Here is a 468,635-nt window from a genome sequence, read left to right as displayed (position 1 = left end):
AAAAAAGTGAGATGGTATGTTAAAGAAGAATGGTAGAAAGTGCAAGCACGGTGAATTGAAGACAGGATGAGAAATGGAAGTGAATGAGGGCGAAGTATCGGAGGTGGTAGGTATGGTGAACTCTGGAGCCTGAGGCTTGCACTGAGGGTCAGGATAAAGATGAGTCTGTGACGGTAGGAGTGAAGTTTTTGGAAAAAGTGTACCCTTTTCTTTTGGCTGATCTATTTGTGGTTTCAGGGTGCGTGAAAAGAGTTGAGTGCTGTGGAATCGGTGAGAGTAACCAGAAATGGTCTTGTGATAATTGTTTGCGTTTCTGCTGGTCAGAGGGAGCAGCTGCTCCTTGTTAAACGAATGTGGGCAAGAGATGTGAATTGTTTTGCTCTCAAGAAAAGGGCGCCATTGAAAGGAGTGATTTACAAGGGTAGCGGTAAATGTGAAAGTTGACCAACTGAAGGGGAAGATTCCTGGTGTTTTTGATGCTCGTCATTTGGTGTGACGCAGACAGAGTGGAGAAACAGAGTGATTGTCTGTTCTTTTGAGTTTTGATGTTGAGTCTTTGCCTGACAAAGTGATGGTAGGATATATAAGTTATCCTGTACAGGCTTTTGTACCGAATACATTACGTTGTTACAGATGTCAAGCTTATGGGCATGTGGAAGGTTCGTAGGTGTGCAGAAGAGCATGAGACACAGGAATGTGTAGCATTGGGGAAAGTAGTGGTATGTGTTAATTGTAGAGGTGCCCATGGGGTTGAGGATCAGAAATGTCCAGTGAGAGGGGCAGGTTGAGGTTTCCAGGGTTAGAGTAGAGCTGAAGTTGTGATATGCTGAGGCAGTGAAGAAAGTAGAGGAAGATTGGTCAAGGGGGAGAGATCCTGAGAGTGGTGTGAGTACCCAATACAGAGGGATAAACCAACAAGTGATATATGTTTCCGCAAGATTGGATTTTTGGCATTTACAGCAATGGTTATAAATTGTACTCCAGGGATGGAACTTAAGTCGCAGAAAATAGAGGTTGTGGTGGCAGCTGTGGTGGCAGCTGCAGAGAGGTATTTGGGTGTGCCGAGACTTGAAGATTTACAGGGTGTGTTAAGTTGTGGTGTCCCATCCTTTCAGGCTCTTATATAGTGGAGTATGGTATTTATTTAAAAATGTTTGTGAGTGTAGCGTTAGATATGAGGGTATTTGTTGTATTAAAATGTATTTATTTTTTAAAGTAAAGTACAAGGGAGTTATACTCCAGTCTAGTAGGTGGCGGTAATGCAACATTTATTGGGTGCCGCCAGCCGTTAAACATCGAAGAAGGCGTTGCAGTGCAGCATTTTACAGCTCCAACCCATTTAAGCCTTGTTCACACTGCAGGTCAAATCCGTTTTGGAATACTGACTGTTCAAACAGCAAGTTATACGTGCCCAAATCGGATTTCTGTGTGTTCAGACTAATAATTTGCTTACATGGCTACGCCAGTTGTCGTGTTTGTAGGCGCAGCGCAGTAGGCTGTTTGGTGCTAGTCACTCAGAAATTGTGTAGCATGCATAGGTGACAATAATACCTGCCATGAAAGTCTCCCAGTTGATTTGAAGGTTCGAAATCGGTGTAAGAACACTTAAAGCCTCAAAAGATATGATCCAACTTTCAAAATGAGACCTTTTCGGTTTGCCACAGCAGTCAACTGGCTAGCTTTTTAGCACATTCACTCATTTGTTTGTAATTCAACAATTAGCAACCTAGTTAGCTACCACAAGTTCTCGTCAAACTGGCAACAGAGTAGCTAACAAGCAACAAGATATGGCGTTCTAAAAAACAAAAGTTTGCAGATTAGGCCATTCAGACAAGTCCCATGGCCACGAATCATATTTGTATCCTTAAAACTACCGACGAATGTGGTTTGAAATGTGTCTTGAAATACCTGATTTAATGTGCTTTGTAGTTCAGAATGCAGTAAAAATATAATTGAATCGGATATGCAAAATAATAGGATTTGCGTCGCTTCAACTTGCAAGTGTGAACAATTCCTGTTCAAATTACATACAGTATGTCAAATTTACTAAATGTTTTTTTTTCTAAAGAAAATATGATTGAAGGGTGATGTTTGAACTTAGTTTTGCTGACTTTCCTAATGTGATTGTGTGTATCCCACACAATGACCATAACCATCAACATCAAGCAAATTCATCTAGCATAAAGCACGTTTTCATCCAAACATTTCATGCTCATTAATTATCTGAAGCATGAAATGCCTAAAGATAATTTGTTCGTTCGACATGGTAGGATCTTTTTGTGTCGGTAAAATTGTGAGAAATGGCGGTGGAAACGCCCTTATGCGCAAATATGTATAGAATAACTATCATATCATGGACACTCACTGACATTTGTGGCAGCTTCGCATGATGAATTGTTGTTTCTACCTTATTGCCTGTGTGCTGTTGTCTGTGCCCAATATTGTTTGTACCATGTTTTGTGCTGCTAGTATGCTGTCATGTGGTGTTGCAACCATGCTGTGTTGTTTTACATTTCTCTTGTCATGACCGGGGCTGCGAAAGTCCCCGCCCCCGCAGGAGGCCGCTTGGTTGGCGGTCATTGTAAATAATAATTTGTTCTTAACTGACTTGCCTAGTTAAATACAATATTGAAGTCAACTTGGAGTCAGCAGTGATATGTTGTGTGGTCCTCACACTAAGACCCGAGAAAGTATGCAGTTTATTCCGTACAGATGAAATAGCATGAACTTCACAGGCTGGTGAATGTGCAAGGTGACGAGCTTGATGCTCCTTTCAAATAAATATCGATGGTGTTATTCTGGTGACATGATGATTAATGCTTGGTTGCCATTTGACCAATACAACTAACATCGTTCTAAATCATACACGCACTGTATCTGCGAGCTGTTTGTTAGAGCACATGTGGGCCCATTGGCTATATAGCAGTTTTTGTGACAAACCCGCCAGTAGAGTTGAAAATGCGATAGAAACCCTATTAACACATTAACGCATATTATTTGAGCATATTCACATGAAAATATCACAAATTGGATGGAAACCTAGCTATTGATAGATAGTACCCTTTAATGAGGATTGTTGAGTGGTACATAGCCTACATTATTATAAACCATATCTGGTACAGTGCTGTTTAAAAATGTGAACACAAGAGGGCGCATGTTCTCATAATTAACATGATACCCACCGGGTCATGTCCCAAAGATCTCTTCTTCCTCCCAAAGTGTGCACTCCCTTCACCGGTTTGAAAGGAAATGACTGGTACAAGAAATATTGTGGAAACTCCCACTAGCCCATGCCTCCACCAATCCAATGCTTTTACATTTTTGGGAAGTAGTAAACGAGTGCACACTGCAGAATAAATTATATATTATTGGGAAGCACACAGGGATAATGAGGTATGATAAACTAGAAGTCTGTGGTTGTACAATGTCAGGCTTGCCAGCCATGCTGTAATTGTACTGTAATAGCCTAAATCACAATCTGAGTATATGTTGAAGGACTTGTAAGATAAGAATATGTTTTTTTGATCAACACAGTACTAGCTTCTTCATCATGTATAATGGTTGTCTCTTACACTGTATATTTACCTGCTTTATAGTCAGTTATCAGTCAGTTATACAACCCAGACATTTAGGCCATACCCTATTTTGTTCTAAGGTTATGTAGAGTGAATTGTCTGTTTTTTTATTGCACTTTGAAAACCTATTTTAATTCTCTGGATGTAAAATCAAATTTGACAACCACTGTTTTGCAGTATTCAACAGATCATTATTATTGATTTACTTTCAGTGGTGAGGGTCCATCAATAATTCACATTTCTGATATCAATAATATTTTTATATGACAATAACCTTCATGGTGGCAATTACAGTCGTGAATCATTTTGAATAAGATTCTACTAACTTTGCACAACTCTTAGGGAAACATATCCATGTTTTTTGGGGGTCAACATTTGGATGGGGATCATTGATGGATGACAATATTCAATGCTTGTCACTGATTTTCAAGAATATTTAAGTCAGGACTGTGACTACTAGACCATTCAGGAACACTCAACACCTCTTGGAAAGAGGCATTAGAATGTGTGTAATTCTGCTGAAAAATAAAGCTATCACAGAGTTAGGTTTTCAGAAGATTGTGGCAGGTTTTCCTCTAACTTTTTACCTGTTTCTCCTTTCATATTTATTTTGATCCTAACAAACTCCCCAGCCCCTGTCGGTAACAAGCATACCCATAACATGATGCTGCCTCCACAATAATCATCTTATTCAAAATGATTCACACCTGTAATGACTGCCAATGGTGCTTCCACCACAGGAGGCTGCTTAGGGGAGAACGGCTCATAATAATGGCCGGAATGGAGCAAATGTAATGGCATCAAACACCTCGAAATCATGTATTTGATACAATTCCACATATTCCGCTCCAGTCGTTAACACAAGCCCGTTCTCCCCAATTAAGGTGCCACCAACCTCCTGTGGCTTCCACCAAGTATTAACTATGGCAGGGCTGCCAGAAAATGTGTGGTGAGGCGGCATTTGCCCCAGCACTTTTCAATCTGGTGTGACACTGCCACACCACTTTTGATTTAGTTTAATATAATATATAGATGCAAAGAGAGAAGGGCAAAGTGCATCTTTAAAAAAGTTATTTGTCAACTCTCAAACAATTTCTCTGTCCTTCACATCAGAGTGCTGCTGCAGGCTCTGCGCATGTCTTGACCAATCCGTTTCAAGGAAATCGCAGGTGGCGTGGGCCCGGTTACAACACACAATATACGGTCTACACTTTCCTCCGGTATGATGGTCCCCAGAAATCTTTTGTCCAGTTCCCAGTTTGTCACCTTATGGTCTCAAAGAAGTGGCAGCCCCCCCCCAAAAGGCACAATAGTTTCATTACACATCACCCCTTAGCATCAAGTCCCTGATTGGTGAACAAGTTATCCGGTCACAGCTCTTTGTCTTTTGGCAATGCTAGGGACACCCACAGTGCTTTTAATATAGTATTTTCAACTTACATATTTGACACACATGATTACATTGTATGTTTTATTAATTCAGTAATTAGTATGTCCTCACCTGCGATTTGAACTCACAGCCTTTTGGTTCACACCATTCCACACTTCCTGCTATGCCACCATGTCTGTATCAATGACTGATTTCACCTGTAGGCCTATTCCTACACTTTGCAATTCAAAGTAAATCTCAGCTGTTAAAAATACACTGAAGAAAAAGTATAACATATTCAGAAGTAACATTAAAACAGAATAATATGCCCCACCAACATTAGACAACTGTACTGAAAACCCAAACTCAAATGTCTGAAATAAGTCAATTAAATCAATGAGAGAATAGTCAGAATAACTGATAACTAAAAAAGCAGTGCAGATTGCAATCTTTTGCTAAGTGCAGAGATGTATTATCGGTAATGATTGTGTAGGGGACTTATGAAATTCAGAATTTGTGATTCAGCAGAAAGATTAAACTCACAATTCAGAGGTTGTGAGTTTAAATCCCAGGTGGGGGTCATATTGAAAAGTTGGTACTAAGTGATCATGTCAAAAGTAATCATATTATCATTGATTAAAGATTTGTACACTATTTTAGCTGAATGGTGTACCGCTTACCTTAACCCCCATGCCATTTCATTACTTTACTTATAATGGATTGGGACACCTGGAACCATCACGTGACAAAAGACTCCAGGGGACCATGACACAACATCTCAAGAACATTCAGGGAACCATGACACAACATCTCAAGAACATTCAGGGGACCATGACACAACATCTCAAGAACATTCAGGGGACCATGACACAATGTCCCAAGAACGTCCTCGGGGACATCCCCAGGACAAACAGGGAACTAGACAAAACAAAGCTCCCTCGCCCTCCATTTGGCAAATCTGACCATAACTCTATCCTCTTAATTCCTGCTTACAAGCTAAAACTAAAGCAGGAAGTACCAGTGACTCGCTCAATACGGTCAGATGACGCGGATGCTACGCTACAGGACTGTTTTGCTAGCACAGACTGGAATATGTTCCGGGATTCATTCAATGGTATTGAGGAGAGTACCACGTCAGTCACTGACTTCATCAATAAGTGCATTAACGACGTCGTCCCCACAGTGACCGTACGTACATACAGGTGAAGTCGGAAGTTTACATAAACCTTAGCCAAATACATTTAAACTCGGTTTTTCACAATTCCTGACAATTAATCCTAGTAAAAATTCCCTGTCTTGGGTCAGTTAGGATCACCACTTTATTTTAAGAATGTGAATAATAGTAGAGAGAATGATTTATTTCAGCTTTTATTTCTTTCATCACATTCCCAGTGGGCCAGAAGTTTACATACAGTCAATTAGTATTTGGTAGCAATGCTTTTAAATTCTTTAACTTGGGTCAAACATTTCGGGTAGCCCACAATAATTTGGGTGAATTTTGGCCCATTCCTCCTGACAGCTGGTGTATCTGAGTCAGGTTTGTAGGCCTCCTTGCTTACACATGCTTTTCAGTCCTGCCCACAATTTTTCTATAGGATTGAGGTCAGGGCTTTGTGATGGCCACTCCAATACCTTGACTTTGTTGTCCTTAAGCCATTTTGCCACAACTTTGGAAGTATGCTTGGGGTCATTGTCTATTTGGAAGACCCATTTGCGACCAAGCTTTAACTTCCTGACTGATGTCTTGAGATGTTGCTTCAATATCTAAATAATTTTCCTTCCTCATGACGCCATCTATTTTGTGAAGTGCACCAGTCCCTCCTGCAGCAAAGCACCCCCACTACATGATGCAGCCACCCCCGTGCTTCATGGTTGGGATGGTGTTCTTCGGCTTGCAAGCCTTCCCCTTTTTCCTCCAAACATAACGATGGTCATTATGGCCAAACAGTTCTATCAGACCAGAGAACATTTCTCCAAAAACGATCTTTGTTCCCATGTGCAGTTGCAAATTGTAGTCTGGCTTTTTTTATGGCGATTTTGGAGCAGTGGTTTCTTCCTTGCTAAGCGGCCTTTCGGGTTATGTCGATATAGGACTTGTTTTACTGTGGATATAGATACTTTTGTACCTGTTTCCTCCAGCATCTTCACAAGGTCCTTTGCTGTTGTTCTGGGATTGATTTGCACTTTTCGCACCAAAGTACGTTAATATCTAGGAGTCAGAGCGTGTCTCCTTCCTGAGCGGTGGGATGGCTGCGTGGTCCCATGGTGTTTATACAGTGCCTTGCGAAAGTATTCGGCCCCCTTGAACTTTGTGACCTTTTGCCACATTTCAGGCTTCAAACATAAAGATTTTTTTGTGAAGAATCAACAACAAGAGGGACACAATCATGAAGTGGAACGACATTTATTGGATATTTCAAACTTTTTTAACAAATCACAAACTGAAAAATTGGGCGTGCAAAATTATTCAGCCCCCTTAAGTTAATAGTTTGTAGCGCCACCTTTTGCTGCGATTACAGCTGTAAGTCGCTTGGGGTATGTCTCTATCAGTTTTGCACATCGAGAGACTGACATTTTTTCCCATTCCTCCTTGCAAAACAGCTCGAGCTCAGTGAGGTTGGATGGAGAGCATTTGTGAACAGCAGTTTTCAGTTCTTTCCACAGATTCTCGATTGGATTCAGGTCTGGACTTTGACTTGGCCATTCTAACACCTGGATATGTTTATTTTTGAACCATTCCATTGTAGATTTTGCTTTATGTTTTGGATAATTGTCTTGTTGGAAGACAAATCTCCGTCCCAGTCTCAGGTCTTTTGCAGACTCCATCAGGTTTTCTTCCAGAATGGTCCTGTATTTGGCTCCATCCATCTTCCCATCAATTTTAACCATCTTCCCTGTCCATGCTGAAGAAAAGCAGGCCCAAACCATGATGCTGCCACCACCATGTTTGACAGTGGGGATGGTGTGTTCAGGGTGATGAGCTGTGTTGCTTTTACGCCAAACATAACGTTTTGCATTGTTGCCAAAAAGTTCCATTTTGGTTTCATCTGACCAGAGCACCTTCTTCCACATGCTTGGTGTGTCTCCCAGGTGGCTTGTGGCAAACTTTAAACAACACTTTTTATGGATATCTTTAAGAAATGGCTTTCTTCTTGCAACTCTTCCATAAAGGCCAGATTTGTGCAATATACGACTGATTGTTGTCCTATGGACAGAGTCTCCCACCTCAGCTGTAGATCTCTGCAGTTCATCCAGAGTGATCATGGGCCTCTTGGCTGCATCTCTGATCAGTCTTCTCCTTGTATGAGCTGAAAGTTTAGAGGGACGGCCAGGTCTTGGTAGATTTGCAGTGGTCTGATACTCCTTCCATTTCAATATTATCGCTTGCACAGTGCTCCTTGGGATGTTTAAAGCTTGGGAAATCTTTTTGTATCCAAATCCGGCTTTAAACTTCTTCACAACAGTATCTCGGACCTGCCTGGTGTGTTCCTTGTTCTTCATGATGCTCTCTGCGCTTTTAACGGACCTCTGAGACTATCACAGTGCAGGTGCATTTATACGGAGACTTGATTACACACAGGTGGATTGTATTTATCATCATTAGTCATTTAGGTCAACATTGGATCATTCAGAGATCCTCACTGAACTTCTGGAGAGAGTTTGCTGCACTGAAAGTAAAGGGGCTGAATAATTTTGCACGCCCAATTTTTCAGTTTGTGATTTGTTAAAAAAGTTTGAAATATCCAATAAATGTCGTTCCATTCGTTGATTCTTCACAAAAAAATACAGTTTTATATCTTTATGTTTGAAGCCTGAAATGTGGCAAAAGGTCGCAAAGTTCAAGGGGGCCGAATACTTTCGCAAGGCACTGTACATGCATACTATTGTTTGTACAGATGAACGTGGTACCTTCAGGCATTTGGAAAATTTTCCCAAGGATTAACCAGACCTGTGGAGGTCTACAATTGTTTTCTGAGGTCTTGGCTGATTTCTTTAGATTTTCCCATGATGTCAAGCAAAGAGGCACTGAGTTTGAAGGTAGGCGTTGAAATACATTCACAGGTACACCTTCAATTGACTCAAATTATGTAAATTAGCCTATCAGAAGCGTCTAACGCCATGACATAATTTTCTGGAATTTTCCAAGCTGTTTAAAGGCACAGTCAATTTAATGTATGTAAACTTCTGTCCCACTGGAATTATGATACAGTGAATTATAAGTGAAATAATGTGTATGTAAGCAATTGTTGGAAAAATTACTTGTGTCATTCACAAAGTAGATGTCCTAACCGACTTGCCAAAACTATAGTTTGTTAACAAGAAATTTGTGGAGTGGTTGAAAAACGAGTTTTAATGACTCCAACCTAAGTGTATGTAAACTTCTGACTTCAACTGTATCCCAACCGGAAGCCATGGATTACAGGCAACACCAAGTTTAAGGCTAGAGCTGCCGCTTTCAAGGAGCGGGACACTAATCCAGACTCTTATTAGAAATGCTGCTACATCCTCAGATGAACCATCAAACAGGCAAAGCATCAATACAGGACTAAGATGGAATCCTACTACATCGTCTCTGACCCTTGTCGGATGTGGCAGGGCTTGAAAGCTATTACGGACTACAAAGGATAACCCAGCCATGAGCTGCCCAGTGACACAAGCTTACCACACGAGCTGAATGCCTTTTATGCTCACTTCGAGGCAAGCAACACTGAAGCATGCATGAGAGCACCAGCTGTTCCGGACGACTGTGTGATCACGCTCTCCGTAGCTGATGTGAGCAAGACCTTTAAACAGGTCAACATTCACAAAGTCGCGGGGCCAGACGGATTACCAGGATGTGTACTCAAAGCATGCGCGGACCAACTGGCAAGTGTCTTCACTGACATTTTCAACCTCTTCCTGACCGAGTCTCTAATACCAACATGTTTCAAACAGACCACCATAGTCCCTGTGCCCAAGAGAGCGAAGGCAACCTGCCTAAATTATTTTTTTCGTAGCCATTAAGTGCTTTGAAAGGCTGGTCATGGCTCACATCAACACCATCATGTCGGGAAACCATAGACCCACTCCAATTTGCATAACGCCCCAAAAGATCCACAGATGACGTAATATTAATCGCACTCCACACTGCTCTTTCCCACCTGGACAAAAGGAACACCTATGTGATAATGCTATTCATTCACTACAGCTCAGCGTTCAGAAACATAGTACCCACAAAGCTCAAGACTAAGCTAAGGACCGAGGGACTAAACACCTCCCTCTTCAACTGGATCCTGGACTTCCTGACGGGCCGCCCCCAGGTGATAAGGGTAGGCAACAACACATCTGCCATGCTGATCCTCAACACTGGGGCTCCTCAGGGGTGCGTGCTTAGTCCTCTACTGTACTCCCTGTTCACCCACGACTGCGTGGCCAAGCACTAATCCAACACCATCATTAAGTTTGCTGCCGACACAAAAGGGGTAGGAGCGGACCGAGAGTTTCAAGTTTTCATGGTCCAAACACACCAGAGAGTTGTGAAAAGGGCACGAAAACACCTTTTCCCCCTCAGGAGACTGAAACGATTTGACATGGGTCCCCAGATCCTCAAAAAGTTCTACAGCTGCACCATCGAGAGCATTCTAACCGGTTGCATCACAACTTGGTATGACAACTGAACGTAAGGCGCTACAGAGGGTAGTGCGTACACCCCAGTACATCACTGGGGCCAACCTTCCTGACATCCAGGACCTATTTACTAGGTGGTGTCAGAGGAAGGTCCAAAAAATTGTCAAAGACTCCAGGCACCCAAGTCATAGACTGATGCCTCTGCTACCGCACAGCAGTGGTGCTGGAGCACCAAGTCTAGGACCAAAAGGATCCTAAGCAGCTTCTACCTGCATGTGACAAAAACAATTTTATTTGATTTGATCCTCCAGGGGACCTTGACACATCCTAAATACTTCCTCTGGGACATCCCCAGGACAATCCGGGAACTAGAAAAAACCTCCAGGAGACCATGACACAACATCCCTAGATCGTTCAGGGGACCTTCAGGGCACCATGACACAAGGTCCTAAGAATGTCCTAAAAACATCCTCAGGGACGTCCCAGGACAAAATGGAAACTAGACAAAACCTCCATGGGACCATGACACAACATTCCAAGAATGTCCTAAAAACAGGACAAACCGGGAACTATAAAAAGGTCCCCCAGAGAATGCTCCCTTGCGACCCTCATGCAATGTCCTAAGGACTAGTAAAGTTCAAATCTAGAAAACCTCCTAAAAAGGTCATGACATGGTTCTCAGTGACGTCCTGGGAACTTACAGGGAACTTGACAAAGAACCCCCAGAAAACATTTCCTTGGGACCATCACGCAATGTTCTCAGAACGTCAGTGGAATAACGTTGCGCCAAAACCCTTAAGGAACCTAATGGGAACGTCTGTTTCCTGGGATGCTGTATTGCATGGAAACAAGACTATTTTTCTGTCTGATCGACTGTAGGCTACTAACAACAGCAGATGCATAGTCGGACCTACTATGCGCCCTGTCCCTCTGGCCAGGGTAAATTAACCTGTAATGTTGTGTGTTTATAGCCTATTTGTTTGTGATAAAATGTGAATGGGATCAATTTAGTTTATATTCAAATTTGTGTTGACAAGGCTAGACTTTTTTAATCCCAAATTATTAACTGGAATTAGTCAATAAACACAATAGCTGACATAGACTGTGAGTAAATTGTTTATTCGGCCTACATTTGCATAGGGCAAGCCTACACAATGCAAACCTGCATGAAGCAAACTCAGCCTTGTGAGTGTTTCTTTCTCTGTGTCTGTGTATAGTTCTTCTTTAACATATAATTTATATGAACAAGTACAAGGTTGTTGCAGTTTGACAGGGGTTTCATCCAGGAGTTTTTTTTAAACCATGTGACCTAATAAGGAAAATTCTGATCCCATCATAGCCCATATTAAACCTTTTTACAACAGATTTAAAAACGTATAAGATCCAGATTTTTAGCTGGTTTGGTTACCAGATCAGGAAAAACTACGGGCCCCAGATTTTTCTTTCATTTTTAGGAATATTGGAGTACGTATATATCGGCAGAATTAATAATTGTTGAAAAAAATCAAATTGACGAAAAAATATACAATTATTGATATACTATGCACAATTTAATTATTCTCTTCTTTGGGGGACTAATTCGGTAGATATGGATATCTTCTATCGAGCCTATTACTGCTTGCTACTGGACATTTTGGTGTAGTTTGTTTTATTTTTGGGGGGCGGGGGGGGGGGGTTCAAATTTCACACTGTAACACGCTATGCCTCGTGTCAAAAATATCCCCTTGCTGTCCCTCAGGAGGCCATCCTGCGTATAATAAAAAGGAGATTAGTGTGAGCAGCCATGCTGAGGATTGGGTGGCAGGCTGTGGTTGGTATGGCAACAGATTAGTGCAGTTTTCCCCCCCCCCAGAGATTCTATTAGGTTTATCCAGTTGCCATGGATTTGGACAGGTTGAGATCTCCTGTCCTTACAGTATCCAGAGGCAAGGACCATTAGTGTCTTATGGACCAATCACTGAATGTTGCCGTCAGATTGCACTCAGATAATAATTGTTTCATGGTTTGTTTCTTAAAGCAGATAGTCTTGGAAATGCAATTCTAAATGATGTGTGTGCTTTGACCAGAATACAATAGCTACGCACTGACGAAAGGCTGTATAATACCACAGTGATTCATTTTTGGTAACTCCAATGAAATTTTCACCAGTGGAGTGAAAATTTGGGTTTAAGGGGGTTTGACAGGAAATCATTACTGTGTTTTAGAGATTACACATTAGACCATGCTGTGAAAATACTGTGCAAATATGTTTACAACAGGAAGTCTGAGGCACAAATATTTAGAAAGAGTGAGGTGATAGAATACAATATGACATATAAAAATGCTTTTACATTGGCCATAGCCTGTCTACAAAAGCTTGAGATTCAAAGGGTACAATATCAATTTTGCTGAGCGATAATGGAATTAGATTTCATTTTCTACATCATTTCATCCCTGCCCCAGTTTACCAGACAATGTGTGGTGGTGATTATCCTTGGTCCTGCTCATTTCTCACCTGTCAAAAAGACATTAGCTCCTGGGCACCATCAGTCATTTTGATTACTGAGGCTTGAAGTGCATGACAGTGTACCAGAGCAGTAGGTATCATTGAAAGTTCTCAGGAAACTCTAACATGACATATTTATTTTGACATTGGGCTGTTGATACTGTAGTCTTGTTGGAAAGCAGAAGGGAATGTATTGGTATTTTTGTTGTAATCAGGCTGAACTTTGCCACAGGGGCTTTATATCACCAGAAGAGGGATTTGATGCATTAGGTTTGATTTCCTATATCAGCCCCACAGGATGTTCTAAATAGGCCAGTCATTCCAAAAGCATATGTCAATCATTTGACATTGTGTTAGAGTAACATTTATAGTGATGTATTTCAGTACACATTCTCATATTGACTAAAGAGTCTAAAAGGTTTGTGGTGAAACATAAATAACTAACAGGAAACAACAGTCATTCCTTCTGGAGAAAAAGAGAGAGAGGGAGAAAGAAAGAAAAACAGAATAAAAGAAAAAAATGGAGAAAAAGAGAGGGAGAGGCCTCTAGTTTCAGTAAGGGAGACACAAGGTCAGGGAGTCCTGGATAAATGCCTCTCCCTCTCTGCTGTTGAAAGGCCCATGGTGTTCAGAGAAAACGTGGCGTTTTGGTATTGCGGCATTGCTTGGTCAGTGGAATCTTTGCTTTAGGCTAAATTAACAAGATTTCGAATGTGAATGTTTTCCATTCACCTCTGCTGCAGCTCTGTTTGAGCACACTGGCATTGGAGAGTTTAAGTTTTCTTAGCCAAAGGGGCGGTCTGCGTTTTTAAGAAAGTTGCCAACCAAGTTGAAAGAATTAGTTGAGTTGTTTTCCCTCCATGTGTTTAAGCTGCATAAGGAATGCTGCTGTCGCTCTATGACTGCACCAACACCGCTGCAACACCAATAATGACTTAGTCTGCTCTGTGACACACCATATAAACATGATGAATAATGGATGAATAAAAGAGATGAGAACAATCCCATTTTCAAAACAAAGGTCTACACACACTGCTCTCCCTTTAAAAAACAGAAAGATGGAGCTCCACTAAGAACCTCCATGACTAATTCCACATAAAACCTAATTGCATTCAGATTGTTGTAGATGTGTATTACATGAGTCATGAGTACTTTATGAGTATGAATTAGCTGTAAGTGTTTCAGAGTCTATGTGTTCAGTCTGGCCTGTGGGTTGGCCTGCTGCATATTTGAATTGGAATCCCCTCCTACAAAAATGGTATGACAACATCCGTCTTAGTTCAAAGTCCTGCCCAAACCAGAGAACACATGGAATATCCATTCAACGTCCTCTTTTTAAGCATAAACATAGGCCTACATCCAGGGGAACGAGATAGTGTTCACAGGAAGCCACCGTGACAGTTATTCAAATGAGTTCAGAAGCTCTCCTTTGTTATCGCAGCAGACTGATGAATTACCTCAAGTAATTATTTCCAGGAAAGTGGAGTGCTTCTATACATTGATTTTAGCTGAGCCATCAGACGTAACCATTTCCATGTCAATGATTGTGTTTAAATTGCCTTTTTGGTGGCATTGCCCTCTCTTGATTTATTCAGACAGACTAATTAATCAGTTAGGTTGATTGAGGCTTATCTCTTGAGGCTAATGACTTTGGGCTGGACTCAAAGTATGCCTCCTAACTGCAGACACAGTTAATACTATTAGGTTTGTAATTACAGGTTGATAACAGTGTAAATAAAAATCCAATATCAATTTCCGGGACCTACAAATCAGTCCATTCCAAATAGGTTAATGAACGGGTTGCGTGTGTTTGAGAATAAATTATATGTGCACTGGCAAGGCACAAATGGAAGAAAATGGTATTCTATGTTTTTGGCCAATGACATACAGTATAGATATATAATTAAAGACTATCTGATTAGAATTTAGCTGTTCTATTTTGACTGTGTTGCTATTAGTTTTATTAATTGTTTCAAGGCAGACCATGTCTATATCAGGCACACTGTAGGTATGGTAGTTTCCCCCAAGTGCAACTGAGATCTGGTCATGATGGTTGATGGGTAGCCAGCAGATTCCGACCCTACCGTTGCGCTTGTTTAAACTGAGCTGCACTGTGGTCAGGACACAATCATGGTTAGATTAAAAGACTCTGAATGGTCAATCCGGGGTCTGTATTGGCCGTACAGTATTTAAGGCAATACGGCCTCTGCAGAAGTCAGGGCATTCATACCTCCTGCGCTTCACGGAGCAGAGCTGTTGTGAAGGAAGTTATACGGAGCCCTCCGCATTGTTACAAAATTTGGGAGGTGCTCGGCATCGCCGTGCGGGGCTTGATTTGGCCTCCAAAAGCCACCGGAGGCTGCGCAATTATGTCACACCCTCCGTATGGAGCCTCCGGCCCGCATTGCCACATCAAGCATTGCATGATTAACCATAAATCAGCTATAAGACACTGCGATGCTGGTGTGAGATATGTCACACCAGGTCTGACCGATATCTCACAGTGTCTTAATCTAACCATGATTGCATTCCGACCCCAGTGCAGCTCAGTGTAAACAAGCGTTACGGTAGGGTTGGAATCTGCTGGCTAGTTGATGGGTAGAGTTCAAATTAAATAAAATCTAATTTTACTGGTCACATACACATATTTCGGGTGTAGCGAAATGCTTGTGTTCCTAGCTCCAACAGTGCAGTAGTATCTAATAATTCACAACAATACACACAAATCTAAAAGTAAAATAATATAATTAAGAAATATATAAATATTAGGGCGAGCAATGTCGGAGTGGCATTGACTAAAATACAGCAGAATAGAATACAGTATATACATATGAGATGAGTAAAGCAGTATGCAGTATGCAGTATGCAGTAGCCTCTAAAGTGCAGGGTTGAGTAACTGGGTGGTAACCGGCTATTTAACAGTCTGATGGCCAGTCTGATGGCCTTGAGATAGAAGCTGTTTTTCAGTCTCTCGGTCCTAGCTTTGATGCACCTGTACTGACCTCGCCTCTTGATGATAGCGGGGTGAACAGGCTGTGGCTCGGGTGGTTGATGCCCTTGATGATCTTATTAGGCTTCCTGTGACATCTGGGGCTGTAGGTATCCTGGAGGGCAGGCTATGTACCCCCGGTGATGCGTTGGGCAGACCGCACCACCCTCTAGAGAGCCCTGCGGTTACGGGAGTGCAGTTGCCATACCAGGCAGTGATACAGCCCGACAGGATTCTCTCAATTATACATCTGTAAAAGTTTGTGAGGGTCTTAGGGGCCAAGCTGAATTTCCTCAGCCTCCTGAGGTTGAAGAGGCACTGTTGTGCTTTCTTCCCCGCTGATGAACTTTCACCTTTATTTAATTTCACCTTTATTTAACCAGGTAGGCCAGTTGAGAACAAGTACTCATTTACAACTGCGACCTGGCCAAGATAAAGCAAAGCAGTGCGACAAGAACAACAACACAGAGTTACACATAAACAAACGTACAGTCAATAACACAACAGAAAAATCTATGTACAGTGTGTGCAAATGTAGAAGAGTAGGGAGGTAAGGCAATAAATAGGCCATAAAGGCGAAATAATTACAATTTAGCATTAACACTGGAGTGATAGATGTGCAGATGATGATGTGCAAGTAGAGATACTGGGGTGCAAAGGAGCAAGAGGCTAAATAACAATATGGGGATGAGGTAGTTAGGTGTGCTATTTACAAATTGGCTGTGTACAGATACAGTAATCGGTAAGCTGCTCTGACAGCTGATGCTTAAAGTTAGAGAGGGAGATATAAGACTCCAGCTTCAGTGATTTTTGGAATTCGTTCCAGTCATTGGCAGCAGAAAATTGGAAGGAAATGTGGCCAAAGGAAGTGTTAGCTTTGGGGATGACCAGTGAAATATACCTGCTGGAGCGCATGCTACGGGTCAGTGTTGCTATGGTGACCAGTTAGCTGAGATAAGGTGGGGCTTTACCTAGCAAAGACTTATTGATGACTTGGAGCCAGTGGGTTTGGTGACGAATATGTAGTGAGGGCCAGCCAACGAGAGCATACAGGTCGAAGTGGTGGGTAGTATATGGGGCTTTGGTGACAAAACGGATGTCACTGTGATAGACAGCATCCAATTTGCTGAGTAGAGTGTTGGAGGCTATTTTGTAAATGACATCGCCTAAGTCAAGGATCGGTAGGATAGTCAGTTTTACGAGGGTATGTTTGCCATCATGAGTGAAGGAGGCTTTGTTGCGAAATAGGAAGCTGATTCTAGATTTAATTTTGGATTGGAGATGCTTAATGTGAATCTGGAAGGAGAGTTTACAGTGTAACCAGACACCTAGGTATTTGTAGTTGTCCACATATTCTAAGTCAGAACCGTTCATAGTGATGCTAGTCGGGCGGGCAGGTGCGGGCAGCAATCAGTTGAAGAGCATGAATTTAGTTTTTACTAGCATTTAAGAGCAGTTGGAGGCCACGGAAGGAGTGTTGTATGGCATTGAAGCTCGTTTGGAAGTTAGTTAACACAGTGTCCAAAGAAGGGCCAGATGTATACAGAATGGTGTCCTCTGCGGTCTGTGTAGACGTGGATCAGAGAATCACCAGCAGCAGAGCAACATCATTGATGTATACAGAGAAAAGAGTTGGCCCGAGAATATAACCCTGTGGCACCCCCATAGAGACTTCCAGAGGTGTGGACAACAGGCCCTCCGATTTGACACACTGAACTCTGAGAAGTACTTGGTGAAACAGGCGAGGCAGTCATTTGAGAAACCAAGGCTATTGAGTCTGCCGATAAGAATGTGGCGATTGACAGAGTCGAAAGCCTTGGCCAGGTCGATGAAGATGGCTGCACAGTGGCGGTTATGATATCGTTTAGGACCTTGAGCGTGGTTGAGGTGCACCCATGACCAGCTCTGAAACCAGATTGCATAGTGGAGAAGGTATGATGGGATTCGAAAAGGTTGGTGATCTGTTTGTTATGTTGGCTTTCAAAGATTTTAAAAAGGCAGGGCAGGATGGATATAGGTCTATAACAGTTTGTGTCTAGAGTGTCTACCCCTTTAAAGAGGGGGATGACCGCGGCAGCTTTCCAATCTTTGGGGATCTCATACTATACGAAAGAGAGGTTTGAACAGGCTAGTAATAGGGGTTGCAACAATTTCGGCTGATAATTTTAGAAAGAGAGGGTCCAGATTGTCTAGCCCGGCTGATTTGTAGGGATCCAGATTTTGCAGCTCTTTATTGAAGTCCAAGATCATCTCCTTTGTTTTGTTGATGTTGAGAGAGATGTTATTTTCCTGGAACCACTCTGCCAGGGGCCTCACCTCCTCCCTGTAGGCTGTCTTGTCATTGTTGGTAATCAGGCCTACTACTGTTGTGTCGTCTGTAAACTTGATGATTGAGTTGGAGTCATGGGTGAACAGGGAGTACAGCAGGGGGCTGAGCACGCATCCTTGTGGGGCCCCTCTGTTGAGGATCAGTGAATTGGAGGTGTTGTTTCCCACCTTCACCACCTGGGTGGCGGCCCATCAAGAAGTCCATCCCATCAAGGACCCAGTTGCACAGGGCGGGATTCAGACCCAGGGCCCCGAGCTTAATGATGAGCTTGGAAGGTACTATGGTGTTGAAAGCTGACCTATAGTCAATGAACAGCATTCTTACATAGGTATTCCTCTTGTGAAGATGGGATAGAGCAGTGCGATGGCGATTGCATCGTCTATGGATCTATTGGGGCGGTAAGCAAATTGAATTGTGTCTAGGGTGTCAGGTAAGGTAGAAGTGATATGATCCTTAACTAGCCTCTCAAAGCACTTCATGATGACAAAAGTGAGTGCTACGGGCAGTAGTCATTTAGTTCAGTTATCTTTACTCTCTTGGGTACAGGAACAATGGTGGACATATTGAAGCAAGTGGGGACAGTAGACTGGGATAGGGAGAGATTGAATATGTTCATGAAGTTGCATATGGTGTGCTGCTGTGCTGTCCCTAGATTTTGTTTTTGAAGTTGCAGCGGGGATTTGCATGTAGTCTTACATGTTGCAGGTTATGTATGGGAACAAACCTTCGATTCATCCTCCTCATTGTGCACATTTTGTATGATATCCACAAGGTGTCACTGAAATGCCTTCAACCATTGTCAGTTCAATGAATAACCAGTCACTGCTTGGCAGCTATTTCTTTTTACTTTCATTCCTTGTATGGACATTATTATTGGTCTTTATGTGTTAACACAAATTATTTTTCTAGTCTTGTTTGAGATAATTTATTATATGAGTACAACCCATAACCTACATAGGCTGCACGCAATGCATAGGCCTAGTGACAGACTCACTTTACCTATAATCACTGACAAAGCTGACACATAAAATGTGAATCAACCTAACATAATACATTTGAGGTTATGCCCTAATAATCTAGTCTCTATGTCTACATACAACAGTGCATTTCATGTGGATGGGGAAATGTCCATGACAACGTCAAAGAACTAACTAGCTCATTGTTCTATCTGACAATGTGCTTGCGCCCTATTTTCTTGAGCGCATTTGATTTTTGGCGGAAGAAGACACGTCCTCTACGGGTGAACGAGGAGGCTGGAATGGAAACGGAGTCGAGGGGGGCGATACTTCGTCTAGAGCAGAGCTCCATCAGTAGACTCAAATCACCCAGTAGTAGGTTATACAGCCGTTATTCCCCTTTTCCAGCCAAGTGACTAAGTGATAGGAGAAGGACATCTCTGGCATATATATAATTGGAACAATCGTTGGCTTTATGCGGGGGAAAATGCAACCTTCAAGACTTAAAGGAACGTGATGGGAAGAGCATATATATATACACATTTTTTTTTTTACAGAATATTCTAACTCGACGTCCATTGGAGGAAAGCAGTTAATGTTTATAGCTCTGTGCTTCGTCATCATTCAACGTTAGATTTTTGTTTCATGGACCATTTTCTATATTATTAGCCTACCAGTACAGGTCTAATGTCTTAGTTTAGCACATGATTTAGCTGTAGATAGGTCAGCTGCCTTTACAGGCACAGACTAGATGGGATTCAATGGTTTAATGTTTTTTGATGGATTCCTTGTCCTTTAGTAAAGTAAGTAGCAAGACAATCTAAGGTAGCTGCTGGTCCGAGAATTGTGGATTAATTACATTTTTCAGCAAAACCAGAGGTCTATGGACATTTGTTCTTCATCGGCGAAATGAGTGTATGTTTAATTAAACCAATCACATGAACGGCGTCTAAATTAAGGTCGTGTTCAGAGGGGTGAAAACCGACGTTGAGAATATTCCCCGACAAGGAGAAATACAATTTAATTAATATTCTCTGGAATTGTTGCTGTCCACCACAAGAAAATGGGAAGCGAGGTTTTTACGCCGTTGCTGGAGCAATTTCTGCTCACGCCTTTGGTCGCCTGGGTAAGGCACCCTAATGAACTATTCTCATGGAATTTGAGTCTCCTAATTAAGCTGGGTATCAAAAATAAATGCTAAATTAAAAGTGATTTGGTTTTGCTGACATATTTGGCGTATTGTCCTATTTTTCAGGTTAAGGCGGCTGGGCATTCATCTGGAAACGATGGCACCAAACTATCGGAATACATTGAATTAGTGGATGGCATTTATTTAAACGAGATCATGCTTGAGATGTAAGTAGTAGCGTATTTGTCTTTTATGGGTACTCTCTTCACACGAATCAATTAATGAATGGCCACGCATGCTTCTCTGATCCATTGGTCAACGTTCGCCCTGCACTGTAGGTTACAGTCGACGCAAACACCCATGCACACATAAATGATTATTGATACAAATTCAGGACTTAAATTTAAACAATGTTTTTATTAATTCCTTAGAATGACACATTTCATTAGTGAAATATGTCAACCAACGATGCAAGGATGGGGTGTAAATCAGAATGAAATCAGTGTGAATTGTAGGTATTTTATGCAGTCAGTTCCACCACCTCGAGTTCTGTATCGATGGCTCGAGTCGGCATCAGTTTATCTTCCACTCGAGCAGTCAGTCAGAAAAAAATGTCAGAACGTGAAGTGTCATCTGCAGCCTACTGGAAGACTCCCTGGCGCGTGCTCTTGCCTGCTAGAATTGTACGGAGGGCGGCTATTCTGCCTCAATCACCCAGCCGACCCCTTGGTGAAGATTCAAAATGAGGAATCCGTCAATCTCTGCCATGATCACAGACACTCACGATAAATAAGAAGGCGGTCTCCACCCATGCTTTTGTCTGGGCTAGGTGTGTGCATGATACAGTGTGTCCATTTTGGCGTATTAATCCTGTACATGTAGAATAACAATGACACCCCTAATCCAATTAACCAGTGCCTCTGACATTTATTATTGACATTATCGCCCTTTGACTTCAAAACCAGAAGGCAAACATGAATTTGAATTTCCTTTGTGTTATTGTAGAGCACTCTCCTTGCTCACTGTAAGCTTGTTACTTATCATGCATTCTATTATTAACAGGTCTAAACTCTACTGTGCCAATTATCTCACAGTTGTCAGGTAGGCCTACTACGATCTGGCCTCATGCTGCCTTGGCAACACTGTCCTAGGCTCTCTAGTCTTACTGGGTTGCCAATGACCTTGCAAACCCTACTTGGTTCTGTTTCAGCAAATTTGGTGATGTATTCATTTCCATTACCCCAGTCGTCATACTAGTAGGACTAGTTTACAATTGCCAATATAACATGTCAAAGCCTCATATTTGGAATTGTTGATTCTCAGCTCAAGAACAGTTTTCATTTTTAATTAACTGTAGTTCAGCTGTGCTTGTTGGTCAGCAGGATGTTGGGGCAGGCCAGTCATTTCATCCTAGCTTTGTGTGTGTGTGTGTGTGTGTAGTACATTTTTGGGCAGCTGTTGGCACTAGTCTGCCCAGCAAGACTCTCACACAGAGGGCACGTTGTCAGAAGCTGTTGTGAATCAGGTCTTTGTCTCAGTTTATGGCGGCTACATGTTTAGTTACAACAGTTACATCTACATTGGCTCTTTTAAATGTCATCTTTTACTGGTAAACATTTACCTTTAGCTGGATCAACTTATTTTAGTCCCACATGTTCTGTGATTTATTTGATTGGCCCCTATCAAAATGCAGTGCCTCCAGTGGTCCATTTAGTTGTATAATATAATTGTTGTGAGGGTAGATGTAGTTAATATTAACCAGGTTACTGGTTGATTTGGTTCAGCTCATATGGCTTCATTCAGCCTGTTCAACAGGTCATAGCTACCAAATGTGATGATGTCTGCAATGATGCTGAATTCGGAACACATGCGGTGCAGGGAGCATTATTAACCGCCCAGAGGTTTGCAAAGCTAATGGCTTTGCCACACATGCCAACCCTCTCACTGCCTGTGTCTGTGTTGAAACTCCTGCAGAGTGCTGTTATTGTGGGCGTAATGGTAGGCATACTTGATATTGACCTGCCTGTGATCAATATAGCCTCGTAAAGGGGGGCTCAGTCTTTCCCATGAGCAGCCATTATCGAGAGAAGATTAAAACTATCCATTTTAAAATGCACTTCTACAAGGCATACAGCAATCATCCTTCTATCACAGGGCTGTGAAGACTTTTAGCTTTGCACATCTTTCTAGTTGAGGATGCATCATGTACTGCATGAAATTAACATAAAACAAGTTGTAGAGCTTGTTGTCCAAATTCTGAGTTTGCCTGACTACCATTTGAAGCATCCCTTGTTGAATAATGAATGTGTGTGATTCATCACATACTGTACACAGATTGGGTCTCCAAATGATTTTAAGCAGCTGTATGTATGTTATTTTGTAATAGCTCTCTCTGCAAGCTGTTGACAGGGAGGCAGGCTGGATAATCTAACGGCTAGTTGGAGGCACAGATGGCGTGGTGTCTCTGTTCTGCCCCTCAGTCACTACTGCCCAGCCAATTAGACCTCCCTTCAGCGACCTGTTTGGGTGAAGCACAGACTGGACAGAAAACTGTCATTTCCCTCTTCTCATCACAGTGGTAAAAAAAAATATCTGGTTGTACATGCATAATAAATTACAATGGTTTAGGTCAACATTTGGAACAAGGTGACTGACTGCATGTTCATAGTGTCTGCAAAGGTTGACCTCAAGGTCAAATTGTGGCCAATTCCGAGCTAGAAGCATTGAAGATAGATTTATGTATCAAGGCCATACTACATCCCCCTCATTCTGGAAGTGATATTGTTAGTATTAATATCTCCCATTTCAGTGTTCATATGCAATCACCTCAAAGTCCATGAAGCTAAAATCAATGACACTATTGAGCATGTGTGACATACACATGTGAATTCCACCTGAAGCCATGCAGCATTTGTAAGGAAACCACCCAACCTGTGTTCCTGAGCCCCTCTCTCAACACCTCCATCAGGACAAAAGCACCGACCAAGCGCGGCCCACTCCCAACCCGACATGACCACTTAACACAGTTTAGAGGAAGATAAAATATATAAGAAATCTGTTGAATGACAACAGTTTCATTATCTTAATCCAGATAGGATTAACATCTCCAGCAGCCCCCCAATTCACACCCCTACATGGTGTCTTTCACCTGGAAAAACGGGTTATAAGATGCAACAGTGTCAGCACCGCCACCTCTCTGCACACTGATGAACCAGACACAACACGCCTCTCTGCACACTCTCTCCCTGTGTTTTCACTGAGCAGCACGCCTCCTGCTTTTGTTCTCTCCCCTGCTTCGGTAGAAGGGGTATAATTTGTATTCTTGCTGGATGGCTGGTGTGTATCTGCTGAATTCTCCACAGCTGGGTTCTTTATCCTTGGAGATCAAATGCTTCAGTCATAGGCTACTGACTGCCAGCCAGATATACAGCCAGCCAGATAGATAGACAAACAGCCATCCAGACAGACAGAAGATGCTGCATCCTCCACCATTTAGCTTGGCAGTTATTTGCCACAGATCTCCCTCTCTTCCTAGACTACTTACCATCTATGTGCCTGAACCGAGACATATCTCCCTATCTCTCTACCTATGGTTGGTGTGAACACAACAGAGCTGTTTGTTCTGTCTTTGAATGGTCACGTAAACAGGGGACATGTCTGATGTCACTAGACTATTGAGGATGTTGAGCTGTAAAAAGCCATGTGAGTCATACATGCAGGAAACAGCTGTTGTGATCTTGAAAGGCTTCGGCTTTAACCAGGCCATGCAGAGACTCACAGGAATAGGAAAGGCCCAATGGAAATGTACAGCAATGACACAAAGCTCCATAGAGAAAAAACTATCCATTAAAGCGCTTGAAAATAAGGCCGAGCTACAGTACCTACTGCCGCCGTTCCCTCTCCCTGGATTATATACCATGTATGTGCTCTCCTGTAGAGAGAGTATATTTCAGTAGATTGCCGTGATACCGGTGCTGTCTGTAAGGGGCTGAGAGCTGACAAAATAAATGCACACACAAGAACATGAAACGATGGCAAAGCACTACAGCAGCTCCATCTCTCTATCTCTCTCTCTCTCTCACACACACACACACTGTCATTCTGCTTCGCTGCCTTCCTGCCTGCATAGTACTACATAGTCTCTGGGAAGTCCGCTAGTTAGCCGTCCAAGTGGCTGAGAAGTCATCACTCCTCCTCCCCTAGTGTGGTTTTGAACTAGGCTTATATATACACCGTAAACCGGGGTATTTTGAAATACAGACAGTATCATTTTCAATACTGTTGTTGGGGGTTAAGTTACTGCTTATAACTAACTATAAGTTAAGTATAACTATAAGAAATCTTAAGATGTGTGAAATAAATTATACCCAGCTCAGGGCTCCAGCTTTATTTGGTTTCCTAACTTGCTAGCTAAGTGGCTAGAAGTCAAGATCAAGTTTATTGGATACAACAGAGACATGCAATCCCCTCCTGTGTCAAGATCCCTGCCCCCTAAATGGTGTGTATTTTTTGTTGAAATAGCGCCCCTTGTGTGAACTTCCTGTAATATGGTATACCCCGGTATGGTACAGTAACGGTATGAAACTCTGGGTACCGCCCAACCCTAGTTTGGACTGAGAGGCTCACTGGGCAGCCGTTCCCTGCTCTACCCTCTGCCCCCACTGACTTTGATGCAGCGTGTCAGAAGTAGGTTACTCCCCAGCGCAGCGCACGTAGGATCCCCCGGGCGGTATTGTGCTCTGCATTGACTATTGACTTGTGCTTTGACTCTCCGTTTTTCAAAGCCTATTTAATCAGTGTGGTACAGTATTTAGATTTTGTCGACCTCACAAAGGCCCCTATTCAGGCGCCTGCAGCCAGTAACACTGGGGGGGATGTTGTCCAATGAGGGTGTGGGGGGGGGCCTCAGCCCAAAAAAACTAAGCCGTGGCAGGATTGAGATTGTGTTTTCATGGCACATTGAATTGGCTGTGTGTTTCTGGCCCTGTGATGTATAGAGATGTGAGTTACTAAATTAGCATCCTCATTCCCCAGCTTCCTCTCTGTGCAACCAGAGCTCGGCCTGACAGGATTACAGCTCCCGCCATGCTATTTAATTAAGGGGTTAAGAAGACCCCCCACAGGGTTCCTCTAGAGGGCTCTGAATGAGCGGCAGGGTCACGTGGCCAGTGCCATTCAGAGCACTGTTAAAGAGGACCCTGTCTTTCTGATTTGCAAGACTGAGGCGGCAGTGTGTGTGGGAGCACAGCTGATCAAAAGGACTCAACACATCCGCTGTATAGACAAGTCAGTTCTCAGGGATGGTGGCTTTCATTACAAATCATTATTGTTGTCATTTTTTATTTAGCTGACTTCATAGTTCAATGAAGCTCCCTGGTCTCATGAATTGGGCCTTTTATTTTTTTTCTATGCCCTACTGCTTATCCTTATCAACACGGGATTTTAGGAAGACGTCTGAAACTTGTTTATTACATTTTGCAGTTGCTTGGCAACGGGCCTCTTTTTTCAATCATGGGTGTTATGAGGGAGACTCATTTAAAGACGGTTTTATCTCTTACTGAGTAGAGTGGTCTTTTGTGGAATTATCTAGAACAGAGTTAATGGTGAGGGAAGAAATTGTGTCAAGGTTCATTTGAAATCAGCCACATACACATGAGGTTGTGTTAGACATCAATGCAAAAAGTTTGGATCGCAGATGCAGGCGTGTATTCACGTACATGCACACAAGCATGTATACACACAACCCTGTTTACTATAGATTTAATAACCATGCCATTAATGGGTTAAATGGCCATGCGACTAATGAGATATTTTGTCATAAAGAATAATCGTGCCGTCCTCCAACATTGGGACATGCATAGTCTTTATCAGCAAAGCTTTAAGATCTCCAGACTAGACCAGTAGATCAGTGCAGCGCTGCATGGTCGCACCATCAGATGGGCTTCAGTGAGAAAGGTGGTCAGAGGAGAGTATCCAGAGACATCTGACCAGTGAAGGAGGCCTGCATGTCTGAATTTATCAGCTCGTAAACCATGTTGGTTCAAAACCTTTGGTTGATGATCATCAAAGCGCAGGTCTGAACTGACAGGCAGTAAAGGAGAGAATCAGAAATTGGGTCAACTTTGATGGTTTGTTCGGTCATATGGTCTGTGAAGAAAGATGAGATTACAGTATATTCCTATACTTATGTCTTGTTAGTGTTCAATCGTTCAATTCCAGGTACACTACATGTGGACACCTGCTCGTCGAACATCTCATTCCCAAATCATGGGCATTAATATGCAGTTGGTCACACCTTTGATACTATAACAGCTTCCACTCTTCTGGGAAGGCTTTCCACTAGATGCTGGAACATTGCTGCGGGGACTTGCTTCCATTCAGCCACACGAGCATTAGTGAGGTCGGGCACTGATGTTGGGCGAAAGGGCCTTCCCCAAACTGTTGCCACAAAGTTGGAAGCACAGATTAGTCTAGAATGTCATTGTATGCTGTAGCATTAAGTAGGGTTGCACATTTTGGGGAATATTCAGAGGTGGAAACTTTCCGTCGGAATTAACGGGAATATATGGGAATTAACGGAAATATATGCAAATTCATATTAATACCATTTAAATGTAATGTTTTTTGCATTGGATATATTTACCATAACATATGGAGACAGAAACATAAACATTTTACCTTATCATAAGTAGACATAATTAAAAATGATTAAATCCTTCCAATAGACATTTTTAAAACTATTTAGTTACGTTGAACTTTAATTAGAGTTGACTCTTCACATGGGATGATTTCACTGAACAACAAAAGAAAGGGAATGTTGAATGATCCCCAATGATCCATCGCATCTCCCAAAAATGTTTTCAACATACATCTGTAAAATTATAGTAAAATTATATTATAGAAACTAAAGCTTTGGTTGTTCTCCTCTCAGGCTTATATGTCTTCTCCCTGGACCTCCTCGATGTCCACCTCTTGAACATCAGACTCTGAGGCCTCATCTTCACTGTCACTTTCCAACCTTGTTGAGGATGGCCCGTTGTCATGCTCAAAAAGCCTTTGATGGCCACCAATTCTTCAACCCTTGTATCGGTCAGCCTGTTGTGTGCTTTGGTGTGTGTGTTCCCAAACTAGGACCAGTTGCGCTCTGAGGCGGCTGATGTTGGTGGGATTTGGAGGAGGATGGAGGCATCAGATCCACAAAGTCCTTTCCACCAGCTGACTGAAGAAATATGTTGGCACGACTGCCATATTGCATCTCCATCCCAAAGCCCTTGCTTGGAAGTGTACTTCGCCAAACTGTCAAGAACCTTGCCCTCATCCAGGCCAAGGTGGCGAGACACGGTAGTGATGACACCATAGGCCTTGTTGATCTCTGCACCAGACAGGATGCTCTTGGCAGCATACTTGGGGCCCAACATGTACACTGCGGCATGTGTGGGCTTCAGGCAGAAGTCTTCATGCTTTTTGATGTATTTCAGAACTGCAGTTTCCTCTGCTTGGAGCAACAGTGAGGTGGGCAGGGCAGTAAGGATTTCTTCTCTTACATCTGCTAGCAGAGTCTGAACATCAGACAGGATGGCATTGTCTCCCTCAATCCGTGTAATGGCTACTGCTATAGGTTCCAGGAGTTTCAGGCTGCTTACCACTCTCTCCCAAAATACATCATCCAGGAGAACCCTCTTGATGAAGCTGTCCATATCGGAAGACTGTAATATGGCCATTTCTTGGAGAGACTCCTTCCCCTCCAGGAGATTGTCAAACATGATGACAACACCACCCCAACAGGTGTTGCTGAGCAACTTCAATGTGGTGCTCTTATTCTTCTCACTTTGTTTGGTGAGGTAGATTTCTGCTATAACTTGATGACCCTTCACATACCTAACCATTTCCTTGGCTCTCATGTAGAGTATCTATTGTTTTCAGTGCCATAATGTCCTTGAGGAGCAGATTTAATGCATGAGCAGCACAGCCAGTGGGTGTGATGTGAGGGTAGGACAGCTCCACTTTAGACCAAGCAGCCTTCATGTTCGCAGCATTTTCTCTAACCAGTGGAAATTCCTCCTGTGGTCCAAGGTCATTGATGACTGCCTTCAGCTCATCTGCAATGCAGAGACCGTTGTGTCTGTTGTCCCTTGTGTCTGTGCTCTTGTAGAATACTGGTTGAGGGGTGGAGATGATGTAGTTAATTATTCCTTGCCCACGAACATTCGACCACCCATCAGAGATGATTGCAATACAGTCTGGTTTCCCTATGATTTGCATGACCTTCACTTGAACTCTGTTGAACTCTGCATCCAGCAAATTAGTAGACAAAGCATGTCTGGTTGGAGGGGTGTATGCTGGGCAAAGAACATTCAGAAATCTCTTCCAATTAGAAGTTGACCGATGATGATTTTTCAACGCCGATAACGATTATTGGAGGACCAAAAAAAGCCGATAATGATTCATCGGCACATTTATTTATTTATATATATATAAGTATATATATAAGTGTTCTTATATTTTAACTTAATATAATACATAAATAAAATCAATTTAGTCTCAAATAAATAATGAAACATGTTCAATTTGGTTTAAATAATGCAAAAACACAGTGTTAGAGAATAAAGTAAAAGTGCAATATGTGCCATATAAAAAAGCTAACGTTTAAGTTCCTTGCTCAGAACATGAGAACACCAGATTTCATTCTGGTGGTTCCTTTTAACATGAGTCTTCAATATTCCCAGTTAAGAAGTTTTAGGTGGTAGTTTATTATAGGAATTAAAGGACTATTTCTCTCTATACCATTTGTATTTCATATACCTTTGACTATTGGATGTTCTTATAGGCACTATAGTATTGCCAGCCTAATCTCAGGAGTTGATAGGCTTGAAGTCATAAACAGCTCTGTGCTTCAAGCATTGCAAAGAGCTGCTGTCAAACGCAGGAAAGTGCTGTTTGAATGAATGTTTACGAGCCTGCTGCAGACTACCACCGCTCACTCAGACTGCTCTATCAAATATCAAATCATAGACTTAATTATAATATAATAAATATACAGAAATACGAGCCTTAATATGGTCAAATCCGGAAACTATCATTTCGAAAACAAAACGTTTATTCTTTCAGTGAAATACGGAACCGTTCCGTATTTTATCGAACGGGTGGCAACCCTAAGTCTAAATATTGCTGTTACATTGCACAAACTTCAATGTTACGTCATAATTATGTACAATTCTGTCAAATTAATGAAGGTCTTTGTTAGGAAGAAATGGTCTTCACACAGTTCGCAACGAGCCAGGTGGCCCAAACTGCTGTATATACCCTGACTCTGCTTGCTTAGAACGCAAGGGAAGTGACACAATTTCCCTAGTTAATATTGCCTGCTAACATGAATTTATTTTAATTAAATATGCAGGTTTTAAAAAATATACTTGTGTATTGATTTTAAGAAAGACATTGATGTTTATGGTTAGGTACATTGGTGCAACAATTGTGCTTTTTTCGCGAATGCGCTTTTGTTAAATCATCACCCGTTTGGCGAAGTTGGCTGGGACTCGATAATAAATTTACAGTCACCGCATTGATTATATGCAATGCAGGATAAGCTAGTTAAACTAGTAATATCATCAACCATGTGTTGTTAACTAGTGATTATGTTACGATTGATTGTTTTTTATAAGATAAGTTTAATGCTAGCTAGCAACTTATCTTGGCTCCTTGCTGCACTCGTGTAACAGGTGGTTAGTCTGCCACACAGTCTCCTCGTGGATTGCAATGTAATTGGCCATAATCGCCATCCAAAAATGCAGATTACCGATTGTTATGAAAACTTGAAATCGGCCCTAATTAATCAGCCATGCCGATTAATCGGTCGACCTCTACTTCCAATGCACATTGCCTGTGAGCATCAGAGGTGAACCAGTTGCATACACAGCTTGAGCAAGACATTCCTCAGCATTTCTCTGACAACGTTCCTCCATTGAGTCAAAAAACCTTCTGATTCTTCACATATGATTTGACTATCGATAAGGTGTCAGAGGTTGCTTGTTGTGAGCGCTGAGGGAACTTTATGAACTTGGCCAGATGATTCTGCATCTTTGTTGCATTCTTCACATATGATTTGGCACAGTATTTGCAAATGTACACAGCTTTTCCAACTACATTAGCTGCAGTGAATTGTCTCCACCCATCAGATAGTGCCCATGGCATTTTCCTGTGACGTTTAGAAAACAATGAGTTTTAAAAAATTACAGATAAATAGTTAAGCGGTTAGATTAAACAACTCCTTTGTAAGACAAATGTTTTAAAATGGAACATGTATGGAAATGACATGTTCCGTGAATGAATTAACACTCTTCAGTTAGCAGGCTCAAGCAAGCTAAAACCCACATGGTAGCAAAAACATACTAGCAGAAATTGTTAACAAGTTAGAAATGATTTAAACACACTTTGTTGTAGGCTACTATTTACAAGTTAACAACAAATCATGTATGTCATAAAATATATTCACCCCACCCAGTATTGTAATCAAAACTTACCAGAAAGCATGTAGTCCTTGGCTCAGACAGTGTAGTGGTGGGGGCTCAATTGCATCTCATTAGTGTACACGATCTTGAGAATCTTTCTTTTTTCCCTTTTAATTTTTAAAAATGTTACCACATTTTTTCCTCCTCAATTTCGTGGTATTCAATTGGTAGTAGTTACAGTCTTATCTCATCGCTGCAACCTCCGTACAGACCTGGGAGAGGCGAAGGTGGAGAGCCATGCGTCCTCCGAAACACAACCCAACCAAGCCGCACTGCTTCTTGACACAATGCATATCCTACCTGGAAGCCAGCTGCACCAATGTGTCGGAGGAAACACCGTACACCTGGCGACCTGGTCAGTGTGCACTGCGCCCGGCCCGCCACAGGAGTCGCTAGTGCACGATGAGACAAGGATATCCCTGCTGGCCAAACCCTCCCTAACCCGGACGATGCTGGGCCAATTGTGCGCCGCCGCAGAGAACGCGTTTCCACAGCTCTAGAGTCCAATGGCGGCGAGCTTTACACCACTCCAGCCGACGCTTAGCATTGCGCATGATGATCTTAGGCTTGTGTTTGGCTGCTCAGCCATGGAAACCAATTTCATGGATCTCCCGACAAACAGTTATTGTGCTGACGTTGCTTCCAGAGGCAGTTTGGAACTCGGTAGTGAGTGTTGCAACTGACTCAAAAGTCCCAATGCGAAGTTACACCTCTATTTTTCAAGTTTTTATTTTAAAAACTATTGGAATTCCGAACAATACCAAAGCCATGTCGGATAATGTTTTATGGAAGACCTGGCAAGCCAGCCTATTCCCTAGAATGTCAACACCCAACAAAAATAACGTCAACGTATGACGTTGAGAAATAGTTGAGAAATAGTGCATTGTGGGTAGTTTACGAGATATCCGGAAATAAGTTAATTAATATGTATAAACGCTAAAACATAACTATGTTTGTAGTTATAGATAAGCAGATCTTGACTACAACTAAATTACTAAGTATTTGACCACACTGTTACTTTGGAGAGTAAAAACTCATGCTTCCTACCCTTTAAATGTAATGCATTCCTCACATATTCAGCTAGCAAGGAAAAACGGACTGTCCTGAAGTGTGTGGCATTTTTAAATTTTTTGGCCATGTGTGTTGAGGACAGTATCAGAACCATACCCATGTAAAAGCTTAGTATATTGTGAAGGTGTTACTGTTAACTTCACTCTTGAGGGATTTTGATACCCTAATTACGATGAAGTTGAGTTATTCACTATGAAAGATCAGTATCTTATTGTGGGTGTGAAACGTGCCAGTGTGTTTGGAAGGTCTGTTGTTAACGCAGGTTGACACTCCTGATAACATCAGCAGTCACACTGCTAGCCTTAGGGGAACACATCCCAATAGTGCTCCTTGACTGAACTAGAACGCTGAATTAGAGGTTGACCGATTAATCGGAATGGCCGATTAATTAGGGCCGATTTCAAGTTTTCACAACAATCGGAAATCTGTATTTTTGGGCGCCGATTTCCGATTATAAAAAAATAAAGAAAATGTATACCTTTTATTTAACTAGGCAAGTCAGTTAAGAACACATTCTTATTTTCAATGACTGCCTAGGAACAGTGGGTTAACTGCCTTGTTCAGGGGCAGAACGACAGATTTTCACCTTGTCAGCTCAGGGGTACCAATCTTGCAACCGCACAGTTAACTAGTCCAATGCTCTAACCATTGCACTCCACGAGTAGCCTGCCTGTTACCCGAATGCAGTAGAAGCCAAGGCAAATTGCTAGCTCGCATTAAACTTATCTTATAAAAAACAATCAATCATAATCACTAGTTATAACTACTAATCCAGTTTAGCAGGCAATATTAACCAGGTGAAATGGTGTCAATTCTCTTGCGTTCATTGCACGCAGAGTCAGGGTATATGCAACAGTTTGGGCTGCCTGGCTCATTGCGAACTAATTTGCCAGAATTTTACGTAATTATTACATACATTGAAGGTTGTGCAATGTAACAAGAATATTTAGACTTAGGGATGCCACCCGTTAGATAAAATACCAAACGGTTCCGTATTTCACTGAAATAATCAAATCAAATCAAATTTATTTATATAGCCCTTCGTACATCAGCTGATATCTGAAAGTGCTGTACAGAAACCCAGCCTAAAACCCCAAACAGCAAGCAATGCAGGTGTAGAAGCACGGTGGCTAGGAAAAACTCCCTAGAAAGACCAAAACCTAGGAAGAAACCTAGAGATTAACCAGGCTATGTGGGGTGGCCAGTCCTCTTCTGGCTGTGCCGGGTGGAGATTATAACAGAACATGGCCAAGATGTTCAAATGTTCATAAATGACCAGCATGGTCGAATAATAATAAGGCAGAACAGTTGAAACTGGAGCAGCAGCACAGTCAGGTGGATGTTGAAACTGGAGCAGCAGCATGGCCAGGTGGACTGGGGACAGCAAGGAGTCATCATAATAAACGTTTTGTTTTTGAAATGATAGTTTCCGGATTCGATCATATTAATGACCAAAGGCTCGTATTTCTGTGTGTTATTATGTTATAATTAAGTCTGATTTCATAGAGCAGTCTGACTGAGCAGCAGCAGGCCCGTAATCATTCATTCAAACAGCACTTTTGTGCGTTTTGCCAGCAGCTCTTCGCAAGCACAGCGCTGTTTATGACTTCAAGCCTATCAGCCTAATGGCTGGTGTAACCAATGTGAAATGGCTAGCTAGTTAGCTGGGTGTGCGCTAATACTGTTTCAAACATCACTCGCTTTTAGATTTGGAGTAGTTATTCCCCTTGCGCTGCAAGGGCCGCGGCTTTTGTGGAGCGATGGGTAACCAAGCTTCGAGTGTGGCTGTTGTCGATGTGTTCCTGGTTCGAGCCCAGGTAGGGGCGAGGAGGGGGACGGAAGCTATACTGTGACACTGGCAATACTATAGTGCCTATAAGAACATCCAATAGTCAAAGGTATATGAAATACAAATGGTATAGAGAGAAATAGTCCTATAAATACTTTATTAACTATAACCTAAAACCTCTTACCTTGGAATATTGAAGTCTCATGTTAAAAGTTAAAAGGAACCACCAACTTTCATACGTATGTTCTCATGTTCTGAGCAAGGAACTTAAACGTTAGCTTTTTTACATGGCACATATTTTACATGGCACACATTTTTACATGGCACATATTACTTTCATCTCCAACACTTTGTTTTTGCATTATTTAAACCAAATTGAACATGTTTCATTTATTTGAGGCTAAATTTATTTTATCAATGTTTTATATTAAGTTAAAATAAGTGTTAATTCAGTATTGTTGTAATTGCCATTATTAAAAAATATTTAAAAAATTGGGCGATTAATCGGCATCGGATTTTTTGGTCCTCCAATAATCGGTATCGGCGTTGAAAAATCATAATCCGTCGACCTCTACGCTGAATCCCTCTGAGTCTCACATTTGCCTCAAAGTAATAAGTTAAGTTGTTTTTGCGGCAAACTGTCACAGACTAACAACACAGTTAAGACCTAGCTCTGTCAGTACTGGGGTCCTCAACCTAACCATGAGAAATGTCCATGTTAAAACACTAGCTAGGTTTCCATCCAATTGACAACACATTTTCATGCGAACATTCTCAAATCTGCATATAAACCATATGCACATTTTCCCAACAGAGATGTTTCCATTAAATTGACTTGTGTGATAACGTAGGGCACATAAAAATACATTTTGTGGTAAAAAAAAGGCATTATATAGCGAGTGTGCCCACTCTGGTATTTGCATGTGCGGTCTAGCTGGCTGAAGTGCATGTAAAACCTACATGATGAAATTATTATGGACAAAAGAGTGAGAGTTTTTAAAAATGTTAAACGGCAGCCAAGCATCGATTTATCATGTAACCAGAATAAGACCCTCAATGGTTATTGGAAAGGAGCATCAAGCTCATCAACTTGCCCTTTTCTCATCCTGTGAAGTTCATCATCATTTATTTAATCTGTAGCCTAATAAACTGAGTCGTAGTGGGAGGACCACACGCCATCGCGTGACTTCAGGTTTACTTCGATATGATGGTTATTATATCAATATTTACTCATAAAAGCCTTTCTTCCACCAATTTTTAAAAATTAGAAGTTTATTGCATAATTCATTTTACCGACACATAATGATCCCACATTGTCAACATTTGTAAAGTTTACCGAAAAATGTTCCGGTTCCATGAGACCTGTCATGACATTTGTTTTATCCAACATATACAATGAACAAAAAATATGAACGCAACATGTAAAGTGTTGGTCCCATGTTTCATGAGCTGAAATAAAAATCCCAGAAATGTTCCATATGCACAAAAAGCTTATTTCTCTCAAAAGTTGTGCACAAATTTGTTTACATCCCTGTTAGTGAGCATTTCTCATTTGCCAAGATAATTCATCCACCTGACAGGTGTGGCATATTAAGAAACCGATTAAAAAGCATTATCATTACACAGGTGCGCCTTGTGCTGGAGACAGAAGGCTGCTCTAAAATGTGCCGTTTTGTCACACAACACAATGCTACAAATGTCTCAAGTTTTGAGGGAGCATGCAATTGGCATGCTGACTGCAGAAATGTCCACCAGAGCTGTTCCCAGAGAATTTAATGTTCATTTCTCTACCATAAGCCGCCTCCAACGTAATTTTAGAGAATTTGGCAGTGCTTCCAACCAGCTTCACAACTGCAGACCACGTGTATGGCGTTGTGTGGGCGAGCGGTTTGCTGATGTCAATGTTGTGAACAGAGTGCCTAATGGTGGCAGTGGGGTTATGTTATGGGCAGGCATAAGCTACGGACAAGAAACAAAAGATAGCGTGACGAGATCCTGAGGCCCATTGCCGTGCCATTCATCCACGACCATCACCTCATATTTCAGCATGATAATGCATGGCCACATGTTGCAAGGATCTGTACACAATTCCTGGAAGCTGAAAATGTCCCAGTTCTTCTATGGCCTGAATACTCACTGGACATGTCACCCATTGGGCATGTTTGGGATGCTCTGGATGGACGTGTATGAAGGAGATGTGGCAAATGGTGGTCACACCAGATACTGACTGGTTTTCTGATCCACGCCCCTACCTTCCTTTTAATGTATTCGTGACCAACAGATGCATATCTGTATTCCCAGTCATGTGAAATCGATAGATTAGAAACCTAATTTATTTATTCTAATTGACTGATTTCCTTATATGAACAGTAACTCAGTAGAATTTTTGAAATTGTTGCTTGTTGCATTTTCGATTTTTGTTCAGTATACTTGCAAAAAAAGGTTGGATGGCAACCTGGTTACTGACTCACTTATCACGGTATTGCTAATGCAGCATTTGACTGAGTGACAGACAGCACAATTTACAGTTCCAAATGGATTTGTCTAATCTCTGTTGTTATTATCATCTGTTTCTTCCCCATAGAAATCCTAAAGCCACTGTTCAAAGAACCAACAAGAAAGTGAACAATGACTCAACACTGCGCATACAAAACCTCTCCATCCTGATCCGACAGATCAAGTCCTATTACCAGGTGAGTGTACAGTGAACCCTGAAGCTCTAATGGAATAATGATAGAGTGCATCTGGTGCTGAGGTCTGGTTCGTTGTACTGAGCTGTTGAAACCATGTGTCTCCTAGCTATTTGGGATCAATGACGTATTTGTCTCTGAGGTTTGTCAGCAAGACAAGTTTCAGTGGAGACTGCCTTGGACGTACGTACACACACACACACACACACACACTTACATTTAAACTACCCTATAAACACACACACACATTGGAAAATAAGTATAAACACACATATTTGAAGATGTCTGTGGTTGGTGTGATGTGGGACAGGGACCTCCATCCAGATGTCACAGAGGATTCTATAAATGGACGGGAGCTGCATGCAGACAGTCAAAGGTTTAGAGCTGAAACACTGATGTGGGTCTCACGCTTTCACTAATGAAGATCCGGAATGTATTTTGGCTTCAGTTTTGTGAAGGCTCCGAACAGTATTAAAACGGACACAAAATTAGGAGTTACTTCCCCACTATAGTAACTTTAAAAGCTGTCTGCCTGTAGTGTCTCTGTTTTGCTGCTCAGCTGAGGTTTTTACTGCATTAGATCATATCATGTTCTTGCATGTGAGAGTAATCTCAGAGCACAGTTAATCCTTTCCATTCTGCTCAAGTAATGAGAGACTTCCAATTAATCTGATGGACAGAGGGAAGGGGGGGCTTCCTGCTGACGATCTGGTATATGCCATGATTGCAGAGGGGAGGGGCTTTGGTCTTAATATCCTACATGTATTTTTTATTTAACCTTTTTACGCCAAGGAACTTCAAACTTTCCACCTTCTCCACTGCTGTCCGGTCGATGTGGATAGGGGGGTGCTCCCTCTGCTGATTCCTGAAGTCCACGATCATCTCCTTTGTTTTCTTGATGTTGAGTGAGAGGCAAGTCAGATAAGAAAAAATTCTTATTTACAGTGAAGGCCTACCCTTGCCAATCCCTAACCCGACGACGCTGGGCCAATTTTGCGAAGCCCTGTGGGTCTCCCAATCACAGCCGGTTGTGATACAGCCTGGAATTGAACCAGGGTCGGTAGTGATACTTCTAGCATGGAAAGCTTATCTAGCAGTCAGCACATCTGTCCGGCAGCTTTTTGCCAACCTCGCAGTCAAGAGGGAACACACTTAGTACTTCACATAGAGGGCAATAAAGAATTTCAGCCATGATAATTTGGTGTTTCTGCTGAAGGCGTTGCTGCTGGAAGAGATAATTGGTCGTCTCAGTGTGTCTTGGCACTCTGAATGATGATCAGGTAGTACGAGATCCAGCATGCACAACATAAACTGCTGGAATGCTTGGAGTTGAAGGTGTGGGAGTTATCAAGCATCACAGTCTCAGTGAAGAGAGGATTTCCCACGACTTAAGTCTCTGTCATTGGTCTTTCTATAATCATCTGCAGCTCAGCAAGTCTCATAGCAACAACTGAAATACAATCTAATTTTATTCATCACATGCTTCGTAAAGGACATGTGTGAACTAAGAGTGAAATGCTTACTACGTAGTCTCATTCCAATAAGCCCAATGCTCATCATCAAATGTTATTGGTCACATGCACCGAACACAGCATGTGTAGACTTTACACTGAAATGCTTACTTACGGGCTCATTTCCACCAGTCCAGAGTTAAAAGGTAAGACAAATACTTTCTAAATACCATATTGAAGAGTAGGATGATGGCCAAGGCTCTGGTCAAAGCTTGGTTAACAGTCCTACTTGGGTAGAAAGAATGTCCATTACCTTGGAACATCCAATATAAACATCCCTTGAACATCTCATTGAAACAGGGCCATTGTTTATCGACAGGTCATTAGCCTTGAGAAAGCCCTGCTAGGCCCTCTCAAAATGTCTTTCAAAATGATCTGTCACAGAGCCAAGAGCCTTAATAAGACCCTTAGTAGCCGCGTGTAAGCTGGAAGCAGTAGCCTCAAGCACAACAAAACAATAAATGTGTTGTGCTTCTAGGGTGGGTGTCATCAGTCTTTTCCTGGCCCTCTCTGCCTTTGTGTTAACCTCATGATTCATTATATATATATTCAGCCCGGTGTCCATTAGAAGCCCCCACTGTTCCTCCTGCTCTTTTCTAGCAAGTCTCTCAATGGTCATTGGGAGGCTTTAGCTCCCACAATCAACTACCCAGTTAACTGGAAACGCCTTGGCATTTTCCCTTTGTGTGGACAACATTTTCCCTTTGTGTGGCGTTGTTTTGGTGTTGGATTAGACATGAGCAGAGCCTTGTCAGTTTGAGATCCACTTGATTACTACCTCATTCACTTTCATCAAGGGTTGAGATTGGATGGATGGCTGGCCTTTGGTGTGGGTGACAACAGTTCTTGACTAGTAGATCAGAGTGGGCCAGCTGTCAGAAAACACTGCTTGTCTTTTTCTGGTGTCACTTTTTTCGCTGATTAGGGAACACCAGTAATCGCTCCGCTGAAACAAGAAAGGCTCAGTCTTACGATCTTGAACGATGTGTTTAGAAGCAGAGTGCAAAGACATTCGCTCAGATTAAAGGTCAATTGCCGGTCAACAGACCCCTTGACATCTTAGTGAGGCCTTGGCTTGAAGCCACCTTCAGCACATACTTCTTATTCCTAGGCTCTGGATTACCTACTATCCAGCCTTAAGTTGTTATCTCTGCCCTGGCTAAGGATCACCCTGGTTCTTCAGTGCTGCTAGTTATCAACCTGAATGACTGGTGGGCCTGGTTGAATCTAAGCCAGGCTAGTGGATGGGTGGCCGATAGCCTATCGGTTAGAGCGGTGGGTGAGTAACTGAAAGGCCGCTAGATCAAATTCCAGAGCCGACAAGGTGAAAAATCTGTCTGTGCCCTTGAGCAAGGAACTTATCCCTAATTGCTCCAGGGTCGCTATTGATAATGGCAGACCCTGGCCGTAACCCGACTCTCCGAGGATGTCTCAGGGGGAGTTAGGATATGCAAATAATATTCGGACAAAATTAGCACCCACCAAATGATTTACATTTAGCAGACACACTTATCCAGAGTGACTTACAGTAGTGAGTGCATACATTTTCATAGATTTTTTATATATATTAACATACCAGGTCCCAATCATTCACCATCCACATCCTCTGCGGCTGTTCAAAGTCTAGAAAAAGGCGCTTGGTTATTGACACATTGAAAAATGGATTTGGTTTTCTTTGCTGTGTTGCCAGTTGTTCCTTTTCCTGCTTTTTCATTTATCCATTTGAATCTCACACGTTCCAGATGGACATGTTAGAAATGCTATCAATTCTCTAGCTTCTATTTAAGGGAGTTAACCGCAGCATCTATAGTGAGCACATGGCAGCAGAGCGGATATGGTGGTGATGTACTAGTGTGTGTGTAGCTTGGTATTGCTTTGTCTGTCAAGCTTCTGCAGTGTAGCTTCACCCTTTAATATCAGGGTAGGAGGAACATTATTGAGTTACTGATCATGCTGACTCATCTCAAAGTCTTCCGGCGTCAGGCTATAGACCTCCACTCCTCTGGGATTACCCCCCCCCCCCCATATGTTTTTTACAGTGTCAGCGCTCTCATGTATATACCATGTGTCCCAATGTTTCTGCTATTGCACTTATAGACTGTCTAGACACACTGCTGCTTAAATATGTGTAGGCGCTAGTCACTCGATGAAATAGGGAGGTAATAGCCGTTGGGGGTTCTGTTGTTGGCATGGAGAGGGTGTTACTACAGTACGATGCTGTATTGTGGTGATGTTTTGTAGGAAGAAGCAATACTCATGAGTTGTTTCTGTCAGAAGGATTGATTGATTAGAGCCAAGTTGCCAACACTTTCCTAGGTATGACTTTGTAGTATTATGCTAAGAGTGCATGAGATTTTCACTTTAAAATTGCATAACTTTTTATTTATGAAGTAGGCTATTCATTCTTTGTCATGTTCTTTCAGGATCTTCATCACTCAGCTGTACAGCATACCTTCTTCAGCTAGGCTTTGGTCATTGGGATCAGGGCATGAGGTAATCATTGGTGGATGCATCGCTCACAGGTACTTCACAGTCCACTGAATTCCACTGTGAAGCTGTAATCCTCAACAGTCCACTGAATTCCACTGTGAAGCTGTAATCCTCAACAGTCCACTGAATTCCACTGTGAAGCTGTGATCCTCAACAGTCCACTGAATTCCACTGTGAAACTGTGATGCTCACCAGTTCACCGAATTCCACTGTGAAGCTGTGATCCTCACAAGTTCACTGAATTCCACTGTGAAGCTGTGATCCTCACAAGTTCACTGAATTCCACTGTGAAGCTGTGATCTTCACCAGTTCACTGAATTCCACTGTGAAACTGTGATCCTCACCAGTTCACTGAATTCCACTGAAGCTGTGATCCTCACCAATTCACTGAATTCCACTGTGAAGCTGTGATCCTCAACAGTCCACTGAATTCCACTGAAGCTGTGATCCTCACCAGTTCACTGAATTCCACTGTGAAGCTGTGATCCTCAACAGTCCACTGAATTCCACTGTGAAGCTGTGATCCTCACCAGTTCACTGAATCACTGTCTGGTGATTCATCAAGTCTGTGATGGGCCAGAAGGCGATTTGGAGATCTAACCCGTTAACTCTATTTCACACTGGAATTAGTCATTTTACAAACATTCCAAGCTGCATTTTAAGCGATAATGTGGAGAGGATGTTGGGATTTATTGCATTTTTAGTTTCCTAGTAATGATACTTAGTCATTTTGGGTTTGCCAGTATTGTTGAGATTAGTCCTGTTAAGGCCTCTCTTCTAGGCTACTCAAGCCAAATGAATGTTAGAACACTTTTTAATTTGGTGGTCTCGGGTTGGCACGCATACAGTCCAGAGCTGTTTGGAGCTCTCGCCAGCCAAACATGTTCCATGTGTGTAGCATCACGTCAAGCTCAAAAATAGACATGACTTATAGGCCTACACTTTTCAGTATCGATATGAATTGAAGAGTGGACCTGTGTTATGTCGCCCTTTAGCACTGCTTTGCTTTGGGGTGTGTTGTGAAGGCAGTCGCTCGTTTTGTTTTCACTGCGTTAAGGGGAACAGAGCTCCATTCACACACAGGGCCTGGTCCTCGGGGAACTGAGCCTCATGCATCATGTGACCCCACCCCATTCCCAGTTTAGAAGCCATTAAAGAGGGGATGGCACACTCACAGCCCAGATCCTCTTTGCTATCATCCAAACGTTAAATAATCATCCACATATGAGGCTTTAATGCTGCATGTGTCTACTCTGAGCCCCAGAGTAGTGGAGCTTGTTTTAGAGGCTCAGGGAGACTGTTCCCCTCTCGGTTAAGGCTGGCAGACCTACACAAAGACTGTGGGCCAGAGGGCTGAGATGTCTAGAGCATAGCCTCAGGTGGATGTTGTTGTTTTTGTCTTGGACTTCATCATGGAAAGATTTAAAGGAATGTGTGTGTGATGTGTGTTGTTATGCGAAAGCTTCAAGCTGGAGGTTGTTTTTCTTTCTTTGAATCATCACCATCATCGGCAATCCACAACATTTATTTCATTTGGGAATCTCGTAATCCGTAAGGGATTTCTTCCATTGCCCTAACATCTGAAACATGAGTGAATCCAGTTTATTAGGGCATGTAGGCCTGCTTGTGGCTTGAGGCTAATCTCACATGCTAAACCTAAATGTCCGGTTGATGTCAGAGCTGTGCCGATAGCTAGTAAACACGCATCATCCCCAACGGCCTCACGGTGTTGTCCTGGGTTGCCATAAAGATATGATTGAAGCTAGATTCTACTCTGCAGCCCCTGTATATATATATATACCAGTCTAGACAGTAGTAGACAATGTGATTTTTATGGCTTAGTAGAGTTGGATTTTACAGCTCATGGCATCATGTTCATCCATCTAAAAAGAGATGCTCTCAGTGACCTCACCGTGTTCAGAGAAATTATAATTCTATGATCTATCATCAGTACTGCCCCTGTCTTAATATAGCCTAATATATAGCCTAACAAACCACCCTCGTTGAGCACCACCAGATCTCTAGCAGGCCTGGAGTACTCTGTTAACACTCAAACTGGCAGGAGTACTCTCTTTTAACACTCAAACTGGCAGGAGTACTCTCTTTTAACACTCAAACTGGCAGGAGTACTCTCTGGTAACACTCAAACTGGCAGGAGTACTCTGTTAATACTCAAACTGGCAGGAGTACTCTCTGTTAACACTGAAACTGGCAGGAGTACTCTCTGTTAACACTCAAACTGACAGGAGTACTCTCTGTTAACACTCAAACTGGCAGGAGTACTCTCTGTTAACACTCAAACTGGCAGGGGTACTCTCTGTTGACACTCAAACTGGCAGGGGTACTCTCTGTTAACACTCACACTGGCAGGAGTACTCTCTGTTAACACTCAAACTGGCAGGAGTACTCTCTGTTAACACTCAAACTGGCAGAAGTACTCTCTGTTAACACTCAAACTGGCAGGAGTACTCTCTGTTGACACTCAAACTGGCAGGAGTACTCTCTGTTAACACTCAAACTCTTTCGCAACATCCTGATCCCCACATAATCAGTTGAGAGGCTGGCTAAAATGAAACCCCTACAGAGAGAGGCCTTTTTTTGACAGAGAGTAAGTGATCCATCCCCATAACCTGCTTTAGTACAGAAGTGTTTTAATTTAGCCAAGAATGACGGTACTCTAGAACCTTGACCTACACCACTATTTCTATCTAGTAAGTGTTCTCATAACATTATAGCCACTTCAGAGACTTAGATTTAGGTTGTCTTATTAAGCATGCATGGAAGAGCAGCACATTTCAAGCTTCATTTAGATAAAAGTAGAGAGAACAGAGCTTGATTTTGTAAGAGGGGCGGGGCACTGTTGGCACCTGCCAGAAGATGCCTGTCTCTGTGAGTGGTAGGGCAGGTTTCAGACCCTACGGGAGGGGAGTGTGGGCTGAGCTTGTGCCAGTGGAGGTGCCTCCACCAGGCTAGGTCCTTGACAGTCTGACCCCTGGGGTCATTTGGTCAGCTGATGCTACTAGTGAATGAGACAGCAGGCATAATTACATGGATGCGTTGAATAGAGGTCTGTCATTTATCCAAATCGGCACAAAATCTATGATCTCTTGGAAATTACAGTAACCTTGGGCCAGGATTGAATTGTTACCTACATTAGCAGATCTGATGTAACCAGGCACAGTAGAGACCATGTTTTATGTCACTATTCACACCGGGAGGTTTTCTGAATTCTTTGCGCTGAACTCATTCAATTTCATAATCATTTAAATTGTGTACGCTTATCTCAACTCTGAATCAGACCTACAATACAGTCTAAAGGTTTTCATTATGCTCCTGCTTTTTTTGAAATCCTCAACATTAGGAGATCTTTTCTTGCATTAATTTAACATGATACAGATCTGTCACGCATGGTGTTAAGTGGTGTGAGACTATGGTGTGTAACTAACTAGCCGGTGCTCAGGTGAGAAAGAGGAAGGCTGCTGTGGTGCAGCTTGTTTCCATTGTGTTGCTTTCTGGAGTTGCAGCCTCTCCCCCTCTTTCCCCACTCTCCCCCTCTTTCCCCGCTCTCCCTCTCTTTCCCCGCTCTCTCTCTCTTTCCCCGCTCTCCCCCTCTTTCCCCGCTCTCCCCCTCTTTCCCCGCTCTCCCCCTCTTTCCCCTGCTCTCTCTCTCTTTCCCCGCTCTCCCCCTCTTTCCCCGCTCTCCCCCTCTTTCCCCGCTCTCCCCATCTTTCCCCACTCTCTCTCTTTCCCCGCTCTCTCCCCCTCTTTCCCCGCTCTCCCCCACTTTCCCCGCTCTCCCCCACTTTCCCCGCTCTCCCCCTCTTTCCCCACTCTCTTTCCCCCTCTTTCCCCGCTCTCTCTCTTTCCTCCCTCTTTCCCCGCTCTCCCCCTCTTTCTCCGCTCTCCCCCTCTTTCCCCGCTCTTTCCCCACTCTCTCTCTTTCCCCGCTCTTTCCCCACTCTCTCTCTTTTCCCCGCTCTCCCGCTCTTTCCCCGCTCTCCCCCTCTTTCCCCGCTCTCTCTCTTTCACCGCTCTCCCCCTCTTTCCCCACTCTCTCTCTTTCACCGCTCTCCCCCTCTCTCTCTTTCACCGCTCTCCCCCTCTTTCCCCACTCTCTCTCTTTCCCCGCTCTCCCCCTCTTTCCCCGCTCTCTCTCTTTCACCGCTCTCCCCCTCTTTCCCCACTCTCTCTCTTTCCCAGCTCTCCCGCTCTTTCCCCGCTCTCCCCCTCTTTCTCCGTTCTCTCTCTTTCACCGCTCTCCCCCTCTTTCCCCACTCTCTCTCTTTCCCCGCTCTCCCCCTCTTTCCCCACTCTCTCTCTTTCCCCGCTCTGTGTGTCTTCTTCTGCTATCTGAACAGCTTGTGTGTGCATGCGCACATGTGTGCGAACGAGAGAGACACCCAGCGAAGATTCACCCGGCTGGGGAGAATAAACCCTGTTGTCGTTGCTATGGTAACCAACTCTGAGTGCTAATTCAGAATGCCTGTGATTCAAGCATTCCAATTCTTAAGCAAGCAAGCAACCATCTTCCCCCTCTTCTCTTCCTCCTCTCCAACACACACACAGGCGCACTCTCACTCTGCTGCACAATTGCACCCCTGTTTGAGTGGTGCTGGTAGCGGAACCTGGGGAGTTGGGGGTAGTGAGCGACTTAGACAGACAGAGACAGAAACACAGCAGTCTCCTCCCTCTCTCCTTCCATCCCTTCCTACAGCTGGTTCCTGGGGCTGGGGATCCACACAGCTAGGGCACATTGTGTCGATGCCCAGCCCAGTCCAGCCCCGCTGAGGAAGAAAAGGGAGTAGGTAGATCAGCATTAAAGTGCTGATTGGGCCACGCTAAATGGCAATTGAACCATGAGAAAATCTGCCTACTGTGAGACCAGCAGTCCCGGTTGTTGTCAGCTCGAATGTTGTCATTAAAACATTGTTTGATTGGTTGACAAGATGAACAATGCTCATTGGTCAACCATGCATCTTTTGGTGCCCCGAGCGCCGAGCCAGCGGAGCGAGCACCACGAACCGTGGAGCTTGCAAAATTGCTTGCGTTTTGCTGCCCTACTCATTGAAATCAATGAGAGACCTTGGTTGCTTACTGCGGCCTGTCTGTTAGCATCTTAAAGCATATGGCAGCAACTGTATTAGAAAGGTAAATCAGCAGGACAGAAGATGTCAGCAAGCAGTTTTATTGTGTCAGCAGAGCACACTGTCTCATAAGCAAAAATTTCATATGACTGGGAATACAGATACGCATCTATTGGTCACAGATACTTTAAAAAGAAAGTAGGGCCTAGTCTATCAGGAAAAAGTAGCCTCTAGGCTACCTGGCTAACTAGGCTAAGAGCGTTGGGGCAGGTAACCTAACGTTGGGGGGGTTGGGGCAGGTAACCTAACGTTGGGGCAGGTAACCTCACATTGGGGGTTGGGGCAGGTAACCTAACGTTGAGGGGTTGGGGCAGGTAACCTACCGTTGGGGGTTGGGGCAGGTAATCTAACATTGGGGGTTGGGGCAGGTAATCTAACATTGGGGGGTTGGGGCAAGTAACCTAACGTTGGGGGGTTGGGGCAGGTAACCTACCGTTGGGGTGGTTGGGGCAGGTAATCTAACATTGGGGGGTTAGGGCAGGTAACCTAACATTGGGGGGTTGGGGCAGGTAACCTAGCATTGGGGGGTTGGGGCAGGCTGCCTAGCGTTGGGGGTTGGGGCAGGTTGCCTAGCATTGGGGGTTGGGGCAGGTTGCCTAGCGTTGGGGGTTGGGGAAGGTTGCCTAGCGTTGGGGGGTTGGGCAAGGTAACCTAATGTTGGGGGGTTGGGGCAGGTTGCCTAGCATTGGGGAGTTGGGCAAGGTAACCTAACGTTGGGGGTTGGGGCAGGTTGCCTAGCGTTGGGGGGTTGGGCGAGGTAACCTAACGTTGGGGGGGTTGGGGCAGGTAGCCTGGCGTTGGGGGTTGGGGCAGGTTGCCTAGCGTTGGGGGTTGGGGCAGGTAGCCTAGCGTTGGGGCAGGTTGCCTAGCATTGAGGGGTTGGGGCAGGTAACCTAACGTTGTGGGGTTGGGGCAGGTAACCTAACGTTGTGGGGGTTGGGGCAGGTTGCCTAGCGTTGGGGGTTGGGGCAGGTAGCCTAGCGTTGGGGCAGGTTGCCTAGCATTGAGGGGGTTGGGGCAGGTTGCCTAACGTTGTTGGAGCAGGTTGCCTAGCGTTGGGGGGTTGGGGCAGGTAGCCTAGCGTTGGGGGTTGGGGCAGGTAACCTAACGTTGGGAGGATTGGGGCAGGTAACCTAACATTGGGGGGGGTGGAGCAGGTTACCTAAGGTTGGGGCAGGTAACCTAGCGTTGCGGGGTTTGGGGCAGGTCATCTAACGTTGGGAGGGTTGGGGCAGGTAACCTAATGTTGGGGCAGGTCATCTAACGTTGGGAGGGTTGGGGCAGGTAACCTAATGTTGCGGGGATTGGGGCAGGTCATCTAACGTTGGGAGGGTTGGGGCAGGTAATCTAACATTGGGGGGGGTGGAGCAGGTTACCTAAGGTTGGGGCAGGTAACCTAGCGTTGCGGGGTTTGGGGCAGGTCATCTAACGTTGGGAGGGTTGGGGCAGGTAACCTAATGTTGGGGCAGGTCATCTAACGTTGGGAGGGTTGGGGCAGGTAACCTAATGTTGCGGGGATTGGGGCAGGTCATCTAACGTTGGGAGGGTTGGGGCAGGTTGCCTAGCGTTGGGGGATTAGTTTGTTTTTCTGCCCTTGAGCAAGGCAGTTAACTCCCAACAACAACTACTCCCTGGGCGCCGATGACGTGGACATCGATTTAAGCCACACCAGCTTGGGTTTTGCAACTGACTAGGTATTCCATTTCCCCTTGCCTAACCAAAAGTTTGCTGGTTTTAATCTCCAAGCCGACTAGGTGGAAACTCCGTCTGTGCCCTTGAACAAGGCACTAAACCCTTATTGCTCCTTTAAATCGCTCATGTAAGCATCTGCTAAGTGACTAAAATGTAGATGTACATTGAACAAAAATATAAACGCAACATGTAACGTGTTGGTCCCATGTTTCATGAGCTGAAATAAAAGATCCCAGAAATGTTCCACATACATAAAAAGATTATTTTGAAATTGTCGCATGTTGCATTTTATAAATTTTTTCAGTATAGTTAGCATAGCATGTCAGGAGGATTCACATTCTGGCATAATGAGGGTTGTGTATGTTTTGAGCAACTCCTTTTGTTAACACCATGTTATCGCATAAATTAGTTATGTTTTGATGCACTGTGTGAAAACACTGTTTGGTCTGAGCAACATGGTACTAGAGAAGGAAGGTTTGGTCTGAGCAACATGGTACTAGAGAATGAAGGTTTGAGCTGAGCAACATGGTACTAGAGAAGGAAGGTTTGGTCTGAGCAACATGGTACTAGAGAAGGAAGGTTTGGTCTGAGCAACATGGTACTAGAGAATGAAGGTTTGAGCTGAGCAACATGGTACTAGAGAATGAAGGTTTGAGCTGAGCATCATGGTACTAGAGAAGGGTCTGAGCAACATGGTACTAGAGAATGAAGGTTTGGTCTGAGCAACATGGTACTAGAGAAGGAAGGTTTGGTCTGAGCAACATGGTACTAGAGAATGAAGGTTTGGTCTGAGCAACATGGGTACCAGAGAATGAAGGTTTGGTCTGAGCTACATGGTACTAGAGAAGGAAGGTTTGAGCTGAGCAACATGGTACTAGAGAAGGAAGGTTTGAGCTGAGCAACATGGTACTAGAGAATGAAGGTTTGAGCTGAGCAACATGGTACTAGAGAATGAAGGTTTGGTCTGAGCAACATGGTACTAGAGAAGGAAGGTTTGGTCTGAGCAACATGGTACTAGAGAATGAAGGTTTGAGCTGAGCAACATGGTACTAGAGAATGAAGGTTTGAGCTGAGCAACATGGTACTAGAGAATGAAGGTTTGGTCTGAGCAACATGGTACTAGAGAATGAAGGTTTGGTCTGAGCAACATGGTACTAGAGAATGAAGGTTTGGTCTGAGCAACATGGTACTAGAGAATGAAGGTTTGGTCTGAGCAACATGGTACTAGAGAATGAAGGTTTGGTCTGAGCAACATGGTACTAGAGAATGAAGGTTTGGTCTGAGCAACATGGTACTAGAGAATGAAGGTTTGAGCTGAGCAACATGGTACTAGAGAATGAAGGTTTGAGCTGAGCAACATGGTACTAGAGAATGAAGGTTTGAGCTGAGCAACATGGTACTAGAGAATGAAGGTTTGGTCTGAGCAACATGGTACTAGAGAATGAAGGTTTGAGCTGAGCAACATGGTACTAGAGAATGAAGGTTTGAGCTGAGCAACATGGTACTAGAGAATGAAGGTTTGGTCTGAGCAACATGGTACTAGAGAATGAAGGTTTGGTCTGAGCAACATGGTACTAGAGAATGAAGGTTTGAGCTGAGCAACATGGTACTAGAGAATGAAGGTTTGAGCTGAGCAACATGGTACTAGAGAATGAAGGTTTGGTCTGAGCAACATGGTACTAGAGAATGAAGGTTTGAGCTGAGCAACATGGTACTAGAGAATGAAGGTTTGGTCTGAGCAACATGGTACTAGAGAATGAAGGTTTGGTCTGAGCAACATTGTACTAGAGAACTGAAACTCCAGTAACAGACCTCTGATTGTAACGTGACCCAGTTTTGAAGCGCAATGAACTCGGAGCTGATCAATAATTCAAGAGTAGACCGTGTGAACAGGAAGTGTAATCTATTCACCTCTCTCTCTCCACTGACACATCTGCTGAACTGTTTTACAGATTGATTATTTTCTCACCATGAATATTGCCAGGCATTCTGCCACTCCGGATGATAGGGAGGCTTTTCCATTTCAAAGCGCTGCAGTATTTCTGCCACCCCATTCTCATTATATCAGATCAACATAACACCCCACAGTGTGGTTCCCATTCCTGACTGTTTTATGTTTTATGCTTGGGCTGTAAACTCCTGTTAGCATGGACTAATCCAACCTCCATATTTTAACAGACAAACACTTATTTTAATATGCAAACCGGGTTTTAGCATAGATTCAGGCTCTGTGATTCAGCAGTTAGCCCTAGGCTGTTTGTTTGTTTTGCCTAGTCAAGCATCCATAATAAAACATCATGGAGTTTATCATTGGCCAATCTGTACACGCTTCCCCCTTCTCCTTTACATAGAATTCAACCCCCACTTCAAGCAGACAGGGGATTTAAAGATTGTGAGATGTGCATGAAATGCACATTTTCATGATCCATCAAACAGGAATACGCTTGATATCCTATATCTTGAATATGAGGCTTTCCATTCCCTGTGTTTTCCCTCCATGAAATAGGAGATTCTTAACCCAAATAGAGAGAGGGTGACATTGAGAGCATGTGCTGTGGGTAGACTGGGTAAAGATTACTCAGGCTTTTGACGCAGTGCCTGACTGTGCAATGTGCTCGCACTGCAAACATGCCTGCCGAGAGAGACAGGGGTGTGTGTGTGTGTGTGTGTGTGTGTGTGTGTGTGTGTGTGTGTGTGTGTCAGTGAGGGGGAGGCAGCAGCTAGAAAAGGGGCAGGTGTGTGTAGTTGAGAAAAAAGAGTGTTTGTATATTTGTCCCTCTGTGGGTTCCTAACTACCCAAGGCCACAGTTGCTGTCTTGGGGTCTGACTCAGCAGTCAGCACCTTAGGCTACATGGGTGTTCTGTGCTTCTCACTTTAAAATGCATTTAGGTGGGATAGCATTTAATGATGAGAAATCACATGCTATTCTACTCAATCTATTCTATTCTGGAAGCATGGACAAATGTGAAGGTACTCCCTTCCTGTGGGGTTAGCCATATAATCCTCCTCCCACCTTTCACCAGCACAGCAGAGCTGCAGCTAGTTCACACTGACACTCTTATCCTGACTGACACATAAAACCATGGCAACCATGGCAAATTCTCTTTGTGTAACCCCAGGAAACGAATGACCTTGAGAACATTCTGACATCCTGTCCCTGGGCTAGTGTGACAGGCATCATCCGTTTTTTGTCCACGCGTGTCTGTTCTTCCTCCTGTCATGTCATACACATCATATGAACGTCTACAACCGTACATCTCTCTGAACAGAGACAAGCTTATTAACAGCCTCATATGACCAGTAGACATAATCATTTCCCCTCTTTTTGCCTTGACACCAGTGGTAGCAATGTGTTACAAAAGCATTGTGTACCTTCTGGCACTAAAAAACCCAAACTGAAAGGGTTTATTATCCTTCACCATGAGGTAATCTCATGTTAAATAACGATACGCTTATTTATCATTGCATCAGAGTGAAGAGTACATAGCTCCATGTAACCCTCTTTAAAATGTCTATGTGGAGTTTGCCTCGGTGGACATTAAATATTGAAGCTAATAGCCCTCGTCTTTTATACTTGAAAAACGACTCTTTCAATTTGACCACAGAAGTCTCAGAAGAGGACGCAAATTAAGATTCACTAGATGTATGTTTCTAAATGTTATGACAGGTAGTTGGAGAAATATTTCAACATTGAACATATTTTGGGCGGGTTCTCTGATATAGGCCCTAGTCCAGTATCTTGGGGTTAGTTTAATCGTTAGACACAGATGCACCAACCCAAGCTCTCCGGACGTAATGTGAGCTGGACAGATGTCAGGCCACCGCCCCACATAGAATTTAATGGTTACTTTGGGTTGGAGTTCTTTGGCCCAAGGCCCAACACAGGCTTAAATTGCTATCCATACACAGTAAGCAAGGTCATTATCAAAGGCCTTAGTTCTGTTCCAAACAGCCAGTCAGTCCGGCAGTCTGTTAGAGATTAGAGACAGGCCCTAGGGCAGTGGGTCAAACCAGCACTGCCCACTAGTCTCATACCAGTCCAACAGACTTCTAAATGACTGAATCAATATTTAAAGCTGTTTAATGACAGTTTAGTTAGTTAGCACCCTCGTTTAGTTAGTACTTGGCTTTTGACATAGATGAAGACCGTGGAGAATCAATCAGTCAGCATGACTGCCTGTCTGTCAGAGTACCAGCAGCAGCATGGTGGTGTGCTGAACTAGGAGGAGCAGGGGATAAGCAGCTTTACTAGTCAGCTGATGACAAGGTTTCTGCTGATGGTGTGACGGTGTGTGCCTGGTTTCTGTATGTGCCTTCTTGTGTGTGAGCTTTAAAGTGTGCGTTTTGATGGGCATCCTGTTTTTATGATGGACATATGAAAACCTTGTTGTTGCACATTCAACACACACACACACAGGACGGGTGATATCATCAAACGATGCCACATGAGACCCTTGCTTTGTCTATTGGTTTCACAAATTGATACTCTTTATATAACATCCCCACTGGGCATCCCTCTGTCTGTACCGTCGCTTCAGAGTAAACGGCTTCCCTGAAACTCTCTGGCTTAGCTATCGCATTGTGGAAGGAGAGGGGAAAGTATTCATGCGTGGTTCTGCAGTGGTCCTTTTAGAGATGGCGTCTCCGTCTTCTTATGCAATCACTACTCATTCTGATGGTCATTGAAAACAATATGTACACTTTTTTTCAGGATATATAACATCTTGTGAACATCTGTAATAATAACTACTACTGTAATAACAAGTCATATTGCAACAACTCTTACTGTAACAACTCTTACTGTAAAAACTCATGCTGTAACAACTCTTACTGTAACAACTCTTACTGTAATAACTCTTACTGTAACAACTCTTACTTTAATAACAACTCATGCTGTAACAACTCTTACTGTAACAACTCTTACTGTAAAAACTCATGCTGTAACAACTCTTACTGTAACAACTCTTACTTTAATAACAACTCATGCTGTAACAACTCTTACTGTAACAACTCTTACTGTAATAACTCTTACTGTAAAAACTCATGCTGTAACAACTCTTACTGTAACAACTCTTACTGTAATAACTCTTACTGTAACAACTCTTACTTTAATAACAACTCATGCTGTAACAACTCTTACTGTAACAACTCTTACTGTAAAAACTCATGCTGTAACAACTCTTACTGTAACAACTCTTACTGTAATAACTCTTACTGTAATAACTCTTACTGTAAAAACTCATGCTGTAACAACTCTTACTGTAACAACTCTTACTTTAATAACAACTCATGCTGTAACAACTCATAATGTAACAACTCATAATGTAATAACAACTCATACTGTACTGTAGTAACTAATACTGTAATAACAACTCATACTGTAATAACAACTCATACTGTACTGTAGTAACTAATACTGTAATAACAACTCATACTGTAATAACAACTCATAATGTACTGTAGTAACTAATACTGTAAAACAACTCATACTGTAATAACAACTCATACTGTACTGTAGTAACTAATACTGTAATAACAACTCATACTGTAATAACAACTCATAATGTACTGTAGTAACTCATACTGTAATAACAACTCATACTGTACTGTGGTAACTCATACTGTAACAACAACTCATACGTTAATAACGCATACTGTAATAACAACTCATACTGTACTGTAGTAACTCATACTGTAATAACAACTCATACTTACTGTAGTAACTCATATGCTAATAACAACTCATACTGTAATAACAACTCATACTCTATTGTAGTAACTCATACGGTAACAACTCATACTGTAATAACAACTCATGGTAATAACAACTCATACGGTAATACCAACTCATACTTTACTGTAGTAACTCATACTGTAATAACAACTCATACTTACTGTAGTAACTCATATGCTAATAACAACTCATACTGTAATAACAACTCATACTGTATTGTAGTAACTCATACGGTAACAACTCATGGTAATAACAACTCATACGGTAATAACAACTCATACTGTACTGTAGTAAGTCATACGGTAATAACAACTCATACTGTAATAACAACTCATACTGTACTGTAGTAACTCATACTGTAATAACAACTCATACTGTAATAACAACTCATACTGTAGTAACTGATACTGTAATAACAACTCATACATACTGTAGTAACTCATACGGTAATAACAACTCATAATGTAATAACAACTCATACTGTAATAACAACTCATATGGCAATAACAACTCATACGGTAATAACAACACATACTGTAGTAACTCATACGGTAATAACAACACATACTGTAGTAACTCATACGGTAATAACAACTCATACTGTAATAACAACACATACTGTAGTAACTGATACTGTAATAACAACTCATACTTAATGTAGTAACTCATACGGTAATAACAACTCATACTGTAATAACAACCCATACAGTAATAACAACTCATACTGTAATAACAACTCATACTGTAGTAACTGATAATGTAATAACAACACATACTTACTGTAGTAACTCATACGCTAATAACAACTCATACTGTAATAAGGGAAAGGGGGATACCTAGTCAGTTGTACAACTGAATGTATTCAACTGAAATGTGTCTTCCGCATTTAACCCAACTCAAACTGTAATAACAACTATTACTGTAATAATAAGTATTTTTGATGTGTTCCTCCAGGAGACCCTCCAGCAGCTGGTGATGATGCCTCTCCCCAACGTGCTGGTGCTGGGCAGGAACCCTCTCAGTGGTACGTCTTCATCTGACTGACCTGCCAACAATGCACACTGTTACACTGGGAGTTCAGTGGGGAAATATTCCATCTTCTCACTGAGGATGTTAGTGTCCTGTATTAGAATACAGTGTAGACTCCTACAGTGTAGACTCCTACAGTGTAGACCCCTACAGTGTAGACCCCTACAGTGTAGACTCCTACAGTGTAGACCCCTACAGTGTAGACTCCTACAGTGTAGACCCCTACAGTGTAGACTCCTACATAATGTGAACCCTTTAGAACTTCATTATTATGCACCACACATCATGTAGGTCTGTTGCTTCATCTTGAAATCAGTTTTCTCCTCGTCCTTGTGGGCAGATGTCCTTTCCACCAGCTAGAATCGCTCTGTTCTCTTCATGGTAAGATATTGGGTTATTGGATAGTCATGTGAAACTAAGATAAAACCAGCCATTGATTGTGTTGTAAACATATTTGGATTTAGGAAACACATGATTTGTTTTATTTCAAATCAAATTTTATTGGTCACATATATATGGTTAGCAGATGTTAATGCGAGTGTAGCGAAATGCTTGTGCTTCTAGTTCCGACAGTGCAGCAATATCTAACGTGTAATCTAACAATTCCCCAACAACTACCTAATATACACAAATCTAAGTAAAGGAATGGAATAAGAATATATACATATAAATATATGGATGAGCGATAACCGAGCGGCATAGGCAAGATGCAATAGATGGTATAGAATACAGTATATACATATGAGATGAGGAATGCAAGATATGTAAACATTATTAAAGTGGCATTATTAAAGTGACTAGTGATCCATTTATTAAAGTGGCCAATGATTTCAAGTCTGTATGTAGGCAGCAGCCTCTCTGTGCTAGTGATGGCTGTTTAACAGTCTGATGGCCTTGAAATAGAAGCTGTTTTTCAGTCTCTCGGTCCCAGCTTGATGCACCTGTACTGACCTCGCCTTCTGGATGATAGCGGGGTGAACAGGCAGTGGCTTGGGTGGTTGTTGTCCTTGATGATCTTTATGGCCTTCCTGTGACCTCGGGTGGTGTAGGTGTTCTGGAGGGCAGGTAGTTTGCCCCCGGTGATGTGTTGTGTAGACCTCACTACCCTCTGGAGAGCCTTGCTGTTGTGGGCAGTGCAGTTGACATACCAGGCGGTGATACAGCCCTACGGGATGCTCTCAATCTGTAAAAGTTTGAGGGTTTTAGGTGACAAATAGTGGTGCAACGGAGCACACAACTCTCGGATCGGATCACGGTTTTGAGTCACGGATCGGATCATTTTTCGGATCAGCAAAAAAAAAAGGGAGACATTTAACTTTGCTTTCCATTTATTACATAAAGAACACTTAAAGCAAGGAACTTTTCAATGTTGAAATAAAATATTCAAATAAAATATTCAATACTCAATTGTTAAATTAAAGTGCAATATGAGGCATGATACCTTCTTCCTTTGGACAATAGTGAATGAAAAAATAGCCCGTGTCCACGTCATAAAAACAAGTAAAAAAAGAAAGAAAGGAAAAACAGACCTGAGCTTATAACTTCACATTACTTTTCTAAAAGATGAGGATGTCTACATTGTCTGGGGAGAGGGGAGACCTCTTTACAGTCACTATGTCTCCTGCCGTGGAGAACACCCTCTCGCTAGGAACTGAAGTGCCAGTCACAGCCAGGTAGCATCTTGCCACCATGACAATGTGATGGTATTTACACTCATTGCTTTTCCACCATGCCAGTGGATCACCCTCCACTGGAAGGCCGCTTGCTGCCTTGTAGGATGCCATCTCCTCTTTGAGGGTGTTGGCAAACATCTTGCCTGTGTCCTTGCTCGAAAAGGTCTCCCCGAAAAGCTCCTTAATGGCTGAATTATTTTGTGTAGGAGATGCCTCTGAGTCTGCTCCTGTTGGCTCTGTGGCTTGACCCTGCAGAAAAAAATACTTGATCTATTTAACTAATTATTTATTTTCATATTTCATAGAACTATAATTGTGGCAATAATATTTAATAAAAGCCATTATTATTCCAAATAAAAAATGAATGATTCTAATAGCAATAGCATAGACTAAGATTAGACTGCAGTATATTATTAAACAAGTAATTCACTCTTATTATTTTCTTTACCTCTTCAGTGACCACAATCTCAGTGGTGAGATCAATGAATGTCCTCCGGTGTAGGGCAGGTTCTCGGTGAGACAGGGACTTGAACAGACAGGGACTTGAACAGACAGAGGTCCACTCCTCGGTGGTGTAGTGAGCAGTCACAGTCACGTAGCTTTCTGTTACCCTGGAGGTCCACTCCTCTGTGGTGTAGTGAGCAGTCACAGTCACGTAGCTTTCCGTTACCCTGGAGGTCCACTCCTCTGTGGTGTAGTGAGCAGTCACAGTCACGTAGCTTTCCGTTACCCTGGAGGTCCACTCCTCTGTGGTGTAGTGAGCAGTCACAGTCACGTAGCTTTCCGTTACCCTGGAGGTCCACTCCTCTGTGGTGTAGTGAGCAGTCACAGTCACGTAGCCTTCTGTTATCCTGGAGGTCCACTCCTCTGTGGTGTAGTGAGCAGTCACAGTCACGTAGCTTTCTGTTACCCTGGAGGTCCACTCCTCTGTGGTGTAGTGAGCAGTCACAGTCACGTAGCTTTCCGTTGCCCTGGAGGTCCACTCCTCTGTGGTGTAGTGAGCAGTCACAGTCACGTAGCTTTCTGTTGCCCTGGAGGTCCACTCCTCTGTGGTGTAGTGAGCAGTCACAGTCACGTAGCTTTCTGTTACCCTGCAGGTCCACTCCTCTGTGGTGTAGTGAGCAGTCACAGTCACGTAGCCTTCCGTTATCCTGGAGGTCCACTCCTCTGTGGTGTAGTGAGCAGTCACAGTCACGTAGCTTTCCGTTACCCTGGAGGTCCACTCCTCGGTGGTGTATAGAGCAGTCACAGTCACGTAGCTTTCCGTTACCCTGGAGGTCCACTCCTCTGTGGTGTAGTGAGCAGTCACAGTCACGTAGCTTTCCGATACCCTGGAGGTCCACTCCTCTGTGGTGTAGTGAGCAGTCACAGTCACGTAGCTTTCCGTTACCCTGGAGGTCCACTCCTCTGTGGTGTAGTGAGCAGTCACAGTCACGTAGCTTTCCGTTACCCTGGAGGTCCACTCCTCGGTGGTGTAGTGAGCAGTCAGTCACGTAGCTTTCTGTTACCCTGGAGGTCCACTCCTCGGTGGTGTAGTGAGCAGTCACAGTCACGTAGCTTTCAGTTACCCTGGAGGTCCACTCCTCTGTGGTGTAGTGAGCAGTCACGTAGCTTTCTGTTGCCCTAGAGGTCCACTCCTCTGTGGTGTAGTGAGCAGTCACAGTCACGTAGCTTTCCGTTGCCCTGGAGGTCCACTCCTCTGTTGCAGTCACAGTGGAGGTCCACTCCTCTGTGGTGTAGTGAGCAGTCACAGTCACGTAGCTTTCTGTTACCCTGGAGGTCCACTCCTCTGTGGTGTAGTGAGCAGTCACAGTCACGTAGCCTTCCGTTATCCTGGAGGTCCACTCCTCTGTGGTGTAGTGAGCCTTCACAGTCACGTAGCTTTCCGTTACCCTGGAGGTCCAATCCTCGGTGGTGTAGTGAGCAGTCACAGTCACGTAGCTTTCCGTTACCCTGGAGGTCCACTCCTCTGTGGTGTAGTGAGCAGTCACAGTCACGTAGCTTTCCGTTACCCTGGAGGTCCACTCCTCTGTGGTGTAGTGAGCAGTCACAGTCACGTAGCTTTCCGTTACCCTGGAGGTCCACTCCTCTGTGGTGTAGTGAGCAGTCACAGTCACGTAGCTTTCTGTTACCCTGGAGGTCCACTCCTCTGTGGTGTAGTGAGCAGTCACAGTCACGTAGCTTTCTGTTACCCTGGAGGTCCACTCCTCGGTGGTGTAGTGAGCAGTCACAGTCACGTAGCTTTCCGTTACCCTGGAGGTCCACTCCTCTGTGGTGTAGTGAGCAGTCACAGTCACGTAGCTTTCCGTTACCCTGGAGGTCCACTCCTCTGTGGTGTAGTGAGCAGTCACAGTCACGTAGCTTTCCGTTACCCTGGAGGTCCACTCCTCTGTGGTGTAGTGAGCAGTCACAGTCACGTAGCTTTCCGTTACCCTGGAGGTCCACTCCTCTGTGGTGTAGTGAGCAGTCACAGTCACGTAGCTTTCCGTTACCCTGGAGGTCCACTCCTCTGTGGTGTAGTGAGCAGTCACAGTCACGTAGCTTTCCGTTACCCTGGAGGTCCACTCCTCTGTGGTGTAGTGAGCAGTCACAGTCACGTAGCTTTCTGTTACCCTGGAGGTCCACTCCTCTGCGGTGTAGTGAACAGTCACAGTCACGTAGCTTTCCGTTACCCTGGAGGTCCACTCCTCTGTGGTGTAGTGAGCAGTCACAGTCACGTAGCCTTCTGTTATCCTGGAGGTCCACTCCTCTGTGGTGTAGTGAGCAGTCACAGTCACGTAGCTTCCCGTTACCCTGGAGGTCCACTCCTCTGTGGTGTAGTGAGCAGTCACAGTCACGTAGCTTTCTGTTACCCTGGAGGTCCACTCCTCGGTGGTGTAGTGAGCAGTCACAGTCACGTAGCTTTCTGTTACCCTGGAGGTCCACTCCTCTGTGGTGTAGTGAGCAGTCACAGTCACGTAGCTTTCTGTTACCCTGGAGGTCCACTCCTCTGTGGTGTAGTGAGCAGTCACAGTCACGTAGCTTTCCGTTGCCCTGGAGGTCCACTCCTCTGTGGTGTAGTGAGCAGTCACAGTCACGTAGCTTTCCGTTGCCCTGGAGGTCCATTCCTCTGTGGTGTAGTGAGCAGTCACAGTCACGTAGCTTTCTGTTACCCTGGAGGTCCACTCCTCTGTGGTGTAGTGAGCAGTCACAGTCACGTAGCCTTCTGTTATCCTGGAGGTCCACTCCTCTGTGGTGTAGTCAGCAGTCACAGTCACGTAGCTTTCCGTTACCCTGGAGGTCCACTCCTCTGTGGTGTAGTGAGCAGTCACAGTCACGTAGCTTTCTGTTACCCTGGAGGTCCACTCCTCTGTGATGTAGTGAGCAGTCACAGTCACGTAGCTTTCTGTTACCCTGGAGGTCCACTCCTCTGTGGTGTAGTGAGCAGTCACCGTCACGTAGCTTTCTGTTACCCTGGAGGTCCACTCCTCTGTGGTGTAGTGAGCAGTCACAGTCACGTAGCTTTCCGTTGCCCTGGAGGACCACCCGTCTGTGGTGAGGGCAACAGAGGGTGACTTGGATAATTCGTCGACAATTTTGATATTTTCCTGTTCATAAAGATCTGGCACGATCTTCATACTGAAGTGGGTGCGCGAGGGGATTTCATAGCGTGGCTCAAGCACTTTCACCATTTTTTGAAACCCTTTGTTTTCCACAACAGACTATGGCCTCATGTCTGTAGTGATAAACATTCCAATAGATTTGGTGATGGCTTCAGCCCGGTTTGATTCTGCAGCAAAGGGCTTAAATGTCGCGGTGAGAAGTTGTTGTCTCTTGGCTGAGTTGGCTCCCGTCACTGACACACCAGGGTGACGAGGCTTTAAATGTGTGGCCACGCTCCATGTATATCCATGATCATACGGCTTTCTTGTGGCACAATGCCTACACACCGTAATGGTGTTGTCCACCACCCTTCTTCCGACATCATATTTGACAGGGAAGACTAAATGCTCCTATACATGAGACTTAAATGAAGCGGGAGGCTTTTCCAGTTCTTCAGCTCCTCCTCCAGCCGTGGCTGTCACCGCTCTTTTTTCTTCTTTACTTTTTGCAACGCGAGCATCCAGGATTGATTCGTTGGGATTCAACATGTCCCGTTCACATGAACAGAACACACAACTGCTTTAAAAAATATATATTTAATCAACCTTCAGGCTTCATAGTGAAACACAGCATCTGTCTTGTCTTTATCTTTTCACTGCAACTCTGCATCGAGATTTAGGGAATTATTACTTTAAAAAGTAACAGCAGTAGTAAAACTGTATTTCACACTATGATGGTTAAACTTTGCAATTGATGCGCGGTCCACGTGCGTGCCGAACCGTTGTGGGGGTGATACGTACGGATCAACTATGGTCCATTACACCACTAGTGACAAGCCACATTTCTTCAGGCTCCTGAGGTTGAAGACGCACTGTTGTGCCTTCTTCACCACACTGTCTGTGTGGGTGGACCATTTCAGTTTGTCCGTGAGGTGTAAGCAAAGGAACTTCAAACTTTCCACCTTCTCCACTATGTGGATAGGGGGTGCTCCCTCTGCTGTTTCCTGAAGTCCACGATCATCTCCTTTGTTTTGTTGACGTTGAGTGAGAGGCAAGTCAGTTAAAAACAAATTCTTATTTACAATGACTGCCTACCCCGGCCAAACCCTAACCTGGAAGACGCTGGGCCAATTGTGCGCCGCCCTATGGGACTTCCAATCACGTTATGCCTGTTTGTTGAATCTTGAATGAGCTACTGTGAAAAATAGCTAGTATCTTTCTCTAGAGTCAAGACCCAGACAACACAGCCATGTCATTTGATACTCCTATGTGCAAAATATTATCAGACCAACTCAGTCCTGAACCACAACATGCAGCATTCCAGTATTTTTCCTGTGACCTTTGACCCTAGCGGTGTGCAGCAGCAATAGTAGCTGGAGCCATCTGAAAGTGATTGCCCATGTGGCTTTTATTATGAAGTCATTAAGGCTCTATGGGGGATGGGAATCCAGAATCCACCCTGGACTATTAATCCACTCTGTTACTAAACACTACAAAACCCCACTCTCTCATCTGGTTCCCTCTCCCCTTGGGTGCCCCCTACCCCAGACTGTCTGTTGGCCACAGACACAGTCTTCCACACTGAATATCCCTTCAATTCAGTCTGATCCTGCTTCAAAAGAGAAGCACTTAGACCAGCTAGAACACAATGTGCCCCTGAAGGCTAATCTCCTGTTCAATGAAGACTACTGTAAGGCGTTGTTTGTCTTTATAGTAAACCTACTTCTCCTTTGGTTTAACAATCAAGCCTTCATTTCAGAGAAAGGGTATGAGTCTCAGTTTCCTGCCTTGTAGAAAGTAGTTTGCACGTACTTTGTATTGCTGACATTGTAACATTCTAGTGCGGTCGTTTAGATGCCAGAGAAGTGTCCCTTTTCAGGAACAACAACTGTAAGGAGACAACTGCTCTCCAATGGCAGGTGGAGGCAGGCCAGACTGACGGTCACCAGCAACACTGTGTGGGGTTGTGGGAAAGTCATGAAACCTACAGTCACATTTAGAAGCCTGAAGATGGTTAGAAGACCTAGGGAGTGGTGAGAGTAGGGGAAATAGGTGAATATGAAATCAGTTTCAGTGGTGAAAAGTGAAATTTAGCAAAAGTATTTCTTATCAGAGGAACCATGTGTAGTCCCTGACCCACAGATATACTGACCCACATTATACTGTAGATATACTGACCCACATTATACTGTAAATATACTCACCCACATAGATATACTGACCCACACTATACTGTAGATATACTGACCCACATTATACTGTAGATATACTGACCCACATTATACAGTAGATATACTGACCCACATTATACTGTAGATATACTGACCCACATTATACTGTATATATACTGACCCACATTATACAGTAGATATACTGACCCACATTATACTGTAGATATACTGACCCACATTATACAGTAGATATACTGACCCACATTATACAGTAGATATAATGACCCACATTATACTGTAGATATACTGACCCACATTATACAGAAGATATACTGACCCACATTATACTGTAGATATACTGGCCCACATTATACAGTAGATATACTGACCCACACTATACTGTAGATATACTGACCCACATTATACTGTAGATATACTGGCCCACATTATACAGAAGATATACTGACCCACATTATACTGTAGATATACTGACCCACATTATACAGTAGATATACTGACCCACATTATACAGAAGATATACTGACCCACATTATACTGTAGATATACTGACCCACATTATACAGTAGATATACTGACCCACATTATACTGTATATATACTGACCCACATTATACTGTAGATATACTGACCCACATTATACAGTAGATATACTGGCCCACATTATACTGTAGATATACTGACCCACATTATACAGTAGATATACTGGCCCACATTATACTGTAGATATACTGACCCACATTATACTGTAGATATACTGACCCACATTATACTGTAGATATACTGACCCACACTATACTGTAGATATACTGACCACATTATAGATATAGTGAATAACAGTGATTGGGCCAATTGGCATTGACAAAATAGATATTGTCATTGTGATGAAAATGACTAATATGATGATATGAAATGACAGAGAGGCCAGGGCCACAGTAGACTTGTACTGTCGTCCACCAGAGGAAACGTGTGGTCCAGTGTCACTCAGAGGCCTTGGGTCCCTGCTCCCCGGAAGAACCCCCATCACCAGGTTCCTGTGAACAATAGCTGGGCAGGAAGGAATGCAACTCTAAAGGGTTCGTCACTGTCTGTGCGCCCCTGTGAGTTTCCTGCCAGGAACAAGGGAGTGTAGTGATGGAGGGAAGGAGGAGGGAAGGAACCAAACTAGGCACGTAGAGCACTATGATAACAAAGCCTGGGGAGCCAACCCTCTGTCTGCTGAGCCAGGGCTGCTCAAGGGGACATCGTCTACTTTAAACCTCCTCTTCTCTTCTTGCCCCTTCTCTCCTCTTTATTTCTCTCTCATTCTCTCGCCACATCTTTCTCTTTCTTGCTCTCCCCATCTCACGCGCTCGCTCGCTCACTCTCTCTCTCTCTCTCGCTATCTCTTCAGACATGCTTGGTTCAGTCAGACTCTTTAAATTATTCATCCAGTGCCTGCCTGCTCCTTATCTTTAGCGCTCAAGAAGATTTGCCTTTCCAAATCACTATACAGGCTTTCAGTTAGAGGAAACAGCATTTAGAAGGCATTTGCCTTTCCAAATCACTATACAGGCTTTCAGTTAGAGGAATCAGCATTTAGAAGGCATTTGCCTTTCCAAATCACTATACAGGCTTTCAGTTAGAGGAAACAGCATTTAGAAGGCATTTGTTACTGCTGGCATTCTAAACTCCGACTAGAAATATACAACGGCTACTCTCTATTTCCCTTATAGATATTGATTAGCTTTGATAATGTATTGTGAGCATGGGCCTTAAAACCATCTAATCGTCGTCTGTTCCACCCTTATCCTGGCTATCAGAATATCATTTGAGTTCCTCACTGTGACCTTAACACTTAAAATGGAAGTTCACACGTTTACATGTTGACTTTTCCCTCTTTCTGTGATTGTAGTTGCACTGCTCTCATAACAGACCTACTTCTCTCAATTGATATTCTGAGGCAGTTCCTGTTCTGGACCGAGGAGGTTGCAAATATAGGCCAGTTACAGTTATTTTTATTACTAATGGTGCTTCAGTCTGGGCCAAAAACATCCTGTTAGTTTAGCTGAGATTTATGTGTGCTCCTCTAGATGTCGTGTGTGTACATCTGTAAGAAATCCACATGGAATGAGATAAATCTTGTCTTCAAAGAGGATGCCACATTAGGATTGGTGAAACTGTTGTGTCACGATCAGTTGTTGATTCGTTACAGATATATAATAATGATAATAATACTATATTATTATATAAGATATAGCTCAGCTGAAGTGTTGCTAGTGATTAATGTTTATCATGGCTCTTATCATTAGTGGACTTGGCACTATAAGCAGTACATTTATCACCGCCTCTTGGAAGCGTATATTCCATTGTATAGGCTACACCCAATAACCTTCTAAACTCACTACCTCTGCTGTCACTAGACACCCAACATCTGCACCCACATGGAGAAGACGGATGCACCATAGCATACACTTACAACAGGATGTTGCCATTGATATTATGGCTGTCCGTAAAGATGTTTTATCTACTGGTGGGGATTTACAGTAGTTATAATTGCTGCGTGGCCCTTTTTCTGAATAAACATGCCTGGTTGTCTAAGCCTGTTGTTAGTAATCTGTGTTTATGGCCCAGCTCCGCTCTCTACCCCTGGGGCTGATGAGCTTAACACACACAAACGCACAGAGGGAGAAACAAACCACCTGGCTCATTATTTTACAGTATAATCCTACAGATTATTACCTCAGCCTTGGTGAGCTTCCTAACAGCTGTTTTCTCATTTCATCTATGTGTGGCTTGGCATCATATGATACCTAGCGGATTGGATGGCTGAAAAATACAGTACAGTCTTTTTGGTTGGGGACAGCAAGCATTACCGGTTTTACATGTGTGTAATAGGGTTACCTGGATGGCTCATCTCGTGGCTGTAGTACGCAGCCAATCTGTGAGACCGCGGGGGCAGTTATCTTTTTAGCCTTTTGCGAAAGTTCATGGGATTTGGTTATGAAATGGATTTGAAACTAGGGGCAAATCCCCGGGAAGTTTAACAGCTACAGTCGAATATAAAATGTGTAAAAAGTGTAATCAAATCGATGCTTAGTATAATGGTTATCAATGGTAGTAAAACGCTAATTGACAATCTCTTTGTGTCTGCAGAGCAAGGACTGGAGGAGATGAGGAAGCTTTTGTTGCTGTTGCTTGGCTGTGCCGTCCAGGTAAGTCTTAGACTCGTCACCACCTTAATCATCTGTCAGCAGTCTACCATTACCATACTCCTGTAGGATGAACCCTCTTTCTACTACTGTTATAAGTAGCTCTTACTCACTAGTTCCTGAACATCTATAACCCTCGGCATTATTGTTCAGACAAGTGTTAACACAGCTACAGTTTATATGAGTAATGTGAGTCAAATTTGTCATTCTCACTCAGACTAGCTTTAGTTCCCCGTTTCCTCTCCCTCGGCAGTTGGCACTGTGACAGGTGGTCTGTCCTGGCTGTCCTGGTAGCGGGTCAGAGGGGCTGCTCCCTGAACCGACCCGTGTCTCTGTCTCTGCCCTGAGCCTGGCTGGAGTAACGATGACGATGCATCACACATAACCAGCGCCCTAGCAAGAGAGATGCTAACCTCACACTGTCGTTCTCGTTCACACTTAGCTCACTGTTCAGGGGTTCTGAACAGGCTACTTCTCAAAGACTCCTTAAGGGAAATGTGTATCCGTCTCATCTGTCTGTGTGAAGTCGATGGTTTTTTTCCCATCATGATTTGATTACAGGTTAAAGGCATATAAAATAATAGTTATTGCAAAATGTCTGCATTTTTTTTAAGTGGACAGTCCTATCTCCCTTACTCTCAACAACAGGAAAAAACAAAGTAGCTGCTCACAACGCATGGTTACCAAATAATATACTAAGAGAATACCTACACATTCCTTCAGACATCGCTTTCCTTAAAGCCAACCAATCACAACTCAGGCCATTCTCCTGTGTTTCGGAAGCTGACCTCAGGAAGAGCTCTACAAATGTTCCACTCAGTCTGTCATCCTAACCCCAAACTGCTTATTTTTGTTTGCAGTGTGAGAAGAAAGAGGAGTACATCGAGAGGATCCAGACCTTAGACTTTGACACAAAAGCTGCCATAGCATCTCACATCCAAGAGGTATGAGAAAAAAAACACATTTTTGTGAGGGCATCTAGTTAAAACATAAACCCTGAGACCTCATGTGTTTGTTTTGGGCCAGTTTGTTATGTAACAGCTCAGACACACCAGTAGGATAGTCAAACATTTGCCTGCAGAGAGTACTTAGCATCTCTGAACAGAGTATCGGCAGTCAATCGCTTGTTTATTCACACAGCAAAGACCTTGGAAGTCGTCAGACATTCAGCCTTAAAATACTCCTAACCAGGTGACGCTAGCGTTGTTTGGCAATGCATGTCTGTGTGTGTTGCTTATGGTCTAGATTCCAAGCTAGCTGCGCTAATGTTGCAATTTTGTAGAAAGCTCTTGTTGATACTAGCCAGATGGCCACAGCTAGATAACTAACTAGGAAGATGACGAAGAAACATTTTCAAATCACTCTCCGTAATCCCACACTGCCAGTGCCAGTGCAGCACAACATAACTAGCTAGCTAAGGACACTGCACTAACTTGGCAGCTAACACAGGCAGCTGTTTCATGGAAACTAGCTAATCCATTGTGATTTTAATTATAATGTCAACTCTAGCTAGCTTTAGTGTTGTGTGCATTGCATCTGTGCACTTAGCTAGCTACCATCCCATAGCCTACATTGCATATGAAGTGTGACTGGCTCATCCGTGGATGTACAGAAAATGCCCTCTTTCCTTTTTTTAAATGTATTGGCTACCCCACGTACGGGTTTGTGCGCTCTGATTGGCCCAAAGTCAAGTTGTTGGTCACTGATGAGCGTTTGCGATTCTACAAGTAGAAACGGTAGGGTCGTCGCTACCAGGTCAGCACGTAGCAGGTACCGCTTTTGTTCTAGCAAGAGAAGGAACGTCCTCCCACTGTGATAAGTACCCTTCAGCATCCTCTGTGTTTCATGCTTAAAGACACTTCACAGCTGTCTGAGTTAAAGTAGTTGGCTCTCTATTGCTGTCAACACACCTGGGTCTCTGTGTATTGGCTGGCAGAGTGAGATGACTCTATGCTCTTGTTTTGAAGGTGACCCACAACCAGGAGAATGTTGTGGACCTGCAGTGGCTGGATGGGGGCGAGCTTCCCCCAGAGGACCTGGACTCCTTCTCCAGGAACATGGCCTTCCATCTCAAACGCATAGTGGACGAGAGAGACGACCAGCTGGAGGTACATGTCTGAAACATTGGTGCATTTTTAACTCACCCCACAAGAGAGTACATAAAAGGTTGTCTTAATGAAGAAGGGTGGAAAATGGTTAACAATCTATATAGAGTCTGGATGGTGTCTGTCTGTGCATTTATATGGCATGTGTGTGAGTTGAACCTAGAGCAGTCTGATTAAGCATGGCCCACCCATACAACTGCCATGGCCTGGTAGAGCAGCAGTCCCAGCATTCTATTGGCCAGGGGGGCGGACAGGGGAGGGGGGTGGGGTGATAATGATCTCCAGATCTCCTCTGGAAACCAGACGCTCTTCATTAAAAGCCCATTTCCTTGCATGGCCACTGGGTTATAAACGGAGGAGGAGGGTAGTGGGGTGAACTAAAATGACGATGATGGGAAGATATTGTTTGATTTCCTCTCTTTTTCACAGACCATTTAAACCCAACGTTTTTTCCCACTCTTATCTTCAAACCCAGCCCAATTCACCTTTAAACCGTAACAGCATTAGGCCAATTAGTACTTGGCTTTTCATTATGTTTGGGGTTTCCATTTCAGTAACTGGTCCCGGTGTCTAGGTGCTGCTGCTTCTTCCCTCAGAGGCCCGTCCTAATCGGAGTCATTTCCCTAAGCTCACACCTCCCAGACTGAGCAGACAGAAAAGCAGGGCAGCCTGACGCAACATATGGTAGACTATGTAGTGCAAACCACACCCTCAGTATACTCAATCTTCAATACCCTGCCTGACAACTACTTTGACCATCATTGTGATCAATGATCTAACACGGTTGTAAGCAATTTGTTAGATGACTTGGGCCGATCATTTCAAGTAAGGAAGGCGTGACACATGTCTCAGGTATACACTTTGTGTATAAACATGTATATTGAGATGCACCCCTTTTGCCCTCAGAACAGCCTCATTTTGCTGGGGCATGAACTCTACAAGGTGTCAAAAGCGTTTCACATGTTGACTCCAATGCTTCCCCCAGTTGTGTCAAGTTGGCTGGATGTCCTTTGGGTGGTGGACCATTCTTGATACACACGGGAGCTGTTGAGCGTGAAAAACCCAGTAGCGTTGCAGTTCTTAACACACTGGCTCCTACGACCATACCCCGTTCAAAGGCACTTAAATATTTTGTCTTGCCCATTCACCCTCTGAAGGGCACAATCTATGTCTCAAGGCTTAAGAATCCTTCTTTAACCGGTCTCCTCCCCTTCATCTACACTGATTTGAAGTGGATTTAACAAGTGACATCAATAAGGGATCATAGCTTTCACCTTTATTCACCTGGTCAGTCTATGTCATGGACAGAGCAGGTGTTCCTAATGTGTTGTACACCCGGTGTATATGATGTGTGTAGGATACATAGCCATGGTCTGTGAGTTGTGTTGTGTCCTTCCAGACCATCGTGGAGCTGACCCAGGAGAGGGACTGTGGACTGTACTCTCCCCAGCCGTTCTGTGCCCAGTCGCCCAACGACTCGCCCAGCATGCGCCGCACAGAGAGCCGGCAGCACCTGTCTGTGGAGCTGGCCGACGCCAAGGCCAAGATCAGACGTCTGCGCCAGGAGCTGTAAGTTCCCCCGTTGGCCTTTCACCAGCTCTGTACGCACCCCATTGGCCCTTCTGAGTAAGTCTGTAGTGGTAGACTGCAAAATGTCTGTTGGATCTCTAAACACACCATTGGTTCTCAGAAGTTGTGTAAGCTTCCTACAGGTATCCTATAAGTACTGTGGGTGTCCCATGTACTGTCTAGCAGAGTGTCTAAATTTGACACTGCATTCAGGCAGTTAACCCACTGTTCTTAACTGACTTGCCTAGTTAAATAAAGGTAAAATAAAATAAAACATTCACCTGCTGCTTTCCCAGAACTGTGTGCCATTGGAGCTGGGAGCCGTGACTCAGCTCTCTCTCTGTCTTTTGAGGAGTATCTTGTTCTCTGTTTTCCAGTTCATATAGCACTCTAACGCTGACCGGAGAGAACAGCAAAAGCAGGACACTAATTGCAGAGCTAAAAATCATTACATGTCAGGGGTATTGTTCGAGGAGAAAACATTTCCTGCAGCCTCTCAATAAGATGCAAGTGGTTCTATGCTACTGTTTTGGCGTGATAGTGCTCAACCTTTTTGCAGTGTCATAATCAACTTCCTCTTCAGAGTCCATTAGCCTTGGCAGAGACAAAGGCCAGTGGTCAGTTTATGATAGGGAGGGGTTGTTACGATAAGCTTTCTTTGTTTCAGGGGGAAGTGTTTAAGAATGCACAAACTAAGCTGCTGACTCTGTGGATTCTCTTCATCAAGTCCATCAAACGATTGAAATGGTTTGTCCAAGTAATGCTGTTGGCATTCGAACCAGTTCTGAGGTATCGGGCATTTTACGATGATCATAACTCCAGAAGATATCAGTGAAGCTGCTAGTGCTGTACCCGACTAAAAAATACACTGAGCTTGTCTGATGCTTTAAGCACACTAAAATAATTAGGACAAATGACTCAAGAGGGAGCCAGACCTCAAGAAAAAACGGTTAGCTCCTTCTGGTGCTGCTGACCTTTGCAGATTCTGAAGTAACTGGTAATAGGCTACACCAGGGGTCGGAAACCTTTTTCATGTAGAAAGTTTACAATTTATCTTACAATTTCTTTCGATCTGCGTGACAGTTATGATTTTCATATGCACAATTCCGTGCATTACGTCTACTTATCTCCAAATCATTGTCGTTTGGTTAATCTAAATTCTATCTAAATTATTCAAATCTAAAAGTTACTTCTATTGGCATATAGGTAAAAATAATACCATACAAAGCCAACAAATCAAAACATTGCAGGTATAAGATATCCTGATAAAATAAATATCATATGAATCACATGACCTGTCTGCAACGAACCTGAAACATTGTATCAACTATCACCTGTGTCCGGCCTGAAGCCTGCACTAGCAAACTTGCAACATTATATGAATTATTTTGGGTCCTCGTTTCCCGTGCAGTGACACAGATGTTTCCACCAAATCAGAGCATGACATTTCGGGGGTTATTGAAAGGGAGGAACTATTGTCATTCTCATAACAGACTTTTGAGGTGAAGAAAATAAATACTTTGAGAAGCTCCACAGCTCATTAGCCAAGTGGTGGTGAATTAAGACAATCAAAAATACTATCAGACATCCCCACATTGGCACAGTTATACATTTGGCCTACTTCTATGCGTAATTAGGTCCGCATCCTTACTCAACATAGACAGGAGAGCTCCAAACAAAAGACAATGAATACATTGACAAAACTCGTAAATGGAATGAAATAAACCAAAACTTGTTTCTCACAAGTGTAGCATAGGTTGTAAGCCTTGCAAACAACGTGTCCACTCCGACAATGAAAACAGTAAGCGACTGTAATATTTACATATTGAATGCATTAACAGAAATTACTGTAACCAAACAAACATTGTAGATTAGAAATGATGGGGATTAACCGTAAATGTAATACTGATGTATGTAATGGGGAATTGATAGGCACTAACAAAGGACAGACAATTCACACAATGAATGTGCACAAATTGGCATTCTGGAGAGCGATGCACCTTGTGCATCTTAACCACACTCCCCTTCTTCTTGGACTGTGCCATCCCTGCGGCCTCCGTAATGGATTAGTCCATTGAGACAGGAGCCAAACAGACATAAAACATGTTTTAGATTTGCGACCGCTCTGCTAAATCTCGGTCGACCAACAGCCTATGGACCGAACAATGGCCCAGTTGACTAAATGGTGTCCGCCATAGAAGCTGCAGACTGCTTCTCTGCAGGAGTGCATATAGTGTAGTCTCCTGTGGAGATGATACATCATCACATACGGCTCCTGTCACCCAGGCCAGTCCTGATGCTGTCTCCGACTGATACCGACTCAGATGTCTGGGGATTTGGCCCAGATCAGATGATTCCATGACAGGGCATTATAGTTCTTTATGTGTCTTTGACCTACAGAGCACAAAATCTATTGAATTCCACTTCTTTTTCTCCGATTTCTGGTCATTGTACACTGTGAAGCACCAACACTCGAGGGAAAGGGATCATTCTCTGTTAAACCCAATACATAGAGATCCACTGTGTTCTACTGTCTACTGATTGCCAGGGAAGGTCCTCCTGAGGGCACAGTAAAATGACCATGTGACCATAGCTCCGGCAGAATATATTTAGAAAATATGCTTAATTTTCATGTTTTTTTACTTCAGTACAAAACCTGGTGTTAAGAGGAATGCAGGAATAGATTGTGTAGATATAGATGACGATATGGCCCCTAAAGACCCAGTCGCAATCTTAATCCTGTCAGGTTCTGTAGAACGACAGGATGGCACATTGTCTAATGTGAATGGTAGACTGTAAAATGTTGGTAGACCATGGTACCACGGTTGTTAGTGACTCAGAGCTGCTGCAGGCTCAGTGCTGTCACCCACACAGGTTCACAGTGGATGAGCAGCTTTGTGTTGAGCCTAGTCTTGTCATCTACTCTCTTTATTAGGGCCTAAATGAAACTGGGGGAAACACTGAAAGGTGTTGAAAAGTTGTTTTACTGCTGTGGCGAGACTGAATGTCTGATGACATGATCTATTGTGGGATGAGATTAAAGGGTTCCAGACACACAAGGTACACACTGGAAATGTGTGTGTGCGCCCGCGTGCGTGAACCCTGTGCTCACCAAAAGCAGCTGTAGCAACAGCAGCAGAACGTGAGTTTTATTCCACTCTCGAAGCTAGCTGCTCACAAGCCTCTGATTTCAACATGCACATCACAGGAAGTGTGGAACAGAATAGTGATAATAATTCCTCCAGCCAATAGCAGACCCAGTAGAGATCACTAATCTGGACCAGGGAGACTGGAAAGCATCTCAGCTCATTTGAGGAATGCACAGTCCTCTTCAAGGCTCTGTGTGGCACATTCTTCATTCCTCACCGACCGGCAGCCAGCAGGACTGGCCTCCCTCAGCCTCAGCAAGCCCCAACCTGCTCCCAAGCCGAGTCGCTCTCGCATCTAAATAAACAGCAGGAGGCCATACAAATTGCATTTAGGTTGCATTGCCTGTCTATTACGGCGTCACAATAGAGCAAATCCATTAACAGAAGAACCTGATGTTGTGATTTGGGCTCTATTTGCTGCTCATGCTGGGTTGAGGGGGTCTGAAGTCAGTCTAGTCAGAGACATGGGGAAGAAAGGAATCTATTGGCATGTTACACAATTAACCAGATGTTATCTGGATTTGCTGGATTATAAAGAGCCGGTGGAACCAAAGCAAGGCAGCTCTATCAGTTAGAGATTTGCATGTCATGGAAAGTTGGTTGTGAGGTCATTTGTAGGTTGTTTTTGTGGTCCTACTTTGTATATTTCAGTTGAAATATGTTTGTATCATTTGGTAAATAACCCTATCCCCGGCCCCCGACCCACACACACCCACAAGCAAACCAGCTGACCTGGCCCAGTAAGGAAAGAGGTCCATGGATTCCTTTCTACTGGGTACACATCTAAGTAAAAATTCCAGTGTCTCAAGGCAACTTTAAAGAAAACAGAAACAAATATTTGTGTGGGACAGTTATGGGTTTGTTTGTGAGGAATGGTGTTTTTCAAATGCGTACATATGTGAATGTGTTTTACAATGTCTCTCTTTTTTTCACTTGCACCCCCCTTCTCTCTTACTCGCTCTCTCTCTTCTCCCACCCTTCTCTCTCTTCTTCTCTTTCTCTCTTCTCCTCCTTCTCTTTCTCTCTTCTTCCTCCTTCTCTCTCTGTCTTCTCCCTCCTTCTCTCTCTGTCTTCTCCCCCCTTCTCTGTCTTCTCCCCCTTCTCTGTCTTCTCCCCCTTCTCTGTCTTCTCCCTCCTTCTCTCTCTGTCTTCTCCCTCCTCTCTCTGTCTCCTACCCCTTCTTTGTCTTCTCCCCCTCTCTCTATCTTCTCCCTCCTCTCTCTGTCTTCTCCCCCTTCTCTGTCTTCTCCCCCCTTCTCTGTCTTCTCCACCCTTCTCTCTCTCGTTCTCTCTCTCTTCTCCCCCTTCTCTCTCTCTCTTCTCCCTCTCTTCTCTTTCACTCTCTCTTTTCTCTCTTCTTCTCTCCTCTCTCTCCAACCCCCTTCTCTCTCTTTTCTCTCTCTCTCTTCACTCTTTTCTCCCCCTTCTCTCTCTTTTCTCTCTCTCCTCCCCCTTCTCTCTCACTATATTTTCTTTCTCTCTCTTCTCCCCCTTTCTCTCTCTCTCGGTTTCTCGTGTTTGTCTCTCGATCTCTCTCTTCTCCCCCTCGCTTGCTTTCCCTCTCCCCCTGTCTTTCCCCATCTCCCCCCCTCTCTCTCTCTCTCTCTCTCCCCTGTCTCTCTCTCTCTCTCAGGGAGGAAAAGAGTGAGCAGCTGCTGGACTGCAGACAGGAACTGGACAACATGGAGACTGAAAATAAGAGGTTTCAGCAAGAGGTGCAGGACAAATCTACCTACTACAGCACAGAGCCATACAAAACAACTCAATACAGCACAGAGCCATACAAAACAACTCAATACAGCACAGAGCCATACAAAACAACTCAATACACCACAGAGCCATACAAAACAACTCAGTACAGCACAGAGCTATACAGAACAAATCAATACAGCACAGAGCCATACAAAACAACTCAGTACAGCACAGAGCCATACAAAACAACTCAGTACAGCACAGAGCTATACAGAACAAATCAATGCAGCACAGGGCCATACAAAACAACTCAATACAGCACAGAGCTATACAGAACAAATCAATACAGCACAGAGCCATACAAAACAACTCAATACAGCACAGAACAACTCAATACAGCACAGAGCCATACAGAACAACTCAATACAGCACAAGGCCATACAAAACAACTCAGTACAGCACAGAGCTATACAAAACAACTCAGTACAGCACAGAGCTATACAGAACAAATCAATACAGCACATAGCCATACAAAACAACTCAGTACAGCACAGAGCCATACAAAACAACTCAATACAGCACAGAGCCATACAAAACAACTCAATTCAGCACAGGGCCATACAGAACAACTCAATTCAGCACAGGGCCATACAGAACAACTCATTACACAACAGAGCCATACAAAACAACTCAATTCAGCACAGAGCCATACAGAACAATTCAGTACAGCACAGGGCCATACAGAACAATTCAATTCAGCACAGAGCCATACAGAACAACTCAGTACAGCATAGAGCCATACAGAACAACTCATTACACCACAGAGCCATACAGAACAACTCATTACACCACAGAGCCATACAGAACAACTCATTACACCACAGGGCCATACAGAACAACTCATTACACCACAGGGCCATACAGAACAACTCATTACACCACAGGGCCATACAGAACAACTCATTACACCACAGGGCCATACAGAACAACTCATTACACCACAGGGCCATACAGAACAACTCATTACACCACAGGGCCATACAGAACAACTCATTACACCACAGAGCCATACAGAACAACTCATTACACCACAGGGCCATACAGAACAACTCATTACACCACAGGGCCATACAGAACAACTCATTACACCACAGAGCCATACAGAACAACTCATTACACCACAGGGCCATACAGAACAACTCATTACACCACAGGGCCATACAGAACAACTCATTACACCACAGAGCCATACAGAACAACTCATTACACCACAGGGCCATACAGAACAACTCATTACACCACAGGGCCATACAGAACAACTCATTACACCACAGGGCCATACAAAACAACACAATACAGCACAGGGCCATACAGAACAACTCAGTACAGCACAAGGCCATACAGAACAACTCAGTACAGCACAGAGCTATACAGAACAACTCAATACAGTACACAGCAATATATAACAACTCAGTACAGCACAGAACTGTATTAAATGGTTACCCAGACTATTTGCATTGCCCCCCCTTTTCTATACTGCTGCTACTCTCTGTTATTATCAATGCATAGTCACTCTAATAATTTTACCTACATGTACATATTACTTCAATTACCTCAACTTACCGGTGCCCCCGCACATTGACTCTGTACCGGTACCTGCTGTATATAGCCTCCACATTGACTCTGTACCGGTACCTGCTGTATATAGTCTCCACATTGACTCTGTACCGGTACCTGCTGTATATAGCCTCCACATTGACTCTGTACCGGTACCTGCTGTATATAGCCTCCACATTGACTCTGTACCGGTACCTGCTGTATATAGCCTCCACATTGACTCTGTACCGGTACCTGCTGTATATAGCCTCCACATTGACTCTGTACCGGTACCTGCTGTATATAGCCTCCACATTGACTCTGTACCGGTACCTGCTGTATACCTGCTGTATATAGCCTCCACATTGACTCTGTACCGGTACCTGCTGTATATAGCCTCCACATTGACTCTGTACCGGTACCTGCTGTATATAGCCTCCACATTGACTCTGTACCGGTACCTGCTGTATATAGCCTCCACATTGACTCTGTACCGGTACCTGCTGTATATAGCCTCCACATTGACTCTGTACCGGTACCCCCTGTATATAGCCTCCACATTGACTCTGTACCGGTACCTGCTGTATATAGCCTCCACATTGACTCTGTACCGGTACCTGCTGTATATAGCCTCCACATTGACTCTGTACCGGTACCTGCTGTATATAGCCTCCACATTGACTCTGTACCGGTACCCCCTGTATATAGCCTCCACATTGACTCTGTACCGGTACCTGCTGTATATAGCCTCCACATTGACTCTGTACCGGTACCTGCTGTATATTGCCTCGCTATTGTTATTTTACCGCTGCTTTTGAATGATTTGCTACGTGTTACAGCGTTAACATTATGTGTGCCACAGAATGTCAACACTGCTGAGTAAACAGAGGGAGTCAATTACAGCTGATGTCAGACAGAGCTCCCAAACCACATCACATGACTTAGCACCAGCATTACACCACTTAATACATCAATACACATGATCTGTCTGCCATGAACCAACGTGTCTCTTCTGAACTCCAGCTACACACTACAGTATCTGTCTGCCATGAACCAACGTGTCTCGCCTGAACTCCAGCTACACACTACAGTATCTGTCTGCCATGAACCAACATGTCTCTCCTGAACTCCAGCTACACACTACAGTATCTGTCTGCCATGAACCAACGTGTCTCTACTGAACTCCAGCTACACACTACAGTATCTGTCTGCCATGAACCAACGTGTCTCTCCTGAACTCCAGCTACACACTACAGTATCTGTCTGCCATGAACCAACGTGTCTCTCCTGAACTCCAGCTACACACTACAGTATCTGTCTGCCATGAACCAACGTGTCTCTCCTGAACTCCAGCTACACACTACAGTATCTGTCTGCCATGAACCAACATGTCTCTCCTGAACTCCAGCTACACACTACAGTATCTGTCTGCCATGAACCAACGTGTCTCTCCTGAACTCCAGCTACACACTACAGTATCTGTCTGCCATGAACCAACGTGTCTCTCCTGAACTCCAGCTACACACTACAGTATCTGTCTGCCATGAACCAACGTGTCTCTCCTGAACTCCAGCTACACACTACAGTATCTGTCTGCCATGAACCAACATGTCTCTCCTGAACTCCAGCTACACACTACAGTATCTGTCTGCCATGAACCAACGTGTCTCTCCTGAACTCCAGCTACACACTACAGTATCTGTCTGCCATGAACCAACATGTCTCTCCTGAACTCCAGCTACACACTACAGTATCTGTCTGCCATGAACCAACGTGTCTCTCCTGAACTCCAGCTACACACTACAGTATCTGTCTGCCATGAACCAACGTGTCTCTCCTGAACTCCAGCTACACACTTTCACACATAAGCGATACACTAACCGTGCTGCTGAGCTATGCCAGATGTGTCACACAAAGCTGGCCCAGACCACTAGACCAAAGCTCCACCCATGAGACCTCATGTCACCTCTGGTGTCCTGACTGCCCTCAGAGTTATACAACACATCAAACCATTGCCACCACCTTCTGTTTTACTTTCTTAATCATTAGGTTAATGCCCTTAACCAATTAGCGGCTGAGCTATTTATAGCTTGGCTAACCCCTTAGATGTTGTCTTTGTTGTAAACATAATTTGCAGCGTTAGGGAGTAGGGCCCACCACAACAACATGGCAGAGCTGCTTATAATTGTGTGTGTGTGTGTGTGTGTAGGGTCATTTCAAATCCCTCTTCCAGAGAAGATGACTGACTCATGACACTATTGACTAAGAGGAGCTTCAGCCTGCCTCTGTGTATTACTGCCATGTGTGTTTACCTATATGGTGTCCACCTATACAGTCCATGGCGTGTTTGTTTACCAATATGAATTATGCCTGGCGCAATGCATGTATATAGTGGGAGTCCGTGTGAAACAAATATCTTGTATGAGTGTGACACTGACATGTAGTGTTTCGTTTGTCCCCTCCAGAGCCTGCAGTTGTTGTCGGACGCCCGTTCTGCCAGGGCATATCGTGACGAGCTGGACGCCCTGAGGGAGAAGGCCGTCAGAGTGGACAAGCTGGAGAGTGAAGTGGGACGCTACAAGGAGAGGCTCTACGACATTGAGTTCTACAAAGCCAGAGTAGAGGTACGCCAAACAAAGAAATAGCACCCAACAAGCTTGACGTGTCAGTGAAGCATTCATTGGGTGTAACATAAATGTATTGACCTGTTGTCCCAATGTTGGTTGAATGCGTGGTAGTGGGGATGGTAGTAGTGATATGGCTGTGGTTGACGTATGTGTGAAATCTGCTGGGTCCTACAGGAGCTGAAGGAGGACAACCAGGTTCTGCTGGAGACCAAGGCCATGCTAGAGGACCAGCTGGAAGGAACCAGGGCTCGCTCTGACAAACTCCACGAGCTGGAGAAAGAGAGCCTGCAGCTCAAATCCAAGATCCACGACATGGAAATGGTAAAGGACAGAGGGAAACTGAGTGTGTTTTGTGTGTGGGATCAGAGGAATCAAACAGACATAGTGATATGACTGATTTTACAAGCTCATTTTTTGGAGCCATCTTGTAGGTCATCTCTGATGAATGCCCATACTATACTGTAAGGCTTAGCTTTTGGGGAGCCGTCTGACAGTGTGTCGTGTGTATGTTGTCTGTCTGTGTGTTTGTTAGGACCGGGACATGGACAGGAAGCGTATTGAGGAGCTGCTAGAGGAGAACCTGGTCCTGGAGATGGCCCAGAAACAGAGCATGGACGAGTCTCTCCACCTGGGGTGGGAACTACAGCAGCTCTCCATGACCCCTGACCTGACAGAGGGTGAGCAGCCTGGAGCAGCAGCCCTCAGCACTGGGGCTCTGGCTCCAACCCTGGCCCTGGCTTTGGTCCTTCATACACACACAACAGATTGGACAGGGTTTATCTACACATGACTAACTCCTGTAATTAATATTCAATGACTCCAAGACCCAGATTAGCACTGGGCCTGGATTTGGAACGATGTTAATGGGGTTAACTGGTCTTGGATCAGGATAAACCCTGTCAGTAACTACAGTTAGGGATATTCCATACTTCCTCTTCCCTTGGGGGACCTCTTACCACTATAACAGAACCTGTAGCATTTGCATACAGTATGTTGTTGTGTGCCTAACCATAGATGGTTTCATTGTGCAGTGCCTCAGAAGTCCCTGGGCCACGAGGTGAATGAGCTGACATCCAGCCGGCTGCTGAAGCTGGAGAAGGAGAACCAGACCCTGCTGAAGACTGTGGAGGAGCTGAGAGGTTCTGCCAGCAAACACGTCCCTGCACGTCTCCTCAAGGCCGACAAGGAGAACCAGAGGCTCACCCAGAGGGTCAGAGCAGCTTCTATACTTGTATAGAATATATACTGAATTCCACTCACTTGCTTCCTGAACATTTCCCCTTCTCTAGCCCACCCAACATGGGCTCCACACTTGTTCCTTGCATCAACAACATAACAATGGCTGTTTGCTCTTTACCCCTACAGTAGCGTCTTGTTCCAGCCCCCTAGTTTTCACCCCAGGACTTGGCTTTCAGGCCCCTTAGCTCCATGACACCAGAGGGAATTGAAAGAACAGAGTAATTCTTGAAGACCGTTTCCTATTCTCTCTCAGACTTGACACTTGAAGGACACTCCATAAACTAACTCTCGGCTATTTTCAGACACTTAAGCCTTCTCTGTGCTCTCCGCATAGAATGCATGAAATGTGCCTTTCTCACACAAAGACAAGAGGTAAGACTGTGTTAGGCAGCACCACTGGATCGGTCTTTATGAGAGCCCATTTTAAAGTGAATCCAAGCAGGAGCTCTTGTACAATAACAGTTTAACTGGCTGTTTAACTGGCTGCCCGTAGATGAGCAATACGTAGGCAGTTTTGAGTTAAGCTGCTTTGACAGAATTAGGTGCTTGTAGGATATCTATGATATGATTAGTAATAATCAGTCTGCCTTGTGAAGAGTTCACCCTGTAGACCAGCATCCTGTCCAGGGGGTGTACTTGTACATCAAGCTGCCTCACGCTACAGAAACAGGAGATCGGCTCCTATGAGTCGTTCCAGCTTGCACAAACCAAGGCTTGTGCAAGATTCATCAGAAGGGCTTTATATGGACCTGCCTACGAGTCCCTTTAATAAAGGACATGTATCACAACACTGCCACTGTGACTAGAGAAATATAAATAGCATAATCAATTCAGTTTTATTTTTGCAAATTCAAATTCAAAAACAGGCTCTTCAATTTAACAGCGACCGAATCCCAATAGAATGGTGCCCAACTGTGATGGGTAATGGTATGGTAGACAAGCACCTGCCTGTACTGCACACTCTCATTGTGTCTGTGATCTAAGTGACTGGGTGTCATGGTAACAGTGTGTGTGCCTGCAGCTGGTGCAGCTGGAGAGTGAGCTGAACACAGAAAGGGAGAGTCTGCACAGTGCAGAGCATCTTGGCACCGACCTGATGAAGGAGAAGGCTCTGCTGGAGAAAACCCTGGAGACGCTGAGGGAGAATTCTGAGAGACAGGTACACACACACACACACACACACACACACGCGGTGGGTCGAGGGACTGAATTTGTTTTGATCTGGTCTGGTTCCAAGAGTCTCCGAATTACATTACTACCTATGTATCCAGATCGAGTTTTCTTAGGAGATAGCAGTCTTTGTGCTTGCATTCTCCCAACTAGTTGGAGACCTCTGTGTGGCTTGGGGGATAGAGCAGACAGAGTGTAATGAGGTCACAGGGTGTTTAGATGGATGATGTTTACAGTGAGAAGACATGGATACAAGCCAGATCTCTGGTGAACCTACACTACAGCGTTAACTAGGAAAAAATCAGGACCCTAGGTATAGTCTTCTCAGTTCTCATATTCAGGAAAGACTCAGGGTTCTCTTCATATTAACACCATGCTGAAACATGACTTGAGTTGACCTAGCATACTGCCACTCTGACGTCCTCTATGTCGTGTCCCAGGTGAAAGGCCTGGAGCAGGAGAACGAGCATCTGACCAATACCGTCTCGTCGCTGAGGCAACGCTCCCAGGTGGGCCCTGAGGCGCGGGTCAAAGACGTGGAGAAGGAGAACCGCGTGCTGCATGAGTCCATCCGGGAGACCAGCTCCAAGCTCAACAAGCTGGAGTTTGAGCGTAAGCAGCTGCGTAAGGACCTGGCGGTGTACAAGGAGAAGGGCGAGAGGACAGAGGAGCTGGAGGTGGAGGCGCAGCGGCTGGAGAGGGAGAACGAGGCCCTGCAGAAGCGAGTAGCCAGCCTGGGCATCACCTGTGACAAGGTCTGCCTCTCTGCATGCATTGGTGGCTGTATAGTTCACCTCTAGTTGTCTGTGTACCTGCTGTCTATTCTGTGTCCCCATCATATACAGTAGATGGGACTTTGAATGAGGAGCATTTATTCATTGATACATTTTCCCACATTCTCTCAAATCATCAGGTGGCGTCTCTGGAGAAGGAGAACGCAGAGCTTGAGGCAGAGGGCCGTCGTTTGAAGAAGAACGTGGAAGGCCTGCGGAGCACCTCCTTCCAGCTGGAGGCCCTGGAGAAGGAGAATGCCCAGCTGGACGAGGAGAACCTGAAGCTCCGCAGGGCTGCAGAGGTGCTCCGCTCGGCCGGGAACAAGGCGGCTCAGCTGGAACTGGAGAACCGGGAGCTGGAGAGCGAGAGGAGCCAGCTGAAGAGAAGCCTGGAGCTGCTCAAAGCCTCCTCCAGGAAGACGGAGAGGCTGGAGGTGAGCTACCAGGGCCTGGACACGGAGAACCAGCGGCTGCAGAAATCCCTAGAGAATAGCAGCCGCAAGATCCAGCAGCTAGAGGGGGAGCTGCAGGACGTAGAACAGGAGAACCAGAGTCTGCAGAGGAGCCTGGAGGAACTGAAGATCTCCAGCAAACGTCTGGAGCAGCTGGAGCAGGAGAATAAGACTCTGGAGCAGGAGAGCTCTCAGCTGGAGAAGGACAAGAAGCAGCTGGAGAAGGAAAACAAGAGGCTGAGACAGCAGGCGGAGATCAGGGACTCCAAGCTGGACGAGGACAACCTGAGGATCAGCCACCTGGAGAAGGAGAACCGCTCACTGGGCAAGGAGATGACCTCCTTCAAGGACTCCTGCAACCGCCTTAAAGACCTGGAGAAGGAGAACAAAGAGCTGGTCAAACAGGCCACTATAGATAAGAAGACCCTGGTCACTCTGCGAGAGGTAATGGTGTCGCTACTACCCCAGAGAGGCATGTTGTAATGTTAGGAGATATATTGTAATGCATTGGGTGAATGCCCATAAGGCTTCAAATGTGCATTTAGATGATCGATAAAGTTCTGTTACAGTCATTGCGCCTGCATTATGCACGAAGTAATAGAACCAGAGCGCTCTGTCAACACATTTTCAGAAACTTGGAACTCCACTGTGCCTCATAAGATTATATTATTCATTAATAAAGGATTGGGGTGTAGGGATTACAAATGTAAAGTGATTCTGGGTTGGCGTTTGATGTTCCAGGAACTGGTGAGTGAGAAACTGCGGACTCAGCAGATGAACAATGATCTTGAGAAACTGACCCACGAGCTGGAGAAGATAGGCCTTAACAAGGAGAGGTTGCTGCAGGCCGAGCAGAGCTCTGACGATGACAGGTAACACACACACACACAAACCACTATGCTGCTGCTCAAAGGTACCACATCGATGAAGGTTCATAGTAGGTACTCTGCCATCAATACACTGTCAAGACCTTGAATTCTTTCCAGGGAAGACCCTTGGTCTTTAATGATTGTGAATGTCCCTTATCTGCAGGTACAAGCTGCTGGAGTTCAAGCTAGAGTCCACTCTCAAGTCTTCTCTGGAGATCAAGGAGGAAAAGATAGCTGCCTTGGAGGCCAGACTGCAGGAGTCCTCTAACCTCAACCAACAACTGCGCCAGGAGCTTAAAACTGTTAGTTCCCAAACAATACATTACAACAGTCCAGAAGACCAAAACATTATCCCCGAGAGATTCTGTGTTATGTTCTTTAACACACGACTCAGAGAAACGCTGAAATGCTTCTGAGGCCATGTATTGTGTATTCATTCCTTTTTCATTATGTTATCAATTCCTGAGGCACCAGGAGCCTGGAAAACACAGAGAATAGTCTCCACAGCACGTTTTTCAACTCTGTGACGAAAACTAGAACCCTTGCTGGGGTGCCAGAACAGAGAACAGTATATCTTTGGAAGATTTGGGGGGATGGAGGTTTAACCCTTTGACCTTTCCAGGTGAAGAAGAACTATGAGGCCCTGCGACAGAGGGAGGAGGAGGAGGAGAGGATGGTGCAGAGCTCACCCCCCAGAGGAGGGGACAGGGAGGACTCTCAGGCCGTCAACAAGTGGGAGAAGGAGAGCCACGAGACCACCCGGGAACTGCTCAAGGTCAAAGACCGCCTCATTGAGGTGGAGAGGAACGTGAGTACACTATCTAATCAACAACTCAAAACAGCCGTCTTAGATACTGCATGTGACAGTGATGTGTCACTGAAGTGTGAAGGACTCTGCATATAAATAATGCCTGTGTATATCTTGTCTGTCTGTCTATACCATCTCCAGAATGCCACCCTCCAGGCAGAGAAGCAGGCCCTGCATACCAACCTGAAGCAGCTAGAGACCCAGAGCAGTAACCTGCAGGCCCAGATTCTGGCTCTGCAGAGACAGACTGCATCTCTACAGGAGAACAACACCACACTACAGACCCAGAACGCCAAACTCCAGGTAAGCCCGGGTTCCTTCTGTTGCTCCCTCACTGCTGTGCCATGAACTCTATTTTCTGGCCTTGTCTACACTGCATCTATAGCCTGTATTGTAGTTTAAACTCTCCCCAAGCGTGTCTCTTCTCTCCACTCTGCCCCGTGGCTAGAGATAATTCCTTTCTCATTGAGCTTTGCTCCACAACATCTATTTTGATGTATTTTTTGGCAGCAGATCAACAAAATCTTGCATTCTGCTGCAAACCAAAACTAATTACAACTTTGAACATGTCTGTGCTTGTGATTTGTACTGGCAAAAAAAATATTTGACCACTGATGTCTATCCAAATCAGACAGGGACATGCAACGTCTCAACCATCAGAGTTGACTAGAGGGACAGGCTGGCTGCGTACACAGTGCCCCCTGTTGTTCAGAAGTGACACTGGTGTCTATTCAAATTATTTTGTGGGGTTCTTACCCTGGTTTTCACATAATCAGTGAATCTAATCTATTGCTATTCCTAGCAGGACATGACAAAATCCTTGAAAAAACTGTTATAGTTAAGGGCATTTTCTGATTGAGTTCAGACTGCTCAGATCGTCCAATCAGAAGTCTTGTTTTCCCCTCTAGGTTGAGAACTCAACGCTGAACTCCCAGAGTGGCGCTCTCATGGCCCAGAATGCCCAACTGGCGACGCAGCAGTCCAGTACGGAGAACGAGAAGGAGGGGGCGATGAGGGACAGGGAAGACCTGAGGTCCACCTATGAGATGCTGCTAAGGGACCATGAGAAACTGGCTGCCCTGCATGAGAGACAGGCCTCCGAGTACGAGGGCCTCATCGGCAAACATGGAGGCCTGAAAAGTTCCCACAAGAGTCTAGAGTCACAGCACAGAGACCTGGAGGACAGGTGGGGTTTCTACTGGCACTGTTATGTGCTTAATGCATACTGTAGCACAGCTGGCCTACCATCACACACTTAACCACACTCATGGCCAAACACACACGTGCACGACAGTCTTATTATGCATTCACCTCCACTCTACCATTATACAGCACTCAAGTCAGAGACGCGTGTAAACGCACAGCTGCTGTTCACTAACAGGTAGTACTGTATTTACAGGTATAACCAGCTGCTGTTCACTAACAGGTAGTACTGTATTCACAGGTATAACCAGCTGCTGTTCACTAACAGGTAGTACTGTATTTACAGGTATAACCAGCTGCTGTTCACTAACAGGTAGTACTGTATTTACAGGTATAACCAGCTGCTGTTCACTAACAGGTAGTACTGTATTTACAGGTATAACCAGCTGCTGTTCACTAACAGGTAGTACTGTATTCACAGATATAACCAGCTGCTGTTCACTAACAGGTAGTACTGTATTTACAGGTATAACCAGCTGCTGTTCACTAACAGGTAGTACTGTATTCATAGGTATAACCAGCTGCTGTTCACTAACAGGTAGTACTGTATTCACAGATATAACCAGCTGCTGTTCACTAACAGGTAGTACTGTATTTCCAGGTATAACCAGCTGCTGTTCACTAACAGGTAGTACTGTATTTACAGGTATAACCAGCTGCTGTTCACTAACAGGTAGTCCTGTATTTACAGGTATAACCAGCTGCTGTTCACTAACAGGTAGTACTGTATTCACAGGTATAACCAGCTGCTGTTCACTAAAAGGTAGTACTGTATTTACAGATATAACCAGCTGCTGTTCACTAACAGGTAGTACTGTATTTACAGGTATAACCAGCTGCTGTTCACTAACAGGTAGTACTGTATATTTACAGGTATAACCAGCTGCTGTTCACTAACAGGTAGTACTGTATTCACAGGTATAACCAGCTGCTGTTCACTAACAGGTAGTACTGTATTCACAGGTATAACCAGCTGCTGTTCACTAACAGGTAGTACTGTATTTACAGGTATAACCAGCTGCTGTTCACTAACAGGTAGTACTGTATTTACAGGTATAACCAGCTGCTGTTCACTAACAGGTAGTACTCTATTTACAGGTATAACCAGCTGCTGTTCACTAACAGGTAGTACTGTATTTACAGGTATAACCAGCTGCTGTTCACTAACAGGTAGTACTGTATTTACCGGTATAACCAGCTGCTGTTCACTAAAAGGTAGTACTGTATTTCCAGGTATAACCAGCTGCTGTTCACTAACAGGTAGTACTGTATTTACAGGTATAACCAGCTGCTGTTCACTAACAGGTAGTACTGTATTTACAGGTACAACCAGCTGCTGTTCACTAAAAGGTAGTACTGTATTTACAGGTATAACCAGCTGCTGTTCACTAACAGGTAGTACTGTATTTACAGGTATAACCAGCTGCTGTTCACTAACAGGTAGTACTGTATTCACAGGTATAACCAGCTGCTGTTCACTAAAAGGTAGTACTGTATTTACAGGTATAACCAGCTGCTGTTCACTAACAGGTAGTACTGTATTTACAGGTATAACCAGCTGCTGTTCACTAACAGGTAGTACTGTATTTACAGGTATAACCAGCTGCTGTTCACTAACAGGTAGTACTGTATTTACAGGTATAACCAGCTGCTGTTCACTAAAAGGTAGTACTGTATTTACAGGTATAACCAGCTGCTGTTCACTAACAGGTAGTACTGTATTTACAGGTATAACCAGCTGCTGTTCACTAACATGTAGTACTGTATTTACAGGTATAACCAGCTGCTGTTCACTAACAGGTAGTACTGTATTTACAGGTATAACCAGCTGCTGTTCACTAACAGGTAGTACTGTATTCACAGGTATAACCAGCTGCTGTTCACTAACAGGTAGTACTGTATTTACAGGTATAACCAGCTGCTGTTCACTAACAGGTAGTACTGTATTTACAGGTATAACCAGCTGCTGTTCACTAACAGGTAGTACTGTATTCACAGGTATAACCAACTGCTGTTCACTAACAGGTAGTACTGTATTCACAGGTATAACCAGCTGCTGTTCACTAACAGGTAGTACTGTATTTACAGGTATAACCAGCTGCTGTTCACTAACAGGTAGTACTGTATTTACAGGTATAATCAGCTGCTGTTCACTAACAGGTAGTACTGTATTTCCAGATATAACCAGCTGCTGAGGCAGAAGGATCAGCTGGAGGAGCTGGAGAAACAGCTGAAGTCAGAGCAGGAGAAGATGCTGTCTGAGAACAAGAGCCACGAGGCCACGGCTGCAGACTACCACAAACTGAAGGAGGAGAATGAAAGGTTAAACTGAATACTGTATGTATAAGGAACCGAGGGGGAGGGGGGTGTGCCCTGAGGTTTACTTTGGGGTGCAAGGGAACATCCCTAAACTGTCAATCCAGCTGAGGAGAAACCTGTGTAACAAGATTTTTTGAGAGCGAGGGAAAAGAAAGTCTGTTTTGAGTGGCAGTATGCAGACATTTTAAGTGGTAGTTTACAATTAGATAACTAACCATTTAGCTGTTATTTTGCTCGTCAATTAGTGAATGGTTTGGTTTGTGGTTTGACCTGTGCCAGGGGCTATGAGTAAAGAATGTGCTGTTTGAAACCCATTCTGATGTTTCTGTGTGTAGGCTGAACATGGCACACCGTCAGCTGGTGAAGGACAATGAGGGCCTGCAGGCCGACCATAAGAACCTGAAGAGCCAGATGAACGGTGCCAAGCTGGAACAGACCCGCATGGAGGCGGAGTTCTCCAAACTCAAAGAGCAGTACCAGCAGCTGGACATCACCTCCACCAAGCTCACTAACCAGTGTGAGGTACGGTTATATACCCCTCAACCCCACTTCTCTACCTCCCACTCACTAACCAGTGAGAGGTACGGTTACATACCCCTCAACCCCACTTCTCTACCTCCCACTCACCAACCAGTATGAGGTATGGTTACATACCACTCAACCCCACTTCTCTACCTCCCACTCACCAATCAGTATGAGGTATGGTTACATACCCCTCAACCCCACTTCTCTACCTCCCACTCACCAACCAGTGTGAGGTATGGTTACATACCCCTCTACCCCACTTCTCTACCTCCCACTCACCAACCAGTATGAGGTATGGTTACATACCCCTCTACCCCACTTCTCTACCTCCCACTCACCAACCAGTATGAGGTACGGTTACATACCCCTCAACCCCACTTCTCTACCTCCCACTCACCAATCAGTGTGAGGTACGGTTACATACCCCTCAACCCCACTTCTCTACCTCCCACTTACCAACCAGTGTGAGGTACGGTTACATACCCCTCAACCCCACTTCTCTACCTCCCACTCACCAATCAATGTGAGGTACGGTTACATACCCCTCAACCCCACTTCTCTACCTCCCACTCACCAACCAGTGTGAGGTACGGTTACATACCACTCAACCCCACTTCTCTACCTCCCACTCACCAACCAGTATGAGGTACGGTTACATACCCCTCAACCCCACTTCTCTACCTCCCACTCACCAATCAGTATGAGGTAAGGTTACATACCCCTCAACCCCACTTCTCTACCTCCCACTCACCAACCAGTATGAGGTACGGTTACATACCCCTCAACCCCACTTCTCTACCTCCCACTCACCAACCAGTATGAGGTACGGTTACATACCCCTCAACCCCACTTCTCTACCTCCCACTCACCAACCAGTATGAGGTACGGTTACATACCCCTCAACCCCACTTCTCTACCTCCCACTCACCAATCAGTGTGAGGTATGGTTACATACCCCTCATCCCCACTTCTCTACCTCCCACTCACCAACCAGTATGAGGTATGGTTACATACCCCTCAACCCCACTTCTCTACCTCCCACTCACTAACCAGTATGAGGTACGGTTACATACCCCTCAACCCCACTTCTCTACCTCCCACTCACCAACCAGTATGAGGTATGGTTACATACCCCTCAACCCCACTTCTCTACCTCCCACTCACTAACCAGTATGAGGTACGGTTACATACCCCTCAACCCCACTTCTCTACCTCCCACTCACCAACCAGTATGAGGTACGGTTACAAACCCCTAAACCCCACTTCTCTACCTCCCACTCACCAACCAGTATGAGGTACGGTTACATACCCCTCAACCCCACTTCTCTACCTCCCACTCACCAACCAGTATGAGGTACGGTTACATACCCCTCAACCCCACTTCTCTACCTCCCACTCACCAATCAGTGTGAGGTATGGTTACATACCCCTCAACCCCACTTCTCTACCTCCCACTCACCAACCAGTATGAGGTATGGTTACATACCCCTCAACCCCACTTCTCTACCTCCCACTCACTAACCAGTATGAGGTACGGTTACATACCCCTCAACCCCATTTCTCTACCTCCCACTCACCAACCAGTATGAGGTACGGTTACATACCACTCAACCCCACTTCTCTACCTCCCACTCACCAACCAGTATGAGGTACGGTTACATACCCCTCAACCCCACTTCTCTACCTCCCACTCACCAACCAGTATGAGGTATGGTTACATACCCCTCAACCCCACTTCTCTACCTCCCACTCACCAACCAGTATGAGGTATGGTTACATACCCCTCAACCCCACTTCTCTACCTCCCACTCACCAACCAGTATGAGGTATGGTTACATACCCCTCAACCCCACTTCTCTACCTCCCACTCACCAACCAGTATGAGGTATGGTTACATACCCCTCAACCCCACTTCTCTACCTCCCACTCACCAACCAGTATGAGGTATGGTTACATACCCCTCTACCCCACTTCTCTACCTCCCACTCACCAATCAGTATGAGGTATGGTTACATACCCCTCAACCCCACTTCTCTACCTCCCACTCACCAACCAGTATGAGGTATGGTTACATACCCCTCAACCCCACTTCTCTACCTCCCACTCACCAACCAGTGTGAGGAACTGCAATATCTGCACCCCCTTCCCACAGACCGACTAGATTGGAATTTGCATGTTCCACATATTTCCCAACTCTATCACAGGAAACTCTTGGTAAATATGCCCCCATGTTATGGAAGTGTTCATAGCTGATATTGGGCAACTGTCCTGACATCTGTCTGTTGGAAAGGAAGGCTGATTGAGTAGTTGTGCCTGGGGATACACAGCTGGTTTCTCAACACTGAGCTCTATGAGGCTTAAAGAGTGTCAGACAACGATTTACACACTGCAAAAGGCACAGCCCATGTACAGTAATACATACAACCATGGAAAAGAAACTTGGAAACTTGCTCAATAACTATTTCCATTGAAAACTTAGGTAAAAAAAAAAAGTTTATTTCTCTCTCCCTAGTTGCTGAGTCAGTTGAAAGGGAACCTGGAGGAGGAGAACCGTCACCTGCTGGACCAGATCCAGACCCTGATGCTGCAGAACCGCACCCTGCTAGAACAGACCATGGAGAGCAAGGACCTGTTCCACGTAGAACAGAGACAGTACATGTGAGAGATGACCCCCGCTATTACATTTTGATAGCCTGTAACCGGTGTCAAACATGTCAACAGGAGAAATGTCTGTTTCTTGGCTATGTAGCTAGATGTCATTTGTCTCTGACGCTAACTGGTCTAGATGTAATTTGTCCCTGACCCTAACTGGTCTAGATGTAATTTGTCCCTGACGCTAACTGGTCTAGATGTCATTTGTCCCTGAACCTAACTGGTCTAGATGTCATTTGTCCCTGACGCTAACTGGTCTAGATGTAATTTGTCCCTGACGCTAACTGGTCTAGATGTCATTTGTCCCTGAACCTAACTGGTCTAGATGCCATTTGTCCCTGACGCTAACTGGTCTAGATGTCATTTGTCCCTGAACCTAACTGGTCTAGATGTCATTTGTCCCTGACCCTAACTGGTCTAGATGTCATTTGTCCCTGACCCTAACTGGTCTAGATGTCATTTGTCCCTGACACTAACTGGTCAAGATGTAATTTGTCCCTGACGCTAACTGGTCTTTCCCTCCTTCACAGAGACAAGCTGAACGAGTTGAGGAGACAGAAGGAGAAGCTGGAGGAGAAGATCATGGATCAGTATAAGTTCTACGACCCCTCACCTCCACGGAGGTAAGTAGCTAGGAGGAATCCACTCACTGCTGTCACTGTGGGTGGTGCTGTGGCCAGACTTGGGAATGCTGCAGTACATCATGTCCATAGGTATCTGTATACTATCTGTCATAGTAAACAGCTGGCTGAGACAAAGCAGACATCCCCCCCACATGAAAATTTAATGTATAACTGCAGTACATTGCTGTAGTCGTCTGGTTAGGATTCATTCTAGTACCTAATCGACTGCACTATACCTAACCATTCAGTTCGGATTCATTTCCGTGCCTGACTAAATGCAGATGGTTTACATCTGAACCTAACCAACCCCTGCATATGGTTGAAATATCTACCTAACCAGGCAGCTCTGGTTTATATTTATGCCTAATCAACATCATAGCTGTAAATTATGGCTGTCTCTGGGGAATTGATATGCTGTGGTTTACAAGAACACCCCAGATGCTGGAAAACCCCTGGTTCAATAGGCATGAAATGGGAAAACAAACTAAATGCATTCCCTTCATTTCAAACCCCCCCCCCCTTTTCCTTCCTACTGAACACTACATTTACATTTAAGTCATTTAGCAGACGCTCTTATCCAGAGCGACTTACAAATTGGTGCATTCACCTTATGACATTCAGTGGAGCAGCCACTTTACAATAGTGCATCTAAATCTTTTAAGGGGGGGGGGGGGATTACTTTATCCTATCCTAGGTATTCCTTAAAGAGGTGGGGTTTCAGGTGTCTCCGGAAGGTGGTGATTGACTCCGCTGTCCTGGCGTCGTGAGGGAGTTTGTTCCACCATTGGGGGGCCAGAGCAGCGAACAGTTTTGACTGGGCTGAGCGGGAACTGTACTTCCTCAGTGGTAGGGAGGCGAGCAGGCCAGAGGTGGATGAACGCAGTGCCCTTGTTTGGGTGTAGGGCCTGATCAGAGCCTGGAGGTACTGAGGTGCCGTTCCCCTCACAGCTCCATAGGCAAGCACCATGGTCTTGGGAAGGTTGAACACCAGACGGGCTGCGGCGTTCTGGATGAGTTGTAGGGGTTTAATGGCACAGGCAGGGAGCCCAGCCAACAGCGAGTTGCAGTAATCCAGACGGGAGATGACAAGTGCCTGGATTAGGACCTGCGCCGCTTCCTGTGTGAGGCAGGGTCGTACTCTGCGGATGTTGTAGAGCATGAACCTACAGGAACGGGCCACCGCCTTGATGTTAGTTGAGCACGACAGGGTGTTGTCCAGGATCACGCCAAGGTTCTTAGCGCTCTGGGAGGAGGACACAGTGGAGTTGTCAACCGTGATGGCGAGATCATGGAACGGGCAGTCCTTCCCCGGGAGGAAGAGCAGCTCCGTCTTGCCGAGGTTCAGCTTGAGGTGGTGATCCGTCATCCACACTGATATGTCTGCCAGACATGCAGAGATGCGATTCGCCACCTGGTCATCAGAAGGGGGAAAGGAGAAGATTAATTGTGTGTCGTCTGCATAGCAATGATAGGAGAGACCATGTGAGGTTATGACAGAGCCAAGTGACTTGGTGTATAGCGAGAATAGGAGAGGGCCTAGAACAGAGCCCTGGGGGACACCAGTGGTGAGAGCACGTGGTGAGGAGACGGATTCTCGCCACGCCACCTGGTAGGAGCGACCTGTCAGGTAGGACGCAATCCAAGCGTGGGCCGCGCCGGGAGATGCCCAACTTGGAAAGGGTGGAGAGGAGGATCTGATGGTTCACAGTATCGAAGGCAGCCGATAGGTCTAGAAGGATGAGAGCAGAGGAGAGAGAGTTAGCTTTAGCAGTGCGGAGCGCCTCCGTGATACAGAGAAGAGCAGTCTCAGTTGAATGACTAGTCTTGAAACCTGACTGATTTGGATCAAGAAGGTCATTCTGAGAGAGATAGCGGGAGAGCTGGCCAAGGACGGCACGTTCAAGAGTTTTGGAGAGAAAAGAAAGAAGGGATACTGGTCTGTAGTTGTTGACATCGGAGGGATCGAGTGTAGGTTTTTTCAGAAGGGTGCAACTCTCGCTCTCTTGAAGACGGAAGGGACGTAGCCAGCGGTCAGGGATGAGTTGATGAGCGAGGTGAGGTAAGGGAGAAGGTCTCCGGAAATGGTCTGGAGAAGAGAGGAGGGGATAGGGTCAAGCGGGCAGGTTGTTGGGAGGCCGGCCGTCACAAGACGCGAGATTTCATCTGGAGAGAGAGGGGAGAAAGAGGTCAGAGCACAGGGTAGGGCAGTGTGAGCAGAACCGGCGGTGTCGTTTGACTTAGCAAACGAGGATCGGATGTCGTCGACCTTCTTTTCAAAATGGTTGACGAAGTCATCTGCAGAGAGGGAGGAGGGGGAGGGGGAGGAGGATTCAGGAGGGAGGAGAAGGTTGCTAAGAGCTTCCTAGGGTTAGAGGCAGATGCTTGGAATTTAGAGTGGTAGAAAGTGGCTTTAGCAGCAGAGAGAGAAGAGGAAAATGTAGAGAGGAGGGAGTGAAAGGATGTCAGGTCCGCAGGGAGGCGAGTTTTCCTCCATTTCCGCTCGGCTGCCCGGAGCCCTGTTCTGTGAGCTCGCAATGAGTCGTCGAGCCACGGAGCGGGAGGGGAGAACCGAGCCGGCCTGGAGGATAGGGGACATAGAGAGTCAAAGGATGCAGAAAGGGAGGAGAGGAGGGTTGAGGAGGCAGAATCAGGAGATAGGTTGGAGAAGGTTTGAGCAGAGGGAAGAGATGATAGGATGGAAGAGGAGAGAGTAGCGGGGGAGAGAGAGCGAAGGTTGGGACGGCGCGATACCATCCGAGTAGGGGCAGTGTGGGAAGTGTTGGATGAGAGCGAGAGGAAAAGGATACAAGGTAGTGGTCGGAGACTTGGAGGGGAGTTGCAATGAGGTTAGTGGAAGAACAGCATCTAGTAAAGATGAGGTCGAGCGTATTGCCTGCCTTGTGAGTAGGGGGAAGGTGAGAGGGAGAGGTCAAAAGAGGAGAGGAGTGGAAAGAAGGAGGCAGAGAGGAATGAGTCAAAGGTAGACGTGGGGAGGTTAAAGTCGCCCAGAACTGTGAGAGGTGAGCCGTCCTCAGGAAAGGAGCTTATCAAGGCATCAAGCTCATTGATGAACTCTCCGAGGAACCTGGAGGGCGATAAATGATAAGGATGTTAAGCTTGAAAGGGCTGGTAACTGTGACAGCATGGAATTCAAAGGAGGCGATAGACAGATGGGTAAGGGGAGAAAGAGAGAATGACCACTTGGGAGAGATGAGGATCCCGGTGCCACCACCCCGCTGACCAGAAGCTCTCGGGGTGTGCGAGAACACGTGGGCGGACGAAGAGAGAGCAGTAGGAGTAGCAGTGTTATCTGTGGTGATCCATGTTTCCGTCAGTGCCAAGAAGTCGAGGGACTGGAGGGAGGCATAGGCTGAGATGAACTCTGCCTTGTTGGCTGCAGATCGGCAGTTCCAGAGGCTACCGGAGACCTGGAACTCCACGTGGGTCGTGCGCGCTGGGACCACCAGATTAGGGTGGCCACGGCCACGCGGTGTGGAGCGTTTGTATGGTCTGTGCAGAGAGGAGAGAACAGGGATAGACAGACACATAGTTGACAGGCTACAGAAGAGGCTACGCTAATGCAAAGGAGATTGGAATGACAAGTGGACTACACGTCTCGAATGTTCAGAAAGTTGAGCTTACGTAGCAAGAATCTTATTGACTAAAATGATTAAAAATGATACAGTACTGCTGAAGTAGGCTAGCTGGCAGTGGCTGCGTTGTTGACTTTGTAGGCTAGCTGGCAGTGGCTGCGTTGTTGATTCGGGGGCTAGCTGGCTAGCTAGCAGTGTTGATTACGTTACGTTGTGTTAAAAGAACGACAATAGCTGGCTAGGTAACCTAGAAAATCGCTTTAGACTACACAATTATCTTTGATACAGAGACGGCTAGCCAGAATAAAATTATTTACCTCAAATAACAATAACTCCTCCCCCATCTCTCTCCTTCCTCTCTCTCCCCTTTCTCTCTCTCTCCTTCCCTCATCTCTCACTCTCACTCCCCTCTCTCGTGTCAGACGGGGGAATTGGATCACCCTGAAGATGAAGAAGCTGATCAAGCCGAGGAGTCGGGAGCGGATGCGTTCCCTGACGCTGACTCCCACGCGCTCCGAGTCCAGTGAGGGCTTCCTGGGGCTTCCTCTGGACAGCCAGGACTCCTCCTCCATAGGCTCTGGCTCCAACTCCCTGGACGACACGCTGACACACAAGAGGAGCAGCAGTGAGTTGACACACTCTCAGGCCTGCATGGAATATTCCCTACTGAACAGATCAAATCCAGCCTTATTTGAAGTGCAATTAAAACACATCAGTATACGTTACAGTAAAATAAACACAATAGAAGGAAGCAATAGACCGATCCTGACCAGGCAGCCTGGGACTAGGTCTTCCTCTCTCAGTACAACTGACAAGAGGGACTGACACACAGGAAGAAGGACTAGATCACATTGTTAGATAAAACACCCAGGAAGCAGAGCACATATTGTATTAATAAATATATGCAGGGTTGGACACAGGAAAGGCAGACACAGGAAATATGATCCACAGAGAGACCAAAGGACACTGGGTCAGACAGGAAAGTACACTCTGACACTAGAACATGAGAGGGTCATATTCAGGAAATGAAGAATGAGCAGGGTCAGATTCAGGAAATGAAGAATCAGCAGGGTCAGATTCAGGAAATGAAGAATGAACAGGGTCAGATTCAGGAAATTAAGAATGAGCAGGGTCAGATTCAGGAAATGAAGAATGAACAGGGTCAGAGTCAAGAAATTAAGAATGAACAGGGTCAGGTTCAGGAAATGAAGAATGAGCAGGGTCAGATTCAGGAAATGAAGAATGAGCAGGGTCAGATTCAGGAAATTAAGAATGAGCAGGGTCAGATTCGGGAAATGAAGAATGAGCAGGGTCAGATTCAGGAAATTAAGAATGAGCAGGGTCAGATTCGGGAAATTAAGAATGAGCAGGGTCAGATTCAGGAAATTAAGAATGAGCAGGGTCAGATTCAGGAAATTAAGAATGAGCACAGGTCAGTTGCAGATGGTGAGGCTTGCCGGGCTGGAGACTCCAGGACAGTAGATGCTTGTTGCTGTGTGGTGGTTGGTTGTGTGGACCTAACGCTTGCGATGCTTGTTTTTCTCTCTCTGTGCAAAAGGGAAGAGAGACTCTCAGAGAGTGCAGCATTCCCATGTGCAGGGTAACCAGGGTTCCTCTAATGGTATGCTAAGAGGGGAGGGCTGGGCGCGGCTTGTAGTCGAGCTGTCCTGTCACTCAGGGCATGTCAACGTGTCATGACTCATCCTTCAGTCAATGTCCATACCTATTAAAAGGTGCAATGCATTATGGGTCACCTGTGCTCAATGCACCAGCTATTAACACATTTTTTGTCTTCAACTATACTAAAGACAACCTTTTATGCAACCATTTGATTTGTCTTTGAATAGCTCTAATAAATAACGTTTAAGTAACACACACGCAATATGAGATATGTCTAAAAAAAAAATTTAAAGACTGAAGTTCCACTTCTTTATTTCTGTGAAATGCAGACAGTCTGGAGCTGGAAATCTAAAATGGTGTCTCTGTATAGTCAGTGTCCCAGAATCTTCTCTTTCCCTGTGAATACTCCTTTCACTGCAGTGCCACTCCTTGTCTCGTCGTTTTACCTCCTAATTGCACCCTTTAATAAACATCACCCGTGTGTGTGTGTGTGTGTGTGTGTGTGTGTGTGTGTGTGTGTGTGTGTGTGTGTGTGTGTGTGTGTGTGTGCTGGCAGCCTGATGTCTTCTATGTAACAACCCTCTTCACAGCCATCCCACCGAGCTGGTGTTTTGTGTATGAATTTGTTTGAACAGTCAGTGAGTGTTAGTGTGTGTGTGCTCATTTGCATGTAAGCGTTTTCCCTTGTGTAACTCTGTGTGTTTGTTTTCGGTCCCAGCTGGGTCTTCAGGGCACTACCCTGGTTCTCTCCCCCTGGTTCTCTCCCCCTGGTTCTGTCCCCCTGGTTCTCAGCATTAACAGCCATCTGTTTTTCCCTCCTTTCTGTTCCTCTCCATCTCCCCTGGTCTTTCTGTTTCTCCCCCCTCTGCTTTGGCTGTAAACTGACAGCTCTGAAAAGGTTGCCCTTTATGAGGACCAGATCGAAGGAGAAAGACAAAGAGAAGGCCATCTACCGCCGGTCCATGTGTAAGACCTCCAATAGCCCACCCAGCGTCCTACCACCTACCTCCCTCCATCACTCCACCTCCTCTGGCCTGCGCCTGCCTCCCTCCCTCGCTCCACCTACTCTGGCCTGCGCCTGCCTCCCTCCATCGCTCCACCTCCTCTGGCCTGCGCCTGCCTCCCTCCATCTCCTAGAGTCTCCTCTCATAGCTCCTAGCTGGTGTCTTTCCTTCCATTCTAGGAATACTAAACTCAAACACTACTGTATCCCTAATAGTAGCTGCATCTATCTTAACACATGTTGTGTTTGGGTTAAATTTGTGTACAGTCAAAGCAATGACATACAAGAACAAACATATGTAGATATTAGAACAAACTAACACTCTCTTCAGTGATTAAGGACACTAATGTGAGTTAAGTTGATTGTAGAGGATAGAGGTGTTCTGTGAACTGTAGGGTTTTTTCTGTAGTTCTTTTCGCTGTAGTGTTGTGATATCTGTAGATGAGCTGTAGTTTATTTTTAGTCCAGGTCTAGTGTGTGTATATGTGTGTGACAGTGCAGTCGCGAGGAACTGTATGCCATTCCACTTTTCTCTACTGTACCGTACTGTATAGTGTGGTGTGACCTGCACTGTGTGACTCTGGCCCCATCTATATATCTCTGCCTGTGGTGTGAGTGCAGCCTGCCGTCTCACCCCTCTCTCACTACAGTGCTGATGCAGGCATGGCTTGGCAGAACCACACTACGCGCTCTCTTTCTCTCTCTCTCTTTCTATCTCTCTCTCTCTCTCTCTCTGCCACCATGTAGGATTTGAAATGGAGCCTTCCATTGATTTCTTTATCTTTTTCTCTCTTTCCCTATCTTGTATTTTCTTTCTTTCTCTCTCATTTTCGCTATCATTCCCTGTCTTCTCTTTTATCTTTCACTCTCTCTGCTATTTTTATTGAGTCTTTTTTCAGTTTGGCTGCATTTCAGCTCTTTTGCATGCTTTGCCAACATGGGCTTGCCGACACTGACTGTGTCACATCTCTGAATGCTGCTGCTCTGATTCTTAGCAGCCACTGCATGCTTAGCCTAGCGCTGCTCCCTGTGCCCTCCCTCTGGGGCCAGTCAGCCCACCACATAAGGGTAGGAGGTATCGGCTAATTGATCTTCATCTCCAACCCAGCTATGAACGACTTGCTACAGACCATGGCGCTGGCGGGGGGGCAGTGGGCAGGCAGCACAGAGAACCTGGAGGTGCCCGTCGAGACCAACGGGGGCAGCGGTGCCCGGCGAATGAAAGGGCTGGGTTCCATGGCCTACTCCACCAACGCTATCAACTACACCACACTCACCCTGCCTTCAGGCAGCAGGGCCAAGAGGAGCCTGAAGATCAAAGGTAGAGACTACAGGACCGCTAGTCGATCCCCCCTTCCTCTGTGTGGTCATCTGAACTATCATCTAGGGAAAGGGAAAGGGGATACCTAGTCAGTTGCACAACTGAATGCATTCAACCAAAATGTGTCTTCCGCATTTAACCCAACCCCTCTGAATCAGAGATGTGAGGGTGCTGCCTTAAACGACATCCACGTCATCAGCCCCTGGGGAGAAGTTGTTGTTAGGGGTTAACTGCCTTGCTCTTGGGCAGAACGGCAAATTTGTCCACCTTGCCAACTCGGGGATTCAAACCAGCGAACTTTCGGTTACTGGCCCAATGCCCTTAACCTGTGTATTTACTGTAGTAGAAAGATCTGCCGATCTTTGTGTGTTTCAGAAGCAAGTCATTAATTATTTTCATTTTTTTCATACTCTAGCCTTCAGAAGATTGGCTGACTGATTTGCTGAGTCAGACTTTGCTTCCCATAAGCCCTATTCTCCTGTAGTCTCCTGTAGTATCCCTCCAATCATAACTCATATTTCCTTATCTCTTTGTCTTTCTTCCAGACAACGCTTCCTGTGAAGATGTTCCAGCATCCTCAGACGACCCCATTGGGGTCAAAGGGCAAGGTAAAATAACTGTTGCCCTTAAGAACAGAAACTCTCATTACTATTATATACCACCAGTTTACTACTGGAATGAAATATCAAATGGCCCCCAAAAAAGTCCCTGTTTTAAAAAGCCCTACAGTAAGTGTAAATGTTGTGCCACTATGATGTAAAGATAGCCCACTAACGTTAGCTAGAAGCTTGGCCCATATCTCTGCATTTCAGTTTGCTACCATTAGAAAGGGATTCAGCCAAGATGTTATCATTAACCGCAAACTCCACCTAACAAATGGTCTTAAGCTGCCTGCCTCCATTAGCTGGTAGATCAGGTTTTCTGCCTACTCCATATCCCCACTCACACACATATAACACACACACACAAGTTATCTCTATTTCCTGTTCACTCTTGGCTAGCTAAAATGCCCTCCCACTGACATGTACATTGTGTAATACAGTAATTATATATATATTTTTTTAATTGCATGAATTTCACAAGGACAGTCTGTTTCACTTACACTCTGTTACATTAATGTTCTGGAATGTTTGTGAGCTAACTAATATAATGGAAGATAGTTTAGGACAATTTAGTATTTCCTAAACTGAGCGTAACTAGCAGTAGCTCAGTATTAGTGAACTGCACTACTGTAGCCCAGTGTAGTGTCTAATATCTGTGGGAGCAGGTTAACCCAGGCAGTTGTGTGTGTTGAATGTGCCAGGCCTGCAGGTCTTTAACAGTACTCAGGCTCTCACCCTCTATTCTCAACCCATCCACTATGTGCAGAGTCCCCGGTAGCATCTGTTGGAAGTCACACATCTGTCTAAGACCACTAAAAGTACCACTTTACTCAAGATTGTTACAACTATAAATGATTACCGGTCACATACCTGCTGACATCACTTTTCCAAACCTGAACCATCCTGAAGACCACTAATAACAGCAACAACACTATCAGTTTGCATCCCACACACCTGTCCTCTAGTATAATCCTCCTCTCCCTCCCCTTCAGTCACCTGAGCCCCTCCCCTGTTGGCCTCTGGGTCTTGTCAATCACAAGGCTCTTTTCCTCCAATCAGGTTTTACAATAGGTCCTTCGTCTTGAATGATTCCTCCCTTCAAGTATGTGTGCCCCTCCCTCCCCACTCCCTTTGTGTGATTGGGCATGTTGTTGGAGTAGCATGGCACCATGCCACCCTTCCTGCCTGCATGCACCATCTGCTGCCATGTGTGACGTGCTCTCTCAAACTGTGTGTCTCCCTACCAGCCTCCAGACCCTCCAGCCTCCATAGTATCAAGACCATCAGTAGTAATAGCAATAATAACTCCCACTTCTCTCCACTCCAGACCAAAGGTACAGTCACACACCCCCTCTCTCCCACGCTCCTGTATACCATACCTTTGTTGATTCACACACACAATAGATTAAAACAATAAGAAACAGAAGGAGAAAATTAGTATAGAACTCTTCGGAATTGCTTCTTCTCTTAGTCTGAGGTATGTTCTGGAAGGGTCCAGGCTAGGTTTAGCATATTTTGTATTTATTTGCTGTGTCACAAAAAAGCAGGTTCCAGAGCTATGTTCCAGAGCTATGTTCCAGAGCTATGTTCCTGAGCTATGTTCCTGAGCTATGTTCCTGAGCTATGTTCCTGAGCTATGTTCCTGAGCTATGTTCCAGAGCTATGTTTCTGAGCTATGTTCCTGAGCTATGTTCCAGAGCTATGTTCCTGAGCTATGTTCCTGAGCTATGTTCCAGAGCTATGTTCCTGAGCTATGTTCCTGAGCTATGTTCCTGAGCTATGTTCCTGAGCTATGTTCCAGAGCTATGTTCCTGAGCTATGTTCCTGAGCTATGTTCCTGAGCTATGTTCCAGAGCTATGTTCCTGAGCTATGTTCCTGAGCTATGTTCCTGAGCTATGTTCCAGAGCTATGTTCCTGAGCTATGTTCCTGAGCTATGTTCCAGAGCTATGTTCCTGAGCTATGTTCCTGAGCTATGTTCCTGAGCTATGTTCCAGAGCTATGTTCCTGAGCTATGTTCCTGAGCTATGTTCCTGAGCTATGTTCCAGAGCTATGTTCCTGAGCTATGTTCCTGAGCTATGTTCCTGAGCTATGTTCCTGAGCTATGTTCCAGAGCTATGTTCCAGAGCTATGTTCCTGAGCTATGTTCCTGAGCTATGTTCCTGAGCTATGCTTTATATCCAGGGCCTGTCATCACCTTGGGGTGATACTCTAATGTTAGTACTTGAGTTAGTCATACGCCGTTAGAACAGAACTCACCTACAGTACTGCTTCTCTTCAGGCACGTTGAACGGAAACCTCAGCAGGCCCCACAGTGAGAGCAGTGGGGAGTTCAGCCTCAGTCTGGACCAGGAGGAGTGGTCCAGCGGGAGCAGCCCTGTCCAGCAGCCCCTGTCCCGCTCCTCTCACCAGAGCCCCATGCTGCTGCGGAGGTCCCTGGACCCCCAGGCCGCCCAGGCCAGGAAGAAGACGAGCAACTCCTCGGGCAGCGCCAGTGAAGTGGTCTCTCTACAGCAGTTCCTAGAGGAGAGCACCGACCCTGCAGAGGTGACAGCCTGGAACACACAGCAACACTAGATTACAACACTGTACTATACAATTTTGGGATAGGAGTACTGTGTTATTCATAGGCTTCAGATGTGCTATGATAAGAAACAAGTAGAAGTTATTTCACCAATCAAGTCTGCTATAAAGCCCAGGTAATGTCATGGTATGGCAACTTGAATGTCTCCTCTCCATCTCCAGTCTGGCAGCCAAGAGAATCTGACCGTTGAGTCTCCCCGCCTCTCTGGAGGCGCTGAGCATGTGCAGAGGGACCGGCCTGAGCGAGGCTCCACCTCCTGCACCGGCACTAAGGGGCGGGGCATCCTGCGCTCAGCCAGTGGGAAGGCAGCGCCAGTGCACTCAGACAGCCGCCCCCCAAGGGGTGGCCAACCAGGTCGTCCCAGTCTACGGAAGGCAGAGAGTACGCGTGTGAAGGGCACGGTCCAGCCCCGGGTTGGCCTCTCCTCCCAGAGTAAAGCCATGTCTGTGTCTGAGCGTCTGGACATCTCCTCCACCTCCTTCTCCACGCTGCCCCGGGCCAGCAGCGTCATCTCCACAGCTGAGGGCTCCACGCGTCGGACCAGCATACATGACCTGCTGTCCAAAGACGCCCGGCAGCCCGTGTCTGTGGACCACTCACCCTCCTCAAAGGCCTCGCCTCGCGCCTCCACCACGCCCAGTGAGTACCCCCCAACCAGTAACCCCTCACAACACCCCAATCACCAGTCCATCCCCCTAGACCCAGCCCTCGTGCCCCTGTCCCTGCCCAAGTCAGTCAGTATGCCCTGCACGGGCAGTCAGCAACCCCAATAGTAAGGAAACTGATCTCTCTAGCCTGGAGTCCTTCTTTGGAAAGTCCTTCACAGTAGAGTCAGTGTTTATGGACTCCATCTTCAGCGAGCCAACCTTCACAGGGGCCAAGAGCCATACCTTCCTCTCCCTCAACACCTCCCTGGTCAGTAACATCAGTGGTCCCCCAGGCAAAACCCAACCCCAGCCCAACTCTGTTCAAACTGCCCAGAACCAACCAAATGGGCAAAAGTCCTGCCCACCTGACCAGAATGGGGAACAGGAGGTAATTGACACCAATCATGTGCTCGATGCTGACCAATCCCCATCCCAACCCCTTAGCCCAGAGGACCAACAATCATTGTGGTATGAGTATGGCTGTGTCTGAATGTGTGGCGCCCTGGTCAGCTACTGATCTGGGACCTGCATAAGGACCAGTGATGGTGGGGGAGAAAGAAGGAACTCTGCATGCTTTATCAAAGCACTATCATACTATGTTTTCTGTTGAGCTTTCATGTTTTCATGGCTGATTTGTAAATCACAATTCCTCACCTCTGGTTTGGTCTATCTCTTTGTCTTGTGGAAGTGGGGTTCTCTGGATGGCTTTGCTTCAATGGTCCGTTCACACTATTCATTAATCAAACCTCTTGTTTGGCTCACATTTTAAAGCTATTACATGACTGCATTATGTGGGACATGAATAGCTGTTCTTGTTATTTTAATCAACATTTACCATTTATTTTCCAATCACAAATGCATCTTCAGGAAACATGTTGCAAAGCTACATTAACTATCATTTGGACATTCAGTTCATCTTTTTTTTTTAAATCTCCATGTCAGAGGTCCTCCAGAGTCAACATGGAGCTCTGTATGAGGCTTGTAGAACATGTCCCATGATAGGCTGTCTGAGGACCACATTAACTGCCAATAAGCTCTATTTATGGAGTCATTAAATAATCTAGCCCTTCAGAGGAAAGAGCTACTATCTTTAACAGGAAACCAGTTTCTCAACTATTAATGTGAGATAATAGATTGTTTCCCTTTTTTTCTTATTGGGTGTTTGGTATGTGGGAGAATACTGTCCTCTCTAAAGTACTGTATCGCATTTCATTACCAGTCTGATTCTACTGTATCGACCTCGATGCATATTCACTGAACTGCATGGCTTTATTCTGTCCTGGTTTGTTCTGGACCTCTCATTTTGATTGTTGTGATCAAAATGGTTTTGTCTTTTTCTTTGGTGTGTTTGTGTTTTGTGCATATGACACGTTCTGTCTGTTCCATTTAATTTTCTGAACAAATCTTTCTCAATTGGGGTTAAGGGATGGTTTTGGAAGAAACGTCATTCACTAAATGATTTGAGAGGAAATTTAAGTTGTAGAGAGAATGTTGCCTTCCTAGTGTTAGTGTTGAGAGAAATTTGCAAGTGAGACGAATGTGATTGTCAGATTCTTTTGTGAATGAAGGTTCTTCTACTCTTGGTTGTCATGGTATTGGATCTGGGTAAGGTGTCGTGAGAATGCTCACGGCCACAATACAAATTCCAATAGCACAATAACTTGTTTTAGGTTATGTATTATTGTAGACTGACTGGCTACACCTTGTACAAACGTATATTATGAACCATATGAAGTTATATTCAAGGGCAGAAAGCACTCCTTTATGCACCAGTAGTAGGAGTAGTGATGTTGTTGGTAGTTTAGATGTATTTATTTCTGCTTCGTGATGTATTTACCATTTTGAAATAGTTTTATCGTATTTATCTTGTGTGTATAAACCATTAACTGCAGCCTTTATTCAGATGGAATATAACATGCTTTTGTTCTGCAGATGTGGAAGTGTTACAAGAGCGCAGAAAGTCAAAAAGCGGAACTGGGGAGCAACAAAGCTCCTAAACATTAATGATGAGCTCAAGTGGTGAGTGCTGCTCTCCAAGTCCAACAGGGAGATGGGGGGGGCTCCATGGTAACCCAAAGTGGTGTAACAGATATCCCATCATGGACGTGCTTGCTTATGCTACGCTGGTGTGTCGTCGTCGTCCCCCCTGGCCTGGTTGGTGCCACCCGGTAAAGGGCACATGAATGGACCGTCTGCATGGCGTCTGGTGGAACACGCTTTGCCCATATATGTGCCCAATCCCTAATAACAGGAGGACCTGTCTGTCCTGCTACACATACATGCACCCCCTCCCTCCCTCCCTGCTCCTCAGTGATACTGTGTGTCCATAACTTTTTTCTGTTCGTATTCAGGAAAAAGCACCGGTGGCTCTATACAAGGTTGTGGTCCCTTTGCGAGCTTATCTATCTGCAGTACTGCATGGCTTTGGTGTCGTGCAGCTGAAACCCCTCCCCTTATCCTGACTGTTGATGCATGTAGACCGCTTTCCTGTGCGTCCATATCTACATGTTCATCTTCTTCTCTGTCATTTCTGCCTCTAACTTTTTTCTGTCCCCTTCTCTTCTTCTCTTCACTCTGTCTGCCTCCAGCTCAGAGGAAAGTGACCTTCAAGCTGTCTGTTTGACTTTGAAGCCTTTAAAAGTTGGTCTACTTAGATGGTCTTCAGTGAGAAAAGCTTGTAAAAACAACAACATTTAAATCAATTTCAAGAATGCTTCAATAGAGAAAAGTAAACGTCCTCTCTTTTTTCCTTGAATCAAGGAAACAACTCATAAAGGGACATTTCCAAAATGTTACATTTCATATTCATAATCTCCAGCAACCATCCCAACATCAACATATGTGAAAATGGTGTGTTTCTATGTTTTGTAGTAAAACATAGAGGAAGATATGTTTCCAATGACATCATTGTTGTGCATTGTGTGATTTTTAACCAGTTATGAGTAGGTATTGCTTACTAATTGGTTGATGTCATTGGAAAATATATTTTTTATACTGCAAAACATAAATGCACCTTTTTTTACATATGTTGATGTTGGGGTGGTGCTGGAGGTGATGAATATGAAGTAGAAACATGTTGAAATTTCCCTTTAAGACATATAGGTAACTGCCAAAATAAAAGAAATGCCAACAAAGTGTCTTAATAGGGCGTTGGGCCACCCAGAACAGCTTCAATGTACCTTGTCATAGATTCTACAAGTGTCTGGAACTCTATTGGAGGGATGCAACAACTTTCTTCCACAAGAAATTCCACCATTTTGTGTTTTGTTGATGGTGGTGGAAAACGCTGTCTCAGGCGCCACTCTAGAATCTCCCATAAGTGTTCAATTGGGTTGAGATCTTGTGACTGAGACAGCCATGACATATGGTTTACATCGTTTTCATGCTCATCAGACCATTCAGTGACCAATCGTGCCCTGTGGAGGGACATTGGGCCCGTTTGTTTCGCATGGCCCGGTGCGCCGGGTGGGTGTAGATTTCACTTAAGGACCAATGGGAGCACCGGGCCATGCAAAACGACCTTGCCCATTGTCGTCCTGGAAGAGACCACTCCCATCAGGATAGAAATTCTTCACCATAGGTTGAAGGTGATTCTCAGAATAGATGTGTATGTATTGGTGTTTACCTTGCCCTCTAAGGGGTTGAGAGGACCTAAACCATGGCAGGAAAATGCTCCCCACACCATAACATAACAGTGCTGTGAGAACCCTCATTTACTGAAGTTTGTCCTTTATTTTGGCAGTTACCTGTATGTGGTGACAATTGTTTTTCTAAAACAGACTTTCTGGCAAATTTTTACCTTTTTATTTAACTAGGCAACTCAGTTAAGAACAATTTCTTATTTTCAATGACGGCATAGGAACAGTGGGTTAACTGCCTTGTTCAGGGGCAGAACGACAGATTTTTACCTTGTCAGCTCGGGGATTCGATCATGCAACCTTTCGGTTACTAGTCCAACGCTCGAACCACTAGGCTAACTGCTATTGTGACAGACTGCTAATGTTCACTCTACACGGACCTACACTTGGTGCCAATGTTCACGCAAAGCCAAATGGGTGAGCTTAAACTAGACCCTGGGGACTCCACGTTGTCCTCTGTGTGAATTTAAATCAGCTGGACTTTTGCAGTCTGCCATTTGATGTTAATGATACTCTTTGTAAATGAGCATGCACATGCAACATCTTTCTACTGTGGAACAGCTGACGTCTACTTTCAGCAATATGCACCGGAAATAAACTGCATGTGGACACAGAACAACAAGGTCAACCACAATCTGCATGGAGCAATCAATCAACACGCTTTCCTCCCAATCAGAATGGACTATGTTTTTAGTTGTGTTCCTCTGAAATGCCAAAATGACTATCGCAGGAAGCCATGCCATCTGTTTGATTGACAGCCAATCCAATCAAGATAAAGGTTGTGTGAGCTGAATGGCACAGCGTATATGTGTACAGTGCTGTCAGATTACTGTGTCTGTGATGATGACCTAATGTCCACTTCCTCCACTTTTACATAAATCCATTTGATGTAATGAAAACTCCAGAAGACTCCTGTGTGTCATTTCATCTTCACTGCCCACAGCGCCAAGTCTTCATCTCATAAAGGACCGTCAAGTGTCATCTATTCTTCATCTGATGAATAATAACTTGAATAATTTGTTGTTGGGATATTGGATGAAAGTAATATCATGATTTCTACAGACAGATTAATGTAATGCCCCTTTAAATATTATATATGCCTGCACTGTTTATTCTGCTTTATTGAAAATGTTTAGATCCGAACCAGATCTTTGTCAGGGCGGTGAATTGGGAGCAAATACAGTGTGCAGACCTTCCTGTTCTTTACAGGTGTTCTTTATTAGCCCAGCACCTAAATTAAGGATGTGCCTAGAAAGATAGCATATAATCCCAGACGATATGAGTGGAGAATCAATGTTTCATCATCTGCTTTATTACACTGCAGTATTTAGTTTCAAAACAGTGTAAATGACTAGATCTCGCAGAGGGAGATACAATGCAAACGCCATAAATCACTACTACATTGTCTTTCAACCATGTACATGAATAACCAACTATCTACTGGTCTCTTGCCCATAGAAAACAAGGACTCTCCATCCCTGGTTCTGTCCCAAATGTTTGACTATTATTTGTTATTTTTTTACAATAATGGAAATTTCTTGATAACCCGAAGTACAGGCACAAAGGTAAATAACTTTTAAATAAATCATTGTACCAAGCCAAAGCACAGCCTGACAGGATAGTAAGTATGTTAATTTCAAGGTATTTACTAGTCAAAGCTCTGAAGAACTGGTTCATGTCCTGTCTCCTTTAAAAACTTCAAGAGATCCTCTGGCTTTAGTCCCATAGAGCCAGCATTGGTCATGGGATGGAAGTAAACTCGCTCATGGCCTCCGTTGACCAGGTCGCTGTCCAGGACAACCTTGACGCTCTGGTCCTTATCGCAGAAGAGTGCCAGGGCAGTGGCACAGCCTTGGCCCACCTTCAGTTTCTCCAACATGGCTGCCTCCTCAGCAAAGCGGAGGTTGCCGCTACCCAAGCCTAGCTTCTTAGCCAGGTCGTTGAGGTTGACTGGACGGTCATGGCGGACAGAGACTAGCCACAGGCCCTTCTTCTTCTTGTCTTTCAGGAAGAGGTTCTTAGTAACTGCTCCACTGAGGTCTTGCAGGTGAGGCATCATCTCTTCCACAGTGAATACCTAAGGGAGAAAGTGTCAGAGAACATGTTACTTCGGTATCTGATGTCTAAAATGGCTCCCTCTCATTTCATCTACTCTGAAATGGAAGATCTGGACAAGTACAATTTCCAGTAGGCATCTATCCTACTGCTTTCACCTAGACTGGTAACAGATCAACACTGGAGAGGCGACAACTGAAATTAAATGCAATCCTACCAAAAATCAGAAGGAACAAGTCACTGAAGAATAGTACAAGAGAACATATGATACATCTATTAAAAGTCTCATGCGGCATAATTGTCCCATTTTCTACCTGTAAGATCTACACATCGAATAAGCGCCAGTACTAAAATTAACATGGCTTGCCTATACATGTATATAGGATGAGTCCATGTGACAGTCATCGTGCGACATCTAGTTGTGGTTGTAAAAGGGAACACAAAATAAAGCCCAGTTAACTGTCAATTATTTTTCAAAATAACAAAACAATGCACGGCTAAATTCTTATTCTATGAGCGATGGTTGGGATGTGCATTTGTTATCCAATCCAGTGCATTTAAATATTATTCAACAACTCACTGGACCACCTTAGTTTAGCTAACGTTAGCTAGCTTGCTAACGTTATTGGTTCTTACCGGTGGATGGTCTACGCAGACCGTCTGGATATTCAGACTTTCCAAATACTTAACCAACTCAGTCCGGAGATCAGGTGTTGCCATTGTTAATTTGAAGAGAAAAGAAACGCTATTCAGACAAATCGGAACACTCCAACGTAGCATACACGTCCTCAGTCTCGACTCATTCCACAAACCTGTATTTACATAACTGCGCAAGCGCGAACAAACCCAGTCAATGGAGAATTTTGTTTCATGGTTTGTAGATGTGTCACCCATTAGTGATTTTCAGTAGTTGCGACTCAATTCTTAAGTTCCACTGTATTAGAATATAATTAAAAGCCGCCCATGGGTAAATTATTTCCTTGACGTGATGAATAGAATTGCATCAATACACCACTTCAATACAAAGCAATAGTTCGTTACCACCAAAAGATCAGTTCAAAACCAATGGGGGCCACACAAATGCCGCGTTTACGTGATACGAGGTATACCGCAAACATGTCAGTTTTCAACGAGGGCACGAACGTAAATGCCGTCAGCCGCCACACTTAAAATATTTAAACTTGCCGTAGCGTTCAATGTCGAGTGTTGATTTGCACTTTTTACTGAAATCCCCAGAGCAACTCAGTCGTGCTGTCACCAGCTCTCTTCCTTTCTTGTCCCACTACGTGGACGGGTATGACGATTCTTGTGCCCCTCCGCTAAATGAAGCACGAGCTATGTGGAACATTCAGTGACAACTGACAAGTTGCATTGTAAAAATCAATAGTTTTACAATGCCCATTTTATTAGTATTTTATTGAAATTATGTTACAAGCCTAAAAAGACCATTTAATTTGTAGCCCTGATAATAATAACCCTATGCAAATGTCTAAATTGGAAACCAGTCTATCCATTGTGGGTAAAAATATAAGAATCAAGCCATCACAGTGATTGGTAAAAACATTTTATTTACTCCAGTCCAATAGATTACTTGTCCTCAGGCTTGTTGAAGCAGTAGGTGAGGCAGCACTTTCCACAGTAGTGCCTATCAAAGTGGCTGGCCATGAACACGCCAGCGCCACACTCATCAGCTGGGCACTCACGACGCAGACGGTGGATCTTGCCGTTTTCGTCAACCTGGGGAAACACAATGGAAGCCATAAGTACAGCAATGGAACACAAGACAGTGGCTGTGTTCAGTAGGATACAACATAGCAAAAAGTTTACATTTTTTAAAGTGCTATTTCTATGACAGGCCTCATTGATTAGGAATTCTTGACACCACAGGAAGTCTGAATGTTCATTTTAAATATCGGCCAAAAATGTCCTTGGTTATTAGACAAGTTTGGATAGCAGTATGTCCCCGGTTTCATTCAGCTTGAAAACAAATAAAGTAACAAACGTCTACAAAACAATAGTTGGCTCCAATCACTAGATATGGTAGTGGTCACAGCCAATACAGCCTACTACCAAAATTCCTATAATTAATTGAATCTAGCTGAAATCCACAAAAAAAAGTTAATGCCTTACCTTGTAGTACTTGAGAACTGCGAGTTTGACCTTCTTCCTCTTGTGCTTGTTCTTCTTGGGAGTGGTGTAGGACTTCTTCTTCCTCTTCTTGGCACCCCCACGCAGTCTCAGCACCAAGTGCAGAGTGGACTCCTGCAGGAAAAAGCAACAGTTCAACCAAACAGACAACATATAGCTATGACTTCAGTGGTCAAAACTGCATGTAACAAAATAATAAAATAAAAACACTTGACTATGATGGTAATAAACAAAGGTTATTCACCAGTCACAGAATTAACAAAATCACCCAGAATCAAAATATCAATACAATGCTGGGAAACAATTAATTCTCTAACCTGCCACCAAAAATAACTCCTGATGGCAATAGATGTTGCATTAACATGAATTGGTATACTTTGAATATTCAGCACACCTCTTAAATGTAACAAAAAAAGCATCTTAGTGGGCCTTAGGAGGTTAAGGGGGAGGCAGGTAGCCTAGTGGTTAGAGCATTGGGCCAGTAACCGAAAGGTTGCTAAATCGAATCCCTGAGCTGACAAGGTAAAAAAAAAAATGGGTTGTTCTGCCATTGAATAAGGAAGTTAACCCACTGTTCCATGGCCGCCATTGTAATTAAGAATGTTCTTATAACGGACATGCCTAGTTAAAAATGGTGTTTTTTAAGAGGCTGAAAATCAGGCCCAACACCCAGACCTGACCTATAATATAGTTAAATTAGTTAGCCGAGCTGACCCGGTCATTTCCACATGTATACGCAGGGCCATGCTATCAATATATAAGACTAGAACCGAGAGAAGAAATAATAATTCTGCCAAGTTGCTCTTCTGGTTACTGAATAAATCTATAGCTTTTAGCATATTTAAGGCCTAGACAAAATATATGTAAAGCAGTGGCCAAGTCCATTCAGGCCCACCAGCTGTACTTACACCTGATGGCTATAGAACAGAACCCAACCAGAGTCCCAGGTCAGGTAAACATATTGAGACCTCTGAGAAACCCTGGTCTAAGGGAATTGTGTTGGCAGTTAGGTGATGTAATCTACTTCCTGCAACACATTTACTAAGGTGTAGTATTGTCAAATGTTTAGGGAGGCTAAAATGTTCTCACCTTCTGAATGTTGTAGTCAGACAGTGTGCGTCCATCCTCCAGCTGCTTACCAGCGAAGATCAACCTCTGCTGATCAGGAGGGATACCTAGAGGGTGACCAGAGTTTAGTCTGACAGCCAACGGCAGTGCTCTCTTATAATTCAATTCAACGGATGACGAGGATGAAAAATTAATGTAATTACCTTCTTTGTCTTGAATCTTAGCTTTGACATTTTCAATGGTATCTGAAGGCTCAACCTGGAAATAAGAGAACCTGTCAAGTTTTTAAAACAGTAACGTGGCTAACAAGACTTCCCAGGATATTGTGTTACCAGCCAAACGTCAAGAACAAATATCACTTATCAAATGATAAGTTACATGTTAAAATATAGTTCAATAGTTAGCCGAGCTGACCTGGACATTTCCACGTGTATACGCAGGGCCATGCTATCAAAATGTAGCTAGCTAACGTTACTGTAACATTAGACAACTAGCTAACGTAGCTATTTGCGGCTACTCCCAATAAAAAATAGTTGACTTACAAATGTAGAAGGCTGATTGATTACTGAAATGACGCACTCTAGAATACTTTTATTTTTATCATGTACACATGCTCCGCTAGTAGAGGCAAGAAGCCCTCCATCACAACTTGTGACACAAGCCCCAAGTACCCACCTCGAGGGTTATAGTCTTCCCCGTGAGGGTTTTGACAAAAATCTGCATCTTGGCGTTCAATCCACCTGCACATATGAACGATAGCGTTGTATTTATAACTATTTCAGATTTAACACAGTATACAATGTCGTTATTATGGTAAATAATGGCCTAAAACAGAGAGCACGATCTTACCACAGGTCTCCTGCTAATGGCGGATCATGAGAAGAGGGCTTTCGACGCGTGCGACGGGGTTTTCGGGGCTCGTCTGCAGGGAGTAGGTGTGAAATAAGATGCCTGTTCAAAATACCTCTCTCAGTAAAGTTTATTTACATAACGCTTATTTTCACCTTAACATATGTTGTTTCGTTTTTATCTGAAAATATGAAATTCGTTTTGATCGTTTTTTTTGTTGTTGTCGATGTTATAACTACATTACCCAACATACCCTGGAGATGTCCATAGCAACCTTCCTGTTTATCTTTTGGACATTTATCTGCAATATTTCTCCGTGTTGGAGAAATGAAACCATGCTCTAAGCAGCAATTGAAAAACATAAGAAAATCATGTCTGGGGCTGGAAACTTACATCACTCCGCAGAAGAATCTGAAAGAAGAACCTTGCCACCTATCAAATCTGCCAGTGACAAGTATTTCCTAGAATCTCTTGGTGAATACATTCAACATGAGATGGAACGTCTGATGTGTCCAGACGAGGGACCTGATGAGCAACGTTACATCATTTACAGTTCTGCATTTGATAAGGTATCAACATGAACCACCATACCCTTTCGCCTTGTTTCAGCATCATCACTCAATCATTTTTTTTCAGGCCTACACACGTGAACTGATCAGAATGCCTAGGCTAACTTGTTGCATTGTAACTATGCCTGTCTCTTGCTTGTTTGATTTTCTCAGGTAATTGAGTATGCAACTGCATACAAAACCATCCTCACTTCCATCAAGAAAGAGTATGATGAGTTTATCTGTGCCATAAAGAAGAGTGAGTGTGATGCCAAGTTAGCTCATGGGAAACTGAAGGCCATGGTGGCCCAGCCCACCTCCCTTATGTACTGTCAGAGAAGAGCTGTCCAGCTTCAGGAAAGGCAAGAGAATCACTTCAATTTTTCAACATGGCACAATGCGGCCCCAGAGTATAGTATATCGTCTATGCCTAAACCTTGTTTTTTCCCGTTCTAGGATTGCTATCATTCAGAGAGACACTGCAGAGCTGCAGGCTGAGTTAAATAGACTACAGGAGTCAAGGAGAGACAAGAGACCCTCATTGCGTCAGAAGACCTCAGACAGCAAGACATTACGGCCCGTTGGGCAAATTCCAGGCATGGCCCGACATTGTTGAACTCATTGTGCCGTTTTGTTTTGTCTTAACATTATAATGGCTGTATGTTTACCCAAGTACATATTGTCATGTGTCATGTCAATATGTAATTCATGAGCGGTGCTTACAGTATAGTTTTTTCCAGGTCTGACATTTGATGAGTCGATGAACCCAGCAGCTCTGGCAAAGCATTTGGAGTACCTTGAGCGAAAGCGAGCCGACCTGCAGATAAAGAGGAAGAGCCAGTATGTATCTGTTTCTGTCAAGGATGACCTGGACAATAAAATGCGATCCGCCCTGGACCAGAGGGATGAGCTGGCAGTGGAGAATGAGAGACTCCAACTCCGGTGAGACTGTGTCTCACTTTGCTCAAGACTCACTGGCACAAGTGGCTATAGAATACCATTGAAGACGCCTATGTTGTTGCTAAAGTTATCGGTTCTTCTGGTTTTCTAGATACAAAAAGATGAAGTTTCTGAATGACTCCCTCATGACATGGGAAAAGACAGGAAAAGAAGTCACTCTACTGGAGTTCATAACATCAAAACTGGAGAATATATTTGATCTGAAAAGTATTTTACACTTCCACTTTAGCATACAGTGTATGTTAGTATTAGTGACACTGTCAGTGAATGAAGTTCTAGTCAGAGATAATGTAGCCTAGCTTTTTGTGTGTTATAACCTATTTGTCTTCTACTTATGATGCGGCAGGCCTATAAACCTCACGAGAGCTTTTGTGTGTTTTTTAACTATGATAAGGCTCATGATACAGCAGCAATGAAGTGATATGATTTTCATTCTAGTGAGCGACACTGATTTCCTTGGCATTAGTGCAGTAGTGTTTGAAGAGGATGATCCCAGCAAGGTCAATGAATCGGAGCTCTTGGTGGATTACATTGAAAGGTACTTCAGTTCTTTTCCGAGTTCTAGTACTATGCTCTCAACCAATGCATACTGTATGTTTAGATCATTCCTCTATGTGTTGTGTCTCCCTGCAGGTTCATTGACCTATTTGAGGGGGGTGAGTATGAGGCAGCTGCTTTCCATGCTGCCAAATCCCCTCATGGAGTTTTGAGAAACATGGAGACAATGGAAAGGTTCAAAGGTGGAAAATCTTTATTTTCTATCTTATACATAGACGTCCTATAGTGTTGTGGTCGCTATACACACATCATGTGGGTCATTGTGGTCTCAACCATAAAGTAACTCTGCATCTTGTACAGGCATACAGCACATAAATCTAATTTTATTTGTCACATGTGCCAAATACAAGAGATGTAGGCCTTACCGTGAAATGCTTACTTACAAGCCCTTAACCAACAGTGCAGGTCAAGAAATAGAGTCAGGAAAATGTTTACAAAATAAAATTATGTAAAAATAAAAAGTAACACCGTAGAATTACATAATAATAACGAGGCTATATACAGGGGGCCTGGTACAGAGTAAATGTGCGGGGGTACAGGTTAGTCGAGGTCATTTGTACATGTAGGTAGGGGTATATAGAGCATATAAGTCTGTATGAACTGTTTTCAACCTATGTCATCTTTGTTTCCCCTCTAGCGGTAACAGTGTACCAGGGCCAGGGGGAACTGCCCCCTCTGCTTCTCTTCTTCCAGGCACTCATGATCTTGGTGCATGCTGGCAAACAGCTGCCTGGGGAGACCCTGTCAGTGGAGGGGGTCCGGTGTGCCATGCAGCTCAACTATGTAGAGCTGGTCACACACTGGGTAACCCAGAAGAGGTCAGCATATCAGAGTGTATAAATAATATGAGCGTTAGGGGTTATGAGTCTTTTTGTTGTAGGGTTTGAATGGTATAGCTGGGCATGGTTGTAGCAATCACAACATAAGATATATAGGTATTATGTTTAGAGCTCTTTGTTATTGAGTCTATGTCGGGTTACAGCTTTCTCCATACCCTTCTCAGGCTAACATACAGCGAGGCTCTAGGGGATGTGATCTGTGAGCATGGAGACAGGAAGCCGCGGATGGCCGACACATGCTTGGCTCTGGCCCACATCGTCTACAAGGCCTGCGACGTGCTCAGGAAGGCCGCACTGAGCATGTGCAAGAGAGGCATGACCAGCAGTACTATGGAGTTCATCTATCAAAGCAAAGGCTTTACTGCAGGTGGGAAACACTCATTTACAGATACTATTCACACACATCCTATGTAGTAAATGTGTGAGTGACTCAGTGTGTGTGTATTGTTCTCTGTGTGTATGTTTGTGCGCAGGTGACTGTCTGTTTGTGCTGAAGGGTTGTCCCAGTCTGGCTCTTCTCCAGGCGTTGACTCAGGAGTACCAGGGCCAGCCTGCAGTGCTTTCTTTGGGCTTTGCCTGCCATGCTCTGCTCAACTCTGATCTGGAGGACCTGGCACTGCAGATGGTGGAGAAAACACATTCAAGTGGGCAAGGTAGTTAGGCTATACCCACCCACCAATCAGCAGGGCAACCACACATGGTCACGCACACACATACACAAGTTGAGTTGACCAGTGGTGCTGTCATTTTCAGGTACTTTGGAGAAGGTGATTCTGGATGATACTGGGTGTTCTGCAGAGAACTGGGGTGAGATAGCAGGTTGCTGTGGCCAGAAGAACAAGCCTTTACTGGCCAAGGAGATCCTCTCCATTCTGCTGTCTCAGTCAGGGGCGATGCGCCTCTCCCCTGGCATGGAGAGCTCCAGGTTGATGCAGCATGTGTTCATGTAGAGAGACAGCCACCAGAGGGTGCCCATGGGACAGATCTGCACCACCAATCCAAGAGGCCTCCCACCATGGCAAGCCCATTCATAACTCACTGCGTCATACTGCTCACTGCTCACAGAGAGAAATGCAGTCATCCACACTGGTCCTCCAGATCATTAAATAATTTCAATGTGATTTCACTTTGATTAATATCACAAGTGTCAAGTTCCATCTTTATCAGAAAGCACAAAACGTTGCCATGTTATTAAATTGATATCAATTGAACATTGTCAAACGTCACTTAATAGTTGGTTTATTAGTTATTCCTCAATATAATTGACTCTTAATTAGACTCAGAATTTCAAACAGTTTAAACTTCATCTAAGAAAATTATCACTACGTGTTTAGATTTGGATCAATGGCATCTCCGACATCCAACATAATTCATGGTGACAATCTCTACAGAATATTGAATTTCCCTGTAATAAATTCCCCATTTCCTGCCTCCAGAACACCACTGACTAATCCTTGGTGGTGTTAGTCATTATCCCCACAGAGGTAAGACCTGATTGTCGCTCCCTGAGAGGCGTGCTATTACCTATATACACTATCACCAGAAATACGAGGAGGACACAATGGTAGATAGAACAGTAGCTCACTAACCTTCCACTCACACAGTGGACCCATTGCACCAGACAGTGCAGGGCCAGTCTCAGTCACCCTGCCATATTAGAGTGAATGAAGCTTCCACACAGCACAAACAACACCCACCATCAATAAACACAGCCTCCAGTTTCCTCTGTCTCTGCCTAGGAGACATGAAGCCACACTGAGCTAACTGTGTGTCTATGATTCCCACAGTTAATCAATTCCGCTCATGTCTGGGGCCGCGTTTCAGTGTATATCTGTTTGATCCGTTTATGGGTTAGTGAATGGACGTGTGTAGTTGATGGCCTTATATGTCATACTAATTTAAACTCGGAACCGATCAACTGTGTTATTGAAAGCAGGGCTCTTATAGAGACTTTTATTCATACACATTGTGTACATTTAGCATCAGTGTTGTGATTATCAATATACTGTTATTGATGCTGGTATCTCTCCAGGCACTAGAGCTGTTTAGCCCCCACAATCTGTGCTGTTAGCTCTTTGAACATCACTACTTGTAGTGTTAGCACAATGATACTAGCACTGTGTTGTCAGACGGCAGACTGGAGGCAGCTGGTATCCAAGGGAGACGGAGAGAGGAAAAAAGAGGGGGTTGGCAATATGTGAGGCAAAGATGGAGAGAGAGTAAGACTGACATGCTGGTATAGCATCTCTATTACAGAGAGGAAGGAGCAGAGAGATATTGTGTAGGGGAAAACAAGGAACAAAGTGAGAAAGGGAGAGTGTGAAAATCAGAAAATGGTAGCGGGGGGTGAGAGATTATGCTGAATCAGCTCTTCATGGCGCCATCCCTGCTGCTGTTATTGATCTCCCGCAGTAAGAGGAGCTGGAGCTGGCCTGGCCTGCTGATGGCCCCACTGCATGAAACAGCTCCCCAGACACCGTACCTCCCTGCCCCCTCACCCCACAGCTCACAAAGAACCCTAGTGCCCTGCCCTGAGGCCTACCTCAGCCCTGAATCTCTGTGTCAAGGGTAAAAGGTGTTGAGTTCTGCCTCCTCACATCTCTTGTTTTCTATGCTAAAACTATTATCAACAAGAAAAACCTTGCAATCCATCTTCCCTAAACGATGCACTCAAGAGTTGTGTTTTACAAACTGCCTATTAGTCAGGATTCAGTTTATGACAGGATGTAACAGGATGCACTTAGTGTCCTTGGATAGCACTTCTGGAAGATGTAGAAATATTGATGGTAGTTTCTGCTAGTATCATATTGTCTTGAATGGTCCTTTAAATAGGTTTTTGCCTGCACCATCCTCCCTGTCAGAACCTGTTTAACAGCTCAGGATTTTTCCTCTGTATTCCAGCCCCAGCGTGTTTCTCATCTCCCAGAGTGTGGCACAGATAAGGGCCCTCTCCTCAGTCCAGCAACGTAATGTGAACTGACAGCCGTGTCTAGCTCACACAGCCTCTGGTCTAGATAGAGCTCAGTACAGCAGACCAGCAAAAATAGAGAGCAAGGGGGGCGTTGGCCCTCATGTTTCACATCCAGACAGTGTCCACAGTGGTTTGACTTACTTCTAGGCCTTTGTTTGATAGATCAATGCTAGTGGTATACATGGTTTTAAAAGGAATGTGGTCAGGACTAAATAGCTGTGTCAAGCCTTCTATTTCTGATCCGTGATTGAGCAGACTGTTGCACATTTGTACTGGGGTGGGAAGGGGAATCTTTGGAATAAACAGCGCCTCTCTCACACTTTGTATTGATGTCTCCTGGCTTGACTGTGTATATTTAGCCACTGTGGTAGTGCCCTGTCCATTTTGTTGATATTTCCATGGATTAAAGCAGTGCCACATTAGGTTTGCAATGGGGATGGAAAATAGTCCATTGATTTCCAGCATGTCAGATGGGCAGAGAGAGACAGAGTGCTTTGTTGTGCAGCTGTCTTTATTATATTGGCAGCAAATATCTCCTCTCCAGGGTTAGTTTATGTGACATACTCTGTAAACAGACTGGGGTCGACGGGGGTCGGAGAGGGGTCATTCACATAAAAGAAAAACAATGTTTGGAACAGGATCAAGAGGAAATATCTAATTTTGCCATATCACTGATGAAACTCTTGGATTGTTAAACCTGATAACCGCCAGCTCTAAAACTTTCTGTTCTCTAATCTCCCAGTGCATTTCTCCATCTTCAGTGTGTGGCTGGGTTTCTGTGTCAGAGAGAAGAGATCTATCTGCCTTGTAATTACATTCTGTGTTTAATCTCCGGGGAATTGGGAGCCAACCAGGAGGCCTGTGCTACAGAATTAAGGCTTCAAAGACGATTTTCAATGAATCATCACTCTGCTAGTCCTAGCACGCATAAAAAAAAACTAATTAGAGACATGGGGAATTTGCATATATGAATCATAATCTCCAATTAAGGGGTGAAAACAGTAGCCTTTGTTTTGTGTCCCAGAGGAGACGGGAACATGTTACGTAAGTGTTTCCTCTTTCAATTAACACTGGCCTGCTCCAATCACAACAGGAACAGCATGCTTTTAGGACAGTATATCGATGCACCTCCTGTATACAGCCATTTTGGGCTTCCACCCTGAGAGGGGACTGCTTGTGTTCATTGGGGTTGATTAATCATGCTATAAACATCTTTAGGGTGTTGTATGTAGATTCTGTTTGGCAGAATGGATGTTTGGCAGAATCTTTCATTTTTCAAGTTGCTCGCCCACTGCCTTGGTCAGTTAGTATAAAGATGCTCGTCAACACAATCTTTTAGGTTTTTAAGAATGTCTTATTCTTAAGATAACCAATTAATAATGTAGAAAATTGGATGTGGTAACCTATTCAAAACAATAAAAAAATGTGTCAAAAAACCGTTACCCCGATAGCCTTCACTTTCCATCAGCATTCAAATGGAAGTTGTTTTTCTCATCAAGTGATGATTCTGTCTTAACGTGCCTCATCACTTCCTCACTCTCCTGCATAAATGAACAAGGAAGTATGTGATCCGTTTGCTACATGATATCCTCCCACTGCCAACAATTTTCAAAGCTGAATGTGCATATGAATTGTGAATCAATTACTTAGGCTGACATCATACATACCATAGATTAGGGGTTCTCAAACTTGGTCCTGGCCTCCCCTGGGGCACGTTTAGTTTTTTCACTAGCACTACAATAGTGGTTCAAATAATCAAAGCTTGATTATGAGTTGGTTATTTGAATAAGCTGTATAGTTCTAGGGCAACTGTAACGATTGTCGTTGGGAGAAGGAGAAGAGGACCAAAGTGCAGCGTGGTACGTATTCATAATACTTGTAATAAAGATGAATACTCGAACAAAAACAACAAACTGACAAACGAACAGTTCTGCAAGGTGCAACAAAAACACTAAACAAAAAACTACCCACACCCATAGTGGGAAAACAGGCTGCCTAAGTATGGTTCTCAATCAGAGACAACGATTACCAGCTGCCTCTGATTGGGAACCGGAGATGGAGAGACAGCCTGGTCCTCGGAGGAGGCACAGGATAGACCGGGCCATGGAGGCGCACTGGAGGTCTCGAACTAAGGGCCTGCACAACCCGTCCTGGCTGGATGGTGATTTTACCCCGGCATGTGCGGGGCGCAGGCACAGGAAGCACTGGGCTGTGCAGACACACGGGAGACACAGTGCGCAGAGCCGACGCAGGATATCCTGGCCCGAGGAGACGCACTGGCTGTCTGGAGAGCAGGGCTGGCACCAATCGCCCTGGCTGGATCCTCAGCCTAGCCCGGCAGATGCGGGGAGCTGGGATGTAGCGCACCGGGCTAAGAACGCGTACTGGAGACACCGTGCGCTTGACCGCATAACATGGTGCCTGACCAGTACGACACCGCCACGGTAAGCACGGGGAGTTGACTCAGGTCTCCAACTTGACTCCGCCACACTCCCCATGTGCCCCTAATTTTTTTTTTAGGGGGGCTGCCTCTTGGGCTTCCTTGCCAGCCGTGTTTGTGTCGCCAACTCCATTCTCCGGTACCCCTCCTTGCACTGTTCTAGAGAATTCCAGGCGGGCTCCGGCACTCTCCCTGGGTCGACTGACCACCTCTCAATCTCCTCCCAGGTTGTCTCATACTCCAGATAGCGCTGCTCACCTGTCCAGGAGTCCCTTTCACCACGCTGCTTGGTCCTTTGGTGGTGGGTAGTTCTGTAACGATTGTCTTCCTCTTCTGAGAAGGAATAGGATGGATCGGACCAATGCACAGGGTGGTAAGTGTTCATGTTATATTTATTCAACTGAACACAAAAATAACAAAGGAGAAAACACGACAAAAACGAAACAGTTCTGAAAGGTGCAACAAAAACACTAAACAGAAAATAACTACCCACAAATCAGTGGGAAAACAGGCTGCCTAAGTATGGTTCTCAATCAGAGACAACAATAAACAGCTGCCTCTGATTGGGAACCATACCAGGCCAAACACAGAAATACAAAAAGTGGGGTGGAGTGGGGTCTACGTCCCGTGCCAGAGCCGCCACCGCGGACAGATGCCCACCCAGACCCTCCCCTATGGGTTTAGGTTTTGCGGCCGGAGTCCACACATTTGGGAGGGGGTACTGTCACGTCCTGACCTTAGTTCCTTTTTTATGTCTCTATTTTAGTTTGGTCAGGGCGTGAGTTGTATGTTTTTGTATTTCTGTGTTTGGTCTGGTATAGTTCCCAATCAGAGGCAGCTGTTTGTTAATGGTCTTGTCTAATGATTAAAAGTTCATGAAAAGTGCTGCTCACTGGGGGTCATATATGTGGTTATACTGGTAGTTTTACAGATGTATAATCATTGGTCTGTGCTGCGTCTACCTCGTGTTGCCTCAGAAGGTTGTCAGACTGTTTACTGCATCCTATCACAGGTTTCACTTGGCAAGCAGCCTGCTCAATGCAGCAGCCAGTGTTCATGGATTATGGGTATTCTGCAGTTTGGTTGGAGAGACACTGTAGGCCAAAAAATATTGATGATGTAATTCAAGGCATTTTACCACTGACCTTCAGTCCCTTGTTCACACACACACACACACACACACACACACACATTACAATCGTCAATCACTTCCTCTGTCATGAACATAGCATTCTGTCATATTTGCTGTCTCATGCACTCAGCCTTTATTTCACACTACTGGAGGAGTCATACCACTGCCCCTCCTTCTTTGTCGATCTCTCTCACAACCACACATAGACACACCTACAGGATAAAGCTTTAGAGTCTCAGTCTCATTGCTGAGAATAGAAATGGAAAACTGTATAACATCAACTGCAACAGAAAACTGGGTCAAATTCATCACTCTATCAAATAAGAAAATCTACTTGAGTGAAATGTTCTTCAAGCAAAGGCCTCCTATTACTGTGTTTGCTTTTAATCACATAATTGTTCCAAATATTGACAAACGCTAAATAAAATGAAATGTCAAAGAGACACACAGAGCATTCTTACTCATCAGATGCCATTGAAGAAGCTATGATAAGTGAACATTCCAGACATTTCTGACCGAATACCAGCGTGTCTGTGTTATCAGAGCTATTGTGAGAGTTGGACAGGTTGAGTTAATTCTGGTTCTTCACCAAGGAGTCCAACAATCGGGTGAATCCAGTTCTCCCTCCTGTAGGGAAGCCATGTGATAAGAAATTGAGCTTCTGTAATTAGGCCTCTTATGTGGGCCACTTCTGTAGACTCATCAATAAAACAACATGTTAGTGTTGCTATACCGCTCCAGCTGGAACAGAAACAGACCATAACATCATCTGTGCCATGATCCTCTACCAAAACAAACCAAAACAACAGTGAAAGTGAATGCACAGTGCCCGTCTTTAATCTACTCAAACACTAGTGTCATGAGTATACGTACATTATGTATTATATTGAGCTGGTGTCCAATATTCTTTTGTATCATCTTGTGTTCCTTATATGTTCACATTTGTTCACCCTGAGCTGTTTAAATGCCATATTATTTCCTTTCTCTGTGTTCTATTTCTGTAATCTTCATGGTCAGGCTCCAAGATGGCTATCTCTATATATCAGGGAGGTATGACTAAGCTGTGTGAGTCTGCTGATGACTGATGACTTCACCTCTAAAGCCACTCCAGGCCATAGTTTATAACAATGATGTAAAATACTGTAACAAAGATATTCACAGGAGATGGAGTCACACCGGATGAAGGTCTTTTGCAACCACCAACACATGTCCAACAAGCTGAGTGGTTACCAGGCAACATTACAAAGCAGAACAACTGCCATCCTCCCACTTTTCTATTCACATTCCTTGAGTGCAGCTATGGATTAAACAAACCTTTTACTTGTAAATACATCTCTCATTTTCAATGAAAGTTTGACACCCTAGTCCTGCCTATGCCAGAGTTTGTCGGACTAAAGGAGATGCCACATGCCGGTCCCATTTAAAACAAAGGCTCAAGTCTAGCCATGCCAATGGTGCTGACACCCCACTCTCTCACACCTGTTCTAATGAGGATTACCCCCTTATGCTGCTATGCCAGGGCAATGCCCCTCTTCAGCCTCCATGCCTGCCCTACCGTGACTCTGCACATTACCATTCAGGCAAAGGGTCATATCACAGGGCAGGGTCGTATTCAAGGTCATAAAACCCATATGAGTAATTGTTTATGTTTGCCCTGCCTTGAGGCATGATTACATATTCCACGTAGATTACAACTGTGTTCCCTTCAAAGGAACTGCACACAAACCTCTATAGTACTACTCATTATGCCCATATCTACAGTTGAAGTTGGAAGTTTACATACACTTAGGTTGTAGTCATTAAAACTAGTTTTTCAACCACTCCACAAAGGTATTTTTAACAAACTATAGTTTTGGCAAGTCGGTTAGGACATCTACTTTGTGCATGACACAAGTCATTTTTCCAACAATTGTTTACAGACAGATTATTTCACTTATAATTCACTGTATCACAATTCCAGTGGGTGAGAAGTTTACATGCACTAAGTTGGAAAATTCCAGAAAATTATGTCATGGCTTTAGAAGCTTCTGATAGGCTAATTGACCTAATTTGAGTCAATTGAAGGTGTACCTGTGGATGTATTTCAAGCCCTACCTTCAAATTCAGTGCCTCTTTGATTGACATCATTTGAAAATCAAAAGAAATCAGCCAAGACCTGTTGTAGACCTCCACAAGTCTGGTTCATCCTTGGGAGCAATTTCCAAATGCCAGAAGGTATCATGTTTATCTGTACAAACAATGGTACGCAAGTATAAACACCATGGGACCACGCAGCTGTCATACCGCTCAGGAAGGAGACGCGTTCTGTCTCCTAGAGATGAACGTACTTTGGTGCGAAAAGTGCAAATCAATCCCAGAACAACAGCAAAGGACCTTGTGAAGATGCTGGAGGAAACCGGTACAAAAGTATCTATATCCACAGTAAAATGAGTCCTATATCGACATAACCTGAAAGGCCGCTCAGCAAGGAAGAAGTCACAATTAAACAAAACTAAAACTATTTGGCCGTAATGACCATCGTTATGTTTGGATGAAAAAGGGTAAGGCTTGCAAGCCAAAGAACACCATCCCAACCGTGAAGCATGGGGGTGGCAGCATCATGTTGTGGGGGTGCTTTGCTGCAGGAGGGACTGGTACAATTCACAAAATAGATGGCATCATGAGGAATAAAAAAGAGGTGGATATATTGAAGCAACATCTCAACACATCTGTCAGGAAGTTAAAGCTTGGTCACAAATGGGTCTTCCAAATGGACAATGACCCTAAGCATACTTCCAAAGTTGTGGCAAAATGGCTTAAGGATAAAGTCAAGGTATTAGAGTGGCCATCACAAAGCCCTGACATCAATCCTATAGAAAATGTGTGGGCAGAACTGAAAAAGCATGTGCGAGCAAGGAGGCCTGCAAACCTGACTCGGTTACACCAGCTCTTTCAGGAGGAATGGGCCAGAATTCACCCAACTCATTGTGGGAAGCTTGTGGAAGGCTTTTTTAACTTTTGACCCAAGTGAAACAATTTAAAGGCAATGCTACCAAATACTAATTGAGTGTATGTAAACTTCTGACCCACTGGGAATGTGATGAAAGAAATAAAAGCTGAAATAAATCATTCTCTCTACTATTATTCTGACATTTCAGATTCTTAAAATAAAGTGGCGATCCTAACTGACCTTAGACAGGGAATTTTTACTCTGATTAAATGTCAGGAATTGTGAAAAACTGAGTTTAAATGTATTTGTCTAAGGTGTATGTAAACCTCCGACTTCAACTGTATAATTCACATCGCTTCCTATCTCACTCATCAGCATATCTGGTATTTATGTGTTAGCGGTTATAATGTTACCTTGTTAGCATAGCAGGTATTTATGGTAATGATTATATCGTTACCTCATCAGCATAGTGTCACATCCTACCTCCTACTATTAGCTTGTGTGTGGAATGTCATTAACCTATTAACTTCAGTCTATGAGCGTGGCACACCAAGACAATTCCACCTCTCTTGTTGATGAACCTATGGGTTCACTCGTGCATTAAGCACTCTCCTTTCTTTCAACCAATGGGCATGAATCTGGAGGAGTATTTACTGTATATGTCAACTCAAACCTTTGTGCCTCCCACTTGTTGTTTTGTAGCAACGACCTTCCAACTCCCCACCACCACCAGCATAATAACCGCCTGCCCAACATTGGACAGTCTGTCATCAGCATCTGAGGAGCATTCCTCATAGACGAGGACTATTCCATTTTTTATTTTATGTTACCTTTATTTAACTAGGCAAGTCAGTTAAGAACAAATTCTTATTTTCAATGACAGCCTAGGAACAGTGGGTTAACTTCCTGTTCAGGTGCAGAACGACAGATTTGTAACTTGTCAGCTCGGGGATTTGAACTTGAAACCTTCCGGTTACTAGCCCAACACTCTAACCACTAGGCTACCCTGCCACCCTGGCCATATTTTTTTCTGTCTATTCTGTCATTCAGTTAAGCCTATACTGGATTGAACTGAATTACGGGCCATCCTCCCATCACCAGCCTCCTGTCGTCTCACCCACTCCAAAGAGAGGTCTCTGTGGCTCAGAATGTGAATTGTCTCTGACGGTCAGTGGCTGATCCTGTGTGACTGAAACTGTCAAGGGCCGCCACACTTGAGATCACTGGCAGATGCAGGCTGGCTTTTTCTGGCTCCCTATCTTCTCCACTTTCAGCACAAGGCCCCATTCCTCAGATAGCAGATTTTTTGGAAAACTCATGTAGTGAACTTACACATACATGCCTGAGCCCTGGCATGGACCTCGATCTGCCAATTATTCCCTCTCAGCTCCAGACAGGAAAGAGAGTGATGTTTTTCAGCCATTGTGTGCCAAATGACCCGTATAACAGGCCAGCACCACATTACTATTGCAGTTTGCGTTACAAGATGGTAGTTTATGTATGTGTTTTAGCACCTCTCGTTGTTTGATGCATCGGACGGGGCCACAGTGTCTCCTGACCCCTCCTGTCTCAGCCTCCAGTATTTATGCTGCAGTAGTTTATGTGTCGGGGGCTAGGGTCAGTCTGTTATATCTGGAGTACTTCTCCTGTCTTACCCGGTGTCCTGTGTGAATTTAAGTATGCTCTCTCTAATTCTCTCTTTCTCTCTTTCTTTCTCTCTCTCGGAGGACCTGAGCCGTAGGACCATGCCTAGAGGACTACCTGGCATGATGACTCCTTGCTGTCCCCAGTCCACCTGGCCGTGCTGCTGCTCCAGTTTCAAATGTTCTGCCTGCGGCTATGGAATCCTGACCTGTTCACCGGACGTGCTACCTGTCCCAGACCTATTATTTGACCATGCTGGTCATTTATGAACATTTGAACATCTTGGCCATGTTCTGTCATAATCTCCACCCGGCACAGCCAGAAGAGGACTGGCCACCCCTCATAGCCTGGTTCCTCTCTAGATTTCTTCCTAGGTTTCGGCCTTTCTAGGGAGATTTTCCTAGCCAACGTGCTTCAACACCTGCATTGCTTGCTGTTTGGGGTTTTAGGCTGGGTTTCTGTACAGCACTTTGAGATATCAGCTGATGTACGAAGGGCTATATACATACATTTGATTTTTCTGTAATGAATAAGTTTCTTCATCACTCTTGATGGTTGTGCACAATCTTGCTGAGAAGGTTTTTTTTTGGGGGGGGGGGGTCACATAAAGAGATGACTGGAAGCAGCACTGTCAACCTTTTTGAAGCCGAGGACTGTAGTAACTTAACAGGAAGTAATGGGCAGGGTGATTTAAGATATTGTAGCATGGGCTATGTTAAACAGAAGAGGTTTTTACAAGCCTTGTCGTACCAGTTACCGCAAGATACTATTTCAGTCTGACCATTTTCAAAGCTATCGGGTGTCTCCTCTCTATATTTGTATGTGAATGTACAGTTGGAGTACTCCCCTCCCTCTCATCTCTCTCACACACAGGTACGCAAATACGCACACTTATATCCACCGTTATGAGCTTGCAAAGCTATAGGAAAGGGTTTTCTGCAAAGTCACAGTAGGATTTCAGTCCAGCTTCCACCAAGTGCACAGCTGAAATTCCTAGAAGAGAGGAGCAATCATGGTTATTTGGGAGATGATTGATATCCTAGAGCAAATGCCCCCCTAACATGGCCATGCTATGTTACTCTGAGGGAAAGCAATACAGTACTGGACATGTAATCTAAAATCAAATTTTAGTCAAACAAATAATGTAAAAGTGATTTCCTTCTGCTCTCTATCTCTTTCTCTCTCGCTCCAGTGCGTGTTGGGTGCTGTTTATATTTTGTCAGCCAAGGAACTGACCATAACTAGAGCTACTGTATGTCCACATGTTGCAGTAATTCAAGAGCTGGCCAAGAGGGAATTGTCACCCTAATCACATTGCAAATCCATTGTAAGGATTAAACAATTTGACAAAATAGATAGGAATTTCGTAAGAATTTCTTAAGGAGAGTTTCTTTACATTGAATATATTGTGTCTAATGTAGTAGATATATTACATCACATAGACCACATTTAATCCATAACATCTATTTTGTAAGGTAGGAATCTGTATCACCTTGAGATGCTTTTTCATGCATGTTCTTGTATAGCTTCCCACGCTTCAACACACCTTAGAAAATGAACCTGTGCATGCCAAAATGGAGACCGCATGCCAAAATGGAGACTGCATGCCAAAATGAACCTGTGCATGCCAAAATGGAGACCGCAGAGCACAATTTTTTTTTTGCAGAACCAGCCCTTTTAATTGAACGGTTTAATTGAGCTTGGGAAATGCATTCTACAAATGAAATATTATGATTATTAATTAGGATATCACTATATACAAAGCACAGAGCACCCACATAATAATCCACAAACAATGCACAGTCAAAAATGCTTATTACCTAAGGCATGTGTCTCAAAGTTTTCGAGTGTTTTGAGGTGTTCATTTGATTGGTGTATGTGTAGGAAGAGCTGCTGTCCAGTCAAGGATTAAAGAGTAAATTAAAGTGATGTAACAGTGCTCCATAAAAACGTAACTTTGTCTCATGCAACTGTAATGTTAGGTCATCCAATGACTCTCTGACATTCCAACGTGTGTTCCTGAAACTATGGTTCTGACTGGAGATGCTGTTCCTGAAAGATGGTTCTGACTAGAGGGAGTATGGGACACACTCTTTTCACGCCACTTTGATACAAAGTGATTTTCGTAGCAGGTTAGGTGAGCATTTTCCCGAACCCTAACTCTTTTCATAACCTTAACCTCAGTCTCCTAACCTGCTGTGTACATTTTTTACCTGCTACGAACTAGTCACATCGATATCGAAGTGGCATGAAAACCATGTTTCCAGAGGGGTAAGTACAGCTACATCCAGAAGTTACTTTCTCGTAGCAGGTTAGGAGAATTTAAGCAGCAAGTTATGATAATTAACGTGGCAGGTTATGAGACATAGGTTAAGGTAAGGAAAATGGTTAGGGTTAATTAAAATTCTCTGTCACTTCCGGTCGTAGCTGTACTCCCTCTAGTCACAACCCTGAACTATTTTGGCCAACAGTGCAAGGTTTGAGAAAGGGGTGTTAACAAATTCAGCAATTACCCCATCTACTGGGCGGGAACAGTTTACTTTTACAAACACTTTATTGGTCACAGGTGGCATCGCTCAGGGTTATTCGGTAGTTATTGGTCACTCAAATCTTGTTTCACCATTCTGGTAGGACGCATGAGAGCGGATTGTTCCGTGGCAGTGGTCGTGGCGCATTTCTGTTACTTTGGTTTATTCGGCTCTTGAAGGGAGTCAACGAGCGTATTTTATTGTTAGTTAGAGGTATTTAGGATTTTTTTTGAGTGTAGTTAGTTATTTGGGGAACTTGTCCTTCAAAAGTATTAACTTTTTACGCAGATAACCGGCAATTAGATGGAAGACAGTGAACAAGTATCGTCCACAACTCCGTCGGAAGACGAAATGAGAAGCTACAGACAATTCGGGAATTATTATGGCAACGAGGCCACAGCTAAAGTTGGCAAAGATGATATTGTAGACTTAGTTGGTGGAGCACAGGATGCTATTGAGAGGCACATGGCTTCTTACCCCGATGATTTAAAAGAATTTACGGAGGAAGCAAAGGAACAACTGACAAACGAGGTGATTTCAGATATAACTCCATCAGATGAAGAACAGGAGGAAGAGGTGACTGACACATTTTCAGAAGCTGAACCAGTGATTCTCAATCCTTTGGATGCAGACTATTTGCCAGAACTCATAAGGCCAGATCCCCCAAAAGCAGCTCAAGAAAAAGAACCAGCCACAGTAGTAGAATCCGCCCCAGTAGCAGAAGTGCTCCCCGAAGCGGCTCCAGAGAAAGAAGCGATTGCGGCTCCTCCAGCACCATCCCGTGAGTAGTCAATTATTTTAAACGTTTTAGACAATCTGGTTTCGTAATCAGTCTCTTGGTAATGCATTATTAAAATAGACGTTTTGTGGGGCAACGTTGGCGTAGCTATGTGTGATTGCTGCGACAACCATTTTTTATAAAGCAAATGTGTGGACGTCTCGAGACAACAAATCCCTGGCATTGACATTGGTGTAGTTCGAAACGCCAAACATGCAGGTAGAGTTGGCTAGGTAGCTAACGTTTCTGAAGTAAATGTTTTATGGATGGCCAATCACGCGAGGTAGCTAGCTTTGTGACGATGCGGCCCACCTGTGACAATCATGAGCAAGAAGATAGCTAGCTAATATAACGTTAATTAACTGGCAAAATTGAGGTACCAATTTCAACAACACCCTTAAGGTGATACAACAGTGTGGTTATTTTAAATGGCATTCGATGTTAGCTAACAAGAAGATAACACATTGGGTCATAGATTAATTCTGAGACTGTCATGCTCCGACCTGGTTTGTGTGTTTGCGCTAGCCTACCTAGCTAACACGCGCTGTTTTGACTCAGCCAAGATGGCTTGTATTAGTCGTAACAAAGGAAGCATCTAAAATCGGCCACTCCCGTTTTAGTTTCTCCCCAGATATCCAAGTTACTTTCATGAACGGTAACTAACGTTGGCTATCTAATGGAAGCAAGCTAGCGAACGTTATTTTTCTGATAACATTTTCATCGCACGATGTTTTGGTTTTTCACACAAATCTTCCATCTGCCCCTTCTGGTTAATGTTATTAACTCTCAACCAATTCGGCTGAAAAATAGCAATAGTTGGGAGCAATATTTGTAACTTGCTTGGCTAGCTGACGAACCACTTTCCCAAACATGTTAGGGAAGACAGCCAGGGCGGGGTTGGGAGACCATTATATTAGCTTCAAAGACCTGGTTGAGTGACTGTCCATTTAATTGGTTTAGGCATTACTATTGTCTTCGAACTAGCGAATTCTGATTTTGGGAGGACAGTCATGCTTTATATAGTCTACTTTGGTTTCCTGCAATAATTTGTGTAGACTTGTTAAACAGGAGAGATGCTAACAACGTTCAGGAAATGGGCCTACTGGCTCCGACATGCCTGGTGGGTTTGCTCCCACTGTTTTGCTGTGTATCGTAGTCTCCATATCCTACAAAGGGCAAGTAGAGATAAGGGAATAACCCCCTACCCCACCTCTGAGTGCTTCACTCTTTACCACAACAGCAGCTGGGTTTGTCAGCTACCAGGGCACTGATTCATTTGCCTACTTTTATATATTGGCACACTGTGTTAGGTGTAGCCAACTGCCTCAACTCCACAACGATTTCATCCAGAGTATATTGTGGAGACTAGAGTTTTTGAAATAGTCCTTCAACTCACTATGCCGTTGATACTTCATACACGTATAGTCTTAAACCCTTCCAGTATATCTGTTTGTCCTCTGAGTGCCTTTCTATGTTTGCTTTATTCCATACTTTTTATTTAAACGTTAATCAAATACAACCACCAACTGTTTCCTTGTTGCGTTTTAATTGGCCATGCGCACTGTTGCCATCTTAGAGCAGCAGAAATTAGTCTGGTTTTATTTTATTAACAAGTATGCATTTCAGCAAACAATGGCACGCAACAACAAGGGACCAACATAGGTACACGGTAAGGGTTTAAGTATTTACATTGAAGTATCGACTGCAATGCTCTAGTCTTCGCACAACTCTGGATAAAATCATTGTGGAGTTGAGGTATCTTGGCTAGGTTAGGTGCTGTAGTTGCTATGGTATCAGGTTAATTAGACCTCTGTTTCTTGACAAAAGGCGTGTTCTTCTGTATGTTATAGTAGGGAGTGCGTTTTGACAGCAAACATTCATTGGGTGTTTCTTAATATACATACTACTATACTCCCCACACTCACGCTTTGACCACACTGACCGCATCACTGCGCGAAGTAGTATGTGACAACATCTGGACATTCACTTTCTGCAACCATTTCTGTCAAGCCGTTTACACATACAGGTTGACACATACGTTCGGTTGGATAAATCCAATGTATGCACCACATCGAACGCACTGCCTCTGCAACGCAATGCTGCAAGTCAAACGCAGCGTTTCATTGGAAATTAATGTAATTCTGGTGTACCAAAATGCAATGGCGCTGTCAGTGTATTTGACGCGTCATGCTCCAAGTGCCTTCTCTGAGGACCTTCTTATGAGGACAAGTGTATAGAAGGCATAGAACATAACATTTGAGAATCACTCACATTCTCCCTACTTTATTAACTCGCACATGCTGCACCTCCCCATTCACTGAACCTTCTTGCAGCCAGGACAATGGCAATAGAGACAAGATATATACAAAGCAAATGTTTAACTTCATAATTATCAGCTAGCTATATGTGAATCATAATAATATAGCTAGCCAGCTAGTTAAACAGCCAAAAATGTCCTTAAGCCTATGTTACCCAAGCTAGATGCCAATTCTTCGTGGCTAGCAGGCAGAGTTTTGAAGTCTGAGTTTTATTCTCTCGCTTCAGCTCAAATAATGGCCAACATAGAGTTCGAGAAATTGTGTCCCTTTAAGTGGCTGCGTGACATTTCTCACCATACTTTTAGTTGAAGCCTGCAACAAGTGGAGTACGCATCCGAGAAGTGCCCTCCGTGCTCCGTTTCGCATACTTTGATTTGAACTCATGCTTCAGCCCTCCCGTGCTACAGATTGCATGCGCGAAGCACACAGTAGTATGCATATTGAGAAATACCCATTGTGTTCTTTGGCGAAGATAGCAGCAGGTAGAAGATTACCCCACTGCATCTCATGTCGATGCCATGCCAGAGTTTTCCTCCCCATTTAAAATCGGACACCACCAACAGGAAGGCCCCCTTTTGTCGCATACTGGCTTGACTAGAGTTAACATGACTTCCATTGCAGTTGCCATACATGTAGCCAGCACATCCGACCTCTGATTGCCACACAGATTATCCGCCTGTGCAGAAAAGCATGAGATTGGACATCGGTATTTCTTGAGTTTTCCCCTTTCGTTAATACTATCAATGTTTCGATCTACTGTGGGAAATGTGGTCGAATAAACGCCATATTATCCACATTCAGTGTAATACTCAGAAACAAAACGAACAATGCCAGACTTAGTATGCAAAATTAACTGTGCAAGAGATTTTCTTGTAGGACTAGCGCATTGCATTGACAGGCACTGCTCAAGTCTGCTGTACTCTACACTGACCCGGTGCGCCATAACCAATCAGAGTTGCAGTAGGCTTATATGCAAATGGTCATTGCCATATTTGGATCTGTGCCATTCACTTTGAACTGGACTGTGTTTAGGCTATGTATAAGCAGTCCTGGAGTAGATGTGATGTAAAGTGGTTTCTTGCGTCGAAACACATTTTCAGTCACCACCTAGTGGATAAACGGGTTAATGTCAAGCCCTGCATGTGTTTAAATGTTTTTTTTTTAAATATATGGAATGTAGGAAGTTGCACAGATTTTTCACAACCTTCAAGTTTGCGCTCACCTGACCTGTTAGAGGGAACATTGGTCATAATGAGGCAAGTGTTGGCCAACTTTTAGGGTTTCACAATACACTATTCAAGCGAAGTCATTGCCATAAAGGCCTATAGCTTATGCAGAACAGGTGGACAGAAAATTCAAGCATCTTGGATTTCATTATAGCTAATGTATAATGTCTATTGGTAAAATTTTAGGTGTACTTCAACGTTGGAACATAGACAAGAGAGGTAACCGGCCTGGAACTGGTCTCGTCTGAATAATCCACAGATTGGAATAATCAATGTAAAATATACATTTTGCAATATGAAAATATTGCCGGCTTTTGAGTAAATGCTTGATTTCTTCAGAAGCATTGTTGATTGCAACTCGTGAGTTTAAATCGTTCCTTTCATGATCATTGAATCAACTAAGTATGGTTTTTGTTTTTGACCTTCTGTAATATTCCAAGACTTCTTAATCGGCAGGCTATTGAGAATATTGAAATTGTGGTGATCTGGCTGAAATTTAGCTCATTGCATTCAAATGACTCAAATTACAAGATTTATGCAATGAAACATTTCGCATTTTAATTAAATGGTCTTGATTTGAATATGTGCTCTTTCTATGTTTTTGCCAACTCTCACCTAATGCTCTGCCTAAATGTCTTAATTGGGCCTAATATCTGAAATCAAGGATTGAAAGAAGGAATACAGTTTAATAATACTCTAGACAACAGTCTGAACCACTTTTTTTGCTACTTCATTTAGCACTGCAATAAGATTATTGACATTAACATTTTGTGTAATATTTGTCATGTAGTTTGTCCATTGACCATGTCCATTGGCTAGATGGCACAGGCAGTTCCCCCTTTTTATTATAGGAATTTATTGAAAATAGTTTGTTGGGTAATCTTTCACTTGTTCCTTTTAAGGCAAATCTTTGTTCTGCTAAAGAATAATTTCCCTTCATGTATTTCTGGCAAAAAATATGACCGTCTTCCCTGGCTTTGTTGCATGCCTGACATCTATTCCTGTCTTGTATGCTCTAAGCTGCCTGTACAGAGAGGGTGTCTGCAATAGAGGTCGACTGATTAATTAGTGCTGATTAATTAGCGCCAATTTCACGTTTTCATAACAATCGGAAATCTTTTTTTTTTTTTTTTCAGATTTAGCTGATTTGTTTTATTTTAATAAAAACAAAAAAAATTGTATACCTTTAACTAGGCAAGTCCGTTAAGAACACATTCTTATTTTCAATGACGGCCTAGGAACTAGAGGTCGACCGATTTATAATTTTTCAACACCGATACCAATTATTGGAGGACCAAAAAACCTGATGCCGATTTTTGGTAATAATGACAATTACAACAATACTGAATGAACACTTATTTTAACTTAATATAATACATCAATAAAATCAATTTAGCCTCAAGTAAATAATGAAACATGTTCAATTTGGTTTACATAATGCAAAAACACAGTGTTGGAGAAGAAAGTAAAAGTGCAATATGTGCTATGTAAGAAAGCTAACGTTTCAGTTCCTTGCTCAGAACATGAGAACATATGAAAGCTGGTGGTTCCTTTTAACATGAGTCTTCAATATTCCCAGGTAAGTTTTAGGTTGTAGTTATTATAGGACTATTTCCCTCTACCATTTGTATTTCATTAACCTTTGACTATTGGATGATCTTATTAGAGGTCGACCGATTAATCGGAATGGACGATTAATTAGGGCCGATTTAAAGTTTTCATAACAATCAGAAATCAATATTTTTTTAGCGCCGATTTGCCAATATTTTAAATGTATTTATTTAATCAGTTAAGAACACATTCAGATTTCAGATTTTCACCTTGTCAGCTCGGGGGATCCAATCTTGCAACCTTAACTAGTCCAACGCAATAACGACCTGCCTCTCTCGTTGCACTCCACAAGGAGTTACGCGAATGCAGCAAACCAAGGTAAGTTGCTAGCTAGCATTAAACTTATTAAAAACAATCAATTATAATCACTAGTTAACTACACATGGTTGATGATATTACTAGATATTATCTAGCGTGTCCTGCGTTGCATATAATCTGACTGAGCATACAAGTATCTGACTGAGCGGTGGTAGGCAGAAGCAGGCGCGTAAACATTCATTCAAACAGCACTTTCGGGCATTTTGCCAGCAGTTCTTCGTTGTGCATCAAGCATTGCACTGTTTATGACTTCAAGCCTATCAACTCCCGAGATGAGGCTCGTGTAACTGAAGTGAAATGGCTAGCTAGTTAGCGAGAGCTAATTGTCGTTGTGTTGCTGGTTCGAGCCCAGGGAGGAGCGAGGAGAGGGACGGAAGGTATACGGTTACACTGGCAATACTAAAGTGCCCATAAGAACAAGAGGTCGACCGATTATGATTTTTCAACGCCGATACCGATTATTGGAGAACCATAAACCAATACCGATTAATCAAAACGCACGAAAGTGCTGTTTGAATGAATGTTTACGCGCCTGCTTCTGCCTACCACCGCTCAGTCAGATACTTGTATGCTCTGTCAGATTATATGCAACACAGGACACGCTAGATAATATCTAGTAATATCATCAACCGTGTGTAGTTAACTAGTGATTATGATTGATGATTTTTTATAAGATAAGTTTAATGCTAGCTAGCAACTTACCTTGGCTTACTGCATTCGCGTAACAGGCAGTCTCCTTGTGGAGTGCAACGAGAGAGGCAGGTCGTTATTGCGTTTGACTCGTTAACTGTAAGGTTGCAAGATTGGAACCCCGAGCTGACAAGGTAAAAAATCTGTCGTTCTGCCCCTGAACAAGGCAGTTAACCCACCATTCCTAGACCGTCATTGAAAACAAGAATTTGTTCTTAACTGACTTGCTTAGTTAAATAAAGGTATTAAAAATATTAAAAAATCGGCGCACAAAAATAAACGATTTCCGATTATTATGAAAACTTCGTTGGACGACAGTACCCAACCATAAACACCAATGCCTTTCTTAAAATCAATACACAGAAGTATATATTTTTAAACCTGCATATTTAGCTAAAAGAAATCCAGATTAGCAGGCAATATTAACCAGGTGAAATTGTCACTTTTCTTGCGTTCATTGCACGCAGAGTCAGGGTATATGCAACAGTTTGGGCAGCCTGGCTCTTTGGCGAACTAATTTGCCAGAATTTTACGTAATTTTGACATAACATTGAAGGTTGTGCAATGTAACAATAATATTTAGACTTAGGGATCCCACCCATTAGATAAAATACCGAAAGGTTCCGTATTTCACTGAAAGAATAAACATCTTGTTTTCGAAATGATAGTTTCCGGATTCGACCATATTAATGACCAAAGGGGTGCGCGCTAATAGAGTTTCAAACGTCACTCGCTCTGAGACTTGGAGTAGTTATTCCCCCTTGTTCTGCAAGGGCCGTCAAAGGTATATGAAATACAAATGGTATAGAGAGAGATGGCCCCAAAAATACTATATTAACTACAACCTAAAAACCTCTTACCTTGGAATATTAAAGTCTCATGTTAAAAGGAACCACCAACTTTCATATGTTCTCATGTTCTGAGCAAGGAACTCAAATGTTAGCTTTTTACATGGCACATATTGCACTTTTACTTCTCCAACACTTTGTTTTTGCACTATTTAACCAAATTGAACACGTTTCATTATTTGAGGCTAAATAGATTTTTATTGATGTATTATATTAAGTTAAAATAAGTGTTCATTCAGTATTATTGTAATTGTCATTATTACAAATAACATTCAAAAATCGTCAGATTAATCGGTATCGGCTTTTTTTGGGTCCTATAATCGGTATCGTTGTTGAAAAATCACAATAGGTAGACTACAATGTTTCCCACTGTTAGGGTCTGGTTCACATTATTGTGGTCTTGCTTGAATAACTTTCTACTCCAGTGTAGAACTTATATTATCCTCCTCTCAACTACTGGTATTGTCCATTTCACACTGCTACTGTCTCTCTTTCAGATGAACATTTTCTTCCTTCTACTCCGCTTCAACCTCTGATGCAATTCCCAAAAGGCAAGTTCTCTTTGCTGGCTGTCTTTGCCCTCCTGCATCTTCTTTTTCAGTTCATTCCTTTATACCGGAATTACATTTTGACTGTCTGAAATGCATGCCAAGTTTAAGGAATAGTTTTTCATAGGATTTGCATTTACGGGAAAAAAAGTATATTTGAATCCCTGTGACCAAAGTCCACTTACTGTAGATATGACAGAAGAAACCCACTTTATAGTTACAAATTCATGAAGTTTATAAGTGATGATTCCCCTCATTGATTCCGCCCATGTTAAGTGACTAAATTGACACATTACACAGGGTTGTCTTAGAAAATAATATGTTCATAACTGGTTTTGCATCTTTTGGCATGCCAGACATAACCTCTGAGATTTATCTGATGGGAATCACCACCTTACCTCTGCAGAATGCTGGCAGGGCTTGCCCAGCATGGCTTGCTAGCACTGAAGGAATGGAGTGTGTCTTGATGTATTGCATTTTCCCTCTCTACTCAAGAACTTGGGCAGAAGGGTGATTCCCCTGCTCCCATCTCCCCCCTCTCTCCTCTTCACTCTCCTGACTCTCTGGAGGACCTCTCTTTGTCAGAGAGTCCAAATCCAACGTCTGCTCCATTGGGCTTCTCTTCTTGGCCTTCTACTGAGCCTCCCAAAATACATACCAAGGATATGCCTTGTGATGAAGAGGGTAACACCAGATTAGGCTTTATTAAGAACGATGAGGATATCGTGAAAGGGTTAGAAGCTGCTTCCTACACTCAAAGTAAACATGATCAAAACATTTGCTTTGAGAGAGATGGAAGGCCCAAGTCGCTGTGTGAAGACAGTGGGGTTGTCTCTCCTGAAGAGCAGATTTGTAGCTCAGTCAGGTCTGCTACACCTTCCCGGTCCCCCCAAAATCCCCCGATGACCCCTGATTCTTACATTGCACCTGCCTCCTCTACCCCAATAGAGCACTGGGATTCTCCATCCCAAGTTTCTCAAGACAACACCAGGGCCTCCATGGATATGTTCTCCAAGGACTCAGCCTCCAGAGGCTCCTCTGGGTATGTGCCAGATATGCTTGGCCAACCAGATGATGACTTAATGTTTGAGGTGAAGAAGAATCCATTCCAAGGCTTCTCCCCTGTAGCAGATGCTGGGTTCTCCCATTTTGGGGATACCACTTCTGACAGCATGGCAGCTAAAATATCTGAGAGTCCCACCCCAGACCTGGTCCAATATGGCCAGGCTGAAGACTCCCAAGATGGCAGCCCACCATCATATTATGATGAGACAAAAACGTACGTGTCTGTCAAGATGGCTGCGGACTCTCTCATGGAGCCACTCAATCAGTTCTCAACCACCCCAAAAGAGAGTGAAGACTCTGCACCTCCATCTCTCCCAGATATCTTAAAGCCCTTCCCTCTGAACCCTGACAAAGTGGACTCTGGCTCTTCTGAAGGAAGCACTGAGCCGAGCCCTGCTCCTGTCCGGAAGATAGTTGAGTCACCCACTGTCCCTGTCATTCTGTCAGCCACAAATCCCTTTGCTTTCGATTCCAAAGCTTTACTGCTAAAGGAGCTGACTGAGGAGACTGAAGCAAGATTAGCAGTGAAGACTGAAGATAAAGGCTTTAGTGCCTTTGACCTTGTAAAGGAGGCAGGGACCACACCCCAGAGCAAAGAACCTGTCCAGATAGAACAAAAAGATTGGATGTTTTCCAGTCAAGATTCACCCAAAATAGTGAACAAATTAGAGCCTCTTAATATCCAGACTAGAAAGACCCCTGAAGATTCTGATTCCGAGAGTCCGTCCGCAGACTCTCTGTCACCTGTTCTGGAGGCAATGGCCAAGAATCCTGCAAGTTTCCAGGTGGAGACTGAGAAGGATGACATGAAAGTGGAAGAGCCAGAGGCAGTAGAGGAGAACTCTGAGCCTGAAGTCTCCTCGGAAGAGTTCGAGTTCATCGAAAGGCCCACCAGGGGTGTGATGGATGAGTTTCTAGAAGCATTTGATGGTGCCAAGTTTGCCAAGGCACCAGAGCTAAGTATGGATGACGATGATGATGATGATGACATGAGCTTTGGGCTGAAGGATGTGACGTCTGCAAATGTAGCCCCAGAAGTTCAGGAAGAAGTTCCCAGTCAGAGCTCTTACCCCCTACTTACCCAGGAGGGTAAGGCCTACCTGGAGAAGGATGATATCAACGAGCCTGCGTCTCAGGCCCCTCTCATCCACTCACCAGTTCGCGAACCAGAGATGGTCGCTAAGGACACAGAGGGCCCCAAAACTGCTCAGATGCCCAAACTGAGCACAGAAGCAGGTAATTTCCGCATGGAAGTTCGTCACCATTGCATTGATGCGTCATCATTTCACTCTCCTTGGTCGTTATTTAGCTCCGCCCATAACTCATTTTTCTCCCATGCACAGTTTTCACTTCTTTTACATCACCCTTCTTCTCTGCCTCGTCCCTTTTTACATATTTTTATTAACCATTACAATTGTGTTTGAGCATGCGTTGGCATGAGATTGGTTTCTTGATCTTGGTTTTCATATGCAGTAGTTAATTCCCCCCCCCCCCATTAGTAAATGTCAGTGTCTTAAATCTTGTCATTGTATTTTGCAATCTATCCTCTTCATGTGGTAAGTACAGAATTAATTTCCCATGACTTCACTGTTCAGAAATAGAATATAAATGTGCAATTGGGGGGGTTTTGTTACAAAGCGATTACGTTAAAAGGACATTGACACGACACAGAATATATTTAAACACCTGGCAGTGCATAATCCCATATCTCATTAAGGTATATCATACAATTCAGCCATCTAGTAATATTTGAATGCTTGTTATGTTTTTCCTAATACGCCTGCTCAGAAAATGAACTGATCTAAAATTAATCTACATTCTGACCAATGGGGCCTGGTAAGAACTGCCTCCCACATGGGTAATCACTAGTTAACACAGCCACAAAGTTATAATTATGGCTAAACACCCATTTTTACAATTGATCTACTTAAAATTTTATTTTTAACTTAATCTTATCTTATCTTAACCTAACCTTAAATGAAAACCAAAAAGCACATTTTTTTGTAGCCAATTTTGACTTTGTGGCTGTGTTATCTAGTGGAAACCTCACATGGAACAGGGCGTGGCAGTTTGCAAGCCTGCCTTTGTCTTGCTCACCCCCCAGTGGTTTTAGTTTGCCCAGAGCTTTTTGCTCTGTGGAATTAGATTACCTCTGTCTGCAGTCTGGTTTTAGCCCTACTGAAAATAACCAGAGATATGAAGCTGAAACTGTAGACCTCCTTATAGGCCTCATAGCCTTTGAGCCCCCATGTCCAGATGGGAAAAAAACAGCTCAGTGAAAAGGGCAGTGTTAAAGCAAAACAATTCTAGATGTTTTAGTATGGTTTACCTCACTGGGCGGTGCCCTTCAGATATAGTATTTTAGTACGTATTTTTGTTGCATGATTGCTTGAAATAACATTAATATAATAAAATAAATGAAGATGAAAGCAATGGCCTTTAGCCTTTACAAATGAATGGCTCGGTTGTATCTAGCTGGTTATTTACCCAGTGATGCACACGAGGCACAGATATCCGTGTACAGAGATTTGATTGTGACGTTGCACTGAGCTAGGCTGGCGGGCCCCAAGACAGTGTGCAAGGAATCTCCCTCCCTGCATTGCGACACCAGCCGATGAAGAATAGAGCTGGTCAGCAAGTGTTCTCTTCCTTGTTCGACCGGATATGCCATACCATCTGAAACATCACCACCCCTGCCATCTCATTCACAATACCCCGTTAGTGAGATTCGAATCCACATAGATCTGTAGTGACCGACCACACTGTATGATTAATCATTCACCCATCTTCTTTCTTCAGTACGACTACACTCTTATTCTAGAAAAATGTACCTTGTACTGTACCTGCTATTGACTCCAGCTCAAGTGCTGAGCGTGAATATACATTGGGGAGCTGTGATCATTTGTCAACTCTCTGAAAGACTTAATAAAAACAACGCATTATGAATAATTTGAAATGATAATTAAGTGTAAACCTAGGCAGACATTTAAATTAAATGAGCGGTGCCCTCTAGTGGACTAATACAACAATCATATTTTTCTTATGTGAATTTTGACTTCTGATGAGGTTGATTGAGATGACCGGATGTGTTAATTGTTTGGCTGATTGATGATATGATGCCGTGTATGAAGATGTGACAGTACGCACTCTGTAGTCTAGGGATTGTCTATCTAATCTATGCGTTTGTAGTAACTACATAGAACTTTGGGTGGTGTACGCCGTATACCATTTTTTTTGTTTTTTTGTGTGTGTATACGCCATATCGGTTATGTATAACAGAGACATCATGCACAAACTAGCCTACACAATCGCAAAGCATGTGAAATACACTATATATACAAACGTATGTGGACACCCCTTCAAATTAGTGGATTCGTCTATTTCAGCCACACCCGTTGCTGACAGGTGTATAAAATCGAGCACACAGCCATGCAAACTCCATAGACAAACATTGGCAGTAGAATGTCCTTACTGAAGAGCTCAGTGGCTTTCAACGTGGCACGGTCATAGGATGCCACCCAACAAGTCTGTGTGTCAAATTTCTGCCCTGGTCAACTGTAAGTGCTGTTATTGTGAAGTGAAAATGTCTAGGAGCAACAACGGCTAGCCACGAAGTGGTAGGCCACACAAGTTCACACAACGGGGCCGCCGAGGCCTGAAGTGCGTTTAAAATAGTCTGTCCTCTGTTGCAACACCCACTACCAAGTTCCAAACTGCCTCTGGAAGCAACATCAGCACAATAACTGTTCGTCAGGAGCTTCATGAAGTGGGTTTCCATGGCCGAGCAGCCTCACCCAAGCCTAAGATCACCTGAGCTGACAAAATAAAAATCTGTTCTGCCTCTGAGCAAGGCAGTTAGCCCACTGTTCCAGGGCACCTACCTGATTCAGAGGGTTTGGGTTACATATGGAAGACACATTTCAGTTGAAGGCATTCAGTTGGACAACTGACTAGGTATCCCCCTTTCACCATGCGCAATGTTAAGCGGCGGCTGGAGTCGTGTAAAGCTTGCTGCCATTGGACGCTGGAGCAGTGGAAACGCAGTCCGACGGACTAATCTGTTTGGTGGATTCCAGGTGAACGGTACCTGCACGAATGCATAGTGCCAAGTGTAAAGTTTGGTGGAGGAGTAATGGTCAGGGCTGGTTTTCATGGTTCGGGCTAGGCCCCTTAATTCCAGTGAAGGGAAATCTTAACGCTACAGCATACAATGACATTATAGACAATTCTTCCAACTTTGTGGCAACAGTTTGAGGAAGGCCCTTTCCTGTTTCAGCAAGACAATTCATAAATTGGAACGCAGACTGTGACCCAGGCATAATCGCCCAACATCAGTGCCCGACTTCACTAACGCTTGTGTGGCTGAATAGAAGCAAGTGCTCGCAGCAATGTTCCAACATCTAGGGGATAACAATCGAAAAAGAGTGGTTGCTGTTACAGCAGGAAAGGAGGGGGGGGGGTGATTTTGGAATGAGATGTTCAAAGAGCAGGTGTCCACATACTTTTGGTCATGTAATGTGTGTTAATGCGAGCCACTCACAGCAGAATATCATCTGTCAGGCAGCAAGAGTGCGCACCTGTCAACTGGTTGTCGCATGAAGTGGCTCACAGAAGAATGACATCGGTAGCTGGTAGGGTAGATAGGAAAGATGTTTCAACTTATCAGTATCTATTGAAAAGGTTTAGTCAGTGGTTTTGGTTGAATCTATTCTATCAATCGGGAGTGCATTTGTTTTGCTAACTGCCATCACATGTACACTGTAGGCCTACATTGTTGTACAGAAACACTTCTAGCCAAACGGTCTCTTGCTAGGTGTGCAACTGAATTAAAGGGAAACTTCACCCTCCCAAAAAAAACGATTTACATTTTTTCCAGGCCTACAAAATGGTCTATATTAGAGATCGACCGATTAATCGGAATGGCCGATTTGAACTTTTCATAACAATCGGAAATCTGTATTTTTGGGCGCCGATTTGCCTTTTTTATTTAACTAGGCAGGTCAGTTAAGAAAACATTCTTATTTTCAATGACGGCCTAGGAATGGTGGGTTAACTGCCTTGTTCAGGGGCAGAAGGACAGATTTTCACATTGTCAGCTCGGGGGACCCAATCTTGCAACCTTACAGTTAACGAGTCCAACGCAATAACGACCTGCCCCTCTCTTGTTGCACTCCACAAGGAGTTAAGCGAATGCAGTTAGCCAAGCTAAGTTGCTAGCTAGCATTACATTTATCTTATATTATCTAGCGTGTCCTGCGTTGCATATAATCTGACTGAGCATACTTAGATATTTGTATCTGACTGAGCGGTGGTAGGCAGAAGCAGGCGCGTAAACATTCATTCAAACAGCACTTTCGTGCGATTTGACAGCAGCTCTTCGTTGTGCGTCAATCATTGCGCTGTTTATGACTTCAAGCTTATCAACTCCCGAGATGAGGCTCGTGTAACCGAAGTGAAATGGCTAGCTAGTTAGCGCAAGCTAATTGTCAATGTGTTGCTGGTTCGAGCCCAGGGAGGAGAGGGACGGAAGCTATACTGTTACACTGGCAATACTAAAGTGCCTATAAGAACATCCAATAGTCAAAGGTTAATGAAATACAAATGGTATAGAGGGAAATAGTCCTATAATTCCTATAATAACTACAACCTAAAACTTCTTACCTGGAAATATTGAAGACTCATGTTAAAAGGAACCACCAGCTTTCATATGTTCTCATGTTCTGAGCAAGGAACTGAAACGTTAGCTTTCTTACATAGCACATATTGCACTTTTACTTTCTTCTCCAACACTTTTTTCACATTATTTAAACCAAATTGAACATGTTTCATTATTTACTTGAGGCTAAATTGATTTTATTGATGTATTATATTAAGTTAAAATAAGTGTTCATTCAGTATTGTTGTAATTGTCAATACAAATACATTTATTTTAATTTTTAATTTGGCAGATTAATCGGTATCTGCTTTTTTGGTCCTCCAATAATCGGTATCGGCGTTGAAAAATCATAATCGGTCGACCTCTATAGTCCATATGGTTTAAGCGTTATGGATTTAGAACATCCAATTTGTCGTTCTTGTCTATAAAGTGTGATTTGAGAGTGATCCTGAAAAAAAGAAAGGGAAATACACAGGGCACCTTTTCTGGGCCGTTTTGGGAATTATTATGCTAAATTTGAGCATACCTACTTCTCCAGGCACCACTATACCACTGGGTGGAGTCATCTACTCACTGATTTGTCATATGTGTTGGGGAGGGAAAAACACGTGAACATTTGCACAAGGGGAGGGAGAGTATCTCTCTGGGAGGGAGGCGGGGGAAGTTTATAGCTGCTGCGTCAGAGCATTAGATGTGTTCTGTGCTAGCAGACAGTCCGCTGACCTCAGTCGTACACCCTGAGAGAAGGGGCGAGAGGGAGGGGAAGAGACAGGCAGAGAAAGGGAGAGTGAGACAAGGAACACTGCAGTCTCACAGGAGGAAGGTTTGGTTGTCCCCCCCCATCTTCCACCTCGGTCCCCGCACCCCACCCGACTGCAGGCCAACACACCGCACGCTGTCTGGAATGCCCTGCTGATACCTACATAGCGTCTCTATCATGGAAAACGGAAAAACGGAAAACGGAGACTCCCAGCCTCCGCCACAGTGGAAAGACAAGGGTATCCCTCTTCCTTATTTTACTGTTGCGGCAACCTTTTCAAGTTTTTTATTTAGCCATGATGGCAGGGTTCTATAGACAGATTTCATTTGTGAAATGGAAAGTAGTCTGTTTTTAGGTGGTAGTTATTAAACAATGAGCAGGTATTGTGGACATTAGGATGTTACTGGTAATGACTTTGGTAGTTTTGAGTGGGTTGTTGGAGGTTGCTTGTCCTATCCAATCATGCAAATAATTTACTCTATGAATGAGTAGCCGTCCGTAGATAACTGATTGTTGGTAAGAGGCACTCTTAATGCTCCCCCCCCCCCCATGATTGCTGGCAGATGACCTTTGGTCAGAGTAGTGCTGACGGGAGGAAGTCTGTCCAAAGGTGCATAGTGGGAGGAGGGGCGTTAAGCAAAAGTGAGAACATTGTCTAATGATTTCCATGCAGCCTGGAGGTGACTCACCAGTGCACCAGGAGTCTCTTCCCCAGGGGTCTCTCTAACCCCTCTGACAAAAGTGCATGCTGAATGCAGGGCCAGCCTTCAGCTCTACAGTTTGCTGATGAGGCGTTAGAAAGGTGTATAGAAGTCAATTGTTCAGCATGTGCGAAACAGTGGTCAGTAGCCTCAATTTTTAAACGGATTCACATTTGCCCTATATGGCAAGCACCAGGTGATCCATGTGGCTTATGGCAGAAGAGTTCTTCTAGTGTTTTCCAGGCCCAGCTGTAGCCATCTGCTTTCAGATCAGACTGGGACATGGGTTGCCTAAGCATCACACTGGTGCTGTGGCTGTGCTCATATCAGCCGATGTCATGTGCTGCTGCCTTTGCATCATTCTGTGATGGAGAATGGCAATCGGCACACATTGCAACAAAGGGCCTCTGTGTCAACTCTATTTGACTAAATGGTATGTCGTCCTTTCTGGCAATTACTATCTGGCTGTGCACCATCAGTAAAGCATAAAAGAGGCACTTGGCCACTTTCGGATAAGGTAATGAAATTAGTGTAGTAGATTTATTAGGCAAGCATAGGTGGCCTGACAACTCACAATTTTTCTGTTGCTCTGTCGTTCTCTACATACTATAGTCTGCGACTGCCGTCATGGGACCGTCTCCAACCAGTCTGGGTATCAAACCCAATGGCTAATTTATGAACTGCCGCATTTCTCACGTGTGTTCTGGCTCTGGGCCGACCCATTGGTTTCTGGACTAATCAGACTCCCCAAAGTTTTCGCATTCGGTGAAGGGTCGACAAGGTACTTTGATCTAGACTCCAGTGGGTGTGGTGTAGCCAAAGACAGTACGGTATGAAGATGGGCAGAAACTGCATTTCCAATAGAAATCCTTGATCACACTTGTAGGCGATGTCATGGCGACATTAGCTAGCAAAGCTCATGTGTAGAAACACGACATTGGGTCTAACAGTAGTCTTGTGCCAAACTGCTCATGTGCAGTCTGTCAAATCAAAGACACTCCTTTGCGATTAAGTATTTTTTTTTTTTTTACCAAAATGAAAATGTGTCTGTCACTTTCACAGGGTTGGAGTAATAACATGTTCAACTACTTAACTAAGGAATAATTTTTCACTTCTCTCATCGACTTCTCAAACCCCGGCCTGGTCTGTTTAGTAACCGTTCCCGTAAGTCTTGTGATGTAGCGCCCTAGGTTTAGAAACTCTGTCGTTTTTGGCCGTAGCTAGCCTACACTAACATCCGGTTTTCAGGGATAGTGTTTTCAACATGACTTCTGTTTCCCTTGTAAAACGGAAGTGGGAACTCCACTCTACTTCTTTCTACGCCTGCCATGTTAGGTTAGGCCAGAGCAAGGAGTCTGGGTAGCCAGGCAAAGCATAGGCCTGTCGTTTCTCTTTGAATATGATAAAGGGTGAATTGATTTCCAATGGGCATGTATTCTGATTCTAGAGTTTGACTGGTTCCAACTGGGGCATTAGGGCTACAAAAATCTGTTCTTACTAACATGGAATCACTGTCAGGCACTTGTTGCTAAATATTGGTCCACAGCTTTAAATGGTTGTATGAAAGACTTTAAATAAATTGCAAACTGCCTCTGGTGGTCTGTTTCTGCATTTGTTGGAATATGGCTTTGTTACTCATAATTTTATATTTGATCTGGATTTGTAGGTCTGCAAGATGCACTGTTGTGTTGTTGATTTGAACTGGTCAACATTTGCAGAGTTATGTAACATTTACCACACCTACTACTCCCCAATTTTCATTCCGTGTTGAAACCAAATGATTATTCATGCAAAGCTTTACCACACTTCACTCATTGTAGAAAAGCTCATTCACATATTTGCATTCGTCATGTATTGAAACGTATTATGGGTTAATTATTAAGGGCTGAGGCGCTGCAGAGCTGTGCATACAATTGTCTTTCTATCAAATCGACCTAGCAGGAGGTGAACTGCCTCGCTCTCCCTCACACAGCTGAGCTGGTGCTGAATGCGAGGAGGCTCAAGATGGATGCCAAACGGGGTTAGTGCTGTCATGCTCTTGTTTACGATGCTGATTTTTTTCATATCACATTTATATTCGATTGCATTGCAATTTTAATTAACCACTGCTTGACACATGCTTTGGTGGGAGGCAGATGTGAAGGAATTGAGCTGTGCGTGGCACGCTACTGACGTTTATCTGGCCTGATAGAAAGACATGGCGTTATCGACGATTATTGGCGTTTTCCCTGTATCTATATCCCCTATGGATATATTAAAGACGAGTGTATATATATATATATACAAATATGGTGATGTATACGGAAGGACTTTATTAAAACATGGTGTGTTTATAGGATCAGATCAGCGCTGTTGATGAATCGTGGGCTATTTTTAGGTCCTCATGCTAGTGCATGCTTACCATGTGTAGCTAGACAGACACGTTCGGACTGAAAGGCCCCCCCTTCACGTTTTTATTGATTGCACGTCAGCTAATATTGCTCGCAACATTCTAGACATAGGGCCATGGTGATGCAAATTCAGGGTCCGGCCAGCTAAGGCTAATATGCTAGCTAGCTATGTATGGAACTAGCTTTTAAGTTCGGGTTTTGGGCAGATGAAAAGTTAACGGCACCTCACGACGTGGTCCATTTTTAAGCTAAGGGTACCGATTGTCTGACTTGTACCTCAGATTTGATGCCTCTCAAAAACCATTGTGACTTTTGACAGTCAAGTGTGTGCCTAGGCTGGATAAAACTGCCGATGCTGCTTATGATCTTGGTCCTGCAGTGTTTTTAGGCATTTGATTTTTTTAAAGTGTCAGCTTTATGATCATATAATTTCAATCAAATTCATGCAACAAAAGTCGTTGCTTTGGTACTTAATATGATTATCTTTTTGGGCAGAAACTTGTCAGATGTGATTTAGGTTTTCAACTATAAGCTCATTCATCACTTGTTAAGCCATTTGAAATCTGGCAGCCTGCTAAGTCATTTCACATTGCAGACTCAAACAATGTCAGCTTGCTGGCTAGCCTACGTTTTTGAAATTCGTCAGCCAGTAGGAAATCGTCTGTTTCACATCTACTATTGTACACTGACCTGCTAGGAATCCCTGGTGAAACACAATCATGGGTCTGTCCTGCCCCCAGCTCTGTAATTTTAGCCATCACCCAATCTTCACACAGAAATGGGCGCTAGGCCAATAACATGACTCCTATGAATGGACAATTACCTGCAGTGCTATACTGGTACAGCAGTAAACTAAAACACCAAGGATTTCCTTTTATTGAAGTGCACGTATCCAGACATGTGGCTAGGAGCTAAGATTTTCATAGATTTCTCTCTGATTCATCTCGTCTATACATCACCGCCATGATATAGCGTAGCATAATGTGTTGAAAGGAAGCCCACTTTTTTTTGTGCTCATGCACTGCAGCTATCTGACCCTTACCCTTCTCCCCTGCAGTGGTAGAGCTCCTGTACTGGCGTGATGTCAAGACCTCGGGCGTGGTGTTTGGCGCTAGCCTCTCCCTGCTGCTCTCCCTGACACTGTGCAGCATCGTCAGTGTCTCCTCCTACATCGGTCTGGCTCTCCTCTCTGTCACCATCTGCTTCAGGATATACAAGGGGATCCTGCAGGCCATCCAGAAGTCCGACGAAGGGCACCCATTCAAGTGAATAACCAATAACCAACTCAATTTACACCATGACATATTGCAGACAACATCCATATATTCTATTACATTTGACATGCCATGACATATTGCAGACAACATCCATATATTCTATTACATTATACATGCCTTACTTCCAAGGGGCAGATTAGGATGCCAAGCAGCGTAACGTTGACGTCTCGCTTACATTTCTAATACCGCAGCCTTGTGGGCCTATTAGAATAATATGAAAGGGGGATACCTAGTCAGTTCTCCAACTGAAATGTGTCTTCTGCATTTAACCCAACCCCTCTGAATCAGAGCGGTGCAGCGGGCTGCATTAATCGACATCCACGTCTTTGGGGAACAGTGGGTTAACTGCCTTGCTCAGGGGTAGAACAACAGATTTTTACCTTGTCATCTCGGGGATTCGATCTAGCAACCTTTCGGTTACTGGCCCAACTCTCTAACCACTAAGACCATGGAACGGTGATCAATATACCAAGGAAGTGTTTCCAAAGAGTATGCATCTATATAGGGTTTGAGGATAATTCCATTTAGTCAATTCAGGAATTGAATTTCATTTAATTGACTGAATTGAAACCCCACATCAGTTTTAGGAATTTGCCATTTGAACATTAATCCAGCTACTTGGCTAATTGATAGAGATGGTTCTGTTGGAGTAAAACATTGACTTGAAAGCTGTTCAGGAGAAGTGAGCATCACTTGATTTGATGGGTTGCAGTTGTGGATATATTCTCAGCCATTAAGGGAGAAGGGACGTGGCTCCTATTTGAGAGTAAACATTGCCACTCAGTCGCACACAGAGCTGCAACTCAGTTTATCCCCGTTCCTGGCAGTGGCTCAAAGCCGCCTTATGAGTTCTCACTAACCACTTGTTAAGATTTGAATTAGCTGGTTTTAAGATTACAATCAAAATGACTGGTACTCAGAAAGTTATAACTAAGCTGGTTCTTGGCTTTGCATTTAAGAAATCAATCTAGCATGCAAACAGAAAAAGGCTAACTATTCTCCTTGACAACCTGTGTGGGCTACAGAGGTTATTATAGACCCTTCACCCATGTTTTGTGATTACGTTCTCCGTATTGCTATTAGTGTTAAGGCACCATATTTGGATTCATGATTTGTCTTGCAGGCTGTACCTGGATCAGGATGTGGCTCTGTCAGAGGGAACTGTCCATAAGTACAGCGACTGCGTTCTGGCACGGTTCAACACAACAGTCACTGAGCTGCGTCGCCTCTTCCTGGTTGAAGACCTGGTGGATTCCCTAAAGGTGAGTGTTTATGCAACTGAAGATTTTACGGATGTAGGCCAACCTCCTGCATGAAAATATAGTGCTTGTATAGGAGGTACGGTCACTCGTAACCTGCAAACCCATATTTGATTTCAGAATTGGTTAGGATAATAAAAACTGACAACCTCCTGCTAGTTGGGGAGCCCTGCCTTAATAGCTACTGACATTTCAGCTGAAAACATTTGCCCTTAAATCTATGATTACGTTCACATGTAAAGTGAGTGGCTTTGAGCTTTCCTTTCGTTTTGTCCATGTACAGTCAGGCTGAAGTAGGTGTCTTAAGGGGGGAGACAGCAGCTGTTGAGAGCTATGAGGTTTCTACATGCTTGTCAACACCTTCCAGTTCAACTTTTGCCCTGTCCACTGCTAAGGCCACTCCAGCTCCCTCCTCCCAACCTGTCTGGCCCCTAGCTGTGGGTGGGGGTGTCTTTGGTCCTAGCCCGACCTCTGTTAGAGCAGTGGTTCCCAACTCCGGTCCTCAAGTACCCCCAACAGTACACATTTTTATTCTAACCCTGGACAAGAACACCTGATTCAACTAATCATCAAGCTCTCTGAGTTGAATTGGGTATGTTAGTCTGGGGCTTCAACAAAAATGTGCACTGTTGGAGGGTACAGTGCATTAGACCTCTGCCTATTCAACAGAGCCATTGGCTACATCAATTTAGGTTTATTAAGGTTCATGAAGTGTCATCTATTTATTCTGTAGTGTACCCTGTGAGCAGAGCGAAATAGTGACATCGTAAACCTCTGCCAAATGTCATAAATAAACATCACTTTGGCTACACCACTATGACCTTATTTATACATTTGGGACAAGGTATAAATGCTTGTTGATGTTTTGATTCCAGGTCAGAGATTCTCAAGACAGTTTCTTTAGTTGATCATTTTAAGAGCTCTGTCTACCATGTCCATTTTTAAAGTGGGGCTACCCACCTTGCATATTACCATATAAGGATGCATGTGATCCTGGATTACGTCTGCAAAGTACCGAGTGTCTAAATGCCGTAGGAAAGTATATGCTACATTACGGGAAATTGTTATAGAATATCTTTGCTAATCAATATATGGAAAATGGTATCCTACATATTGGCCTAGTGTTTTAAACACACTGAAATAAAACCTGTCATTCTTTCTCCCATTCAGTTTGCTGTGCTGATGTGGATTCTCACCTATGTTGGTGCCTTGTTCAACGGACTCACTCTCTTTATTCTGGGTAAGATGCTTTATAAATGGCAATTAATAACTTATAAAGGCATTTATGCTGTTTTGTTGCTATGGTGCCTAGGGAAGCAGTATCATGTGATTAGCTCTGTAATACTCTCAGGAACAGGCCTAAGCTGGGTTTATTTCAGGATACCATGCGAGTCCGAATAGAGACAGTGGTTGACTGACAGGTTTCGGTCTGACATCATTATAACCGCCAGCTTCCTTTTTAAATACTTTGACATGCATCTGATCCACCCTTCTGGGTATAAAGGGACATGCCATCAAGATACTGTTTAGAGATTGCAGCAGAGCCAGGTTGAATAATGCCACCTTGTTATAGAACATTATCTTTTTTTTCTCCCTCCAGGTCTGGTTGGAATGTTTAGCTGCCCTATTGTCTATGAGAAGTACAAGGTATGAGCTGATAAATGTATGAAAAGTTCATGTGAAGGAATCATAGAACACCCACACCTCTCGACAGTAACCACGACCCCCCCCCCCCCCCCACACCTCTCGACAGTAACCACGATCCCCTCCACACCTCTCGACAGTAACCACGATCCCCCACACACCTCTCGACAGTAACCACGATCCCCCCACACACCTCTCGACAGTAACCACGATCCCCCACACACCTCTCGACAGTAACCACGATCCCCCCACGCACCTCTCGACAGTAACCACGATCCCCCCCACGCACCTCTCGACAGTAACCACGATCCCCCCCACTCTCGACAGTAACCACGACCCCCACGCGCCTCTCGACAGTAACCACGACGCGCCTCTCGACAGTAACCACGACGCGCCTCTCGACAGTAACCACGACGCGCCTCTCGACAGTAACCACGACGCGCTCTCGACAGTAACCACGACGCGCCTCTCGACAGTAACCACGACGCGCCTCTCGACAGTAACCACGACGCGCCTCGACAGTAACCACGACGCGCCTCTCGACAGTAACCACGCGCCTCTCGGCACGCGCCTCTAACCACGACGCGCCTCAGTAACCACGACGCGCCTCTCGGCAGTAACCACGACGCGCCTCTCGGCAGTAACCACGACGCGCCTCTCGGCAGTAACCACGACGCGCCTCCGGCAGTAACCACGCGCGCCTCTCGGCAGTAACCACGACGCGCCTCTCGGCAGTAACCACGACGCGCCTCCGGCAGTAACCACGACGCGCCTCTCGGCAGTAACCACGACGCGCCTCTCGGCAGTAACCACGGCGCCTCTCGGCAGTAACCACGACGCGCCTCTCGGCAGTAACCACGACGCGCCTCTCGGCAGTAACCACGACGCGCCTCTCGGCAGTAACCACGACGCGCCTAGTAACCACGACGCGCCTCGGCAGTAACCACGCGCCCTCTCGGCAGTAACCACGACGCGCCTCTCGGCAGTAACCACGACGCGCCTCTCGGCAGTAACCACGACGCGCCTCTCGGCAGTAACCACGACGCGCCTCTCGGCAGTAACCACGACGCGCCTCTCGGCAGTAACCACGACGCGCCTCTCGGCAGTAACCACGACGCCTCTCGGCAGTAACCACGACGCGCCTCTCGGCAGTAACCACGACGCGCCTCTCGGCAGTAACCAGTAACCACGACGCGCCTCTCGGCAGTAACCACGACGCGCCTCTCGGCAGTAACCACGACGCGCCTCTCGGCAGTAACCACGACGCGCCTCTCGGCAGTAACCACGACGCGCCTCTCGGCAGTAACCACGACGCGCCTCTCGGCAGTAACCACGACGCGCCTCTCGGCAGTAACAACGTCGTAACCACGATCAATTGACTTCATAGCCAATTGAGGCAGAAGTATTATACCTGAGCTTTTCACTATAATTATTTTTATTTTGTTTTATTTTATTTTAGGTACAGATTGACCATTACGTGGGTATGGCCAGCAAGCAGGTTAAAGACATTATTGCAACGTAAGTAAATACCAGTGGACGAAATAAAAATATATTGGCATTGTCTTAATGAAGAAAAGTAGGTATCCAAAAAAAAAAACTTTCTTTCAATAACCATGTCAATTGTTGAGGCCCAAACGTTGTTGTGAAGTAAGTTAATACTGGAGGACAAAATGTAAATAACTTGGCAGTGATGTAATCAGACAAATATGAAGCTTTCAAGTATTGAAAGTGTGTATGGAAGAGGAATGTGATTGAAGCCCTTTAGCCTTTTCTATTAATGACAGTAATGGGACAGTGGACTGCACTGTGTTGCATTCCGATGTCTTTCTGTCAGGAAAATACAGAAATTAAAACACTTATTTTACATATCTGAATAATTAGATTTTATGAAATTCAGTGGCAATAAAACAAGGTCATTATTGAATACTTTGGAAAAGAGTAGAAATCTGTGACATGAAATGCCTCATGTTATACCGCTTCAACATTTTGTGCACGTTTTTGTTCATGAGACATACACTGCTCAAAAAAATAAAGGGAACACTTAAACAACACAATGTAACTCCTTAGGAAGCAACATTGATTGACAATAAATTTCACATTTAGACAACAGGTGGAAATTATAGGCAATTAGCAAGACACCCCCAATAAAGGAGTGGTTCTGCAGGTGATAACCACAGGACCACTTCTCAGTTCCTATGCTTCCTGGCTGATGTTTTGGTCACTTTTGAATGCTGGCGGTGCTTTCACTCTAGTGGTAGCATGAGACGGAGTCTACAACCCACACAAGTGGCTCAGGTAGTGCAGCTCATCCAGGATGGCACATCAATGCGAGCTGTGGCAAGGTTTGCTGTGTCTGTCAGCATAGTGTCCAGAGCATGGAGGCGCTACCAGGAGACAGGCCAGTACATCAGGAGACGTGGAGGAGGCTGTAGGAGGGCAACAACCCAGCAGCAGGACCGCTATACCTCCGCCTTTGTGCAAGGAGGAGCACTGCCAGAGCCCTGCAAAATGACCTCCAGCAGGCCACAAATGTGCATGTGTCTGCTCAAACGGTCAGAAACAGACTCCATGAGGGTGGTATGAGGGCCCGACGTCCACAGGCGGGGGTTGTGCTTACAGCCCAACACCGTGCAGGACGTTTGGCATTTGCCAGAGAACACCAAGATTGGCAAATTCGCCACTGGCGCCCTGTGCTCTTCACAGATGAAAGCAGGTTCACACTGAGCACATGTGACAGACGTGACAGAGTCTGGAGACGCCGTGGAGAACGTTCTGCTGCCTGCAACATCCTCCAGCATGACCGGTTTGGCGGTGGGTCAGTCATGGTGTGGGGTGGCATTTCTTTGGGTGGCTGCACAGCCCTCCATGTGCTCGCCAGAGGTAGCCTGACTGCCGTTAGGTACCGAGATGAGATCCTCAGACCCCTTGTGAGACCATATGCTGGTGCGGTTGGCCCTGGGTTCCTCCTAATGCAAGATGATGCTAGACCTCATGTGGCTGGAGTGTGTCAGCAGTTCCTGCAAGAGGAAGGCATTGATGCCATGGACTAGCCCGCCCGTTCCCCAGACCTGAATCCAATTGAGCACATCTGGGACATCATGTCTCGCTCCATCCACCAACGCCACGTTGCACTACAGACTGTCCAGGAGTTGGCGGATGCTTTAGTCCAGGTCTGGGAGGAGATAGAATCCCTCAGGAGACCATCCGCCACCTCATCAGGACCATGCCCAGGCGTTGTAGGGAGGTCCTACAGGCACGTGGAGGCCACACACACACTACTGAGCCTCATTTTGACTTGTTTTAAGGACATTACATCAAAGTTGGATCAGCCTGTAGTGTGGTTTTCCACTTTAATTTTGTGTGACTCCAAATCCATAAATTTGATTTCCATTGATAATTTGTGTGATTTTGTTGTCAGCACATTCAACTATGTAAAGAAAAACGTATTTAATAAGAATATTTCATTCATTCAGATCTAGGATGTTATTTTAGTGTTCCCTTTATTTTTTTGAGCAGTGTATATTGCATCATTTTACTGTTAATAGGTTCTGCAAGAATTCTATTATTGTAGACAAAAATGAAAGGTGTACAAGTGTTCCACCTGACCAAAGTTATCCAAACAGTGTTTACATGCAAATTTTATCAAAAGGTATAACCCCACCCCTTGTATTCAATTCATTCAAAACCAGAATTTAATTACCCGAACACTTGAAATATCTTCTATGAACCTTTGGCTGGATGTTTATAATTACTTCATTTAAAATAAAAAAAATTTACACGTTGGTATTTGTGACTGTCGTACCTTATTTGGTTTTTACGTAGCTGCTCTCCTGCCTACATAATAAGTAGGCTATATTGAATTGAAGTGTTTTCTTAAGTTTTTACTCAGAAAGAGCTTTCTTTTTGGAGTTTTTTTAAAGCTGCAATATTAACATTGTCTGTGACTAAAGCTGTGCTGCCTTTCACTTTCAGGGTGCAGTCCAAAGTCCCAGGACTGAAGCGTGTGAAGGCAGAGTAAAGTAAAGAGAATGAGCCAGTCCCTGAGACTCCCTATGAGAGGGTGGAGGGCACTCGGCGGGGGGGTGGGGGGGGGCATGCACCCCTGCATAACTGCTATTTTCAATCTCTTTTCAGTTCATAATTCCTTGTTCCCTGAAACACCCTGGGTTATGTTTTTAAAAATATATATTATTCACCAGCTCAAAAGTGTTCAACTTTTGATTAACTAATTTGAACATGCTGATCTATCTGGCTTAAAATGCTAGTTTGTGTGAAATATGAAGAAAGAAAAAAAATAAGGCTTATTATTTTAATCTTGGACCTGACCAGTGATGCATTTTGAAATAAAATTGTGTTTAGAGCTGGTTCATTTGTTCTCTCCCTTGATGCAGTGTTCAGAAAATTGGAATTGCATTGTCTTTTTTGTAATGAGGGAGGGTTAATTGGTACCTTTGTGGAATCCTGAATACCTGTTGTTATTTGGTATGATTAAGTTAGTGGTGTTTGTGATTTTACTGTTTTATTGATAGACTGTAGTTTCAAAGCTTCTAGCTCTCTTCAGTGGCTATTGAGTGTACTTGACACAAGGTGTTGACGTGTCATTGTGCTTGACGATGGTCTTTAATGCCAGCAGGGCGATAATCCATAGCACTTCATGCTTCTGAGTATTTCTAGCTAGAAACATTTAGAACATTAATGATCATTTCACCTCATGCAGCTGCCTATTTAAACTCTGGAAGAACACGTTTACAAACAACTTAAGACAAAAAAAAATGGACATACCATCTGTGGACCCAATATCTAAAGCTGCAAAATTATGTAACATGGAAACTTCAAGCATTGTTTATGCAAGTAATTGTGAATGATACTTCATACAATTGTAATGAACTCTTATGAGAACTGTTTGTGGAATGCATTGTGAAATAGAAACAATTACAATAAAGCTTATAGATGAATTACTGTGGAGGTCTTTTCTCTCAGGCAATATGGAGGATTTAGAAAAGTAGCCACGGATATAGTTACAGAAACTACCTATAACAACCCCATGGTCCTATAGGAAAGGATGTTGCTAACATTTTCCATCCCATAAGAATGGACTGTATGCTGAGCTGTTCTAAATAGCATGTAGGAATGTAAATACTTCCAGTACATGATGTAGTACACATTTGGCACGTAATGTGTCAATTTCATAACTGCATTTAATTATTTGATTGCCAGTGAAATTACGTTTAGCAAACTCTCTAATCCAGTGAATACACAGTGTAAGGAATGTTGGGAGACTGAAAAAAGCTCAATGCCTTGAGTCATACCCACGTGTTTGCGGACAAATAACAAATTCGGTATTCTCATTTAATTTTTCCATACACTTAATACTTGCACATGTACACTCACAATAAATTGGTATAAAACATTGTCATTCATACGATAAAATCACCACAGATGTTTGATTAAAAAATAAATTCATGCATTTGAGCATTTTTTTTAAAAATTTACAATATGATACAAATACTTTTACGATATCTAGACAATCTGTCTTGTACAAAAATTAAATGAATAAAAATATGTAAACAGGAATCCATACTGCTTAAAGAATGCACATATAGTAACATATTGCTGCCACACTGCTAGCTAAACATTAGTGAGACTGACAGGCTAAAGACAGCAAGGCTAAGCGCGCTATTCATTCTGTAAAGCTAAAGTGTTACACATTCCGCAAAAGAAATGTAAAGGTAATTTCTGAGCTGACGTGCAGCGTTTACCGTGAATGCGGGAACATTGTCTTTACATTTCGATCACGCTGTAAAACTGAATTTCCGTGATGCGGATTAACGAGACGACTAAGAGTTCAACAGTAGACCAAGGCCTGGTTTCCCAAAAGCATTTTGGCCTTAAAATGCTTTTGGGAAACCAGGTTCAGGGCTTGAGTAAGACTGTATAGTCAGCTTTGGTGTGACAGGTTGCCGTCTCCTGGACTGTCTATTTCACTTTAGCACTGACTTTGATAAATAATTTGAGGAGAAATGTACTCTATACGATTGTGACGTCTCACCTAACTATTTTAAGATGAATGTAAATCGACCTGGATAAGAGCATCTGCTAAATGACAAATCTAAATGTAAGCCACCCAGTTGATATCCCTTACTGGAAGTGAATGTTGAAACATACGGTAACGCTTCAGTACTAGTTCTATAAACATTATTTTTGTTGAATCTTTTCACAATGGTTATATGGAAGCATGTTTCACCAAGATATTTCACAAAATTTAAGTAACATTTTGACAATAGTTAAAAGCATTTTAAGAATGCTTCCTAATCTTTTTTGTAACAACCACAAGCTGAAAATTGATCGTCAGATCACATTAACATTTAAATATTTTCAATAGAGCTATTATAACTTACTATGTCACATGTTACATCATCTCATCATACTTTGGATGTTGTATGCATAAACGGCAGCAAACCAATGCCCCTTTCTGCATATTGAATGAGAAACTTTACAATCGAATAGCACCAGAGGTGTACAAAATAATTTCAAACGTGAAACTGCAAAAAAATATAACAAGTAGAAATATTCATAAAGGCACTTAAGGATATTAATACTTTCAAATGAATTATGGGGGGGAGAAACTTTTATACTCTACACTGGCCAGGATTTAGGGCTATTTTCAATCTATTGCTGTAGCGATACAGATTGCGCAATAGAAATTAAGGTAATTTCAGATTGAGCCGACATAGGCAGCATTTACTGTGAATGCAATCTCTGCAAACGCGGGAACATTGCCTTTCAAATCTGCATTGTCAACCATGTGCGATTTGATTGAATCCCAGACATTATCAATGGTTTCATTATAAATCAATAGCTGGCATGGCAACCTGCTTTCATGTGTCCTTCATTGAAAGCAGATGTGAATGTAAACACTGCCGTTTCTTGTTAGGCCAGAAAATCAAACATTTTCTAGTGGCAAAAAAATCTACTTCAAAGTGGTTTCCTGTTAGAAAAGGAGCTACCTGCTCTGCCTAATGCTTAGACTTGAATTAATAGTACAGTGATTAGCATATTGCCCATCCCCAGGTGTTGTTCTAAGGATAGGGAGACAGTTGCAGGCAAAAAGGTAGACCGCAGCCAGACACTTGAGGCTTTGGGATCCTGGCTGCATTCCTGTCGGAATCCAAGACTTACTGCGGTGGGCTAAGGAGTCTGGGTGCATGTTAGTGGATGGTTGTGGAGAAAAGGCTCCGGTTTACAGGCATTTCCACACAAAGACACTAAAAAAGAGGAAGACAATACAGCAGTTAGTAAAAGATCAGACCTGTCTGGAGTACAAGATGAGCTGTGAAAAAATCTAATGCAAATCACTTGTGAATGTGCCTATTTATTGTAGAGTAACTTTAACGTAATTAATCTGACGTGGTTAAACCCGGTAACAAGCTCTGCATACCTGCAGTCGTCTCCTCCAGTGCTGATCACATATTTATCATCATAGGAGAAGCGAATGTTGGTCACGTGTGCCGAGTGCCCAAAGTAACGCTTGTGTTTGGCCTGTAGAGGATCAAAATAAGTATTAATTAAACACTTTTTTTTTGTTTGCCAATGCTCTCATCCAGAGCACTTACAGGAGCAATTAGAGTTAAGTACTTTGCTCAAGGGCAAATAGTTTTTCATCCAGTCAGCTCGGGGATTCAAACCAGCGACCTTTCGGATACTGGCCCACCTCCCCACTTGGGGCAGCCCCAGCCAGCAGTCTGTGTTCTATGGCTTCAGTAACTACATATCTTTAAAATCTATCCCAGTGATGTTGAGAGGAAGTGAAGCACTCACAAACTTCTCAGTGCAGGGAAAGTCGAAGAGCTTGACCAGTCCAAAGTCGTCCCCGGTGACCACGTTGAGGCCGGCGTGGGAGACACAGGCACAGTTGACGTCAGCCTTTTCAGCATTCCGTGGCCAGATCCCCAGCACCTCATCTCCCAGGATACTGAGAAGGAATGAGAGAGAGGAGCCATGCTCAGACTGCAGAATATGCTGAACAAAACCACAGGCCTGCCAGTACTGAGAGGACATTAGTCCACCAAAGAATAACCTTTTTAAATGTTTCCTCCAAGTCAACTGAATTACTATATCGTACTCTTCTCAGTAGTAAAACATATGCAACATATATAAAACATTAAAAAATATTCCTGCATACTGTAAAAGATCTCAACCAGACATTTGTTTTTCTGTTCATGTTTCGAAATAAGTATGCTACGGTCTATATGCAGAATGTATTTTAACCCATTAACCTTGGGGAGAGTGAATTTAGAGGATGTTTGGGGTCTATTCATGAGAAGTGAACAGTGACTGCTGTGCTGCAGACAGTATTGATTGACCTCCATTATTCCATTGATCAATAACAGACACCCAAACACAACTACAAAACATGTCTAGGTGTGCCCACTAAACTTCCGTACACAAACGTGCCCAGATGGCTTCAACGAGCCTAAAGCTCAAAAATAAGTTGAACCAGCAATGTTTTTGTAGGGCGATTCCCTGATCCACCTCTACGCAGACAACACCATTCTATATACTTCCGGCCCGTCCTTGGACACTGTGCTATCTAACCTCCAAACGAGCTTCAATGCCATACAACACTCCTTCCGTGGCCTCCAACTGCTCTTAAACGCTAGTAAAACCAAATGCATGCTTTTCAACCATTCGCTGCCTGCACCCGCACGCCTGACCAGCATCACCACCCTGGATGGTTCCAACCTTGAATATGTGGACATCTATAAGTACCTAGGTGTCTGGCTAGACTGTAAACTCTCCTTCCAGACTCATATCAAACATCTCCAATCGAAAATCAAATCAAGAGTCGGCTTTCTATTCCGCAACAAAGCCTCCTTCACTCACGCCGCCAAACTTACCCTAGTAAAACTGACTATCCTACCGATCCTCGACTTCGGCGATGTCATCTACAAAATTGCTTCCGACACTCTACTCAGCAAACTGGATACAGTTTATCACAGTGCCATCCGTTTTGTCACTAAAGCACCTTATACCACCCACCACTGCGACTTGTACGCTCTAGTCGGCTGGCCCTCGCTACATATTCGTCGCCAGACCCACTGGCTCCAGGTCATCTACATGTCCATGCTAGGTAAAGCTCCGCCTTATCTCAGTTCACTGGTCACGATGGCAACACCCATCCGTAGCACGCGCTCCAGCAGGTGTATCTCACTGATCATCCCTAAAGCCAACACCTCATTTGGCCGCCTTTCGTTCCAGTTCTCTGCTGCCTGTGACTGGAACGAATTGCAAAAATCGCTGAAGTTGGAGACTTTTATCTCCCTCACCAACTTCAAACATCTGCTATCTGAGCAGCTAACCGATCGCTGCAGCTGTACATAGTCTATCGGCAAATAGCCCACCCATTTTTACCTACCTCATCCCCATACTGTTTTTATTTATTTACTTTTCTGCTCTTTTGCACACCAATATCTCTACCTGTACATGACCTTCTGATAATTTATCACTCCAGTGTTAATCTGCAAATTTGTAATTATTCGCCTACCTTCTCATGCCTTTTGCACACAATGTATATAGACTGCCCATTTTTTATTTTTTTTATTGACTTGTTAATTGTTTACTCCATGTCTAACTCTGTGTTGTCTGCTCACACTGCTATGCTTTATCTTGGCCAGGTCGCAGTTGCAAATGAGAACTTGTTCTCAACTAGCCTACCTGGTTAAATAAAGGTAAAATAAAAAAAATAAAAAAATGTTTTTGTACCGCTTCACCTTGCATTCCCATATTACGAGTGAGATATTATGTTTAGCTCCCGTTGTTGACGCCATATCGCAATAATGTTACCATGCAATATTTGCATTCTTTACTGAATATTGATCTCAGTTTGATTTTGGAGAGTATGTGAGTTATTAAATTCCAGTGACTACAATGAATCATTCTACCTGGTCCAGGTGGCCCAGGTGATCCTCTCAATCACAGTCTGTTCTGTTACCATTTTCCCAGAAGGCATCTCATGCACCTGGCGCTTATAGTTTCCTGTGGACACCTGTCGACACACAGCCAGTGACACGTCAGAATACACATTCATGCATATGCACACAACCAGAGGTCAGAATATTGTAACTGCCTGAAATACATCAGTCATCTAGTGTACTGTGCCTTAAGAAAGTATTCATACCCCTCGACTTATTCCACAGTTTGTTGTTACAGCCGGAATTCAAAATGGATGAAATGCATTTTTTCCCCTCACCCATCAACACACAATACCCCATAATGACAAAGTGAAAACATGCTTTTAGAAATGTTTGAAAATGAAATGTAATTTACATACAGTATGTATTCACAGCCCTGAATCAATCAATACATGTTAGAGTCACCTTTGGCATCAAATACAGCTGTGAGTCATTCTGGGTGGGTCTAAGAGCTTTGCACACCAAGATTGTACAATATTTTCCACATTGTTGTTGATCATTGCTAGACAGACATTTTCAAGTCTTGTCATAGATTGTCAAGACGATTTAAGTCAAAATTGTAACTATGCCACTCAGGAACATTCAATGTTGTCTTGGTAAGTAGCTCCAGTGTATATTTGGTCTTGTGTTTTCGGTTATTGTCCTGCTGAAAGGTGAATGTGTCTCCCAGTGTCTGTAGACTGAACCAAGTTCTTTTCTAGGATTTTTCCTGTGCTTAGCTCTATTACGTTTCTTTTTATCCTAAAAAACTCCCTAATCCTTGCAGATGACAATAACATGACACAGCCACCACCATGCTCGTAAATATGAAGAGTGGTACTCAGTGTCGTATTGGATTTGCCCCAAACATATCACTTTGTATTCAAGACAAAGTGAATTTTCTTTGCCACATTTTTGGCAGTTTTACTTTAGTCCCTTATTGCAAACAGGATGCATGTTTTGGGATATTTATTCTGTACAGGCTTCCATCTTTTCACTCTGTCATTTAGTTTAGTATTGTGGAGTAACTACAATGTTGTTGATCCGTCCTTAGTTTTCTATCACAGCCATTAAACTAACGGTTTTAAAGTCACCATTGGCCTCATGGTGAAATCCGAGTGGTTTACGTCCTCTCCGAGAACTGAGTTAGGAAGGACGCCTGTGTCTATAACTTGACCATGGCAAACTATACTTGTCCCTCCCCTTCAAGGCACAGTCACATGTACTTGTAATTGTACGCTGAGGACAGGTTAAATTTAGAAGGCCAAGTCACCATCGTACTCTTTCTCTGGTCTTCATGTGGCAGTCATAGCGACACTCCGTAAAAGGGCTAAAGCTTTCCGTAACAGCAAAGAATGGGTCTGAGTCTATAGGAATACCTGAAATACCTCCGATAGGGCTCCTTTTTTAGTACACTGAAGCCTGTCAGGTTACTCTGGGGGCTGCTCCACGCTACTGTTAACTAGAAGGGGACTTGGCCATAAACGATTATGACCTGCCTGCCATATATGTGTGAGTCTAAATATAGACGTTTTCCACTCTCAGCATGCTTTGGAATGGATATACGAGTATCCATCATGGTGAGAACACACTGTGCAACATGATCAAATGGTCAAGATGGCTGTATTAAAAAGACAAACACTGACACGGTTGCCATGATGGTAAAAAAAAAAAGACTTTTAGACTATTCAAACATAATGCAGCAAAATAAAATGGACCTCATTCCACTATCTATTTTGTGTGGTTTAGAAAATCCAGTATGTATGTCAGCCTATCAAAACCCCCATGGCTTGTAACAACAACAACAAGACTTAGTCTGTTTTTAAAACCCCTCCAGCTGTATTCTACTTCCCGTTCAGTGTGGCATACCTCGATGAACCTGCTGTCTGCAGAGAAGTCCATCTGGATAACGAAGCTGGAGATGTCCTTACAGTAGCCCACGCGGTTGAGTGTGGGGCCCAATGTAAGGTCATACAGGTCAACCGTACTCTCCACTGAGCCCACTGCCAGGAGGTGTTTGTCTGGACTGAACCTGAGAGGGTCACAGAATAGACATACTGTACATAATGTATATATGACATTGAACCACACAAACATTCTCATAATTAAAATGTAATTGACTGGCCTTTAACTGACCTAATGCCATTTAAAATTAGTTCACTTCCCCCTTTTGGTTAAATCAGTCTCCACAGTTTGAAAAAATAAATTGTTTAATTTTGGTTAGTTGTTTTCTTGGTTCAAACCACAGGTTAAATTGGGAATTCAGATTTTTTGGGAGCCATATTTTGGGATTAGGGTTGAGCCAGGGTTGAACATAAGGCTATGGTTAGAGTAATGCAAAATTTGGGTTAGGTTTGTGGTTGAGGATAGGCTTAAGATTGAACAGGGATTTGGACATGAAGCACTGTTAGGTTTGTGGTTGAGGCCAGGGTTGTTGGTTAGGGTTGTGGGTTATGGTTAGGGTTGTTTCCAGGGTTGTGCTTGAGGCTAGGGTTGTTGGTTGAGGTTAGGGATGTGGCCAGGGTTGTGGTTGAGGCTAGGGTTGGGGGTTAGGGTTGGGTTGAGGTTAGGGTTATGGTTGTGGCTAGGGTTAGGGTTGTGGTTAGGTTTGAACCTAGGTTGAAGATGTCAAAGGTTGCCTCCCGGGTATTGTATTGCAGCGCCAGCTGTGCCACCAGAGACTCTGGGTTCGCGCCCAGGCTCTGTCGTAACCGGCCGCGACCGGGAGGTCTGTGGGGCGACGCACAATTGGCCTAGCATCGCCCGGGTTAGGGAGGGCTTGGCCGGTAGGGAAATCCTTGTCAAGGTTGCCAGGTGCACGGTGTTTCCTCCGACACATTGGTGCGGCTGGCTTCCGGGATGGATGGAGCTGTGTTAAGAAGCAGTGCGGCTTGGTTGGGTTGTGTATCGGAGGACGCATGACTTTCAACCTTCGTCTCTCCCGAGCCCGTACGGGAGTTGTAGCGATGAGAAAAGATAGTAGCTACTAACAATTGGACACCACGAAAAAGGGGTAAACATTTTTTTTTTTAAGATGTCAAAGGTTAAGACAACAGGGTTCTAATATCCCATAACTCTTTTAAGACAACAGGGTTCTAATATCCCATAACTCTTTGAGAAAATGGTGCCAGAGTTGCTAGTTAGCAATGGTGCTAGTCATTATCAATGGCACTGGTCCAATAAATTTGTTTATTTTCGAATGCTGCCTGATGTAATAATTACGTTGGGTTAACCTGTATATTTTCGACCTAGGGTTGAACTGGGATGAGGACATGATGCTAGGGCAAGATTTACTACCAGGATGTGGACATGAAGCTAGAGTTAGGGCTGATGCTAGGGTTAGTTATTCCCAGGATGTGGACATGAAGTTAGAGTTAGGGATGATGCTAGGGTTAGTTATTGCCAGGATGTGGACATGAAGTTAGGGTTAGGGCTGATGCTAGGGTTACTGCCAGGATGTGTACATGAAGCTAGGGTTAGTGCCGATACTAGGGTTACTGCCAGGATGTGTACATGAAGCTAGGGTTAGGGCTGTTGCTAGGATTACTGCCAGGATGTGGACATGAAGCTAGGGTTAGGGCTGATGCTAGGGTTACTGCCAGGATGGGGACATGAAGTTAGGGTTAGGGCTGATGCTAGGATTACTGCCAGGATGTGGACATGAAGTTAGGGTTACTGCCAGGATGTGGACATGAAGCTAGGGTTAGGGCTGATGCTAGGATTACTGCCAGGATGTGGACATGAAGTTAGGGTTACTGCCAGGATATGGACACGAAGCTAGGGTTAGGGATGATGCTAGGGTTACTGCCAGGATGGGGACATGAAGTTAGGGTTACGGCTGATGCTAGGGTTAGGGATGATGCTAGGGTTAGTTACTGCCAGGATGTGGACATGAAGTTAGGGCTGATGCTAGGGTTACTGCCAGGATGTGGACATGAAGTTAGGGTTAGGGCTGATGCTAGGGTTACTGCCAGGATGTGGACATGAAGTTAGGGTTAGGGCTGATGCTTGGGTTAGTTATTGCCATGATGTGGACATGAAGCTAGGGTTAGTGCTGATGCTAGGGTTACTGCCAGGATGTGGACATGAAGTTAGGGTTAGGGCTGATGCTAGGGTTACTGCCAGGATGTGTACATGAAGCTAGGGTTAGTGCCGATACTAGGGTTACTGCCAGGATGTGTACATGAAGCTAGGGTTAGGGCTGATGCTAGGGTTACTGCCAGGATATGGACACAAAGCTAGGGTTAGGGCTGATGCTAGGGTTAGTTACTGCCAGGATATGGAAACAAAGCTAAGGTTAGGGCTGATGCTAGGGTTACTGCCATGATATGGACATGAAGCTAGGGTTAGGGCTGATGCTAGGGTTAGTTACTGCCAGGATATGGACATGAAGCTAGGGTTAGGGCTGATTCTAGGGTTCGTTACTGCCAGGATGTGGACATGAAGCTAGGGTTAGGGCTGATGCTAGGGTTAGTTACTGCCAGGATATGGACATGAAGCTAGGGTTAGTGCTGATGCTAGGGTTACTGCCAGGATGTGGACATGAAGTTAGGGTTAGGGCTGATGCTAGGGTTACTGCCAGGATGTGTACATGAAGCTAGGGTTAGTGCCGATACTAGGGTTACTGCCAGGATGTGTACATGAAGCTAGGGTTAGGGCTGTTGCTAGGGTTACTGCCAGGATGTGGACATGAAGTTAGGGTTAGGGCTGATGCTAGGGTTACTGCCAGGATGTGTACATGAAGCTAGGGTTAGTGCCGATACTAGGGTTACTGCCAGGATGTGGACATGAAGCTAGGGTTAGGGCTGTTGCTAGGGTTACTGCCAGGATGTGTACATGAAGCTAGGGTTAGTGCCGATGCTAGGGTTACTGCCAGGATGTGGACATGAAGCTAGGGTTAGGGCTGTTGCTAGGGTTACTGTTAGGATGTGGACATGAAGCTAGGGTTAGGGATGATGCTAGGGTTAGTTACTGCCAGGATGTGGACATGAAGCTAGGGTTAGGGCTGATGCTAGGGTTACTGCCAGGATGTGGTTATGAAGTTAGGGTTACTGCCAGGATGTGGACACGAAGATAAGGTTAGGGCTGATGCTAGAGTTATTGCCAGGATGTGGACACAAAGATAGGGCTAGGGCTGATGCTAGGGTTACTGCCAGGATGTGGTTATGAAGTTAGGGTTACTGTCAGGATGTGGACACGAAGATAAGGTTAGGGCTGATGCTAGGGTTACTGCCAGGATGTGGACACAAAGCTAAGGTTAGGGCTGATGCTAGGGTTACTGCCAGGATATGGACACAAAGCTAGGGTTAGGGCTGATGCTAGGGTTAGTTACTGCCAGGATATGGAAACAAAGCTAAGGTTAGGGCTGATGCTAGGGTTACTGCCATGATATGGACATGAAGCTAGGGTTAGGGCTGATGCTAGGGTTAGTTACTGCCAGGATATGGACATGAAGCTAGGGTTAGGGCTGATTCTAGGGTTCGTTACTGCCAGGATGTGGACATGAAGCTAGGGTTAGGGCTGATGCTAGGGTTAGTTACTGCCAGGATATGGACATGAAGCTAGGGTTAGGGCTGATGCTAGGGTTACTGCCAGGATGTGGACATGAAGCTTGGGTTAGGGCTGATGCTAGGGTTACTGCCAGGATGTGGACATGAAGTTAGGGTTAGGGCTGATGCTAGGGTTACTGCCAGGATGTGGACATGAAGCTAGGGTTAGGGCTGATGCTAGGGTTACTGCCAGGATGGGGACATGAAGTTAGGGTTAGGGCTGATGCTAGGATTACTGCCAGGATGTGGACATGAAGTTAGGGTTACTGCCAGGATGTGGACATGAAGCTAGGGTTAGGGCTGATGCTAGGATTACTGCCAGGATGTGGACATGAAGTTAGGGTTACTGCCAGGATATGGACACGAAGCTAGGGTTAGGGATGATGCTAGGGTTACTGCCAGGATGGGGACATGAAGTTAGGGTTACGGCTGATGCTAGGGTTAGGGATGATGCTAGGGTTAGTTACTGCCAGGATGTGGACATGAAGTTAGGGCTGATGCTAGGGTTACTGCCAGGATGTGGACATGAAGTTAGGGTTAGGGCTGATGCTAGGGTTACTGCCAGGATGTGGACATGAAGTTAGGGTTAGGGCTGATGCTTGGGTTAGGCCATGATGGGACATGAAGCTAGGGTTAGTGCTGATGCTAGGGTTACTGCCAGGATGTGGACATGAAGTTAGGGTTAGGGCTGATGCTAGGGTTACTGCCAGGATGTGTACATGAAGCTAGGGTTAGTGCCGATACTAGGGTTACTGCCAGGATGTGTACATGAAGCTAGGGTTAGGGCTGATGCTAGGGTTACTGCCAGGATATGGACACAAAGCTAGGGTTAGGGCTGATGCTAGGGTTAGTTACTGCCAGGATATGGAAACAAAGCTAAGGTTAGGGCTGATGCTAGGGTTACTGCCATGATATGGACATGAAGCTAGGGTTAGGGCTGATGCTAGGGTTAGTTACTGCCAGGATATGGACATGAAGCTAGGGTTAGGGCTGATTCTAGGGTTCGTTACTGCCAGGATGTGGACATGAAGCTAGGGTTAGGGCTGATGCTAGGGTTAGTTACTGCCAGGATATGGACATGAAGCTAGGGTTAGTGCTGATGCTAGGGTTACTGCCAGGATGTGGACATGAAGTTAGGGTTAGGGCTGATGCTAGGGTTACTGCCAGGATGTGTACATGAAGCTAGGGTTAGTGCCGATACTAGGGTTACTGCCAGGATGTGTACATGAAGCTAGGGTTAGGGCTGTTGCTAGGGTTACTGCCAGGATGTGGACATGAAGTTAGGGTTAGGGCTGATGCTAGGGTTACTGCCAGGATGTGTACATGAAGCTAGGGTTAGTGCCGATACTAGGGTTACTGCCAGGATGTGGACATGAAGCTAGGGTTAGGGCTGTTGCTAGGGTTACTGCCAGGATGTGTACATGAAGCTAGGGTTAGTGCCGATGCTAGGGTTACTGCCAGGATGTGGACATGAAGCTAGGGTTAGGGCTGTTGCTAGGGTTACTGTTAGGATGTGGACATGAAGCTAGGGTTAGGGATGATGCTAGGGTTAGTTACTGCCAGGATGTGGACATGAAGCTAGGGTTAGGGCTGATGCTAGGGTTACTGCCAGGATGTGGTTATGAAGTTAGGGTTACTGCCAGGATGTGGACACGAAGATAAGGTTAGGGCTGATGCTAGAGTTATTGCCAGGATGTGGACACAAAGATAGGGCTAGGGCTGATGCTAGGGTTACTGCCAGGATGTGGTTATGAAGTTAGGGTTACTGTCAGGATGTGGACACGAAGATAAGGTTAGGGCTGATGCTAGGGTTACTGCCAGGATGTGGACACAAAGCTAAGGTTAGGGCTGATGCTAGGGTTACTGCCAGGATATGGACACAAAGCTAGGGTTAGGGCTGATGCTAGGGTTAGTTACTGCCAGGATATGGAAACAAAGCTAAGGTTAGGGCTGATGCTAGGGTTACTGCCATGATATGGACATGAAGCTAGGGTTAGGGCTGATGCTAGGGTTAGTTACTGCCAGGATATGGACATGAAGCTAGGGTTAGGGCTGATTCTAGGGTTCGTTACTGCCAGGATGTGGACATGAAGCTAGGGTTAGGGCTGATGCTAGGGTTAGTTACTGCCAGGATATGGACATGAAGCTAGGGTTAGGGCTGATGCTAGGGTTACTGCCAGGATGTGGACATGAAGCTTGGGTTAGGGCTGATGCTAGGGTTACTGCCAGGATGTGGACATGAAGTTAGGGTTAGGGCTGATGCTAGGGTTACTGCCAGGATGTGGACATGAAGTTAGGGTTAGGGCTGATGCTTGGGTTAGTTATTGCCATGATGTGGACATGAAGCTAGGGTTAGTGCTGATGCTAGGGTTACTGCCAGGATGTGGACATGAAGTTAGGGTTAGGGCTGATGCTAGGGTTACTGCCAGGATGTGTACATGAAGCTAGGGTTAGTGCCGATACTAGGGTTACTGCCAGGATGTGTACATGAAGCTAGGGTTAGGGCTGTTGCTAGGGTTACTGCCAGGATGTGGACATGAAGTTAGGGTTAGGGCTGATGCTAGGGTTACTGCCAGGATGTGTACATGAAGCTAGGGTTAGTGCCGATACTAGGGTTACTGCCAGGATGTGTACATGAAGCTAGGGTTAGGGCTGTTGCTAGGGTTACTGCCAGGATGTGTACATGAAGCTAGGGTTAGTGCCGATGCTAGGGTTACTGCCAGGATGTGGACATGAAGCTAGGGTTAGGGCTGTTGCTAGGGTTACTGTTAGGATGTGGACATGAAGCTAGGGTTAGGGATGATGCTAGGGTTAGTTACTGCCAGGATGTGGACATGAAGCTAGGGTTAGGGCTGATGCTAGGGTTACTGCCAGGATGTGGACATGAAGTTAGGGTTAGGGCTGATGCTAGGGTTACTGCCAGGATGTGGACATGAAGTTAGGGTTAGGGCTGATGCTTGGGTTAGTTATTGCCATGATGTGGACATGAAGCTAGGGTTAGTGCTGATGCTAGGGTTACTGCCAGGATGTGGACATGAAGTTAGGGTTAGGGCTGATGCTAGGGTTACTGCCAGGATGTGTACATGAAGCTAGGGTTAGTGCCGATACTAGGGTTACTGCCAGGATGTGTACATGAAGCTAGGGTTAGGGCTGTTGCTAGGGTTACTGCCAGGATGTGGACATGAAGTTAGGGTTAGGGCTGATGCTAGGGTTACTGCCAGGATGTGTACATGAAGCTAGGGTTAGTGCCGATACTAGGGTTACTGCCAGGATGTGTACATGAAGCTAGGGTTAGGGCTGTTGCTAGGGTTACTGCCAGGATGTGTACATGAAGCTAGGGTTAGTGCCGATGCTAGGGTTACTGCCAGGATGTGGACATGAAGCTAGGGTTAGGGCTGTTGCTAGGGTTACTGTTAGGATGTGGACATGAAGCTAGGGTTAGGGATGATGCTAGGGTTAGTTACTGCCAGGATGTGGACATGAAGCTAGGGTTAGGGCTGATGCTAGGGTTACTGCCAGGATGTGGTTATGAAGTTAGGGTTACTGCCAGGATGTGGACACGAAGATAAGGTTAGGGCTGATGCTAGAGTTATTGCCAGGATGTGGACACAAAGATAGGGCTAGGGCTGATGCTAGGGTTACTGCCAGGATGTGGTTATGAAGTTAGGGTTACTGCCAGGATGTGGACACGAAGATAAGGTTAGGGCTGATGCTAGGGTTACTGCCAGGATGTGGACACAAAGCTAAGGTTAGGGCTGATGCTAGGGTTACTGCCAGGATATGGACACAAAGCTAAGGTTAGGGCTGATGCTAGGGTTACTGCCAGGATGTGGACATGAAGGTAGGGTTAGGGCTTATGCTAGGATTACTGCCAGGATGTGGACATGAAGCTAGGGTTAGGGCTGATGCTAGTTACTGCAAGGATGTGCACATAAAGCTAGGGTTAGGGCTGATGCTAGGGTTGCTGCCAGGAGGTGGACAGGAGTCTAGCCAAAGTGCTCCAGGTAGCTCCTATGTCCCCTCAGTTCTTACCTGATGTCCTGTATGGCAGCACTGCGGTCTCGTTTCTTGCCCCACATCTTGAGTGAGTTGGTGAGGAGGATGATGAACTCCCCATTCTTCATGCCCACAGACACCATCTCACCATCAGGACTGTAGCTGGCACACTTGGCTGGGTGGCCCAGGCTCACCTTGTTCAGCAGTTTCTAGCAGGGAAATGGACGCAGGGTTGTAGACAACAAAACATGACATAGGACGGTATTTTGCCATTCAACGGTTAACTAAATTCAGGTGCAAAGGAAACCAAGAACACAAACCTATTTACACACAGATTTGTGATTCAAAAAAGTTGTTTCTGCAATAAATCAATTAAGACATTCAACGTAAGATCAAACGCAACTTCATAGCTCAGCAGACCATTGGAACCACATAGTATTTATTTGTACTGTACCTTGTCGTCCAGGTCCCATATGCGGATGGTGCTGTCGTCGCTGGTGGAGATGAACAGGTTTTTAGAGGGGTGGGTGGCCAGGCCCCAGATCTCGCCCTGCATGTGGCCGTTGATCAGGATGTTGGACGCAGCGTTCTTCTCTCCCACCTCAATGATCTCACCATCCTTTGTACCTACCAATATCTTACCCTGGTAGACAGGGACACAAGAAGGTTACTATTTTTAACCCTTCAAAATCCTAGCTATAGACTTAGGGCTCGCTTCAATCCATATCGCTAAGAGCGTCTGCTAAATGACTAAAGTATTATACACTGCTCAAAAAAATAAAGGGAACACTAAAATAACACATCCTAGATCTGAATGAATGAAATATTCTTATTAAATACTTTTTTCTTTACATAGTTGAATGAACAAAATCACACAAAAATTATCAATGGAAATCAAATTTATCAACACATGGAGGTCTGGATTTGGAGTCACACTCAAAATTTATGTGGAAAACCACACTACAGGCTGATCCAACTTTGATGTAATGTCCTTAAAACAAGTCAAAATGAGGCTCAGTAGTGTGTGTGTGGCCTCCACGTGCCTGTATGACCTCCCTACAACGCCTGGGCATGCTCCTGATGAGGTGGCGGATGGTCTCCTAAGGGATCTCCTTCCAGACCTGGACTAAAGCATCCGCCAACTCCTGGACAGTCTGTGGTATGGATGGAGCGAGACATGATGTCCCAGATGTGCTCAATTGGATTCAGGTCTGGGGAAGGGGCAGGCCAGTCCATAGCATCAATGCCTTCCTCTTGCAGGAACTGCTGACACACTCCAGCCACATGAGGTCTAGCATTGTCTTGCATTAGGAGGAACCCAGGGCCAACCACACCAGCATATGGTCTCACAAGGGGTCTGAGGATCTCATCTCGGTACCTAATGGCAGTCAGGCTACCTCTGGCGAGCACATGGAGGGCTGTGCGGCCCCCCAAAGAAATGCCACCCCACACCATGACGGATCCACCGCCAAACCGGTCATGCTGGAGGATGTTGCAGGCAGCAGAACGTTCTCCACGGCGTCTCCAGACTGTCACATGTGCTCAGTGTGAACCTGCTTTCATCTGTGAAGAGCACAGGGCACCAGTGGCGAATTTGCCAATCTTGGTGTTCTCTGGCAAATGCCAAACGTCCTGCACGGAGTTGGGCTGTAAGCACAACCCCCACCTGTGGACGTCGGGCCCTCATACCATCCTCATGGAGTCTGTTTCTGACCGTTTGAGCAGACACATGCACATTTGTGGCCTGCTGGAGGTCATTTTGCAGGGCTCTGGCAGTGCTCCTCCTGCTCCTCCTTGAACAAAGGACCGCTATCCTGCTGCTGGGTTGTTGCCCTCCTACGGCCTCCTCCACGTCTCCTGATGTACTGGCCTGTCTCCTGGTAGCGCCTCCATGCTCTGGACACTATGCCGACAGACACAGCAAACCTTCTTGCCACAGCTCGCATTGATGTTCCATCCTGGATGAGCTGCACTACCTGAGCCACTTGTGTGGGTTGTAGACTCCGTCTCATGCTACCACTAGAATGAAAGCACCGCCAGCATTCAAAAGTGACCAAAACATCAGCCAGGAAGCATAGGAACTGAGAAGTTATCTGTGGTTATCACCTGCAGAACCACTCCTTTATTGGGGGTGTCTTGCTAATTGCCTATAATTTCCACCTGTTGTCTATTCCATTTGCACAACAGCATGTGAAATATATTGTCAATCAGTGTTGCTTCCTAAGTGGACAGTTTGATTTCACAGAAGTGTGATTGACTTGGAGTTACATTGTGTTGTTTAAGTGTTCCCTTTATTTTTTGAGCAGTGTATATATATATATATATATGATATTCAATTAAAATCTCTATCTCTCTCTCTCTATATATATATATAAAACATAGTGACAGTACGTTTATTTCAGAAAGGATTGTTCAGGGAGTTGCTTTAAGATTAAACATCTGCTGTAGACATGCTCAAAGTCTCTTTCACTGCTGTGTGCCCTGGCTGTGCTGAACTCACCTTTCCTCGACAGACGGACCTCACACACTCAACAGTTTGGCCCGTCTCCAGCTGGAACGCTCGGCAACGCTTCATCTCCTGGTCCCACAGTTTCACTGCACCGCCCTCCTTTGTACTGAAAAAGTGCATGCACGCACACACACACACACACATGCAAACACACCATCATAATCATCAATGTATCATCATCATAGAGCATAGAGGGTTAACCGAGATTCAGAACTATTCTTCATGTAATCCAATGGAATTCCAGATGTGATTTTTGGTGCTAGTGTGCCTTGTTACTTTAGGTGGGATTAATGGTGTTGTCTCAAGTAGGTCAGTGTTATAAAGATATCATTCTGATTGTCAGTAGTCTTGGCAGCAGGTAGCCTAGCGGTTAAACAAATACTTTCCCTGAGTCCGATGAACTAGTGGACACCATTTTTATGTCTGTCTCTGTGTCCAGTATGAAGGAAGTTAGTTAGGTAGTTAGCGTAATGACTGGAAGTCTATGAATATCTACTACCATACTAGTAGAAAAATGGCCTCATTGCCAAAATATCCCTTTAAGAGCATTGGGCCAGTAACCGAACAATCACTGTTTCAAATCCCTGAGCTGACTAGGTGAAAAATTGGTCGATGTACCCTTGAGCAAGGCACCTAACCCTAATTTCTCCTGTATGTCGCTCTTGATAAGAGCATCTGATAAATGACTCAAATGTAAACTGTAAATGGTCGTGCAGCTGTACGGTACTCACGGCCTCTCCTTGCCCCCTGTGACGATGAGGCCGTCCCTCAGTGTGGTGTACATGGTGAACACTGGCCCGGTGTGGGCTTTAGCCACGACACGAAGCAGGAAGTGGTCTCTCCACACGTACACATCCCCATTTATAGCACCTGTGAATGTTAGGTTATTCTGGAGGAAGAGAAACCACAGCTCAGGATCACGAAACCGTTTAATGGATCTTTGAAATGAATTACTACCCATTAGGGTAGACTAAAGAGTGTCAAATTCTGTCGATACTCACCGCACCAAAGGCCACAGACAACATGGTCTGCATCCTGCCGTCCTCCACTGAGCCCACCACTCCCTTCTTATACATGAGAGAGCCTCCAGCTAGTGTCCAGAACTTGATGTGCTTGATCCCAACAGACACGAACTGAGAGTCGGAGTCTGGCCGGAACTCAACTACGAAGATCCTGTCTGGATGGCCACCTTTACTGGTCACTTTAGCACCTGGACAGGGTAACCCAAACAAGCACAAACACTCCTATGACCTGCTATTTACAGTTACAGAGTGATATCTAACAACATTGTTAGGATTAGCAATCCCAAAAATGCCCAGACCCAGATCTAAGCTGTAGCCTACCACCATCTCAGTGAATATTACCAGGGTCAGAATGGCTCACCTTCCTGCCAGCGCCACACAGTGATGGTGTGTTCAGGCTCCACCCCCACAGAGAGCAGCAGCTTTCCCGTGGCGCTGAAGTTGACGTAGCCCACCCCCTTGGCGTGAGAGCAGCGCAGGATGGACAGCGTCTGTTTACTCATGGCGTCCCACACATGGATGGAGGGGGTGGTGCCTGGAGCACAGAGAAAACCACCATTGTCTGATCCAGTATACAGGGCTACAGTATGGAGCAGTCCAGGGCAATTGATTGGCTGTATTATAGTACTGGGTAAAAAAGGTCAGAAAAGTAGGGTTGAATACAGAGGGATAACTACTGGAGGATAGAAAATACAGGACAGGCCACTGGGAAACTGCAGGAGAACAGCAATAAGAGGGTAAACCTATAGGGGTGGTTTCCCCGACATAGATTAAGATTTTTTTTTCATTGAGCTTGCTTTTTGATTGTAGGACTGGGATTTATCTGTGTCCGGGAAACCGGCCCATAGGCATAGTAAACGTAGGGCACACTGTAAAGGTCAATCTGGACGGGGGGTTTACCTGGCAGGTCTGTCACTTCACCTGTGGTGTGTGAGCGATGGGAAATTAGGCAAAAGAACAAATTCAATCTAAAGTGAGTGCCTTCTCAGATGCTGCTGAGGGCCATGATGTTAAGCACCAATAAAAATGACTTCTAGCAACAAACAAAATGTGTCAATGTAGACTGAACAGGTCCTCAACAAAGTCCCAGAAAAATGCTATGATAAGGCTAAACATGGGCATTCAATATCTCTCTCTCTCTCATATGCCCACACTCAGCCCACACACAAATGCTATGGATAAGTACATGCAAAATATGTCAACGCATAATCACAATCAAATAAAACATGTTCATTCACTGCAGTACAGTACATACCAATCTGTCCTGTAGCGATGACATTTTTGTATTTAGGATGTTGATTGACGGTCAAACAGAGGATGTCGTCTGTATGCTCCAAGTAGAAACTCTGAGTCCCTGAGGAAAAATAGCATTAAAACACAGAGTTCATCTTCATCTTATCATGTACACGCCTTTGAAAATCACAAGTCCTGATGTCAATATTGAGTATGGTATCTGAAAGTGACAACACGTAGCTGTACCAGTGGAGAGGCTGTGCACCATGGCCGTAGCTGCTGTGTGGAAGACGATGTCGGCGCCGTCGTTGAGGTAGTGAAGGTTGTTACGACAATCGAAGCCCCTGAACCCAAACACGTGGTCCAGAACCAGGTCCTGGAAGTACACAATCACCGGCCAATCACATCCCACAGCGCACCAAACGTACCCAACAATGGTTCATAAAAATAAATACAAATTAAGGTTAAAAATGTAACAAGACACAAGCATTTCGCTACACCCACAATGATATCTGTAAAATATGTGTATGTGACCAATAAAATGAGATTTTGTAACATCGTGTTGAGTATGACATCAAAGTTATTCAGAGTTAACATCAACACCACCGTGAGACAAACCTCGACAAGCTTCTTCTTTTTGGTGATATTGTTCTTCTGCAGCTTCTCTGGTTGGGGAGCAGCTCGGCTAACAGGTGGCCTGCAGTGAGTAAACAGATAGTACTGCCTCACACAGTAGATATATTGGACAGATACAGTATATTAACATGTGTACGTACCACAGAACCAAATCGTGTTTTCTCAGAGAAATTTCATTACAGGGCACATAAATGCCACATTAAGGATAGATTAGGCCAAGTTATAAAATGTCTCTCTAGTCTGACATGAGAGTGATAGAAACAAAGAAAGAAAGATAAGAGAGAGCGTGAGAAAGAAAATATCTATGTGCTAAACTACAGCTTGAGGAACTCAGAGAGTACAAAACAGCTGCAATCAGTCATATCCCTCTGAATAGAAACCTTGTTAAGCATGTCTACAGTACATCATTGTTTGTTAATCACTCATAAGCCTTTACTGTTTATAATACACAAACATTCAGTGTCCCTCATGAAACACACACAGTATATAACACAATATCTACAGACAGATTCAGTGCTACATAAAATTGAATAAATTGTATACATCACTGACATTTTCCACATGTATGAATTTTGGCCAGCCACTGCACACATATCACCAAGGTGGGCACATCACATTCACAATGTTAACAAGCGTCAACTTTCACATAAGGATCACACCAATAATGACACATTACACCAGTTGGCTGAGGCCACATTTAACATGTATGGCAATGAGCCACAATGAGCAACAGAATACAATTCCACTCAGTCTCTGAGTCAGTTTCTAGGAGCTCTACACTGCCACCTGCAGCACATCGACCTCTGTGTCTCAGTGAGGCTTTCCCTGGATTTCCTTCTCTGTCCCCCCCTCATTGAAATATATCACTATAAAATAGAAATACTTAAAAAGAGGCAATCTGCAGTTAATGTAGCAATTACAGGTTGCCCCTTTAAAGTGAGTGGAATTCCACTCTCCATAAAAATGAAGTCACTGGATATGTTGGAAAATTTGACTTCCTAGGCAGTTGGTTACCACAGTGATGTGTCCTGGCTGAGACCTGAGGTCCATGGTCACTTTCAGGGGTTAACAGACCATGTAAAACATCTGAAATATCAATACTATTGATAGCTGACACAAAAGCAAAGGGCCATTAAAGGAAGAATAGAAGCACTCCACACTACCCTTTCCCACCTGGACAAAAGGAATACCTATGTGAGAAAGCTGTTCATTGACTACAGCTCAGTGTTCAACACCATAGCGCCCACAAAGCTCATCACTAAGATAAGGACCCTGGGACTAAACACCTCCATCTGCAACTGGATCCTGGACTTCCTGACGGGCCGCCCCCAGGTGGTAAGGATAGGCAACAACACTACGCTGATCCTCAACACTGGGGACCCTCAGGAGTGTGTACTTAGTCCCCTCCTGTACTCCCTGTTCACCCACGACTGCGTGGCCAAACATGACTCCAACACCATCATTAAGTTTGCTGACGACACAGCAGTGGTAGGCCTGATCACCAACAACGATTAGAGAGGAGGTCAGAGAACTGGCAGTGTGGTGCCAGGACAACACCCTCTCACTCAATGTGAGCAAGACAAAGGAGATGATTGTGGACTATAGGAAAAGGAGGGCCGAACAGGCCCCCATTAACATCAACGGGGCTGTAGTGGCATCACTGCCTGGTATGGCAACTGCTCGGCATCTGACCGTAAGGCACTACAGAGGGTAGTGAGTACTTCCCAGTGCATCACTGGGCCAAGCTTCCTGCAATCTAGGACCTATATAATAGGCGGTGTCAGAGGAAAGCCCATAAAATTGTCAGAGACTCTAGTCACCCAAGTCATAGACTGTTTTCTCTGCTACCGCACGGCAAACGGTACCGGAGCGCCAAGTCCAAAAGGCTCCTTAACAGCTTCTACCCCCAAGCCATAAGCTGCTGAACAATTAATCAAATGGCCACCAGACTATTACATTGACCCCCCCTCCCTCCATTTGTGTTGTACACTGCTGCTACTCACTGTTTATTCTCTATGCATAGTCACTTCATCCCTACCTACATGTACACTGCTGCTACTCACTGTTTATTCTCTATGCATAGTCACTTCATCCCTACCTACATGTACACTGCTGCTACTCACTGTTTATTCTCTATGCATAGTCACTTCATCCCTACCTACATGTACACTGCTGCTACTCACTGTTTATTCTCTATGCATAGTCACTTCACCCCAACCTACATGTACACTGCTGCTACTCACTGTTTATTCTCTATGCATAGTCACTTCACCCCTACCTACATGTACACTGCTGCTACTCACTGTTTATTATCTATGCATAGTCACTTCACCCTACCTCATGTACACTGCTACCTACATGTACACTGCTGCTACTCACTGTTTATTCTCTATGCATAGTCACTTCACCCCTACCTACATGTACACTGCTGCTACTCACTGTTTATTATCTATGTATAGTCACTTCATCCCTACCTACATGTACACTGCTGCTACTCACTGTTTATTATCTATGTATAGTCACTTCATCCCTACCTACATGTACACTGCTGCTACTCACTGTTTATTATCTATGCATAGTCACTTCACCCCTACCTACATGTACACTGCTGCTACTCACTGTTTATTCTCTATGCATAGTCACTTCATCCCTACCTACATGTACACTGCTGCTACTCACTGTTTATTCTCTATGCATAGTCACTTCATCCCTACCTACATGTACACTGCTGCTACTCACTGTTTATTCTCTATGCATAGTCACTTCATCCCTACCTACATGTACACTGCTGCTACTCACTGTTTATTCTCTATGCATAGTCACTTCATCCCTACCTACATGTACACTGCTGCTACTCACTGTTTATTCTCTATGCATAGTCACTTCATCCCTACCTACATGTACACTGCTGCTACTCACTGTTTATTCTCTATGCATAGTCACTTCATCCCTACCTACATGTACACTGCTGCTACTCACTGTTTATTCTCTATGCATAGTCACTTCATCCCTACCTACATGTACACTGCTGCTACTCACTGTTTATTCTCTATGCATAGTCACTTCATCCCTACCTACATGTACACTGCTGCTACTCACTGTTTATTCTCTATGCATAGTCACTTCATCCCTACCTACATGTACACTGCTGCTACTCACTGTTTATTCTCTATGCATAGTCACTTCATCCCTACCTACATGTACACTGCTGCTACTCACTGTTTATTCTCTATGCATAGTCACTTCATCCCTACCTACATGTACACTGCTGCTACTCACTGTTTATTCTCTATGCATAGTCACTTCACCCCAACCTACATGTACACTGCTGCTACTCACTGTTTATTATCTATGCATAGTCACTTCACCCCAACCTACATGTACACTGCTGCTACTCACTGTTTATTATCTATGCATAGTCACTTCATCCCAACCTACATGTACACTGCTGCTACTCACTGTTTATTATCTATGCATAGTCACTTCACCCCAACCTACATGTACACTGCTGCTACTCACTGTTTATTCTCTATGCATAGTCACTTCATCCCTACCTACATGTACAAATTACCTCTAACCTGTACCCCCGCACACTGACTCTGTACTGGTACCCCCTGTATAAACCTCATTATTGTTATGTTATTGTGTTACTTTAAAAAAAAATTTTTTTACTTTAGTTTAGTTGGTAAATATTTTCTTAACTCTTCTTGAACTGCACTGTTGGTTAAGAATTTTTAAGTAAGCATTTCACGGTAAGGTCTACACTTGTTGTATTCGGCGCATTTGACAAATACAGTTTGATTTGATTTGACTTATTAAGTTATTGGTCCTTAACATAGGTTGTCAAAGGTTCACGAGAATGTGTGCATGCTCCCGTGCGCACACACACTGACAGACAGAGTCTACAAGTTAACAGGGAAACACATATTGAAGAAGCCCTTGGAGGTTGAAATCCAACAGGAGGTTGAACAGTACAATGACACTGCAGAAGCATTAGTCATACAGCACTAGCACTGTGTGCAATGGCCTGGTAGAACTACAGCCGTGTCATACAAGACAAGGTTCCAGCTCACTGGCAAATTACTAGCCCAAAGGTGATAGCTGTGATCACATACATAGTTTACACTCCTTACAGCTGACAGACACTACCGTCGTTCTCGGTTTGTTTGAACAGCATTGTTTGGATGATCATGCACGGCAGGGAGCTAATATTTCCAACATCTACTTTCTCCTATTTCATTTGGTAATCAGACTCCCTCTTCCACATGTGTTTTAACAATATTATCAGTGTCTACGTGCTCTGAAGTGACTTCAATCAGCACGTCAGAGTTTAGTGTTGCCACACATAACACCGCAGATTGAATATCTGTAGTAGTGTTGTAACTAACTCCTAAGGACTGATTGCAACATTTTTCATGCTGAGCCAGGATTGTAGAATCATTTGAATAAATGTTATGTTTTATTGAACCTTTATTGAACTAGAGAGTCATAGAGTGAGGCTGCTTAGCTCCATGTCTCTATCTGAACAAGAAAGAGAAGATGGGAAAAAAGCCCTACTGGGTGTGAAACTCTGCAGTCTGGATGCAAACATGCAGTTCTGATCAGATGGGAATGAGATGAGCTGACTGCCACCATGCAAGTACATACAGAACGTCACAGAGAAACATGTGGACCTGGACCCACAGTGTACGCACACAGCGTGATAGACACAAGTAGCCCACTTTACCTGGATCCCCTTGAGAGCAGTGGACAGAACCAAGTGAGAGGTTTAGAGGACAGGTCGGAGTCCGAGGGGACTCAATATAGCTATAAAGGCTCTATGCTCATGCAAAAAGCAACCTGGAGAGCTATTAGCTGTCATTTCTGCCTGGTGCACACCATGCTCTGGCCATCAGCCTGCTGTCAGCATGCTAGAAAGAGAGACAGCTCGTAGGAGAAGTGTGGAATGAGAGTGCACCAGTCTACAGAGCGATAAGGGGAGGGGGTCATACCCTGGGGTCCCTGTGCAAACTGTGCAATAGAGCTCCTATGAGAGGAGGAGGAAGGGCACAGGAAGAGAGAAATGAGTCAGTGCCTCGATCTCAACCCCCAAGGGGTTATGGGAAAACAAGGTCCTGTGATGTCTGGGGCTCCATGAGAGAGGAAGAAGAAAAGAGAGGGGGAGAGACAGAAACAGAAAGAAAGAACGGTCTCCTCCAGCATCACTTGGTAAATCATCATTGTACTCGGAGTACCCTACTAAATAAATTGTGATACGAATGACCCAAAAGGATCTGAAATAAATAAATCATGTCTTACTCATGCAGTTGACATAACTTCACATTGGCCATACTTTGAGCAATATGAGTGATATTGAGATCCATGGGCTATGGGAGATTATGCCCATAGTCCATATAAATAGATGACTAGAAAACACAGCCTTTTCAGAACTGCTTCCTGTAGGACCATTATAGGAGATCAGTGAAATAACAAACACTTTTGGATAAAATGTCAAGTATGTACGGTTATAAAAGGAAAAACATGGAAAATTCTGTTGAAATCCCTGGATTAAAATAACACCATGTATTCTATTGCATGTTAGATATTCTACCCTCACACTCAATAAAATAAAATACTCATCTCTTCACATCCAATGTAAGGAAATACCACCCACATCCCAGAGCTAACACAGAATGTATGCATAGGTCATACTTACTTGACAATGCCCTGCCTCCAAAGGAATGCAAGTTAAAACACAAGAGAGATATTAAAGAGATTGAACAGGATGTTAAGCACTTACAAATTCTTAACATTCTACGAATTGGAATTTGTGACATATAATAAGAAATGGATTACGTCGTATACAATTGTCGGGGACCTGTTTTGGATTGTGAGCACTACTTTTAAAACTACTGGCTGAAATTACACCTTTATAATGCATCTTTCAAAGGTAGACTCAAGACTCAGTGAAATTACGTTGCGCGAGCAGCACCGCAGATAATGAGATGAGCGAGACGCAAGACTTCGCTCTCACACAGTCACACACAGTATCTGCGCATGTGCACCGGTTACCTTCACGCTATTAGAGCGTGGTAGCCAGGGCACCAAAACAACTGAGAACTTGAGCCTCGTGGTTCAATGCTCTTAGTTGTTGCAGAAATGGACGTTGTGAGCCTCCCAGATAGCATATGATAGGTTCTTCACTGGTTCATGTTCTGTAACTATTTCATGTTTCCTGTCATTCTGTGATGCTGTATAATTGGGTAAATGTTATTCTACACATTATATGAAAGAGAATGGACAAAGTCAAAGTCTTCCATACATAACAGCACTGCTATATGTGACAATAATGGAAAATAGTGGGGAGTGTCATGGTAAATAATTCCAATTTTATGGCTTAGAATACAATTTGTGGCAACGCAACCTTTGGCTTTGACAAAAATCAATCATTGTCTCCTCGGGCTATACATGCTACAGTATATTTTTGACTTCCCCTAGCTGCACATAGCTGATAAGCCATTTATATTGATAGGGGAACCACTGATGTGGCAATATTCGATACAGTCTCGAAGCAACTGAGAACATACCAATGATACTGTATAGGTACTGTATACACAACATATCGGTATCATAGCAACAGATATCACATAGAAGCTCAAGAGAGAACACCTGCTACACATGCACATAACATTGTGTAATACTTTGTCAAGATACCTTCACAAGCCACAAGAACATGCTATCTCATACTGTAACACCACACAGACTACGACCCAAACACGTACACCCAACAATCCACTGATAGATGGATCAAACATAAAACATGCAAACGGCATGCAATATCAATGTGCTACATCCACAATGCATGCCCAGGACAATCCACAGTATCATAGCAACAGAGGTGAATAGAGAGAGCGTATTAGAGAGAGGACACATAAAGCACACGTGTACACTCATAAAGTGCAGAAAGAAATAACATAGAACTGGGGATAAAGATCTTTCTATGAGTATATAGTGTATTGTTTTTTAATGCAAGTAGTACAGATAGGTAAAGAGTAGTCTATGTCTATCAAACTAAATCAGGCCCCCTACTCCATTTGAAATAGTCTAACATGAAAACAAACCCCACATAGTCTTCCCTTAAACTTCAAATGCTGTCAGCTAAGCACTGAAAAAGTCAACTTACTCTGTATCATAAAAAAGCAAGACCAAACTCTATATCCATGTCAACCCTACAATGACCACCTCTGAGGCTTTACAAAAGGTATAAATACTGTATATATGAATAATACTCATATAGATGTGTACTGGTAGATAGTTACAGTTCCTGTTTCTGACACCAGAGGACTCTATAAGCATTCCTGTGTAGACAATCAAATGGTGTTGGAAGCTGATGGCAGCCTGATTAGGATCAAGACTTTAACAGTCGTTTGAGGCCTAACATAACAGATAAAACTTGGGCATTTTTTTATTGTCACTGCCTCAGACTTTAAATTGTTTTAAATCTACACACAGCACAATGGTCAGGGGCCAAGACACTCTAATGTTTAAGCTCTATCACTAAGTGACAACTACCAGTCCCAAAACAGAATCTGTACAGTTCAGTCATTAGAGAAGGAAGGGAAACGTGGGCAGAGACAGAGGTGTGGGGGTGTACCTTTCCTCTGGTGACACCTCCTTCAGTTGCTGGTGGGGTTTGATGCCACACATACCCCGGATGCTGACAGCATAGATCTTAGTGGTGTAGTTGATGCTGTTCTCCCTTGCCACATCACTGTCATACCCTACAGACACGCCCACAGGAAGAGACTCGCAAATTAGAGTAGTGTTTTAAAATGTGTATTTGATCAGGATAGCTTTGTGTGTGTCTGTTGAGAATGTTGTATGGGAGTTCTAAGAGTAGATTGTGAGAGAGTTGTAAGAATGTGTATATAAAAAAAAGTAATATATATGATTTATTGTCATATACACAGGATAGTTGCAGTGAAATGTGCTTTTTTACAGGGTCAGACATAGTACTACAGTGTTAAGTGCCTTGCCAAAGGACACAGACAGATTTTTCCCCTTGTTGGCTTGGGTGTTTGAACCGGCGGCCTTTCAGTTACTGGCCCAACATTCTAACCATTAAGCTACCTTCCGCCCACAAGCACTAATGTATATAGTAGTATTGCATACTACTGTACTGTATGGATCAGTAGTCTAAAGGCTAGCGTTTACCTCCGTCCTCCTCAATGTCATCGTCTGACTCCTCGCTGTCCACAGGGTTCTCCCTGTGACCCTCTCCGGTTCTCTCCAGGCTCCAAATCATCAGTGCTGTGTCAGCTCCGCCCAGCGTCAGTAGCGTGGCGTCATCTTGTGCCCATCGCACGTTGGTTATATGGGCACTGTGGCCCACGTACTTCTTGAAGCGGGCATATTGACCCTGAGGGGGGAGCAGACGGTGACAAGTTGAACCAAGAGACAATATTGAACCAAGTTGAACCAAGAGACAACATTGAACCAAGAGACAACATTGAACCAAGTTGAACCAAGAGACAACATTGAACCAAGTTGAACCAAGAGACAACATTGAACCAAGAGACAACATTGAACCAAGTTGAAACAAGAGACAACATTCAACTTGAGTCAACAACTGAGACATGTACCAGCGTTGGGATTAATTCCATTTCAGTTCAAGTGAGTAAAATGTCAATTAACACTAGCGCAAGTGTACTGAGCTGTCGCACCCTGGTTGGATAGCTGAAGAGCTTGAGGAAGCCAAAGTCGTCTCCGGTGGCTAGCAGCTTCTTGTCTTTGGTGAGCGAGGCGGCGTTGACGTCTGTGATGTCACTGTGGGTGGGCCAGATCCCCTCACAGGTGGGGCCCAGGACACACGTCCAGGTAGCCCACTCCATCTTCTCTATCTGACAGGCGGAAACAGGAACGCACGCACACATACACACACACATAGTGTGTTAAACACTGCATCCTGTTATCATGGAGTGTCCATACATTTTTGATTTATAGCTGAGAAAAATAACAATCTCAGTTGGGTCTCTCACCTCAGAATTTCTTATGGTTTGTCTCTTCCCTCTTGGGGCTTCGAAGAATAATTGCTCTTTGGCACCTGAATTTACTTGCAGCAATTTACCTACAGAAAAAAATGTACTTTTTCAGAATCCAAGGACAAAATGGAACTTGTATCTATAGACTACTAAGGAGAATTCATGCTCCTCTTGCATTTACACCATAAACTCACCACGAGAGTCCCAGTCTATGTGAGTGATATAGCTTGAAGCTCCTTTACAGATTCCCACCCTCTTACTGGACAGCACATTGTAGATATCCACAAAGTTATCATGAGAGGCCACAGCGAGGTATTTACCAGCGTCTAAGGAAGCCATAGAACCAGTGATCAACACCTCAGCCAGGTGGGAGATAATGCTATTCAGTGAAACCTCACTGAATACACTCTTAGAAAAAAAGGTGCTATCTAGAACCTAAAAGGGTTATTCGGCTGTCCAAATAGGAGAACCCTTTGGAGAACCCTTTTTGGTGCCAAGTAGAAGCCTTTTGGTTCCAGGTTGAACCCTTTTCACAGAGGGTTCTATCTGGAACCAAAAAGGGTTCTCCAATGAGGACAGCCAAATAACCCTTTTGGAACCCTTTTTTTAAAGAGTGTATATTAGGAACAGTTGAACTCAAATGAACCTTACTAATAAAATACCCATGCGTATTATCAGTGTTATGAAATACAAACAGCAGTGAATGAACACATCAATGATAAGTGATCCAGTCGGCTGATAGTACAGAGTCTATGTCAAAGGTTACCTTGTGAAAACCTGACGTCAGAGATAGACTCCTTCCTGTGATGAAAGGACACCAGGTCCTCCAGGGTGTCAGAGTTCACCACCAGGAAACTACCATCATTGAGGCCCACCGCTAAGGCTTTCCCATCAGGGGAGAAGGCACAGCATCTTCCACCTGATACACCCATCACACAAAGAGTTAAACACTTCCAAAATGGAGATACAGACATAGACTGACAGGCACAGAAGGTTACACTAGAGTGCCTTACAGATGTAGGATCTTAATTTGATCCCTCTTTTGTTGCTGAGAATTTGACTGCAAACCAGGAAATGTAAACTTGGAGTGTATTTTAATTTTAAAAGGCTTCTAAAGTTTGTAATTTTCACAGACATTTCAAACTTGATTTGCCCTTACGAAAAATGTATCAACCCCTACAAAAAATGTCCATTAATTATAATCCACATTTCCTGTTGCTGCAGAGTTATTTTCCTGCTGTAGCAAACTTGCTCAAATTAAGATCCTACATCTGTATGTTTTGTTGAGGATTATGGGAGTTAATGACTCATTAGTCAAGGAAGATATCAACATTCAGCAATACCTTTTTTAAGTTTGCGAACTGCCACCATGCGGTGGTTAGTGAAGAGCTCCCATATCCTCAGAGTTTTGTCATCACTCACTGTGGCACATATGGGAAGCAGGGGGTGAGCAGCAAGACCCCACACCTCGCCGTCCATGTGACCCTGTAACCATAGCAATAGACGGACACACAACTGTTAGTCAGTCACAGTTGACATGCCCTGAACCATTACTCCTAATCCATTTGACACATCTGTCACCCACGAAATAATTCATTATTTTGTCTCAGAACGATACATTGTGCTCATATTGACGTGGAGTTTGAGTGAGAGGCTAAACAAAAGCCCCAATCCATCGCATCCCAGATAGCAGCAGCGATTTTACTCAACAACACTTCCATACTGATCCTTCATAACCCATCCCCATCAGGTCTGTTCACCATGGCAACAGAGCACACGTACCTGACTGCTAAGGAGTCGTGGAGGCTCTGACTCTGAGCTGTAAGGGCTGCTCTGCACCCATAAAAGGGAACTACCACAGCGATGCACTGACAATCAGAACCACACATGCACGCAAATAAGCATAGAGACGCACACACACACACACGTACGCACACACGGTCGCACACACTCATAATACCAACCACTGTAACTGTCATGTACGCAGCAGCACCACAGAGCCCATACACAAGCCTTGTGACACAGCCAAGAGACACAATAATAAGGAAGGTGTTGAGATATTAAGCTATGGACTATTCCGGATAATCAAGAGGGAACACAGGGCTTTTCGGAGCCAGCCAAGCAGCAGACTGTCAGATAGAAAAGGTTGCCTCGGATAACCAATGATTTATTTCCGACTGCAGTCCCTGCAGTAGAGGAAGTGAGTAACAAGCCAACACATCAAGAAGCCCGAGTAACAAGCCAGCACATCAAGTAGCCTGAGTAACAAGCCAACACATAAAGTAGCCTGATGTGTGAAAGGAAACACATCAAGAAGCCTGAATAACAATCCAACACATCAAGAAGCCTGAGTAACAAGCCTCCAAATCAAGAATCCTGAGTAACAAGCCAACACATCAAGAAGCCTGAGTAACAAGCCAACACATCAAGAAGGCTGTAGAACAAGCCAACACATCAAGAAGCCTGAGTAACAAGCCAACACATCAAGAAGCCTGAGTAACAAGCCAACACACCAAGAAGCCTGAGTAACAAGCCAACACACCAAGAAGCCTGAGTAACAAGCCAACACATCAAGAAGCCTGAGTAACAAGCCAACACACCAAGAAGCCTGAGTAACAAGCCAACACATCAAGAAGCCTGAGTAACAAGCCAACACATCAAGAAGCCTGAGTAACAAGCCAACACATCAAGAAGCCTGAGTAACAAGCCAACACACCAAGAAGCCTGAGTAACAAGCCAACACACCAAGAAGCCTGAGTAACAAGCCAACACATCAAGAAGCCTGAGTAACAAGCCAACACACCAAGAAGCCTGAGTAACAAGCCAACACACCAAGAAGCCTGAGTAACAAGCCAACACATCAAGAAGCCTGAGTAACAAGCCAACACACCAAGAAGCCTGAGTAACAAGCCAACACACCAAGAAGCCTGAGTAACAAGCCAACACACCAAGAAGCCTGAGTAACAAGCCAACACATCAAGAAGCCTGAGTAACAAGCCAACACACCAAGAAGCCTGAGTAACAAGCCAACACACCAAGAAGCCTGAGTAACAAGCCAACACATCAAGAAGCCTGAGTAACAAGCCAACACACCAAGAAGCCTGAGTAACAAGCCAACACACCAAGAAGCCTGAGTAACAAGCCAACACACCAAGAAGCCTGAGTAACAAGCCAACACACCAAGAAGCCTGAGTAACAAGCCAACACACCAAGAAGCCTGAGTAACAAGCCAACACACCAAGAAGCCTGAGTAACAAGTCAACACATCAAGAAGCCTGAGTAACAAGCCAACACATCAAGAAGCCTGAGTAACAAGCCAACACACCAAGAAGCCTGAGTAACAAGCCAACACATCAAGAAGCCTGAGTAACAAGCCAACACACCAAGAAGCCTGAGTAACAAGCCAACACACCAAGAAGCCTGAGTAACAAGCCAACACATCAAGAAGCCTGAGTAACAAGCCAACACATCAAGAAGCCTGAGTAACAAGCCAGCACACCAAGAAGCCTGAGTAACAAGCCAACACATCAAGAAGCCTGAGTAACAAGCCAACACACCAAGAAGCCTGAGTAACAAGCCAACACATCAAGAAGCCTGAGTAACAAGCCAACACATCAAGAAGCCTGAGTAACAAGCCAACACATCAAGAAGCCTGAGTAACAAGCCAACACATCAAGAAGCCTGAGTAACAAGCCAACACATCAAGAAGCCTGAGTAACAAGCCAACACACCAAGAAGCCTGAGTAACAAGCCAACACACCAAGAAGCCTGAGTAACAAGCCAACACATCAAGAAGCCTGAGTAACAAGCCAACACACCAAGAAGCCTGAGTAACAAGCCAACACACCAAGAAGCCTGAGTAACAAGCCAACACATCAAGAAGCCTGAGTAACAAGCCAACACATCAAGAAGCCTGAGTAACAAGCCAACACATCACGAAGCCTGAGTAACAAGCCAACACATCAAGAAGCCTGAGTAACAAGTCAACACACCAGGAAGCCTGAGTCACAAGCCAACACACCAAGAAGCCTGAGTAACAAGCCAACACATCAAGAAGCCTGAGTAACAAGCCAACACACCAAGAAGCCTGAGTAACAAGCCAACACATCAAGAAGCCTGAGTAACAAGCCAACACATCAAGAAGCCTGAGTAACAAGCCAACACATCAAGAAGCCTGAGTAACAAGCCAACACACCAAGAAGCCTGAGTAACAAGCCAACACACCAAGAAGCCTGAGTAACAAGCCAACACATCAAGAAGCCTGAGTAACAAGCCAACACACCAAGAAGCCTGAGTAACAAGCCAACACACCAAGAAGCCTGAGTAACAAGCCAACACATCAAGAAGCCTGAGTAACAAGCCAACACATCAAGAAGCCTGAGTAACAAGCCAACACACCAAGAAGCCTGAGTAACAAGCCAACACATCAAGAAGCCTGAGTAACAAGCCAACACACCAAGAAGCCTGAGTAACAAGCCAACACATCAAGAAGCCTGAGTAACAAGCCAACACACCAAGAAGCCTGAGTAACAAGCCAACACATCAAGAAGCCTGAGTAACAAGCCAACACATCAAGAAGCCTGAGTAACAAGCAAACACATCAAGAAGCCTGAGTAACAAGCCAACACACCAAGAAGCCTGAGTAACAAGCCAACACACCAAGAAGCCTGAGTAACAAGCCAACACATCAAGAAGCCTGAGTAACAAGCCAACACATCAAGAAGCCTGAGTAACAAGCCAACACATCACGAAGCCTGAGTAACAAGCCAACACATCAAGAAGCCTGAGTAACAAGTCAACACACCAGGAAGCCTGAGTCACAAGCCAACACACCAAGAAGCCTGAGTAACAAGCCAACACATCAAGAAGCCTGAGTAACAAGCCAACACACCAAGAAGCCTGAGTAACAAGCCAACACATCAAGAAGCCTGAGTAACAAGCCAACACATCAAGAAGCCTGAGTAACAAGCCAACACATCAAGAAGCCTGAGTAACAAGCCAACACACCAAGAAGCCTGAGTAACAAGCCAACACACCAAGAAGCCTGAGTAACAAGCCAACACATCAAGAAGCCTGAGTAACAAGCCAACACACCAAGAAGCCTGAGTAACAAGCCAACACAAGAAGCCTGAGTAACAAGCCAACACATCAAGAAGCCTGAGTAACAAGCCAACACATCAAGAAGCCTGAGTAACAAGCCAACACACCAAGAAGCCTGAGTAACAAGCCAACACATCAAGAAGCCTGAGTAACAAGCCAACACACCAAGAAGCCTGAGTAACAAGCCAACACATCAAGAAGCCTGAGTAACAAGCCAACACACCAAGAAGCCTGAGTAACAAGCCAACACATCAAGAAGCCTGAGTAACAAGCCAACACATCAAGAAGCCTGAGTAACAAGCAAACACATCAAGAAGCCTGAGTAACAAGCCAACACACCAAGAAGCCTGAGTAACAAGCCAACACACCAAGAAGCCTGAGTAACAAGCCAACACATCAAGAAGCCTGAGTAACAAGCCAACACATCAAGAAGCCTGAGTAACAAGCCAACACACCAAGAAGCCTGAGTAACAAGCCAACACACCAAGAAACAGTCAGTGGAGAACAGGCAACACCTGAAGGCTGCTGTAAAAATGTGTCCTCCAACTCAAATTAGGAAAAATAAGCTGAAATGGAAAAATACCCCACTCTAGGTGTTTCAACACACACACACACACACACACACACACACACACACACACACACACACACACACACACACACACACACACACACACACACACACACACACACACACACACACACACCTACCTGGACTAGCAGGGTCATGGGTCCACTCTTGTCGATTTCAAGTATTTCTCCATTCTTGGTTCCCACCAGGATGTGTCCATGTCCCAGAGTTATGGCACGAATGGAGGGGTTGTCCTCCAAGAGCAGACCTGGGACACACACACAAATAGCACTGTAAAGACCAAGTACAGCCGTAGCAGTGAAATCCTCCCAGATCGATAGCAGCAGATAGAAGTAACATTCTTTGCATTTTCACATGAGGCCACGAGATGGCAGCACTAACTAGAGGAAGATACAGTGCTCAATGATGGCTAGAATATCTATTGACCGTTTATGGTCAAATTTCAAACACATTACACTTCCTGATACAGGTATGTGTTTTACAGGGTCAGAGCTTGCCTTTAAGAGAGAATTTCAGTACTTCTCAGATAGTGTTTCTGTATCTGTCAAGGACTTTGGTTGACTGTCAGTTACTGTAGGGAGTGTTATGGAGGCTGGTGGGAGGAGAAGCTATAGGAGGACAGGCTCATAGTAATGGCTGGAATGGAATAAATAAAATGGAGTCAAACATGTGGTTTCCTACCTTTAGATCCAGGGGAGAGGGCTGCTCTCTTGATAGCGTATGTCTTCAAGCACCTCTCAAACATGTCGTCCCACAGCTCCACTACTCCGTCCTTCCCACCTGTCACAAAGCCCTGGAGGGAACAACAGCAGAGGGACGTCACCCAAGGTACTCCACCACTGACAACCCCACTGAGGAAAACTAACAGTGACGAGGGCCGGATGAGACAGGGGCTCTGATCGACGCTAATGTTTCGCCTGACAGCTTGTCAAGAGGTCTGTCTGAACCGCTGAAGGATGGTAGGGGGTCCGTTTGTCTTGAAACTGAGAAGGAAGTGTTGGATGAGGAAGTGCAGGAGGAAGGTATGGATGGAGGGAAGACAGATAAATAACATTGTCTGTCTCTGACATCTTTCACAACAAACAGAAGCAGTTGGGAATTGCAATGACTTCTACTACCAGACAGGGCCTGTCAAAGATCTGAAGCAGCAGCAACAACAACACATCAGGAATTCAGTGGTGGTCTCCCCCAGGAACGCCCTCTTTCAGACTGCTTCTCTGATGAAAGGTTTTGGAAACAGCATCACATAAATGTTACATCTAATGGGACTATAATCTTTTGTTTTGATCTAAGGCATCTCTACTTGAAGAGATTGCGAATAAATAGACAATCTATTTGTACGAGAGGGAGAAAACACTATAAGATATTTAATTAAAAACACTATCATGGACTGAAGACAAGAGATAGGATTGACTGCTTATAATCACGCCAGTCTTCATTAGTAACAGTAAATAGCGATATAATGATTTTCAACAGACCAGAAGTTCATGGGAGACAATCCATTTAATTAATCCAATCTCAGCATCAGGAGGGAGATGCATGATAGAATACACACCGAGGTTTCCATCGGTCATTAAGACTACATAGTATTTGCACACAGTCAAATGACAGGCTGCAAATGGTCAATTAGGAAAACGAGGAATCTATGTGAGGCTTAATCATGCTGCCTAATGATGCTGTGTTTGCTCCCAAACACAATAACCACCATGCCTCAACACATCAAGTCTCTCCAAAGCTCCTCATCAGAGCACTACAATATTGATAACTTCCTCAACTACAGGCCAATTATAGTTAAACACATAACTACAGCCAGCAGCAACAATATCACTCTGAAATTATTCTAGTGGACAACATAACATCAATTCCATATGGTGAAGTCCTCATAGAGCAGTTATAGGGCATTTATGAGTCAATGGGAAGAAAGACAATTCAATATTTACACCAAGTGGGTGTAGGGAAACCAGAGTACAATACAGAGCCCTTCCAGATGCTGATCTTATTATAAGATTATGATTATTATGAGATTATAAGGTTAGTGAATACTAGTTGACCAACAGTCTGTTGTTAGCAGACAGGGCTGACACCCAGTAGAGTACCTTGTCCAGGGAGTACATGGCGAACACAGGTCCATCGTGGGCCTTGATGGTCTTCAGCAGCACGGGCTCCTTCCAGACGTATATGTCCCCCGTGGAAGCTCCCGAGAATACCAGCTCATCTGTCCGACCATAACACACTGACATCATTGTCTCCAGCTTCCCCAGGTTCCCAAACACGCCTCGCTGGAACATAAGGCCTCCACCTGTAGAGACAGCACACCATTAGAAACTCACACATACATCAGTTGATTTCCACAAACATTCCACGCCTGACAAAACAGAGTTGTTCCAATGTTCATTCAAAAAATGACAGGGTGGAACACTTTCCTAAAGACAGAATCACAGTGTGAAAACACCTAGAAGGATATACTTGAAAGAAAAACAGGGACATGAGAGGAGAGGAGCTAGAAAGAGAGAGACTGATAGTATGAGAGAGACTGATAGTATGAAAGAGACTGATAGTATGAAAGAGACTGATGGTATGACAAAGACTGATAGTATGATATAAACTGATAGTATGATATAAACTGATAGTATGATATAAACTGATAGTATGAAAGAGACTGATAGTATGAAAGAGACTGATAGTATGATATAAACTGAGAGTATGAAAGAGACTGATCGTATGAAAGAGACTGATAGTATGATATAAACTGAGAGTATGAAAGAGACCGATCGTATGAAAGAGACTGATAGTATGAAAGAGACTGATAGTATGAAAGAGACTGATAGTATTGAAAGAGACTTATAGTATGACAGAGACTGATAGTATGATATAAACTGATAGTATGAAAGAGACTGATAGTATGACAGAGACTGATAGTATGAGAGAGACTGATAGTATGACAGAGACTGATAGTATGAGAGAGACTGATAGTATTGAAAGAGACTTATAGTATGACAGAGACCGATAGTATGATATAAACTGATAGTATGAAAGAGATTGATAGTATGACAGAGACTGATAGTATGAGAGAGACTGAGAGTATGATATAAACTGATAGTATGAGAGAGACTGATAGTATGATATAAACTGATAGTATGAGAGAGACTGATAGTATGAGAGAGACTGATAGTATGAGAGAGACTGATAGTATTGAAAGAGACTTATAGTATGACAGAGACTGATAGTATGATATAAACTGATAGTATGAAAGAGACTGATAGTATGACAGAGACTGATAGTATGAGAGAGACTGATAGTATGACAGAGACTGATAGTATGACAGAGACTGATAGTATGATATAAACTGATAGTATGAAAGAGACTGACAGTATGAGAGAGACTGAAAATATGATATAAACTGATAGTATGAGAGAGACTGCTTGTATGACAGAGACTGATAGTATGACAGTGACTGATAATATGATATAGACTGATCGTATGAGAGATTAATAGTATGACAGAGACTGATAGTATGAAAGAGACTGATAGTATGACAGAGACTGAAAATATGATATAAACTGATAGTATGAGAGAGACTGATAGTATGACCGAGACTGATCGTATGAGAGAGACTGATAGTATGATATAGACTGATCGTATGAGAGATTAATAGTATGACAGAGACTGATAGTATGATATAGACTGATATATTGACAGAGACTGATATTATGAGAGAGACTGACAGTATGATATAGACTGATAGTATGACAGAGACTGATAGTATGACAGATACTGATAGTATGACAGATGCTGATAGTATGAGAGAGACTGATAGTATAATATAGACTGATAGTATGACAGATACTGATAGTATGACAGAGACTGACAGTATAATATAGACTGATAGTATGACAGATACTGATAGTATGACAGATACTGATAGTATGAGAGAGACTGATAGTATGATATAGACTGATATATTGACAAAGACTGATATTATGAGAGAGACTGACAGTATGATATAGACTGAGAGTATGAGAGAGACTGAGAGTGAGAGAGACTGATAGAATGATACAGACTGATCGTATGACAGAGACTGATAGTATGAGTGAGACTGATAGTATGAGAGAGACTGATAGTATGATATAGAATTATAGTATGACAGAGACTGATATTATGACAGAGACTGATAGTATGAGAGAGACTGATAGTATGAGAGAGACTGATAGTATGAGAGAGACTGATAGTATGACAGAGACTGATAGTATGACAGAGACTGATAGTATGACAGAGACTGAGAGAGATACTGATAGTATGAGAGAGACTGATAGTATGAGAGAGACTGATAGTATGACAGAGACTGATAGTATGACAGAGACTGATAGAGATACTGATAGTATGAGAGAGACTGATAGTATGAGAGAGACTGATAGTATGAGAGAGACCGATAGATGAAAGAGACAGTCAGGCAGAACAGTAGGACAGACCTGTATGAGAGAGACTGATAGTAAGAGAGAGACTGATATTATGAGAGAGAATGATAGTATGAGAGAGACTGATAGATGAAAGAGACAGTCAGGCAGAACAGTAGGACAGACCTGTATGAGAGAGACTGATAGTATGAGAGAGACTGATATTATGAGAGAGACTGATAGTATGAGAGAGACTGATATTATGAGAGAGACTGATAGAGAGACTGATATTATGAGAGAGACTGATAGATGAAAGAGACAGTCAGGCAGAACAGTAGAACAGACCTGTATGCTGCCAGAACTTGATGTGTTTGATTCCCACTGTGACCAGCTTGTCCATGAGGCTAGGATTACACTTCACCACAAACAGCTTGTCTTTGTGTCCCCTGGGAAGAACAGAGATAGAATATCCACTTCACATGCTGTCCTCTCAAATATTATAGAGCCTTATGTGTTTCATGGTCAGTTCATGCAGTCAGAAGAAACTCCTGGCTGTCCCTACAAATGTGTTAACATTAAGACAACAGACCTGAGTCCAAGTAGTATTTGATATATTTCCAATACTTTGAGCACTTGATTGAGCCTTCCTGGAGTATGGTGGGTTTGCACTTTTGATACTATACCATAGGTTCCAATGTGCCAGGTACTGTAAGTATATTCAAGTGCAGCTAAAGTATTTGAAAGAAAACTCAAACGATTTGAACCCGGCTTAGCTGGACTCTTTTATAAAAACTGGTTTGTGTAATAACTCTAAATGTCTAAATGCACTGATCACACTAATAGCAGCTTTCAGCTGGTGTGTAAAAGCTTTTAGTACCTTGCAGTGGCCAGCTTCTCGCCCTTCCTCCAGTCCCACAATATGATAGAGTGGTGATCATCAATGCCCACTGAGACCAGGCTCTTCCCATCCGCTGCAAATAGAGGAACAACAAGCTACTTTTAGTTTGAAATCATAACGGACTAGGGACAGAACACCAACACATTTACAAAATAATACTTTTTTGGCCCAGGAAAACACATTAGCCATACCGGAGAAGTCAAGAGCACACACTCCTCTCTGGTGAAAGCCCTTGAGCAGGGAGAAGCACTTCAGGGTTTGGATGTCCCACACATGGATGGCTGGATCCCTGCCAACCTGGACACATTCACAAAGAGGTGATTAAGATCAGAGAGAGAGAGAGAGAGAGAGAGAGACAGAGAGAGATTGTTTTTGTTGATATATATTATTGCTCAGACATAATGTTATGGGCAATGGAGCAAATGGAGTGGCATCAAACACCTGGAAACCATGAATTGGATGTATTTGACACCATTCCACCCATTCTGCTCATTCATTACCACAAGTCCGTTATCCCCAATTAAGGTGCCACCAACATCCTGTGCTTCATATACATTGCTTTGGCAACAGTGGCAACCACCCATTCCTGACAATAAAGCAGAGCGCGAGAGAGAGAGAGAGAGAAAGCGCGAGAGAGAACCTGTCCAGTGGCTGCATAGTCTTTGAGTGGGTGTACAGTCAGACTGAGAATGTCATCATCGTGGCCCAGGTAAAACCGCTGACTGTGTTGCTCTCTGTTGTAGACCACGCCCACCGCTGCCACATGGTACACAACCTCCCCAGCCTGGGTGTAGAAAAGGTTATTTCTGCAGTCGTAGCCACGGTACCTACACACACATACACACACAGACACACACACACACAGACAGAGAGAGAGTGAAAAAAAGATAACAGGACTGCAAACACAATGAACAATCACAATTATACTAAATTAAGCGGAGTTAAATCCACCTAAAAAAGAAAGCTGACTAGAGAAAGTGACAATCAGATAAGAGCTGAAATCACAGTTCATATGCCGTCTCTCCCCACATGGCCTATTTAAGAGTGTCTGATGAACCCTGTGGTGTGTGTGGGGAATTTTTATCAAATGTGTCATGTGTGGCATTTATTTAATCGCTCAAACGCTGAAAGATTTCTCCCTCCCCCACTGTGAGGTCTTTACATTTCACAAAAAGGGAGTATTAGTATTAGCTGCTATAGAGAAGTCTTAAAGGATTGCTAGTGCTGAATCAGTAACTTAAACTGCTTCACACAAAAACAATATTTTAAACTACAGCTTTGAAAAGGGATTTGCATATTCAAACAGCTGATGCACAGGCACATTTCAGAGGAAGAGATTGTTTTTTCACGATGGAAATACCTCATTTCATCTCAATACAATAAATCTGTCCTTGTCATCTCAATACAATAAATCTGTCCTTGTCATCTCAATCAATTTGACTTTGAGAAGATGATACCTAAAACCCACGTATGACTATGTTTCTGAGGATCATGAGACCAATAAGACCTGTCATAAGAACCCATTACCCGTGGACAAACTTCAGACGAAGGGCTTCGTCTGGGCCCCTCTGGCGTTTCAGGGAGCCGACCTGCTGCTTCTTCTCTCTGCTCTGCAGCCTCAGCTGGGGAAGGTCCTCCTTATACACCTGGAACAACCACACACAATCCTCCTTATACACCTGGAACAACCACACAGTCCTCCTTATACACCTGGAACAACCACACATAGTCCTCCTTATACACCTGGAACAACCACACATAGTCCTCCTTATACACCTGAACAACCACACAGTCCTCCTTATACACCTGGAACTACCACACACAGTCCTCCTTATACACCTGGAACAACCACACAGTCCTCCTTATACACCTGGAACAACCACCCAGTCCTCCTTATACACCTGGAACAACCACACATAGTCCTCCTTATACACCTGGAACAACCACACACAGTCCTCCTTATACACCTGGAACAACCACACAGTCCTCCTTATACACCTGGAACAACCACACAGTCCTCCTTATATACCTGGAACAACCACACCCAGCCCTCCTGGAACAACCACACACAGTCCTCCTTATACACCTGAAACAACCACACAGTCCTCCTTATACACCTGGAACAACCACACCCAGCCCTCCTGGAACAACCACACAGTTCTCCTGGAACAACCACACAGTCCTACTTATACAACTGGAACAACCACACAGTCCTCCTTATACACCTGGAACAACCACACATAGTCCTCCTTATACACCTGGAACAACCACACACAGTCCTCCTGGAACAACCACACACAGTCCTCCTGTAAATCACACACACAATCCTCTTGTAGATCATACACACAGTCCTCCTGTAAATCATACACACAGTCCTCCTGTAAATCATACACACAGTCCTCCTGTAAATCATACACACAGTCCTCCTGTAAATCACACTCAGTCCTCCTGTAAATCACACACAGTCCTCCTGTAACAATCACACACAGTCCTCCTGTAACAATCACACACAGTCCTCCTGTAACAATCACACACAGTCCTCCTGTAAATCACACACAGTCCTCCTCACACACAGTCCTCCTGTAAATGACACACAGTCCTCCTGCAACAACCACACACAGTCCTCCTGTAACAACCACACACAGTCCTCCTCACACACAGTCCTCCTGTAAATCACACACAGCCCTCCTGTAAATTGCTCACAATCCTTCTGTAAATCAGACACAGTCCTCCTGGAACAATCAGACACAGTCCTCCTGGAACAATCAGACACCGTCCTCCTGGAACAATCAGACACAGTCCTCCTGTAACAACCACACACAGAGCTCCTGTAACAAACACACACACAGTCCTCCTGTAACAATCACACACACAGTCCTCCTGTAACAATAACACAGTCCTCCTCTAAATCAAACTGTCCTCCTGTAACAATCACACATAGTTATCATATAAATCACACACTGTCCTCCTGTAACAACAACACACAGTCCTCTACATACACCTGGAACAACAGTCCCGCATATTGTGCATCATCTGTCAACCTGCTATCCTCCACCGTCTGGCTGATATAGGACCCACCGAATAATGATATCAAATGCAACCTACTAAACAAGTATTACATAAGAACTAATATTAAATCTTAAGAGAAGCAGAGAAAATAATATTTTGTCCCCACTGTTGAAACTTTAAACAGGCAACTCATTGTTCTGTCATGAAGCAGTGCGGGCGCCGACGGCTGGGTATCTCCAGAGAACATATGGCAGCGCTGAGTGTGGCACAAACCGGCAGCGCTAAGTGTGGCACAAACCAGCAGCGCTAAGTGTGGCACAAACCAGCAGCGCTACGTGTGGCACCAACCCGCACCGTCAGGCCAACAGATGCAGACCCAGCTGCCAGTGGAGATAAGGCTTGTGAAGGATGCTATGACAACCCAGCCGTTCTCCGACAAAATAGAGCCTCAGTCAGCGCTGAGCCCATACAAAGCCGTTGAGAAGAGCCTATTTGAATATCTTATTTCCCCTTCCGTCTGCCTCGCCCTGCTCACATCAATCAATATCAGAATATCTCCACTTGCTACCTTGATTGACTTTCATGACTTCTCAGGATTCTAGATCATGGCTGGAGGCATTCTGACTAACACGGGCTAACACTAACACGGGCTAACACTAACACGGGCTAACACTAACACAGGCTAACACTAACACGGGCTAACACTAACACGGGCTAACACTAACACGGGCTAACACTAACACAGGCTAACACTAACACGGGCTAACACTAACACAGGCTAACACTATCACGGGCTAACACGGGCTAACACTAACACGGGCTAACACTAACACGGGCTAACACTAACACGGGCTAACACTAACACAGGCCAATCCAGATAACACTGACTGGTGTTGGTGTTCTAACAATTGACTCTCTCTCAACTTACTGGAGGGTATTTTAACAGGGTATTGTTTAGGCCTTGAGTAGTGTGTGGTCGTCTCTCTCTTTCTGACAGCATTTTATAATGGGGGCATATTCTCCTCTTATTCAACTGTCATTCTCAAATAGATATGTATTATCTTAATTTGATCACTCTGTTGTCACATAATTTTCATGCGCTGCAGGAAGTTAAAATGCGCCTTGTGATTTACATTATAAAAAACACTGAAAACCCACAGTTCTCTTTTCCTCACTAGAGCTTACACTTAAACTTGTCTACTGTAGTCTATCAAAACACATTTTCCTCATTAGAAAGTATCACTTATTTTTTATCACTTATTATTTTGCTACGGTGACCAAACTGGTCAAATTAGGATCTGACACCTGTACTGACACTCATTCTCTCTCTACCTCAAATGCAGCATCAATGTAAGGCATCTGTTATAGAACTTTGTCAGTGTCCCTCACGTGGTGTATCATCTCTAAACCTGATATCACCCACTCTCTGTCTGACCCATATAGCACTCCCTCCAGTGCTCCACACACCCACCTGTCGGTCGTAGTTGATCTGGGTCTCTTGCTCGATATCAGAGTCCAGCTCCGGGACATCAGACACATCAGAGTCAGACTCCTCACTGTTGGAGTCTGCATGGCCATCTAGAGGGAACCGATACCAGGAGACAGCAAGGAAACAGATTTTCACTGGTGCAACAATCACTCATTACATTGGCTTTTGACAAGATCATGAATATTGTGTACAGTAGTCACTCCCCTAACCACTGTTGTGAGGTACATTAAATCATATAGCTCAGACACAAATCTACCCAAGAATACTTCAGCACCAGCTCTACATGACCATATGGGGCCTCTCAATAGAACCATACAGTACATTCATAAACATTTCAAACCCCAGGTTCCTCTGGGTGTATAAAACAATCCATGCCCAACAAATTGAGGCTGTTCTGAGGGCAAAAAGGATGGGGTGCAACTCAATATTAGGAAGGCATTTTTAATGTTTTATTCTCTCAGTATACTGTACCTTGTGGTATACTGGTCTCCAGTCCTCCATTCATGATGCCCTCAGGCAGGAACTTCCACTGGAACACAGAATGGTCGGACCCGCCAGTGGTCAACACCCACTGCAGGTCGTGAGACCAGTGCACGTTGGTCACGTGGGCCGAGTGGCCAATGTACTTTTTGAATTTTGCCCCTGTGCACAACATCAGGCAAAGAAAAACTAGTCAAAGTGAAATGAGAAAAGGGGAGTGTTCAACATAATTCCTTCTCTCAACATTGTATATTTGCAAAAACATTTACTGACCTTTCTTTAGGCAGGGGAAGCGGAACAGTTTGACCAGACCAAAGTCATCTCCAGCAACCAGCACAGCGCTGCAGTAGTTGGCGTCCACAGAGTTTACGTCACTGATGTTGGTGTACTTGGGCCAGATCCCACTCACCTCTGGACCAATCACACTTGTCCACGAGCTCCAGTGGATCCCTTTTACCTCCTCCTTAGTGGTCAGGTGCTTCCCAACTTCAAGGGAGAAAAACAGGATGGAGGACTAAAATGAGCAGAATCTTACAGGTAAAACCAGGTTGTTCTGTATAAATAATCACACTTTAAAATAATGGTGACTATGTTAAAGCTCTACTAACCTCGCTACTAAGGTTCTTAGTCAGAACTAAAAGACATGAAATAAACAAGTAAAGATGACAAACATGAGTGAAGGTGTTAAGACACACAACCTCTGTTCCTGTATTAATGGTGAACATGCACAAAGATGGCAGAATTCAGATATGACGTCATTGTTTTAGCACTATCCATTGACGTTTTAAACTACGGCGTGCGACATGGTTCAATATGCCAATAAATCAGCACAATTTACTTCCTGGTTTTTCAAATTGACAGCATCTTGAAGCTAAAATTGGGATCATGTATACTGTTCTAATATACAGTACCAGTCAAAAGTTTGGACACACCTACTCATTCAAGGGTTTTTCTTAATTTTTAAAAACTATTTTCTACATTGTAGAATAATAGTGAAGACATCAAAACTATGAAATACCACATATGGAATCATAAGACCAAAGGACAGATTTACACCGGTCTAATATCCATTGCTCGTGTTTCTTGGCCCAAGCAAGTCTCTTCTTATTATCGGTGTCTTTTAGTAATGGTTTCTTTGCAGCAATTCAACCATGAAGGCCTGATTCACACAGTCTCCTCTGAACAGTTGATGTTGAGATATATCTGTTACTTGAACTCTGTGAAGAATTGATTTGGTCTGCAATTTCTGAGGCTGGTAACTCTAATGAACTTATCCTCTGCAGCAGTGGTAACTCTGGGTCTTCCTTTCCTGTGCCAGTCCTCATGAGGGCCAGTTTCATCATAGTGCTTGATGGTTTCTGCGACTGCACTTGAAGAAACTTCAACGTTTTTGAAATGTTCCACATTGACTGACCTTAATGTGTTAAAGTAATGTTGGACTTTCGTTTCTCTTTTACCAAATAGGGCTATCTTCTGTATACCACCCCTACCTTGTCACAACACAACTGATTGGCTCAAATGCATTAACCAGTTATGCATTAGGGGGCACTATTAAATTTTCGCTATTAAATTTTTGGGATGAAAAACGTTCCCGTTTTAAACAAGATATTTTGTCACGAAAAGATGCTCGACTATGCATATAATTGACAGCTTTGGAAAGAAAACACTTTCCAAAACTGCAAAGATATTGTCTGTGAGTGCCACAGAACTAATGCTACAGGCGAAACCAAGATGAAATTTCATACAGGAAGTGCGCCAGATTTTGAATGCGCTGTGTTCCAATGTCTCCTTATATGGCTGTGAATGCGCCAGGAATGAGCCTACACTTTCTGTCGTTTCCCCAAGGTGTCTGCAGCATTGTGACGTATTTGTAGGCATATCATTGGAAGATTGACCATAAGAGACTACATTTACCAGGTGCCCGCTTGGTGTCCTCCGTCGAAATTATTGCGTAATCTCCAGCTGCGTGCATTTTTCCATTTGGTTCAGAGGAGAAACCAAACTGCCACGAATGATTTATCATTGAATAGATATGTGAAAAACACCTTGAGGATTGATTCTAAACTACGTTTGCCATGTTTCTGTCGATATTATGGAGTTAATTTGCAAAAAAGTTCGGCGTTGTAAATGACTGAATTTTCGTTTTTTTTTCTTAGCCAAACGTGATGAACAAAAGGGAGCGATTTCACCTACACAAATAATATTTTTGGAAAAACTGAACATTTGCTATCTAACTGAGAGTCTCCTCATTGAAAACATCCGAAGTTCTTCAAAGGTAAATGATTTTATTTTAATGCTTTTCTTGTTTTTGTGAAAATGTTGCCTGCTGAATGCTAGGCTTAATGCTATGCTAGCTATCAATACTCTTACACAAATGCTTGTGTAGCTATGGTTGAAAAGCATTTTTTGAAAATCTGAGATGACAGTGTTGTTAACAAAAGGCTAAGCTTGTGAGCCAATATATTTATTTAATTTCATTTGCGATTTTCATGAATAGTTAACGTTGCGTTATGGTAATGAGCTTGAGGCTATGATTACGCTCCCGGATACGGGATTGCTCGACGCAAGAAGTTAAGAAGAACATTCCAGTGGCCTCCTGGGTGGCGCAGTGGTCTAAGGCACTACATCGCAGTGCTAGCTGTGTCACCAGAGATTCTTGGTTCGAGCCCAGGCTCTGTTGCAGCCGGCCGTCCATGGGGCGATCCACAATTGGCCTAGTATTGTCCGGGTTAGGGAGGGTTTGGCCGGTAGGAATATCCTTGTCTCATCGCACACTAGTGACTCCTGTGGCGGGCCGGGCACAGTGCACGCTGACCAGGTCGCTAGGTGTACAGTGTTTCCTCTGACACATTGGTGCTTCTGGGTTGTATGAGCGCTGTGTTAAGAAGCAGTGTGGCTTGGTTAGGTTGTGTTTCGCATGACTCTCGACCTTTCTCTCCCGAGCCTGTACGGGAGTTGTAGCGACAAGACAGTAATTAACAATTGGATACCACTAAAAAGGAAATTCCACAAATTAACTTTTAACAAGGCACACCTGTTAATTGAAATGCATTCCAGGTGACTACCTCATGAAGCTGGTTGAGGGAATGAAGTGTGAAGAATCTCAAATATAAAATCTATTTTTTTTGTTTATTGTTTGACACTTTTTTGGTTACTATATAATTCCATATATGTTATTTCATCGTTTTGAAAAACCCTTGAATGAGTAGGTATGTCCAAACTTTCGACTGATACTGTACATCCAAAAAGAGTAATGGAGAGTAATGTACAATACAGTGAACTTACTGTAGCAAAACGAGGAATTTGTAGTAAGTAGATAACAGCCACCATCTTTATGCATCTCAGCTATTGATGTATAAGTTAAACCAAATAGAAATGTAAACAAAGCCTAGAACTGGAAGCTCTTTTCTGGCCAAAGCTGGGATCACCTGTGGAGTTCCTTTTTTAATTAGGATTCTCAGCATGCCAGAGTGTTCTTGTCGGTGTGCATGCGTGCGTGTGTGTGTGTGTACGTGCGGTTTGTTAGTCTAACCCTCAGGGAAGGAGTAATCTATCATCCCTATGGTACAAGTGAAATGAGAAAATCTACCATGCTTCACAACTCGATTTATTAATGTAACTAACTGACTTAAGAGAATATTCCCTTGGTTTTTATAATTGCAAAATAATGCATCAGGTGAAGCAACAAACACAAAGGTACGTTGAGGTAACGTTGATATCAAATATTTTCCCTAGTAAATACCAGGAAAATGTACAGTAAAAATGTAAGTGCAACCAAACCCTATTTCTCTCACCCATGTCTGCTCAGCAGTGTCACCTGTTGCACTCCTGATAGTCAGTGTAGACAGCCTGTCTGTCTGCTGACACTAAACACCCTGGAGCAATGCTGAGTCACCCACTAGGACAGGGCTTTTCTCACAGCTCTCCAAACACATAGAGTAAGCAGAGCGAGGCAAGCATGTGTGTGTGCAGACAGTGGTTATGTAGTGACTGGGAGGCTTGTGCAGCTGTCTAGAGCATTGCCGTCCGGGGTACGCCAAATAAAAATGTTTCAAAAAAACATTTCACATTTCAAAAAAAAAAAAATCTTCACATTTTCAAACAGTCCATTCATATTTTCCAACGGGGCTATACATTTGTGTGAGTTTTTTTTCTCACCTGAGTAGCCTCGTATCACTGCCAAAAATACAATTAAACCATCGAGTGTTCAGCTAAATAACAACACAATGTCAAATACAGGTAGCCTAGTCAAATAATTAATATCCAAATCACATTAACCGTTCGTCTCTCGCAGGAATTCCACTAACGGTCTGTATGTAGCCAAACGTAGCTGCTCCTCCTTCCGTTTGCTCGAAAATTGATAAATGGTAAAAAAAGTAAGGCCTGTGTCCATAGAGACACATACCAGCTCTACTGATAGTGCCACTACTACCAGCAGTACTACACCCGCACCTATCGACGACACAAGTTGTTCTGCTTCCACGAGCACATCCAATGCTAGCATCAGTAATTCTACATTTGTTGTTAGCCCAGCTAGCATGGACACTGACAGTTGTGAATCTGATGCAGCCGAAGAGTTACTGCCCCCTTGCCTGGGAAAGCACCGAACAGGCACAAATATGATGAGAACTACTTTGATTTGGTGTTCACTTATATTGGGAGTAGTGCCTTTCCTCAGACACAGTGTGTTATATGTGCAAAAGTACTATCTCACAACTCTTGCGCAGACATTTAGGAACAAAACATGCCAATGTCAAAAATAAGCCACAGGGGTTTTTTGAGCGAGGATTAAGACAACTTTCGAGTAGTAAGACATGTATAAAAGCAACAGATACCATTAATAAGAAGGGGCTAGAAGCGTCTTATATGGTGAGCTACTGAGTGGCTAGGACAGGCAAGCCCCATACTATTGTGGAGGACTTAATTCGTCCTGCTGCCGCTGATATGGCTGGGACAATGCTTGGGGAAAAAAATAAACTATACGCCTTCATCAAATAACACTGTTTCACGACGCATCAGTGACATGGTTTTGAAACAATTACTGCTTCGCATACAAGCCAGTGAATTCTATGCGTTACAGCTGGATGAGTCAACAGACGTGGCGGGCCTGGCACAGCTCCTGGTATATGTCCGTTACGTTTATTGGGGGTCAATTAAGGAAGATATCCTCTTCTGGAAACCAGGACAACAGGCAAGGATATTTTTAAAGTACTGGACAGCTTTGTGACATCAAATGGACTTTAGTGGTCAAGATGTGTTGGTATCTGTACTGATGGTGCAAAAGCCATGACAGGGAGACATAGTGGAGTGGTAACACGGGTACAAGCAGTTGCTCCAGACGCCACTTGGGTACACTGCAGCTTCTACCGAGAGTCTCTTACTGCCAAAGGAATGCCTGACAGCTTGAAAGATGTTTTGGACACTACAGTGAAAATGGTTAACTTTGTTAAAGCAAGGCCCCTGAAATTCATTGAATAAAAAAATATATGTCCAGTACCAGTCAAAAGTTTGGACACACCTATTCATTCAAGGGGTTTTCTTTATTTTACAATTTTCTACATTGTAGAATAATAGTGAAGATATCAACACTATGACATAACACATATGGAATCATGTACAGTAGTAACCAAAAAAGTTTTAAACAAATAAAAATACATTTTATATTTTAGCTTCTTCAAAGTACCCACCCTTTGCCTTGATGATAGCTTTGTACACTCTTGGCATTCTCTCAACCAGCTTTATGAGGAATGCTTTTCAATCAGTCTTGAAGGAGTTCCATATACTGAGCACTTGTTGGCTGCTTTTACTTCACTCTGCAGTCCAACTCATCCCAAACCATCTCAGTTGTGTTGAGGTCGAGTGATTGTGGAGGCCAGGTCATCTGATGCAGCACTCCATCACTCTCCTTATTGGTCAAATTGCCCTTACACAGTCTGGAGATGTGTTAGGTCATTGTCCTATTGAAAAACAAATGATAGTCCCACAAAGTGCAAACTAGATGGGATGGCGTATCGCTGCAGAATGCTGTGAGAGCCATGCTGGTTAAGTGTGCCATGAATTCAAAATAAATAATTGACAGTGTCACCCCCACACCATCACACCTCTTCCTCCATGCTTCATGGTGGGAACCACACATGTGGAGTTCATCCGTTCATCTACTCTACGTCTCACAAAGACACGGTGGTTGGAAACAAAAATCTAAAATTTGGACTCATCAGACCAAAGGACAGATTTCCACTGGTCTAATGTCTATTGCTCGTGTTTCTTGGCCCAAGCAAGTCTCTTCTTATTATTGGTGTCTTTTAGTAGTGGTTTCTTTGTAGCAATTCGGCCATGAAGGCCTGATTCACACAGTCTCCTCTGAACAGTTGATGCTGAGATGTATCTGTTACTCTGTGAAGCATTTATTTGGGCTGCAATTTCTGAGGCTGGTAACTCTAATGAACTTATCCTCTGCAGCAGAGGTAACTCTGGGTCTTCCTTTCCAGCGGCGGTCCTCATGAGAACCAGTTTCATCATAACATTGGTGTTGAACGCTGAGCTGTAGTCAATGAATACCATTCTCACATTGGTGTTCCTTTTGTCTAGGAGTGAAAGGGCAGTGTGGAGTGCAATAGAAATTGCATCATCTGTGGATCTGTTGGTGCGGTATGCAAATTGGAGTGGGTCTAGTGTTTCTGGGATAATGGTGTTGATGTGAGCCATGACCAGCCTTTCCAAGCATTTCATGGCTACAGACGTGAGTTCTACGGGGCGGTAGTCATTTAGGCAGGTTACCTTAGACTTCTTGGGCACAGGAACTATGGTGGTCTGCTTGAAACATGTTGGTAATACAGACTCAGACAAGGAGAGGTTGATAAATGTCAGTAAAGACACTTGCCAGTTGGTCAGCGCATGCTCGGAGTACACGTCCTGGTAATCTGTCTGGCCCTGCGGCCTTGTGAATGTTGACCTGTTTAAAGGTCTTACTCACATCGGCAGCGGAAAGCGTGATCACACAGTCGGCAGTAGGCCCGTGTCACTGGGCAGCTCTCAGCTGTGCTTCCCTTTGTAGTCTGTAATAATTTGCAAGCCCTGCCGCATCCGACAAGCGTCGGAGCCGGTGTAGTACGATTTCATCTTAATCCTGTATTGACGATTTGCCTGTTTGATGGTTCATCGGAGGGCATAGCAGGATTTCTTATTAGCTTCCGGGTTAGAGTCCCGCTCTTTGAAATTGGCAGCTCTACTTTGTACGCATCTCTGTGTGTGGATTAAAGGTGGTCTAGAATTTTTTCCCCACTGGTTGCACATTTAACATGCTGATAGAAACGAGGTAAAACTGATTTAAGTTTCCCTGCATTAAAGTTTCCGGCCACTAAGAGTGCCGCCTCTGGATGAGCGTTTCCCTGTTTGCTTATGGCGGTATACAGCTCACTGAGTGCGGTTTTAGTGCCAGCCTCTGACTTGTGGTATGTGGTACAGCTACGAAACATACAGATGTAAACTCTCTAGGTAGATAGTGTTGTCTACAGCTTATCATGAGATACTCTACTTCAGGCGAGCAAAACCTCAAGACTTCCTTAGATATCATGCACCAGCTGTTGTTTACATATATGCATAAGCCCCCACCCCGTGTTTTACCAGATGTAACATGCCAGCAGTATGTTCTTAATATCGTTGTTCAGCCATGACTCGGTGAGACATAAGATATTACAGTTTTTAATGTCCCATTGGTAGGATATACGTACTTTCAGTTCGTCCTATTTATTTTCCAGCGATTGAACGTTAGCTAGCAGGACAGAAGGCAAAGGCAGATTAGGTGCTCGCCGCCTGATCCTCACAAAGCACCCTGATCTTTTTTCGCAAAATCTCTATTTTCTTCTCCAGCGAATGACGGGGATCTGGGCCTGGTCGGGTGTATGTAGTATCCCCCTCCTGTCTGACTCATTGAAGAAAAACTCTTTGTCTAATCTGAGGTCAGCAATCGCAGTTCTGATGTCCAGAAGCTCTTTTTGGTCATAAGAGACAGTAGCAGCAACATTATGATGAAAACAAGTTACGAACAACGCAAAAAAATAAACAATATAGCATGGTTGGTTAAGAGCCGGTAAGACGGCAGCCATCCCCTCCGACGCCATCACACATCACACTATAGTGCCCTCAAAGCTCATCACTAAGATTAGGACCCTGGGACTAAACACCTCTCTCTGCAACTGGATCCGGGACTTCCTGATGGGCCACCCCCAGGTGGTAAGGGTAGGTAAAAACACATCCGCCACGCTGATCCTCAACACGGGGGCCCCTTAAGGGTGCGTGCTCAGTTCCCTCCTGTACTCCATGTTCACTCATGACTGCATGGCCAGGCACGACTCCAACACCATCATTAAGTTTACTGATGACACAACAGTAGTAGGCCTGATCACCGACAACGAAGAGACAGCCTATATGGAGGAGGTCAGAGACCTGACCGTGTGGTGCAAAGACAACAACCTCTCCCCCAACGTATTCAAGACAAAAAAGATGATTGTGGACTACAGGAAAAGGAGGACCGAGCACGCCCCCATTCTCATCGACGGGGCTGTAGTGGAGCAGATTGAGAGCTTCAAGTTCCTTGGTGTCCACATCACCAACAAACTAACATGGTCCAAGCACACCAAGACAGTCGTGAAGAAGGCACGACAAAACCTATTCCAGGAGATTTGGCATGGGTCCTCAGATCCTCAAAAGGTTTTACAGCTACACCATGGAGAGCATCCTGATGGGTTGCATCACTACCTGGTATGGCAACTGCTCGGCCTCCGACCGCAAGGAACTAAAGAGGGTAATACATATGGCCCAGTACATCACTGGGGTCAAGCTTCCTGCCATCCAGGACCTCTATACCAGGCGGTGTCAGAGGAAGGCCCTAAAAATGGTCAAAGACTCCAGCCACCCTAGTCATAGACTGTTCTCTCTGCTATCGCACGGAAAGCGGTACTGGAGCGCCAAGTCTAGGTCCAAGAGGCTTTTAAACAGCTTCTACCCCCAAGCCATAAGACTCCTGAACAGCTAATCAAATGGCTTCCTAGACTATTTGTACCCCCCCTTCTACGCTGCTGCTACTCGCTGTTATTATCTATGCATAGTCACTTTAATAACTCTACCTACATGTACATTTTACCTCAATTACCTCGACACCGGTGCCCCCACACATTGGTACCCCCTGTATGTAGCCCCGCTATTGTTATTTACTGCTGCTCTTTAAATATTTGACATTCTTATCTCTTACTTTTTTTAGGTATTTTCTCCAAACTGCATTGTTGGTTAACGGTTTTTAAGTAAGCATTTCACTGTAAGGTCTGACATGATGGCGACTGCACTTGAAGAAACTTTCAAAGTTCTTGAAATTTTCCACATTGACTGACCTTCATATGTTAAAGTCATGATGGACTGTTGTTTCTCTTTGCATATTTGAGCTATTTTACCAAATAGGGCTATCTTCTGTATACCACACCTACCTTGTCACAACACAACTGATTGGCTCAAACACATTAAGGAAATTCCACAAATGAACTTTTAACAAAGCACACCTGTTAATTGAAATGCATTCCAGGTGACTACCTCATGAAGCTGGTTGAGAGAATGTTTGTGCAATGCTGTAATCAAGGCAACGGGTGGCTACTTTGAAGAATCTCAAATATAAAATATATTTTGATTTGTTTAACACTTTTTTGGTTCCTATTTCATCGTTTTGATTTCTTCACTATTATTCTACAATGTAGAAAATAGTAAAAAATACAAAACAATTCTTGAATGAGTCGGTGTGTCCAAACTTTTGACTGGTACTGTAGGTGCAGTCGAATGTGTTGTTTTACAGGGTCAGCCATAGTAGCACAGCGCCCCTGGAGCCAATTTGGGTTGTCGTCTCAGGTATTCGAAACCAGCGACCTTTCAGTTCCTGGCCCACCGCTCTATTCACTAGGCTACCTGCCACTTGGAATCAGAAGAAACTATTGCATAATCACGTCGATGGATGTTTAAGCCGGACGTGATGTGAAGATTGCTGGTGTGTGTGTAACAGGGATTGCTTGACATGGCGATAAGCTAGCTGTGAACCACCTTCATGGGCCTAATTGCTGTTTACTGTCAAGCTGATTGCTGAGCGATCTGTTTATGTAACTTATCCCGATAAGGAAACAAGAAACATCAGATTTAATCACTGATTGTGTTCACAGCAAGTCGAGGTAATAGGAGTTATATCATGGTTATCATAGCCTGGTTCAGAGGAAAGACACAGGGTCATTATGAAGCTTTGCTTTTTCACCGGTGGCGTTGATTCACTCACTTGGCATCCTGTAGAAGAGGCGTTCTCCCGCCCCGTCGTTGCTCTGGAGGAACTTGCTGTCGATGGACCAGTCCAGGTGGGTGATGAAGCTGGAGGACTTGTTGCACTCACCCACCTTCTTGTAGCGCTGCGCGACGGCGTACACATCCACCAGGCCGTCATTAGAGCCCACGGCCAGGTAGCTGCCATCCGGAGAGAACTTCATCTCATGAATCACTTCCTTCCTGTCTTTAATGTGCACCACCTCCGTCATGTCCCTGGGAGAGAGAGGAGTGGGAGGGTGGATGAGAGGGAGGGAAGAGAGATGGAGGGGAAGAGAGAGAGAGAAAAAGAGAGCAAATCAGCAAAAGAGAAAGAGTGAGGAGAGGGGGAGACAGAGAAAGAGAAAGGGAGAGAGACAGAGAGAAAGAAAAGAGTGAATCCCTCGGCTCTGTACGGGAGGCCGGCTGGCTAGCTCATCCGTCTACCTAGTGGCTTTGTTTAGACAGGCAGTCCAATTCTGGTCTTTTGATCAATCACATCAGATATTTTGACATCAGACCTTTTTCAGAGCTGAACTGAGTGGTCAAATTAGTGAAAAATATATCACAATTGGGCTACCTGTGTAAACTCAGCCAGTGAGCAGTAGCAGATGGACTGGGTCCGTTCATTGTCATTATGGACCAATTGCAACCATCAATGGCCACCAGATGATCATCAGCCAATCTCTCGCTAAACCATCAATACGCACTAAATTCCTCCGCAGAGCTGATCTCAATTGGAACCATTATTGGTCACCTCATTACCACTACCTAAAGCTGATGTCAGCGTGAATTTAGTCCAGGTTTTCCCTAACTCGGTCCTTGGGACCCCACATTTTGGTTTTTGTCCTAATACTACACAGTTGGTTAAATTTTCAAAGCTTGATGAATGGTTGTTTGAATCAACTTGGGCAAAAACCAAAACATGCACCCTTTAGGGTCCCAAGGACAGAGTTAGGGAAATGCTACTTTAGTCCTTGCTACCAAAGTCTCTGAAGATGTGTTCGCCCTCTGGTGGGTATTATCATCGGAACAACGTTTTAAGCAGACCTAGGGCGATTGATCTATTTGACAATAATTCTGCACAACTGAAATACGTATTTCCTTGTTAACCACAGCAAACCTACTGTGGCAATTATCCGACATGTTGTATGAATGGAAAAATAATATTGGTGTAGCCTACTCTTATTATTTTATTTGTTTCCAGTTGATGTAATCCATTAAATCAGGGGGCGTAACTTTGGTTTTAGAAGTGGGGGGGGGGATATCCGCAGTGGGGGGGGACCCCCGCTCGGCGACATCCGCATGGTCCTAAAGCAAACTGTTGCCTCGTTTTGTATCACATTCCAATGATAAAACTGGGTGGGACAAAAATGTGAAAGTTGCACCCCTGCATTAAATACTGTCTTTCAAAGAAAATGATCTGATATGGTAATTTCTTATCAAGATCGGGGGTAAAATATCATTGTACTGTGCCTATTTGAAATATGTAACTAATCTATATTTTATCAAATTAAAATGTAGGCTAATGAAGTTATTTGAAATGGCATATATTATATTATGTTAATAATGATTATATTATTATTTAGCTATTTAAGGTTAAACGTTTTAATGAAATATAGGCCTTCTACTTCTATATTCTTATACTCTAAGGCTGTGTTTACCCCAGGGGTTCCCAAACTGGGTCCTGGATGCAGCTGTCAGCTGTCATAATCACGTGACTCGGCAACAACGAGTGATCAACTAATCAGCTGGTTTATTCTTGTGGGTTTTTCGTTACTAGCAAGTTTGCTTTAATATGCAGATGAAAGTAATCTCCCGTTAGTAGCATTTGAAGAAATCCAGCAGTAATGCACAGTGCTACCTTCTGCTTGTTATTTGTAAAGCCAGCTCAAACAATGAGGCAGCCTCGCTACTAGACTCGTCCTCCTACTGTTTCTCTCTGCGGAGGAGGCATTACAATGAAACCACCACAGTCTTATCACACCTGCTGCTCCCACACAAAAGCAATTTTACCAGCCCAGACTTGATTAACTCAATTTTGACTGGTCATTTTGGATGGGGGGAGTGTGTAATCACAGGATGGCTAGACAGTATGGCTTCATATTCTAACAACGTGCTGTAATTGTTAATCATGGTGCCAGTGATGGTGTCTCCTATCCTGAAAAACTCCTAACCATTAGATATGGTGAACAGTAATTATAGGGAATAGCCTATGGGGAATATCAAGGTATACAGTGCACTATGTGGCTCAATAATCAGCCAACAGCTATAGCCAACGATGAGGTGTATAAAAAGTCAGAGTAACAAGTCAAACCCTTCTAAACATACCGTCTCTCAGTAAAAACCATACAACACAATACAACACAATACAACATAGCCCCAGGCAACAGAAATTCAATCCAATCATAAAAAGCTGTTTCTGCAAGCTCACTCATTTCTAATAGACTGAATACAAATCAGGAGCACTGCTCACTTCAAAGTGCAGTGTGGGGATTAGCCACTTCAAAACGTATTGATTAACAGCACTGCGACCAATTTACTATAACTTAATGGAAAGTGCAGGCCTGCACACTGGGTCTGCTGTGGAGTAAATTAAACTGAGGCTTTCAATCAGGTTTTAAGTGATGAATTCAGCATCTCAATATGGGACTGTTTAAACCTGAGGTTTTGGCCCACTGTAGGCTAGGTTTCATAACTTTATGGCCCTTCTTTACAAGATGTATCTGAAGAGTTTGATGCTGAAAGTACTTTCACCAGCTTTGGCATAATTCAACCTGCTGGACACACACTGGATGAATCAATGTTGTTTCCACGTCATTTCAATAAAATCAAGGAAATTACAAATCTTAGAAGCCTTTTTAAACCTTGAATACACTACAAGTTTGAATTTCCTGCAACTACCGGGTGATCAAATGAAGATTCTCTAGGGACTAAAGATGTTAGCAGTACCTGACTCGGAGCACAGTGAAGGAGCCGTCCTTCATGCCAAGCGCAAGCTGAGAGCCATCGTGGCTGAAGGCCACACTGCGGACAGCCTCTTCCATGTTACAGCGAGCTATCAGGGTGTGGTCTGCCAGGCTCCACAACCTGAAAACACCACACACACTCACACACACACACACACACACACACACACACACACACACACACACACACACACACACACACACACACACACACACACACACACTCACACACACACACACACTCACACACACACACACACACACACACACACACTCACACACACACACACACACACACACACAATCGTGACCAATCAGCACAGTTTCAGCTATGAACATTGCCTCTGTAGAGACAGTCCTAATAGAGTAAATTATATGAGTAGTAGTTAAGTGACAGAAGTTTTAATGAGCTAGTTGCAGCTGCAGGGTGAAGGCTTGAATTAAGTTGAATTAAGTTGCTGAGATGCAGTAGGTGTATGTGTGTGTATTTATTATGGTGTGTGCGCATGTGTGTCCACTCGGGCTCGTGAGCGTGTATGTGCGTCCATGTGTGTCTGTGAGACAGAGACTAATTGGCTCCTTGATTGGGCCCTCAGAGAGATCTGTCTCTCCTGGTAGAGCAGGGTTGTGTGGGTCTGTGTGTGTGTTGTGGAGGGACTGATCCAGTTCTACTGATAGCAGACGTGAGGCCTCATTATGCATGATGTGTCCCCTGCACAAGCTGACACTGTGTCTTCTCCATAGGTAGCTCTGAACTAGCCTACAACTGTCCCTGTTAGAAATGTGAAGAACAGTGTCTTACAAACTAAGGGCTGTCTGAGAGCGAGGAGAACCAATGAACCAAACAGGACAAGTAGTACTGCGGGTCAGGGTTCACTGAGTGGATGTGATTAAGATGAAAAGTCTGGATGGAGTGGTGGATTAAAATAGAATGGACAGAGATGTTGGCCTGGGTGATAACTACTGGGTCTATAAAGATGCTCCTGAGGGAATTGATGTACGAGCTACATAGCTGCTGGAGATAATACTGACCGTACAGATCGATCGTCACTGCCGGTCACAGCGAGCGGTTTCTTGGGGTGGACGTCCAGAGCCCAGAGCTCTCCCTCACAGTGACCCTGAATGATGAGCAGAGGCTTGTCTCTGTCCCGAACCATCACCTCAAAGATCTCACTGTCCTGTGTCCCCGCCAGGATACGGTCTGCCCTCCAACACACACTACGGATAGACAGCCCTGAGAGAGAGAGGGAAGAGAGGGAGGAGGGATTTGATTTGGATCTCTTTTAGTCCCCATCTGGACTAATCTTCCAGGAGTCCTTAAATATTAAAATACAATTTATAATACGAACACATTTCCACATATAACACACTATTACAAACATACATAATATACTAACATAAAGACCCAATAAATACTCAGTCTAAAAAAACATTGATTCTTCATCTACTATAGTCCCACAACATTTCTATGTAGTATATTTAAATCGTTTTAAAATCATGTTTAAATTTATATATTGAAAGGTTTCTAGTTTGCTCAGTTAATTTATTCCATTTCTTTATTGCTCTAAATCGAAATGTTATTTTGCCCATTTCTCTTTTCTGTCTGGATAACACATAGATGGTGGACAATCTATTCCTATTATTTATGGAATGTCTGTCTCTTACCAACTGAATACCGTTGTGAATAGAACTTGGCCGTTTTAAATGATGTATATTATGATATAAAATAAGCATGTTCCTTTCAATTATCCTATCGATTGATGACCAACCAAGAACACTGCGCATGACTGCAACAGAAGAACCACATCTCCACCTTAAAACAACCCATGACTGCAACAGAAGAACCACATCTCCACCTTAAAACAACCCATGACTGCAACAGAAGAACCACATCTCCACCTTAAAACAACCCATGACTGCAACAGAAGAACCACATCTCCACCTTAAAACAACCCATGACTGCAACAGAAGAACCACATCTCCACCTTAAAACAACCCATGACTGCAACAGAAGAACCACATCTCCACCTTAAAACAACCCATGACTGCAACAGAAGAACCACATCTCCACCTTAAAACAACCCATGACTGCAACAGAAGAACCACATCTCCACCTTAAAACAACCCATGACTGCAACAGAAGAACCACATCTCCACCTTAAAACAATCCTTGCTGCTTTGTTCTGTACATCTGCAGCCTCCTAACTTGATGATGCATTTCCCCAGACCACAGAACAGGGAGAGGGAGAGAGAGGGAGATAGATGGATAGAGAGAAAGAGAGAGAGAGAGAGGGAGAGAGGACATGACAAATAATGAATGCTCTGTCATGTATAACAAAAGTGGTGGGTCGAATGCAATCCCACCCGTTCTTCAGCAGGTGAGAAAGGGCAGCATCCAATCCACTTCATCATGTTTTACACTTCAATCAAGAGTTAGAAACTATTACATTCAGACAACGTTCCGAGTTTCACAGAGTAAATTACAGAAGGAGAATGTCTGGCTGATACAGGTCGACTTTCATTTGGGAAGAGAGAGATGAAGCAGACAACTCTAGAGGGAGAAACAGATTGAGCTTCTTCAGCGAAGCCATCTCAAGCAAGCAAGACATCAGCAAGACATCACCCAATGCAAGACATCACCCAATGCACCTCATCAGTACTAAAAAGTCTGTAATTCAGTCAGTAGAAGCACAGCTATAAATCCCCAGACTCTTGTTATAACAAGGGTAGGCCGTCATTGTAAATAAGAATTTGTTCTTAACTGACTAGCTTAATTATATAAAGGTTAAAAAAATAAAAAATAAATACTCAATAACATCACAGGATATGAAAACATAAAACATTACCTGGCAACCAGAAACCAGCTACAAAAAAATGTATAAGCTAACAGCGTACCTGCAACCGAACCAGTCTCATAATCTGTGTGGACATAAAATACCTGGCAACCAGATAACTCGAGTTAATTGGCTGCACAATACACTTCAGTTTGACACCCTGGGGGGAATAACCATTTCTGAAAAGTAATTACTTATCTCAGATGTCTTCTCTCTAAAACCGATCTGCAGTTGGGAATCAAACCTTCACTGGGACACAACATTTTCAAGAACAGAAGTTGGAAATCCTTTAATGCAGAGGGTACAGCAATCATTTGTAGAACATTCTAATCTAGAGCTGCAAACTATTACGAAGGTTTACTAATTTACGTTTGGAAAAGTTATGCCTTTTGCATAATGACATTCCTACTGACCAAACCGACAAGATTGATTTAAACTCAATCAAGATTCATATTACAATATTTATTTCCGAAGGTCTTTGACCGGCCACCAAACACCCAACAATGCCAGTATCTAATCCCAGGGTGTCTGTGGGGCTTTCAGAAAGGCCACAGCCTTTATAACTGTCACTTTCCTGTGAAAGGTCAGATATTAGTATTCCCCACCCCCGGAGATGGCTGGGCACACTGAGCTTTATGGGGCTTTTACCAGCCCCTAGCTACCACTAACAGCCAAGCAGCCCCTAGCTACCACTAACAGCCAAGCAGCCCCTAGCTACCACTAACAGCCAAGCAGCCCCTAGCTACCACTAACAGCCAAGCAGCCCCTAGCTACCACTAACAGCCAAGCAGCCCCTAGCTACCACTAACAGCCAAGCAGCCCCTAGCTACCACTAACAGCCAAGCAGCCACATCTCAGAACAGAGGAGAGGAGAACAGAGGAGCAAAGGAAGGGAAGCGAGAAGAGACTCATTGATAATACATGAGTGCCACTGATGGTTTCCTCAACTTAGCAGGAGGCATAGAGCAGAAAGAAACAGGGAGTTGACTAAATGTCATCTGTCACAATGGTTTAGAAACCTTTATTCAGTTTCATCCATACAGCACAGACTCTCTCAGACCCGACCATCTTACATTTTTCTGTCTGATTTGACTAACATGGCTTCCTCTGGCTCAGATGGATTGAAATGTATGAGTGGCATTGATTGACTCTCTCTCTCTCTCTCTCTCTCTCTCTCTCTCTCTCTCTCTCTCTCTCTCTCTCTGTCTCTGTCTCTGTCTCTCTCTCTCTCTCTCTCTCTCTCTCTCTCTCTGTCTCTCTCTCTCTGTCTCTCTCTCTCTCTCTCTCTCTCTCTCTCTCTCACATAAATACACAGGGATAGGCTAATAAAACACCATGGCAGGGATCTCAATGAGCTGAACACACATCGGTCTCTATTAGGCAGAACACACTGACTTAAGTGACCTTCACATACTCACAGGTTACAGTATGTTAACCCCTGTACACATACATGAGTGTCTGGATCGACCTGCCCACACACCCCTGCATCAGAAGCGTGGACTCTGAACCTTAAATCTATAGACAGCACACACAACCCTGTGAGCTTAGATGGATCTCCTTATAAAGATGTGCCTCTCCTCCTCTGTCTCTCCATTAAAAGACATGCTCTGCTTTTTTGACACCACACTCCAAAAAGCCTGCAGGCTCTAGTTTTATCTCATCTTGGTTATTGTCCAGTCATATGGTCAAGTGCTGCAAAGAAGGACCTAGTTAAGCTGCATCTGGCCCAGAACAGAGCCACACATCTTGCTACTCACTGTAATCAGAGGGCTAATATCAATACTATGCATACCAGTCTCTCTTTTGTGTGGACTCCAGAAAGAGTAACTGCTGCTTTTGCAACAGCTAATGGGGATCCTAATAAAATACAGGGACAAGCACAAACATGCGGACCCTGACTAGATTTGATCAGCCTTCTGGCCCCCTGCTTCTCTGGCATCCTCCGGGAACCTGTGAAGGGCCTATCGGCTAATGCACACCGCTTAGACTCTGTGACGTTGAACAGATCAGAGGGCTAGCGCTCATCAACCAATGAGCCCCATGTTGATTAAACCAGGCCTTAAAATAGGCCTACCTTTATACCCCTGCTCAGCTTCCCGAAGGTCGATCTTAGTGATAGGCTTGAAGTCCACGTCCCAGAGCCTGACACAGCCGTCACGTCCCCCCGTCGCGAAGCCCTCCTCACAGGCATACATGCTGAAGATCCCAGCCTACACACAGTGAAGTCAACTTTAGGTTTAGGCAGGGGGATTATCAAACTGTTCTGTGCACAGGAAAAGGTACTTGAAAAGGAATATGATTTCAGAGTGTGGGTCAAAAAGTCTATTTTCTGTATTGGAGACAAAAAAAGGGGCAAAATTATCATTTTGAATGCTTTCAACACCTTATAGATTTACATGGGATTCATAGGCAGGGAAGGGGAATTGAGTTGCTGCAGTGTATAGATGTACGCAATTATAGGATTGAGAAGGTTTGGGTTTAGCCAGAGCGGGAGTTTGGATGTCCGGAAGTGTACAGCCAATGTGCAGCCAAGTGTACAGCCAATGGGAGTTGAGAATTAGAGGGACTTATTTCACTCACCCCGTGAGCGGCCTGCACTGTGCGCATTAGGTTCAGTCCTTTCCACACGTAGATATCCCCATTCAACGCTCCAGAGTACGTGACATCATCTTTAGCTGACGCAACACACAGAATGGTTTGTAGGTCCCCCGTCTTCCCGAATATACCCCGTTTGGGCGTCAAGGCGTTCCCGCAGAGAGCCCAGAACTAGAGACATGGAGAGGGGGAAGATGCAGAGGTGGCGAGCGAGCGAGTGAAAGAAGAAGGAGAGATGAGACAGGGAATGAGAGAGAAGTACAAGTATGCAATGATAGAGGGAGGAAAGGAAAGGTGAAAGACAAACATTTGAGAGGTGAATAGAAAGGTGGATAAAGCAGGCAATGGAGGAGAGATAGAGAGAGGTGGATAAAACAGAAGATGGAGGAGCGGTAGAAAGAGGTGGATAAAACAGAAGGTGGAGGAGAGAGAGAGAGTTGGATAAAACAGAAGATGGAGGAGAGAGAGAGAGGTGGATACAACAGAAGATGGAGGAGAGGTAGAGAGAGGTGGATAAAACAGGCAATGGAGGAGAGATAGAGAGAGGTGGATAAAACAGAAGATGGAGGAGAGATAGAGAGGTGGATAAAACAGAAGATGGAGGAGAGGTAGAGAGAGGTGGATAAAACAGGCAATGGAGGAGAGATAGAGAGAGGTGGATAAAACAGAAGATGGATGAGAGATAGAGAGGTGGATAAAACAGAAGATGGAGGAGAGGTAGAGAGAGGTGGATAAAACAGGCAATGGAGGAGAGATAGAGAGAGGTGGATAAAACAGAAGATGGATGAGAGAGAGAGGTGGATAAAACAGGCAATGGAGGAGGGATAGAGAGAGGAGGATAAAACAGAAGATGGAGGAGAGATAGAGAGAGGAGGATAAAACAGAAGATGGAGGAGAGATAGAGAGAGAGGTGGATAACACAGAATATGGAGGAGAGATAGAGAGAGGTGGATAAAACAGAAGATGGAGTAGAGGTAGAGAGAGAGGTGGATAAAACAGAAGATGGAGTAGAGGTAGAGAGAGGTGGATAAAACAGAAGATGGAGGAGAGGTAGAGAGAGGTGGATAAAACAGAAGATGGAATAGAGGTAGAGAGAGAGGTGGATAAAACAGAAGATGGAGGAGAGGTAGAGAGAGAGGTGGATAAAACAGAAGATGGAGGAGAGGTAGAGAGAGAGGTGGATAAAACAGAAGATGGAGGAGAGGTAGAGAGAGGTGGATAAAACAGAAGATGGAGGAGAGGTAGAGAGAGGAGGATAAAAGAGAAGATGGAGGAGAGATAGAGAGAGGAGGATAAAACAGAAGATGGAGGAGAGATAGAGAGAGAGGTGGATAACACAGAATATGAAGGAGAGGTAGAGAGAGGTGGATAAAACAGAAGATGGAGGAGAGAGAGAGAGGTGGATAAAACAGAAGATGGAGGAGAGAGAGAGAGGTGGATAAAACAGAAGATGGAGGAGAGAGAGAGAGGTGTATAAAACAGAAGATGGAGGTGAGGTAGAGAGAGAGGTGTATAAAAAAGAAGATGGAGGATAGGTAGAGAGAGGTGTGTAAAACAGAAGATGGAGGAGAGGTAGAGAGAGGTGGATAAAACAGAAGATGGAGGAGAGGTAGAGAGAGAGGTGGATAAAACAGAAGATGGAGAGAGAGAGGTGGATAAACCCGAAGATGGAGGAGAGAGAGAGAGAGAGGTGGATAAAACAGAAGATGGAGGAGAGGTAGAGAGAGAGGTGGATAAAACAGAAGATGGAGGAGATAGAGAGAGGTGGATAAAACAGAAGATGGAGTAGAGGTAGAGAGAGAGGTGGATAAAACAGAAGATGGAGGAGAGAGTGAGAGGTGGATAAAACAGAAGATGGAGGAGAGAGAGAGAGAGGTGGATAAAACAGAAGATGGAGGAGAGATAGAGAGAGAGGTGGATAAAACAGAAGATGGAGGAGAGAGAGAGAGATAGATAAAACAGAAGATGGAGGAGAGGTAGAGAGAGAGGTGGATAAAACAGAAGATGGAGGAGAGAGAGAGAGGTGGATAAAACAGAAGATGAAGGAGAGGTAGAGAGAGAGGTGGATAAAACAGAAGATGGAGGAGAGGTAGAGAGAGAGGTGGATAAAACAGAAGATGGAGGAGGGGTAGAGAGAGAGGTGGATAAAACAGAAGATGGAGGAGAGAGAGGTGGATAAAACAGAAGATGGGGGAGAGGTAGAGAGAGGGGATAAAACAGGCAATGGAGGAGAGATAGAGAGAGGTGGATAAAACAGAAGATGGAGGAGAGAGAGAGGTGGATAAAACAGAAGATGGAGGAGAGGTAGAGAGAGGTGGATAAAACAGGCAATGGAGGAGAGATAGAGAGAGGTGGATAAAACAGAAGATGGAGGAGAGGTAGAGAGAGGTGGATAAAACAGGCAATGGAGGAGAGATAGAGAGAGGTGGATAAAACAGAAGATGGAGGAGATAGAGAGAGGTGGATAAAACAGAAGATGGAGGAGAGATAGAGAGAGAGGTGGATAAAACAGAAGATGGAGGAGAGATAGAGAGGTGGATAAAACAGAAGATGGAGGAGAGAAAGAGGTGGATAAAACAGAAGATGGAGGAGAGGTAGAGAGAGAGGTGGATAAAACAGAAGATGGAGGAGAGGTAGAGAGAGAGGTGGATAAAACAGAAGATGGAGGAGATAGAGAGAGGTGGATAAAACAGAAGATGGAGGAGAGGTAGAGAGAGAGGTGGATAAAACAGAAGATGGAGGAGAGAGAGAGAGAGAGAGGTGGATACAACAGAAGATGGAGGAGAGGTAGAGAGAGAGGTGGATAAAACAGAAGATGGAGGAGAGATAGAGAGAGAGGTGGATAAAACAGAAGATGGAGGAGAGATAGAGAGAGAGTGGATAAAACAGAAGATGGAGGAGAGGTAGAGAGAGGAGGATAAAACAGAAGATGGAGGAGAGATAGAGAGAGAGGATAAAACAGAAGATGGAGGAAAGATAGAGAGAGAGGTGGATAAAACAGAAGATGGAGGAGAGGTAGAGAGAGGTGGATAAAACAGAAGATGGAGGAGAGAGAGAGAGGTGGATAAAACAGAAGATGGAAACAGAAGATGGAGGAGAAGGAGAGGTAGAGAGAGAGAGGTGGATAAAACAGAAGATGGAGGAGAGATGGAGGAGAGAGAGAAGAGGTGGATAAAACAGAAGATGGAGGAGAGAGAGATAAAACAGAAGATGGAGGAGGGGTGAGATAAAACAGAAGATGGAGGAGAGGTAGAGAGAGGTGGATAAAACAGAAGATGGAGGTAGAGGTAGAGAGGTGGATAAAACAGAAGATGGAGGAGAGATAGAGAGAGGTGGATAAAACAGAAGATGGAGGAGATAAAACAGAAGATGGAGGAGAGAGAGAGGTGGATAAAACAGAAGATGGAGGAGAGGTAGAGAGAGAGGTGGATAAAACAGAAGATGGAGGAGATAGAGAGAGGTGGATAAAACAGAAGATGGAGAGAGGTGAGAGAGGTGGATAAAACAGAAGATGGAGGAGAGAGAGAGAGAGAGTGGATAAAACAGAAGATGGAGGAGAGATAGAGAGAGAGGTGGATAAAACAGAAGATGGAGGAGAGATAGAGAGAGAGAGTGGATAAAACAGAAGATGGAGGAGAGAGAGAGAGATAGAGAAGATGGAGGAGAGGTAGAGATGGATAAAACAGAAGATGGAGGAGAGAGAGAGAGGTGGATAAAACAGAAGATGAAGGAGAGGTAGAGAGAGAGGTGGATAAACAGAAGATGGAGGAGAGGTAGAGAGAGAGGTGGATAAAACAGAAGATGGAGGAGGGGTAGAGAGAGAGGTGGATAAAACAGAAGATGGAAGAGAGAGAGGTGGATAAAACAGAAGATGGGGGAGAGGTAGAGAGGGATAAAACAGAATGGAGGAGAGATAGAGAGAGGTGGATAAAACAGAAGATGGCGGAGAGAGAGAGAGGTGGATAAAACAGAAGATGGAGGAGAGGTAGAGAGAGAGGTGGATAAAACAGAAGATGGAGGAGATAGAGAGAGGTGGATAAAACAGAAGATGGAGGAGAGGTGGATAAAAACAGAAGATGGAGGAGAGGTAGAGAGAGAGGTGGATAAAACAGAAGATGGAGGAGAGAGAGAGAGGTGGATAAAACAGAAGATGGAGGAGAGATAGAGAGAGGAGGTGGATAAAACAGAAGATGGAGGAGAGATGGAGGAGAGAAGATGGAGGAGAGAGAGAGAGATAAAAAACAGAAGATGGAGGAGAGATAGAGAGAGAGAGGTGGATAAAACAGAAGATGGAGGAGAGATAGAGAGAGAGGTGGATAACACAGAAGATGGAGGAGAGAGAGAGATAAAAAACAGAAGATGGAGGAGAGGTAGAGAGAGAGATGGATAAAACAGAAGATGGAGGAGAGATAGAGAGGTGGATAAAACAGAAGATGGAGGAGAGAGAGAGAGGTGGATAAAACAGAAGATGGAGGAGAAGATGGAGAGAGAGAGGATAAAACAGAAGATGGAGGAGAGAGAGAGGTGGATAAAACAGAAGATGGAGGAGAGAGAGAGAGGTGGATAAAACAGAAGATGGAGGAGAGAGAGAGAGTTGGATAAAACAGAAGATGGAGGAGGGGTGAGAGGTAAAAACAGAAGATGGAGGAGAGGTAGAGAGAGGTGGATAAAACAGAAGATGGAGGAGAGATGAGAGGTGGAAAAACAGAAGATGGAGGAGAGAGACGTGGGTAAAACAGAAGATGGAGGTGGATAAAACAGAAGATGGAGGAGAGGTAGAGAGAGAGGTGGATAAAACAGAAGATGGAGGAGAGATAGAGAGACGATGGAGAGAGAGAGAGGTGGATAAAACAGAAGATGGAGAGAGAGAGAGGTGGATAAAACAGAAGATGGAGGAGAGGTAGAGAGAGAGGTGGATAAAACAGAAGATGGAGGAGAGAGAGAGAGAGAGAGAGGTGGATACAACAGAAGATGGAGGAGAGATAGAGAGAGAGGTGGATAAAACAGAAGATGGAGGAGAGATAGAGAGAGAGAGGTGGATAAAACAGAAGATGGAGGAGAGATAGAGAGAGAGGTGGATAACACAGAAGATGGAGGAGAGAGAGAGATAGATAAAACAGAAGATGGAGGAGAGGTAGAGAGAGAGATGGATAAAACAGAAGATGGAGGAGAGATAGAGAGGTGGATAAAACAGAAGATGGAGGAGAGAGAGAGAGGTGGATAAAACAGAAGATGGAGGAGAGGTAGAGAGAGAGGTGGATAAAACAGAAGATGGAGGAGAGAGAGAGAGGTGGATAAAACAGAAGATGGAGGAGAGAGAGAGAGGTGGATAAAACAGAAAATGAAGGAGAGGTAGAGAGAGAGAGGTGGATAAAACAGAAGATGGAGGAGAGAGAGAGAGTTGGATAAAACAGAAGATGGAGGAGAGAGAGAGAGGTGGATAAAACAGAAGATGGAGGAGAGGTAGAGAGAGAGGTGGATAAAACAGAAGATGGAGGAGGGGTAGAGAGGTGGATAAAACAGAAGATGGAGGAGAGGTAGAGAGAGGTGGATAAAACAGAAGATGGGGGAGAGGTAGAGAGAGGTGGATAAAACAGAATGGAGGAGAGATAGAGAGAGGTGGATAAAACAGAAGATGGATAAAAACAGAAGATGGAGGAGAGGTAGAGAGAGGTGGATAAAACAGGCAATGGATAAAACAGAAGATGGAGAGAGAGAGAGGTGGATAAAACAGAATGGAGAGAGATAGAGAGAGGTGGATAAAACAGAAGATGGAGGAGAGAGAGAGCGGTGGATAAAACAGAAGACGGAGAGAGAGAGAGTGGATAAAACAGAAGATGGAGGAGAGGTAGAGAGAGTGGATAAAACAGAAGATGGAGATAGAGAGAGATAAAACAGAAGATGGAGGAGAGAGAGAGGTGGATAAAACAGAAGATGGAGATGGAGAGAGATAAAACAGAATAGGAGAGATAGAGAGGTGGATAAAACAGAAGATGGAGGAGAGAGAGAGTGGATAAAACAGAATGGAGGAGAGATAGAGAGAGGTGGATAAAACAGAAGATGGAGGAGAGATAGAGAGAGGTGGATAAAACAGAAGATGGAGGAGAGATAGAGAGAGAGATGGATAAAACAGAAGATGGAGGAGAGAGAGAGGTGATAAAACAGAAGATGGAGAGAGAGAGAGGTAAAAACAGAAGATGGAGGAGAGGTAGAGAGAGAGGTGGATAAAACAGAAGATGGAGGAGAGGTAGAGAGAGAGGTGGATAAAACAGAAGATGGAGGAGAGGTAGAGAGAGAGGTGGATAAAACAGAAGATGGAGGAGAGGTAGAGAGAGAGGTGGATAAAACAGAAGATGGAGGAGAGGTAGAGAGAGGTGGATAAAACAGAAGATGGAGGAGAGGAGAGAGAGGTGGAAAAACAGAAGATGGAGGAGAGGTAGAGAGAGAGGTGGATAAAACAGAAGATGGAGGAGAGAGAGAGAGGGTAGAAGATGGAGGTGGATAAAACAGAAGATGGAGGAGAGAGAGAGAGTGGATAAAACAGAAGATGGAGGGAGAGAGGGTGGATAAAACAGAAGATGGGGATAAAACAGGCAATGGAGGAGAGATAGAGAGAGGTGGATAAAACAGAAGATGGAGGAAAGAGAGAGAGGTGGATAAAACAGAAGATGGAGGAGAGAGAGAGAGAGAGAGGTGGATAAAACAGAAGATGGAGGAGAGATAGAGAGAGGTGGATAAAACAGAAGATGGAGGAGAGATAGAGAGAGAGAGAGGTGGATAAAACAGAAGATGGAGGAGAGATAGAGAGAGAGTGGATAAAACAGAAGATGGATGGAGATGGAGGAGAGGTAGAGAGAGAGTGGATAAAACAGAAGATGGAGGAGAGAGAGAGAGGTGGATAAAACAGAAGATGAGGTGGATAAAACAGAAGATGGAGGAGAGATAGAGAGAGAGATAAAACAGAAGATGGATAAGAGAGAGGTGGATAAAACAGAAGATGGAGGAGAGATAGAGAGAGAGGTGGATAACACAGAAGATGGAGGAGAGAGAGAGAGATAGATAAAACAGAAGATGGAGGAGAGATAGAGAGAGAGAGGTGGATAAAACAGAAGATGGAGGAGAGATAGAGAGAGAGGTGGATAACACAGAAGATGGAGGAGAGAGAGAGATAGATAAAACAGAAGATGGAGGAGAGGTAGAGAGAGAGATGGATAAAACAGAAGATGGAGGAGAGATAGAGAGGTGGATAAAACAGAAGATGGAGGAGAGAGAGAGAGGTGGATAAAACAGAAGATGGAGGAGAGGTAGAGAGAGAGGTGGATAAAACAGAAGATGGAGGAGAGAGAGAGAGGTGGATAAAACAGAAGATGGAGGAGAGAGAGAGGTGGATAAAACAGAAAATGAAGGAGAGGTAGAGAGAGAGAGGTGGATAAAACAGAAGATGGAGGAGAGAGAGAGAGTGGATAAAACAGAAGATGGAGGGAGAGAGAGAGAGTTGAGATAAAACAGAAGATGGAGGAGGGGTAGAGAGGTGGATAAAACAGAAGATGGAGGAGAGGTAGAGAGAGTGGATAAAACAGAAGATGGAGGAGAGATAGAGAGGTGGATAAAACAGACGATGGAGAGAGAGAGAGATAAAACAGAAGATGGAGGAGAGAGAGTAAAGACAGAAGATGGAGAGAGAGAGAGGTGGATAAAACAGAAGATGGAGGAGAGGTAGAGAGAGAGGTGGATAAAACAGAAGATGGAGGAGAGATAGAGAGGTGGATAAAACAGAAGATGGAGAGAGAGAGTGGATAAAACAGAAGATGGAGGAGAGAGAGAGAGGATAAAACAGAAGATGGAGGAGAGGTAGAGAGAGAGGTGGATAAAACAGAAGATGGAGGAGAGAGAGAGAGATAAAACAGAAGGGAAGAGAGAGAGGTGGATAAAACAGAAGATGGAGGAGAGATAGAGAGAGAGGGATAAAACAGAAGATGGAGGAGAGATATAAAACAGAGAGGAGGAGAGGTGGATAAAAACAGAAGATGGAGGAGAGATAGAGATGGAGGAGAGAGAGAGAGAAGATGGATAAAACAGAAGATGGAGGAGAGATAGAGAGAGAGATAAAACAGAAGATGGAGGGTGGACAAACAGAAGATGGAGAGATAGAGAGAGAGAGAGGTGGATAAAACAGAAGATGGAGGAGAGGTAGAGAGAGAGATGGATAAAACAGAAGATGGAGGAGAGATAGAGAGGTGGATAAAACAGAAGATGGAGGAGAGAGAGAGAGAGAGTGGATAAAACAGAAGATGGAGGAGAGGTAGAGAGAGAGAGAGGTGGATAAAACAGATGGGAGATGGAGGAGAGAGAAGATGGAGGATAAAAAAACAGAAGATGGAGGAGAGAGGTGAGAGAGAGATGGATAAAACAGAAGATGGAGGAGAGATAGAGAGGTGGATAAAACAGAAGATGGAGGAGAGAGAGAGAGGTGGATAAAACAGAAGATGGAGGAGAGGAGAGAGAGAGGTGGATAAAACAGAAGATGGAGGAGAGAGAGAGAGAGGTGGATAAAACAGAAGATGGAGGAGAGGTGGATAAAACAGAAAATGAAGGAGAGGTAGAGAGAGTGGATAAAACAGAAGATGGAGGAGAGAGAGAGAGTTGGATAAAACAGAAGAGGAGGAGAGAGAGAGGTGGATAAAACAGAAGATGGAGGAGAGGTAGAGAGAGAGGTGGATAAAACAGAAGATGGAGGAGGGGTAGAGAGAGAGGTGGATAAAACAGAAGATGGAGGAGAGAGAGAGGTGGATAAAACAGAAGATGGAGGAGAGGTAGAGAGAGGTGGATAAAACAGAAGATGAGAGAGAGAAGATGGATGAGAGAGAGAGGTGGATAAAACAGGCAATGGAGGAGAGATAGAGAGAGGTGGATAAAACAGAAGATGGAGGAGGGGTAGAGAGAGCGGTGGATAAAACAGAAGACGGAGGAGAGAGAGAGGTGGATAAAACAGAAGATGGAGGAGAGGTAGAGAGAGGTGGATAAAACAGGCAATGGAGGAGAGATAGAGAGAGGTGGATAAAACAGAAGATGGAGGAGAGAGAGAGGTGGATAAAACAGAAGATGGAGGAGAGGTAGAGAGAGATGGATAAAACAGGCAATGGAGGAGAGATAGAGAGAGGTGGATAAAACAGAAGATGGATGAGAGAGAGAGGTGGATAAAACAGGCAATGGAGGAGAGATAGAGAGAGGTGGATAAAACAGAAGATGGAGGAGATAGAGAGAGGTGGATAAAACAGAAGATGGAGGAGAGATAGAGAGAGAGATGGATAAAACAGAAGATGGAGGAGAGAGAGAGGTGGATAAAACAGAAGATGGAGGAGAGAGAGAGGTGGATAAAACAGAAGATGGAGTAGAGGTAGAGAGAGAGGTGGATAAAACAGAAGATGGAGGAGAGGTAGAGAGAGAGGTGGATAAAACAGAAGATGGAGGAGAGGTAGAGAGAGGTGGATAAAACAGAAGATGGAGGAGAGGTAGAGAGAGAGGTGGATAAAACAGAAGATGGAGGAGAGGTAGAGAGAGGTGGATAAAACAGAAGATGGAGGAGAGGTAGAGAGAGAGGTGGATAAAACAGAAGATGGAGGAGAGGTAGAGAGAGAGGTGGATAAAACAGAAGATGGAGGAGAGAGAGAGGTGGATAAAACAGAAGATGGAGGAGAGAGAGAGGTGGATAAAACAGAAGATGGAGGAGAGGTAGAGAGAGGTGGATAAAACAGAAGATGGAGATAGAGAGGTAGAAGATGGAGAGGTGGATAAAACAGAAGATGGAGGAGAGAGAGAGAGAGGTGGATAAAACAGAAGATGGAGGAGAGAGAGAGAGGTGGAAAAACAGAAGATGGAGGAGAGGTAGAGAGAGAGGGGATAAAACAGAAGATGGAGGAGAGATAGAGAGAGTGGATAAAACAGAAGATGGAGGAGAGAAAGAGAGGTGGATAAAACAGAAGATGGAGGAGAGGTAGAGAGAGAGGTGGATAAAACAGAAGATGGAGGAGAGAGAGAGAGAGGTGGATAAAACAGAAGATGGAGGAGAGAGAGAGAGGTGGATAAAACAGAAGATGGAGGAGAGGTAGAGAGAGAGGTGGATAAAACAGAAGATGGAGGAGAGAGAGAGAGTTGGATAAAACAGAAGATGGAGGAGAGAGAGAGAGATAAAACAGAAGATGGAGGAGGAGGAGAGAGAGAGTGGATAAAACAGAAGATGGAGGAGAGAGAGAGTGGATAAAACAGAAGATGGAGGAGAGAGAGAGGTGGATAAAACAGAAGATGGAGAGAGAGAGGTGGATAAAACAGAAGATGGAGGAGAGATAGAGAGAGGTGGATAAAACAGAAGATGGAGGAGAGATAGAGAGAGAGAGGTGGATAAAACAGAAGATGGAGGAGAGATAGAGAGAGAGGTGGAGAAGATGGAGGAGAGAGAGAGATAGATAAAACAGAAGATGGAGGAGAGGTAGAGAGAGAGGTGGATAAAACAGAAGATGGAGGAGAGATAGAGAGAGGTGGATAAAACAGAAGATGGAGAGAGAGAGAGAGAGTGGATAAAACAGAAGATGGAGAGAGGTAGAGAGAGAGGTGGATAAAACAGAAGATGGAGGAGAGAGAGAGAGAGGTGGATAAAACAGAAGATGGAGGAGAGAGAGAGAGGTGGATAAAACAGAGAGGAGAGGTAGAGAGAGAGAGGTGGATAAAACAGAAGATGGAGGAGAGAGAGAGAGAGTTGGATAAAACAGAAGATGGAGAGAGAGAGGTGGATAAAACAGAAGATGGAGGAGAGAGAGAGAGAGGTGGATAAAACAGAAGATGGAGGAGGGGTAGAGAGAGAGGTGGATAAAACAGAAGATGGAGGAGAGAGAGAGGTGGATAAAACAGAAGATGGAGGAGAGGTGATAAAAACAGGCAATGGAGGAGAGATAGAGAGAGGTGGATAAAACAGAAGATGGAGAGAGAGAGAGGTGGATAAAACAGAAGATGGAGGAGAGATAGAGAGAGGTGGATAAAACAGAAGATGGAGGAGAGATAGAGAGAGAGGTGGATAAAACAGAAGATGGAGGAGAGATGGATAAAACAGAAGATGGAGGAGAGGTAGAGAGAGGTGGATAAAACAGGCAATGGAGGAGAGATGAGAGGATAAAACAGAAGATGGAGAGAGAGAGAGGTGGATAAAACAGAAGATGGAGGAGAGGTAGAGAGAGATGGATAAAACAGGCAATGGAAAGATAGAGAGAGGTGGATAAAACAGAAGATGGATGAGAGAGAGAGAGTGGATAAAACAGGCAATGGAGGAGAGATAGAGAGAGGAGGATAAAACAGAAGATGGAGGAGAGATAGAGAGAGGTGGATAAAACAGAAGATGGAGGAGAGATAGAGAGAGAGATGGATAAAACAGAAGATGGAGGAGAGAGAGAGGTGGATAAAACAGAAGATGGAGGAGAGAGAGAGGTGGATAAAACAGAAGATGGAGTAGAGGTAGAGAGAGAGGTGGATAAAACAGAAGATGGAGGAGAGGTAGAGAGAGAGTGGATAAAACAGAAGATGGAGGAGAGGTGAGAGAGGTGGATAAAACAGAAGATGGAGGAGAGGTAGAGAGAGAGGTGGATAAAACAGAAGATGGAGGAGAGGTAGAGAGAGAGGTGGATAAAACAGAAGATGGAGGAGAGAGAGAGGTGGATAAAACAGAAGATGGAGGAGAGAGAGAGAGGTGGATAAAACAGAAGATGGAGGAGAGGTAGAGAGAGAGGTGGATAAAACAGAAGATGGAGGAGAGAGAGATAAAACAGAAGATGGTGGATAAAACAGAAGATGGAGGAGAGGTAGAGAGAGGGATAAAACAGGCAATAAAATAGAAGAGGTGGATAAAACAGAAGATGGAGGAGAGAGAGAGAGGTGGATAAAACAGAAGATGGAGGAGAGATAGAGAGAGAGGTGGATAAAACAGAAGATGGAGGAAGATGGAGGAGAGAGAGAGAGGTGGATAAAACAGAAGATGGAAGATGGAGGAGAGATAGAGAGAGAGGTGGATAAAACAGAAGATGGAGGAGAGATAGAGAGAGAGAGGTGGATAAAACAGAAGATGGAGGAGAGGTAGAGAGAGAGGTGGATAAAACAGAAGATGGAGGAGAGAGAGAGAGGTGGATAAAACAGAAGATGAAGGAGAGAGAGAGAGGTGGATAAAACAGAAGATGGAGGAGAGGTAGAGAGAGGGAAGATAAAACAGAGAGGTGGATGAAACAGAAGATGGAGGAGAGATAGAGAGAGGTGGATAAAACAGAAGATGGAGGAGAGAGAGAGAGAGGTGGATAAAACAGAAGATGGAGGAGAGAGAGAGAGGTGGATAAAACAGAAGATGGAGGAGAGAGATAGAATGGAGAGAGATAGAGAGAGGTGGATAAAACAGAAGATGGAGGAGATAGAGAGAGGTGGATAAAACAGAAGATGGAGGAGAGATAGAGAGAGAGGTGGATAAAACAGAAGATGGAGGAGAGAGAGAGAGAGGTGGATAAAACAGAAGATGGAGGAGAGATAGAAAGAGGTGGATAAAACAGAAGATGGAGGAGAGATAGAAGATGGAGGTGGATGGAAAACAGAAGATGGAGGAGAGATAGAGAGGAGAGGTGGATAAAACAGAAGATGGAGGAGAGAGAGAGAGAGAGGTGGATAAAACAGAAGAGGAGAGAGAGAGAGTGGAGGAGAGGAGAGGTAGAGAGAGAGGTGGATAAAACAGAAGATGGAGGAGAGGTAGAGAGAGAGGTGGATAAAACAGAAGATGGAGGAGAGAGAGAGAGGTGGATAAAACAGAAGATGGAGGAGAGGTAGAGAGAGAGGTGGATAAACAGAAGATGGAGGAGAGATAGAGAGAGGTGGATAAAACAGAAGATGGAGGAGAGAGAGAGAGAGGTGGATAAAACAGAAGATGGAGGAAGATGGAGAGAGAGATATAAAACAGAAGATGGAGAGAGATAGAGATGGAAAACAGAAGATGGAGGAGAGATAGAGAAAGAGGTGGATAAAAAAACAGAAGATGGAGGAGAGAGAGAGAAGATAGATGGATAAAACAGAAGATGGAGGAGAGAGAGAGAGGTGAGATAAAACAGAAGATGGAGGAAACAGAAGATGGAGGAGAGGTAGAGAGAGAGGTGGATAAAACAGAAGATGGAGGAGATAGAGAGAGGTGGATAAAACAGAAGATGGAGGAGAGGTAGAGAGAGAGGTGGATAAAACAGAAGATGGAGGAGAGATGGATACAACAGAAGATGGAGGAGAGATAGAGAGAGGTGGATAAAACAGAAGATGGAGGAGAGATAGAGAGAGAGTGGATAAAACAGAAGATGGAGGAGAGATAGAGGTAGAAGATGAGGAGAGGTGGATAAAACAGAAGATGGAGGAGAGGTAGAGAGAGAGGTGGATAAAACAGAAGATGGAGGAGAGAGAGAGAGGTGGATAAAACAGAAGATGGAGGAGAGGTAGAGAGAGAGGTGGATAAAACAGAAGATGGAGGAGAGGGTAGAGAGAGAGGTGGATAAAACAGAAGATGGAGGAGAGAGAGAGAGGTGGATAAAACAGAAGATGGAAGAGAGAGAGGTGGATAAAACAGAAGATGGGGGAGAGGTAGAGAGAGGGGATAAAACAGGCAATGGAGGAGAGATAGAGAGAGGTGGATAAAACAGAAGATGGAGGAGAGAGAGAGGTGGATAAAACAGAAGATGGAGGAGAGGTAGAGAGAGGTGGATAAAACAGAAGATGGAGGAGAGAGAGAGAGGTGGATAAAACAGAAGATGGAGGAGAGGAGAGAGAGAGGTGGATAAAACAGAAGATGGAGGAGAGAGAGAGGTGGATAAAACAGAAGATGGAGGAGAGATGGAGGGTGGATAAAACAGAAGATGGAGGAGAGAGAGAGAGAGTGGATAAAACAGAAGATGGAGGAGAGATAGAGAGGATAACACAGAAGATGAGAGAGAGAGATGGATAAAACAGAAGATGGAGGAGAGGTAGAGGTGGATAAAACAGAAGATGGAGGAGAGAGAGAGAGAGGTGGATAAAACAGAAGATGAAGGAGAGGTAGAGAGAGAGGTGGATAAAACAGAAGATGGAGGAGGGGTAGAGAGGTGGATAAAACAGAAGATGGAGGAGAGAGAGAGAGGTGGATAAAACAGAAGATGGAGGAGAGGTAGAGAGAGAGGTGGATAAAACAGAAGATGGAGGAGGGGTAGAGAGGTGGATAAAACAGAAGATGGAGGAGAGGTAGAGAGAGGTGGATAAAACAGAAGATAGAGGTAGAGAGAGAGGTGGATAAAACAGAAGATGGAGGAGAGATAGAGAGGTGGATAAAACAGACGATGGAGAGAGAGAGAGAGAGGTGGATAAAACAGAAGATGGAGGAGAGAGGAGGTGGATAAAACAGAAGATGGAGGAGAGGAGAGAGATAAAACAGAAGATGGAGGAGATAGAAACATAAAACAGAAGATGGAGGAGAGAGAAAACAGAGAGAGAGGTGGATAAAACAGAAGATGGAGGAGGAGGAGAGGTAGAGAGAGAGGTGGATAAAACAGAAGATGGAGGAGAGGGTAGAGAGAGAGTGGATAAAACAGAAGATGGAGGAGAGAGAGAGGTGGATAAAACAGAAGATGGAGGAGAGATAGAGAGAGTGGATAAAACAGAAGATGGAGGAGAGATAGAGAGAGGTGGATAAAACAGAAGATGGAGGAGAGAGAGGTGGATAAAACAGAAGATGGAGGAGAGGTAGAGAGGTGGATAAAACAGAAGATGGAGGAGATAGAGAGAGGTGGATAAAACAGAAGATGGAGGAGAGGATAGAGAGAGGTGGATAAAACAGAAGATGGAGAGAGAGAGAGAGATGGATAAAACAGAAGATGGAGGAGAGATAGAGATGGTGGATAAAACAGAAGATGGAGGATAGAGAGAGAGAGGATAAAACAGAAGATGGAGGAGAGATAGAGAGAGAGGTGGATAAAACAGAAGATGGAGGAGAGAGAGAGAGGTGGATAAAACAGAAGATGGAGGAGAGGTAGAGAGAGAGGTGGATAAAACAGAAGATGGAGGAGAGATAGAGAGAGATAAAACAGAAGATGGAGGAGAGATAGAGAGAGGTGGATAAAACAGAAGATGGAGGAGAGATAGAGAGAGAGGTGGATAAAACAGAAGATGGAGGAGAGAGAGAGTGGATAAAACAGAAGATGGAGGAGAAAAGAGAGGGTGGATAAAACAGAAGATGGAGGAGAGATAGAGAGAGGTGGATAAAACAGAAGATGGAGGAGATAGAGAGAGGTGGATAAAACAGAAGATGGAGGAGAGATAGAGAGGAGGTGGATAAAACAGAAGATGGAGGAGAGATAGAGAGGTGGATAAAACAGAAGATGGAGGAGAGAAAGAGGTGGATAAAACAGAAGATGGAGGAGAGAGAGAGAGAGGTGGATAAAACAGAAGATGGAGGAGAGAGAGAGAGGTGGATAAAACAGAAGATGGAGGAGAGGTAGAGAGAGAGGTGGATAAAACAGAAGATGGAGGAGAGAGAGAGAGAGAGAGTGGATAAAACAGAAGATGGAGGAGAGAGAGAGAGAGAGGTGGATAAAACAGAAGATGGAGGAGAGATAGAGAGAGAGAGGTGGATAAAACAGAAGATGGAGGAGAGATAGAGAGAGGTGGATAAAACAGAAGATGGAGGAGAGATAATAAAACAGAAGATGGAGGAGAGGTAGAGAGAGAGGTGGATAAAACAGAAGATGGAGGAGAGAGAGAGAGGTGGATAAAACAGAAGATGAAGGAGAGGTAGAGAGAGAGGTGGATAAAACAGAAGATGGAGGAGAGAGAGAGAGAGAGGATAAAACAGAAGATGGAGGAGGGGTAAAACAGAAGATGGAGGAGAGATAGAGAGAGAGAGTGGATAAAACAGAAGATGGAGGAGAGATAGAGAAAGAGGTGGATAACACAGAAGATGGAGGAGAGAGAGAGAGATAGATAAAACAGAAGATGGAGGAGAGGTAGAGAGAGAGTGGATAAAACAGAAGATGGAGGAGAGATAGAGAGGTGGATAAAACAGAAGATGGAGGAGAGGTAGAGAGAGAGGTGGATAAAACAGAAGATGGAGGAGAGGTAGAGAGAGAGGTGGATAAAACAGAAGATGGAGGAGGGTAGAGAGAGAGGTGGATAAAACAGAAGATGGAAGAGAGAGAGGTGGATAAAACAGAAGATGGGGAGAGGTAGAGAGAGGATAAAACAGGCAATGGAGGAGAGATAGAGAGGTATAAAACAGAAGATGGAGGAGAGAGAGAGAGGTGGATAAAACAGAAGATGGAGGAGAGGTAGAGAGAGTGGATAAAAGGAGAATAGATGGATAAAACAGAAGATGGAGGAGATAGAGAGAGTGGATAAAACAGAAGATGGAGGAGAGATAGAGAGAGGTGGATAAAACAGAAGATGGAGGAGAGAGAGAGGTGGATAAAACAGAAGATGGAGGAGAGAGAGAGGTGGATAAAACAGAAGATGGAGGAGAGGTAGAGAGAGAGGTGGATAAAACAGAAGATGGAGGAGATAGGAGAGGTGGATAAAACAGAAGATGGAGGAGAGAGAGAGAGTGGATAAAACAGAAGATGGAGGAGAGATAGAGAGAGGAGAGTGGATAAAACAGAAGATGGAGGAGAGATAGAGAGAGAGGTGGATAAAACAGAAGATGGAGGAGAGAGAGAGAGAGAGATGGATAAAACAGAAGATGGAGAGAGAGATGGATAAAACAGAAGATGGAGGAGAGAGAGGATAGATAAAACAGAAGATGGAGAGAGAGAGATGGATAAAACAGAAGATGGAGGAGAGATAGAGGTGGATAAAACAGAAGATGGAGGAGAGAGAGAGGGTGGATAAAACAGAAGATGGAGGAGAGGTAGAGAGAGAGGTGGATAAAACAGAAGATGGAGGAGAGATAGAGAGAGAGAGAGGTGGATAAAACAGAAGATGGAGGAGAGATAGAGAGGTGGATAAAACAGAAGATGGAGGAGAGAGAGAGAGATGGATAAAACAGAAGATGGAGGAGAGGTAGAGAGAGGTGGATAAAACAGAAGATGGAGGAGAGAGAGAGAGGTGGATAAAACAGAAGATGGAGGAGAGGTAGAGAGAGAGGTGGATAAAACAGAAGATGGAGGAGAGGTAGAGAGAGAGGTGGATAAAACAGAAGATGGAGGAGAGAGAGAGAGAGGGGATAAAACAGAAGATGGAGGAGAGATAGAGAGAGGTGGATAAAACAGAAGATGGAGGAGAGAGAGAGGTGGATAAAACAGAAGATGGAGGAGAGGTAGAGAGAGGTGGATAAAACAGAAGATGGAGGAGATAGAGAGAGGTGGATAAAACAGAAGATGGAGGAGAGGTAGAGAGAGAGGTGGATAAAACAGAAGATGGAGGAGAGAGAGAGAGAGAGGGGATAAAACAGAAGATGGAGGAGAGAGAGAGAGAGGTGGATAAAACAGAAGATGGAGGAGAGATAGAGAGAGAGTGGATAAAACAGAAGATGGAGGAGAGATAGAGAGAGTGGGATAAACAGAAGATGGAGGAGAGAGAGAGGATATAAAACAGAAGATGGAGGAGAGGTAGAGAGAGAGGTGGATAAAACAGAAGATGGAGGAGAGAGAGAGGTGGATAAAACAGAAGATGGAGGAGAGGTAGAGAGAGAGGTGGATAAAACAGAAGATGGAGGAGAGAGAGGTGGATAGAAGATGGAGGAGAGAGAGAGAGGTGGATAAAACAGAAGATGGAGGAGAGGTAGAGAGAGAGGTGGATAAAACAGAAGATGGAGGAGAGAGAGAGAGAGAGGTGGATAAAACAGAAGATGGAGGAGAGATAGAGAGAGGTGGATAAAACAGAAGATGGAGGTAGAGAGAGAGGTGGATAAAACAGAAGATGGAGGAGAGATAGAGAGAGTGGATAAAACAGAAGATGGAGGAGAGATAGAGAGAGAGGTGGATAACAAGAAGATGGAGGAGAGAGAGAGAGATAGATAAAACAGAAGATGGAGGAGAGGTAGAGAGAGAGGTGGATAAAACAGAAGATGGAGGAGAGAGAGAGAGGTGGATAAAACAGAAGATGAAGGAGAGGTAGAGAGAGAGGTGGATAAAACAGAAGATGGAGGAGAGGTAGAGAGGTGGATAAAACAGAAGATGGAGGAGAGAGAGAGAGGTGGATAAAACAGAAGATGGAGGAGAGGTAGAGAGAGAGGTGGATAAAACAGAAGATGGAGGAGGGGTAGAGAGGTGGATAAAACAGAAGATGGAGGAGAGGTAGAGAGAGGTGGATAAAACAGAAGATAGAGGTAGAGAGAGAGGTGGATAAAACAGAAGATGGAGGAGAGATAGAGAGGTGGATAAAACAGACGATGGAGAGAGAGAGAGGTGGATAAAACAGAAGATGGAGGAGAGAGAGAGGTGGATAAAACAGAAGATGGAGGAGAGGTAGAGAGAGAGGTGGATAAAACAGAAGATGGAGGAGATAGAGAGAGGTGGATAAAACAGAAGATGGAGGAGAGGTAGAGAGAGAGGTGGATAAAACAGAAGATGGAGGAGAGAGAGAGAGAGAGTGGATACAACAGAAGATGGAGGAGAGATAGAGAGAGAGTGGATAAAACAGAAGATGGAGGAGAGATAGAGAGAGGTGGATAAAACAGAAGATGGAGGAGAGATAGAATAACACAGAAGATGGAGGAGAGATAGATAAAACAGAAGATGGAGGAGAGGTAGAGAGAGAGGTGGATAAGGAGAGAGAGAGAGTTGATAAAACAGAAGATGGAGGAGAGGTAGAGAGAGAGGTGGATAAAACAGAAGATGGAGGAGAGGTAGAGAGAGAGTGGATAAAACAGAAGATGGAGGAGGGGTAGAGAGAGAGGTGGATAAAACAGAAGATGGAAGGAGAGGTGGATAAAACAGAAGATGGGGGGAGAGGTGGATAAAACAGAAGATGGAGGATAAAACAGAAGATGGAGAGAGAGAGGTGGATAAAACAGAAGATGGAGGAGAGGTAGAGAGAGAGTGGATAAAACAGAAGATGGAGGAGATAGAGAGAGGTGGATAAAACAGAAGATGGAGGAGAGGTAGAGAGAGAGGTGGATAAAACAGAAGATGGAGGAGAGAGAGAGAGAGAGAGGTGGATACAACAGAAGATGGAGGAGAGATAGATGGATAAAACAGAAGATGGAGGAGAGATAGAGAGAGAGAGTGGATAAAACAGAAGATGGAGGAGAGATAGAGAGAGAGGTGGATAACACAGAAGATGGAGGAGAGAGAGAGAGATAGATAAAACAGAAGATGGAGGAGGTAGAGAGAGAGGTGGATAAAACAGAAGATGGAGAGGTGGATAAAACAGAAGATGAAGAGAGGTGGATGGATAAACAGAAGATGGAGGAGAGGTAGAGAGAGAGTGGATAAAACAGAAGATGGAGGAGGGGTAGAGAGAGAGGTGGATAAAACAGAAGATGGAGGAGAGATAGAGAGAGAGAGGTGGATAAAACAGAAGATGGAGGAGAGATAGAGAGAGGTGGATAACACAGAAGATGGAGGAGATATAAAACAGAAGATGGAGGAGAGGTAGAGAGAGAGGTGGATAAAACAGAAGATGGAGGAGAGAGAGAGAGGTGGATAAAACAGAAGATGAAGGAGAGGTAGAGAGTGGATAAAACAGAAGATGGAGGAGAGGTAGAGAGAGAGGTGGATAAAACAGAAGATGGAGGAGGGGTAGAGAGAGAGGTGGATAAAACAGAAGATGGAGAGAGAGAGAGTGGATAAAACAGAAGATGGAGAGGTAGAGAGGGGGATAAAACAGGCAATGGAGGAGAGATAGGATGGAAAAACAGAAGATGGAGGAGAGAGAGAGAGTGGATAAAACAGAAGATGGAGGAGAGGTAGAGAGGTGGATAAACAGGCAATGGAGGAGAGATAGAGAGAGATAAAACAGAAGATGGAGGAGATAGAGAGAGGTGGATAAAACAGAAGATGGAGGAGAGATAGAGAGAGGGATAAAACAGAAGATGGAGGAGAGATAGAGAGGTGGATAAAACAGAAGATGGAGGAGAGAGAGAGGTGGATAAAACAGAAGATGGAGGAGAGGTAGAGAGAGAGGTGGATAAAACAGAAGATGGAGGAGAGATAGGAGGTGGATAAAACAGAGATGGAGAGAGAGAGAGGTGGATAAAACAGAAGATGGAGGAGAGAGAGAGAGTGGATAAAACAGAAGATGGAGGAGAGGTAGAGAGAGAGTGGATAAAACAGAAGATGGAGGAGATAGAGAGAGGTGGATAAAACAGAAGATGGAGGAGAGGTAGAGAGAGAGGTGGATAAAACAGAAGATGGAGGAGAGAGAGAGAGAGAAGATGGAGGAGAGATGAGAGAGAGGTGGATAAAACAGAAGATGGAGGAGAGATAGAGAGAGAGAGGTGGATAAAACAGAAGATGGAGGAGAGATAGAGAGAGAGGTGGATAAAACAGAAGATGGAGGAGAGAGAGAGATAGATAAAACAGAAGATGGAGGAGAGGTAGAGAGAGAGATGGATAAAACAGAAGATGGAGGAGAGAGAGAGAGGTGGATAAAACAGAAGATGAAGGAGAGGTAGAGAGAGTGGATAAAACAGAAGATGGAGGAGAGGTAGAGAGAGAGGTGGATAAAACAGAAGATGGAGGAGGAGAGAGAGAGGTGGATAAAACAGAAGATGGAGAGAGAGAGGTGGATAAAACAGAAGATGGAGGAGAGAGAGAGAGGTGGATAAAACAGAATGGAGGAGAGATAGAGAGAGGTGGATAAAACAGAAGATGGAGGAGAGAGAGAGAGGTGGATAAAACAGAAGATGGAGGAGAGGTAGAGAGAGAGGGATAAAACAGAAGATGGAGGAGAGATAGAGAGGAGAAGATGGAGGAGATAGAGAGGTGGATAAAACAGAAGATGGAGGAGAGAGAGAGAGGTGGATAAAACAGAAGATGGAGGAGAGAGAGTGGATAAAACAGAAGAGAGGAGAGAAAGAGGTGGATAAAACAGAAGATGGAGGAGAGGTAGAGAGAGAGGTGGATAAAACAGAAGATGGAGGAGAGATAGAGAGGTGGATAAAACAGAGATGGAGAGAGAGAGAGGTGGATAAAACAGAAGATGGAGGAGGGAGAGAGTAGAGAGAGAGGTGGATAAAACAGAAGATGGAGGAGATAGAGAGAGGTGGATAAAACAGAAGATGGAGGAGAGGTAGAGAGAGAGGTGGATAAAACAGAAGATGGAGGAGAGAGAGAGAGAGGTGGATAAAACAGAAGATGGAGGAGAGATAGAGAGAGAGTGGATAAAACAGAAGATGGAGGAGAGATAGAGAGAGAGAGAGGTGGATAAAACAGAAGATGGAGGAGAGATAGAGAGAGAGGTGGATAACACAGAAGATGGAGGAGAGAGAGAGATAGATAAAACAGAAGATGGAGGAGATGGAGAGAGAGGATAAAACAGAGAGGAGGAGAGATGGATAAAAACAGAAGATGGAGGAGAGAGAGAGGTTGGATAAAACAGAAGATGAAGGAGAGGTAGAGAGAGAGGTGGATAAAACAGAAGATGGAGGAGAGGTAGAGAGAGAGGTGGATAAAACAGAAGATGGAGGAGGAGAGAGAGAGGTGGATAAAACAGAAGATGGAGGAGAGATAGAGAGAGAGGTGGATAAAACAGAAGATGGAGGAGAGATAGAGAGAGGGTGGATAAAACAGAAGATGGAGGAGAGAGAGAGAGATGGAAGATGGAGGAGAGGTAGAGAGAGAGGTGGATAAAACAGAAGATGGAGGAGAGAGAGAGAGGTGGATAAAACAGAAGATGGAGGAGAGGTAGAGAGAGAGGTGGATAAAACAGAAGATGGAGGAGAGATAGAGAGAGAGAGGTGGATAAAACAGAAGATGGAGGAGAGGTAGAGAGAGAGGTGGATAAAACAGAAGATGGAGGAGAGAGAGGGTGGATAAAACAGAAGATGGGGGAGAGAGGAGAGGTGGATAAAACAGAATGGAGGAGAGATAGAGAGAGATAAAACAGAAGATGGAGGAGAGAGAGAGATAAAACAGAAGATGGAGGAGAGTAGAGAGAGGTGGATAAAACAGGCAGGAGGAGATAGAGAGAGGTGGATAAAACAGAAGATGGAGGAGATAGAGAGAGAGTGGATAAAACAGAAGATGGAGGAGAGATAGAGAGAGAGGTGGATAAAACAGAAGATGGAGGAGAGATAGAGAGGTGGATAAAACAGAAGATGGAGGAGATAAAACAGAAGATGGAGGAGAGAGAGAGATAAAACAGAAGATGGAGGAGAGGTAGAGAGAGAGGTGGATAAAACAGAAGATGGAGGAGATAGAGAGAGGTGGATAAAACAGAAGATGGAGGAGAGGTAGAGAGAGAGGTGGATAAAACAGAAGATGGAGGAGAGAGAGAGAGAGAGGTGGATAAAACAGAAGATGGAGGAGAGAGAGAGAGGTGGATAAAACAGAAGATGGAGGAGAGATAGAGAGAGAGAGGTGGATAAAACAGAAGATGGAGGAGAGATGGAGGAGAAGATGGAGGAGAGAGAGAGATGATAAAACAGAAGATGGAGGAGAGGTAGAGAGAGAGATGGATAAAACAGAAGATGGAGGAGAGATAGAGAGGTGGATAAAACAGAAGATGGAGGAGAGAGAGAGAGGTGGATAAAACAGAAGATGGAGGAGAGGTAGAGAGAGAGGTGGATAAAACAGAAGATGGAGGAGAGAGAGAGAGGTGGAGAAGAGAGAGGTGGATAAAACAGAAGATGGAGGAGAGGTAGAGAGAGGTGGATAAAACAGAAGATGGAGGAGAGAGAGAGAGAGAGGTGGATAAAACAGAAGATGGAGGAGAGAGGTGGATAACACAGAAGATGGAGGAGAGAGAGAGATAGAAAAACAGAAGATGGAGGAGAGGTGAGAGAGAGAAGATGGAGGAGAGAGAGAGGATAAAACAGAAGATGGAGAGGTAGAGAGAGAGGTGGATAAAACAGAAGATGGAGGAGAGGTAGAGAGAGAGGTGGATAAAACAGAAGATGGAGGAGGGTGAGAGAGAGGTGGATAAAACAGAAGATGGAAGAGAGAGAGTGGATAAAACAGAAGATGGGGAGAGGTAGAGAGAGGGGATAAAACAGGCAATGGAGGAGATAGAGAGAGGTGGATAAAACAGAAGATGGAGGAGAGAGAGAGTGGATAAAACAGAAGATGGAGGAGAGGTAGAGAGAGAGGTGGATAAAACAGAAGATGGAGGAGATAGAGAGAGGTGGATAAAACAGAAGATGGAGGAGAGGTAGAGAGAGAGGTGGATAAAACAGAAGATGGAGGAGAGAGAGAGAGAGAGAGAGGTGGATACAACAGAAGATGGAGGAGAGATAGAGAGAGAGGTGGATAAAACAGAAGATGGAGGAGAGATAGAGAGAGAGAGGTGGATAAAACAGAAGATGGAGGAGAGATAGAGAGAGAGGTGGATAACACAGAAGATGGAGGAGAGAGAGAGAGATAGATAAAACAGAAGATGGAGGAGAGGTAGAGAGAGAGGTGGATAAAACAGAAGATGGAGGAGAGAGAGAGAGGTGGATAAAACAGAAGATGAAGGAGAGGTAGAGAGAGAGGTGGATAAAACAGAAGATGGAGGAGAGGAGAGGTGGATAAAACAGAAGATGGAGGAGAGAGAGAGAGAGGTGGATAAAACAGAAGATGGAGGAGAGGTAGAGAGAGAGGTGGATAAAACAGAAGATGGAGAGGGGTAGAGATAGATAAAACAGAAGATGGAGGAGAGGTAGAGATGGATAAAACAGAAGATGGAGGAGAGGATAAAACAGAAGATGGAGGAGAGATAGGATAAAACAGAAGATGGAGAGAGAGAGAGAGTGGATAAAACAGAAGATGGAGAGAGAGAGAGAGTGGATAAAACAGAAGATGGAGGAGAGGTAGAGAGAGAGGTGGATAAAACAGAAGATGGAGGAGATAGAGAGAGGTGGATAAAACAGAAGATGGAGGAGAGGTAGAGAGAGAGGTGGATAAAACAGAAGATGGAGGAGAGAGAGAGAGAGGTGGATAAAACAGAAGATGGAGGAGAGATAGAGAGAGGTGGATAAAACAGAAGATGGAGGAGATAGAGAGAGAGAGTGGATAAAACAGAAGATGGAGGAGAGATAGAGAGAGAGGTGGATAACACAGAAGATGGAGGAGAGAGAGAGATAGATAAAACAGAAGATGGAGGAGAGGTAGAGAGAGAGGTGGATAAAACAGAAGATGGAGGAGAGAGAGAGAGGTTGATAAAACAGAAGATGGAGAGAGAGAGGTGGATAAAACAGAAGATGGAGGAGAGGTAGAGAGAGGTGGATAAAACAGAAGATGGAGGAGGGTAGAGGAGGATAAAACAGAAGATGGAAGAGAGAGGTGGATAAAACAGAAGATGGAGGAGAGGTAGAGAGAGGGGGATAAAACAGAAATGGAGGAGAGATAGAGAGAGGTGGATAAAACAGAAGATGGAGGAGAGAGAGAGGTGGATAAAACAGAAGATGGAGGAGAGGTAGAGAGAGAGGTGGATAAAACAGAAGATGGAGGAGATAGAGAGAGGTGGATAAAACAGAAGATGGAGGAGAGGTAGAGAGAGAGGTGGATAAAACAGAAGATGGAGGAGAGAGAGAGAGAGAATACAACAGAAGATGGAGGAGAGATAGAGAGAGAGGTGGATAAAACAGAAGATGGAGGAGAGATAGAGAGAGAGAGTGGATAAAACAGAAGATGGAGGAGAGATAGAGAGAGAGGTGGATAAAGAAGATGGAGAAGAGAGATAGATAAAACAGAAGATGGAGGAGAGGTAGAGAGAGAGGTGGATAAAACAGAAGATGGAGGAGAGAGAGAGAGGTGGATAAAACAGAAGATGAAGGAGAGGTAGAGAGAGAGGTGGATAAAACAGAAGATGGAGGAGAGGTAGAGAGAGGTGGATAAAACAGAAGATGGAGGAGGGAGAGAGAGGTGGATAAAACAGAAGATGGAGGAGAGATAGAGAGAGAGGTGGATAAAACAGAAGATGGAGGAGAGAGAGAGAGAGGTGGATAACACAGAAGATGGAGGAGAGAGAGAAGATAAAACAGAAGATGGAGGAGGTAGAGAGGTGGATAAAACAGAAGATGGAGGAGAGAGAGAGAGTGGATAAAACAGAAGATGAAGGAGAGGTAGAGAGAGTGGATAAAACAGAAGATGGAGGAGAGGAGAGAGAGTGGATAAAACAGAAGATGGAGGAGGGGTAGAGAGAGAGGTGGATAAAACAGAAGATGGAGAGAGAGAGGTGGATAAAACAGAAGATGGGGAGAGGTAGAGAGAGGGGATAAAACAGAATGGAGGAGAGATAGAGAGGTGGATAAAACAGAAGATGGAGGAGAGAGAGAGGTGGATAAAACAGAAGATGGAGGAGAGGTAGAGAGAGGTGGATAAAACAGGCAATGGAGGAGAGATAGAGAGAGGGGATAAAACAGAAGATGGAGGAGATAGAGAGAGGTGGATAAAACAGAAGATGGAGGAGAGATAGAGAGAGGTGGATAAAACAGAAGATGGAGGAGAGAGAGGTGGATAAAACAGAAGATGGAGGAGAGAGTGGATAAAACAGAAGATGGAGGAGAGGTAGAGAAATAAAACAGAAGATGGAGGAGATAGAGAGAGGTGGATAAAACAGAAGATGGAGGAGAGGTAGAGAGATGGATAAAACAGAAGATGGAGGAGAGAGAGAGAGAGAGGTGGATAAAACAGAAGATGGAGGAGAGATAGAGAGAGGTGGATAAAACAGAAGATGGAGGAGAGATAGAGAGAGGTGGATAAAACAGAAGATGGAGGAGAGAGAGAGAGAGGTGGATAAAACAGAAGATGGAGGAGAGAGAGAGGATAAAACAGAAGATGGAGGAGAGAGAGAGAGAGGATAAAACAGAAGATGGAGGAGAGATAGAGAGGTGGATAAAACAGAAGATGGAGGAGAGAGAGAGAGGTGGATAAAACAGAAGATGGAGGAGAGGAGAGAGAGAGGTGGATAAAACAGAAGATGGAGGAGAGATAGAGAGAGAGGTGGATAAAACAGAAGATGGAGGAGAGAGAGAGAGGTGGATAAAACAGAAGATGGAGGAGAGGTAGAGAGAGAGGTGGATAAAACAGAAGATGGAGGAGAGATAGAGAGAGGTGGATAAAACAGAAGATGGAGGAGAGATAGAGAGAGAGTGGATAAAACAGAAGATGGAGGAGAGAGAGAGATAGATAAAACAGAAGATGGAGGAGAGGTAGAGAGAGAGGTGGATAAAACAGAAGATGGAGGAGAGAGAGAGAGGTTGATAAAACAGAAGATGAAGGAGAGGTAGAGAGAGAGGTGGATAAAACAGAAGATGGAGGAGAGGTAGAGAGAGAGGTGGATAAAACAGAAGATGGAGGAGGGGTAGAGAGAGAGGTGGATAAAACAGAAGATGGAAGAGAGAGAGGTGGATAAAACAGAAGATGGGGGAGAGGTAGAGAGAGGGGATAAAACAGGCAATGGAGGAGAGATAGAGAGAGGTGGATAAAACAGAAGATGGAGGAGAGAGAGAGGTGGATAAAACAGAAGATGGAGGAGAGGTAGAGAGAGAGGTGGATAAAACAGAAGATGGAGGAGATAGAGAGAGGTGGATAAAACAGAAGATGGAGGAGAGGTAGAGAGAGAGGTGGATAAAACAGAAGATGGAGGAGAGAGAGAGAGAGAGAGGTGGATACAACAGAAGATGGAGGAGAGATAGAGAGAGAGGTGGATAAAACAGAAGATGGAGGAGAGATAGAGAGAGAGAGGTGGATAAAACAGAAGATGGAGGAGAGATAGAGAGAGAGGGGATAAAACAGAAGATGGAGGAGAGAGAGAGAGATAGATAAAACAGAAGATGGAGGAGAGAGAGAGAGGTGGATAAAACAGATGGAAGATGGAGGAGAAGATAGAGAGGTAGAGAGGTGGATAAAACAGAAGATGGAGGAGAGAGAGAGGTGGATAAAACAGAAGATGGAGGAGAGAGAGAGAGGTGGATAAAACAGAAGATGGAGGAGAGGTAGAGAGAGAAGATGGAGAGAGAGGTGGATGGAAGATGGAAAGGTAGAAGATGAAGATAGAGGTAGAGAGAGAGGTGGATAAAACAGAAGATGGAGGAGAGATAGAGAGAGAGAGGTGGATAAAACAGAAGATGGAGGAGAGATAGAGAGAGAGGTGGATAACACAGAAGATGGAGGAGAGAGAGAGAGATAGATAAAACAGAAGATGGAGGAGAGGTAGAGAGAGAGGTGGATAAAACAGAAGATGGAGGAGAGAGAGAGAGGTGGATAAAACAGAAGATGAAGGAGAGGTAGAGAGAGAGGTGGATAAAACAGAAGATGGAGGAGGGGTAGAGAGGTGGATAAAACAGAAGATGGAGGAGAGAGAGAGAGGTGGATAAAACAGAAGATGGAGGAGAGGTAGAGAGAGAGGTGGATAAAACAGAAGATGGAGGAGGGGTAGAGAGGTGGATAAAACAGAAGATGGAGGAGAGGTAGAGAGAGGTGGATAAAACAGAAGATAGAGGTAGAGAGAGAGGTGGATAAAACAGAAGATGGAGGAGAGATAGAGAGGTGGATAAAACAGAATGGAGATGGATAAAACAGAAGAGGAGGAGAGAGAGAGGTGGATAAAACAGAAGATGGAGGAGAGGTAGAGAGAGAGGTGGATAAAACAGAAGATGGAGGAGATAGAGAGAGGTGGATAAAACAGAAGATGGAGGAGAGGTAGAGAGAGAGGTGGATAAAACAGAAGATGGAGGAGAGAGAGAGAGAGAGGTGGATACAACAGAAGATGGAGGAGAGATAGAGAGAGAGGTGGATAAAACAGAAGATGGAGGAGAGATAGAGAGAGAGAGGTGGATAAAACAGAAGATGGAGGAGAGATAGAGAGGTGGATAAAACAGAAGATGGAGGAGAGAGAGAGATAGATAAAACAGAAGATGGAGGAGAGGTAGAGAGAGAGGTGGATAAAACAGAAGATGGAGGAGAGAGAGAGAGGTTGATAAAACAGAAGATGAAGGAGAGGTAGAGAGAGAGGTGGATAAAACAGAAGATGGAGGAGAGGTAGAGAGAGAGGTGGATAAAACAGAAGATGGAGGAGGGGAGAGAGAGGTGGATAAAACAGAAGATGGAAGAGAGAGAGGTGGATAAAACAGAAGATGGGGGAGAGGTAGAGAGAGGGGATAAAACAGGCAATGGAGGAGAGATAGAGAGAGGTGGATAAAACAGAAGATGGAGGAGAGAGAGAGGTGGATAAAACAGAAGATGGAGGAGAGGTAGAGAGAGAGGTGGATAAAACAGAAGATGGAGGAGATAGAGAGAGGTGGATAAAACAGAAGATGGAGGAGAGGTAGAGAGAGAGGTGGATAAAACAGAAGATGGAGGAGAGAGAGAGAGAGAGAGAGGTGGATACAACAGAAGATGGAGGAGAGATAGAGAGAGAGGTGGATAAAACAGAAGATGGAGGAGAGATAGAGAGAGAGAGGTGGATAAAACAGAAGATGGAGGAGAGATAGAGAGAGAGGTGGATAACACAGAAGATGGAGGAGAGAGAGAGAGATAGATAAAACAGAAGATGGAGGAGAGGTAGAGAGAGAGGTGGATAAAACAGAAGATGGAGGAGAGAGAGGTGGATAAAACAGAAGATGAAGGAGAGGTAGAGAGAGAGGTGGATAAAACAGAAGATGGAGGAGAGGTAGAGAGAGAGGTGGATAAAACAGAAGATGGAGGAGGGGTAGAGAGAGAGGTGGATAAAACAGAAGATGGAGGAGAGATAGAGAGAGAGAGGTGGATAAAACAGAAGATGGAGGAGAGATAGAGAGAGAGGTGGATAACACAGAAGATGGAGGAGAGAGAGAGATAGATAAAACAGAAGATGGAGGAGAGGTAGAGAGAGAGGTGGATAAAACAGAAGATGGAGGAGAGAGAGAGAGGTGGATAAAACAGAAGATGAAGGAGAGGTAGAGAGAGAGGTGGATAAAACAGAAGATGGAGGAGAGGTAGAGAGAGAGGTGGATAAAACAGAAGATGGAGGAGGGGTAGAGAGAGAGGTGGATAAAACAGAAGATGGAAGAGAGAGAGGTGGATAAAACAGAAGATGGGGGAGAGGTAGAGAGAGGGGATAAAACAGGCAATGGAGGAGAGATAGAGAGAGGTGGATAAAACAGAAGATGGAGGAGAGAGAGAGGTGGATAAAACAGAAGATGGAGGAGAGGTAGAGAGAGGTGGATAAAACAGGCAATGGAGGAGAGATAGAGAGAGGTGGATAAAACAGAAGATGGAGGAGATAGAGAGAGGTGGATAAAACAGAAGATGGAGGAGAGATAGAGAGAGGTGGATAAAACAGAAGATGGAGGAGAGATAGAGAGGTGGATAAAACAGAAGATGGAGGAGAGAAAGAGGTGGATAAAACAGAAGATGGAGGAGAGGTAGAGAGAGAGGTGGATAAAACAGAAGATGGAGGAGAGATAGAGAGGTGGATAAAACAGACGATGGAGAGAGAGAGAGGTGGATAAAACAGAAGACGGAGGAGAGAGAGAGGTGGATAAAACAGAAGATGGAGGAGAGGTAGAGAGAGAGGTGGATAAAACAGAAGATGGAGGAGATAGAGAGAGGTGGATAAAACAGAAGATGGAGGAGAGGTAGAGAGAGAGGTGGATAAAACAGAAGATGGAGGAGAGAGAGAGAGAGAGGTGGATACAACAGAAGATGGAGGAGAGATAGAGAGAGAGGTGGATAAAACAGAAGATGGAGGAGAGATAGAGAGAGAGAGGTGGATAAAACAGAAGATGGAGGAGAGATAGAGAGAGAGGTGGATAACACAGAAGATGGAGGAGAGAGAGAGATAGATAAAACAGAAGATGGAGGAGAGGTAGAGAGAGAGATGGATAAAACAGAAGATGGAGGAGAGATAGAGAGGTGGATAAAACAGAAGATGGAGGAGAGAGAGAGAGGTGGATAAAACAGAAGATGGAGGAGAGGTAGAGAGAGAGGTGGATAAAACAGAAGATGGAGGAGAGAGAGAGAGGTGGATAAAACAGAAGATGGAGGAGAGAGAGGTGGATAAAACAGAAATGAAGGAGAGGTAGAGAGGTGGATAAAACAGAAGATGGAGGAGAGAGAGAGAGATTGATAAAACAGAAGATGGAGGAGAGGTAGAGAGAGAGGTGGATAAAACAGAAGATGGAGGAGAGGTAGAGAGAGGTGGATAAAACAGAAGATGGAGGAGAGGTAGAGAGAGGTGGATAAAACAGAAGATGGAGGAGAGGGATAAAACAGAAGATGGAGAGAGAGGTGGATAAAACAGAAGATGGAGGAGAGTGAGAGAGGTGGATAAAACAGAAGATGGAGGAGAGAGAGAGGGATAAAACAGAAGATGGAGGAGTGGATAAAACAGAAGATGGAGGAGAGAGAGGTGGATAAAACAGAAGATGGATGAGAGGATAAAACAGGCAATGGAGGAGAGATAGAGAGAGTGGATAAAACAGAAGATGGAGGAGAGAGAGAGAGGTGGATAAGAACAGAAGATGGATAAAACAGAAGATGGAGGAGAGAGAGAGAGGTGGATAAAACAGGCAATGGAGGAGAGATAGAGAGAGGTGGATAAAACAGAAGATGGAGGAGAGAGAGAGAGATAAAACAGAAGATGGAGGAGAGGTAGAGAGAGATGGATAAAACAGGCAATGGAGGAGAACAGAAGATGGATAAAACAGAAGATGGATAGAGAGAGAGGTGGATAAAACAGAAGATGAGAGGATAAAACAGAAGATGGAGAGATAGAGAGAGGTGGATAAAACAGAAGATGGAGGAGAGATAGAGAGAGAGATGGATAAAACAGAAGATGGAGGATAGGAGAGAGAGATAGATAAAACAGAAGATGGAGGAGAGGTAGAAGGTGGATAAAACAGAAGAGGAGAGAGAGAGAGGTTGGATAAAACAGAAGATGGAGGAGAGAGAGAGGTGGATAAAACAGAAGATGGAGGAGAGGTAGAGAGAGAGGTGGATAAAACAGAAGATGGAGGAGGGGTAGAGAGGTGGATAAAACAGAAGATGGAGAGAGGATAAAACAGAAGATGGAGGAGAGAGGTGGATAAAACAGAAGATGGAGGAGAGATAGAGAGAGTGGATAAAACAGAAGATGGAGGAGAGAGAGAGGTGGATAAAACAGAAGATGGAGGAGAGGTAGAGAGAGAGTGGATAAAACAGAAGATGGAGGAGAGAGAGAGGTGGATAAAACAGAAGATGGAGGAGAGATAGAGAGGTGGATAAAACAGAAGATGGAGGAGAGAGAGAGAGAGAGAGAGAGGTGGATAAAACAGAAGATGGAGGAGAGAGAGAGAGGTGGATAAAACAGAAGATGGAGGAGAGGTAGAGAGAGAGGTGGATAAAACAGAAGATGGAGGAGAGAGAGAGAGGTGGATAAAACAGAAGATGGAGGAGAGGTAGAGAGAGAGGTGGATAAAACAGAAGATGGAGGAGGGGTAGAGAGGTGGATAAAACAGAAGAGGAGAGGTGGATAAAACAGAAGATGGAGGAGAGGTAGAGAGAGTGGATAAAACAGAAGATGGAGGAGGGGATAGAGGTGGATAAAACAGAAGATGGAGGAGAGGTAGAGAGAGGTGGATAAAACAGAAGATGGAGATAGAGAGAGAGGTGGATAAAACAGAAGATGGAGGAGAGATAGAGAGAGAGTGGATAAAACAGAAGATGGAGGAGAGATAGAGAGAGAGGTGGATAACACAGAAGATGGAGGAGAGAGAGAGATAGATAAAACAGAAGATGGAGGAGAGGTAGAGAGAGAGGTGGATAAAACAGAAGATGGAGGAGAGAGAGAGAGGTGGATAAAACAGAAGATGGAGGAGAGGTAGAGAGAGAGGTGGATAAAACAGAAGATGGAGGAGGGGGTAGAGAGAGTGGATAAAACAGAAGATGGAGGAGAGGTAGAGAGAGGTGGATAAAACAGAAGATGGAGGTAGAGAGAGAGGTGGATAAAACAGAAGATGGAGGAGAGATAGAGAGGTGGATAAAACAGAGATGGAGAGGTGGATAAAACAGAAGATGGAGGAGAGAGAGGTGGATAAAACAGAAGATGGAGGAGAGGTAGAGAGAGAGTGGATAAAACAGAAGATGGAGGAGATAGAGAGAGGTGGATAAAACAGAAGATGGAGGAGAGGTAGAGAGAAGGTGGATAAAACAGAAGATGGAGGAGAGAGAGAGAGAGAGGTGGATACAACAGAAGATGGAGGAGAGATAGAGAGGTGGATAAAACAGAAGATGGAGGAGAGATAGAGAGAGAGAGTGGATAAAACAGAAGATGGAGGAGAGATAGAGAGATGGATAAAACAGAAGATGGAGGAGAGAGAGAGAGGTGGATAAAACAGAAGATGGAGGAGAGAGAGAGAGTTGATAAAACAGAAGATGAAGGAGAGGTAGAGAGAGGTGGATAAAACAGAAGATGGAGGAGAGGTAGAGAGAGAGGTGGATAAAACAGAAGATGGAGGAGGGGTAGAGAGAGAGGTGGATAAAACAGAAGATGGAAGAGAGAGAGGTGGATAAAACAGAAGATGGGGGAGAGGTAGAGAGAGGGGATAAAACAGGCAATGGAGGAGAGATAGAGAGAGGTGGATAAAACAGAAGATGGAGGAGAGAGAGAGGTGGATAAAACAGAAGATGGAGGAGAGGTAGAGAGAGAGGTGGATAAAACAGAAGATGGAGGAGATAGAGAGAGGTGGATAAAACAGAAGATGGAGGAGAGGTAGAGAGAGAGTGGATAAAACAGAAGATGGAGGAGAGAGAGAGAGAGAGGTGGATACAACAGAAGATGGAGGAGAGATAGAGAGAGGTGGATAAAACAGAAGATGGAGGAGAGATAGAGAGAGAGGTGGATAAAACAGAAGATGGAGGAGAGATAGAGAGGTGGATAAAACAGAAGATGGAGGAGAGAGAGAGAGATAGATAAAACAGAAGATGGAGGAGAGGTGAGAGAGAGGTGGATAAAACAGAAGATGGGGAGGATAAAACAGAAGATGAGGAGAGAGGTAGAGAGAGAGGTGGATAAAACAGAAGATGGAGAGAGGTAGAGAGAGAGGTGGATAAAACAGAAGATGGAGGAGGGGAGAGAGAGAGGTGGATAAAACAGAAGATGGAGGAGAGATAGAGAGAGAGGTGGATAAAACAGAAGATGGAGGAGAGATAGAGAGGAGGTGGATAAAACAGAAGATGGAGGAGAGAGAGAGAGAGGTGATAAAACAGAAGATGGAGGAGAGGTAGAGAGAGAGTGGATAAAACAGAAGATGGAGGAGAGAGAGAGAGGTGGATAAAACAGAAGATGAAGAGAGGTAGAGAGAGGTGGATAAAACAGAAGATGGAGGAGAGGTAGAGAGAGGTGGATAAAACAGAAGATGGAGGAGGGGTAGAGAGAGTGGATAAAACAGAAGATGGAGGAGAGAGAGAGGTGGATAAAACAGAAGATGGGGAGAGAGTAGAGAGAGGGGATAAAACAGGCAATGGAGGAGAGATAGAGAGGATAAAACAGAAGATGGAGGAGAGAGTGGATAAAACAGAAGATGGAGGAGAGGAGAGAGAGGTGGATAAAACAGGCAATGGAGGAGAGATAGAGAGAGGTGGATAAAACAGAAGATGGAGGAGATAGAGAGAGGTGGATAAAACAGAAGATGGAGGAGAGATAGAGAGAGGTGGATAAAACAGAAGATGGAGGAGAGATAGAGAGGTGGATAAAACAGAAGATGGAGGAGACAGAAGATGGAGGAGAGGTAGAGAGAGAGGTGGATAAAACAGAAGATGGAGGAGAGATAGAGAGGTGGATAAAACAGACGATGGAGAGAGAGAGAGGTGGATAAAACAGAAGATGGAGGAGAGAGAGAGGTGGATAAAACAGAAGATGGAGGAGAGGTAGAGAGAGAGGTGGATAAAACAGAAGATGGAGGAGATAGAGAGAGGTGGATAAAACAGAAGATGGAGGAGAGGTAGAGAGAGAGGTGGATAAAACAGAAGATGGAGGAGAGAGAGAGAGAGAGGTGGATACAACAGAAGATGGAGGAGAGATAGAGAGAGAGGTGGATAAAACAGAAGATGGAGGAGAGATAGAGAGAGAGAGGTGGATAAAACAGAAGATGGAGGAGAGATAGAGAGAGAGGTGGATAAACAGAAGATGGAGGAGAGAGAGAGATGATAAAACAGAAGATGGAGGAGAGGTAGAGAGAGAGATGGATAAAACAGAAGATGGAGGAGAGATAGAGAGGTGGATAAAACAGAAGATGGAGGAGAGAGAGAGAGGTGGATAAAACAGAAGATGGAGGAGAGGTAGAGAGAGAGGTGGATAAAACAGAAGATGGAGGAGAGAGAGAGAGGTGGATAAAACAGAAGATGGAGGAGAGAGAGAGAGGTGGATAAAACAGAAAATGAAGGAGAGGTAGAGAGAGAGAGGTGGATAAAACAGAAGATGGAGGAGAGAGAGAGAGTTGGATAAAACAGAAGATGGAGGAGAGAGAGAGAGGTGGATAAAACAGAAGATGGAGGAGAGGTAGAGAGAGAGGTGGATAAAACAGAAGATGGAGGAGGGGTAGAGAGAGAGGTGGATAAAACAGAAGATGGAGGAGAGAGAGAGGTGGATAAAACAGAAGATGGGGGAGAGGTAGAGAGAGGTGGATAAAACAGGCAATGGAGGAGAGATAGAGAGAGGTGGATAAAACAGAAGATGGAGGAGAGAGAGAGGTGGATAAAACAGAAGATGGAGGAGAGGTAGAGAGAGGTGGATAAAACAGGCAATGGAGGAGAGATAGAGAGAGGTGGATAAAACAGAAGATGGATGAGAGAGAGAGGTGGATAAAACAGGCAATGGAGGAGAGATAGAGAGAGGTGGATAAAACAGAAGATGGAGGAGGGGTAGAGAGAGCGGTGGATAAAACAGAAGATGGAGGAGAGAGAGAGGTGGATAAAACAGAAGATGGAGGAGAGGTGAGAGAGGTGGATAAAACAGGCAATGGAGGAGAGATAGAGAGGGTGGATAAAACAGAAGATGGAGGATAGGTAGAGAGAGAGGTGGATAAAACAGAAGATGGAGGAGAGGTAGAGAGAGATGGATAAAACAGGCAATGGAGGAGAGATAGAGAGAGGTGGATAAAACAGAAGATGGATGAGAGAGAGAGGTGGATAAAACAGGCAATGGAGGAGAGATAGAGAGAGGTGGATAAAACAGAAGATGGAGGAGATAGAGAGAGGTGGATAAAACAGAAGATGGAGGAGAGATAGAGAGAGAGATGGATAAAACAGAAGATGGAGGATAGGTAGAGAGAGGTGTATAAAACAGAAGATGGAGGAGAGGTAGAGAGAGGTGGATAAAACAGAAGATGGAGGAGAGGTAGAGAGAGAGGTGGATAAAACAGAAGATGGAGGAGAGAGAGAGAGGTGGATAAAACAGAAGATGGAGGAGAAGTAGAGAGAGAGGTGGATAAAACAGAATATGAGAAAGAGAGAAGGTGGAAAATGACAGGAAAGGATAGAGTGAAGAGGGAGAGAACAAGAGCACAGAGATCAGCGTTTGGAGATGCGTTGCTTCAATCACAACTGTTCATTTGCTAGCCAGCCTGATCTTCTCAGGGCAGATAGCATGGTGCTTGTTTCTAATAAAGCTCACAGCGGTCAATTCAAAGATGTATGTCTCATACCATAACTGGAGATGGTACTACACTCTTAGAAAAAAGGGTTCCAAAAGGGTTCTTCGGCTGTCCCCATAGGAGAACCTTTTTTGGTTCCAGGTAGAACTCTTGGGTTCCATGTAGGAACCTCTGTGGAAAGGGTTCTACATGGAACTAAAAAGGGTTCTACCTGAAACCAAAGGGGTTCTACCTGAAACCAAAGGGGTTTTTTCAAAAGGTTTTCCTATGGGGACTGCCATACGAACCCTTTTAGGTTCTAGACAGCAACTTTTTTTTCTAAGAGTGTAAGCAAAACAACTACAAATATGATTATCCATTGCTACTCTTTGTGAGGATATTCCATGTACATATTTATTGTAAACTGAGGGCTCTTCAGTAAGTTGAGAGTTGTATCTGTGTGTGAATGTGAGTGTGGGTACACTAGGAGACAGCCCTTCCAGAGGGGAATGACAGACCAGATTACTGCTTTTGACACAATGAAAACAATATGTTCCAGTCCCTCTAACACCACTTTCTCATTCTGCTGCTAGGATATCTGAGAGCACCTACTTACTCCTCCACTTTTAACAACAACCATATAAACGTACATGTTGAAGAACAGGGGTTCCCAACCTAGGGGTCGCCCCCCTGTGGGGGGACCGTCCTTGATTGTTTCATTGTATTTAACTCTGCAATGCTTTGGTCTAGAAACAATCAGTAAAATGCAGAGGAACAGGCAACTCTGATGAACATTGGTTTGTCTCAATGACATTCAGAAGCTGACCTATGACCTTCTAAAGTAAAATAAATTGGACAGTCAAATGTCAAAAAGAGATGGGAACCCCTGTTGTAGAACTTGAAAATAGACTGCTGCTGGCTGCATTGGGTAAGAGGTAACCCATCCCAAGATTGATAGCTCCCCATAAGTTATTTTTGAACTTGTCTCAAAGGTTGTGCATGGACTGACTGAGCAGGCTGTGTTGTTATTCTGAAGCTCACCTTGATGTGCTTTACCCCACAGCTCACCAGCCGGTTCTGCTGAAAGGGATCCCAGGATATATCGAAGATCTGAAAGACAGCCAAGCCAATAACACACAAACATTTCCTCTCAATCACACAGAAAGTCAAGACGCAAACAGATTGTATTCTCACATACACACTTAATCAATACACACCAGACATACGAAAATGCAAACATGTGCACAGCACACACAACAGCCTACCCTGTCTGAATGTCCTGTCGCAGTGGCCAGAATCTTTCCTTTCTTCCAGTCCCAAACACACACTGTATTTTTGCCATCCAGCCCCACAGAGGCCAGCCGCTGAAAAGGAGAGAAAGGGGGACCGATTCATTAATTCTTCCAGTCCCAAACACACACTGTATTTTTGCCATCCAGCCCCACAGAGGCCAGCCGCTGAAAAGGAGAGAAAGGGGGACCTATTCATTAATTCTTCCAGTCCCAAACACACACTGTATTTTTGCCATCCAGCCCCACAGAGGCCAGCCGCTGAAAAGGAGAGAAAGGGGGACCTATTCATTAATTCTTCCAGTCCCAAACACACACTGTATTTTTGCCATCCAGCCCCACAGAGGCCAGCCGCTGAAAAGGAGAGAAAGGGGGACCTATTCATTAATCTGCAAAAGAAAGGAGGGAGGCTGTTTCTATTCAATGGAGAAAGCTTAAGAAATATTCATGAATATACTGTAAATGGAGGATTTTTTTCTTTATATTTTCATAATCAATTAATTTACAGTACCAGTCAAACGTTTGGACACACCTTCTCAGTCAAGGGTGAATCAGGCCTTCATGATCGAATTGCTGCAAAGAAACCACTAGTAAAGGACACCAATAATAAGAAGAGACTTGCTTGGGCCAAGAAACACGAGCAATGGACTTTAGACCGGTGGAAATCTGTCCTTTGGTTTGAGTCCAAATTTGACATCTTCGGTTCCAACAGCCGTGTCTTTGTGAGACGCAGAGTAGGTGAACGGATGATCTCAGCATGTGTGGTTCCCACCATGAAGCATGGAGGAGGAGGTGTGATGGTGTTTTGCTGGTGACACTGTCAGTGATTTATTTAGAATTCAAGGAACACTTAACCAGCAGGCTCCCACAGCATTCTGCAGCAATACGTCATCCCATCTAGTTTGTGCTTTGTGGGAATATCATTTGTTTTTCCACAGAACAACGACCTAAAACACACATTCAGTAAGTAAGGGCTATTTGACCAATAATGAGAGTGATGCATTAAATGACTTGGCCTCCACAATCACACAACCTTAACCCAATTGAGATGGTTTGGGATGAGTTGGACCGCAGAGTGAAGGACCCAATTGAGATGGTTTGGGATGAGTTGGACTGCAGAGTGAAGGAAAAGCAGCCAACAAGTGCTCAGCATATGTGGGAACTCCTTCAAGACTGTTGGAAAAGCATTCCTCATGAAGCTGGTTGAGAGAATGCCAAGATTGTGCAAAGCTGTCATCAAGGGTGGCTACTTTGAAGAACCTCAAATATAAAATATATTTTGATTTGTTTAAAACTTTTTTGGTTACTACATGATTCCACATTTGTTATTTTATAGTTTTGATATCTTGACTATTCTTCTACAATGTAGAACATAGTCAAAATAAATAAAAACCCTGGAATGAGTAGGTGTCCAAACTTTGGACTGGTTCTGTATATGGTACTGCATCATTTCAACATGGATATTAGGGTAATATTTGGTAGATACGATAATCAATGAGATTTCATCCTATTTTCACCCACTCAAAAAGACCGGCAGAAGTTAGTTGAATTCCCAATGTGTTATCACTACGCTTTCAACCATCTAAAAGCACGACCAAATTCCAAATGAAAATCAATGTCTGATATTTTGTTTATTTATACAACAACTGCATGTGTTATCACTGTGCTTCAATTTATAGCACAACCACATGACATGGATTGCAGTTGAGATTACATTAAATGTACATGGTGCAAGTGATCAATGCTGTTCAAGATTCTGAGCAGACTATTACAGCAATTGTGAAGATCTCCACAGACCTGTGATGACCTATGCATGCTGTCTGGAACATGCTTTATGTGATTATATAAGACTTATAGTTACAGTAACCTCAACATGTGGCCATGGATGTTACTCACTACATTAAGATAGCCTTTAGACTATTTACTATATTACCAAAGTAATGTTGTGTTTGGTTGACAATGCGAACAAATATCAACATTTAAAAGAGATATGTCTACTGTTTGGATACTTAGAGCTAAGCCACTGGCTTAATCTTGTTATTTTATTTATTTAACAAAAAGTGTTTGGTTATAATGGAGACGTGAATCCAACATATCCTTTCTTAACTTGTTGACAAGTTAATAGGCAATTTACCGTATTGTGAAAGTGATATTGAATTGTGTTTGGTTGTCAACGCTATCAAATAACAACATTTGAAGCATTTTTTTTCTGTGCCACTGAGTCTGGCTTTAATTCCAGTTGGTCTACAAATGAATAATTTATATTTTGGATTCGCGTCTTGATTTCAACCAAAAATCGAAGTTAAAGAATAGGACTAATTCAAACTTTAAATGCACTTTACAGTTTGATTTGATTTAATCCTATTCTTTAACTTAGATTGTTGGTTGAGATGGAGACATGAATCCAACATATAAATTATTAACTTATTAACTGAAATCAACCAGAACTTGAACCCCTAGGCCTATATGTGTCTATGTTTAGTTGAATTGAAACCCTAGGAGTATATGTGTCTATGTTTAGTTGAATTGAAACCCTAGGCCTATATGTGTCTATGTTTAGTTGAATTGAAACCCTAGGAGTATATGTGTCTATGTTTAGTTGAATTGAAACCCTAGGAGTATATGTGTCTATGTTTAGTTGAATTGAAACCCTAGGCCTATATGTGTCTATGTTTATTTTAATTTTAACTAGGCAATTTTTATTTAACTAGGCAAGTCAGTTAAGAACAAATTCTTATTTTCAATGACGTTGTCCTGTTGTCCTGTTGGAAGGTGAACATTCGCCCCAGTCTGAGGTCCTGAGCACTCTGGAGCACAGAGCTCCTGACTAGTCTCCCAGTTCCTGCTGCTGAAAAACAACCCCACAGCATGATGCTGCCACCACCATGCTTCACTGTTGGGATGGTGCCAGGTTTCCTCCAGACGTGACGCTTGGCATTCAGGCCAAAGAGTTCAATATTGGTTTCATCAGACCAGAGAATCTTGTTTCTCATGGTCAGAGTCTTTAGCTGCCTTTTGGTAAACTCCAAGTGGACTGTCATGTGCCTTTTACTGAGGAGTAACTTCTGTCTGGCCACTCCATAAAGGCCTGATTGGTGGAGTGCTGCAGAGATGGTTGTTCTTTTGGAAGGTTCTCCCATCTCCACAGGGGAACTCTGGAGCTCTGTCAGAGTGACCATCAGGTTCTTGGTCACCTCCCTGACCAAGGCCCTTCTCCCCTGATTGCTCAGTTTGGCTGGTCGGCCAGCTCTAGGAAGAGTCTTGGTGGTTCCAAACGTCTTCCATTTAAGAATGATGGAGGCCACTGTGTTCTTGGGGACCTTCAATTCTGCAAACATTTTTTGGTACCCTTCCACAGATCTGTGCCCTGACACAATCCTGTCTTGGAGCTCTACGGACAAATCCTTCAACCTCATGGCTTGGTTTTTGCTCTGACATGCACTGTCAACTGTGGGACCTTACATAGACAGGTGTGTGCCTTCCCAAATCATGTCTAATCAATTGAATTTAACACAGGTGGACTCCAATCAAGTTGTAGAAACATCTCAAGGATGATCAATGGAAGCAGGATGCACCTGAGGTCAACTTTGAGTCTCATAGCAAAGGGTCTGAATACTTAAATAAGGTATTTATGTTTTTGTTTTTTTATACATTTGCAAAAATTTATAAAAAGCTGTTCACTTTGTTGTTATAGGGTATTGTGAGTAGATTGATTAGGGGGAAAAAATTATTGAATCCATTTTATAAGAAGGCTGTAACATAACAAAATGTGGAAAAATGGAAGGGGTCTGAATACTTGCACTGTACATGCCTTATAGAGTGTGGATCAGTTTGTGCCCATTGGGAGGGGAAATATGACATCATTTTCCCATGTGACAGCTGCAGAGACACAGTTCACAGGCAGCATAGCAATTTGCAGCTAATAGAGTAAGACCTTGAACAGCACTACTAAAAACATTGGCTGTATTTTATCACGCTCACCGTAGAAAGGAATGCAAATTGTTTCCAATTAGTCTGGCGGAAATTACCATTTAGGAAGTTAATTGTTAATTACCCATCTTATGAGACAAAGGTGCAAGGCATTTAGGAACATTTCTGCCAACTGTCTCCCTGCACACAACATTTTACAGGGATTTGTGGGATGACAAAGAAATATGACTAGATAAAAACATTTATTAGACTTAAATGTCAGGGATATTTCAGATGTGATGCTCCAATATAAGGCATTTCTACAAATTGTATAAAAGAGAGTAGATGAATGCCAAATGTAGGTTGACCTAAAGTGCTTAACTGAATGGCAGTGAAAGGTAATGGGTGTCCATGAATCAAAACATTTCAGTGGGAGAAAATATGTTCTCGTTTCCTTAGGAAAACCTGTTCTGTCATTTTTGTGGTTTGCCACAACCATTCATCCACAAATCCATTTAAATCCCAACCCAAAAAGACATCCATCTGCCTTATATTACACCCAGAGTTGTTTACTCGCTGTGCACACAGGGGTTCCAAGAAAACAGCCATCTAATGCATTTTAGAATGGAGCTATATGATAACAAGGCCAAAATGTCTTTATGATTGACCAAGGGTCTGAGGTAAACTTTGCTTGCTGCCCCTCCCTGGTCCAGATACTCGGTAGCATTAGGGTTGGCGAGGAGAGCCAGGGCTAATGCTACTGAGTATCTGGAAGAAGAGAGGAGAGAAGAGGGGGGGGGGTTGGTGAGGAGAGCCAGGGCTAATGCTACTGAGTATCTGGAAGAAGAGAGGAGAGAAGAGAGAGAGGGGGGGAGGGTTGGTGAGGAGAGCCAGGGTTAATGCTACTGAGCATCTGGAAGAAAAGAGGAGAGAAGAGAGAGAGAGAGGGGGGTTGGTGAGGAGAGCCAGGGCTAATGCTACTGAGTATCTGGAAGAAGAGAGGAGAGAGGAGAGGGGGGTTGGTGAGGAGAGCCAGGGCTAATGCTACTGAGTATCTGGAAGGAGAGAGGAGAGAGGAGAGGGGGGGGGGTTGGTGAGGAGAGCCAGGGTTAATGCAGCCGACTTTCATCACAAACCCTCTCTCTCTCTCTCTCTCTCTAACCCCCCTCCTCCCTCCCGATACTCGGCTGCATTAGCCCTGGCTTTCCTCACCAAGCTATCCCCTCCCTCGCTCCAGACACCCAATTACTTAGGGAGCAGCGAGACACATTCTTCCCCCACCGCAGCCTCCTCTGACGTGACATTGCATTTGTCAACTCTAAAACCACAATGAAGGCAACGACAACAGCAACCATCCCTTCCCTCTGTCCCCTCCATGGATCCCCTCACTCCGTCCCCTCCCTCTGTCCCCTCCATGGATCCCCTCCCTCTGTCCCCTCCATGGATCCCCTCCCTCCATCCCTTCCCTCAGTTCCCTCCATGGATCCCCTCCCTCCGTCCCCTCCATGCATCCCTTCCCTCCGTCCCCTCCCTCCATCCCTTCCCTCAGTTCCCTCCATGGATCCCCTCCGTCTGTCCCCTCCATGCATCCCCTCCCTCCGTCCTCTTTCTCCATCCCCTCTCTCCATCCCTGGGTGTAACTTACTGGTCTTGTAGGGGGAAGTCAATAGGCTGCTGCTGCTGTAGGAGACTCTCATAGAGCCCCATCCATCAATCTAAAGGTCATAGGAGAATGGTGCTGTCCCAGCATTCCTCCCAGTAAACATGATTAATGAGAGGGCTGTACATCATCCCCAGTCTGCACAGTTACCCAGCAGGCTTCACTTCTCTCAGCAACCCACCACCATAATCCCATTCCCATGGCAATAGGCTATGTGATACTCTTTTTATTTCATTCTTTTCCAGTTTTCAGTTCTGTTCCATGAACCGGTTCCAACCCCTGAGTATGACCCTACAATCTGGCAAATGATGGAGCCCTCACATTGCTGCATGACAAAGTATTGTTGTTTTTCAGTGAGACTCAGAATATCCAACAGGTTTTCCTTGGTAACAGGGTGATAGGACAGGAAACCATCCTCTAAGACAAGAGGTGAATGAGAGACAGGTGCATGCAGGAGTGTGTGAGGTGAGTCAGGTGTGAGGTGGTGTGTGTGTGTCTCACCTGTCCATCTGCGCTGAAGGCCAGGCAGGCCACTCCATGGGAGTGTCCGTCCTTGAGGACAGAGATGGTCTGTACGCTGAAGGTGTCCCACACACAGATGTAGGGTTCCTTCCCTACCTGACCTGTTGCCACCAGAGACCTCTCAGGATGAAGGCCGAGGCTGGAGAAACAGAAGAGGAGATATAACAGGGAATTAGGCAATACGACAGGAAATACGCACACAATGCTGTTGAAAGAAACTCATGAAATTCAGATGAAATATGTATATATTCTGCTGCTCTTTCTGGTTAAAACAGGGCGTGCCCACTCTTACTCGGGCCAGTGGTCTTGGGAACAAGGGTGTGGAATTCAGTTGCAGAGTGACTCCAGCTGTAGCACACAAAAAACCTGATATTGCCTATATTTCTCTTTCATTACAAAAGGGGTTATCATGTGCTTGATTTATCATTGACATTACTACTCTTGGAGTAATACACAGTGTTTGTTCCTTTGACATTAGCCATTTTCAGCCCTATTCCCAAGTCAAAGGTCACAGTAATGTTTATAAGTGTACTTCATGAAGTAGTAGTACACTCAACATACAGCATTGGTAACATCTAGCTCAAGAAGCTCATCTGATAATGTCTCTGTCTAATAGCGTTCAATCTGAAACTCAATAGGTTATAGACCCCACAGTGGGTCATTGGTAGCTCTAGGTGCCAACCTCCTTCCCTTGTTTATGAAAGGTGCCCCGGTGTTCTATAAATACATGTGATTAATGGCATCATTACTGGGGCCTGGCCGAGCAGCAGACATTACTGTGTTACTAGCATCAGCCACACAGGGTCAGGGATCATCACACCACCAATGGACTGAGGAAAGGGAGGCGACCACGCTCAGTCCCGCTCAACACAGTGAAGTCCGCTGTGACCTTGACCATAAACACAGTACAGAGGAGAAGTGGTAGCCTTACAAACCAAGCCTTGCCTTTGTAAACGGTCCAATCGTACAAATGAGGTTAAAAGGACCATTCCTATCAGGAGAAATGTCCTGACAGTACAAAGCAGACATGACAGTACACACGGCACATCCACATGTCTTTCTTTCTCCTTCTCTTTCCTTGCTCTCTCAGTCCCTGAATGTCTTTCTCCCTCTCTGTGCTCAGTCTGACTGTCTCAGACTCTTTCATCTCAAAGCCTCTTTCTGTATGAAGCTCACGGCTGTAAATCTGGGCTTGGAGCTCTGCCTGGAGCAGAGGGAGGAAGGAAGAAGACATAAATAAAGGCTCTGAGAAAAGAAAGGGAGTGGGAGAAATGGAGAAACCCTCACGCAAGAGAGTAAGAGAGAAAGAGAAAGAGAGAGAGAGGGAGCTCAGTTCTACTCAGCTGACTCTCATTCCCAGGCAGTCTATGTCCCAGCTGGCCCTAACAAGAGCAGACTTGCAGAGCTTTCTGATGGAGATGGAGAGACTGTGGCATGAGAGCAGATTTGCAGAGGTTTCAATGGGCTGTTGGGTTTGCAGAGGCCAGGGCCAGGAACAGAGGGACTGTACGTGAGAACAGACATCAGTAGATTCTCCATTCATGCGGTGTGTGATGGCAGCCTAGCCAGAATACTGTCAGTGATGGATAAACCTGTTGATTTATTGACAGCAACAATCATGATGAATGTGTTTGAGTACATTACATTAAAAAAACATGAACCAGAAGGAAAATATGTATTATGTATAAAAAGAGAAACCCCATATCTTTTTTTGACTCCATAAAATAACAAATGTAAAATAATATACATACAAATTTGATCATTGATGAGATTATTTATTATACTAATCCATTATTCATAGACAAAATGGTAAATAGTGAAGAACACCTAGTCAGTGCCAGTAGGACCAGACTCCAGTATCAGACTCTCCTCACACAAACAAACAGTAATGTGATACTCCTCTGCAGATGGCACAGGGAAATCCCCCTGGGGAAGGAAATCAGAGCCAGACAACACTGCTGCCACCTACCCCCCCACACAAAAATAAACACTGCAGCCACCTGGGAGACTCTCCTGATGCCTGTTCTGATGCCCTACCTACCTCAACAGACTGTTGCTGTCTATGCAGCATCGGTGCTGTAGGAAGAAAGACACTGTCTATCAATCACTATCAATCATTTTCTTCTGTCATATTCTCTCTGAATAACGCTACAAGTTAAGGTTCCTCAGTACATGCAACAAGGTTGGTGACAATCTTTCAGTTCATCTTATTAACTGATTCACGAGATTCATTTTCTGTTGTCCAATGCCTGCCAGCGCCGTATGTGAACAGTATAAGCTAATGTGAACCAATATGTCTCCAGGGAACAATTTAACAAACAGTGCACTAGCAACCAACCTGCTGACAGCATGGTTGCCTTGACAACCGGACAGCCAAGAACACAGGAATCAAGATTAAGAATGAAAGTTTAACTAGAGGTGAAGTATCAGCAGACGTGGACAACAAACCTACACAAGGTCATTAACTACACAAGAGCAAACCATCCTCAACCAACAAAATGTCCCACAAAATATATTCTTCTGTAGCATACTGCCTTTATGTTAAGAAGACAATATTGAGATAAATTGAAGAAAGGTATGCACCCTAGAAAAAGCCAATATGTAGTCTCTTCTCTCCAGCAGAGCACCTTGAGGCTGGCGAGCACGACTAGGCTGTATGTAGCCTAAATTGCTCCTTTAAAAGGCATTAATAACTATGAAATAGAAGACAGTGAGAAGGATGGGTCTGTCCCTTTCCACCATTTATAAGAAAAATACATACATTCCACTCTCTCACTAAAAACTGTATTTTCATTAGATCTGGAATTGCAGCTACCCTGAAGGTGTATGATGAATAGAGCTCAATTGGGCCAATCCATTACTCACTATGCTGCCATATAACTCTGTCTTATCAGAAAGCCCTGGTCCTATCTACTTCATACACAGGTCCTTATCATTTAGACCAGGGGTGTCAAACTCGTTCTATTGAGGGTCGAGTGTCCGCAGTTTTTTTTTGGTTTCTCCTTTCAATTTGAGTCCAATTAAGACTTAGATAACCAGTTGAGGGGAGTTTCTAACTAATCACTGACCGTCTTTCATCAATTAAGTACAAGCAAGCAGCGAGAACCGCAGACACTCGGCCCTCCGTGGAATGAGTTTGACACGTGATTCATGGAATGTTGAGATTGAGGCAGACATCCTTGATTGTTCTAACAGAATAAACCAAATCACTAATGTGATAGCCTACAATCTCTCCATGACATAAAACATCACCCTACAGTTCACTCTAACAGGCACCTAGGTCTACTTAGCATTCACCTTAACATTGTCATTCATCCAACCTACACTGCTAACCCCTCACACATCCACTCTACAACCATACCACTCCCTGTTTCCTCTAACCCTTCCGTGACCTCTGCTGCTCGTGATGTTAGTCTAACTTCCTGTAATCTTTCCCACTCATTACTAGTGTGTTTCTCTCCTGTAATCGTACCCTCTCTGTCACACCCTGATCTGTATCACCTGTCTTTGTGCTTGTCTCCCCAACCCGTCCAGGTGTCACCCATCTTCCCCATTATTCAGTGTATTTATACCTGTGTTCTGTTTGTCTGTTGTCAGTTCGTTTTGTTTCATCAAGCCTACCAGCGTTTTTGCCCGTGTGCCGGTCTTGCTCTAGTTCCTGTTTTCTTGTTTTCCCGGTTTTGACCATTCTGTCTGCCCTGACCCTGACTGCTGTTCTGCACCTTGTCACACCACCCTGGATTACTGACCTCTGCCGGCCCTGACCCCGAGCCTGACTGCTGTTCTGTAACTTGTCACACCACCCTGGATTACTGACCTCTGCCGGCCCTGACCCCGAGCCTGACTGCTGTTCTGTACCTTGTCACACCACCCTGGATTACTGACCTCTGCCTGCCCTGAACCCGAGCCTGACTGCTGTTCTGTACCTTGTCACACCACCCTGGATTACTGACCTCTGCCGGCCCTGACCCCGAGCCTGACTGCTGTTCTGTACCTTGTCACACCACCCTGGATTACTGACCTCTGCCTGCCCTGAACCCGAGCCTGACTGCTGTTCTGTACCTTGTCACACCACCCTGGATTACTGACCTCTGCCTGCCCTGACCCCGAGCCTGACTGCTGTTCTGTACCTTGTCACACCACCCTGGATTACTGACCTCTGCCTGCCCTGAACCCGAGCCTGACTGCTGTTCTGTACCTTGTCACACCACCCTGGATTACTGACCTCTGCCTGCCCTGACCCCGAGCCTGACTGCTGTTCTGTACCTTGTCACACCACCCTGGATTACTGACCTCTGCCGGCCCTGACCCCAAGCCTGACTGCTGTTCTGTACCTTGTCACACCACCCTGGATTACTGACCTCTGCCTGCCCTTAACCCGAGCCTGACTGCTGTTCTGTACCTTGTCACACCACCCTGGATTACTGACCTCTGCCTGCCCTGAACCCGAGCCTGACTGCTGTTCTGTACCTTGTCACACCACCCTGGATTACTGACCTCTGCTGGCCCTGAACCCGAGCCTGACTGCTGTTCTGTACCTTGTCACACCACCCTGGATTACTGACCTCTGCCGGCCCTGAACCCTGAGCCTGCCTGCTGTTCTGTACCTTGTCACACCACCCTGGATTACTGACCTCTGCCGGCCCTGACCCCGAGCCTGACTGCTGTTCTGTACCTTTCGGACTCTGCTCTTGATTACTGACCTCTGCCTGCCCTGACCCCGAGCCTGACTGCTGTTCTGTACCTTTCGGACTCTGCTCTTGATTACTGACCTCTGCCGGCCCTGACCCCGAGCCTGCCTGCTGTTCTGTACCTTTCGGACTCTGCTCTTGATTACTGACCTCTGCCTGCCCTGACCCCGAGCCTGACTGCTGTTCTGTACCTTGTCACACCACCCTGGATTACTGACCTCTGCCTGCCCTGAACCCGAGCCTGCCTGCTGTTCTGTACCTTGTCACACCACCCTGGATTACTGACCTCTGCCTGCCCTGAACCCGAGCCTGCCTGCTGTTCTGTACCTTGTCACACCAACCTGGATTACTGACCTCTGCCTGCCCTGAACCCGAGCCTGACTGCTGTTCTGTACCTTGTCACACCACCCTGGATTACTGACCTCTGCCTGCCCTGAACCCGAGCCTGACTGCTGTTCTGTACCTTGTCACACCACCCTGGATTACTGACCTCTGCCTGCCCTGAACCCGAGCCTGACTGCTGTTCTGTACCTTGTCACACCACCCTGGATTACTGACCTCTACCGGCCCTGACCCCGAGCCTGACTGCTGTTCTGTACCTTGTCACACCACCCTGGATTACTGACCTCTGCCTGCCCTGAACCCGAGCCTGACTGCTGTTCTGTACCTTGTCACACCACCCTGGATTACTGACCTCTGCCGGCCCTGACCCCGAGCCTGACTGCTGTTCTGTACCTTCGTCACACCACCCTGGATTACTGACCTCTGCCTGCCCTGAACCCGAGCCTGACTGCTGTTCTGTACCTTGTCACACCACCCTGGATTACTGACCTCTGCCTGCCCTGACCCCGAGCCTGACTGCTGTTCTGTACCTTGTCACACCACCCTGGATTACTGACCTCTGCCGGCCCTGACCCCAAGCCTGACTGCTGTTCTGTACCTTGTCACACCACCCTGGATTACTGACCTCTGCCTGCCCTGAACCCGAGCCTGCCTGCTGTTCTGTACCTTGTCACACCACCCTGGATTACTGACCTCTGCCTGCCCTGAACCTTGAGCCTGACTGCTGTTCTGTACCTTGTCACACCACCCTGGATTACTGACCTCTGCCTGCCCTGAACCCGAGCCTGACTGCTGTTCTGTACCTTGTCACACCACCCTGGATTACTGACCTCTGCCTGCCCTGAACCCGAGCCTGACTGCTGTTCTGTACCTTGTCACACCACCCTGGATTACTGACCTCTGCCGGCCCTGAACCCTGAGCCTGCCTGTTGTTCTGTACCTTGTCACACCACCCTGGATTACTGACCTCTGCCGGCCCTGACCCCGAGCCTGACTGCTGTTCTGTACCTTTCGGACTCTGCTCTTGATTACTGACCTCTGCCTGCCCTGACCCCGAGCCTGACTGCTGTTCTGTACCTTTCGGACTCTGCTCTTGATTACTGACCTCTGCCGGCCCTGACCCCGAGCCTGCCTGCTGTTCTGTACCTTTCGGACTCTGCTCTTGATTACTGACCTCTGCCTGCCCTGACCCCGAGCCTGCCTGCTGTTCTGTACCTTGTCACACCACCCTGGATTACTGACCTCTGCCTGCCCTGAACCCGAGCCTGACTGCTGTTCTGTACCTTGTCACACCACCCTGGATTACTGACCTCTGCCTGCCCTGAACCCGAGCCTGACTGCTGTTCTGTACCTTGTCACACCACCCTGGATTACTGACCTCTGCCGGCCCTGAACCCGAGCCTGCCTGCTGTTCTGTACCTTTCGGACTCTGCTCTGGATTACTGACCTCTGCCTGCCCTGACCAGTCGTTTGCCTGCCCCCCTGTTTTTGTAACACACTTCGAAACTGTCTGCATCTGGGTCTTCTCCTGAGCTTTAACACTCTCATAATTAGTGAGTTCCTCTCCTGTAATCTTGCCCTCTCATAATTAGTGAGTTCATCTCCTGTAATCTTGCCCTCTCATAATTAGTGAGTTCCTCTCCTGTAATCTTGCCCTCTAATAATTAGAGTCCTCTCCTGTAATCTAGCCTTCTCAATATTAATGTGAGTTCCTCTCCTGTAATCTTTCCCTCTCATAATTAGTGTGCATTTCCTCTTATAACTAGTGTGAGTGCCTCTCCTGTAATCTTTCCCTCTCGTAATTAGTGTGAGTTCCTCTCATAATTAGTGTGTTCTTCTCCTGTAATCTTGCCCTCTCTTAATTAGTTAGTTCCTCTCCTGTAATCTTGCCTTCTCATTATTAGTGTGAGTTCCTCTCCTGTAATCTTGCCTTCTCATTATTAGTGTGAGTTCCTCTCCTGTAATCTTTCGCTCTCATAATTAGTGTGCATTTCCTCACATAACTAGTGTGAGTGCCTCTTCTGTAATCTTTCCCTCTCGTATTTAGTGTGAGTTCCTCTCATAATTAGTGTATTCCTCTCCTGTAATCTTTCCCTCTCATAATTAGTGTGCATTTCCTCTCATAACTAGTGTGAGTGCCTCTCCTGTAATCTTTCGCTCTCATAATTAGTGTGCATTTCCTCTCATAACTAGTGTGAGTGCCTCTCCTGTAATCTTTCCCTCTCGTAATTAGTGTGAGTTCCTCTCATAATGAGTGTGTTCCTCTCCTGTAATCTTGCCTTCTCATTACTAGTGTGAGTTCCTCTCCTGTAATCTTGCCCTCTCATAATTAGTGAGTTCCTCTCCTGTAATCTTGCCTTCTAATTATTAGTGTGAGTTCCTCTCCTGTAATCTTTCCCTCTCATAATTAGTGTGCATTTCCTCTCATAACTAGTGTGTTCCTCTCCTGTAATCTTGCCCTCTCATAATTAGTGTGAGTTCCTCTCATAATTAGTGTGTTCCTCTCCTGTAATCTTGCCCTCTCATAATTAGTGTGCATTTCCTCTCATAACTAGTGTGAGTGCCTCTCCTGTAATCTTTCCCTCTCGTAATTAGTGTGAGTTCCTCTCATAATTTGTGTGTTCCTCTCCTGTAATCTTGCCCTCTCATAATTAGTTAGTTCCTCTCCTGTAATCTTGCCCTCTCATATTAGTTAGGTCCTCTCCTGTAACCTTGCCCTCTCATAAATAGTGTGTTCCTCTCCTGTAATCTTGCCCTCTTATAATTAGTTAGTTCCTCTCCTGTAATCTTGCCCTCTCTTATTAGTTAGGTCCTCTCCTGTAACCTTGCCCTCTCATAAATAGTGTGTTCCTCTCCTGTAATCTTGCCCTCTCATAATTAGAGTGTTCCTCTCTTGGAAGCCTGTGTCCTCGGGAAAACCACCATCTGCTCCAGCAAAACGATAGCAATATCACCCTGGCTATTCTTAGCAGCCACAGAATCAGCTCAGGCTAAAAACAGCAGAAAGGGACTCTGCCAAGAGAGGCTGGATTTCACAGTAAAAAGCAATACGTCTGTTTATAAATGATTCAACCAGGTTGGAGGGCAAAGAGGGTAGATAAACAGGAGAAAATTAAAAGGTGCTTTGTTTGGGTTGCCTCAGAAGATTCAATAAATCCCTCTGCTCCTGAGGAAGATGTTTACCTTACAGCAATAGCTCAGCCAAGAGACAAAAACATTCAAGTTTAACTAGAGGTGAAGTATCAGCAGACGTGGACAACAAACCTACACAAGGTCATTAACTACACAAGAGCAAACCATCCTCAACCAACAAAATGTCCCACAAAATATATTCTTCTGTAGCATACTGCCTTTATGTTAAGAAGACAATATTGAGATAAATTGAAGAAAGGTATGCACCCTAGAAAAAGCCAATATGTAGTCTCTTCTCTCCAGCAGAGCACCTTGAGGCTGGTGAGCACGACTAGGCTGTATGTAGCCCAAATTGCTCCTTTAAAAGGCATTAATAACCATGAAATAGAAGACAGTGAGAAGGATGAGTCTGTCCCTTTCCACCATTTATAAGAAAAATACATACATTCCACTCTCTCACTAAAAACTGTATTTTCATTAGATCTGGAATTGCAGCTACCCTGAAGGTGTATGATGAATAGAGCTCAATTGGGCCAATCCATTACTCACTATGCTGCCAAATAACTCTGTCTTATCAGAAAGCCCTGGTCCTATCTACTTCATACACAGGTCCTTATCATTTAGACCAGGGGTGTCAAACTCGTTCCATTGAGGGTCGAGCAATACGTCTGTTTATAAATGATTCAACCAGATTGGAGGGCAAAGAGGGTAGATAAACAGGAGAAAATTAAATGGTGCTTCGTTTGGGTTGCCTCAGAAGATTCAATAAATCCCTCTGCTGAGGAAGATGTTTACCTTACAGCAATAGCTCAGCCAAGAGACAAAAACATTCAAGAAACATAGCTAGAACTCATAGTGAAAAGGTACTCATTGAGCTTCATTCGTTGGGCTACTGTACTAATGGCTACAGCATATTTTGTATGAGCAGCAGGAAATATAACCAATTAGCAATGGAAATTCTGCAATAAGGGGAATAATTTAAAACACGAATAGTCTCAGTTGATCTATAATGAGCGCAATTCCTCCGAACATTTTAAATAATGAATAAGAACAATAAGGGCTCTATTTTAACAAACCTTACACAAATCGGTAAAACCTTACGCAACAGCGCTATAGGTCCGTGTGTGTCTCAGAAATATTTTTGCTATTTTCACAGCAGGAATTATGGGCGCAATAGTTGGCGGTGGTGCAAAAGGGCTGGGTTTTCATGAATAAACTAGTTGTAGGTGTGTCTATCAGAACATGCTCCATGGCTAAATATGTGGTTGCTTCAAGTTGTGTTTAGGTGTATTTGGTTATCAACTTTTATGTTAGTCCATTATAAATAGCCTATAGAAACAAAATAACAAAATGTAGGCCTATCCCATATTTGCTAAATATGTTGAACATGTTTGTTTTCCACATTGTACTAAGTAGGCTAATTGCATGGCTTCAATATGAACATATATATTTAGCACTGATAGCATTAGCACTGATATAGGCTTACAGTAAATTACATGTCTGAGCTATGCATACATTGTCAATATGCAAGATTAAATTCACTACTGAAAGGACGTAAAAAAGACAGTGAATGATTCTAATCAAATTCGAATAAAACGACACAACAACTTGTTTTGAATAGTCTAAATACAGCTACAGGCACCATCATTTCTCCACTTTGGCATATAATATTAAGACAAAGTAGACTATGGAGTGTTTTACGCACATCCAAAATTCTCAATATCCAATATAACGAGAAAGGGGGAATGTCCACTTACCGTTATACTGTCCCCAAATGTTTTATAAACATCTTGAAACCTTCTTACAGATCATATTTGCACTTCTCCAAAAATAGCAGACGGCTTCTAAATTGCATTACAGCGAGCCATGCGTTCTCACCATAAAGCCATGGACAGTGAATCATTCTAATAAGCTTGGTTTTAAATCAAATTTGACGACAACAATATTCCTAAATAGGATGGGATCAGAATCATGATATCATAAATTGCATATCTCGTTCCATTAGCAGGCACACGTAGGCCTAAGGCCAAGGTGTCACGTTCTGACCTTAGTTCCTTTGTTTTGACTTTTGTTTTAGTATGGTCAGGCCTTGAGTTGGGTGGGTTGTCTATGTTAGTTTGTCTAAGATTTTCTATTTCTGTGTTTGGCCTGGTATGGTTCTCAGAGGCAGCTGTCAATCGTTATCCCTGATTGAGAACCATATTTAGGTAGCCTGTTTTCCATTGTGTTTTGTGGGTGGTTATTTTCTGTGTTGTGTTGCACCTTACAGGACTGTTCGTTGGTTGTTTATAGTTTTGTTTTCAGTGTTCATTAAAATATTTAAAATATGAACACTTACCACGCTGCACCTTGGTCCTCCTCTCCTTCCCCAGACGACAAGCGTTACAGAAGCACCCACCACCAAAGGACCAAGCAGCGTGGTAACGGGCAACAGCAGCGATCTCAGGACTCCTGGACAGTGGAGGAGATTCTGGACGGCAAGGGACCCTGGGCACAGGCTGGAGAGTATCGCCGCCCCAAGGCTGAGCTGGAGGCAGCGAAAGCCGAGAGGCGGTGGTATGAGGAGGCAGCACGGCAGCGCGGCTGGAAGCCCAAGAGGCAGCCCCAAAAATATATTGGGAAGAGGCACACGGGGAGTGTGGCTAAGTCAGGTAGGAGACCTGAGCCAACTCTCCGTGCTTACCGGAGAGCGAGAGGGACCGGGCAGGCACCGTGTTATGCCGTGAGGCGCACGGTGTCCCCGGTGCGTGTGCATAGCCCGGTGCGGTACATTGCAGCGCCTCGTATCGCCCAGGCTAGAGTGGGCATCAAGTCAGGTGCCATGAAGCCGGCTCAACGCATCTGGTCTCCAGTGCGTCTCCTCGGGCCGGTGTACATGGCACCAGCCTTACGCATGGTGTCCCCGGTTCGTCAGCACAGCCCAGTGCGGGCTATTCCACCTCGCCGCACTGGCCTGGCTACGGGAAGCATTCAACCAGGTACGGTTGGGCAGGCTCGGTGCTCCAGTGCGCCTTCATGGTTCGGTCTATCTGGTGCCACCTCCACGCACCAGCCCTCCGGTGGCAGCCCCCCGCACCAGGCTGTCTCTCCGTCTTCTCCCCACAGGTGATCTCGCCTGTCCAGCGCTGCCAGTGCCTTCCTCCTGCCCAGCGCCACCAGAGTCTACCGTCTGTCCTGAGCCGCCAGAGCCTCCCGTCTGTCCTGAGCCGCCAGAGCCTCCCGTCTGTCCTGAGCCGCCAGAGCCTCCTGTCTGTCCTGAGCCGCCAGAGCCTCCCGTCTGTCCTGAGCCGTCAGTCAGCCAGGAGCTGCCAGAGCCTTCAGTCAGCCAGGAGTGACCCTCGCCGCCGACCTCTGACTGGGGACCCTAGCCACGAGTCAGGAGCTGTCAGAGCCGCCTGTCACGCTGGCGATGCCAGAATTGCCCTTCACTCCGGCGCCGCCAGAGTCTCCCGCCTGTCCGACGCCGCCTGAGTCTCCCGCCTGTCCGGCGCCGCCTGAGTCTCCCGCCTGTCCGGTGCCGCCTGAGTCTCCCGCCTGTCCGGCGCTGCCTGAGTCTCCCACCTGTCCGGCGCTGCCAGAGTCGTCCTTCACTCTGGCGCTGCCGGAATCTCCCGTCCATTCGGGACCTGTGGCTAGGGTCCCCAGTCAGAGGTCGGCGGCGAGGGTCGCCGCTCTTAAGAGGCCACGGAGACAGTTAAGGAGGGGAGAAAGACTATGGTGGAGTGGGGTCCATGTCCCGCGCCAGAACCGCCACCCCGGACAGACACCCACCCAGACCCTCCCCTATAGGTTCAGGTTTTGCGGCCGGAGTCTGCACCTTTGGGGGGGTTACTGTCACGTTCTGTCACCTTAGTTCCTTTGTTTTGTCTTTTGTTTTAGTATGGTCAGGGCGTGAGTTGGGTGGGTTGTCTATGTTAGTTTGTCTATGATTTTCTATTTCTGTGTTTTCCCTGTTATGGTTCTCAATCAGAGGCAGCTGTCAATTGTTGTCCCTGATTGAGAACCATATTTAGGTATCCTGTTTTTCATTGTGTTTTGTGGGTGGTTATTTTCTGTTTAGTGTCGTGTTGCACCTTACTGTCTGTTGGTTGTTTATTGTTTTGTTTTCAGTGTTCATTAAAATATGAACACTTACCACGCTGCACCTTGGTCCTCCTCTCCTTCTCCAGACGACAAGCGTTACACAAGGGTTCTTAGGCAGGAGTAGCCTATGATGTTTGTCCAATTCATCGAAGATAGCTATTAAATAGTAGCCTATACAGTAGCCTAACACTACAATAGTCCTAGTTATAACAAACATGTAGCCTATCTAGTGTTCTACGTTAAAAAAGTAATCGGCTTCAACATGGAAATATTAGGCTATAGACAATGCATTCGCTTTTCCACTCAGCTTACCATCATCATTGATATGGCCAGTAGTGACTTTGCAAACAAGCCTACAAGCAGATTCAGCACCATAGACAGCTATCAAAATTCCCACGATTTGACAGTTAGGTCCAACAGAGGAAAGTGGTAGATGCATTTTTTGACAAAATAATAAACAAAAAACGGTAAGCAGTATTTTTTAAATAACTTGATGTTCCTAAACAGGCTTCCTACAGTCACTAACATATTTCATGTAATGGAAATCATACATAATGAGCCCAGACTTTTCACAGAAGCTGGAGAAAAAATATGTCCAATATAACAAAAAGGGGGGGATTTCGTTGACTGTTTTGGTATATTGGCACACGTTTTTAAGGAGACACATCAAATATTTCCACCCATCTCACCTCAACGCCAGCAAGCTGATGTTAGACAGGTAAATTACAAACCGTGGCGTGAGGGGTGGAAATGCCAGCGTGACATTTTTTACATGACGAAATTGAGAACTAACATGCGTTTGACACTGCACCTCCCCACCGCCATCTGAAAATAGAGCCCCTAAGTGTCTGCCACCAGACAGTGTTGGAAGGAGTACTGTTATTAAACGGAGATTATAGAGCTGTGAAGTTAGATACACCAAAGGCAAACAGAGGAACAGTCATTCTAACAGGCCTCTCAGAAAACCTTCATCTCAATAATGGAACAGACAGTTTACTGTGAGTGGTTTTGTCTGGAGAAAGCATGAGCTGTTATGACTGGGCTAATGACTGGATTACACCACCTTCAAAATGGATAGGATTCCCTATTACAGATGCAGGATCTTAATTTGAGTCAGTTTGCTACAACAGGAAAATAATCCTATAGAAACAGGAAATGTGAATTATATGGATTATAAATAATGGATATTTTTGTAAGGATTATACATTTTTACGTAAGTAAAAATCAAGTCTGATATTTCTAAGTGGAAATTACAAACTTCAGAAGCCTTTTTAAACCTCAAATACACACACGTTTTAAATGCCCTGCATTCCGGGAAAGTTATCTGTCACGACTTCCGCTGAGGTTGGCTCTCCTGCCCGTTCGGGCGGTGCTCGGCGGTTGTCGTCACCGTCCTACTAGCCACTACCGATCCCTTTTTCGTGTATCTGTTGGTTTTGTCTGATTGGTTTCACCTATGTGTTGTTTAGTTAATTAGTGTCTGTATATAATGTAGGTTGTCCCGCCCTTGATTTGTGCGGGATTGTTTCTTTTGTCATTCATTTTCGTCTGTCGGTGTTATTGTGTTTCTTATTCTCCGGTTAGTCTTTTATCCGGTGTTGGATAATTTCACCCTGTGTGTATTTGGGTTGACCGTGTTTTGTTCACCGGAGAATAAACTTTATATCGCTATCTGCTCTCTGCGCCTGATTCCACCCACCTTGATTAGACGTGACATTATCCTGCAACAGGGTGATCAAATTAAGATCCTACACCTGTCGATGCCATTCCAAAAGGTATCCAGTGAATATTCTAGTATTACTGGAAAATGCCAAATGGAAATACAGTCCTGTATAGCCTATTATTTCATACAATTTCAGTACAGCACAGCAAGATAAGCATCTATGTCACAGTGCTCAGAAAAGAGGAGAGACATTACAGATTTTCATGATGAAAGATGTGCTTAAATGGCCTGTACCATAGTTGCCTAGGAGTGTCAATGACAAGACTTGTTAAAGTCGAAACCAATTGGAAATCAAGCTACTCCTCAGACACTCACACACTGAGGTAAATTAAGCTACTGAGATCTCATAGAGGTGAAGTGAGATAGCAGGCGTGGTAGGTGTAAGAACAGAAAGTGGGAACATTCATTGCTCAAGGGGCAAAGAAATGGTGGCAAACTGAGAAGCTAATTTCCGTGTCAATTTTAATGAAGTGTGCTGAGGGTGAGAGGCAATTACAGGAGAGGAGACATGCATCAACTATTGATATCTGTTGTGATTATCCTGTGACAGGTAATCCCAAGGCTGATCCAACTACATGCTCGAATAGGTCTTTTGACACATCCTGTTACAGAACCTAATGAAATTCTACATACTTCAACCCTATTACAAAAAGGCAACTTTTATGATCTCCATGGTTTGACCTAAGAGGCACTTAAGTTGATCAAAAGTTCAGCTTCCTCAACACCCTTCAGCTTTTAACCAGTTTCCACGGTTCTTTCTTTCAACCGTGTCCATGCATCGAATGAAGTGCCATCTTTCACCCGTGAATGCCTTTAGATAAGCCAGAGCTCCCATACACTTCATCAGCACAGTACGGTCCTTTCTCATGGTGTAAGACAACTGAAGCGTAAGGTCCATGGTGTTCCGCCACACACACAGCTTGGAGGAGAGCTGCCAGCAAGGCCATGTCACTAGTAAGATGGATCTATGCCCACTGACAGACCATTGTCTAACAACCCTCCAAGGCCTACTGTTCTTATATTTAGGGCCTAATGTGGTAAGGAAAACTACCTTCATATTATCAATCAAAAGTCTGGGCAAACGCCACAAAATCACTGAGAGCTAAATCATATATCCCGAGACATGATCTTAACATGCCTGATCAGCATAAGATGGTGCAAATATATAACAGGAAATGGTACTGAATGAATGTATTTCTTGGCGGAGAAGTGTGTCAACAAGATAATCTATTTGTCAACCAGAGGAGGCTGGTGAGAGCAGCTATAAGAGGACAGGCTCATTGTAATGGCTGGAATGGAATAAATGGAAAGGTTTCAAACAAATAGAAACCACATGCTTGACTCGGTTCCATTACTTCGATTCCAGCCATTACAATGAGCCCGTCCTCCTATAGCTCCTCCCACCAGCCTCCACTGGTGTCAACACAGTACAAAATCGATGCGTCGTCAAGGTAATCAATACGTTGTCATAAGCACCCATGCAGTTACAATGTGTGTTTGTGAGACACCTTGGCCCAGCAACACAGACAACCAATGGAATATCCATTTTCATAAAAAAATGTATAATATACTGTAACATCACCAATTATTATCAAGTCCAATAAACATGTTGAAAACCACTGAGAGAAAATTATGTTTGAGCATTGACTAAAGATTTTCTTTCCTTATGCACCCATCTATTTTTCAAAGGACTCCATATTGTAGTGAGGCATAGAGAGGAACCAGTAAAGGTCAACGGCTCATTTGAAGTCTTCAGCTCCGTGAAATCAGGAACACTTAGAGCCCAGCCTGGTGTTAATGGAGCATCGTGGGAGTAGCACTGTGTCCGTCTCTGATACAGTCATTACCCCCTGGTTAATGAGACCAGCCAGTAAACACTGTCACATCTTAGATCTGTCACACGCTCGCAGATGCACAGACACCAACACACACACAGATGCAAAGACATCAACACACACACACACACATTCAGTGACACACAAACGCACACACACACTGATGCATGCACACACAAACACACCATCAGCAATCCGTGCCAATCTCCTGGTCTCTGCATACTGGCCCTAATAAAGCTGGTATTGTCCCAGTCAGCCCCAGTAATGTATGCAAAGGTCATGAGGAGGAGACAGAGGGGATAAGCCAAAACTGGTGGCAGTGATGAGGGAGAGAGAGGCTGACAAGGTCTTTCTATTTTAGGTACTAATTTATTCAATCAGTGATATACTACACATATCATATCAACCATGTCATAAGACATCCTGGTGTAAGATCCTAGCTGGTTGATAAATTGTAGAATAGTTCTAATAGCTTGTGACTATGCTGTATAAACATTTGGTTTAAGACTAGACTGTGGAGTGTGTGACTGTGACCCTAGACTGTAAAGGTCTAGTTTAAAGACTTGCTTGTCTGAGTGTGAAAAGGGCTGTTTGAAAGTGTGGTTGAGTCCCGGTTCTTCCTTCTTCTGCCTGGCTGGCTGGCAGTGACAGATGTATCCGGAGCCGGGTTCTGCCCTGCAGCACTGACGGAAATGGGACAGCAGAGGGAGTTCAGAGAACCAGAGCATGAGAGTAAGCACAGCCCAGCCGGAGCCAGGCCGGGGATTCCAGCCAAGGGTACAGCACTGTGAAACACACCAGCTGGAGCCACAAGCACCAGTCACTTCCAGACACACAGACACATGACAAGAACACACAACTGTGAATTTAGCAAGAGCTTTTTTCTGAATGCAGAGGCATCCATTTTCTGACTGCGCGTTTGTATCTGCCAAGGGGATACATCTCCACACCTTTGTAATACCTCAAGGAAACGGCTGTTCAGATGGAGAGCATTCGAGAACCCAATGACTTATAAAGCAATAATGTAATTATACATTTTTGTTAACTAGGCATCTTAAGGGTTCTTAAAGGTGATTATACCTTGTACTGAGCTCATCACTGTATCCAACACTAGGTGTCTCTGTGTATGCAATGCCACAGCATGAGGGCAAAGGTAATCTCTGTTAAGCCAGAACTAAAATCTTGAAGTCGTGACTTGCGACACATAGTTTCCTGAATTAGGTCACATTTGGTCAGGTATGTTTATGTAGTCTGTCCACAAGAGATTAAGGTAAAGATAGGGTTGCAAAATTGTGGTAAATTATAATTAAATTCTCTGGTTTTCCCAAAATCCCGGTTGGAGGAACCCCGGAATCAGGAGGGAATAAGGTGGAAATCTGGAAACCTCAAGAGAGGAATTCTAGAAAACCTGGGAATTTATTGAAAGTTCCTGGAATTTTGAAACACTGGGTAATAAAAAACTACAATGGTGACTATTATGTTGCCCAGGTACATGGGGAAATGAGAGATGGGTGCTGGGTAATTCTAAAGCCTCTCATAAAAGAGACTGGAATCTAAAGCCTCTCATAGAGGAAACTACATTCTAAAGCCTCTCAGAGGAGACTGGATTCTAAAACCTCGCACAGAGATTGGATTCTAAAGCCTGTCATATAGGAGACTGGACTATAAAGCCTCTCATATAGGAGACTGTTCTAAAGACTCTCATAGAGGAGATTGGTTCTAAAGCCTCTCATAGAGGAGACTGGATTCTAAAGCCTCTCGTAGAAGAGACTGGATTGTAAAGTTTGTCAAAGAGACTGGAATCTGAAGCCTCTCATATAGGAGACTGGATTCTAAAGTCTCTCATATAGGAGACTGGATAATAAAGCATGTCATATAGGAGACTGGATAATAAAGCCTCTCATATAGGAGACTGGATAATAAAGCATGTCATATAGGAGACTGGATAATAAAGCCTCTCATATAGGAGACTGAATTCTAAAGCCTCTCATATAGGAGACTGGATTCTAAAGCCTCTCATATAGGAGACTGGATTCTAAAGACTGTCATATAGGAGACTGGATAATAAAGCATGTCATATAGGAGACTGGATAATAAAGCCATTCATATAGGAGACTGGATAATAAAGCATGTCATATAGGAGACTGGATTCTAAAGCCTCTCATATAGGAGACTGAATTCTAAAGCCTCTCATATAGGAGACTGGATAATAAAGTCTCTCATAGAGGAGACCGGAATCTTAAGCCCCTCGTTTAAGAGACTGGACAATAAAGCATGTCATATAGGAGACTGGATTCTAAAGCCTGTCAAATAGGAGACTGGATTCTAAAGCCTGTCATAAAGGGGACTGGATTTTCAAGCCTCTCATAGAGGAGACCGGATTCTATAGCCTCTAATAGAGGAGACTGGATTCTATAGCCTCTCATAGAGGAGACTGGATTCTAAAGCCTGTCATATAAGATACTGGATTCTAAAGCCTCTCAAAGAGGAGACTGGATTCTAAAGTCTGTCATATAGGAGACTGGATTCTAAAGCCTCTCATAGAGGAGACCGGAGTATAAAGCCTCTCGTATAAGAGACTGGATTGTAAAGACTGTCATAGAGACTGGATTCTAAAGCCTCTCATGGAGGAGACTGGATTCTAAAGCCTGTCACAGAGGAGACTGGATTCTAAAGACTGCCATAGAGACTGGATTCTAAAGCCTCTCATATAGGAGACTGGATTCTATAGCTTCTCATAGAGGAGACTGCATTCTAAAGCCTCTCATAAAGGAGACTGGATTATAACGCATGTCATATAGGAGACTGGAATCTAAAACCGCTCATAGAGGAGACTGCATTCTAAAGCCTCTTATAAAGGAGACTGGAATATAACGCATGTCATATAGGAGACTGGAATCTAAAGCCTCTCATAGAGGAGACTGGAATCTAAAGACTCTCATAGAGAAGACTGGAATCTAAAGCCTCTCATAGAGGAGACTGGAATCTAAAGACTCTCATAGAGAAGACTGGATTCTAAAGCCTCTCATAGTGGAGACTGGAATATAAAGCATCCCATAGAGGAGACTGGAATATAAAGCCTCTCATAGAGGAGACTGGAATCTAAAGACTCTCATAGAGAAGACTGGATTCTAAAGCCTCTCATAGAGGAGACCGGAATCTAAAGCCTCTCGTATAAGAGGCTGGGTTATAAAGCCTGTCATAGAGACTGGATTCTAAAGCCTCTCATATAGGAGACTGGATTCTAAAGCCTCTCATATAGGAGACTGGATTCTAAAGACTGTCATATAGGAGACTGGATTCTAAAACCTGTCATATGAGAGACTGGAGTCTAAAGCTTCTCATAGAGAAGACTGGTTTCTAAAGCCTCTCATAGAGGAGACTGGAATATAAAGCCTCTCATAGAGGAGACTGGAATCTAAAGACTCTCATAGAGAAGACTGGATTCTAAAGCCTCTCATAGAGGAGACTGGAATCTAAAGACTCTCATAGAGAAGACTGGATTCTAAAACCTCTCATAGAGGAGACCGGAATCTAAAGCCTCTCGTATAAGAGGCTGGGTTATAAAGCCTGTCATAAAGACTGGATTCTAAAGCCTCTCGTATAAGAGGCTGGGTTATAAAGCCTGTCATAAAGACTGGATTCTAAAGCCTCTCATATAGGAGACTGGATTCTAAAGCCTCTCATATAGGAGACTGGATTCTAAAGACTGTCATATAGGAGACTGGATTCTAAAACCTGTCATATGAGAGACTGGAGTCTAAAGCTTCTCATAGAGGAGACTGGATTCTAAAGCCAATTATATAGGAGACTGGATTTTATAGCCTCTCAAAGAGGAGACTGAATTCTAAAGCCTCTCATACAGGAAACTGGAATGTGTCCTCTTGAAAATAAGAGTCCTGAGGTAGGTGATGACTTGAGACCACGTTGACAATCACAGTGTGAGGACCAGACTTCAATTCAATTTCAATTACAGACAGCAACGCAGCCCTACGCCAAGAGATAATTACTTTGAGCGCAAATTGGAAAAAGGAAATGACCTGAAGAGCCTGACTGTGTGTGTATGTGTGTGTGCGTGTGTGTGTGTATACGTGCATCAGTGGAGGCTGCTGAGGGGAGAACAGCTCATAATAATGTCCAGAACGGAGCAAATGGAATAGCATCAAACACCTCTAAACCATGTGTTTGACGTATTTGATACCGTTCCACTGATTCCACTCTCGTCATCACCACAAGCCAGTTCTCCCCAATTAAGGTGCCATCAACCTCCTGTGACGTGTATGTGATATTGAGTGTGTGTATGTGACGTGTACATGTTTATCCATGGAGTGGTGGCTACGTGGTTGGCATTCTTATAATGACTCCCTAACCATCCCTCTGCACATACTGATCTGCATGCATGGACACACACACCGATGTGAAGGACACAGAGTGGTGTATAGACACATGCACACATAGACAATGGCACAGAGACACACATACATTAACCTCAATCACCCCTACCCACAAACCATATTTCCAAAAGACAGATACATTTCAGAGGCACTCATTGCCAACTGGTCCCACAGGCGTCATAGGTACTAATGCAATAATACAACAAATGTACATGCAAATCATATCATTTCAATGCTATCTCATCCCCTTCATTTAGTTGAAAGCAATCAGAATAAGAAGGGAGACAGTTTTTCTTCTGCCTCCGTTGAGATGATGTCAGAGGGTGAGTTTAAGAGAAAGCCTGTCTTAAAAAAGACAGAGTAAAACTCCCGAAACTTTTGACTCTGTAAACACCTTTTGCCTTCATGGAGCTGTGGCACAAAGTAGATCTCATTTAAAGGGAAATACTTCATATTCAGTACCATACCCTTAGCCATGGTTTATTGGCCATATACCACACTCCCTCGTACCTTATTGCCTAATTATACTGGGTGTTATACTGGCCGTTAGCTATTGGGTCTCTCCAAGTTCAGGTTCAGCCTGTTTCCATGGTTTCCCAGACCGTCTGGGTCCAGTGCTCCAGCTACACAAGGCTTCTGCATGCATTTACAAGGCTAATCCTTCAATATTGACATGTAGGCCAAGAGAATGTGTGATGAATAACTATTAAATAAAAGTGCATCACTCTAAACAAATCCACTTTGTCTAGATCGACATATATACGCTTTCTGAAGGGCAGTAGGTCTAATTGTGTTAAAAACCACATGTTTAATGGTAGTCTTTTTTGTGTTCAGTCCTGGCCATGGAGACATGTAATATTTGTTCAACAGAAGCAAGTGTCCACTGAAAAGGCCTTTTCCAGAAATTATAGGCCCAACATGGATTTAATCCATCAATATGACTGCCACAATTACAGACCTAATCCATCAATACGACCACTGTGATAAAAGTGTCTGCAAAATAATTATTCCCTGACAGAGTGGAGAAAAATAACTATTTAAAAGCCTTTTAACAAAAGTAGATGGGGATGGATTGGCGACACAATCTGACCAGCACTGTAGGCCTCACCCAGTTTGATTGTGTTCTGTGTGACCTGAGGAGGACTTTGCATTGACTAGAAATAAACAGTGGCTTTGCAGAGAGCCTTGTAGTTTCTAGAAATTCTGAGGACAAACTACAGATCACGGCTTATCATGAGTGTGTTTGTGTTTGGGTTGTTACCGTGGTTTGCTTGCACCAGCTTGGCTTGCTATCACTGAACCACAAAAAAAGATCAGGAACTAAGTCACAAAGCATTCTCAAAGTACTGGGCTCAATCCAAACAGCACTGGGCTCAATCCAAACAGCACAGGGCTCAATCCAAACAGCACAGGGCTCAATCCAAACAGCACTGGGCTCAATCCAAACAGCACTGGGCTCAATCCAAACAGCACAGTGCTCAATCCAAACAGCACTGGGCTCAATCCAAACAGCACTGGGCTCAATCCAAACAGCACAGGGCTCAATCCAAACAGCACAGGGCTCAATCCAAACAGCACAGGGCTCAATCCAACCAGCATTGTGCTCAATAGAAACCAGCTCCCCATCTGCGCTGTCAGCTCGTGGTCTCTTAAAAATACTCTAGTTGCATACAGAACTAAGAACTATACACTTCACACATCCCCCAGCCTCAACCCCTCTCCAGTGTGTGCTTTACAGGGGGCACCGCTACCATACTTGCAGGTATGCAAGGGATACAAGAGCTTTTAAGAGGCTTTTTAGCTCTTGAATACCTTGGAGTGAGGAGCTGTGGGCCATCTCCGTGCTTTCAAAACAGCATGGTTGACTCAAAAAAACAAGGAGCTGTCCAATTAACAGTGGTGCTGAAATAGTTTGTCTTATATCTAATAGCTTATGTCAAAATAGATTTTGACATAAGTAGAGTGTTGTGATATCGACAGTCGTGATGTAGACAGTCGGGAAGTAGACAGTCGTGAAGTAGACAGTCGTGATGCAGTCAGTCGTGATGTAGACAGCCGTGATGTCGACAGTCGTGAAGTAGACAGTCGTGATGCAGTCAGTCGGGAAGTAGACAGTCGGGAAGTAGACAGTCGTGAAGTAGACAGTCGTGATGTAGACAGTCGTGATGTAGACAGTCGTGATTCAGTCAGTCATGATGTAGACAGTCGTGATGCAGTCAGTCGTGATGTAGACAGCCGTGATGTCGACAGTCGTGATGCAGTCAGTCGTGAAGTAGACAGTCGTAAAGTAGACAGCCGTGATGTAGACAGTCGTGATGTAGACAGTCGTGAAGTAGACAGTCGTGAAGTAGACAGTCGTAAAGTAGACAGTCGTAAAGTAGACAGTCGTGAAGTAGAGTCGTGAAGTAGACAGTCGTGATGCAATTAGTCGTGATGTAGACAGTCGTGATGTAGACAGTCGTGATGTAGACAGCCGTGATGTAGACAGCCGTGATGTAGAGTCGTGAAGTAGACAGTCGTGAAGTAGACAGTCGTGATGCAGTCAGTCGTGATGTAGACAGTCGTGATGTAGACAGTCGTGATGTAGACAGCCGTGATGTAGACAGCCGTGAAGTAGAGTCGTGAAGTAGACAGTCGTGATGCAGTCAGTCGTGATGTAGACAGTCGTGATGTAGACAGTCGTGATGTAGACAGCCGTGATGTAGACAGTTGTGAAGTAGAGTCGTGAAGTAGACAGTCGTGATGCAGTCAGTTGTGATGTAGACCGTCGTGATGCAGTCAGTCGTTATGTAGACAGTCGTGAAGTAGACAGTCATAAAGTAGACAGTCGTGATGTAGACAGTCGTGAGGTAGACAGTCGTGAAGTAGACAGTCGTGATGTAGACAGTCGTGATGCAGTCAGTCATGATGTAGACAGTCGTGATGCAGTCAGTCGTGATGCAGTCAGTCGTGGTGTAGACAGCCGTGAAGTAGACAGTCATGATGCAGTCAGTCAGGAAGTAGACAGTCGTAGACAGTCGTGATGCAGTCAGTCGTGATGTAGACAGTCGTGATGCAGTCAATCGTGATGTAGACAGCCGTGATGTCGACAGTCGTGAAGTAGACAGTCGTGATGCAGTCAGTCGGGAAGTAGACAGTCGTGAAGTAGACAGTCGTGATGTAGACAGTCGTGATGCAGTCAGTCATGATGTAGACAGTCGTGATGCAGTCAGTCGTGATGTAGACAGTTGTGATGCAGTCAGTCGTGATGTCGACAGCCGTGAAGTAGACAGTCGTGAAGTAGACAGTTGTGATGTAGACAGTCGTGGACAGTCATGATGCAATCAGTCGTGAAGTAGACAGACGTAAAGTAGACAGTCGTGAAGTAGACAGTTGTGAAGTAGACAGTCGTAAAGTAGACAGTCGTGAAGTAGACAGTCGTGAAGTAGACAGTCATGATGCAGTTAGTCGTGATGTAGACAGTCGTGATGTAGACAGCCGTGATGTAGACAGCCGTGATGCAGTCAATCGTGATGTAGACAGCCGTGATGTAGACAGCCGTGAAGTAGACAGTCGTGATGCAGTCAGTCGTGATGCAGTCAGTCGTGATGTAGACAGTCGTGATGTAGACAGCCGTGATGTAGACAGCCGTGAAGTAGGGTCGTGAAGTAGACAGTCGTGATGCAGTCAGTCGTGATGTAGACAGTCGTGATGCAGTCAGTCGTGATGTAGACAGCCGTGATGTCGACAGTCGTGAAGTAGACAGTCGTGATGTAGACAGTCGTGATGCAGTCAGTCGTGATGCAGTCAGTCGTAAAGTAGACAGTCGTAAAGTAGACAGTCGTAAAGTAGACAGTCGTGATGCAGTCAGTCGAGATGTAGACAGTCGTGATGTAGACAGTCGTAAAGTAGACAGTCGTGATGCAGTCAGTCGTGATGTAGACAGTCGTGATGTAGACAGCCGTGATGTAGACAGTCGTGAAGTAGACAGTTGTAAAGTAGACAGTCGTGATGTAGACAGTCATGATGCAGTCAGTCGTAAAGTAGACAGTCGTAAAGTAGACAGTCGTAAAGTAGACAGTCGTGATGCAGTCAGTCCAGATGTAGACAGTCGTGATGTAGACAGTTGTGAAGTAGACAGTTGTAAAGTAGACAGTCGTGATGTAGACAGTCATGATGCAGTCAGTCGTGATGTAGACCGTCGTGATGTAGACAGTCGTAAAGTAGACAGTCGTGATGTAGACAGTCGTGATGTAGACAGTCGTAAAGTAGACAGTCGTGATGTAGACAGTCGTGATGTAGACAATCGTGATGCAGTCAGTCGTGATGCAGTCAGTCTTGATGTAGACAGTTGTGATGTAGACAGTCTTGATGTAGACAGTCGTGATGTAGACAATCGTGATGCAGTCAGTCGTGATGTAGACAGTTGTGATGTAGACAGTCTTGATGTAGACAGTCGTGATGTAGACAATCGTGATGCAGTCAGTCGTGATGCAGTCAGTCTTGATGTAGACAGTCGTGATGTAGACAATCGTGATGCAGTCAGTCGTGATGCAGTCAGTCTTGATGTAGACAGTTGTGATGTAGACAGTTGTGATGTAGACAGTCTTGATGTAGACAGTCGTGATGTAGACAATCGTGATGCAGTCAGTTGTGATGCAGTCAGTCTTGATGTAGACAGTTGTGATGTAGACAGTTGTGATGTAGACAGTCTTGATGTAGACAGTCGTGATGTAGACAATCGTGATGCAGTCAGTTGTGATGCAGTCAGTCTTGATGTAGACAATCGTGATGCAGTCAGTCGTGATGCAGTCAGTCTTGATGTAGACAGTTGTGATGTAGACAGTTGTGATGTAGACAGTCTTGATGTAGACAGTCGTGATGTAGACAATCGTGATGCAGTCAGACGTGATGTAGACAGTCGTGATGTAGACAGTCGTAAAGTAGACAGTCGTGATGTAGACAGTCATGATGTAGACAGTCGTAAAGTAGACAGTCGTGATGTAGACAGTCTTGATGTAGACAGTTGTGATGTAGACAATCGTGATGCAGTCAGTCGTGATGCAGTCAGTCTTGATGTAGACAGTCATGCGAGATATAAGGAAAGTCATAGTACAAATAGTAGCCCAATGACCTCTATGAATACAATTATTGCAATGACTCCCTCACGTAGTACACAGCCTCTCTGGACAGGATACACATTACATCTGCACAGGGAAGGCTCACAAGGGATAGAGCAACACTGGAGTGATGCCATGCAACAATTTATTGCTTTAATTAAGGTATTCATTGAGATTATTTTAGATTAAATAAAATGTGTGATTTTGAAGAGATGCTAATGAGAGGACAATGTTATGTTTTAAATGGATATTCTACATTCTTAAATTGTGCGAATTTTGTTCGCACTTTATGCATAGACTTCTTGGTGTTGTTTTGAAGGCTACTGTATGTATATTCCAAGTAACACTCACCTTATAATGTCATCGTTGTGGCCCAGGTAAAACTTCTGAGTGTGTTCTCTGGTATTGTAAACCACGCCGACGCCAGCCACGAAATAGACCACTTCTTTGCCAGCGGTGTAGTACAGGTTGTTTCGGCATTGATGCCCCCTGTACCCGTAGATCCATTCTAATCTCAGTTGGCAATGCGGAGCAGTCCGATCCGCCATGATATCTGACAATTTGTTAGTTTAGTGAATTATTCCACCCTACAGTAGTCTGCACCACAACCACGGATCACTGACATGCACGTGCCAACCTTATGAGCCCCTCACTGATTAAATGAGAAAAATCCTAACAGATTACATTTTCCTACATGTAGCCTATCATAAACAGCTTAATTCCCGCATCCTACAGCAGATGTGCACATTTTGAAAACACCGGCAAGGACTGATACACCTCAGACCCATTCATAATGTTTGCCTTTAGACACGGTGTTGCCTGAATTGTTACTATGTTAGCCTACTCCAATTTAGATTGTGGATTAATTCATTATTTTCCTCATAAAAATATATTTTTTAACCTTTTACCATGTCTTACAAAAGTTAATTTACTCCACTAAATGACATTACATTGCTTTTTTATCCATTTAAAATTGGTTCCTTTTCAAATGACAACGAAAACAGAGGTACTAGCCAAATAAACAAACAGAAAATGAACACAACTGCTGGAGGATTCGGCTGCTGCTGAAATATAATCCGCACACTAATCCTTAACCGTAACATCAGCCATAGTTACTGCGGTTTTATATATTTCTCAAGACAATAACTAACAAATAAACATTTCAAAGCAAACAAACATGTAGAAAATAGGCCGAACATGCAATATGTCTGTCTTCCATTCACAAATCTGGTTGGAGTAAATCCGAGAATCGAACAATTTTGAGGAATTACGGATTTTCACAGCAAATCACTCTGACAGAGTACGACCTGTCTTGACAGCCACAGCTGGTTCACCGCTGTCAGTGTGAAGACGCCCCAAAATGAAAATTCTCTGCTAACTTCCGTGCAGAGGCAAACAATCTATGGGCTTCCAAACACAGTCGCTCACCCCGCGACTCCACGGTATCTCCCGCATCTCACATGGATGGATGAAAGTAGGGATTCCGGGCAGCGAGCGAAATAAACCTACTCATATGGGCGAATGGCAGGCGATGCCTTTGATAAACCGGGGTGGAAAGCTGAGCGGAGGTCTAGCACTGTGTTATTCATTGCATATTAATATTAATGTAGTAACGTAATGGAGACTTTCCCCATCAAGTACTTAAACGTAATATTTTTTAGAATAGCCTCTCTCTGGTTTCGAAGAGCTAGTAACCACAACACCCTGCAAGCCACCCCTGCACTGCCACCGACGATGAGCGGCTAGCTGCACAGGTTTATGGGTATTGATGTGTTTATGGCTGAGGCATTCCCTCTCTCACGCTTTCTCGTTGGTCCAAAACATTGAAAACTACAACTACCAGTCAGCAATAGTGAAGCGCTGTCCAAGGTCTTGAAGACCTACAGATGAAAAATACATCGATTAGGTCTGAAAACAGAATGGCAGCAATAATTGAGTCAATTCATTTGAGTGAAATTTAATTAAATTGAATCATTAAAATTGTAGGCCCTAATAAAAATAAAGAAATTAGACCGAATAGGAACTGACTGAATCGAATAGCAACTGATAAATTGTTTTTTTTTTTGTGACAAGTTCGATGGTAGATGAAATTGGAGGGAGTTCAATCCCAAATAGGAAACTAAATGGGATATAATAATTTTGCCTGAATCATATTCATATTTTGATTTGTCAAATTTGAGACAGTTGAACCAAAGGGAGAGTCTTTAACTCACATGTGATACAGATGCATTCTAGAGCTGAATATCTCTTGTATCCATGAATCTCCAATCAGAACACCAGTACATTTTCTGTAAAGGGTGGAACAACCATAAACTCTTACTGATTATTAAGTCCCCCTTTGACTGATCCTCTGTACTCTAATATCCTTGCATACTTTCACATTTACATTTGAGTCATTTAGCAGATGTTTTTATCCAGAGTGACTTCGAGTGCATTCATCTTAAGAAAGCTAGGTGGGTGGGTGCATAGTACAATACTTATTCTGGATGGAAACTGGACTCTTGGAACTGATGTGTAGAACGTTCTCAAAGGCTAAATGCTAAGTAGAGCATGCCATTGCCAGCCCCTTGAACAGCACTGCAGGGTGACAGACTTCACTGGAGAGCCAGTGCAATCTACCATACCATTCAACTGGGCCTCCTGTAGGGCTCTCTGTGATTATGTTGCATGTGAGAGGAGTTGGCTGGCTGAGTTCATATTCTTCTAATCGTATTCACATAGACATTGGAAGAATCTCAAGCGTCCTCTCTCTTCGCCTCCTTATCAACACTCTTTGGAGGAGAAGGTCAGAGGGGAGGGACCTCTGGCTCTCACATCCAATGGATTTTGAAATGGAGGCGAGGAGAGAGGATGCGTGAGTATTCAGTTGAGATTCTCCCCTTGAATGACAACTCACATGGGACCCTAGCAGCCTACCTATTTCTCACCATAACAACTGCTTGGGGTTTGAATCACTGCTCCATCCCTGCCAAGCCTGTTGCCAGATAGCCAACTCCTCTGACATGTGCTGCCATCAAACCTGGGTTCAAATAATATTTTGGGTATTTCAATTACTTTCAGAGACATTTGAAAGTGAGTATTTAGATAAGTAGGTGAATATTGGAATGTATATGGAAATAGTAAAACACTCGGCAAGGAGGCCTACACTCTGACTCAAATACATTCCTGTGCATTTAACCAAGGTACAGTTGAAGTCGGATGTTTACATACACCTTAGCCAAAGACATTTAAACTCAGTTTTTCACAATTCCTGACATTTAATCCTAGTAAAAATTCCATGTTTTAGGACAGTTAGGATCACCACTTTATTTTGAGAATGTGAAATGTCAGCAGAGAAAATTATTTCTTTCAGCTTTGATTTCTTTCATCACATTCCCAGTGGGTCAGAAGTTTAAATACACTCAATTATTATTTCAAATCAAATTCAAATCAAATGTATTTATATAGCCCTACGTACATCAGCTGATATCTCAAAGTGCTGTACAGAAACCCAGCCTAAAACCCCAAACTGCAAGCAATGCAGGTGTAGAAGCACGGTGGCTAGGAAAAACTCCCTAGAAAGCCCAAAACCTAGGAAGAAACCTAGAGAGGAACCAGGCTATGTGGGGTGGCCAGTCCTCTTCTGGCTGTGCCGGGTGGAGATTATAACAGAACATGGCCAAGATGTTCAAATGTTCATAAATTACCAGCATGGTCGAATAATAATAAGGCAGAACAGTTGAAACTGGAGCAGCAGCACAGTCAGGTGGAAGTTGAAACTGGAGCAGCAGCATGGCCAGGTGGACTGGGGACAGCAAGGAGTCATCATGTCAGGTAGTCCTGGGACATGGTCCTAGGGCTCAGGTCAGTTGAAACTGGAACAGCAGCATGGCCAGGTGGACTGGGGACAGCAAGGAGTCATCATGTCAGGTAGTCCTGGGGCATGGTCCTAGGGCTCAGGTCCTCCGAGAGAGAGAAAGAAAGAAAGAAGGAGAGAATTAGAGAATGCACACTTAGATTCACACAGGACACCGAATAGGACAGGAGAAGTACTCCAGATATAACAAACTGACCCCAGCCCCCCGACACATAAACTACTGCAGCATAAATACTGGAGGCTGAGACAGGAGGGGTCAGGAGACACTGTGGCCCCATCCGAGGACACCCCCGGACAGGGCCAAACAGGAAGGATATAACCCCACCCACTTTGCCAAAGCACAGCCCCCACACCACTGTACCTTGACTTTGTTGTCCTTAAGACGTTTTGCCAGAACTTTGGAAGTATGCTTGGGGTCATTGTCCATTTGGAAGACCCATTTGCGACCAAGATTTAACTTCCTGAATGATGTCTTGAGATGTTGCTTCAATATATCCACATAATTTTCCGCCTCATGATGCCATCTATTTTGTGAAGTGCACCAGTCCCTCCTGCAACAAAGCACCTCCACAACATGATGCTGCCACCCCCGTGCTTCACGGTTGGGATGGTGTTCTTTGGCTTGCAAGCCTCCCCCTTTTTCCTCCAAACACAACGATGGTCATTATAGCCAAACAGTTCTATATTTGTTTCATCAGACCAGAGGACATTTCTCCAAAAAGTACGATCTTTGTCCCCATGTGCAGTTGCAAACTGTAGTCTGGCTTTGTATGGCGGTTTTGGAGCAGTGGCTTCTTCCTTGCTGAGCGGCCTTTCAGGTTATGTCGATATAGGACTCCTTTTACTGTGGATATAGATACTTTTGTACCTGTTTCCGCCAGCATCTTCACAAGGTCCTTTGCTGTTGTTCTGGGATTGATTTGCACTTTTCACACCAAAGTACGTTCATCTCTCCTTCCTGAGCGGTATGACGGCTGCGTGGTCCCATGGTGTTCATACTTACGTACTATTGTTTGTACAGATGAACGTGGTACCTTCAGGCATTTGGAAATTGCTCCCAATGATGAATCAGACTTATGGAGGTCTAGAATTCTGAGGTCTTAGCTGATTTCTTTAGATTTTCCCATGATGTCAAGCAAATAGGCACTGAGTTTGAAGGTAGGCCTTGAAATACATCCACAAGTACACCTCCAATTGACTCAAATGATGTCAATTAGCCTATCAGAAGCTTCTAAAGCCATGACATAATTTTCTGGAATATTCCAAGCTGTTTGAAGGCACAGTCAACTTAGTGTATGTAAACTTCCAACCCACTGGAGTTGTGATACAGTGAATTATAAGTGAAATAATCTGTCTGTAAACAACTGTTGGAAAAATTACTTGTGTCATGCACAAAGTAGATGTCGTAACCGACTTGCCAAAACTATAGTTTGTTAACAAGAAATTTGTGGAGTGGTTGAAAAACGACTTTTAATGACTCCAACATACAGTGGGGAGAACAAGTATTTGATAGCCTGCAAAATTGGCAGTGTTTCCTACTTACAAAGCATGTAGAGGTCTGTCATTTTTATCATAGGTACACTTCAACTGCGAGAGACGGAATGTAAAACAAAAATCCAGAAAATCACATTGTATGATTTTTAAGTAAATAATTTGCATTTTATTGCATGACATAAGTATTTGATACATCAGAAAAGCAGAACCTAATATTTGGTATAGAAACCTTTGTTTGCAATTACAGAGATCATACGTTTCCTGTAGTTCTTGACTAGGTTTGCACACACTGCAGCAGGGATTTTGGCCCACTCCTCCATACAGACCGTCTCCAGATCCTTCAGGTTTCGGGGTTGTTGCTGGGCAATACAGACTTTCAGCTCCCTCCAAAGATTTTCTATTGGGTTCAGGTCTGGAAACTGGCTAGGCCACTCCAGGACCTTGAGATGCTTCTTACGGAGCCACTCCTTAGTTGCCCTGGCTGTGTGTTTCGGGTCGTTGTCATGCTGGAAGACCCAGCCACGACCCATCTTCAATGCTCTTACTGAGGGAAGGAGGCTGTTGGCCAAGATCTCGCGATACAAGGCCCCATCCATCCTCCCCTCAATACGGTGCAGTCGTCCTGTCCCCTTTGCAGAACAGCATCCCCAAAGAATGATGTTTCCACCTCCATGCTTCACGGTTGGGATGGTGTTCTTGGGGTTGTACTCATCCTTCTTCTACCTCCAAACACTGCGAGTGGAGTTTAGACCAAAAAGCTCTATTTTTGTCTCATCAGACCACATGACCTCCCATTCCTCCTCTGGACCATCCAGATGGTCATTGGCAAACTTCAGACGGGCCTGGACATGCGCTGGCTTGAGCAGGGGGACCTTGCGTGCGCTGCAGGATTTTAATCCATGACGGTGTTGTGTGTTACTAATGGTTTTCTTTGAGACTGTGGTCCCAGCTCTCCTCAGGTCATTGGCCAGGTCCTGCCGTGTAGTTCTGGGCTGATCCCTCACCTTCCTCATGATCATTGATGCCCCACGAGGTGAGATCTTGCATGGAGCCCCAGACCGAGGGTGATTGACCGTCATCTTGAACTTCTTCCATTTTCTAATAATTGCGCCAACAGTTGTTGCCTTCTCACCAAACTGCTTGCCTATTGTCCTGTAGCCCATCCTAGCCTTGTGCAGGTCTACAATTTTATCCCTGATGTCCGTACACAGCTCTCTGGTCTTGGCCATTGTGGAGAGGTTGGAGTCTGTTTGATTGAGTGTTTGGACAGGTGTATTTTATACAGGTAACGAGTTCAAACAGGTGCAGTTAATACAGGTAATGAGCGGATAACAGGAGGGCTTCTTAAAGAAATACTAACAGGTCTGTGAGAGTCGGAATTCTTACTGGTTGGTAGGTGATCAAATACTTATGTCATGCAATAAAATGCAAATTAATTATTTAAAAATCATACAATGTGATTTTCTGGATTTTTGTTTTAGATTCCGTCTCTCACAGTTGAAGTGTACCTATGATAACAATTACAGACCTCTACATGCTTTGTAAGTAGGAAAACCTGCAAAATCCGCAGTGTATCAAATACTTGTTCTCCCCACTGTAAGTGTATGTAAAGTTCCGACTTCAACTGTACTTGAAAATAGTATTTGAAATAAGTATTTGAAAATACTTTCAAGTAGTAGGCTATTTATAAGAAATTATTTGAAAATACTTTCAAATACTTCCAATAGAAGTCATTGATTTAGGCCACATTATTTGAAAACACTAAAATACTCAGAAAATAAGTATTTAAATAACAAATACAGAAATACATTCATTTGAACCCAGGTCTGGTTGCCATGCACGCCATATATCATGGATGAGTGATAGAGGAGAATGAATGATAGAGAAGTTGGCTAAAGCAAAAACAGAACTGGCTTTCCTCAGACCATTGCTATGCTCCACCTAGCCTAACCATGGCAACATAATAAGCTGCTATGTCAATGCCAAGCCTAATCTAACTAAGACAACTGTTCATGTTGACATGGTGCTGGGAAGTAGTCAAATGTTACTTCGTTATAATACATCATCCCCTCCCTTAATCACCTAACCAGGGTATGCTGCTGGGTGAAAGTATGTAATAATAAGATATGTTCTGTGGTTTATTTCATGCACTGTGTACTGGATCCCCATGATCTTTTAGCAGAAGCTACTCTCCTGGGGTTCTAACCTCATACTCTTTGTGACTAGTAAAATTACAAATACTACTGATGCACAAAGTAATTGCGAGTCACTGCTTGAATTAATGCAGAGGAGAATTTGTTTCAAACTGTATTGATTTGTTGACCCCAGATATCTGGTTGTCAGGGTTGATAGAATAGAGCAGGGGCTCTCAAACGTTCTCATGAGAAATTGACCGTTCTTCTGTAACCCAAATGAAGAAGAAATAGTATGCGATTATAGATGTATTCTCATAACTCGTGACCCACCTCCCACATGTCCTGGGCCCACTTTGGGTCCCGGCCCATAGTTTAAGAAACCCTGGAATAAACCAATCTATTCTAATCAAAAATAGAAGTGCAAGATTTAAAAGTGTTGGTCCTGTTTCATAAGCTGAAATAAAAGATGCCAGAAATGTTCCATACGGACAAAAAACGTATTTCTCTAAAATGCGGTGCACAAATTTGTTTACATTCCTGTTAGTGAGCATTTCTACTTTGCCAATATAATACGTCCAATAGTTCCAATACACTGGTACTCTTGCGCCCTCTTGTGATAGAAATGTTGAAGGACCATTACTGCCCTTTCCCAATTAGAGAGACGGGGAGCATCGTCTGCCTCATAATCTCAATGAAATATATCCCACGCTCCTGTCCCCTCGGGTTGGCTGTTAGATTACTCAGAGGTGAGTACTCTGCGAAGGGGGTTACTTTGATAGCCAAATTACAACCTGTTAACACAGTCTTCTTTGTGGTCTCCTTCCTTTCATGGCCATTGGTATGAAATAACGTGGAAATTAAAAGCAACATGGTTAACCCATGGTCTGATCATTTTACAGCACAATTTTCATCATAGGGGATTCTACCTACAGCCCACCCTACAGTCTTGCAAGGTCAAACACGTTATTCTTACATTCGTTTGGAGGACAGGCTTCAATTTACCCAAATGAAGTGACAACCCTAATTGTTCGGCAGTGCTGATGTTTCTGGAGGGGCTGGAAGTGGTTAATTAAATTAACAGCAGGCCATCTGTAATCCCTATACTCCATGCCTTCTTACCCTCTAAACCATTTGATCAAACTGGTGCCCATAGTAGTCTTATGTCTCATATCAGAACAAATTAAAATAACATCTTTGTATTTTTCCATTGATAAATTGTTTAGCTTTCTGCTAACCTCTTTCCAAGGCACCAAGTGTCTGGGAATAAGATTAGTTATCTGAAGAAATGTTACTGGGGCTACAATATTTCCTTTCGGCCACTAGATGGTGCACAGGCAATTGTGAAAGGGAACCAAGAATCGAGTGACCCAACAATACTGAGTTACGGACAGTCAGAAAAATCTATATTGCCTAAATGAGGTGAAAGTGACGAGGACACAGGACTTTACATAACTTTCATTGCTTATCTGTTGTTTAAACAGAAATGTAATTACTCATTAACATGTTTTCACATAGTAACGTCTAATTGCTTAGTAAAAGCATTGAGCGTTTTTGTAATGAATAATAAGTGGTTTCACCTAATGAGGCATGTCATTAAAATGTATTAAATCGTATAGAAGCTGTAATGACAACAGGATTAGTTTCTGATTTGGGGTGAAGCTGTCATACTGAAAACAAAGAGAGATAGCATCTTAAAAGCAATTTAATGGTTTTGCACATATTTAACAGAGAGGGTAAAAGTCTACTGGTGCAGTTCCATCTACCTGTGACCTTGGTCCATATTAAACTACATACTTAGAGAACCTGCTATGGAAAACAAGCTTTCTCCCATCATGGCATTGTTGATTGTGCAATATGAAGAAATATTTCATTACAATAGGTACAGTGACAGAGAAATGCACACTATTTATCAAATAGCCAGAGATTTTTAGCAAAAATGATAATATGCAGTGCTATAGCCAACAAGCAACCATTTTCCCATGACAAGACTTATTCCAGTAAATGCTTCAGAATTCACTTTTCCACTTAACAATGCTTAAAGTGTTTATTGTATTGTACATACATTTTTATGCTCAATACATTTTAAACATACATAATGCAACTCAAATATGTAGGAAAACTAATTTAATGAAGGACAGAATAATGTTTTCATTAATCTGTGTTAATCTGTGTTCTAGTTCTTCATGGATATCCAACATTCTGACTGGTCTTAGCAATTTATTGAGCCGGACTAGTATATGATAACATTGTACAAAAAATCATGACAAACGTAAAGGAAAACTCCACCCAAAAACTATATTTTGGTATTTATTTCATTAGTCCACAGTTGATAAAGTCCCAAAATGTTTTGCATGTCAGCAGTCAAGTTTCAAGATATTGGCCTTTCAAGAAGCAAAGTTTCAATTGCCACATCATGATGATGTGTTTTGCATGAACATTATGATGTGGCAAGTGACACTTTGGCTGTGTTCCAAACAACTGGGAACTCGGAAATCTCCGACCTCAGACTTCAGTGCGTTTAAGACAACTGGGAAGTCAAAAAAAAGAAAACAACGTCATCCAGCCTCTTTCTAGAGTTCCGACCTGAAGATCACTGAAGTCATGATTTGACCTCATATTTTTCTGAGTTCCCAGTTGTCTTGAACGAACCATTTGCGTCTTGAAAGTCCAATATCTTGAAGGGATATGACAGAAATTTGCCACAGTGATGGAGAAAATTAACTCCTGTCTTTTCATCCAAATTAATGTGTTATACTACATTTTAGGGGATAAAATGAGACTACTTTGAAGCTTAATGGTTGTAGAGCTTATTATTAGTAAGTGAAATTAAACTGGTTTTTAATAGTTTGTTATAGACAAGTTATACACACAGTTCAAAGCACCACTGACTTTGCTTTTCAACTCAGAAGAATGTCATCTTTCAAAGATCGCCTCACAAAACTGAGGCCAGACCCTAGAAACGACATACTATTACAAAAAGAACAGGGAAAAAACAACCAAAGCAACAAGTGAAAAGCACGGGGATGAGAAAGCAGGAAAACAGAGATAAAATACAAAGAAATCTTAACTGGAAACCCTGTCTTGTTTTTCAGCGGTGAATTATGGATGGTTTACAATGTCAGCTGCCCAAAGCATCATGTCTACCTTAACATAATTTCTCATCTTTTTTTGTTTGTTCCTTATCTTAAAAAAAGAAAATGGCATACTGTATTTGACCTCTGAGCCCAGCTGTAGGATTGTTAGGCACAGAGTGTGGAGTTTTGGCTCTGAGCTTGCATGCTGGAGTCTGGTTTTAAGAGGAGCAGGGGAGATGAGAGGAATGGTATTGGGGGGCTGAGGGGGTCTATTTCTTTTTGCTGAAAAGGCTGAAGCGCTTTTCTTTGTCCTTCTCACGCTTGCCAGGGCTGGACTCAGTTGCCAGGGCGACGGAGGCGGGCAGGGTCTGGGCTCGGCTGGAGGTGGGGGTGCTATGGCTGCTGGGGGTCATCTCTGTCTTAGAGGACGCAGCGCTGGAAATGGCTTGCATCCACGAGTTCATCTCCTCCTGCGGCCCAGACAAGGATTTATCAGGACACACATCACAGATCATACCAATGCATCCACATTCAGACACCCAATGCATCCACATTCAGACACCCAATGCATCCACATTCAGACACCCAATGCATCCACATTCAGACACCCAATGCATCCACATTCAGACACCCAATGCATCCACATTCAGACACCCAATGCATCCACATTCAGACACCCAATACATCCACATTCAGACACCCAATACATCCACATTCAGACACCCAATACATCCACATTCAGACACCCAATACATCCACATTCAGACACCCAATACATCCACATGGAGACCAGGACTGAAGATAGTAAACAACGTTCACAGGAAGAACGTCACTCACATACACTGTACCAATTTATAGCTAAACAAACTTACATCCTCGTTGGCTTGGAAGAGATACTCATTGCCATCTGTAGCTCTGTAAAAGGAAAATAAAAACTTGAGTAAAGCATACTACTGGCTACAGTATGCAAGACCTCATCTTCTGATAATGCAAGACACAGAGGGAGCTATTCACTAAGTAGTGCTCACTTCAGTTTGAACACATGTTTCTTCTTCTTGTAGTCGAGGGCGACCTCACATGCAGCATCCTTCAGACTGATGGGGATCTGGTTGTGGTAAGGGATCCCCTGGCTGGCACTCTTATGGTCTTTGTAGAAGCCCATCTCCCGGTTGTTGATCACGCAATACACATTGTGCCAGGATCTGAAAGGCAAAAAGTTGTCAGTGCAGGCAAAATAATTTGTCAGGAATGTTCACTATATATACACAAAAGTATGTGGACATCCTTTAAAATGAGTGGATTCAGCTAGTTCAGCCACACCCTTGCAGACAAGTGTATAAAATCGAGCACACAGCCATGCAATCTCCATAGACAAACACAGGCAATAGAATGACCTTACTGAAGAGCTCAGTGACTTTCAACGTGGCACCGTCATTGGATGCCACCTTCCCAACAAGTCAGTTCGGCAAATTTATGCCCTGCTAGAGCTGCCCCGGTCAACTAAGGGCTGTTATTATGAAGTGGAAACGTCTAGGCGCAACAAAGACTCAGCCGCGAAGTGGTAGGCCACACAAGTTCATAGAATGGGAATGCCGAATGCTGAAGCACATAAGGCATAAAAATAATCTGTCCGCAGTTGCAACACTCACTAGCGACTTCCAAACTGCCTCGAAGCAACGTCAGCACAAGAACTGTTTGTCGGGAGCATCATAAAATGGGTTTCCATGGCCGAGCAGCTGCACACAAGCCTAAGTTCACCATGCACATAGTCAAGCGTCGGCTGGAGTGGTGTAAAGCTCACCGCCATTGGACTCTGGCGCAGTGGAAACGCGTTCTCTGGAGTGATGAATCAAGCTTCACTATCTGGCTGACAGATCTGTGTTTGGAGGATGCCAGGAGAACACTACCCGCCCAAATAGATAATGCCAACTAAAGTTCGGAGGAGGAATAATGATCTGGGGATGTTTTCATAGTTTCTTAGTTCCAGTGAAGGGAAATATTAACGCTACAGCATACAATGGCATTCTAGACGATTAAGCGCTTCCAACTTTGTGGCAACAGTTTGCGGAAGGACCTTTCCTGTTTGAGCATGACAATGGATTGTCAAGATCGGTGTGGAAGAACTTGAATGGCCTGCACAGAGCCCTAACCTCAACCCCATCGAACACCTTTGGGATGAACTGCGAGCCACACCTAAATCACCCAACCTCACAGATGCTCTTGTTGCTGAATGGAAGTAAGTCTCCGCAGCAATGTTCCAACATCTAGTTCAAAGCCTTCTCAGAAGAGTGGAGGCTGTTATAGTAGCAAAGGGGGGGACCAACTCCATATTAATGTCCATGATTTTGAAATGATGTTTGACGAGCAGGTGTCAACGTATATTACCTTTCAAAAGTTCGGGGTCACTTAAATGTCCCTGTTTTTGAAAGAAAATAACATCAAATTGATCAGAAATACAGTGTAGACATGGTTAATGTTGTAAATTACTATTGTAGCTGGAAACAGCTGATTTTTCTATGGAATATCAACATAGACGAGTTTCAGAAGAAGGGTTTTGTTTCTGGACATTTTGAGCCTGTAATCGAACCCACAATTGCTGATGCTCCAGATACTCAACTAGTCTAAAGGCCAGTTTTATTGCTTCTTTAGTCAGAGCAGTTTTCAGCTGTGCTAACATACTTTCAAAAGGGTTTTCTATTGATCAAGTAGCCTTTTAAATGTATAAACTTGGATTAGCTAACAATGTGCCGAGCCCGTACGGGAGTTGTAGCAATGAGACAAGATAGTAGCTACTAAAAAAAAAAATTGGATACCACGAAATTGGGGAGAAAAATATGTAAAAATTAAAAAATAAATAATATATCCACACAATATTCCTGCCTCACAATGCCATCTATTTTGTGAAGTGCAACAGTCCTTCCTGCAGCAAAGCACCCCCACAACATGATGCTGCCACCCCCATGCTTCACGGTTGGGATAGTGTTCTTCGGCTTGCAAGCCTGCCCCTTTCTCCTCCAAACATAACGATGGTCATTATGGCCATACAGTTCTATTTTTGTTTCATCAGACCAGAGGACATTTCTCCAAAAAGTACGATCTTTGTCCCCATGTGCAGTTGCAAACCGTATTCTGGCTTTTTATGGCGGTTTTGGAGCAGTGGCTTCTTCCTTGCTGAGCGGCCTTTTGGGTTATGTCGATAAAGGACTCGTTTTTACTGTGGATAGATACTTTTGTGCCCGTTTCCTCCTGAATCTGCACAAGGTCCTTTGCTGTTGTTCTGGGATTGATTTGCACTTTTCTCACCAAAGTACGTTCATCTCTAGGAGACAGAAGGCGTCTCCTTCCTGAGCGGTATGATGGCTGCATGGTCCCATGGTATTTATACTTGCATACTATTGTTTGTACAGATGGACGTGGCATCTTCAGGCGTTTGGGGGATGAACCAGACTTGTGGAGGTCTACAATTTTTTTCTTGGCTGATTTATTTAGATTTTCCCATGATGTCAAGCAAAGAGGCACTGAGTTTGAAGGTAGGCCTTGAAATACATCCACAGGTACAACTCCAATTGACTCAAATTATGTCAATTAGCCTATCAGAAGCTTCCTAAAGCCATAACATAATTTTCTGGAATTTTCCAAGCTGTTTAAAGGCACAGTCAACTTAGTGTATGTACACTTCTGACCCACTGGAATTGTGATGCAGTGAATTATAAGTCTGCCTGTAAACAAGTGGAAAAATGACTTGTGTCATGCACAAAGTAGATGTCCTAACTGACTTGCCAAAACTATAGTTTGTTAATAAGAAATTTGTGGAGTGGTTGAAAAACTAGTTTTAATGACTCCAACCTAAGTGTATGTAAACTTCCTACTTCAACTGTATCTGTGTGTACCTGCTGGATGCCTTCTTGTTGTGACCCTCCCACTCGTGTTTGCGGTGCAGGTAGCCTTCCATCTGGTTGGCTGGGTCTGAGTCCTGGGACTTGGGCGGGAGTGTGGCAGCCTGGCTGGGCTTGACCTTGCGTGCTTCACCGGGCGACCAGCCTGGGCTGGGCTCCTCCACCCCATTAACGATGTCACTTTCCTCTACGTTGTCCTGTCAGAAACAAGTATTAGAGAAGGCAGGGGCTAGACAACACACAGTGGAGCTGGAAGTCAGAGTTGGATAAAGCTTCATGCAGGATGAGAGGCAGTGTAGAAACATTCAGTATGTTCCCTTTGATTGCTATATGACAACATGGCTTTAAGACAAGTATAGTTAAGTTCAAAGCGGTATTCTCTACAACTATTGTACTGTAAATGAGAAATAAATATTTCATCACAATGAGTCTCCACATTTCCATTTGATGAGGAAAAATGTCTTCATAAAAGAGCCTTTGGATAGGTGTCTGTATAAACCAAAACAATGCCATTACACCAGCCTCAAACTGGCAATGTGGTGTGCCTATATTTCACAATTATAGCCCAGAGTCATCATAAGATGAATGACACACACAGAACCCCAGAGCTGAGTCACCTCTGAGTGACTGTGCTATCCTCACATGTCTCAATCTTTGTATCACCCAGTGTTGCGACTTTGTCTGTGTGTAACTTTTGTTCCCCAACCTCTGGCTATAATGCCCCTATGCGTTTCTGTGCTCCTTATAGGTCCACAGCTCCATATAGTTCCTCAGCTCTTAGAGTTCAGTGCCTGAGGTGAAACTCTAATCAAGTATTTAACTGCATCTCCGTCTGACTGTTTTCTCTAACCCGCTCACTGGATCTCTCCAACTTTCTCTGACATCAAGTGCCCTCTATTTGAGACTTTTACTCTAACCAGTCTCTCCAATGACTCAATCTGACTGATTCACAATGAACCTCTGCCTCAATCTTTTTTTACACTTTTTATTTAACCTTTATTTAACTAGGCAAGTCAGTTACAATGACGGCCTACCCTGGCCAAACCCGGACGATGCTGGGCCAATTGTGCGCCCCGCCCTGTGGAACTCCCAATCACAGTCGGATGTGATGCAGCCTGGATTCAAGCCAGGTACTACAGTGACACCTCTTGCACTGAGATGCAGTCTCAGACCACTGCGCCACTCGGGAGCCCAAATCTGACTAGAAGAACAGCCGTCTGATATGAGGTTACACTAACAGTTTTCGATTCACTCTCACCTGCAGTGACTCACTGTTTGACAAACTCAAATGCCGATAATCTAAGCTTGGTTAGAGGGATAAGCTTGCAAATGCAGTAAAAATCTGTAAGCCACCTCAGTCAACCTTTATATAGATTCTGAGAAAAGCTGAGCCACTACTGATCTAGAAGAGCGTTGGATTATGGGATTGATTATAGTGGGACCGGGGTCCAGCTGAGACAGCAAGAGAGAGCATTTCAAAGACATGCACAGATCAGAGGTTAAGACATGCCCACCACATTGCCACGCCCACACAAAACACTGTTGAATAAAGAGATAGAAAGGGAGTGAAAAGGAGGGAAAGACCAAACCAAAATCCCAAACAATTAGCACATTGTTTGAACTCATTATTGACATTTGTTTCATTATTGTGAAGTGAAGGGAAAGGCAAAATTGGCCAGTTAAAATATTATTTCACAACACACCCACTCCAACTCATTACCCATTACTGAGCTCTTCAAGGCTGGACCAATCATGGATACTTTTACTGAGAGCTTGCCAGGCGATGGACAAATCCTTGATGCTTATACAGAGATCCTGCCATTGGCTGGACCAACACTGGAGTTGGACTGCATCGCTGCCAGGTTTTGCAGTCTTCGATTGGTGCAACATGGGAGTGATATCTGTCATCACCTCTTTGTTAAATGTTCAGGGTAAAAGCTAAAATAGGTTTTTCGCTTGGGCTGACACTCATATCGGGAATTATATTAATGGTCACATCTGCACCCAAATTCTTTCTCAAATATGTTCTCCAAACCGATAATAATCCAGCTAGACTGATCACCTCTACATAAATACTCTCAGATCAACTTTGATTGAATTGGAGGATAATTTTGATAGTAGTAACTGTAGTTACCTTAGAAATTACGCTTATGCAGAACTATACACAATAACCTTTGAGCAATTCTAACATTGACCTTCCCAGTTTGGATGGGTGCCTTTTTACACCGAAATAAAATACTGTAGATTTAATGTCAGACGTCCACTGGATAAATGATATCTACATGACAATGAAATTAAAAATGGAATGAAAAAGTATTGCACATGAATGTGTATAAAACAACCCTGGGACGAAACCATAGAATATACAACAATAACAGTTGTCACTGAAAGTGGAAGGTGATTAACAACAATGACGACATGCAAAACAATATACCAACATAAGACATGAGGACAAAAACACGGTACACGGACAACAAACAGAACAAACATGGTAAGTGATTGACTACCAAGGTTTTATTGGGGAAAGTGTGTTAGTGTGGTGTGTGCAAGGAAGAAATGATTCAAGGGTGGACCAACACAAACACAACCAGGGAGGAAATGAAGATCCGATACACAGAGCTATAGTAACATGAAAAGTGACATGAGAACATGAAAGCAGGTACCATAGATCTATTGAGGACCAATGAATGACTGATAGGAATGGGTGCATACCCCTCTACACACACGAACACATTCACTACCACTGGAACAAACCTAAAAACAGAATTACCACAGTGAAGTGATACGAATATCCCTTCCACATAGTGAAGTGAATCATACATAGTGAAATGGTATTTGAGATGGTACTGTATGATGGCGTTATGACATCATGTATGGGTGGTCTGGACGAGGGTGAAGATGTGAAATGGATGGACATCTGGGAAAGATACAGTAGCTACTCACTACTTTTGATTTCTTGAATTTTATTTAACCTTTTTTTATTCAGGTAAGTCACTGAGATAAATCTATTTTGCAAGAGACCTGGTTGACTTGATCTGGTGCAACTTGACACCTGAGAAGACTAAAGAATATGATTGAATGGCATTACTGAGTTACCGATTTAAGTCGTGCACTTTGTCTGTCAGTTATTCAGGTTCCACATGGTAAGTTTGTAAATAACAACATACATAAACAGTATTATCATCAGGGATGGAGACAGGAGGAGAGGAGTGTCGAGCTGAGGGGGAAGAGAGAAAGGAGGGAGGGGGGAAAGGAAAGAGGAAATAAGGAAAAGACACAAATAGAAATCTACACAGTGAGTGGGTGGGGGGTCCTTTTTCATTCCCCCACACATAGAAATCTACACAGTGAGTGGGTGGGGGGTCCTTTTTCATTCCCCCACACATAGAAATCTACACAGTGAGTGGGTGGGGGGTCCTTTTTCATTCCCCCACACATAGAAATCTACACAGTGAGTGGGTGGGGGGTCCTTTTTCATTCCCCACACATAGAAATCTACACAGTGAGTGGGTGGGGCGGTCCTTTTTCATTCCCCATTCCCCCACACATAGAAATCTACACAGTGAGTGGGTGGGGGGGGTCCTTTTTCATTCCCCCATACATAGAAAGCTACACAGTGAGTGTGTGTGGGGGGGGTCCTTTTTCATTCCCCCACACATACACACGGTTGGGTAGGTTACTTTATAAATGTATTCCGTTACTTGTTACCTGTCCAAAATTGTAATCAGTAAAGTAACTTTTGGATTACCCAATCTATTATCTGATTACATTCAGTTACTTTTAGATTACTTTCCCTAAGAGGCATTTGAAGAAGACAAAATGTATGTTACCAATTGAACCACATCTATTGCAGGATAAATCAATGTTAAAGTTTACATAGCTGGCCATATATGGATGTTAAATTTTACTCTATGGGTTGGTTATGTAGGCTTCTTCTAACCCATTGCTTTCTACTACATATAATAATACCATTAAATTACATCTTTACATAAAAAATCTAAATCTACCAGAATTCCAGTCATTCCAATAAATGTTAAACCCTTTCATCTTCAAGAATAGGACTTGGAAATATAGATTAGCCAAATTATTTTACCTGAGCATAACCCAAAACTAAGGACTTATTAGCCAGCCCTACTCTGTTGTTTAGGATTTTGCTGTCATGGACTGAGTTGAAAAATAAGTGCTGCGCTAATGGAATGGCATGCTTTGAGGGCTAATGAAGTGCTATTTACATGTGAAAAATGAATGCCATGTGGTGCATTTGCTATACGCCTATTGTTTAACTTTTTGTTGGTGACACTTTGATATCTTATCTTGATAATATGCAGCTGTTTAAAGGGCAAATCCACAGATGAAACATTAACAAAACATTTGCCCCGCCTCTGTTTTGGTAAAAAGCTGAGGGATGGGCCTGGAGAAATGTAACACTCTCAGATTAATAGACAGAGCTATGAATACAAGGTCTGACCATCCATGATATCAAAATGATTGTTTCAACCATGCTATAAGGCTATACAGTGTTTGTTTACATTCACATGTCTACAAACATCGAGAAAAACAAGCTTATATTTTGGGTTCTGATGTGGTACGACAGTTGAACTATGCTCATGAGTCATTTCGAAGTTATATTCTAGATAGATATAATTCCAAAAATGGATGTAGCAACTACAGATTGCCCCTTTAAGTCTATCAAAAGTGAGTGAGTTGGAACATGTGTCCTTTAGGCCTATGGATACATTTTTTTTTTTAAATTGCAGCATGAATTAGATTGAGCAATAAAAGCCCCACTTTATTCCATAGGCTGGGATCCGCACTGTGCAGCTGTTGAGCGAGAGCACATTTTTCACTGGCTTCAAAAACAATGATTTATAGGCAGCTTAAACTTCTTAAATTCAACCATTATTGGGTTCAAATACACATTTAGATTTGTGAAGAGCCATCCACAAGCACAATCCGTAAGGCGCAAATAGCTAAATGACAGAGTAGCAGTGTGATTCACATCAATGCGCTATAAGATATCAATAATAAGTGATATCCGTATCACCGTAGACGACACCACTGCTGTCATCCTTAACGCCAAGCGTTTATTCAAGTTGGATGATCTTTGGATGCCGACAGCAGTCGTACCGTACCATTGGAAGACACAGCTTGGACTGTGGCCTACAAAAGCCTGTTCCCGCGATCCATCAAACCCATTTGGTGTGTCATCCTAGTGGTATCTGACTTGTGGTCAGACTCACTCAGGTGGAACAAACTTCAACGTGCGCCTTTTTTCAATGCTGATTTGAACGTCATTGAGAAACAGAAGAGTCAAAGATTTTTTTCCGCAAACTTCCTACTGAATTTAAAAGTAATCCTTGAAGTAATCATCTAGTTTTTCAAAAGTATCTGTAATCTGATTACAATATTTTTGCTAGTAACGTAACGGATTAGAGTTACCCGTGTAAAAAAAAATCCCTACAATGTAATTCGTTACTCCCCAACCACACACACACACACACGCCCATTCATACGCACACTCACTGTGATTCTAGAATACGTAGTGCTTGTGTCCCATTATGCTTCACTTTCTATCAACCAATAAATAATTTCAATCCACTAGGATTAAAATGTAATAATGTATTAATTTATTGTTTTGATCCTTTGCTCAATCTCAGTCTCTGCTTTTGAAATAGGGTTGACTAACTCAACTTCTGGTCCTCTACCATCCAAATTGGTTTCATATCTTATTTCCACCTTCCCATGTAATCTTTGCTCTGCTTACATCTGATCAGCTAATAGTCCAGTATGTAGCTGCAGCTACCATCTATCAGCTACCGCAGCTACCATCTACCAGCTACCGCAGCTACCATCTATCAGCTACCATCTATCAGCTACCGCAGCTACCATCTATCAGCTACCGCAGCTACCATCTATCAGCTACCGCAGCTACCATCTATCAGCTACCGCAGCTACCATCTATCAGCTACCGCAGCTACCATCTATCAGCTACCGCAGCGCAGGTCCAGCACTAAGCAGTCCTCAGTAGTGTTTGATCTATCAATAAAAGGCACCAGTCGGTTTGAAGCAATATGAAGGTATAAAAGATTAAAGCACTAATAACTAACCTATTAAGCAAAACAACTCTGATCTAATTATCCATGTTCAGTCCAGCAACATCCGCTGTGATGAGATTAGAATAAGATTAGGTGAATAAAAAAACGGCAACACAGGAAACTGCAATCAGCAAAGGTAATTTGCATTAAAACGCATTACGCAAATAAAAGAAAAAGGAATACTCAAGGTAGGATAAGGTATAGTGTTTTGTAACAGACATAGGATAAGGTATAGTGTTTTGTAACAGACATAGGATAAGGTATAGTGTTTTGTAACAGACATAGGATAAGGTATAGTGTTTTGTAACAGACATAGGATAAGGTATAGTGTTTTGTAACAGACATAGGATAAGGTATAGTGTTTTGTAACGGACATAGGATAAGGTATAGTGTTTTGTAACGGACATAGGATAAGGTATAGTGTTTTGTAACGGACATAGGATAAGGTATAGTGTTTTGTAACAGACATAGGATAAGGTATAGTGTTTTGTAACGGACATAGGATAAGGTATAGTGTTTTTTTGTAACGGACATAGGATAAGGTATAGTGTTTTGTTTTGTAACGGACATAGGATAACGGACATAGGATAAGGTATAGTGTTTTGTAACGGACATAGGATAAGGTATAGTGTTTTGTAACAGACATAGGATAAGGTATAGTGTTTTGTAACAGACATAGGATAAGGTATAGTGTTTTGTAACAGACATAGGATAAGTATAGTGTTTTTTAACGGACATAGGATAAGGTATAGTGTTTTTTAATGGACATAGGATAAGTATAGTGTTTTTTAATGGACATAGGATAAGGCTAAATGGTAAATGAGGAATAAGTGTGACTAATTGTCTTAATCACTGGTGGGGGGGGTGGGGGGTGTACAGTCCTCCCTTGGGTGGGGGGCAGGGGGTGTTGGGGTCACGGTCCGACCCACCCGCCATTCTTGCCCCCAGTCCCAGTCCTGCGGGTCTGAAAGCTGGTGTACTTTTGGTAGGCTGGGGAGCGGTAACTAACCCGAGGGGAGTCCTGGTCCGATGGCAGTCCGTTCTGAGACACCTGCTCACCCTCCCTGTAGGGACGACACAGAGACAACAGTCAGTGCAGTATAAACACACTGGGACATTCATAACACACAGACAGACAGTCCCAAATGCTGTATCTAGCTACTCTTCCTGGGGTCCACACAAAACATGACAAGTAACAAAACACTGTTTGGCTGTCCTTGTTGATCAGTCTATCAAATGTAAAACACAACCATATACAAACAAAACTACTAAAGAATAACGTGTGTAGATTGTGTGTGTTCGAGTGTGATAGCGTGTGTGTCTGCGTGTGTCATTTCACAGTCCTTATTATGCCATGAGATATTGTTTTATACATTTCTTGAAGGTCATTTGGCTGTTTGCTTGAGTAATTGGAGATGGGAGTTCCATGTGATTACGGCTCTGTGTAATAGTGTGCAAAATACAGGACAAACACAAGACCAGAATAGAGCGTGTCTGTTGAGTGTAAACACGGACACAGAACAGACGCACTAAATAAGTCATGACAGACAGACCAAACATTTTAGTGTGGTGCTCCAGGCTTTTCTCTCACCTCTGCTGTGGCGATGCATCGTCCGCCTGGGTCTCTGCAGGTGGCGGATTCCTCTTCCTCTCTTCCTCCTCTTGCTGTCTTCTCACTTCCAGTAATTCCATCTGCATCGCAAACCGACACACAAATCATTAATGACCAACTTAATTAGTCAGATTGAAATTGAGAAACTAAAGTCATTTCATTAAGTCAATTTGACTGATAGACAAATGAGATGAGAGATTTGGAGAATGTAGTGGAAATTCTACCTTTAACTATTAATCAGGAGAGGCAAAAAATCAATCAAGGTATTAGTTTGATTAAAAACGTATTATAATAAGGAGGCTGGTCGCCCCACCCCCGCAGGAGAAGGAGTGAGAGCCCACTGAGTGGAGTTAGCTTCTGGGTTATATACCATCTCAGGATAGGCACAACCTCAGATGACGCACAATGGTTCCAAACACCAACCCCACACATCCTGTGCCAGACCTTCAGCCCCAAATACAAAAGAACTTGTTTTGTTCAGTACTTAGGACATTTGTTGTTACTTTGTTCTCTCCCCTAGTTCAAGGTGGAAACTATCTAACTTCTCCACCACAATCTTTCCCCAGAAACAGGCTCCAAAACAGAACAATAGCTCTGTTACTGGTGTGCAGGATATAACCTTTACTCTGTCTAGGATCAAGAGGAACCAGTCAGTTTCTGTCATATTATTGGCGGAGCGGCCAGACATCATGGGTTATCCTACACACAGAACAGGCCTCTTAATTTGCACACACACTTATCTTATGAGTTAGTTTCTTTAACTATCTCAAGCCCAAGAAAATTTCCCTCACAGGATGGATGCCTAATCTAATTAAAAACTAAATTGAGTTATTGTATGACTGGTTTAACCTACAGCCCTGTGAGTTGTGAACATCCCATCCTCTCACCGTAGTCAGCCGTTCCAGCGCTGAGAAGCGCTCCTCCCAGGTGGCAGCGGACTTCTCAAAGGCCTCGTGTCTCTTGATGAGTTTCTCCACCTCGTCCACGTTCTGCCCCATCTCCCTGCTGGACAGGTATGGCTCCTGTCCCAGCAGCCATGACTCAGCCACACCCGCATCCCTACCAAACTGGTGCACCTCCAGAACTGGGCAGAAACACAGCTAGTCAGACAACACGGCAGTATAAAGCAACAGTTACACAGTAGCTAATACGGTGCAACAGACTGAACACGATTTGATAGAATTACCCAATCTTAGCCACTCCCATCTGTCTTCCCACTTGTCAATCATGTCTTTCCTTTTGTCTGTCAACTGTAGTAACTTCTCTTTGATCTGAAAATTGAAGGGACATTTAGTTAACTGAGGCTAAGAACACCATACATGTAATGACACACCACAACACTAGAGGGAGCCATATTTCCATCCAGAGAAAGTAGAACGAGGCAAAAAAGAGAAACAGAACGGAGGGAAGTAACAGTATCTGTGAGGGTGTTCTGACATTGTTGGCCACTCACCTCCTCTAATGCGTAGTGTTTCCTTGCCAACAGGGACTTGCCCAGCTCGATGCAGTTGGTGAAGCTGTTGTTGCGGGCATCGATCTCAGCCTTGATGCCTTGGTGGTTGTTCATCAGGAGCTCCACGGACGACACGTCCCTGAGGACACAACACAATCAGAGGAGTGTGTCACAACAAGGCAAGAGGAGTGACCCATCAAGACAACAAGAGGAGTGACAAGACAACAAGAGGAGTGACAAGACAACAAGAGGAGTGACAAGACAACAAGAGGAGTGACACACACACACTGAACATATCAAGGTCCCAATGTCCTTTGCTTAGGTTACCAGGGGGTTTAAATGACCAATGAAATGCTACTTACATTGCTAGTTAACATGCTAGTGTACGTTTTCTAAAACCACTGGTACATACAGTCAAGACAGGATTTCAGTGGACTACAGCCGCTCACATAATGTTCCCCCCTCAGAGACCTGTCCGATTACCCTGATCCCTGGGACCATGCCAATGTCAGACTAACCACGAGGCAGGATAGGGTGTTACTCCTTCAGACAGTGGAAACAGAGCAATGCAATTACTGACAAACCAAATGTTTCCATTTCTCTCTCCTTCCTGCTTTTTTCACCATTCACCTCAGTAGCCAATCCATCATTCTCTCTCCTTTTCCTCCTGTTTTCCTCTTGCCCTTTACCCGACATCCTCATTAGCCCACAACGTCTGTCGGTCTCTTTCTCCCTCTTGTCTTTTCCTGTCTGTCTCCTGGTGTCTCCCTCTCATTCTCTGTCTCCATGGTAAGCTGCTGGATTCAGATTCAGCTGAGAGGCACTGAAACCAATTGCCAGATAAGGGCTTGATGTGCTGCTGTCTCCCTGAGAGGAAGACATTTTCTGCAGGTGCATTTTCAGTAGCTATAAAAAGGACCAACTGTCAGTGGGAATACATTCAGCTGAGCCATCTGCTGAAAACCTGAGCTGCAGAAAACCTTGCTACAGCATTAAGCCATAAGAGTCTAAGCCCAGTCTAAGATGGGGGGGGATCCTACTAAGCTATGTGGAATTGTTTAAAGAAGGTCATACCAAGGATCATTTGCTATTTTTTGAAGACCTCTTAAAGTACCAAAGTAAATAAAGACGCATGCATACACACTGCATTCAGAAAGCATTCAGACCCCTTCCCCCACATTGTTAGCCTTCTAAAATTGATTGAATGTTTTCCTCAATCTACACACAACACCCCATAATGACAACGCATATATCTTTAAAAAAAGATACATATGTTTTCAGACCCTTTGCTATGACTCTAAATTGAGCTCCGGTGCATCCTGTTTCCATTGACCATCCTTGAGATTATTCTACAACTTGATTTGAGTCAACCTGTGGTAAAATCAACTGATTGGACATGATTTGGAAAGGCACACACCTGTCTATATAAAAAGGTTCCACAGATGACAATGCATGTCAGAGCAAAAAACCTAACCATGAGGTCAAAGGAATTGTCCGTAGAGCTCCGAGACAGGATTGTGTTGAGGCACAAATCTGGGGAAGGGTACCAAAACATTTTTTGCAGCATTGAAGGTCCCCAAGAACAATGGCCTCCATCATTCTTAAATGGAAGAAGTTGGGAACCACCAAGACTCTTCCTAGAGCTGGCCGCCCAGCCAAACTGAGGAATCGGGGGAGAAGGGCCATAGCCAGGGAGGTGACCAAGAACCCAATGGTCACTCATCGCGCACCAGCGACTCCTGTGGCGGGCCGGGCGCAGTGCGCGCTAACCAAGGCTGCCAGGTGCACAGTGTTTCCTCCGACACATTGGTGCGGCTGGCTTCCGGGTTGGATGCGCGCTGTGTGAAAGAAGCAGTGCGGCTTGGTTGGGTTGTGTATCGGAGGACGCATGACTTTCAACATTCGTCTCTCCCGAGTCGTACGGGAGTTGTAGCGATGAGACAAGATAGTAGCTGCTAAAACAATTGGATACCACGAAATTGGGGAGAAAACGGGGTAAAAACATTTTTTTTTTAAAAGAGCAGAGTAGTGAGCCTTGATGAAAACTGGGTGCTCATTAGGTCGGCACTAACGTTGGGCAATTAGGCCTAGCACGCAGTAGGCGTTCCAATTCATCCCAAAGGTGTTCAAGGGGTTGAGGTCAGGGCTCTGTGCAGGCCAGTCAAGTTCTTCCACACTGATCTCTACAAACCCTTTCTTTATGGACCTCTTTGTGCATGGGGGCATTGTCATGCTGAAACAGGAAAGGGCCTTCCCCAAACTGTTGCCACAAAGTTGGAAGCACAATCTACAATGTCATTGTATGCTGTAGCATTAAGATCTCCCTTCCCTGGAACTAAGGGCCCTAGCCCAAACCATGAAAAACAGCTCCAGATCATTATTCCTCATCCACCAAACTTTACAGTTGGCACTATGCATTGGGGCAGGTAGTGTTCTCCTGGCATCCGCCAAACCCAGATTCGACCGTCGGGCTGCCAGATGGTGAAGTTTGATTCATCATTCCAGAGAATGCGTTTCCCCCCTGCTCATGGCGATTTTAGGTTTGTGTGGCTGCTCGGCCTTGGAAACAATTTTATTGAAGCTGCCAACGAACAGTTGTGCTGACGTTGCTTCCAGAGGAATTTTGGAACTCTGTAGTGAATGTTGCAACCGAGGACAGATGATTTTTATGTGCAAAATGCTTCAGCACTCGGCGGTCCCATTCTGTGAGCTTGTGTGGCCTACCACTTCGGCATGGCTGTGTGCTCAATTTTACACACCTGTCAGCAACGGGTGAGGCTGTAACAGCTGAATCCACCAATTTGAAGGGGTGTCCACATACTTTTGTATGTATAGTGTATATTTGATGAAAACATGTGGCCCTTATTGCTATTAGCCCAAACAAACACAATGAATTACAGATTCACTACACAAAACAACGGCTAGTCCCCAAAAAATTATCAAAAAGGAATTTTGTTCTGAAGTGTCTGTCCTATATCTAAGAGACATAAGAAATATCTGGAAACATTTGTGTTTGTTGTACATGCATTTAACCTCTTATTTTTGGCACTAAACAGTCTCCATATACAGTACTTCCATAAATGTTTTCAACGGGTACCGGGGGACATTCAGACGAGTCTTGTGAGCCCTGTGGGCGTTCCCATGAGTCTCTCACCTTTCCAAGGAGTGGTCATATTAGTGTGTACAGACAGAAGTTGGAAGATCGGCTGTACAGACTTCAGACGAGTCCCAAGAATCTTGTGGCAGTCAAAGAGCAAAACAAAGAACACCACCGTGTTTGTGATAGTCTCATCATTCCATCTTTTTCATAATAGTTTGTAGGCCAAATCGTTCAGACGATTTTCGGGATGCTTCATGGTCTGAGAAACACCGCACTAGCTCTGTCACCTTTCATCGCAGATGAGGAAGTGCAACATAAAGTAGGCGGATGATGTGGATTGAGACTCATCCAATGATCTCCCTAGCTTAAATTGACAGATTTCTAGCGATTTACACAGGGGCATGGACTACAACCTTTTAATACAGAGAGTTTTATAGGGTGAGCTAGTGAGGATAACTTTGTAAATCACAACAATCAGAACAGACCATTGAGGATTAGATACATAAAATCTGGACTCGAGCTGTCGACCACAAGTTGCTTACAGAAAACTAGAGACTATTCTCACCTTTTCTGGTTTTTCTTGGAGAGTCAGTAAGAGAAAAAAAACATGCACTGAAATAATGTCAAGCTATTTAAAAAAATGATCCGTACGAGGCCAAACTGTTTCCCGTCAGGTTCACAGTACCTGGGCTTCTCCTGAGCCTCGATGAGGCGGATGACGTCCTCCATCCAGAGCATGAGGTCTCGCACCATGCTGAAGAAGCGGAACTTGTCGCCGGTGTCGAGCAGTCTGACCCTGCGGCCGTCGCAGGCCTCCAGCAGGGTCCTCCAGGCCTCCAGCACCTCACCCTCTCTCTTTTGGATGTCATCAGCCTTGTCTCCGGCGTAGGCAGACTGCAGACGCACAGCATCCTCCTGCAACGTCCTCACCTGGGGAGGGAAACAAGAAAGTCTTATCTATGATTTACATTACAAATCTGAGAGAGATTCACCTTATAGCTGTATAATTTGTTTAGGCTGTAATAGATACACTTTAGCCCCTTGATCGAGAACACAATCTCATTTTTATACATGTTTTATTTATTTAACTTGGCAAGTCAGTTAAGAACAAATTCTTATTTACAATGATGGCCTACCATAAGGCAAAAGGCCTCCTGCAGGGACGGGGGCCTGGGATTAAAAAATTAAAAATACTTTGTAAATATAGGACACCACACACATCACAACAGACAAAATAAAGAGAGACCTATAAGACAACATAACAAGGCAGCAACACATGACAACATGGTAGCAGCACAAAACATGGTACAAATATTATTGGGCACAGGCAACAGCACAAAGGGCAAGGTAGAGACAACAATACATCACACAAAGCAGCCACAACTGTCAGTAAGAGTGTCAATGATGGAATCTTTCAATGAAGAGAGAGATAAAACTGTCCAGTTTGAGTGTTTGTTGCAGCTCGTTCCAGTCGCTAGCTATAGCGAACTAAAAAGACGAGCGACCCAGGGATGTGTGCTTTGGGGACCATTAACAGAATGTGACTGGCAGAACAGGTGTTGTATGTGGAGGATGAGGGCTGCAGTAGATATCTCAGATAGGGGGGAGTGAGGCCTAAGAGGGTTTTATAAATAAGCATTAACCAGTGGGTCTTGCGACAGGTAGACAGAGATGACCAGTTTACAGAGGCGTGGAGAGTGCAGTGATGTGTCCTATAAGGAGCATTGGAAATCTGATGGCCGAATGGTAAAGAACATCTAGCCGCTCGAGAGCATCCTTACCTGTCGATCTATAAATTACATCTCCATAATCTAGCATGGGTAGGATGGTCATCTGAATTAGGGTTAGTTTGGCAGCTGGGCTGAAAGAGGAGCTATTACGATAGAGGAAACCAAGTCTAGATTTAACTTTAGCCTGCAGCTTTGATATGTGCTGAGAGAAGGACAGTGCACCGTCTAGCCATACTCCCAAGTACTTGTATGAGGTGACTACCTGAAGCTCTAAACCCTCAGAGGTAGTAATAGAACCTGTGGGAAGAGGGGCATTCTTCTTACCAAACCACATAACCTTTGTTTCTGAGGTGTTCAGAACAAGGTTAAGGGTCAGCAACAACCTGGGGGGGTATGAATGAGTCAATTGGAAGCTGGGTATGATTGTGGCCATGATAGTTTGAGGGACAGATTGGAAATTTATCCAGGACACCAGGGTTAACACCCCTACTCTTACGAAAAGTACAAATGGGATATTTAGTGACCAGAGAGTCAGGACAGCCGTTTAACATCCCATCCAAAAGACAGCACCCTATATAGGGTAATGTCCCGATCACTGCGATGAGGCATTGGGAACGGGAAGTACCTCCTGGCCCTCCCACACCACTTCCAGCAGCATTTGGTCTCCCATCCAGGGACCGACCCTGCTTACCTTCAGAGGCAAGCCAGCAGTGGGATGCAGGGTGGTATGCTGCTGGTTAACTGCCGTAGTAGGCGTTTTGGTCTTTCTGGCGTTATTGTCATACCTGTGTCCCCAGGGCCTGGATGTCGTGTTCAAAGGTGGTGTGCATCCTCTGCAGGGTCTCCACTGTGTTCTGGTCTCGGCCCATCTCCTCAGGCAGCTTCTTGTGTTTGTCCAGGATGCGGTTGAGGATCTCCTTGGCGTCATGGTAGAACTTATGCAGCTCAAAGGAAGCCGCCAGGATCTGCGTGCGTGTGTCGATTAGCTCCAGCAGGTCGGCCCACGCTTCATTCAGCCCGTCCTTCCACTCCGCGATTGTTGCCGCGTCGGTGTGGCCTGAGTTGATGAGCTCATCCGCCAACTGATTGACGGTGTCCACACGCTCCTGACCGATGTTGCCCGTGTCGCGAGCAAACTCACGGAAACGCTCCTGAAGCATCTGCAGAGGGATATTATCACAGCAAAGTGAGGACGCACATATTCCGCTAGATACTCTGGCAACAGGGTAACATAAGTGGCATGGCTGCACTACATACCGTGACATGTTCGTAGTCCTGTCCCAGCTCATGTGACCCAGCCACTACTTCCCTTTCAGCGATCCACTGCTCCAGGTCATCCACCTCCCTGTTGAGCTGGAACAGACGGAACCTCTCGTCCAGCTTCCCCCTCCTCTCCTCCGACAGGTCCTTGAGCCCTGCGTACAGCTTATCCACCTGGGACTGACGCATGCCGATCCGCTCACTACACAGCAGGAGGAGGAAGGAGGCAGGGTAGGTAGGGGGTTACGATATAGGATATACATGATCCTACCCTCTCTCTTCTGTGATGCTAAACTGTCAAGTCTTAACCTCTGGGTGGTTAAATCCTACTTCAACTCAGCAGGAATGGAGATGAACCTTACAGTTACAATCCTCTTGGATTTAGGGGGCGCTATTTAAATTTTTGGATGAAAAACGTTCCCTTCTTATGAGAAACCAATTGCCTCGACGGATATATTATCGAATATATATGTTAAAACACCTTGAGGATGGATCCTAAACAACGTTTGCCGTGTTTGTCGATATTATGGAGTTAATTTTGAAAAAAGTTTGGCGTTGTAATGGTAGCATTTTCCAGTCGATTTCTCAGCCAAGCATGATGAACAAACGGGAGCTATTTCGCCTACAAAAATAATATTTTGGGAAAAAAAGGAACATTTGCTATCTAACTGGGAGTCTCCTGAGTGAAAGCATCCGAAGTTCTTCAAAGGTAAATTTAATTTGGTTGCTTTTCTTATTTTCGTGAAAATGTTGCCTGCTGCCAGCAGAGCTAGCATAGCATTATGCCATGATAAACTTACACAAATACTTGTCTAGTGTTGGCTGTAACGCATATTTTGAAAATCTGAGATGACAGTGTTGTTAACAAAAGGCTAAGCTTGTGTTTGAATATATTTATTTCATTTCATTTGCGATTTTCATGAATAGGAAAAGTTACTAGGGGTATTTATGTCCGCCGCGTTATGCTAATTCGTTTGAGGCTGATTACGCTCCCGGATTGCTCGTCGCAAGAGGTTATTAAGTGTCTGGTCTCTGACCACTCTGGGCTGGGTTTAAACCCTTAACATTCTTTAGACTGAAATGGGTGAATATGATTATGGTTTAAACTTCCAAATTTCACTGGAGGTGGTCTTTAACCCTGAGGATGAGCCCCTGAGACCACTCACCTTTCAGGGTGTCCGGCGGCCGTCAGGCCTCTACTTGTCTGGGACAGCTGGTGGACAGTTTCAGCGTAGTCTTCCACAGCCTGCTCCAGTATCTGGTGCTTCTTCAACATGGCCACAGAGCTCTGCTCATCCTACACACACACACACACACACACGAGAGAGAGAGCGTCAAGGTACAGACGGTGTCATCACAGACCGTACACGGGCACGGTTTGGTATACCAGCTATCTATACCATCTATAAGGCCATTTTGGGAAACCTGCCAAGTTCTCTGTTCTTCCTTGATAAGGTCAGAAAATGAATACAAGTCACGGTCTTACTCCTACTTACTTTTAACAGTTCCTAAAATCAGAATGGATCATGGCAAAACATTTTAGCTACTCAGCTCTGTGTTCTTGGAATTCTCTCCAGACCAGCTGGAGGAGTTTAAAGGTTTGGTTGACTCACATGCTACTGAGGAATGTGATTGACATTAGGACTTGATGCGGTGGTACATATGATCTATTTTTTTTTTATACAGCCTGTACTTGTATCTATGACACTTGTATGTTCCTTTAATTTAAATGCATGTTTGTCTACGTGAATATTATTATTTTTTGAATGGGGCGTCTATGTCTAAGTTGTTACAGTATGTCTGATATTTGTCGCAAACATTGTTACCCCCCTGCTGCTGTCTTGGTTGGACCAGGCCTCCCTTGAAAAATGTAATTTATGTCAATGTGACTAACCTGGATAAATAAAGGTTAAATACATTTAAAAAATACAAATCAGTGTACAGGGCACATTATCGACTAGAGATAGACTAGTCTCACAGAGATCCAGTCCTGTGGTAGGAGAATATTAAGGGCCAAGGAGCATCCAGCCTACTAAAGGACATGAAAACATGAACGGGAGGACTACTCTGCCTACTCACCTTCCACACCCAATATCCCAGCATGCCACACAACTATGTCGTAAGGCCATGTTTGCCCAGGTCGCTGCACACATCTTTCACCCTTCACAGACTTCCTCATTTCTCACTGTGATAAGGATCCACCTCTGCCTGACAGACCAACAATTTACCGGGCAACATTCAGTCCTACCAAGTGCAGAAATACCCCTTGTACAGTACCAACCAGTTCCTATCCAGCAGCTTACCTTGTAACCACACCCCAGTTCCTATTAAACTCTGCCCCTCCTAATGATCCAGCCCAACAAACTACTGAAGTGCAACCCACCAGTTTTAACCAAAACACACATTGTATCTCTACCAAAGACAGCTGCTTATCCCATCAGACCCAACCCCCATCATCCTGCCTCCCCCGTCAGGCCCAATCACCATCCTCTTACATCCTCCATCAGGTCCAATCACCATTAACCTACATCCTATCAAGCCCAATCAGCGGGCTGAATACATTTGGCCTGTCACCTAAAACCCTAACAAACTTTTACAGATGCACAATTGAGAGCATCCTGTTGGACTGTATCACCGCCTGGTATGGCAACAGCATCGCCCACAACTGCAAGGCTCGCCAGAGGGTGTGCGGTCTGCACAACGCATCACCGGTGGAAAACTCCCTGTTCTCCAGGACACCTACAGCACCAGATGTCACAGGAAGGCCAAAAAGATCATCAAGGACAACAACTACCCGAGCCACTGCCTGTCCACCCCGCTACCATCCAGAAGGCGAGGTCAGTACAGGTGCATCAAAGCTGGGACAGAGAAACTGAAAACAGCGTCTATCTCAAGGCCATCAGACTGCTAAACAGCAATCACTAACACAGAGAGGCTGCCGCCTACATACAGAATCAAATCATTTGCCACTTTAATAAATGGATCACTAGTCACTTTAAATAATGGCACTTTAATAATGTTTACATATTATTAAAGTGCCTGTAATCTGGTTCAGGTTATTAATCAACCTACCAGTGTGTTTACAAACACTATAGGAACAAGATCCACATGTATTGATCACATTTTTACTAATGCTGTAGAACTTTGTTCTAAAGCTATATCCGTACCCATTGGATGCAGTGATCACAATATGGTGGCTATATCCAGGAAACCAAAGTTCCAACAGCTGGGCCTAAAATAGTATATAAGAGATCATACAAAAGATTTTGCACGTATTTATTGGTCTGATGTGATAAATGAGGAGCATCTAGATGCTGCAGTTCATGAATTTATGAAATTGCTTCTTCAAATTATTGATAAACATGCACCTATTAAAAAACTGACTGTTAGAACTGTTAAGGCTCCATAGATTGATGAGGAAACTAAAAACAGTATGGTTGAAAGAGATGGGGCAAAAGGAGTGGCTAATAAGTCTGGATGTACATCTGACTGGCTTACTTACTGCAAATTGAGAAATTATGTGACTAAACTCAACAAAAAGAAGAAGAAACTGTATTATGAATCAAAGATCAATGATAAAGAATGATGGGGAAAAAAAAAAGAGAGGAGTCTTTGTCCTCAGGCCTGGAGGGAAGCCAAAGTAATTCCGCTACTCAGCAGACCTATAAGCTTGCTGACAGCAAACTGTTGGAAAAATATTGAGTTTGACCAAATACAATTCTATTTCTCTGTAATTTTCTCTAATTAACAACAGACTTTCAGCATGCTTATAGAGAAGGGCACTCAACATGCACTGCACTGACAAATGACTGTTGATTGGTTGAAAGAAATGGATAATAAGATTGTGGGAGCTGTACTGTTAAGATTTCAGTGCAGCCTTTGATATTATTGACCATAAACTGTTGAAAACTTAAGTGCTATGGGTTTTTAACCAGAGCTATCTATCTAATAGAACTCAAATGGTTTTCTTTCATGGAAGCGTCTAATGTAAAACATGTAAAGTGTGGTGTACCACAGGGCAGCTCTCTAGACCCTCTACTCTATTTTTACCAATGACCTGCCACTGGCATTAAACAAAGCATGCGTGCCCATGTATGCTGATGATGATTCAACCATATATGCGCCAGCAACCACAGCTAATGAAGTCACTGAAACCCTTAACAAAGAGTTGCAGTCTGTTTTGGAATGGGTGGCCAGATGGTCCTGAACATCTAAAACTAAGAGCATTGTATTTGGTCCAAATCATTCCTTAAGTGCTTGACCTCAGCTGAATCTGGTAATGAATTATGTGGCTGTTGAACAAGTTGAGGAGACTACATTACTTGGTGTTACCTTAGATTGTAAACTGTCATTGTCAAAACATATAGATTCAATGGTTTTAAAGATGGAGAGAGGTCTAGTCGTAATAAAGAGATGCTCTGCTTTTTTGACACCACACTCCAAAAAGAAAGTCCGCAGGCTCTAGTTTTGTCTAATCTTGATTATCGTCCAGTCATGTGGTCCAATGCTGCAAAAAAATAACTAGTTAAGCTGCAGCGGACCCAGCAGAGCGGCACGTTTTGCTCTTAATTGTAATCAGAGGGCTAATATAAATACTATACTGCCAGTCTCTCTTGGCTAAGAGTTGAGTGACTGCATCACTTCTTAATTTTATAAGAAACAATGTGTTGAATATCCCAAATTGTTTGCATAGTCAACTTACACACAGCTCTGACACACACTTATCCCACCAGGGGTCTTTTCATAGTCCAAATCCAGAACAAATACAAGAAAACATACAGTATTATATAGAGCCCTTACTGCATGGAACTTCCATCTCATAATGCTCAAATAAAAATCAAACCTGGTTAAAAAAAACAGATAAAGCAACACCTCGTGGCACAATGCCTCTCCCCTATTTGACCTAGATAGTTTGTTTGTATGCATTGATATGTAGGCTACGTGTGCCTTTAAAAATGTATGTAGTTCTGTCCTTGAGCTGTTCTTGTCTATTGATGTTCTGTATTATGTCATGTTTTGTGTCATTCTGTCATTCTGTATTATGTCATGTTTTGTGTTATTCTGTATTATGTCATTCTGTATTATGTCATGTTTTGTGTTGGACCCCAGGGAGAGTAGCTGCTTCTTTTGCAACAGCTATTGGGGATCCTAATAAAATACCAAATGCATATATTACATTACTCATCTCATATGAATCTTGCCTATGCCGCTCGGTCATCGCTCATCCATATTTTATATGTACATATTCTTATTCTATCCCCTTAGATGTGTGTGTATTAGGTAGTTGTTGTGGAATCGTTAGATTACTTGTTAGATATTACTGCACTGTCAGAACTAGAAGCACAAGCATTTCGCTACACTCACATTAACATCTGCTAACCATGTGTATGTGACAAATAACATTTTATCACCATCATCCTACCTCACATTCATTCTGATTGCTCATTAAACATTTTTTTTTTTTTAGCTCTCTGCCCCACTGCACCCCTCACCTTGGCTTTCTCCTCTGACATCATGTAGAGCTCCTGCTCGCTCATCCAGGCCTCGGCTTCAGCAGCATCAAAGTAGTACTGTTGGGCCATGTGGGCCTCCTCCAGGCGTCCATGGCGTTTGCCCGTCTCCTCCAGAATCTGGGCCCACAGGCGCCGCAGGTCGGCCAGCCGCTGGTGGATCTCCTCGCCGCTGAGGCTGTCGTCATCATCCTTGAGGACCTGCAGGCTCCGCTCAAAGATGTCATCACAACGGGGCTGGTGGCCCTGGATCTCCTTCTGCAGGGTCTGGTGGGGGAGAGGTCAAAGGGCAGCAGGTCAGAATGAAGTCAGAAATAGATCTGTTACCCTGACATTACTGTAAATGCTAATAGCTAAATTCTATAGATAGAAATACTGTTCAAGGTTCAAACGGATGGAGTTAGTTTCTTACCTGGTTTTTCTTGATGAGTAACTGGACTGTTTGCAGGTTGTTTCCGTGGTCTGTTGATATTGCAAGTGGCATTCGCTCTTCAACCCAGAGCTAAGAGGAAAACAGATATAGATGTGAATAATTTTGGAAGATTGCTTTTGCTACATCAGTGTCAATGGAAGCATCTAAACTTAACCTCAACTAACAACTTGATGTAAGTGAACTACTTAGACAAAGCGTTTTTTGTTCCGACTGACTGAAGTAAGCATTTTAAATCCAGTTGATGGCATACACAGATGCAGACACTTCAGTTCAGAGACCCAACCCAGTCCTTTCAAAACACATGGCCTGCTGCTGCTTGTCTGCCTGAAAGGAGTCAATACAGTCATCACATGAACAAAGACCACCACAGCTATGAAAGCATGCACCTGCTGCTACTCAGTGCACCCCCCCAACAAAAAACAAACATTTTAACATCTTAAATCCCTTCAGACAAGGTGCTGCTCAGCTTCTGATGCTGTTCCACACTGCCATAGGGCACGGATTTCACACAAGCACATAGTATACTGTAGCTTATAGACATTTGCATAAAAATACAAGTAACACTTGCACAAGCAGGCATACATAATCTCTTTCTCTGAAACACATGCACACACCCACCCACACAGACAGAGACGCACACACGGCTACGCTAGACTAATGTACTTACGATCTCATCCTCCATGTCTCTGTTGAACTGGTGGATCTCGCGGGAGGCCATGAGGTTTCCCTTCCTCTTCCGTAGAGGGTCCAGCAGCTGCTGGAACTTCTTCTCCACGATGCGGCGCTGGCCGTCCACCTCGTCCGTATCCTTCCCCTCCTGGCTGAGGACCTGGGCCTGGCTCTGCAGCTCCTCCACCTCCTTCTGACGCACCTCCACCTGGCTCTCCAGCATCTAGGGATGCCACACCAGGAGGAGAGGAAGAGGAGTGGACGGGAATAAGAGAGGAAAGGAAAGAGACGGGATTACAGCAGGCTCTCTATCTCCCTCTCTGGTCTCCTGAGAGCATGCGATCCAGAGCTCTTCTCATTTCTGCTCTTGGAGTTTCCACTCTCTCACGCTTGTTTGCTCTCCCTCTTCCAGGTGGAAAAAACTGTGGCAATGCTCTCCCTCTCTCACAATGCACACATTTTGGATCTGGGTTACACAAAGGATACTATGGGTGCACAACCTTTCATTTCACTGTCACTCATATACAAATCAGCATTCCCACTGACGTTCTACCTCAAATTATAAGCATACTGTTTCGTCCATCACTCTGCTTTACTCCCTCTGTCTGTCTGTCCTTCTCTCCATCTCTGGCTCTCTCTTACACACACACAGTGCTGGCTCATCCACACATCAAGGCGAGGGAGAGATTACGTAATGGGACGGGGGGGTAGTGTGTGTATGTGCGTAACATGGGCTGTTACATAATGTGGTTAGTCTGCTCATTACTGCTCCACACGCTAGTATGAAGGAACCATCTGCATAATAAACTGTTCCAACACTTCATGTGTGTGCTGTTTAGCTTACACAGTTAAAGTAAAAGTGAAAACAAATCAGGCTTAACACTTAGCTCATCGTTTGGCTATATCGTTCATCTATGCAAGTGAATTCCTCCTGAGGTAAATTACTGATAGTGGCTTTAACCTAGTATGAAACCATGAGCTAAAATGATAGAGAAATTGGTATTTTACCGGTCCATGCATGTGTCAAAGGAAAATTAGTAGCATGGTCACATAACTGAGGGAGACATACAACAACTCAAAATCCAGTAGTCAGTACCTGTTGTTTCTTGAGCAGGATGTTGACACTGGTCAGATCTTTGCCGTAGTCGTCTGATTGGATCTGTCCATCCACTCCTACCAGCCACTTGTCTAGGTCGGCACAGCTCTGGGTGAACAGCTCGGCCTTGTTTGCATCAAACAGACACTTGGCCTTGGTCTGGGTGGTGGACTCCAGGTCATCCCACATCTTATGGAGCGCTGCCAGCTTTTCCTTCACCATGGACTCAGTCTCCGGCTTCTCAGCTATCAGCTGCATTCCATCCTGGGATTGGGTAGGAGAAAGTCTCGTTAGAACATTATGGAGATAAATCGAGCTCCACTAATGCCTTTCAGGAAGGAAGACAATGGGAAATTGGTGATTCAGTCAAATCGGACCTGAGCAATGTGACACTGCTCACTATCATTCTCGGCAACAAGCCGTCAATCCTGAACTTTTAAACTACAAGTTCTAGTCTGCAGAGCTACTGCACTGGTTCTGCTGACAGCTTGTTTTGAAATGAATTCCACTGAAAGCAAATAGCATTTTCACATGGTGAAATGTCAGTTTGTACAAAACTCAAAACAGATCATCAAAAATGTTGTTTTTTCAAAAACTAAAAGGACATTTTCAATTGACTAAGTGCAGCACAAAAAAATACAAAATCACACTAACTTTTTCACCCAACCTAATTAGTGTTTGATCTAGAAATACCTTCCATATAAAGTAATTGACTTTAACAATGCAATGCTCACAATACTTTTCATAGGATTCTCTCATTTGTTTATATACACATCTGACCATCACTTAATCCAACTACGCTTAATGTTTCATCACTGAACCGTTTGGTAAACCTATAGATTTTAAACTGGTTTGTCTACTATATATAGATTGAGAACTACATAAATAAATTGTTGCTTGTAAAGTATAAAAATCTAAATGACAAACATACATAATGATTACTCGTCATTGCTAATTGATTTCACATAGTGGTAACCACAATTGGTGCCCATATAAAAGGGGCTATGTGATAATTTCTTTCAACATGGAGCAGGATTTACAGCAAGGGAGAAGAAATCAAAGAGCTCGTGGACAAGGGGCCCCGTCAGAGAGGTGGGGAACACAAAACCTTTGAGGTACTCAGAGGACCGTTATTGGCATGTTTTAACCACTCCTGTGAAAATGGTAGATTATCAGATTCTGAACAAGGTGGTCTGATTTTACTTTTACTGAAACAGGACCCAGGTGGTAAAGATACAGTACATTAAAAAATGGCATCCCCCTTCAGTGTTCCAGCAAAATGCATAGAATTAAAAAGGTATTGTCGGATATTATCAATCATAATCAGACAGGTTTTCTACATGGACGATACATTAGAGATAATATAAGACAAGTACTGGAAACAATAGAACACTGAAAAATCTGGGAAACCAGGCCTGGTATTCATAGCAGACTTTGAAAAGGCTTTTGATAAAGTAGACTGGAATTTATATATAATTGCCTGGAATATTTCAATTTTGGAGAATCTCTAATACAATGGGTTAAAGTTATGTATAGTAACCCTAGGTGTAAAATAGTAAATGGCTACTTCTAAGAAAGTACTAAACTGTCAAGAGGAGTAAAACAAGGTTGTCCACTATCCGCATATCTATTTATTATGGCCATCGAAATGTTAGTTATTAAAATCAAATCCAACAATAATATCAAGGGGCTAGAAATACAGAGCTTAAAAACAAAGATGTCATTGTACGCTGAGGATTCAAGTTATTTTAAATCCAAAATTTGGATCCCTCCACAGCCTCAGAGGATCAAGATAATTTTTCTAACCTCTCTGGATTACAAGTTAATGATAATTGTACTATATTACGTATTGGATCACAAAAAAATGATAAAGCAGGCCATTGAGGAGAAAGATGACCCCTCTTTGCCAATGTGGCATCAATCAGCCTACAAACAATTGCCCGCCTTTTGAAGAGGCACCAGGTATCTATGAAACACATTTACCTGGTGCCTTGAGAGAAACAACGACCACGTGAAAACTGCGGACCGAGTATGTTCAGGTACAGCACTATATATCGTATTACTGTTACTATTTGATGCAAATGCTACTTCACAATATCATTTGGAACTATAATGTAAAAATATCTAACCAAATTATATTTTTAGGATGGTGCTTTATGTTGCTGTGAACCATCACAAGTATATCTTTGTTGATGAAGCGGGCTTCAACTTGGCATCGTGGGCGGAACCTCATAAGCCAATAGGGGGCCGTCGAAGTGCAAGGACAACGTGGGGGAAACATCTCCATGTGCGCAGCCATCTCTGAAGACGGTGTGGTAGGATGTAGGCCATTACTTGGATCCTACAGCACTGTACACCTCATTGTGTTTCTCAATGAAATTGAGCAGGCTTGTTAAGGTGAAGGGGTCACCTATATCATTGCATGGGACAATGTTAGGTTTCACCATGCAGAGGTGGTTCAGTCATGGTATGGGCCCATCCCTGATTCGTGACCCTATATCTGCCCCCATACTCTCCTTTCCTCAACCCTATTGAGGATTTGAAGGTGTACGAACGCCATCCCCATAAGCCACCCTCCTTCTGGCCATGGATGAGGCATGTGACGACATCAATGCAGACCAATGTCAAGCTTGGATTCGCCATGCCAAAAGGTTGTCCCGCGGTGCATGATGAACAATGAGGACATTCACTGTGGCTTGATGCAAATGAATACGTACTTAACATGGTTTAATTTGTCATTTTATTAGACTAGACAGTAAACCTATATTGCAATTATATCTGAAAAATAAAGTGTATTTTTTTCATGAATGATTAGACATTGGATAGAGATGGAAATAATAGATTTTCTGTACATTTTGTTAGGTAATGTAAGTGTATTGCCTAATGTGAAAACTAATCTACTGTAATTTACAGTACTGTAGCATATTACCTTGAGCACTTCTAAGGGTGATTTGAAACACGTATCTTGCATTGTTTGCTATTGGATTAACTGGTAAAAAAATATTAAATTGAAAATAATTGTGTTGTGTTTTGGTATTAAACCAATGTTCTCATTACATTTCACAATAAACATATATTTTTAAGCAATGGTTGTGTGGTGAGAGATGTTTTACAATCCAAATGAATGCACAATGACAGGTTTTGAATGAAAGACGGGCCACATTACCAGTTTGGAGTTTTGTACTAAGAGTTGTGAAATAGTACCAGAGCGATAAAAATAAACTATTATAAACTGGGTGGTTCGAGCCCTGAATGTTGATTGGCTGAAAGCGGTGGTATACGCGATCGTATTCCACGGGAATGACAAAAAATGTATTTGTATTGTTCTAATTACATTTGTAACCAGTTTATAATAGCAATACAGCACCTTGGGGGTTTGTGGACAATATCCAAGAACAGCCCTTAGCCATGGTATATTGGCCATATAGCACACACCCCTCGGGACTTATTGCTTAAATAGCCCGCGTGGTTGTCATGACTTGATCGCTCTGCATTAAGGACTAAATTATCCAAAGGAGAGAGCTGTTCTTATCAGACTGGAGGGAAGTGTGGAGTATAAGCATCAACAATAAGTTATGAGCTAAAAAAAGAACTACTTCACACACACACACAGAGAAAGAGAGCTTTAGGGACACGCACCCTCAGAAAACAACACAAATCTCAAGGGAGGGGACATGTGCAACAAAATTGTTAAAGAGAAGATCTACATCATTAGGTCACTGACCTTCTCAATCTTGTCCAGCCACTCCTTGTTGGACTGCAGCTCGGCCATGAACGCCTGGTGTTTGAGCCATTTGCTGTGGAGGTTTCTGGCTTCGTCGTACGACATGTCCTGAGCTGTGAGCATCTTCTCATTGATCCACAGGGAGAGCTGCACACACCAAAGAGCCAATTAGTGAGACACACACACCCAGAGAGAGAGAGTAGGTGAGGGGTATGTTATATGGGTGTGATAGGGGGCAGCTCACCTCTTGGCAGTCCTGGAGGAACTTCTGCAGGTCTCTGTTATCCTTCAGCTTACAGAGAAGCTCACTGGCCATCATGCGGTTCTTCTTATGTCTTCACACACACACCACACACACGTTAAAACATATCTTTAGCAGAGAGAGGTAAGAGTTCAGAAACAGCTGTTTAATTTTTTTTATAGGTAATGGCTACCACTCAGTTCTCCACATACACAATAAATCAAATTGTATAGAGCTTTTAACAAAGTATTCAATACCTCTCATCGATAGAGTCCACTTTCTCCTGGATGCGGTCAGCGTTGACATTTCCATCGCTGACCAGCCTGCGTCCGGTGTCCACCACGGCTTTGATCTTCTCCTCGTTGGCGTCCATGGTGGTCATGAAGTCCTCCTGCTTCTTAATGGCTCCCTCCGCCCCCTCCAGAGTCCTGGGCATCTCTGTATGGGCCAGCACATACTCCTGAGAGAGAGGAGGGAGGCAGGGAACATTAACAGTATGATGCAGTCCTTGAAATGGAGTTGCAGTACCGAGAGCTTGCTTTGTACACTGTGCCATCGCATTTATTCAAAACGTTCAGGTTATTTTGCTCACTGACATTTGTCTGAAACAAAAATGGGCAGAAGTGTAGTGCTTTCCCTGACAAAAGAAAATCTTGATCGACCGAGAGTCTTCTGTTCTTTCGACCAATCGATTGGTTGAAATGTTAAAACGTGTATTTTTCCATATAGACACGTCCTATGTGTTTAATCAAATCAACTATGTACTGAGCTTGTCTGATTTAAACAAACCGTTTGATGAAATCATTAAGACGAATGACTACAGGGAGTCTGACTGCAATTGATTTGATTGTGCCGGGCTCAGACTTGCTGCGCTGTGTAATTTTTTTGAAAGCGAGTGACTAACTAGCACCGGTTGTCTCCCTTTCCTCCCTCCTGCAGCGACCACCACAGAACATCGATAGTGTTTATCGCGCTGTCCGTGTTGCTGAAGCTGCAACATAATTACAGACATGTCTGATTGAAAAGTTCTGTTACTGTAATTTGTTAGGGAAAAACATTCCCTATTCCCTCAACCCTTCTCTTTATGTGATGCACGCATGTGACCAATAGGGCCTGACCTATAGCATATCATAATCACATTAAATACATTGGTTATAACAAACTACAAACACATGTGACCAATAGGGCCTGACCTATAGCATATCATAATCACATTAAATACATTGGATATAACAAACTACAAACACATGTGACCAATAGGGCCTGACCTATAGCATATCATAATCACATTAAATACATTGGTTATAACAAACTACAAACACATGTGACCAATAGGGCCTGACCTATAGCATATCATAATCACATTAAATACATTGGTTATAACAAACTACAAACACATGTGACCAATAGGGCCTGACCTATAGCATATCATAATCACATTAAATACATTGGTTATAACAAACTACAAACACATGTGACCAATAGGGCCTGACCTATAGCATATCATAATCACATTAAATACATTGGTTATAACAAACTACAAACACATGTGACCAATAGGGCCTGACCTATAGCATATCATAATCACATTAAATACATTGGTTATAACAAACTACAAACACATGTGACCAATAGGGCCTGACCTATAGCATATCATAATCACATTAAATACATTGGTTATAACAAACTACAAACACATGTGACCAATAGGGCCTGACCTATAGCATATCATAATCACATTAAATACATTGGTTATAACAAACTACAAACACATGACGGCAAAATGGATGCAGATGACGTGACAAATAAACTGGAAATGGAGGAATGGTTGGTTGCTCAGGAGGTAAAGGGGAAGCTAGATGTGTGGAATCAGTGTGACTAGTTGTGGAAAATACTGGAGATCAAGAAAAATAAGGTAAGGAGCAGGCACTGCGTCCATATTATGTGTGTCAAACAGGTTCGGTTAGATTGCAATATCATTTTTCGGACTGTTTGGAACAACGTAAACACTAAATGATAAGCGTGCCAGAGTCTGTTGTAAAGTTTCTTTTTGGGAAAGCCTTTATTACAGCAAAGACTAAAAACAGTCGCATCATTGACTGCAATTGCCGACATGGAACGGTTTATTAATTGTTAGCGCTAACTATTCAAGCGTCGCTTTGTCATTTTATTTTAAAACAAATTCTTGATTACATTTCAAATCGTATGCTGTGTGCTGACATGAATTAACGTTTGATTGAAACAGTAGCCTATATAAGTATTGAAATATAGACCTAGGTAAGTTACGGTATAAAGACTAAACAGGACGCATTCTAAGGCCTACAGCTCGATGGCGGTTATACAAGCCTGCTATGCTAAGCCTACTAATGATGATATTACTTATTATAATGAGGATCATAATAATAGTAATAAGAAGGAGATAGAGGGTTATTATTATAAATATTATTTTTCTGATACCAGAGAGGTTGTTCTAAAGAAGAAAAAAAATGTGCAAAGCCTTCATTACAGCATAGCAAAGATTAAAAACAGACGAATTTATATCTGACATGTTGTGGTTGCAGGAGGCTTTATTAAACAAACACTCAAACTGGTAACAAGCAGGATCTGTCTCATTTCTGTAGATATACAGTATATGGATGATTTATAAAGCCAGGCACATTTTTATCTCCTCACTTTTCTTAGATAATTAAGGCAAGGGCTGTTTTCTCATCTCCTAACTCCACTTCTGCCTCATTGTTCTCAACACCAATACACCAGGTAATTTTGCTATGATGCAAATAGCAATATAGTTTGGAAAAGGCACCAATTCAACGTCGCACTGATGTTTTAGAACGGCGGACAGCGACTGCTATCCAACGCGGGAGAAAGCGCATAAAAATTTGATTATTTTTTATTAGTGTTGCACCATTGTTCTTATATAATATAACCATATACAATTTCAGTAGCATATCTTAGAATGGACTGTGCCATCCCCACGGCCTCTCAATAGATTAGCCCACTCAGACAGGTGCAAATCAGACCATTGTCTGGTACACCATTAATTATTTAAAAAATGTTTGCTACTGCTCGACTAAAGAAATCTCGGTCAAGCAACAGCCTATCAACCAAACAATCTACCAGTCGACTAAATGGTGTCAGCCCTATAGAAGTGTGAAATGTGATGTTACCTGGTTGTTGAGGAAGGCCTCAGCCTGCTTGGTGTCCCTGAGGAACAGCTGGTGGGCATGGGACTGGGACAGTAGGTTCTGACGGTTCTCCCACATCTTGTGCAGCTCGTTCCAGCCCGTGTCGAGGGCCTGCAGCCTCTGCCTCAGGAACATGTACTGGGCGTCCGTCTGGCCCTGGGTCACCATCTCACCCATGTCCCTCATCTTCTGGTAGTCCTCCTCGTAGTTGCGGATCTCGTTCTTGATGCCCTCGTGCTGCGCCAGAAGCTTCTCGGCCTCCGTCAGTGTGTTGGGCATGTCCTCTGAGGCGATGGCCGTCTGGGTCTTGGACAGCCATGATTGGAAGTCATCCAGCTCCCGGAAGAACTGCTGCAGCTTGCTGGCCTCGCCAAGAGATTCCTCGCGATTCTTCAAGGTGCCCTTCATCTCATCCCACACCCCTGTGATCTCCCCCAGACGACCCATGATGCCCTGGGCCTGGTCAGGGTGCTCAGTCGCCAGGCACTCCCCCTCCTTCCCCAGTTCTCCCAGCTTATCCTCGATGGCAGCCAGGTCACGCTCCATGCCGGTGAGTTTGCGCTGTAGGGCCATGACCCCGGCAAGATCGTTGCCCAGCTCCTGGGTGGACTCGATAACCTTGGTCTTCTCACGGATCCACGACTTGGTTTCATTGCACTCCAGGTGGTAGTTCTGCACGCCCAGAGCTGAGTTGAGGGAGTCTTTCTTCAGGTCAACTAGGTCACGGAACTGGCTCCATCTAGAGTGATGTAGAAACACACAGTCAGGGGAGAATACATTTCCACTAGAGGTTTTTAACAGAGGTTAAATGTAGTTGGTGTTAAGATCGATGTAGGATGTTACTCGACCTGGTGTTGAGTTTGTCCTGTTGGGCTTTGATCTCCTTCTCACTCGGGTGACCGTTGTGGATGAGTTGCCTAGCAATCTGGTTCACCACGGCAACGCGGGATGCTTGGTTGTTCATCTCTGGCTCCAAACTCTCAAACCTGCGGGGGAAGAGGGTTGGAGGAAAGAGAGGGTTGGAGGAAAGAGGGTTGGAGTTGGAGGAAAGAGGGTTGGAGGGTTGGAGGAAAGAGGGTTGGAGGAAAGAGGGTTGGAGGATTGGAGGAAAGAGAGTGAATTAAGGGGGAAGAGGTAGAGAGATGGACAAAGAATGGGTGAGGAGGAGAGAGGGAGAAGGGGTAGAGGGGTGTAGAATAGGGGGAGGAGGAGAAATTAGTGTACTGTACATAAGCAGATGGAAACAATGTGATTTTAATGTTAATTCTGTTAACATGCTTTGTTTCCAGCTAAACTGTAATGCCATGTTCCAGCTGTCAGTATATAGAAGCAAAGCCAATGAAACAGGAGTCTGGGAATGGTTCCATGCGGTGGACAGTGAGTAAACAGTGTGGAGGGGGAGACATCATTTCAGACCAGAGAGACACGGAGTAAACAAGCCATTGAACTACTGTCCAAAACACTAAGCTAACTGAGGACACAGCCCGTTTCTTCTCAGTGTGGGAAGACTTTAGAATGATTTGGCTTTAAAACATTGTAGGCTCTGTTGCTAAGTGGGAAGTGAATTACAGGATTCTAGTTTCCACACCTTGCACTAGCGGCCCACTCTAGCTGGCATAAAAAGTATTTGTTTCACACATACCTTCCAATGTGCTACATTCCAATGTCCAGCCAAACCGCTGGGAGCACATACATTTAATTCTAGCTCTGACAGATATACAAAGACATTGCAAACATGGGAAGTATTCTGAATTTTCTTGGCACAGGGGTTTCACTGTGGGAGTTCTATGTCTAAAGTCTGCCTCAAGAGAAAGGGTCGTCTTGAAATGACAACAGATCTCCAAATTGATCAACTGATATAATGCATCTGAACTCGATAAGCATGGTTAGGCTGGATGTCTTTACCTGTGCTGAACCACTTCCAGATCTTCCAGTTTCTCTGGTATTTCCATACTATTGAGCCACTGCTCCTTCTCATCGATCCACACCTCACAGGCGGCCGCCTCGTTGAACATCTTATAGAGGGCCAGGGCATCCTGCAGGGCCTGTTTCCTCAGCCGGGTCAGCTCAGCCACCTCCTTGTAGCGCTCTTCAATGCCTGCCAGGCGCCCCTGCACCTCCTCTGAGCCAGTTTGCTCCTTGGGTAGGGTTTTGGACTGCTCGTGCAGGGCGTCGATGACTGGTCGGTAGCTGGTGATCTCCTCAGCCACGTCCTTGTGCTTCTTGACCAGGGCCTGGGTGGAGAACTCGTCGTGGCCCACGTCGACACTGGACACGATGCGGAGAACATCCAGCATCCAGGCGTCGATGTCATCGGCGTCAGCCTGGAACTGGTGCAGGTTGCAGGCCTCCTCCAGCCGGGCCTTCCTGACTGCAGACAGCCCCTCCAGGGCCGCCCACTGCGCCTGGATATCTTGGATGCGTTTGCGGATCTTGTCGGCTCCGAAGTGGTCGGCGGCCACCAGCTCCTCTCCCTGTTTGATGGTCTGCTGCAAGTGGCCAGCGCGACCGCTCATCTCGTCCTCGAAGGCGCGATGCTGGCTCAGCAGGCGCACGGCCCCCGTCAGGTCCTTGCCACAGTCCTCCGAGGACAGGATCTGTTCCTTCTCCCGGATCCAGCCCTCCTCCTCGGCCATCTCCCAGAAGAACTTCCAGAGGCGGCGGGACTCCTCCAGGCGGGCGCAGCGATCGGCGGCCAGCTGGCTCAGCTCTGCGTAGCAGAACTCCATGTGGGCCATGCGGTCTCGGATCACCTGGGGGTCACAGGGCTTGTAGCCTAAAAGGGGGGACAGGAACACGTCACACTCAAAACACCTCTATCATTTAAACTGAAAATACAAGCTTATATAACTGACAAAGAACAAGGACTTATTTTTGGCAGCATGGTCTTGGATTCTACAAGGTGTAGACAGCCTCCCACAGGGATGCTAGTCCATGTTGACTCCAATGCGTCCCATAGTTGTGTCAAGTTGGCTGGATGTCCTTTGGGTGGTGGACCATTCTTGATACACACAGGAAACTTGAGTGTGGAAAACCCAGAAGCGTTGCGGTTCTTGGCACACTCAAACGGTTGCGCCTGGCACCTACTACCGTACCTTGTTCAAAGGCACTTAAATCAAACCCTTAAATATTTTGTCTTGCCCATTCACCCTCTGAATGGCACAGAAACACATTCCATGTCTCAAGGCTTAAAGATCCTTCTTTCACCCGTCTCCTCACCTTCATCTACACTGATTGAAGTGGATTTAACAAGTAACAATAAGGGATCATAACATTCACCTGGTCAGTCTGTCATGGCAGTTCATAATGTTTTGTACACTCAGTGTATAGCTATACCCTTAAGGATACAATTAATCTATAATCTCTCCTGATTTTACGCTCCATCCAAATACAGCCTACAGATATCACCCACAGAGAGAGCAAAAATAAATCACCTACCACACAAAACTGACTAATCCCAGCACGTGACTCACCCTCTGCGTCGATGGCGAACTTCTGAGCGTTGTTGTTGACGGCTTTGACGCGGTTGGCTTGGATGGCGATATCAGCCTCCACCAGAGCATGCTTCTGCAGCAGGTCCTCCACTCCCAGCAGGTGTTTCCCATAGTCCTGGGACAGCAGCAGCATCTGAAGATACAGGGCACAGCAACAGGGTCAGGAATATCACAGGTCACTGGGGTCAATAGTGGGCAATTTAACTAAGCCAAAGATAGTTGCTCGTACATCACAAAATGTGACTGTTCTTACCGCACCATCCAACCACATTGTCCCCAATCATCACCACCATCTTCCTCACCTTCATCTCGTCCATCCAGTCCATGATGTGGAGCATCTCTTGAAAGACCCTCTGCAGGCCCAGGTTCATCTCCAGCCGGATGCGCCGGGCCTTCAGCAGCTCCAGCAGGTACTCCCACAGACGCAGCACATTGTCCTTCCTCGCAGTCACGCGCTTGATGTCGTGGTAGTTCTCCGCCTCCAGCTCCTTGGCCACAGAGAGCACAGCCTGCACACGCTCCTCGTAGGCGCCGATGTCAGTCTCAATGGCCTCGTGCTTTTTGGTGGCAGCCTCCACCGCCTGCAGGTCGAAGCCAAAGTTGTCCTAACGGAGGGAGGGAGCAAGAGAAAGAAAGGAGTGAGGCAAGTTATGGGGTTGTATCTAGAACTACCAGGGAGATATTAAAATGGGTTTGAGAGAACTACTGTACCAGGAAGATATTAAAATGGGTTTGTATAGAACTACTGTACCAGGAAGATATTAAAATGGGTTTGTATAGAACTACTGTACCAGGGAGATATTACATAGGTTTGTATAGAACTACTGTACCAGGGAGATATTAAAATGGGTTTGTAGAGAACTACCAGGGAGATATTACATAGGTCTGTATATAACTACTGTACCAGGGAGATATTACATAGGTCTGTATAGAACTACTGTACCAGGGAGATATTAAAATGGGTTTGTAGAGAACTACTGTACCAGGGAGATATTACATAGGTCTGTATATAACTACTGTACCAGGAAGATATTAAAATGGGTTTGTATAGAACTACCAAGGAGATATTACATAGGTCTGTATAGAACTACTGTACCAGGGAGATATTACATAGGTCTGTATAGAACTACTGTACCAGGGAGATATTACATAGGTCTGTATAGAACTACTGTACCGGGGGAGATATTAAATGGGTCTGTATAGAACTACTGTACCGGGGGAGATATTAAATGGGTCTGTATAGAACTACTGTACCGGGGAGATATTAAATGGGTCTGTATAGAACTACTGTACCGGGGGAGATATTAAATGGGTCTGTATAGAACTACCAGGGAGATATTAAATGGGTCTGAAGAGAACTACTGTACCGGGGAGATATTAAATGGGTCTGAAGAGAACTACTGTACCGGGGGAGATATTAAATGGGTCTGTATAGAACTACCAGGGAGATATTAAATGGGTCTGAAGAGAACTACTGTACCGGGGAGATATTAAATGGGTCTGAAGAGAACTACTGTACCGGGGAGATATTAAATGGGTCTGTATAGAACTACCAGGGAGATATTAAATGGGTCTGAAGAGAACTACTGTACCGGGGAGATATTAAATGGGTCTGAAGAGAACTACTGTACCGGGGAGATATTAAATGGGTCTGTATAGAACTACCAGGGAGATATTAAATGGGTCTGAAGAGAACTACTGTACCGGGGAGATATTAAATGGGTCTGAAGAGAACTACTGTACCGGGGGAGATATTAAATGGGTCTGTATAGAACTACCAGGGAGATATTAAATGGGTCTGAAGAGAACTACTGTACCGGGGGAGATATTAAATGGGTCTGTATAGAACTACCAGGGAGATATTAAATGGGTGAACATCATGAGCATGAGACAGGGGAGTAAAATGACTTCATTGTCCATGACCAGAGCGGATGATTGCTATGAACCAAAACAGTTCAGGTAGATAATGTACAGTAGGAGTAGTGTCATTGTTAGTGTGTACCACCAGTGTGTGTGTGTGTGTGTGTGTATCAATGAGTGTGTGTTACCTGCGAGACGAGGCGTTGGTTTTCACTCAGCCAGGTCTCTCTCATGGCGGCCTTGCGGTCGAAGCGGCGGGCCAGTTGCTCCAGTTTCTCCTGACGAATCAGCTCCGTCCTCAGCGCCAGCTCCCTCTCATGCTCAGACTTCTCCAGCCTCTCCCAGGCCTGACAGGAGAGACACACATTCAAGTAACAGTCATACAGGTTCACCGTACAGAACTCTATGGACCTAATACATCTACTGTACTCTAAGGAATACCTAGGATAGGATAAAGTAATCCTTCTCACCCCCCCCCCCCCCCTTAAAAGATTTAGATGCACTATTGTAAAGTGGCTGTTCCACTGGATGTCATAAGGTGAATGCACCAATTTGTAAGTCGCTCTGGATAAGAGCGTCTGCTAAATGACTTAAATGTAAATGTACTCAGGGCTGTATGTACCCCCCCCCCCATTAGGCAAGATTAAGCGGAAATGGGGCGGTATTTTGACAAGTGGCTGCCTCCCTCCGGCACCCCTGATCGGTTACTACACCGCCCGCGGCACCCTAGCCACCAGGGAATAGTGTTGCTGCAGTTCCCGCCAACACCCCATTCCCGCTTCTCCCAAAGTTCACTCCCACTATCCTTGGTAGCTATGGTGATGTAAACTAAACCCACCTAGCAACAGTACAATACCCCAAAAGCAAAGTAAATCTTCCTGTCATCAACTATACTAAACTCACAGAAACCACCATGTCTATCCATTAAATCTACTTGAACCCTCTTGTCGATCAGCTCACCGCCCTTAAACTGTCTGTCAATCACTGTAATCAATTCTAACCTAATTGAGGACACAAGGGTTTCTGAGTGTTTGTTTTAGCCAGGCTGTTGAGATAAAGAACAGGCTTAAGGAGCACTAGGTCTCACCTTGTTGATGTCTGAGATGAGTTTGCCGTCCCGTGGCATGTAGACCTTCTGATTGTTGGCCCTCATCTTACTTTGAATGGTGAAGAGGAGAACCTCCAGGTTGCCCTTCTCTGTGAACCTGACAGAAACAAAGAGAATAACAATTGTAATGTTGTGTAAACCTGACTGGGGAGATTAGCCCAATTCCACTCTAATGGCTGGTGGCGCTTGCTTTGACCCATGCAACTCTAGCTATCAACAAAAAGATGAGCATTATTTTCCTGCTAGTAGGCCACAGAAGAATATATATTTTGTCAGCAGTAGGGGTGACATTGTTGCCTCTGTAGAAATGGTGCCAAAGTCAATTTCAACAGGCTGTAACATCTGTCTGAACAAGCTTTGCTTTTAGCCACCTCTCAGAATGAAAAACTGGAATTCAGAAAAATGCTTTGAGGAATGCCAAGGCTAAGAGCAGGTTAGTGAATTTCATCATGAATCTTGTTTCGGAGGCAGCTCTGCAGTGGTCACTAGCTGGCACAGCCACAAAGTTATAAAATGTAAAATTATAAACCTAAAACTAACCTTATCTGTCAACCCTAATGCTTAATTCTAACCTTAAATGGAAGAGCAAAAAGCTTTGTTTTAATGAATTTTTACAATCTGGCCAATTTCAACTTTGCAACTTTCTCATCTAGCAGAAATCACGGATTCCAAGACAAGATTCAAGACAATAAACAATCTGCAGGCCAAGACGAAGCTTGAATAAAAAAAATAGTGATACTAGCAAGAGTGTGTGGGATTGTCTTTTCTTTGAAGTTACTTCTCAGAACCAAGAGGCATTAGTTCACACGGTGACCAGCTATGAATCTGATATTACTTGTCTACACTTGTAAGGGCTACACATATAAAATACCTCATTGTTTCCGTTATGTCCATGGTGAGTCAATTCTAGGAACAGATACTGTAATATTACAGTAAATTCCAAGTCGAGCTGATGGTATGAAGCATGTGGGAGACTTGGGAGGTAGGTGGAGGACATATTGGAAGACAATATTTGAACTCACTTGGGGGGCTTTTCCACGGTACGGTAGGTGTTGAAGGCCTGAAGCTGTTGCTGCACACCCACTAAGGAGTTGGCAAACTTGCGGTTGTTGAGGATGATGATGGTCTGTTCAATCCATTCCAGGAGGTCAGAGGCCAGACTCTCATATTTCTGAATCATGTTATCTGTCTCAATGGCATTGTCCAGCACCTGGGAGATGAAGTAGGTGAATCAGTAGAAGAATACATGCATTGTATACTGATTACAGCTACTGTGGGAAATATGCTTTGAGTATCTGAGGCAGGCATTCCCTAACTTCACATTTAGATTTTCCAAAGGGGCTATACATTTGGGTGAAGTTTTTTTCTTCCCTTCTTCGCCTGAGTAGCCTCGTTTCACTGGCAAAAATTAAAATGAAACCATCTAGTGTTCAGCGAAAAAACAACACAATGTCAAATACAGGTAGCCTAGTCAAATAATTAACATCCAATCACATTCACTCTCTCGCAGGAATTCCACTAACGGTATGGAGCCAAACGTAGCTTGGTTAAAGCAAGGCCCCTGAACTCTCGTGTATTTTCTGCACTATGCAATGATATGGGCAGCGACCATGTAACTCTTTTACAAATACGCTGGTTATCAAGGGGCAAATTATTAACACGTTTTTTTTAAATTGAGAGACGAGCTTAAAGTTCTTTACTGACCATAACTTTCACTTGTCTGACTGCTTACATGATGACGAGTTTCTCACACGACTGGCCTACCTGAATGATCTGAATCTAGGATTACAAGGACTCTCCACAACTATACTCAATGTGCGGGACAAAATATTAGCTATGATTAAGAAGTTGGAGCTCTTTTCTGTCTGCATTAACAAGAACACAGGTCTTTCCATCATTGTATGATGTGTGTGCAAATGAACTCAAGCTTATGGACAATGTCAAATGTGATATAGCGACACACCCGAGTGAGTTAGTTACTTTCCCAAAACGGATGACACAAAACTGGATTCATAATCCATTTCATGCCCTGCCTCCAGTCCACTTACCGATATCTGAACAAGAGAGCCTCAACGAAATTGCAACAAACTGTTCTGTGAAAATTGAATTTAAATCAGAAGCCACAGCCAGATTTCTGTATATGGCTGCGCTCAGAGTATCCTGTCTTGGCAAATCGTGCTGTTAAGTCACTGATGCCCTTTGCAACCTCGTACCTATGTGAGAATGGATTCTCGGCCCTCACTAGCATGAAACTAAATACTGGCACAGTGTGTAGAAAACGGTTTAAGACTCTCTCCAATATAACCCAACATTACAGAGTAATGTGCATCCTTTCAAGCACACCCTTCTCATTAACCTGTGGCGAGTTATTCACAAATAACGTTATATGTAAGATGGCTAAATAAAAGAGCAAACATACTGATTATTATTTGTGCCCTGGTCCTTTAAGAGCTTGTCACTTCCCACAAGCCGGGTTCTGACAAACTCACTCATTCTTATGTTTAATAAATGTATTGTATAGTGTGTGTAGCAGGCTTACAATGGTGGCAAAAAATAACATTAGAGAGTGTGCTGACCCTGGTGCTAGAGGGGGTACGCAGATGGAGGTTGAACGTTTGAAGGGGTACGGGACTATAAAAAGTTTGGGAACCACTGATCTAAGGGAAAGGGGTGTACTTGGAGAAGTACGGGATAAGAACTAACCCCTCACCTTCCCAATACGTTTTCCCTCCACCTTCAGAGCCTTCATTTTGGAGAAGTAGTGGTAGTAGGTCACAACATAGGTGATGACGGACTTCTCATCCGGGTGGTCCACGCTGATATCTGTACACACACACACACAAAGAGTCAGACAAATACAGCTTTGACTCGTCCATGTTTCCTTCATCTTCAGACATCAGATGGTTTGGCTTCCGTGCAACTCTGCTGAGAAAAATGGCATTTATTTGATTATTTGATTTAGGAGCCATGTTTAGGAGGGAGGTGGTTGGAGTAGAGGGGCTATTTTCCGTCAGAACAATACACGGGAGCGTTCTCACGCCTCAGTCTTTGTTCCCCTCACTGCAGGCCTCTGAGAAGACATGCTGAGATCCCAAAACCACCTCCTATTAAATATTTAAAAGGCCCTGTGCAGTCAAAAACATGATTTAGATATACGTAAGAGGTGTTTGAAAAGACTGCCTGAAATGTCTGCCTTTTTGTGGGATGTAGTTTGAGTATTTCATTTTATTGTTTTATTAAAAACAAAATCACAGTAAGGTAGTTCATTGTTACCCAGAAAGGATTTGAAATTGAGATAAAAACGCACTGGGCATTTAAGGCAGCCATTATGCTGTCACACTGGAAAAGGACGAGCTCTAGCAGTGAATGTGCCTTTCTGTTTGTAAATGTCCCCATAATGGGGCTGTCAGCTACCCTGTGGACTACATTAAAGTAAGACCCAGAAGTAACAGCCTCTCAAACTACTCATGAAGTAGTTTCTGCAAGCATTATACAGTAGTTATACAACAGTTTTCAAGTTGTCATGTATTCATACAGGCATACTGTAAGAGCATAAATTAGGTCAGGCTGAAAATGCGTGAGTATTCATGTACTGTCATAATGGTATAAAACACTGACAGGTGCATGAGAGACAGGGATAGAGCACAGTATGTTACTCTTTTGTAAGGCGCATCCTCCTCAATGTTCGGTATACTGTATGTTTTCCACCAGGCTATGGTATTCCATGATTATGTACAACAGTTCAGAGTCATGCACCAATGACTATATTCTAAGTGTGTAATGCAAGTTAAGTATGTCTGTGTTTGTATGTGCGTGTGTGTGTGTGTGTGTGTGTGTGCGCGTGTGTCTTTGGATGTGTGTACTCTGTACGAACCCTCTACATCCAGCAGCTTGTGGATGCCCAGGTGTTGCTCTGCCAGGTTGAAGGCATTCTGCAGATTGTGGTGGGCGTTGGACTTCTTCAGCTTGTCAAAGTCTATCAGGTCAGGTCTGTGTTTGTGGAGGATGGCGTTGAAGGCCATGCCATCTCTCCAGCTGGTGCTGAAGTTGTGAATGTTCACGTTGGGATATCTGGAAAACAGATACAAAAACATACACTGAGTGTACAAAACATTAACAACACTTGCTCGTTCCATGACAGACTGACCAGGTGAAAGCTATGACCCTTTATTGATGTAACTTGTTTAATCCACTTCTATCAGTGTAAATGAAGGGGAGGAGACAGGTTAAAGAAGGATGTTTAAGCCTTTAGATAATTGAGACACGGATAGTGTATGTGTGCCATTCAGAGTGAATAGGCAAGACAACATATTTAATTGCCTTTGAACGGGGTATGGTAGTAGGTGCCAGGCATACCAGTTTATGTCAAGAACTGGGTTTTTCACACTCAACAGTTTCCCGTGTGTATCAAGAATGATCCACCACCCAAAGGACATCCAGCCAACTTGACACAACTCTGGGAAGCATTGGAGTCATCATGGGTCAGAATTCCTGTGGAACGCTTTAGACTCCTAGTAGAGTCCATGCCCCAATGAATTGAGGCTGTTCAGAGGGCAAAAGGGGGTGCAACTCAAGATTAGGAAGGTGAAAGTTTTGTGTTTTGGCCTGTCTTACTAAAATAAAATCTCTGTCAAGATAAATCTTAGGTGGCAATTTGTTGCGACTTTTGAAGAATATATAATATTTACATCAAATCTCCTGCCTCTGATTCCCTCAGTGAAACAGATGCCTTTCTTTACTAAACATTTGTTTAACTATGGTGATTTTTCTATTTGAAGCTGGGCTATAGCAGTGTTGGCTTTGCTGATGAGTGAATTGATTTCTCAAATCATGTAGCCCAGGGCTGTTCATGCTGCTGTTCTAAACAGTCTGACATTTAGGTTGTGACTGTGATGTCTGATGTGACACCCTCGCTGGGATTTCCTCGGTTCGGCTGTCCACCCTGTGTTCCTCTACAGATCCCCTTTAGTCAAATCATGTGTGTTAAACACAGCGTTGATTGTGAAATATCACTGATGCGAGGCGTTTCTCTCAAGGCCATGTGATTCCTGAGACTGCTGTGACCCATTTACAGGGCAGTCAGAGAGAATTCATACGCCTCGACTTATGCTACATGTTGTGTTACAGCCTGAAATCAAAATGGATCACATCCACCTCAATCAGTGTAGATGGAGAGGAGACAGGTGAAAAAATGATTTAAGCATCGAGACAATTGAGACATGGAATGTCTGTGTGCCATTCAAAGGGTGAGATTTAAGTGCCTTTGAACGGGGTACGGTAGTAGGCGCCAGGCGCACCGGTTTGAGTGTGCCAAGAAGTGCAACGCTGCTGGGTTTTCCACACAACAGTTCTGTGTGCATCAAGAATGGTCCACCACCCAAACAACATCGAGCCAACTTGACACAACTATGGGAAGCATTGGAGTCAACATGAGGCATTATCCCTGTGGAATGCTTTCGACACCTTGTAGTCCATGCCCTGACGAATTGAGGCTGTTCTGAGGGCAAAAGGTGGTGAAACTCTATATTAGGAAAGTGTTCCTAATGTTTTGTACACCCAGTGTATACTGGGCTAGGCCAGAATGTTCCTATATACTGTATGTTTTCACATATACTCTTGATGTTGTTGATAGATCACAATCTGTTGACCATAATGTGTTGGATTATTCTGCTGACTGTGTGCTATAGTAGAGTATGCCTCAAGCTGTTGGTGCTGTGGTGGTGCTGTGGTGATGCTGTAGTGGTGCTGCTGTTGTGGTCACTCACCCTGCAGTCTTCATCTGGCACCACAGCAGCAGGGCATCTTTAGCAGACTTCTTCTCCTTGTTGTCCTCAGTCTCCACTCTGATGTCCTGGATCTGAGAAGCACATACCCCAGAATAACAAAATGGTCAAACAATACCCAGCCATCATCAGGACACAGCGACTGAGACAACCACTATACACAGCGACTGATATAACATCTATATGCACTTAGGCTGGCACACACACAAAGAACAAATACATGCACACACACTGGAATGCACCCACCTGCATTGAGTGGCCGGCACAAACACCACCTCAGCACTTTCGATATACAAATAAACAAACACAACCAACTTCCTGTCTTAGTTTGAGTGACATTGACCCACATCTGTGGATTTAAGTGGGATTTTTTTAAATGACAATTTATAAAATGTAATCCTTTACCAACTGTGCTCTCTCACTTTATAATCAGCACATGCACGAGACGCGAGTGAGTCATCAGCTGACCTGGAAGCGGAGGATGATGGTCCAGATTAGGCCGAGGGTGAGGCGGTGGTTGCCGTCGACAATGTCGTGGGAGCCCATATTCTCCAGATGGACCCTCTGCTCCTTGAGGAACTGCAGGGCCTTGTCCACGTTCTCCAGGCAGTGGATACGCATGCGCCCCTTAGTGGGCTTGGGCTGCGGAGGGGAAATAAAGAGGGACAGAGGTGGTTACTATCACAGTCTAATTACATTAGTGTCACTCATACTCTTCATATCTCTGACGTTCTACTGCCAACAATCTAAATGGTTTCGTTTTGTATATTTTGACTTGAGGCAGGACTCCCTGGGTTGATGACCTACTTAGCAGACTTCTTTAATCCTTGAGGTAGGCAGATTTAAGAATGTCTATACAAGAAAAGTGATGTGCATTATATATATATAATATATCCTCATAGGCTATTTTTGTGTGTTACACTAAGTAATCCTAAAATGACCAAGAGGAAATTAGATCTCCGATACGTCTGGAAGGACAGACCTGTGATGCCATATGTAGAGACAGGTCATCTAGAGCTTCCTCAGGGTTAGAACCAATTTTCCAGGGGTCATGACCCAGGAAGTACTCAGGGCCTGGCCTTGTTGAGACAGCTGGAGAACACCAGTGGGTATCTCCTCTGTCTAACATAAATAACACCAGATCAGAGAGATACCCATCTGGCATTTTAATGTAGTGTTCTGTGGAGTGAACTCTAACACAGCATTCCTATGCTTCCTGAAACAGTTGAGAAATGGAGGCTGGCTTGAGTTGGGATCATTTTGCAGGACTCCATTGTAGGCCCCTCCGCCAGTCTTTCCATATCAAAGATCTCATTGATAATTTCTCCCTTTGCTTCCCTTGCACTCAATCATAGCAAGCCCGCTTTTGAAATTCTTCCATTTGTTGTCGTTTTTTGCCTAATTTCCTCATAGCAGCTCAAATCTCAGAGCGAAGGGCTCATATTTTGAAGGGACCACAGTAGACTGCATTCATTGTGAGTGAGTTGAAACTGGTCAGATCTTTCTCACAGCAAAGACCCGTCAATGCCCTCAATGGAGGGCATGATCTTGGCACGATCTACTGAACGTCGTAGGGGCAGTAGTCCGGCTTAATCGCATTTGGATTCCAGAGAGCTGCCTTTCAAAAGCCACTGGTGGTGAAGGGAGGTGTGAGGAGGGGAGAGTGAGCTGAAATGGGACAGTTAATAAAACCCATCAGTGCCAACTTTGCTAAATCGCTTTTTAGTGGCAATTTTGCAGTGATAATTGCTTCTCTCCCCTCCTTCAGCACAGTTGCTAAGCTGGAACATTTCATTGGCTCAGAGTGAAGTTTGCCCTCTGACGTCATGTGCTGCTGCCACCACCACAGTGCTGATGTTTTGGTTTTGCCTTAATCCAACTCCAGTCTGTGCATAAGGTCTCCTAACCTAGCTTGGCCTCTACCATTCAATTGTGAATAATTTTGCACGCCCAATTTTTCAGTTTTTGATTTGTTAAAAAAGTTAGAAATATCCAATAAATGTCGTTCCACTTCATGATTGTGTCCCACTTGTTGTTGATTCTTCACAAAAAAATACAGTTTTATATCTTTAAGTTTGAAGCCTGAAATGTGGCAAAAGGTCGCAAAGTTCAAGGGGGCCGAATACTTTCGCAAGGCACTGTATTATGGACCCCCATTAGTTCCTGCCAAGGCAGTAGCTACTCTTCCTGGGTTAAACACATTAAGGCACATCACAACAAAAAAAAGATACAATAAGATAGTACATCATTACAGCACAACGTTTATAATACCACCATATAACAATATTAAAATATACGTGTGTGTAGAGTGCGTGTCTTCACAGTCTGCGTTGTTCCGGTTACATTTAGTTTGTACAATACAAAACATACAAACAGCATGTAGACGCATAGAGACACACAACTGCGCAATGTTCCATAATAAGGTGTCGTTTTATCTGTTTTTTCAAATCAGATGACTGAGCAGCAGTCCAGGTGCGACAACACTAGGGCCTGTCGGACTTGTTTTGTTGATAATGTCAAAAAGCGGAGCAGCGCTTTATGGACAATTACCAACACAAACTAGGAAAAAAAATCTGTACAAAATTATCCTCATTAAATAAATAACAGACAGATGTTAACTGAACAATCCACCCAGGCTCAAGCAACAGCTGCATTTCTATTGTACTAGGCAAGATGAATTTATCACATTTTCAAATGTTGCTCAAGCAACAGATGCCTGGATGGATCGTTCAGTGTAAGCCTCCAAGAGGTTTCCATGAGAGACCACATGATCCCTGTAACCCAATCTGTGACCCAATCTGAAACTCTATCAGAGTGTAAACTCTCTACTTCTCTGCTCTGTCCTCAACTGAACTGCTCGAAACTAGGGTTGCAAAGGGAGGATATGTTACTCAAAGTTTACCATTACACTACTAGATTTTTGGTATCTTTCTAGGGTTTTATGGAATTGGTCACAATACCCTTTCAGGTACTTCAAATTGTTATAGGCGTCCAATTATCTTAGGCCCTCTGTGGACTGATCATGTCTAAAATATCAAATAATTAAAATAAACAATGACAAAGCTGATCCCAAATATAAACTATTAACTAAGTGAATACCGTTATTTTTTAATATGAGGATTTCAGCATGAAATATTTACACACATTTATTTTACTATTTTACTTGAATTTGCCTATTTTATTGTCAATGACTTGGCTCAAACTGGTGGCAGATAAAAAAAGTCACCAGTTGGAAGAGTTGCAAAATAATGCCATTGTTGATTAGATACTTTTTTCAATATTTAGGCTATTTTCTCTTGAACCGTATGGTCCATCTACTAGCAACTCATGGACACAGACAAAACATTTACCACCACACTGAGTGGACCAAAACATTAGGAACACCTGCTCTTTGCATGAGAGACTGACCAGGTGAAAGCTATGATCCCTTAATGATGTCACTTGTTAAATCCACGTCAGAGTAGATGAAGGGGAGGAGACAGGTTAAATACAGACATGGATTGTGTGTGTGTGCCATTCAGAGGGTGAATGGGCAAGACAAAATATTTAAGTGCCTTTGAATGGGGCATGGTAGGTGCCAGGCATACCAGTTTATGTCAAGAACCGCACTGTTGTTGGGTTTTTCAAGCTCAACAGTTTTCCGTGTGTATCAAGTATGGTTCACCACCCAAAGGACATCCAGCCAACTTGACACAACTGCGGGAAGCATTGGAGTCAACATTGGCCAGCATCCCTGTGGAACGCTTTCGACACCTTGTAGAGTCCATGCCCTGACGAATTGAAGCTGATCTGAAGTCAAAAGGGGTACAAACTCAATATTTGGAAGGTTTTAAAAGTTATTTGAGTATAAATGACCCAAGTCACAATAGATTCAGTTACTTACAAAAATTACTGAAGATTCTGGTAACTTTGGTAAATTACTGGTAGGTTTGCAACCTTATTCATAACCTCTCCATAGTTTCCATATACACCATGACCTTGCCTTTACCGTGGCTGCTTTAAATATATTCTTTACCAGAGGGAGAGAGCAGTTAAGGTGTGGCTGGTTTTATGTTGAATCTGAGATATGACGAGGGAGTTATATTTATACAGTGTGTAACATAGTATGTAGGTATGTTATAAGAGATACTGCTGCACCTATGACTACAAATACTCTTTCAAGTAGAAAAATATACACTGCATTCGGAAAGTATTCAGACCCATAAACAGAAAATACCTTATTTACCTAAATATTCAGACCCTTTGCTATGAGACTCAATTGAGCTCAGGTGCATCTGGATTCCATTGATAATCCTTGAGTTGTTTCTACAACTTAATTGGAGTCCCCCTGTGGTAAGTTCAATTGATTGGACATGATTTGGAAAGGTATACGCCTGTCAATATAAGGTCCCACAGTTGGCAGTGCATGTCAGAGCAAAAACCAAGCCATGAGGTCGAAGGAATTGTCCGTAGAGCTCAGAGACAGGATTGTGTTTAGGCATCGATCTGAGGAAGAGTACCAAAACATTTCTGCAGCATTGGAGATCCCCAAGAACACATTGGCCTCAATCATTCTTAAATGGAAGAGGTTTGTAACCGTCAAGACTCTTCCTAGAGCTGGCCGCCCGGCCGAACTAAGCAATTGGGGGAGAAGGGCCTTGGTCAGGGAGGTGACCAAGAATCTGATGGTCACTCTGACAGAGCTCCAGAGTTCCTCTGTGGAGATGGTTGTCCTTCTGAAAGGTTCTCCCATCTCTGCAGCACTCCACTAATCAGGCCTTTATGATAGAGTGGCCAGATGGAAGCCACTCCGCAGTAAAAGGCACACGACAGCCTGCTTGGAGTTTGCCAAACGCCACCTAAAGGACTCAGGCCATGAGAAACAAGATCCTCTGGTCTGATGAATCCAAGATTGAAATCTTTGGCCTGAATGGCAAGCATCACATCTGGAGGAAACCTAGCACCATCCCTACAGTGAAGCATTGTGGTGGCAGCATCATGCCGTGGGGATGTTTTTCAGCAGCAGGGACTGGGAGACTGATCGAGGGAATGATGAACGGAGCAAAGTAGAGGGATTTTTGATGAAAACCTGCTCCAGAGCACTCAGGACCTCAGACTGGGGTGAAGGTTCACCTGCCAATACGACAACGACCCTAAACACACAGCCAAGACAATGAAAACTCAAGGCTCTAATTGCTGCTTCAAAGTACTGAGTAAAAGGGTCTGAATACTTATGTTAAAGTGATAGTTTTTCATTGTTAATACATTTGCAAACAGCTTTAGCATTATGGGGTACTGTGTGTAGATTGAGGAGGAAAAAACACACTGCTCAAAAATATAAAGGGAACACTTAAACACAATGTAACTCCAAGTCAATCACACTCCTGTGAAATCAAAACTGATTGACAATAAATTTCACATGCTGTTGTTCAAATGGAATAGATGACAACAGGTGGAAATTTTAGGCAATTAGCAAGACACCCCCATTAAAGGAGTGGTTCTGCAGGTGGTGACCACAGACCACTTCAGTTCCTATGCTTCCTGCCTGATGTTTTGGTCACTTTTGAATACTGGTGGTGCTTTCACTCTAGTGGTAGCATGAGACTGTCTACAACCCACAAAAGTGGCTCAGGTAGTGCAGCTCATCCAGGATGGCACATCAATGCGGGCTGTGGCAAGAAGGTTTGCGGTGTCTGTCAGCGTAGTGTCCAGAGCATGGAGGCGCTACCAGGAGACAGGCCAGTACATCAGGAGACGTGGAGGAGGCTGTAGTAGGGCAACAACCCAGCAGCAGGACCGCTACCTCCGCCTTTGTGCAAGGAGGAGCACTGTCAGAGCCCTGCAAAATGACCTCCAGCAGGCCACAAATGTGCATGTGTCTGCTCAAACGGTCAGAAACAGACTCCATGAGGGTGGTATGAGGGCCCGACGTCCACAGGTGGGGGTTGTGCTTACAGCCCAACAGCGTGCAGGACGTTTGGCATTTGCCAGAGAACACCAAGATTGGCAAATTCGCCACTGGCGCCCTGTGCTCTTCACAGATGAAAGCAGGTTCACACTGAGCACATGTGACAGACGTGACAGTCTGGAGACGCCATGGAGAACGTTCTGTTGCCTGCAACATCCTCCAGCATGACCGGTTTGGCGGTGGGTCAGTCATGGTGTGGGGTGGCATTTCTTTGGCGCACAGCCCTCCATGTGCTCGCCAGGGGTAGCCTGACTGCCATTAGGTACCGAGATGAGATCCTCAGACCCCTTGTGAGACCATATGCTGGTGCGGTTGGCCCTGGGTTCCTCCTAATGCAAGACAATGCTAGACCTCATGTGGCTGGAGTGTGTCAGCAGTTCCTGCAAGAGGAAGGCATTGATGCTATGGACTGGCCTGCCCCTTCCCCAGACCTGAATCCAATTGAGCACATCATATCTCGCTCCATCCACCAAAGCCACGTTGCACCACAGACTGTCCAGGAGTCCGCCACCTCATCAGGAGCATGCCCAGGCGCTGTAGGGAGGTCATACAGGCACGTGGAGGCCACACACACTAGCGAGCCTCATTTTGACTTGTTTTAAGGACATATCAAAGTTAGATCAGCCTGTAGTGTGGTTTTCCACTTTAATTTTGAGTGCGACTCCAAATCCAGACCTCTGTGGGTTGATAAATTTGATTTCCATTGATAATTTGTGTGATTGTTGTCAGTTGAATGTGCTATGTAAAGAAAAACATTTCATAAGAATATTTCATTCATTCAGATCTAGCATGTGTTACTTTAGTGTTCCCTTTATTTTTTTGAGCAGTGTATATATTTAATACATTTTAGAATAAGGCTGTAACATAGCAAAATGTAGAAAAAGCGGTCTGAATACTTTCCAAATGCACTGTACGTGTGCCCTGAATTATTTTGTATTTTTTTTTAAATCAGTGAAGCATATTAGCTATGCATGGGCCGAATGTATGCATATAGGGTAGAATCATGGAGGAATCGTTTGGAACAGCAATCCTAAAGTGAAATAATTTTGACAATAAGAAATTCAATTTTTAAGGCGAATTATTACTCTGTGTGACTGGGAAATCAGTTTGACTGTCTAACGTACCAGTCTCTCCCCAGAGAGGACCTCCAGTAGTTTGATGAGCATACGTCCATCCCTCAGGTCCATATAGAGGTCAGTGATCCTGCAGGACACTCTGGCTAGGTGGGAGTTGACCCACTTGGTGAAGGTCTTCTTCTGCACCGCCTCGCGCTCATCTACAAGAAGGAGCAGATTGTGATCAAGGGGTTAGTTTCACTTCTGCGTTCTATCATATTAACCAGGTTATCACCTGGGGGTACTTTACAGTTCAACTGACGTGTGCTCTTCTTTAGTCTCTGTTACACACAATCTAGATTACAAAGCTAAACACTCCAGGTGTGCGGCTAACAGAGTAGAACGTGAGGGTTTGCAGGCCTCTCGACGGAAACAGCATGTTCCTCTCATTCTTCCTGTTTATGCCAGGTGTCCCCGGTTGTTTGACTGGCTGTGGGCCTTTGCTACCGTTCATCTTTTGATGAAAACCTACACCAAGGTCGTCACTGTTCTTGGAATAACGGTGTAGGGTGTAGCTTCCTATGTCTAAGAGGTACAAAGTAGCCAGTTTTCACAGAAAGACAGACAAGTACTGTAAATATTAACATTTCACAGGCTAGGTAAGTGTTAAGTAAACATTTGTATTTATCGTTCCCCATTAGCTGCTGTCAATGCACCAGCTACTCTTCCTTAGGGTCCAGCAAAATTAAGGCAGTTTAGACAATTTTAAAAACATTCCAATACATTCACAACACACTGTGTGCCCTCGGGCCCCTACTCTACCACTACCACATATGTACAGAACAAAATCCGTGTACGTGTGTATGTTACCTTGTGTGTGCATGCGTGTGTCTGTGCCCATGTTTGTGTTGCTTCACAGTCCCTGCTGTTCCATGAGGTGTATTTATGTTTTTTTTAAATTTAATTATACTTGCATCCGTTACTTGATGTGGAATAGAGTTCTATGTAGTCATGGCTCTATGTAGTAACGTGCACCTCCCATAGTCAGTTCTGGACTTTGGGGACTGTGTAGACCTCTTGTGGCATGTCTTGTGGGGTATGCATGGGTGTCTGAGCTGTGCGCCAGTAGTTCAAACAGACAGCTCCTTGCATTCAACATGTCAATACCTCTCATAAATACAAGCAGTGATGAAGTCAATCTCCCCTCCACTTTGAGGCAGGAGAGATTGACATGCATAGTATTAATATTAGCTCTGTGTACATCCAAGGGCCAGCCGTGATGTCCTGTTCTGAGCCTATTGCAATTTTCATAACATACTTTACCATCTTTAAATAGCCAGTCTTGTTTGTGCAAACTAAATGTTGTTAGCATAGCTGGTGCTATTCTCACAGGATGACAATATCCTAACATATACTGAACAAAAATATAAAAACAACATGCAACAATTTCAATGATTTTACATAAGGAAATCAGTCAATTGTAATAAATGTGTTAGGTCCTACAGATGGGTCTGTGCAGTATCATATTGAAACATGGCACAACAATGGGCCTCAAGATCTCGTCACGGTATCTGTACATTTAATTGCCATCGACAAAATGCAATGGTTTTCGTTGTCCGTAGCTTATGCCTGCCTATACCATAACCCCACTGCCACCATGGTGCACTCTGTTCATAACATTGACATCAGCAAACCGCTTGCCCACACAACGCCATAAAAGCGGTCCGCGGTTGTGAGGCTGGTTGGACGTACTGCCAAATTTTCTAACATTGGAGGTGGCTCATGTAGGAGAAATTTACTTTAAATTATCTGGCAACAGTTTTAGTTGACATTCCTGCAGTCAGCATGCCAATTGCACACTCCCTCAAAACATCTGTGGCATTGTGTTGTGTGACAAAACTTAATGGCCTTATTGTCCCATGCACAAGGTGCACCTGTGTAATGATCATGCCGTTTGATCATGCTGTTTGATCAGCTTCTTGATATGAAACCACGGTCAGGTGGATGGATTTCCTTGGCAAAGGAGAAATGCTCACTAACAAGGATGTAAACAAATATGTGCCCAACATTTCAGAGAAATCTGCTTTTTGTGTGTATATACATTTTATGGGATCTTTAATTTCAGCTCATGAAACATGGAACCAACACTACATGTTGCGTTTATATTTTTGTTCAGTGTAAATGGCAGACAGCCTACAATATGTGCAGAAGACTAAGTGACACAGCAAGATGGCACCGACAGACATAGCAGCTTTGCTTTGTTAGATTACTTGTTAGATGGTCGGGAACTAGAAGCACAAGCATTTCACTACACTCGCATTAACATCTGCTAAGCATGCGTATGTGACCAATAAAATTTGATTTGCTTCTAGCTCCTAAGCAGCTTTGCAGTATTTTCTTTTGTGTTTCATTTCTAAAAATTATTATTCCAGAAAGTGTGTGTTATTACATACAGCCGGAAAAAAAACACTGATATCAGAGCAGCTGTAACTCACCAGCATTACGTCCAGGAATAAGACTTTCCCGAATTGGATCTTTTGTTTGTACCACCCAGGGCAATTTAACTTATCCCAGAGGCTGCTCCAAGACGCCGCCGGCGGAGAAGACTTCTAGTCAGACTCGGGAGGCGTGCACACCATCCACCGCTTCCAAGTATATTACTTGCTAATGTTCAGTCTCTGGACAATAAAGTAGACAAGCTCAGGGCGAGGATCTCCTTCCATAGAGACATTAGGGACTAACATACTCGGTTTCACGGAATCGCAGCTCTCTCCGGATCTACTGACCCCGTCCAAACAGTCAGCTGGGTTCTCAGTGCATTGTGCAGACAGGAATAAAGAACTCTCCGGGAAGAAGAAAGGCGGGGGTGTATATTTCATGATTAACTACTCATGGCGTGATTGAGATAGCGTACAGAAACTCAAGTCCTTTTGTTCACCCGACGTAGAATACCTCCCTGCCGACAGTATTAGCTCCTAAGGTAATTCTCTTTGGTTATAGTAACATCTGTGTATATTCCCCGTTAAACTGATACCACAATGGCCCTCAAGGAACTACACTGGACTTTGTGCAAACTGGAAACCACATATCCTGATGACACATTTATTGTAGCTGGGGATTTTAACAAAGCAAATTTGAGGAAAATGCTACCAAAGTTCTACCAACACATTGATTGTAGTATTCGCACTGCTAAAACACTCAACCATTTCTACTCCAACTTCTGGGATGCCTACAAGGCCCACCCCTGCCCTCCCTTCGGCAAATCAGATCATGACTCCATTTTGCTCCTCCCTTCCTATAGGCAGAAACTCACAGGAAGTACCCATGCTAAGGTCTATTCAACGCTGGTCTGACCAATCAAAATCCATGATTCAAGATTGTTTTGATCATGCGGACTGGGATATATTCCGGGTAGCCTCTAAGAATAACATCAATGTATACACTGACACAGTGTATATAAGAAACCGTGGCTAGATAGCAGCATTCGCACAAAACTGAAAGAGCGAACCACCGCATTTAACCATGGCAAAGTGACTGGGATATGGTTGAATAGAAATAGCATAGTTATTCCCTCTCAAAGGCAATCAAACAGGCAAAACCTAAGTACAGAGACAAAGCGGAGTCGCAATTCAAAAGCTCAGACACGAGACGCATGTAGCAGGGTCTACAGACAATCACGGATTACAAAGGGAAAACCAGCCACGTCGGATACCGGCGTCTTGCTCCCAGAAAAGCAAAACACCTTTTCCCGATTTGAGGATAATACAGCGCCACCGACGCAACTCGCTCCCAAGGACTGTGGGCTCTCGTTCGCCATGGCCGACGTGAGTAAGACATTTAAGCCCTCAAGGCTACCGGCCCAGACGGCATTCCTAGCCGCGTCGTCAGAGCATGTGCTGACCAGGTGTCTGGAGTGTTTACAGACATATTCAATCTCTCCTATCCCAGTCTGTTCCCACATGCTTCAAAATGTCAACCATTATTCCTCTACCCAAGAAAGCAAAGATAACTGAACTAAATGACTATTGCCCCGTAGCACACACACGTCGGTCATCATGAAATGCTTTGAGAGGTTAGTTAAGGATCATATAACCTCTACCTTACCCGACACCCTAGACCCACTTCAATATGCATACCGCCCCAATCGATCCACAGACGATGCAATCGCCATCGCACTGCCCTATCCAATCTGGACAAGAGGAATACCTACGTAAGAATGCTGTTCATTGACTACAGCTCAGCCTTCAATACCATAGTACCCTCTAAGCATCCTCATTAAACTCAGGGGCCTGTGTCTGAACCCTGGCCTGTGAAACTCTGTTTTGGACTTCCTGACGGGCCGACCTCCATGTGGTGAAGGTAGGAAACACCTCCACTTCACCGATCCTCAACACATGGGCCTCACAAGGGTGTGTGCTCAGCCCCCTCCTGTACTCCCTGATCACCCATGACTGCGTGGCCACGCATGCCTCCAACTCAAATCATCATGTCTACAGACTTGAGTTTTAGGCCTGATTACCAACAATGACTAGACAACCTGTAGGGAGGTGGTGAGGGCCCTGACAGAGTGGTGCCTGGAAAATAACCACACCCTCAACGTCAACAAAACGAAGGAGATGATCGTGGACTTTGGGAAACAGCAGAGGGAGCACGCCCCTATCCACATTGACAGGAACGCAGTGGAGAAGGTGAAAAGCTTCAAGTTCCTCGGCATACACATCACCGACCATCTGAAATGGTCCACCCACACAGACAGTGTGGTGAAGGAGCAACAGCGTCGTCTCGTCAACCTCAGGAGGCTGAAGAAATTTGGCTTAGCTCTTATTTAAGACCCTCACAAATGTTTACAGTTGCACAATTAAGAGAATCCTGTCGGGCTGTATCACCGCCTAATAAGGTAACTGCATCGCCCGCAACCGCATGAGTCTCCAGAGAGTGGTGCGCTTTGCCCAACGCATCACCTGGGGCACACTGCCTGCCCTCCAGGACACCTACAGTACCCAATGTCACAGGACGGCCAAAGGACAACAACCACCCGAACCACGGCCTGTTCACCCCGCTACCATCCAGAAGGCGAGGTCAGTACAGGTGCATCACAGCTGGGACCGAGAGACTGAAAAACAGCTTCTATCGCAAGGCCATCAGACTGTTCAATAGCCATCACTAGCCGGCTACCACCTGGTTACTCAACCTTGCACTAGAGGCCGCTGCCCTATATACAAAGACATGGAATCAGTGGCCACTTTAATAAATGTGTTCTTACTGCTTAGCTCATATGTATATACTGTATTTCAGTCAATGCCACTGCGACATTACTCATCCTAATGTTTATACAGTACCAGTAAAACGTTTGGACACACCTACTCATTCAAGGGTTTCTTTATTGTTTAAACTATTTTCTACATTGTAGAACAGTTTAGACATCAAACACTATGAAATAACACAAACGGAATCATGTAGTAACTAAAAGTGTTAAATCAAAATACATTTTATATTTGAGATTCTTCAAAGTATCCATCCTTTGCCTTGATAGCTTTACACACTTGGCATTCTCTCAACCAGCTTCACCTGGAATGCTTTTCCAACAGTCTTGAAGGAGTTCCAATATTTCCTGAGCACTTGTTGGCTGCTTTTCCTTCACTCTGCGATCCAACTTATCCCAAACGGGTTGAGGTCAGATGATTGTGGAGGCCAGGTCATCTACTGCAGCACTCCATCACCCTCCTTGGTCAAATATCCCTTACACAGCCTGGAGGTGTGTTGGTCATTATCCTGTTCATAGTTAATGTCTTCACTATTATTCTACAATGTATAAAATAGTACAAATACTGAAAAACACTGGAGTAGGTGTTTCAAAACTTGACTGGTACCGTATATTTCTTAACTCCATTCTTTTACTTTGGATTTGTCTGTATTGTTAGATACTACTGTACAGTTGGAGCTAGGAACACAAGCATTGCGCTACACCCGCAAGAACATCTGCTAAATATGTGTATGTGACCAATAAAATGTGATTTGATTTTACATATACACGCTGGTCTACTGTACATGTCATTTTCTGTTAGCTGGTCATGTTCTCACAGGGTTGTTCTAATTTAGTGTTCCCATGCAGGACGGGTGGTCTAGCTTCTCACCCTACTGCAGAGCCCATAAACATCAGTCACTGGGCCAAGAGAACCAGCCACACCGGTCAGCCCATACCTGCTGCATCACACACACACACACACACACACACACAGCTTCGCAGGCTATTCCTCATATGAACTCAAAGCCTGTTGCCATGGAAATCTGGCTTTGAGAGGAAGTTTCACAACCTCCCTCCATCAGGGTGGGTCTCCTTCTCGCAGACTAAGAAACGACACCCATTAACAATGTGCACTAATGCACTCTCCCCTCCAGCTCCAGGCCAGCCATTAGCTCAGAGGACGTTGTGACATCACAGCGTGACCAGACTGCTAATAAAGCAGCAGCAGACTGTGATAGCATGTAGGTTAAACCCTGGTGCCAAACAGCTACATCTAGGCTACGTCTTCACAGGACTGTCCAACGGCCTGACAGCCTGGTCCCAGAGATAATACAGTAGATAGTGCCGCAGGTCCTCGTGGCTTTCATGAGTCGCAGTGCCCAGCGAGCAGTGCAGAGGCAGAGAGACAGAGGGAGCAGTGTGTCCCGTTGTGGAGGCCCAGTCAGAGGCAGGGAGACAGAGGGAGCTGTGTGGGGCCAGTCAGAGCAGCAGAGACAATGCAGCCAGTGTTCTCCACCATGACATGCAAAGCAGCATCTGACTGAATCAGGCCTTATCACCGACTGGGCTAACGAGCTAACTAACATTCAGCTCCTTCACTGGGACACTATGTTGCATGGTTAGATCATGGCTGTGTGTGGTGAGGCTGGTTAACCCAGAACTAAATGCTTGCATAATTGGGTCAGACGCGCAGTTAAGTTCTGGGACCATACATGTTAACAGAAGAGATTTAAATCTAGTCAGTTGCACAACTAAATGCATTCAACCGGCATTTGTCTTCCACATTTAACCCAACCCCTCTGAATCAGAGATAACCGAGGAGCTGCCTTAAAATCGACCAAAGGTCCCATCCCCTTCTGAAATTCAAAAGATACTACACACTGCGAAATTGTCCAAATAACCAGTGACGACAAAGCCAAGCACCACAACGCTGCTGAACTCCATTTGTACTGTGACAGATCTACAGTACAATTTATGTAGTCTGTTTACAAGAGATTAGGCTATTCATAGGCTTAGCGGAGTTTCCAACAACCGGATGCATCCGGTTCAGGGATACAGCTAATTCAACTTAGCTTCCTTTTCTGCTGAAAACCGGATGTGGGAACTCTGCTCAGGATTTTTCTTTTATGCCTGCTATGTTAGGTTTGGCTAGTCATGACTTTGTGAATCAGGAAAAAGGCTTTGGAAATCAGGAAGAGGCTAGATAAGCTTAGCATCACATAATATTCCAAATAAAAGTTTCAAGGACCAGAATCAAAGGTAACTTCAATAACAAAACGAAGTAAAATAGTTCATTCACATTACACATTTTGCTGTGTGACACATGACCCTGTGTGCCGGGCAAGGTTGTAATTACACATTGAGCTGCAGTACAAAAGGGCATACATCTAAAATAAATGTGTGTTAATGAAGCTGAGATGGAGACAGATGGAGAATATGGGTGGAGCTAGACATGTCGAGTGTCTAAACAGGGTTTCCTGCAGGGCAGAGCATCTGGCCCAGAACACAGGAAGGGGAAACCGTCGCTCAACAGATGTACATATATACACACACGTACAGTTGCACATGCTCAGGCACACACAAACACAAGCTCAAGTGCACACACACGCACAAGAACTCCTCATCTCAACCTGCAGCGGAGCTCTGGCCCTGCAGAGTACAAACCGTAATCCCCTCCGCCCACAATCACAACAAGCAGTCACAGACCACAATCACATACCCACAAACCACAGGTCTACCAAACTATCAGGACTGCTGACCAGACCAATCTGTGGACAACCACTCTGTATGGCATCCTGATCATAGAACTGTGTGCGCAAAGTCAACTACTTACATGAAATCTACCTAAAAGGTGACATGCTAAATCCTCCTATTAGTATGCCAAGACTAGTTGTTTTATTGCATGTGACTGTTGACAGGCAGTGTGTGTGGGGGGAGAAGAGAAGACAATGATTCATGTAGTGGCAACAATGAATAGCCTGGACTCCCACTAGATGTAACATAGTAAATGAAAATCCAGGACACTAATTAGTTGATCATTTACATTTGTTATGGTTACATAAGGCAGAAGGTTACTGAAGGCAAAAATGGGGTCATTGGGTGGGCGCCACAAAGCTAACTTTAGCCACAAAGCTAACTTTAGCCACAAAGCTAACTTTAACCACAAAGCTAACTTTAGCCACAAGAAATTGGGAATTCTTAAATTCACAACTTATCGTACGAATTGTAATTCGTAACATATCATCCAAATTGTAATTCGTAACGTATCATCCAAATTGTAATACATCATATGAAATGGATGATGAACATCCACAAATTAATAAAAAGCCTCCCTACCACTGAGGAAGTACAGTTCCCGCGCAGCCCAGTCAAAACTGTTCGCTGCTCTGGCCCCCCAATGGTGGAACAAACTCCCTCACGACGCCAGGACAGCGGAGTCAATCACCACCTTCCGGAGACACCTGAAACCCCACCTCTTTCAGGAATACCTAGGATAGGATAAAGTAATCCTTCTCACCCCCCTTAAAAGATTTAGATGCACTATTGTAAAGTGGCTGTTCCACTGGATGTCTTAAGGTGAACGCACCAATTTGTAAGTCGCTCTGGATAAGAGCGTCTGCTAAATGACTTAAATGTAAATGTAAAAATTTGTATACGGTGTACCTTGAAAATACCTAGGATAGGATAAAGTAATCCTTCTCACCCCCCCTTAAAAGATTTAGATGCACTATTGTAAAGTGGCTGCTCCACTGGATGTCATAAGGTGAATGCACCAATTTGTAACTCGCTCTGGATAAGAGCGTCTGCTAAATGACTTAAATGTAAAACATAGCATACTTTAACATATCATACTATTTTGAGGGTCCCGAATTTGTCTACTATGTTACACCTACCCCTGAGTCCAGGTTGAAATTAATATAGGGGAAACACTGAATAGCAATAGCAATGCAAAGTCAAACTATCAGGCCTGCAAGCAGGGCTCTACATTTTTTAAAATGCTGTTCCTCCCAACTTTAGAAAGTTAGGCGCACCACATGAAGTTTAGGAGCACCAGAAAATAAATAAGATGTTTTGAATTTATTAAGATGCAGCCTATATTGTACCTATATGAACTCTAGAAACTTTTGAAGCACATGTGCTGTAACACTGTAAAGACAGTTTATTATAAAAGCAAAAATCTGGATATTACCAGTCATCGAAATTACAAAGCCAGTTGTGGAATATTAGGTTTCTACATTGTGTAAAGCACAATATTCCAATTGAGATGCATTACATTGAAAACTGTACAAGGTCTATTCAGAAACCTTAGGTTTGTGATGAGGTACAAGAGATCTGTCATTCATTCTTTGCTATGATCATTGATCTCCTAAAGAAGCTATCCCGTTTCCTTTCCGCTGAAGACACATTTCAGTTGAATGCATTCAGTTGTACAATTGACTAGCCCCCCCCCTTTCCCTTCTTTCCGTGTCCACAAATGTTTGGATATACTGGTAAAGTTACCAGGTTGTTAGCTAGCAAATGAGGTAATGTGACTGAACAAAGTGTAAACAAAACACTTGTTTCTCAAGGGCAAGTAGTTTTAGAACCGCCCATGTGGTTAATGAATGTAAAATGCGGTCCCAGCGACCACTATAGGAAGATACAAACGTTGTGCCAATAATAAATAGGTCACATCTTTTAATCTGGTTGGTCTAGAAGCAAGCTGTTTTGGCTGTAGTAATGGTGCACCCATGAAGCTAACGAATCTGAACACACTTGTTTCTCAAGGGCACTCGAAAACAACGGTACAGCAAAGCCTTATCACACAGTGCTCCCAAAATAAAACTACTGGTCGCACAGCAAAATATTTGGTAGCATATGTGACCAAAATGTGTGCACTTTAGAGCCCTGCCTGGAAAAGATGTGGCCATACGTACCAGAGCAAAAGGACTAGGAAAGAGAAATAAAAGACAAAATGACAGATGGATATTGTCACAGCTCTCTGGTTCCTCAGTAAATGGTTGTGGAATGTGTATGTGCAGTCGCACAGACACCGAAAGTAAAAAAAAGAGGCCTCTGCAGGGCCTCAGGTGAGTGAATAATGACAAATCACTGTGAAACAGATCCAAAATGAGCTGAGGTAATTAACTACGGAAAAGGACATCCAAGTCCAAGGTCCCAAATTCCAAACGGGTGTCAAACGAAGAGAGACAATGCAGACAAAACAGGAGGTCTCTGTTAAATGACACATCTTTCAGGGACACTGGATGAGTTTGGATACGTTTGGTGGGTGAGGGTTCCCGGCTGGTGATGACTCGAAAAACCAGTAATCTGAGCCAAATATTTCATCACAGGGACATTTAGCAGAGTCCACCTGGTCATACGAGGACTTACTTCCTGCTCTCAGAGCTCAGTGGAGCACAACTAAGGAGATTTTCAGAGGGAGGAGGTTACACAGCCAAGATGAGCTGTTACATTAGTGATGCAGAGAAGTGTGAAAGTATTTAAAGTAAAGTCGGTGAGCTAAGAAGGGAAAGAAACTGCAGTGGGAGAAAATGGAAAATGCTGTTGGTCGCCAAAAGTCTAAAAAGCTGTAACTGAAAATGGAAAGAACACACACCAGGCCTCTGGGAATGAGATGGAACAATTCTATTTTAGCCTAATGCAATTGCTCGCTTACCCTATAAAATGAAATTAAAATCATAAAATACTTATTGTATAAGCCGGTTTGTAGAGGCAGTAACAGAAAAGGCTAGCCCACGGTGCTGATTGGCTACAAAGGAATTCCTTCTGCTAGATAGTCAAAACTCCCAAGTCTCAACATCAGGAGGACTCTTAATTACTCTGTGGCTTATCAATGATGCTGAACCAACAGCAGGGGCTATTTACAGAGTGGCTTTAACACACTGCTTGTGTGTGTGTGTGTGTGTGGGGGCTAATAACAATAATAATAATAATAAACAAAAGCTGCCTCTGGCATGGCTGGGGGGTGGCCACATTACTGAGACTGTGCCAGAAAATATAGCTAGTAGCTACTCCTCTCCTCATGTTCTGCCCACACAGTATCTCTGGTGCTGAGAAACCTGACACAATGAGAGAAGGGAATGTACGGTACAGACCATGTGTCACTATCGCCCTCAGACAAAAAAAAAACTGAACAAACATTTCCCCCTTTTTCCAGAAACATATGTCTTTCTCTCTGGCGGAATGACCTTCTGCCTGTCTGTCCAATGATACGGACGCCTGGAGCAGCTCTCTGCCGCGGTTTGTTAGGGGACAGCCAGGCCATCGGTGACCGCCGGCTAACCCAGTCACAGGAAAACACTGTCACATTGTGTCTCACTCACCAGAATACAGAGCTAATCAACACTGCATTGTTTCATTTAACAGCAGTCTGTAGGCTACTGCAGCCAAATGTAATATGCCTTTATGACCTTTCCTGAATAATGATGCCAATACCTATTAAATGAGCTGGCAAAATCAGGATCTGTATCCTAGGATGAACTTTCTCTAGGCATGCTACCACCGTAATCCTGGGGCAAAGAGTGCCATAGCCTATTAGTGTCCCATTCATCTAGAATCTAGAGCAGTGGTGTCAAATATACGGCCGCGAGGGCATCCAATCCGTTCCGCGGGTGGCTTGAGAATAAAAGAAACAATTGTTTCAATGATAATGGACCTACATTCATATAGTTTCTGGACTGTGTCCAGCTAGCTAATAATCACCGGCATGAAAGCTAGATAGTCCGGGAACATCGAAAATAGTATAATAATATAAGGATGGATAGAGGACCATTTTTTGCACATTTTGGGTGAGGCCCTCTGGAACTCATTGAAGACCGAATGCAGCCCACGGGGCCAAATGAGTTTGACACCCCTGATCTCGCATGAGAGAAGGATGATGGTGAGAGGGAAGGGTAAAAGGATGAACAGAGGAATGAAGAGGGGTGGCAGCGGTGGTAAATGAAGCTAGCAGCAGCCTAACAACCTCACCCTGTTTGTGGCGCAGCACCCCAGCGCCACGTCCCAGATTATTGTTAGCAAACTGTGGTTTAATTATATCTGCATCTGGTTGGGAGGAAGTGGGACTTTGTCCTGGAGACAATTCATCAAAATACACAGACGGTATACCAAAATAAACATCGAGTTACGTTGAGACATTCAACAAAAACCACGTGGTGTCAGGGACGGTAATTGGAAGAGATGTTGACTGCAGGTCATACAACTGCTCAGCTACCAAAAGTCTACATAAGACATTAACTTTACAACCAGATGAGTGTACTCGCATGCTCCCTTAAGAGAGCTTGGCTGAAAAACTAGAAAAACGGCAATAGTACTATGTCAATTTTGAGACGCCATAGCCAGCATACACTTCTTCAAAATAGTCTGAATTAATCTAAGCTAACTCAAGAAATCTGTCATTAGTTTTGCCATTTTTGCCAAAGAGATCTTAGACCTGCAATTTTACATTAACTAATGATGTTTGGTGGCGTATTCTTCAATGAAAAAATGTGCATGAAAACTAGTCGTATCTTTTGAACAATTCCTACTGTTGACCAACAGACGAAGGGGCATATACTAAAACCAGTTGTTTCGTCTAGGAAGCATGCGGGACACTAAAGGATCTGTATCCTAAAGTCCATGGGGAATAAGAGCACCTCCTCCCAGCTGCCCACAGCACTGAGGCTAGGAAACACTGTCACCACCGATAGATCTACGATCATCGAGAATTTCAATAAGCATTTTTCCACGGCTGGCCATGCTTCCACCCGACGACCCCTACCAACAGCTCAGCACTCCCTGCAGCAACTTTCCAAAGCCCACCCCTCCCGCTTCTCCATCACTCAAATCCAGACAGCTGATGTTCTGAAAGAGCTGAAAAATATGGATCCCTACAAATCTGGACCCTCTCTAAAATGATCAGCTGAAATTGTTGCAACCCCTATTACTAGCCTGTTCAACCTCTTTCGTATCATCGGAGATCCCCAAAGTTTGGAAAGCTGCCGCGGTCATCCCCCTCTTCAATGTGGGAGACACTCTAGACCCAAACGGTTATAGACCCATCTGTCATGTCTTTCTAAAATCTTCGAAAGCCAAGTTAACAGATCACCGACCATTTTGAATCCCATTGTACCTTCACTATGCAATCTGGTTTCCAAGCTGGTCATGGGTGCACCTCAGCCACGCTCAAGGTCCTAAACAATATCATAACCACCATCAATACAAGACAGTACTGCGCGGCAGTCTTCCTCAACCTGGCCAAGGCTATCGGCTCTGTCAATCACCGCATTCTTATCGGCAGAATCAATAGCCTTGGCTTCTCAAATGACTGCCTCATCTGGTTCACCAACTACTTCTCAGACATAGTTCAGTGCGTCAAATCGGAGGGCCTGTTGTTCGGACCTCTGGCAGTCTATGGGGGTGCCACAGGGTTCAATTCTCATGCCAACTCTTTTCTCTGCGTATATCAATGATGTCGCTCTTGCTGCTGGTGATTCTCTGATCCACCTCCAAGCAGACACCATTCTGTATACTTCGGGCCATTCTTTGGACACAGTGCTAACAAATCTCCAAACGAGTTTCAATGCCATACAACATTCCTTCCGTGGCCACCAGCTGCTTTTAAATGCTAGTAAAACTAAGTGCATGCTCTTCAAACGATTGCTGCCCGCACCCTCCCGCCCGACTAGCATCACTACTCTGGAAGGTTCCAGACTTAAAATATATGGACAACTACAAATACCTAGGCGTCTGGTTAGACTGTAAACTATCCTTCCGGACTCACATTAAGCATCTCCAACCCAAAATTAAATCTAGAATTGGCTTCCTATTTGGCAACAAAGCCTCCTTCACTCATGCTGCCAAATATACCCTCGTAAACCTGACTATCCTACCGATCTTTGACTTTGGCGATATAATTGACAAAATAGCCTCCAACACTCTACTCAGCAAACTGGAAGTAGTCTATCATAGTGTCATCCGTTTTGTCAGCAAAGTCCCATTTTCTATCCACCACTGCAACCTGTATGCTCTCGTTGGCTGGCCCGCACTACATATTCATCGCCAAACCCACTAGCTCCGCCTTACCTCAGCTCACTGGTCACCATAGCAACACCCACCCGTAGCAAGCGCTCCAGCAGGTATATTTCACTGGTCATCCCCAAAGCCAACACTTCCTTTGGCCGCATTTCTTTCCAGTTCTCTGCTGCCAATGACTGGAACGAATTGGAGAAAAAAAAAAAACCCACTGAAGCTGGAGACTTCTCCCTCTAACTTCAAGCATCAGCTATGAGAGCAGCTTACCGATCACTATACCTGTACACAGCCAATCTGTAAATAGCACACCCAACTACCTCCTCATAGTTACTTATCCTCTTGCACCACAGTATCTATACTTGCACATCTGTTACTCCAGTTTAATTGCTAAATTGTAATTATTTCACCTCTATGGCCCATTTATTGCCTTTACCTCCCTACTCTTCTACATTTGCACACTGTACATAGAATTTTCTATTGTGTTATTGACTGTACGTTTGTTTATGTGTAACTCTGTTGTTTGTCACACTGCTTTGCTTCATCTTGGCCAGGTCGCAGTTGTAAATGAGAACTTGTTCTCAACTGGCCTACCTGGATAAAAAGGTGAAATATATATATATATATTTTTTTTTTTTTTTTTTTTTAAATGCGGACACAAGTGTATTCAATTGGGAATACTCTGTGGCACTGTCCTGTTAACGATAGCTGTGCAAATGACAGGATGGATGGAAGGTTTCAGATGACTTCAGTTTATACTTACTGATTTACACAACCCTGCTTGTCCAGCTAGGGAGTGCTGTTTTACAGGACACAGCTGTGCACCCCTGCATCCAAACCAAGTATATAACCACACCCCCCCTGCATCTAAACCAAGTATACAACCACACCCCCCTGCATCTAAACCAAGTATACAACCACACCCCCCTGCATCTAAACCAAGTATACAACCACACCCCCCTGCATCTAAACCAAGTATACAACCACACCCCCCTGCATCTAAACCAAGTATTGGGTGCACACCCAATACCAGCGAGACAGAGCAGTTGAAGGACAAACAAGGCTGCCACAGTGTCAAAGCCCTTTCTTCTGGGCCCACACATCATAGCTGGGACACTGTCGAACAGACCGACAAACTGGCAGGCCCCTCAACAGGGCCCTAATTTACTTAACAGGAATATAAAAATTGGGTCCTTGCTATCTGGGATCCTTAGGATGTCCCTAACTCCATTGAAGTTGATATTGTAAATGGTTAAGGTAAGGGTTAAGGTTTATGGTACGCAAGTCCAAAGGATCCCAGATAGCATGAACCATAAAAACAGCCACCAATCAACAAATAAGACAGCATTTTCCGGTCAGGTTTGTACGTCACGGCTGGTCGAGCAGTACTGCAGTCTCCCTTCACTGTATTAGTACAGAGCTAAGAGGAGATTTACAGCGAGAGCGGTGTGGCCTCACAAGGGAAATATCATTCCTGTTAGTTTACTACTCAATTGATACTCAGGATTCCAGTTGAAAAATGAATGTATAAAGGGTTTCTTGTAAACTCTTCCATAACCACATCTGTGAGTGAACTTTGTTCATAATTTTTGCAGCTGGCTTCTAGATGACTATTCAGTCATTAAGAGAAGAGCCTAGGGCAATAGATATGACTGAGAATGCAGCGTATGATTAGCTTAAGTCCACAAATTACTGTCCAATATTGCATCTAAAGCTGTGTGTGATCAAAGACAGAATACCGTACTAGCTAAAAGAGTAAGACAAGCCTTCTGATGTAGTTAAATAAAGAACACATAATGCTGTTCACAGGGAATGTGGCACAATTCTCAGAGTGACAATAAATACTACAAGCAATGAATTAGTCATCATTTCAAGCACGACTGACACCTAGCAAACGTTCTGAGCAGAAACCAAAATATATGAACAGCTACATAATCGCTCACGGCAACATTTTCCACTCATGTGTTTTAAGAAGTTCTGAAATCCTGCATCATGTGGAACAAGGGCTGTGTTCAGGAGATATTAGAGCTGTTAATCTGTTTAATGAATCTTCCTTTGGTGGAGTGTGGGGATGGCAGGCAGAGTCGACTACGGCAGAGTCAGAACGTCATATGGAGCGCGGGAGGGAGAGGAGAGGCTCAGAGCACATCCTAGACCTTCTCTGTTGCTTTAGGGATGGAGAAGAAATCCAAAGCAAACACACTGACCAAGCTTTAAGAAAGCAGCAGCTTTAGGTTTGAGTCTCCATTTAAACCCCTGTAGGAAGGATCAAGAGGCTTTTTAGACGTGCTCTACACAGTGTACAAAACATTAAGAACACCTTCCTAACAATGAGTTGCACCTCCCTTTGCCCTCAGAACAGCCTCAATTCATCAGGGCATGAACTCTTCAAAGGTGTCGAAAGTTTCAGGGATGCTTCGCACAGTTGTGTCGAGTTAACTTGATGTCTTTTGGGCGGTGGACCATGCTTGAAACACACGAGAAACTGTTGAGTGAAAAACCAGTGCGCATGGCATTTACTGTACTACCATACCCCATTCAAAGGCTCTTAAATATTTTGTCACCCTCTGAATGGCACACATACACAACCCATGTCTCAAACCGGTCTCCTCCCCTTCATCTACACTGATTGAAGTGGTTTAACATCTGACATGAATAAGGGATCATAGCTTTCACCTGGTCAGTAGATCATGGAAAGAGCAGGTTCATCATGTTGTCCACTCACTGTATATCACATTTTACAGTGAAACAAAAACAGCATGTACTGTATAATATGCTACTTTGGATATTACATTAGGCCAATGTGTTTTCCATATTGTAACAGCTCATTCAGACTGACAAGCTAAGGACTTCCACTCCTTTCTGTCAGTATTGTAGATAACCCAGGTATAAAATGAAACGTCTTACAATAACCGATGTTCCCCTATACAGAGGCCAAGGCTGTGTGTAGCTGCTATTCTAGCAGAGGTAAAGCCCACAAGCCTGGAGATAGAAAAGCTCATTATATCAAACATCTGCTTTAAATATATAAATAAGAGCGTGAGAGAGACAGTCAGAGAGAGATGCTTCTGAAACTAGGGGCTTTCTGAGACCCTCTCATGTGAGACACACGAAACAGACACTCTTCCAGCCACACCCTGTAGCGTACTGGAGAGACAGACCAGCCTGGTCTGCTTTGGCCTAACTCAGTCTTCATAACAGTCATGAAAGAGTGAACTAACACAAACATGGCTTTGGGCTGTTTGATCAGGATTGTATATACATATCCAAACTCACGTTCCCAATGCATCCGGACCAAAATCCCTGCTCCCATGCCTTTCATCAGGCTAGAATGTGGGCTCGAGCCCTGGTACTTACCAAGACGGTCGCTGTACTGACAGTGTGGATGCCCCGCCTACACATTCTCAACACCACTTCATTTGTTTATTTTCTTCACAACGTTAAACGCCAAGGCTCTTGATACAGGTCATGCTGAGACGAACCTCTTCTGAGTGTAACAAAGCTGCCTCTGCCTACAAAGATTATTCAGCAGATCAGTCTGCCTCACTGTGCTCCGTTAAGAGTAGTAGGTTTAGCCTCAACGGATCAACCGTTGTGACCTGAAAGAGGATCCCATGTAGCAACACTTCAGTTGATTGGTGAAGCTGACAATTGAGTCAGAAAGTTTGTTTATTCTGAGGAAAACAGGCAAGACTGTCTACTATTGAAGATGCATTAGTCGTTTGTATGGGATACATCGTCCAGCGAAATACTTACTTGCAGGTTCCTTCAACAATACAACAATAAATGATAAAAGATAAGAATACGAACAAAGTAAATGACAGTGGAATATATATTTTTTTGCATAAGTATAATACAGGAAGGCACAATTTATAGTCCAATGTTTACACATGTTTTGGGGGGAGGCAATGTATAAACTGAGCAGTATAATAAGAGTCTGGTAGCAGCAGTTGTGATATATGTGTGTGTAGCATGAATGTATGCATATGTGCATGTCTGTGTGCATGAGTGAGCGCATGTGTGCTAAGGTGTGGAGAATCAGAGCATGTGGTCACTCCAGTTCAAGTGTTCAGCAGTCTGATGACTTGTAGAAACCAACAGGCTCAGAGACCGTTTCTATCAGACCTGATGGTCCAATACAGTCTGCCCGACAGTAAGGGAGAGAACAGCTCTTGGCTGGGGTATGTGGGGTCCTTGATGCTGGGGGCCTTCAGTTTAGAGTAGATGTCCTGGGTGGGAGCAGGGATGTACTATCGTCCTGGCAGTGCTTTATCTTAAGACGCTGTGTTCAATTTCAGTGTTTTACTGTAAAATAACAAACTAAACTAAGTTATGCAAAGATCCAATCTAAAACGTCAGAGGGTGTGTACGTGGGTATTTGCACAAGAAACAGGGACACCCCACTGTCCAAAACACACTCAGGGCCAAGCAGGCCTTTAACAACCAATTACATCTGACAATACTGATACCATCTCAATCCAGGCCATCCAATGAGCTTTGCTCCTTTTCTGTTGCTTGGGTTGTTTCCTCTCTTGATAGCTGAATGAGTCTGCCTGTCATCTCAGTCTGAGCCACACTGTATTGGCCTGGAGTTGACGGGCCAATGCGACCTCCTTTGTCAGGGGGATCCGGAGTCCCCTGATGGGGTTTAGGGGGTTCCACACAGTGTGGCTCAAGGGGAGTAAGTCAGTCTCCTATGAGGCAGATATAGCCTCTGACATGGCCCCCACTCCATTCAACCAGTGTCTCACCCTGTGTACTTTCTCCAAATTGGAGAGAGTTGGAGCCAAGAGCGGAACAGAAGGTCATTGAGGCAGTTGGTTGACTGTTGGCTCAGGTTGGGCTCTACTCTACTGCTGGCCAAAAGCAGTTTTTTAGAACAGATCTCCCTGACGCTGACTACCAAGGCCTGGGCCTGTCAAGCTTTCTGCTAGGCCCGATGGGTCTGTTGAGACAGTCCTTTCAGACAGGAAAGTGTAGCCTGTCCTCGAATGGCCTGCTGAACCTGACTCGCATCCATTGGCCACTTGAAGCTCTTGAACAGAGTTTGGACTTTGTCCTTGTGAACAATTCCATTAAAGTATTTGACAATTCTGTTCTCAGGGCAGCGGTTAGGAACTGGGGACATAATATCATTATGTAGGCTACAGTGTGATAATAGGGCCTTGGGGTTATCACATCCACAGAGAACAATAGGTCATCTGGGGAAGAGTTGACGCCTATCCAGTTCAAGGAATCGTCTGCTCGATCTATGATCACACAAATATCTTGATTAATGGTTTAGCCGAGCTTATCTAAGAGTGTCCCTACCATACAGGTCCTCAACTACATTCCTCTGATATACCAACATCACATGGTCTCATTCCTTATACACCTTCCATGTGACATACCCAGGCACCTGGCTACATTCCTCTGATATACCAACATCACATGGTCTCATTCCTTATACACCTTCCATGTGTGACATACCCAGGCACCTGGCTACATTCCTCTGATATACCAACATCACATGGTCTCATTCCTTATACACCTTCCATGTGTGACATACCCAGGCACCTGGCTACATTCCTCTGATATACCAACATCACATGGTCTCATTCCTTATACACCTTTCATGTGTGACATACCCAGGCACCTGGCTACATTCCTCTGATATACCAACATCACATGGTCTCATTCCTTATACACCTTCCATGTGTGACATACCCAGGCACCTGGCTACATTCCTCAAATGGCACAGCTCCAAAACCACAGGTAGGCTACACTTATTTGATAGCTGTACCTAAACTGAATCTGTACAGTGTCGCTATGCCAACTGAACCTGAAGGCCTGTACAGTGTAACTATGACTACCTCACACCCATCTGGTGACCTTACGTTTGATATTCATTAAGTCTACAGCCCTTGAGAGCATTTGAGGTTTTTCTTCCCTCCCAGAAGACTTGACTATCCACACTCACTTTGTATGTTGCCAAATGTCTGGCATTTCCTCTAGCGCCAGTACTTTCACTGCCAGACAGACATGAGGTCATATGATGATAGAGAGATGAATTCGATGCAAGCATCAGCAGCATCGGGTTTTTCTACATCACGTCTGATAAACACAGCCTCCATCATTGCTGTAATTGTCTGTCATTTATGGACCTGCTGGTGGCCATTTTGAAATGAAATTCTAAGAATGGCAAAGATCGGAGTCTTCCTGTTCTGAGACAAATCAATCATTAAAACCTTTGGGAGGCCTGCAGTGTCATCAGGTTGCCATTAGTTTCTCTGGCCCTCCCTAACCTTCAGCAGAGCTCCAGGAAATGCAGGATTTCCACTTTCCTCCAAGCTCATATTACACCATCCTTCAGGGAGCAGAACTGTGGCCTCCCAGTCCTTCCATCCCTACACAACCACCAATAAGGACATAAGACTTCTGGTGTAGTGTGAAGTCTGAAGACATACAGTACTACCACCTAAAATACTGTCGTGCTACCACTAGTAAAACACTTGACCTGACAGAGTGTTTTTCATTAGTAGCATTGCGGCACAAATGACACCAGAATGGGAACTAACAGCCTCATCACTTGGATATACAGTACAATGAAAGCAGCACAACAGGCACGGTTCTCCACTGTGCCATTGTTTGCCTTGCGCTGGGAATGCAGCAATGATTGGCACTTTAATAAAAGATGCCAACTTCCTTCCTCTTCCACCCTGTCATCCATTTCAATAGTTGGTTATTCATTCATCATGACCCTGACAGCACATGGGGGTGGTGTAGTCTGTCTGTGGCATTACCAGGCTGATAACGCTATTAGGAGAGGTTTCACTGAACTGACACATTTAGCACCAAGTAATCCTTTCAGTGAGGCATTAGAGCTGACCCAATGTCCCCTACAAATGGACTGGCCCCAGAAACCAAACTAACATTTTAAATCGGTGCCTTCAAGTCCAGTGCTAAACACCGAAGTGGGTACACACAGAGCGCTTATCATGAGCTAGTGTTCTCCCTGCTGAACGCAGACATATGTAGCCAAACGGGACAATTGTTAACTGGGTTAGCACCCTTCTGTGAACTACAGAGAAAGCTAATGCAAAAGTCCAATAAACGACAGACCAAATCTGCCACATTTCAACCTTGCCACAATACTTGGGCGGTGTACCTCCCTGTCCCATATCGCTGTGTGGAGTGAAAGACTCAGAGATGCTGGTATTCATATTAAAATCAGGGGACACTCAGTCTCACGGTGACAACGGCTCGTAAAAGTCATGGGTTCCATAGGGTGTCTGAGGTCCAGAGGCCTCCGGTCTGTCAGTAGTATGCTAATGGAACCACAGCGTGAAGGGACTGACAACATGGATCATTCACTAACACCTCATCTCAAACATACTATTAGCTTACATAGTAAAATATCATAAATAATATCCCTCATTCATTCCCTGGTGTCTGCAATGATTTATGTGTGTCTACACATACTGTACATGGTGTTAGCATGAGACTGTCAATCAAATGTATTTATAAAGCCCTTTTTATGTCAGATGACAAGTGCTACACAGAAACCCAGTCTAAACCCCCAAACAGCAAGCAATGCATTTGAAGCACAGTGGCTAGGAAAAACTCCCTGGGAAGGCAGGAATCTAGGAAGAAACCTAGAGAGGAATCAGGTTCTGAGGGGTGGCCAGTCCTCTTCTGGCTGTGCCGGCAAGTGTGCAGGTGTGTTCTGTGTTTGTGCGTGTCGCGCTCTGCTCTGAACATCTGTCCCCTGCTCCACCCACTGCCTCATGTTAGTTCCTGTTTTGACCTCCTGGTATGTCATAGTTCCACGCACAAGTCAACAACTAACTTTCCCCCAGGCCGTTGCTGCAAATGAGAGGGTATTCAGTCAACTCACCTGGTTAAATAAAGAATAAACCAACCAAGCCCATAGGACCCGAGTCAACAAACAGAAACAGCCAGAGAGAACAGATGCTCTTAGGCTGTGTTTGTATTATTCACTGAGACACGACTTCTTATCTCAGCAATCTTGGGTGATGGAAGTCAAATCAAATTGTATTTTCCATGCGCCAAATACAACAGGTGCAATGATTTACAGTGAACTACTTACAAGTCCTTAACCAGCAATGCAGTTGTAAGAAAATAGAGTTCAGAAAATATTTAGTAACTAAACCACAAAAATAACAATAACGAGGCTATATACAGGGGGTAGCAGTACCGAGTCAATGTGCGGGGGTACAGGTTAGTCGAAGGTAATTTGTACATGTAGGTAGGGGTAAAGTGACTATGCATAGATAAGAGGTGCCACTTTGTTCTTTAGGTTTTGCACATAAGGGTAACAGGAGCAGCACTGACAGACCCAAACACACTTCAATGAGCAGGCAGGGCTGTGGCATGCAGGCAGACTGCACAGGACAGAGAGAGGCTCAGATGCTCTTCCCTCTGTTGGGAGCATGCTCATTGGAGTGTGCTCATCAAAGCCCTCTTTCATCCTCTAATGGGATGCAAAACAAGGCAACGTGAGACTCCGTCTGGTTAACAGCTCCAAAACATACCATCTAACACGGAGCAATGCTAGGGCTCTCCTACACTGTCAAATAGTTCCACGAGACCGTCTAACATGGCACGATGCTATTTCTCTCCTCCAGCACAATGCTGCTTACAAAGCCCCTTCCATGCCCCTCTCCTTAGCTCTCCTTTCCTGCCATTGCCTTGGAACAGCCAAAAGCTACAGCCATGTCGTTTGGTGTTTTGGGGAGCGCTTAGGGTAGAGGGTTGAAAATTTGTGTTGAGAAGGGGGTGGGTACGGTCTCGTCTGAAAGGCACATTTTTAAGTGGCTCTTTCCTTCCTGCCCCCCCCCATGGTCTCCCTAAAAAGGTGTCTCTTTACACGTGTAGCTGTCACCCAGTCCTCTTTCCTCCCTGCACTACATCATCAATATTTCATTAGGTGCTGAAGCACGTCCGTCATTACCTCATGATCTCGGAGCGCTCAGTGAATTATAAGGAGGATGCTGGGACCTCCTATCAGACAGACAACAAAGTCCCCATCCTGAAATGTGCAAGTACTTCACCTGCCACCATGAAATCCCACGTCTTTATGAGCCTGATACTACAGAGCCTGCTGCTGTTCATCCACTAACGTTAGCGTGCATAGCAACACTGGACAACACAGCCCTGGGATCGGCTCTGCCTTCCTCCCTACTAGTCTTACCTTGCAGCTGCTTAAAGCGGCCCTCCAGCTGGTTGTAGTTGAAGGCAGCCTGTTTGGCGGAGTAGCCCGGATCAGGGACAGGGCTGGTGGCTAGAGAGGGGCCAGGCCCAGAAGGGGACAGGGCCCCTGGAGAGAGATGCCCTGGGGACAAGGGGCCAGGCATACTGGTCGCCCTCTGTAGCTCCATCAGTCCAGTAGAAAATAAAAGGGCTGGGGAAAGTAGAGTGAAGAGGGGTTCGCTGGCCCCCCCCTTCTAAAATAAGAATGTCCAGTGGTGGCTGAGATGTAAGAGGTTAGCTGGAAAAGTCCCTCTGTGGGGGATCCTGCAGCAGTCAGCCCCGGGGTCAAATGCTGGCTCAACAGCACCGCAGCATCACGCTTGCCTCAGACTTCTTTCCTCCCTTCCACCATCATCCCCCCATCCTCACACAACACAAGCAGGCTGCAGACACTCCAACATGCACAATAAGAAAGATAGTGCTGCACTCCAATGTGGTAAAAGCCACAGAGGGGAAGAGAGAGAGAGACACACACCGATTCAGAGAAAGCACACTGGACTCCGTACTCCTGCAATGAGCAGAAGACTGCTCAAAAACACTGCACACCTTTCAAACCTTAGGGAGGGGTGGGAGGAGCCAGCAGCCTGGAATTTCTTTAGCAGCCACTCACAGCCCTTGTGTTTAGTGGTGATGTCACAGCTGCATTACCATAAGGGGGAGTAGGAGGGAAAGAGGAGCAGAGGGCTGTACCAAATGGAAAGGGGGAGACTTGGCCGAGACCTTCCCCATTTCTAAGCACATTCGTAATATCAAGAGACAAAACATCCCATATTTCATTGAATCATAGATACACATGCAAAAAAAAAAAAAAAAAACTTCCTGGCTGTGTCCTGCCAACACGTCCTGTTAGAGTTCACGGTAAAGCGCCTCCCCCTCCACACAAGTGTGTGGGCCTCACTAAAACTTTTGAACGGCCATACAAAACCGGAAGAAATAGCTCTGTGTAATAATATCCTAGACAGTGAACAGGTCTCTCCAGTCCTTTCCATTATTTAGCCATGTAGTCCACCTGACCCACCACTTGAAGTGAGGGGTTATTGCACACAATTGAGACTTATTGATTTAAAAAAAAACATTACATCTCCATTTGCTTGGCTCTTCCTCTGACAATGGACATCTATAGTTGTTAGACTAGTCCAACAACACAATGCTCCCACCCATCTGAAACCCCTTCATGCAAAGCCCCCCTTAAATATATTTCAAAGCTGGTCTTTCTCAAATTCCAGGCATGTTATGGTATGAGATTTCATCAGTTTTAAAATGGAAGGCATGGCTTTGGGGGGGGGACAAAAAGGTTTCTACTCCCCAAAGCTCATGCGAATTCCCCCTAGCTGGCCCATTACTCCTGGCTATTTATACTGTAATATATCTAAACACCGCTGCAGGTTCTCACAGGGCAGTCAGCCTAACATTCACCAAAAACAGTCCCAGGTTAGGGCCCAGTCAGTCTGACATGGCTTTGCCCTAGTGACTGATCTTCTGTCGTATCACTTCTCTAGAAATCTCTTCACAGGTCTGTTATTATGCATGCCTACCCGTTGTTCTTTGGGACCAGATGGAATACATGAGAAATCTGTAGCTAAGTAGGCGGAGAAAGGCGCTTGCAAAGCCTGGATAGGTGGTTTCGATTCCTGTGACCACCCATATGTAAAATGTATGACTAGGTCGCTTTGGATACATATCTGCTAAATGCTTGCCTGGTTACCCAATGAGAAATTGCATCGAAGTGCAGAAATTTTGCATTTGGATCAAGAAAGTTTCCTGATGACCTCTACAAGCCAGAATGTTGAATACGATCATATTTGAACGTACTTTAACGGTTGTCTGTGCGGTTGGTCCTTTTGGTGGTAGGAATGAGAGAAAAAAATATATCCACAGGAAAGTACAATTGCATCAACTTTTTCAAACCACTGGTTGTGATTTCAGATTTGTATCACCTGAAGCATGCACACAAGATGAAAATACATGCAGGAGACGCATGACCATCTCCTGCACGTGTTTACATGGTTCTGTGCATGCTTCAGGTGATACAAATCTGAACTCACAACCAGTGGTTTGAAAAGTTGAGGCAATTGTACTTTCTCATTCCTACCACCAAAAGGACCAACCGCACAGACAACCGTTAAAGTACGTTCAAATATTAACATTATGGCTTGTAGAGGTCGCGAGAAGAAACTTTCCTCATTCAAAAAGATCATTTATGCCCAACGTAGAATTCAATGCAACGTTGGGTAACCAGGCAACTAAATGGATATTATGTGTATTGAAAGTTGGGTTAGTGGGGTATCTCTGTGCGGTGAGGAATGAGTGTGTGAGGTAAATTTAGGGGCCCCAACTTTCACTGGGGACGACATGTCCCCCCCACATTCTGAAATTCCATTTTTTGTCCCACCCAGTTATCATTGGAATGTGATACAAAACGAGGCACGGTGTGCTTTAGGACCACAACCAAAGTTGCGCCCCTGGGTAAATGTATGGGGATAGTTGAAGGAGCAAGGTAAACATGAGCAGTGATAGGTGGTTTTTAGTCAATACTGAAGTGAAAGAAAGCTGCATGTGAAGGGAAAACAGTATGGACCGAATGAAAAACTCCTCTATACGAGCTGCCCCATTTTCCTGCGTGGTCGGAGCACTAATCACAAGGCCTCCTCACGAACTTGAGAGCCTCTGTTCCACACAAACACACTATTCATTCAGTAAAACATCCCTCTCCACTGTTTAACTTAAATACTCCCTCATTTAAAATACCATAACCTTCATCTGAAACCGTTCCTATATTATCTAATTAATGCATTCAAACGCAATGGCTCACTACCACTGGTGGACTTACCATCAGGGCTCACATCAAGCTAGGCATAATAAAAATAAACATTTGAGTCACCCCCCCCCCGATAGTTAATAAATCCATCAAAATCAGTCTTGTTTAAGCTTGCATGGACACGGACGCTCCAGACTTGTGAGAAAACAGGTTTTCGGAATGTCTCCTGATCTGACAAACACACCTCTAGCTCAGACACCATCCACCGCAGATGCGGATGCGGTGGAAAGTGTCCGAGCTACAGCGGTGTTTGTCAGATCAGGAGACATTACGAAAACCTTTTTCATGAAAACATCAGGAGCAGTCGGTCCGTTTAGGCTACACACTAAATATGAGATTCACAAACACTATGGTGTTCTCCGTTTTGCTCTACAACCCCGCGAAAGGGCAGAAAAATCTAAGTGAATAGGGCAATTCCACTATAAACTTTCTACTTTTAAACTCTGACAAAACAGAGATGCTTGTTCTAGGTCCCAAGAAATAAAGAGATCTTCTGTTGAATCTGACAATTAATCTTGATGGTTGTACAGTCGTCTCAAATAAAACTGGAGGACCTCGGCGTTAATCTGGACCCTGAGCTCTCTTTTGACGAACATATCAAGACTGTTAAGGACAGCTCCCCCCCATCTACACATTGCAAATATCTGAAATTCTGTCCAAAAATGCTGAAAAATGTATCCATGCTTTTGTTACTTCAAGGTTAGACTACTGCAATGCTCTACTTTCCGGCTACCCAGATATAGCACTACATAAACTTCAGTGTAAATATGGCTTCTAGAATCCTGACTAGAACCCCAAAATGTTATCATATTACTCCAGTGCTAGCACTGGATGGGGCCAGTGTCTCCTGACCCCTCCCGTCTAAGCCTCCAGTATTTATGCTGCAGTAGTTTGTGTCGGGGGCTAGGGTCAGTCTGTTATATCTGGAGTACTTCTGTCTTATCCAGTGTCCTGTGTGAATTTAAGTATGCTCGCTCTAATTCTGAGGATCTGACCTCTAGGACCATGCCTCAGGACTACCTGGCATGATGCCTCCTTGCTGTCCCCAGTCCACTTGGCCTTGCTGCTGCTGCAACTGTTCTGCCTGCGGCTATGGAACCCTGACCTGTTCACCGGACGTGCTACCTGTCCCAGACCTGCTGTTTTCAACTCTAGAGACAGCAGGAGCGGTAGAGATACTCTCAATGATCGGCTATGAAAAGCCAACTGACATTACTCCTGAGGTGCTGACTTGTTGCACCCTCAACAACTACTGTGATTATTATTTGACCATGCTGGTCATGTTCTGTTATAATCTCCACCCGGGCACAGCCAGAAGAGGAATGGCCACCCGTCAGCCTGGTTCCTCTAGGTTTTGGCCTTTCTAGGGAGTTTTTCCTAGCCACCGTGCTTCTACACCTGCATTGTTTGCTGTTTGGAGTTTTAGACTAGGTTTCTGTACAGCACTGAGATATCAGCTGATGTACGAAGGGCTATATACATACATTTGATTTGATTTATGAATCAGTTATTCAATGCACTTCTATGGGCTAATAGTAGTAAGGCCAAATTCAATGTTTTATCAAATGTTTAAAAGGTGTATTTTCAAAGGTACTAAAATTCTAAATCAAAATAGCTAAATGACCCTTGGTATGACCAGCTTAAAACAATTCCATACTTTGTTACATTTTAGTCATTTAGGAGACGCTCTTATCCAGAGCGACCTTACACGAGCAATTTGGGTTAAGTGGCTTGCTCACGGGCACATAGATCCTTCACCTAGTCGTTTTGGGGATTTGAACCAGCGACCTACCTGCCACCCGTTAGCTTGATAGAAACCCAGTGCTGGGCACTTACTCTAGAGGGATACAATATGCATTTCTTTAGTAATAAAGACAGGTGCTGCTGATAATATGCCAATGTCGCCGAGGCAAAGGACATGTACATGTAGGCCACGTAGCGGATGCTGTCTGGACAAAAAGATTGGCTTGTCATAGTATTTTTGTCCAGACAGCATCAGATACATGGGCTAAATATAGTAAGACCGAGGGGCGCTGTTGTTTCGCTCGGATGCGAGATCGCTTCACCCACTTGCGAATTGAAGGAAAGTTGGCGGATGCACAGTGCACTGTTCAGATGCTGGAATTATTTTTAATCAACGTGCAAAGGTAACCTACTTTATTGAAGTGAATGTTAGACAAATTTGATGAAAACATGACTGGTTGTGTTCATGGCAGATTAAAAGGTAAAACATTTTTACAGTTAAATAACACGTCTTCACTATAAATCCCAGACACATTTTTAAGAGGGGTGCGACTGGAGGGTCTCAGACTGGCCTCTGCCAAATCACTAAGTCTGGCCCTGCTCACTACTTATAACAATGTCCCATGAGGATGTTCTGAATGAGTCAAAGAACATCCTGTGGTTTAAGATTCAGTTTCCCCCCTCTGTTCTATTGAGAAAGGGAGGAGGATGGGGATGGGAGGGGGGTCCATATGGTTTTAGTCATAAGCCTCCAGCCAGGAGAGTGAACCAGTGAAATATCACTTGACAGCCACTGTCTCTGGTATGTGCTACCCTACAGTCATGCCTCTCCAGCCATTGTACTGTGATCCACAAGGACAAAAGGGGAAACAAATGGCATACAAGCTGCGACAAACTCATTATGAGTCATTAAAAAGGCAATGAACCGAGGTGTTAGTCGATAAGAGCCATCCTTTTGCTTTTCTGATTACCCTAAAGCTTGTACACCAGAGATCTGTACAAGAAACTCAAAAATACAGGCACTCTGCATTAGTGATGGGGGGGGGATATATAGCTGCCTATCACAATATTATATAGATACTTTGACTCAAAGTAACTTTTTTCTTTTGCTAGGTAGCTTTCGCTAGTGTTAGTTTGCTGTACCTGCACCGAAACTCCAGTATTTTTCATCCTATAGCTTGTTCTCAGTTTTATTTTTAACTAGTGAGCCAACATGATTTCAGCAACTTTTATTTCCGTGAAGTATCAAAACACGTTCTCATGCTCTAGTCTCTCTGCAGCAGACAAAGAGTGCGCAATATTCTTGTAACAGCAAATCACAATAAAAAAATCAAATCAGTTTCGAAAAGCAATACATTTATAAAATCGTGAAAATCGCAATATCTGCACCTAAGTATCACTATAATATTGTAACGTGAGGTCCCTGGCAATTCCCAGCCCTACTCTCCATAGGCCAAACAATATATTTTAGTAGCTAAATGGGGACAGCTATGACAGGTCCAGATGGTATGAAGTCTGCAGGTTGCCAAGACACCTGGCCCTGCTGGAATGGTCTTCACTGGGCTCCTCACTGATGCGTTACGGACACAAACCTGTAAAGCCATCGTGGAGAATTTCACAAGAGTACTCTGCTTCATCCCTGTCAAATTAGAATGACATTAAGAGTTCAGTTCCTACCAGCGAGATTGATGAACATCTTTTTTTTAAAAGAGCCAGAGACAGTCCACTTCAGACGTTCTCTTATATTTGGGAAACGATACCCCCCTCAGACCTGGGGAGACTGACCTGGTGGCTTCCTGTTTTAATGTGTAAATGTTGGAATGCAGAGAATGTTAGGGGGCACGGGGTGGATGCTCCGCAGAATAAAGTGTATTTCAGATGAGGCGCTGTCACGGCTGGTTTGAATTATTCACACGTCTCGGCTGGGCCGGCCTTGCAGAATGTGGCGATCGTTTTTAAGAGCTCCTCTCTGCAGCCACTCCGGTGACCTCAGCGCTGGTTATTCCTGGACCCTTCAGGGTGAAGTAGAACCACATTTCCAGAAACAGCAGGGATACTGCCAAGGTTCCAAATGGGTCAATACACACAAATGGGAAGTGTGTAAACAAACACACTGACTGGAAACAAGCAAATGGTTGTGTCCCAGGCTGCAAAGATTCTCATTGACATTATTTACCCCCTCACAGACCTTCACATATACACACACAAACATCTTGGCTGTATGCTCATACTAGGACTGGCGGTCTTGGAATTTGAGGTCACAATTGTTTGTACACATGGATATGCTTCTCAATAACAACCCATTTGAAACAAGCCATTACACTTCGTTATTCTCATGACATTATTATACATGTTATTACTTATAAATATTAAAATCAACAAATTAAGAATTGCCAGATTGGAGGGAATCGGTCGCATTTTTTGTACTGACAACATTAACGGAGTCAAAATAAAGAGATTTGCCTACCTTGCCCTCTTCTGTTGGCTTTTCTGCAGATCATTATTTAAAAAAAATAAAGATCCTCTTGACGCACAAACCAATGAGTTTTCACCCACTTTTCCCGAAATATTTGCAAATTGTCCCAAACCCTGCAGCTATGGTCATTCAATGGCAGTGGAATATGTTCTTCAACGAGAGGACACCGTAATGAGAAGGTAACCAAAGCTAATGAAAAACAGGCCTTTTACCAGAATAAATTCAGACAGGCTACTTTAGAACATTTTCTGAGAACACGCGTAATCAAAGCCACCAGCGTATATCAAACAAGCAAATATTTCTCCTTTCCTTAACTTGTTTGGTGTAGGGGGCAGCATTTTCACTTTTGGATAAATAGCGTGCCCAAACTGAACTGCCTCCTACTCTGTCCCAGATCCTAATATATGCATATTATTATTAGTATTGGATAGAAAACACTGAAGTTTATAAAACTGTTTGAATCATGACTGTGTATAACAGAACTTATTTAACAGGCGAAACCCCGAGAACAAACCAGATTTTTTAAAAGCCTTTTCAATAGGTTTTCATGGGGAATCCAGAATTCTAAATCGACATTCCTGCAGTTCCTACCGCTTCCACTGGATGTCACCAGTTTGTAGAAATTGGGCGAGGTTTTTCCTTTGTGTAATGAAGTACCATAGCTCAGAACGAACGTCACTTCATGTGTACCTTTTGATAGAGGCGCGTAACCAGAAAAGTAGCGCCAGTTTGTTTTGCTCCTGTATTGAACACAGATCATCCAGTCTTCAATTTGATCGATTATATATGTTTAGAAATACCTAAAGTTGTATTACAAAAGTAGTTTGAAATGTTTAGGCAAAGTTTACAGGTAACCTTTGAGATATTTTGTAGCGATGTTGCGTAAGTTGGAAGCAGTGTTTTTCTGGATCAAACACACCAAATAAATGGACATTTTGGATATATGTCGACGGAATTAAATCGAACAAAAAGGACCATTTGTGATGTTTATGGGACATAGGAGTGCCAACAAAAGAAGCTCGTCAAAGGTAAGGCATGATTTATATTTTATTTCTGCGTTTTGGTGTCGCGCCTGCAGGGTTAAAATATGCTACTGTCATTGTTTACCGTTGTGCCATCATCAGATAATAGCATCTTATGCTTTCTCCTGAAAAGCCTTTTTGAAATCTGACATGTTGGCTGGATTCACAACCAGTGTAGCTTTAATTTGCCATCTTGCATGTGTAATTTAATGAAAGTGTGATTTTTATAGAAATTTATTTTTAATTTGGCGCTCTGCATTCTCTGGCTTTTGGCCATGTGGGACGCCAGCGTCCCGCCTACTCCAGAGGTTAAAACGTATTCAAAAACCTAGGCCTATCTTAGGCTTTCCGAAAGTGGGCTGTACGATAATGAATTGACAATGAATGTATGGAGGGGAGAGATATGCTACAGTTACTAAGATGAAACTGAAATCATTCAAATGGCATATACTATTTATTAGTGATGCTGATTATTGAGGGGGAGAGATGTTTATTTTTGACTCTGAGGAACTATTATAATTTGAATGGATGTTTAAAAATGTTTTTATTAAAAACATATTTTATACTTACTTGTTCAGACGTGCGCACTCCGCCAACATTAACAGGACAGAGAAACCAGACACAACATGCTCATATGGAACATGTAAATGGCATGAAATAAACCAAAACTTGTTTCTCACAAGTGTAGCAGGTTGTCCACTCAGAGGATGAGAATTTTAAAATGACAAATTAATACATGCATTAACAGAAATGCATGGCTACCACATGGGAATTCATTAAAGTGGATTGCAGGTGACACTGTTTAGCCTAGGCTACTATTCTACTTTGCGGGGATAGGAGGGTGGCAATTGTGTTGGTCTAGTGTAGGGAAGCATTCCAGCCAGGACCGGGCCTGATTAGACATAATTTAAGAAAATATTCCATATCAAATTACACCATGCCAGGTTAGAGAGGATTGGAGCATTGTCCATTTGACACAACATAAGTGCATTAAAAGCCTCGGAGCCAGAATAAAACTGTCGACTGCTGTTGAGAAATTAGTAGCGAGACGCATCCAACCTTTTTAAAAATGCCTATTTATTTATTAGTAAGCAATGAAAACATGCATTGTATGAAAGAAAGCCCACACAAACAAGGTTTTTACTGAAGTGTCATACACTATAGAGCGCTATAGGTTAAGGAGATAAAGATCTGTTTCCAAGGGGACCAGTCGAGTTGGCCCAAAGTGGTGTTAGATTTCCCTATCATATGAACACCCTGTGGAGGTGAACCACACCTGGTCATACGAACTCTTCAGGAGAAAACTAGCCTGGCATCAGGAAGGGGCATCAGTTTACACCATAGATTTGGTTGGTTTATACAGACATGTTAGTCTGTTCAAGCACAAGACCTGGCACCAAAGTCATCCTGTATCCTTGAACAGCATGGTTTTAGTGTGGTGGTGGGGTGCTCCATGTACTGTACATCTAACCTTGACTGGAACTTGTTGGCAACATGAGGTGATGTGGAACACATTTAAGTTACAATTACCCTTCAGAATGCCAATAAAACAGATGTTTTTCACCACACTGGTGAGCTCTCCACAACTAACAATTTAAGTGGCCACGGTTCAAGGTCAAAATTCCATTTAAAACTGCGGACATAAGCAGCCAGACACTGGTTCTGCCTAACTGATGAAAAAAGGGGCATGCACATGCGAGTGATGTCACCTCCATCAAGTGACGCCAAAGGAGCAGAATGCCATTGCAATGCTAAGCTCACATCTGACCAACAAATGCACAGAGGGAGTGGGGGAGAGAGAGAGAGAGAGAGAGAGAGAGGGTTGAGCAGAGAGAAAGGGGTTTTACTGCAGTAAGCATCCGGCTGGTATCGATTACATGAATCATTTATATCAGATGATCAGCTTAATTGGAACACGGGGGACAGAAATTTTACCCCAACACGGGGGACAGAAATTCTACCCCAACACGGGGGACAGAAATTCTACCAAAATACCTTTCGTAACATGATAAACTCAGACCTAACAATACAAATGATGCTATACATTATTCTATATATAGTCTACAAAAGACAACTCAGACAGTGACAGAAGCTTATCCATGGGGATAAGAGAAAAGCAGGATATATGGACATGTGGCACAACAACAAGACAGCCATTATCATGAACAAAATACCTACAACAATGCCAACAGACGAAGAGCCGGAGGACCCATATTGTGGTGCTGCAGTCCACCACCTCCTGCATATTTAAGAGGAAGGTGAATTATTTAATTAAGTGGAACACTAGCATATTGGCCTGGAAACCATGGAACCCCCAAAACAAGTCTGCAGCTACTGGGTGGCAAGAGTAGAACATCTCAGCAGGGACAGTATTCAGGCCCTTTCACTTTTTGCACATTGTTACGTTACAGGCTTATTCTAAAACTGATTAAATAAATGTTTATCAATCTACACACAACACCCCATAATGACAAAGTGAAAACAAGTGTAGAAATGTTTGTGAATTTATTAAAAGTCAAAAACAGAAATACCTTATTTACAGTTGAAAGTTTACATGCACCTTAGCCAAATACATTTAAAAATCAGTTTCACAATTCCTGACATTTTATCCTAGTAAAAATTCCCTGTCTTCAGTCAGTTAGGATAACCACTTTATTTTAAAGGAAGTGAAATGTCAGAATAGTAGAGAATGATTCATTTCAGATTTGATTTCTTTCATCACATTCCCAGTGGTTCAGAAGTTTACATGCACTCATTTAGTATGTGGTAGCATTGCCTTTAAGTTGTTTAACTGGGTCAAAATTTCAGGTAGCCTTCCACAAGCTTCCCACAGTAAGTTCGGTGAATTTTGGCCCATTCCTCCTGATAGAGCTGGTGTAACCGAGTCAGGTTTGTAGGCCTCCTTGCCCGTGCACGCTTTCAGTTCTGCCCACAAATTGTCTATAGGATTGAGATCAGGGCTTTGTGATGGCCACTCAAATACCTAGACTTTGTTGTCCTTAAGCTATTTTGGAAGTATGCTTGGGGTCATTGTCCATTTGGAAGACCTATTTGCAACCAAGCTTTAACTTCCTGACTGTCTTGAGATATTGCTTCAATAGATCTACATAATGTTCCAGCCTCATGATGCCATCTATTTTGTGAAGTGCACCAGTCCCTCCTGCAGCGTCGCACACCCACAACATGATGCTGCCACCCCCGTGCTTCACAGTTGGGATGGTTCTCATCAGCTTGCAAACCTCCTTTTCCTCCAAACATAATGGTCATTATGGCCAAACAGTTCAATTTTTGTTGTTTCATCAGACCAGAGGACATTCTCCAAAAAGTACGATTGTTGGCCCCATGTGCAGTTGCAAACCGTAGTCTGGCTTTTTTAATGGCGGTTTTGGAGCAGTGGCTTCCTCCTTGCTGAGCGGCCTTTCAGGTTATGTCGATATAGAACTCGTTTTACTGTGGATATAGATACTGGAGGAAATGGGTACAAAAGTATCTTCACAATGTTCTTTGTTGTTGTTCTGCACTTTTCACACCAAAGTATGTTCATCTCTAGGAGACAGAATGTCTCCTTCCTTGTGCGGTATGACGGCTGCGTGGTCCCATGGTGTTTATACTTGCGTACTATTGTTTGTACAGATGAACGTGGTACCTTCAGTCGTTTGGAAATTCCTCCCAAGGATGAACCAGACTTGGAGGTCTTAAATAGTTTTTTTTTAAATGAAGTCCTGGCTGATTTATTTGGATTTCCCTGTGATGTCAAGCTAAAAGAGGCACTGAGTTTGAAGGTAGGTCTTGAAATACATCCACAGGTACAATTAACTCAAATGTCAATTAGCCTAACAGAAGCTTCTAAAGCCATGACATCATTTTCTGGAATTTTTCAAGCTGTTTAAAAGGCAGTCAACTTAGCCCCACTGGATTTGTGATAGATTATTTCACTGTCTAAACAATTGTTGGAAAAATGACTTGTCATGTACAAAGTAGATATACTAAGACACTTGCCAAAACTATAGTTTGTTAACATGACATTTGTGGAGTGGTTGAAAAACAAGTATTAAATGACTCCAACCTACGTGTACGTAAACTTCCGACTTCAACTGTACATAAGTATTCGGACCCTTTGCCATGAGACTTGAAATTGAGCTCCGGTGCATCCTGTTTCAATTGATCATCCTTGAGAATGTCCTACAACTTGATTGTACCACACCTGCCATTAATTAAATTAATTGGACATTATTTAGAAAGGCACACACCTGTCTATGTAAGGTCCCACAGTTGACAGTGCATGTCAGAGCAAAAACCAAGTCATGAGGTAGAAGGACTTGTCCTAGAGCGTCGAGGCATAGATCTTGGGAAGAGTACTAAAAGGTCACTAACACAGTGGCCTCCATCATTCTTAAATGGAAGAAGTTGGGAACCACCAAGACTCGTCCTAGAGCTGGCCTCTCAGGCAAACTGAGCAATCGGTGGAGAAGGGCCTTGGTTAGGGAGGTGACCAAGAACCCGATGGTCACTGACAGAGCTCTAGAGTTCCTCTGTGGAGATGGGAGAATCTTCCAGAAGGACAACCATCTCTGCAGCACTCCACCTATCAGGTCTTTATGGTCGAGTGGCCAGACGGAAGCCACTCCTCAGTAAAAAGGCACATGAGAGCCTGCTTGGAGTTTGCCAAAAGGCACCTAAAGGACTCTCCGATCATGAGAAACAAGATTCTCTGGTCTGATGAAACCAAGATTGAACTCATTGGCCGGAATGCCAAGTCTGGAGGAAACCTTGCACCATCTCTACGGTGAAGCATGGTGGTGGCAGCATAATGCTGTGGGGATGTTTTTCAGTGGCAGGGACTGGTAGACTAGTCAGGATCGAGGGAAAGATTAACAGCGCAAATTACAGAGAGATCCTTGATGAAGTCCTGAGCGCTCTGGAGCAGGTTCTCGGACTGGGGCGAAGGCTCACCTTCCAACAGGACAACGAACCTAATCACACAGCTAAGACAATGCAGCAGTGGCTTCGAGACAAGTCTCTGAATGTCCTTGAGTGGCCCAGCCAGAGTCTGGACTTGAACCTGATCAAAAATCTCTGGAGAGACCTGAAAATAACTGCAACAATGCTCCCCATCCAACCTGACAGAACTTGAGGGTCTGCAGAGAAGAATGGGAGATACAGATCTGCCGAGCTTGTAGCGTCATCCCCAAGACTCGAGGCTGTAATCGGTGCCAAAGGTGCTTCAAAGTACTGAGTAAAGAATCTGAATACTTATGTAAATGTAATATTTCCCTTTTTTGCTTAGTAATTATGGGGTATTGTGTGTAGATTATCACATTTTAGTGTATGACTAAAGTAATAAAATGTGGAAAAATTATAGGTCTGAATACTTTCCAAAGGCACTGTATACTGTAGGGAGGCACAGTAAGTGGACTCTTCAAAGTCTGGGTGAGCCAAAATTCTGGTTAGCATTAAGAGATAAGGGTATATTGAAACCACAACAGTGCCACATAGGTCCTAGGACAGGAAGATATGGCTTTACAATTGCCATTTTAGCTACAATGCTTCATCTGTGTGTAATTTATCTCCAACACAGGGCTTTGGCCACTTCCTGTATGATATATATATTTTCTCTACATCACAGATCAGATTGGGTTCAAGTTCTCGATCTGAGTTAATCCTCATTTTACGTCATTAATTATTCCTCCCCAACGGCTATTCTGTAACTCTGTGTCCACCAATCCTCAAAGAAGCAGTGGTCACACTCACCACAATGACAGAGTAACGATCCCAATTAACAAGCAGGAATACAGCTTAAACCTATATTGCACAGCAACTTCATCAGATTGGTTCAACAGTAGCCAAAGGATAGCAGTAGTCCAGCCTGACACCGTGATAAAGTAGTATACTGTATATCTGACATTTGTAACCCATTTATGGAATAGAAGCAGCTTGTGCGGTGCCAGTTGGAGCCTGTGCTGTCCCCTAGTGTTTAGTATGTCTATGACCAGACAGGGGACAGAGTTGCTTTTCACATTACTGAGTAGAACCTTACTGAGCCGAGCCAATCTGTACTGAATTTGTCTGGTTATGTATTCACAGTAGTTGCTGGAACAGTGCTGGAAAGGACAATGTAAACAGTATATCCATGTGTAAGACGGTCCTCGGATCCAGTAGTGTTGTAGTTCTGGTTCCTACCTGCCAGGGCCTTGATGCGGGAGCGTTCAAACAGCCTGGCCGAGCTGTTCTCGTTGTCCCACTCATCAACATCCCAGCGGTTGTTGACTGTGTCGCTACTATACTGCTGCTGCTGGATCTCCATGTGGTCGAAATCGGCGGCTACGGACGTCATCCTGACCCTTCAACTGTCACACATCGGCCGCTTCACATGAAGCCCTGTGGACACAGAGGACATGACGTGTTTAGGAAAATTATCAGATGTTTTTACATAAATCAGTCAATGGTGTGTTAAGACAAGCATATGTACATAGCTTTTCCTACTACATCCTAACATTGGTCTTTAATCTCAACACCTTAAAGTAGATTGTAAATTTCAATGCTGATATGGCTTTGGTTATAGAGATTCTTACTAATCAGAGATTAAGTCATCTCCCCCTAATGTTTCAGACAAGTTGTGTGAATTTGTAAAGCTTGTTTGTAGTACCACCTCCTGGTGATTAAATGTTACTACTCCAACATTGTTAAAAAGCTTAATTCTACATTGTTGGCAAATGGAACAAACTGAGCGGGCTCATTAAACTCAATGAGCTGGCTTTCAGAGCACCTATAAAACAGAAAGTTAGACAAATGTCTTACACAATCTGTCCAACAACACCAAATACAAAAATATGTTTTATTGTATTGTAGGACCACCCATAACATCACAGCATTTTCTAAACTTTCCTGGTAAACTATCTCAGCAACATAACATTTTACACAGATCAAAGCAGAGTATGACTAATTACAACACAAAAACATACAATTGCAAATAGTATACACACCAAATCTAAAAGCCTCCACTCTAGTAACCAGTACCCACCATCAGTAATCTCCACCAAAAAATATGCTCATTGCAGTCTCAGCAGTCTTCCCCACTCCCAATTCTAGGCCCTGTGCTCTGCTACAGTCACAGTCCTTCACCAGACTGGGACAGGCCAGTGTTAGCCTGATGAGCTCAGCAAATCCCTCCAGAAGTGAAGTCCATCTGAACACCAACAGTCAGCAAGCACTGGACAATGGTGCTCTGACTAGTGTCTACTGTCTGAGGGGCAGCAGAGTTGTAGTCATAAGAGAAACACACATGGCTAAAACATGCATGATGCGCAAATGAAAAACATCTTCACGTCAACGTTGGCGTTATATACGTTTTTGCCTTTTATTATTTCATGTAAATATCAGCCCTTATCACAGAGGCATGGCATAGTAATTGTTTTTCACTCCTATCCCTGTGCAGATGTGCCACAGAACAGTGTGAAGTGGGGACAAGATGGAGAGAGTTGTGCTGTACCACCCACATCTTTGCTTAACAACCACTAAAACTAGACTGTTGCTAGGCTAAAAATACACTGCCTCTGGGATAGTGTGCTGCTGAAGTGGGTTAACACAGCCTGTGCAACCATGTAGAAGATACAGTTGAAGTCAGAAGTTTACATACACTTACGTTGGAGTCTTTAAAACTCGTTTTGCAACCACTCCAAATTTCTTGTTAAACTGTAGTTTTGGCAAGTCGGTTATGACCTCTACTTTGTGCATGACAAGTATTTTTTCACATATCTCACCATCACAATTCCAGTGGGTGAGAAGTTTACATACACTAAGTAGACTGTGCCTTCAAACAGCTTGGAATATTCCAGAAAATTATGTCATGGCTTTAGAAGCTTCTGATAGGCTAATTGACATCATTTGAGTCAATTGGAGGTGTACCTGTGGATGTATTTCAAGGCCTACCTTCAAACTCAGTGCCTCTTTGCTTGACATCATGGGAAAATCTAAAATCAGCCAAGAAAAAAAAATTGTAGACCTCCACAAGTCTGGTTCATCCTTGGGAGCAATTTCCAAACGCCTGAAGGTACCACATTCATTGGTACACACAATAGTACGCAAGTATAAACACCATGGGACCACATAGCCATCATACCACTCAGGAAGGAGATGTGTTCTGTCCCCTAGTGCGAAAAGTGCAAATCAATCCCAGAACAGCAAAGGACCTTGGGAAGATGCTGGAGGAAACAGGTCAAAAGTATCTACTGTATATCCACAGTAAAACAAGCCCTATATCGACATAACCTGAAAGGCCGCTCAGCAAGGAAGAAGCCACTGCTCAAAAACCCCCATAAAAAAAAGCCAGACTACGGTTTGCAACTGCACACAGGGACAACGATCGTACTTTTTGGAGAATGGTCTGATGAAACAAATATAGAACTATTTGGCCATAATGACCATCGTTATGTTTGGAGGAAAAGGGAAGACGCTTGCAAGCCAAAGAACACCATCCCAACCGTGAAGCACGGGGGTGGCAGCATCATGTTGTGGGGGTGCTTTGCTGCAGGAGGGACTGGTGCACTTCACAAAATAGATGGCATCATGAGGATGGAACATTATGTGGATATATTGAAGCAACATCTCAAGACAGTCAGGAAGTTAAATCTTGGTCTCAAATGAGTCTTCCAAATGGACAATGACCCAAAGCATACTTCCAAAATTGTGGCTAAATGGCTTAAGGACAACAAAGTCAAGGTATTGGATCACAAAGCCCTGACCTCAATCCCATAGAAGATGTGGGTAGAACTGAAAAAAAGTGCACGAGCAAGGAGGCCTACAAACCTGACTCAGTTACACCAGCTCTGTCAGGAGGAATGGGCCAAAATTGACCCAACTTGTGGAAAGCTTGTGGAAGGCTACCTGAAACGTTTGACCCAAGTTAAACAATTTAAAGGCAATGCTACTAGTAATTGAGTGCATGTAAACTTCTGACCCACTGGGAATGTGATGAAAGAAATAAAGCTGAAATAAATCATGCTCTACTATTATTCAGACATTTCACATTCTTAAAATAAAGTGGTGATACTGACCTAAAACAGGGAATTTTTACTCATAATTAAATGTCAGGAATTGTATTTATCAAAGGTGTACGTAAACCACACACGAAATTGTCAGGACATGGGGAGGAGACTGCATGGTGATGACCAGCAGTGGCAGTAGAAGAGATTAACACCAAGACTCAGACACACATTTAAGGACAACACAGCAGAAAGGTATCTAGTGGTGAAAACAGCGCACTGCAAGTGATGCTGGACACGGGCAGCGCACTGCAAGTGATGCTGGACACAAGCAGCGCACTGCAAGTGATGCTGGACATCAACACCTGTCTCACAGTGCAGTACTTAACCAGACCAGAGGGACCAACCACTATTGATAGTTGAGAGCTTTCGAACTGGATTTTACAAGCCATGTTGTTCAAGCCTCGCAAAGCCATCTGATCCCGCTGCACAGGGCAATGTGTAATGTAAGCTCGTGGGATCAGGCCACTTTGAAGCTAATGCTCTCCACTCCACATCTTTGCTAGATTGCATGAGTGTTTGCAGTACGTAATGAGTTTGGCTCAGAAGTAGTATGGCTGGATACTACATTTTAATGCAACAAGTAAGGTGTTGGTCCCATGTTTCATGAACTAAAAAAAGATCCCAAAAATGTTTCACGCACAAAAAGCTTATTTCTCTCAAATTTTGTGCACAAATTTGCTTACATCCTTGTTAGTGAGCATTTCTAATTTACCAAGATAATCCATCCACCTGACAGGTGTGAAATATCAAGAAGGTGATTAAACCTCGTGATCACTGTAAAGTGTGCAGTTATGTCACAACACAACGCCACAGATCTCAAGTTGAGGGAGCGCGTAATTGGCATGCTGACTGCAGGAATGTCCACGAACCGTTTGCAGAGAACTTAATGTTAATTTCTCTACCATAAGCAGCCATCAACGTCGTTTTAGACAATATGGCAGTACATCCAACCGGCCTCACAACCGCAGACCACATGTTTGGCGTTGTGTGGGCAAGCCGTTTGCTGATGTCAATGTGAACAGAGCGCCCCATGGTGGTGGTGGGGTTATGGTATGAACAGGTATAAGCTACGGAAAATGAACATAATTGCATTTTATCGATGGCAATTTGAATGCACAGAGATGCACGAGATCCTGAGGCCCATTGTCGTGTATCATTCATCCGATGCTGTCACCTCATGTTTCAGCATGATGATGCACAGCCCCATATCACAAGGATCTGTACACAATTCCTCCAAGGGGAAAATGACCCAGTTCTTCCATGGCCTGCATACTCAGACATGTCACACATTGATCAGGTTTGGGATGCTCTGGATCTACGTGTACAACTGATGGGAACCGGAACACACAATATCCAACAACTTCGCACAGCTATTGAAGGGGAGTGGGACAACATTCCACAGGCCACAATCAACTCTATATAAACGGAGATGTGTCGAGCTACATGAGGCAAATAGTGGTCACAACAGATACCGACTGGTTTTCTGATCCACGCTCAAACCTTTTCTTGGTATCTGTGACCAACTGATGCATATCTGTATTCCTAGTCATGTGAAATCCATAGATTAGGGCCTAATCAATTTATAAATTGACTGATTTCCTTGTATGTACTGTAACTTTTAAAATCGTTGAAATTGTTGCATTTATATTTGTCCAGTATAGAATCCTAAACCTGCTTCATAAAAGTAGCTCAGTCCCACCACCACCATCAAATCTAGATGTGGGATGTATACGCACGTAGGGCAGTAGATAGAGCTACAGGTCTAAAATATATATTTTTAGCCTGTGGTGGTGGAGAGTGAAAACCTCACAAAAAAGGAGAGGCTAGAGGAGAGACGAGATCGCAATAAAGTTGTGTCCTCTCAATACCAGTCTATTGCGGACCTTCAACACATTGTACCTCAGCTTGTATCCATCCATCTGTCCATCTAGCTCTCGGGTCATTCCATTACAGACTACACTGACAAGTCTACAGAGGATGTATTCATTATCCATGACAGTGCCCTGCACACAGACACGGATGGTACAGACACGCAGAGACCTCGTACACAAAAACATTACAGCAACATTACATCCTTTTAAATCAGGGTTAAGCCTTACAAACTGCTGGCTAATGGGGATTCATGTAATAATTTCCCTCTGAGCACAGGTTCAAAATGAGGACATCAGTGGAGAAATAAACTGATTTGCAGGCTGGCACATCAATAACAGAGGTCAACATTGTGTCAATAAGCCTGGAATGTAGAACTCTGGCATGGAATGCTCTTAACCTGGGGGGAATGTGAATAGATGATTGCCTCATCAGACTGATTAGCATTTTGTAATGGTTTACATTGACCCCAATGCTATTTAAGAACAGCTGCATGTGTGGCCAAACAGATCTGTCATCTTAAAAAGCCGTTAACAGCTTATGCATAGTATAATTTTATTTTAACTAACCGACTTCGTGGCTACAACAGCCTTGCAGCTGCTACTACAGCCTTCCATCCGCAATGCGTCAATAATTTTTTTATTATTGCTATGCATAAGCCGTAAACAATGAAGGCTTTGAAATGTTGTCACTGCACGAGTGACTTGATTACTTTCAATTATTTTGATTTGTCCTTCTCCCTCATGCGCAATGTTTTTATCCAGCACTTTATAATACTTATGTTTTGTTTCCTCTCGCTCTCTAGTCTCCTAAATAGAAACATTTCAGTGACTGTATTGAAAAGGGCCTTTATCAAGATCGTACTAAAGATCTCCATGGATACCAAACAGCAAGAGCCTTTGCTGCAAACTGAAATGGCACTGTTCCTTCTCGGCCTACTCCACAAGGATGCCAAGCATAACAAGCAAGTCCGAAACATTACTATTTACTTGATCAAGAGATAAAACACAACCATGATAGTTCACAGGAATAGAAAACCATTGAAGGGTTCAAAATAAAAACACAACCATGATAGTTCACAGGAATAGAAAACCATTGAAGGGTTCAAAATAAAACATTTCAGTCAAAGGGTTTTGTCAAATATACAAAAAAAAAACAGCAGATGTGTAGTTTTATACTAGATTACCTACATTCACTTAATTTTCTATAAATGTGTAAATATCTTATTGCTACAGCTTGAACCTGTGAAAACAGAGTTCTATACTATGAAGAGGCATTGTTTTCCGTTTCCAGAATGTCGCCAGTTGCCTTTTTCTGTTGAACCCAATAGAGGCTCTGAAACCTCACTCACTGCAACCTCTTGCATCATCCACAGAGTCAACTTCACTTAAACTTCAGTATTCCAGATGGTCTAGAAAAGCCAAGCACAGGATCGTTTTCAGCACCTACACAACCTGCACTTTGCCTTGGCATACATTATTCCCTACCCTGAGGGACACAGCTGGACGGATCATTCACTACGCCCACATGCAAATCGCCACTGTACACTGAATTTGACTTTAGGTTATCACAGCTCTACTTACTCACGTGGATACATGTCACATTTTCATATTCACGCACATAGGATTGAGTTTTTGGGTTATTTAATCATTCTCCCCCATTCCTAGGGGAGACACCCACGTGTGTGAAAATTAATAATTAGAAAGAAGCTTAAACAAATAAATTCATAAGCACATCTCCCACACATAAAAAAAAAAAAATTGTACACTCCTTCAAGCTGTGGATCATACAACCAATTAAGCCTCACTCCCTGGCTCTACATAGCTAGTACAGTAAAACTCTGACTATGATGGGTATTTGTGCAATTCGCTCTGGCACAATCTGGTCAAACAAGATTTCCCCATTCATTGTGTACAGAGCTTTTCAGAAGGATACAGTGCGTGGTTATACTGTAGCTACAGCATCTGGGCCATGTTGAACAGCTGGTGAGTTTCAGTCCATGTTGCTTGGATAAAGACCATCCCCATCAACCAAGGTACACAAACAACACTTTGAAGTGACAGTCTCTGGAACAGAGTTCCAATATTCTTAGCGCAGCATGCTATCCCGTCACTTCATGGTGTAAGAAACAGGGAATTGCTCAAGTAATTCATGTGGACACATCATTCAGACTTGAGGCCAGAAAGGCTGTGGTCCAGGACAAATCCTCTCGACTACTCCATCCAAGCTATAAGCCACGCCTGTACTCTTTTAAGGTGACGCCTACACCAGTGCCCAGATAAGGGAGGCTAACTTCAGGACATGACCTACTCTGGTCAAGTTCCAGGATCCACTGTGGAATGCCTAGTTGAATTATTTAAAATCTATCCAGACCATAAACAGGCATCCTTTGATAATAATGTACACCACATTTAAGGACAGGTCAAACTGGTGACCTTATGGCCACAATACCATCTGGGATATAGGACTATATTAAGGAGAAATACACCAGACCGTGATGAGAACAACACACGGAGATCACTAAAAGATCAAAAACGTTGGTCACAAGATCGTGGTTTTCCCTATCTCAACATTCCAGCCTGGTTATTAGGTTATCCAAGAAATTGACAGCTAATTACTTAAGCGGTTGTAACGTTGTTTTTTTGTGTGATAAAGTTTTAAAAAATACATGCCCGTTTTTAATCAGAGGCTTCTGTAGGCACAATAACAGGAATTCACCAAGGAATAAGTCACTTATAGATACTGTACCTATAAGCAAGATGGAGATCAGAAAATAACATTATCTAAATATGTTCACATAGCATGTTAATGTTATATACAGTTTACATAAGACAACCTGACAGCAGAGCAATGTGGAAACTTTATTTACGAGCAAATAAACATGTCAAACTATGAACACTCAGAGGACACTCATCCTCACGATTCTTAACAGGCATCATCACAGCCACTAAGAGGGATTAGGAATTCTGAACAGGCACTTGTCGAGTTGCCCAGGCCAGTTCTTCAGTGACCTAGCATGGCTCTCCATGGTGATTATTCACTCTCCACAGCTCCTATGGTGCTGGCATCAGGGGCCAGATAACAACCTCCCTTTGTGGCCCCGCAGAGATAAACCACAGCCCGGCTGGAATCAAGTCAGCCATTCACTGGCTTCCGGACTGCAATGTCATGTGTCGTAAAAGAATGTCAGACACAACGCAGTGACTGTCCCAGCCCGAGAGGGGAGGAGGGAGAGGGGTGTGCCTTTGGAAACTAAGAGGTAATCCTAAATACATCCAACAGTCAATAAGAGGAAGTGCACTCCTCTCAATAGTTCCAGGGGCCAATCATTGGTAGTGCATTGTGCAGTATTGTCAGTCTGAAGATGACATCATTGACCAGACGAACTCTGCGGCAGTATTCGCCGGCGGTGACAAACTAAATCTAGCCTTTCTACAATGTTAACATCAAACTGCACAACCCAGTCCTCATTAAATACCTTCAGTCATTCCCTCTGATAGTAAACGGAGACAGTTTCCCACTCACCTCCCACCACTCTTCATATGAGGATTCCAACAGAGTGAGAGTGCAAAGATGGCCACAGTGGGACCAGTGGAATGGAGGGAGTCACACGTCATCACCTCATTAGACTGAGGGCCTCGAGGAGCTTACAGAGCCGTGTCTAATGATTTAGTGGTGGATGGGATGCGTGTTGAAGCCGTGATAAACCTACCTCAAGGGAGTTTTCTGGCATGCCAAATATGACGAGTGGGTCTGTGTTTTCAAATGGCTGGGTATGTGCATACGTACGTACTTCAAAGGCTGGTGCCCAGATAATTATGTCTTCGGTCTGCCTGCCAAACTGACACTCCGCCCCGAGAAGCCTCTTAACAAACAAAGGCTCCGGTCTTACTGACTTAAGCGGAAGGGAGATTGCCTGGCGACGGCTCAGCCAATCACATGAACCAAAAATGTTTTAACATTAATAAAATATGCGTTCAATGCGAATCAGATGAGCGCAACAGAGATTATTCCGTTGTGCCGGTCTCCACGTTCATGCATGCTCAGTTCAGATAGCGTTCGACTGCTCATGGAGGCCAACAGCACTGCAGTAGTCTCCTGGTAAATACACTCCTGCTGTGAGGATGAATTATGAAGGAAGGCCTGAGTGTGTTGTGTGGGTGGGGTTGTGTATCTCATGAGGAAAGCCCATCTTTGACCTTCCTTCCCCCCATTTGTTCAGAGGAATACATGTCAGTCACATCCTCCAGCCATCATAGTGTTGGCCTTGCGCATCATGAACGAGGGGTGCCAGCTGTCAATCAGAATTCTGCCATATACTCTCACAACCTTACTTAGCCCGTCCAGTCACCACTCGCAGGGCTTCACTGTGGAGGTATTCTCACCAGTAGAATATAAAAGGACCATCATTATGCTTATAATGCAAGAGCCAAGTATCATAGATGCTAGTCACTTTAATGTCACCGAGCCAGTTAAATCAAAGTGGCTGTGATGGGCTAAGTAAGGTTGAGAGAGTATATGGCTGAATTCTGATTGACATCTGACATCCCTTCTTCATGATACGCAAGTCCAACACTATGGTGGTGGACTCAAAATCAAATTGCCTACCAATGGTGGTATATAGCATTCTAGGCATTGTGAGTTGCTGTGCTGCATTCTAGGCATTGTGAGTTGCTGTTCTGCATTCTAGGCATTGTGAGTTGCTGTGCTGCATTCTAGGCATTGTGAGTTTCTGAGAAGATGTTATGTAACGGTCCTCCATTTCCCATGACTGCTGCAGCTCCTTAGACTCCCCTCCCTGTCAGCGCCAACACAGCCCATAAAACAGCCTTCTCACTGAACTGCATTCCATTACACACACAGACCTGGAGAAAGGACAGGATCCATGGCACCTAGACTAAACACATTGGCAATAACACCAACAGGGCAGGCAAACAAGCTACGATGGTTGCACTGACCGGCAACAAAATACAAATGAACGCCCCACTACAATCTAAATGAAACGTCTACACAAACCCACATCGACAGGAACACTAGCAACTATAAAAGCAGTCAATGATATATAGGCTAGGCTTAAATGGAGGCTTGTGGCAATATATATGCATCATGTAAGGTCAAAGGTTACAGGCTATATCATCCATCTGTATTGTGGAGCACGTCGCAAACGCTTCCGATTCCTTTGCAAGACTATTCTCCTGAAACTACAACGTGCCTGTATGAATGGAACTTTGACAGGAGAAAAGGGGATTATAAATCTCTGGGTCAGCTCACCGCAAGATGTGATGCTTTTCCCTTGCAAAACACTTTAATATCTGGTTCTCTAAACATTTTGGGAAAGTGAGAAGTTCTATTTGTATAACTGTAAAGCACATTAGTGAGCTATATAGCAATGTTAGTGTCAGGCAGTTAGAGACAGCCATGCATTTTAAATTCCCAGGCCCCTTTTTCCCCACTATTAGTTCCATAAACACTGCTCAACCTGAAGAGAAGGACAACAAAGGACTCTCCATATAGGCAGAAACACATAGGCCAGTGGACTTACTAAGCACAGCAGTATCACGCCAATATTTTCCAAACCATATCAGCTATTTACAGTACCATTAGCCAAGCGGCATTTTGGTACCTTGTGCGAGTATGCAATAGGGCAGCAATAGTTTACACATTTAAAGAGATCTTAAATTGAAACGTTGCAAATATATTGAAAGCCGAACACTGTATCCCTAGCCAGGGCACAGGCAGAAACTGTGCATTTTGCAGGCACACTATGGTCTGGATAACATTACTCTCCCTCCCACTCTACTCAGAGTACAAACACTCAAACGCTCCCTCCCACAGATTTCCTACACTTACGCAACTCCGCCAGCCCTGCTGCCAAAAGGCTCTCTTCTCCCTCAGACCCAAAAACAGCCACTCCTCTCCATGCACAGATGGGGGGGGGAGCAGGGGACAGGGATGGGGGAGGAGGCTAAGGGAGAGAAGGTTGGGGTGGGAGGCCAGCGGCAGGCCACAGTCTTTAGGGATCGGGGGACTTTAAACCTAGAGCATAAGTAATAGTTCTAGACAGTTTTGAGCTGTGCTTAGAGGGCAAAGTCATTAGCAAGTCATGTCTACAGGCGCAGGGGCAGTGTGGCAGCTGAGAGGATAGAGGATGGGTAGCCGAACAGAGAATTACCAAGCAAACATATGATAACCATACCAAAATGGTTATGGTAGGAGTTAGGGACGTCCCATGATCCGGATAGCACTAGCCTTTAAAACTCCACTTTAGGAGTCTGTTTTGGAGGTGAAGAAGAAGTTTCTCATCGCACGAGAGACAGGGATGCTCGACCACCACTCCAGCCTACACATCCATCACCTCAACACTACCACTTGTTGGATTTTTGTTAGATCTCCATTCATGTCACACCTGGTATGCCATTAACCCAGGTTCTACAAATTAGAGGATAATCCCCTCAACAGACAAGCCACGTGGTACTGTAAATAAACCAGGCATTAAGTGACCATACGTCTTCCAGTTGGCTTCTGGTCCACATCAGGCAAGATGAACAGCTGGGTAACAGACTCTGCCAACTGCACTGTGGATATTTCATTTCAGAGGAGCGCTTCCCTGTCCTGAATAATAAAAGGCCTGTTTAAAGGAGCTGATGCCAAATATGTTTTATTGATGAACTAGATTACATCAACCACAAATCAATTAGCTCTTCATCTGATCAAAGAAAGGAAATATTCTACAGCAGTTCCCTGGTCAAAAAAAAACTAAAAGCCATTAAGGCCGGGACAAAATCCCTAAAGAATGATATCTGACATGACCAAGATGACCCTGACAACCCTCCAGTTAGCTAATGTAGACAAATCTAGCCGAGGTTTTCCAGATATACACATTCACACAAATCTGAGAGAGAATTAGTCCTCAAAATAATTAATTTCCTAGCACGAGAATAGACCCATTGATAGTTTCACAAAACAGATGGCCCAATTGACAGCACAGACGCTTCAACTGTGAACAACAAATTTCACAAGGCTGTGTAGCATAGCCCGAATTAAGCTCAGTCGCTCATGGGCTTGGAATGGGAAAAAAAAAAAAAAAGTACTTTGGGAGAGAATAAGGCCCATAGTCTGTGGGTGAGGCCCTTCAGTCCAGTCAGAATGGCAACTACGAACAAATAGCATGATGTCACAGATATACAAAAGTATCAAAAAAAGTTTATACAGCTAAAACTACACTAATATCATCAAGCCTTACTAACAAACAAGCAGCCAGACAAAACTAACAGTTGATGGGTACTAGGGACAGGCGGAACATACGTCAACTAATCTATTATTAATTTAAAAAAGCATCCAGACCGTTCAGCCAGTACAGGCCCAGAGGACTGGAGCCCTGCCCAGCATTTTATGGCCACCATGTCACCATGGAAACTCAATCTGCTCTTTGGGAGTCCTTAAGGACCAGCCCCGCCAACCCCAAAGTGGGGCGGACATTTTGTAGTTAGTGGGACTAAGGGCCAGAGATGGGACATTTAAAATGGAGGACTTAGGATGGGGCTGTCTTGTTTTGAATATCCTCTTTTTCAGCTCTTTCTTGATTAACCACAAGCGCACAGCAAGAGGACATCCACAAAGTAAATAAATAATGAACCCTCATCAGCAAAATAAACTTCACACCTTCAATCTGGGCTCTGAAAGCACACAGGAGAGTGCATTGCATAAGGGGCTGCAGAACGTGGAAAGTGACAGGAAGCTCCTAACAATTGACAGGAAGCTCCTAACAATCTGAATTGTGTTTGGGATGCTGCTTCATCTGGCTAAACGGAGGCAGAACAGGGCACCCCGCTGACCGATAACGGTGCTGAGAGAGGTTGGGACAGGAGCAAGGGAAAGGACTTTGTTGTGGTGAAGGTACATGGTCTGTCCAAACCCTCTGGTAAATCACAAACTGTCAGCAATTCTAGCCTTGCAAACCACTGTACTTAACCATAGCAAAGTGACTGGGAATATGGCAGAATACAAACAGTGTAGTTATTCCCTCTGTAAAGGCAATCAAACAGGCAAAAACTCAGACAAAGTGGATTCGCAATTCAATGGCTCAGACACGAGGCGTATGTGGCAGGGTCTACAGACAATCACGGAATACAAAGGGAAAACCAGCCACGTCGTGGACACCGACATCTTGCTACCGGACAAGTTTAAACACCTTCGCCCATTTTGAGGATAATACATTGTCACCGACGCGGCCCACTACCAAGGACTGTGGGCTCTCAGACATTTAAGCGTGTTTACCCCTTTCAAGGCTGCCGGCCCAGTGAAATTTGGCCCATTCCTTCTGACAGAGCTGGTGTAACAGAGTCAGGTTTGTAGGCCTCCTTGCTCGTGCACGCTTTTTCAGTTCTGCCCACAAGTTGTCTTTAGGATTGAGGTCAGGGCTTTGTGATGGCCACTCAAATACCTTGACTTTGTTGTCCTTAAACCATTTTGGCACAACTTTGGAAGTATGTTTGGGGTCATTGTCCATTTGGAAGGCCCATTTGCAACGAAGCTTTAACTTCCTGACTGATGTCTTGAGCTTCAATATATCCACATAATGTTCCATCCTCATGATGCCATCCATTTTGTGAAGTGCACCAGTCCCTCCTGCAGAAAAGCACACCAACATGATGCTGCCACCCCTGTGCTTCACAGTTGGGATGGTGTTCAGCTTGCAAGCATCCCCCTTTTTACTCCAAACATAACAATGGTACTTATGGCCAAATAGTTCTATTATTGTCTCAGACCAGAAGATTACATTTCTCCAAAAAGTACAGTCTGTGTCCCCATGTGCAGTGGCAAACCGTAGTCTGGCTTTTTTAATGGCGGTTTTGGAGCAGTGGCTTCCTCCTTGCTGAGCAGCCTTTCAGGTTTCGATATAGGACTCGTTTTACTGTGGATATTGATACTTTTGTACCTGTTTCCTCCAGCATCTTCACAAGGTCCTTAGATGTTCTGGGATTGATTTGCACTTCTCACCAAAGTACGTTCATCTCTAGGAGACAGAACGAGTCTCCTTCCTGTGCGGTATGACGGCTGCGTGGTCCCATGGTCTTCATACTTACGTACTACTGTTTGTACAGATGAACGTGGTACCTTGCTCCCAAGGATGAACCAGACTTGTGGAGATCTACAATTTTTTTTTTTAGGTCCTGGCTGATTTATTTAGATTTTCCCATGTCAAGCAAAGAGGCACTGCGTTTGAAGGTAGGTCTTGAAATACATCCACAGGTACATCTCCAATTAACTCAAATGATGTCAATTAGCCTAACAGAAGCTTCCATAGCCATGACATCATTTTCTGGAATTTTCCAAGCTGTTTGAAGGCACAGTCAACTTAGTGTATGTACACTTCTGACCCACTGGAATTGTGATAATGAAATAATCTGTCTGTAAACAATTGTTGGAAAATATATACTTAGGACATCTACTTTGTTCATGACACAACTGAGTTGCAAAAACTATATAGTTTGTTAACAAGAAATGTGTGGAGTGGTTGAAAAACTGGTTTTAATGACTCCAACCTAAGTGTACGTAAACTTCCGACTTCAACTGTACATAGACTTGAAATCCCTGGCCACTTCAGTAATGGAACACTAGTCACTTTAAAAATATTTGCATATTTTTGCTTGACTCATTTCATTTGTATATACTGTATTCTATTCCACACAGACATTGCTCATCCTAAAATATTACATTCTTTTCATTTTAGGTTGTGTGTATTGTTAGATATTACTGCACTGTTGGAGCTAGAAACAAGCATTTCGCTACACCTGCAATAATATCAGCTAAACATGTGTATGTGACAAATAAAATTTGATTTAACACTAGAAAGGACAGTTATATCTAGTTTTACGACACTCACTGAAATAACACGCTTGGAAACGGGATTCTTCACATTTCTCACCACTTTAGTCTGCAAGTGAGGGTGCAAATTGCCATTACTCTGAGATGGACAGGGTACACTTGCGACAAGTGGGTTCAAGAGGACCCTTCAGAGCTCAAGATCTCCCTCTCTTCGAATGCGGCTACCTTCAAGCAATGCAAGCGGATACGCACGCATCAATTCAAACTTTGGCCAATACTTCCTAAACATAAGCCAACATATAGCAGGACAACTGTTAATTACATGGAAGCTTGCAAGTCAAGGCTGACAAATGATCACATGAAAGAACTCTACTTGTGATTCCACATCTTTTGGTTTCTTATGAGCAGTAATAACGCTCACCCACTGTCCCCATGAACTAGAATTCCTCCTTTTAGGGAAAACAATATTTACCTACAGTGCTGGACTTCAGCGTTTGACTGGTCACTGGGGGGGGCATGTTTTAGATTAGACCTCGTTTTAAACTCAGCTGCATCTATTAAGCAGGATTGATTACATTATCTTGGCTCATCTCAGACATATGCACTGCAGATAGCACAGGTTGTTCCCATCTCTGCTCAGGGTGGGACAGTATTGGTGAGGAGCCAAGGAGAGGGGAGGAGGGCCAACATCCATGATTGATTACCTGCTTAGTGTGGCTTTAAGAACATTCAGCATCTGTATCAGCAGAGAGAACAATGTTGAACTGTCATCACTAATCCATTTACTAAAATCTGTACTGCCAACCCACAGAAACTGTTCACTCGTTGAGCTTCCATTTCTACCATCCTGAAGGCTGTACACAAGCTGCTTGTAGCCATCCATTTGTAAGATATTTATGTTGTGTTCAAATCTAGGCTGTTATTGTTCAGGAGGTACAGGAATACTGCAGGGTACTGAATATGTAAATATTTCATACAGAAATGCATTCCAATGATTGTATGAAACCGATGGAAAATTGTTCCAGGAAAAACAAAATTAGCTTTTTTTCAGTAATCAATAATGCTGAATAAGCCATCTAACACACAGGAATATAAAAACATAAATTATCAAATGTGCTTAGTATATGGGTACTATATTAAAATACAGATTTTGGCAGCACCAATGGGAGCCAGCACATTCTAAAACTGACTGCACACACCAACAGTACAAAACATTGAGAACACCTTCCTTAGAACAGCCTCAATTCATCAGGGCATGGACTCTACAAGTTGTTGAAAGCGTTCCCCAGGGATGCTGGTCCATGTTGACTCCAAACGCTTCCCACGGTTGCATCAAGTTGGCTGGATGTCCTTTGAGTGGTGGCAGAAAAAGTACCCAATTGTCATACTTGAGTAAAGATACCCAGTAAATACAAATTGAGTAAAAGTCAAAGTATACTCAAGTCCCACAAGTAAATATACTCAAGTGCCACAAATAAACGTAACTGCTAAAATATACTTAAGTATCAAAAGTAAAAGTATAAATAATTTTTAAAATCCTTATATTAAGCAAACATCAATTTTCTTGGAGAGCCAGGAGCACACTCAGACATTTACAAACAAAGCATGTTTAGTGAGTCGGCCAGATCAGAGGCAGTAGGGATGTTCTTTTAATAATTGCATGAATTTGACACTTTCTGACCTGCTAAGCATTCAACTTTTGGTTGTCAGGGATATTGTATGGAGTAAAAAGTACATTATTTTCTTTAGGAATGTAGTGAAGTAAAAGTTGTAAAAATATTTTTTTAAATGGTAAAGTACCTATATCACCCAAAAGCGACTTAAGTAATACTTTACAGCACTGGGTGGTGGACCATTAGATACACAACTGTTGAGAATGAAAAATCCAGCAGTGTTGCAGTTGACATAAACCGCTACTATACCCCCTACAAAAGGCACATCAGTCTATTGCCATGCCCATTTACCCTTTGAATGGCGCACACACAAGCCATGTCTCAATGCTTAAAAATCCTTCTTTAACCTGGCTCAGCCAGTGCATATCCACAGATTACCTTCAGCACATCTCCAATATACATCTCCCACCATCTGAAGGCCAGCACGAAGGACAGAACACGTGCCTGCACTCCACCCTCCCTACAGTGTGTGTTGTAACTCCTCCATACCTCTGGGAGGAGGGCCAGAGCTGAGCACGCGCACGCAGACTCCAGCATCCTCAGTGCGTTCTGTCAGTGCAGCCCTATGCCGATCGACCGGCAGAATGCCCCGGCCAGAGTAGAGAGCCTTCATGAATCATTGCTCACCTTGGATGATTCCCAGGGCATCTCGGACCATAGTGCTGCTCCTCCCCAAGAGCATTGTGGGATGTCATACTAATCTATTTAGATTATATACGCAAGTCTCTGCACATACTCACGTCGCTCTGATTTTAGAGCAGAGCTGCATGAGAGCTCAGCTAGGTCATCCGTAGGTCAGTCACTCGTTTTGGCAGGGTAATGGTTAGCACAGCACGCTAGCTTCTGGAGTACAAGATTCCATTGTTGACGTGAGATTGACTCGCGCCTTGGGCAGATGAGGAGCGACTCCATCACGTAGATACCGTGTATCAATAAGGACAGGAGTTGTTCCTGACCATGTGGCCTGGTGAGGAAATTGGACCTCCCCAATTCTTGTTCCTCTCAGTTCTGATGTCAGACACCAATCTCCTGCTGCTGGGTGACATTGGCAGGTCAGACGAGCAAACGATCCCCTCTCCACTGGGGAATCAATTCTGAGTTGCGACTGTGAGCCATGGGGCTGAATTATGCATTCAAGGACAGGCTCCCAGGGCCTTGCCTGTGGACCCCACTATTCCCAGCATGCAATGTGTGGGACAGTGTGTATTTAAGGAAAAATACTCCAGAGCAAATCTCAATACCTCCTCAGCACAGCTCAACCCCCCCCCCAGCCTTAGTAAAAATGAAACTCCCACAAGAGTGTATTTTAAGCAGAGACGGACACAGTTACGGACAAGGCTCACAATCACACCCCCCCCCACACACACACACACACACACACACACACACACACACACGTCAAATGAAGGAGAATATGGACGCAGCACTGTAGTAGGATATTATTTTGGAAAAGCTTGTGCCATTATGCTGGTTAACATATGCAGTTATTCCAGGGACCTCTAGTTCTAAGGATGGAGAGGAGACAGGCTTTACAGGATCCAGACAGCCTGCATGTTGAGGCTGTCATTATAACAATAATATTACTGAATGGATCCTGTGATCCTGAGGGTGATACTGGCAAGACATCACAGCCCACAGAATCAGAATGACAACAGACAGACTGAAGTAGACGTACGCACAGTGAAAGCAGAGTTTAAAGACCCTCGTCATGTCTAATCGTGGTTTCACACTGACTATCGTTATGAACTCATGTCACCTGTTACCATGGCTTCTACCAGTGGGGTCTGCACTGTGTTTAAATAGAACTGTGTCGAGATGTCATGGGCTCAAATGTATATTGGTGCTTAATTTTCCTTTCCTTATACTGACATTATGTGGGGGTGTTTGCAGAATGATTCTTCAGAGAGAACAGATTAACATTGTATCTCTCCTTGGCTAGTGTTTTACACCCACTCTATAACATTATCACTGAGCTGCCACATCTGCAGAACTTCATTTTATTTGGATTGCGAGCATCCACCACTTTGTGCATAGAACATCCCATGCTCACAGACTGTGTAGGGTTACAGCTAATGGTCTAAGTAGCATTTGGCTACATGCAAATCAAATTAAAGTAATCCCAGAGAAGGTCATGTCGCAAACTCCCCCGCTCAAGTTTCCCCCATTAACAAAATGCAGAACTGAAAAGCCCCCAAAAAGTCAAAGGACATTATCTCAGACACACATTGCCAATGCCTTGGATTTCATACATATACTCAATAAAAGTAAACCTGTAAAGCTGAAATAAAAGACACCAGAATCACAAGAAGCTTATTTCTCTCAAATTTGATTACATCCCTGTTAGTGAGCATTTTTCCTTTGCCAAGATAATCCATCCACCTGACAGGTGTGGCATATCAAGAAGATGATTAAAAAGAATGTTCAACACAGGTGCACATTGTGCTGGGACAATAAAATACCTCTAAAATGTGCAGTTGTCACAATACAATGCCACAGATCTCAAGTTGAGGGAGCGTGCAATTGGCATGCTGACTGCAGGAATGTCCAGAGCTGTTGCCAGAGAATTTAATGTTAATGTCTCTACTATAAGCCGCCTCCAATGTAATTTTAGAGAATTTGGTAGTACGTCCAACCGGCCTCACAACCACAGACCATGTGTAGCCACGCCAGCCAAGGACCTCCACATCCGGCTTCTTCAGGATCGACGCCAGCCAAGGACATTCAGGACCATCAGAGGGAGTGTGGGGGTGCTGAGGAGTATGTCTGTAATAAAACCCTTTAGTGGGGAAAAACTCATTCTGATTGGCTGGGCCTGGCTCCCAAATGAGTGGGCCTACACCCTCCCAGGCCCACTCATGGCTGCTCCCCTGCCCAGTAATGTGAAATCCACAGATTAGGGCCCAATTGATTTTTCAATAGTCTGATTTCCTTCTATGAACTAAGTCAGTAAAATCTTTGAAATAGTTGCATGTTGCGTTCATACCTCTGTTCATAAGTCCATAGCTCCTAGGCCTGGAGCCATGCACACATTGGCTCTTGGGTGTTCACACAATATAGAACTCAAACTGCCTGGGGCCATGAGTGAATACACATGACTGAGTCTGAATATGAAAAAACATGGATGAACTGTAGCTGTTATCTATTGAGCAGTAGAGCCATTTGTCTCCAAACCCCTGAGGTCCAGCCCAACTGGCAAGGGTCTTCAATTACATTTTTAACCTCTCCCTGTCCGAGTCTAATACCAACATGTTTTAAGCAGACCACCATAGTGCCTGTGCCCTAAAACACTAAGGTAACCTGCCTAAATGACTACTGACCCACAGCACTCACATCTGTAGCCATAAGTGCTTTGAAAGGCTGATCATGGCTCACAACACTAATTATTCCAGAAACACTATACCCACTCTAATTTGCATACCAACCTCAACAGCTCCACAGATGATGCAATCGCTATTGCACTCCACACTGCCCTTTCACACCTGGAAAAAATGAACACCTATTAATAGAATGCTATTCATTCACTACAGCGCAGCATTCAACACCAGGGTGCCCTCAAAAGCTCATTATTAAGCTAAGGACCCTGAGACTAAACACCTCCCTCTGCAACTGGATCCGGGACTTCCTGACGGGCCGCCCCCAGGTGGTACGGGTAGGTAACAACACATCCGCCACACTGATCCTCAACACAGGGGCCCCTCAGGGGTGCGTGCTCAGTCCCCTCCTTGTACTCCCTGTTCACTCATGACTGCACGGCCATGCACGACTCCAACACAATCATTAAGTTTGCCAATGACACAGTGGTAGGTAGGCCTGGTCACCGACAACGACGAGACAGCCTATAGGGAGGTCAGAGACCTGGCCGTATGGTGCCAGGACAACAACCTCTCCCTCAACGTGATCAAGACAAATTAGATGATTGTGGACTACAGGAGAAAGAGGACCGAGCACGCCCCCATTCTCATTGATGGGGCTGCAGTGGAGCAGGTTGAGAGCTTCAAGTTCCTTGGTGTCCACATCACCAACAAACTACAATGGTCCAAACACACCAAGACAGTTGTGAAGAGGGCACAACAAAACCTATTCCCCCATCCCCCCCCCCCCCCCCCCACACACACACACCACTGCTACTCTGTTATCTATGCAGTCGCTTAAATAACTTTACCTGAACTAACCAGTTGCCCTTGTATATAGTCTTGCTTTTGTTATTTTACTGCTGCTCTTTAATTACTTGTTACTTCTATATCTTATCCATATTTTTTTAAACTGCATTGTTAGTTAGGGGCTCATAAGTAAGCATTTCACTGTAAAGTCTACACATGTTGTATGCCGCACATGTGACTAATACAACTTAATTTGAGTTGGTAAACACTCCCCCTGTCAAGTCAATCACACATTCCACTGACCAAGCCTCGCTGCACACTCCCACTGCCCACTAAAACACCAAGTCAGCCTACTCCACTCTATGAATGATTCAATGCCATCCTTATACCAAAGAATCCATTAAATCGCTCACACACAGGTTAACCACTTCAACAATGCTGCACAATCTCCCACTCCTAAACAGTTGTTTAGAATAGATGACACCATGGGTACAACTGTAGTAATCAAGACTGACCCCAGCCGAGGTCATCCCTGGGTCACAAAGTTATCCGTGGTTGTACACAACGTGAGGCAAACCAGGATTAGCACTGGAGAAATGTAACATGTCTCAAACAGGTTCTGTGTAGAGCAGAGTGTAAACAGAAAAAGGAAAACTTAATCTCTGTACTGAGAAGAATGGTATGATGGTGGGAAATAAACTACTGCTCTTGTCAAACTAAATGGATGCCAGACCTTACGGTAAAGGACAGGAGAAGACAGAGGTACAAGGTATAGAGTAATTGGGAATTGAGAGGTCCTTTCAACAATGAACTCCGATCCCTTCATTTATACAGACATGTCCACCAGAGACGAGAGAATCCAATCCTAAACTAAAACATCCGAGAAAGAGAGAATTCCTAAACTAAAAACATCCAATTGGGGGAGGGGGGGGGCGAAAATAAGAGCGAGAGAAAATACCTTTCCGGCTGAAACCGTTGCCTATATTTAGCCAGGGTTGTGCCATTGAGCAAACGCACCAGTTCTGTCGCACAGTTCTGCCGTTCCATTTCCTACCTGCTGCAGCTTTCCAGCACTTTCCACCTTTCCCCTCCCTGATGGGACATCAACCCACGTACAGCCTTGTAGATGAACAGCCAGAGATGTTTCCACCAGGCAAGGTGACCCCAGCCATTCTCACACAGAGCGCACTCAGCCTGGGCTGCACAGCTCAGCTGACCCAGGGTGCCAGAGATAGAGGCTACAGTGGGGCTATACAGGTCAGGCCTAACCCTCTAACGGGGAAACCAAACCCACTCACAGGTAAATTCTGTGTTGATTTTACTTGAAAGAAGCACTAGGACATTGGAGACGTATATAAACCTGTTTAATATGGCTGGGATCCCGTTAACGGGATGGATATGACAGCCAGTGAAAGTGAAGGGCGCCAAAGTCAAAAACAGAAATCTCATAACTAAAATTCCTCAGACATAGTACTATTTTACACCATTTTGAAGATTTCAAATAGGCTTTACGACAAAAGCACAACATTATGTTAGGTCAGCACCTATTCACAGAAAAACAGCCATTTTTCCAGCCAAAGAGAGGAGTCACAAAAAGCAGAAAGATTAAATGAATCACTCATCTTTGATGATCTGCAGCAAATGACACATGTATGTTTTGTTCGATAAAGTTCATATTTATAGCCAAAAATCTGTTTACATTGGCGCATTTTCAGTAATGTTTTGCCTCAAAAACATCCAGTGATTTGGCAGAGAGCCACATCAATTTACAGAAATACTCATAAAAACATTGATAAAAAGATACAAGTATTATACATGGAACTTTAGATAAACCTCTCCTTAATGCAACCGCTGTGTCAGATTTTTTTTTAACTTCTCAGAAAAAAGCACACCATGCTATAATCTGAGTACAGCGCTCTAAGCCCAAACAAGCCATAAAAATATCTGTCATGTTGTGGAGTCAGATGTCAGAATACCATTATAAATATTCACTTACCTGTGATCATCAGAATGCACTCCCAGGAATCCCAGTTCCACAATGTTTGATTTGTTCCTTAAAGTCCATCATTTATGTCCAAACACCTTTTTGTTTGCGCGTTCAATACACAATCCAAACTCACTACGTGCGGGCAAGTCCATGCAAAAGTTCAGAAGAAAAGTCATATTACAGTTCGTAGAAACATGTCAAATGATGTACAGAATCAATCTTTAGGATGTCAACATAAAATCTTCAATAATGTTCCAACCGGAGAATTCCTGTCTGTAGAAATGCAATGGGACGCAGGTCTAACTCACATGAACGAGGGTGGTCAGCTCATGACACTGCCAGACCCCTGACTCAAAGAGCCTTCATTCCCCCCTCCTTCTCAGTAGAAGCATCAAACAAGGTTCTAAAGACTGTTGACATCTAGTGGAAGCCTTAGTAAGTGCAATATGACCAATATCCCACTGTATATTCGATAGGCCGATGAGTTGAACTACAACAAACCTCAGATTTCCCACTTCCTGGTTGGAAGTCTCAAGTTTTGCCTGCCATATGAGTTCTGTTATACACAGACATCATTCAAACAGTTTTAGAAACGTCAGTGTTTTCTATCCAAATCTACATATATTAACAACTGGGCGTGAGTAGCAGGCAGTTTACTCTGGGCACCTTAATCATCCAAGCTACTCAATACTGCCCCCAGTCAGAGGTTAAGACAACAAAAACAATTCCATGAAACAAAGTCTACTACAGGTCCCTGGACATCCTTTTTCTTTTGATCTGTTTAATAAAGCAAAAAGAAAAAAATCTTAGCCTCTAGTGACACCCCAGGACCATTGTCATCATCTGACACTAATTAGCATAACAAACAAATATTACTAGGAAATATTCCTATTCATGAAAATCACAAGTGAAATATATTGAGACACAGCTTAGCCTTTTGTTAATCACCCGGTCATCTCAGATTTTCAAAATATGTTTTACAGCCAAAGCTAGACAAGCATGTGTAAGTTTATCGATAGCCTAGCATAGCATTTTGTCCAGCTAGCAGCAGGTAACGGAAATCAGAAAAGCAATCAAATTAAACCGTTTACCTTTGATGAGCTTCGGATGTTTTCACTCACAAGACTCCCAGTTAGATCGCAAATGTTCCTTTTTCCAAAAATATTATTTTTGTAGGCGAAATAGATCCGTTTGTGCTTCACGTTTAGCTGAGAAATCGTCCGGAAATTGCAGTCACGAAAATGGTGAAAAATATTCCAAATTAGCTCCATAATAGCAACAGAAACATGGCAAACTTTATTTATAATCCACCCTCAAGGTGTTTTTCAAATATCTATTCGATAATATATCCATCGGGACAATTCGTTTGTCAGTAGGACCGATTGGAGTGATGGCTACCTCTGTATTTTACACGAGAATCTGAGAGCATCAGGTGACCACTTGCGCAATGTAGCCACCTACGGGTATTCAACATAAATGCGTAAAACTACGTCACAATCCTGTAGGCACCTTCGGGAATACGGAGAAAGAGTAATCTGGTTGATAGCCCATTCACTGCTCAATAAGGACGCAGTGCTTTCAAAACATTAGGTACTTCCGGATTGGATTTCTCAAGCTTTCGCCTGCAACATCATTTCTGTTATACACAGACAATATTTTTACAGTTGGAAATGTTAGTATTTTCTATCCTAAGCTGTCAATTATATGCATATTCTAGCATCTTGTCCTGACAAAATATCCCGTTTATTACAGGAACGTTTTTTTCCCAAAAATGAATACTGCCCCCTAGTCACAAATTAAGAGCAAAGATCTAAAGGGAATCGGTAGTTAAACAAAGTGTTCTACCCACCCCGGTGTCAGTAAGCTGAGGGAAGGGCTAGAGAAATGTAACTCAAATCCATAGACAGAGCTATGAATGCAGGGACTGACCATCCATGATATCAAAACTATGGGGTAAGCCATGTTGTTTTCAGGCTATATAGTGTTAACCTTTTAGGGATAGGGGGCAGCATTGTCACTTTGGATGAATAGCGTGCCCATAGTGAACTGCCTCCTCCCCTGTCCCAGATGCTAATAGATGCATATTATTGGATAGAAAACACTGAAGTATATATATTTTTAAAACTGTTTGAATTATGTCAATCACCACCTTCCGGAGACACCTGAAACCCCACCTCTTTAAGTATAACAGAACTCACCCCCCTCCCCTGAAAAGATTTAGATGCACTACTGTTCACTGGAGGTCATAAGGTGAATGCACCAACTTAAATGTAATGTAATGTAATTATGTCTGCGAGTATAACAGAACTCATTGGGCAGGCAAACTTCCAAACAGGAAGTGGAAATTCTGGGGCAGGTTGATTCAACTCGTCACCTATTCACATCCAAATAAGATATGGATCTGTTCGCACTTCTGACGCATTCTACTAGATGTCAACAGTCAGTAGAACGTGGAATGAAGCCTCTAGTATGATGTGGGGCCAGATGGGAGGGGAATGAGGCACTGGTCTAGCAGAATGCCAGTTCCTGGTTATGCGCAGTACTCATATCGTCATGCGCTCCATTACTCTGTATACAAAAACGAATGCCGAGTTTGCCTGGACCAGCGCCAGCTTTTAAACATGTAAACTAAACGTGCTAGCAAAAGTAGCTAATTGGACACTAGTAAATTGACATTCTGGAACAAAATGATTTATTGCGGAACTAAGATTCCTTGCACTGCATTCTGATGAAAGCTCAAAGGGAATATTTATGATGTAATTTCGTATTTGTTGACTCCAACATGGCGGAGAAATATATTTAGCATGGTATGCTTTTTTCCTAACGTTTAAAAAAAAAAATCTGACAGCGGTTGCATTAAGTGTACCAGTGTATCTTTCGTCAAAGTTTGAGTATTTTTGTTATCTGGCGTAGCTCTGTAATTACTCGGGATATTTTGGAGGCATTTCTGAACATGGCGCCAATGTAAACAGAGATATGGCTATAAATATGCATTTTATCGAACAAAACATAAATGTATTGTGTAACATGTCATATTAGTGTCATCTGATGAAGGTTATCAAAGGTTAGTGATGAACTTTCTTTGGCTGTGTTTTTTGGGTTTGGTGGTTAACATAAATATATGTTGCGTTCACTGTAAAACTTTTTATTTTTTAAATCAGACACGATTGGTAGATTAACAAGATGTTTTTCATTTGCTGTATTGGACTTGTTAATGTGAGATATTTTAGAAATATTTAACTATTTTTAAAATTCCCCATGCTACCTTTTCAGCGGAATGTTGGGGGAGGTTCAGTTATCGGAATGTGTTAGACAGGTTAATGTACATTTACTTTGTTTACAAACATCTGGAATAAAAAAGTTGACCTAGGCTTGAGGCATTTATAAGTTATATTCTTCAAGAATCAATGGGTACAAATAATGTATACATCTAAAAATGGATGAAGTAACTACAGATTGCCTCTTTAAAAAAGAACAAACCCAACCAAAATCAGAATCTCATTCTCTTGATTGAAGAGAGAGGGAGAGAGGACAGAGAACAGGTTCCCACTGCAGGGCAGGCTGGCCTCATTCCTGAAAATAGACATCACCTGCTTGCTTATCTGCCACCAAGTTAAAGTACTCTTATAGGACAATGAGCATTCCTCAGTTCTCCCAGAGAGCTAGAAAATAAGTTCCTCCTTCAGTAAACAAACACCCATCACTTCACAAGACAAGAAGCCTCTGAGGTTAACAGGATTCCCCCAGGGGGAAATGTATGAACACTACTCTGCACTAATAACTGATGAAACAGCGAGCTCGTTTTGCATGGCTTGAACATTCAGACCATTCCAGTCGTCATTAATTGAAATTACCACCCACCCGGGGCCCCCGAGCCATGCAAAAGGAACTTGTCCACCTACTGGCTTGGTACATGGGTAGAAAAAATCTGTCAAAATGAGGCTCAGTAGTGTGTGTGGCCTCCAAGTGCCTGTATGACCTCCCTACAACGCCTGGGCATGCTCCTGATGAGGTGGCGGATGACCCTTCGACACATTGGTGCGGCTGGCTTCCGGGTTGGATGAGCGTTGTGTTAAGAAGCAGTACGGCTGGTTGGGTTGTGTATCGGAGGACGCATGACTTTTAACCTTCGTCTCTCCCGAGCCCGTACGGGAGTTGTAGCGATGAGACAAGATAGTAGCTACTACAACAATTGGATACCACGAAATTGGGGAGAAAAAAAAAGGGGTAAAATAAATAAAAATTAAAAAAAGATAATGTTGCCCATCCAGATCTGGCAGAAAAATATATACTTGAATCAGTAATAAAAACCCTTTATGGTTGTGAGGTCTGGGGTCCGCTCAAACACCAAGAATTCACAAAACACCCAATTGAGAAACTGAATGCAGAATTCTGCAAAAATATCCCCAGCGAACAACACAAAACAATTCATGCAGAGCAGAATTAGGCCAATGCATGCTAATTGCCAAAATCCTGGAAATATCTGTTCAATTCTACAATCACCTAAAAGGAAGCGATTCACAAACCTTCCACAACAAACCCATCCTCTACAGAGAGATGAACCTGGAGAAGAGTCACCTAAGCAAGCTGGTCCCGGGGCTCTGTTCACAAACACACCCCACAGAGCCCCAGGACAGCAATTCAATTAGACCCACCTAAATCATGAGGGGGAAAAAAAGAGAATTATGGGACACATTGGAAAGAATTTACAAAAAAAGAGCAAACTACATACCTGACCACTGTGACTGACCCAAAATTAAAGACAGCTGTGACTATGTACAGACTCAGTGAGCATAGCCTTGCTATTGAGAAAGGCTGCCGTAGGCAGACCTGGCTCTCAAGAGAACAGGCTATGGCCACACTGCCCACAAAATGAGGTGGAAACTGAGCTGCACGTCCTAACCTCCTGCCAAATGTATGACCATAGAGACACATTTCCCTCAGATTACACAGATCCACAAAGAATTTGATAACTCCCATATCTATTGGGTGAAATACCAGTGTACTATCAAAGCAGCAAGATTTGTGACCTGTTGCCACAAGAAAGGGGACACCAGCTAAGAACACCATTGTAAATACAACCCATATTTACATTTACATTTAAGTCATTTAGCAGACACTCTTATCCAGAGCGACTTACAAATTGGTGCATTCACCTTATGACATCCAGTGGAACAGCCACTTTACAATAGTGCATCTAAATCATTATATTTATTTTTTTTATTTTTTTTCCCTTTTGTACTTTAACTATTTGCATAACACTGTATATAGCCATAACATTTGAAATGTCTCTATTCCTTTGGAACTTTTGAGAGTGTAATGTTTCCTGTTTATTATTTATTTCACTTTGGTTTCCCATGCCAATAAAGCCCTTTGAATTGAAAAAAAATGGATATAGTCTTTTATCATTATGATCAGTCACACTCATGCTAGAGCACAGCCAACCAGCACACAAACTACAGCCAAGGGCTCACGGGTAGGCTACTGGCCTGTGATGCCAGTCATCCTAAAAACTGAGCATAGAACGTGGCTATGGACTTGTATGTGTCACAGTTTCCTCCTGAATGGCTGAATATAGCCAATACTCTGAAAGGGCACGAGGGTTTGTGAAATGGTGTGGTAAATATTTACATTGATGTTCAATAGCAAAAGGCCTACTCACTCGAAATATACACTGAGTGTACAAAACACCTTCCTAATACTGAGTTGCTCTCCCCTTTGTCCTCAGCCTCAATTCATCAGGGCATGGACTCTACAAAGTGTTGAAAGCGTTCCACAGGGATGTTGGCCCATGTTGACTCCAATGTTCGCACAGTTGTGTCAAGTTGGCTGGATGCCCTTTGGGTGGTGGACCATTCTTGATACACTCGGGAAACTGTTGAGGGTGAAAAACCAAGCAAAATTGCAGTTCTTCACACAAACCAGTGCGCCTGGTACCTACTACCATACCCCGTTCAAAGGCACTTACACTAAGTTCGTGGACACGCCTTCAAATTAGTGGATGCCGCCATTTCAGCCACACCTAAAATAGAGCACAGACATGCAATCTCCAGAGAAAAACATTAGCAGTAGAATGTCCCGTATTGAAGAGCTCTGTGACCTTCAGTCTGGCACCATCATAGGATGCCCGCTTCACCAACAAGTCAGTTCGTCAAATTTCTGCCCTGCTTGAGCTGCCCCGGTCAACTATAAAAGTGCTGTTATTGTGAAGAGAAAACGTCAAAGAGCAACAGCTCAGCTGTGAAGTGGTAGGCCACACAAGCTCACAGAACAGGCCCACCGAGTGCAGAAGCATGTAACATGTAAAAAAAAAAAAAAAAATTTAAAGTCCGACCTCAGATGCAACACTCACAGTTCCAAAGTGCCTCTGGAAGCAACGTCAGCACAACTTTTTTTTTTTTTAACCTTTATTTAACTAGGCAAGTCAGTTAAGAACAATTTCTTATTTTCAATGACGGCCTAGGAACAGTGGGTTAACTGCCTGTTCAGGGGCAGAATGACATGTTTGTACCTTGTAACCGAAAGGTTGCAAGTTAAAATCCCCGAGCTGACTAGTCCAACACCCTAACCACTAGGCTACCCTATCGGGAGCTTCAAGACTAAGATCAACATATGCAATGCTAAGTGCCGGCTGGAGTGGTGTAAAGCTCGCCACCATTGGACTCCGGAGCAGTGGAAACGCGTTCTCTAGAGTGATGATTCACGCTTCACCATCTGGCAGTCCAACGGACGACTCTGGATGTGGCGGATGCCAAGAGAACACTACCTGCCCTAATGCATTATGCCGACTTTAAAGTTTGGTGGAGGAGGAATAATGGTCTGGGGCTGTTTTTCCATGTTTTGGGCTAGGCCCCTTAGTTCCAGTGAAGTGAAATATTAACAGTACAGCATACAATTACATTCTAGACAATTATGTGCTTCCAACTTTGGCAACAGTTTGGGAAGGCCCTTTCCTGACAAAATGGTTTGTCGAGATCGGTGTGGAAGAACTTGACTGCCTGCACAGAGCCCTGACCTCAATTCCATTGAACACCTTTGGGATGAATTGGAACGTAGGCCTAATCGCCCAACATCAGAGCCCGACCTCACAATGCTCTTGTGGCTGAATGGAAGCAAGACCCCTCCCACAGCAATGTTCCAACATTTTATTGGACCAGGTCGCCCTTCAAAAAGACCTGTATAAATAAAGGTTCAATAATTATTTATTTTAATAGTGGAAAGCCTTCCCAGAAGAGTAGAGGCTGTTATAGCAGCAAGGGGCGGGGGGCCCAACTCCATATCAATACCCATGATTTTTGTAGGAGATGTTCGACATGCAGGTGTCCACATACCTTTGGCCATGTAATGTATACATTTTGTCTTGCCCATTCAACATCTGAATGGCAGTGTGCTGCCCTACGGGACTCCCAATCTCAGCCGGTTGTGATGCATCCTGGATTCGAACCAGGGTGTCTGTAGTGACGCCTCTAGCACCGAGATGCAATGCCTTAGACCTCTGCGCCACTCAATTGTCTGATGGCTTAAAAATCTTTTAATTTGTCCCCTCCCCATCTATACTGATTGAAGTAGAAATAACATCAATAAGGGATCGTAGCTTTCACCTGGTCAGTCTGTCATGGAAAGAGCAGTCGTTCCTAATGTTTTGTACATTCAATATAGACCCTGCAGCAGAGCAATGATTTACAACCAAACTCTGACTCACGACTGTCAGTGACACTCGGGACAGCAAAGCCAATGCGCTGGATATCTCATAATCACAAGGCGTTCGTAACTATTTAAAAGGCCTCAAAGCCCACCTTGCTCAATATAGTGACAACCCCGTTTGGCACAAACATGTGAAGACGTGAGGCAAATGGGGGATTTCACCACCAAAGGGTCATTTCAGCAACTTGGCTGTGATTTAAATTGTGCCAATGACATGACGTCACTAAATGTTTTCAATTCCCGGTAAACATTAAAGGATAGCCTCGAGCCACATGTAGCAGAGAGCAGACTCCGATGTGACATAGGAGATGCATGTATCGCTCGCTGTAGGCCTATCTGATTACATAATAGCTTCAAGTTATACATACGGTACCTAGATGTAATTCTTCCTCAATATCATTACGCACATTTAATACAATAAAGTCCAGAATTTTGCTTTGAATGTCGGATTTTATCAGTGTTTGGCTTGAAATCATTGCAATTCTTCTATAAACAAGGGCGGCCACGCCTGCATCTCTTCAAAGAGCAGTAGGGTGGCTCCTTGTGTATACCGTTATATACATTCTCAAACCTCCATATTAACACGGCGCAGTGTGTGACTGCGAACCAAGTACCCTACAGATTAGATGCTCTGAATGAATGGCCTTTAGAAAAACACAACGCCGCACAAACACAAATCTGATAGTTCAAGCAAAGACAACTTCAACAGGGTCAAATATAAACACATGAACTTCGAAATCTGAGCAATGTGAATAGAACAAGATCTGTTCGGTTCCACATGATTTTTGCAACAGTAACTGATTCTAACTGGATACAAAGAGAACTCTTATTGCGGTGTAATCTGTTTAGAGCGGTCCGGAGCGTAGTCTCCATCGCGGAGAAGAGCGCTAAACCAATTTCCTATCTCTATAAAATAATTGCACAAACTTACCAATCAACAATTTCGGAGAAGCCTGCAAACAGCACGCAGCCAGACACTGGACGAGAAAAACGCAGAATCCTGATGGAGTCCTCCTCACCACCTTTCTGGCTGCAACTGCAGCACAATCTCGACAATGGGCGGAGACTTCGTCCGCAAGGTCTCACTCACCAAGTGGGTTCTGCGCAAGGCTACCTCGTCAGTGGTCGCGCTCCTCTGCTCAGATATTGCATGCATCAACCAATGGTTGCGTGACACGTCAATTACTGTGTCATTGACTGACAATTCCTATGACATATGATATTGTTAACTGATACTGAAAATACCTGTCCAGGCGTTGTAAGATCTTGCAAACGTCAACAACGCCTGGGCAGAGGAGCGCGTCCAACATCTCCACATGCGTGATTTAGGGCAACGTTTGAAATTAAAAGTGGGACATTATTGCGGTCTATATCTCAATGCTGCCACTGTATAATATGCTGTGTCAGCATAGCTATTTAATTAAATGTAGAATTGTACATGCATTTGCACTTGTATCAACCAGCTGAGCATTAATCAATTAAATCAGGACTGGTAAAAGCACAAGCCAAAGAAAATCGTGTGTCCTAAACACATTGTAGACTGTAGACACATTGGACATTCTTTGTGGAAATTCTTGGAAGATTCGATAGTGTCATCATAAAGTAAAGATTGCGTTATAGAGAGATGACACACTTACATTACATTTTCACAGACGCTCGACTTACAGGAGCAATTATGGTTACATGCCTTGCTTAAGGGCACATTAATAGATTTGTCACCTAGTCAGCTCGGGGATTTGAGCCAGTGACTTTTGCAGTTATTGACCCAAAGCTCTTACCAGCTAAGCTGTCTCCCCCAATAAAATATTATGCTACTGTATATAACAACCGAAAAGCCAATACAGGCAGCCTAGAATACAGATTGAAACATTTTTTTTAAATCAAAATGTCTCTAGGGATTACCCTTTTTGTTTATTCTCTATTCTCTATCAACATAGTGAGAGACATTGAAGATATTAGAGAACGTACACCCATCATTTCAGTGAAATAAATAGTCACAGAGAGAACACTAAAATCCTAAAGAGTGAGGTACAGCGTGAGGTACAGCACAGGAAGCTGCTGAGGGGAGGACGGCTCATAATGATGGCTGGAATGGAGTAAACGGAATGGCATCAAACACATGGAAACCATGTTCTATACCATTCCATGTATTCTGTTCCAGCCATTAAAATGAGCCCGTTCTCCCCAATCAAGGTGTCACCAAGTACTGTAAAGTCATGGACTGTCTCTCAGAGCCTGCTAAATAACAGAAAACACCATTGTACACAAAGCAACTCCCCGAAAGGGTCACAATACGTTTTCAAGCTTCCCACATACTTGTTTCGTATGTCACAAATATTGTAGAAAACTGTTGAAAATACAATAGTATAACAACTCAACAAATGAGTCCACTAGAAGAGTACTCTGTAGCTTCCCAAGTGGCGCAGCGGTCTAAGGTGTCACTACAGACCTGGGTTTGATCCCAGGCTGTGACCAGGCGGCACACAACTGGTCCAGCATTGTCCGGGTTAGGGGAAGGTTTGGCCAGAGGGGCTTTACTTGGCTCATCGTGCTCTAGCGACTCCTTGTCGTGGGCTGGGTGCCTGTGGGCTGACTTTTGTCATCAGTTGAACGATGTTTCCTCGGACACATTGGTGCTTCTGGGTTAAGCGGGTGGGTGTTAAGGGGTGTGGTTTGGCAGGTCATGTTTCGGGGGATGCATGACATCACTTTTGCCTCTCCCGAGCCCGTTGGGGAGTAGCAGCGATGAGACAAGATCATAATTGGATATCATGAAAAAGGGGGTAATAACAAAAAGAGTACTCCTTTTGTAGTCCAGCACTGGTTGAATCAACATTATTTCCATGTTATTTAAATAAATTACGTTGAAATGACGTCTGTGCCATTGTTAGAGCAGAAGAGTTGTGTGTGCTATGGGGCATAGCTCTGGACAGAGGTTCAGGACCATGGCAATCTGGTTTAAGACACAATTTTCCAATTTTCTGGCTCACGTCTCTGGTTCTGATAAGCAGGCTCCGCTTCCAACATCTGGAGTTGAGAGAATGAGACAAGCTCGCTTCAGGACATCCCGTTTCCTCCCATGGGGCGTGTGCGTGCTTGTGTGCGCACTGAAGGTTCTGAACTGACAGAGCCAACCTCTTCATATGTAGTGAATTATATGGAGTCTTAAGGCGCCTTCCCTTCTCATTAGTAACTTATTCAGACATTGTCATGCTCATAATTTTGTCTAAAGTATTTTCACATACTTTTAACAAATATGGAGGGAAAGGGAATGTTTGCAACTCACATCTGTGCTGGATCGAGATATGGTTCTCATAATAGTGTGTTTATAGGGAAAGCCATCTTGGCTGTAGTCCTGAAACTGTCCAGCAGGCAGTAGATCTTCCTCCCTGCTGTGGAGTCAGTGACAGGATAACTCATACAAGCCCCTGTTCCTCTCTATGGTGAAGGTTGCTCTCAAATCAAGTCAAATCAACTGTTATTGGTGGCAGATGTTATCGCGAGTGTAGTGAAATGCTCCTGTTCCTATCTCCAACAGTGCAGTAATACCTGACAATCCAAAACAATACACGCAAATCCCAAAAATACAAATAAATATAGAAATATTAGAACGAGAAATGTCAGAGTTCGGAATAAAAATATATATGTATATGATGGTGTGTATAGACAGTACGGACAGTATAGGAATTAGAAAAGGTGTGTACAGCAGTAGTTATATGGGATAGGCCTTGACTAGAAAACAGTATATACAGTACATATGAACAGTAAAACAGTATGTAAACATTATTTAAATGACTATGTACATAGGGCAACTGTCTCTAAGGAGCATGGTTGAGTACTGAGTAGCAGTCGGCTAGTAACGGTGATTAAGTTCAGGGCAGGGTACTGGGCGGAGGCCGGCTAGTGGTGACTGTTTAACAGTCTGATGGCCGGGAGATAGAATCTGTTCATCAGTCTTTCGGTCCCAGCTTTGATGCACCACCTTCTAAATGGTAGGTGGGTGAACAGGCCGTGGCTCAGGTGGTTGAGGTCCTTGATGATCTTCTTGACCTTCCTGTGACATGGGGTGTTGTAGATCTCCTGGATGGCAGGCAGTGTGCCCCCAGTGATGTGTTGGGCAGACCACACCACCGACTGGGAAGCCCTGCGGTTGCGGACAGTACCAGGCAATGATACAGCCCAAGAGGATGCTCGCAATGATGCATCTGTAGAGGTTTGTGAGGGTCTTAGGGGCCAAGCTGAATTTATTCTGCCTCCTGAGGTTGAAGAGGCACTGTTGTGCCTTTTTAGTCACACTGTCTGTGTGGATGGACCATTTCAGGTTGTCAGTGATATGCACTCCGGGGAACTTGAAGCTTTTCACCCTCTCCACTGCAGCGCTGTCGACGTGGATGGGGGTGCGCACCCTCTCCTGAAGTCCATGATCAGCTCCTTCGTTTTGTTGACGTTGATTGAGCGGTTATTTTCCTGGCATGACTCCGCCAGGGCCCTCACCCCCTTCCTGTAGGCTGTCTTGTCATTGTTGGTGATCAGGCCTACCACCGTTGTGTCGTTTGTAAACTTGATGATTGAGATGGAGGCGTGTGTGGTTACGCAGTCATGGGTGAACAGGGAGTACAGGAGGGGGCTGAGCATGCACCCTTGTGGGGCCTCATTTGTTGACAATCAGCATATCGGAGGTGTTGTTACCTATCTTCACCACCTGGGGATGGCCTGTCAGGAAGTCCAGGACCCAGTTGCAAAGGGCGGGGATCAGACCCAGGGCCCAGAGCTTTGTCTCTCACTGTGGAAGTATGAGCAGTCCTAGTCCATTCGAGAACCACTGCATTGATGTTAATTTTTTTAATTTTTTAATTTCACCTTTATTTAACCAGGTAGGCTAGTTGAGAACAAGTACTCATTTGCAACTGCGACCTGGCCAAGATAAAGCATAGCAGTGTGAACAGACAACACAGAGTTACACATGGAGTAAACAATTAACAAGTCAATAACACAGTAGAAAAAAGGGGAGTCTATATACATTGTGTGCAAAAGGCATGAGAAGGTAGGCGAATAATTACAATTATGCAGATTAACACTGGAGTGATAAATGATCAGATGGTTATGTACAGGTAGAGATATTGGTGTGCAAAAGAGCAGAAAAGTAAATAAATAAAAACAGTATGGGGATGAGGTAGGTGAAAATGGGTGGGCTATTTACCAATAGACTATGTACAGCTGCAGCGATCGGTTAGCTGCTCAGATAGCAGATGTTTGAAGTTGGTGAGGGAGATAAAAGTCTCCAACTTCAGCGATTTTTGCAATTCGTTCCAGTCACAGGCAGCAGAGAACTGGAACGAAAGGCGGCCAAATGAGGTGTTGGCTTTAGGGATGATCAGTGAGATACACCTGCTGGAGCGCGTGCTACGGATGGGTGTTGCCATCGTGACCAGTGAACTGAGATAAGGCGGAGCTTTACCTAGCATGGACTTGTAGATGACCTGGAGCCAGTGGGTCTGGCGACGAATCTGTAGCGAGGGCCAGCCGACTAGAGCATACAAGTCGCAGTGGTGGGTGGTATAAGGTGCTTTAGTGACAAAACGGATGGCACTGTGATAAACTGCATCCAGTTTGCTGAGTAGAGTGTTGGAAGCAATTTTGTAGATGACATCGCCGAAGTCGAGGATCGGTAGGATAGTCAGTTTTACTAGGGTAAGTTTGGCGGCGTGAGTGAAGGAGACTTTGTTGCGGAATAGAAAGCCGACTCTTGATTTGATTTTCGATTGGAGATGTTTGATATGGGTCTGGAAGGAGAGTTTACAGTCTAGCCAGACACCTAGGTACTTATAGATGTCCACATATTCAAGGTCGGAACCATCCAGGGTGGTAATACAGAAAGGGAAGCAGGTAGTCTAGCGATTAAGAGCATTGGGCCAGTAACTGCCAGGTCACTGGTTCGAATCCCCAAGCCGACTAGATGAAGTCTGTTGATGTGCTCTAAAACACTTATTGTATAGATAGATAGCCACAGTTTCTACTCAGTTAAAACCATGTTGAGCTTCTTCTCAAGGGAACCTTTTTAGATGACCTTGAGGGTGTCCCAGAATTCTCTCTGGCAGAATTGGATCTGGTCAGCTTAAGGAGGCAGCAGGGTTCATGATGACATAGGGTATTTCCATTCAGACACCAGACACCATACTGAACAGGCACAGCCATGTTCAATAGCAAATAGGAGTGAATAGGAATTAAACATCACCTCTGTCGAATCAAACGATCAACCCAACAGAGAGCTGGTTATGCCTTTCTCTAGTCTCAACCACATTACTAGAACATTTATTTGCCTTAGATCACACTTGAGAAAGAACAAAGGACTTGTCAATATTCCATACATTTTCCGGCACAGGAAACTTGCGGTAATCATTCCCAGCTTTGTTTTCCCACAATAGACTTAAGATTAAGCAGAATATATTCAAATGACAGCTCATGCAAAGTCACACAATACATCTTCTCAGCTTTATTAACACCGCCCCCACCATGAAATCACTGTAAATGTGAACTGTTACGAGAAACTTGTGCAGGTTCCTTTGCAATCGTTTCTTCTCAGCACACACTCAGCAACAGGTAAAGTGTTGGTGATGTCCACCCCCCCCCAGTACGGTAATGTTGAGAGAAAAGTGAACACAGAGATGGATAATAAACGGCAGCATTTTAAGCCAACTGTGGAGGCACTGAGAATATTTGGTCACTCTGAATGAGGGATCCATATTACAGAGGAAGAAAGAACTGTGTTTTTATGGTCACGTTGAGCACCTGACAGCCAGAGCATTGAAATGCTGGGATTTGGTGGGAAAGTCCGCATAAATCTGACCCATCCCATATGCAATGAATCAGATCTGTGTACAGCAGAGTCCCTGCCCAACTTCATAAAAACCTCTGAAACCCTATGTCTTCAAACAGTATCTTAAATAATCCTCCTCTTCACCTCAACCCTCCCCACCCCTTCTAGCTCTGACTCTACTGATAGCTACGTTATTGAGGAAACATGTAGTTTCTATGCCTGTGATATGTGGTTGTCCCACCTAGCTATCTGAAGATGATTGCACTAACTATAAGTCGCTCTGGATAAGAGCAACTGCTAAATGACTACAATGTAAATGTACGAACAGTGCAGAGTGAGGGGGAACCTTTTTCAATGTTTTTGGGAGGGAATCCTCAGCACCCCTAAGTGATACCATGCGTTCACATTGGCTACATCTTCTAAAGCTTAAAAAGATACAGCGCACGTTCCAATTAAGAGTCTGCATTGTCATTGAGTGCACCCACACAAAAATATGACCAATATAATTATTTGTGTGATTTTCATTAGATCTTAGCTCCTTTATTACATAGCAGCTGATTGTGAAGATATTTTGTATGGTATGCTGGGAGATAGACAGACAGAATGTAAAAGGCCTCAGCACTTTCAGACTGCGTTTACACATGCAGCCCAATTCTGATATTGTTTTCCCTAATTGGTCTTTTAACCATCAGATCAGCTCTGAAAAAGAGCTCATGTGAAAAGATCTGTTGTGATTGGTCAAAATATCAATTAGTGGAAAAAAGACCCAAATTGGGCTGCCTCTGTAAATGCAGGCTAGTTTCTCTGAAAACCCTTCCCACATAGTGTGGTTACCATGGCCACTGGTGCGAGTTGGCTCTGTTGGTTGCTGTGGAAGTGGCCTGTGTGTGAAGAGGAGGAGAAAGAGAGAAGAGCAGAGACAAGAGGTCGAGGGGGCAGAGATTCTACGCCTGATTTAACATGCTGTGTACCGCTGAGTGAAGAGTGGGTGGGCTGGATGCATGTTGCCGCTCCACTCTGATCACTCCTCTCCTGTTTTCTCTCTCCACTTCACTCTCTCTGCTCCTGTCTTTCTCTCTCTCTCTCTCTCTGCCTCCATCCGCCTCCTCTTGGCATCAAGCTAGAGGGAATCTGAACGGAATATCACTGCATCACTCCAAATTAAAATAAGATTGTCAATACATCTACAGTTCTTACACTATAACTACAATATATGACTGAATATAACATAATTATCACACCCAAGGGTGACTGAGAATATATTGCTATGCGTTTGCGGTCTCTAGGCATGCCTAGTAGGCCAGTCAGTAAGCTCTCTAAGAGCTGCTTAAGTTATACACTTTATCCTCTCCTTTAAATCAAATCAAATGTTATTGGTCACATACACATTTATTATCATTGAATCTTGCCCTGGCCTGGAGGCAGCTCTGTAGAGCGCTGGCACAGCCACAAAATCTGATTTGAAACCTAACCATACTGCCAACCCTAATGCCGAACCTTGAATTAAGACCTAAAAACTTGTTTTCATGAATTTTTACAATATAGCCAATTTTGACTTTGCAGCTGGCCCATCTAGCGGAACTTGCTCAGTTCAGCCTCCAGGACAAGACTTATGACAATAAACATAAACTTGCTCTCCTCTGCCTCCTCTGTCTCAGTTGGAGATGGTTCTATGTTGATGTAATCAGATGGGGCTATCAGTAAGGACCTTTAACAGAATGACTGGTAATGAAATGCTGTCCCTCAGGCGACATCAAACTGGGCACACACCGGTTGAATCAACGTTGTTTCCATGTCATTTCAAGGAAATGCCGTTGAATCAATGTGGAATAGACGTTGAATTGACATCTGTGCCCAGTGGGATGGCTTTGTGTCAGTGATGGCACTGATTGTGGGACTTACGTTCTGACCTTAGTTCCTTTATTATGTCTTTGTGTTCGTTTGGTCAGGGTGTGAGTTAGGGTGGGTAGTCTATGTTCTTTTTTCCATGTTGTATTTCTGTGTTTTGCCTGGTATGGTTCTCAATCAGAGGCAGCTGTCGATTGTTGTCTCTGATTGAGAATCATACTAAGGTAGCCTGTTTCCCCCATTTTGGTTGTGGGTGATTATTTTCTGTGTCTGTTTTCCACACGGAACTGTTTCGTTTTCAGTTTGTGTAGTGTTCAGTTGTACCATTAAAAATATGACGGACACTTACCACGCTGCATTTTGGTCCTCCTCTCCTTCCACCAACGAGAAGCGTTACAGGGAGACTAATAACCATGAAAGCCAGACACTGAACAATGCACTCTGTCAGACACTACTCAACTATAAAAGATTTCTCCATGGTGAGGGGATATAGGAGTGTTACTATTAACATTTGCAACAGGTTGATCTCCTACCTGATGGCCTGAAAAATTGCCCCTATGCCCCTAGTATAGCTTTATTTATATAAAAGTGTTTTGTCACAAATACATAGTACTGTATGTGAGTGGGAGAATGTGTGGGCATCTTTTTGCTGTATGTACTGTATGTGAGAGCGGTTATGTTGACAGTCCTTTTTAGTGTGGATCTTCAAGTGTGTGTGTGTGTGTGTGGATGGGAAGTGTGTACCCCTATACTGTAGCCATGACACTGAGCAGCAATGTGCCCTTTTCTCTCCATTAGTGATGGATAGCTCTCTTCCAGTGAGGACAGTTGCCACTGGGCTGTTTCCATGTAGGAGCACCACTGGTGGCTATTTTTCCATTACAGCACAATAACATACAGTTACAATACACAGCCTGTGAATCAACGATATCCCACTGACTTGTTGTCATGGAAACACAAGGACTGGGATAAATAGCACAACACAAAGGCTGAAGGGTCGGAATCAATGGGGGATTGCACAGGTTATGTAACTGTAGCGGAATGGGGCCTAAATGAGTGGGTATCTAGTGGTGCATGTCTTATTCACATGGGGACATAAATCCACTGCTTTTGGCCACCTCCAATCAAAGGGCCTCTTCCTTTGTCCCCCCAGAGAGGCTCCAGTAAGGAAGGCCCTGGGGCTTGGTGGCATGGCAACACACTTTGCGTTGCACCCCTCCTACTCACACTGGGAGAGAGAGGGCACTGAGAACTCATCAGGGTGATATGTTTGGGACTGGACACAGTTAGGAATGATATACTGAGCGCCGCAATATATCAGGGACAAATACTGTAGTGTAGAAAACAACGGACAACCAAATCTTTAGACTGAGGAGTGATACAAGGAGTATGTGTGGGAGGAGAGCATCTTGTGACTGAACATTGAAGCATAAGTGAGACTTGTGTGGATGTAATGTGGAAATTCATGCATGTGGGCTGGTGAGGTTATCACACTACGTATCAAGAACTTACCTTGGTTGGCCTCTCCATTTCATCCTATTGGTCAACCCCCCCACCAAGCTCAGTAATGGACAGGAGAAAATGGAATTACTTAGACTACATGTTCACTCTAAGTGTGCCTCTGATCTTTAGAAGATAATGGTGGTGGGGTGATGGGGGGGGGGGGGGGCTAAAGGCTTTTATCCAATCATCTGAGACCAGAAAAAAACATTCAAGGCTACAAAAGGCACTTAAACAATTAGTCATGGAGCAAGAAGACCCCGCTTACTACGTCTGTCTGTCTGTCTGTCAAATTAAAACCAAACCTGGGAACGATTTATATCATAGAAATATAGAGTCCTCTAATCAGTACAACAATAAATCATGTACCATAAACATTAAAAAGCACTGCCCATATATCATAATTAGATAAAACACTGCCCATATATCATAATCAGATAAAACACTGCCCATATATCATAATTAGATAAAACACTGCCCATATATCATAATCAGATAAAACACTGCCCATATATCATAATCAGATAAAACACTGCCCATATATCATAATCAGATAAAACACTGCCCATATATCATAATTAGATAAAACACTGCCCATATATCATAATTAGATAAAACACTGCCCATATATCATAATCAGATAAAACACTGCCCATATATCATAATCAGATAAAACACTGCCCATATATCATAATCAGTTAAAACACTGCCCATATATCATAATCAGTTAAAACACTGCCCATATATCATAATCAGATAAAACACTGCCCTTATATCGTAATTAGATAAAGTTAGATCAATAACATGCATCATTATCCATGGAAGAGGTCCTGATAGGTTAATATGCACGCTTTAAGCCTTACAGGACTATAGCCTCCTGCTGTGTTGAGTGAAGCTTCTCTCTCTCTGACTGTATTCCCATGCAGAGCAGTAGGAGACTCTGGGCTCAATATTGGCGCATAAGCCTTTGAGTTTAATCAGGTCTCTCTGTCAGCTAAGAGGATCCTGCCCTGCTCCTGTTCACATTTGGGATTTAACACCGCACTGCGTGCTGGGTAAAAAGCAGGCCTGAATGAATGTTGTTACTTAGATAGGCTTGACTGGGTGATGATGAGATGGTATTGGCACAAGGCAAAGTAGAGAGGGGTCAAGCCAGGGGAAGCTGGGAGTCAACAACAGTGTCAAGACAGAGTCACAGGTCAGAGTTAGAATATGGCTTGAGCAGACTACCACAGAGGGAGTGGATACAGGTGAGGTGAGAGACAGAAAGCAGAGAGAGCGAGAGAGATAGCGAAAGGAGAGCCATGGAGGACAGAGATAAACACACACATACTGTAGGCTGGGTCTAATGAACCGAACACACACACACACACACTCTAATGGGTTATCAATACTCCTAACTTGCGATTCAGTGTGATGGTGCAGTCGGACTCTGGCTGGATTACTCTGTGTCACTTGATTTTACACAACATTATCCAGATCACGTGACCTTACACAACATTATCCAGATCACATGACCTTACACAACATTATCCAGATCACATGACCTTACACAACATTATCCAGATCACATGACCTTACGCAGTATTATCCAGGACCATAGGAAACAGAGAGGAAAGAGGCACTATCTTGAAGGGACAAAAGCAATTATATTTTGTCTCTTGTATTAACTGTTGAATAGTGAATTGGAATTCTAATATCATGGGTATTTAATGGTTTTATTCATTGCATTCAATTTTGAGAAGAAAAGCAATGAGAATCAGCAAAGCACAAAGCTGCCTAAGAATAGATTCTGTTCTGCCAGCCTGAATGTAACATTCAAAATGTTTAGACTCGGAAAGCATTGATGAGAAAAAAAAGGTACTATTTGGATAAGCTTTCACATACAAAAATGGCACACAATTTCAAACTGTCTACATAATAGATTCAGATATAATGAAAACAATAACAAAACAGTCACCACGCCTCTGCTTTGATTAAAAGCTGAGGGATGGGCCAGCAGAAATGCAACCACTAACAATTCACAGACAGAGCAATAGGTGCAAGGACTGATCATCCATGATATCAAAATTATAGTTTAACGTTGTTTTGAGGCTATATACTGTTTGTTCACATTTACATTGTTTACAAACGTTGGAGTAAAACAAGCTTATTTGGGGGTTTCTGATGGGGCATGTATACCGAGTGTACAAAACATTAGGAACACCTGCTCTTTCAATGACAAAGACTGACCAGGTGAAAGATACTTACTGATGTTACTTGTTATTTCCACTTCAATCAGTGTAACTGAAGGCGAGGACAAAGGATCAAAAATGATTTTTAAGCCTTGAGACAATTGAGATATGAATTGTGTGTGTGCCATTCAGAGGAGTAGATGGGCAAGAAAATATTTAAGTGTCTTTGAATGGGTTATGGTAGTAGGTGCCAGGAACACCGGTTTGTTTCAAAAACTGCAACGCTGCTAGATTTTTCACGTTTCCTTCACCAACTCAATAAAATGAAGGTGTTCTTAATGTTTTGTACACTTAGTACATAAGTTCTATTCTTCAAGAATCATTGGGTAAATAGTTTTAAGTCCAGCAAATTGATGTAACAACTAAGGATTCTAGCTTTACAGCATTGTCTTTTTTAAATGTATTTTTCAGAAAGGTTGGGGAGGAAACAATCAATTGAGAAACATAAAGCTACAGATGGTAGGGGAAGGATAATACCCACAGAGACAGTAGGTAACAGTGATGTGGTAGAAGTACTGAAGAGGATGTGATTAGAGAGCATTGGTGAAATGAATGAAGGATGTTCCTCAGAAGTGCTTCTTGAAGCCAGAGAGCTCCATCTTGTCGATGGATCTCTCATTGGAGAACGAGGTTGGGGTGGTGCGACAGCTGGTACTCCCCTCCTTACTCAGCCACACCTTCTTGTGAAGAGCGAAAGGGAGAGAGGGAGGGAGAGAGGGGGGATAGAAAGAAGAATAAGTTACTCTGTTAGCCACCACTCTCTTATGTCAATGATGGTCATTGTATGAAATAACACTGCTTGTGTTTCCCATAAAGAAATATCACTCTGCTCTATTCTCCTGTTGGCTGTTTTCTCTAAGCTACTACATGATTGGTTTAAATCCTGTTTCTCTCAACAACTAACCATGTGTTCTATATTCTCCAATATAACCAGTGAATCTGGAGCTTGGAAACACACATTCCATTGCTAAAATTAGCTTTGAGAGTTTGAGCATGCTTTAGACAGACGGAAATCTGAGGTTCTCTAGAGACCCCTCTGTTCAGCAAACAGTGCCTAGGCCAAATAAGGCTTCTGACTTTTCCGATTGACACAGGGAAGGCATGCTTTCTAAGACAGATGGCCAATCCATGGGGCCGACACTAGATCAACGGTGTCCCCTATAGTATAGTCCCTCTATCACATGCAATGTGTGTCATGTCAAACAGCTGTGGGCATACATTAAAACTTCAACCTCTGTTTCAGATGACTGGTAAAAATGGTTCAGCAACATGAGCCTAACCTCCGTCACCAAGGACAAATGAGTCCCAGCCCCAGCCAGCCTGGGTACAGTGCAGAGCAAGCAGTTTTCCTTGACACTGTCTACTGTTCTCTATGACAAATGACTTTGAGAAAAGCACAACAAACATAATCAAGTGAATTGAACTGAATTCAGCTCAGTCTTAAATTTAAACCTCAGTTTGCCATGGGGCCTGCCTCAGAGTGGAGCAACAGTCAACATGCTTATTCACAGTATATAGATCAAGCCCTGGTGACTGAGAACCTGTCACTCATGTCGCTGCATGGCCAACTACTAAGGGCTACATTAATTCCTAGGCTGTGTAGATTAGTGGAGAGATTGTAGAGGATCAATGGTCCACATGTGGTCACGTTCTAAAGCATGTTCTGGTGCGATGGGAGTTCAGACCGCAGAGACATAATGCCGAAGGGACTACCCATAGGGTGCTAGAGAGCTGACTGACAGCTGCCTGCATGACAGAGAGAGACAGATGGAGAGAAAGAGAGAGAGAGGGAAAAGGCAACATCTCCATCTACTGCCTTCTCTGCTCTGCTCTAGCGTAGCACACAGCCAGCCCACAGACTGCAGATTGAACAGCAATCGCAGGATTTAGAGGGTAGCTCTAAGACTCCCACTGCATCAGGGACCTGCTAATCTCCACTGACTTCCCTCTACGAGATAAAATGTATTGAACCCAAAACAGTGTGAGCACAAGGATGGTCGCCTCTCTACTGTCACATATCATGTGTCTTTGGCTATTTTCCTTGTTGAAGGCATGTGCCCTACTTGTCTTAGTGATAGAGCGGCTTTGATATCTTCAACTCTTAGGTTGAACTTCTGGAGCAAAGCCTGTCCACCCCCTACTAATTGAATTACCCCAATTTATAAGACTGGGTGAAATGATCTAATAAGCACACGAGAAGAAAACAAACATGTGGTGTGTGTCAGAAAGAGAGAGAGAGCAATGACTGTATTTACAATACCTAATGGCACGGTTTAGATAGACTCAGATTCCTTAAATAATGGACCAACATCAGAAGCAGCTGAGAACACAGTGTGACGTGATGGTGGGTTGATAACACTGGCCTGGTCTCCGAGCACCACCCACTGTGTCAACCACTCTCTTCCTTCATGCCTGCCTGCTGACTGACTTGCTGGCCAGGCCTATTTTTCCACACATTTGAGGAAATTAGATAACATAAACCAGCGTATGGGAAGGGATTCAATGTGTTGCAGAAACAACTATGGCTCTAACTAATGAGCCCAGCTAGCGGGAGATATTGCATTGTTCCTGGAGAGCAATCTAAACAGGGCCTGTCTAGCTAGTGGCTCTGTATGGTGTATAATCAAATTAGCCTTCCAATACTCTGCCAATGTTAACCAGCACCAGGTCAGCTACAACATCTCCTGCTTAAACCAATCAGGTTGATAGGGTCAAATAAAATATAACCCTGCTGTAAAAAACAGCATAAGCTGTGTTTTGGGCACTAGTGACCAGCCTTCGTTGCGTTTTTGCGGGTCACTAAACTTTGCTGTGTTTTTGCTGGTGACCAGCCTTCGCTGTGTTTTTGCTGGTGACCAACCTTCATATACCATAAGGAGACTAGTTTTGACCTAATACGGGTCTGCAAGTCACATTAAGCTGGCTTGCAAAGTGATGTTTAATTCCTATTGGAATCCAGTCAGAGTGGGGATATCCATCAAATGTAACTTTTATTCTCCTGCAACCTGCATTCAGAATGACTGCCAGGCATATAAAGATGAACAAATGAGACTACCCTAAGCATCTCAACTGGAATAACAATTTCAGTAATGGGTGCAATAAGTCCAACTAACTGTTTTAATTTGTTTAGATTTGTGGAGCATAAGATACACTCATTGATTAATTCATCAATGTACATGCAAAAAACACAGATATTGAAACAAACAATTCTAAAAATCAAAATAGAGCATGCTGGGGAATATGATAATGATGGGGATGGATTTGCCAGACAGATCAGGGATGGGGATGCTAGACAGATCAGCATGGTCACCAGCATAAATTGGTCACCAGCATACCAGTATCACCAGCTAGTCGGCCAGCCTAACCAGCTAGACCATGCTGGTCAGACCAGCTTGATAAGCATCCAACCAACATTGACCAGCTTGATATTTAGGCTGGTCTATGTAGTTTTCTTCAGCAGGGAAACAATGTTATATCGACATGTATATGTATGGATTATAATATGGGATGTTTTATTTTAACTGTAGCCTTCCAATTGGTGAAATTCTGCAGCAGGAAATCTTATGGAATGTGCCTTTGATCCATGTAAGTGAGAGAGTTAACCAGCTGTGGGAGTGGCTGATACTCTAAACACAGCCACATCCCTGAGGTCAAAACAACATGCTCCCAGCATGAATGCTTCAAAGTTCCTGAGTTTATGGGAAGAGAGCTGTGGCTGGAGGGGGATATTGTGAATTCATATGTACTGTACAAACTCACCCAATTTCACCCCTCTGTCATTTCTACATCCATAAAAAAATGAAGAATTCCTTCTGTGTGAGAGCTTAGGTATGGTAGGGTGTGTGTGTGTGTGTGTTTTCTATGAGAGGTGAGTGAGCTATATGGAATGTGGGGGGCATATGAGATGAGCAGTGCCAGTTCCAGGATGGTACCAACGTGGATTCCTTACTGATGGCTGTTGTTTGTCCATTAAGAGATAAAGAAACCTTAACAGCAACATTATGCGAAACCCTTCCAGAGGAAATCCTACCAGGGTCAAAATGAAATCTCTGAGCGAATCTGAGCTCTCGAATAGGCTGAAAACCCCCATCTTCAAACAGTCGTCAGTCCAGCCAAACAGCTGCATGCAGTGCATTAGACAGAGCTGCAGTGATTAGAGTATTCCCATAGAGAGCGCTTTAGATAGGACTGGCTTTAGTTTGGCCTTCATCAGAACAGGGCTAAGAGGGATTACATGGGCCAGACTCCAGACCATCTGTGTCCCTGCCACGCCACTCGCTGACCAGCGGTCTTAGCCGCCAAGCCTCTCCACCGCCCTGTTCCTCCACCTTACTACTTTATCATCCTCCCTCATCACTCACTCCCTGATCACCCTCTGCTTCTCTTCTTCCTACACAGAAGTTGTACAGATTTGGACCACAGGACTCAGGGAAGAGGAGAGCTATGTTAGTTATAGCAGGCAGCAGGTCAGTCCCACAGTGCTGTGCACATGGTACAACACATACAGAGAGCTAAAACACCATACACTTTCCTCCAGTCTATAAAACACACCCAGGAACACATCTGCTTTCTGTGATTACTTTCACTGATTTTAGGGATGAGAGAACCCACACATAAAAAATATCTGCCACTCCCTGTCTGATACAGCCTGCTAGCCTAAATAAGTTGGCAATATGATCCCAACACAGAACAGAGTAGGATAGGGGAAGGGTAGTGGAATATGAAAAGAGAAAAACACTCTTCTACAAGGCAGCAGCTTAGCTGCATACTGTCCAATAGCTTTAGACATTATTGCAGTATTTGTCAACTTATTTGATAAAGCAATAATCTTGTTAATGATCTGAGTAGAATAAATTGTAGCTGACTGAATTATCTCAAGAGGTATGGATGCAGCTGCCATGTATGTATGTATGTATGTATGTATGTATGTATGTATGTATGTATGTATGTATGTATGTATGTATGTATGTATGTATGTATGTATGTATGTATGTATATAGGACGAGTTCATCCATCCACCCAGAATGACTGTGGCCTTAAATAACAATTAGGAAGGAAATCATGTCATATCAGGAAACACAAAAGCTGACTGACACTGGCCAAACCACTCTCTCTCTCCCCTCACCAGACATCAGCACAAATTGGGGATAATTCCATTAGGGCTCTTTAATAGAGGTTTTATGGCCTAGGAATGGCAATGTTACCATAGCAGCCCACACAGCTGGGCTTTGTGACTAGGCACCAGGATGAGGTCTCCAGAACACTCAACAGAGCTGAGCTCAGGAAGAGTCCCCTGCTGAGTCCCAAAGTCCCTGTTCTGCTTTTCTGCTTCGACTGCCTGTGGAGAAACAGGATCAGCCCTTAAACTATTGTACAGGAGTCGTAAAAGAAAACCACACATGAACACACACACACACACATAACAAAGTGTATCCCTCAGGAAAGGGGAGACGTGATTGTGAAGGCTTGGCATTTCCAACGAGCATGCTCTACATCAAAGAACCCTTCAGAGTGAGAAAAGCTCAGTATTTGGCACGTATTGAGAGAAATCTTGAAAGACCAAAGTTAATTATGTGGCAGATAGACTTCAGTCCAAGCTGCACACAGAGCATCAACAACAAAAAACTGATCTGTAAAAACGTTGTCTCCTACAGCGTATCAACCATGTGTGTGTATGTGCTTAGTTACAATCATTTATGTGTGTAGTGATGAGGTGCAGTAAGCATTAGAGTGGGTGTGGGGAGCAGCCTCTCACAGCTCTCTGTGGAATACTCTTGAGATTATGATGTCATCTTTGTGAGCCGCATCAACCCTGAGGACATCAGATTCACATCTGGATGAGAGACCCGCCTCTGAACCTGCTGGTGAGATCATCTCTACCAAGACACTCACTCCCTGGCCATTCAACAGGGAGGGACAGGATATGAACAAATGAGAGAGAGAGAGAGCGAGAGAGAGAGCGCGAGAGAGAGAGAGCGAGGATATGAACAAATGAGAGCGAGAGCGCAAAGAGAACAGACCGTCCCCTACAGACTATGCAGGTTTCCATCACCTCCCCAAACTGATTCTCAAATGGACAATTTCTGACAAACTCTCTGATAATAGGAAACACATTAGCTATAGTAATCAGCTAACTTGTGTTAAAGCCAACACCAACAAAAATTAAAATAAACTGTTCATATCACAATAACTAACAAAGATCAGTAAAAAAAAATATAAGTGTGGGTAATAGTATTTAACTTGGAAGGAAAATGCAGTATTAATCTTGTCATATTTCCCTCCCAGAGAAACTGATTGTATTTGGGCGTTCTAGTGGCCGGCTATGCCAAAACACTATCTCATCACTATAGAATGTGCAGGCAGAATGTGCAGGCAGTGGTCTGTGATTGCTCTGCCCAAATCTGAACAGAGTCAAAATAAAGCCAATATCAGATCTATTGGGCTAGACAGACTTGAGGATTGTGAGGATTGTAAAAAAAAATGACCACAGAGTAAACTTTGACTCCAAAGTCCATGTAGTAAATTCAGTTAAATTCAGTTCTATAACACTAAATCTGACCAACGAAACAGAAGGGACTATGGAATGCTGGAACTCGTCAATATAGGTAAAGAGAGCCACCTGCTGGTGTAATAAAAGCAAAGCATTAAGACCGATCAGAGATGGGAGGGGACGATTGGCACTGCATAGAGTCTCACAGCGAAGGTGTCATGATACCCATAAAACCTAGCGGTCAAACAGGGAAACGGTACCAATATTTTTCCAGTTCGCAGAATTGTCATTTAATTTTTACACTCTTATCAAAAACATCACACCAGGGTAAGCCTACACGAAACACAGCCCTTATTTTAAGTGTTTCTAAAATCCCATATGGGAAAAATGAATGATGGAAAAACTATTGGAACCATTTCCCTGTTTGAATGGTAGGTTTTATGGGTATTATGAGACATACTGTGGTACACTATTCTGTATCACTCGTAGAAGGGTATTTCCACAAATATAATACATTTTGGGTAGTGTAACTTAGTAAAAAAAAAGGAGAATTTCACCTCATTTATCATTGTCAAAAAGAGCACATGTTTAACTTAAAACAAACATAACATTTCCATCTCAAGGAGTTAAATGAAAGAAATGACTATAGTAAGTGCCATTAAAGGAACTGGATTTTCATCTTAAATCAGCCATAAATCCCCTTATGACAGGGGGAATGGAAGCTTGTTGTGTGCAACAGGGAGAGATAATTGAATGCAATCTTTTAAAAAATATGTAAATTGTTAACATTTCTAGCCTACAGTGCATTCGAAAAATATTCAGACCCCTTGACATTTTGTTACGTAACAGACTTATTCTAAAATGGATTGAATCGTTTTCCCCCCTCATGAATCTACACATAATAGCCCATTATGACAAAGCAAAAACAGTTTATAAATGTTTTCCAAATGTATTTGAAAAAAGAAAAAAAACTGAAATATCACATCTACATAAGTATTCAGACCCTTTACTCAGTACTTTGCTGAAGCACCTTTGGCAGCGATTACAGCCTTCTTGGGTATGACGCTACAAGCTTGGCACACCTGTATTTGGGGAGTTTCTCTCAGTCTTCTCTGCAGAACCTCTCAAGTTCTGTCAGGTTGTATGGGGAGCGTTGCTGCACAGCTATTTTCATGTCATTCCAGAGATGTTCGATTGGGTTCAAGTCCAGGCTCTGGCTTGGCCACTCAAGGACATTCAGAGACTTGTCCCGAAGCCACACCTGCGTTGTCTTGGCTGTGTGCTTAGGGTCCTTGTCCTATTGGAAGGTGAACCTTCGCCGCAGTATGAGGTCCTGAGCTCACTAGAGCAGGTTTTCATCAGGTATCTCTCCTTATATTGCTACATTCACCTTTCCCTCAGTCCTGACTAGTGTCCCATTCCCTGCCACTGAAAAACATCCCCACGACATGATCCCACCACCATGCTTCACTATAGGGATGGTGCCAAGTTTCCTCCAGACGTGACGCTTGGCATTCAAGCCAAAGAATTCAATCTTGGTTTCAACTGACCAGAGAAACTTGTTTGTCATGGTTTGAGAGTCCTTTAGGTGCCTTTTGGGAAATTCTAAGCAGGGGGTCCTTTTACGGCAAGAGTCTTGGTGGTACCAAACTTCTTCCCATGTAAGAATGATGGAGGACACTGTGTTCGTGATGACCTTCAATGCTGCAGAAATGTTTTGGTACCCTTCCCCAGATCAGTGCCTCTCCACGATCCTGTCTCAGAGCTCTACGGACAATTCCTTCAACCTCATGGCTTGGTTTTTGCTCTGACATGCACTGTCAACTGTGGGACATTATGTTGACAAGTGTGTGCCTTTCCAAATAATGTCCAATCAATTGAATTTACCACAGGTGGACTCCAGTCAAGTTGTAGAAAAATCTCAAGGATGATCAATGGAAACCGGAAGCATTGGAGCACAAGTCTCATAGCATATTTGATTTTTAAAACATTTGCATACATTTCTAAAAACATTGGGGTATTGTGTGTAGATTGATGACGAAAATGTTTTATTTAAATCGTAACAAAATTTGGAAAAAGGGAAGTGGTCTTTATCTGTTTTTTTAATTATTTTAGCCCCTTTTTCTCTCCAATTTCGATCTTGTGTCATTGCTGCAACTCCCTAACGGGCTCGTGAGGCGAAGGTCAAGTCATGAGTCCTCTGAAACATGACCCACCAAACCACGCATCTTAACACCCACCCGCTTAAACCAGAAGCACCAATGGAAAGACCGTTCACCTGAACACGGTGTCAGCCTGCAGGCACCCGGCACGCCACAAGGAGTCACTAGAGCGCGATGAGCCAAGCAAAGCCCCCCAGGCCAAACCCTCCCCTAACTCGGACGACGCTGGGCCAATTGTGCGCCACCCTATGGGACTCCCGATCACCGCTGGCTGTGATACAGCCCTGTAGTGACGCTTCTAGCACTGCGATGCACTGCCTTAGACCACTGCGCCACTCGGGAGGCACGCTGTATCTTTCTATAGGTAACTGGGTTGAAGTGTTATGCTCAAGCCTCAACTACTAAAAGCTCTTTGGATGTAAACAAAGAACTAACTGCATTGTTGTAAACAAGACCCCACCTGTGGGGCAGAAGGTGGGTGTAATTATGCAGCAGCAAGCTCTTATGTTGTTAGAACCTGTAAGCTGTGTCATTGAAGGCAAGTATAAATCAATGACTTTTAGCAAGCAAGTGGTACTTTGCTTATTTAGTGAAGGGCACTACGCTTAAAAACCCCCACATAGCAATGGACACTTGCAAGAACCTAAATTATGAAACACAGATCATTTTACAGTATGGTCACTCACGACGGGAATACTGTGAAATTTAGAACTACAAGCAACTTGAAGACACCAACCAAATATCTACATTTCCAGAACTCAATTTGGCACCTGCTGCGCGATTGGACATGGTGAACTTAACCTTTGTCCAGAATAATGTCAGGAAGAACTGTCAACCTAAACGCTTCGGTAATGTGCCCCTTTGTACACTAGATGTCAGACTAACCATACTGTCTAATTTGGCCCACACCTCTACTGCTGTTTTACACGTATTTCCTCAAAACAACATAATGGATAGCTATAGGAAATGCCAGCCATTGGAAAAAAAGTGCACAAGCAAAACGCATACAGTCAATTGTCAAAGTCTGTGGTAGTGAGTGCATTAGTGCTGGAAAAGAGCATTTAGGTGAAGGTTCAGCAAATGACTAGCTCTATCGGATGGAAACCGTTGATTTGCTAGATCCCCCCAGGGGTGACATACAAACAAACATAACCTACTTAACCTGTAAAATACAGTGCAGAGTGAATGTATACCCAACACACACAGACAATTACACACATGTGTAAATCCGATGCACACACGTCACGCACGCATGCACGCACACACACACAGAGATACTGATGCACATCAAACAGAACAGCAGTAAAAGTCTTAGGAGTAATATTATTATTTTTTAAGCCCAGTACGGTGGATATTAGCCAGGCAGGTCCTGGATCAGTCATTAATACATTACCATATCCCAGTGATGCAATTTTTTTTTACCTCTTATTGTGGTCTGTTTTTATGAGGGTTGAAATATAATGTGATTTAGATAGAGGGCTTTATAAAATCCTCAGATAAAGTGTCCCATTTTTTGTTGTTATTTTTTCCAGCATATTTTTGGCACAACGCCCATCTGATACAAAGTGACATGAGAAATGTAAACACATTAACACAGAGTAAGAGCAAATGACCTAAGTAGGCTACTGTAGCCATTGGCAATGCAGTACTGAATAAAATAGAGCATTGTGGACTATGAACATAAGGATGGTATTTGCTGTAGAGGGAAGCAAATGGATGTTCTTGGTTTGAGCATGAATGTTCACTTTTCGAAACCGGAAAGTATCAGTTGTAGTTTAAAATATAATTAAGTTATATTTATGCAAATGCTTTTTTCTCCTGGAGATGCTGTATTTGAATTTGAAAGTGGTATGAATATATTTGCATGTAAATAGTCTCTTGGCTATGTAACATGACCATTGCCTGGGTTTGGAAATGTGAGTAAATGTCATACACACAAACACACACGCGCACACACACATATACATACAGCTAGCAGGTCACCAGACACCCTCAGACACAAACACACACACTCATCAATATACAGAAATACAGCCGGTATGATGCATGATGCATAACACAGTATTATGCATCATACTGGCTGTATTTCTGTATTTTGAAAGTTATATATCTTGAAAACTTGATTGCTGACATGCAAAACATGTTGGGACTATATCAACAATGGACTAATGAAACAAATACCAAAAGATAGTTTTTAGGTGGAGTTTTCCTTTAAAGCCAGGCAGTGAAGAGCTTTGGAGCATTGTCGTCTCAGCTCCCTCCGTCAACCAGCTTCTCTACATCTGGGTGAGCTTGTCTGCTTTTGCGTCATTTGGCCCACTGAAAACGTTAAGCTGTGGGATTTCAACAGGGCAGACTTTAGTGAATTCAGAGTGACAGGGTTCAAGATGCGTTTCAGTGAGCCAATGTGTACAGACAATCTAGGAAAATACCAGGCGATCAGTAGATGATGTCCCCTAAGCTTCAAATGCCAGTCCAGAACACACAGTAATCCACAGAGAGCTCATGCTATCAACACACACACACATACACACAGCTGGCAGGTCACCAGACTCATCCCCCCACACACACACACACACACACACACACACACTAGTGGAGGCTCATAATAATGGCTGGGTCGGAGCGAATGGAATGGCATCAAACACATAGAAACAATATTTCTGATACCATTCCACTTATTCTGCTCCAGCCATTACCACAAGCCCGTCCTCTCCAATTAATGATCCACCAACCTCCTGTGAGACACACACACACAATAAACCCAGTATGGTGGCAATTAGCCAGACAGGTCCTAGATCAGTCAATAATGTAGTAATGATTTTTTACCCAGAATTGTGATCTGTTTGTATGAGGGTGGAAACATGACGAGATTTAGATAGAGGGCTTTATCAAATCCTCAGATAAAGTGTCCCATTTTTTTGTGTTTTTTTTCCAGCACATTTTTGGCACAACGCCTGTCTGATACAAAGTGACATGAGAAATGTAAACACATTAACACAGAGTAAGCGCAAATGACCTAAGTAGGCTACTGTAGCCATTGGCAATGCAGTACTGAATAAAATAGAGCATTGTGGACTGTGAACCTAAGGATGGTATTTGCTGCGGGGGAAGCAAATGGATGTTGTGGATTTGAGCATGAATGTTCACTTTTCTAAACTGGAAAGTATCAGTTGTAGTTTAGAATATAATGAAGTAATATTTATGTAAATGTTAGATAAGCTGTATTCGAATTTGAAAGTGGTAGTAAGCATGAATATATTTGCGTGTAAATATATTCCATTGGATATGTAACATGAGTATTGCCTGGGTTTGGAAATGTGAGTCAATGTGGGTGGGAGTATTTATTTTCTGGGATCTGGAGTGGAAATTATTTCAAAGGGTTAGGAATGGCACATCTGTGCTATTTATACTTTTGCCCTCAAAGTCATTGTGGTGTTGATGCTGCAGGCAAAGTTCCGTCAGGAGTCCAGTTCAGCTCATGTTTCTGAGACAGCAGGTAGCTGCAGGTCATAGCTAAGGGACCTCAGGTTGGCAGAGAGCTCTACAGATGTAGGATCTTAATTTGATCACCCTGTTGCAGAAGAACTTTCCTGCAATACAGGATATTTTAAACTTGTAGTGTATTTGAGGTTTAAAAATACTTCTGAAGTTTGTAATTTACACTTAGAAATGTCAGACTTAATTTTCCCTTGTGAAAAATGTATCAACCCCTACAAAAATGTCCATTAATTATAATTCACAAAATATTAATTCATATTTCCTGTTGCTGCAAGATTATTTTCCTGCTGTAGCAAACTGGTTCAAATTAAGATCCTACATCTGTAGTTAGCATTTAGCCCCAGGTTAACACAATTGTAGTTACTGGTAGCTCAGATAGGTAGCCTCACGTTAGCCGGTATGTCAGGTAGTCTGTATGAAGTTAGCTGCAGGTCTGTATGAAGCTTAAAGATAGAAACAGCTGCAGGGTTGTGGTGGTTAGCTACCCAGATTGTAATGTGACATTCATCTAATTAGTCTCTACATACAAGATATTTTCACTTACAGGCGCCACACTCCTGCATCTGCAGGAGCATCCCATTGTTTCCTGCATGAACACCCCCCCCCCACCCTCTCGAGCACGCCATCTTTCCCCTTATTGTCTATGCAATTAAAATTTGGGTCAAAAGGGAAACAATTATTATCTGAGTTTTTCGGGGGCGAAGGACATCGTCTACCAGTGTCCTAGCTAGCAACCAGTGTCAAACCTGCCTGCTGTGTACCAGAGTCCTAAGTTAGCACACAGTGTCTTTCACTCCTGCCTGCCAAACACTTGCCCTCTCCGTTAACAGAACCGCGGGAAAGCAGTGCCCGACAGAGTACAATGTCTACTGGTGTGCTAGCTATCGTTAGCTAGCTACCTACCCCGCCTGCTGTGTACCGCAGTCCTAGCTAGTTAGCTAACAAGTTAGTACACAGTGTCCTTCGCTCTTGCCTGCCCTCACCGTTAACAGAATTGCGGGAATGTAGTGCCCGATGGCTGACTTTTTTTTTTCAGAATCCTAACAAACTGTGCTATTTTGTTAGTTTTTTGTTGTTGTTTGTAACTCATTTTTAAATGTATTTTGTACAGAACATTGCTGCTACCGTCTCTTATGACCGAAAAGAACTTCTGGACATCAGAACAGAGATTACTCACCTCGAACTGGACCAAGACTTTTTCTTTAACGAGTCCGACGCGAAGGAAATACCGATTTCTCGGGAACAGGCCCAAATCCCCGTCATTTGCGTGAAGAAAAGATGGAGAAAAAGGGGGCAGAGGTCGGGCTGCCTTCTGAGAATTCGTAGGCGAGTGAGTAAACCTCCACTACCATCTGTTCTATTGGCCAACGTACAATCCTTGGAAAACAAAATGGATGATATACGAACAAGACTATCCTACCAATGGGACATTTAAAACTGTAATATCTTACGTTTCACTGAGTCGTGGCTGAATAACGACATGGATAATTTAGAGCTGACGGGATTTCCATGCAACGACAGGACATATAAACTATGTGTCAGGAGAATTTTCAACATTTAATCCCAAGTGATAATCCCAAGTCAACATTTCAATCCCAAGTGATAATAACTAACCATCAATAGCTTTGACCAATCCCTGAGGTTTGTAAGACCATGGGTATAATAATAATTAGCCTAAGACTCAGCTTATGCAAAAGGTTAGTACAGTCTATTCAGAGAACATTCTAACATCAAAGATGCAAACCCAGTCTTTATAACACACACAAACAAGTTCCAATCTTAAGCAACGCCTTGCTCAGACAGTCTGTGTTTTTCCATTACACAGATACATTGTTTAATCTGCAACATGTTTCATGATTTTCTGCAAGCCTAACAGTTTCTCCCCTCCACGGGTGGAGACAGAATGTCCTGTAAAGGAACACAGTAGTACAGCTTGTCTGTCGATAGCTCCTCTTATCATTTGTTTCACACTTGCACCCTGCTTACATACTAAAGAGAGTCGTTCCCAAGATGGCATAGCAGTCAGACGTCCTTTGACCTCGTCTTGTTGTGTCCCGTATATATATATATATATATATATTTACACTTTTCTTCGCATATCTTCTATATATTTTCTTCTCCAAAAACTCAACTTCAAAACACTCTCCTGCAACCCGCCTCACCAATTTAAAAAAAAGTCTTATTTACCTCAAATCTGAAATCCACAATAAAAGCTAACCAGAACCTAGCCAGAAGCTAACCAGAAGCTAGCCAGAAGCTAGACAGAAGCTAGCCAGCAGCTAGCCAGCAGCTAGCCAGTTTACTGGCCAACGTTAGTATTCAGCTAACCACGGTTTGTGGTCATCAGCTATCCTTTAGCTCAAAAATCTATCGCCAGTTTTGTACAACGCGACTCAGACCAGAATATACCGGACCTATTTTTCTCTCCATATCCCCGGATTTGAAACGCAAGCTCTGGACATTTACACCTGGATCTCACAGCTAGCTAGCTGCTATTCGTGTGACTATTGGCTTACGTCGATCCCGGAGCAAACAAATTATTCCGGAGCTAGCCAGCTGAAGAGTTCCATCAGCCACTCCTGGGCTACAATCACCTATCCGGACCCGTTTTACTGCCAATGCGGAGCCCCCTGGGCCTTCACGACTGGACTACCGACGTTATCTGCCCGAGGGAGTTATCCAACTGGCCCCTCTGTCGCGACGTTACCTGAACGCCCATCTGCGGCCCGCTAATCGTTAGCTGTCTTGTCGGCTGCTATCTAAATAGGTCTATCGGACAATTTCTTGGGTCACTATAACTTTATCTATTTTGCCAATTGGATTGATCCCCTCTACCACACCGAACCCCACTAATCTACCGACGGAAACACACGAGGTGGCTAAAAACAGACCTCCATCCTATGCTAGCTTGCTACCGATGGCCCGGCTAGCTGTCTGAATCACCGTGACCCCTACCAACCTCACTACTCACTGGACCCTTATGATCACTCGACTAAGCATGCCTCTCCTTAATGTTAATATGCCTTGTCCATTGCGGTTCTGCTTAGTGTTTATTGGCTTATTTCACTGTAGAGCCTCTAGCCTTGCTCACTATACCTTATCCAACCTTTCAGTTCCACCACCCACACATGCGATGACATCACCTGGTTTCAATGATGTTTCTAGAGACAATATCTCTCTCATCATCACTCAATACCTAGGTTTACCTCCATTGTATTCACATCCTACCATACCTTTGTCTGTACATTATACCTTGAAGCTATTTATCGCCCCCAGAAACTTTGCTTTTACTCTCTGTTCCAGACGTTCTAAACGACCAATTCTCATAGCTTTTAGCCATACCGTTATCCTACTCCTCCTCTGTTCCTCTGATGATGTAAAGGTGAATCCAGGCCCTGCAGTGCCTAGCTCCACTCCTATTCCCCATGCGCTCTCTTTTGATGACTTCTGTAACCGTAATAACCTTGGTTTCATGCATGTTAACATTAGAAGCCTACTCCCTAATTTTGTTTTATTCACTGCTTTAGCACACTCTGCCAACCCAGATGTTCTAGCTGTGTCTGAATCCTGGTTTAGGAAGACCAACAAAAATTCTGAAATTTTCATCCCAAACTACAACATTTTCAGACAAGATAGAAATGCCAAAGGGGGCGGTGTTGCAATCTACTGCAAAGATAGACTCCAGAGTTTTGTCCTACTATCCAGGTCTGTACCCAAACAATTTGAACTTCTACTTTTAAAAATCCACCTCTAAAAAAAAGTCTCTCACCGTTGCCGCCTGCTATAGACCACCCTCTGCCCCCAGCTGTGCTCTGGACACCATATGTGAACTGATTGCCCCCCATCTATCTTCAGAGCTCATGCTACTAGGTGACCTAAACTGGAACATGCTTAACACCCCAGCCATCCTACAATCTAAGCTTGATGCCCTCAATCTCACACAAATTATCAATGAACCTACCAGGTACCTCCCCAAAACCGTAAACACGGGCACCCTCATAGATATCATCCTAAACAACTGGCCCTCTAAATACACCTCTGCTGTTTTCAACCATCTCAGCGATCACTGCCTCATTGTCTGCATCCGTAATGGGTCAGCGGTCAAACGACCTCCACTCATCACTGTCAAACACTCCCTGAAACACTTCAGCGAGCAGGCCTTTCTAATCGACCTGGCCGGGGTATCCTGGAAGGATATTGATCTCATCCCTTCAGTAGAGGATGCCTGGTTATTTTTTTAAATGCCTTCCTCACCATCTTAAATAAGCATGCCCCATTCAAGAAATTTAGAACCAGGAACAAATATAGCCCTTGGTTCTCTCCAGACCTGACTGCCCTTAACCAACACAAAAACATCCTATGGCGTTCTGCATTAGCATCGAACAGCCCCCGTGATATGCAACTTTTCAGGGAAGCTAGAAACCAATATACACAGGCAGTTAGAAAAGCCAAGGCTAGCTTTTTCAAGCAGAAATTTGCTTCCTGCAACACAAACTCAAAAGTTCTGGGACACTGTAAAGAGAAGAAGAACACTTCCTCCCAGCTGCCCACTGCACTGAAGATAGGAAACACTGTCACCACCGATAAATCCACTATAATTGAGAATTTCAATAAGCATTTTTCTATGGCTGGCCATGCTTTCCACCTGGCTACCCCAACCCCGGTCAACAGCATTGCACCCCTCACAGCAACTCGCACAAGCCTTCCCCATTTCTCCTTCTCCCAAATCCAGTCAGCTGATGTTCTGAAAGAGCTGAAAAATCTGGACCCTTACAAATCAGCCGCGCTAGACAATCTGGACCCTTTCTTTCTAAAATTATCTGCCGAAATTGTTGCCACCCCTATTATTAGCCTGTTCAACCTCTCTTTCGTGTCATCTGAGATTCCCAAAGATTGGAAAGCAGCTGCGGTCATCCCCCTCTCAAAGGGGGCGACACTCTTGACCCAAACTGCTACAGACCTATATCTATCCTCCCTGCCTTTCTAAGGTCTTCGAAAGCCAAGTCAACAAACAGATTACCGACCATTTCGAATCCCACCATACCTTCTCCGCTATGCAATCTGATTTCAGAGCTGGTCATGGGTGTACCACAGGGTTCAATTCTTGGACTGACTCTCTCCTCTGTATACATCAATGATGACACCATTCTGTATACTTCTGGCCCTTCTTTGGACACTGTGGTAAAAACCCTGCAGGCGAGCTTCACTGCCATACAACTCTCCTTTCGTGGCCTCCAATTGCTCTTAAATACATGTAAAACTAAATGCATGCTCTTCAACCGATCGCTGCCTGCACCTGCCCGCCTGTCCAACATCACTACTCTGGACGGCTCGGACTTATAATATGTGGACAACTACATATACCTAGGTGTCTGGTTAGACTGTAAACAGTGCCATCCGTTTTGTCACCAAAGCCCCATATACTACCCACCACTGCGACCTGTACGCTCTCGTTGGCTGGCCCTCGCTTCATACTCGTCACCAAACCCACTGGCTCCAGGTCATCTACAAGACCCTGCTAGGTAAAGTCCCCCCTTATCTCAGCTCGCTGGTCACCATAGCAGCACCCACCTGTAGCACACGCTCCAGCAGGTATATCTCTCTGGTCACCCCCGAAACCAATTCTTCCTTTGGTTGCCTCTCCTTCCAGTTCTCTGCTGCCAATGACTGGAACGAACTACAAAAATCTCTGAAACTGGAAACACTTGTCTCCCTCACTAGCTTTAAGCACCAGCTGTCAGAGCAGCTCACAGATTACTGCACCTGTACATAGTCCATCTATAATTTAGCCCAAAAAACTACCTCTTTCCCTACTGTATTTATTTTGCTCCTTTGCACCCCATTATTTCTCTCTCTACTTTGCACATTCAACCATTCCAGTGTCTTACTTGCTATATTGTATTTACTTCGCCACCATGGCCTTTTTTTTACCTTTACCTCCGTTATCTCACCTCACTTGCTCACATTGTATATCGACTTATTTTCTACTGTATTACTGTATGTTTGTTTTACTCCATGTGCAACTCTGTGTTGTTGTATGTGTCGAACTGTTTTGCTTTATCTTGGCCAGGTCGCAATTGTAAATGAGAACTTGTTCTCAACTTGCCTACCTGGTTAAATAAAGGTGAAATAAATAAATAAAATAAAAAGGAACAAAGGGTCCTTATTCTAATTCTGACTAAAACTACACACATCATCAGATTATAGTTTTGTGATTCTAATACATTTCATACAATTATATGGTTTCTGAGTGGAATTATTTAATCATTATCTTTAAACATATAAATTATTTTATCACTATGTCTGGTAAGACGAGGGGCGGGTTGTGCGTCTATTTGTCAATAACAGCTGGTGCATGATGTCTAATATTAAAGAAGTCTTGAGGTATTGCTCACACGAGGTAGAGTGCTTTATGATAAGCTGTAGACCACACTATCTACCAAGAGAGTTCTCATCTATATTATTCGTAGCCGTCTATTTACCACCACAAACCAATGCTGGCAATAAGAACGCACTCAACCAGCTGTATGAGGCCATAAGCAAAGAAGAAAATGGTCATTCAGAAGCGGTGCTCCTAGTGGCCGGTGACTTTAATACAGGCAAACTTAAATCTGTTTCTGCCTAATTTCTATCAGCATGTCCCATGTGCAAGCAGAGGGGGAAAAAACTCTAGACTACCTATACTCCACACACACAGACGCATACAAAGCTCGCCCTCCATTTGGCAAATCTGACAGTACTATTTTGCAAGCACAGACTGGAATATGTTCCGGGATTCATCCAATGATATTGAGGAGTATACAACCTCAGTCACCGGCTTCATCAATAAGTGCATTGACGACGTCCCCCTCACAGTGACCGTACGTACATATCCGAACCAGAAGCCATGGATTACAGGCAACATCCGCATCGAGCTAAAGGCTAGAGCTGTCGCTTTCAAGGAGCGGGACACTAATCTGGACGCTTATAAGAAATCCTCCTAGCCATCAGACAAACCATCAAACAGTCAAAGCGTCAATACAGGATTAAGATTGAATCCTACTACACCGGCTCTGATGCTCATCAAATGTGGCAGTGCTTGAAAACTATTACGGACTACAAAAGGAAACCCAGCCACGAGCTGTCCAGTGACGCAAGCCCACTAAACGAGCAAAATGCCTTTGATGCTCGCTTCGATGCAAGCAAGACTGAAACATGTACCAAGTGTTCCGGAAGACTGTGTGATAACGCTCTCGGTAGCCGATATGAGGAAGACCTTTAACCTCTTGGGGCTAGGGGGCATAATTTTCACTTTGGGATAAATAGCGTGCCCAATTTCAACTTCCTGCTACTCATGCCAAGAATATAATATATGCATATCATTCATAGATTTGGATAGAAAACACTCTGAAGTTTCTAAAACTGTTTGAATCATGTCTGTGAGTATAACAGAACTTATGTAGCAGGCAAAACCACCGAGGACTAACTGTTCAGATTTTTTTTCCGCCTTTCTCTGTTCCCTGTCTTGTTTTTGCCAAGGGATATTTCTTAGTAACCAGTTTTCAGTTCCTACCGCTTCCACTGGATGTCACCAGTGTTTGGAATTTGGTTAACCTGTTAGTACTCTAGGGGCAGTATTTCATTTTTGGATAAAAAGACGTGCCCGTTTTAAGCGCAATATTTTGTCACGAAAAGATGCTCGAATATGCTTGGAATTGATAGTTTTGGAAAGAAGAGAGTCTTACGTTTCCAGAACTGCAAAGATTTTCACTGTGAGTCCCTTAGAACAAATGCTTCGGGCAAAACCAAGATGTATGACCGACCAGGAAATGAACAGGATTTTTGAGGCTACGTTTTCCATGATCGCCTTATATGGCTGTGAATGCGACAGGAATCAACGGACACTTTATCTTGTTTCCCCAAGGTCTCTGCAGCATTGTGATGTATTTGTAGGCATATCATTGGAAGATTGACCATAAGAGACTACAATTGCCAAGTGTCCCGCTTGGTGTCTGCGTGGCATTTGGTGCGCAAAAGTCAGCTCCCAGTATTTTTCCATCCGAATCACAGAAGAATGCAGGCTTCCAGCAACGGCATTTCAATGAAGAGATATATGACAAAACACCTTCAGGATTGGTTCAAACAACGTTTTCCATGTTTCAGTCGATATTATGGAGTTAATTCGGAAAAAAGTTCGACGTGTAGGTGACTGAATTTTCGGTTAGTTTCGGTAGCCAAATGCATAGTAACAAAAGGGAACGATGTGTCCTACACAAGAATCTTTCAGGAAAAACTGGACATCTGCTATGTAACTGAGAGTCTCCTCATTGAAACATCTGAAGTTCTTCAAAGGTAAATTATTTTATTTGATTCCTTGGCTGGTTTTTGTGAATATGTTGCGTGCTAAATGCTAACGCTAAATGCTAAGCTAGCTATCACCACTCTTACACAAATTATTGATTTTCTCTGGTTCTAAAGCATATTTTGAAAATCTGAGACGACAGGATTGTTAAGAAAAGGATAAGCTTGAGAGCAGGCATATTTATTTCATTTCATTTGCGATTTTTAGAAATCGCTAACGTTGCGTTATGGTAATGAGCTTGAGGCTGTAGTAACGATACCGCATGCGGGATGGGGCGGACTATGAGGTTAAGGTTATTCCTTTGTGCAATGAAGAAGTAGGCCAACTCGGAACTGGGTACACTTTTGTGAGGTGCGCAAGACGTGAAAAGTGGTGCTGGTTTGTTTTCTTTCAGGTATTGAACACAGATTGCCCCGTCTACAATTTGATCGATTATTAACGTTTAAAAATACCTAAAGTTGTATTATAAAAGTAGCTTGAAATATTTTGGCAAAGTTTATAGGCAACTTTTGAAATATTTTGTAGTGACGTTGCGTTTTATAAATGGACATTTAGGATATATATGGACGCAATTAATCGAACAAAAGGACCAATTGTGATGTTTATGGGACATATTGGAGTGTCAACAAAAGAAGCTCATCAAAGGTAATGCATGTTTTGTATTTTATTTCAGCGTTTTGTGTAGCGCCTGCAGGGTTGAAATATGCTAACTCTTTTGTTTACTGCTGGTGCAGATGGTGCAGGCTATCAGATAATAGCTTCTTATGCTTTCGCCGAAAAGCATTTTAAAAATCTGAAATGTTGGCTGGATTCACAACGAGTGTAGCTTTAATTGAGTATCTTACATGTGTAATTTAATGAAAGTTTGAATTTTATAGTATTTTATTTGAATCTGGCGCTCTGCATTTTCCCTGGCAATTGGCCAGTTGAGACATTTGCGTCCCGCCTATCCCTAAACAGGACAACATTCACAAAGCCGCGGGGCCAGGCGGATTACCAGGACGTGTACTCAAAGCATGCGCGGACCAACTGGCAAGTGTCTTCACTGACATTTTCAACCACTCTCTGACTGAGTCTGTAATATCTACATGCACAGTCCCTGTGCCCAAGGAAGCAAAGGTAAACTGCCTATATGATTACCGCCGCATAGCACTCACCTCGGTAGCTATGAAGTGCTTTGAAAGGCTGGTCATGGCTCACATCAACAGCATCATCCCGGATACCCTCGACCCACTCCAATTCACATACCGCCCCAACAGATCCACAGATGACACAATCTCAATCGAACTCCACACTGCCCTTTCCCATCTGGACAAAAGGAACACCTATGTGAGAATGCTGTTCATATACTACAGCTCAGCGCTCAACACTATAGTGCCCACAAAGCTCATCACTAAGCTAACGACCCTGGGACTGAACACCTCCCTTTGCAACTGGATCCTGGACTTCCTGACGGGCCACACCCAAGTGGTGAGAGTAGGCAACAACACGTCTGCCACACTGATCCTCAACACTGGGGCCCCTTAGGAGTACGTGCTTCGTCCCCTCCTGTACTCCCTGTTCACCCATGACTGCGTGGCCAAACAACTCCAACACCATCATTAAGTTTGCTGATGACACACAGTGGTAGGCCTGATTACTGACAACGATGAGACAGCCTATAGGAAGGAGGTCATAGAACTGGCAGTGTGGTGCCAGGACAACAACCTCTCCCTCAATGTGAGCAAGACAAAGGAGCTGATCGTGGACTGTAGGAAAAGGTGGGCCGAACAGGCCACCATTAACATCGATGGGGCTGTAGTGGAGCGGGTCGAGAGTTTCATGTTCCTTGGTGTCCACATCACCAACAAACTGTCATGGTCCAAACACAACAAGACAGTTGTGAAGAGGGCACAACAACACCTTTGCCCCCTCAGGAGACTGAAAAGATTTGGCATGGGTCCCCAGATCTTCAAAACCTTCTACAGCTGCACCATCGAGAGCATCCTGTTGCATCACCGCCTGGTATGGTAACTGCTCGGCATCTGACCGTAAGGCTCTACAGAGGGTAGTGTGTACGCCCAATACATCACTGGGGCCAAGCTTCCTGCCATCCAGGACCTATATACCAGGCAGTGTCAGAGGAAATCCAAACAATTGTCAGAGACTCCAGTCATAGACTGTTCTCTCTGCTACCGCACGGCAAGTGGTACCGGAGTGCCAAATCTAGGACCAAAGGGCTCCTTAACAGCTCCTACCCCCAAACCATATGACTGCTGATCAATTAATCAAATGGCCACCCAGACTATCTACATTGACACCTCCCCCATTTGTTTTTACACTGCTACTACTCTCTGTTTACCCCTACCTGTTTCGTCTGTCGTCGGAATGAGACCAAAGCGCAGCGTGGAAAGTGTACATCTTTCTTTAGTTTTAGATGAACACCAAAAAATAACAAAAGATAAATGAACGTAACGTTCTGCAGGCTACACAGTAACTGAACAAAAACAAGATCCCACAAACTCAGGTGGAAAACAGGCTGCCTAAGTATGATTCCCAATCTGAGACAACGATAGACTGCTGCCTCTGATTGTGAACCATACCCGGCCAACAAAGAAATAGAAAACTAGAATGCCCACCCAAATCATACCCTGACCTAACCAAATAGAGAAATAAACAGGCTCTCTAAGGTCAGGGCGTGACACTACCTAAATGTACAAATGACCTCGACTAACCTGTATCCCCGCATATTGACTCTGTATTGCTACCCCCTGTATATAGCCTCGTTAATGTTATTTTATTGTGTTACTTTTATTCTTTTTTTACTTTAGCTTGTTAAATATTTTCTTTACTTTATTGAACTTCATTGTTTGTTAAAGGCTTCACGGCATTTCACGGTAATTGTATTACTACACCTGTTGTATTCAGCGTATGTGACAAATAAAGTTTGATTTGATTTGTGTCCTAGCAATGTTTAGCTCGCTACCTATCCTGCCTGCTCTGTACCGGAGTCCTAGCTAACTAGCACACAGTGTCCTTTGCTTCCTTTTGCCAAACACCTGCCCTTGCCATCGTTAACAGAACTGTGGGAAAACAGGCAAAGGACAGGCGGGGGCGAAGGACACTGTCTACCGTTAGCATTGTTCTAGCTAGCTAGCTATTGTTATCACCCCCCGTCAGTTCTTCTGTGGGGTTTATCGGCAGTTTAGCATCCAACGTTATGGCGCATTACCGCCATCCACTGTACAGGACCGCTCCCGCCTGACGAAAAGTGTTTGGACTCACTGGAATTAAGGTGTCTGCAAGCTTCCCAGCTGAAACAGTTCGGAAGAGTTTGTGCATATATTATGATGACATTTTGTGATGTTTTTGTTAGTTTTGGATTTCGTTAAGGGTTTTGTTGGGCACACAGCATTTGACATATTTTTCTTGAAGCAAGCCGAAGTCGGCAGCCGAAGTCTAGGTCCCTTCGTTGGTGATTGGTCAACAGTTGGGATTCTTCAGCCTACGGGTGTTGATATCTATAGCCAAGGCAGGCACGGCTGGAAAATTCGAGGACCTCCGATTTCAAGAGAGAATACTGTTACGTATGCGAATGAGACTAGCTAAATTCTTTATAAACTGCTCAGGTGTACTAACTACAACTCTCTTCCCCTTCATAAACAAACATAACAAATGTTTAGCGCAGGCAGGTATGGTGGCTCCCATAGGACATATAAGATGAGTCAAAAGGAACACCCAACAATAATTCACACTGGCTACATAGCGAACAACAAATACAAAATGTTTATTATGGAATCTTATGGAAATTAAGATAGCATATGCTATGCAGTGTATGTGAATTGACACCCTCTACTCTCTCACACAAATTTTGACACTGCTGTCTCTGTGTGATTTCGGTCAGACGGTGCCTGTGCACAAACACACACACACACACACACATAGTGGAGCACACATCAATGCACAGGCATATAGACACAGACATCACAAACACCCACAGACAGAAAGACAGAGAAGAGCAGCAGAGCTGACAGCTGAGGATCATCACATGAAACAACGATGATCGCTCCTATGGAAATATTTACTCTACTGTTTCATAAGACCCCCCACTTTCATCTCTTTGGGAGGGTGATAGGGAACAATTTTACAAACTTGCTAAATTATTGGAGAGTGGTGATATAATCTAATTTCCCAGTGTGTTCACTGTGTTCACACATGGATGACTCTTCTGTTTGGAATGCAGGGTTTTCTGTGAGCTGGGTTTTTAGGTCGCAGTGTTCTTTGCAGTGTCTGTGAAAGATGTCGAGTGCTATTCTGCGCCGCGCTGTGGACTGGGGTGATCCCTGAGGCCTTGTCAGGCACGGGGGCAGAGAGCTGAGCTGAAAGGCAAAGCTACGCCATGTCTGCTGTGTAACATGTCGGCTCCTTTTAGCAATATCATCCAACAGAATGCACCCGTGGCCATAGTCCGTCCCCCTCCTTGTGCACACACACACAAACATACGCATACATACATACACACACAAACAAACAAAACATTCACACTGATGCACCGACGCTCACACACACGCACATCAATGATTTTACGTAACAAAAGGGCAGCAAATGCGCTCCATTAAATACATTATAGGCTGTTGGCCCTGGCCTGCACGGCGCCTGTTCCCTGCCGTGTGTGATGATAAGTGTGGGGCTCAGGCTGGGGTTGAGGTTGGTTAGGGAGGCGGTGTGTGGCCAACCAAAGCAGCAAAATTGACCTTTGTAAAGAACATGGCAACACTAGGCGCTAGTGTACACAAACCCAAGGGGGAGAAGAGAATTAGGACACATCCATGAACAGCGACAGAGTTGTCAAAAGACACCTGGCTGCAGCAGTTCACAGTCTTTCCATGGTACTGACTGTTCAGACATTAGGACATTATGCCACGTTGGTCACAATGAAATATTGCTGTCGCTGGGTTTGGGCTGGAGGGAATCGTGTGTAGATTGTGTAGGCTAAAATCACAAAAGCGGTTCCTTAGTAACCCCATTTGTTTAAATGTTCAATAATAAAACCACTTCCAGCTGGGCACCAAATGTACAGATCATATATTATTCAGAACCATAATCTATATTTAACAACTCTCAATACTCCCAGGTGTTTCTATGAAGACTTTTAGGATTGAAATCATACTGATTGCATTGTACTACATTTTCTGCTTGAAAGAACTCAACTGGACACGAACCGAGAACATTTATGTTACCACATAATGAATTATAAATTGTGCAATAATATGTCATACACTGTTTGTTTGGAGCAGTAAAATGCAACAATGTTTCAAACACACTCATACATGGGAAAGTCTTCTTATCCAAGTTCTCCTTCATCTTTGGTCCTCTGCAATGATATAAAGCTAAACTGTTGTAATGTAGTGAAACTTCCTGCAATTCTACACATTTTTCCCATGGGGCAGAGGAAAATGTTAAGTTTTATAGCTAATCTCATGCTATTCTACACATTTTGCCACGGGGGTGAGAGAAAATGTTACATTTTTAAAGCTACAATAAAGGTGTATTGACTGTGATAAAGGCACTGGATTGTGAGCTGTCTTGTTTGCTAAATTAATATATGAAATAGGCAGTGGCATGGTGCATATAGCCATAGAAGCACAATGACATATGTCTCAGTGCGGTCATATTTGTGGCATATTGGGGATGTGGCTTTCAGTTAGTTGTTTTTTTGGCCACCCATCCTATGAGAGTGATTGTCAATTCCAGTTCATCTGAATGTCATTCCAGTGCACTGCTTGCTATGAATTTTATCTAATGGTGTTTGGATGATTAGGTAAAAAGACAAATAATGTCCCGTTTGGAACACTGACAAATACAGAGAATAAAACAAAAACAAAAACAAAAAATGGATTTCCTCATTCTTATTGGGTGGGCCTGGCTCCCCAGTGCGTGGGCCCAGGCCCAGCCAGGCCGTCCCATGCCTAAGCTTTTTAAAAACGTTTAACCCCTTTTTCTCCCCAATTTTGAGATATCCAATTGGTAGTTAGAGTCTTGTCCCATCGCGCTGCAACTCCTGTACGGACTCAGGAGAGGCGAAGGTCGAGAGCAATGCGTCCTCCGAAACACAACCCTGCCAAGTCGCACAGCTCGCTTAACTCAGCCGCAACCAATGTGTCGGAGGAAGCGCTGTACAACTGGCGGCCGTGTCAGCGTGCGTGTGTCCGGCCTGCCACAGGAGTCACTAGAGCGCGATGAGACAAGGACATCCCGGCCAGCCAAACCCTCCCCTACCCCGGATGACGCTGGGCCAATTGTGCTCCACCTCATGGGTCTCCCAGTCGTGGCTGACTGCGACACAGCCCGAGATTGAACCCGGGTCTGTAGTGACGCCTCAAGCACAGCGATGCAGTACCTTAGACCGCACCCGGGAGGCCTATGTGGCTGTTTTGAGGATTTGTTTGTATTTCCTCTGTCAGATACTCTAAACTCATAAAGCAGGGGTGTCAAACTCATTTTGCCCCTGGGGCCATATTTGGTCTTCAACAAGGTCCGGAGGGCCGCACTGAAAGTCGGTTATATTTCCTTTTCATTTTTTAAGTATATTGAGTTCATTCCCCCCCTTCCTCAAACCAGCCTCTGCCCGGATTGGACCCCCTCATGGGCCGTACGTTTGACACCCCTGCCATACAGTAAAGCAGGATTTACTATGCACAGTAGCTGCCGAAGTGCTCTGACAATCATGCTTCTGAACTTTGGCTCTGTCTATGTGGATTAGTCTGGATCATATGAGATTCTGTTTTAAAGCACTCAGTGAATAACTCATGTAAATGGTCCAGTGTTGGAGTATGCATGTCTTATCCTCAGTCTTGTTTGCCTTGACTAATGTAGAGAGAGATACAGGTCAACTGGATCCAAGGACACAGTAACACTTTATACTAAGGCCCCTTAATAAACCATTTATAAAGAGTTTGGAAAGAGTTTATATAACGTTTATTAATCATTATTCCTACATTTGTAAATGTCAGTAAGCATTCTCTAAATAGTAAATTACACATTTATAAAGAAAAAATATTTGTTATGATTCACAAGATCATTAATGTGTTTGATCATAGCATGTTCACAATATGTAAGTGATTACTAATCTACTACAGACATACTTATAAACCAGTGATGAGTTACTGTCAACTCGTGAGCTAATTTTATAAGGTATTTATTAATGGTTAATTAAAAGTTTGGCTCAACATTTATATCTATATTTATAAATGTATTTATATAGGTCATGAAATGGTATATTTATTAATTGTGAATGAGTTCATTTATAAATTTGACTACATGCACTTACTACTACCTCAGTTGATTATGAATGAAGGTCCTTAAAACCCATTAACTAATTATTAATACATTATTTTTGCAGCCCCTAATCTAAAGTGTGGACTACATATACTTTATAAACAATTATAAATGACTTGTTACTCTCCAAAAGCTGGCCACATTAGTAGACAGCACCTGATGCTCCACCAATGGCTGAAAATATTGTAAAACATGCAATGGTAAAAGGAGTACACCAGACAAGGAAGTATAAGAACATGTTCTAATGAAAAAAAGAGCATCTCCATAATCCCATCTAAAAATATGCACATAAAGTCAACTAACATGTCTTAACCCAGGTCTGACCCACACTATGTGTTTGTTCAAAAGGGTTAACATCAGGTGGGTGCTTTGAACATCCACTGATCTTCCAACCACTTTGACTATTCTACAGTCTGGCTTTAAGGACAGTGGGAAGATCTGAATTGCATACTTGGGTTCTCTCTCCTTTTAAAAACCCATTGGCCGAGAAAGCCAGAGTGTCTCCTCCTCTAACCTCCTCCAATGGGTTTTGAGAAGGAGACGAGCAGAGAGGACGCAAGGAGTATACAATTGCGATCTTCCCAGTGACTCACAGAGAGAAAATTAGGAAGACCAGAGAGCGAGAGAGAGAGAGAGAGAGAGAGAGAGAGAGAGAGTAAGAGAGCAAGAGAAAGAGGGAGAGAGCGAGAGAGAGAGTTCAGAGATTTCAGTTACATATTTCATAAGCTTCATAACTGCATTCACTGACATGCATCCTAGTTTTAGTGAGAGGCCTAGCATAGACTAGCATAGACTAGCATAGAAAATACCTACCATTCATAGTGGTCCATGCAATCACTTTCTTTCAACTTCATTTTGCGGTGGCATGAGTTGCATTTAATTTTTCTTTTGAGTCATTTTTTCTTCTGCAGCCATTTCATCAGTTTCAGTTGTTTTCTTTTGGATTTCCTCCCATGAATTAGATTCCTCAATTTGGTCGCTAAATCCGACATTTTAACATGCTCCTAGCACAGTGAATGGATGAATGTATATTGTCACAAGTAACCTGATGCATATTTACCCTGCCAGAATAGAGTTTTGAGGAGGAGGAGTCTACCGTGTCCGGAAGCAACTTCACCATTCATTTTCTGTATGAAGGGTTCACTTAAACAACAGTTTAAGCCTTGTTTTATTGTTTTACTATTTAAGGAATGTATATCGATTCGTTCGACTTAAATATAAGTAATCTGATTTATTTGTTTCAGTCTCCGAATTGTTAATCAAACTTTTTGCCACCATATCAGGGCATAAAAACTCCAATCTGTCTCCTGAATTAGCTTTGTGTGCATGTGCGCACATGCACACAAGGCCCAAGTTTTCCCTGGCAAAATTACAGTTGAAGTCGGAAGTTTACATACACTTAGGTTGGAGTCATTAAAACTCGTTTTCAACCACTCCACAAATGTCTTGTTAATAAACTATAGTTTTGGTAAGTCGGTTAGGACTTCTGCCTTGTGCATGACACAAATCATTTGTTTACAGACAGATTGTTTCACTTATAATTCACTGTATCACAATTCCAGTGGGTCAGAAGTTTACATACACTAAGTTGACTGTGCCTTTAAACAGCTTGGAAAATTCCAGAAAATTATGTCATGGCTTTGGAAGCTTCTGATAGGCTAATTGACATAATTTGAGTCAATTGGAGGTGTACCTGTGGATGTATTTCAAGGCCTACCTTCAAACTCAGTGCCTATTTGCTTGACATTATGGGAAAATCAAAAGAAATCAGCCAAGACCTCAGAAAAGAAAGTGTAGACCTCCACAAGTCTGGTTCATCCTTGGGAGCAATTTCCAAACGCTTGAAGGTACCACGTTCATCTGTACAAACAATATTACGCAAGTATTAACACCATGGGACCACACAGCCGTCATACTGCTCAGGAAGGAGACGCGTTCTGTCTCCTAGAGATGAACGTACTTTGGTGCGAAAAGTGAAAATCAATGCCAGAACAACAGCAAAGGACCTTGTGAAGATGCTGGAGAAAACCGGTACAAAAGTATCTATATCCACAGTAAAAACTAGTTCTATATCAACATAACCTGAAAGGCCGCTCAGCAAGGAAGAAGCCACTGCTCGAAAAGCGCCATAAAAAAGCCAGACTACGGTTTGCAACTGCACATGGGGACAAAGATCGTACTTTTTGGAGAAATGTCCTCTGGTCTGATGAAACAAAAAATAGAACTGTTTGGCCATAATGACCATCGTTATGTTTGGAGGAAAAAGGTGGAGGCTTGAAAGCCAAAGAAAACACTCTTCCAACCGTGAAGCACGGAGGTGGCAGCATCATGTTGTGGGGGTGCTGCAGGAGGGGCTGGTGCACTTCACAAAATAGATGGCATCATTACGAAGGAAAACGATGTGGATATATTGAAGCAACATCTCAAGACATCAGTTAGTTAAAGCTTGTTTGCAAATGGGTCTTCCAAATGGACAATGACCCCAAGCATACTTCCAAAGTTGTGCAAAATGGTTTAAGGACAACAAAGTCAAGGTATTGGAGTGGCCATCACAAAGCCCTGACCTCAATCCTATAGGAAATTTGTGGGCAGAACTGAAAAAGCGTGTGTGCGAGCAAGGAGGCCTACAAACCTGACTCGGTTACACCAGTCAGGAAGAATGGGCCAAAACTCACCCAATTTATTTTGGGAAGCTTGTGGAAGGCTACTCAAAACGTTAGACCCAAGTTAAGCAATTTAAAGGCAATGCTACCAAACACTAATTGAGTGTATGTAAACTTCTGAACCACTGGGAATGTGATGAAAGAAATAAAAGCTGAAATAAATCATTCTCTCTGCTATTATTCTGACAAACACATTCTTAAAATAAATTGGTGATCCTAACTGATCTAAGACAGGGAATTTTTACTCTGATTAAATGTCAGGAATTGTGAAAAACTGAGTTTAAATGTATTTGGCTAAGGTGTATGTAAACTTCTGACTTCAACTGTAGCTGGCTATCTGAACTATGCTAGTTTTTGTCCAAATACACTCATACATGGAAGTCTCCTACCCATGTTTTATCCATATTTTGATCCTCTGCAATCATATAAAGCTAAACCTGTTCTCCACTAAGATATCTTAAATGCCTCCAAAGAGTATAACCCATAAACTGTATCCCATTGAGTCAAAACATTCTAGGGATTATTTCTATATTTATAGGATTGTTTGTATTTACTCTGAACCCATACAGCAGGTGATTCAAACTAATTTTGCCCGGAGGGCCGCATTCGGTCTTCATTGAGGTCCGGAGGACCACACTGATATTGGATTACATTTCATTGCCGTCAAAATCTGTAAAAAAAATTGTCCTGCTGGACACAATCAAGAGAATGTATGAATGTAGGTCCATTATCATTTCTACACAGTTTAGTTTTGGTTTAAGTCATTTTAAAGTATATTGAGTTCGTCCCGTCCCACAATTTGTTTTCAAATAAAAACGCTGCCCAGATTGGACCCCCTTGCGGGACGGATACGGCCCGTGGGCCATATGTTTGACACCCCTACCATACAGTAAAGCAGGATTTACTATGTACAGTAGCTGCCGAAGTGCTCTGACAATCATGCTTCTGAACTTTGGCTCTGTCTATGTGGATTAGTCTGGATCATATGAGATTCTGTTTTAAAGCACTCAGTGAATAACTCATGTAAATGGTCCAGCGTTGGAGTATGCCATTTTCACCATTTATTTTTAGGTAATACACTGCATGTGGTCTTTAATGAAGACTTGTACGTAGTCATTGGCATTGACTAACTGCCCGCTCCAATAACCCACCCAAGCTGCATCGGCTGGCTTCAGAGGCTTTTCCCCAGCCACACCAGTCCCAGCTACATGTCTGCATAATCAATATGACAAGAGGAATCTAAGCTGACTTTCCATCAACAAACAGAACAGGCACAACTGATTCAGTTGGACTTCAATGTAAACATGCTGCAATTGGGTTGAAAGAGGTCAATTGTGAATACATTGTTACGTACTACTTTATAATAATTTTTATAAACAAGCAGATATGATTGATAAACAATAAGTTAAGTATTTAATCATTTGTAACATTTATAAACAGCTATAAGTATTATAATTGACAAGCATTTATTACATGTAACAATTTTTTAAGCATTTATAAGCATTTATAATGAACTGAAAGATGGCGCTGGGATGCATAGCAGCCGTTTAACAGGCTCCTGACTAATTCTGCTATTTTGTGGGGGGATTTTGCGCTGATCTTAACTTTTATTGTACATAACGTTTCCTCCATCATTTCCTATGACCGAAAAAGCTTTTGAACATCAGAACAGCAATCACTCACCTTGATCTGGAGGAAGACTTCTACTTCAATGAGTCTTTCGGCACAGGACATACTGCTCACCTCGGACCAGGCCAGAGGACAACAACACTAGGAAGAGAAAAAGACGTTGTTATAGAGGTCGCCGTGAGGGCACATTAATGAGACTACGGTGACCAGTGAATAAACTACCCTTACCCTCAATTCTATTGGCAAATGTGCAATCGCTGGAGAACAAACTAGACAAGCTCCGTTCGAGACTATTCTATCAACAGAACATTATGAACTGTAATATGCTTCCAGACAAAATAAACACCTTTGCCCGCTTTGAGGATAATACAGTGCCACCGACGAAGACCGTTACCAAGGACTGTGGGCTCTCCCTCTCTGTGGCCAACAGGAGTAAGGCATTTAAACTTGAGCATCAGAGCATGCGACGACTGGCTGGCTGGTGTGTTTATGGACATTTTCAATCTCTCTCTATCCCAGTCTGCTGTCCCCACATGCTTCAAGATGGCCACCATTGTTCCTCTACCCAAGAAGGCAAAGGTAACTGAACTAAATGACTATCGCCCCGAAGCACTTACTTCTGTCATCATGAAGTGCTTTGAGAGACTAGTCAAAGATCATATCACATCAACTTTACCTGTCACCCTACACCCACTTAAATTTGCTGACCGCCCCAACAGGTCCACAGACGATGGAATCATCATCACACTGCACACTGCCCTTTCCCATCTGGACAAGAGGAATACATATTCCTCTTGCTGTTAAAGCTTGGGGCCCTGAGTCTCAACCCTGACCTGTGTAATTGGGTCTTGGACTTCCTGAAAGGCCCCCAGGTGGTAAAGGTAGAAAAAAACACTTCCACTTCGTTGATCCTCAACACTGGGGCCCCACATGGGTGTGTGGTCAGCCCCCTCTTGTACTCCCTCTTCACCCATGACTGGGTGGCCATGCACGCCTTCAACTCAATCAAGTTTGCAGATGACACAACAGTTGTGGGCTTGATTACCAACAACGACAAGACAGCCTACAGAGAGGAGGTAAGGGCCCTGGGAGTGTGGTTTCAGGAAAACAACCTCTCACTCAAGGTCAACAAAACAAAGGAAATGATCGTGGACTTCAGGTAACAGCAGAGGAAGCACGGGACAGCAGTGGAGAAGGTAGAAAGTTTTAAGTTCCTTGGTGTACACATCACGGACAAACTGAAATGGTCCACCCACACCGACAGTGTGGTGAAGAAATTTGTTTGTCACCTAAAACCCTCACAAACTTTTACAGATGCACAATTGAGATCCTCCTGTTGGGCTGTATCACCGCCTGGTAAGGCAACTGCACTGCCAACAACCGCAAGGCTCTCCAGAGGGTGGTGCGATCTGCACAACGTCCCTCCAGGACACCTACAGCACCCAATGTCACAGGAAGGCCAAAAAGATCATCAAGGACAACAACCACCCGAGCCACTGCCTGTTCACCCCGCTATCATCCAGAAGGCGAGGTCAGTACAGGTGCATCAAAGCATGGACAGAGAGACTGAAAACCAGCTTCTGTCTCAAGGCCATCAGACTGTTAAACAGCCACCACTAACATTGAGTGGCTGCTGCCAACACACTGACTCAACTACAGCCACTTTAATAATGGAAATTGATGTAAAATATATCACTAGCCACTTTAAACAAATCAAATCAAATCAAATGTATTTATATAGCCCTTCGTACATCAGCTGATATCTCAAAGTGCTGTACATAAACCCAGCCTAAAACCCCAAACAGCAAGCAATGCAGGTGTAGAAGCACGGTGGCTAGGAAAAACTCCCTAGAAAGCCCAAAACCTAGGAAGAAACCTAGAGAGGAACCAGGCTATGTGGGGTGGCCAGTCCTCTTCTGGCTGTGCCGGGTGAAGATTATAACAGAACATGGCCAAGATGTTCAAATGTTCATAAATGACCAGCATGGTCGAATAATAATAAGGCAGAACAGTTGAAACTGAAGCAGCAGCACGGTCAGGTGGACTGGGGACAGCAAGGAGTCATCATGTCAGGTAGTCCTGGGGCATGGTCCTAGGGCTCAGGTCCTCCGAGAGAGAAAGAAAGAGAGAATTAGAGAATTAGAGAACGCACACTTAGATTCACACAGGACACCGAATAGGACAGGAGAAGTACTCCAGATATAACAAACTGACCCTAGCCCCCCGACACATAAACTACTGCAGCATAAATACTGGAGGCTGAGACAGGAGGGGTCAGGAGACACTGTGGCCCCATCCGAGGACACCCCCGGACAGGGCCAAACAGGAAGGATATAACCCCACTCACTTTGCCAAAGCACAGCCCCCACACCACTAGAGGGATATCTTCAACCACCAACTTACCATCCTGAGACAAGGCTGAGTATAGCCCACAAAGATCTCTGCCATGGCACAACCCAAGGGGGGGGGGCGCCAACCCAGACAGGATGACCACATCAGTGAATCAACCCACTCAGGTGACACACCCCTTCCAGGGACGGCATGAGAGAGCCCCAGTAAGCCAGTGACTCAGCCCCTGTAATAGGGTTAGAGGCAGAGAATCCCAGTGGAAAGAGGGGAACTGGCCAGGCAGAGACAGCAAGGGCGGTTCGTTGCTCCAGAGCCTTTCCGTTCACCTTCCCACTCCTGGGCCAGACTACACTCAATCATATGACCCACAAGAGATAAGTCTTCAGTAAAGACTTAAAAGTTGAGACCGAGTTTGCGTCTCTGACATGGGTAGGCAGACCATTCCATAAAAATGGAGCTCTATAGGAGAAAGCCCTGCCTCCAGCTGTTTGCTTAGAAATTCTAGGGACAATTAGGAGGCCTGCGTCGTGTGACCGTAGCGTACATGTAGGTATGTACGGCAGGACCAAATCAGAGAGATAGGTAGGAGCAAGCCCATGCAATGCTTTGTAGGTTAGCAGTAAAACCTTGAAATCAGCCCTTGCTTTGACAGGAAGCCAGTGTAGAGAGGCTAGCACTGGAGTAATATGATCAAATTTTTGGGTTCTAGTCAGGATTCTAGCAGCCGTATTTAGCACTAACTGAAGTTTATTTAGTACTTTATCCGGGTAGCCGGAAAGTAGAGCATTGCAGTAGTCTAACCTAGAAGTGACAAAAGCATGGATTAATTTTTCTGCATCATTTTTGGACAGAAAGTCTCTGATTTTTGCAATGTTACGTAGATGGAAAAAAGCTGTCCTTGAAATGGTCTTGATATGTTCTTCAAAAGAGAGATCAGGGTCCAGAGTAACGCCGAGGTCCTTCACAGTTTTATTTGAGACGACTGTACAACCATTAAGATTAATTGTCAGATTCAACAGAAGATCTCTTTGTTTCTTGGGACCTAGAACAAGCATCTCTGTTTTGTCCGAGTTTAAAAGTAGAAAGTTTGCAGCCATCCACTTCCTTACGTCTGAAACACATGCTTCTAGCAAGGGCAATTTTGGGGCTTCACCATGTTTTATTGAAATGTACAGCTGTGTGTCATCTGCATAGCAGTGAAAGTTAACATTATGTTTTCGAATGACATCCCCAAGAGGTAAAATATATAGTGAAAACAATAGTGGTCCTAAAACGGAACCCTGAGGAACACCGAAATTTACAGTTGATTTGTCAGAGGACAAACCATTCACAGAGACAAACTGATATCTTTCCGACAGATAAGATCTAAACCAGGCCAGAACTTGTCCGTGTAGACCAATTTGGGTTTCCAATCTCTCCAAAAGAATGTGGTGACCGATGGTATTAAAAGCAGCACTAAGGTCTAGGAGCACAAGGACAGATGCAGAGCCTCGGTCCGATGCCATTAAAATGTCATTTACCACCTTCACAAGTGCTGGATCAGTGCTATGATGGGGTCTAAAACCAGACTGAAGCATTTCGTATACATTATTTGTCTTCAGGAAGGCAGTGAGTTGCTGCGCAACAGCCTTTTCTAAAATGTTTGAGAGGAATGGAAGATTCGATATAGGCCGATAGTTTTTTATATTTTCTGGATCAAGGTTTGGCTTTTTCAAGAGAGGCTTTATTACTGCCACTTTTAGTGAGTTTGGTACACATCCTGTGGATAGAGAGCCGTTTATTATGTTCAACATAGGAGGGCCAAGCACAGGAACTAGCTCTTTCAGTAGTTTAGTTGGAATAGGATCCAGTATGCAGCTTGAAGGTTTAGAGGTCATGATTATTTTCATCATTGTGTCAAGAGATATAATACTAAAACACTCTCTTGATCCTAGGTCCTGGCAGAGTTGTGCAGACTCAGGACAACTGAGCTTTGAAGGAATACGCAGATTTAAAGAGGAGTCCGTAATTTGCTTTCTAATAATCATAATCTTTTCCTCAAAGAAGTTCATGAATTTATCACTGCTAAAGTGAAAGTCATCCTCTCTTGGGGAATGCTGCTTTTTAGTTAGCTTTGCGACAGTATCAAAAAGGAATTTCGGATTGTTCTTATTTTCCTCAATTAAGTTAGAAAAATAGGATGATCGAGCAGCAGTAAGGGCTCTTCAGTACTGCACGGTACTGTCTTTCCAAGCTAGTTGGAAGACTTCCAGTTTGGTGTGGCGCCATTTCCGTTCCAATTTTCTGGAAGCTTGCTTCAGAGCTCGGGTATTTTCTGTGTACCAGGGAGCTAGTTTCTTATGAGAAATGTTTTTAGTT

General features: G+C 43.9%; 7 protein-coding genes and 1 long non-coding RNA gene across 19 annotated transcripts; 3 read left to right on the top strand and 5 right to left on the bottom strand.

Annotated features, from left to right (window-relative positions):
• Positions 1-19,608: 19,608 nt before the first annotated feature.
• Positions 19,609-106,009, top strand: LOC115136510 (girdin-like). The gene is given in 33 exon segments (XM_065023132.1): positions 19,609-20,436; positions 20,566-20,666; positions 36,392-36,500; positions 54,024-54,093; positions 64,676-64,734; positions 65,592-65,675; positions 66,699-66,839; positions 68,236-68,405; positions 73,188-73,269; positions 77,308-77,466; positions 77,644-77,790; positions 78,002-78,146; positions 78,501-78,679; positions 79,730-79,867; positions 80,319-80,633; positions 80,792-81,547; positions 81,845-81,975; positions 82,136-82,274; positions 82,595-82,780; positions 82,922-83,083; positions 83,689-83,966; positions 86,162-86,305; positions 86,638-86,824; positions 89,340-89,485; positions 90,010-90,102; positions 94,118-94,320; positions 96,204-96,281; positions 97,427-97,639; positions 98,185-98,247; positions 99,489-99,575; positions 100,523-100,788; positions 100,987-101,588; positions 101,590-106,009. Coding segments are annotated over 33 exon segments (6,069 nt in total). The 5' UTR covers positions 19,609-20,373; the 3' UTR covers positions 101,963-106,009.
• A 391-nt stretch (positions 106,010-106,400) lies between these two features.
• LOC115135018 (prolyl-tRNA synthetase associated domain-containing protein 1-like) lies at positions 106,401-108,002 on the bottom strand. The gene is made up of 2 exons (XM_029669197.2): positions 107,802-108,002; positions 106,401-107,187 (listed from the first exon to the last, which is right to left on the bottom strand). The coding sequence occupies exons 1-2, from the start codon at positions 107,943-107,945 to the stop codon at positions 106,759-106,761; spliced, it is 573 nt and encodes a 190-aa protein (XP_029525057.1). The 5' UTR covers positions 107,946-108,002; the 3' UTR covers positions 106,401-106,758.
• A 714-nt stretch (positions 108,003-108,716) lies between these two features.
• Positions 108,717-111,274, bottom strand: LOC115135019 (ubiquitin-ribosomal protein eS31 fusion protein). The gene is made up of 6 exons (XM_029669198.2): positions 111,231-111,274; positions 111,057-111,121; positions 110,585-110,639; positions 110,403-110,488; positions 109,296-109,427; positions 108,717-108,902 (listed from the first exon to the last, which is right to left on the bottom strand). Exons 2-6 carry the CDS (start codon positions 111,102-111,104, stop codon positions 108,753-108,755), a joined length of 471 nt encoding a protein of 156 aa, XP_029525058.1. The 5' UTR covers positions 111,105-111,121; positions 111,231-111,274; the 3' UTR covers positions 108,717-108,752.
• Positions 111,275-111,295: 21 nt separating this feature from the next.
• On the top strand, positions 111,296-117,425 carry LOC115135017 (clathrin heavy chain linker domain-containing protein 1). Its single transcript, XM_029669196.2, has 11 exons — positions 111,296-111,799; positions 111,953-112,140; positions 112,235-112,374; positions 112,519-112,720; positions 112,830-112,945; positions 113,177-113,276; positions 113,372-113,478; positions 113,934-114,114; positions 114,300-114,502; positions 114,609-114,788; positions 114,889-117,425. Exons 1-11 carry the CDS (start codon positions 111,602-111,604, stop codon positions 115,083-115,085), a joined length of 1,812 nt encoding a protein of 603 aa, XP_029525056.1. The 5' UTR covers positions 111,296-111,601; the 3' UTR covers positions 115,086-117,425.
• A 10,437-nt stretch (positions 117,426-127,862) lies between these two features.
• Positions 127,863-155,823, top strand: LOC115135015 (reticulon-1-A-like). Of its 8 annotated transcripts, XM_029669188.2 has the most exons (10): positions 127,863-128,560; positions 132,288-132,320; positions 136,066-136,119; positions 136,612-138,417; positions 147,746-147,953; positions 149,089-149,227; positions 150,395-150,464; positions 150,825-150,871; positions 152,328-152,386; positions 154,841-155,823. In XM_029669188.2, exons 1-10 carry the CDS (start codon positions 128,083-128,085, stop codon positions 154,884-154,886), a joined length of 2,940 nt encoding a protein of 979 aa, XP_029525048.1. In that variant the 5' UTR covers positions 127,863-128,082; the 3' UTR covers positions 154,887-155,823. The 8 variants fall into 8 exon arrangements, with proteins under 8 accessions (XP_029525048.1, XP_029525049.1, XP_029525050.1 ...); XM_029669189.2 differs by lacking the exon at positions 132,288-132,320; XM_029669190.2 differs by lacking the exon at positions 136,612-138,417 and having other exon boundaries at positions 127,870-128,560.
• Positions 155,218-289,524, bottom strand: LOC115135014 (echinoderm microtubule-associated protein-like 6). 3 transcript variants are annotated; one of them, XM_065023129.1, is made up of 44 exons: positions 289,272-289,524; positions 288,195-288,396; positions 262,524-262,683; positions 256,430-256,528; positions 256,206-256,274; positions 219,455-219,640; positions 218,949-219,084; positions 215,073-215,274; positions 214,024-214,161; positions 211,052-211,308; positions 201,019-201,231; positions 200,737-200,907; positions 200,248-200,354; positions 197,295-197,413; positions 196,408-196,594; positions 195,959-196,064; positions 195,747-195,840; positions 195,215-195,315; positions 192,572-192,774; positions 191,157-191,268; positions 190,595-190,722; positions 186,127-186,268; positions 185,550-185,702; positions 184,978-185,109; positions 184,781-184,869; positions 184,466-184,642; positions 183,957-184,161; positions 183,397-183,523; positions 181,459-181,473; positions 175,746-175,824; positions 175,374-175,503; positions 175,150-175,248; positions 174,795-174,815; positions 174,256-174,429; positions 173,874-174,082; positions 173,604-173,761; positions 172,864-172,978; positions 170,818-171,006; positions 170,400-170,572; positions 162,688-162,850; positions 160,810-160,913; positions 158,687-158,840; positions 158,307-158,407; positions 155,218-158,133 (listed from the first exon to the last, which is right to left on the bottom strand). In XM_065023129.1, the coding sequence occupies exons 2-44, from the start codon at positions 288,389-288,391 to the stop codon at positions 158,109-158,111; spliced, it is 5,919 nt and encodes a 1,972-aa protein (XP_064879201.1). In that variant the 5' UTR covers positions 288,392-288,396; positions 289,272-289,524; the 3' UTR covers positions 155,218-158,108. The 3 variants fall into 3 exon arrangements, with proteins under 3 accessions (XP_064879201.1, XP_064879200.1, XP_029525046.2); XM_065023128.1 differs by lacking the exons at positions 174,795-174,815; positions 256,206-256,274; positions 256,430-256,528; ... (1 more) ...; positions 288,195-288,396; positions 289,272-289,524 and having other exon boundaries at positions 219,455-219,977; XM_029669186.2 differs by lacking the exons at positions 181,459-181,473; positions 256,206-256,274; positions 256,430-256,528; ... (1 more) ...; positions 288,195-288,396; positions 289,272-289,524 and having other exon boundaries at positions 219,455-219,977.
• A 7,488-nt stretch (positions 289,525-297,012) lies between these two features.
• LOC115135013 (spectrin beta chain, non-erythrocytic 1-like) lies at positions 297,013-420,525 on the bottom strand. 3 transcript variants are annotated; one of them, XM_029669183.2, is made up of 35 exons: positions 420,358-420,525; positions 389,402-389,599; positions 351,723-351,874; positions 345,120-345,293; positions 344,634-344,725; positions 342,743-342,939; positions 341,579-341,691; positions 339,891-340,078; positions 338,848-338,965; positions 337,949-338,107; positions 336,203-336,505; positions 335,880-336,033; positions 334,312-335,182; positions 333,255-333,392; positions 332,389-333,145; positions 329,479-329,681; positions 329,225-329,315; positions 328,981-329,127; positions 325,257-325,520; positions 324,159-324,383; positions 323,471-323,560; positions 323,041-323,325; positions 318,715-318,845; positions 317,546-317,750; positions 317,074-317,448; positions 315,244-315,488; positions 311,459-311,597; positions 311,192-311,276; positions 310,893-311,089; positions 309,985-310,085; positions 309,403-309,457; positions 302,293-302,495; positions 299,431-299,604; positions 299,275-299,317; positions 297,013-298,872 (listed from the first exon to the last, which is right to left on the bottom strand). In XM_029669183.2, the coding sequence occupies exons 2-35, from the start codon at positions 389,553-389,555 to the stop codon at positions 298,672-298,674; spliced, it is 7,029 nt and encodes a 2,342-aa protein (XP_029525043.2). In that variant the 5' UTR covers positions 389,556-389,599; positions 420,358-420,525; the 3' UTR covers positions 297,013-298,671. The 3 variants fall into 3 exon arrangements, with proteins under 3 accessions (XP_029525043.2, XP_029525042.2, XP_064879198.1); XM_029669182.2 differs by lacking the exons at positions 389,402-389,599; positions 420,358-420,525 and adding an exon at positions 375,104-375,675; XM_065023126.1 differs by lacking the exons at positions 297,013-298,872; positions 299,275-299,317; positions 299,431-299,604; ... (1 more) ...; positions 389,402-389,599; positions 420,358-420,525 and adding exons at positions 304,795-305,515; positions 375,104-375,675.
• A 10,770-nt stretch (positions 420,526-431,295) lies between these two features.
• LOC135573555 (uncharacterized) lies at positions 431,296-464,063 on the bottom strand. Its single transcript, XR_010464783.1, has 2 exons — positions 463,983-464,063; positions 431,296-432,502 (listed from the first exon to the last, which is right to left on the bottom strand). It is a non-coding gene; the product is annotated as an uncharacterized LOC135573555 (long non-coding RNA).
• Between the last annotated feature and the right edge of the window lie 4,572 nt (positions 464,064-468,635).

The sequence above is a fragment of the Oncorhynchus nerka genome, linkage group LG10, assembly GCF_034236695.1.
Source record: "Oncorhynchus nerka isolate Pitt River linkage group LG10, Oner_Uvic_2.0, whole genome shotgun sequence".
In the NCBI taxonomy this organism is placed as follows: domain Eukaryota; kingdom Metazoa; phylum Chordata; class Actinopteri; order Salmoniformes; family Salmonidae; genus Oncorhynchus; species Oncorhynchus nerka.
Note: the sequence above shows the minus strand (reverse complement) of the source record. Positions and strands in the feature narration are given on the sequence as shown.

Excerpts from the sequence above, each read along its gene's own strand:
- LOC115135018 (XM_029669197.2), bottom strand. The coding sequence starts at position 107,945 with ATGCTACGTTGGAGTGTTCCGATTTGTCTGAATAGCGTTTCTTTTCTC. Across the intron at positions 107,188-107,801 it reads TCTGCGTAGACCATCCACCG|GTATTCACTGTGGAAGAGAT; the intron begins GTAAGAACCAAT and ends TTTCTCCCTTAG.
- LOC115135019 (XM_029669198.2), bottom strand. The coding sequence starts at position 111,104 with ATGCAGATTTTTGTCAAAACCCTCACGGGGAAGACTATAACCCTCGAG. Across the intron at positions 109,428-110,402 it reads CTGACTACAACATTCAGAAG|GAGTCCACTCTGCACTTGGT; the intron begins GTGAGAACATTT and ends TTTTTCCTGCAG. Across the intron at positions 108,903-109,295 it reads CAGTTCTCAAGTACTACAAG|GTTGACGAAAACGGCAAGAT; the intron begins GTAAGGCATTAA and ends GTGTTTCCCCAG.
- LOC115135017 (XM_029669196.2), top strand. The coding sequence starts at position 111,602 with ATGTCTGGGGCTGGAAACTTACATCACTCCGCAGAAGAATCTGAAAGA. Across the intron at positions 112,141-112,234 it reads GCTGTCCAGCTTCAGGAAAG|GATTGCTATCATTCAGAGAG; the intron begins GCAAGAGAATCA and ends TTCCCGTTCTAG. Across the intron at positions 114,115-114,299 it reads CACTGGGTAACCCAGAAGAG|GCTAACATACAGCGAGGCTC; the intron begins GTCAGCATATCA and ends TACCCTTCTCAG.
- LOC115135015 (XM_029669188.2), top strand. The coding sequence starts at position 128,083 with ATGGAAGACAGTGAACAAGTATCGTCCACAACTCCGTCGGAAGACGAA. Across the intron at positions 128,561-132,287 it reads GGCTCCTCCAGCACCATCCC|GTGTACTTCAACGTTGGAAC; the intron begins GTGAGTAGTCAA and ends GTAAAATTTTAG. Across the intron at positions 147,954-149,088 it reads GACGAAGGGCACCCATTCAA|GCTGTACCTGGATCAGGATG; the intron begins GTGAATAACCAA and ends TTTGTCTTGCAG.
- LOC115135014 (XM_065023129.1), bottom strand. The coding sequence starts at position 288,391 with ATGGCGGATCGGACTGCTCCGCATTGCCAACTGAGATTAGAATGGATC. Across the intron at positions 197,414-200,247 it reads AGATCAACTACGACCGACAG|GTGTATAAGGAGGACCTTCC; the intron begins GTGGGTGTGTGG and ends TGGTTGTTCCAG. Across the intron at positions 174,430-174,794 it reads TGAAGTGACAGACCTGCCAG|GCACCACCCCCTCCATCCAT; the intron begins GTAAACCCCCCG and ends TCTGTGCTCCAG.
- LOC115135013 (XM_029669182.2), bottom strand. The coding sequence starts at position 375,290 with ATGGAGCTACAGAGGGCGACCAGTATGCCTGGCCCCTTGTCCCCAGGG. Across the intron at positions 336,034-336,202 it reads ACTGGATGGACGAGATGAAG|ATGCTGCTGCTGTCCCAGGA; the intron begins GTGAGGAAGATG and ends CTGTATCTTCAG. Across the intron at positions 317,449-317,545 it reads AGGACTACGAACATGTCACG|ATGCTTCAGGAGCGTTTCCG; the intron begins GTATGTAGTGCA and ends ATCCCTCTGCAG.